Source organism: Pan paniscus, chromosome 1, assembly GCF_029289425.2.
Source record: "Pan paniscus chromosome 1, NHGRI_mPanPan1-v2.0_pri, whole genome shotgun sequence".
NCBI classification, from domain to species: Eukaryota; Metazoa; Chordata; class Mammalia; order Primates; family Hominidae; genus Pan; species Pan paniscus.
In genome coordinates this window covers 172,867,887-173,444,602 of record NC_073249.2, presented here as the reverse complement: position 1 = coordinate 173,444,602, position 576,716 = coordinate 172,867,887, and the positions used below count along the sequence as shown (strand labels likewise).

The 576,716-nt window shown below is 47.0% G+C and overlaps 7 protein-coding genes, 3 non-coding genes and 2 pseudogenes across 43 annotated transcripts; 5 read left to right on the top strand and 7 right to left on the bottom strand.

Moving 5' to 3' along the window:
• Window positions 1–44,482: 44,482 nt before the first annotated feature.
• Window positions 44,483–50,453, bottom strand: LOC129397902 (solute carrier family 25 member 3-like; annotated as a pseudogene).
• Window positions 50,454–65,537: 15,084 nt separating this feature from the next.
• Window positions 65,538–75,798, top strand: DMRTB1 (DMRT like family B with proline rich C-terminal 1). Its single transcript, XM_034965510.3, has 4 exons — window positions 65,538–66,144; window positions 67,585–67,757; window positions 70,748–70,961; window positions 72,706–75,798. The coding sequence occupies exons 1-4, from the start codon at window positions 65,538–65,540 to the stop codon at window positions 72,771–72,773; spliced, it is 1,062 nt and encodes a 353-aa protein (XP_034821401.3). The 3' UTR covers window positions 72,774–75,798.
• A 36,513-nt stretch (window positions 75,799–112,311) lies between these two features.
• On the bottom strand, window positions 112,312–348,939 carry GLIS1 (GLIS family zinc finger 1). 8 transcript variants are annotated; one of them, XM_034965511.2, is made up of 11 exons: window positions 348,847–348,939; window positions 347,548–347,848; window positions 207,314–207,491; window positions 201,323–202,205; window positions 136,309–136,470; window positions 130,792–130,902; window positions 126,690–126,822; window positions 120,690–120,846; window positions 115,903–116,081; window positions 115,174–115,341; window positions 112,312–112,848 (listed from the first exon to the last, which is right to left on the bottom strand). In XM_034965511.2, exons 2-11 carry the CDS (start codon window positions 347,804–347,806, stop codon window positions 112,691–112,693), a joined length of 2,388 nt encoding a protein of 795 aa, XP_034821402.1. In that variant the 5' UTR covers window positions 347,807–347,848; window positions 348,847–348,939; the 3' UTR covers window positions 112,312–112,690. The 8 variants fall into 8 exon arrangements, with proteins under 8 accessions (XP_034821402.1, XP_063463492.1, XP_057154802.1 ...); XM_063607422.1 differs by having other exon boundaries at window positions 130,804–130,902; XM_057298819.2 differs by lacking the exon at window positions 348,847–348,939 and adding an exon at window positions 348,376–348,842.
• Window positions 298,828–298,890, bottom strand: LOC112438410 (U7 small nuclear RNA). The gene has a single exon (XR_003026834.1). It is a non-coding gene; the product is annotated as a U7 small nuclear RNA (small nuclear RNA).
• A 26,243-nt stretch (window positions 348,940–375,182) lies between the features above and the next one.
• NDC1 (NDC1 transmembrane nucleoporin) lies at window positions 375,183–448,099 on the bottom strand. 5 transcript variants are annotated; one of them, XM_003815008.6, is made up of 18 exons: window positions 446,732–448,099; window positions 444,036–444,156; window positions 441,001–441,102; window positions 436,500–436,674; window positions 434,304–434,442; window positions 428,391–428,499; window positions 419,141–419,192; window positions 417,102–417,237; window positions 415,875–415,967; window positions 413,679–413,760; window positions 410,448–410,603; window positions 406,668–406,913; window positions 406,456–406,571; window positions 402,975–403,025; window positions 398,881–398,944; window positions 396,914–397,014; window positions 382,034–382,194; window positions 375,183–377,745 (listed from the first exon to the last, which is right to left on the bottom strand). In XM_003815008.6, exons 1-18 carry the CDS (start codon window positions 447,092–447,094, stop codon window positions 377,682–377,684), a joined length of 2,331 nt encoding a protein of 776 aa, XP_003815056.3. In that variant the 5' UTR covers window positions 447,095–448,099; the 3' UTR covers window positions 375,183–377,681. The 5 variants fall into 5 exon arrangements, with proteins under 5 accessions (XP_003815056.3, XP_008966130.1, XP_063463478.1 ...); XM_008967882.6 differs by lacking the exon at window positions 446,732–448,099 and adding an exon at window positions 446,434–446,643; XM_063607408.1 differs by lacking the exon at window positions 446,732–448,099 and adding an exon at window positions 446,446–446,640.
• LOC112438474 (small nucleolar RNA SNORA58) lies at window positions 380,723–380,858 on the bottom strand. Its single transcript, XR_003026889.1, has one exon. It is a non-coding gene; the product is annotated as a small nucleolar RNA SNORA58 (small nucleolar RNA).
• LOC112438312 (U6 spliceosomal RNA) lies at window positions 419,720–419,823 on the top strand. The gene has a single exon (XR_003026766.1). It is a non-coding gene; the product is annotated as a U6 spliceosomal RNA (small nuclear RNA).
• Window positions 447,403–452,983, top strand: LOC129397896 (large ribosomal subunit protein eL37-like; annotated as a pseudogene).
• Window positions 452,984–459,700: 6,717 nt separating this feature from the next.
• Window positions 459,701–497,562, bottom strand: YIPF1 (Yip1 domain family member 1). Of its 5 annotated transcripts, XM_063607388.1 has the most exons (12): window positions 497,425–497,538; window positions 496,956–497,175; window positions 496,619–496,698; window positions 490,817–490,980; window positions 486,336–486,416; window positions 486,009–486,096; window positions 479,058–479,174; window positions 474,758–474,924; window positions 474,200–474,382; window positions 468,019–468,116; window positions 462,958–463,008; window positions 459,701–460,238 (listed from the first exon to the last, which is right to left on the bottom strand). In XM_063607388.1, the coding sequence occupies exons 3-10, from the start codon at window positions 496,647–496,649 to the stop codon at window positions 468,027–468,029; spliced, it is 921 nt and encodes a 306-aa protein (XP_063463458.1). In that variant the 5' UTR covers window positions 496,650–496,698; window positions 496,956–497,175; window positions 497,425–497,538; the 3' UTR covers window positions 459,701–460,238; window positions 462,958–463,008; window positions 468,019–468,026. The 5 variants fall into 5 exon arrangements, with proteins under 5 accessions (XP_063463458.1, XP_063463465.1, XP_003815053.1 ...); XM_063607395.1 differs by lacking the exon at window positions 496,956–497,175 and having other exon boundaries at window positions 497,425–497,562; XM_003815005.5 differs by lacking the exon at window positions 462,958–463,008.
• Window positions 497,563–501,707: 4,145 nt separating this feature from the next.
• DIO1 (iodothyronine deiodinase 1) lies at window positions 501,708–518,828 on the top strand. 3 transcript variants are annotated; one of them, XM_008967879.5, is made up of 4 exons: window positions 501,708–502,263; window positions 512,397–512,540; window positions 513,826–514,025; window positions 517,673–517,836. In XM_008967879.5, the coding sequence occupies exons 1-4, from the start codon at window positions 501,927–501,929 to the stop codon at window positions 517,739–517,741; spliced, it is 750 nt and encodes a 249-aa protein (XP_008966127.2). In that variant the 5' UTR covers window positions 501,708–501,926; the 3' UTR covers window positions 517,742–517,836. The 3 variants fall into 3 exon arrangements, with proteins under 3 accessions (XP_008966127.2, XP_057154789.1, XP_057154791.1); XM_057298806.2 differs by lacking the exon at window positions 512,397–512,540 and having other exon boundaries at window positions 517,673–518,828; XM_057298808.2 differs by lacking the exons at window positions 512,397–512,540; window positions 513,826–514,025 and having other exon boundaries at window positions 517,673–518,828.
• Window positions 518,829–522,779: 3,951 nt separating this feature from the next.
• IFT25 (intraflagellar transport 25) lies at window positions 522,780–554,387 on the bottom strand. 12 transcript variants are annotated; one of them, XM_034965562.3, is made up of 6 exons: window positions 554,267–554,387; window positions 548,044–548,156; window positions 537,820–537,926; window positions 536,137–536,205; window positions 531,676–531,719; window positions 522,780–524,872 (listed from the first exon to the last, which is right to left on the bottom strand). In XM_034965562.3, exons 2-6 carry the CDS (start codon window positions 548,139–548,141, stop codon window positions 524,546–524,548), a joined length of 645 nt encoding a protein of 214 aa, XP_034821453.1. In that variant the 5' UTR covers window positions 548,142–548,156; window positions 554,267–554,387; the 3' UTR covers window positions 522,780–524,545. The 12 variants fall into 12 exon arrangements, with proteins under 12 accessions (XP_034821453.1, XP_034821464.1, XP_034821471.1 ...); XM_034965573.3 differs by lacking the exon at window positions 554,267–554,387 and adding an exon at window positions 553,852–553,938; XM_034965580.3 differs by lacking the exon at window positions 554,267–554,387 and adding an exon at window positions 553,642–553,774.
• Window positions 554,381–576,194, top strand: LRRC42 (leucine rich repeat containing 42). Of its 6 annotated transcripts, none has more exons than XM_055092418.3 (10): window positions 554,435–554,597; window positions 555,840–555,873; window positions 559,494–559,899; window positions 560,035–560,521; window positions 566,184–566,315; window positions 568,390–568,508; window positions 570,067–570,155; window positions 570,329–570,442; window positions 574,324–574,408; window positions 575,691–576,194. In XM_055092418.3, exons 4-10 carry the CDS (start codon window positions 560,049–560,051, stop codon window positions 575,963–575,965), a joined length of 1,287 nt encoding a protein of 428 aa, XP_054948393.1. In that variant the 5' UTR covers window positions 554,435–554,597; window positions 555,840–555,873; window positions 559,494–559,899; window positions 560,035–560,048; the 3' UTR covers window positions 575,966–576,194. The 6 variants fall into 6 exon arrangements, with proteins under 6 accessions (XP_034821436.1, XP_054948398.1, XP_034821440.1 ...); XM_063607367.1 differs by lacking the exons at window positions 554,435–554,597; window positions 555,840–555,873 and adding exons at window positions 554,683–554,736; window positions 555,914–556,033; XM_055092423.3 differs by lacking the exon at window positions 555,840–555,873 and having other exon boundaries at window positions 554,404–554,597.
• Window positions 576,195–576,716: the final 522 nt, after the last annotated feature.

Here is a 576,716-nt window from a genome sequence, read left to right as displayed (position 1 = left end):
GGCATGGTCAGATGGCAGCCCAGAGGAGAGGTCAAGTCCTGCAGCCTCTGACGGCACCCAGCTGCTGTACACAGAAATGTGTCCAAGATATTTTCTCTTCTCCCTCTTGGCATCAGGCTCCAAGGGTTGGAGCCTTGGCCCACCGCAAAATGACTGGAACTGTCTGGGCAAATCCCTTCACTTCCTCAAGGTGCTGCTTGGCCCTGTAAGATAGGGTTGAAGTGCTTGCTGACTTCGCAGGTAGCCTGCGACAGATCGTAATAGGTGAACACAATTTGCAAGGTGCTTCTGTGTGTCACTCGAGATGGTGCTCGCACAGGTGCCCTGTAAAAGCCATGCATGTCTTAAACGTGTTGGCTGTGGCTCAGGTAAACAAATGTGGGAGCAAATCGTCCCGTGGCTCAGAGAGAAGGTGTACTGTGGTACCAGCCTGGAAGAGGGCAGAAGTTCTTGCAAGCTCTCCTGCCAGCTCAGCCCTGGCAGCTCTGGGACAGGTGTGTGTGTGTGTGTGCGCGCGCACGTGTGTGTGTGTTCACTAACAATAGGGAACTCTGCAGCCCCATGGCAGCAACCTCTCCAGGTGCCCTGAACTTTTTTCTGGGCTTCAGGATTGGACCCTGAGGGACTTGAGGTGGTAGAGGTCTATCCATGTGTCCGTCCCAAACCTGTGGGGCACTGTCAGCCTTTTACAGCTTCTCACCATTTCTCTGCCCACTCCAACCTCATCCTTCCCATCTCACCTTGTCCAGACCCTCATGGGCTGGAAGGAAGGTGGCAGCCACTGGCTCTGCCACTGCTGCATCCCGCTAGACCACGACTAGACCATGACTCCAGCCTCCTGGCCACCGCTTTGCCCAGGCTTGATCTCCTGCATGCTGCCACAGAGAGATCCTGTTCCCAATCACAGCTCGCTTCTCTGCTAAAGACCAACAATCCTTCCCCATAATCAATGGAGTCCAGTCTCTGGATGTGCCCTTCTCCACCCCCTGCCCCCCGTGCTGTGCCCCCTGGCTGCTAGGGCAGCACCACTTCCTGCCCCTCGCTCTACCACTGCTTGGGCTCTGCCTCCTAGAACAACAGAAATGTAATGAGAGACACAAATTCAAGGCACATAAGGAATTTTACATCTGTTACAAGTCATATTTTTAAAAACGGAAAAGAAACAGGTGAAATTAATTCCATAATATTTTTAACCCAATATTTCCAAAATATTACCATTTCAACATATAATCAATATTAAAATTATTAAGATAACTCACATTTTTATACCAAATATTTGAAATTCAGTGTATAAACAGCACATCTGAATTCAGACTAGCCATGTTTCAAGGAACCAAAACCACACATGATTAGTGGTGACTTTATCAGACAGTACAGTTCTAGAACCTTCTCTGGCTATTCCAGCCCCTGCCCGCTTCTCCCTTCTCCCTGCAGATGGTTTAGGGTGCTTTCTGGTTGTTTCTTGTCCGTGAGGGTGATTCAGCCAAGGCCTGGAATCCCAGCCTGTCTGAAGACTTCAGCAAGACCTGGGAAAGTCTTTTCAGGCCTGTGGGGGCTCCATGGTCAATATTTATTAAGCTGCATGTATTTAGTTTTAAAGATAGGTCCATATTCTGAGATTAGTTTCTTTCCAACATTGGGTATTAAAATCTGCCCCCTCACTTTTAAATTTTTTATTTTTGACATAGTGGGAGAGAATTGCGGTTGCTTTTAATGGCAAAATTAAAAGGTGACAACCTTATGAACCAGAGATATTACAAAGAAAAATAAAACCCAAATGCTAGCATGTGAAACCCAGAAAGTGGCAACTCCTGGGACCCACTGGCTGCCACGGCAATTTTCCTAAAATGAAGATTGGATGATGTTGCTCCTGGAGCTCCACCATTACCTCAGGAGGGTGCAGAGTCAAACACTCATGAGCCTTCAAGATAAAGAGGGCGCTTACCAGCCATCACATACATAATTCTCCAGGAAGAACGCATTGCCGCACCCCTCCCCCAGGCCTCCCCCCACCCCCCCCTCCGAGGCCAAGCTGCTTCATAACTCCTCTGGCTCGTGCCAGCCTCTGCCTGTCAATGGCCAACTCCTCCTCATCCCTGTCCCAGCTGAGCTCCAGGAAGCCTCTCTGACCTCCCATCAGGTTCGGGCTAGCCCCTTCTCCGGCTTCTGCAGTTGCACGGTTCCCTCTGTCTCACCTGTCATAATTGTCTGCAGCTGGCTCTGCTACCCTACCAGAGTGTGCTCTGCCCTTGTCCCCAGTGCCTGCGCAGGGATTGCACCCAGGGAGAGCTCAGTCTTGGTGAGGGTTGCAACAAAGGAAGCAGCAGTCCTCCAGAACCCAGCCAGGAGAGTGCCTGCTGTACGGAGGCTGGAAACCCGGCTATCAACCTGATCTGCGGGGGCTGTGGCTGGAGGTGCCCCTCCTGGTGGAGCTGTCTCTGGGCCATTCCCTCACACCGAGGTGGGAGTGCCAGGTGGCACTGGACCTCCCCCAAAGACACTGAAGGGGCTCTTCCCACGTGACCATTAAGGCAGGCACTGGGATGCAACAGTGGCAGAGCCGGTGGCTGCCACCTTCCTTTCTCTTTCCCCAGTAATTTTCAATCAGCTGTATTGAGGCATCATTCGCATATAGTAAAATTCACTTAACAGAGTTTGAGAAGTTTCGACAAAGTGTTTCCATCACCCCACAAAATTCAGAGCATCTCCATCACCCCCAGATCCCCTCAGGGCCCTTTGCGGTTGATTCCTTCCCCTGCTCCCCACCCTGGCCACACTGGTCTCTCCATCTCTATCCCTGTGGTTTGTCTCTTTCAGGATGTCATAGACATGGAACCATTACTCATGCAGCTTCCAAGCTGGCTTCTTTCACTCGGCACAGTGCTTTTGAGCCTCACTGCTGTGGCGCTTGCGGGAAGCTTCCTCCTTTCCATTGCCAAGCTGTATCCCGTTGTCAGGATATACTCAGTTTATCCACCCCCCAGCGGAGGGACTACCCCTTTCATTTTAAGGGAGGACAATCAGAGGTCCTAAACAACTGTGGATAATGTGGTCCTAGGAGAGAAAGAGGTGGCAGGAGCCCCTACCAGAGGGGACAGTCAGGACAGTCTCTAACCAAAGGTTTCTCGAACCAGGTCACTGTCCCTGCTTCCCAGCAGGGCTATGGAAGTGATTTTCTCCTGGCTGCATTCCCAGATCTATCTGATCAGGAGCCTTCTCCACTCAAAGTCTTTTGAGCAGTGCATTCGTTTAATTTTCCCGGTATGGATGTTCTTTTTCTCAATGGGCAGGTATCAAGGGGTTATTCAAAAGCCATATTTATGCTCCTCAATTATGCCTGCCCTTCCTGAGCCAGGCAGAAGAGGCAGCTACCGGGGTCTCGCCTTTGCCTCAGGGGCATAGGAACCACATGAATAAGACAAAGGAGCCGGGTCGGGGGAGACAGAGAGCTGTGGCTGTGGCTCTGGCCAGCTGTGCCTGCAACAAGAGCCTTCAATTCTCAGGGCCCCAGTTCCTAGGGTCTGAGTGAGAGGGACTCTGACAGTTCTTAAAGAGCTATGGGCAAAGCTAGCTCCCTGAAGACCTGAGTTCAAGTGCCAGCTCTGGACTAACCATGGGGCCCTGGCCAAGTTGTTTAGCTCCTTTGGACTCAGTTTCCTCATCAAATGTGAGGCCATGCAGATGTTCCTTAGGCAGAAACACCGAGGAGTCCCCCGTACCTTCTACTTGGTCGGGAGGTTATGGGCCCTGCCCCTTTCTCCTGTTTCTGAACATTATTTAAATGGTCCTGATATGCACCCACCTCCCCCACTCCCAGGCATTGGATGAGTGTCCCCAGGCCTGTACCCTTCTAGGGATTAGGGAGCCAATACCCTTCAAGTCCAATGTTTAGATTAATGCTCTGTGAACAAGAATGCCCCCTCTATTGATTTATCCTGCCTGCGTCTCAACTCCCTTCCCCCTCCCCAGTCCTGCACGTATGACCCTGAGCAAACTACTTCCCCTCTCTATGCTTCAGTTTTCTCATCGTTTAAAAAAAGGGGGCAATAAGGCCCGGTGCAGTGGCTCACGCCTGTAATCCCAGCACTTTGGGAGGCTCAGGTGGGCAGATCATCTGAGATTAGGAATTCAAGACCAGCCTGGCTAACACAGTGAAACCCTGTCTCTACTAAAAATACAAAAAATTAGCTGGGCGTGGTGGCACATGCCTGTAGCCCCAGCTACTTGGGAGGCTGAGGCAGAAGAATCACTTGAACCCGGGAGGCAGAGGTTGCAGTGAGCCGAGATTGCACCACTGCACTCCAGCTGGGCAACAGAGTGAGACTCTGTCTCAAAAAAAAAAAAAAAAATGCGGGGGGCAATAATAGCACCGACACACATAGGGCTGTTGTCAGGATAGAATTAGATGTATATGAAAGATGGGAAGTGTTTCAAACAGTGCCTCTCACAGGGTCAGCACTCAATATGAGCTTGCCGTGATGATGAAGAAGATGGGTTTGTCCTGCAGCCCCACAGTATCCAAGGTCGGGCCTGTGCCATCATGCAAATACTTACACTGGTGCTCCTGAGCCATGCTGGAAGACTTCCCCCATCCACTGCCTAACTATGCCTCCAGCCCTCACCGTCCAGAGGGGAAGCCTCTGAGAGGCCTCCTCACATGTATTGCTAGTCTCAGCCTCCACTGGGAATGGTGGATCTTGGTGATGACATCAGCCCCTTGGAAATCCAAAGAGCTTTGTCATGTATTCTAAAAGTTACAAACTCCACTGACAAAACATGTCCTGAATGTTTTGTGCCTTCGGTGCTGCCTGTCCTTTGTTCTGGGCCAGCACTGGGGCTTCCTTTCTTTTCAAATGCATATCTGAATTTCCTTTCAAATGTATTCTTTATGATATCATATTTATTGTTACTCCCAGCTTTCAAAATATATATTCAGTGCACTTTTCAAATGGTCAAAAGGTGTTTGCTTTTGGTTGAAGGCCTCATTCCTCTGGGCATCGCAAAACAATTTCTGGAAAGCTGGTGAGGAGGGATCTTGAGCTGGACTCGGGAATAAGAGACCTTGTTAAAGTGCTGTGTTGAGACAAGTTTCATAAGTACTCTTGTCCCCGCACCCAGGGGACATCTCATTTTTTCCTGCAACACGCTTGCAGGAGCCGTGCCTTTGCAGGCAGGATCCCCAGCTGCTAGGTCACGCCCGTAGCAGAAGGTCCCAGGGACTGGGAGTAATCGTCAGTTTCCCATCGTTGCCATCTACGGAGGCTCTGCATTGTCGTGAGCACCTCGCAGTTATGACCTCTCACCCTGCAACAGCCCTGAGTCGTGGGGCTTTCTATCCTTATTTCACAGCAACAGGCCCAAAGGTAAGACATAGTTGCCCAGTTACACCACTGAGAAGGGCGGACAGAGACACAGAGAGACCCTGGGGGAACCTTGGACTCCAGAATCCTCTGTCATTGAATACATCTGTGTGGGACAGAATGGAGGAAACGTTGCTGCATCTTCCCATCTGCCGCGTGGCTTTCGGTTTTAGTATTTTGTATTTTGGTATACACTCGGCAACGTTAGTCAACACCTTCATGTGTACGGGCAAAGGATTACCCGGGTCCCGAGGCAAGAGACTGAAGGCACAAACTGTTGCAGTATAATAAAGAAAATAGTTAGAATAAAGAATAGTTATAATACAAATTAGATATAGAGATGATCATGGGCAATTATCAATCATTAGTATAAACATTATTGATCATTAGCTTTTAATATTACTGTTTGTTGTGTTACTAATATAACCAAGGAATAACCGGCGGGTATAGGGTCAGGTGCTAAAGGGACATTGTGAGAGTGACCTAGAAGGCAAGAGGTGAGCCCTCTGTCGCACTCGCATAAGAGCCACTTGAGGGCTCCTTGGTCAAGCGGTAATGCCAGTGCCTGGAAAGGCACCCATTACTTAGCAGACCATGAAAGGGAGTCTCCTTTCCTTGGACGAGTCAGGGAACACTCCGCTCCACCAGCTTCTTGTGGAAGGCTGGATATTATCCAGGCCTGCCCGCAGTCATCTGGAGGCCTAAACCCCTCCCTGTGGTGCTGTGCTTCAATGGTCACGCTCCTTATCCACCTTCATGTTCCTCCCATACTCCTGGTTCCTCTTTGAAGTTCTTAGTAGATAGTGGTAGAAGAAATAGTGAAAGTCTTAAAGTCTTTGATCTTTTCTTACGAGTGCATAGAAGAAAACGCTGACATATGCTGCCTTACCTCTCTGCTTTGGCTACCTAAAAGGGAAGGGCCCCCTGTCCTATGATCACGTGACTTGCTTGACCTTATCAATCACTTGGACAACTTACTCTCCTTACCCTGCCCCCTTGTCTGGTATGCAATAAATATCAGCGCGCCCAGTCATTCAGGGCCACTACCAGTCTCCACATCTTGGTGGTAGTGGTCCCCTGAGCCCAGCTGTTTTCTCTTTATCTCTTTGTCTTATGTCTTTATTTCTTACCATCTCTCATCTCGGCACATGGGGAGAGCACCCGCTAAGCCCCATAGGGCTGGACCCTACACATGTGTAAACTTCCTTGATCTTTTCAGCGTGTGATTTGGTGTTTGGTTATGTGCATACGCTCCCTGAATCCATCACCACCATCAAGAGCGTGGGCGTATTTATCATCCCCCAAAGCTTCCTCTTGGCCCCACCTTGGCACCCCACCCCGAAACCCCACCCCCTCCTCCAGGCTACCATTGATCTGCTTCCGGTCACTACAGATTAGTTTGCACTTTCTAGAGTTTCATATATACTCTTGTTTGGTCTGGCTTCTGTCATGCAGAATAATTATTTTGAGATTCAGCTGTGGTATTATATCAATGGTTCATTTCTTGGAATCTTCCTTGAGTTCTTATAATAAGCTCTACTTGGTTATGGCCTAGTATTCTTTTAATACACTGGTAGATTTGGTTTGCTAATAGTTTATTTAGGACTTATGCATTATATTCCATAAAGAGGGTGGTAAACCAAAAATTGGGCCCGGAATAGACCAACCAGATAGCAAAGAGCAGCCTAGCAAAAACATGGAGGAGGCTCCCGTTACCAGAAGGACCAGCAGACACAGAGCAGGCAGACTCAGGCTGAATTAACTGACCCCTCTCAGCCGGGCCTTCCTTAGAAGAAGAAAATAGTGTTTTGTTTTGTTTTTTAACTTTATTAATTCCAGAGCGTTAGAATTCAAAAGAGTGAAAAGCCAAATACTATTGTAAAATGCTTGGAAAAACACAGACCCACTCTACTGGGAAAGAAAGCCGTGGTGTGGTCACCAGAGCAAAGCCAAGACTCAGGACATTTCTAACAGCCGAGAAACACTCTTCCCGGTCATCGCCTCTGAGAAACCACAGTGTCCTCTGGGCACCTCAGAGCGGAGGGACAGACAGGAGAGGAGCCTGGGTGAGGGGAAGGGGAGAAGCAAGGAAGAAAGAAGAGGAGAGAGGCAGAGCTGAGAGACAAAAACGGGGGAGGACAAGAGAGGGGAAGGAGGAGAAGAAGAAAAGAGACACAAAGAGGGAGAGAAGAGGGAGCAGGGAGAGAGAATGATGTTAGTCATTCAAAACAGCTGCAAATCCGGGGAAGCTGGTTAGCTCACTTCCTGAAGCCATGAGCAAAATAATGATATCTGAGGAGCTGTGAGGGTGTAGGGGCAGCGGCATGAGGAGAAGGGGTTCACTGTAGGCTGAATTGGGTCCCCCCAAAGGATATGCTGAGGTCCCAACCCCCAGTGACCGTGAATGTGACTTTATTTGGGAGTCGGGTCTTTGCAGAGGTAATGAAGTTAAGTGAGGTCACACTGGAATAGGGTGGACCTTGTAATAAGAGGGAAGTTTAGACACGACACAGAGGAAGACACTGCGTGAAGGTGCGGGGTACACAGACAGGGGAGAACACCATCTTGAAGACAGAGGCAGGGACTAAGAGCCATGTGCCTACAGCCCAGGAATGCTGAGGACTGCCAGCCACTGACAAAAGCTAGAAGAGGCAGGGAAGGAACCTCTTCTAGAGTCTTCCAAGAGTGTGGCCCTGACAGCACCTTGATTTCAGGCTTGCAGCCTCCAGAACTATGAGAACATCCATTTCTGTTGTTGAAAGCCTCCCAGTCTGTGGTGATTTCTTATGGCACCCCCTAGAAAATGAATTCAACGTCCCATCAGTGCATCCACAGCCCCCTGTGAGGGGCTTATCTGGGCCACCTAAAACTCACATGTTGAAATCCTAACACCCAGTAGCTCAGAATGTGACTATACATAGAGACAAAGTCTTTAAAGAGGTAATTAAATTAAAATGAGGTTATTAGGAGGGGCCCTAATCCAATATGACTGGTGTCTTTATAAAAAGAGGAAATGTGGACACAGGCACGCCCAGGGGGAAGCCCATGTGTAGACACGGGAAGAAGACAGTCATGTATGAGCCCAGGAGAGGGGCCACAGAAGAAACCAACCCTGCCAACACCTTGATCTCAGACTTCCAGCCTTCAGAATTGTGAGAAAATAATGTCTGTTGTTTAAGCCGCAGTCTTAATGGTGGGATTTCGTTATGACAGCCCAGCAAACTAATCTACCCCAAGCCCTGATGGGTGGGAAGGCAACTGGAGACTCCTCTGCCTGCACCTTTGGGCTGGCAGCACTGGCTGCCAGGAGCTGGCTTAAGGATGGGGTGGACGGGAGTCAGCACACTAAACCATGAGCCCCCACCTGGCACCTTTTCAGGAGCATGGTTCTTACCCAGTCCCCCATTGCAGAGGCACCTCTGAACGTCCTGCTTCCCCAGGCCACTCCTATGTGAGGCTCCCTTGTGGGTACCTTGGCCTGGGGCCTTCCGCCTGTGCCTGGACTTTCCCATGTACGCCCTTGGACATGCCTGGCCACCAGCACCACGTGGGGGCTGGAGCTGGGCCTCTATGAAGGGTAATCATGTTGATAGCAGCCAGAAACAGATGGGTTCCTAGGCAGACAGGATGGGTCCCTGGTGAAACCTGACCTTCAAGACAAAGACAGCTTAAAGCCTGAAAACTAGGCTGTCAGTTCCAGGCAGAGTCCACAACCCAGAGTGAGAACTTCCTTGATGCCTTTTAGTCAATCCAATGGTGCTTCTTCCAGGCCCACCCATGGACCAATCAGGAGGCTCTCCCCCTATTCTGAGCCCATTAAAACTCCCGACTCAGCCACACCTTGGGACTACCCACCTTCAGGTAGGGGCTACCCACTTCAGGTCCCCTCCAGTGTTGAGAACTGTTCTGTCACTCAATAAAACTCTTCTCCACCTTGCTCTCTCTCTAGTTGTCTACATAACCCTCACTCTTCTTGGACATGGGACAGAAACCCAGGACCCACTGAACGGGGGTGGGAAATGAGCTGTAACACTCTGCTGGCTTGGGGTGGCTTCCCCACATGATGGAAGCAGCAGCTGGGCCAGGCCAGCCCAGGAGCCCTGGGCCAGAATGGGGCAAAGGGACTGAATAAGCTGTGACATGCCATTGTTTGCCAAAGCATGCAGATGGCAGGAACAAGCAAGCTGTAACACAAATGAGCCTTAACATACCCCCTGTTACATGCCCCTCGTAACAACCCCCCATACCATTCACTGCACTGCAGGGGTGGGAAGGAGAGAGAACTGTAACAGCTCTTGGGGGTTCAGGCCTCCGGACTCTCCAGGTAAAAGCCATATCCCTTGGGACTCCGTGTTGCTGACGTCTGAGAGTTTTCGGGCACTACTGTATCCCCCTTGTCTAGATACTGGCCCCAAGGCGGGAGCTGTTCAAGGTGGCAAGCTGGGACCAGTTGTGGGCAGAGCACAGAGCCGGGGGTGTGGGGTCTGGGTCAGTAGCTGGAGCTGAGCGGGGCCCACTGGACCGAATGGGCGGAGGGAGTCCAGCAGCCAGCCCAGAGCCCAGTGAAGCCCAGCAGAGGTGCCACTGACCACAGAGGTTTCCAGCTGCAAGAATCCTGTGTCAGTGCGACACCTGGGCCTTCCACACCTGGGCAAGGGGTTTTCATGCTTCACTTCTGCCCCTAACCCTTCATTTTCTGCCCAGTCTGGGAGTTCATCTTTCAGAGCTGCCTTCTTTTGAGTGGAGCCATATTCCTGAGAAGCATGTCAGAGCAGAAAGATTCAGCCTTCTTGTCTTTTTTGGTTTTGCTTTCTTTTAACACATGAGGAAACTAAAGCCCAGAGAGGGAAAGGGACCTGTCCCAGGCCACACAGCTATTTGAGGATCAAATTAAATCCAGAACACCAGGCCAGTAAGGCCAGATGAGCCCTCAGCATGCTCAGCACAAGCACCTGGCAAGTTCTTGTACAATCCCGTTAGGTCACTGTTATTTCTGCCTAACATTTACATTAACATTTGGGGTGAGCCACAGAGCTTTTTCAAATTTTAAAAGCACTTCAATATCTTATTTATTACAGCAAAATCTGGTTTAAGTCACTGTTCATAAAACTGTGATTTAATGAAGAGCTTTTATTACAAAAATAAATTTCAGTAGTAACTGCTCAACCAGACACTTTGCAATTAAAAATAAAACTGCACAGTAAAGAGAAATGCAATTCACAATAAACTAAGTTGTTCTTTCTCTCCCCACTCCACCTGCCTGGGCTGCATAATATTGCTACTGGATTTCAAACCATTTGCTGGCATTAGTCTGTTTAGTACAGCTCAGTTCTCCAAATAATAGGACAATTTCATATTTTTAGCTCAGGATTAATGCCCTAAGAGATAGTCACATGTCCTTTCAGTTCTTAGCTACAAACTCTACCAAGATTTGGCCACTCTAGTGTGTCTGTTTGCTTAATGTGATCTTGAATTTTGATCTTGTCACAATCTACAATGAAAGCTCAGAGGGAAAGAACCTCATTGTATTAGATCAGACTGTCATAACAAAATAGCATAGACTGGGTGGCTTAAACAACAGACATTTATTTTCTTGCATTTCAGGAGGCTGAGAGTTTGAGATCAGGGTGCCAGCATGGTTGGGTTCTGCTGAGGGCTTTCTTATGGATTGTGGACCGCCACCTTCTTGCTGTGTCCTCACTGGCAGAGCGAGAGAGTGAGAGAGAGCGAGCGAAAGAGAGAGCTCTGGTGTCTCTTCTCATAAGGGCACCAATCTCACTGTGAGGGCCTTACGCTAATGACCTCATCTAATTCTGAGAACTTCCCAAAGGCCCCGTCTCCAAATACCATCACGTTGGGAGTGAGGGCTTCAACATATGAGTGGGGAGGACGTAATTCAGTTCATACCACCCATCTACCTCAAGCAACTGGCTGGTTACTTGCACAGTGCTCATGAACAATTTTGCACTTAGGATCATACTAGTGGAAATAATTTTTCCTCTTGCATGTCTCCAAGAAAATATTTTTTCTCCAAGCAATGTCCCCTTTGGTGTGCTGGTGAGGACCGTTGAAAAGGAGTAAAGTGTGTTTAAATATCATTCATTCAAAGTAAATGGAAGGGTTAATTGCTGTTCACAGTTCTGGAACTGCTTTCTTCACCCGTAGAGCCTCTGAACTAGTAGGAGATTGCAGGGATCGCTGATGATTTCCACCTGGTTATTACTCTATTCATTCCTGCTCCTCTAACCTTTCTGTAGTTTATGGGTGAAATAGCTCTTATAGTGAAGAAAGTCAGCAAATGCTTTTGATCATAAGTACAGATAATACACATCCCACGGACTCTGTTTTGTGGGATTTTTCTATACATGTTGACATAGCTAATCTTTGCTTCTGCAGCATGTACATAAATATTATACAAGATGACTGGCATATGGCACTGTTATGTGTCTTTTAAGAAAATCTCCAACTGAATCCAATATTTCCCATGTGGCACCTGATACACTGTGGGCGTGGGATATTTATAGAGCAGTAATAATGATATTTGAAAACACTGTGATGTCTAAGGCCTCCATTTCCCTGAAAATTTCATCTAGAAGGCTGCATTTCTCAGGCATAAGCTCTTGCCAGCCATTCACGGTGATTACGGGAAGGTTAAGCATTGTTGGGACTCACAAAACAGCTGTGTTAAGCACTACTACCTCTGAACGCTTCAGGAGGAAAGCCACATTCTCCTGTGGAAGGAAATAGTTGCAGGTAAGGACTTATCACCTAACCTGGCCTTCTAATGCCAGTCTTTTGCCCTTCAATAGAATAAGGTTTTCTGAGCATTTCTCCTTAATGACCTTAGTCACGCCTCAGGCTACAGATGGCAGTTTATGAAATTGTAGAGTCAAAGAATCTTAGAATCAGAGGACGTGTGAGCTGGGAGTTAACCTGGTTACCATTTTAACCAAGCTGTCCCCTTTTTTAAAATTTGAGACAGGGTCTCTCTCTGTCACCCAGGCTGGAGTTCAGTGGCACGATCATGGCTCACTGCAGCCTAGACCTCCCAGCCTCAAGTGTTCCTCCTGCTTCAGCTTCCTGAGTAGCTGGGGACTATAGGTGCGTCTCACTACATTGCCCAGGTTGGTCTCGAACTCTTGGGCTCACGCAATCTTCCTGCCTTGGCCTCCCAAAGTGTTGGGATTATAGGTGTGAGCCACCGTGCCTGGCCCATCCCTTTTTTAAAAAGTGAGGACCCCAGTGAGGACATTAGTTTGGTGACAGAGGTGGGACTGAGGTCTTTTTGTTTTTATCCTGGGGCTCACTCCATTGCACCTGGCTTGTTTCTGTAGCTAATGTAATCCAGCCCTATTCTATTTAATTTACTGTATGTTACTAAAAAGCCCACCTGAGTGATAGCTCCCACTTTTATGTGTCTACTACATGCAGGGCCTCTACCAGGTCCCATTGCATCACGTCATTTAATTTATACCAGAACCTTATGAGGTAGGCATTACCATCTCCATTTTATACATGGGGAAACTAAGGCTCAGAGAGGTTGAGTGTCTTGCCCAAAACCCATCACTAATAATTGGCCAAGTCAGGGCCTGAACCTGGGACTATCTGACCTTGCAGTCCACGCTCCTGCCATCAGAGTTGGAGACAAGATGAAGCTGGAGACAGTCCTTCTGCACGAGCAGGAAACGTTATTTTACTGGCCAGGCCAGAGGTATGGACATTGGATATACATCTTACAGCCTGAGTTCCATCACAAGTTAGCCACTGACCACTCACCAAGTGCCAGGCTTAGGGCACCCAGAGGTGAATGGGGCACAGCTCCTGACTTGGAGGAACACTCTGGCTATGTGGAAGACAGATGTGTAAACAGATGACAATAGCACCTTGTGATCCAGGCTAGACAGAAGAATTGTCAGGGGCTATATAACCTTAACCCTAGAGGCTGGGGATAGCCCCAGGAGGTGCTGATGCATGAGCTGGGTCTGGAAGGATGGAGAGGAGTGGGTCAGCTGAAGAGGGGGCTGGGAGGGGAGGAAGGTCTTCCAGGCAGAGGAACCTGCATGTTTCATGGCAGAGAATTAGGAGAGGGCCGAGGGAAGCTGGAGGGGTGAGAGTGGGGAGGACCTAAGTCAGAGTGGTCATGGAGACCAGATGACAGAGGGCCATGGGTGTACTGCTAAAGTCAGGGGCAGACCCCACTCAGGAGGCTAGGGGAGTCCTGAGGGTCTTGGGTAAGGATGATTGTCTGACCTTGGACAGATATGCAATCCAGCATAGAGGGAGGACTGGGGGAGGAGGCCAGGCTGGGGGCAGGGTGCCTGAACCAAGGTGAGGATGGCCATGGGAAGAGAGAAGGAATCCTGTGCAGAAGAGGGAATAAACAGCCTGTGGGGAGGGAGGGGGAACCAAGGATGACTCCCAGGTCTCAAATCGGCACAGGGAGGTGGTTTGTGGTGCCAGTAGCTTAGCCTGGGAACACAGCGGAGAAACAGCTGAGCAGTGGTAGAGATTCCCCAGGGAAGGCTAGAGAGGATGAGGATGGGGAGACTGAGGCTGGACCCCCTGCCAGTGCCTGGCAGGAAAGGTGATATAGTTTGGAAATCCGTCCCCTCCAAATCTCCTGTGGAAATTTGATGCCCAGTATTGGAGGTGGGGCCTGGCGGCAGGAGTTTAGGTTATTGGCGTGGATCCCTCTTGAATTGCTTTGCGGTGTCCTTGCTGTAATGAATGAGTGCTCGCTGTATGAGTTTACCTGGAGGTCTGGTTGTTTAAAAGATCCCTTCTCTGTTTCCTTCTCTCTCACCTGGTGATACCTGCTCCCTTCACCTTCTGCTGTGAGTGGAAGCTCCCTGAAGCTCTCACCAGAAGCAGATGCTGGCACCGTGCTTCTTGTACAACCTGAGGAACCATGAGTTAAATAAACCTCTTTTCTTTATAAATCACCCAGCCTTGGCTATTCCTTCATAGAAATGGAAGCAGGCTAAGACAGAGGGAGATAGAGATGCTGTAGGTGCAGAAGAGAAGCTGGGAGAGCAAGGTGCGGAGGAGGAATGCATCTCTGTAGTCCCCATGGAGTGAGGGCCAAAGTCACTTGCTGAGGGGAGTGGGCAGGGGTTTGAGAGGGGAGTGAGGGTTGAATGGAGGTTGGGTGGAACAGGGAGATGACAGTTCTGAACAGCCTGGCAGTGCTGAGGACCCAGTGGCACTCAGTAGCCTGGGTAGGCATGGAGAAGGTGAGGCCATCAGACTGTCCCTGGGTTGGGTTTGCTGGGTGGGTGAGAGGCAAAACTGGGGCAGTGTCGGGGTGGAGTCTGGGCCCATGAGGAAAGGAGGGTGGGAGGCAGGACGGACTCACAGGCTATAAATTTTGCAGAATCTGAAGAAAGTCACAAATGAGACTCATCCCTTAAGTCTCCAGACAGTAACTATGGTGCCAGGATGACTCAGGCCCAATCTTTTCGGGGCTTCCCAGTCAACAGTAGCCTGACCCTAAAAGAGCTGCTCTAAGCATGGGCCCTGTACAGGGAACTGTGGAACAGTGGGCCTGTGAGGCAAGGTCCCTGGCCTGCACTACCCACCTGCCTTCCCGGGCAAGGCTGATGTGCTGCTGAGAGCTAGGTGACCCTATGAGGGGGCTAAGGGACCCCACTAGGGAGCTAGGTGACCCCAAAAGGGGGCCGGGGACCCCACGAGGGAGCTAGTGGACCCCATGAGGGGGCTAAGGGACCCCACAAGGGGGCTAGGTGACCCCACGAGGGAGCTAGGCGACCCCATGGGGGAGCTAGGGGACCCCACAAGGGGGCTAGGTGACCCCATGAGGGGGCTAGGGGACCCCACGAGGGGGCTAGGTGGCCCCACGAGGGGGCTAAGGGACCCCATGAGGGAGCTAGGGGACCTCATGAGGGGGCTAGGTGAGCCCATGAGGAAGCTAGGGGACCCCAAACAGGGGGCTAGGGAATCCCCTGAGGGAGCTAGGGGACCTCATGAGGGGGCTAGGGAATCCCCTGAGGGAGCTAGGGTACCCCACGCAGGGGGCTATGGGACTCCACACAGGGGGCTAGGAGACCCCACAAGGGGGCTAGAGGACCCCACGAGAGGGCTACGTGACCCTATGAGGGGACTAGGGGACCCCACGAGGCAGCTAGGGGACCCCACGAGGAGGCTAGGTGACCCCAGGAGTGGACTAGGTAACCCCAAGATGGGGCATAGGCTCTGCTGCAGGTCCCAGCTGGGAGTTTGAAGGCCGCTGGAGAGCTCACCTAAAGGAGAAATCCCCGTGCATTTGGGAGTCGGGGAAGGCCCCTCTCCCTAGTGACTTGTCTGTTTCTGATCTCTGTAGTCTCTGAAATGCCACATGGCTGGTCTTTTTAAAGATCCTGCCAACAAACAGAATCTAGTAAGGAGGACACCTAGAGCGTGCTGGCTGCCATGTCTGGTGCTCCCATGTGCTGCTTCTGTGCTGCATAATCACCTCTAAAGGTGAGCGCTGCCCTTCTCACCAGGCTGGGGAGAGGCTAGGGAGCTTGCCTGAGTGGCCGTGCTGGAATCTGAACCCACAACTGTCTGACCCTAGATCTGTGTTTGCCGAACAGGGAGACGCAGGGACCCCAGGAGACTCTCATAAGTCCTGTCGGGGCAGAAAAACACTGCTGCAGTTGGGCCACAGAGGTTTCAATGGAGGCACCAGATGCGTAACTCAGCCCTGATGTACCAGGTGTTAGGCTGGTTGGGCTTGGGGCCAGCACATGTAGCTACCCTCAAGGAACTTCCAGCACGAGAGGCAACCTCAGAGAAGTTTTCAGGAAACTGCTTTTATGGGGTTTAGACCCTTGGGAGAGGTGGCCCCCTAAACAACCTTCCAGTCGCTGGTAGAATGCTGCTTTTGTGCAGAAACATGCCCCAGGCAGATGCTCCGCTCTGTGACAGCATCTCCGCTGTTTGGCCATGCACACATCTGCCCACCCACTCTGCTGCTGACAACAGGATATGACAGATCTATGCTGGAGGGAATGTGAGACGGACAGGTCCCGGAGGAGACGAGGCACTCGCGGTGGGGGCTGCTCCGCTCCTCCCGCTGGCCCCCTAGTGCTGCAGCGTGGGGACTTCCATCTGCGGCCGGCCGTGTCACTCCTTTCTAACCCAGCCTGGCAGGTGCTTTTGCTGAGGGGCTGTAGGATGAGGGTCTGTGTGCAATGCTGATTCATTTTTGTGGCAGGAGATTGATGAGATGTTTGAGGGTGCCTGGACGCACTCCCTGGCTGCCTTCAGGAAAGGATCAAGCTGGTGGAAATGAATTCAATCACTCCAACTTAGCAAAAGGTGTCTTGAGGCCTTTCCCTTCCTTTTTGCATCACTACTGGAGTCTTAAATCCTAAATTACTTTTCATTCGAAACAGATTTATTTTTAAAGTATCGGCCCATTGTCATTTCAAAAACTTTATTCACCGTTGCATTTAAGGAGTTTGCCAGCTTCCTTCCAGCCGCAATTTTGGACTGCAGAAGATCTAGTGTGTTGCAAACCACCAGTTTTTGTTTTTAGAAGGACGGGTTTAATGTTCAGACTTTATCTAATTATGGATAATTATGATGTCTTGCTGAGAATTCACAGTGGGATATGGGCTCTGCAGAATAAGACAAACTGACTAACACGGTTCCCGCCTGGTCGATTTTGAGTCTAAATAGTCACATTTAGATTTCAGTAATGGCGTGGAACATGAAGAATTCTCTCACGCTGCGTGTGTGTGTGTGTGTGTGGCTGGTGGGGGAGAGCAGGGAGGAGTGTCACTAAAATGAAGGCTAAGCAAAAAAGTCCTTTCCTAGGCTGGCTGGTGGGCTTGGGGCCAGCACATGTAGCAACCCTCAAGGAACTTCCAGCATTAGAGCCAACCTTAGAGAAGTTTTCAGGAAACTGCTTTTATGGGGTTTAGACCCTTGGGAGAGGTGGCCCCCTAAACAACCTTCCAGTCGCTGGTAGAATGCTGCTTTTGTGCAGAAACATGCCCCAGGCAGATGCTCTGCTCTGTAACAGCATCTCTGCCATCTGGCCATGCACACAAAAAAGTGGAGGTAATCAATAATCTAAAAGGAGGTAAGAAAAGGAGAAATAAATTAATGAAAGGACTTAAAAAAAAACCTGAAAATGAGGCTTTGTTCATAACATGAGCAAAAAAGAACGTAAATCCTTCAATAAATGCTGCAACCACCGGCGTCGCAGGCCCCTGACTCTCATTCCTTAATGCAGCAAATATCGATCAGGTGCCCACTGTGTGCCAGATTCCACGCATGGCAATCTTTTTAAATCAGTAAACACCCCTACATGCAAATTCTGTTGTTGTACATGTTACAATCACTGATTGATGACACTTTAAAAAAAAAACAAATTACAAACCTTAGGTCTTTAAAGGTTAGTATGCTTTTTCACTGAGTGACTCAAATCCTGAAGCACACCCTGATAGGGCAGTTACAGTGGAAGAATGTATCACTTAGAATGAACCATGGCATTTGGCATTCTGTGTGTTTCTGATGTGGGCCACACACTCTCGAGAACCAGGGTGAAATACAAGAGGGACCCTGCCCAGACATAGGGGGTGAGAGGGCCAGGGCTGTGACTGGGAGCAAGTAAGATCCTGGATGGTGGAGATGGGTCAGGGAGTCAGTGGGCCTAGACTCAAGCCAAAGCAGGGCACGCAAGCAGGGCAAGAGTTAGCAGCAGAGACACAGATGACCTGGAGATAAGGGCAGCCCCATTTAGGTCAGGTTTACAAGCAGCTTCCAGAGCCTCTGTAGGCAACAGATGGACCTCTGTTCAAACCCCAAGGTGAAGCTTGGCTCACAGCTCTGCCATTTCCCAGCCATGTGACCTTGGGCTTGTTACTCAGTTTCTCCGTGCCGCAGTTTCTCATCTGTAAAAACAGCCATTTCTTCTCGGCCTGTTGTGAGGACTCAATGAGTTATACCATTTAAAGGATGGCAAAGCAGTCAGTAAATGTTAGGCATGGTGATTCAGAGGAGTGAAGTGGGCATTTTTCATCTCTTAACTTACCCAGCATCCAAATGTCTTTCCTTCTGTGGGGGTCCCTGTGGGAGGCAGGGCTTACCCTGCATGAAGGAGGCAGAAGGTGGGCCTGGGGGAGGCTTAGGACTTTGATCCCAAGGGAGCGAGACAAAGGTGCCGGGACCCCTCTTGGAGATGCTTTGCAGGGCTGGTGGCCGCATGGGGAAGGGTGGCTGACCAGTGTGGGGGATCAGTAGACTGTCCCTGTGCTAACTTGGCATAACCGCCCCGGCTCCTGCCCGCTGCTCTTCCAATAAATCCCGTTTCTGCTGCATCACCAGAGGCTGCCCTGTAGAATGCAACCAAGAGCTCCAAGAAGAGCCATGCTCAACACTGCTGTCCAATACCACTGCCCTCTGGAATGCCCTCAGACCAGCGAGAAGGGTCAGCTCAGAAGACAGGCCTAAATTCCCCCACAGAATGGAGAATGGCCCCAGACCCTGCAGAAAGACCCCAAGGCAGAAATCCCACATAGGGAGCTCCTCGTCCATGGACAGCCTGGCCACTGGGAAGGGCCAGAGCATCTGACAGATCTTAGGAGAGCGAGACCAGGAGAAGCCACACACAACACCTCTGAACTTGGAGATGGCAGGGGGCTGGCAGTCCAGGGGGCAGGGGAGGTGGCCTGGAACCTAAGGCATGGTCTTTTTGGTTTCTAATCCTCGATTACTGTTTTTCTGCCAACTGCTTTCCTCGCAGGGAACAGGAGATTTTTCTTCAAGTGGGGCCAGGGTGTGTTTATCAGCTTGTTGCAAATTACATGGTAAACACTGAACCCCTGGTTAAGGCAGCCACTGAGTCTCTTTGTTAGATTAATAAGATTACAACAATCTGGGCAGACTTTCAAGTGTTTATTTTCAAAACCTCACTTAGAGGGTGGTAGTCACATAGTCCCAGGCCCGCCTGCATTCTGGGTAGTTGGGTAGAGCTCCTTTCTGTTCCAAGTGCTTATTTCTCCACATGCAAGAAGAGAAAAGGTCATTAACCCCCAGCCTCTGACAGTTTATCCTCACATATCCTATTGCCCATTTTCTAGTCAATAACTTAGTGTTTCTTTTAATACCTACACGCTTGTCGGCCTTGTCCCACAGACGTGTTTTCAATGCCTAACCTTTACAGTGAATCATTTCCTGAACACTTCAAAAGCATTTTGGTAGATGGACTGCCCTTCTTTGTAACTAAGTGCATCGCAGCAAAATTTACCGAAAGTCAAATTCTGTAGCATCCTGTTGACTTGTATTATTGTCATATGGATGGTACAGCTCCCTGGCAAAAACAGGCCACTGCACCCCTTGGTGGCATGAGGGGTGGGTGATGGGGTACAGTGAGGCACAGCCCGGGGTGGCAGCTGGGGATGGCTCTGCTTACTCATCTTCAGAACTGCCCATCACATGTCTCCCCTCTGGATTCTCCAGACTGCACTGTGGTGAGGGTGCTGTGAGCGTTGTGGGAGTAGAAAGATGACTCAGAACCTCTCTGCCTTCAAAGGGATTGCAGCCTGGCTGGAGCTGCAGGGTCCTCCCACCTCCTGAGCACACAGGCACCTGGAACCTTCACCCTCAGGCCCAGTCTACTTTCCTGACCTGCCACCGCCTCCCAGGTGCATCCCACCCCACGTCCACTCTCCTTCCCCCTAACCCACAGCCCCAGAAGCTTGGATCCTCGGTCTGATACTGCAGTTTCCTGACTCCCAAAAGCCGTCTCACCCCTCTGGCCCATATTGACTGACCAATACAGTTCCCTCCAGCTGTCATGCCCTTCCCTCCCATCCTTCCAGATCCAAGTACAGGGCTGTTCTTCTGGAACTCATCCCTAAGCCCTTGGTTCCCCCATATCCCACAGCTCCCAACTTTTTGCAGGGTTCCCCTCCTGGGTTGAGACTTGACTGCCTCCCTGTCTGATTCCCCCATGAGGCTATGAGCTCTTTTGAGGTATTTCAAACTCAAACTCATCTTTCTAACCTCCCTGCTGAGCTTAACATGTAGCAGCTTTTGGGAATTTAGTAAATGTTAAATGAGTGAATGGATGGATAAAAAAAATATGAATGAATGAATATGCTGATAGAGATACAAATAATAATAAACTTTATCCAAGGGCTTTTTGTTTACAAATATTTCATGCCCATCAGTATATATGATCCTCATACCTTAGAAAGGTAGTTACCATGACCTGAATTTCACACAGAGGCTAAATTATAGTAACCATAACAACTGCAACATCTGAAGACTGATGTGAATATGTTCTGCTCATCCTAGGACAACTGTGCAAGGGAGGCAGTCATCTTCCACTGTTGGGAACTAAGTTTCAAAAACTTGTCTAAAGCCTGAGCCAGGATTGGAACCCACATCTTGGGACTCTAAAGCCTTCGTTTATTCCCTGATAGCTGTTGGCAGACGGGGATGGAACCCATCCCAGCCAGACAAAGGGGGCCCAGGTGGAATCCTGAAGGGCTGAAGTGAAGATCAAGTGAGGGGCAGATGGGCTGGCCAGTGGGATGGACATGGACAGAGGAGGGGAGGGGCAAGGCACCTGAGAGGCTGTGTGAGGTTTAGGCAGTGCGTGGAAAGTGACCCATGCCAGTGGCCAGGAGGGACCACACCATGACAGGCCTCATAGCCTCTGGGGTGAGGCACTTAATTTTGCCCACAGTGGCTCCCCTGCAGGAGGGGAATGCAGCACAGGGGTCTTGGGAATGTTCTTCTGTGTCAGAGAGGAAGAAGCTGGAGGCAAGAAGACCAGTTATCGGATGTGGCAATAATTTGGACCAGTCATAAGGTGACCTACCATGGGTAGTGAGTGGAAATAAAAACGGGGACATGTTGGGAATATTTCCCACACTTTCCCCCACCTCTGTTCTTAGCCCAAAGAAATTTCTCCACTGAAAAAGCTCCCCATGGTGTGTGGGTTCAGGCTACTGTGCCCGTGTGCTCACTGCTCCGCAGCCTCCAGTGCTCCTTTCCCACCTATGACTGCCCATCTGGAGAACACCTGCTCACATGAAACTCCTCCACAGAGCGTCTCCTGACTACAAGTGTGGTGGCGTTAACCACCCCACCTTTGCACCCCTTCACACCTGGTACATACTTCTGTTGCGGCGTCAATGCCAGTGTGCCTTGTCTACACATCTGCCTCCCAGGAGACAGCCAACTCCTCCATGGTTGGGTCTACTTTCCTTCTTGTGTTCCTGGCCTGGAGCAGTGTCTGACACCTATGAAGCAGGGTGTGGATCAAGTGAATGAATGCAGGTCAGCATGAGTGAGTAAATGGATAACGAGCGAGAGGAGACACTCTCCTCCACCCTCTCTCCAGCGATCAGTGATGTCCGATAAGGGTAAGCCGCACTTGGCACTCTCTCTCAGGCCGTGTACTTTGTTTTGAAAAATGCCTTCAAATTAAACGTTGATTTTGTAAAATTAAGGAGTGGCTCATTTGGCAAGTTCGAAACACCCAAAACAAGCAAAAAATGCTTGGGTGGAAAGGGAAAAAGAAAAGGAGAGAGAGAAAGCATGGTCTCGGGCCACTGGTTTACAGGTGCTGTGTTTCTTGCATATGATTGAGGAAAACAAAAACCCAGGCCTGGATGTCGACAGGCCTTCTATGACAAGTGACCTTAGACAAAGTTTGTATCTCACTTCCTTCCATTAGCTCACAGAAGAACCAATGGGAAAAGGCATTGGAAATGGCAAGGAATACCCTAAAAGAGATGTATTCTTATTCTGCCTGGATGGTAAAATATTTCTTTGTGAATTATGTGCCAGCTTTCAATGTGCACCAAAAGAAAAGGAGGATTTTGATATTAAATGTATTCTTTTCACTTACTAAGCCATACATTAATTAGGGAGAAAACATGTTCCAAAATATGACATTAAATCCTTTAATAAGCTGGAGTCTTTATAGAAAAGCAGGAAGTACACAGACACTAGCAGCCTAACCTTACATGCAAAGCCATCTGTGAGTTTAGAACTAACCTGAGGTAGCACGCTGTTGTGAAATTCTAAATTAAATACCACTAAACATGATTACGGCTTCAAAAAGTAGTTACATGCTTCAATAACCACACTTTTATCACAAGAACACACAATCGAAAGCCAAAATAGTTGAGTATAACGTGCCAAAAATATGCTCACCCCATACATTGTTAGAAAGAGCAGTAGGAAAAGAAATCTAAAATTTGCTGCTATTTCATTTGACGGCAGCCAACATCTCCTGTCTTCCTTGGCAAGAAGGCCATTTTTCTATGCTGTATTTTGCACACACAGAAATCTGCATAGAGTGATTTGCATACCAAAAACACATTTGTAAAAGAAACTGTTTGCATAGAAGCCAGGGGGAGATAGGGTTGCCACTGCTGACTTCTATACACATAACACTCCCAGGCTACTTACTTTTCACTTTCCTGTGTGCTGAATTTCCAAAAAAGGGTTATGGATTTTTTTGATGCATTAAAACTTAAAGCAACTATATCCTGTAGATATCCAAGAACAACCACAACAATAACACATGCTAAATGTTTCGTGCTAACAGACTGTCAACTTTTTACTAAGAGGCTGGTAATAATAAGTGCTATAATATATTGAGCATTTATGATATCCCATGTGTTTTACATAAATTATTGCTTATTCTCACAATTAGTCTTCAAGGTTGGTGTTGTGGTTCCCCATTTACATAGGAGGAAACTGAGGCACGTCAAGGTAAGGTACCTTTTCAAAGCCTTGTAAGCCAGGGCAGTGAAACCAGGTTTGGAAGCCTGACTGACCGCTCAGCCCTTTCCTGCCACCCCTGCCACCCCCGCCCCGAGCTGCCTCTCTTTTCCCAGTTTTGCTTTCACACCATTGGTTTTTTTTCCAGCAGCCTGGTGGGAGGTGGGAGGAAGTCATGTTGCACTTTGCTTTCCTGGCATTTTCTCCGACCAGAGCCTAGAGGCAGGACGGCCACAGTCTCAAGGCTCAGTGAAGGTGCCCCATAAAAGAGCTCCGTGACAGACATGGGGTGAATGGGCAATGGCCTGTGATTCAGAGGGTGTCAAGGAGAGAGACGGATTGGTCTCGGCACAAAGACGGTACATGGTAGTTGAGATGCAATGGACCCCTCCCACTTGGTGCCTGCACGCTATCACCAATTCAGTGCCAGCCCAGCTGTATTCTTGGAAACACAGAATGGTTTGTGTGTGCTTAATTATAATGCTACTTACAGAGAATTTATCAGCGGCAAATCAGAGGCTTGATGCTTTGCTTAAGAAAAAAAATTGGTAGTGGCTCTTTGAAATGTGTTCATCTGATGAGTCCTTTGGATTTTTCCAGTATACAGCATTTGAAAGAAATTGGCCATTTCTGGAAAGTCAAGTGGGGGGAGCGGGGGCAGAAAGTGCAGAATTAAAAGACTGCAGATGCTTGCCAAAAAAGATTATAAACATTTACTTTCTTTTAAGATACTTCTTTGTCTTTGTGTTTTTTCTCACCTAGTTTCCTGTTATTCATGAATCCATCATTGTCCAAAGACTCCTAGCTTTGAGACCTAATTATGTATTAATCACTGTTAAAAAGCAGTTTTTCTGACACTTTCAGTAATAAATTCCTTTTGATGTGATTTATAGTAACTCTGCCTTATAGCAAGTTCCAGGCTAAAGCAAGTAATGTGACAGCAAACTGCTTTGGAGGCAGACGGATCTGTTTTAAATCTTGGTTTTGTCCTTCCAGTTTGACCTTACTAATCTCTCTAAGCCTCAGTTTCCTCACCTGTAAAATAGGGAAAATAATGCAAGACAGACCCTGGTTGCCTACCTAATAGCCATTTCCATCTCCTTCAATGAGTGACAACAGATCTTAGTTTTGTTCAGCACCTATGGGAAGGCTTGTCATCAAATTCCACGCAATGAGACTGAAGGGGAAATATGCTAGAAGCTTCTGAGAAAGATTTTCCTCTCTGATAAGAGAGACACATGAAGAGAAAGCCCATTTGGGCCGGGTGCAGTGGTTCATGCCTGAAATCCCAGCACTTTGGGAGACCTAGGCGGATGGATCACTTGAGGTTAGGAGTTCGAGACCACCCTGGCCAGCATGGTGAAACCCCGTCTCTACTAAAAATACAAAAATTAGCTGGGTGTGGTGGTGCGCACTTGCAATCACAGGTGGTGCGCACCTGTGGTGGGAGGCTGAGGCAGGAGAATGGCTTGGACCTCAGAAGGGAGGTTGCAGTGAGCCAAGATCACACCACTGCACTCCAGCCTGGGCAACAGAGTGAGACTCCATCTAAAAAAAAAAAAAAGAAACAAAGAAAAAAAGAAAGCCCATTTGCCTTTGCCCCCTTGCTTCCCACTCTGGATGCCGCCGTTGAGACATGATGTCTGGTGCTGCGGCAGTTGTCTTATGAACACGAGAAGAAACATCACAGACACACTAAAGACAGCAGAGCCAAAGGCCTGAAAGAGCCCGGGTCCCTGGGGACAACGCTGATCTATTGAACCAAACTTGGTCTATCCATCTCCAGGTTTCTTGTTAAGAATGAATGTCTTTATGGTTTAACCTGTTGAGTATTGGGTTTTCTGTTGCTTACAGCCACACACACACACACACACACACCCCCTAACTTATACAAATACCAACTTCATAAGATGGTTGTAATAAACCATACATTGTATAGAAAGTACTTAGCACAATATCTGGCACAGTAAGTGGCTGCTATAAATAGTAACAAAACTGATCAAACGTAGGTAATGATTTAAAAGAGCAAAAGTTCCAAAACACAACACAGATAAAACAAATGGTACTGATTTAGCATGACAAAAACCACCTTTATATTCCTGGTGAAGGAGTGCTAGGGAGACCTTGAGGTCAAAGACATTGATTACAGTGACAAATCCTCATCTCAGGGAGTAAGCTGCAACCACTGCCAGAGCACACAAGCTATTGGCGAAGAAAGGACTGGGGTTCTTTGCCAGATTTCCATCTCCCCTCTCACAAACCAACAATCACCCTGTCAGCAGCTCCGATTCATGTCTGAAGCCTAACAATTATGTGTATGTGAATTCCCAGCCTTGTGAAGGGGCAGGGTTCTTTCAACCTACAAAATATCTTTCCAGAATACTAAATTTTACTAGAATTTTCTAAAAACATGTTTTATTTCTTTATGGCAGAACGATAGATACACTGACATATACAAATATAATTTAGGAATATAATTTCCACAGATATAGCCTACTATTTTGAATCACCATGGTATCACAGGACCACATATAGTTTACATGAAAGCACTGATTTTTTAAATACAACCTAGTGGAACACAAAAAAAGAAAACAATAAGATAACATGTGAAAGTGTCTAGTATAACAGAAGTAAGAAGTAATACCTCTATTACTGTAGAGGTAATATAGTAGATACTCAATAAATAATCTCAAAGTAACCAGACTTTTTTTTTTCATCACTCTATGTTTTATCAAAGAGGCAAATGACAAGATTACAAATTAACACTGGGGAATAAACATATGCACATACTCACATCCTTATCCACTTATGTCTAAGGTTAGTGTACATCCATCCAAAAGCCCTGTACCTTCTGTGCCTATGGTGCTATATAACAAGCACTGATTTTTATAACTGATGGCCATAAGGCTTTGCAGATCTCTGAATTAGTAATCAGAGTCAGCATATTTGTTATAAAAAAGAAATAATCAAACATACAGACAAAAATTCATGAAGAATTGGAACCCAAAAGGTTTTTCTAGTCAGCTTGCAGTTAATTGAATAAAACCACCAATTACTGAACGTTTTGGTTAATTGAGATTTTCTTGTGTGCTATACACATATTTCCTCTTTCCTCCTTTACAATAAAGAGAAAAATTAGTGGTAGCTCAACTTTTCACATTGTGATTTTCCAAAATCAGTGATCCCTGCTTCACTGGGAGACTAAGATAGCATTGATTCCTTAGAGGCAATTTCCACTCTTTACAACATGGTAGGTTGTTTTCAACTTGTTTGTATGAAATTTAATGTTTACTTCTGCAGCTGTGGTCTTAACTTGATATTTGAAGCTTGAGGTAAGGGATTTACTTTTAGAAAGAAATATTTTGGGTGCATTTCATAGTCCCATAATGTTTTATAATAGATTTGTTGAAACAGAATTCATATACCATGAAATTCATTCTTTTAAAGTGAGCAATTCAGTGGTTTTTAGTATATTCACAAAATTGTGCGCCACCACCACTAATTCCAGAACACTTTTATCACACCCAAAAGAAACATTTTATCCATTAGCAGTTACTCCCCATTCCACCCTCCCACCTTCACCCACCACTCCAGCCCCTGCTACCAATGTACTTTCAGTTTCTATGGGTTGCCTAATCTGGACATTTCATATAAATGGAATCATACAATATATGGCTTTTTATGTTTAGCTTCTTTCATTTAATGATTTCAAGATTCATCCATGTTGTAGCATGTACTTTATTTCTTTTTAGGGCAAATAGTAATTTATTCCTTTTTATGGCAAAAATATTCCATTGTATAGATAAGCAACATTTTTATCCATTCATTAGTTGATAGACATTTGAGTTGTTTCTATTTTAGGGCTACTATGAAAAAGTGTCTCATGATTATTTTTATGGAGGTGAAATTCATGTGACATACAAGTAACTATTTTAAAGTGGACAATTAAGCAGCACTTAGTAGATTTAGAATGTTTTTCCACTGCTACCTCTCTCTACTTTCAAAACTATTTTTATCACCCTGGAAAAATACTTCATGTCCATTAAATAATCACTTCCTGCTATGCTTTGAATGTGTCACCCAAAGCTTAGGCATTGGAAACTTAATCCTCAATGCAATGGTGTTGAGGGGTGGGATCTTTAAGAGGTGATTAGGTCATGAGGGCAGAGCCCTCATGGATTAATGTCATTATTGCTATAGTGGGTTTTTTATTCCAAGAGTGGATTTGTTATAAAAGCAAATTTGGCCCTCTCTTGCCCTTCCACCTTCCTCAATGGAGTGACACAGTATGAAGGCTTCTGTCAGACAGCACCACCATGCTCTTGGACTCCCCAGCCTCCAGAACTGTGAGCCAAATAAACCTCTACTGTTTATACATCACCCAGTCTGTTGTATTTGTGTTAAAGTAGCACAAAACAGACTAAAACAGGAAATTGGTACCAGAGAGGGGCTGTCACTATAACAAATACCTGAAGATGTGAAAGTGGCTTTGGAAGTGAATAATGGGTAAAGGCTGGAAGAATTTAGAGGTGCAGGCTAGAAATGCATGGGTTACTGTAAATGAGGCATTAAGGGCAATTCTGCTGAGGACACAGAAGAAAAGAGCTGTGTTTTTGTTTTAAAAGATTATAAAAAGCCATGAGAATGTAGTTTTTGTTAAAGGAAAAGTAATTTTGTCTAGTTTTGAGGTTTTAAAAAGTTGTTTTAAATTGAAGGAATAAAAAGAACGGATATAGAAAGTTGGGGAAAGAGAGAAAATGGGAAAATTGTAAGAGGTTGTAAAAGGTTTATGGAAACCTTACCTTGTGGTCAAAACTGATTGAGATTGGATAGACTTGTTTACAAGGTTTATTAAGGCTGGCTTTAGTATTAGTAACACGCTGATACAAAGGTAGTATTTGGTCTTCTCTTTTGAACAAGATTTTTGTGTAGTATTAATAAGAGATAGAAAAATATTTTTGTTTACCTTCGAGTAAACTGCAAAAAAAGATATAAAGGGAAGAGAGAAAAGACAGATTCAGTTTGCCTCATGGTGTCTTTATTAGGTCTCATGATTGCTTGGGAAACTGAGTCTCCTCTCTATTAAAGAGTAAAAGTTTTTGCTTTTTGAAATCTCTGAATTATCACTTTGGCTAAATGAATAACTATCATTTTCCAGTGACCCATGATCCTATTTTGAACAAGTGTTTTAAATCTTTGGTATTTGACTAACTTTCCAAAATCAAAATTCCATATTCTAAATTCAATCTTTTTGACCTCAAACTAACTTTTTGGATATTAGGGCCCCTGAAAGTCTAAGAGAGACATATTAGACTTGTTTCATATGTTAAAATCATATGGGACTCATTGTCAAATAAGAAATAGTGTTTAACTTTATTTGGGTTATATTTGTATAAATGTGTTTTAATATATGTTCCAAAATTGTATGAGACTCCTAAAATTCTTATATGTCTTAGTATATGTTATCAGTAATAATTATGATTATTATGTTAAACACCACAAAAATAACCAAATTTCCTTGTCAATTATATCTTTAACCATGGCTATTCTAGACTTTTGTCATCTAGACAATTATTGTTTTAATTTGACTCTTCTCAAAAACTGGTTTATAGTTGGCTATGGTCCAAAATTTGCTTCTTCTTCAAGGAATTAATGGAAAAGACTTTCACAAGTACTCTTGAATACAGGTTTCTGACAACTTTAGTGATTATACTATTGAACCAGGTAAAAACTTCCAAGCCTCTAATTAAAAGGTTGATATGTTCATGACGATTGCTAGCTCAGGCCAGGTGTGGTGGCTCACACCTGTAATCCCAGTGCTTTGGGAGGCTGAGGAGGGTGGATCACCTGAGGTCAAGAGTTCAAGAGCAACGTGGCCAGCATGGTGAAATCCTGTCTCTACTAAAAATACAAAAATTAGCCAGGTGTGGTGGTGGACGCCTGTAATCCCAGCTACTAGGGAGGCTGAGGCAGGAGAATCTCTTGAACTCAGGAGGCAGAAGCTGCAGTGAGCTGAGCTCGTGCCACTGCACTCCACCCTGGGTGACAGAGCAAGACTCCATCTCAAAAAAAAGAAAAAAAAAAGATTGCTAACTCAACATCAAGTGGAATAAGAATTCATTAAATAGAACTAAACTAATAAAGAACTGAAATAGTTTTTATGACTTCTTTGTTTAAAACAAAAAGAGATTTTGGGTTTTTTTTTTTTTTTTTTGGTTATTGATTCTTTTTATGTTTTGTTTTCCAGAGTCAAGAAAACTTTTTTTTCTTTTGAGCTATTTATAGCTTACAACAATTAGGTAAAGTATACCTTTGTGAGCAGATTTGAAGCATTTATCTTTCTCTCTGATTTCTCCAGAATTTGGAAATTATATGTGAGTATTCTTATTTTATGGCAATATAGTTATTTGTGTAAGTTCAATATGAATCTATTTTCTTTTGTAACAGGCACATTAGAGGTTGGTTATTTTACTAAGGCTTTGACCGGAGTGTCATATTTTCCAGTAAGATCAGATTGCTTTGAGAAACAAAGGTTGACTTTATAGAGCTGATAATAAGCCCCTTGGAAAGACTGGCCTGGTACCTTGTCTATGAGGTTTCATAAGGTTTCTAACCTGTGTTAAGTAAAAAATGTCACTTTCTGACAGGCCTATGAAACTCAAGTTATTTTGGAACCTCAAAGAAAGAGGAATGCACCCAATTCACACAGGTACCACAAGCACAGTCTAATGGCAAATCCCTGGCTTGGCTTCCTAGCCTTGAGGATTTTAAAAGTCTAATCTGAAATTCTGATGTTAAAACAGCTGATATGGCCAATCACTATTATTGCTACATTTTATGCAAATAATCAGTCCAAGCATAATAAGCTTAATAATAAGACTAAATTTTTTTGGTGGGGGGGGTGGGGACAGAGTCTCGCTCTGTTGCCAGGCTGGAGTGCAGCAGCGTGATCTCGGCTCAATGCAACCTCCGCCTCCTGGGTTCAAGCAATTCCCCTGCCTCAGCCTCCCAGGTAGCTGGGACTACAGGCACATGCCACCACGCTGGGCTAATTTTTTGTATTTTAGTAGAGACGGGGTTTCACCATGTTGGCGAGGATGGTCTCAATCTCCTGACCTTGTGATCTGCCTGCCTTGGCCTCCCAAAATGCTGGGATTACAGGTATGAGCCACTGCACCTGGCCAAGACTAAAACTTATTTTGCAGATAAATTTGTCTTACTATGATTTGTCTTTGGTAAAAACAGGGGACTGGTGAGAGAAAAATTATCTTTCAAAAGAAAATCATAGGACACATTGTCAGGCCTCTGAGCCCAAGCCAAGCCATTGCATCCCCTATGACTTGCACATATACATCCAGATGGCCTGAAGTAACTGAAGATCCACAAAAGAAGTAAAAATAGCCTTAACTGATGACATTCCACCATTGTGATTTGTTTCTGCCCCACCCTAACTGATCAATGTACTTTGTAATCTCCCCCACCCTTAAGAAGGTTCTTTGTAATTCTCCCCACCCTTGAGAATGTACTTTGTGAGATCCACCCCTGCCCGCAAAACATTGCTCTTAACTTCACCGCCTATCCCAAAACCTGTAAGAACTAATGATAATCCACCACCCTTTGCTGACTCTCTTTTTCAGACTCAGCCCGCCTGCACACAAGTGAAATAAACAGCCATGTTGCTCACACAAAGCCTGTTTGGTGGTCTCTTCACATGGACGCGCATAAAATTTGGTGCCATGACTCGGATTGGCGGACCTCCCTTGGGAGATCAATCCCCTGTCCTCCTGTTCTTTGCTCCATGAAAAAGATCCACCTATGACCTCAGGTCCTCAGACCCACCAGCCCAAGGAACATCTCACCAATTTTAAATCCGGTAAGCAGCCTCTTCTTACTCTCTTCTCCAACCTCTCTCACTATCCCTCAACCACTTTCTCCTTTCCACTCTTCAATCTCTCCCTTCTCTTGATTTCAATTCCTTTCATTTTCTGGTAGAGACAAAGGAGACACGTTTTATCCATGGACCCAAAACTCCGGCGCCGGTCACAGACTGGGAAGGCAGCCTTCCCTTGGTGTTTAATCATTGCAGGGACGCCTCTCTGATTATTCACCCACGTTTCAGAGGTGTCAGACCACGCAGGGACACCTGCCTTGGTCCTTCACCCTTAGCGGCAAGTCCCGCTTTTCTGGGGGAGGGGCAAGTATCCGAACCCCTTCTCTCTGTGTCTCTACCCCTTCTCTGCGTTTCTGGGGGAGGGGCAAGTACCCCTCAACCCCTTCTCCTTCATCCTTAGCAGCAAGCCCCGCTTTTCTAGGGGGCAAGAACCCCCAATCCCTTATTTCCGCACCCTGACCTCTTATCTCTGTGCCCCAATCCCTTATTTCCACACCCCGACCCCTTTCCCGCTTTTCTGGAGGTTAAGAACCCCCAAACCTCTTCCCTCCATGTCTCTACTCTCTCTTTTCTCTGGGCTTGCCAACTTCACTATGGGCAACCTTCCACCCTCCATTCCTCCTTCTTCTCCCTTAGCCTGTGTTCTTAAGAACTTAAAACCTCTTCAACTCACACTGACCTAAAACCTCAACACCTTATTTTCTTCTGCAACACCACTTGGCCCCAATACAAACTTGACAATGGCTCTAAATGGCCAGAAAACAGCACTTTTGATTTCTCCACCCTACAAGACCTAAATAATTTTTGTCGAAAAATGGCCAAATGGTCTGAGGTGCCTTACATCCAGGCATTTTTCACACTTCATTCCCTCCCAAGTCTCTGTTCCCAATGTGATTCCTCCCAAATCCTCCTTCTTTCCCTCCCGCCTGTCCCCTCAGTCCCAACCCCAAGCATCGCTGAGTCTTTCCAGTCTTCCTTTTCTACAGACCCATCTGATCTTTCCCCTCCTCCCCAGGCTGCTTGTCACCAGGCCGAGCTAGGTCCCAATTCTTCCTCAGCCTCCGCTCCTCCACCCTATAATCCTTTTATCACCTCCCCTCCTCACACCCGATCTGGCTCACAGTTTCATTCCGTGACTGGCCCTCCCCCACCTGCCCAGCAATTTACTCTTAAAAGGGTGGCTGGAGCTAAAGGCATAGTCAAGGTTAATGCTCCTTTTTCTTTATCCCAAATCAGATAGCGTTTAGGCTCTTTTTCAACAAATATAAAAATCCAGCCCAGTTCATGACTCGTTTGGCAGCAACCCTGAGACACTTTACAGCCCTAGACCCTAAAAAGTCAAAGGGCCGTCTTATTCTCAATACTCATTTTATTACCCAATCCGCTCCTGACATTAAATAAAACTCCAAAAATTAAATTCCAGCCCTCAAACCCCACAACAGGACTTAATTAACCTCGCCTTCAAGGTGTACAATAATAGAGTAGAGGCAGCCAAGTAGCAACATATTTCTGAGTTGCAATTCCTTGCCTCCACTGTGAGACAAACCCCAGCCACATCTCCAGCACACAAGAACTTCCAAACGCCTAAACCGCAGTGGCCAGGTGTTCCTCTAGAACCTCCTCCCCCAGGAGTTTGCTACAAGTGCCAGAAATCTGGCCATTGAGCCAAGGAATGCCCGCAGCCCAGGATTCCTCCTAAGCCACGTCCCATCTGTGTGGGACCCCATTGAAAATCGGACTGTTCAACTCACCTGACAGCCACTCCCAGAGCTCCTGTAACTCTGGCCCAAGGCTCTCTGACTGACTCCTTCCCAGATCTTCTCAGCTTAACAGCTGAAGACTGACGCTGCCCGATCACCTCGGAAGCCCTGTAGACCATCACGGACGCCGAGGTTTAGGTAACTCTCACAGTGGAGGATAAGTCCGTCCTCTTCTTAATACGGAGGCTACCCACTCCACATTACCTTATTTTTAAGGGCCTGTTTCCCTTGCCTCCATAGCTGTTGCGCGTATTGACAGCCAGGCTTCTAAACCTCTTAAAACTCCCCAACTCTAGTGCCAACTTAGACAATACTCCTTTATGCAATCCCTTTTAGTTATCCCCACCTGCCCAGTTCCCTTATTAGGCCGAGACACTTTAACTAAATTATCTGCTTCCCTGACTATTCCTGGATTACAGCTACATCTCATTGCCACCCTTCTTTCCAATCCAAAGCCTCCTTTGCATCCTCCTCTTGTATCCCCCCACCTTAACCCACAAGTATAAGATACCTCTACTCCCTCCTTGGTGACCAATCATGCACCCCTTACCATCTCATTAAAACCTAATCACCCTTACCCCACTCAACGCCAATATCCCATCCCACAGCATGCTTTGAAAGGATTAAAGCCTGTTATCACTCGCCTGCTACAGCATGGCCTTTTAAAGCCTATAAACTCTCCTTACAATTCCCCCATTTTACCTGTCCTAAAACCAGACAAGCCTTACAAGTTAGTTCAGGATCTATGCCTTATCAACCAAATTGTTTTGCCTATTCACCCCGTGATGCCAAACCCATATACTCTCCTATCCTCAATACCTCCCTCCACAACCCATTATTCTGTTCTGGATCTCAAACATGCTTTCTTTACTATTCCTTTGCACCCGTCATCCCAGCCTCTCTTCGCTTTCACTCGGACTGACCCTGACACCCATTAGGCTCAGCAAATTACCTAGGCTGTACTGCCGCAAGGCTTCACAGACATCCCCCATTACTTCAGTCAAGCCCAAATTTCATCCTCATCTGTTACCTATCTCGGCATAATTCTCATAAAAATACACGTGCTCTCCCTGCTGATCGTGTCTGATTAATCTCCGAAACCTCAATCCCTTACAAAACAACAACTCCTTTCCTTCCTAGGCATGGTTAGTGCAGTCAGAATTCTTACCCAAGAGCCAGGACCACCCCCTGTAGCCTTTCTGTCCAAACAACTTGACCTTACTGTTTTAGCCTAGCCCTTATGTCTGTGTGCAGCGGCTGCCACTGCTTTAATACTTTTAGAGGCCCTAAAAATCACAAACTATGCTCAACTCACTCTCTACATTTCTCATAACTTCCAAAATTATTTTCTTCCTCATACCTGATGCATATACTTTCTGCTCCCCAGCTCCTTCAGCTGTACTCACTCTTTGTTAACTCCCACAATTACCATTGTTCCTGGCCGGGACCTCAATCTGGCCTCCCACATTATTCCTGATACCACACCTGACCCCCATGACTGTATCTCTCCGATCCACCTGACATTCACCCCATTTCCCCATATTTCCTTTTTTCCTGTTCCTCACCCTGATCATGCTTGATTTATTGATGGCAGTTCCACCAGGCCTAATCGCCACACACCAGCAAAGGCAGGCTATGCTATAGTACAAGCCACTAGCCCGCCTCTTAGAACCTCTCATTTCCTTTCCATCGTGGAAATCTATCCTCAAAGAAATAACTTCTCAGTGTTCCATCTGCTATTCTACTACTCCTCAGGGATTATTCAGGCCCCCTCCCTTCCCTACACATCAAACTTGAAGATTTGCCCCCACCCAGGACTGGCAAATTAGCTTTACTCAACATGCCCCGAGTCAGATAACTAAAAAACTTCTTAGTCTAAGTAGACACTTTCACTAGATAAGTAAGGGCCTTTCCTACAGGGTCTGAGAAGGCCACCGCAGTCATTTCTTCCCTTCTGTCAGACACAATTCCTCAGTTTAGCCTTCCCACCTCTATACAGTCTGATAACAGACCAGCCTTTATTAGTCAAATCAGCCAAGCATTTTTTCAGGCTCTTAGTATTCAGTGAAACCTTTATATCCCTTACGGTCCTCTGTCTTCAAGAAAAGTAGAACAGACTAATGGTCTTTTAAAAACACACCTCACCAAGCTCAGCCACCAACTTACAAAGGACTGGACAATACTTTTACCACTTTCCCTTCTCAGAAGTCAGACCTGTCCTCAGAATGCTACAAGGTACAGCCCATTTAAGCTCCTGTGTAGACGCTCCTTTTTATTAGGCCCCAGTCTCATTCCAGACACCAGACCAACTTAGACTGTGCCCCCCCGCAAAAAAACTTGTCATCCCTACTATCTTCTTTCTAGTCATACTCCTATTCACCGTTCTCAACTACTCATACATGCCCTGCTCTTGTTTACACTGCCGGTTTACACTGTTTCTCCAAGCCATCACAGCTGATATCTCCTGGTGCTATCCCCAAACTGCCACTCTTAACTCTTGAAGTAAATAAATAATCTTTGCTGGCAGGACTATGCTGAATCTCCTTAGGCACTCTCTAATCAGATGCCCTAGGTCCTCCCAATTCTTAGACCTTTTATACCTGTTTTTCTCCTTCTCTTATTCCATTTAGTTTTTCAATTCATACAAAACCATATCCAGGCCATCACCAATCATTCTATACAACAAATGTTTCTTCTAACATCCCCACAATATCACCCCTTACCACAAGACCTCCCTTCAGCTTAATCTCTCCCATTCTAGGTTCCCACGCCGCCCCTAATCCCACTTGAAGCAGCCCTGAGAAACATCACCCATTCTCTCTCCATACCACCCCACAAAAATTTTCGCCGCCCCAACACTTTACCACTATTTTGTTTTATTTTTCTTATTAATATAAGAAGACAGGAATGTCAGGCCTCTGAGCCCAAGCCATGCCATCGCATCCCCTATGACTTGCACGTATACATCCAGATGGGCTGAAGTAACTGAAGATCCACAAAAGAAGTAAAAATAGCCTTAACTGATGACATTCCACCATTGTGATTTGTTTCTGCCCCACCCTAACTGATCAATGTACTTTGTAATCTCCCCCACCCTTAAGAAGGTTCTTTGCAATTCTCCCCACCCTTGAGAATGTACTTTGTGAGATCCACCCCTGCCCGCAAAACATTGCTCTTAACTTCACCGCCTATCCCAAAACCTATAAGAACTAATGATAATCCACCACACTTTGCTGACTCTCTTTTTCGGACTCAGCCTGCCTGCACCCAGGTGAAATAAACAGCCATGTTGCTCACACAAATCCTGTTTGGTGGTCTCTTCACATAGACACGCATGAAACACATATTATTAGATTCTAGCTTTGTCCATCGTTCTTGAGTTTTTATTATTTTCCTGTAATTTGGACTGAATTCTGAATTCCTTCCTGGCTATATGTCTCCAAACTAACATTTTCAAATTTTTTTTTCCATTTTTCTGACTTGGAATCATTAGAAATCATTGAAACTGTGCTTTTCTTAAGGCCCTGCAAACTGAAGCTAGACAACTTAAACTTCAGGAGAAATCAAAGCAACTTACATATAAACAGATTTCATGCTTGCTGAAGTATGGACTACTGAAAAAGTTCACTTAAACACCTGATTCGAACTACAATCCGAAGTTGCCACTGCAATCTGAAGATGTTTCAGAGACTCTTGAAAAGCTTGTCTATAGACTATTCCAGGCATTAACCTTTGTTTTTCTTCGGTTTCCATAGAAATGCCTCGTATTAAAGATGTTTGCCAGCAACATACAGACAGAGCCAATCTGCAATGCCACCTCCTGGAATAGGTCACAACTGTTTAACCAAACTGATATATTCTCAGGGCTGAGACTGATTCAAGAAGATATAGAACGATACACTTAAATTTGCTCTTTTCTGTTTATCCCAATTTGTTTTTCTACTCCTTTGTCCATCTGTACCTAACAACTTCTAAGCCAAATCTCTCCAAAGCTATTGGCTTAGCTTTTAATATGTGAATTTTTTTAAGGTTTCAACGTGGGGACTGAAGGAAATCAAAATAGTTTACCCCAAAATATATTTCTTTGCCATATTTTGAGATGGCTGTCAGAGAGCCAGCAAACAGAAGTAGGCATGCAAAGCTGTCTTTTGTGGGGGAGATTTACATCTGTAGAGAATTTGCATTGAGGCAGCCAGGCTTTCCTTTGTCTGGATCTAGGGAAAAGAGTCTGACACCTTTAAGGTCTGAAAGAAACACCATCTATTCTCTCTGAGGGCTACTACCTGTGGAATTTAATCTACATAACAAGACCACCTTTGCTAGTCAGGCCTTCTCTTCTTTTCCTCCCATAGCCTTTGTGTGTGTGTGTGTGTGTGTGTGTGTGTGTGTGTGTGTGTGTGTGTGTGTGTGTGTATGCTGCCATAACCTGATTTGCCACAATCCAGGCCCCCATTCTTTCTGTAACCTCAAGATGGCATAAAAGCTTCTGCACCCCACTGGGATACTGGGTAATCATTCTGATGTACTCTATGTACATGTTAAGAAATTGGATGCCTTTTCTCTTATTAATCTGCCTTTTATGAGTTGATTTTTCAGTGAATCTTCAGAGGGTGAAGAAGTTTCCCCCTTTGCCCCTACAAAATTTATTTTTCCCACTAAACTGTAAGATCCCCAAGGGAAGGGTCCGTGTATTATGCTCATCACAAAACCTTTCTGCCTAGCACATGGTGGATATTGACTGGTAGTGTTTTAGACTGGGGCATGGGCAGAATTACCACAATGCTGCTGAAAGTTTGGATACCATATCACAGAAGCTCTCAAAATATACTAACTGAAACACACACACACACACACACACACACACACACACAAATGTGGTCATAATCACATCGTTAATACCTACGCTATTTACATATCCACCCAAATAGTAGAATTCAGGAAGCCAAGACAAAGTCTCCTAAGTGATATTAAAATTTACATTTCCTTTCAAATGGTTCTTTGCTCATGATTTTAAAAATAATTGATCTTCAAGACCACAAAAACAAGCACACTATAATTGAATGGCTGCCTATCAAAATGTGATCTGACTTCGGTAATTATTTTTGCCTTCCAAAGGCTCAAAAGACTTTCTAAAGACATACTTGTGCAGCAAGGAAAAGAACTCATAACCTTAACACTTTGATTCCTTCTCATCTTTATCATGTGGTATTAACATGTAAATATGACCTTTGCTTTTCAAGATTTTACCTACTTCCTTTATTCACTTCTCAAAGGACAGATCAATGGATGAGATTACAGCTATCATGAAATTAATTTCATATACTTGAGAAAGCTACTTTAATCACCACCTGGAGGAAAAGATAAATAGCCTGATACCGCTTCCTTAGCTGTAGGAACTAAGATTAGAGGAAAAAATTGTGATAAAGCCTCTCGTTGAAGCTGCAATACCACACACACACACACACACACACATGCAAAAGTGCTGCATTTATGATCAGTCCCTTCAAGTTAGAACTGAGGCACTGACCTGGTGAGCAAATGACTTAAATATTAAATTAAATATTGACTATTTTGCAGTTTATTTCTAGACAATTTTGCCATAGGTTTTCCACAATTGAGACACACTGCAAACTCCTCATTGGTAGAAAATGAGGAAAGCTTTACAGTACATATAAATAGAATTTTTTTTTTTTGAGATGGGGGATCCTCCCACGTCAGCCACCTCAGCCTTCTGAGTAACTGGGACTACAGCCGTGCACCACGATGCCTGGCTAATTTTTTTTTTTTTTTTTTTTTTTTGGTAGAGACAGGGTTTTGCCATGTTGCCCAAGATGGTCTCAAACTCCTGGGCTCCAGTGATCTATCTGCCTCAGGCTCGCAAAGTGCAGGGATTACAAGCCTGCACCACTGCACACAGCCTGAAATTTTTTAAAGAAATAATTTCAAGGTACTATAAAAAACAATTTAAGAAAATGATAGTCATTGGTTCTATCAAGGTGCTGAGCTGGAGTAATGAAGAACATGTGGACTTTGATTCAGACTATATCACTCATTAGCTACATGACTTTGAGCAAGTTATCTAGCATCTGAGTCTTAGTTTTATAAAGAAACAAGAATTGTGATTGTCAAGCGTGTCCATGTGAAGAGAGTCCACAACAGGCTTTGTGTGAACAATAAAGCTTTTTAATCACCAGGGTGCAGGCGGGCTGACTCCTTTTTCAGACTCAGCCCACCTGCACCAGGTGATTAAAAAGCTTTATTGCTCACATAAATCCTGTTGGTGGACTCTCGTCACACGGATGCGCTTGACATTTTGTGCTGAAGACTCAGGACAGGAGGACTCCTTCGAGAGACCAGTCCCCCATCCTTGCCCTCACTCGGTGAGGAGATCTACCTATGACCTCGGGTCCTCAGACCAACCAGCCCAAGGAACATCTCACCAATTTCAGATCGGGTAAGCGGTCGTTTCACTCCCTTCTCCAACCTCTCTCACTATCCCTCCACCCTTCGATCTCTCCCTTCCTTAATTTTGGTTCCTTTCCCTTTCTGGTAGAGACAGAGGAGACGCATTTTATCTGTGAACTCAAAACTCCAGCGCTGGTCACAGACTCGGGAAGACAGTCTTCTCTTGGTGTTTAATCACTGCGGGGATGCCTGCCTGATTATTCACCCACATTTCAGAGGTGTCTGATCACCATGGGGATGCCTGCCTTGATCCTTCACCTTGGTGGCAAGTACCACCCCCCGCCCTCTGTGTCTCTACCCTCTCTTTTCTCTAAACTTACCCTTTTACTATGGGCAACCTTCTGCCCTCCATTCCTCCTTCTTCTCCCTTGGCCTTTGTTCTAAAAAACTTAAAACCTCTTCAACTCCCACCTGATCTAAAACCTAAGCGTCTTATTTTCTTCTGCAACACTGCTTGGCCCCAATACAAACTTGGTAATGGCTCCACATAGTCAGAAAATGGCACTTTCGATTTTCTCCATCCTACAAGATCTAGATAATTTTTTTCAAAAAATGGGCAAATGGTCTGAGGTGCCTGATATCCAGGCATTCTTTTATACATCGGTCCCTCCCTAGTCTCTGCTCCCAATGTGACTGTCCCAAATCTTTCTTGTTTCTCTCCCGTCTGTTCCTTCAGTCTCCACCCCAAGCTCTGAGTCCTTTGAATCCTCCTTTTCTACAGACCCACCTAACCTCTCCCCTCCACCCCAGGCTGCTCCTCGCCAGGCCGAGCCAGGTCCCAATTCTTCCTCAGCCTCCACTCCCCCACCCTGTAATCCTTCTATCACCTCCCCTCCTCATACCCAGTCTGGCTTACAATTTTGTTCCACAACTTGCCCTCCCCCACCTGCCCAACAATTTCCTCTTAGAGAGGTGGCTGCAGCTGAAGGCATAGTCAAGGTTAATGCTCCTTTTTCTTTAGCCAACCTCTCCCAAATCAGTTAGCGTTTAGGCTCTTTTTCATCAAGTATAAAAACCCAGCCCAGTTCATGGCCCATTTGGCAACAACCCTTAGACGCTTTACTGCCCTAGACACAGAGGGGCCAGAAGGCCATCTTATTCTCAATATGCATTTTATTACCCAATCCACTCCTGACATTAGAAAAAGCTCCAAAAATTAAGATTCTGGCCCTCAAACCCCACAACAGGACTTAATTAACCTCGCCTTCAAGGTGTACAATAATAGAGGCAGCCAAGTGGCCACGTATTTCTGAGTTGCAATTCCTTGCCTCCACTGTGAGAAAAACCCCAGCCACATTTCCAGCACACAAGAACTTCAAAAACCTAAACCATAGCAGCCAGGCATTCCTCCAGGACCTCCTCCCCCAGGATCTTGCTTCAAGTGCCAGAAATCTGGCCACTGGGCCAAGGAATGCCCGCAGCCCAGGATTCCTCCTAAGATGTGTCCCATCTGTGTGGGACCCCACTGGAAATTGGACTGTCCAGCTCTCCCGGCAGCCACTCCCACAGCCCCTGGAACTGTGGCCTAAGGCTCTCTGACTCCTTTCCAGATCTTCTCAGCTTAGCGGCTGAAGACTGACGCTGCCCGATTGCCTGGGAAGCCTCCTGGACCATCACAGACGCCTTGGGTAACTCTTACAGTGGAGGACAGGAATGTCAGGCTGGCCTCTGAGCCCAAGCATGCATGTATACATCCAGATGGCCTGAGGCAACTGAAGAACCACAAAAGAAGTGAAAATGGCTAGTTCCTGCCTTAACTGATGACATTACCTTGTGACATTCCTTCTCCGGGACAATAAGTCTCCGGAGCTCCCCACTGAGCACCTTGTGACCCCGCCCCTGCCCGCAAGAGAACAACCCCCTTTAACTGTAATTTTCCACCACCTACCCAAATCCTATAAAACTGCCCCACTCCTATCTCCCTTTGCTGACTCCTTTTTCGGACTCAGCCAACCTGCACCCAGGTGATTAAAAAGCTTTATTTCTCACCCAAAGCCTGTTGGTGGTCTCTTCACATGGATGCGCATGACAGTGATTATATGAGAAAATGAATATGAAATGCCTAACAATACCATATGTATACTATGGCTTTTATTATTCTAATAAGATATGGATGATTTCACAGAGAATGCCAATTATAGGTGTGAGGGAAGAATAACCCCCATAGGTTCTTAGTTGGAGTTAACCTGTTACAAAAAACAAATTAACAAGAGAAAAAGAAAAGCTTCTTAACATGTATATTTCACATATACATGAGAATAGAGAATGAGTAGTTCTCAAAGAGGTGGCTTTGAATTTCAGTTTATATAGCATCTTCAACAAAGAACAGCAGGACGGGCATGGTGGCTCACGTCTGTAATCCCAGCACTTTGGGAGGTCAAGATGAGCAGATCACTTGAGCCCAGGAGTTCGAGACCAGCCTGGGGAACATGGGAACACGCAAAAACCCCATCTCCACCAACACACACACACACGGAAAAACCCCATCTCCACCAACACACACACACACGGAAAAACCCCATCTCCAACCCCACCCCGCAACACACAACGCTAGCTGCGCATGGTGGTATGTGTCTATAGTCCCAGCTACTCAGGAGGCTGAGGCGGGCTCAGGCTCAATCACCTGAGACCAGGGAAGTCAAGGTTGCAGTAAGCTGTGATTGCACCACTGCATTCCCACCTGGGTGACAGAGACCCTGTCTCAAAAAAAAAAAAAAAAAAAAAGAACAGCAAATATTCAGAGAAATTTTAGGAAAAGGACTTTTGAGCCTTTAGGGACAGCACCTTGGGGGAAGGCAATAAATGGCACATAAAGGCTAGTTAGTAAAGCTTGTTAATACAGATTGCTCTAGTATCATCTCCACACCTATGAGGGTCTAAAGTTGTTTTCAGTGGTTAATGTTTGTTCTGTCTCGCAGGAAGGTGGGCAAGGTACTTTTTGTCTTTGTAAATCTATGTCCTGCTCTTTGGCAAATAGGGAGAGGGTAGAGAGCTTTCCTGCATTTGCTTCTTCTGTTCTGTTCAACAATCCTTCATATTTTGGGGCAGCATATTCTGGTCTCCTACACGGGCAAGGTAAAACACTGAATAAAATTTTTAAATTGTTCCAAATAAATAATAGCTAGGAAAAACCTTAATGATTATGAATTCTTGTTATCTTTACTTAAATTATCTTTATTCTCTATTATCAGCTATCCCTACCCTATTTATTCAAACAGACATTTGTAAGCCACCAAAAAAAAGAGGGGGAGTGGGGAATAGAATGTACAGGAACTGAATATGAAAACTGCTGACCCGAACTAAGTAAATTATTTTGCTCTTCACCCAGGCTGGAGTGCAGTGGCACGATCCTCCCCTCAAACTCCTGTAATCTCAAACTCCTGGTCTCAAGTGATCTTTCCACCTCAATCTCCCAAGTAGTAGGGATTCTCACAGTGTTGCCCAGGTTGGTCTTGAACTCCTGGCCTCAAGCAATTCTCCCTCGGCCTCCTAAGCTGTTGGGATTACAGGTGTGAGCCACCTCCCTGGCCAATAAACCCATCTTCTTGACCATATTCATAACTGCCAGAATCATGCCATCTGGTTCTCCTTAGATTATACTTCTCTAAACACACACCATGTATATTACAAAAAATTATCTGGTGTTATCAACACAGCAATCATGAAATACCACAAACCAGAACAAGTGGTCTCTTACTATCTTGAAATCCATAGATTTTTGCAGCAATTTCCAAAATTATATTACTAAAAGTACTTTACTTAAAAATTGTTTACCAAATAAACTTCCTACATTTTACAAGACAATAGACAGAAATGTATTTAACTGAAGTGTCTTAACAATAGCTAATGATCCTTCCCAATAATATGCTAAATAGAAGCATTAAATATTAATAAATTTCATTCCATCTCATTCAAAAGTCGACTTTTTTCTTATCTCTTTATTATTCAAGACAGTTCTGACATACTTAAACCTAGACACTTTTAAACTTCCGTTAACCACTGAAGAGTTTACTATTACAAAGTTTAAACATTAACATATTCTAAGTTTGTAGTCTAATTTAATACAAGTTTTTAAGGCAATCATTTTACACTTTGGTAAGTTATATCAAATGCCTTATTGAAGTTTGTTTCTTATTCATATTTTACAAACATCCCTAATTCACAGAATTTCACTGATTGTAAAATTTCCCCAGAGATGTGAAGGCTACAGAGAACAAAAAACATGCTTTATAATTTCAATATATTTTATGAATCTCAACCATTGTAAAGATCACTGAAACATCTACCAAATTAAGTTAAGAGTATTTATTACACTTAAAGTGAGATTTTCCCTCCAAAGTCACCAAAACCATTCTTCAATATTCAACAGACAGTAGTTGGAATTTGCAGGATTTTGGGTTTTTTCTTCCTCTTTTTTTTTTTTTAATGTCAGGGTGGTATGGTCTTCTTTGGATGTATGGCTGTTGAAAGCTGAGTTATACAAAAGAAATCTCTGGAGAACAGAGGCTTTTCTTTACATATTTATTCCCAGAGCCTGCCCTTCATCTCTTTCTGGCTTTCCACATTGATCCAATTGTAGCACTTCCTGGAGAGAGCTATGTTCTAATCAGCAACATCAGGAAGAGAAGGGACAAAGCAAAAGGAGAAAATGCAGATCTTCTCATGTCTCTTTGAAAACAGTGAATACATTCTAAGCTACCAGGCAGTATAAGTCACAATTTAACTTTTAATAATTTTTTACCTGTAATGGACATGAACAGGAAATATGCGATGAGTCCTTCATCTATTCAATAGGTGCCCGATTTCTATTGAGATGAACACCGTGTACCAGAATCTCACTTTCTTCCCCATCCATATAGTTGTGCTGACCTTAAAACCTCATTTGCAGGCTATTCAGTAGTTATGCTTGGATAATCTCTACAGAAAGGGCGAATCAAAGGAGATAACACCTAGAGACCCTAAACTACCTAACATTACTTCCTGTTAAGTATTTTTTCCTTTTAATTGCTGAAAAGCTATTTAAAGCAACCACGCCAACTCCCCAAAGATAATGGTTCAAACCCCCAAACGAAATGTTTGCAATCCTCTTGAGTTGCCAAAAAGAAGCAGTCATTTAAAGAGAACTCAGACTGCATATTAAGTAAACTCTGCCCAAAATGTTAACATCTTACACACTAGCATTGTTTGCACGCGATTCCCCACTTGATGGAAATGTGGACCCACTGTGGCTAGAGCGGTTCAGAACTCCACGCCTACTTTTTCTTCTTCAGGGGTTCGGGCGCTTGAGCCACGGGAGGGCGAGGCAGCTTGAAATAGACCTTGACCAGGTCATAGATAAACCACTGCAAGGCCGTGAGGGTGCCGATCATGGGGATGTGCGCAAAGAGGCCGATGTGCGCAACGACGCCCTTCCACACGCCCGTGAACCCCGGTCTTCGGAGGACGCCCAGGGCCGCGATGCCCTTCTCCTTGTTCAGCACAGACACCACGGAGTCGGCGGGATGGGACACGACAGCGCAGAAGACGCCACGAAGGTGATGCCCAGCTGCTTGGCCTTGGTGCACTGGCTCTGGGCCTTGGGCACGGCATACCTGCAGAGCTCCTCTACCGTGCGCTCGAAGCAGGCGAACTTCATCATGGTGTAGCGGATCTGCCTCAGCCACAGCGGCGCCACGCCCTTGTAGAAGGCCCACAGGCCCTCCTCGCCCTACATCCTGGACGCCGCGGCTCGCAGGGTGCTGGCGTAGCCCGGTCGCGTCTGCACGCGGACCTTGACCGCCTCCATGGGCGCCAGCGAGACATCGGGGAAGAACTCGGCGCTGGCCCAGGCGAAAAGGTACAGGCCGGCTCTCCACCCGTAGGCTTTCTCTGGGCCCAGGAGCTCCGCGGAGCGGATCTTGAAGACCTCGTAAAGGCCGAACTTGAAGAAGCCCTGCAGGGAGTAGCCGAAGAAGGTCTGGGCGCAGCCGCGAGCCAGGCCGCACAGCCCGTCGCTGCGCACCGTCACGCCGAAGCCGCTGAGGACGCCCTTGTACCAGCCGGGGTCCACCTGCATGCGGCACTTGACCAGGTGCAGGGACACGATGGCCGTGTGTGTCAGCCGCAGCTCAGCATCCCGCCCAGGCCGCACAGCAGCAGGTACCGGGCCGAGCCGTACTCCACGCTGGCCTCCTCCACAGCCGCCGCCCAGGGCCTGCTGCCGCCTTGGCCCACGCTTCTCGCCTGCAGCGCTCGGCGGCCGCGAGGGGATCATCCATGGCCACGCTGGGTGCGGGCCCACCCTGCCCTCCTCCCCTCCAGGCGCACTCAGTCAGGGGCCGCGGGGCGGGGCAGAGCGTCGTGAACCTCCCTCGCGAGTCCGCCCACACAACGGCCCAGGCGAGAGGATCCCTGCGGGACCACAGTGCTTCAGCCTGTGCCTGCGCAGTCCGCGGTGTGAAGGACGGTTTAAGTAGGCGGTGTCACCCCGCCCCTTCCCCTCCAGCACGCCCCGCCCCTTCGCCCCGGCGCCCCTTCGCCCCTTCTCGCCCCTTCTCGCCCCTTCTCGCGTCTTCTCCCCTTCGCCCCTTCGCCCCTTCAGGTCAATGAGCTCCTGGTAGCTGCAGGAACCCCGCCCCGCTGAGCCTAGGCCAGTCAGTGGTCAGTGGTCCCAGAGCTCACCTTCGGCGGTGGGCCAGGCCTTCACCACCCTGGTGACTTTGGTCCAGCTTGGCTGCCTAATCCTCTACAAAAATGCGAAGAAAGTAAACCAGCAAGTACAAACACGAGTAAACGCAGGAATAGGCGAGTACGTAGATCAGGAGGCGGGCGAAGGGGTAAAGAGTCGCCATGCACTGTTGCCTTCCTGAGAGGCCTTTCTGGAGTCCTCACCCAACTATGCCGGTTTAGGGGAATGGTCATCTCCATGGCAGTGACGTTCCACGGTGCGAATGGGCAGAGAGAGCCAGTGGCTTCCGGCCTTACATAATCTTCTCACCTGGTAGGTAGGTGAGTTTCCCCCAGCTCACACACCACTCCTGTCTCCCAACAAACGGTTGTAGTGGGAGCCTAGGAAGTATGGGGACACTCATTGAATTTGGGGGGGGGTGCTGATTATTTTCACTTATCAGGTATTTTCTTTTCATTGACTACTGATTTTGGAGAATACGAAAGTGAGTCAAAAGCCCTCTTCTTTTGGGAAGCTTACAGTTTCATTGGCCTGAAAAATAAGAACTAAGTGATTCCAGGTATAAATCAGTAGCATACATCATCCATTCATTTACCCACTTTGTGCTAGGCCCTGTGCAGGGCTAGGGGTTCAGCAAAGAACTAGACATACTCCTGCTAACTTCTAAATAAGATTTTTTTTAAAAGAAAAAATCAGTATTTTGATAAGTATTATAACAGAATTTGTTTTTTGAGACAGAATCTCACTCTGTCACCCAGGCTGGAGTGCAGTGGTGCGATCTCGGCTCACTGCAACCTCTGCCCCCTGTACTTTTAGTAGAGATGGGGGTTTCACCATGTTGGTCAGGCTGGTCTCGAACTCCTGACCTCAAGCGATCCGCCTGCCTCGGCCTCCCAAAGTGTTGGGATTACAGGCATGAGCCACCGTGCCCAGCCTATAACAGAATTTGAATAAAGTTCTAGATGAACAATGAAGGAGCAACTAATTTTGCCTGATGAGGTTCAGAAGATTTCCCTGAGGAAGTGACAAGTGTAGCTGGGTCTTGAAGGATAAGTAGGAGTTTGCCACGTAAAAAAGACTAGAAAGGCAATTTCAGGTGAAAGGAAACAAACCTAAGTGCATTTCCTACTGAGGAGAGGGGATTAATTCAGTATGATGGAAATCAGCAAGGGTTGAGTCTGGAAAAATAAAATTGGGTCAAATTAGGGAAGGCCTTAATGTCTTGTTCAGGACTTTGACTTTTATCCTGTAGGGCAGGCCTATCATTCTCACAAGTGTGATCCGCAGACCACCTGCATCAGAATCACCTGGAGTGCTTTATTAAAAATCTCACCTCACACTCTAGACCGTCTGAATGAGAATCTCTGTGCATAGAAATAAGTGATTTTAATACACTCCTAGGTGGATTCTTCACTAAACTTCACTAAAGTTTGAAAACTACACACCACAGTATGGGAAGTCAAGAATTTTTTTTAAGGTTTTCTGATCCACCCGCATGTGGCACTTGACCAGGTCCAGGGGCATGATGGACATGTGTGTCAGCCCACAGCTCAGCATCCCTCCCAGGCACATGGCAGCAGGTACCAGGGCCAAGCTGTAATGATCCATATTGATCAGATTTTCTGATCAATAATTTAGTGCTTATATCCTGAACTGGGTGTATTAAAGAGAATAAAAAATAATATTCCCTCAACCCTCGTAAGTTCACAGTTGGGACAGACTCCTGCAACAAAAGACAGATTAACAAGAGAAAAACAAGCAAGTTTATTAACACATGCAGTGCACATAATGTGGGAGAAAAGTAACTCTAAGCAGTAGCTTAAGAATCTGGCTTATATAGCATGTCTAACATAGCATGATACAATACATTTTAGAAACGTAACAAGACAAAAGAAAAGCAGTCCCAGGCTCCTTGAGGTGGGAAAATGTAGGAAGGTAAATTTATGGGGAAACTAATGGAGTAAAGTCTGCTCAGATTCCTCTGGCACTGTCTCTAAGCTGATAAAGGTTGTAAAGAAGAATTTATATCCCGTCTTCAGGCGGGAAAGCAGGGTGGGTGGATAGAAAGACCTTTTGTCTTTGTAATTCTCTGTCCTGCTTTTAGTCGGACAGAAAGAAGGCAGAGAACGCCCTACATCTGCTTCTTAATTGCCTTTAACTAAAAAAAAAAAAAAAATTAAGTCAAAGAGGCATATTTTGATGTGACAAATTCTGGTTTCCTTCAGTATTCACCTGTGAAAATTTATCAAGCTGTACACTTAAGATTAGAGTACATTATACACTTTATGTATATTATACCATAATTTTTTTTAAAAGTTGACTGGTGTAAAATTCTCACCCCAAACTGGGGATGATGGCTAGAGGGGAGAACAGAGGCAGATACAGGTTTTCTCAATCAACAATCCTTTTTTAAAACTCCTCTCCTTGTAATAGTCTTCTACCAGGAATTTAAGTATTAAAGAGAAGTCTCCATCCTTGAGTCAGAGAGAACAATGAAGTGTTAAAATATCCCATACTAACTAAATTAGGGCTTCCCACAGTATGTTCCTGGGAATACTGGTCCACTTGAAAAAGGTCTGCAGTCAAATGAGTTTGAGAAGTAATATGCTTTGGATCTGTGTCCCCACCAAATCTCACGTTGTGTTGTAATCCCAGTGTTGGAGGCCTGGTGGGAGGTGACTGAATCATGGGGGCGGAGTTCTCATGAATGAGTTAGCACCATCCCCTCAGTGCTGGTCTCATGATAGTGAGTGAGTTATCGTGAGATCTAATTGTTTAAGTGTGTAGCACTTCCCCACTCTCTTTTATTCCTCCTGCTCTGGCCACACAAGATATTCCTGCGTCCCCTTTGCCTTTCACCATAATTGTAAGTTTCCTGAGGCCTCTGAAGAAGCAGATGCTGCTATGCTTCCTGTACAGCCTGTGGAGCTGTGAGCCAATTAAACTTCTTTTCTTTATAAATTACCTAGCTTCAGGTATTTCTTTTCTTTTTTTTTTTTTTAACAGAGTCTCACTCATGTTGCCCAGGCTGGAGTGCGATGGAGTGATCTTGGCTCGCTGCAATCTCCGCCTCCCGGGTTCAAGCGATTCTCCTGCCTCAGCCTCCTGAGTAGCTTGGATTACAGGTGCCCGCCACGGACACTCAGCTAATTTTTGTATTTTTAGTAGAAACGGGGTTTCACCATGTTGGCCAGGCTGGTCTCAAACTCCTGACCTCAAGTGATCCACCTGCCTTGGCCTCCCAAAGCACTGGGATTACAGGTGTGAACCACTGTGCCCAGCCTCAGGTATTTCTTTATAGCAGTGTGAGAGCAGATTAATACAAGAAGCATTTCACACTAAGGCATGCTTCTCAACTGAGGTGATATCATCCCCAAGGGGGTGAAATGGTTCTTAGGGGGCAAAGAATCTTAGTACAATGGTTTGTGGCCCACCCAGTAAAATCTTATTCCTTAGTATTTAATTTTGGGGGAGAGTGGGAAGGAGGGAAAGGATGATTAGTAAAAATGTCTAAATCCCTGGGGGAGGGATGGCCTATAATGAACAAAAGGTTGAGAAACGCTGTGTCAGAGCTTGCTCTTGGAGATTCACAGGACGCATAAACACATTGAAGAGTGAGAAGTTGTTTAGTTAAAAAAAAACTCTGGCTTTGTTAATGTAGAGTTTCCTAATTTTCCTGGATTTCAGAACCCCTTTTTCATTTTTATTTTATTTATTAATTTTTTATTTTTTGAGATGGAGTATCACTCTGTCGCCCAGGCTGGAGTGCAGTGGTTTCATCTCAGCTCACTGTGACCTCCGCCTCCCAGGTTCAAGCAATTCTCCTGCCTCAGCTTCCTGAGTAGCTGGGACTACAGGTGTGTGCCACCGTGTCTGGCTAATTTTTGTATTTTTAGTAGAGACAGGGTTTCACCATGTTGGCCAGACTGGTCTCGAACTCCTGACCTCAGGTGATCCACCTGCCTTGGCCTCCCAAAGTGCTGGAATTACAGGCGTGAGCCACCGCGCCCGGCCAGAAGCACTACCCCCACCCCCACCTTTTTTTTTTTTTTTTTTTGAGACGGAGTCTCACTCTGTCACTCAGGCCAGAGTGCAGTGGTGCAATCTCGGCTCACTGCAACCTCTGCCTCCCGGGTTCAAGCAATTCTCCTGCCTCAGCCTTCCGAGTAGCTGGGACTACAGGCGCACACCACCATGCCTGGGTAATTTTCTGTATTTTAGTATAGATGGGGTTTCACCGTGTTGCCCAGGCTGGTTGGGAACTCCTGAGCTCAGGCAATCCTGGTACCTCGGCCTCCCAAAGTGCTGGGATTATAGTCATGAGCCAGTGCGCCCAGCCCGGAACCCCTTTTTTATATCATACCTATTCACATTGCTATTCATAGACATAACTATTCATAGACGTAGTCTTTCATGGAGCATATTTCGGGAAACGCTGGACTCTTCAGAAATGGAGTTTAGAGAATATAAGGAGTAAAGAGGGCTAGAGTAATAATAACAGCAGCTACATTTACTGAACCCTTAGGCCTCCATTTCCTAAAGGTACAACTTGGATGTTTTCCTAACATATACGACTGTTCACTTTATGAAACCAGAGGTTATATCAAATTGATCTCATTTCTATCGGATACCTGTTCTGTACTGTGGGCGGCTAGCCACCCAGGTGCCGAGGCAAGAGACCGAAGGCACAAGCTGTTCCAGTGTAATAAAGAAAATATATATAATAAGAATAGTTTTACTAGAAATAGATTATAGATGTGGTTATATATGAATATTATTAATCATTAGTTTGTAGCATTACTATTTATTCCAATATTATAATAATCTTTGTTCTACAATTATAACCTAGAAAAAAACAGGCCATACAGAGATAGGAGCTGAAGGGACACGGTGAGGTGACCAGAAGACAAGAGTGTGAGCCCTCTGTTACACCCGGACAGGGCCACTAGAGGGCTCCTTGGTCTAGTGGTAACACCAGTGCCTGGGAAGGCGCCCATTACTTAGCAGACCTTGGTCTAGTGGTAGCGCCAGTGCCTGGGAAGGCACCCGTTACTTAGCAGACCGGGGAAGGGAGTCTCCCTTTCCCCGGGGGAGTTAGAAAAGACTCTGCTCCACCACCTCTTGTGGAAGGCCTGACATCAGTCAGTCCCGCCCGCAGGCATCTGGAGGCCTAAACGTCTCCCGGTGATGCTGTGCTTCAGCGGTCATGCTCCTGGTCCACCTTCATGTTCCACCCTGTACACTTGGCTCCACCTTCTAGGTAGCAGTAGCAGAAATAGTGAAAGTATTAAAGTCTTTGATCTTTCCAAGAAATACATAGAAGAAATAATGATGTAAGCTATCGTCTCTCTCTCTCCGCCTCGGCTACCAAATAGGGAAGGGCCCCCTGTCCGGTGGACACGTGACTTGCATGACCTTACCTATCATTGGAGACGACTCACACTCCTTACCCTGCCCTCTTGCCTTGTATACAATAAATAACAGCATGGCCAGGCATTCAGGGCCACTACCAGTCTCCGTGCCTTGGTGGTAGTGGTCCCCTGGGCCCAGCTGTCTTTTCTTCTATCTCTTTGTCTTGTGTCTTTATTTCTACAATCTCTCATCTCTGCACACAAAGAGAAAAACCCACAGGCCCTGTAGGGCTGGACCCTACACTGTACCACTAAAATATATATATATTTTTTTGAGACAGGGTCTACTGTGTCACCCAGGCTGGCATGCAGTGACGTGATCATGGCTCAATGCAGCCTCAACCTCCTGAGGCTTGAGCAATCCTCCCACCGCAGCCTCCCAAGCAGCTGGGACTACATGCACGTGCCACCATGCCCAGCTAATTTTAAAAAATTGTTTATAGAGACAAGGGTCTCACTGTATTGCCCAGGCTGGTCTCAAACTCCTGTACTCAAGTGACCTGCCCTCCTTGGCCTCCCAAAGTGCTGGGATTATAGGAATGAGCCACTACACTTGGCCTTAAACTATTGTTTATAACAATGAATTTGTACAAGTTAAAACAATCAAGAAATTGTCAGGACAAAACTTTTCTTAGACAATTCTTAGTTCAGTAATGTCTCAGTTCATTAGTGTTGTTATAAAGGAATACCTAGGTAATTTATTTAAAAAAAAGAGGTTTATTTGGCTTATGGTTCTGCAGGCTGTACAGGAAGCATGGCACCAACATCTGCTTCTAGTGAGGGCCTCAAGCTGCTTCCATTCATGGTGGAAGGCAACAGGAGATGGGGAGAAGATGGGGAGGAAGGCAAAAAAGAGGGGAGGGAGGTGCTGGGCTCTTTTAAACAACAGGCTTTCTCAGGAACTCATGGAACTCACTTGCTAGTGTGAGGACTGCACCCCCTCATTCAGGAGCCACTCACCCCATAACTCAAATGCCTCTCATTAGGCCCCACCTCCAACATTTGGTATCAAATTTCAACATGAGGTTTGGAGAGGTCAAATATCCAAGCCATAGCAAATAACTTTACTAAAACACAGCCATAAAGTCAGTAACAACTGAAAGTAGCCTACAAGAATATTTCATCATTACAGAGCACACAACTACCATTATTATTTCCTTGGTTGTTACATGATGTTGGGCAACATTTCTGTCTTGAAATCATCATTATACTTTTACTGTGTTCTTTCTGCAAACTTCAATTGATGAGTTAAGTAGATCTTTCCTTTCCAGAAGACCGAATAAAGACTTGTGTTTCTTTTATTTGTTAGAGAGAAAAGAGTGAAAATGTATTCCTTTATTCATCCATTCAACAGATTTTTATTGAGTGCCTATTATGTGCCAGGCACATTTTAAATGTATAGCAAAGCAGAGCTAATATCCCACATTGTCCCCAAACAGAATTTCCAAAAGCTCTAAAACATAATCATAGAGCACTTAGATAAAACAATAGCAAACACTTATTTGGTATCTACTCTTTGCCAGTTGCTATAAACATCTGTAATCCCACAACAAGCATACAAGATAGATGTTGTTCCCATTTCATGAATACAGAGTGGCAGACACTGTTGTCTACTCTTTAGCAACAGAACCCCTATTTGTTCAGGTATCTGGGAGATATTCTTTGATCTCTACATCATTTTGACTCACTTCCTTCTCATGAAATTTTAATTTGCATGTAGGGTATTTGATTTTCAGCCATAAATACTTAGGCCCATGGCCCATTGATACTTTCTCTACTACAGTTACACAAATATATAATATATTCATGCAAGATGTCCTTATTCCTGTTGTCCATGTTTTTGTGTGTGCCCCTCCACTTTCCTCTACCAATCCATGTCATCTTACAGAATCAGTTACAAAGTATGTCTGCCAGAAAACTTTGTTTGCTTAATTCACCTCCCTTGTGTTTGCCAGACTTTCATTTGTATGTAATCTGGACTGGTAAATTGCCATTTTTTTTTTAACTGTATAGGAAATACTTCTGACAGGATTGTAAGAACACTGCTTACTTTGTTTATGTATCATTTCATGGAACGGTGTTCTATCCAGTAATCAGGGGATAGTGGCCAACTCTCTTACCTGTAAAAATGAACCAGAGTAGTTGCCTGAGTTATTTTCTCAGAGTGAACGTAATCAGATGACTTCATTCCCCCATAGTGAATCTCTATATTCACCATACAAGTTTGGAGAATAGTGTTTTTGATATGTTATTTTATTTTGTTAGATTTAGCCTAAAACTGCCTCCTTACATATTTTAAGTTTGGCCTAAAAGTTTCTCCGTACATAGTGAACTGTAACCTAACTGGATGTGCAAACAGACTGCAATCTACCCTTGTGCCAATCACTGAGATTCAGCCAATCAAAGTCAGCCAACTGTTCAAACTATGTTCAAATAACGCAACACTGAACTGTAACCAATCTGGCTATTTCTGTACCTCTTTTCTGTACATCGCTTTCCTTTTTCTGTCCATAAATCTTCTTCGACCATGCACCAGTGGTGGAGTCTCTCAACCTATTCTGGTTCTGGGGCTGCCTGATTTGCAAATTGTTCTTTACCCAATTCAACTCTGTTAAATTTAATTTGTCTAACGTTTTTCTTTTTATATACATTTTTTCTTAACAGCAAGCTCATCCTTAATCTTTTTATAATTTTTAAAGTATATGGAGGACAGTGAAATTAATAAATTTAAGTCCTTAGGAACTTCATGGGAAGGGGAATTGAATATTTATTAAACACTATGACTTGTCAGTACAGTGAATGTTTCTACTCACTTCTGACACCAAGTGTGGATTTTTTCCACACCACCAGTCAGTTCTCCAACTCTCTGGACACCAACTGGGTATCCAACAATTCAATCCAATTTGGACACTAACTACTTGGAATTAATGTCAAACCCCACAGGTTAAGGGCTTAGTCCCACAAGACTGTCCCCACTTCAGACACCAATTGCAAGTCCAGAGCCTCCCCTATTTCTGACCTACTGGCTATACATTGGCGATTCCCACAATCTCCTCATGTTCAATAATTTGCTGGAATAGCTCACAGAACTCAGGAAAACACTTTACTTACATGAACTGGTTTATTATAAAAGCTACAATTCAGGAACAGCCAAATGGAAGAGAGGCATAGGACAGACTAAGGGGAAAAGGGGCGCGGAGCTTCCATACCCTCCCAGAGCCTGCTAGCCTCCCAGCATGTCAATGTGTTCACTAATCTGGAAGCTCTCAGAGCCCTGTACTTTAAATGTTTCACGGAGGTTTCATTACTTGGGCATAGTTAAATCATTGGCTATTGGTGATTAACTCCATCTCCAGTCCCTCTCCCCTCCCCAGAGGTGGGGGTGGGAGCTGAAAGTTCTAATTGTCTAATCATGCCTTGGTCTTCCTGGTGAGCAGCCCCCATCCTGAAGGTATCTAGGGGACCCCAGCCACCAATCACATCATTAGCATATAAAAAGACACTGTTATCATTCCAGAGATTCCAAGGGTCTTAGAAGCTCCTGTCAGGAACTGAGGATAAAGGGCAAATATCATAACAAATGATGCTCCTATCACCCCTTTCACTCAGGAAATTACAAGGGTTTTAGGGACTCTGAGCCAGGAACCAGGACAAAGACCAGATACATATTTCTTATTATATCACAATATCACAGTCAGACACTATGATATAGTAGAGAAAGTGTCACAACTTTGGGCTGAAACAGATTTTGAGTTCCATTTTTTTTCTAGCTGTGTGAACTTAGACAAGTTATGTATCCTCTTTCTGAGCTTATTTTTCTTTTGTAAATCTGTAATTTGAGTTCATTATAACTACCGTTTATCTTTTAGGGTTGCAATAGGAGAGACAATGTGCACGAATGTGTGAGAAGTTGTGCATAAAGTATGTGGCTCAGTACCCTGTACGTTAATAAGCATTCCACAAATGTCAGTTCTGTTACTCACCCCCATTTTCTGGCCCCATTCAATCCTCTCAGAACTCATGTTTCTGTGATGCCAGTCTCTGCTCTTTCTCCTCCACTCAAGTGGATGATTCGGTTAACTAAATTCCTACTGACTCTGATGATTTGGGACAGGAATTGAAGAAATCATAACTGGCAGAGGTGTGAACTTCTTTGACAATGCCCCAAGATGTGTCAAGGCATAAAATAAGCAGGTGTCAGGCCTCTGAGCCCAAGCTAAGCCATCATATCCCCTGTGACCTGCACGTACACATCCAGATGGCCGGTTCCTGCCTTAACTGATGACATTCCACCACAAAAGAAGTGAAAATGGCCTGTTCCTGCCTTAACTGATGACACTGTCTTGTGAAATTCCTTCTCCTGGCTCATCCTGGCTCCAAAGCTCCTCTACTGAGCACCTTGTGACCCCCACTCTGCCTGCCAGAGAACAACCCCCCTTTGACTGTAATTTTCCTTTATCTACCCAAATCCTGTAAAATGGCCCCACCCTTATCTCCCTTCGCTGACTCTCTTTTCGGACTCAGCCCGCCTGCACCCAGGTGATTAAAAGCTTTTATTGCTCACACAAAGCCTGTTTGTTGGTCTCTTCACACGGATGCGCATGAAAGCAGGACAGAGATTGTTCACCTGTAGCTGTCTCAGAGCAGGACAGGACAGAGAACCAGGCAGCCTTCCTCCTTTTCCAAATAAACCCTTCCAGCCTGGTGCTTTATTCCGTTGAATTCCAGCTATAGTGGCCAACTTGTCCCAGCTTTTCCTGGACAAAACAGGGAGGTTTTACCACTAAAAATCACGTGTCCCTAAAACTCTTTCAGTGTCAGGCAAATCAGGACACTTGGTCACCATACCTGAGGAGTCTGAGCTATGTCCTTGGCTTCCACCTATGGGCAGTGTGCTGCACTATAAGAAGCACAGGCTTTGGCGCCAGGCATACCTGATCCACAGTCTGGACTACTCCACTTCTAGCTATGAAATTTGTAAAGTTTGTCTTATATTCTTGAACCTCAGTTTCTTCATCTATGAAATACATCATATTCTTTCCTAAATTTGTAATAAGCTTCATATTATTAAATGATACAACAATGCTTGCAATGCTGTAAAACCTTTATATATGTTAGTTCTTTCCTTCCTGACTTCCTTAAGAGGAGTTTCATTATTCCCTGGGGTACCATGTCTCTAAAAATCCCTGAAACCTCAAGTTTCCATGAAGGGGGGTGGCCATCGGGCAGCAGGGGGCACTGTTGCCGCTATTCCATTCTTCCTACCCACTTCTCTGCACCCCACTATCCTCACACCAAAGGAATAAAGCTTTAGTAAGCCACTGATGAAAGATGGCCAAACTCGGACATAGGAAGGGGAATATCACACTCTGGGGACTGTGGTGGGGTGGGGGGAGGGGGGAGGGATAGCATTGGGAGATATACCTAATGCTAGATGACGAGTTAGTGGGTGCAGCGCACCAGCATGACACATGTATACATATGTAACTAACCTGCACAATGTGCACATGTACTCTAAAACTTAAAGTATAATTAAAAAAAAAAAAAAGATGGCCAAACTCAAAACCCACACTTGGTTTTAACTTACCTAAATGTGTCCCACATGCTTGCAATAATGTTAAGGGTGTATCTGGACCCTTTTACATCTTGTACATTAATGTATAATCCTTCTCACTCCAGGGCGTTTATGAAGTGCAAGGGGGCCAAATGTTTATTCTTAGAATTATTCAACCCCAGATAACTAATTATTCTGATGAATTGTATACTTTTTTTTTCTTTTTTCTTGACCAGATTGGAAACAATGATAGACATTCAACTGAGATTTATTTGTAAAACTCTGACAGATTGGGAACGATAGAGTTCCTTAAACTGTCTCTTAAAATAAATCTTTCTGATTTATCTGGCAAGTTAAAGAGGAAAAAGCAACAATCCCAAAACTGATTAGGCCAAGTAAGTTTAACTATGTTTAAAGAAAATGTGTAGGAGGTAATAATCTCTATATGCTTAGGAAAAAAACTGTTCATAACAAATCTTCATGCCTTTTTTTGTTTAAGGAATTATTTGTGCAAAGCAAAATTACTACTCCTAGTGGTAGTAATTGTTTACCTGGGGTAGGTTCTAGGGGAGAAGAAGGGTATTAATCAAATACTTTAAAAACTAATTTTCCAGAATTCTTACAATATAAAATGTCCGTGGGACTACATTTATCAAGTGACATGTACATAATCGACCTGTGCCCTCTGGTTGAGCTTTTAGGCAAAATTGATGGATTCTATATTGCAGGCATGCTGTAACCTTAGTAAATAATGACACCCTTCTTTCTTTTCTAGTTTACACAGTATTTTACTAGTAATTTATACCTAACAAGAGAAATAGGAAAATATTCTCATAAAAATAACATCATATGTTTGAAGATTCAAAATGCAAACTGGAGTTTTATTAGACTCTTCTAGCTGGCATTTTCTAATAGTAATATTTCCAGTTCTGAAGCATGAGACTGTTTTGATCCCATTAAAAAGGCCCTAAATGGTAAAGAGCAGAGATTCATGCGAGTGAAGGTTATCTAACCACCATGATGGAGGGGTGTATGAACGTGGTACACTCTACCTGAAGATGATGTAACACCTTGAACATAAGCTATTGTGGAAAACTTGGTTTTCAGAAGTAGAAGGACTGAGCGCACAAATCTCTTGTGCACTGCTGCCCAATAGAAATATAATGTAAGATCATACATATAATTTAAGATTTTCTGGTAGCAACATTAAAAGAGTAAAAAGCCACATTAAAATATTATTTAATTCAATATATCCAAAATATTACTTCAATATATCCAAAATATTATTTCAATATATAATATATATAAAATTATTGAGATATTTTGCATTCTTTTCTTCATACTATGTCATTAAAATCTGGTGTGTATTTTATACTTTCAGAACATCTTAAATTTAACTGGGCACATTTTAAGTGCTCAATAGCGACAATAAATAATAGGTATAGTATTGGACAGCTGGTGTTTAATGTATGCTTGGAGAGCCTGATGCCACTGTGTAGCTAAATCAAATCCTGTGATTGGAGGTGGCTTGGAGTCAGTCAGAAATACTACTTTATCTCTCACCCCCCTTCCCTTTGTCCCTTCTTCCTCCTTGATACTATGTAATGCATGCTAACCATGTGCCAGATACCAGACCTGTGCTGGGCTATTCAAATGTATTATCTCATCAATCCTACAAGAGTCAGGCATCTCACCTTATAGTTAAAGTAAAGGAAATAACTAAATGATTGCAATATGGCATAGTACTTAGGAGTTCAGACTTGGAGGCTATTCACATGTGTTTCTGTCACTTCCTATGTACCTTGCGTAAGAATATTTCTGAACTTTAAGCTTCAATGTTATTTGTCAAATGGACACAATAAAATTACCTACCTTATACATGTTGTTCTGTGGTTTAAATGAGGCCATGTCTGCAAAGTTGTAAGCATTCATTAAATAACAATATCACTAAATGGGATAAATGTGCCACACTTTGGGATTTGCAACACGTTTTACAAATATTACTATTGCAACTGAGGCTCAAAGAAGTTAAATAATTTAGCTAAGGTTAACACAGCTAATAACTAATGATCATGTTCTCACCCAGCTTGCCTGTCTTTAGAGTAGTATTACTTGCCATCTGTTTTCAGTTACAAAATGGACTGAACTTGTACTGACTCTCTGACATAAAATGTTTAGAAAGGTCTCTCGAAAGATAGATTATTGATATCTGTTTGCCTTTCTCATAGAAGCATAACTCAGGAAAAAGATGCTGGTTTTTGTTTTTCGATAAATAGTTACTGTTTTCTAAGAAACTAGACAAGGAACATACACAGAAAAAAGAAGATGCAATTTAATTTTCTTTTTCCTTTGCTCTTTTTGACTGCTTTTACCAGAGAACAGTACCTTGTATATAGTAGGCATTCAATTCATGCCTCTTGTGTTAAATTGAGTTTGCATTTTACCACAGGACAGAGATATTAAAGGTTATATTATTCCCTATTAGCAATGTAGTTTATAGGGACGTGTGCCTCTCGTATTTTCAGAAAAAAAAAATTGAAATTTATAGAAATTTGATAGTACTATCAAAAATACATGTAATCAGCTACATATACATATTATGAAAGTTTCTGTGGGCTGAGCACAGTGGCTCATGCCTATAATCCCAGCACTTTGGAAGGCCAAGGCGGGAGGATTACTTGAGCTGGGAGTTTGAGGGTGTAGTGAGCTATGCTCGTGCCACTGCACTCCAGCCTAGGTAATAGAGTGAGACCCTGCTGCCAAAAAAAAAAAAAAAAAAGAAGGAAGGAAGGGAGGGAAGAAAGTTTCTGTGGGTGTCAAAAAATGTTTGTTCATCCAATTAGCAAGTAAAAACAAGACAGAATAAAGGTCAGTACTACTGGGTTGAACAGTAGCACTTGGAGCATGCCCTCTCCGCCAGGATGGTGTACTTTTCCTTTGCTCCACAGAATTGCTTGTTCCAGTCTTAATCTTCACAGCCTCTCCAACAGCTTTGGTCTGTTTGACTGCCTCATGCTCTTCTTTTCTCTCACTCCTTTGCCTTCCATCCATTACTATTTTGTGCCTCACTTCTCTAAGATTCCTAGGAGAGGTCAGATGAATCTGTTAATGGTGTCCCAGGGTTAGAAGGAGCAACCCTGTCTGGCCCAGCGCTAGTTTGGGCCATGGCTAGCCTCAAATGTGTGCCCCACCTGGAACAACCACCTCAAGGAAAACCCCACTCAACTCTATTTGAATCTTGCAATACCTGCACGAGTGCTTATTACTTATTGTTTTGCCTGGCTCTGCCGTGTGATTTCCTCTTCTCCTTGGTCAATTTCCCTCAAGGACTCCTTCCACAGCCTGGCTGCAACTTACTTTTCCACCTCATTTCTCGCCAGTGTCTCAACCTTGCTGCACTACAGCCACACTGTAGGCCACTGAGCATGTGGGACACACTTCTGCTTTTGTGGCTGGCTACTAACCCTTTAGGCATCAGCTTAGAAATCAGCCCCTCAGGGAAGTCTTCCTTGATTTCTCAAGCCAGTTTAGGATTCCACATGGGTTCCGAAAACCTGACTTTTATTACTCTGGAATTACTTGTTCACCAAGTAATTGGATTGCCAGCTAGAATGTAGGCCTAAAGGCAAGGATCCTGTCTTTTTACTTAACTTCTGCATGCCTTATGCTTAGCACATGGTTGGCACTCAATAAATATTGACCATGGATAGAGAAAAGCAGCTAAGCAGGGCATCCTAGGAAGTTTCTCCAGGTTGGTACCCCCTTTACCCCCCTTTGCCCCAACTATAATATATAATGATACAAACATTTCTATTCATCACCGAAGCTTTCTTGGGGAGATCACTGTTTGGTTTAGAAGAAATATTTGGGTTAGCAAATATATGGTTAATAACATAGACTTTGACGTTAGATTTCCTGGTTTTGAATGACGGCTCTTCCACTTAATGGCTGTGAAATCTTGGGAAGTTCTAAACTTCTTTGGTCTCAGTTTTTCATGTATAAAATGCGGGTGATAATAACAGTAACCTACCTTGGAGGCTTGTTAGTAGGATTATATGACTTAATACATGTAAAGGACTTGAGAGTTCCTGGCACATATAAACAGTTAGAAAGTGCTAAGTATTATTATTAGTATTATTAAGCCATTAGGGGAGGGGGTGAACTCAAGACCAAAGTCAGTCCCCCAATTCTGCTGGTCAGAACAGTGGCCTTGATCACTGTGGGCTTTCTGTTTTCCTGAGCACTTGTATAATATTTGAGGGAAGTTGCGGAAGCCAATTGGGGAGGAGATAACTTTGACATTGGCAGGAGAGGGAGAATTCATTCACACATTCAAAAAGTATTCACTGAATATCAATTTTGTGCTAGACATAAAGAGAAATAAGATAGCCACAGCCATCATGGAGGCTAACAGAAATAGAGAAAGGAGAGTGGAACTAGAGAGGCTGGGTACTAGCCGGTGGGAGGACAGAGCACTTGTCTGTGGGAAGACAGACCAGTGGGTTTGGCACAGCAGAGGAGGATCCTGAGAACAGAAATGCTAAGACAGGATTTTAAAGCATCTGCCATAGGATGTATCATGTAAATCCTCCCCTCCACCTCTTCTATGAAATCTTCAATAAAGTTTTCATTGCTCACTGGAGAGAGCTCGAAGAAGGGAAGATAGCAGATATCTGGGTTATAGCTGCTGGGGGAAAGATGCTATAGGCAAAAAAAAAAAAAAACCCTTCCTTACTCTTGAGCGCTGCCAGTAAGGAAACATTCTAGTGCATGCAATATTTAATGATTATAAATGATACCCCTGTGCACTGCATAATGCAAGGCTCTTTAAAATGAATATGAATTAAACAGTACCAGCAGCAATCATATTAACCAAATAGAAGAGGCGTTAGGAAACTAGGGACTCTGGGAAAAAAAGCTGGGAGTCATATATGACCACCAAGCATCCTCACTGCGGTTAATTACTCAAACTGCAATTCTTCAGCAATTGTAAGTTGGCAGACTTTCTTAAATGTAAATATCCCAAGGTTTAGGTGTGGGGAAGGAAGTCATTCACTGTGTATTTACTGCTCCCATCCTTTTTTGACTTCCTGTTTTCTGCTTTTATATCATGTCACTATCTTTTAAAATACTGCCAGGCGCAGTAGCTCATGCCTGTAATCTCAGCTCTTACGGAGGCCGAGGCCAGTGGATCACTTGAGCCCCTGGGCAACATAGTGAAACCCCGCCTAAAAAAAAAAATACAAGAGTTAGCCAGGTGTGGTGGTGTGTGCCTGTTGTCCCAGCTACTCGGGAGGCTTAAGTGGGCAGGTAACCTGAGCTCGGAAGGCAGAGGTAGCAGTGAGCAGAGACCATGCCACTGCACTCCAGCCTGGGTTATGAAGCCAGACCCTGTCTCAAAAAACAAACAAACAAAACCCAGTTTAAAGAAATGTGTTTGTATATATATCTTTTTTTTAAAGCAGCAGTCTAAGAAGTAATCAGCCATCAACCTAAACAGAACAAAACTATCAATTTGCCTGAATTTCCAAGAATGAGATAGATAAAACTCTGTTGAAATTTACCTACGCAAATTGAGACTTTTGGGGGAAAGAAATAAACTAGTATTTTTCTTCGTAGATTTGTTTACTGTGTAAACCCTGCATCTTAAAACATGACTACTGATTAAAAAGATATATGGTTGTTTATTAATGTTCTCAAAGCACTATGCAAATTCACATCACCTTGGGTATATTTTGCCTCTGAAGCTATGAAGTGAATATGGAAGCATTTTGTAGTTAACAAGGCTAACGTATGTTAACTCAAATAGCTTGCTTTGAAGAAAATTTTCCTTTAAATTATTAATATTAATGAGAAAGTGAAGAGAGCTTGGGTGGTCAAGCATGAAATATGAATGAGTAGTTTTCGTTTTTAGGCGTTATTATCCGATGTCACCTGATGTTCAAATTTAAATTTGATAATGCAGAAAATAACATTACAATTTGCAGTGTCATGAAACAATGCAGCTTGTGCCCCAGATTTTTCGACAGCAGTACTGAAACTATGATTTTTAAGTGACATTTTCAAAAGACAAGGTCAGTGAAAAACGCTATACATTTTTTATTGGGTAGAGTCAGAAAAAGAGCTTGCCTGTCCTTTAACTATTTTTTTATTTTTTTTTTCGACAGGGACTTGCTTTGTCACCCAGGCTGGAGTGCAGTGGCACAAACACGGCTCACTGCAGCCTCGACGTTCTGGGCTCAAGCGATCCTCTTGACTACAGGCACGCAAGTCACCATGCCTGGCTAATTTTTGTAGAGACATGTTTCGCCATGCTTCCCAGGCTGGTCTGGAACTCCTCGGCTCAAGCTATCCTCCTGCCGCAGCATCCTGAAGTGTTGGGATTATAGTCATGAGCCACTGCAACCGGCCACTAATCATATATATATATGATTCTTCTTGAGACAGAGTCTCGCTCTGTTGCCCAGGTTGGAGTGCAATGGCACGATCTCGGCTCACTGCAACCTCTGCCTCCCGGGTTCAACTGATTCTCCTGCCTCAGCCTCCCGAGTAGCTGGGACTACAGGCGCCCGCCACCATGGCCAGCTAATTTTTGTATTTTTTTTAAGTAGAGACGAGGTTTCACCATGTTAACCAGGCTGGTCTTGAACTTGTGACTTCCGGTGATCCACCTGCCTCAGCCTCCTAAAGTATTAGGATTACAGGCGTGAGCCACTGCACCCGGCCCACTAATCATATTTTTAAAATAAAAACTTAACTGAGAGGTTGTTAGAGCAAAGCAGAAACAAACCTAGACCTCCTTAAATGGATGCAGAGCAACCAGTGAAGTCCTAACAAGCCAAGTAATACAGGAAACTTTTTACTACTTTTACTTTCTTATTAAGATGATTTTTTTTAAAGCAGAAAAAGACTTTAAAACCTTTTTTCGCTTTCCAGATCTAATAAGCCCCCAAATGGTAACCATTTCCTATTGCCAGGCAGCTAGTGAGAAACGCAAGGTACAACTACAATCACGGACTCAGGAAAATCAAGGTGGACACCAGGCGTGGGCTTCTCCCATTCTACCAACAGAAAGAGAGAAATTCAAAGAAAGAGCAATGAAAAATGCACAAGTTTTAGCCACATATTAACTGTAACTACCTCCTTAAATGCGACTGATCTAATTAGAAGCTTTTCAGCTTGTTAGTGGCCCATTTTTTCCTTTTTTAGGACAAAGAAGGGAGGAGAGGGGAGGGGAGGGAAATGGAGGCAGTGGGGTGGTGGGGGGGAGGGGCGGGGGGGAGAGGGGGAGGGAGAGAGAGAGAGAGAGAGAGAGAGAGAGAGAGAGAGAGAGAGAGAGATGCCTCAGGGTGTCACAAATTTGTTTTTAAAAAATGAATTAATGGCCGGGCGCGGTGGCTTACACCCGTAATCCCAGCACATTGGGAGGCCGAGGCCGGTGGATCACCTGACATCGGGAGTTCAAGACCAGCCTGGCCAACATGGCGAAAACCCCGTCTCTACTAAAAATACAAAAATTAGCTGGGCATGGTGGCGGGCGCCTGTAATCCAAGCTACTCAGGAGGCTGAGGCAGGAGAATCGCTTGAACCTGGGAGGCGGAGGTTGCAGTGAGCCAAGATCCTGCCACTGCACTACAGCCTGGGTGACAAAGCGAGACTCTGTCTCAAAAAAAAAAAAAAAAAAAAAATTAATGCCCTTGGGTAAACTATGACGTTTGTGCTAACTTTTCAGATGTCCCAAGATTTGGGTTGTTTTACAAGGATAACGAAGTTCATGATGAGGTTAAGCAATCACTGAAGCTAGTGCTAGAAATTTTTTTTAATTTAATTTTTTAGAAAGAGGAGTCTTGCAGAATTTTTTATTTAATTTTTTAGAAACAGGAGTCTCGCTATGTTGCTCAGGTTGGTCTCCAACTACTGGGCTCAAGTGATCCTCACGAGTAGCTAGGGCTACAGGCACAGGACACTATGCCAGGCTTAGTGCTACAATATTCTGTCTATTTTACTTTAAAATATTCTAAGTATGCTCACTTTGGAAGGCATCAACATCCAGAAATGCATTCCTACATCAAGACTCTCAAGAAACGGGAATTACTGTAAGGGCATACCCTTGAGCAACCATCACACTGCACTGAACTCTTGAGAATATTCTGGAATATCCTGGAAGCATCTCTGCAGGGCAGAGAAGTGAACTGCCACAGAAGGAGCAGCTTTGGGGAGAAGAAATACAGTTTGCCTCTTACAGTATTTTTCTACACTGAGAGCTACATTCCTCCCGAGTTTTAAATTTGTGGACCGTTGAATATCAGTCCGCCTTTCATAAAGTTACAAATACCTTCCGTCGGTGGCGGGAACAGAGTTTGGAAAATTACATGCCTAAGACTTCAGATAAGCTAAATGACATACATGCAATAGCATCCCATGAAGAATTTATTCAACCCAATCCATTGCATCTAATTACCCAAAGCACAGAAACTCTCCAAACTGTGCACCCCCCAAAAGGAGGGAAAATGCAAGGTTCCTGCTGCAGTTCCCGGGACACACTGCGAGCCGCTTTGTTACAAGTGTATCCAATGTCCCCAGAACGAGGGACTTGTGGGGCGCGGCTCATCCCAGCGCCACTTGCTCTGCAGCTCCCAGAGGTGGTGGTTGTGTTACGAAGGCTGACCCTGCCAATGGCTGACAAAATGGTGCGCACCCCCAAGTGCTCGAGATGCAGGAACCATGGCTTCCTGGTGCCCGTCAAGGGACACGCGGGCAAATGCCGCTGGAAGCAGTGCCTCTGCGAGAAGTGCTACCTGATCTCCGAGCGCCAGAAGATCATGGCCGCGCAGAAGGTGCTCAAGACGCAGGCCGCCGAGGAGGAGCAGGATGCGGCCCTGTGTGCGCAGGGGCCCAAGCAGGCCTCCGGGGCTGCGGCCGCCGCCGCCGCCGCCGCCGCCGCCGCCGCCCCCACCCCCGCCCCCGTCCCCGTCCCGGCCGCGAGCCTCCGCCCGCTGCCCCCGGGGACTCCCTCCGGAGACGCCGACCCGGGACCCGAGGGCCGCGCGGCCGCTTGCTTCTTCGAGCGGCCCCCGTGGGGCCGGAACCCCGGCCCGAGAGCCCTCCAGCCGGTTCTAGGCGGCCGCAGCCACGTGGAGCCGAGCGAGCGAGCCGCCGTGGCGATGCCCAGCCTTGCGGGACCCCCTTTTGGGGCGGAGGCCGCAGGCAGTGGCTACCCTGGCCCCCTAGACCTGCGCAGGCCGATGCGGACTGTGCCCGGCCCACTGTTCACCGACTTTGGTAAGTCGTGGCCTTGGTCCCGCGGTCGACTCCCGGAGCTGGCAGCCTAGGCCAGCCCGGATGGGGAGCTGGCATAGGGGTTGGGGTGGAGAGAAGTTTTTCCACGGGTAACGGACCTTCCGCTTTGAGAAACCCTTCTTCGAACAGGGATTTGGATTGGGTAACTTTTCGCAAAAAGGAAACGAGAAACAGAAAGGAATGGGCGGTTCAGAGGGCTTTTAACATTTAGCTGTAGTTTGTGCCATTCCGGCATGCCAGAACAAAATGGCGTCCAGTCGACTTAGCAGTGCTTCCTCCTCCGGGGGAGGCTTCGAGGAGCCGACTCCTACTGCGCTTGCGCACCTCTTCCCGCCATTTCCTTGGGCTGGAGGCTCCTCCTCCAGAATAACAGAATTTTCCTGCCGCACGTTAGCGCAAGGACGCCTGCGCACTCTTCCCTCCCGGTTCGCGGTCGGGAGGCTCCTCCCCTCAGCTCCGCCCTGGCCCAGTGCGCCTGCGCACCTCTTCCCTCCGTTTCCCCACGTGCAGGTGAGCAGAGCCTGCTTCTTTACTCCACACACGAGAACAGTTGGTCAGTAAAGATGTTGCCTTTCTTTTCTCCCCTCACCTTGTACATAAATTACATTGTTCCCTGTGCCTTGGAGCTTTTGGTATTGAAGTAGTTTCAAGTCACATGTACATTTGAAGCTTTAGAAGCCCCGGGGTTTGGTGCGGACGCGTTTTCCTGGTGTCTCCCCCGTGGTGGTGTGGTGGGACGGGCTCAGGCCGAGGCGGGGGCCCGGGTCACGCTGGAGAAGCTCCTGCCCTCTGTGTGCCAGGGCACTGGTCCGGAGGCTCCCGCAGGCTCGTCCCGCCCCCCTGACTTTCCAGGAAAATCTAGGTTCCCAGGGAACGTCCCATCTGACAGGGTCACAGGCCTGAAACTGCAGATCTAGGAGAAGCCGCCTTTCTTTTTTCCATCTCAACAGACAAGCAGGGCTGAGCCGAACCATGAGCCAGGCATTCGTGATGGAGGACGCGGGTCACATTTCTTGCCCTCAAGGACCTTGTCCTTGTGGGAGGGAGTGGGTTGATCAAAGAGTCACACAAATCGGTGTCCAGGGCTTGAGCCATGGCCGGGTTCACTGTGACCCGGAGGAGGAGGAGGAGCTCGGCACTGAGGCCTCACAGAGGCAGAGTGCGGGCTGACGGTGTGTGGGGCAGCGGGGAGGTCTGGAGGCGGCCCCGGCCCACAGCGGGCTTGATGGCCGTGCTGAGGACTTTCCAAGAGCAGTGGGGCTGGCTGGAGGATGGAGATGCAGTGAGGGCCCAGCGGAAGGAAGGGCGGGGTGGGCTTTCTGCGCTTGGACGGCAGCGCTGATGACCCCGCCGCCCTGGGCCGCCCTGCGGATGCTTTTCCCAGCGGTGTCTAACACTTCCCTCCTTGCTTGCGTTCTTTAGTGCGCCCTCTGAACATCAACCCGGACCGTGCACTGGGCCCTGAGTACCCTGGCGGCTCCAGCATGCACCCCTACTGCCCGTTCCCGCTGGGCTACCTGGACGCCCCTCCTGGCGTCCCCCTGCAGCAGGGCTTCCGGCATGTGTCCCGCAGCCAGTACCAAGGCGGAGGCTTGGTGAGTCCCACCCCTCACTTCTTGCCAGCTTCTCCTCCCAGTCTGCCCCTGCTGCCTTGATGGATCCTCAGTCCCAGGAAGCCAGCTGTCATAAACTGTGCCCACGCCATGCCAGCCTCCGAGTGCTGGTGGAGGACTAGGCACTGCCCAGGCACAGTGTGTGTGTCTCTGGGAGCACACGTGTGGACCAGTCTGCACCACTCGGCTTGGGTTATGGCCTGTGCTTTTCAGGGCAGTGGGCTGAAAGGCTCTGAGTGTTCAGGATGACCCCTTCCTTGATTGATGCTGATGCTAGAAGGGCCCTTCATTTTGCTGGACTCCAGAAAGGGAATATCACCTTCCTGGGACCACAAAATTTAGGGCAGAGCCAGGACCAGAGGTAGGCTCCCTGCCCACAGGTATAGCACACTTGAGACTGCAGAGGGCTTTCAGGAGGAGGTGGCATTTGAGCGGAGTCATGAAAAATACGGAAACCTTCCCCCAAACACTTGACACCTTAGGAAATACCTGTTGAAAGAATGAAATTTAATCCTTTTATAAGATTAATAAAGGTCAGTCGTTAGCTGGTATTCTCTGTAAGCTGGGAATTTTGAGAGCAAGTGTGTAAAGTCAGGTCATCCCTGTGGTGTGTACTACGAGGCAGGTGTGATTGAGTTTTATGGCCTTGATTACCAGCTCCTTCCAGACTAGGATGGCTAAAAGCCCCCTCTCTCCTTAATGAAAGTCATTAGCCGCACAGTGTGGAGCCAGTCCAATGGGGCTCGAGCTTCACCCGGGCAGGTTGGGCACACAGATCACTGGGTCCTCACTCCTACTTCAGCCTGGCGGCAGCAGCTTCTCTTCCACTTATCTTAGATGTTGTAAGATTGTGCTTAAAAATCATTTTCCACTGATTCAAGGGAAGAAAGTTTGAAAGCCACTGGCCTTGATAATTCCAGGGTGTCTATTGAACCTTCAAGGCAGGTATTATACCCCATTGTAGCATCGAGAAAAAAAGGCTCAGAGAAGTTAAGTTTTTGGCCAGGGTCACAAAACTGGTGAGAGAGAGACTGGGATTCCAGTTACACAGCTGGTTGGTGACAGAGCCGGGTCGTGCACCTCGGTCGCCCTGACTCTGGAGCCCAGGTGCTTTCCACTGCCCTTCCCTCCCTCCCACAGAGGTAGAACACACATGGCCCTTGACTCACACCAGCACTGCTGCCTGCCTGACATCTGTGGGCACTGCCCAGGGAGAGCCAGGCATCTCCAGCCTCCACACAAAGAGAGGGGCTCTGGCCAAGTAAAGCACGCTCCGTCTGCTCACACAGAAGTCTGGAGCCTGGCGTCCAGGGCAGCACTCTGATTGACAGGCCTGCCAGACAGCCTTTGTTAAGAGTGTGATCTCAGTCGGTTTATCTGGGCCCGAGCTGCCACCACAGACCCCAGGCAGGAGCTGTGATCCAGGGAGATGCTTGGCTGAGCAGCTTGGAATTAAAGCACTAATAATCCCTCTTCCACCCTCTCAAGTCTGGAGAGAGAATCAGGCATTGATTTGTGAGCTGTTTCAAACCCAAGAGCCCCTGAATCACTTTCATCCTTGTCCTGCTGCCCCCTGCCAAGGCTTGGAGGTGCTCTCCAGAACAGTTTCCTCCTTTCTGTTCCTGTCCCTGCCCACCTGCTGCTGCTTGGCTTCCTCTGCTCTCCTGTTCACAGGACAGCACTGGCCCTGGAGGTGAGCAGACCTAGGGTCCAATTCTCCCTCCCCCATCGTGTCCCAGCCATGTGACCCGTGGCAGTTATCTGACCTCTGAGAACCTCACTCGGGTCTTGGTCTGTAAAATGGGAGTGAGAGGACCTATCTATTAGGGCTCCTGAGAATAGATAAGGCGATGCATGTAAAATACCTAGCACAGGGTCTGGCACATAGTAGGTACTTAAAAGTGAGATTTCTTCCCTTCCTGCTGGTTGAATGAAGTTAGGAAGTGCTGGGTTAATCTAAGGAGATTTTTGCAGACTCTTCCAAGCCTTTAATATGCTCATGTGTGACCCACTAATGTGGGGAGCAGTATATGGGGTTTCTCAAGCTCACTTAACAAAGAACACTTTTAAGAGTACTAAAAAATACTTTGTAGGACGCCAGGACTCCATGAAACTCAGCTCAGGAAGTGTTGCTCTGAAGCATCTGGATAGAGAAGTGAATGACAGGAACTACATCCAAAACTCAGTATTATTTCTTACGACATTTGTGTGTTTCTTGGTTAAGCTCTGAGTTGTGCAGTCATCCCCTCTCCAGATCCTCTGATGGGGCCCTGTGCTGTGGTAAGGGGTTGTATTCCATCCCTTGAAGAAGGGACAGAAGCAGCAAAATGTTCATCAGTGAGGCCACTTGTCTGAAGTCACCCAGTGTATCTTGCCTCAGAAACAGCTGCGCTACACCCACATTGCCAACCTGTTCTCCCAAAGGCCCCCCTGGCACTTGAGTTTAAGTCACCACATGTGCCAGACAGGGGGTCCTGTGGGGTTGGGAAGCGTTCAGAGCCTTCCCCAGTGCAGAGCAGCGCTGGACAGAGGTCAGCTGAGTGGGCTATGGAGTCAGCCAACTTGGGATCCAGTTCTGCCCCTTAACCACAAAGCAGCTCTGGGGCCCTGGGCCTGTAGCTTCATCTCACTGAACCTGTTTTTCATAATTACAGCAAGAATAGTAATAGAACCCACCGCCTAGGATTGTGAGCACCCAAGCACAATCGCCCTGGCATATACAGAAGGGCTCTGTCACTGTGACCGTTCAGCTGTTCCCATGCTTATCTGAGGTTGCCTGTGTTCCTTCTTGCCTTCAATAATTTGGCAGGTGTTTGCTGAATGCCCCCTTCCAAGTGCCCTGTGCCTATGTGTTTGGGGCCGTGCATCTACCCCATCAGGAGCCCCCCACTTCAGGGGTGAGAGCTATGTTTGGTCAGCCCATCTGGCTAACTCTCTCTCCTCTTCGCCTCTCTGCTATGTGTGCCGTGCAGGCGTCAGAACCAGGAGGAGACTTCCAGCCAAGCTACTACCTGCCGCCGCCACCGCCACTGCCGCCCCTTCCACCGCTTCCACCGCAGCCCCAGTTCCTCCCGCCAGGCTACCTCTCTGCGCTCCACTTCCTCCCCCCGCCACCGCCACCACCACCTCCACCTCCATCATCTTTCTCACTGACTGTCCTGTTTGATACTGACAAGGAGAACACTGGTGAGTGAGCTCCAGTCTTCCAGCTTCAGCGAGAGCCAGGGAGACTTTCTGGAGGAAGAGGTACCTAATCTGAAGAAAGGTTAGGTGTGGAGAGAAGGGACATGGAATTTAAAGGGTGTTGAGCCCTAGAATGAGCTCCTTCTTACACCCCTCCTCCAGTCCCCATAAGCACACATCTAAGGGAGGTGGGAATGGGATTCCAGGTGAGGAAACCAGGGCTTCCAGCAGTTCTCTTGGGTGTAAATGGCAGAGCTGGGATTTGAACAGAGTTGTTCAGTCTAGCTCCCAGTCTAGTGCCTGTTCACTCACCTTATTGGCTCGTGGGCAGTGCTGTGGAAGACAGCAGGCATATGGTGCGTTTGGAAGACCAGAGGTGCCAGGCCTCTCTAGCTGGGGTAGGGGAGCAGATGGAGAGACTGGAGCAGCAGCAGGAACCCGTGTGGTGGGGCTGTGCCTCTGCCCCAGGCCACTCTGAGGGAACCAGACCAGGAGCTAGAGAATCTGTCCTTCACAAGCTCTGCCACTGGGACACTGGATGATCCTGGGCACTGAGGCTTTTCAACTATAAAAGGGGCCCCTTTACTAGGTTACTGTGAGGGTCGAAGAAACTTTTGGATGTGAAAATGTTTTGGGTTTTCTTTTGAGGGCCCTTGCAGCTTTAAAGCTTCTAGGACATTTTTCCTTTCAGTCTTTCCCTGGGGCTCCTATGATTTGGAAAGAACTGACAAACTCAACTAGGCCTTTAAAATGACTGTCAGACCATCTTATGAGCTAGAGGAGTCTGGTGGTATCACCATTTTACTAAAGAGGAAACTGAGGCCTGTTGCACACTTCCTGTGTGTGCAGTGCCTAGATCCAGTAGCTGGAGAGGTGGTTTCATGTGGCTGAAAACCACTGGCCCCAGTGCTGGGTGGCCTGGGTGTGAGTCCTGGCTCCAGCACTTGCCCAGCTGTGTAACTTGAGCAAGCTCATTCACTCTTTGGTGCTCCAGTTTCATCATGTGTAAAAGGAGACTAATAATGGTCCCTACCTCATGAGGATTCTGAGGATTAAACAGAACCTGAAGTGATGAAGGCATTGGTGAAGGTGGCCTATCACTCTCTGTTTCACTTAGTGCCCATGCTGCCATTGCAAGGTGGATACGTCTCATTTTACAGAAGGGGAAGCTGAGGTTCAGAGCTGTGGAGTATCTTGCTAATTCCTCCCAGCTTGTGAGGAGCAGAGCAAGAGCTGGAACTTGAATCTGAATCACATGGCCAAGGCTAGGATTCCAGGCTCCTGGCGCCTAACAAGTTAAAGAAAATACATTCTCCCCTAGGGCTGGGAATGATGAGAAAGGCTTATGGAAAATCTGTATCTGGGCTGGGCACAGTGACTCACACCTGTGATCCCAGCACTTTGGGGAGGGTGAGGTGGGTGGATCACCTGAGGTCAGGAGTTCAAGACCAGCCTGGCCAACATGGGGCAACCCTGTCTCTACTAAAAATACAAAAATTAACTGGGCATGTTGGCAGGTGCCTGTAATCCCAGCTACTCAGGAGGCCGAGGCAGGAGAATTGCTTGAACCTGGGAGGTGGAGGTTGCGGTGAGCTGAGATTACACCACTGCACTCCAGCCTGGGTGACAGAGCGAGACTCTGTCTCAAAAAAATTAAAATAAAATAAGAAAAAAAATCTTCATCTGCAAATAGGTAGTTGTAATTTTCCCTCTTTCTAAATCCAGCTACCTTCTTTGTCCTTCACAGATGACCAGGGTGCAGAGGTACTGTCGGGTGAACCCAGCCAGCCATCGTCTCAGGAGCAGTCCGACTAGGCCCCAGGCCCGCCCTCCTGGCCAGCAGAGTGGGGCACTGGGGGGCAACAGCAACAGTTTTCTTGTCTTCATTCAGTGATATGTAGGGAGGAAGGAGGTTGATAGCATAGATGGCAACTGATTCCCAGTTTAAGATAGGAGGAAGGAGAGCAATTTCTAAGTTTCAGTCCTGCGCTGTACAGTTGAAGAAGAGTGTGGAGGAAGCTATTACCAGGGGAGGGCCAGGGCTCTGAGGAGTGGGCGCTGGGAGAAGCTCCCATTTAGGAATGAATTTAACTGTCCTTGGGTTACACTACCATTTATTGGAACAAGCCCCAGAGGCAGTATTTGATTTCCTCAGGCCCCACTCCAGGACAGGAGGCACCATCTATTTCAGCCTTCTGCTGCCTTTGCCTGGTCCTCCAGGTTGCTGGGGGCACCACAGACATCAAGATTCCAGTTCACCCAGGTGGCTGGAGCCAGCAGCCAGGACCAGGGTCATTGACAGCAGGTTCTGCAGCATCCTGCCTTGCTGCTCTGTCCCCCACATCTTCCTGGCCACAGCCCCTTGCCCCTCCTCTAAGGGGTTTTACTAGCAAGCATCCTGGCTGCTGAGGCTACTTCATTCCCCCTCCATAAAGTTTCAGCCATTATGGGCACTGGTTTTAAAAAATTTATTAGTTTGACTATTTGATGTTTTTATAGTGATTGCCAACTTTAAAAAGTAGGCTGTTCATAAGCACTGATGCAGTCCCTAGGGAATAGAATGGTGCTTCTGATCACCTGTGACACGAACAGTTTCTTCTGTGAGGACAGTTGGCTATTGAAATAAAATGAGCAATGGAAATCCTTGTGGAAGGCTTATTCTCCCTTTGATCCTGGTGGAAGGTAGGGTTGGCAGGAGCCTGAGTTGGGGAGATTGGGGGCCTTGGTTTGTGGCCTGTGGCTGGCCTTGTCTGCACTTGCTTAGTTCCTGTTCTTAGTTCCTGCCCTCCCTGTTCTACCTCCCCTTTCTTTATCAAGTGAGGGGATCGGGCCAGGCTAGTAGACTTCTTTATTATTACTGTTGTTATTTTAAGCAATGGAGACCTTTTAAGGAAATCTGATATAGACACACAAAATGTAAAGATGTCTTAGTTTCCTTCCTCCAGCTCCTTCCATAGCCCCTGCATAGGAACATGCATTTAAAAAAACAACTTGAACCAATTCTGTTTTAGGGTCCTCGGCTTCTTCCATTGGTTGCATTTATACCTTCATTTAGAAAACATCCTGTGTTTCTACTAGATTCAGAACTTGACAGTTCCCAGCTCTGCCCATGAGGAACATGACATCTAGTGGGAGAGACAGAGAGTCTTAGGGGATTCATACTAGAACAGAGAGGTAGCGAGGCTGTGGGAGTGGTCAGAGAAAGCCTTCTGCAGGAGTCAGGGCCTCAACCATATCGTAAGGGGCAATAATGAGTTAGCAGAGAAGAAAGAGATGAGTACTCCCAGTAAGGGTGCAGAGGAGGATGGGGACCTGGTGTGAAGGATTCCATGGTCAGGGCAGTGTCCTGTTCTCTGTCCAGGGAAGGGCTGGCACCCAAGAGAACAGGTCAACTTTACTTCCTTTTTTGCCTGTGGGCAGAGGTGTCCAGGCATCCTCCTAAGTCCTAGGATAGGTAGTGGGGGGATCATTGAGAAGTGATACCCTAACTATTCTCTTACGTCAGTGTGGTGGCTGGGGCCCAGGGCCTGGGCTCTGTTGGAAGGCACGGGAGGCAGGCACTGTCACGAGAACTTTTCAGTTACTGCTATACAGACATAAGAGTGTTTTCAGCAGGGCAGACCACGCATGCTGAGGCCTGAGGTCTGCAGGTCAGCACGGGTGTCAGCCTGGACAGGATGATGCGGTGATTTGGGACTACCCTGGCTTGGGGGCTGAAGCTATCACTTACCCCAGTGCTGGTCTTCCCCTTGGGGACCACAGTGCTGCAGGACCCTGAGAGGGTGGGAGAAGACATGCCTTTTGGTTGCACTTGACATCAATCACCATGCCTTAACTGAACCCCTGACCTGCCAGTACAGCAGGGTGGGGCTGGATTGGTAACCTTACTTTTTCTTTTTCTTTTTTTCTTTTTTTTTTTTTGAGACAGAGTCTCGCCCTGTCGCCCAGGCTGGAGTGCAGTGGTGCGATCTCGGCTCACTGCAAGCTCCGCCTCCCGGATTCACGCCATTCTCCTGCTTCAGCCTCCTGAGTAGCTGGGACTATAGGCGCCCACCACCACGTCCGGCTAATTTTTATTTTATTTATTTATTTTTTTGTATTTTTAGTAGAGACAGGGTTTCACCATGTTAGCCAGGATGGTCTCGATCTCCTGACCTTGTGATCTGCCCGCCTCGGCCTCCGAAAGTGCTGGGATTACAGGCGTGAGCCACCGCGCCTGGCTGGTAACCTTACTTTTTCATAACACTTGAAGTTTTATCTTAGACTCCACATTTTGAAAGACTTTACAACCAAGTTGCACTACTGAAATAAAGCTGCTTTCCTGTTTCTGGTCAGCACACACACAGAAGTATGAAACAGTCTCTGTGGCCACATGGACACCACAACTATTCCAGACCAATGCAAGGAAATGGGTTGTTTAGTTAGCCTGTGGGGAGATAGGAGGCTTTGGTCTTTGGAGAAGAGTAATGTCCTATTGGAGGGGTTGATGCTCACACGACTCCAGGATGGGAGGATTTCTCATTTCTCCTGTAGGCCTGTGAGCTGATGAATCTCCAGAAATTGGTCGGCATCTTTCCTGGAGCCTTGGAGGCACCTGCTGGGGTGAAAAGACCAACTGGGGGTCAGGGGCTTGTCCCAGTGCTGCCCCCTGGCTTACTGGTTTTCAGGAAGGCCTGCCTTCCTACCTTTCCCCGGTATGAACCCCAAGTTGTGAGCACCCAGCCTGCCCTTTCCTGCTCCCGTGGGCTCACTGCGGTTACTTCCCCTGGTAGGTGGTAGACCCCTGCTCCCCGCAGCTTTGCCAGGCAGCCCAAGCCATGATCCCTGAATGCCCAGCTCCTCCAGGCAGGCCTCCAGCAGCAACAGCATGAGCACTGAAAAACCAGTTCTGCTCATGTTGCTGCTCTGCATACAAGCCCTCCGTGGCTCCCTCCTGCTCCCTCTGGCCGGACACGGTGGCTCACGCCTGTAATCCCAGCACTTTGGGAGGCCGAGGTGGGCGGATCACTTGAGGTCAGGAGATCGAGACCAGCCTAGCCAACATGACAAGACCCCATCTCTACTAAAAATACAAAAATTAGCCGGACGTGGTGGCTCACACCTGTAATCCCAGCTACTCGGGAGGCTGAGGCAGGAGAATCGCTTGAACCTGGGAGGTGGAGATTGCGGTGAGCTGTGATCACACCACTGCACTCCAGCCTGGGTGGCAGAGCAAGACCTCATCTCAAAAATAAATAATAATAATAATAATAAGGACCTGCCTGCTGGCCTCTCCAGCCTCTCCCTCACTGGCTGGCCCAGCCCAGTTCCTGGAGGGCTTGGGGTCGTCCAGGTCCAGGCAGAAAAAAGATGGAAAGCCGAGAGACTGGCCGCCAGGGGCAGCACTCTTCATCCCAGATGGCCGGGATAATGTTCTGGAAGGCAACCAGCCGGCATTCCCTGACCCCGGTGCCCTGGCAGGGCGCCGCCGGGAGAGGGCGCGACGGCAGCAGTTGCGGGCGGGGCCGGGGCCTGTTGCCTAGGGACCGGCCTCCCACTAGGAGCATGTGGGCCGGTCGCTGCGCCTCTGCTCGCCGGGCTGGAGGAATAGGTTTCTGCAGCGGCGGGCTTGGAGCGCACCCCGGAGACTAGGAATTTCCCTCTAGTTTAGGCTATGCAATCGCCAACTTCAGCGAGTTGTCTTTGCGCAGCCCTGCCTGTGACATCCATGCCCTCCTAACTTTTCTTTAGACACCACCCCCATCCTCGTGTTCCATAGCACATTCGCCCGCTTTCTTTCCTTTCCGCACTTTTGCGCGTGGACAGTCCTCTGCCTAGACTCCTTCCAGCTTCACCTAGTCATCTATTGTCCTTTCAGACTTAGTTCCGGCGCCGGCTTCTTCAGGACACCAGGCCTCAGCCTCAGCGTGGGTTAGGAGCTCATGGGGCCTGCCCTGCCCGCTGCTGCCTTCCGTCAAGGCCGCTGACCCCACTGAGTAGATGCCCCTCCCACAGGCCCGGGAACATCCTGCAGGCAGTGGCAAGGGCTCTTAAGCCTCTGTCCCCAACTTCCAATGTGGGGCTTGGCCCTGGTTAGCCCAGTGCATGTTGCCAATGGATGCGTGAATCCAGGGCATGTGTGGTTTTCCGGGTGGAGGGTTCAGTTGGCCCAGCCTTTGGCCACCTACTGCGGTATCTTTTGCCTTACATTTTTGCTCTGTTTGCTGGGACATTACAGAGGGGTCAGAAAGTCAGCTTTCGTTGAAACTATACTGTGTGCCAAGCCCTGCATTCCTTCCCTGGTTTAATTCTCACCACGACCCATGGAAGGGTTGCATTATCATCCCCGTTCTAGAAAGTGGGGCACACACAGGGATGGAGATTTGCCCAAAGTCACACCGTTTGTAAGTGGCAGAGCCCCAGGTATAATAGAAGTGTGGACAAGGGTGTGCAGAGGGCAACATGGGTCCCTGAGCACCAGTTACGGAGTTTTTAATATCCATTTTGCTTTGAGTTGCCATCCTGGGATTTATTGAACACAGAACCCATGACGCGCCCTAGTTTCTGGGCAAATTCAGGCGCAGCATGGGGAGTGCGGCCTAAGGGCATTTACCTCCTCAACCACTGCCCACTCCATTCACCATAGCATGCAAGGCCCCGAGGGAATCCTAAAGCTGGCATCGTGGTGAGTCAGCAGGAAGAGCCCTCAGGGTCTCAGGTATAACGCCCCAGTCCACCAGAGATTTTCAGCGTCTCTGCGGCTTGAGCTCCTGCTGTGGCCTAGGCTTCACCATGAGCCCCACTACGTGAGATGAGATTGGCAGAATGCTTGCTATTGTGGCCAGGATAGAGCAAGGTGAGGAGGGTATTTTCAGAGACAGGTTCTCACTCTGTTACCCGGGCTGGAGTACAGTGGTGTGACCATGGCTCACTGCAGCCTCAACCTCCCAGGCTTAAGCATCCCTCCTGCTTCAGCCTCCGGAGTAGCTGGGACTACAGGCATGCCACCATGCCTGGCTAATTTTTAAATTTTTTGTAGAGATGGAGTCTCACTATGTTGCCCAAGCTGGTCTCGAACTCCTGGGCTCAAGCAGTCCTCCTGCCTTGGCCTTCCAAAGTGTTAGGATTACAGGCGTGAGCCACCACACCCAGCCCACTTTTCTGAGGAGAGTGGGGTAGAGGTACTCTGCTCCCTCTTGGAGACAAAATGTGCCCTCAAGCCATGGGGGGAGGGGGATGAGGTCCTCTCCTAGCAGTCCTGGAGATTCTCACAGCTCCTTCCACTGCTGGGTGCTATGGTCTTGGTGGGCCTGGGCCTAGGCTCCTCTTCCTGAGGTGCTGCATGAGCCAAGGCCTCCTCTCCTTGGCTAAGGCTGGGGTCTTTGGACCTCGCTCTTCTTCCTTTTCTCTTCCTAGCTGTGTATTGTTGGGCTCATCATGTAATTTTTCCAAGCCTTACTTTGTCCTCTGGTAACATTGGTTCAGTGGTGCTCTGAGGATGCAGGAGTGCTTGTGTGAAACACCTTCTTTGATGGCACCTGTGTCATTGGATGCTTGAAGGCAGTGACCTTTTTGAGACCACGTCAGAGGCTAGAAATGACCAAGGCTCTTTACTTCCTGGTGCTCCCCACATTCCAGGCACTGTGCTGAATGCTTCCTACACATTCTGTCTCTGAGTCCTCAGAGTGACCCCTCAGGCAGGCACCAAGTACCTCATCTTACAGATGACAAAACTGAGGCCTACAGAGATTAGATTTCCCCCCTCAGTTGCCCTGTCCATAAGTGGCAAATTCAAGTTCCACCTGAGTGCAGAGCTAAGTTCCTAGCTGCACTGTGCTCTCCTGCTTCTCTGAGAGGGGGTCTTGGGGAAGTGGTCCCCCCAGGACTTGCTGCCCAACTGGGGTTCAGTGAGTGTGGACCAGTCAAAAGCAAAGAACAACTAGCTTAGGTCCTACACGAGGAATGAAATCATTTCTCAGAAATTTCCAAATCCTTTAATTTCATTTTGAAAATGATGAACAAACAAACATGAAGTTGATTAAAAAAAAAACATGAGTATTAATAGCATATTAAAATTTAAGCCTTGTAGGGCTGGGTGCGGTGGCTCACACCTGTCATCCTAGCACTTTGGGAGGCTGAGGCCGGCAGATCACAAGGTCAGGAGTTTGAGACCGGCCTGGCCAATATGGTGAAACCCCGTCTCTACTAAAAATATAAAAAATTAGCCAGGTGTGATGACCTGTGCCTGTAATCCTAGCTACTCGGGAGGCTGAGGCAGGAGAATCGCTTGAACTCGGGATGTGGAGGTTGCAGTGAGCCGAGATCACGCCACTGCACTCCAGCCTGGGTGACAGAGTGAGACTCCATGTCAAAAAAAAAAAAAAAAAAAAAAAATTAAGCCTTATCCCTTTCACAAAGTAGATGGGAAATTTTTCAGTATTAGTGCTTTTAATTCAAATGTTACCTGGGAAATAGTTTTGATTTTTCCTAGGATAGTTTCTTTTCATGGTTATTTCTTCATCTTTCTCCAGGCTTTTTGTTTGTTTTTGTTTAAACATAATTAATTAATTATAAATATAAATAATGCACAAACATGGTAAACAACTTTAAAGTATGAGCAAGGAACAGATATGTTTTCCCACCTCTATTTCTCATGCTCACTTATATCCTTCAGAGATATCCCTCTTTTTTGTGTCTCTTTCCAGAGATAATTTATACATATAAAAGCTTTTTTAGATTAAATTTTAATTCTGAGGTTGTTATAGATTCATACTCAGTTGTAAGAAATAATACAGAGAAATCCTGTGTACCATTTACCCAGCTCCCCCCAATGGTGACATTGTGCAAAACTACAGTACAACATCACAACCAGAATATTGACATCGATAAGATCCATCCCATTTATTCTGACTCAGTTTTACAGTTCACATTCAAATTAATTTTTGTATCAGGTGTTGAGGTGTAGATTAAGGCTCCTTTTTTTGCCTGTGGATGTCCAGTCGCTCCAGCACCATAGACTCCTCCACTGAATTTCTTGGTGCCTTTGTTAAAAATCAATTGAGCAGATGTATGTGGGCCTATTTCTGGGTTCTCTATTCTGTTCAATTGATCTGTGTTTTGAACAAACACACATACAGTGGCATATGATCCACACTTTTGCATGTCACTATGTTTGTTAACATCAGATCAGGGTTTCTGAGCCTTTTTTTCATGCCATGGACCCCATCGTCAGTCTGGTGAAGCCAGTGACCCCTTCTTAGAGTAGTGATTTAAGTGGATAAAACAAAACGCATAAGGTTACAGAGGAAACCAATTAGGTTTAATACACTTGTCAAAACAGAGAAATACATTTGCCACTTAGTAATACATGTTATTCCTGGCTAACACATTAAATACCAAGGTCTAGCCGTGGATCTAATCACTAGTAATAGTTTCAAAGTAGTGATGTAATTGATCTTTTGAGATACGTGCCACAACCGTAAAGTGAGACGAGAATATCTGTGATTTCTGTCAGTGACCAAGTCACAGCTAATTCTACTGGGGTTTTGGGGCCTACATTCATAATTAAAGGAGACACTGAATTATAGTTAGAGGTTAGTGAAAAATCAAGCTGTGATTCCCTCATCCTAGTTCACAGAGCCCTTAATTCTCTCTAGGACCCCAGTTATGAACTTCAGCATTAGAGCTTGAAGATCCTCACATCTTCTTTCTTGTTAGCAGCTGTGTAGTATTTCGTTGAATTGATGCACCCTTATTTAATCCTACTAAGAGACGTTTAGGTTGTTTCCAATCTTTTGCTATGACTGCTAACTTAATTTCCTGAAGGTTTCTCCTGCTAAGATTTTCTTCTCAAGCAGGGCCACTACGCCAATCCCACTGCATTCAGGATAGACCCTTAGCCAGTCTGCGGAGGATGTCTGGGTAAGCAGGCTCCAGCCTCACCTCTTACCCCTTCTGGAACTGTCCAGCCTCCATACAACAGCATCCTTTGCTTCTCCCAAGCCTAGGATCAGGGGTTTCATGCCAGTCCTGGTGAGCGAGCAGTTGGGTAGGCGGGCTGGGGAGGGTTCCCCAAGCTGTGCGGCATCCTGTGAGCAGATGTAAAACTCCTCTGTGCCTTTGTGCTACATTTTATTAACAGCAGATCGCAAGATGCTAACATTTTATCATGTCAGCTCTTGCATTTGAGCTAGCACAGGCATTGGCCTGTGAGTAATTAGCTGCTGGGTGGTGTCTTTTCTTCATCTTCTTTCTTTTTTTTTTTTTAATTGAAATCAGAAAATCTGTTTTCTTTTCTTTCTTTCTTTCTTCTTGGTAGTAGATGCAATCCATGGAACACTCCACGTGGACTTGGCTGTTTCTCCGCATTCATGGACAATTAATTTCCAGCTATAATCCAGTTTCCCACCAAACACTGAGTTGCCTCCCAACGCTGTCGACCACTTGCTGGAACAATTGTCCCCCCTTTGCATGGGAAAGCAAGATATCATGACACTTTGTTCTGATGTGCAAAACATACCTGGTTTTGAGACCCTGGCCATTTCCATTGTCAGTCTTTAATTAAATCAGTGTTTTTCTACATCTGGCTCTTGGATTTTTAATTTTTCAATTTGGACTGATTTTTTTTTTACTACCGTGGCATATTCACATCAGTCATGGAGTGATGTCAGCCACCATCTGCAACATCAGAAACAGCCCATGTTCTATCCACTAAGGCAATAGCATTTATTGGGTGCCTAGGACATGTTAGGCTTTGTGCTGGGCCCTTAGGATGAGCTAGATATTGTCCTTATGCATTGCAGCATGAGCGTCCGAATACCCAGATATGAGCATTTCCCCACATAAAACTCTTCCCTGGTTCTCCACTGTTTGGGGGATTGAGAGGCAAAGGTCAGTAATCAAAGTCCTCTCACAACCTCCAGTTCAGCTGACCATTTCGGGGGTTTCTATGCCACATTGTCCCCGTTGCATTAGAATTTCCCAAAATGCCTTCAGCCCTTGCTCACGCAGCACCCTCTGCCTGGGTCGCCCCTCCCACGGGGTCTCCTCCCCACTCCATGGAGCCTGTTCTGAGCTTCCCCAGAAGTCCAGCCTTGCTCTCCTTTGTTCTCTGTCCGTTGCTGCCAGGCATGGCTTGCATATGTCTCCAAGACATTATTGCACTTGTTTCTTCTGTGCAATTCTTCTTTCTTCTTACCTCGAGGGTAAGGATTACATCTCACTCACTGATTGAAATCACCAGCCACAACTTCGTGGCCAAATCCAGTGGACAGTTCTCTGTCTTCTGCTTCCTTGACCTCCCGCTGCATTTGCACACACTTCTCCAGACTTCAGGGCAGCACTCTCCTCTCATCTGATTCCTGCCTCCTGGGCTGCCCCTCCTTCACTCATGCTCCTCCTCCTTCTCTGCCTGCCCTCTGGCTATTGGGGCTTCACCCCCTCCTTTATTCTTGTGGATGCTCTTCTTCTGGGGTGCTCATCCAGGTCCATGCTTTTGCTCCATCTTGTGTGCAGCGAGGGCTCGCCTGGGCTCCAGACTTGTGTCTCCTTTGTCGTCTCAGCCTCTCTGACTGTATGTCTAAAAGGTGTCCTGGCCGTGGGGGTTCTGGTTCAAGAGATTTAATTTCTTGATTAATCACAGTCCACCAACTCTTAGAGTTGTGGGCAGGGTTAAGGGAAACAGAGAGACACTGGTGCCCTCAGAGACGCTGCAGCAGGAACTCGTTACCATCCCAGGGCCAAAGGGACAAACTGGTGTCCCCAGATCCCAGAGCGAATGGGAGCCTGTGGAGGAAGGTCTGCCCTGTGCGGTTGTGCTCATGAAGACATGTGACTGCAGCCAGGAAAAGCAGCCCTGCACACAGAGGGACCCGGGAGAAGCAGCCCTGCCCTGCTCTCCTCCTGCCCTCTGCTCTCTTGCTAGTGCCATCCACTGTCCAGACCCAAGCCGACAGCAGAGGGTCAAGGGGCCTGGGCGAGGCCATTCACACACCCTGACTCAGCCTCATGTGGCAAAGAACAGGGCAGAGAAGGGCGAAGAATAGGCTGGGGCGGGGTGGATAGACAGGACTAACACAGTCTGCCCCTTTGCTGCTCAATGTCTATTCTTGCCCTTCTTTCAGAGCAAGAAACTCTAGTTTCCAAAATGGGGGCAGAGACACAGAGCCCGTCAGCCACCGAGTCAGCATGCAGCAATGGCAGTTCAGTCATGCTCCCACCAGAAGCCTAAACCAGAACCCTAACTCGATGGTAGGAGATGGGGAAAGAAATCAACCAATAAACACAACCTGCAGGCAGTGGCTGTAGTCACCACGTCTGTAGCTGACCAAGAAGCAGAGGACAGTCATCATGGCTTCTTTCTTCCAGCACCCACCCCATGCTCCCCTCACCCTTGGAGCCCCTCGGCTGGTGATAGTTCTCTACCTGGTAGGTGACCCAGTTCTTCAGTCCTGCCAGGCCCGAATTCCCCGTCAGCCTGCTTTGGTTGCCTGCTGCAGTTTCCCCTGGCAGTTAGAGGACATGGGAGCACCTCTCCCTGACCTCCATGGATGCCCAGGTTCCAGGCAAAGCTCCCTTTTTCTCATCGGGCAGCAGAGCCCAGCTCTGCTTACCCACCCAAGGCACCGTGGTAACTGTTTGCCTGTCAGCTCAATAGCACGAGGAGTCTGAGTAGCCAACAGCAGCCCCACTTTCTAAGGTAACGGCATCACAACTGTGTTTCCTGGTGGAAGACTTTGAGAAGTAGGACCTCCAAACCTGCTTAGTTCAGCTTCCTCAAAACCAGAGTCCAAAATGAGGTTTCATGCACCTGTGACTTATTAAGAAAGCACTCCCAGGGGAGACCAGTCAGGGAGAAGGGGAAGAAGGACAGGGAAGGGGAAGAACCCCAGGAAGGGCCCAAGTTCAGGCAAGCCTCAGCCTGAGCCTGAGCACATGGGAGCGCTGGCATGTATGTGCCCCCTGGGAGTTAGGTGGACATGAGGCGGGGCAGCTGGCTGTCAGCCTCTGACTCCCTCCATGGTTAGGGGCTGCCCCAGCGGTGGAGTAAATTCCCAGCCACCTCCAGCTGCCTGAGCCAGTGCGCCAGGCAGGCTCTGGGAGTCCAAGGGATGTTCTCTGAAAAAGAGCCTCACATGTGGCTGTTAGAAACAAAAATACATCAAAACCAGGAGGCCCAAAAATGGGAAAAAAGAATCCGAGGGAAATCTGGGCAGAGCTCCAACATTATCTGTTATGTTGCAGAGAAGGGAAACAAGAATTCCATAAGTGGGTTATTAAGGTACAAGAATGAGGGGGCTGTGGTGATGGGTGCATAACTCTGTGAATGTACTAAAACCCATCCCATTGGCTACTTAAAAAAGGAAATTTATATGACGTGTGAATTATATCTCAATGAAGTTGTTATTAAGAAAAGAAGGACTGGGGACACTCCTGGTGGGAGACAGCACTGTGTACTGGTCCCTGGCTAAGGACGCCACCGGCCTCCAGGACAGGGCCCTGCCTCACAGGGTGCTGCCTCCCTGCTGGCTCCGCAGCAGAAGCTTCAGCAGGCCATTCCACCATCCCTCAGACTAGCTACTAGGTGCAAGCCTGTGGCCATCCTTCTCTCACTATCCATTGAGTTGCTGGGTTGGAGGCACTGCAATGTGGCAATGGGTAAGGCATTCCATATGGCCACAGATGGCATTACTGGCAGAAGCATCCAGTAGAGAAGGCAAATCTCTGTCCAGATTCCCTGGGGATGAATTTCAGCACCCCTCCTGATGGAGACTGTTCCATGTAATCAACTTGCCATCACCGTGGTTTCCTGAGGGATGGCCAAGTGGGCAACATTGGTCTATGTGATTGGCAGCCTGGGCTCTCAGCAGCAGTAGGCAGATCGGCTTTGGTGAAAAAAGTCCATGTTGTGGCGCCTGTGAAAGGCCCCTCTCCCTATGGTTATGCACTGAATACTTATGTCTCCCTCACCAAATTCATGTGTTGAAGGCCTAACTTACAGTGCCTGTGTTTGGAGATGGGGCCAAGATTACTCTAAGAAACTAATTAAGATTAAATGAGGTTATAGGAGCGGGGCCCTGATCCAATAGGATTAGGGTCCTTAAAAGAAAAGGCAGCTGGGTAGGGTGGCTCATGCCTGTAATCCCAGCACTTTGGGAAGCTGAGGAGGGCAGATCACTTGAGCCCAAGAGCTAAAGACCATCCTGGGCAACATGGCAAGACCCCATCTCTACAAAAAATAAAAAATAAGAAAATTAGCCAGGCATGGTAGCATGGCTGTAGTCCCAGCTACTCAGTAGACTGAGGTGGGAGGATCTCTTGAGCCTGAGAGGTCAAGGCTGCAGTGAGCCGTGATCACACCATTGCACTGCAGCCTAGGCAACAGAGCAAGACTCGGTCTCAAAGAAAGACACTGTCTCAAAATAAAAAAGACACCAGAGTGCATTCTCTTTCTCACTCTCTCTCTCTCTCTCTGTCTCCCTCTCTCTCTCTCCCTCCCTCCCTTCCCCATCCCACCCCCATGTGCACAAAAAGGTAATGTAAGGACAGCAAGATGGTGGCCACCTACAAGCCAAGAGAAGAGCCCCAGGATGAAACCCATCTTGCTCACCCCTTGATCTTGGACTTCCCAGCCCTCAGAACTGTGAGGAAAACATTTCTGTTGTGTAAGCCATGCAGCCTGTAGTATTTTGTTATGGAAGCCCAGGCAGACTAAGACACCGGCTTTGATGGTCACTTAGTTCATGAGCCCTTTGAGCAAGGACAGGACTAGCTGGGCAAAGGGATTAACTGATACCCACAGGATGGGTCCTCTTGTTTACCTAGTTATTGAGAGCCTCCTCTGCAGTGGTTGTCTCCTGGTGGGCATTTATGTGGGACATGAATATCTTCCCATACTGTGCCTTACAATTTTTTTTTAATTTTAAAATTTTTATATATTCTTTATTTTTGTAGAGACAGAGTCTCTACAACATATGCTATGTTGCCCAGGCTGGTCTTGAACTCCTGGCCTCAGGTGATCCTCCCACCTCGGCCTCCCAAAGTGCTGGTATGCCTATTTTGAGAGGTCTAGCTACATACCTACCTCCTTATAACCAATTTTCCAATCTCATTTTTTCCCATTCCTTGAGCACCCATAAATCCCTGCCCATGCATTGATGCAAATCCATACCTCAGCCTGTCTTTCCTTCCATGAAGCGAGCAATTGAAGGAACCAGTTGAAGTTCTCTGCCCACAGGAGGATCTCCTTTTGCCACTGTCTTTTGGGATAGTCCCTGAGTGGAGCTGTCATGCAGCCTCCATGCTTCTGGCTAGTGCTGGCATACCATGCACACCCATTTCTAAGCCAAGCTTCCAGAGGTTTCTCTTCTGTTAACTGGTCAAAGGGGATTTCACAAAAGACATGGCAAAGAAGCAGCAGCAGGTTTTGAAGGAACCTAGGCCAGGTGTTCATATAATTTACTTGTAACTTCTGGACCTGTTCCAGCCCAATTTTGTGCATGTGTTTCCATTAAATGCTAAGAATGCTGCATGCTGAGTGCTGCTGCTCATAGAGGGTCTCCTTTCACCAAGGCTGCTCACACCCAACTCTATGATTTGGAGGAGCAGATGAAACCTAGTGTATCAATTTTCTATTGCCATAAATTGGTACAAATGCAGTGGCTTAAAACACCTATTTACTAGCTCACAGTTTCTGTAGGTCAGAAACTGGGTAGCAGCATAACTGAGTTCTCTGCCCAGGGTCTCACCAGGCTGAAATCAATGTGTCAGCCAAAACAGCAATCTCATCTGAGGCTCAAGGTCCTCTTCCAGGTTCATACAGGTTGTTGGCAGAATTCAGTTCCTTACAATTGTAGGAATGAAGTCCTGTTTTCTTGCTGGCTGCCAGTTGGAACTCACTCTTAACTCCCGCTCTTGTCCTAGCCACGTGGCCTTCTCAACACAGGCAACTTCTTCTTCAAAGCCAGGACAATCTCCAGTCTGCTATGATAGTTTTATATAATGTACTTGTAGAACTGACTGTCCCATCATATTTAGACACAAGGGGAGGGAAGTCTATGGCCATGTACGCCAGGGGGTGGGCTCTTGGGGCCATGTTAGAATTCTGACGGCACACCTGGTTTATGACGTGCACTTGTATCATCGTACAGCAGGAAACGGATAGTACATTCAAACTAAGACAATTTAAGGGGACTTAATAAAGGAACTAATAATAAGATTTGACAGGAAATGGGGAACGAGGGGTAGCGCGGTACCTAGAGAGCGCCCTTACCATTAAGCCTGGAGGGGTGCGGGGATGGGACAGTTGGTGGAACCTGGGAAGAGAGAGTGCCGTAGAGAAGTCAGCTGTGACTCCCATCAAGGGACAGCCTACAGGAAGGGCGCTGGGAGCAGAAAGACTCTCTCTCCCCCACCCTCCAGTCTCCTGCTATGGCTCCTCAATGCTGAGCCTAACCAGAAGCCAGAGAGCCCCAAAGCCCCTTGATGCACTCCCCACAGGTCAGCCTCCTGGGGCACAGAGCAAGGGAGGAGAAGGGAGAGAAGTTGGGGGCAGGGGTGGGTGCGCAACAGGAAGACATCTAGCCAGCGGCTCGGGACACAGCTGTTGGGCGTCCCATGGCCATGGAGGTCGGTCTCTACCAGGGCCAGTAGCCAGACTCAGCTGCCTTTCCAATGTGGAAGAGCAGCTAATGAATAGAGCATCAGGGCTCCAAGGCAGAGGGCTCTGTGCTGTGACACTGGGGGCACGTCACTCCCACCTGCCACCCAACCTGCCTAAGACATTCCACGCTCCCTTGGATCTGCTGGGTCACAAGGTCTGTGTGTCAGGGCAGCTCGCACTGTAGCCAGACCTAATGCACAGCCCTTTGTTACTTGGAGCCCCTCCAAAACTGGCAGCCTCACCAGTTTCCCAGGAAGTAGGTCAGAGCCGCACTCCCAGGTGCGGTGTACGCATCCTCTGAAATCCAGAGGTCCTGCCAGCACCATGCCTCTTTTCTACTGGCAGATGGTACAAGGTATAGCCATGTACCTTTCAGAGGAGAATTCCAAATTCTGTTACCTCCTGCCTGCTGGTCTCCTACTGGAAGCCAGAGAGTGCAGGAGCCCAGGAGATGCTGTCTGTGGGGGTCAGCCCCCTGCACACGGAGCAGGGTGGAGGCTGCATCTGCTTGCGACCTGCAGAGGGAGAGTAACCACCCCCACACGACACGCATCAGGTCAGTCCCCTGCCCCCAACCCACCAATGGCCTCTACTGCTCTTCAAATAACCCCCTGACCCTTGGCCTGGGCCTTGAGATTTGGAGCCATCTGGCCCCCACCAGGTTGGTACATGAGACACACTCATCATTGGTCCAGGACACCTTCACTTGTTTGTTTGTTTGTTTGTTTGTTTGTTTTTAATAATGTGATAAGCACCCATGAATCCATTGCTCCAGACAAAAATCCAGGCCCGGACAGTATCTGACCTCCAGCCAGCGGGCCCCCATTGACTCTCACCTCACCGGCCTCAGCAGCCAGAACCCGGAATCCCTTTGCCTCCTGCACTTGCTTTGCTTGTTGGATTTCATTGCATCCATGTGTATGCCTAGACGGTCTTTTGAACAGCTGTTTTAGGATGTAGTCTTTGGGGCGAGGCTTCCTCACTGAATATGACGTTGCTCACATTCACCCATGGTGTGGTGTTGTGTGCTGCTGCCTTCTCTGCTGCAGGGTACTCCGGGGGCATCCTGGGGTTCTCGTGCTCTTCCTCTGGCATGTGGGCATGCAGGTTATGCTGCGGGGAGCAGGGCTGCTGTGGATGTCACTGCCCAGGTCCTTGTTGGTCCACCTCTCCCCACACCTGCTACTCCCCTTCCTTTCTCTCACCCCCCGCATGCCAGCCACACTGGCCTTTCTCCATTCCTTTGAGCTCGTCCCCACCTTGGGCCTTTGCTCCTACCGTTTCCTCTCCCAGGAATGCTCTCCTTGCCTGGCTCGTCCTCATTCTGGTTCAGCTTGATGGCATCTTCTCAGATGCCTGCCCCAACCCACTGGGTTCTGTAGCCCTCCCCTCCAAACATCTGTCCCCTTGAGGGCAAAGTATTCCTGGGGGGCTAAGGGAGGGACTCCAGCAGATGTGGCTGGAGCACAGGGTGAGAGGGTGGGGCAAGAGATGCGCTGGAAGCGGTTGGAGAACAGATGCCGGAAGGCCTTGAATGTCATGCCAAGGAGGTCCGAACACGCCCCAGGCTTCAAAGTGTGTTAGGATCCAAGCCCCAGAGGAGGCCTCCGGCAGCCAGAGAACTCCCCCAGGCCCTTGAGGAAGGGCAGCTATTACATGTGCTTCAATATGAGGCAAGAGGTTCTCCCCAAATATGGCCCTCAGAAAAGAGGGGGTTGCTCATTTTGAGTCTATATAGTTTCACAGTTTTTAGGGGGCACTTGTTACTTTATTTTGAAAATCAAAGTTCTGGCTGGAGAATGCACGTTAGATTAAAACATCCTCAGCTGTTATGGATGCTTCTGAGGGCCACCTGCAAAAGTGGTGGAAGAAGGATGTGAAGAACCTTCTTACTAACAGGCACCATCCAGAGCGGTGTGACCCGGGAAAGGTGAGAGTGCCTGAGGCCACTCAGCCAGGCTGCGTTCTTTGAAGCATGGGGGCTACACAGCGCAGGTTCATCCTCCTTGTTTTCAGAAGGGGAAACCAAGGCCTGGGGAGGTGAGTGACTTCCCGAGGAGCAGAGCCAGGCCTGGAATGCAGCATCTCTGCCTCCAAGCGCTTCCAGCTTTTTCAGTGTAAATGCAGGGCAACGCGAAGGGCACAAGGGACACAGACCTTTCTGCTTTCTTGGCCTTGGTGGCATAGATGATGTTGTCACGGGGAGCATCAGCTTTGCAGCCAGGAGACCTGAGTTCTAATTCGCAGCTTCTTCCCGACCCAGCTGTGTGACCTCAGGCAAGTTACCTCCCCTCTCTAAGCTGGCTTCTCTGCGAGTGGAATGATAGCAGTGCCCTTTCCTGGGCTGCTGTGAGGCTGCAGCCTCTGCAGAGGTGGGAGGGGGTCAGGCCCGTGAGTGTGGGAGCCAGGGGTGTGAAGGGGACACCAGGGTGGGGTAGGGGAGCTGTGTCCTCTCTCTGAAGTGGCCCATGGGGCAGCTAGGATGTGGCCCTGCTCAAGGGGGCCCAGGTGCAGCAGAGCAGGGGCAAGAGGGGCCTGGGTGGCCATTCAGCTGCACTGACAGCCCTGTGCCCAGCAGGTCCAATGGTTCTCACCATGGGAACATGTGTTTGCCACCACAGGCCTTGGATATCCTGTAAAACTCACAATTTGTTCAAAAGAATAAACAGCATGAAAGGGGCTGCCCGGCCTTCATCCAGGGCTGACAGTGGTGGGAACGACCCCGAGGCTGCTTTCCATTTAAACAAGATTTGGAGGCGTCTGTTCTGTCAGAGCTCTGGGTCGGGAAGCCCTCCCCGGCACAGATCGTGTGCTCGACTCAGGCTTTGGATGGAGGACATAGGACCTCACTTCCCCATCTGTAAACAAGGGTAACGATGGGGTTATGACGTGTGATAAAGGATGAATGTATGCAAAGTGCTTAGGCCTCAGTGGGAGAGCAGGTGCTGGGAAGGGTTATCGTTATTTCTATAGGAGACAGATGTGTGCAGACTGACCCCCGAGGAGCAGCACTGGGATTCAGGGAGACTGGGTCTGGGGGACATGGGAGGACCCTGATCTGCTGGAAGAGGCAGGGAAGCTTTCCTTGGTGGAAACAAGGGACAGGGTAGACAGAGGTGGGTCCCAGCAGAAAAAGTGGCATGTGTAAAGGCTCTCAGGCGGGAACAAGGTTTTCATATTTGAGGAGCTAATAGAAACTCCCCAGGGCTGAGAGGCAGGGGCCAGGTCGCACGGGATCATGCCTTAGAGGCTGCCAGCCTGGGCATCAGTGAATGCTTCCCAAAAAATGACACACGGGCTTGGTGTCAAGGAACAAGAAGGCATTAGTATTGTACAGAAGGGTGTCCCAGCCAGAAGGAACAGCATCTTCGGAGGCCTGGAGTCCAGGGAGCGCAGGCACAGTGTATGGTGAGTCCATGCCGGGCCTGGGCCGGGCCAGCTCCCATTCCTGTCTGTTGGTCAGGAGGACGCAGTTTCACTCTGTCCCACTCGCCTCTGCCTCCGGGAGACTCAGCACACCAAGTGTATGCAGCCAGCTCACAGGGATGAGATGTGCTGTCTGCTGAGCTGGCTCTGGAGACCCAGGTGCCATTTGGAGCCTGTGAGACCCCTTCTTAGGGGAGTCTCAGCCAAAAATCAGGACAGCACCCGGATCTCTGGCCTAAGTGGGTGATGTGCTGAGATGGGAAAGTAGGAGAAGGGTTTTGGGGTGCTGAGCAGGAATGTCTGTGAGAAGCTGCAGAAGGGGTGGGGGGCAGCTTCCTGGGGCTGAGCTCAGGAGGGCACCCCGCACTGGGGATGGAGAGCGGATGCTGTCCGCGCAGATGTGGTGTGCAGTCCTAAGGGGCAGGGTGCCTGCGGACAGGGACGGAAGCCTGAAAAGGAGGCAGCCGGGGGATGGAAAGAAAGCCGGGACAGGTGGGAGGGGCCCGGGTTCCGAGTAGTGGGCTAAGAGTGGCACTAAAGAGAACAAGAAGGGTGTTGGAGTGATCATGAGGTGGGAAGAGACAAGTGAGTGTCAACACATCCTTTACAAATTAGGCTATGACCAGGAGGACAGAAATAGGGAGGAAGAGACGAGGGAAGGGGTCTGTGGGTGCCAGAGGGGATCAGCAACCTCCAAGGTTCCTTGGGTTCCAATCTTCCCTGATGACTTGGTTTATTTATGGCCAGGGGCTTGTGGGGAAGGCAAAGGAGTGACCGCGAGGGGGCGCCAGGACCCAGCCCAAGCCCTCCAAGCAGAGACTGGGACGCTCTCGTCTTTACTCAATGTGTTTCCAAGGGGATGTGAGCTGCGATGACAATTTTGAGTTTCCATGAAGTAGGGTCTCACCTGTCCTCCATCAGAGACTTGCGGCCAGTCCTGCCAGTGCCCTCTAGGCCCCCGTTTCCGTTGGTCCATGGTGGTGCCCTCCTCACCCAGGTGGTGTGGAAGTGGAGGGGTGGATGGGAGGCACGGGCTGAGAGAGGGCCCACTGGGGCCTGTGCCTCCCTGCCCGGCCCCACCCATGCCCCGTGGGGCCCCGTGAGTGCTCTTGCCTGTAAGGACGCCTCCCAGCTCCGAGGATATTTATTCACCAGCCCGACCTCCACAAGCACGTGGGAAGTCACCAGGACTATGTTGGTGAGGAAACTGAGGCACAGGCCACTGCATGCTTTCACACTCACCTGCCTGAAAATCCCCGCTGCAGGGAAGGCTGCACTCTGGGCTCTGGGGCTAGGGTGGGCTGTTTCTTCTCTATTTGCTGCGAGTACCCAGTCAGAAACCACACGGGACCAGGGTTAGGAGCTGCAGATACACAAACCAGCCCAGTAGAAGGCGGTCTCCTCACAGAAAGAGCACTGAGTCCAAATGCAGCCCTGGTGCAGGGGCTTCCAATGTTAGATGCTCTGTGGGGAGGCCAGGAATCTGCATTTGGAGTACTTGCCCCAAGTGGATCTGAAGGCGGGGTTGGGTGTGAGACAACCCTATGAGAAGCCACTCTATAGATGAAGGTAGCTTGTCTAGGGCACGAGGCTGGACTGCTGCTGCCGAGCCCCAAAGTCACATTTATCCCTTTCTTCCTTTGTTTAACAGGCGTCAACCCATGGGGGGCCCTTGCTGTGCCCAGGGTGCTCAGAGAGAATTTACAACCAGTCCAGCCTCCGAGAGACTCGCAGGCTAGAGGGGAGACACTCACCTACAGCAAGCGATGAGTGCAATGTGATCATTGCACCTGGGAAGCTTGAAGGAAGAGTGCTCCAGACAGGGAACAGCACGGACAAAGGCCTGGAAGCAAGAGGCAAGGCTGAAAAGAGCAGGGCCAGGGAGAAGGCTGAGTGACAGGAGGAGGGCCAGGGCTCAGGTACAGAGGGGCGGAGCCCTCACCAAGGCCTTTGAACCTTAAACTGGGGCTGGGAGGGCCTGGGCGTGTCTCACACCGCTCTGCAACTGTCCTTTTACTTGAAAGTCTCCCACCATCCTGAGGACTCCCATGGCTGGTGAACTCTGTGAACCCACTCCTGGCAGGAGCCCTGGCACCCCCCGAACACCACACTCTAGTGTCGAGCTGTCCCCACTGGAATGCAGGTTGGGAAGGAGGCAATGGAGTGGGGTGGGTGGGAGCTGAGGTGGCAAAATTTGGTGGAAATGGGTGGGGATGGAGGCAGTGGGGAAGGGGAGGCGGTGGGGAAGGGGAGGCGGGGAGCTGCTGATTTGTTTTAGAGCAAGAGGCTCTGGGCTGCTTTCTAAACTGCAGCATCAAAGGCTGCCTGGAAACATGTACAGAATAAGGTGGAATATTATGGAAATTGTCCTCCCTGCTTTGTGGCCTGGGAATTCATGATGATTGAGAAGAATTTCCCCTGGTCTCATATTTATCCCTCTCTTTGAAAGTAAAGCTTTCGGATCAAATAAATAAAAATTATGGTCATACATTTCTTCTGAACTCAGCTGACTTCACCAGCCATACTATAAATGGATGGAACTTTTTAAAAGCTGTTCTTCCAGGGTTGGAGGGTCAAGTGGACTTGCCTCTTGAGAGTCAGCGTGGTAAGGTTCCAGTGTTCATCCTTCCTGCCATCATGCTTCTGGTCACCGGCACCAAGAGTGACCTGGCAGTGGAGGGCTCTGGCACCATCCTGATGTGGCCACGCCAGGGTCTTGTGCGAGTCCCTCAGACTTGTTGAGCCTCCGTGTCTTCGCTGCCAGGATGGATTAATTATACCTACTGATCATTCATGTTTATTTTTCCTAAAGTAATATAAACACATTGTTTCAAAAAATCTAATGGAACTATTGGCCAAGAAAGAAAACCAACAGTCCTCAAATTATTCCCATCTCAACCAGTTCCAACCCAGTTCCACTTTCCAGAGGCAGCTGCTCAAGTCCTCAAGCTGCTTCTGTCTTCCCTTTCATACCGCAGTCCAGCATGTTAAAAACGCTGTTTCCCCCATCTCTACTAAAAATACAAAAAATAGTGAGGTGTGGTGGCGGGCGCCTGTAGTCCCAGCTACTCAGGAGGCTGAGGCAGGAGAACGGCGTGAACCCGGGAGGCAGAGCTTGCAGTGAGCCGAGATTGCGCCACTGCACTCCAGCCTGGGCGACAGAGTGAGATTCCGTCTAAAACAAACAAACAAAAAAAATCGCTGTTTCTCGGCTCCTCCGAGAGACATTTCCATGGGCTTCCTGGGCAGGGCAGTGGGAACCTGCCTTTCTCCCGACGCTCCCACACTTCCTCTTCCCCAGCTCCTGGTAGTCAGAGCACATACGTTTTCACTAAATCGATATTCTGGATTTATGTTGTCATGATTATGTAAATATTTACTAATCCAAGTACTGTAATCTGATTAGTTTCTTTTCCTCATGCTTTTACCGTTTTCTGGAATTAATAATTGCCTGTTTTCTCACTGGCCTAGCTGTCTACGTTTCTATTGCTAATTCTTCCCCAGCCCTTCTAATAGCGACGTCCAGCACCTCTCACATCACTCTCATACCCACCAATGCATCCAAGCATCTGGCTCTGATAGCCCTGGACCAGCCCTCCGCTTCCTGCAACCCAGCTGTCCACCTGGACTCTGCTTGCCACTCTCCTGCACTGGGATCCTTGTTTGCAAGAGTTCTTGGCTTATTCCCTCAGTTTAGGAGAGCTTTCCTCCGATAACTTTTTGAAAAAAAAATTAGAAAATACTTCTTTCTGGCAGTGCGCGGTGGCTAATACCCATAATCCCAGTACTTTGGGAGGCCAGGCGAGTGGATCACTTGAGCTCAGCAATTTGAGACCAGCTTGGGCAGCATGGTGAAACCCTGTCTCTGAAAAAACAAAACAAAACAAAAATTGTGTGGTGGTGCACGCCTGTAGTCCCAGCTACTGGGGAGGCCAAGGTGGGAGGTTCATGAGCCTGGGAGGTGGAGGCTGCAGTGAGCCGAGATCACACCACTGCACTCCAGCCTGGGTGACAGAGTAAGACCCTGTCTCAAAAAAAAAAAAAAAAAAAGAAAACCATTTTTTTTTTGTAGTTTTCACACATCTGAAAATTCCTTATTCTATGCTCACCCTTGATTAATAGTTCAGCTGGGCATAGAATCCTGGATTAAAAATTGCTTTCATTGAAAAATTTTAAGTCTTTTGCTCTAGAGTTTTCTATCTCCCAGTGTTGCTCTGAGAAATGTGATGAGATACTGTTTCATATTTTTGTAAGAGGCTTTCTTTTTCTCCTCCTCCTTCTCCTTTTAGGATCCCTCCTTCATCCCTGCTCTTCAGAACTTTTCGAATGCTATGTCTTGGCACGGGCCCTTTTAATCCGTGGCACTGGGCACTCAGTGAGCCCTGTCAAGCTGGTGGCTTATATCCCTTGGTCTTCAACATTTTTCTTCTGTTGCTTCTTTGATAACGTTCTTTCCTCCATGTTCTCTTTTCCCCCTTTCCAGAACTTTTTTTTTTGAAATGGAGTCTTGCTCTGTCACCCAGGCTGGAGTGCAGTGGCATGATCTTGGCTCACTGCAAGCTCCACCTCCCAGGTTCAAGCGATTCTCCTACCTCAGCCTCTCAAGTAGCTAGGATTACAGGTGTCTGCCACCAAGCCTGGCTAATTTTTGTATTTTTAGTAGAGATGGGGTTTCACCATCTTGAACTCCTGACCTCGTGATCCACCCACCTTGGCCTCCCAAAGTGCTGGGATTACAGGCGCAAGCCACTGTGCCCAGCCGGGAATTTTTATTGGTCAGATACCAACTTCCTGGATTGATATTCAAACCTTCTCATTAATTTTTCCCTATTTTTCATTTAAGTGCTTACTCTCTTACCTTCAAACTTTCTATCAGAGCTTTAATTTTGGTTATCTTTTCTGTTTGTTGGTTTTGGTTTTTTTCTGCTGCCTGCATTATCTCTGTTTCCCCCAGCTTTTGTTTGTTTGTTTGTTCCTGGTGATCCTTGGCAGATGACTGGTATAAGAGTGAGGCACTAAAAAGCCAATGGGAAGCTCTGTGAGCCTGATTGGACGGGTGAGGCTTGTTGACTATGAGCTTCACTGGGGTGACCTAGGGGCAAGTCAGCTTCTTGGGGTGGGCTCAAAATGCCCATTTCTAGAGGCCAGTTTTTCCAGAGAAGCATCTCCACCTTCCTGTCCAAATAGCCACTTAGTGTTTCTGCATCAGAATCCCCTCTGGTCCAGTTTCTGTGAAGGATAAACCATCATCTACTGGTCTTCTGGGAGTGGGATGTGAGTGGCAGAGGGAGGACTAGCTGCTTGGTTTTCGGGGGGCCCCAGGGAGTCTAATAGCTCCTACACTGACTGTCAACCAACTCAGTCCCCTCTTTTTACTCCACCCTGTCCCCCACCTTCCTCAGGACTTGGTGCCTCTGAGTCCTGGGTGTTTCTGGGCTCTGTGGGAGACCCTGCCCATGTCTGGCAGTGCCCCTCGGCAGTCTCCAGCTGCTTCTGCCACCAGCCCAGGCTCTACTTCCTGCCGGCTCCCATCTCCCATCAGCGCCTCTCCTGTTCTGACAGCTCCTTTTATTTCTTTATCATCATCTTAATGGGGTTTAGAAGGAGATGAGATAAACACTTATGTCCAGTCTGTCTCTGCCATTTCAGTTACACTTTGCTCACATCAGGCAATCTGGGGAAGCCAAAGAAATATCATCATTATTATAACAGCTAATATTTATCCAGCACCTTCTCTATTCCAAGAGCCCCGTTAAGCATGTTACAATGTATTATCTCATGGGATTCTTACTATCACACTAGGAAGGAAGTTACAGATGTGGAATGGGCTCAGAGATGGGGGTGACTTGTTCAGGGGCACCCTACGAGCCCATCCAGACCTCTCTGCAGGAGTCAGCCCCCTGGGCAGTCGTGGCACACTGACCTCTCCAGCCTCCCTCTTGCCCTCCCCCAACCCTGCTCCACTGGCCCGAACTACCCTGTGTTCTGCTCACCAGGGCTCACTCTCTCATTTCCACACTTTTGCATGGGCTGTTCCCCTGGAGAAGGAGCAAAACATGTTGGGAGAGAGCGTGCCTGTGAAACAAAAATAAGCCAGGCTCCCGGGCTGTGGCGGAAGCCCCCACTCACCTTCTATCCTCCCTGGCGTCTGTGGGAGTGCCTTTCCAAGGTGGCCTCTTCCTTCAGTGGTTTTGGTCTGCAGAAAAGGTTCGCTTCCGCCTGTGCCTGGAAGGCACACTCTTCCTGGCCACTCCTGTTTCACTTGAGAAGGGTGGCTTTCCTCTCATTAGTGCCTCACCTGTTCATAGTTATGTATCTCTGAGGTGACAACTGGCCAAGCAAGGGACAGAGTTGCATCCTGATGAGAACTGCAGTGCCAGTAGAGAAAATGATAGATTAGTCATCTGCTGCCACCACCAAGACAGTCACTTAATTAGACTGCTTGGATTCTATCATCATTAAGAAGGCCAGGCATGGTGGCTTACGCCTGTAATCCTAGCACTCCAGGAGATCAAGGTGGGCATATTACTTTGAGCCCAGGAGTTCAAGACCAGCTTGGGCAACATGGCGAAACCCTGTCTCTACAAAAAATACAAAAATTAGCCAGATGGCACATGCCTGTAGTCCCAGCTACTCAGGAGGCTGAGACTGGAGAACCACTTGAGTCTAGGAAGTGGAGGTTGCAATGAGCCAAGATTGTGCCACTGCACTCCAGCCCAGGTGACAAAGCGAGACCCTGTTTCAAAAAAATAAAAATAAAAAAATTTGGGCCGGGCACGGTGGCTCACGCCTGTAATCCCATCACTTTGGGAGGCCGAGGCAGGTGGATTACCTGAGGTCAGGAGTTTGAGACCAGCCTGACCAACATGGTGAAACCCTGTCTCTACTAAAAATACAAAATTAGCATGCTTGTCGTCTCAGCTATGTGGGAGGCTGAGGCAGGAGAATTGCTTGAACCCGGGAGGTGGAGGTTGCAGTGAGCCAAGATTGCGCCATTGCACTCCAGCCTGGGCAACGAGAGTGAAACTCCATCTCCAAAAAAAAAAAAAAAAAGAAGTTTGTAAGCAACAATTCAGCATACAGACTCTTTTTAAAAACTAATGTGGCTGGGCACTGTGGCTCATGCCTGTAATCCCAGCACTTTGGGAGGCTGAGGCAGGCAGATTACTTGAGGTCAGGAGTTTGAAACCAGCCCACCCAACATGGTGAAACCCTGTCTCTACTAAAAATACAAAAATTAGTTGGGCATGATGGTGTGTGCCTGTAGTCTCAGCTACTCTGGAGGCTGAGGCAGGAGAATTGCTTGAACCCAGGAGGCAGAGGTTGCAGTGAGCCGAGATTGTGCCAATGCACTCCACTGTGGGCAACAGAGTGAGACTCCATCTCTAAAAATAAAAATAAAAATAAATAATAATAATGGCTTTGGCCAGGCGCGGCGGCTCATGCCTGTAATCCTACCACGTTGGGATGCCAAGGTGGGCGGATCACTTGAGGTCAGGAGTTCAAGACCAGCCTGGGCCAACATGGTGAAACCGTGTCTCTGCTAAAAATACAAAAAATTAAACGGGTGCAGTGGTGAGCGCCTGTAATCGCAACTACTCTGGAGGCTGAGGCATGAGAATGGCTTGAACCTGGTAGGCAGAGGTTGCAATGAGCCAAGATCATGCCACTGCACTCCAGCCTGGGTGACAGAGTGAGACTCTGTCTCCAAAAAGATAAAAAATAGAATAATAATAATAATGGCTTTATTGAGATATAATTTGCATGCCATAAAATTCATCCATCTAAAATATATAATTTGATGGTTTTGGCTATATTTACAGAGTTATGCAACTTCATCACAACCAATTTTAGATCATTTTCATCATCCCCCCAAAAAAACTCCATGCCTATTAGCAATTACTCACCATTTCCCTCAAGCCACCATTCCTGGGCCACAAGGAATCTGCTTTCTGTCGCTATAGATTTGCCTGTTCAGATTCTTCATATAAAAGGAGTCGTACAGTATGCAGCCTTTTGCGACTGGCTTTTTCCAGTGAGCGTAATGTCTCCCAGGCTCATCCGTGTTGTAGCATGTGTCAGTGCTTCGTGTCTTTTCCTTACTGCGTAATATTCCATTGAGCGGATATACCACATTTTGTTTATTCGTCTGTTGATGAACATTTGGATTGTTTCCACCTTTTGGCTATTATGAATTGTGCTACTTTAAACATTTGTATACAAGAGTTGGTGTGAACATATGTTTTAATTCCTCTTGGGTTTTTTATTCCACCTAAGAATAGAATGGCTGGGTCATATGGTAACTGTATTTAACTTTTTTTAGGAGCTGCCAAGTTATTTTCTACCACAGCGCAGAGAATTTACATTCTCCGCCGCAGCGTGTAAGGGTTCTGATTTCTCCACATTCTCACCAACAGTGCTTAGTATCTGACCATTTGATGATGGCCATCCCAGCGGGTATGAAGTGTATCCCACTGCAATTTTGACTTGCATTCCATGATGGTTCATGATGTTGAGCATCTTTTCATGTGCTATTTGCCATTTGTAAATCATCTTTCTTCTTTCAACATTGGGTTGTCTTTTTATTATTGAGATGTAAAAGTTCTTAATATATTCTGGCTATAATTTCCTTATCTGATATATGTTACGTATATTTTCTCCCATTCTGTGGATTGTCTTTTCACTTTTTTGATGAAGTCCTTTTAGTACAAAAAAAATTAATTTTAATGGAATTCGATTTATCTTTGTTGTTGGTGGTGGTGCTTTTGGAGTTATATTTAAGAAATCAGTGCCTAATCCAAGGGCACAAAGATGTTTTTCTTTTTCTTTTTTTCTTTTTTCGTGTGAAACAGGGTCTCACTCTGTTACCCAGGCTGGAGTGCGCTGGCACAATTTTGGCCCACTGCAGCCTTGACCTCCCGGGCTCAAGCAATCCTCCCACTTCAGCCTCCCAAGTAGCTGGGACTATAGGCGCACACCACCATGCCTGGCTAATTTTTGTATTCTTTGTAGAGACGGGGTTTTGCCATGTTGCCCAGGCTGGCACAAATATTCACTCTTATTTTTTTTCTTAGTTTTATAGTTTTAATTTTTATTTAGGTCTTTGGTCCACTTTGAGCTAATTTTTACATATAATATGAGGTAGGGATCCCACTTCATTCTTTTGCATGGGGATATCCAGTTGTCCCAGTACCCATATGTTGAAAAGACTATTCTTTCTCCATTTAATTATCTTGGCACTCATTAAAAATCAATTGACCATAAATGTGAAGGTTTGTTTCTGAACTCTCAATTCTATTCCTACAGGTCTTTCTTTATGCCTATAAGCTTTAAAGTAAGTTTTGAAATTGGGAAGTGTGAATTCTCCAACTTTGTTCTTCTTTTTGTAGATTGTCTTGGCTATTCGGGGTCCTTTGAATTTCCATATGAATGTCATGATCAGATTGTCAATTTCTGCACAGAATCCATCTGGGACTTTGAGAGGGATTGTGCTGAATCTGTAGATCAAACTGGGGAATATTGGTATCCTAATAATACTAAGTCTCCTAATTGATGAACATGGGCTGTCATTTTGTTTACTTAGGTCTTCTTTCATTTCTTTCAACAATATTCCGTAGTTTTAAGGCCAGGTGCTGTGGCTTATGCCTGTAATCCCAGCACGTTGGGAGGCCGAGGTGGGTGGATCATTCGAGGTCAGGAGTTCAAGACCAGCCTGGACAACATGGTGAAACCCCGTCTCTACTGAAAATATAAAAATTAGCCAGATGTGGTGGTGGGTGCCTGTAGTCCCAGCTACTCAGGAGGCTGAGGCAGGAGAATTGTTTGAACCTGGGAGGCGGAGGTTGCAGTGAGCTGAGATTGCACCACTGGGCTCTAGCCTGGGTGACAGAGTAAGACTCTGTCTCAAAAAATATATATATTTTGTAGTTTTCAGAATATAAGTTTTGTACTTTTACTAAATTTGTTACTGAATATTTTATTCTTTTTAATGCTATTGTAAGTGGAGTTGTTTTCTTGATTTCATTTTTGCAATGCTCATTGCAAGTGTATACAAGTACACTTTTTGTGTATTGATCTTGTATCCTGCAACCTTGCTGAACTCGTTTGTTAGCTCTAAAGGTTGTGTGTGTTTGTGTGTTTGTGTGTGTGTGTGTGTGTATATTCCTTATAATTTTCTATATATGAGAACATGTTATCTGCAAATAGATAGCTTTACTTCTTCTTTTCTGATCTGGATACCTTTTATTTAATTTCATTACCTAATTGCCCTGGCTAGAACCCCCAGTACAATGTTGAATAGAAGGGTCAAGAGTGGGCATCCTTGTCTTGTTCCTGATCTTAGGGGGAAAGCATCCAGTCTTTCATCATTAAATATGATGTTAGTGGTGGGTTTTTCATAGGTGGCCTTAACAAGTTAAGGAAGTTCTCTTTTATTTTTAGTTTGTTGAATGTTTTTCTAGTCATGAAAGGGTGTTGGTGTGTACCAGTAAGGTAAAGATTTTAGTCTCTATTTTACATATATATATTAGAAAACTAAGGCTAAAAAATCCTAGAGCAAATTTGGAAAATAGGAATAAATATGAAGAAGGAATAAATATCACTATCAACCCCATCTCTCAAAGATAAACCACTCTTAACTGTTGGAAGAACATCCTTCCAGACTTTCTTCTAGGCCTTTTTAGAAAATTGTCTGCACACCACATAGACTACCTTATTTCACTGCATAATGTGTCCAGAACATTGAGGGAAGGATTTTCTCAGCCAGAGCTGAACAGAGATGAAGGGTCTGCCTGGTTCCTTGTCGGTGGGAGCATGTGAGCACAGCAGCTTGTCCACACAATGTAACAGGGCGTCTCCTGGGGGATGTTTTTGAGCCAGTCTTCTCTCCTGGCTGTGAGGCTATCCAGGGCTAGGGCCAGGCTGAGTCATCTCACTTTCTTGTGCCCAGCTCAGAGGAGACTTGAGTCAGTTTGATTAAGTGATCAGCATAAGCCGAGGGACCCAAAAGGGAAATGAGAACCAGCTGAGTCTACAGCTTCTCTGGGCTGGGTCTCTTTAGGAAGAGGAACTATGACAGAAGTGTCCTGGCCTGGGCTCTGCACTCAGTGGGCAAGTCCCTGCCCTTCCCCAGGCCTCCATCTCCCTATCTGTCAGATGGGGATTGAACCAATTTCCCCTACAGGCCCTTCGGAGATGGACTGGGTGAAACTCTGGGCTTTGATGCCTGAAAGACTCTGGGGTCTTGAGACCCAGAAGTTGGGGCCTTCTCCCAGGATGGGGCCCAGCAGCCATACGGGAATCCCCAGCCAATGTGTCAGCATCAACGCTGTATAACGTACTGCACATTTACCTGTGTGGAAGGAAGACTTAGTGACCCGGTCTTGAGGAACTCCCTGTCATTGGAAGATGAGGCGGCCTAAGGAAAATGTCCTGGAAAGATGGGCCAGCTTGGCAGGGCTGCGGAGCTCCTGGAGCTCTGGCTGGGAGTTTGGAGACTTGGGAGTCCAGTCTCTGCCACTCTCCTGCTTGCTGAGTGACCTGGGAAGGCCCCACTCCTCCCTATCCCTAATGGCTCTGAGTCTGTGACCCCGTGAGCTTATCCAAGGCTCTTACTGACTGTTGAGCAATCACTATGCTCTGGTGCTGGTAGCTGCAGAACTGAACCAAAGGATGAGGGTCAAGGTGGAAGAAGCAGGACTTGAAGAGGCAGCTTGTTCCAGGAGAAGGGAGAGCAATCTTTGGGCCCTGCAGACCTGGTCTGGCACTCTGAGCCTAGATTCCCTCTCTCTCTCTCTCGTTTAAAGAGTGAATGAGTTAACATATGTCAAGTGGTTGGCACATAGAGGGGCTTTAAAAAATTCCTGTTGTCATGAGCAAGGCCTGGAAGTTGGGGAGACCAAGGGAGGTTCTTGGCCAATGGATGAGGGTAGGCAGCATGGACTGTAGAAGGTCTCTTGACCTTGGAGTGATGGCTTTGCCTTCGGGCAGCCTAGGCCCATCAGCTGGCAGGGTCACATTCTGTCTCTGTTTCTGGCAACAGCAGGATTTTCCCTCCCTAATTATCAACCTACTTGGGGAGATGCTAAAAGTAATGCCCATTCCTGGACATATGGCCAATTGTCAAGAGGGCACTGTGGAATTAACTATTTCATTAGCACATTAAGTGCACAGAGAGAAATTAAGAAAAAAGACAGAGATTTGCAGGCTATAGGAAGGGAAGCCATGTTGGGGGCACTTCTGGGTGCTCAGCCCTGAAACACGCTTGCAGGAGCCTACCTTGTTGAATGGGTGTAAGAAGACCTGGAGCAGCCTCCGACTCCTCTTAAAACACAGTGGAGTATGACAAATTGCTCAACTGCTGAATCGACAGATGGAGACTTCTTCCCCTCTCCCACTCTGTCCGTGGCTCTCCAAGGTCACCAAATGCTGCCACTCCTGGTTTCTCATGTCCTCTTCAACACAACCTTATGTGTGATCATAGTTTTCCATTTCTCAGTTGAAGACACTGAAGCCCAAAGAGGGCATGCGACTTGTCTAAGGCTGCACAGCCAGAATTTTTTTTTTTTTTTTTTTTTTATGAGACAGGGTCTCCACTCTTAGGCTGGATTGCAGTGGTGCAATCACAGCTCACTCACTGCAGCCTTGACTTCCCAGGCTCATGTGATCCTCTCACCTCAGCCTCCTGAGTAGCTGGGACTATAGGCATGCGCCACCACATCCAGCTAGTTTTTGGATTTTTGGTAGAGATGGGGTTTCACCATGTTGCTCAGGCTTATCTCAAACTCCTGGGCTCAAGCCATCCACTTGCCTTGGCCTTCCAAAGTGCTGGGATTACAGGCATGAGCCACCACGCCCTGCCTCCAGAGCCAGAATTTGAATCAAGGTACAAGGCCCTGGGTAGACAAGCTGGGATGTGCTGACTAGTGAGGCCTCTGCCCAAGACAGCATGGAGTGGTTTGAGCACTGCCCTGGGTGTCCTGAGACCAGACCCACCACCAAATGGCCATTGTCCCCAGCAAGTCAGGCCATCTCCCCGGGACTGTTTCCCCACTTGTACCATGGAACTTGATTTCAAATCATGAGGAGAATGCTTAGGGCACTCATCTAAATGGGCAGTCCTCGAACGAAAATACTCACACCTGAGCACCTACTATGTACCAAGCCCTCACTCTAGCGCCCCATTTGATCCACCCACCAATAGAGGAGGCATCGTCTCATCTTACAGAGTAGAACCTCAGATTCAGTGAGGTGACCTGCTCAAGACCCCAGTCGGAGCATGGCTGCGTGGGTTTTGGAACTCAGATCTGGGAACTCCGGAATCCCTGCTGTCAACACTCTGGGCCTCACCATCTTTTTTTTTTTTTTTTTTTTTTTTTTTTAGACAGTCTTGTTCTGTTGCCCAGGCTGGAGTGCAGTGGCTTTATCTCAGCTCACTGCAACCTCCAGGTTCAAGCGATTCTCATGCCTCAGTCTCCTGAGCAGCTGGGACTACAGGCATGTGCCACCATGCCCGGCTAATTGTTTTTTGTAGTTTTAGTAGATGGGGTTTCGAGATGTTGCCCAAGCTGGTCTCGAACCCCTGAGCTCAGGCAATCCACCCTCCTCGGCCTCCCAAAGTGCTAGGATTACAGATGTGAGCCACCTTGCCCAGCCTGGGTCTCACCATCTTTTGAGAGCCACCAGCTCCCTGACCCTGAGTTTCCCCATCAGTAATAGAGCAGTGTGTGCCTGTTGCACTCTGGACACCTGGGCACAGAGCCCCCTGGAAACCCCAGGCCCCGTGGAGATGGCTGCAGCACAGCCTGTGTCTTGCTTGGCAAGGGACGGTGTCTGGGCCCCATGGAGCCTGTGTTCCTGGCATTCTGCCCTGCGTGGGGCTTAGTGACTGCCCCCTGGGGCTGCTCTCCACCTCCCACCCTTTCCTTCCTAGCTGGAGACCCCCACTCACTTCTCCACTGGGGGCTCAGGCTCCAGCTCCTCACCCCGGGCCCCACCTTGAGTTGCTCCCCGTATAGTGGCTGTGGTTTCACTGACACAGAGGAAACCACAGATGAAGGCGAAGTGCCAGGCTCCAGTGATAATACCAGCTCAGCTGCACATGGCCTTTCATGGTTTGCAAAACCCATCTCCTGTCCATTAGTGCTTTTTATTCCCCAGAAGCCAGGAGAGCTAAGAGGATGGCTCCCTCTCCACAGATGGGGAAACCAAGGCCCAGAGTGTGAAGCGACTTTCCTCCAGTCAGTGGTATAGGCAGATTGTAAACAGGCTGACTTCCAATCCCAGGGTCTCAGCTCAACTTGGCATGTGCCTCTCACCTCAGGAGTTTGGGGACAGCAAAGTTCTGGGGCTCAGAGGGTGGCCAAGGGCATGGGCTTTGCAGTTGAGAGGACGTGAGTTCAAAACCTGGCTCAGTGTGATCTGGGGTAATTTACTTTGCTTCCCTATAGAATGGGGGTGAAAGTAGGACCTTCCCCGCAGGGCTGTGTGGTTTAACAGTTAATGTGCATGAAGCGCTGCGGTGCTGGCCATGGTGAGCGGCGTCCTCACCCCTCCTGGGTGCTGGAGCCCCCGGGGAGCTCTTCAAACAGCAACCCGGCTGCCCTCAGAAAGGCTGACTTTGTTGCTCAGAGGTGGGATCTGCGTGTGCAGCTTGGGGACTCCGGGTGTTTCTAATGCGCAGCAGCAGTGGGGGGCGCTCTGCTTTATGGAGCCCATTGTGCAGATGGGTAAACAGTCTCTGAGGGTCAAAGTGACCCCAAAGGACCCACAGGTCCTCTGGGCTCCTGTTCCTGCCTCCTCCATGACTTGGCTGCCCTCAGATGACTGGTTCCTGAGGGTGCCACCATGCAGGCAGGTGAGGCAGGGGCTCAGGCCTCCCTGCAGGGCTGGCTGGGCCGTCACGGCTGGGCCTCTCCTTGGGGACTTGATTTCTCCTCCTGTAGATAATAACCACCCCTCACTTCCCTGCCTCAGGGGTAGAGAAGGTGGCCCTGAGAAGTTGCGTGGTCCTTGACCCAGTGACAGGACTGCTTCAGTCTCTTGGCCAACCTTGCTTGCACTGCCCCAGGGACGGGGGCTCCTTTTCATCCCAAAGTCATCCCAGGGTCTCTGCGCACAGTCACCTCCTTCTCTCCAGGGTGTCCTGCAGAGCTCTGGGGTTGGGGCCAGGGTCCCTGGGTCTCCTGTGCCCCCAGCACTGTCGGGTATGAGGTTAACCGGGCTCACCCTGTCCTGGCCCTTGTTCTGCACATACTCTTGTCACCAGCAAATTAATGCAGAGAAGCCATTATTAAATCCCAGCTGTGCACCAGACCCTCTGCTGGGCACTGGGGATACAGGGCCACCAATGTGGTCCCTGCTGTGACAAGACAGTCACGAAGTAAAGAGGACTCAGGCCCCAGACCCTCCCGCAAGGAGGCCCCATCCTGGAGGAGCAGAGCCTGCCCCAGCTGCCAGGCAAGCGAGAAATCCCAGCCCAGCCGCACCAGGACTACTTGAATTCATTTCTGGAAAATGTCAAACATCCACACAAGTGCTCTAGAGAACAGCCTCGGAGCCCCAGAGAATACCCTGGTGGCCGAGCCTCCAGCGCCGGCATCTCTACTTGCTGTTTCCACACCCTAGGCCCCCTCCAAACCATGGGGCTGCCGGCTTCTTTATTCTGCCCTAAAACTAATGCAACCAGACCCAAGTCCAACCCCAGAGCTGGGCTCCCTGCCCTCCTGTGCGGAAAGGACACGGACACGCCTGGTGGATGGCGTGGCCTGGACAGGGCTGCCTAGAGGCATGTCTGTCTCCTCCTTGGCCTCCCATGGCCCTTCTGCAGGATCCTGTTGCACCCAGGCCTGGGGCCCACGATTAAATCGTGCATTGGCACTGCAGCACGGGGCCAAGGAGGGGCTGGCAGCTCCTTCCCACTTCACATACGTTTGCATTTCCCCCAGAGACGCGACCACTTAGAAACCTATAAATCCCTGGCAGGGCTGCCAGCCTAGGCGAGTATATAAATCAGGACTTGTAAAAGCCTAATGGCCCCCTCTGGGCCGGTGAAACGGGCGTGTGCCAAGAATCCTCAGGCGGCGCCCCAGGACTCAAGTCTTGGTCTCTAGCTGCAGATGGGCAGGGGGGCAGGCAGGCGCCGGTGCCACAGACCTGCCTGGAATCCCCGCTCTGCCCCCTCTCCAGCCTCGGGCAAGTCACCCCTGTGAGCCTCAGTTCTCTCCTCAGTACAATGGGGTCACAACCCGTGCCTTGCAGAAGGTCATCAGCAGGCTGCACAAGCCCTCTAGGAGCCCAGCATTCTTTTCTGGTGGGCTGAAGGGATGGGGGACAGAGCGCAAATGGGGCCCCTGAAGCCTGGGCTCTCTGCTGCCTGCTGCTGGCCTGCCACCTGCTCTGAAACTCAGACAGGTCCCATGCCCCTCCACACCCGTGTCCTCCAACCGCGTTGACGGGTGTTTGCTGTGGTCCTGCTCTGGGCGAGGGGCTGTGGGGCCAGGTCCTTGTTTCCTCGTTGTCTCTCTGGCTCCACTGATGGGTATAAGAAACAGGTACTGTGTGCTGGCTGTGTGCCGGGTGCTGGCTGTGTGCCGGGTGCTGGCTGTGTGCCGGGTGCTGTTCCAGGGGCTGGGCAGTCAGCAGTGAAGAGGACAGCTCAGGCCCTGACCTCCTGGGACGGACGTTCTAGCAGGGGCCTCAGCAGCGCAGTCCCCTCTCAGCAGAGGGGCCTCCCGAGGCCCAAAGCTGCTGGGTCACTCCCCTGACAACCCCCCGGTCGGCTAGATTAGGGGGTGTGGAGAGAGGCTGGAAGGGGTGGCAGAAACAGAGTCTCTTGGGCCTGGGCTTCCCTTCTGTGCAGTGAGTGGGGTGGGGCTGGTGGTCTCAGTGGGCCCTCTCAGCCCTTATGGTCCGGGTCCCCTGATAGCTCATGGGGTCCCCAAGGGCCAGGAGGAGCACAGGGAGTCCCTAGAGGACAGGACCAGTGATGGTGAATCCCAGTGCCCAGCATGGAGGGGACCTGGCCTGGGCACACAGGGCAGGACGGGACCTAATACCCAAGACCTGAGACCATGGCAGGGTCAGAGCCTTCCTCCACCCTAGAAGGGTGGAGGAAGGAGAAGGCGGGTTTGGGAGGGGTGGGAGGGACAAAGGGCCTGGAGTGGGAGGGACAAAGGGGCTTGGAAGGGGAAATGTGGAGACAGAGGAGGATGGAGGTGAAGAGCCAGAGAGGAGTGGGTAGGGATGGGGGAGTCAGAGAAGGAAGACAGAGAGGACAGAGGGGGACAGAGGAGAGAGGGAGAAGAGGGACAGGGGAGAGAGGAGAAGAGAGGGACAAGGAGGTGGGGGAGGGACAGGGAAAGAGGAGGGGGAGAGGGACAGGAAGAGAGGGATGAGGGGGATGGGGAGAGAGGAGAAGGGGGAGAGACAGGGAAAGAGGAGAGCGGGGAGGGAGAGGGAGAGAAGAGAGGGATGAGGGGGATGGGGAGAGAGGAGAAGGGGGAGGGACAGGGAGTAGGGGGAGGGACAAGGAAAGAGGAGAGGGGGTAGGGAGAGGGAGAGAAGAGAGGGATGGGGGGATGGGGAGAGAGGAGAAGGGGGAGGGACAGGGAGTAGGGGGAGGGACAGGGAAAGAGGAGAGGGGGGAGGGAGAGGGAGAGAGGAGAAGGGGGAGGGACAGGGAGTAGGGGGAGGGACAGGGAAAGAGGAGAGGGGGGAGGGAGAGGGAGAGAAGAGAGGGGAGGGGGAGAGGGGCAGGCAGAGATGAGGGGGAGGGACAGAGAGAGGAGAGTGGGGAGGGGCAGGGAGAGAGGAGAGGGAAGGGGGCAGGGAGAGAGGAGAGGGGAGAGGGGCAGATAGAGAGGAGGAGGGAGGGACTAGAGAGGAGAGGGGAGGGGCAGGGAGAGAGGGGAGGGGCAAGGAGAGAGGAGATGGGGAGGGATAGAGAGAGGAGAGCGGGGAGAGGCAGGGAGACAGGAGAGGGGAGGGGGCAGGGAGAGAGAGGGGAGAGGGGCAGATAGAGAGGAAATGGGGAGGGACAGGGAGAGAGGAGGGGGGAAGGGAAAGAGAGAGAGGAGGAGGAGGGACAGAGAGGAGAGTGGGGAGGGACAGAGAGAGAGAGAGGAGTGGGGAGGGACAGAGAGGGAAGGGCGGGACAGGGAGAGAGAGGGCCCTGATCCCTGATGGAGACAGAGAGACGAAGGCTTCAGGGTGGGGGTGCTGGGCCAATCTAGCTTGAACTTGACAGAGGCCAGGACTGTGGGGGCGGCCTGGAGTGGCAGGGCTGGAAGGATGCCATGGTCTCCTGTCCATCCTGGGCTCTGTGCCTATGCCCTGGGTTGGACTCGGGGGCCCCTGGGTGGACTCAGCCCCTTGGCTCTATAGACCCTGTGGGGTCCTGGGCTTGTGGCCCCCTAGGGGCTCTCTAGGCCCTGTGAGAAATCCCAGCCCCTCCACCTAACCCCACTAGCCTCCCTATGTGACAGTGACAGTCACACCTCCTTGCCAATGGTGGGTCTGGGGGTAATCGCCGTGCCCTGCAGTGGCAGTGGCCAGGCTCCCATGTGCTGCGGGCTTCAGGTCAGGGCTTGGGAGGGGCTTTGGTCTTGGTGTTTTTAAAATAAGGGCTGAAGATAGCACTAGGGAGGGAGCTCAGGTCCAGCCCCCGGGGGTCCTGCCTGGGGACCGGTGTTGCAGTGCTTGCCTTCGCCTTCGATTAGGAGGGAGACCCTGCCGGCGTCGGGGCAGGGTGTCCTGAGTGTGCCAGGAGGAGCGGGGGCTCAGTGGAGTCCCAGGCAGAAGAGTGAGGAATGGCATTTCCAGATCCCGGTCACCACAGCAGTGGGACCCACCCCCGAGCCCCTCCGTGCCCTGCCGTCCCCTCCGGCCTACTTGTCTCTGCTCTGTCTCGGCCTCTTTGTTTCTCTGCCTTTGTCTCCTTTTCTCCCTCTCTCTGCTCTCTGAAATTAAATGGGATCCAACTGCCAGCTCCCTGTGTGTTCCCCGCTTGCGGCTCAGCCCCTTTCATTATTAACAGAAATATGTCCTCATGGTGGAGCTTCACGCTGCTTATCTGGAGTGGATTAAGTGTTCACAGTGACATGCAATATTGATTCCTCAGCATCCCTGTTCAAGGGGTTTTGCCTCGGCCTAATTAGTTCCATAAAATCAGTGGAGGAGGGGATGAGGGGGCGAGGGGACCCTGGGTGGCAGGCAGCAGCCCGATGTGCTGTGTGACAATGGGTCGATCCCTCCCTGCTGGAGAATTGGACTGGGCCACTCTGGGAGGCAGAGGCTGAGAGGTGGTGGGAGCAGGTCGCCCGATTCTGCAAGGGGCAAGACAGTCTGAAGGGTGAAGGTGGAGGCTCCGGAGCCCGATGCCCGGGTTTGAACCCAGCTCTACCACTCACAGGCTGTGTCACATGGGCAAGTTCCTTAACTTCACTGTCCCTTTTTTTTTTTTTTTTTTTTTGAGATGGAGTCTTGCTCTGTCACCCAGGCTGGAGTGCAGTGGCGCGATCTCGGCTCACTGCAACCTCTGCCTCTCGGGTTCATGCCATTCTCCTGCCTCAGCCTCCAGAATGGCTGGGATTACAGGCGACCACTACCATCCCTGGCTAATTTTTTGTATTTTTAGTAGAGACAGGGTTTCACCATGTTGGCCAGGCTGCTCTTGAACTCCTGACCTCAGGTGATCCACCCGCCTTGGCCTCCCAAAGTGCTGGGATTACAGGCGTGAGCCACCGCGCTGGGCGCACTGTCCCTCAGTTTCCGTGCCTGTAGGATGGGAGTAAGTAGCAGGGTTTGGCAGGGAAGACCGTCCTTTTCAGCTCAGGGTGGTCAGGAGTTTCCTGAGGGGACCATGCTGCGGTGTGGGCCATGGTGTCTTGAGTGATTCCCCAGCCCCACCCCACGCTGAGTGAGGGAGGAGAGAAGCAGCTCCCAGTCTGGAGTGGGCTGTGTGGAGAGAGCCACTGGACTGGGCCGAGACCTTCAGTGGAAGACACAGCCACCCAGGGACCTTCCCTCCCACCTCCCTCCCATGCTGGGCTCCTCACTGGCTGGAGCCAGCCCGGAGCCAGAGGGCAGCGGCCCTAAATGCAGCCCCCACAGGTGGGCCCTGGACACAGAGCAGGCAGAGCGCATGTCTGGAGGGGGCAAGTAGGACATGGGTGCAAGAACCTCGTCAGCAGGCTCCTGGGAGGAGGCAGAGAGCAGATCCCCGGGAAGCCCTGCAGGCTGGCATGGCACTGCTGTGTCAGTGGCATCGTGGATGATGGGGAGGACCAGGCACTCATCACGGCTCTGTCACTATGTGGCTAGGTGTTCACTCTGACCCTCAGTCTCCCTCTCTATAAAAAAGGGGGTTACTGGGCCTTTCATCTTGTTTTGCCTGCCTAAGTCAGCGTGTAATACAAAGAGGCGGCCCTTTGGTGAGGGTGTGAATGCCGGCTGCCCCTCCTCACCTACAGAGGAGACAAGAAGACCCCTCCCTAGGCTGTTTCTGGGAGCACCGGGAGGGTGGTAAACATGACCGCCCTTGCATGGTTCCACTCCAGAGGGGATGAGGCAGGAATTTTCCTGGATCTTTGTAGCAGGTGATCAGTGTGACATGGTGAGATGCTGGCCATAGTCCAGGTCACCTGCCCAGGCCTGGAGCATGGGCCTGTTCCTCGTGCTGGATGCTGGAGAGAGAGACGGGGAGATGGGGACAGACCCACGCAAGCCTCGCTCCTCCAGGGTGGGCACAGGGCTCCTGGGACAAAGGCTGCTCTCGGCACCTGGCCTGTCTGCAGGGACCAGCCTTTGCCCTGGCTTTTTGAGGCTGTTTGGGCTCCATCCCCAGCAAGCTTGCCCTGCCCTCCCAGTTTTCTCTGTTTGCAGAAGCCCAGACACTAGATTTGAAGCTCGTTCTCCCACCTGCTGAGGAGTCGCTGTAGCAGGTAGAGGCCCAGGTCAGACGGAGCTGGGTCCCAACTGTGGTCTGACTGTGGGGCCCGGGATCTGAAGCCCGTCGCTGCACCCTCCTAGCCTCAGTTTGCCCACCTGTCCATGGGGATGGGCCTACCTCACTGCACAGTCCTGGGACTAGCACTGGTGTCTGTAAGGACCATAACGCATGGTGGGGGCCACGTGCCACTGGTTCCCATCCTCGTGGTCAGAACCCAGGGCCTGAGCTGGTTTCTACGCAGCCTCCCTAGCCCTGAACACCTGGCTCTGTCACCCTCCTCCGAGGCTCTCCCGGTCCCAGCCTCTGGGCTGAATCATAAAGCAGAACCAGGACTTCACATCTCCTTTCCAGTTTTTAATGTTTTTTCTTGTAAAACCAAAAATATAAAACTGGCAGGGGAACCGAAAACAAGTTCTGCATATTTTATATACACGAGGTCTGTGATTTCAAAACCACTGCAGGGAGGAATGGGAAGACATGATCGAGGGAATGTTACAGGGCCACAGATCCTGGCGGGCACCTCTGTGCGCCCAGCTCAGGCTCGGATGGCGGCTCCCTGGCAGCGCTGGGGGGGTGGCAGCGCTGGCTCCCCTGGGTCATGGCCTGGCTGTTCCGGCTGTGGCCTGGCACTCCCGCTAGGTGCACGGAGGGTGGGAGCGACAGCAGGTGGGCGAGGTGGCATCTGCAGTGCTGGATGGGCAGGCGCATGTGGGAGCTCCTTCAGGTGTCTGTGTAGATGGAGGGGATGTGGCCCAGGCAGTGGTCAAAGGCTCCATTGGGGAAGAAGCCACAGTCCTCGGGGCCGCTGGACACCACATCTTCACATGGCTGCTGTGGCAGTGCTGTGGGGCATGAGGCCTCAGCCAGGGCCTCATAGCCTGTGAGTGGTTGGGAAAGGGTCAGCGCTGGAGGCAGCAGGGGCTGTGCCTGCGCATGCTTCCCAGTTCCAGGCCCCACCCCGCCTGCCCAGGGTCATCCCCTCACAGTGTCCCGTCGGTGGGGCCTGCTTGGAGCCCCCAACTTTTCCAAATGGGGGAGCTGGCCGCTGGGGTGGGGCGAGGGCTTGGGAGGCACCCTGGGCCTGGCACACCCAGGGGGCCCAGGGCAGCTGGGGAGACAGGCACGGGGTTGACTCAGGGAGGTCCATCACCAGGGCTGGGCTGTGGGGCAGAATGTGGGGGAAAGAGAGGAGTAGGGTAGGAGCAGCTCAGCCCTTGCCCTCAGGGGCTGGTCCCCTCCTGGTAGAAGGACCGGCTCACCCCCACCCAACCAGACTCAAGAAACTCAAAGAAGGGCACCAGCATTTACTGGGCACTTAGTAAGTGCTCATTTCAGCTTGCCTCGCTTCGGCTCCACAATGCTCCTCTGCGGTGGGATTCACTATCCTATTGTACAGCTGAGAAGGCAGGCACAGAGGCCAGGATGCTTGCCTAAGGTCACAGTGTGAGTAAGGGGTGGAGCTGGGATGGAACCCAGGTCCATCTGGCTCCAGAGATACCTGGCTCTTCCACCGGACATGCTGTCTCCAGGGTGGGGCCACCGCTCAGAGGCCCTTGACTTGGGAGGGGCCGGGAGGGGTGATCTTCTCCAGCCCCTGCCCGAAAGGCCTGCCAATGAGCTGCTGTCATGCATTTGTGTGGCCTAAGACAGGCGAGCCTCAGTCTACGCAGTGGGGTTGGGCTGAACTGTTCTGAGGCCTGCAGCCCCTGAAGCTTGTCAGCCTGGATTTAATGCTCTGTGTGTGATTTTTGCTTGACCAGGGAGGTGTGCACAGAAGGCAGCTGAGCGGGCCTGGAGTGGGCACTGGGGAGAGGGGAGGCTGAAAGAACCTCCCCTGGCCGGTGTAGGGGCGGGGTGGGGTGTGGAAGCTGCCTCCTGCTCCATTCAGAGCTATTCATTCTAAGCCTTGCTGCTCAGCTGAGAAATCCCATGTGGGCTGGATGGGGGTGGGGAGGACAAGATGGGGAGAGCCCACAGTGCTGGGCACCTCAATTCGGGTATACACAGACACAGAGCACCCGTCTTCCATGTGAGCCCCATGTCACACAGGGGGCCATGCACACACGTCTATCCTGCGTGGACACGGCACACGTTTACCCACAGGCCTGTGGGCACAATCCTCAAACGCAGGTGCACACGTGCACACAAGCACACGTCTGTGGAAACAGCCATAAGTCATGGGGTGGGTGACACAATGTGCACACAGATGGGGTGCACGGACATCCACATACACCTGGGGTAATACATGTGCAGACACAAGAGTGCAGCCCTGCCAGCTCCTGACACTCACAGGGCGCATGCTGCCCAGACCCACCTGTGCAAGCCCCGCAAGCACGGGCACACGCAGACACCTGGCATGGGTGCAGGTGTGTGGACGTGGACCCACAGGGTGGTATGTGCCCGGCTGAGGCCTCAGTGCTTGTCCCTATATACCTGTCCCTCCACCCTCCCGCTCACAACCTCAAAGCTGCCCCAAGGGCCTCTGGGGCGGGTCTCAGGTTCCCCTTTGTTGGAGCCCTGGAAACCTCCTGTTAGACCTGGGCCCCGAGGCTGTTTTGAGGGTGGGTCTCAGCTGGAGGAATTCAGGGAGGGTCTAGCCCCTCCCTTCTGATGCCCCTGCTCTGACTAGGCCTGCCCTGCTGATCGGAGCCTGGTTCCACCTGGGCTGCGGGCACCCTCCCCTCTCCCTGGGCTTTTCTAGCCAAGCCTGGGGCAGAGCTGGGGAGGCCCAGGGCCCTGCAGGGCAGCACCAGGTACCTAAGTGGGGAAGGAACAGCATGACCTCCAGGTTCTGTCCCCGCCTAGTCTCCTGTGCTGCCAAAGGGAGAGCAGGATTTGTTCATTCCCTGCTATATCCCCAGGGTCTGTAGCTATGCCTGGCACACAGTAGGTGCTCAATAAATAAAGTGAAGCAGTAATTAAACCATGAGCTCCCAGTCCGATTCTTCAGAAACCTGCCAGCATTCAGACACACATAAGGCTCGCAAAGCTGTGGAAGGAGCATGCACTTTCCAGTCAGGCAGGTACAGACAGTTCTGCGGGGTCCTGGGACCTCTCTGAGCCTCTACTTCCCCCTCTGTAAAGTGGGGATGGCCCCACCACATAAGCATCCAAAGGCTGCAGGACAGCACGTATGCAGCACCCAGCACCGGGTTGAGCCTCGGCAGGTGCCCAGGACTGGGAGCCACGCAGGCAGGGCTCACCTGTGGCAGGCAAGGGCGTGCTGAGGCTGTGGTAGCCATTGGGCCGCAGGGGGTTGAAACCGTGGGTCTCCCCGACCAGTCCGTCCCCACCGGCTGCTGGTTCGGCCATCCGGTAGCAGTCGCCATAGGGGAAGCAACTCTGGATGGAGTGGAAACTGCCCTGGTAACCTGCAGACGGGGGTAGCAGGGGCCGCGTTCACAAAGGAGAAGTGCCCAGGGCAGGGAGGGGAACATCCTTGCTGCACGCTCCACCTCCCGTGTTGTCCTGTCCAGGCATTGTGGGTGTGAGAGAGAGAGGAGGCCCCAGGGCAGAGGAGGTGCAGGAGGCTGGGGCCCCATTCTCAGCTCCGCCCTGCAGGGAGGGGAGGGCAGGCGAGGGGTGGCTGAGATGGTCTCACGTGGCTGCTCCTGAGTCACCCGTGGCTGATGCCTACTCCCTCCACTCTCAGGCGCTCAATCCCGCTCACTGGCCTCTCCTCAGGGCAGCGGGCCTTTGCTGCCTTGTCCAGAACACGCTCTTCCTCACTCTCAGAACCAGTTTTCTCCAGGCTGTGCCCTCAGCTGGGCCTCTTATGTCCCCTGTCTCCCAGCTTCTCTCAGCCCCCAGTGCCTAGCCGGTCATTCTCTGAGTACCTGCCTCCCCCACTAGGTCACTGTCTCCTCGTTCCTCTGGGGTCCCTAAGTGGGAATTGGGGGGTTATACGGAGCGGGCCCCTGGCCAGAGCTTACCTTGTGGGCTGGGCAGAGGCAGGGGTGGAGGGCTCTGGAAGGGTGGGTAGGACGGCTTGCTGGGGAGTGTGGGGAAGGGCTGGCCCCCCGGAGAATGGCTCTGAGAGGATGGGGGCAGCGGTGGTGGCCCCAGCCCCTTCAGGGGGCTGACTATTGGTGAGAGGAGGCCGGGCCCCAACCTGGAGAGAACAGAGATGCCCATCAGCAGGCAGGGGTCTGGAGGGTGGGGGCCAGAGGCAGGGCTGCTGCGGCTTACACCCCTCCAGCGACGGGGAGCCCACTCACCAGCTGACCTGCTCCGACTTACAATAGTTAGAAGAGGAGCTTTTATTTTTGGTCATGTTCAAGCCAAACTTTTCAATCCTGTAAGCTTTGGAGTCTGGTATTTAGGATAGTCAGCAAGAAACACAGGTAAGAGGCACAACCTTTCCAGCTGAGAGAACTGTGTTCAAACCCCTAATTGCTCCATTGGCCAACTATTTTGGGCAAGCTGCTCAATGTCTCTGAGCCCTGGTTTCCTGGAAGGGCTGCTGGCTCACCACTGGGCACGCTGCAGTGTTCATTACCTGCTGGGTGCCCGGCTCTCTGCCTCGTGCATGCCACTCTGGCCACCTGGACGAGGAGCCCTGGAGCAGCCCATGGCACTCACAGTCAGCATTCACTGAGCCCCTGACTTGCCCCAGGTCCTGGGAGACAGGTGTTCTTGTGTCCTTTTCACAGACCAGAAAACCAAGGCTCAGAGAGCTTTGCCCAAGTTACTCCCAGCCACACAACATCTCAGGGGTTATGGTGAGGGTGACATTAAAGCAATATAGACAAAGTGTGATGTCCAGTACATTCTTAGCTACTCCATCAATCATCATCATCATTATGAAGAGGAAGGGAAGAAAAACTAGCAAGTCGGTCCCATGGCCAAGTTGGCATTTTTTTCCTGCACAGTGTACTCTGAGGAACCTTCTGTTTCCAGCCCTGGCCATCTCTCCTCCACTTGCATACCTCCTGTGATGGGGGCTCACCAGTTGCCTTCATACAGAGCCTGAGGGGGATGCAGGCTCTAGACTGTGCACTCTGGAAGCTCATGTTCTGAAACAAGACTGCAGTGGCTGAGAGCAGCACAGCTGCCCTGAGCCCAGCCCAGCCTGAGGGCCCACTACCTGGACCACAGGATGCTGCAGGCCAGGTTCCCTTCTCACACTACCTTCCTAAGCCCCTAGGCCCCGTTCACAGGGGCTAAAATGACTTTGGGATCAATGGCTTGGGGGCTCTGGGGACAAGGCTGAAGGCTCCCAGCCTGTAAAGCATTTATGTACATGGCAGAAACAGGGAGACAGTGAGAGCTCGGAGTCCCCGTTTTCTTGTCTGGATTTGTGGCTTGTTGGACCATCCACATTAAAATATACAGCGAATTCAATGTCACAGCTCCAGGTGACCTCCTGACCCTTGCCCACCCTCTGAGACACCAAGTATTGACAAACAGATCAGTGCCTCTCTGAAGGAAGCAGGGCTATCTGGAAATGGGGAAAGCAGATTTGGACAGAGGCTGGGGTCTCTGCATCTGTGCCGTGCCAAGTTCCTCTCTGCTCCCTCCAACGTTGGCAGCCCCTCCACTGCCCCTCCAGTCTGCTGTCATCATCCACACGTGTGGGGCCCCCGTCACTGTGAGCTCCCTGAGGACAGGGGAAGCAGGGCCTCGGTGCTGGGTCCCTGGCCCAGCCACTGATACACTGTGGGTCCCTGTCACTGTTTTAAGTTCATGAGCTGAATCCCCATCACACCTCCAGGAATAAATTATCATTATCATCATCATTATTTTTAGGTCTGTCTTATGGGGTGATCAAGTGGGACAGTGTCTTCCTCTATGCACTAGAAACCGTGGACAGCTGTGCACGAGCTGTGTGTTCTCATGACCAGTTCTCCTGGCTGAAGCTGGGCTGGGGCCTGGCCAGGGAGTGGCTCCTGCTTCCTGCAGGCCTGCTGTGTGGTGGCTGCCTTATCCCCATCCCATCTGGGCACCCACAACCCAGCCCTCCCCTGGTTTCCTGAAGCCCCTGTAGGGAGGGCCAGGTCTTGGCCCTTCTCGGTCACCCGGTGCCCAGCGCTGGGCCTGGCGCACAGCGAACAACCAATGACACTAATAAATGAGTTTCTGAATCTCTCAGTTGCAAATCCCAGAGATTAACAGCATTGCAGGATTAAGATGAACCAGATATGAAGGGGAAAAAACATGTGTTTTCAAAAGTTTGTTTTTCCTGTCTCACTCCACCATAAATTCACATTTGCCACCTTCACAGCCAGTGAAATTAAACAGAACACAACTCTCTCCACAGCAGACATGACGCCTGAGGCTATGCTGCTCTACCTGAACTCTTTAAAAGGCAAAAAAGATCTTCTGGAGCTCCTCCTCTGAGTCATGCAAATGATTCCTAAATCAAATATTTTTGCTTCAACTGGAACCTATAAAAATTAATATAAAACCTCACTAGCCTGGCAGACTGAGGGCTTCATACCTCGCACAAGGCTGGGAAAAAAAATACCCTATTCGGCGTCTTCTCTGAGCCAGGGTAAATAAATTTGGTCATGAAGTCAGGCCCTCTTAGCATATTTTTGAGTGAATCAGATAATTCTGTCAAGCTATTTAAACGTCCCAGCAAACCACTGGGGAGCCACGAGTGGCCGTTCCTTGTTGACTTTGGCAGGAAGTGGAGGCTGAAGGCCCTTTCCCCACTCTCTTCTCAGGGGATGAAAAAAGAAACCCATTCACGCTGGGCCTGGGCCTGGTGTCAGGCACGAGGACGCTTCTCTCCTGCAGCTGGACCCGAGGCTCCTACCCGCAGGCAGGGGTGGGCAGGCGGGGGTCCCGTCTTGTCATCACTCTGCTTCTCACTGTAGAATTCTTGACGGGCACTTATGCAGGCGGCAGGCAGGTGATGAATGAGGCGGAGCAGAGTGCACGGGCCCAAGCAGCGAACGGCCTTCGTGGTTTATTTTCCTTTGGTTGGAGATGTTTTTCGGCTGGTTGGTGGGTGAGCGGGTGGCCTGAGCAGCTATGGGTGGGGGCGGGGACCATCGTAGCGGAGCCTGTGCCAGGTGAGGCACACAGTGTCAGGCGTGTGTACGGCCCTCACCACCTTCCTCAGGGAGGGCCTTATAATGCCTTTCACAGAAGCAGCAGCTGAGGCTCAAGGAGGGCCCGGTTTTCTGGGTCCCCCTTTGCACCCCCTTCAGGCTGCCTCTTCATGGCTCTCTGCTCACACTCACAGCCACAATCTTCCCCTGCCTGTCAGCAGCCCCTCTGGACCGCCAGCTCATCCCTGAGGCCTCCTCCTCTCCCTGCCCAGCTCGGATTTCCTACTCCCGCTGCCTCTGTGCCACCACTGCCTTCCTCTGCCTTCCGGGCTCCCCCTCCCCAGCCTGAACCGGGCCCTGGCTTGGGATGCTGTCTGTCCGGTGCCGCACAGTCCACCCCACCCTGCAATGCCGCCCTGCGTCCTCATCCCCAAACCTGATCACATCACTGCTCAACACTCTTCAGGTCGAGTCTCATCCCAGGCCTTGGGATCTGGACCTGGCGACATCTCTCCCAAGTTCGTCACCCCACACAATGACTCCTGCTTCCCAGAACACCCCAAGCTCTCACCATGCCTACCTTCACTCTTGCTACTCCTTCCTCCCAGCTTCTCCACTCATCCAACTCCAGCCTCACCTCCTCCAGGAAGCCTTCCCTGACACCCTCCTGGAAGCCACACCCCACTGGGCTCTCCTCTGGGCTCCACAGCCCTTCTGCTTCCTTGCCGCACACCACTGGCCCCCTGTGTGGTAGGTCTCCCTCTCACAGTAAGCATCTCCAGGGCCAGAGTCATCCGAGGCACCAGCACTGGGCCCAGGGCCTGCCCACAGGGGCTCCATAATTGAACACCGAATGAATGGGTGAATGAATGGCAGGAGGAGCCCAGTAATAATAAGAGCAGTGGGCCACAAATGTGGCGATGAAGCCAGGCTGGCCCCAGGCGCAGGCAGGCCATGGCCAAGGCTGTAGCCAGGAGGAGGAAGGGCAGGGAAGGAGGAAGGTGCTGGGGCCAGGTCTGCGGGGACAAGGTGATCAGCAAAAAACAGCAGGGAGGGCAGGAGGGTGGGGCTGTGAGGCCTCCCTCTGCTCATTTGCAAGAAAAACAGATTTTGGCAGATCATGGTCCAGCAATTAACACATTCACCATTTCCAGTCAATTAAGTGGCCACAATGAGAACCACACTGGGCGCAGGAAGAGGCTGCCCCTCTCCACAGTGATCCTGAAGTAAAGGCTCCCAGGCAGCCCCTGCAGGCCGGGCAATGCCCCAGCTGCAGTGGCTGGAGGTGGGTGTGGGGCCCAGACCAGCATCTGTGGAGTGCGCGCAGTGGGCAGTCTGCTCCCAAATGCACAGATGAGGCAAGGAGACGCCAGAGTGAGGCCCCGAGGAGGCCTGGGTTCCATTCTGCGTGTGGCAGCCCAGAATGCAGGGGTCGCTGGGAGGGGCCACAGCATTTTCCCAGGGTCCTCCAGTAGGGAGAAGGAGCTGCATGAAGTGAGGCATTCAGAAGCCAGTATGGTCTACTCAGAGTTACTGCAGGCACCAACGGAATCATGCACACAAAGTGTGTGGAATGCAGTCTGCAGTCAGTGTTCCCTGAAGGTTGGCTATTTTCATTATCAGTAACAAGCAGATAGATAGTGCGGGACACCTGCTCTCCCTGCCTCCCCCCGAGATCCCCCCTTGTTGCCCCTGGAGGAGGACTGGCCTGGTGTACATACCCATCCCGGGTGCTCTCAGCCATGGGCAGAGGGGACAGATGGTGGTGGGAACTGGTGGTGGCATCCAGCGGGTGGTGCCTGGAAGGTACGTCGTGCGCTGGGGGCAGGAGGCCCGATGCAAGTCCGTTATGGGGGGTGATGGAGCCAGGATACACACCTGCAGGGAATCAAACAAGGCTCACTGGACTCTGGCCACTCCCTAGAGATGGTTGTGATGGCCCAGGAGCTGTGTGTGCCTGATGATGGAGAAATAAAGACAAGAGGGAAAATGAACAACGTTGTATCACTGGAAGTTTAGGGGCCCCAATGAGGGAGGTGCTGGCCCCACTCCACTCAGTTCAGCCTTGCAGGCCCTGGCTAAAGAGCTGTGTCCAGGGCTGGGGCTCACCCTGATAGCAGAGGTGGACTGGCAAGGGGCTGTCAGAGGCGTGGGATGCTTAGGGTGTGTGTGTGTGTGTGTGTGTGTGTGTGTGTGTGTGTTCTGAGATGGGGGCATGTATAGGGCAGGCTGCCTCAAATCTCTGTGATGCTGTTCTGGAAAAGAAGAGGCTTGTTATGTGTGGCCCCGAAGCAGACAGAGACCCAGGAATGGAGAGAAGCTTGAGAGTAGACAGCAGCCCAGGGCTTGGCAGTGCCTTCTAACAGGCAGTGCTGCTGCAGGGCAATGGGCTGCCCTTGCACAGAATAACTACCTCCCCCAGAGATATGCAAGCAGAGCTGGGGTGTCCACTGTGAAGGCTTCCAAAGAGAGATGACTGCACTAGCTGAGTGGCAGCTGGCCTGGGAGACCTCTGAGAAGGGCTGCCATGGACGGTTGTATGGGTGGTACACTGAACAAGGGTCCCAACTGAGGAGAGGAGTCAGCCTCATTCTAGTCTCAGATTCTAAACCTTCAGAAGACACCTGCAGGGTGATGCCACCTTTTATCACCTTTTACCCCCTAAAGTCTTACCCTTGTTAAGACAGGGAGGCTAATAAATCAATGGGGGACACTAGGTCAGAGTCAGACGTTGCTCCAGGGACCCAACTAGGGTTTGGAGTTACTGAGCCCAGCACTCCCAAAATGCCTTCACCAAGAAACCCTAATCAGAGTAGGAAATAAACTCCTACTCTGGGACTGGAGCCTAAGAAAGACATGGCAAGAGTTGTAAGTTTTTGATGTTCCCTATTTTATCTAAAAAAAAAAAAAAAAAAAAAAAAAAGAATGCACCTGACCCCTGCACTCCAGGCCATTACACCCAGAATGGAGCCCAGGCCTCCTCCAGCCTCGCTCTGGCTTCTCCGGGGCTCATCTCTCTAGGGAGTGGCCAGTTTTGCATCCCTTTTTCAATCTGGCCATGTTTATTTTAATAGCAATTGACATCATTTTTTCTGAAATCCATGCATCCAGCAGATGCCCTGGGAGGACTCTGTGTGACCTGGGGGCTAGCCCGGGGCTGCACTGATGGACTCTGTGTGACCTGGGGGCTAGCCTGGGGCTGCACTGATGTGGTGTCCATTCTGATTGGCCAGTGTGCACCAGGGCAGCTGTTACATGCTGAATAAGCACTCTGGTTACCATGGATCCAGACCAGTGCTCTTATTACACCAGAAGGACCAATCTGAGAACACACCAGTCTCCTTTCATGGATGGGGTAAGGGAAACTTTTACCTTCTCAGTTGGTTGGGGTTCCAAGGCTAGCTCATCCCAGGCTGGCCCCTTTGGCCCAGGCCTGCAATTCAGGAGGCTGTTGCAGGGAACCGAGCAGGGCTGTGGCAGGGACGGCAAGCTCAGTGCCTCAGGCAGCATGGCGGGGAGCAAAATAAATGAAACTGCACGGATTAACAAGGGGAGCAGCAGGGCCTGTGGCAAAGGCGAGAGCACACATCCCAGAAAGACCTTCACATGGAAACCGTTAAAAAAAAAAAACAAGCCTGTAATCCCCGCACTTCGGGAGGCCGAGGCGGGAGGATCACTTAAGGCCAGGAATTCGAGACCAGCCTGGCCAACATGGCGAAACCCTGTCTCTACCAAAAATACAAAAATTAGTCAGGCATGGTGGCATGCACCTGTAATCCCAGCTACTTGGGAGGCTGAGGCAGGAGAATGGCTTCAACCCGAAAGGCGGAGGTTGCAGTGAGCCGAGATGGTGCCACCACACTCCAGCCTGGGCGACTCCATCTCAAAAAAAAAAACAAAAAACAAAAAACAAAGCACCACCACCACCACCACCAAAAAGTGCCCCTTTGCCTATGAGGCCAAACAGTTTGCAACTCCTGGCCTGGAGTTAAAGCTGCAAGCACCCTACGTTACGTTACATCATGTGAGATTCAACTATCAAAATAACTACCATTAATTAAAAACATACTATGTGCCACACTGTCTTTCCACATTATCTAGTTTAACCAGCTTGACAAATGTCAGTGGGGAACATAATATATTCCATTTTAAGATGAGGAAACTAAATATTAACAAGTTGAATGACTTGTCCAAAGTCACAGAGTAGGCGGCTCATCAGGCCCCTCTTCCAAGCAGCAGAGAGAGAAAGTCCACTTGAGGCCAGGGCTAGGAGTGGCTCCAGCTCAGGTGATGGTCTGGATACCCAGCTGAGGCCTCGGCTCTGGTGCAGGCATCACTGCTGGCTGCTGTGAGACCCGGGGGCTCTGGGCCACCGTCCTTACCGCTCCCTGCCTCTAGGACTCTGCTCCCAGGCCTAGCACCACCTGTCTGTCCAGCCACTGCCTCCCTCCCCAGCTTGGGGGAAGGTGTCTCAAGCGGTGTTTGTGGAGGGAGCCCGGCGAGGAGCTGCCCACACTTTGAGCCACTCACCACTCTCCTTAGCACCTCTTCGCCTGCCATCTTGAACCAATTTGGGGGCCTGACAGCTGGGAAGGCTTAGAATCCTGATCGATCCTGCACCTTCTTCCTCAGCCACGCTGACCTCATGCTTCTCAAGTCCTCACTGCCCATCACATTACCCTGGATCTGCTCAGGATGGGCCTGGCAGATAAGCTCCCGGGGGTTGGGTGGGGGGTCTCCTGTGCAGAAGAGAACTGGTCCCTACTTGACGGAGCGTCCTGCAATTGGACAATGGAAATTTGGTGTCTCCCTCTGCAGCTCGTCCCTCACCCTCTTCCCTCTGTTCTGGACTCTGCTAATCCTCCCTGACTCAGTCCCCTGCCCTTGCCCCTGCCCCGGGGCCAGGTCCCTGCCTGTCCAGCCTCCACACCAAGGACGGACACAGGGTGGGTGACCGAGTGTGTGAACTAGAGATGCTGACCATGTCAGCGAACAGCAGATGGGAATGAAGGAACCATGGGACTGCGAGGGGCAGCGGAAGTGGGGACGCCACGGGGCCTGATGGGCTCTCCCCAAAACGCACCACTTCAGGCTGTAAAGCTGTGTCATCAATCATCAGCCGTGAGCGCTTAACCTCTGGCCCTAACATCTGTTCCCTTCTCAGCCATCTGCCCTGCAGCCTGCAGAAGAACCCAGCAGGCCGGATCCTAGGGGATCCAGGACCCCGGGCTTCACCTGGCTGGTCCTGCCCTCCCCGCTGCACTGGAAGCAGCTCGAGGACAGGGCCAGCACCGGGCCTGGCAGACAGCAGGTGCTCAGTATAGCAGAGGAGCAGCACTAGCAGCAGGGAGGTGCGGGCTCTGGTTAAGAGGACAGCCTGCACAGATGGTCTGGGTTCCAATCCTGCCTCTGCCACCTGCTAGCTGTGGCTTGCGTGTGCCTTCTGAGGCCGACGTGAGGATGATGGCAGTGATGTCCACGCACAGTCCCTGGAGCAGCACCTGGCACACAGTCAATATGTGCTGGCTGTGCATGATTGTAAGGTGGACGAGTACATAGTCATTCTTCTTGCTCACCATAAACAACAATAACAGTAAGATGATCAGTCACATACGGTTTATATAAGTGACCGCATCCATGATCACATTTGTTCTCATAGCAGATGAGATCCCTCAGTGCCTGGGAGGGAAACTGAGGCTCAAAGCAGGGAAGATACCACTTATTGTCACAGAACAAGGGCAGTAGCTTCAGCAGGAGTGGCTCCTCCAATCTGTGATGATGAGGACTCAGCTGATTCTGTTTCTCATCCGTAGCATGGGTTTCACATCCTACTGCACAGCGTAGTTGGGGATTGAACGAGAGGATATTTGTGAAGTCAGTGGCCCAAGCAGGTGCTCAAGAGATGGTAACTGCTGGCCCTGTCCCTTCTCGCTGGGACAAGCCTGAGGCCGGCATCTGGGAGAACAGGCTTGCAGCCTGGACTGGCTGCTGACTTCTCTGGATGACCTTAGGTGATTCCTTCTCCTGCCCAGGCCTGAGTCTTCCCAAGGTAAAACTGACGGGGTAGGTACAAGACCTTTGCCCTGGGGGCAGCACTGCTCCTCCGCAACAGCTTTCTTTCTGGCTGAATCAGGAAGCAGCTTCCAAGGCCTTCTCAACACAGAGCTCCAAGTAGTCACTGTCATGACCATTTGTTAGGAGCTGGCACTTGAGATACCTTCGTCCCTGGGTTGGATGAGCCCCCCGGTCCCTTCCAGCCCTGCCATTTTAGCAATTCTGACCCTATGAGAAGCAGCCACACAGAGGGGTCCTCTAGCTAGACGTGAGGAGGGTGCAGACCCTCCCCCCAGGCATCCATCCACCTGTGTCCTCGCCCTCGTGGACCTGCCTGAGCACAGACCCCTGGAAAGGGGGACCCATGAGAAAGGCTAAAAGGCTTTTCTTCCTGAGGCTGTTTGGCAAGTGCTTTGATATATTTTTAAATCTGTTGCTACTTCAACATTGAGGGGAAAGAATAAAAAATTAGAAAACAAAAAATGCTGAAAATGGTTGGAGTAATTCAAGAAATCCCAGAGGGTGGGCAGAAAGTCTGTTCTGATATTGTGGTTTCTTTAGGGGAGTCGGGGGTAGAGCGCAAGGACTGTCAGCTGGAATCCAAAGGCCACGCTGCCCTTATCTGGGCTGGATGCCTAAGCCACAAAGCCAGGAATTCCTGCTGCGGCCTGAGACCTGCCCCGTGGCCCACGGCTGCTGGGAGGGACAGACAAGCCACCTCAGCTGGACCAAAGGCCCTTAGCATCTGGTTGGAGGGGCCCGCAGAGTCCCAGGGGCTCTGGGGGCCCCATCTCTGGGCCACAGAGTTTAGCGATGAGCTGGAAGTGATTTGGGCTAAGTTCCTATCCTCTCAGAGCCTCAGTTTTCTCCTCTGGAGCAGGAGTCAAGGCCAGGGGCAGAATGGGCTCTTCTTGAAGACGGTTCCTCCCTGCGGATGATCCTGGCAGCATGGGCCATCAGCAAGGGCACCAGAGCCTCTCTTGATGATGCTTGGGGCAGGGCCATGGGTTCCCCCAGCCCAGCTCTGCATGTCCCCATCCTGGGTGCTGGTGACTCCAGAATGAGGCAGACCCTGAGCCTCCCTTGAGGAACTCACAGTCTGGTGGGGGAGACAGATGGGCAGATGGGAAGTAGAGTGACAGCTCAGAGTGCTCAGCACTGGGGCAGAGCGAAGCCCAGAGGAAGACTTCCTGGAGGAGGGGACAAGGAGGTGGGTCCTGAAGGAAGGGCAGGAGCTACCTTCATGAAGGGTAGGAGAAGAGGGCTGGCTGGGTGTGGACAGTGTCCGGGGGTGGGGGGGAGCAGGAGCAGAGAGTGTTCAGGGAACTGCATCCAACATGCCAAGGAGGAGGCAAGAGGCTGCCAGGAGGACCCAGGCCCCACACACCTTGAAGGCCAGGCTGAGACGGGTGAGGGCTTCATGCCCTGAGCAATGGGGAGCCACAGAATAATGTGAAGGAAACGTCCACCTAGTTAGACGAGCTGCAGGGAGAAGATGGATTGGAAGTAGGGAGCCAGAGGCAGAGGCAACCAAGTCCAGATGAGTGAGTGCCTGCAACAAGTCATGCCCATGTGGGCGGCCCACTGAGCATCACTTGTCCTTGACTGTGGGCAGAGAAAGGCCCCTCCTGGGCTACGCCCCTGGCCCTGCCTCCCCGCACACGTACCTGGGAGCAGCTCCTGGCCCAGGCCACAGCCACCCTTGCCGTCGCTGGCAGCCAGCTGTGTGGACGCGTGGAGCTGCTGCAGGACCAGACACTCGGTCAGGACGTCGGCCTCGGTGTCAGGGCCCGCATGCAGCTGGGGAGCAAGCAGAGGGAAAGGAGGTGTTAGTGTGAGACCCCTGCCCACCAGCAACCCTCACGTTAGGGGACAGGGCAGAAAGGACTGCAGAAAGAACTGTGCCTCAGTTCCCCATCTGTGAAATGGGCTGACTGTGTACATCGTGAAGATGTTGTTAGTCCAGGTCCTTTGAGAAGCAGATGCCAAGATGGGATTCAACATGCAAGGATTTAAATGGGAGACATGCCATCTGTGAACTAGATGGGCTGGGAGAGCCCAAGGACTGAGAGAAGGAGGCAGGGAGAAGGGGTCAAGCGGGAGCCTCCGGGACAGGGACTCAGGGAGTCCTCAGCAGCCAATGTCTGCTGGATGTCAGGGAGTCCAGTGCCTCCTAGGAAGACTCTGCCTCAGTGTCCCTGCTGGGTCTGCCACACTCAGTCATTGCTGGGAGCACCCTGTGGGAGGTGTGGCCTCCGATGGGTAGCTGAGTTCTGCAGGTGCGTTCTGTGCAGCCGCACCGGTAATTGGACGCGGTAGGAATAAAGCGCAATAGGTGTGCAGTCAGCCTCCCCCAACCCCCACCCCCCCAGCTCTTTCTTTCTTCCTTCTTGGTACAAGGTTCAGTGGAAATAGTTCAGGGCTAGGGATGAAGAGCTGGGCTTGGATCCCATCCTACCTCTTCTTACTCCCTGTGTAATGCTGGACAAATAACATAACCTCTCTGGGTCTTGCCTACCCAGCCTGTAATAAGCAGCAACAGTCACGCCTCACCCCAGGCTGCCATGAGGAGTAATGACACAGAGTGACGATGGCTGGGGGCATGCTTTGGAAGTGCTGTAGTAGGGGTGGCTGAGCTCCAGCTGGCCGAGCCCCATCTGGTCACCCCATCGTGGGCACGATGGATCAGTATATAGACTTGAGGTCCCTTGGCTAAGGGTGAGCCTGGGCTGGGGTGCACCCAGTAACCCAAGCAAATCTTTGGCCAACAACCCTTGGCTGTTCCCAGACAGTCACCTCAGAACATCTTCCAGAGCCAGGATGGAAACAGGGTGAGGCCTTCAGGACATTGGGTGATGACTGGGGCAGGCACCTGGGAAGGGCCCCTTCTCTCAGGGAAATCCCAAAGCTTGGCTCAGCCAAATGCTCATCTTCCCCAGGACAAAACAGACCCAGAGAAGGTGAGAGCCCTGCCCCACATCACACAGCAGCTGAGAGTCAGCCCTGAGGGCTTTTCTGCCCTCCTAAGACAACAGGGCCAGGCCCAGGCTTGGAGAAGGCATGCCCAGCCTCGAGATGGGCTCTTGGCTCCCTGACCCAGCAGCTGTTTTCCATGTAAATTAAGTTTCTGGCAAAAGAGAGCCAAGGCATGTTCTTGTAGACCGCAATGTCGATCGGATTAGGAGCAGCAGGAGAGGAGAATTAAGGAAGAAAAGCATTTCTAATTTTCTCTGAAACGCAGCAGGGCTGCCAAGGACTTGTCATAATACAAGGGTCGCTTTACCCAGAAAGATACATCATCCCTGATGGCTCTTAATGGATGCTTATTGTTGGGAAGTTTGCAGATCTGTGGCCCCAAGTCCCCGGGGGCTCAGTGCGAGCCAAGCATGGGGCCTGGGAAAGCCAGGACAGGATTCTGGTCCTCAGGCACTGGTCCGCTTGGGACAGAAGCCTCCCTGGTGTGGAGCTCCAGTCTGCTAGAGCCTGGGCCATTCCCTGTCCCCACTCAGGCCCTCAACCTGAGAGCAGTGAATGGAGCTCAGGCCCTGGAAGCAGACAGGTCTGGGATGGACCCTGGCTCTGGCACTTCTGGGGTGCATGATGCTGGGCTGGTTTGTTAACTCTCTGAGCCTTAGTTTCTCCATCTCTAAAATGAGTGTTTCATGACTCTAATCCCCACATTTTGGGAGGCCAAGGTGGAAGGATTACTTGAAGTCAGGAGTTTGAAACCAGCCTGGACAACAAAGTGAAACCTCTATCTCTACAAAAAAAAATATTAAAAAAAAGCCAGGAGCAGTAAGCATGCCTGTAGTCCCAGCTACTCAGGAGGCTGAGGCAGGAGGATCACTTGAGCCCAGGAGTTGGAGGCTGCCATGAGCCATGATCGTGCCACTGTATTCCAGCCTGGGTGACAGAGTGAGACTTTGTTTCTAAAAATAAAATAAAATGGGAATTACAGTGCCCACACCTACGGCTGTGGTTTCTTTTCTTTTTTTTTCTTTTTTTTTTTTGAGACAGGGTCTTGCTCTGTCACTCAGGCTGGTGTGCAGTCCAACTCCTGGGCTCAAATGATCCTCCCACCTCAGCCTTCCGAGTAGCTGGGGAGCTAGGGCTATAGTGAGGCCTAAATGAGATACAGGATATGAAGCCCCAGGTACAGTGCCTGAGCCTCAGAGGCACCTGGGCTAAAGCACATCCCCTCCCTCCTCAGGGAACATGGAGGTGGTGTTTCACCAGAAAGCTCATGGCGCAGGATTTGACCACGTCCCTCTCTGCTCCACAGCTTCCAATGCTCCCCACTGCCTGCAGGCTGGAGACCAACTTCCCAAGCCTGGCGGTCCCCTCCCATCTTCTTTCCCACTGAGGCCCCTTGCTCCCAGCACCCCATTGCTGTCTCCCTATCCCAGGGCCTGAGGCAGCTGCTTCCTCCAGCCTGCAGGCCTCTGCTATTTCATTCCTGGCAGTGTCCACAGTTCACAGAACAATGCTTGGAATACAGTAGGTGCTCTGTAAATCTGGTTGAACCAATAAATGCGATCTTCCCACTCTGTCCTCCTCTGTCATGCCAGTGTCCCTGAGTTGGCCCCTGGTGTTTCTTTCACTCCCACACCCTCCCTGGCACTCAAGGACCCTCACTCCCTGGCCCTGGAGTTCCATGGGAGTGCAGGTGTGAGTTAACCCAGCCAGGTGGGCTCTGCCCCCAGCTGCAGTCCTGTCCCTCCTGCCATGGCCCAGTCCCCTCAGGAACTCACACACGGCTCGTCCAAAACAGCATCCTCAACCCATTTTCTACATGGCCCTCAGGGTTACCTCTCAAGGTGCCATGTCCCTGCTCTGCTTAAGACCTCTCGATGGCACCCACTGTGCCCTGGACATAGCCCTGCCCACACCACCTCTCCTCACTGCGCTGCTTGGCCACTGATCCTGCACACACTGGGCTTCAGGCTTCAGCCCTCTCAGCGCCAGTCACTCTGGGGAGCGTTCTTCTGAATTCACCGGCCCAACACTTAGTCCTTCCTCAAGACCAATGAACACATACACCAATTTCTGTTTTGAACTTTTAAATTTGTGCCAGGTACAGTTCTAAACCCTCAGCATAAACTGTCATTTACTCCTGACCGCAGCTGTCTAAAGCAAGTCCTTTGTTGTCCCCTCTGATGGCTGAGGAACCTGAAGCCCAAAGGCACGTGCCTGGGTGCAGAGCCAGCGGAGGCAAGCACCGCGGGCCCACTCCGCGCGCACACCCCTAAACACTGCACCCATGACTGACGCCACTTCCTCCACAGACCTTCCTGCTCCCACCCAGAGGGGCTAAGGTCCCCTCATCTGTGCCCTGACTTTTCTCTGCACATCTCTCTCGCCATCTTAATGACATGAGGTAGAATCATTTCTTTGTGTCTGCTGTCGCCTGCCAGGACACTGAAAGCGGGGACGTGCTTTTTCATTTCTGCATCTTCCGTGCCCAGCACAAGGCTGGACATCATGTGTTTATCACACAAGCCGTGGGAGGTGCACAGATGCATGGGGCGAGGAGCTGGTGGGCAGTCTGTGGGTGGTAAAGGGCCAGCTGGGGGTGTGGAAGGAAGGGCTGTGGATCAGCAGAGACACTAAGGGCAGGTGGGAGGTGGACGGACGGACGAACGGATGGACGAACAGTGGCATACAGGGCGAGTGGGTGGGCAGATGCATGTGTTGAGGGTGGGCACCTGGCCTGGTGCGGTGCAGGCGGCTGCGAGGTGGGAGGAGGCCAGATGAGGAGGGCTGGCTTACCTTCTTACGCACCTGCTGCTCTTTGGCTGAATGGGCCTTGACGTGCTTGCGGAGGGAGCTGGGGTCTGTGTAGCGCTTGGAGCAGCCAGGGATCTGACAGGCGTACGGCTTCTGTAACATGGGGGGCACGGGTGGGGTGAGTGAGGCCCATCCCTACGGGACATGTGCTTCTGCGTGACCTGCTGTGGGGAGGTGACCAGGCGAGAGGCTGGCTGCAGGCCAAGAGTACTCTGCCTCAGCCAGCCTGGCCCAGCTGTGGGGAAGGCGCCTGGCCTGGGAGCAGAGCAAGGGGTTTGTGTCTTCATTCCACCACCATCCTGGGACCTCAGGTCAGTTGCCTCTCCTCTCTGAGTCTCACCTTTCTTCTCTGAAAAATGGGGCCATCTGAGGTCTAAGGGTTCTTCCAGGTCGGACCCTGGCTCTGAGCCAAGTCCACCCTTTGGACCCCACAGCTGCAAGTAAGCATTGAGCAGACAGGGAGTGCAGTGAGGCAGCTGCTCTGCAGATGGGGAGGAGGAGAGGGGAAGGGGGCACCCACACAGGGCCAGGCTAGGCGGCACTGACCGCACCTTGCAGGTAGGTGCAGAGGCACCGGACTGCTCTTGGGGCCACAAGAAACCAGGTCCTCCTGCCAATAGCTGTGAGAGGCTGGAAGCATGGCTGGATCTGAGAACACAGGGCTGGGGAGGCTGGGGAGGCTGTGGAGGTTGGGGGTGCTGGGAGTCTGGGGAGGCTGGGGAGGTGGGGGGCTGGGGAGGCTGGGGAGGTGGAGGCTGGGGAGGTGGGGAGGCTGGGGGCTGGGGGGCTGGGGAGGCTGGGGAGGCGGGGAAGCTGGGGGGGCTGGGGAGGCTGGGGAGGTGGGGGGCTGGGGAGGCTGGGGTGTTGGGGAGGCTGGGGAGGTGGGGGGCTGGGAAGGCTGGGGAGGTGGGGGGCTAAGGAGGCTGGGAGGCTGGGGTGCTGGGGAGGCTGGGGAGGTGGGGGGCTGGGGAGGCTGGGGGGCTGGGGCGCTGGGGAGGCTGGGGGTGCTGGGCAGGCTGAGGAGGTGGGGAGGCTGGGGGGGCGGGGGTGGGGGAGGTAGGGAGGCTGGGGAGGCTGGGGGCGGGGGAGCTGGGGAGGTGGGGAGGCTGGGGAGTCTGGGGAGGCTGGAGGGGTGGGGGGCTAGGAGGTGGGGGAGCCGGGGAGGCTGGGGAGGTTGGGGGTGCTGGGGGGCTGGGGAGGCTGGGGAGTCTGGCGGGGCTGGGGGCTGTGCCCTGTGCATGGGGAGTGGACAAGTCTCTTCCTCTCAGGCCCCCATGGCTCATCCAGAATATAAGAAGTGGACCCCAAATCCATCCCCACTGCCCCTCCTGAATTCCTGCCCAGGCCCCACCCTGCCCTCCAGGCCTCAGGCTCCCCACACACAGCCAGAGGGGAAGGTCTTTCTCACAGACCCGCTCTTGCCTTTGAAACCCCTTGTGGCTCCCTGGTGCCCTACAGGCCATCTCCCGGCACTGCAGGCCCTACACCTCCCACCACGAGCACCTCCTCAGCTCTCCCGCAGCCACCTCCTCTCCAAGCTCTCCTCGCATCCTCCACCTCCTCCCCGGGCCAGAGCATCCCCCTGAGCGCTGTCTAGCCTATGTGCTGGGTTTGCTCAGTGTCCCTCTTCTCAGCCAGGGAGCGACTTGTCTGATTCATCCCAGGTCTGAGTGACCCAGGGCAGGGGACTCGTGGCTCTAATTGAATCCCAATCTCTCCCAAGGCTTCCACAGGACCTTGCTTGAGGACTCTGGCCGCTGCTGGGGCTTGAAGCTCACAAGGCTTCCCTTTATGGACACGTCTAGTGCTTCTGCTCTCTTAGAAGCCTCTGCCCTGCTGGGACTGCAGGGGACAGGAGAAGGATTGGAGGAAATGACACCTCTCAGAGTGAGTACCAGGGACTGCCGTGTCCTGCCAGACACACCCACGTGGAACTGCCCCCAGAACCTCAAGGCAGCTTTGCCCCTGCTGGACTAAGGAGAGGCCAGGCCAACCTCAGACCCAGGGAGAGGTACCCATGGCCCTGGGACCTCATGAGGAGGGGAAGCAGAAAGAGACGACCATACCTTGGTGCTGCCATGGAGAGTTGCCAGATTAAAGAAACGGAGGAGAGCAAAAAGAGAGAGACAGCAGTGAGAAGCTTGCCGGGGTTGGCCTGGGAGGGAGAGCGGAGGCCTGCCGCGGATGGCCCCTGCTGCCCCCAGCCTGCCCCACCCCAGAGGTAGGCTCCCTCTCTCACACACCATACACACACACACACAAACAACCACCACCACCACACACACACACCACACCATACACACCCACGCACGGCACACACACGTGCGTTCACATGTGCCCAGGCACACACACGGCCCTGCCCTGTCCCTGAGCCGGCCCCAGGACTGTCCCTTGGGGATGCTGATACAAATCCACTCGCTTTCGTCTAAAAGCAAACAAGCTGGCTCTGTGTCTGCCGGCACATTTGCCTGGAAACGGGCGGCAAGGCCCATCCCTGTGTTTGTTTTTCCAGGGCCTGACGTGTGTAGAACATTCCTCAGGCCCCATTCCCCGTGAGCCCTCAGGAAACCCTGTGGCCGTCCCCAGCCAGCAGCCAAGCTCCGCCTGGAATGGCCATGTGGGCTGCAGCGCCGGGTGGCCTCCCTCTGTCTGTAATGAGGACGCTCCGAGTGAGTCTGCCCTGCAGAGCCCCTGCCCGTCTGCACTTGGAGGCCAGCTCTGCTGGGAGCGCTCCCCTGTGCAGGCCCCGTGCTGAGCACCGGCCATCCGCCATCTCCCTGAGCCCACACCCACCCCATGAGACTCATCCTGCTTTGCAGAAGAAGAAACTGAGACCTACATTTTGCCCAAGATCCCACAGCGGGGAGAGGGAGGGAGCGTGTGCAGGCCTCTGCTAGAATGCCTCCTCTGCTCGGTGGCCTCGAATGGTCCAGTGAAGTGGGCAGGGGAGAGAGAATCATCCCAGTGGGGAAGCTGAGGCCCCATGCAGGACAGCGGCTTATTCGAGTCCGCTCAGGGGATCTGTGCACTCAGGACTCGAGCCCCACACTGAGAGCCTGGGACACGGCAGGATGTGGTCAGTGCCCAATCAGTAAGAGGACAGGCAGGGGAAGGCTGCCCAGTCCATGTGCGGGGCCTCACACCTGCTGCCTCAGCTGACCTCCCTCGCTCTCTGAAGCAGGGGTTTTACCTCTCAGGAGGCCCAGGGAGGCCAGGGGCTTTCCTCAGACCTCCAGGACCAGGAGGCAGGGCCACGGTCAGAACCCTGGCCTGGTCCTCTCCAGTCTGTTCTGAGAAACTTTCCCGCCCATGGAGAGAATCCCACATTCTCCAATGCCAGAGGTGAGCTAGGGACATGGCTGGTCCCCTCTGGAAAGCAAGGCCCTGCCCTGTGAGGGGCCTGACCCGAGGGGCCTCTGGGGGCGGGTGCTGGGACAGCAAACTAGCAACACAGAGCTGCCTGCGGTGTTTATGTTGGGAGGTGGATCCGAGTGGGGTGCTGGGCTTGGCGGCTGCACTTCCCAGGCCTCCAGGGGACCTCTTGGGGAGACGAAGGCCTGAGATAAGCCTGCAGGCTCATTCTGGGCCTGGCCTGACCTAGACCTTGGGGCTCTGTTCACACACCAAGTGGGGGCCAGAGGCCTGTTGCTTTGGGGCTGGGTCCAGGAAATGCAGTAAGGAGGGAGGGAGGAAGAAGGAGGGTCAGGGAAGGTGGCCCAAGAGGCACGGGAGGGTGGGGAGAGGGTGCAGGGAGGCCTGGCACTGTCAGCACTGGCTTGTGGCCTCTGGGAGACATAACTGGGGGTGCTGGGGCACAGAGCGTGCCTCTCAGGACCTGGGCCAGGGTGCCACGGGCCCCTTGGGCTGAAAAGGTGACAAAGGCAGGGAGATCTGCTAGCACCGCTCCTCACTTCATGTCCGTAGCACAGCCTGTGACAATGAAGCTGAGAAGGGGAGGACTGTTGGGTTCAGGTTGGGGATGGGGCCCTTCCTTGCCACCCTCACCCCTCTGCTCTGTTGCATCCCCCAAGATGCCTGCCGCATCAGCTCTTCCAGCAGAGAGCACTGGACCTGGAGTGGCCCAGCCCAGGTTTGCATCCCAGCTCTGCCACACACCTGCTGTGGACAGGGCAGATGACTCAGTCTCTTTGAGTCTCAATTTATGAAATGGGGATAATGGGCCCCATCTTGGTTGGTCACCAGGATGAAACTGGGGGCAGTGTGTGTGAGACTGTGGGGCCAGATATACAGAGTGTCCCCCCCAGGGCCTGGCCTGGCCCCAAGAACATTGCTTCCCTGCTGTTTTCTGGGCACTGAATCTTTTCTGGATCTCGGTTTTCCCGGCTCTAAGGTAAATGGCTGGCATCAGAGACCTGCAAGTGCCCTTTCAGCTCTGACCTCTGCTGTCTCATGGCCTCCAACTTACCCTGGAGGGGTCAGCTGCCCTCCTGGGCCCCTGTTTCCTCCTCATCTGTGAACTGGACGGGCTGGGGGGCAGCCACCCAAATCCCCCAGCCTCTGACCCACAGAGTTCCCCAAACACCTGCAGGAAGCATAGAGAAGCCAGCCTGGGGCCCGGACATGGCTCTGCTGCAGACCCCAGTCTCCTGCAGCACATGGGGGCTGGGGTCCTCCTCAGGCACGTGCCCCTCACCCAGGGCCTAGTGTAAGGCCCTGGTCTGAGTCAGCTCTGCCACCGTCCAGCTGTGCGATGGTGAGCAGGCACTGGCCTCAGATGTCCCACTTCCCTAATCTGTCAAATGGCTTCGTGACTGCCCCTGCCCAGAGCACAGGGTCTGTATGAGATCCTGGGGGGTGAAGTTTTAGGAAGCGCTCTATTAACGGCACATGGAGGGCTGCCTGGGCAGACATTGGAATAAAGCTGCTGTTACCTGTGCCTGGTGCAAACAAGGGAAGGAAGGTGGGAAGGGAGCCAGTATCTGGAGGCCTGGGTCACCTGCAGGAGCCTGGAGTCTTAGGCACTGCCCACCTCCGCTCCTCACCTGCAGGGCTCAACGGACAAAAGACCACCCTGGAGAGCCTCTGACCTGTGTCTACGGAGGGGACGGGAAGAGCAGGGAGCAATCTGCTCTGGCGTGGCTGACAGGTTCTGGGGAGGGGACACAGGAAGGCAAATGTGCTCTCTCCATGAGGCTGTGCACGGCTCTGGTGCCCAGGCTGGTACCCACAGGCCAAAGCATTGCTTCTTAACTGGGGCAGGTTTGCCTCCCCTCACCCCCGGGGACATTTGGCATCAGAGAGTTTTGGTTGTTGCGACTGGGAGTGGGAACATTGCCTCCTATCTAGTGGAGAGAGGCCAGGGATAACTGCTAAACATTCTAGAATGCAGAGGACGCCATCCGACCCACTGCCCTGCCAAGCATCTCCTGCCCCAAACATCAGTGGGGCTACAGGGTAAGGCAGGGGCTCTGCACTGAATGAGTGGCAGGTGTGCGGCCATCCTCCACCCCGCCCTGGGCCTCTGCCTGTTGGGCCTACCGTGTCTAGGTGGGTGCGCTGGTGCTTGGCGCGGTCGCTGGAGTTGCTGAAGGCCTTCTGGCAACCCGGGTGCTGGCACAGGTACGGCTTCTCGCCCGTGTGGCTCCTCAGGTGGATCTTGAGGTTCTCCAGCCGTGAGAAGGCCTTGCTGCAGCCTTCAAACTGCAGGAGAGGCTGGTGAGGGGAACTCCCAGCCCAGTGGGCACCCCAACCCTGCATGGAAACTAACCCCCCAGGCCTGCCTGGCCCCAGCACCCCTGCCCCTCCCATCCTGCCGGAGCCTCTGAGAGCTCCGGATCAGCTCCCCATGAAGTGCTCAGGGCCCAGGCCTTATCTGGAAAGGCCTGGTGAGTCCAGAAAAATAGCACCCTGACTTAGAAATAGGGCGTGAGGGCTGGAGAAGAAAGTGGCCTTTCCAGTTCTGGACCCGAAAGGCTCCCCTCCCCAGGGCCATCTGGAAACGAGGCACTTGCCCTGACCACAGCACAGCCCCGAATCAGGGCAGGCGTGTGTCCCAGCACAGAGAGCTGAAATAGGGAAGGACCCACAGCCTGGATCTGAACTGGGCTCTGTCCCAGAGAGGCTTTGGGCAGTGCTCTTGACCCCTCTGCGCCTTGTTTCCTTGTTTTCAAGCTTGAGACTGCGTGGCCACCACTCAAGGCTGACATGAGGGCCCCAGGGGGTAGGACACTGAATGTCACGGGGTTTGTCCGTCTGGAGCACAGAGTTGATGCTAACTGCTGTCAAAACAAGAGCCACGTTTGTAAACTGAAGGGCCCTTCATAGATCCTGTGGCTCTGTGACCATATACAGCCCTCCACACCTCTCTTTAGGCCCACCCCACACCCTAGATCAACATCAGGGGTTGGCCAGACAATTTCCAGCCTTTGTTCATTCAAGTCACTCAGCAAGGAGTGTCCCCTCTTTCACAGCCACCCACCAACCTCCCTCAGCCCTCACAGCCACCCACCAACCTCCCTCAGCCTTCAAAGTCAGCTCAAATGCTGCCTAGCGGAAGCAGCAGCCTCTCCTCCTTCAGTGTGATGAGCTGCTCCTTCCGACTTCTCCCCATCTGTCCCTGTCCCAGCCAGGCTGATGTTCTGGCCATGTGCTTGCAAGGGTGGGAGGAGGGGACCAGCGCTGACGAGCACCTGCTACATCCAGGTGTGGTGCTTGGTGTTGGACACACAACAGCTGTGAAGTATACGGCATTAATGTCCCCATCTCAGAGATGGAGGCTCCATGTGGTCAAGTGACCTGCCCAAGGTCACAGGGCTGTGACATGGCAATGACAGGACTCAGGCCAAGTCTGATGCCAAAGGCCAGGTGGCTCTGCTATGCCTGCTGCCTTCCTAGGGCAGGTGACCCTTGAGGAGGAAGGGACCAGAGGAGGCTGGCCCCCTCTCATGAGCCATTGATTTCATCCTCCATGTCCAGGGCTGAACAGCCAACCATGAGCAACTAACCCAGATTAGGGCCCATGGGACCCCGCCCCTCTGACCCAGGGGCCAGCATGGGCTCCCAGCAGCAGGTGGCCAAGGATGAGCTGGTAGCAGCCATGTTACCCGAGGAATGGCGCTCCCAAAGCCTGCTCTTCACATCCTTTCTCTGGGGCTCATCTGCGGGGAGTAGGGGGAGGAGCTGGTTGGGTGCCTGGAGAGGACTGTGGGCTCATTTCAGACCCTGTGATCCACCTGGCTGATTTTCATGGCCTTGGCTCAAGGCTGTTCAGCACATTGAGTAATTTCTGGTGCGAGGCTGTTCACTGGGACAGACTGGCTCCAGTCTGCGGTGAGTGCCAAGCTGCAGAGAGAACTCAGACACGGGTCCTGCCCTCTAGGTGTAGAGGGCCCATGCGGGAGACGCACACACGCACACCACCATAAAGCGACGTGGTTGAGATGTCATGGAGGGAGACACAGGGGCTGTGGCCACACAGAGGAGATGCCTGAGGCAGCCTGTGGGCCGCGAGCTGCTTCCACGGGCTTGATGACTGTAGCGAGCTCAGATATGTAGCAGTGTGGAGACACAGGTAGGCAATTCCCCCAACACTGATGCATTCACCTCATTCTGTCTCTGGCCCTGCCCGAGCCCTGAACTGCCACCAACAGATCCAAAGAAGATAGTGGGGTGACGCACACTGAAGGCCAAGGAAGGGCAGGCACCAAAGCATGAAAAAGGCAGAGATTCCCTGTGAAGGCCCCTGAGTGGTTGATGTAGGGTTCATTACGCTGGGGGTGGGCTGGGCTCTACTGGGCAAGGAGTCTGCAGGGAGCTCAGAGGCCAGATAGCAGGGACTCAAATGCTGGGCCAGTGAGCCTGGACTCCACCTTGGGGAAAGTGGAGACCCTTCTCCTAAAGAAGGGAAAGGACAGGGTCAGATATGTGCCCTAGGAAGACCTCTCTGGCTGCTGGTGACAAGTGGGGACCGGGGGAGGAGACAGGAAGATGGCAATTGTAGCAGTTCCAGATGAGGGTCACCAACGCCCCATCCAGGGCAGAGGTGGCAGATGGAGCACAGGCCAGGGCAGAGCTGCTCAGACAGACATGAGAGACACAAGAGACATGAGAGACAATGATGGTCCCGGGACAGTTCCCTCTGCGCCTGTCCCCTGGAAGCCCAGTCACAACTCGGGGCCGTGCTCTGCTGGGGCGGGTCCAAGGCTATCTGCCCACAGCTGGGTTTTAGACGCTGTTCTGCTTCCTACTTCCAGATGTTGTGCCTTTTTCATGCATCCAAACCAGGAGGAAATCCTGTTTGGGCAGTAAATAGGCTGCAAGGCACCTCCCTTGCTCGCCTGCAATGGCCTTGTGCCAAGTTCACCCCAACGTGAGATGGGGGAGCCCGGCTGGAGAGTGGGGCTTCCTCTCAGCATCCTTTGTTCCCCTCTGGCCCATGCAGGGCAGGGAGGTATCTACAGCAGAGGGCAATAACTCCTCCAGGCTGCGTCATTTTCCTGACTGTGGGAGAGTGCTGGATGGTGGACCATGATCGATACATCATCTTCTCCCCGAGGTCTGTGTATTCCTGCCTTGGCCAACCCTCTGCTCAGCACAGTTGCTCTGCCTCTGTTCGGACTGTCCCCCTCCTGGGACTCCTTCCCTTCCAACTCTCTGACCATCTAATTCATACGTTTTTCAAACACAGGATCTGCAGCTTGGTGTTCATGGTCTTCCAACATGGACCCAACTGCCTCTCCCATGCAGACGCTCCACGCGTGATCTGCAGGAGTGAGACTGTGTCTGAACAGTCCTGAATTCTGTCAGGAATTTCCATGCCCTCAGGCCTTTGCTTCAGTTGTTCCCTAGGCCTGGAATGCCTTTCCTTTATTTGCTCTTTTCGCAAACATCTACTCCTGTTGATTAAGCACTCTCTCTCAGAAGCCTGCCTCAACCTTCCCCACCCCATCCTCTGCGACACCCATGAGCTTGTGGGGTAGGTTTTCCCTGCACAGCCATGGCCTTCTCCCCATGCCTCCAGGCTGAGAGTTTGAGAGTTCTTTAAGAGCAGGGCTGGCATCTCAATCATGGGGCAAAGGGTGGGACAGAAGCATGATATGGGGGTTGCTGGGCATGCAGTCCACGAACCCCTGTGAGTACACCCCCTTACCCCAGTGTGTGGAAAGGTACCCCGATAAGTGCGTGTGCACTGATGCCCGTGCTGTGCCCATGTATGTTGGCCCAGCCTTGTTCTGCTCCCCGCCCCCTGGAACTTTCCAGAGCTGAGCCACAGGCTGGGGTATAATAAGCAGCTGGCCAGGATGCCCTGATGGGAGTGGCCCGTCCCTCCAGGTGGAAACAGAGGTACCAGCAGACGAAGGGGCACTGCCCCATCAGGACTGGTCTGGGATGAGGATGCTGCAGGCACCCCTGGCAGAGCCAGAGTCATGCCCCATCAGAACCAGCATCCCAAACACGCCAGGGGCCTTGAGGGCCTATAGGATCTGCCTGCAGCTGCCTGCCAAGGTCCCTGTGGTCCTTCCTAGTCAACAACTGCACAGATGGGGACAACAGAGGCACAGAAAGAGGGATGAGAGCGACCATCAGTTCAGCACCTATTGTGTGCTTGGTTCTGCTGGGCCTGGTGCTGTCACAAATGTGGCACCTTATCTTCTTCACTGCCCAGTAGGCAAGCATTACTGTCCCCACTGACAGATGGGGAGCTGATGCTCAGGGTGCAGCCAGCACAGGGGTTACACACACAGACCCTGGTGTAGACCCAGCCTAGGGGGAGCTCTTTGGGTCCCAGGAGCAGCCTCCAATGAGTGTGAGGTAGCCTTTGGGGTGGGCGTGGCTTGAAGGGGCCCCATCCATAGGCTGTGTAGGGCTGGGAGGGCTGCAGGGAGGGAACCCCCACCATTGGGTTATGGGGGCACAGATGCTGCAGAATGGATGCATGGGGCTTGTGAGAGCAGAAATGCAGCCATCTAGCACGTCCCTGGCTTCGACCTTGGTTTCTCAGGTGGAGGGAGGACTTACCTTCAGGTAATGGCACCATGACCCGAGGGCATCGTAATGATTCCATGGGGCCTGCACCACAGGGAATGCCACAGGGGCGGGGCCTTCCTGACACCCTGGTCGCCTCAGGCTGTATGGTATATTTGTCCTGGACAGACACCTGCTTCCTGCTGCCAGTGTCCAAGGGTACAGGCTGGCAGAGCAGACCCTGGACCCCCATTGCAAGGGCTGAGTGCCTCTATGTGGGGGGTTCAGAGAGGGAGATTGTTCCCCCTGTGCCAGGGGCACTGAGCCTGAGCTATGCCATAGGCAGAACTGCCATCTCTCCTGAGAAAGAAGTGCCTGCAACACGAGGTAAGCCCTGTGGCCTGAAAGCCAGCTGTGCACCCCATCCCTCCACCCCCACCTGACCACCCACCCCATCCCTGCTACTGTGCACCCCCCATCCTTCCACTCACGCACTTCTGCGAGTCACTCACTCATCCTCTCCTCTTTGAGCACACAGGTTCTTATCCTCCTGCCTCACTCAGCTGCCCCTCTGTGTGCCTGGCAGTGTGCTCCGAGCTGAGACCCAAGGGCATCAAAGACCCATAGCTCCAAACACACTGGAACGTGTTCAGAGCCCTAGGAAGGGGCTGACCCGGGGGCTTCTGGCTGGCAGAGGCTGGGGAGCTACAAAAGCCTTCACAGAGGAGCTCAGCCCTGACACCCAGGCAGGGGCTAGAAACACAGAGCCAGGAAAAGCATTCCAGGGAGAGGGCAAAGCATGAACAAAAGCAGGGAGGCTGGAAGAGGTGGGATATGTTCTGGAAACAGCTAAGGATCTATTGAGCAGAGAAGGAAGGGAAGCAGGGAGAGGAGAAGTGAAAGTCGAAATGGGAGTTTTGGGGGCTCCCTTCATTCAAACACATGGGGTAGTAGTTCCTTCTGCAGCAGGCAAATTTGGGGATTTTTGATTCTAAAGACTTCACAGAAGCCACTCCATGCAAGGCCTGATGTGGCACAGGCTCTTCACTTGAGGGACTCTGGTGCGACTTCTGCTGGCTGGACCACCCCAGGTCATGCAGGGCTGATGCCCTGGGTCTGAGCTGTCACTGTTTCTTCCATCTACCTTTACTAAGCACCTACCGTGAGTCCAGGCACTGGGCTGGACCGGGGCAGGAGGGTGCGACATGGGCCCCTAAGCCTCAAGCACATATGGCCCTGAGTTGCTGGCACATGGCCAGCCCACCTTGGGGCCTCTCAGTCCCTCATGGTGGATGGCTGGGTGGGTGTGGGGCCCCTGACCTCCCACCTTCTACCTGGATGCTTGAGCCAGGAACATGCTCCCTCCTCTCTGGGCCCTGCATCCAACTAGTCACCAGCCCAGGAAATGCCACCTTGTAATCACCTTCCAGGTCTGCCCCCTTCTCTTCTTATCCACCCACTGCCCTAATCCACACCTCAGCATCACTTACCTGGGTGGCTGCACAGGTGCCATCCTGCCTCCCTCCTGCCTTTCCCAACCCATTTCCACGAGCTATCTGAAAAGAAGACTTAAGCCCATAGCTCTGTGTCCCTCCCTGCTCAAACCCTGCATGGTTCCCCAGTGCCTCAACATGTACAGATCCTCACCCTGGCATTCTGGCCAGCATGATCTAGTCCCTCGGTGCTGGCTTGGTGGCATCTGTACCCTCCAACCCCCATACCCACACCAATGCATTCCAGCTTCAGATCAGCCTGGGTGCGAAGCTGGCCTCCACGCTTCCCGACCCGATGAATCAGGGTGAGCTCATTTCACTTGTCAGAGACCAGATACCGCAGATGTAAGAAGGGGCACACTGTGGGGGCTCTGTGAACCCCTGTGTGCAGAGGCATCAGCGCTCTGACGCCATCTGTCCATGCAGAGAATGATACAGGCACCTTCTGTCGAGGGTGGATTTGAGACACACTGGCTCAAATAACCAAAAACACAACAGACTGATCTGGCTAGAAGGAAAGGCTCCCACACCATGGGAACAGAGAAGATGATACTGAGGGCAGGGGGTACCCAGGATGGGGAGAAGGAAAAGCAGGCGTGTATAACAATCTTGAAAAATGTAAGAATAGGTGGTTATGTTTTTCTTATTTACCCCAAAATACACAAACAGTAAAATATATTTGAAGATGAAGTTGGGGTGAATTCAGAATGATAGTAGTGACTGGGTGACACTTTCTCTGACACCTACCGTAGGCCAAGTGCTGTGTGTGTTTCATTTAATTCAGACAACGTGCCCCGCCGAGGAAGCTACTTCCCAGCCCACTCTGCAGAATAAGAAACTGAGGCTCAGAAGGGTGATGTCACTGGCTCCAGGTCACACAGCCAGTCAGTGACGGAGCAGGAATCTGACCTTGGGTCTGGCTGATGAGTCTATATGTGTCCCTAACCACTCTGGCCACTGCCTCAGGGACTCCTACCTAAAGCACCAAAAAGCAAGTTTTCTCTCAGGAGCTAGTACTGTCATTTCACACCAGGCGTCACAGGTTCCATTCCTGGGGCAAGGCCAGGCCTGGGCCCAGCCCCAGAGCTGACGCTGGGAAGGGACGATGCCCACAGTGGATGCCTCCATGCAGAAAGGAAAACCAGGTGGCACAGTGGAGAAGAAAGTACCAGCTGATCCACAGAACAGCCTTGAAAGGCCCAATTCCCACATGTGGGGTGTGTTACAACAGAAGACTTAAAAAACAGGGAAAATACCCCGGGAACCGTGAAGCCCCAGACCATCTGGAGTTTTATAGTGACAGGCAGGGGAAAATCAGAACCTAATTGAAAAATGTCCACTGCAATCCATTACTGCTGCGTGCCGCTCACAGAGCAGAGGGCAGGAGATGAAAGACAGAGGGGAGCCATCCCAGGAGCCAGGGAGGGGGTGGCATCCTTGCCTCTGGGCCAAGCCCAGGGACCCCTCAAGCTCTGGCTTGGGGAGGGGGAGGGCTGAAGCCCAAGATCCGCTGGGGGCTGGCTCAGACGTTCAAGTTGCAGGGTGGGTCCACCTTCCTCAGCAAGCCACACTCAGAGCCTTTTATGCATCTGTGGACGGGCTAAGAGCATGCAGGGGAGCCCCAGCACAGTGCCTGGCATGCCGCTGGCACTAGGTGATGGCTCTTCTCTCCCTCTGGCTCCTGGGGAAGAACCAAGGGCCCTGTTTCACATGTGAGTTGGTGACACCGTGCCGCAAACCAAAGTGCTGCAAATCAAGTCACGCAAACAGAGGTTCGTGCTGGGGATCCACCACCGGGAGCCTGAATCTGGGCTAGTCATGCCTCATTTCTGTCCTCGTTTTTCTCTTCTCTAAAATGGGGCCACCACAAACGGCTGGTAGAAGTAAATAAAAGAATATGCCCAGTGTAGGAACTGGCACATAGCTGGTGCCTAATGAATGTCAAGTTTCCTGCCTGCGGCTGGCATGGCCCAAAAAGGAGGCAGGGTTCAGTTTCTCATGCTCTAACTAAGAATCTGGACACAGAGTGAAGAGGAGGTTTGGGGGAACAGGGCATGGCACGGGGGCAGGGGAGGAAATGCCTTCAGTTTTAGCATTTGCCAGTGACTTGCTTCTAAATAAACACATTTCTGGTTTAAGGGTAAAATATATTGGGTTACAAAAGTCTGGCAGGCCATTCAGGGATCAACTTCTCATTTTTGTACGAACTTTTAAGTTACTTTACAACAATGATGTGGATGGGAGAAATGCAATGCCAGCTCCTTCTCCAACATGTCAAATAATCCTGCGTTTGGCCAGCTCTAAAGGCCAGCAAGCTGGGCACTGAGGGCCGCTCCTCGCTCCTGCACTCTGGGAGGGGCCGCTAGCTGGCCTGAGGTTACTGTCCTGTGCTCCCCCGTGGGGCTCCTTGAGGGTCTCCTCAGAGTTTGGGGCTTCGCCAGTCCTCTGTGGGGAGGTTGAGGCAAGAATGGAACGGACAGACGGGAGGAGGGTCCTGGGGGTGAGGCTGGAGGGCACTGACCCGGGCTCTTTGATTTGGACCGTGAGGCTCTCGAGGGTCTGGTGTTTGGGGATGCAGTGCCACCTGCATACATGAATGGAAAGTGGGGCATGTGGGGGGACTGACCAGAACAGCAGCTATCACATTGACCATGTGCCTAGGACTGGGCCAAGCTCTCCCTAAACACCATCTCACTAATCCTGCAACCCCTATTGTTACAGAGGTGGAAACTGAGTTTAGGTGAAGTGCCAGAGTCCCAGTGCTCACTCATGGGATGGAGCCTGGGTTCACCTCCAGTGCCGAGGTCTGTGCCCTGGGCACACTCTGGTCCCAGGTAGCCATGATCGAGCACTGCCATGAGAGGCAAGACCATCTGCTCACTGGGCCTTCATAAGCACCTAGAGGAGCTGGCAGGCCAGGGAGGGCTGGGTGCACACAGTGAGGCAAGGGAGAACGGGACAGAGGGACCATACACCTCCTCTGGGAGCCCATCCGGGTGGGCCTGTCCTTGGGAGGAGGATCTCAAGGCTGAGGGGGTGGGGGCTGCAGACACCCTGACCCTTCCTCACCAGGAACACACTGACAGCTCTGGGCTGGGCTCTTCTCTGGCAAAAGTTCCTGTCTGGGCAAGAAATGGGTTCCTGTCCCCAGCAGTGCCGTTGAGGCATCTCCTGGAAAGGTGGCCGGCCAGCAAGGATCAAGAGAGTAACCCTTCCAGGGCATGTGGAACCCCCGAAAGTAGGAGGTGCAGGAGGGGCTGAGTCAGCTTCTCTTGGGCCCAAGTGGACAGGTGGGATCCAGGGGCTCTCCCAGTGCAGAGCTGTGGCTAGACATTGTCTGGAATGAGGAAAGAGGCTCTGCCAGGGGCCAGGGCTCCGCAGAGAGCACACAGCATAGAATGGCTGACACACGTACACCAAGCCACCAGCCACAGGCCCAGAAACGTGGACACTCACACACTCTGATGTGAACACCTCTCCCTCCAACCAAGCCACACGTCAGAGACAGCCCCAGGACACCAACACACACACATGGATTCACACACACACACACACCAAGACCCAGAAACTCCCTCACACACACACACACACACACACACACACTACACCTAAACACACACACCCCAATTCACTCACACATACCATATCCCCACATATATACCACATAACACACCCACACATATCATACCACACACACACTCCACAGCACATGAATGCACACCCCACACACACACCATACCACACATCACAGCACACCCCCAATACATACACATCATACCTCCCCCACACACGTACCACACCCCCAACATACACACACCACACCACACACACACATACCACAGGGCATACACCCCCCCCACACACACTACACATCATACACATAAACTGTGTTTACACCCCATGACTCATATCACAAAAACACACAGGCCAGGACACACATGTTCACACATAAACCCAAAGACGTCCAAGCCCCAGACCTGCCACATTCACAAACACACTAACCCCCACCCACCAGCCACACCGACACACTGCCCCACGCATAGCACAGCACACGCGGAAACTGGCCACCTGGAACATGGATGTGGGTGTGTGGTTCACTGAGGGGCTGGGTCCACTGCGCCTCCTGACCTCTGAGTGGTGGCTGGCCTGGCCTGGCCTTGGGGACAGCATGCATAGCCTGAGAGATCTCCACTGACCTCTCTAGCCCAATGTCTACTTCCCTCCCCACGCTGCAGCCACAGGCCACACATTCCCGCCTCCAGGCCTTTGCCCATGCGGTGTCCTCTGCTCAAGGTGCCCCTGTTCACTGGCCAGTCCTCCTTGTCACTCTAGGCTTGGCTCAAGCCTGAGGCCTTCCCAGTTCTCTCACTGTCATCCCGGTGCTGCGGCCAGGACTGCCGGTCCCTTACCACTCTCCTACCATTCAAGCATCGCACGCTCCTATCAGAGCTGGGCCCTGGGAGGAAGAGAGGCAGACATAAGACCCCAGCGGTGAGCCTCGCACAGCCCGCCCTGCCCACACAGCCAAGCAGAGAGGAGCATGTTCCCATTTGCTGGGGGATTCTTTTTAGGTGGTGCAGTGCCTCACCATAAGCCCTGGGGGTGAGGCTGTGAGCGATGCTTCAGGAGGAAGAAGAGGGCCACAGTGAATAAAACGGTCTCTCCAGGCCTCCAGCCTCAACCCTCTCTGCAAACAAACTTGCCCCACGGCCTCAGCAGGGGTCTCCCTCCCCCAGGGATGGCCTGGGGCTCAGGTGCTTCCTCCTCTTCCTGTGAGCCTCAGTGTTCTACTTGCAAATGGGGTGCCCTCCTGCAGTGGACATCAGGGTGTGGCCTTGGTACTGGGCACAGGACAGGTGCTCAGTAACATTAGTCCCCTTTTGGGATCCTCTCCCAAGTTCCAAGAAGAAATAGCAGGAGAGGGGTGGTGAGCAACACCTGGGTCTGAGATCCAAGTCCAGCCCTGGCTCTGCGTGACCCCGGCCCAGCCACCTCCCTTTCCTGAGCTTCACCCCGAGCTGCCTGCCCACCAGGGACCGCCTGCCCAGGATGGGGCAGTGGGGCGATGGTACAGGTGACAGATGCATCTATGCCCGGCACTGCACAACATACATCTGGGGCTGCCTGGGGAGGGCGGAGGCCAGAGATTCTCCACCCACTGCCTGAAAGAAAACCCAGTGTCAGGTCACCAGAATTATCACACACGTACCACAGGCAAAGCTCCCCGTCTTGAGTGGGTGGAAAGAACCTGCCAGTGTGCACCTGAGGCTCAGATCCCACCAGAAATGTCCCGTGAGACCTGAGACCTCCACCTTGCGAGGGGGCAGTGTTCAGCACCAGGCCAGTGAAGAGTGCGGGGGTGGGAGCTGGGCTGGGAAGATCCACTGGTGTGTAGCTCCTGGAGCCACAGGGACCTGAGAGAGTTGGGGGTGGGAGGCCACCAAGAGGACTCTGCTTAGTAGCAGGATAAGCTCTACCAGGAGAAATGGTGAGCCTCCCGTCCCAGACGCTCGGGGACAGAGCCGGATGATGTGTACTCATCAGGGCTGCTCAGAGGGTGCAAATGGTTCCTAAGGTTACCTTCAGGAGATCTCCTTTAGGAGACAGCCCACAGTTCTAAATTGGTCTGGCCTGCCACCTGGGGCCAGTGGTATCAATAGGTCAGGCTAACCTGCCTTGGTCCTCCCCACACCCACCCAGCCACCCACGTGATTGACCAAGAGGCCCCAAGGTGGGCTGGCCCTGTGCTGGCATCTCAGGGCCATATGTGCATGAGGCCTAGTGGCCCACATCACACCCTCCTGCACTGGTCCAGCCCAGTGCCTGGACTCACAGTGGGCACTTAGTAAAGGTAGATGGATAAAAACAGTGATGGCCTAGACCCAGGACATCAGCCCTGCACATGCACTCAAGTTAGGGAAGGGAGGTGAATTACAGCGGGAAACCAGTCACACACACACAAACCAAAGGAAACCAACCAGGGAGGGAAGGAGAAGCTGGGAACAGACAGAGGCAAACCCATCCGGTGGCCAAGTGCCTCCATCTGCAAAGCCCTTCTCTTCCCTGGCATCACAGCAGCCCTGTGAGAGGCAGGACGGAGTTGCTGCTTTTGAGATGGGTAAACTGAGGCACCAGGTGGTGAAGGAAACTGTCTGGGGCTCTGAAGCTCGGTCTGTTCATCCTGCAGCTGGGGGAGTTTGGTGAGGAAGGTGCCTGGTGCACAGGTCTGTAATCCACAGCTCCTCCTGTGGCCAGTGATGATGGCACCTGGGTGATCACTCACCAAAGCTAAGGAAGGGGGAGGGCCACAGCCTTGGCTCAGAGGCCTCTGTTCAAGGGCTCACTCAGCTTCTCAGCAGTTGGGAGCCACTCCCTCCTCCCCAAATGCCCCACTGTCCACAGTGACATGTGGTTATAAGCAGGTGCCCAGCAGACTCAGCCAGAGGAGCCCACTGGGCCAGGAACCCTGAGGATATCCCCTTCCCTGATGGGCCTCAGTTTTCATCTGTCAAAGGGGTCCATGTGGAATAGCACTGCACCTCCACTCAAGCGCCGGGGGGAAGGAGATGACTTAGCAGAAAGCAGAGCAGACAGGAGCAAATTCCTGGCTTTTGGGTTTCAAAATCCCAGGCCGCAGGGCCGAATGGAAAGAACTCTGGACACGGATGAGTCACAGGCAGTTAATATTTCAAATGATGTTTCCGCCATAAACCCATCGGAGAGTGCCCAGCACAGGGGCTGGCACAGAGCGGGTGTTCGTGAACATCTGTTAATGAATGAAAGAACCAAGCAACAAACAAATGAGCCTTGAGGGAAGAGTGGGGCGGGTGGGGAGATGGCTGGCTGCTCAGCAGTCACCTCCCAAATTAGTTGGGGGCTGGGAGAGACCTTGTGATGAGGAAAGAGCAAAGCTTCCTGTACTTCCACCCTCAAACGATGCTCCAGCTGGGACAGGGACATTGGAGGGAAGCCAGACGCATGTACATGGCATGGGTCCCTAAAAGCTGCGAGGTCCTGAGCTCTGTCCCTTCACCCCTGGGGCTATGCCCTGGGGGTGCTGACAGCACCACTAGCTAGGTTTGTGGGACCTGAAGCAGGGCTGCTCCCAGCAAGGCCCAGGCTACCTGGGGCATCCAGGCAGGACTCTGGCTGTCTCAGGGAGGTCCCCTCCCCGCACTATGGAGAAGACACTGAGTCTGGGCTGGCCCTGAGGCAGCCTTTAGATGAACAGGGACAAGTAGATTCTGGCCAAAGATGGGGCAGGATGGTTCAGCAGGTGTCAATGTGATAAATGACTCTACGGGCCCCTTGGTTCAGTGTAAGCCCCCCAAAACCCAGAATTTGCATGCAACTATGAGAGAAGATGGGCAGTGATCTGTGAACTGCCAGAGATTTGCTACCCAGCATGTGGGGGCTCAGGATAGGAAGGGAGTGAAAGGAACATTTAAAGTTACATTTTTTTTCTCTTTCTCACTCCAGTTTGTGGACTTCAGGTTTGGACCTGACATAAGTAAAACAGAGAGCACTAGCGGTCCTCTCTCACGGGGACGTGGTCCTCCCTCACGGGGACGTGGACACGGGAAAAGTGAGGAAAACTGCCGCTGATGGGCGCCCTCAAGTCAGGCCATGCTGCTGTTTCGGCAGACTGCCTTGTTTAACCTCCGGAGTGCTCTAGACAGAAGATGCCACCGTAATCGCCTTTCCTAGATGAGGAGACAGAGGCTCCCAGAGGGCCTGAGCCCAGGGCCCCTGAGGAGTGACAGCAGCAGTGGGAATGGAGCCAGGGTTGAGGAATGAGCCCAGGGCTGTCTGATACCAAACCCCTGGCCCCTGTGCTTATGTTGCATTAAGTCAAAAGCAGAGTGGTCTATTGATTTAGGAAACACTAGCCCAAGGGGAAGAAATGACTAGAAACAAAGGACTAAATGTTTCCATGTCACCAGAAAATAATGCTAGCAATAACAGCCACTGCAGTAGGCGCACTGGTCTCTCTTAAAACCCCAAATCGCCAGCTGTTTGGCTCAGAACAGGTTGGAAAGTTCTGGAAGGGTGTGGGGGAGGTGACCCACCCCTCACCTGCATCTCGGATGTCCCAGGGGTCTGAGAGGGAAGTGGCCATCTGCCGGCCAGGCAGGCCATCCGGCTCTCACATGAGCCTTCCCTCTTATTGGGCAAGGGAGAAACACCCCGTGGCCACCACTTGCAAGAGAGGACCGTGTCCACTGAGAAAAGTTACATCCACACGGGAGAGCAGGAAGGGGCCCCTGAGGAGAAGCACGCTGTGAGGAGCTCCATGGAGAACCAAGGGGTGGCGGGAGGAGCCGTTCTGGGGCGCGCAGCCCAGCCCAGATGCCTGGCTCAGCAGAGCTGCGCCACCCGACTCAGAGGGACGCCTGGAACTCATTAGCATTATGTCAGGAATAATATAAAATTAAAACATTTAGCTTTGGCTTCTAAAATTAAGGAGGACAAAAAGAAAAGGATGCCATTGTGCTGAACCGCTCGGCTATGACCTGGGCACCAATAATTTACAGAAAATAAATCACTGCATTGCACTTGGGCCCAGTCAGGACCCCGGGGTTGCCAACAGGGCTGAGGACTAAGAGAGGAGCCCGCAACTCTGCTGGAGATGGGAGAAGGGGAAGGTTGGGAGCCAGGGTGCAGTCCGGCCCCCGGGGCACAGTGAGGCCTTCGGGCGGCTCACTTGCCAGGGCAGCACCAGGTACATGTGCATCCTGCCACTCTCTTCCCTGGCCCCCCACCTCTAGGCTGGCCGTTGCTCCCAGATCCATCATCTCCCCTGCAGCAGGGAGACCCCTAAATTGCAAGCCTCTCCTTGCCACTCCCAAACCCTATGGGTGGCTCCACTGCCTTCAGGATACCACCCTCAGCCCAGCACTTCCAGCATCTCGCCGACTGACCTCTGGGGACCCTCCAGCTGTAGCTGGCTCCCCAAGCTCCCTGGTCCCTCTCCAGGTTCCTGTTACACTGACCACTTGGGCCATCAGAACTTCATATCTATGTGTTTTCATATATGCTGTTCCCTCAGCCTGGAATTCCCTCAAGTCAGGCTCAGCTCCAACACTGGCTTCTTTGTGAGGTTCTGGGCTTTGGGGCGGGTCCTGGGCCCAAAGCCTCTCTGGGTTCACCCCAGCCCAGGGGTAAATGCAAATGGCTGGGCTGGGCTGCGTGGGAACCCAAGCCTCACACAATGTCAGTACTGGCCAAACCTCCAAGGACCTCATGTTGTGGGTGGGGACACCAAGGCAGCCCAGAGAGGGCAAGGCTCCCCAAGGCTTCCCCTGCCACCAGCTTTTTGCAGGCCCCTGGATCCTTAGGGCAGGCTCTTCCTGCTCCTGTGTGCTCATTGTGGGGAACAGAGTGCTCAAGAGTCATCCAGACCTGGATTCAAATCCTGATTCCCCTCCAATTCTGTGAAAACCACCTGATACCCTAATTTGTCTGCATTGCCAGGGAGGTAGTGACAGTAGAGTATCACCCCTCCCAGGGCTGTGGAGAGTCAGCATCAACACGGCAGTAACACGGTCTACACTACCTGCAACCCCATGCAGAGACACTGTGGTCCATGGACCCCAAGGACAGGGGGCCTGATGGTGTAGACACAGGCTCCTGGCTCCTCAGGAAGGCAGTCTGGGCAGAGTCTCCAAAGCCTGACCTGTCCAGCGGCATCATGGGGCAGACTGTCATGCTTTTATTCAGTCATTCATCAGCCATTCATTCATTTCCTCACTCGCTCATTCACTCAGCTAACTGCTCATAGCCAGACACCCAAAATACGCTGTTAGTGAAAAAATCAAGTACCTAAACAGTAAGTATAGTATGATTCCACTTCAGTAAAGAGTGTAATTATACACACAGAGAGCAGCCTGGAAAAATACTCCAAAATATTAAACAATGGTTATTTCTGAGTGGTGTAGTTAGGGATAACTTTTCCTTTTTTCCTTACATTTCACTCTCTACTTTCTACTTCTTTACATATTATACTTATTGCTTTATATTTTACACTATGTTGCTTTGCTAAAGTTTAAAAAAATTTACAGTGGGCAGCGTCATACTTTCATGGACAGATTTAGTCACAATTCTAGACTTCTTGCCTAGTGCTACGTGTGCCCTTGCGTGAGTCGCTGCAGAGGGCGGGACCCCGGATGCCCCCTGCTGCATCTGGAGCCAGATCCGGTCCATGCACTGGCTCCTGTCCTACGTGACATGAGCAAAGGGCTTTCCTCTGAACTCATTTTCCACATAAGAATACAGGGACAACACGATGGCTTCCAGAGGGGATCTGAGGATTAAGGAAGACATGGATGGGGACCAACTTGCCGAAGGGCAGGGGATACAGCTCATGGTGACAGTGGTGTGCCTGCATCAGGGAAGTGAGACCCCCCCCACCAATGCACTGAAGGATGTGGGTGCCTCCTCGCAGGGTGACGCCACCAAGCTCCTGTTTCACACATGATGGCCAGGGATGCCTGAGGAGGCAGGGGGCTGGTGTAATTAGATATTGGTGACAGGCAGGCTCACTCCTAAGAGCAGAGGAGCCAGAGGCAAGCCCATGCCACAAACCTTGGCAGGGAGGGCGAGAATGACATTTCACTCTGCAGCAGCAGCCAAGAGTGAACTGGGCACTGGGGAGGAGCGAGTGCTCCCTCAACACCATCTCTGCAGCCTCAGCCAAATGTTTGGGGACACATCCCTGAGCCATCTGGATGGGGTGCAGCTTCGGATCAGGAAGACCAGGTTCAAGTCCCAGCCCTGCTGCTTACTCGCCTGTGTCCTCAGGCACGTTACTCAGCCTCTCTGGTCCCGGAGGTGTCTTCTGGAAAATGGGGTTAACACTCCCTGTTTGCAGGTTTATTGCAACGACTACATGAGATGAGAGATGGCAGGGCTCGTCAATCTGGGCTTGGGACAGGGTCCATCCAGCAGTGCCAATACACCAGCAACAGGTGGCACACTCCATGCAACCAACACCAAGGTGCCTCTGCTCCTATCATTCTCTTCTGCTGCCATCATTCTCTTTCCAGAATGTTCTTCTCCTGCCACTTCATCTGGCTGAGTCCTGCTCACCCTCCAAGCTTCAGCTCATAAGCCACCTCTTCCAGGGAGCCTTCCTAGATTTCCCTGTTGTTAAGACTAGGCTGCCCTGGGGTCCCCCACCATGCCCTTCCTTCCATCACAGCCCCTGGACTCAAGCATTGTAACTGCCGGGCTCTGCGCCTCTTTCTTCCCCTGACTGGGTGTGGGAGGCTGACACAGGATGGACCTGGTCCTGACTGGCCTCTCATTCCAGGGCCCAACAAGGGACTGGACATACAGCAGGTGCTCAGGGCATGCTTGCTGACTGCAACACTGTGCTCGATCAGGGTTAGCCACCCTTGTTTCACCTCACCGCTGGGGAAGGAGAAAGGCTCTTTTCTTTTAAAATCCCAGAAGGTCTGAGTTGAAAGGGATGTTAGAGGAAGTCTACCCATTTTGCAGATGGGAAGACTGGGGCTGGGGAAGGAGAAAAGACCTGCTCAAGGCTGCCCAGTACGTGTCAGTGGTGACACAGAGACAGACAGCCAGGGCTCTAGACTCCCAGCCCAGTGCCCTCTGATCCTTGGCCTCGGGGCTGTCTTTTCACAGCCAGAGAGAGGGCAATAGCCAAGAGCTGCAGGCTCGATGGGGCTGAAGGTGGCGAGAACAACAATGCACCCTGGTCTGGCCACCTCCATCTCCCCTCGTCAGCACGGAACCTGCCTGAGCTCTACTGTACTTCTCACTGCTGGCTCCTGCCTTTGATGGACGGAAGGTGTCACTTACCTCCGCCAGGCTCCACTTCCCAGGCCCTGACCCAGGCAGGGCTCCTCCAGCACACCTACCCCTCCAGAACGTCACCAATGGCCAAAGCCCTCTGGTGGGCCCCACAGGCCTACTCAAGCCTGGGAACATATTTGCGAAGGCCAACGCAGTGGGTTTTCATCATCTTTGGTATGGCCATACATTCTGGAATACAAACTTGGTGAATCAGGCTCAGACTGGGTTTAACGAATTCTATTTCCCTGCCTCTCTGCTGAGCCAAGCCTGGTTGTCAGCGATCACCAGAGCAGAATGGCAGTGATTTCTCATTAGAAATATGGTTCATAAAGTCGATTTCTATTTTATTGGAGCAGCCAGGAGCAGCCAAACACGGCCCAGTGGTGGCTGTCTCTGTGAGGGGGCAGCAGGGAGGACTTGGTTTTCTCATCTATGCTTTATTGTGTTTTCCATGTTTTCTGCAATAAGCATATAAAACTTTTACAAATATTTATTTTTCAAAACTCAAGGACAGACTCCTCCTGCTTCTCCCTCCCGCCTCCCTGCTGGCCGCATCCTCTGCTGCTGTTTTCGCACGGGGGGCATTTCTGCTGAGTGCAGGCTGAATGTCTCCCCTCCAGCTGCCACACTCCATGGGACTCAGGGGCCAAAGATGATCTCACAGGGCCGTTCTGGCTCTGGCACTCCACATCCAGGGTGTGCCCCAGGGCACCTGAAGGTGGGGCTCAGGTGGGTGAGTACTGAGAGCCTCCCTTCACACCAACACAGGACTTCAACCTTGCATGCACATCTGTAATGGGAGACCCGGTCTGCACATAGCACTGAGTGAGGCTTTAGCATGTTGCCGCTGGTATTCCCGTGTCCACCATGGACAGGGGGCTCTCAGGGCAGGAATGAGAGAAGGGCCACATATCACGCATGGACACCTGCTCCAGCTGGATGCTAATACCCACAACCTCGACTCATCCTGTGACAACGCTGCCATGCCACCAGGGTTATCCCTGCTCGCATTTCTACCACTTTGTCATGCTGCCTTTGCTGTGATGAGAACCCTGGGCCTGGCTTTTTGGGACAGGTCTTGGAGGAGCTCAGAAGTTGCTGAGGTGCTCTGACAAGGTAAGGGTTATAGACAGCCTCTGCCCTAGGAAGGCAAACCTAGAGGAAGGTCAAGCGTGGGCCAGATTTTCTGGCTGACATTATGCTTGCGTCTGTTTCCCTGTGGTCATCCATGAACCTTCAATAAAGTCAGTTATTTTTTTACAGCTCTGTTGAAAGGTAGTTCACGTAATCATAAAATCCACTCATTTAAAGTGTACAATTCAGTGATTTTGAGTATATTCACAGCATTGTACAAGCATTACCACAATCAATTTTAGAATATTTTTATCACTCCCAAAAGAAACCTTGTATCTACTAGCAGACAGCACTCCCTATTCCTCCCTCTCCCAAATCCCTAGAAACCACTGATCTACTTTCTATTTCTACAGATTTGTCTATTCTTGACACATCACGTAAGTTGAATCATGCAATCTGTGGTCTTTAGTGACTGGCTTCTTTCACTAGCGTCATGTTTTCAAGGCTCATCCATGTTGTCACATGTGTCAATACTTCACTCTTTTTGATGGCTAAATATTTTCCATTGTATGGATATACCACATTTTATCTATCCATCCCTCCATTGATGGACATCTAGGTTGTTTCCACCTTTGGCTATTATGATGAATGCTGTCGTGAACATTCATGTACAAGCTTTTCTGTGGACATTTGTTCTTATTTCTCTTCGCTCTATACCTAGGAGAGACATTGATGGATCATATGTTAACCACTGATCATCTGAGGAACTGCCAGACTGTTTTCCAAAGCTACTGCACAATTGCACATTCCCATCAGGGTACAAGAGTTCCACTTTCTCCACCTCCTTGTCAACACTCGTTATTGGCATCTCTTTGATTCTAGCCCTTCTAGTGGGTGTGAAGTGGTAGCTCCTTGTGGTTCCGATTTGCATTTTCCTGCTGGCTAATGTTGAGCAACTTTTCATGTGCTTTGGGCCATCTGTATCTCTTCTTTGGAGAAATGTCAGGTCAAGTTCCTTACCTATTTTTAAGTTATGTTATCTTTTTCATTATTAAGTTGAAAGAGTTCTTAATATATTCTAGGTACAAGTCCCTTATCAGATATGTAATTGCAAAAGCAAAGTCAATTTTGAGCTGAAACAACAAAAGCTAACATTTCTTGGGTACTTCCAATGTTCCAGGCCCTATTTCAAGTGCTTGTATGTGTATTAAGTATTTTAACTCCCACAACTCCATGAGGTAGGTATGGTTGTTATTAATATTATCCCCATATTACCAATGGGCAAACAGAGTCACAGAGCAACACCCTGCTCAGGTCACCCACCTAGGAGGCCACAGAATGAAAGCTTGGGGCATTAGGGAAGGTCACGCCCACCCTTGAGCTAGCACTCCAACTGGGAAGTGGTGCCCCTGTGGCTGGCATGGGGTGGCAGCAGCAAGAGGCCCCTTAATGGGGACATGACTCCCTGATAGGCATCAGAGCCACCAGGTTCAGCCCAGCTCATGATATTTTCTCTCTCCCTTGCCAGCCCTGTATTCAATTTTATTCGCAAAGAAGTCAGTTTCCTTACAGGCATGCATGCTCAAATTGGGTGGAAAAGGAATTTCCTTCCACAAGGGATTCCAGACACTGGCTCAGGAACCGACCCACTGCAAATCATAGATGATGATGTTTCAGAACGATGATGTCAGCACCAGAAGCAGCTCAGCCCCCATTAACACATTAGCAAGTGAGCATCCCTGGCCTTGCTCTGCAGTAGGCCTGGGCTGGAAGAAGGTAGGGCTGCTGGGAACAGACGCCTCGAGGGGAGGCTTGCCCCAGGGCTGGGAGGGTTAGACATGACAGTGCGTAGAGCGAACACACACTCACACTGAGTTAGGTTCAAACTGCCCTTTGACATCTCCATTCTGGGCTCCTACCCAAGGCTGAGGCTGGAGGTCAGACTAGTTTTATGCAAGAAGATGATAAAATATTGGCGTTATGAACTATGAGTGGCGGAAGATAAGTCCCATAGTCGGGGAAAAGCTGAGTGAACAGTGCCACAGTCCCCACGCTGGATGACCATACTGCTGTGAAACCACAATTATCAAGTACCATGGCACAATGGCAGATTTCTTAGTCATAATGCTAAAGCCACCAACACGAATATTAATAATCCTCTCAACAACTCCACAGGGAACGTGAGGCACAGAGAAGTGAGGTGCTTCATCCAAGACGAGGGGTGACAGGTTCAGATGCTCCCCACTCCAAAATCCCAGCAATTTTTATTTTTATTTTTATTTTTTTTTGAGACAGAGTCTTGCTCTGTGCCCAGGCTGGAGTGCAATGGCGCGATCTCGGCTCACTGCAACCTCTGCCTCCCGGGTTCAAGTGATTCTCCTGCCTCAGCCTTCCAAGTAGCTGGGATTACAGGCGCCCGCCAACACACCCGGCTAATTTTTATATTTTTAGTAGAGATGGGGTTTCACCATGTTAGGCTGGTTTTGAACTCCTGACCTCAGGTAATCCGCCCACCTTGGCCTCCCAAGGTGCTGGGATTACAGGCGTGAGCCACTGCGCCCAGCCAGTGATTTTTTAAAGGATCCCCCGTGTTGAGCCCTCACTATGTGCCCGGCATTGTGCTAAGAGAGGAGCCAAAGGAAAACATCCCGCCACGGTGGTTTGAAGTCCTCTGTTCTCTTTTTCTGGTTTGCCAAATTTCTAACATATGATTATGCCACATTTATACAAAGAAATTTAAAACACCTGCCTCTCAGGGTTGTTGTGAGGCCTGGAAACTGTGGTGGCCCATCTGCACCCTGCACCCATGCCTGGGATGGAGGCCTTATGCAGAGGAGGGATAATTGCAGGGCAAAGGGGGTCCCTCAGCCTCTGCAGAACTGTGGGTCTCAGACCACTCCCTTCCTCTCACCAAACAGGGTAACCACCTCTGTCCTGATGCCTCCTTGGGCTTCTGGGAAAACGTCAGGTCAGTTGCTTAGAGCCCTGGGGCTTAGAGTCCTGGGGAACCAACAAGAAGCCCCGCGAAGGGGCTGCCTTTCTCAGGGCCCCTCAGAGTGCTCCGCAGAGCATGCTGGCAGTCCCTCCTGGTGAGGGCACTCCCAATTGTGAGCTCTGTAGTCTAGCCTGCTCCCACCTCTGCCCTCCCTCTGCCTGCCATTCAAGGCCCCTGTGTCAGGGCTCAAACCCTGCTCTCCTCTGCCCTCTGTGCCCACCGCCTTCCCTGGATGTACCCGGTGGTTCCTGCCTCTGGGCCTCTGCACAAACCCATCCCTCCTCCTGGGATGGCCTCTGACACTGGTGCTGTCTTCACCCCCAGGCCCTGTTCAATCTCATTCCTCCCAGAGGTCTTCCCAGATGCCCCCTGCAACACCCTGCATGGTCCTTGACTGAGGTGGAGGGAGTGGCACTGCAGGCTCCTGGGTTCAAATCACAGCCTGGGCCAGCCAGAGGCTCATCTCTCCCAGCCAGGGTGATCCCGATACCAACACCCCTACACACAACACACACCCCTCAATGCACATCCAAACATCCCAGTACACACCTAAACACACACACACAAATCCAACACCAACTCACATTCCCACACCCAATACACAGGCGCATACACAAAATATATTCTCAAACACACCCTTCAAACACATGCACACCATGACCACATACGCACACCTGACACACCGCACACCATGACCACATACGCACACCTGACACACCGCACACCTGATACTCCGCACACCTGATACTCCGCACACCATGACCACATACGCACACCTGACACACTGCACACCTGACACACCACACATATGACATACCCCAAACACCAACCGCACTCTCAAAAGCGCCCTCTCCAACATAAGCACACGCCCCATGAGCACACTACAGCCCCAAACTCATGCTCAAACATGTACGCCAACACACACATAGGCCCACTCACCTGATCCAACCACACACATGCATGCACATATGCTGGCGTGTGTTTGAGGGTGTGCTATGGGAGTGTATGCTGGGTGTGGCCGTGTATACTAGATGCTGGATGTGTGTGTCTGAGTGTGGTGCTAGAGGTGTCTGGGTGTGCTTTGGGTGCTGATGTGGAGGTGTGTGTGGGTGTGCATGGGTACATGTCTGTCTTTGCCATATACTCCTTCCCCACACTTCGACATACATGTACCTAACTGCAGAAGCACTCCATATTCACCCACCCACACTCTTGCACCCAACCAGAAAACTTCCCAACCAAACACACCCCAATCACACCCCCAAACAAACTCTGCAACCATACACATCCCAACATACTGCAAACAGCATCCCCCAGATCCAGTCACATAAACACACATACCCACTCCCTCTAATCACCCCCAAAGCTTAACACATGCCCAGATACATTCAACCACACACACACTGACTGTCACAGAAGCCCCACCAAAGCCCAAAGATGCAAGTCCCCTAGCCTCTCCCCTACCAGCTCCCAGGCCTCACCACACACCCCAACCCTAAGCTGCTATAGGTGGAAAGTGTGTCCCGGTAGGAGGGGGACCAGGCAGGTCCCTGAGAGCCCTCACAAGGCCCCCCGCTGCTCCTGTGCCTGGGCCAGCTCTACACAGCATGGCCCAGGTGGCAGGCAGACAGCCAGCTCCCGCCAGGCCTTCCTTCTCAGGTCTCCCTTCCCACATTCCTGCCTGCCCCAGGGGTTTATTCTTCCCCTGCTCATTGATGATGAAATACTTTTAAGCCAACCACAAAGATTGTTGTCTTTGTCTTTTTAAATAAAAACCAACAGATGCATTTGGAGACCCTCTGGTTTTCCTCTGGGGTGATTTACATGACCACAACCAGTTCTTGGAGAAGAGAAGCAAACATTCCCGTGGCCTAATAGAAACACTTGCCCTCCACCATCCATCCTCCCAGCTGAATCGGCTCGTGCCCACAGATGGCTCCCCAGGGCTCCTCCATCCCACTTAGAGGCTGCGGGGCCAGAGGAGGATCCAGCTGGACCATGGGTTGGCAGCCCCACATGAGACAATCTCTCTGAGAGTTCTTCTGTTTTTATTTTTGTCATCAGCCCTGGAAGAGGGAGTTGGGCAGGCAGAGACTAACTACCTCAGTGACAGAAAAGGAGACTCCCATGAAATCAGCCCATTTAAACATTTAGCAAACCTGGGAGGCAGCAAGTGGAGCTATCTCCATCTGACCAATGAGGAGATGAAGTTAGAGGCACAGGAATTACTCACGTGCTCCAGGAATCAGCTGGTGGCAGGACTAACTGTGTCAGGTGCACAGCTGATGTTTCAGCTCTGGCTGGGATCACCAGCCTTCCTTGCCTTTCTAAAGATACCCCTGTCCCACCCAGCTGGCTGAGAATGGCTCGTCCGGAAGATGTAGATGAACCCCATCCCCATCAGCCTTGGCGAGCACACATTGTGCTTCAAAACCAGGATAAACCTGGAAAGCGCAGCCTCGGGGCTGGAGAAGTTTGTGGGGTTATTCCATCCAAGCTTCCCCAGCACAGGAATCCACTCCATGGTGCCCTGCCCAGGTGCACCCAGTCTTGGTTCGCATACCTGCTGAGAGCTGCTCTCCCTCATGAGAAAAAAAAAAGCTTTACCTATTCTCCATTCATCCGTTCATCCACCTATCCATACCACCAGGACCCATGCACCCACCCATCCACCATCCATAAACTATTTCTCAAATGCCTCCAAGAAGCTGAGCATCATTCTAGCTGCTGGTGACACAGTGGTGAGCAAGACACATGTGGTCTTGGTGCTTGCACAGCTCACCTGCCGGTGGGTTGACACAGACAGCAACCAAGTAAGCAAATGAGTAAGACAATGTCAGACCGTCTAAGTGCAATAGGAAAAAACGCCTGACCTTGTGGTACGGCAGGGAGTACTGGTGGGGAGGGGCCTTTGCGACTTCCAGGTGGTCAGGGAAGGCCTCTCTGAAGAGCTGGCATTCGAGCAGAGAAATCAAGGATTCTCAGCCTTCTCAGGAGCTACCCCTAAGCTTTAGGGACAGAGAATTTTGGATAAAGGGAATAGTCCATGTAAAGGCCTTGTGGTGGGAAAAGAGACAGAGCAAGGAGGCCTGTGTGGCTGGAGCAGAACGGGCAGGTGGAGGATGGCCAGGGGCTCTGGAGAGGTGGGGGTGCTGCAGCTCAGACAGTGTGCCCTGCTGACCAGAGGGAGGATTTGTCTGGAGGTTCTGGGGGACAGGGCTCCCTAAGATGGAGCAGTGTCAGCCTCGACAGCCTCCTGGGTGTCCCTAAATGGAGAAGAGGACACTAGGCCTCCCTAAACTCTGGCTCCAGGCCCCTCGCCAGGGCCACCTCTCAGTGCAGAGAATGCCATCCTGCAGCCATGAGGCCACAAGATGGCACCCATTACTCCTGACCACAGCCCCTTCTGTCACCTGGCCCTCAAGGGACTTTCCCATCTGCTCTCTCATCTAAGCATCCCCCAAACAATGGAGACAGGGCACTCATGACAACCTCCTCTTGACAGAGGAGGGGACAGAGGCACAGAGAGGCAGGACGACCATGTGAGGTCACACAATGAGTCACGAGTAGAGACAGCCTGAATCCAAGTCCTTCCTTCAGGGTATCCAGATGGCCCCACCAACCCCACCACAGCCCTAGGGGGTGATGTGTGGTAACTGAGGTCATGGCAGGCAGTTGGGGCCAGGCACAGTGCCCGGCTATTCACATAGGTTAGCTTATAAAATTAGAACCAAAGCTCAGAGAGAGGAAGTGGCATGCCTGAAGTCACACAGCACATCTGAGGAGGAGCCAGGATTTGACTCAAGTAGGGCACTACAGGACTAGTCCGGAGGCTCATCAGTGCTAACCAATATGGACTCAGGTTGGAGCCCTGAGTCCATATTGCTCCCCCCAGGGCAACAGGGCACTGGAGAAGGGTGTGGTGTGGATGGGGGTCACAGCAGGGACAGCAACACAGGCCCCACCAAGCCTGACCTGGAACGTGCCCATCATTGGGCCCCCACAGCCGGGTCTGACAGGCTGGGGCACATTCCCCTGAGAGCCACTGTGGGGCTCAGAACAGCTGCCCTGCCCTCGACACACCCCCTGTCCCTGCTGAGGCCACTTCTGAAGGACACTCTGTCCTCCTCCTAAGCTCCATCAGGGCCTGTGAGGTGTGGAGCCATTCTCTGGGGCACAGAAAGGAAAGGGCCTCACAAGTAGGGCAGGGCACTTGGGTATCTGAGGGGGACTGGCAGGTCCCTGGAAACCCCAAAACTGTCTCCCTGGGCAGACCTGGGCAGCTTCCCTAGGCTCAGGGACCCACGGGACTGGCATGTTTCAGAAAGAACCCCATGCACTCTCAGATCTAAAGACGGGTAACCCATCTCCCCACTCAGGCGACATCGCCGCTCCCTTCCCTGTAAAGCAACCTATCAGGCCACTCTGGTTCTGGAAATTCTCTTATACCTTGTTTGTGGCTCTGAAGGCTGCTGAGAGAGATATGCCACCATCAGCTCATGCTTTTAAGAGACCACTATAAGAGCATAATTGCCTAGCACTTTGGGAGGCCGAGGCGGGCGGATCATGAGGTCAGGAGATCGAGACCAACCTGGCTAACACAGTGAAACTCTGTCAGTACTAAAAATACAAAAAATTAGCTGGGCGCGGTGGTGGGCGCCTGCAGTCCCAGCTACTCGGGAGGCTGAGGCAGGAGAATCACCTGAACCCGGGAGGCAGAGGTTACAGTGAGCCAAGATCACGCCACTGCACTCCAGCCTGGGAGATAGAGTGAGACTCTGTCTCAAAAAAACAAAAACAAAAACAAAATGCATATTTGGATTGTTTGTAACACAAAGGATAAATGCTTGAGGTAATGGACACCCCATTTCCCCTGGTGTGATTACTACACATTACATGCCTGTATCAAAATAGCTCATGTAACCCATATATACACCTACTATGTACGTACAAAAATTAAAAATTAAGAAATAAAAATTGTGTGTGTGTGTGCAGGTGTACTGCAGGCGTGTGTGTGCAGGTGTACTGTAGGTATGTGTGTGCAGGTGTACTGCAGGTGTGTGTATGCAGGTGTACTGCAGGTGTGTGTGTGTGCAGGTGTACTGTAGGTATGTGTGTGCAGGTGTACTGCAGGTGTGTGTGTGCAGGTGTACTGCAGGTGTGTGTGTGTGGTGTACTGCAGGTGTGTGTGGTGTACTGCAGGTGTGTGTGTGCAGGTATACTGCAGGTGTGTGTGTGTGCAGGTGTACTGCAGGTGTGTGTGTGTGCAGGTGTACTGCAGGGGTGTGTGTGTGTGTGCAGGTGTACTGTAGGTTTGTGTGTGCAGGTGTACTGCAGGTGTGTGTGTGTGTATGCAGGTGTACTGTAGGTTTGTGTGTGTGTGTGTGGTGTACTGCAGGTGTGTGTGTGTATGCAGGTGTACTATAGGTTTGTGTGTGTGTGCAGGTGTACTGCAGGTGTGTGTGTATGCAGGTGTACTGTAGGTTTGTGTGTGTGTGCAGGTGTACTGCAGGTGTGTGTGTGTGCAGGTGTACTGTAGGTATGTGTGTGTGTGCAGGTGTACTGCAGGTGTGTGTGTGTGCAGGTGTACTGCAGGTATGTGTGTGTGTATGCAGGTGTACTGTAGGTATGTGTGTGTATGCAGGTGTACTGTATGTATGTGTGTGTGTGCAGGTGTACTGCAGATGTTTGTGTGCAGGTGTACTGGAGGTGTGTGTGTGTGTGCAGATACTTGTTTGTGTGCAGGCATACTGCAGGTATGTGTGTATGTGTGCAGGTATACTGCAGGTGTGTGTGTGCAGGTGTATTGCAGCATGTGTGTGTGTGCAGGTATACTGCAGGTATGTGTGTGTGTGTGCAGGTGTATTGCAGCATGTGTGTGTGTGCAGGTATACTGCAGGTATGTGTGTATGTGTGCAGGTATACTGCAGGTGTGTGTGTGCAGGTGTATTGCAGCATGTGTGTGTGTGCAGGTATACTGCAGGTGTGTGTATGCAGATGTGTGTATGCAGGTGTACTGCAGGTATGTGTGTGTGTGTGCAGGTGTACTGCAGGTATGTGTGTGTGTGTGCAGGTATACTGCAGGTGTGTGTGTGCAGATGTGTGTGTGTTCGTGTGTACTACAGGTGAGTGTGTGTGTGCAGGTTTACTACAGGTATGTGTGTGAGTGTGTTCAGGTACACTGCAGGTGAGCATATGTGTGTGCAGGTATACTTCAAGGTGTGTGCATGGGACATAAGCAGCACCAGGCCAGCATCCACAGACCCTCTCACCTCCCGAAACACCAGAATGAGCCCACAGCCATGGCTGGGACTGGAATGAAGTGTGTCCATTCTCCCACACTCAGGCCTTATTTGCTGAACATCCTGGATACTTTGTCCATAGTATCATCAAGGCCCCAGGACAGCTCCAGTGGTAGGCATTATTATCATAATCCCTATTTTGCAGATAAACAAACTGAGGCATGGAGCATTGTGCAACTTGGCCATGGTCACTCAGATAGTCATAGCAATTGGGATTTGACTCAAGCAGTCTGGCTCTAGAGGAAGGTTTAGGAGACTGGGTCATCAGCCCTTGGTGACTGGCTAGATGGATGTAAGGAGGTGAGGAAGTGTCCAGAAAGCCTCTTGGAGGTCTGGAGAAATGGCGACAAGGGCAGCAGCAGGTACCAAGATGCAGAGCAGCCATGCCCTGTGGCTGAGGCCGGCTGGGGAAGAGCCTGGCCCCCTGACCTCATCAGGTAGGCCTTGAAACAGACGCACAGGGCAGGTCACATGGTGTCATTGAGCAGCTACCAAGAAATATCTTGTCACTCCAATTACATTTCTGAATACCTCTCCTAATTCACTTCCTGTAAAATCAGACAGACTGGGTAAATATATATCTTCTTTTAAATGAAGCACGTTATAGTACCTAAATGGTTTTTATCAAGTTGTTCCCAGTCTCTTGAAAATTTCTGATTTCTAAATAATCCTTTATCCATTCCATATGCCCCTCTGAAGTCATTGTTAACAGAAAAGCAGAAAACACATAAATAATCTTCCCTTTTGCATGAGTTTAGGATTGACTCCAGTTGCCGCCAATCAAACATCATTAGGGGAGCCCCAAATCAAAGCAGGATGGTGGAGTCACTAATTAGATCGGGAAGCAGGCTCTGGATGATGAGAGCTGAGGTCTGGAGGGGCTGGCAGTGCCCAGCCCTGCAGTGGGTACTGCCCCTCAGGCTGGAAGGGCGCACTGTCAAACACACGCAACGTGCAAACAATGTGACCAAGAGCCTGCCCTCGGAGGTGCAACAGCACGCAGGTGGGGTGGCTGCCACAGAGGGACACAAAGGGCCCGATGCAGGAAGAGTAACTTAAGGATCTCTCCAGGCAGGCCAAGGGTCATGCTGAGAGTCAGCCCAGGGCTTTAGTCCCCTGCTCTGTCACTTACTATCAAAGCGATCTTTCGATGAGGGCCTATGGAGGCCTCACTGTCACTTTTCATGGATCTCTAAGATAAGGCCCCGGTTCCTCTGTGTGCATTCAAACCTCTGCCCTGGGCCACCTTTCCAGTCGCTGCTCTGCTGCTTTCCACCCCGGGCCCTATACTCCACCCCGGCAGACTTCCAGCCATTCTTGAACATGATGCGCCTTTGTTCACACTCTTCCCACGCCTCCCCCTAACGATCTCACTCTCTCAGGGCCAGCTCATGTGTCCACTGCCCTTCTCCAGTGTCTGGCTTCCCCCCTAGACTGGGGCAAGCAGGGTGTCCCAAGGTCGAGCAGGGTGTCCCATTCATGCCACAGTGCCCAGCACCTGCCCAGGGCCTGGCCCAGAGGAGCTTTCAGCAAAAGCTGAGTGAGTGAATGAATGAATTAATAAATGCCACCTTCCCCTCTGGCTGGGACATTTACCCTGCACCATTCACCCTGCTCCATTCAGGCCCCGACACGTGTTGAATACCCTTGATCTGTGCTCACCTATCCTGGACCATGTAGACTCTGCTCAGATGTGGCCAGAAACAAACCAGAGCTTAGCGAGCAAACACCTGCCTCCTGTGATCGTGGTGCTCTAGATGCTGAAGGTTAAAACATCTGGAAGGCAGACAGCAGTCCTAGACTTGCCTGTGCTGTCCCAGAAACCAAAAACCAGGAAAGATACAAATCCCAAACTGATGAGTGTTTGTGGTAGCAGAGGTAAGACTCAGACCCAGTGTGAGAAGGGCCTGGGATGCTTTGTGGGCCCTGGAGCCCTGGGACTTCTTAAAAACAGTAACTCAGAATGCAGGGGGCTTTGTGGCCGCTATCATTTTGTAGAAACCCTGTTTTGGGGACTTCGGCTTCTCTGGGGACAGGGACCAAGTGTTTCTTGGCTGCACTTATCCTTCCTCAGACCCTGACCTGGCAAAGAGTGGAAGGTACCAGGGCCTCCTGGCTTGGTGGACTGGAGAGAGGACCTCAGGCTACAATCCCACTGGGCCACTCGTTCAATCCCAGCACTGTCCCAGGGTTTTGGACTCTGAGATGGAAGGATCCTGGGTCCTGGCCTTCACCTCTCCTTCCTCCCTCCACTGTGGTCAGTCCCTCAGCCCTCGTGCCCATCCTTCCGAGCCTGCTCGGCCCCTGCCCTGATCCTGCCAGGCCACCTCAGGCTGGGATGATGATTGGCGAACTCCTGCTGATGTCCAGCACTGGCTAGCCCCTCCCATCACTCACTCACCATGCGGCTCTGCTCCTCCTCAGGGTCGAGCCCAGCCGCTGCAATGCGGGACAGAGCCTGGTCCTGAGCCCCTGCGAGCCTCTGTTGCGGCTCATCCTCCCCAACACGCCCTGCACCCCCTGGCCTCAGCACTGCAGCCAGCCACCCGCCATGCACGGGAGGGAGCTCTGTTTCTCTCTGACACACACAGGCACTCACCCTCATCCACACACACTTACTGTCAGGTACACACTCATCTACATCCCCCCCACAGTCATATACACACACTCTATCACACATATACACACACACACAGTCATCTACATAGTCTCTCACCTGTACACATATGCTCACACACACACAGCCCCCTACCTCTGCCCACAGTGTTCCCTCTCCTAGATGGTCTTTCTCCACCTTGGCTAACTTATCCTTCAAGGTCCAACTCAAGTGCTTCCTCCTCTGGGAAGTGCTCCCTGACTTCCCAGGCAGGATTAGAGGCCCGTAGACTCCCACAGCTGCAAGCCTATCAGGATGAAGCACACATACAACATAAGGAATTTCTAACCAGGACTCTGCTGTGGGCAGGGACTGCCTCCTTGATGAAGATACAGAAATGAATCCAATACGAAGCTGGAGTGGCCTGTAGCTCACCAGCGAAGACAGACAAAGAAGAGCCAGCTTTGCCCAGACCTGGGGGCAGCAGCTGTGTTGACTCATCTCTGTCCCAGCACTGAGGGAAGACAAGGAGCCCTAGGGGTTGCTGGGCCTGCCCCTGCCCAGCAACTGAGTGCCCAACCCAGTAACACGCACCTGGGCCTCACGAGTCAGGCAGGAGCTCGCTCCCTGTTTGCAAGGGCAGGGGTTCCACTGGCAGACGGACAGTTACGGTCGGGAGATATCTGGTCCACACACGGAGCAAATATCTGTTTCCCCCTGGTGCCCACCAGTTAACCCTTCGTACCTTCCAGGGAGAGTGGAGGCTGTGGTCGGGAGGGCAGAGCGGGCTATAGGTGAGACTGAAGACAGGCCCCTATTTGGCTGGTGGACCCCAGGTCCTGTTGGCATCACTGGCTTTGCACTGCCTTTGGCAAACACTTGTTGAGGGCCGTGTGTCCCGCAATGTTCTAGGCACTGGGGCAGCCATGCTCACAGTAGGTGCTTTAAGAAGACCTCTGCCATGGTCTGCTCAGTGGATGCCTCAGAAGTGGCCCACGACAGTGGCGATGAGTCCTTGGACTCCACCCATACCTCAGTACCCCAGGCCTTGCCACCTGAAGGGGCAATACACCACACTTTTTCCTGCCCCATCCTGCCCTGCCACTGGTATCCCACCCCGCCCTGCCCACAGCCAGGCAGCCAGGCAGAGCTCCAGAGAGGAGGCCGGGCCCACACTGGATGTCCGCTCCCTTCAGGATCTCCAATGTGCGCTCCAGGACCAAGCCCCTACTGTGTGCCCCCAGGACCGAGCCCCTACTGTGTGCCAGGCATTGGGATTGGGATGGCTTCTCTACAGACATTGACTCATCTGTTTGATTCCCACAGGCAGAGTGTCCACTACTCTTCCCTAGTCCCATTCCACCCCACTGGCCAAGTCAGAGATGAAGAAATTGAGGCTCAGAGAGGCTACACCACTTGTGTAAGGTCACACGGTAAGTGGGAGAGCACCAGGATTCAGGGAAGCCAAGCAGCAGGGAAGTTAAGAATATATTGCATTTATAAACAGTGCACGACTTTACAAGCCTCCAGCTATAATTTCATCATAGCCCAGGACCTGGAAAGTCTGCATAATCCTGGAAGGCGCTGGGTTTCAGCTAAAAGACTGCTGTGACTGCTAATTGGATCCTCAGCCTACACTGTAAATCAGACCAAAGTGTGGGCAATCTTTTTTCAAACAGGCACTGTATGTCTTTACATTATTGTTGGCGGACCAGGGCCTTAAATAATTTCTGTGTAACTCAGTTCATAAATCTGCCCTCGCTCTGTGGCTGGCAAACACTGCCGGAGAAGAGACCAGGTTCCCAAGGTAAACAGCTCGACTGGCAGCTGCTCCCTGGCCATACAAAATCCAGAGCACTGGCCTGGGGTGGGGGCTGGCTGCACTCACTCAGGAAGCTCAGAACATGCTGGGTTTGGCAGAGGTCGAAGGGCCAGTGGGCCCAGCAGTTCATGGAGAGTCATCCTGAGGTGTGAAGCCAAGGAAGCTTTGGCCCGTGGGAGCCAAGGTGCTCTGGTTGGGGAAAACATGCCAGCAAACAGGGCAGGTCCAGAGGGCGTCCAGAGAAACTGCAAGGAACTCCCCCTCAACACGCACCTACAGCATATGAATCTCTCCACACCCTCGGGAGGCTGGCTTCACTATTCCCGTCTCAGAGGTGGTGAGACAGGCTCATTTGTCCACAGAGCCAGCAAGTGGTGAACCCACAGTGTGAACCCAGCGCAGCTCAGTTTCAACGTCTTCCCATGTTACCCATGAAAAGAGGACCTGGGGGCAGATGGGGTTACAGAGACCATCTTCACCAAACCAGTGATCTGTCTGCCAGGAATAAGTGCATGCATGGTTAAGGGGGCAATGCAACAGGGCGTCTGAATTTGGGATGATGCCAGAACACCACAGTGAGGGAATGGGTGAGCTTTCCAGAGATGAATGAGCAGAGGCCAGACCATCTCTTCTTACAAAGATGCTACAGATGAGGTTCCTGCACGATCATGGAGAAAGGTAAGAGTCAGCGCCTGCTTTCAAGGAGCTGAGTGGCAAACAGGAAACAGGACACCAAGATTTTCACCGTGCAGAGATGAGACACAGAATGAAACTGAGATGTCAGAGAAGTGCAGCCCAACCAGGGAAAACAATGAGGGTCACCTCCATGGTGACTCATGACATGTGGAAATGCACTCCCACACCCACAGCTCACCCACCTGCTCCTAAAAGACCAGCACCCCAGACCACAGCCGAACTGGCTCAACATCACCCTGCAAGAGCCTGTCAGAGCTGCAACCCCACCCTCTCAGCTGAGTCCCAGCCCACACTCCACATCGCACCACACTGCCCCGGGGGCAGGCATCCCATCCCCTTAGGTGCTGGTACACCTCCAGATATTCTCATTTCATCTTCCTCCTCCAACAGTATCAACACTATTAGAACAATGATGATAAAGAAGAATCTTAACCACTAGAAACCTCGATTTCCTCATTTGTCAATGGAGGTGATGACAGAGCCAGATCTGCGGGAGACATGAATGAAATGATGCATGCAAAGCACTCAGCACCATGAAAGATCATCATCTAGTAGTTATTGTTCAAATAACACTTTACAGTGCTCTGCCATGCATTATTTCCTATGATTTTTACAATGACGTGTAGAGTAGCTATCATTGGTGACCATTTCACAGATGAGGAAACGGAGGTTGTGCTTCTGGGCCATTCTGCTGCAAAATAATCAGATTATGCATAAAATATAGCTTCTGTCACATTGCTTGGGTTATAGGAGGTAAGGACAATCTCAGAGGACAGGGGAGAAACAGAAGTAGAAATCCCAGGCCAGAACTAGGCTGAAAGGTGGGGTTCCCCCAAGGGCAGGTGCTCACCTCAGGCCTCCAGTGTGTCCAGAGACAAACCCTGGCCATGTGGTCTCATGCTCAAAGGTGACCAAACACATGAGGCAAGAAGAGGGAGGCTCTGCAGAAGCAATGAACCACAACGCTGGACCTTCCAAGGATTCCAAATGCTAAAATGATCAGACTTGGAGTATATACTAACAGGCGTGAAATGTGTAAGGAGCGAAAGGGCACAATCACAAAACATGAGCAAGTAACAAGAGACTGTCCAAAACCACCAATCAGATTTGAAAAGGAACCAACAGAATTTCCAGAAATTAAAAATGTAATTGTTGAAAATTTTGTTTAAACATTTTTAATTTTTCAAAAATGTTGACTGAAATGAGTCAAACAGCAGATTAAACACAGGTAAGCCAGAAGAAAGAACTGAAAAAATTTCACAGAATTCAGATCAGAAAGACAAGCAGCTAGAAAATAAGAAATATAGCAGCCAGAATAAGACGGCTAATCTACCTTTAATCAAAGTCTCAAAAAGAAGACAGCATAGACAGGAAGCAGTATCTGAAGAGATAACAGCTTGGAGTTTTCCAGAGCTGCAAGGAAGAAAAAAATAAAAGAAATCCACATTTACTCACAGAATAGTGAAAATTCAGACTATCACAGAAGTAGAAGAACTTAAAAGCAATAGACAGGAAACACAGACACCCATAAAAGAATGACGGAGACTGACAGTTTTCTCTACAACAAAACAAAATTCATTGCCAGAGGCAACATTATAATATTTTCAAAGCACCGAAAGAAAATAACTGTCAACCTAGAAGTGGGCATCTTCTATCTATCTTTCAAAATGAGGACGAAAGAAAGAGCACCTTACTCAAAGAATTTCTAAAGAATAAGCTTCAGGAAGAAGGAAGATGATCCCAGAAGAAAGGTATAAAATGTATAAAAACTAATGATGTGCAAATAAATTCACAAACATGTAAGTAGAGCTAAACGCACACTGTTTTATAAAATGGTAATGCCCTCTAATGCACGGGGTTGAAGAAAGGCCAGAACTAGAACACTGTACAACAAAAGCATGTAGGTTTGGATGAAATGATTAAGAGGCAGTGCCCTAAGGTTCTTGTATTGTTGGGGAGGGAGTTAAGGTATTAATGTCAGACTCTTTTAGGTAAAGAATTCATAGGTAATCGTTAAGAGAAAGGAATTAACCAATTTTAGTTTGCTTTTTAATCAATCTAAAAAGCAAAATAAAAGACAATAACGGCAACAACAACAAAACTAAGCCAAAACATGGAAGCAAAAAAGGAAGCATAGGAAAAAGCAAAGTAGAAAGCAAAATGTAAGATATCAGAAATATGTCCAAATGCATTAGTAATCACTAAAATTGAAAATGGACTAAATTCTAATTAAAACAGAACATGTCAGCATGAACTAAAGACATAAAATAAATTAACCTCCCTTTTGCTAATTACAATAAACACATCTAAACATAAGGAAAAACATACCTAAAACATAAGAAAAAAGCTTAAGGGGTAGAAAAAGATATACCATACAATTACTATTCAAAACAAGGCTGGTATAGCCATATTAATATTAGATAAAGTAGAACTTAAACCAAAAACATTATTAGGGATAGATTGATTATCTAATAATAAAAGTTTTCATTTTATAGAAACCTAATCATGTTGCAGTGAAACCTAATAATAATATTAGCAATGCAAAGCCTACCACCTTGGTGGTAAATTTCAATACCTTTCTTTCAATTACTAACACATTAAACAAAGAAAAAAATAATAAAGTTACAGAAAATTTGAATAACACAAGATTTTTGATCTACTGAACAAAAACAGAATATACACATTTTTCTCAAGTACATATGCAACATTTACAAAAAACTGCCATATACAAGACCAATATCATATAAATAATGTTCTCCAATTACAGTAAAATTAAATTAGAAGTCAATCACATAAAGGCAAAAAATGTCCCTATGTTTGGAAAATTAAAGGCCCACTGCATCAATCAAAACATTATAATGGGTACTTACAATACTTATTTACAATTTATTGCAACTGAACTATAATGCCAACACTACACATCAAAAATTCTGAGATGCAGTAAAAGTGGTATTAAAAGGGAAATTTATTTTGCAAATGTTTATGCTAGAAAAAAAGGCTGAAAATGAATGTGCTAGGAGATCCATTTCAGAAATTACAAAAGGGACAGCAAAATAAACAAAATGTAAAAGGAAGGAGATAATAAAGATAAAAGCAAAAATTAATGTCATAGAAACAAAGATAAAATAGAACCAAAGAGACAGGAATTAGTTCTTGAAAAGACTAGTAGACAAACCTCCGATGAAATAATTTTTTTAAAAAAAGAGAGAAGGCACAAAAAAAGGAATAATATTAGGAATAAAACGAGAAACATAACTACAGATCCAGCGAAGATTAAAAAATAAGAGAACACTGTGACTGGTTTTATGGCAATAAATTTGAAAGCATATACAAAATGGACAAATTCCTTGGTAGGGGCAGGCTAACTTCCTAAGAAATAGAAAGCATTAACAGTTCTATGCCAATTAAAGTAATTGGATCAGTAGTTTAAAATCTTTCCACAAAGATAGTTTTATAGGCAAGTTTACCAAATGTTCAAAGAACATATCATTCTAATCTTATACAAATTCTTCAAGGAATAGAAAAAAAAGGAATACTCCCAAACTCACTCCGTAAGACCAATAAAACCCCAATATCAAAATCAGATAAGAAAAGTAGGAGAACCACAGGCAAATATCACTCATAAATAAAGACAAAAAATTTTGAATTGAGTGATGTGTAGAAAAGAGAACAAATTATATCCAAGTTGGGTGGATCCCAAGAATGTAAGAAGTATTTGACATTAGTAAAGTCTGTAAATTTGACTCACTACATATACAAATTGAAGTAGTTAAGCTATATAGCTTAATTATGATAACCTCAATAGATTTAGAAAGAGCATTTGATAAAATTCAATGCACATATATTCTAAAATTATTAGCAAGTTAGGAATAAAAAGGAATGTCTTGAACAAGGCAAGATGTCCCCTCTTACCATTCCTTTTCAATATCATACTGGAAGTCCTAGCTAAGGAAGGAAGTCAAGGAAAGGAAACAAAAGATATACAGATCAGGAAGGAAGAAATAAAACTGTTCACAGATGACATAAAAGTATATGTAGAAAATCCAAAAGAAGAGATGAAAAAAACCTATTGGAACTAATAAGCAATTATAGCAAGGTTGCAAGATACAAGGTTAGTATATAAAAATCAATTACTTTCCTATATATCAGCAATGAACAAGTAGAATTTGAAATTTAAAACAAACACAGTATCATTTACATTAGCACCCCTAAAAATGATGTGCTTAGGTATAAATCTAACAAAATATTACCAGATCTATATGAGGAAAATGACAAACCTCTGATTAAAGAAATCAAAGAACTAAATAAATAATCCCCATATTTCGGGGGAAGGGCCTGGTGGGAGGTGACTGGATCATGGGGTAGATTTCCCCCTTGCTGTTCTCATGATAGTGAGTGAGTTCTCACAAGATCTGATTGTTTAAAAGTGTGTGGCACCTCCACCTTCTCTCTCTCTTTCCTGCTCCACCATGATAAGACATGCTTGCTTCCCCTTCACCTTCTGCCATGATTCCAAGTTTCCTGAGGCCTCTCAATCATGCTTCCTGTTAAGCCTGCAGAACTGTAAGTCAATTAGACCTCTTTTCTTCATAAATGATCCAGTCTTAGGTAGTTCTTTATAGCAGTGTGAAAACAGACTAATACAGAAAATTGGTACTGGGAGTGGGGCATTGCTATAAAGATACCTGAAAATGTGGAAACAACTTTGGAACTGGGTAACAGGCAGAAGTTGGAACAATATGGAGGGCTCAGAAGAAGACAGGAAGATATGGGAAAGTTTGGAACTTCCTAGAGACTTGTTGAATAGTTGTGACCAAAATGCTGATAGTGATATGGACAATGAAGTCAAGGCTGAGATGGTCTCAGATGGAGATGAGGAAATTTCTGGGAACTGGAGCAAAGGTCATTCTTGTTATGCTTTAGCAAGGAAACTGGTGGCATTGTTCCCCTGCTCTAGGGATCTGTGGAACTTTGAATTTGAAAGAGATGATTTAGGGCATTTGGTGAAAGAAATTTCTAAGCAGCAAAGCTTTCAAGATGTGGCCTGGCTACTCCTAACAGCATATAGTCATATGTATTTACAAAGAGATGGTCTAAAATTGGAACTTATGTTGAAAAGGGAAGCAGAGCATAAAATGTTTGGAAAATTTGCAGCCTGACCATGTGGTAGAAAAGAAAAGCCCATTTTCTGGGGAGAAATTCAAGTCAGCTGCAGAAATTTGCATAAGAGGAGCTGAATGTTAATAGCCAAGACAATGTGGAAAATATCTCCAAGGCTATCAGAGACCTTCACAGTAGCCCCTCCCATTACAGGACCAGAAGCTGAGGAGGAAAAAATGGTTTCGTGGGCTGGGCCCAGGGCCCTGCTGCTTTGTACAGCCTCAGGACATGGTGTTCTGCATCTCAGCTGCCCTAGCCCCAGCTGTGGCTAAAAGGGGCCAAGGTACAAGTCAGGTCATTGCTTCAGAGGGTGCAAGCCCCAAGCCTTGGAGGCTTCCACGTGGTGTTGGGCCTGCAGGTGCACAGAAAACAATAGTTGAGCTTTGGGAACCTCTTCCTAGATTTCAAAGGATGTATGGAAATGCCTGAATGTCCAGGCAGAAGTCTGCTACAGGGGCAGAGCCTTCATGGAGAACCTCTATTAAGGCAGTGAAAAGGGGAAATGTGGGGTTGGAGCCCCCACACAGAGCCCCCCTTGGGCCTATGAGAAGAGGGCCACAGAATGGAGACCCCAGAATGGAGATCCACTGACAGCTTGCACCATGTGCCTGGGAAAGCCACAGGTACTCAACACCAGCTCATGAAAGCAGCCGCGGGGGCTGTACTCTGCAGAGCCACAGGGATGGAGTTGCTTGAGGCCTTGAGAGCCCACCCTTTGCATCAGCATGCCCTGGATGTGAGACATGGAGTCAAAGGAGATTATTTCAGAGCTTTAAGATTTAATGACTACCCTATTGGGTTTTGGACTTGCCTGGGGCCTGTAGCCCCTTTGTTTTGACCAATTTCTCCCTTTTTCAATGGGATAATTTACCCAATGCCTGTAGCCCCTATTGTATATTGAAAGTAACAAACTTATTTTTTATTTAACAGGCTCGTAGGTGGGAGGGACTTGTCTTGTCTCAGATGAGACTTTGGACTCAGACTTTTGAGTTAACGCTGGAATTAGTTAAGACTTTGGGGGACTATTGGGAAGGCGTGATTGGTTTTTATATGTGAGAAGGACATGAGATTTGGGAGGTGCAGGGGTGGAATGATATGGTTTGGCTCTGTGTCCCCACCCAAATTTCATCTCAAATTGTAATCCCCAGGTATCAGGGAAGGGGCCTGGTAGGAGGTGATTGGATCATGGGCAGATTTTCCCTGTCTTGTGATAGTGAGTGAGTCCTCACAAGATCTAATCATTTAAAAGTGTGTGGCACCTCCCCCTTCTCTGTCTCCTGCTCCACCATGATAAGACATGCTTGCTTCCCCTTCACCTTACACCATAACTGTAAATTTCCTGAGCTCTCCCAGTCACGCTTCCTGTTAAGCCTGTGGCTCTGTGAGTCAATTAAACCTCTTTTCTTCATAAATTACCCAGTCTCAGGTAGTTCTTTATAGCAGTGTGAGAACAGACTAATACAGTAGGTGAATGGGTAAGTAAACTGTGTTGCATCTAGACAATGGAATATTATTCAGTAGTGAAAAGGAATGAGCTATTGAGCTATAAAAAGACCTGGAAGAAACTTAAATGCATATTACTAAATGAAATATGCCAATCTGAGAAGGCTACATACTGTATGATTCCAACCATATGACACTCTGAAAAAGTACAAACTAAGGAGACAGTGAAAACATCGGTGGTTGCCAAGGGAAGGAGGGATAAACAGGCAGCACACAGAGGACTTTTAGAGCAGAAAAACTATTGTGTGTGGTCCTATAATGGTAGATACATGTCATTATACCTTTGTCCAAATCCACAGAATGTACAATACCAAGAATGAACCTTAATGTAAACTATGGACTTTGGGTGATAATGATGTGTCAATGTAGGTTCGTTGATCGTAACAAATGCACCACTCTGGTGTGAGATGTTGATAGCAGGGGAGGCTGCGTGTGTGAGGGCAGGGGTATAGGGTAACTCCATGTACCTTCCACTCTGTTTTGCCGTGAACCTAAAACTGCTCTAAAAAAGAAAGTCTATTTTTTTTTTTAAAAAGCCTTTAATCTGAGAGAAAGAGTCCATAAAAATCCTATAGGAGATATTACACTTAATGGTAAAATATTGGAAGCATTTAAAATCAGGAGCAAGACAGGGAGTTCTACTATCATTATTTCTGAAAAAGATAAAACAGAAAGTATAAAAATTGAAAAGGAATAAAACGTTCTTTATTCACATCTACGAAAGTCTATATAGAAATATCAAAAGAATCTACACAAAAATGAATAGAAATAATAAGAGAATTTGGCAAGTTGGCTGGGTATAATATAAATATTAAAAAAGCGATTTTATTTCTATTCACCAGGAACAAATAAAAAAGTAATTAAAAAAGATAAAATTCACAATCACAACAAAAAGCATAAGAAGACTTATAATACATCTTTAAAAGATATATAATACATATATAGAGAAAAATATAAAACACTGTAGAAAGTCACAAAGAACATGTTTATGAACAATAAGAATTAATAATCATATAAAGAGGTCCTATTCCCGTTCCCCCCAACCAAATTGATCTATAGAGTAAATGGAATTCCAATCAAAATCTAATCAAGGTTTTTCATAGAAATTTCTTTCTTTCCCTCCCTCTCCCTGACCTCTTTTTCCTTTCTCTCTTTCCTTTTTTATTATTTGAGTTGAGATCTTACTCCATCACCCAGGCTGGAGTGCACTGGTATTTATAATAGATAGTTTACTGAAGACTTGAACTCCTGGGCTCAAGCAATCTTCCTACCTCAGCCTCCCAAGTCACTGGGACTACAGGTGAGCACCATTCTTGGCTAATTAAAAAAAAAAATTGTTTAGAGATGGGGGTCTTACTATGTTGCCCAGACTGGTCTCAAACTCCTGGCCTCAAACAATCCTCCCACCCCAGTCTCACAAGTAGCTGGTATTACGAGTGTAAGCCACTGCACCTGGCTTCGTGGAAATTTTAAAGTTGATTCCAAAATACACATATGGAAGAGCAAAGTCCAAGAAAAGCCAAGGAACACTAAAACAAGACTGGGGTGGGAAATAGCGGGGATGGACTTTTCTACTAGACACTAGCAAAAACTTTTTATGAAACTATGGTAATTAATGTGGTGTGGTATTGGTGCAGGGGTAGAAAAACTCAGTAATAGAACAGAAGTGCCCAGAAATAGGCTCACAGATATACAGAGTCTCTGTTATATGACAGAGTGGCACTACAGATCACTGGATTTACAGATCACTAGTAAAAAGATAGGCAATCCAACAAACGGCTCCCAGAATAGCTGGATGTCCAGCTGGAAACAAATCAAACTGGATTCCTACCTCATACCATATACTCTAATTCCAATGGATTAAAAATAAATGTGAAAGTAAAAATGTAAAATAAGCCCTCCCATTATCAGAGGATTTATCTGTAGCATTAAGATAGAGAAGGACATTTTACTGCAGACACAAAAATACAAACAATAAAAGGAAAGACTGATAAATCCAACTCATGAAAATGAAAAGCTTCTACTAAAAAAAAAATACCATCAGGAAAGTGAAGCTAAGTCACAAACTGGCAGAAAATATCAAGAATTCCTATAAATCAATAAGAAAAAGACAAACAACCAATAGAAAAATGGGCAGAGGACGTGAAAGGCCTTTTACAGAAGAGGAAACACAAATGGCCTATAAACTGTGAAAAGTGCTCAACCTCATTAGTAATCAGCTAAAAATGAAAATTAAGACCACGAGATGCCATTTCACACCTGCCAAACTGGCACAGTTATATAACATTTTTGAGGACATAGAACCACAGGACTTCAATATGCTGTAGGTGCGAGTATAAGCGGAACAACCACTTTTGAAAACAAGCCAGCATTTTCATACATTCCCTAAGCCAGCAATTTCATTTCTAGGCACACATTCTAGTGAAAATATTCCATAGGTTCAAAAAGAGACATGAACAAGAATATTCACAGCAGCGTTGTTTGTACTAGCAGAAAACTGAAACAACCCAAATGTCCATCAACAAGAGAATGATTAAAGTTTGAGTTATTCACAGAATGTAATAGTATACAGTAGTGAAAATGAATGAATTATAGCTGCACACAATAATATGGATAAATTTTTTTTTTTTTTTTTTGAGACAGAGTCTCACTCTGTCACTCAGTCTGGAGTGCAGTGGCACGATCTGGGCTCGCTGCAAGCTCCACCTCCCAGGTTCATGCCATTCTCCTGCCTCAGCCTCCCAAGTAGCTGGGACTACAGGCGCCCGCCACCATGCCTGGCTAATTTTTTTTGTATTTTTAGTACAGACGGGGTTTCACCGTGTTAGCCAGGATGGTCTCGATCTCCTGACCTCGTGATCCGCCCGCCTCAGCCTCCTAAAGTGCTGGGATTACAGGCGTGAGCCACCACGACCGGCCAAAATCTTAAAAATATAATATTAAGTGAAAAAACTGCAGAGACCACATACAGTATGAGACTATTTTTATAAAGCTTTAAACCAAGCAAAACCAAACAATATATTGTTTAAGGATACATATGTGTGATGAAATCATGTTAAAGAAAGCAGCGAACACTAAACAGAAAATAGGCAGTAGTTCCAGGAATTCACAGATGTTCATTTTGTTATGCTTTATTGCTTACACATATTTGCATGTATTCTCTTGAATATATCAAATATGATATAATTAAAAAATTAAACATGAGTCAGGGCTCTGGGGCCAAATAGTACTTATGCAAATCCTGGTGTCTCCACTTCCCAGAGCATGGCCCTGACAAGTATCTTTCCTTCTCTAAGCTTCCATTTATTTCTCCATCTGTAAAATGAGAATGGTGACACCTCCCCTGTGGGTATTGGGAGCTCATCCTAACGCAGCACAGTATCTGGCATGTATGAAACACTGAGCATTTACTACTTTTATTTTTACTATTAATAAAGATCAGCACAGTCACTGGCAGGGCAAGGACCCAGACACCCCATCCACCTGATCCAGTGCTCCTTCCATGACACCAGCTGTCCTCTCTACCTGTTTGCCCACCTCCCTTTGGGCTGCAGTGGGGAGACTCTTTCCAGCCCTGTCATAGGAGCAACTACATCAGGTGGCACCATGGCCAACAGCCTCCGTGCAGTCAGGGGACGTTTACATTCCTGGTGGATTAAAATTCTCAGCAGGCACTGCAGCAGCCTCCAGGCCTTGGTGATTAATAACATAGCCCAGTGCTGAGAGCTCTCAGAGAATGGCTGGCAAGGAGCCAGCAGGATGGCACGGGAACGTATTGGACACATATGAGCTCTGGGGACAGAAACATGCCTCTTTCTGGCTCTGGCTGACCACATTGCCTGGAGCTGGGGCAAGGGAGGAGGGTCAGTGGCTCCAAGGCCTCCTGACTCAGGGGTGAAGGCTCCAATCCTAGCTGCGCCTCTGCTTGCTGCAGGCACAGTCAAGCAAGCTGCTTCACTGCTTGGGCTTGAGTCTGTCATTTGTAAAACAGCATCTAGCTCAAAAGTGTTAGTGTGCTCAGAACAGAGCCTAGCACACCAAAGGCTCAGTCACTGTGTTTTGTATTTTTCTTTGGAGAACCAGTATTACAGGTTACCACCAGCAGTTTATGGGTCCATCTTCCTGAGGGCTGGAACTCAAGCTGAATTATGTCTGTGTCCCAGGGTCCAATGCGAGCCCTGGTATGGAATAAAGAGCTTCAGCGAATGTTTACTGAGCTCAATTACCAAGTGGCAGGCCAGCCTCTGCTCCCACACTTTGGGGATGGGAACCTCATCCCTTCTGTGTGCTGGGGAAGGTGCCGCCTGTTAGAAAGTCCATCCTGGTACAAAGCTGAAACCTATTTCAATAGCTTTCTCCCTCTAAGCTTTGAGAATGGGGGAAGGACAGTGGCGGTGGGGGGAGACCCTCCACCCCCTCCCATTTATGTCCACTCTCCAGGGCCCAATCCATCCCACCCTTCTTGGTGTACTTCCTCTGACCACCCCGGCCTGAAGGAATGGTGCCCTCCTCAGGCTTATAGAGCCCACATTCCCAGACCTACGTTGTATGGACACACACAGAGATGTGCAGACACACACAGCCACACGTACACATAGTTACATGGTCAAAAACTAACACACAGGAGGACACATGACATCTTGACCCATGTAACACGTTCAACCATACAAATGTGCCACACAAGCACACGCACACGTACACGCACACACACAGGCACAGTTAGAGACGTGGTGTGAGGAGCACGCAGATGCATGCACACATGGGCCCTCAGACACAGGAATGTGAGAAGCCAGGGTGTCAGGGTCGGAGCTTCTTGAGGGAGGCAGCCTCAGTGCTTTCCTAGAAATGGACTTGGTATACCCTGAAAACATCCCTTCGGAGTGGCTCTGGCTAATGCTGGAGACCACAGATTTCTCCTTGGTTGCTCAGCAAGCCTGGCATCTAAGGGGCTCTTTTAGAAACAGCATAAACAGACACTCAGGGCATCCTTTCTGCTCCATTCCATGCACTACAAATGGTAAGGCAATGACTATTAGAGCAGCAGCTGCTGCAGGCCAGCCAGCTCATGCAAAGATAGACCAACTGCTGCTCCATCCTGCAGCCGGCTCCAGGCACTCAGATGGCAGAACTCCGTGATCTGGGTGGGGCCTCACCACTCTGAGACCACCCACACCTCTGTGGTCCTGGTTCCGAGCTCCTTCCAGGGCACTGTCCGTGAGGCCCTCCCTGGTCCAGCACAGCTCTGAGCCTCAGTTTCCACACATATCACTGGGCCTTTGGTCAGCTTCCCCTGCCACTGCCCCATCCAGCCCGCCTTCACCTCAGGTCCCATTCACTGCTCTGTCCCAGAATATGCACCGCTCTCTACCCAGAACATGCACATGGCCTGGCATATTCTGGGTACTCAATAAGATTATTGAATGAATGAACACTTCTCACCTTGGAAGACAGGCATCATTACTGCCACATGCAGCAGGGCCTCCCACGCAGTCTCCCCTGGGAGATTACCTGTATACTAATCCCCCTCTCAGGCTCTGCTCTGGGACACCCACCTAAACACCATTGTACAGGTGAGGAAACAGAAGCTTCAGAAAGGTAAAGTGACTTTCCCACGGTCACACAGCACAGCAAGCCCTGGGGACTAGTTTTGGGGAAGAAGTTTCTCACCCTTTCTCTGCCTGGAGAGGCTGGTGGGTCATGATGTCTGCTGGTCCCCGATATGAGTAAAGGAAGCAGCCCCACCTGGGCCTTGTGTCTAAGCCACATTTGTCATTCCAGCTGTACCATTAGCAAGGGGCACTGTGACCCTCACGGGGCCATGGGGTCTAGCTGTGAATGTGGTAAAAAGCTGGGGCAGGAGGGCTGAGTTTAGTCAAGGTTTGGCCACAGGCCCGTTGGAGGAAGGATGTCTTCCCTCGCCCACAGTCAGGCTCCTTCACAGCAACTCTCTTAACAAATGGTGTGATCACTCCGGGGGCAGGGCGGCAGCCCCGGTCTGAACCTCACATCTCATCTGGGCCCTCACTGGACACCTTGGCCCAACACAGAGGATTCTTGGGCCAAGTTGGAAAACTGCTTGCAAGCACAGTACTTTCCAGCAGCCTATATAAATCTGGAGAAAAGGGGTTATTAAACCCTGGGAAATGGCAACTAAAGATACTATGTTCCTGGAAAAATTTCTAGAATTAAATTATCTGTAAGTTATCAAGAACGGAGCACAGATTGCAATTAACATCCCGGCTGCCTATGGGCGCTGGCCCTCAAGGGGAACAGGAAGCGCACACAAGCCTCTGTTCACACACACCTCACGCCCCCCTGCTTCAACCCTCCTGCGGTCTCTGCAGCCCTGCAGACAAAGCCCAAGCTCCTCAGTCTGACATCTACAGTCCCCCATCACCGGGCCCCTGCCTGCCTCTTTGGCCGCCTCCATCACTCCATGCTCTGGGCCTCGCACAACTCTCATCTCCAAGCTTTGCCTATGCTGGTCCCTCTCCTGGGACACCCTTCCTGTCCTTTAGCACCTCGGTAGTTCTTATCAAGCTTTCCTCCCCACACGGGGCCCTAGTGTCCAAGTCCCCTCCTCTGAGCTCCTGCCTGTCTTCCCTCAGGGTATCCATCCCGTGGTTGGTTGTGTAACTTGGGTCACAAGTGGCTCTCCTTGTCTGGACTATGAGCACTTCCAGGGCAAGATTCCTGGCTGTGTGGCCAACACTCAGCACAAGGCAGGACACGGAGCAGGTGCTTGGTGAATGAATGCAGGATTGAGTGAATGAATGAACACACACAAACAGTGACACCCATGCAGGAGCAGCACTGGGCTGGGATGGGTGCAGGAGGGGCTACACAGGAGGATTCTGTAATGCCCTCTGATTATGCCGCCCTGCGGGTCCCCTCTGTAAGACACAGGGCACATGCACAGTCAGGAGGAGATCAAAGAGGGCCCCAAGGGGGTACAGTGGGCACGAACAACCAAAACCACTCTGCTCTTGTGTGTCCCCAGGGAAAGGACAGTCAAAGTCATCACTCCACACCGTGCTTGCTGCACCCCAGGGCTTCGCAAAACACCCTCAGAGGAGACAGACTTGCCTTCTCTGCCTCCTCACCTCAGGTGCTCACCGCCCCTTTCCTACCCGCCTCCCTCACCAGCTCCTGGAGACGTGTACCCTGGGTACTTCACACTCCACACTCAGCAAAGGCCCTGTTTCTGAGGCCAGGCTTCCTCCCTGATCCAGGCCCAGCCACATTGGGTGACTTCCTATCCTGGTCTCCTTCCCCAAATCCTCTCTCCTCCATCCTCCTCAATGCCCCCTCCCAGATCCACACATCCTACTGGGGCATCAGATGCAGGGACAATCTCAGCTCCAGCACTAGCTGTGTGACCAAGCATAAGTGACTTAACTTTGCTGTGTCCCATTTCCTCATCCATAAAAGAGAGAGAATAATACCTATTTTGCAGTGTGAGATGACCCATATAAAACCCTCAAGCAATTCCTGGCAGATGGCCATGGTGATCACTGAGCACAGCTGCCTCTTCTTCCAGCTAGTTAGCTAGTGCACCCCTGACCTCCCGCCTCCCCATCCACTGGGCCTCTCTGGCCCCCACCTCCTCACTGCCCAGCTCAGATGCCTCTCCCTGTCCTTCTGGCCCTCTCAGCTGCTAGGCTGGTATAAACCCTGAGCAAAATGCATGGATCAGCTCCGCCTTCCTGGATTCCAGCTGCTAAGAAGGCAATGACCACAACGCGCACACACATATGCACACATACTCGTGCATGCATGCACAAACACACACGCCTGCATACAGTCCACACCAGCACAGGCTCAAGGGCTCAACTCTGTACCCCACTCTCCTCAACCTAAGCCACCTGGTCTGCTGTGCAGTCAGTTTTCCCTCAAATGTCCCCCTCGGCTGCTTTCAAACTGCCCTTTTCTCCTCCAGCCCTTCTCATTCACATTCTAACAAGGCCCAGGTTCCCTCTGCTTCCACCAAAACCCTCCCTGACCCCAGGGCTCTTCCTGGTGGCTCCACTGCTCACCCCACCACACTGTCCCCTTGGCCACCCAATCTCTGTGCCTCACTTTCCCTGTCTTCCTCCCTCCCCCAATAAATGCTGATGTCCCCTGTGGGTGCTCTCTAGCCCCCCATCTCACAGGCTAGCTCCTCCAGCCTCCCCCCTCAACATGCTTCTTAGTCTACCTTGAGGCTGACCACACCCCTCTCCTGCCTTAGGAGCTCCAGACTTGCGCATCCCCTATCCCCCTGGGGCCCTCTGGCTGACACCTCCCTATTCAGCATGCCCCAGATCAAGTCACAGCTTCCTCCCCAAGCTGCCAGGCCTGCACCAGCACCCACTCAATGAACCCAGGCCAGAGGCTGAAGCCCTCACCTGGGCTCCCCACCCCACCCCATGCATCCAGCAGACTCCGCACTGCCTCCTGGCGACCTGTCCCTCCTGATTCTCTCTCTCAGATCCAGGCATTTCTGGAGCTGACAAACATGTCTTACTGGCTGCCCAGTTTCCCCACAGTAAGAACTATCACTCCTTGAGTGCGGGAAGTGAAGGTGTAAATAGGGAACACCTATGCCTCCCACAAAGCAGGGTCCAGCCCCTATCCACCTGAGGGCAGCCAGGCCTGGCCAGTGGGTTGCCCTGCTACAGCTGTGGCCCTGGAGCACAGAAGTGAGGATCCCATCATGGTGTCTGGGTAGGCTCTAAGCTTGTGTGCCCCTGGAGGACCTGGGATCCTGCCTGTCTTGAGTCTGATCCTCTTCCCTTGGACAGATAGCCTGTGGTCCCTGGAGCCTGCCAATATATTTCTGAGTGGGGATGCAGGGCTCACTATGGCCAGGATTGGTTTCTGCTGCTTGTAACTAAGGAACCTGGCAGGTAGACGTTCTCTCCTCCTCTGCCACCACTCCAAGCGAGGCTTCGTTAACTCACCCCCTGGCCTTTCCCCATGCCAGTGCCTCCTCCTGGAAGCCCTTTTATCTCCTCCACAATGCCATCCTGATCCCCCTACCCTAGGCCCAGGCTGATTGTTGCTCCTTCTCCTAGGCCCCATCATCCCCTGAGCACCTCCTTAAAGCAGGTAAAAGAAGAGGGCAAACAGTGTCGCCCTCGGGGACCTTGGAGTCCACTAGGCTACAGACTCCTTGAGTAAAGGACTGCATCAGTCCCAAGTAATAGACTCAGACTTGAAGTCTGCAAAGACAGGCTGCTTGCTATAGCAGCCTGAATCCCACTGGGTGATCGGGGTCAAGTTAATTAACTTCTCTGAATCGCAATGTCCTCTACTGTAAAATGGGGATAATGACAGCTACCTCAGAGGGCTGACATATTGCTAGGCTAACAGCACCACACAGACTAGGACCTAGGTCCTTCACCACCAGTGTTTACTTGCCCTTGGCTTTTCTCAAATAATAGTAGCATAGTTATTTGTGAAAATAAGGTCTATTGTTTTGTTCAGGGTCTCTGTATCATCACCTGTTAATAATGAACTCTCTCATTTTTACAGCCTTCCTCCAGCCATCAGCTCATATGACTCACACATAGGACCTCGTAGGGATTAAGTATCCAGACAAAACTGCCCCCAGCACACAAGCTGGCTGGTCTGCTTCCTTTCCCACTCAAAAAGAATCCTGTATCAACAAGTTGCCCTTTTTGCTTTGGCTACCAGGAAGCTCCAGGAAAATATACGATTCAATCACGATAATTAAGTGAGCTTAGGTTTTCCAAGTATTTATGTCCTTTTCTCTAATCTATGTCAATTTAACTGCACATAGATTTTTTATTGTAACTATCCATCATTTCTTAATGGAAAACAATAACTCAATGAAAAGGAACAAAATCAACTGTAACAGAAGGGAGCAGAGTAGAACATTGCAACAGGATTTTCCTCCACCTACCCCTTTTCACAGAGGATGAAATTGAAGCCCAGAGAAGGGAAGGGGTGAAGAAAACATGTACCATTCTGCAAGCAGCCCCAGGATCTACAGGCCTTGCTCTTGGGGCTGATTTTCTAGGAGACGCAGCAGGCACAGAACCTACAGTCCACGATACTTCTAGGAACTCATGAAAATGTTTTAATTTAAAAAAAAAAAAAAGTTTAGGTCAAAGAAAATGTGTTAACACATAATATGTTTGTCTTTATACCAATGCTGTCATAAAATATACTTTTAAATGTTTTTCATGGAGGAAAGGGCCCAAAGGCAGAGGTGCTGGAACTTGAGGACGTCAATGAGAAAGCCCCACTGGCTTTACCATCTCACCAATGGGGACTGGACACTCCTATTGCCCCCTGCCCAGCTTCCTGGGGCCCAGGCCTACTCCATGCTTCTCTCTCTGACACAGATCCAAGGGCAACAACCTATAGCATTCTCACGACCGTGCCAGGGGACATGAGGCCTTGCCAGGTGAATCTAATCCAATACCCTCTAGGTAACCACCTCAGACAGCTTTTGAAAGGCTGAAACCGCTGCTCAGGCTGTGGGAGGGGGATCCCATGGCTGATTTCACCAACCAGTTGTCAGGACAGACCTTCCTGGGTTCACAATATGGAGACAATTAAAGAGCTGGTGCTTCGAAGCCATGAGCTGCCAACCTCCCGACAGAGGTGCTGACTGCAGGCATCATACCCTCTGTTCCTATCAGCTGGAGCTGGAAGCAGCCCTCACTCCTCAGGACCACACCTCGTCTTCCCCCAGTACGCAAGCTGTGCTTGCCGCGGGGGCAGCCATGGGGGCAGCCGTGGGGGCAGAGCTGGCCCAGGAAAACATCATCACACCCCAGGGTGTGGCAACGGGCTCAGAGGGAGAGGTGCACAGGGCAATCGCCTGCCCTGGGCTTTGTCACAGACCTCCCTGCCGCTCAGCCAGCTCCCTATCTCTCCAGTCCCAGTGTCTGCATTGGAAAGATAGGGCAATGGTCCCAATGACATGAGGTTATCGTAGGACTATACGGAGTAAAGGGCAGGTAAGCAATTGGACACGGTTATCATTTCCACTGAACAGGTAAGTAAACTGAGACCAGAACAAGGAAAATGCATGTGCAGCCACCGTCCTGATGAATAAGGGATCAGGTAAGGCCTGGGATCAGAATCTTGATTCCAGGAGCCCCTGGGGCAGAGCCTAGGCCTCTTGAGGGGTGGCTATGCCTGCAGGCTTACCTGAACCCCATGCCACCTCTTACTGGCCATGGGACCTCCCCACATTCTGTCTTCTGCCCCCATGGGTAGAGCCATGAGCCGCAGAGCCCCTCCATCCTGACCTGGTTCCTGCACCCTCTTTCAGGGCTGGAGCCCCAGGCCGCCGCCCCAAGCCCTCCCTTTCCTGAGCCCTACAGGCCTCCCTACCTGTGAGGTTGGTATCTTCCTGTACACAAAGGTCAGGGAGTGAGGCAAGAGGACACCTTGAGCTCCTAGTGCTGATTCTTGATTTAGCAAAACCTCCCCAGAGGTTTTGTGCAGGTTAAGTGGAGAGATATGCTCCAAATCCATGAAGAGCCCAAATTACACGTGATTGCTTTTGAGGAATCGCAGGAACTAATTAAGAGGCCTGGTCAGGGGTCCTCTAAGGTGAGCTCAATTTAAAAAAGGAGTCATCGCTGATGCTGACAGAGGGTACCCCAGAGCAGGGGGAGGCCAGGGGCTGGAATCCCAGCTCTTGATCTCTCTGGGCCTCAGTTTCCTCATCCATAAAATGAGCGCATCACAAGATCTACTGAGAAAACATGGACGAAAGCCTTAGTCTGGCATCTGGAAGAGAACACGTGCCTAACCAATGCCGCTTTCCTTCCTTCCTCACACTTTAAAATAGCTGTTTTTGGATGGTGGAATCATTTTTCCTGATGCATTCTTGGCTGTTTCCATCCTTTTGTTATCAATTAATGCAAAATTGTACTCCTGCCCCACCTCTGTGCCCATGGTCATAAAAACAGAATCTGCAGAGATGGGCTTAATGATAAACAGCTGCTGCAGCAGCAGCTAATTACTGAGCATCTACTATGTGGAGGACTTGATCGTAAATTCCTTTCCAAGAGCGAAACAGCGTGGGAACCTGGATAAGAACGCCTCTCTGGGCCTCAGTTTCCAAATTTGTGTTTCCAGTCGCAGCAGATGGTTTCTATGTTCCTGTCTGAATCTGACATTCCAGGAGCTGTGAACTGAGGGCATAGCCTCTCCTATAACCTGATAATGCCGATGAAGAAGGGAGGGAAATAGGGGTCAGGGGTAAGTGGGTGCTGAGCACCACTGGGTACTGGGCACTGGGCTGGCCTCCCTGGGCGGACAGTCCCAGCTAGGCTGACCCAGAAATACCTCTGGGACAGCAACCGTGCAGCCCTCAACACGACCCTGTGAGCTGCTGCAAAACCCCCCACTTCATAGGACAAGAGTCCTGACTCTCTGTCTGAGTCCTTTCTAGCATGTTCCATTCCTTCTGCCCCCCTGAACCACTCTCCCCCTTTTTATTACTAACATTCATTTATCTGTTGATCACATATTGTGTATCGGGAACTGTTTGAGGCATTGGAGATACAGAGGGAACAAAACAAAAACATCTAGACTTTATGGAGCTCAAGTTTGACTGGAGGACAGATCATAGACAAACACATAACAGGATTTCAGGTGGAATATAGGGGCAGACAGTGGCCAAAGGTGCTACTTTCGAGAGGCAGTCAGGGAAGGCCTCCTGGAGGAGGTGACATGGGAGCAGAGGTCAGGCTGGGGCAAGAGCATTCCAGGCAGACGGGGCAGCCATGTAAAGAGCCAGAGGTGGGAATGAACTTAGCATATCTGAGGAACAGCCGGAACAGAGCAAGAGAGAGGAGTGTGGAAGGAACTGGGGCCAGAGAGCTCAGGAGGGGCCCACACCTGCCCTTTCCATGCCCTCCACCCCCTTCCTCCTCCCTAGGGTGTGCCAGGAATGCAGGAAAGTAACTATGGACATCTGAATGTCTGAGCTCACAGGATGGAGCTCAATGGAGTCCAAGTCTTCCATTTTATAGATGAGAAAACTGAGGACTCAGAGGGGTGGGATGACTTGCCCAGAACCACAGACAATTTGAATGCAGAGTTGGGGAGGGAACCTAGCTCTGAACCCCTGGCCTGCACTGTCTCTACTTAGACTGTATCAGGGTCAGGAGACCTAGGAGGGCTTCCAACTTCATCTAATCCAAGTCCTAATCACATACAGAGGAACTAAGGCCCCACGGTCAGGTGGCTCCATGCAAATGAAGAAAGGAGGCTGGCAGAGCCAGGCAGTGGAAGCAGAGCTGGCACTGGTGCAAGCCTGTGTGGGTCTTTGCACAAGCCAGGCTTCCTCTGACCCTAACACCCACAGCAATCAGTCATCACACCTTCCCAATGCACTAAGAAGGTGTGACATTTGAAACTGGTTAAAGTCTCCCTGGAGCCTGCCCAGCAGCTCTTTGTGAATCAGACCCTGCTAGGAGGGAAGGTGATTTTGACACGTGTGGTCTACATGCACCGCCAACTGTCTCCTGCTGTGTGACCTCCAGCAGGTCACCTCTCCGCCCTGGGTCTCAAGGCCCCATCTGTCAAAGGGTGTGGCAGGGGTTGGGAGGGGCATCAGAGGAGCTGCTGAACCTGGGAAATTTCCTCCCAGTGCACATGACAAGAGCCAGTGTTCTTCAGAATCTGGAAGGCAACACATGTAAGTGCTCACCGCAGGTGGTACTAGCACACAGGTGGTACTCAGCAGACTGTGGTGTCTAGCAGGCAGGACACTGGCTGGGAGTGAGGGATGCTGAGCTTGCCTCTTTCGCTCTGCAATTTCCAGTGAGCCACATCCTCTCTATGGGCCTCAGTTTCCACATCTGCAAACAGCAAATGTGAAGATCCAGGCAGTCGGCCTTGTGGCCTAGCTGAGGCACCTTCTGTTGTCCTGGACTCCTGTGGGAAGGAGGGAGGGGAGCAGGTAGAGGGGGTGCTGGGGATCTTACGGAAGTATCTGAAGCACTCATTTTTTCTGCCTGTGGCCAGACTCTCTTAAGCTCCAATCACTGTCATGTTCACTGGCAACTCAGCCTGATCAGAAATGACCCCGTAAGCCAAACTGCCTCCCAAAACTTGGGGTTCAGCAGATGCTGGGAAGAATACACTCACATTTAAATGTGGTAGGCAACTAGGGACAGCGGGAAGATCATGGCGCAGAGCCAGGACCTGAGCTGGAGGCGCAGATGTAACACTGGCCAAGTAGCTTCCACTCTGTGCATTTCAGTGACCCCACTGTGAAAGAGCAATCCAGCCACCGCCCTGTGCCTTCCCTGAGCACAGGATCTAGCCATCAAAACTCTGCAGCCCAGGGCCCTGCCCAGGGCCTGACTGTTCCCCAGGAAGATACAAATGTTACTTTTGGCTTGAAAAGTCTATGGCTTGGGGATCTGATGAAACAAAGGGGCTGCTAGATGGTTCATCAGTTGAACAGACACTCACTGGGTGCTCTGTGCCCAGCAGACGTCCCAGTCTTGCCCCCCAGAATGCAGAGTCCTGCAGAGACCTCCAGTCCCATTGCCCCATCCCCAGGAAACGTACCGCCCAGTACCACATTGTCCATCTGCTGTCTGAGCTTATGCCCCAACATGGCAGGACCTATCGAGGGAAGTGGCTACACAGAGAGGGCAAGAGCAGGCTGCCTTCTAACAGGAGGCCACCTCCCAGCCATTTGGAAATTGCTACTTGCAAGGCAACAGAATCTCAGTGACAGATTCTCATTTTATCATTACCCACGTCACAAGAATGTATTGCGAGGAGGAGGGGCCGGGAAAGTCGGTGCCTTAATCACTTACAGACCACGGAGGCCCCAGTCCTGGCAGTGGAAGAAGATTTATTGTGGGGACGGGTGGAAAACAAAGAACAGTTGTGCAAACTTTACGGAACCACATTATGGGATATGCTTTTCCCATTTCCCACTGGCAAATGTGCTGGAGGCAGTTTCCGAAGGAGGACCGAGCTCCGTTACCCAAACGTGCAGACACTGTGCCCCAGCACGACACACTAGGCTGACCTGGCCCGGCCCACGGGTGCCCAGGCTTTGGCAAGACTGGGTGCATGGTCCGATGCCGGTGGATCTGTGGAAGAAGGGCTCCAGATTTGAGTGGACTGCCCTTCCTGAGCCCCAGTGTCCTCATCTGCCAATTGCCATGTACCCACCACACTAGCAACACTAAATGTTACCTCTGCCCATATCACAGTCTTGTGTACAACCCTTCCGAGACTCTCTCCACTCCCTCGGGGCACAGTCCAATTTCCTTACACTAGACCTTCAGGCCCTTTGAGGCTCAATTCCGATGTTTCTGCCCTCAGCCCCCATGCAGGTAATTCACTTCAAGACCAAAAGGACATCTATGTTCCCCACAAGGTCAAGACTATCACATGTCAAAACCTTCACGTGTGCTGTTTCCTTTCCCTGCAACGCGTCTTCTCATGGTCTACACCTGGAAAGTGCCCACCCACCTGTCAGAGCCCAGCTCTCATGACATCCTGAGGAAATCCTTCTCCCTCCTCTGTGTCAGAGGCATTTGGTTAATTCATTTGCCACCAGACCATTCTTCCTTTGACACTGTACTCCTTGCTTCTAGCACTGAACTTGGCACAGGGGGGTGTCAAGCTGTGTTGAAAGGTTGGTGGCCAGGTGGGGGTGGACAATACAGATTAGCCCAAGGCTGTCTCCCAAGGGAAGGGCACAGTTAAGGAAGGACTCTAAAGAAGGGCCTCTTCTCCTCAGCATCTCAGTCTTGGTGTGTCCAAGGTGACCGAGACCTTAGGGGTTACCTGGCCCATCCCCCATTTAACAGACGAGAACAGGATGCTGAGGTCTGCAGCTGCAGCCATCCAAGTGAGCACACAAAGCCAGCTCTGGCAACCCCATCTGTTATCCAGCAGAGACAGAGTCTATAAATTCTCAATTACGAAGTTTGCCATTTCCAGGATGGCCCTCTCAGAAAACATGGTCTGGACACCTTCTTAAAGTCACTGTTGATTTTATCTGACATTCTCACTCCAGTAAGACAATCATTTCAATTCCATTTACATTAAGTTCAAAAGCTTTTTCCTTTATTAGTTTAAATTCAATTCAAATAGTTGTGTTTTTTATCCTTAATTTTTTTTTCATATTCCATAAAGCAATGTTGGGCTCACAAAACTTGGCCAGCCCTCCTGTTCCCTCAAATTTGGTGCTCCTGGGAATTCTCTTCCCTGTGAGAGCTTGGGACTAATGACTTCAAAAAACGGGGAGGTGGGGGAAGGAACAAGGGCTCCTGTTTTCAAGCATCTAATATGCGCCAGGCACGAGGTAAGTGCTACACATATATGATCTCATCTAGTTCTCACTACACTCTCCCCTCCACGCAGACAGGAAACCAAGGCTCAGAGAAGCCACGTGACTTGTCTTGAGGTCTCACAGCTGGTTAAGGGCAGAGTAAGGGATTTGAACCTTAGTGGTTGTCCTGTGTGTTTAGCCATTGGTCCACCCTGGCTCAGAATTTAAGTAAGAAGGGAAAGGGGTGGGGGGTCAGGGATGGACATAAGTAGAAATGGGGGATGGGGAATGGGGGTGAAACAGGGCAGGGTGGGGACGGAGGTGGAAGTGAGGTGGGGGTGGGCTGTGGAGCAGGGAAGGAGGGCATCCAGCAAAGCTGCAGGCTGAGGCCTCAAGACTAGGAACTACATTTGGGGAGCACATAGCCAACCTGTTCCATTCCTGATGGGGAATCTAACTGGGAGGAACACACCTGTGAAAGTGCCCTGTCTGTACTCAGAGGCCTGGCTGCAGGCAGGAGTACTGGACTGGGAGTCAGAGACTCAGCTTCAGCCCAGCAGCCCTGACTAGGGCAACAGTGCCCCTCTGCAGAGCACTCTGCAGTTACAGAGCACAGCCCCTCCACCCCCTACAGAAACTTCTGGGGTGAGCATCACAGCTCCCATTTTACAGATGCAAAAACAGACTTGGGAGTGAAGTGTCTTGTCCAAGGCTGCATGGCTAGTGAGCAGCAGAGCTGGGATGAGTCTCCAACTCCATCTATCTCCAGTCCCTCTTGTCCTTCCCCAGGCAAGTAATTTCCATCTGGGGACTCAGTCTCCCCTCCGCACAGTGGCTGGTGGGGGACGAGGCTCTGACCTAATTGCAAGGCCTGAGAACTGGAAGGACACTGGCTTCCAGGAAGCCTCTCCTTGTTAAGCCCAAGCCCCCTGGGTTTGCTTTTCCAAAACAGGGGAGGAAGAAAAGCATCCCAATGTAAGCCAAGATCTGTGGAGCTAAACCTCGGGCTCAAGAAAAGAAAGGACATTGGCATCTGTTGAGCCCCTACTAAACACTGTCTACTGCACTCTGACTGCTAGGCACTATCCCATTTCATAGCGCAGGAAACAGGCTCAGCACAGCCAAGCGACACATCCAAGGTCACAGAGCCTGCCCATGGCAGAGCTGGGACTTCCAACAGCCTTTTCTGTTTCTTTGGGGACATTCGTGACTGAACAGCCACTATCCATTTTAGACTTTCCCTTTTCTCTTTCGCAAATGCAAATTGTCCAGAACAGCCAGGACCATTCTGATATACTTACTGTGTGCCATTGTCTAGTTTCTCATCAAAGCCTCACAACAGTCCTATTACCCCAATTTCATAGGTAAGAAAACCGAGGCTTATAGAAGTCAAGCTATACTTGTACACAATCACAGGCTGAGGGGTGGCAAAGCTAGGTTTCAAATTCAGGCTTTCTTGCAGAAAAACTTCAAGCACCAGATTAGAGGGTAGACGTGACAGTCTTTAAGGTCCCACCAATGTTGTGACTTCATAGGAAACTACTCAGGAAGACAGGGTCCGGGCAACCTCACACAGCCTTGGAACAGAGAGAACAGATAATCACAGGGCAGAGCCTCTGTCCTAGGGAGGGGACTCAGCTCCTCCATAACAAAGGCCAGGCCAGGCACTGAAGGGCCATGTGGTCCCCCAGACACTTGGCCATGTTAGGAACCACTGTTACACACAGTGCAACACATGCTGGGAGAACAGGAGGCACAGAGAAAGGGGGAGCTAAGGAGGGAGCACTAAACTGAGTTGTGAAGGATGTATAGGAGTTTGCCAGGCTAGGAAAGGCATTCTAGACAAAGGAATCAGCAAAAGCCAAGACCCAAAGGATTTAAAGGACCTGGAGAATGCAGACTCTCTAGGAATTCAGGAGGAGAGGAAGCTTCAGGGCAGGAAGAAATAAAGCAGGCATCCCTGGGCTGCTGTTAATGTACCGGATGACATGAGGCCATGGTGCCTGCTCTCTGGGCTTCAGCTTCCCCACCTAATAATGAGGGTAGACATGAGAAGTGACATGATCCCAGGAAGGATCATTAACGAGGACACTTCTGGATGCCAACTTGCAAGCTGACTTTGCCCAAAACAGTTCTCCTTCCCAGATCCATCCAATCCCAGATTGAGTTGAGGCAAGTTGAGGATAGACTTAGTGGCTTCAGTGGGTGGGACCACTTGGCCTCTCTGGCCTCATTTACAGCAGGATTCTCCAGGGCAGCTTTTTGATTTGACCAGAAACCCCAGCCTCCAGGAAGGGAGCTTGTTTCCAGGTGACTATTCTAATGAGAGTGAAATGTTTTACTTTTCAACCCATGAGGTGTTCTCTACTCCAAGACAGAACAAAGAACCCATCAAGTCAGCAGGCAACAGGCTCTCAAGGTGACTGGGTGCTGGCTTCTTGAGAAAAATAGTTACATGCAATATCCATTGACTTCCCCACTCGACTGAGGGCTCCTTGAGACCAGGCAGGATTTGATTCCCTTCTGTGACCCCAGGGCCCAGCCAGGGGGCACACAGCAGGTGCTCAGTGACAGCTTGCTGAATGAGTTTCAGATCTGGATATTCTCTCAATGTTTGTAAACAGACTGATGATTCTGTGCCTGGGAGGTGGCTTGGGGTCATGGCTAGTACACAGTCTCTGGAGTCAGACTGAGACCTGGGTTTAAATCTGACCCCACCATGCATTTGGGACCTGAACTTGGGCCAGAACTGGACTGTCCTTTCCCCATCTATAAAATGGGGATCATAATTCCAGTCTCCATGAATATTTTGAGGGCTGAGGTCATGCACGTGGAAGCACTACATAAACTGAAAATCGCCCGACAAGCGTCTCAATAATGATCTTGTCCCACTTGATCAACCTGGCCAAGCTTATAAAGCCAGGCTGCAAAACCTCAGCTCCTGGCTCCCCTCCCTGTCTCCATCATCCAGCAATAATATCACAAGATTCAAAAGCAGTGTTCTTCCCACAGTGCCAGAAGTCTCACATCACAACATCTTCATCTCTGCACCCCCAGCTCCTAGCACGAGGCCTGGCACACCAAAGCGAGGCAAGTGTTTCAGGGGGATGATTCCTAATTGGAGGGTCACTTTCCCACAGCCTAAACCTTTCCCAACTTTCGATTATCAGCCCCTTCAGGGAACTTTCCCTGCCCACTGATGCATACTTGCTGTGCAGTCCTGGGCCCCTGACCACCCTCTCTGGGTCTGTCTTCCCTGTTCTCTGTCTGTATGTGATGGGATGAACTGGCCGACCTGCCACTCATCCATTTCAGGGTCCTGGGTAATTCCCTGGGATGAGCTTCAGATGTTGCAATGGGTGAGGGGTGTCTGCTGGCCTTAAAATGCTCAAGCCCACAGGGCTGGTCTCAAGATGTTGGGCAGGGGGCAGAAGGCAGCAGATGCACAGGGACTCCACCCACTGTGATTTGAAAAGCACAGAGGTGACTGTTCTTCTGAAGGAAGAGGTTGGGCAAAAGTGGATGAGTAGAAGGCGGTGTGTCCCATTAGAATGGGCCAGGCAGCTGAGGCAGGTCATACAGAGCAAGCCATTTTGCCTGCGAACTTCAGAAACATACAGTTTCTTCTTCTGTAAAATGGGCATGGTAATTCATGGCTGGCCATGGTAAGTTTCAGAATATATTAATTCTCTTCTCCCTCAGGATATCCCATGGGATATGAGCCCAGAACCCCAATCAAACCTCTCTCCAGTTAACACTGGTTGGGCAGGTCAGCAGATATGGTTGGTATCTACCTCCTGCCACTTGGCAGACTGTGTGATCTTGAGAAGTGATTTGGCCTCTCTGGGCCTCAGAGGTTTTTGTTTTTGAGACAGGGTCATGCTCTGTCACCCAGGCTGGAGTGCAGTGGTGTGATCATAGCTCACTATAGCCTCAAACTCCCTGGCCCAAGTGATCCTCCTGCCTCAGCCTCCCACGTAGCTGGGGCTACAGGCATGTACCACCATGCCCAGCTAGGAGGTCAAAACAACAGATAGGGAATGCCTTGCATTGAGCCAGGATAAAACCATCTCTGAATCTCAGTAAGGAGCAACTCCCTTTAGCTCCCCCGCCCCTCCCAGCACCCAGGATTTTGTTTCTCAGGGGCTGGCGGAGGGGGGTAAAGGTTTGGGGCAAGGCAAAAGGGAAAGCCAGAAGCCCCAGGATTATGGGGAATGACCGTGAGTTTGGCCCAGGCTAGGAGGGCAAGGCCCTCCCGGCAGGTCCAGCCAGGTGGCTTGTGTTCTGAGTTCCTTGGCTAGTTAAGGCCAATCCGTAATACTCAGCTTTCAACCAGATTGATTTCTCTGGCCCTAGATTCAGAGGCACCTGGGACAGACTGGCAAACAGTGGAGAGGGGCGTAAGGAATGGAGACCAGTGGCCAGTGCAGCTGCAGTGGCCAGAGGAAGCTGGGCAGGATGAAAACCCGGCCCGAGACTCCAGCAGCTCATGAGGACTGGGAGGACACGCATGGGCCTCCTATGCCACAGGTCCAGCTGCCCCAGCCTAGCTCCATGCCCCCTGAGCAGACACTGTCTGACTCAGAGAAGGTGATCTGCAAATGACTGTCAATGAACAAGATGCAAAGAATCAGGGATCCCTGGTAGATATTGAATGGCAAGGACAGAGTGCCTGCCCTGCCCAAAGCAACCACCCACATACTGCCCTTCCCACCCTACTGACAGCAGAGGCTGCTACAGTCTCAAGTCCAGGCTCTGCCATCCATTAACTGGCTCTTTTGAGCCACAGTTTCTTCATCTGTAAATCAGCTGTAAATAACCCTGCCCTAAGCCCCAGGGCTACTGTACACATCACCTGAGATCAATGCTGGAGTGTGATGGGGAAGCAAGCACCCTCCCTTACATCATCTCTCTTATCCCTAGTCACAACAACCCTAAAAGGCAAGTACTATTATTACTCCATTTTACAATCAAGTATGCTGTAGTTCAGAAAGGGTAAGTCACCAGCACGAGGTCACACAGCTGCCAAGTGACTAAACCAGGTTGGGTCCCAGGTCTGTGGGACTCCAGACCTGGGCTTTTCACCTCTGCACATGCCTTCCGGACTGTGCTCACAGCTTTGGTAAAACTCTTCACCAAAGTAAGGGACTCTTCTCATGCCTATTGTTGTTTTATAAAACCCAAGGTAGAGAAGGGCATTGTCATGACTTTTCCTTTTTCACTCTGCCTCTCTCCTTCTTGATGTGGAGAAAAGCAAGCTACAGTCTGCTAATTTCTGCAGTCGCAGACAATCAGAATTCCGGCCGTCTGGGAGAACCAACCTAAGAAAGCATGAAATTAATCTGTTCAAAGTTAATGTCTTGGAGTCGTCGCGTCAGTATTTGGGTTGGACGGGTAACCTTGTTATCGTAACACAGATGAAGCACCACATTTAATAAGGCTGAGACAACTCGGGCAACGTAAGAAACATAACAGGATATTGCAAAAAGATTAGGGAGCTTCCTCTGGACAGCATGGATGGGCCGTGCAGAGGGCAGGGTGGGGGATGGATGATGCCATTGACCTTGGGGGTCCAGCAAGTCCTTAGTCCCAGGCCTGGCCTAAGGACTAAGATGCTCAGGCAGAGGGGAGCTGGGCTCCTCTCAGCACATTGAGGCCTGCCTGGTGCCGGAGCAGAGGCTCCGCTGGCTAAATGTAAGCCAGCTGTGAGAATGGGAGTGTTCCAGTCGGATGGGATGGGGGAGGCTTACCTCATGAAAGAACTGTGGAAACGGCTGCTGGAAAGATAATAAAAGGATTAACTGCTATTTTAGTGGGCCATTTACTCTTCAATCAAAATGTCTCATCTATTTCCTGTTCTCCAGAGGCTCTGGGTCCAAAATTCCTTTGTCTATTACAGTGCATGGTAGCAGAGGCCTGTCATGAAAAATTAATAATTTTACAGGGAAGGGAGATTTTACTTATCTGGGTGCTGGTTGAGGCCCACCCCTTCCCCTGGGTTACCCACTGTGCCAGCATCATGGAGGAGGGGGAGCACGCCCACCCCACCGCAGGCAAGAGGAGGCCAGGGGAGGCTCTGACAAGCCTCCGAAGCCCAGATCACTGCTGCTGTCTCCAGATGGTGACACCCAGTGGGGCCGGCCCTAAGAGCCCAGAGAATAGTCAGTTTAGCAGAGCTACACAAACAAGAGCATTGCAGTTTGGAAAGATGTAGGCTCGAGTCCCATTCCAATGGTTACTAGCTGTGTAACCCTTAGCAAGTTATTTTTATTACCATTATCATTCTTAGCCTCTATTCTTATTATAACTGTTGTTATTGTTTCCAACTAGCTGTGTGACCTGGGGCAAATTATGCAACCTTCCTGAACCTCAGTTTCCTCATCTGTAAAATGGGGGTTCACAGTATCTACCCCACAGCATTGTGTTGAGGACCAGGTGGAGTTGTCACTTAGAATAGCACCTGCACACAGTCTGTACTTGGAAGCTGCTTTCTGGTATTATCATCACCACAATCCTAAACCCTGGAAGAGGCAAGACCAAGTGTTCTCATGGGAGCAAGTGGAAGGCCAGCCAGACCCCACCCAACCTTTGTTTCTTCATTTGTAAAAACCCTTGGTTTTACAGGACTTGTAAGGATTAAACAATACTGATAGGTGAGTGTAGACACAGCTTGATATCACCTCCTCCATGAAGCCCTTCTGGGCCTTCCCTCCCTGGGACTATGCAAACTCCATCCCAGGACCTGCCACTCATCTCCCACCCATCTCTGAGCATGAGTGTCCCCAGGGCAAGGGCCATGGGAGGTCCAGGTCTGGGTCCCCAGAACCAGGCCGCAGCCAGTGTAAGCCAGTGTCCTGTGAAGTCTGTGGAATCAAGTGAGATCCTGGCAGCCTGGCCGCAGAGAGAGAGACCCTGAGTCTGCACTGAGTAACCCAGGCCCCTCTGACCCCTCGCTGGGCCCTGTTTCCCAAGCTAGAAAGTGGGCGGGGAAGGGCTAGATCCTCTCTGACTTCCCAAATTTCCAACACAGATACTCTTCTGGATGCCGTGATTCCACAGAGGCCCCACTGTGAGAAGACCACTAACCACAGGCAGAAGCCAGGTGTAAGCCAGTGTCCTGTGGAGTCTTGTCAAGGTTCCTTCGGGTCACAGAGCCTCCACCTCGGCCCCCACAGGCACCCACAGACTCACCCATAAAAGAGAATATGTGAAGGAGAACTGTGGCTCAGCAGCTGTCAGCTCCAGGGTCTCGGGGAGATATCGGGGCCCAGCTGTCTCCCAGCAGCCCTGGCCTGGCCTGCACGCTGTCTATTGGTCAACTCCTAGGCAGGGGCATGTGTCACAGGACCCCAAACAAGCCAGAGCATCACCAGGGGCTGGCCCAGCCACCAGGCCTCCTTCCAGCATCCTCTCAGCCCAAAGGCACAAGATAAAGTCAAAGTCTCAGCCTGTCCAATGCACTCTCCCCACCACTGCTCCACACACCAGAATGCTAACCACAAGCTCCCTCCTCCTGCCTCCCCTTGGCACAGGCCATTCACTGCTGCTCACTTGTTTACAAAGCAAACTCTTTCTCCTCCTTCAAGACCCAGCCTCCTGAAGCTGCAGAAGCAGATCCTGTCCGACGCCCAGCTCCCAGCTCCACAGGTAGGTGGGGCCCAAGGGCAAGCACCTTGCCCCAGGAGGACGGAGTTTATGCTGCTGACTGCCAGTGTGTCCTGCCTCCTTCCTGGCCCCTACAATGTCACCTTGGGCTCTGAATGGGGACACTATGCCCCTTCCCAGACCAAGTGCTCCATGAGTGGGTGTCCAATGACAGTGTTTGACACTTGCACAAGTCCAAGTGTGAAACAGCTTGACTTTAGCTATGGCACCAGCCCCAGCACACCAGCCATGCTGCTGCCCTGATGGCTGGGCGGGCTGGGCAGTGGCCCTGGTGGCCCATGCTTCTCAACACCAAGCACACCCTGAGGTCCAGCTCTGCCGTTTCTGGGCAGGCACCTCTCCTAGTGGGCTGGCTGTGCCTCGGAGGTAGCACAGCAGTTAGGCTGAGTGTATCAGGGAGTGCTCCTAGCCTCTGATACACTATTCCCCACAGACGGGGCAGAATTGACCTGTCACAGAAATGACCCATCACAAGGGCTGGAGGCCTGAGTACTCACAGTTAATATGCGTGTGTGTGTGCACGCGTGCATGCATGTGTGTGTGCACGTGCGCATGTACACATAATGCTAGTGCCAGAAACCTGTCTCAACTCCAGGAAGAACGCTACTGGTACTACCCAGGGCCTTAGCTAGTAACCCTGGGCCCCAGCCCAAACCCTGCCCTGGGGACCCGCAGCTCTCGAGCCGGGTGCCTGTTAGGCCCCATTGTTCCTTGGTGGAAGCCAAGGCTGTAGGCAGCACTAGAAGGCCCAGGGAACCTCACTGGGATGGGTGGCGGTGAGGGCCCAGCGCTGGAGGAGAGTATGTTCTCCACATCTCATTTGGCCACCAGCAGATGGGACATGGAGCACAAACACATGAAAGAAGAGGCTGGCCACGCCTGTTTTTCCAATCGCATGTGCACACAGCCCCGGGCCCTGTGGCGTGCTAAGATATATCTAATGCCTCAGGGTGGGGGACTGGGCACCTAGTGAGTATGAGGGCCCCTCTGCCACGGTTCCCAGTGACAGGGGCACTGACCGTCTTGACCAGAGGCCACATCCACAGCATGGGTCCTTTCCTCCTCAACCACAGGGATCTCAGCCAGCCCAGAGGAAGGAGTCCCAGGCGGCCTCTCCTGGGGCACTGGGGTGAGTGCTGCTCTGCCAGAGGGGCTGGGGTGAGGCCTGGCGGCCGGTGGGAACTCACCATGCACTTGTTGGGCTTCTCGCCCGAGTGCACTCGCATGTGGATGAGCAGCTTGTAGCGGGCGTTGAAGGGCTTGTAGCGGCGCACGCAACCAGCCCAGAAGCAGGTGAAGTCCTCGCCCTTGCGCTGGTCGATGTGGCTCTTCTCGATGTGCCGCACCAGCTCCTCCTGCTGCTCATAGGCTGCACAGCAGTCCACCCAGCGGCACGCCTGCCGCCCGGCCACCACCCTGCCTGCCAGGCCCAGCCCCAGGCCTCCAAGGCTTGGGCCAGGCGGCAACTGAGACAGGGGATAGGGGGGCGGCAGGCCTTGCTGGTGAGGTCCAAAGAGCTCTGAAAACTCATCCGCGGGTTCCTGCTTCAAGAAGCTCGCCTTCCGGCAGGCTTCAAGTTGCAAGCTGCCCTCATGGCTGTCCGTCGATGCAGGGCCAGGCCGGGCCCGCTTGGAAGGGCCCCCCAGATCTCCCGCCAGAGGGGGGCTCCGGAGTCCATTTACACAGGTGACCAGAGACGTCTGGGAGGAGCGGATGATGGAGGTGACGTCGGAGGAGGCACAGGCTGAGGAGGAGGCTGGGGAGGTGGGGGGTAGGCCCAAGAGGCAGCAGCGCTTCAGGCTACCCTCGGGGAGGTGGGCCTCGGGCTGGAGGCCCAGGCCAGAGCTGGGTTCGCTGCCCAGAAGGTAGCAGGAAGGCGCAGGGGTGGCGAGGCTTCGGCCCGGGAGGTCCAGGTCTGGGTGCAGGCCAGTGGCCGGCGGGCCCCGACAGTGGGCAGACAGGGATGTGCGGGCCTCTGCCATGGCTTGGTAGTCGGGCAAGGACTCCTGTTTGATGTGTTGTGTGGTTGGGAGGCTGCCGTTGACATAGGTGGCCTGGGGTCTAGGTGACCTGGAAGACAGTGGCCAGAGAGGTCATGAGAGGCTGGGCTCGCCACAGAGGGAAGGCTCAGGTGGGGGCAGACAGGGAAGCTGAGGACCAAGGGATGGACAAGCCCAGGGCAGGAGGCAGAGGCTGAGGGGCTGGAGGCAGAGAAAGAGCACCTACAGACTGGTTGTCTGGAAAACAAGCAGAGTGTAAAGGAAAATGGGGAGAGAGAGGAAGAGAAGGGCTGGGGAGGGAAAGAAGAGGCAGGAGGCCAGGCACAATGGCTCATGCCTATAATCCCAGCACTTTGGGAAGGCAAGGCAAGAGGACTGCTTGAGTCCAGGAGTGTTCAAGACCAGCTTGGGCTACATAGTGAGACTCCATCTCTATAAAAAAATTTACAAATTAGCCAGGTGTGGTGGTGTGCACCTGTAGTCCCAGCTACTTGGGAGGCTGAGGTAGGAGGATTGCTTGAGCCCAGGAGGTTGAGGCTGCAGTGAGCCAAGGTCATAACATGCACTCCAGGGTGAATGTGGTGAGAACACCAGGAAGGAGGACCTTGCATCGTTTTACCAAAGCTCAGCACCCCCACCCAGCCCTGGATGCCACGCCATCCTGCCTCCCAGGGGGCTGCCCTGCTCCCTCTCCGTGGCCTTCTAGTGAGTTCTCCAGGAAGAAGGCTGAGGCTGGCATTTTGAGGAACACCCAGGTCCAGGGTATATTAAATTCCACTTACATGTCCTTTAAATCTTTATTAATTTTTGTAATCTAGCTTAACTTCTATAAATGCTAATTGTATGACACTTCGCCCCAAGCAGCCTGGCCTTTCCACTGTTAATGTCAGTGCATGGGGGAGTCTGAAGTGCAGTCCTGGTGGGGGTGTCTCAGGAGGAACTGAGGAAAAGCTTCTGAGGGGTCCCAGGGTTTCAGGCCCTCACAATGTGACCGCATGAAACTGCGATTTTGGGGAAAAGCCATGGGGCAGGCCAGGCAGGGCAGCCCATGGGAGCATGTGGGTTTGAGATCAGGCTCAGCCACATCCAGCCGTGCAAACGTGGGCAAGGTCCTTTGCCATCCTGGGTCTCTCTCCTCCTCTGGGACATCAGGAGGATCCTCCCCATGAGAGCGAGGGTGGTGTATGTGGGCACGGCTGGGGTTTGCCAGGTGGCTGTCTTCACCACATAGGTGGTACACAGGTGCCCAGAGGGCCTCTCCCACATGTGGAACATTCCCTCCACCACTGCGCAGGAGGCCAGGCTTAAATAACACAAGGGGATTCCTGCACTGAAGCTTCCACCATTCTGAGTGGGGGGACCAGGTAAGGTGCAGAGAGAGACGGCAGGGCCTACCTGTCACCAGAGCACTCTGAAAAGGGGAAAGGTCAGGAAAGTGAGGCAGGGCTGAGAGTTAGGACGCCCCCCTGGCTGGCTAGGCAGAACAGGGAGCCTGGTGCTATGCCTGAAGTCTGGCTAGGACACCCCACGCCACCTCATCCCATCTGAACCTCAGTTTCCTTGCCTGTAAAATGAGGGCTAAGTCTCTCTACCTCAGAGGATGGCTGCCAGATCGAGTGAGATGGCCCCGTGACAGCCCTCTGCGAAGGGGATGGCAGGGTGAGGGGAGCTCTTATCGCCGTTCACCACCACTGTCTTGGGGCTCTCTGCAGCCAGAGCTGTGGGGTCATCACCTGTCCCTCGGTTTCCCAAGATGGCCTTGCAGCTCCAGCCCCTCCATCTCTGGCTCCCTGCAACTGGAGCAGCCCGAGTTCCAGTCATGAGGTACAGGAGGGGAGGGGAAGGGACAGGGCTCCCGGGAAGGGACAGGGCTCCCTGGAAGGGAGCTGCTGAGATTGGGATAATCAGTGTTTCTCCAGCAGAGACTCAGGGGAGAGGCAGGGATCTCAGATCGCATGTCTCTGAGGGCTCAGGAACTGCAGTCTGAATGGAAAGTCAGTGATTTCACTCAACAGGCTTTTCACTCTGTGCTGGGTGATGCTGAAGAAGTGGGAAGACCAGGTCCCTGACCTTGGGCAGCTCCCCTTCCAATAGGGGAGTCTGTGGACCGGTCCCCTGAGAGAACATTTACATTCTGCTGAGGGGTAGGTAGAGTTCTGGTGAACTGAACTAGTTATGTAGCCTCTCTAGCCTCAGTTTCCTCACTCAACGGCAGTTGGGGGTTGAGAGCATTAATGCATAAAAAGTGCTTGGCCTGGTGAAACCCTGTCTCTACTAAAAAAAAAAAAAAAAAACAACTACAGAAAATTAGCCAGGTGTGGTGGCAGGCGCCTGCAGTTCCAGCTACTCGGGAGGCTGAGGCAGGAGAATGGCGTGAACCCGGGAGGCGGAGCTTGCAGTGAGCCGAGATGGCGCCATTGCACTCCAGCCTGGGCGACACAGCGAGACTCAGAAAAAAAAAAAAAGTGCTTGGCCTGGGGTGTAGTGCACAGTAAGCACACCACCATCGTTTTTTATTAGCCGTAGGATCTGGGCCTCCTGGGACCATGAGGACTGAATACAAGAATGTGCACCCAAAGGAGTCACTCAGGAAACCGAGGCTTTTATTAGTATTAGAGAGTTAGGCTGGAGGCAAGGAGGCGGCTGGCGCAGGAGCCCAGGCGCTAGTTGCAAGGTCCTGAGATTGGGAGGGGCAGGCACCGAGAGTGGAGAGAAGGGGCCCCAAACACAAGGCCATCGGGCGGTTGGGGGAAGGCACGGAATTCGGATCAGGTGTGGCATAGGGGCTGGGGGTCTGTTTTTCTTTAGGAAAATGAGCGAGTCTGAAAGTGTCAGCTCAAATTCAACCACTTTAATAGGGAGGGTGTGGGGGCACAGCAACTTAGACTGATGCCGGCGTAGAATTCTACACACAGACTCTCCTGTGCCATAAATTGTCAAAATGATATTCAAAATGACAAATGATATTTCTGACTGTCTCTAGCAAAAGAAAAAAAAATCCTCTTCCTTAGCTTTTCCTAGGTTAGCACAGCTTCTACCCTGAGAGATAATAGAATGAATTTCACCAGGGAAATTGGATACCACTGGGGAGCCTCCAGAGAAGAATCCAGCAGATAAATGCATTTGACTATCACCAAACAATGCACGGCTCAAAAACTATAAGACGCTTGCTCCTTGCTATGGACTGATGTGTGTCCCCCCAAAATTTATATATTGAAGCCCTAACATCCAGTTTGACTGTGTTTGGAGACAGAGCCTTTAAATAAATAATTAAGGCTAAACAAGGTTATAAGGTTGAGGGCCTACTCTGATAGGACAGGTGTTCTTATAAGAAATGAGGGCCGGGCACGGTGGCTCATGCCTGTAATCCCAGCACTTTGGGAGGCTGAGGCAGGTGAATTGCTTGAGCCCAGGAGTTCGAGACCAGCCTGGCCAACATGGTGAAACCCCGTCTCTATAAAAAATTAGCCAGGCGTGGTGGCACACGCCTGTAGTCCCAGCTGCTGGAGTGGCTGAGGTGGCAGGATCACTTGAGCCTGGGAGGTGGAGGCTGCAGCGAGCCAACATTGTGCCACTGCACTCCAGCCTGGGTGACAGAGTCAGACCCTGTCTCAAAAAAAAAAAAGGAGGAATTAGGGCACAGGCCGAGGGATGGCCACGTGAGTACTCAGTGACAAGGCGGTCATCTGCGAGCTAAGGAGAGAGGCCTCAGAAGAAACCAAACCTGCTGGCACATCAGTCCTGCACTTCTAGCCTCCAGAATGGTGAGAAAGCACAATTCTGTTGTTTAAACCACCTAGTCCATGGCATTTGCTATGGCAGCCTAAACAAACGAATACACACCTAAAATCAGAAGTTTTACTAATATCAAAGGAAGCCAGAAGGAATCTAAATTCTCAAAGGAAAATGGTTGCACTTGGGAAGAACAGCATCCTTCTATTTAGGAATTTATCCACTGTGGAGCTCTCACAAGAACGTAAACTCCATCAGGAGAGATCTTTGCTTCCTTCACCAAGATGCTCCCAGCACCGACCACAGTGCCTGGCACATGACAGGCACTTGACAAATGGCTGGTGAAGGAATAAACTGCAAACCGGCAACTGGGCAAATGTTTAGAATCGCTGGTCTGTGAAGCAGGCCTCAGGCCAGCAGCCCCAGGCACTGGGTGAGGGACCTGGGGCTGAGCTGGTGTGCACAGAGGCCTGTCTGTGACTGACCTGGCTGTCAGCAAACCAGAGGGCACCAAGGCTGCTATGGTTTGAATATCTGTTCCCTCCCAAATTCATGCTGAAACTTAATCCCAAATGTGGCAGTGTTGAGAGGTGGGGCCTTTAAAAAGTGACTGGGTTGGGTCATGAAGGCTCTGCCTCATGTATGGATGAATCTGTTCACGGGTTAATGGATGATCATGGGAGTGGGACTGGTGCCTTTATAAGACGAGAGAGACCCGAGCTAGCGTGTTCAGCCCCCTCACCAGGTAATGCCCTGTGCCACCTCGGGACTCTGCAGAGGCCCAGCCAGCAAGAAGGGCCTCACCAGATGCAAACCCTCAATATTGGACTTAGCCTCCAAAAATGTAAGACATAAATTCCTTTTCTTTATAAATTACCCAGTGCCAGGTATTCTGTCAATATGTAACAGAAAATAGACTAAGACAAAGGCACAACTGAGACCCCAGGAGAAGCTGTAGGAGGCGGGCGTCAGCCCAATGCACACCCTAATGAAACAGGGTGGCCGGCACTGGAAGTGTGCAAGCACTGAGTGGACAGCTACCCAGCAGGGCTCTGTGGGCCATGGTCTCCTGGGGCACAGACGGTATGTGGGAGGAATCCCTCTCTGCCCTATCAGCAGTTCAGGGTTTGACACTGTATAAACTCTGAGCTGGGCTTTCCTTCCCCAACCTACCCATGAATCTTCCTCTTCTGAAATGATTGATTCCTGTGAAAAGCTTCGTCTGCTTGTTCAGCAGGGAAACACCTCAACAGAACCATCTTGTGTCTCTCAGAAGACAAAGCAGAAGGTGCAGGATCTAGGCCAGGTAGCTGCTTCTGAGCTATGGGCCCCTCGTGCCTCCATTTCCCCATGTGTCCCCCCAGCTAAACAGAGGAGGTGAGGCCTGAGGCCCATGGTCCTGGGGCCTCCTGGGAGTGTCCACAGAAAGCAGCTGCCCGCACCTACCTGTTAGGGTGGGGGAAATGCAGCAGCCTCTCACAAGCTTGGGGGTGAGCCCGGGGCGGCGGGCTTCCTGCAGGGAGAAACAGGCCCTGGCAGCAGGTGGGGCCAGGGCCCTCAGCAAGGTCCAGGTCCAGCAGGCTCTTCTCTGAGCCCGGGGTACAGTGGCCGTAGCTCCCATTCACTAGGCAGAGAAAGACAGGGAGAGAGGGACACAGTGAGTGGGAACAGCCTGCAGAGGGGTGTGGGGAGAGGGCAGTCCCTGGGGTACAGCAAGGGACAGGGCACCCAGAGCCAACACTCACTGCATCCCTGCTGCATGCAAGCTACCAGGATACCTCATCTAATTCCCACAACCACCAGCAGGATCAATAATAAAATCCTCCATTCTCAGATGGGGATGCTGGGTCTCCGGTGGTTAAATGACTGTTACATGAACACTGGATACCTCCTATGTACAAACACTGTTCTAGGTGCAGGAAACACTGGTAAACAAGAGAAACTCCGAGTCTCTTGGAACGTACAGTGTATTATCCTCACATTAACCACACGGTGCTCATGAGGCAAGGTGTGAGAACACCAGCTGGGGCAGGTGGCTGCTCAGCTGCGCTGCTGCCCACAGGCTGGAGGTAGCGGTACTGACATGTGAATGTCAAGGAGTACGTGCTCACTAAACAGCATCTGGTACAGTTAACACAAAAGCTCAGTCTACATTGTCTCCCAAATTGTGTTACACCATAGAAACACAGTGTGCAATTGTACCTCGCTATCGCCTGATTCTTCCACAGCCTGCCTCATGCCCTGCCTCGCCCTGCTAGTGGGTTTCTAGGAAGATTAGCTGAAGCAGTTGATGTGAAAGTGCTGAAAAACCACAGAAAGTGTAACAAGAGTCAGGCGTGCTTGTTCTAAGCTCCTTCCCCTCTCTGGGCCTCAGTTTTCTCATCTATGGATGAGGGATATACACCTCCAAACTCCATTTTCTTACGCTTTCTGTCCTGTCACTCACAGAGCAAAGCTAGGGAGGAAAGGACATGAATTTTGGGGGCTGACAGACCTCGATGTGAGCCCCTACTCTGCCCCAAACCAATTCCATAACTCAGACAAATCCCTGCGCAGGCCAGACCCTGTTTCCCCTGTGTAAGGGGATCTCACCCGTTCCCCAGTGATGCTGTGAGCCTCTGAGAGCAGGGGCACAAAGTCTCTAGCATGGTGCTGAAACCTAGTGGATGCACCAAGAAAGAAAATTGTTCTTATTGTTAAACAGCACTTCGACAATTACAAAGTGCCTTGCAGATACAATAAAACATGATTGATAGGCCCAAGTATGGCCAACACTGAGAAAGATAAACCATTAAGACGTGAAAAAAACCTGGTCCTGGAACATGATTGACTCCTTACCATGAGGAAAAGGACATCAGCAAGAGCAGCATCTGCCGAGCAGCCTGTGCAGGACCAGGGCTGGGGACACACACCACTGTCACACTTGAGCATCCCCACTGCTGTCCAAGGGAGGCCTGAGTCTCACTATCCTCATTTTACAGAGGACAAAACAGAGGCGTGGGGAGGTTCAATTACTCACCCAAGAACACACAGCTAGGAAGCCTCTGAGTTGGATTTCCGGATCAGATCTGTCAGACCCAAACCCCACGTCTTAATCGCTATGTAATAAGAAGCCTTTTAGAGAGTCCACCCCCGAGGATCCCTGTCCCTCAACCCTAATTCTAGCCCACCCTCAAGGCAGTTCCTTTGGCACACAATTATCCCCATGCTGAGGCCGGGCACTCAGTGCTAACTAGCCATGTGCCATAGCTCTGGACAGGCACCAGGCATTTGCTTGCCGAGCACGTTCCAGTCTCTGGATGAGCATGCAACGCTCACAAGGTCCCAGGGCAGGTGAGGTGCTCATATGGGAGCCTCCAGGTTCCCAGCCACACGCGAGCCCGTGGAGAGGACTCGGCAAACATCTGCTCCCACGCTACCTTCTCAGCCCCAGCCCCAGTCCTGGCCCGTCCTGCTGCGAGCAACGCTTGTTCCCACTGGCCCTGGCTGCTGCCTGGCCAGCCCCTCACAAGCTTATGTTTTAATAACTGGGTTGTTTTTTAATTAAAATGAAATCCCTGGTAACAAATGTGAATGGCCTGAGTTAATGAGAGCAGGCTGCCGCTCATTTAACTCCGTCTCTGCTTGGCCGTCTTTGCCTTTTCCAAATCGTTTCTGCATGCAATTTTATTGTCCCATTGAGGCAAACCCTGGGACTGGGCCTCAGAAAACTGTGGATAATTTTATGACCATTAATAGCATTTGGAGCAGAGAGAGCTTAATCATCACACGGAGCAGTTTCACCAGGGTCTTTCTCCCAGGGTCTCTAACAGGGGGTGCCGTTCAGAGCTTCCTTCCAGGACTCACCAGGCCCCTCTGGGGCCTTGGGTTACTCCTCCCCTCCTGCACTTAGGAGGCTGTGTGCAGTGAAGGAAGGCAGGCCCTAGAAAGGGTGGACAGCCAGCACCTACCAAGCCCTCACTCATCAAGACCTTCAAGGGTCCATCCCTGTGGGGCAGGGGCAGGACAGCCATTTTCCAGATGAGAAAGGCAAGGTTTGGAGAGAGATTCTGTGCCTTTGAGCAGGCTTGGGGGTCTGTAAGAAGCAGGGCCACAGTTCAAACCTAGATCTCCCAGACTTCAAAGCCCACATCCTGCTGCCTCTTGGCCAACTGCTGAATAACCAGAGACCCCTAATAAGTGTCCCCACCTTTGACTCCAATGAGGGTCATGTTGGAGAGCCTCTGGGAAAGTAAAAAGTAAAACCATCATAATGATGTCTAAGCTTTAATCTTTGCAATAATTCTGCCAGGAGGGTAAGCCCGCTCCATCAACAGATGAGGACACAAAGGCTCAGAATGGTCAAAGCAGTTTGCCAAGGTCACACAGGGAAGAAGGGACTGAGTGGAGATCAAACCCATCACTTCTACAGGAAGAAATAGTCTTTACCCAACAAACTATTGAGGCCTGTTAGCTTCTTCTCCTCTGGATACAGTAAAAGGTTTTCCTGCAGTAAATAAAGAAAACCAGCTTTGGGAGGGAGGGAAGGAGGAAGGCGCCACTCAAGTCATAATATGGTGCCACTTAGTGCTCTAGGCTCATTCAAGCCCTTGTCTGCTGGGACCCTCACAGCGCTCTGGGTGGAAACATCAACCTCCCAACTTTGCAGAGGGACACTGAGCACCAGGGCCAGCAAGTGGTCACCCAAGGTCATACAGTAATTGCTGGCATAGTCGTGGCCCAAAGTTGGTCTTTCAAAGCCTAGACTCTGCCCCGGGATACCTGCTGTCTCAGAGACTGGAAGTTAAACCCAACACTGCAAACACGTGTCCCAGAAATGCTGCTGTCACTGGAAAGATGCGGGGACTCTCATCGCTACCCATCACGGTCCCATGTCTGCCAGGAAAGATGTAGGCACTGCCTCCTGTCTGTTGTCTTGCCTCCCTGTCCCCAGTGACTTCACAAGACCCAGATGGAGGAGGTCCACTCCTGTTCACTCTCCATCTCCAGAGAGCATGGATGGATGGATCCTTCCCTGGAAAAGCCGGGGGAGCAGGGGTGCCCTAGAAAGAGGTTGGCACCCGCAACCATGTCTCACTCTGTGCCACAGGGGGCCAAGAGCCAACCTTGGGCCTGGCTTTCCCCATGCAAATGAAGCTCCTTTGGAGACTTACAGGGTGATGGAGTCCTGTGTTTACTTTTACAAGTTAGTGAGAAATCCTAGAATGTCAGAGTTGGGACTGGCTGACCATCTATTTCATTAATAGATAAGAAGCTAAGGCTCAGAGAAGGAAAGGGCCTGCCGCAGCCACACAGCAAATCCATAGCAGGGCCTGGGTTGGCACTTTTTAAGCTAGGTAAGAATTTGGTTTGGTTTTCTCATCAAGCCTCAATGTTCTTATCTGTAAAATGGTGCTAACACCTAACCCACAACGTTGAGGTGACAAATGAGAATATGAACACAATGCATTTGGCATGAGGCCTAGCTCACAGTTAGTGCTTAAAAAGTAATGTGATGATAATTATTTCTTTTATTTCTCCTTGAGCCTGGGGCAGGGAGATGGGGACCTGTAAGGGAAACATGTTGTCCCCAGAAAGGGCAGGTCTGGATGACTCTAAGGCCAGACTCAGAAGGACAAACCCCCAAGACTTGGGGTTCAGTACATGCAGGATGGCACAGCCTAAACGAGGTCACAGCCAACAAATCTGAAGCAAACAGCTCTAGTTACACACCAGAGAGCTTTGCAAATTACCATAATGACTTGGCTATAAAGTGGCACCACATATAAGGTGACTCCCCACAAGAATTTTAATTTATGCTGAACCCTGCCAAGTCTGCGTGAGAGTGGACAATGATGCATTCAGCATCTAAGACCCAGAGGCTGCCTCCTTGCAGTCCCGGAAGCATCCAGCAGCTGGGTCCAGGCAGGCCTACATCATGACCACCTTCTTGTTTTAACCACAAGCAGACTTTATTGTCTATCAGGCACTGGGCTGGTGATAGGGCACTGCACTTTACAGTTTACAAAACATTTTTGCATCCATCACCTGTGAGCTTCATTACAACCCTCAGGAGTTGACTGGGCAAGCTCAGAGAGGGCAGGTGATTTGCCCAAGCTCACACAGCAAGTATAAGGCTTAGACTTGCCTGACTCAGCCATCTAGTCAGCAAGCTTTTTCTGTAAAGGGCAAAAAAGTAAATGATTTAGGCTTTGTGGGTATATAGTCCCTGCCACAACTACTCAACTCTGCCCTTGTACCATTAAAAAAAATATATATATGTGTGTGTGTGTGTGTGTGTATATATATATACACACACACACACAAATGAGTGGGACTGTGTTCCAATAAAACTTTATTTAGAAAAACAGATTGCTGGCTCCTAGGCTGTTAATCTGCCAACCCCCGATCTCATGCAGCAGTGAGAGAGACAGGATTCAACATCTGAAATGAGCATACTTTTTCCTGCATCTGTAAAATGGGGAGGATTTTACAGGGTGGAGCTGAGGGTGTGAAATCACTGTCAAATACTGAACGCAGGCCTGGCTCCTGGTGGGCATTCAGTGAATGGAAGTGCCTTCAGCCTGGCTCTGGGGCCACTACAACCTAGACTCCCCTGTCCATCTGGTGTGACCTCACACATCCATGATGCTTCGCTGCTCTGAGGCACACATCCTTGGCATCCCATCAGGGTGGCCTGACCCTTCCAAACCCCTCTGGGCCCTCAGAGCCCAGCAGAAGCACACCTCCTCCTGGAATGGTGCTTGGTCTCCTGCCTTCCCTCCTGGCCTCCTCCACTGCCTGAGCTCCCCGGCCTCGGCAGTCCCTGGGAATAGCTGCCACTTAGGTGCGCCTTCTGCACATCCAGCACGTGCCAAATCCTTCCCATGGTTTTTCTCTAAATCTTCACAACATCACTATAGTACTCTCTACTGCCACACAGATGCTTTCGGTGCAATGAAAGTCCTACCTCCCCTACGAGCCTGAGAAATCCTTCAGGACAAGGATCTTGGAGCCCCAGAGCTGCTGAATGTCAGTGTGGCCCTCAGCATGATTTTGTCCAACTTGCTTCACATATTGAAGGGAAAACAGGGGCCCGGATTGAAGAAAGGACTTGTCCTAGTCACACAGTGAGTGCGTTCTCTAGACACCTGGGCCCCCCAGGCATGTGCCCTCTCATTCCCTCATTCCCAGCATAGTCAGGCCCACAGCAAGTGCTTAGAAATGCTGGGAGGGTAGGTGGCTGGGAGGCCTGTCTCAAGTTTACTTTTGTGCCTACTATATGCCAGACACTGTGACTTAGGGGAGCGGAACAAGCTTTGTCACACACATACCTAGGTTGAAGTCCTGCTCCACCATTAACTTTCTAGCTATTTGACCCTAGACAGTCACCTCACCCTTCTGAGCCTCAGTTTCTTCATCTATAAAATGAGGATAAGAATCCCAGCTCCAGGGGATGGCTGGCTCTTAGGATTAAGTGAGGTAATGTACATGGAGTCTCTGGCATGGTGCCTGGCACAGGCAGCACTTTGATAAAGGCCCCTCTGCTGCTGTCCGGACAGGCAGAGAGACATGGTCAACAGCCCCTGGGGTAGACCTATTTTCCTGGGCAGTGGGCATCAGCCGCCACGGAAGAGCAGCCCTAGGCCAACGGAGTCATGCCAGCAGCCCTTCCCCAGGAGGCTGAGCATGGGCGCGGCAGCCCCCTCTCTGAGCCTAGCTTTGCCCTCTGTGCCCCAAGAGTGCTCTGCTGGGCTTCCCACAGGTCAGGCCCTGGCAGGAGGGGCACCCCAGGAATCACAGGCAGGAGACATAGTGCTTCCCACTTCCTAGGTCCAGGGCGGGTGAGCAGCTCACCGCAGGACACACAGCAGAGACAGAGCCCGAGCAGCGTTCATCTCCTAACCCTTTCTGCTCTCTGGGCTGCCTCGTCACTCCCTCTTTTCCCTCCTCACAAAATCCAGAAGCCCACAGACCAGCAGGGAGATGGGCTTCTGAAAGAGGAGCAGCAGGAAGGTGGACAGCCCGGTGGACCGGGTTAGCTGAGACCTGCTGCTTGCCTGGAGCCGCCTTGGGGCATTCACGGCCATCAGGGGGGCCGTAACCTCAGCAGGGGCCTCCAGAACGGCAGGCCTGACGCTCGCGGCCTCACGCCGGGCTTATGCCTCCCACCACCTCTTATCCCAGACTGCAAGAATCCCATAAATTCCCCCTTCAAATCTAAGCTAGACTTACGGGGACTCGGGCCAGTGAAACCTGAGCAGGCTCACCTCAGGACGGCGCCGCGGAGACACCCGAGCCAGCCCATAGCTCCAGCCCGGTCCAGGGCCAGAGTGAGCAGCCCAGGGCGGGTCACACATGTGGGGGCAGGTGTATGGTGTGTGTAAATAAACACAGCCAGGGGCCAGCTTTTCCCTCAGACTCTCTTACTGCTAGCAAATTCACACATATTTATTGTAGAAAAAATCAGAAGGTGTACCTAGGCAAGAATTAGAAAACAGATATCACCTATAAGGCTAGCAGCCAGAGAGCACCATCACAGACATGAGGACATAAACCTCATCAGTATTTTCTATGCATCTATATATTTTTTTTGACAAAAAGCAGGGCAATACATGTATTTTCTTTTCTTTCTTTTTCTTTTAGAGACAGGGTCTCATTCTGTTGCCCAGGCCAGGGTACACTGGCGTGATCATAGTTCACTGCCGTCTTGACCTCCTGGCCTCATGGGATCCTCCACCTCAGCCTCCTGAGTAGCCAGGACAACAGGTGCTTGCCATCACACCCGGCTCATACTTTCTGATACTCTGCTTTTTTCATTTAGTAACATACCATGATACCAAAGTTGATGGAGTGCCCATTATGTGCCAGGTACAGTGCTAGGCTCTTTCCATGCCAGTATTGCTAAACCCATTTCCAGATGAAGAGTAAGGGACTTGCCCAAGGTCATGCAGCTGTGAAATGGGACAGTCAGGATGCAAGGCCAGCTCTATTAGACTTGGAAGGCACTGCTGACCCAGACACTGCTCCACATCATTAAGCGATTTAGGGCAGCTGCAGCTGATGGCTTCCCCAGTGTACTAGTCAGTTCCGGCTGCTATAACAAAATACCATAGACTAGGTGGCTTAAACAACTGAAATGTATTTTCTCACAATTCCAGAGGCAAGAAGTCCAAGATCAAGTTGCCAGTGAATTTGGTTTCTGGTAAGGGCTCTCTTCCTGGCTTGGAGACAGCAGCCTTCTCACGATGTCCTCACATGGCCTTTCCTCAGTGTGGGCACGGAGAAAGTAGAGTGAGCTCTCTGATGTCTCTCTCTTTTTTTTTTTTTTTTTTTTTTGAGACAGGGTCTTGCTCTGCTGTCATCCAGGCTGGAGTGCCGTGGTGCGATCATAGCACACTGCAGCCTCAAGTTCCTGGACTCAAACAATCCTCCTGCCTCAGCCTCCCAAGTAGCTAGGAAGGACTACAGATGTGTACCACCATACTTGGCTAATTTTTTATTTTTTAGAGATGAGGTCTCACTATGTTTCCCAGGCTGGTTTTGAACTCTTGGGCTCAAGCAATCCTTCTGCCTTGGCCTCCCAAAGTGTTGGGAATATAGGCGTGAGCCACTGCCCAGGCTGGTGTCTCTTCTTAAAAGCATACTACTCCTATCTGATCAGGGCTCCACCCTTATGACCTCATTTAACTTTAATTACTTCCTTAGAGGCCTCATCTCCAAACACAGCCACACTGGGTGTTAGGGTTTCAACATATGAATTTGAGAGGGGGACAGTAATATTCATTCTGTAACACCTAGGATTCACGCCCTCCTTTTCCCTCCCTAGTAGGGTCCCATATTTCCTATATCTAGCTATGGAGCTTGAGAGAGAGTATAGCATCACAGATAAGAGTATAGATTTTGAAGCCAGAAGACTAGGTTTGAATCTTGATTTTGCCACTTACTGTGTGACCTTGTCTAAGCCAAGTGACTTAGCTTCTTTGTGCCACAGTTTATGAAGTTAAAATGGGTTAATGTACCATATATTAAGTACCTAGAACAGAATCTGGCATACAGCAGGCACTACATAACTGTTTGCTATGATTGTTGTTCTTATTAATCCCACCCCAGGGTGGGCTGTGGAAGGCCTGAACCAATCAGCATGTTCTCATCTCTCCAGATATAGTGCCACAGTGAATCGCTCAGAGAGAGACATGTAAGGCAAGCTGGCTTAATTAGACAGATTCCTGGCAGTTCTGTTTGATGACTCTGCCCCCCTGCATGTGAATGAGGATGCATGCAGCCCTGGGGGCTAGTAGAAGCCATCCTGTTCCCCTAAGAAAAGTCAACTGGAGGACAAGGTCAATAAAATGAGACCTCTCAGCTAGAAGAACAGCAGAGAAACTAAGTCACAGCACTGGTGGCACCAAGAACCTCCAGTGAACAGTAAAGCTCTTATAGTGTTTCAAGCCTGTCACAGATGGGATTTTTATTACTTAAACCAAAAGCATCCTTATTAATATTCTTCTACAAAATAATTTTTATCCACTTGACAATCTTTGTTTTTAATTTGAATATTTAGTCCATTTATACCATTTACATTTAATGCAATTACCATATATTTGGGTATTTGGGTTTAAATCTTTTTTTTTTTTTTTTTTTTTTGAGACGCAGTCTCACTCTGTCGCCCAGGCTGGAGTGCAGTGGTGCGATCTTGGCTCACTGCAACCTCCACCTCCTGGGTTCAAGCAATTCTGCCTCAGCCTCCTGAGTAGCTGCGACTACAGGTGTGTGCCACCACACCTGGCTAATTTTTGTATTTTTAGTAGAGATGGGGTTTTACCATATTGGCCAGGCTGGTCTTGAACTCCTGACCTCATGATCCACCTGCCTTGGCCTCCCAAAGTGTTGGGATTACTGGCGTGAGCCACCGCACCCAGCCTAAATCCTTTTTTATTTGAACCTATTCTAGGTTTTCTCTCCTTTCTTACCTTCTTTCAAATTAATCAAGCATTTTTTATTATTCCATTTTATTAGCTTGTTAGATATACTTTCTTCTATTGCAGTCTAATATAGATCAGTACAGTCATGCATCAACAACAGGGATACATTCTGAGAAATGCATTATTAGATGATTTCATTGCTGTGTGAACATCATAGAATGTACTTACACAAACCTAGGTGGTATAGGCTACCATCTATGTGGCATACATGATCACACCTAGGCTATCTGGTATAGCCTATTGCTCCTGTGCTACAAACATGTACAGCATGGTATTGTACTGAATACTGTAGGTGACTGTAACACAATGATTAGCATTTGTGTATCACTAAACAGAAAAAGTACAGTAAAAATACAGTATCATCATCTTATAGAACCACCATTGTATATGTAGTCTGTCATCGATTGAAACATTGTGCAGTGCATAAATGTACTTTTACTACTTTCTACACAAGGCAAGAACCTCAGGACTCTAATTCCATTCATGTGCCTACATACACACATTCTTTGGGATACTGTTTTTGTATATTTCAATTCTACATATATTTTTAAATCGTTACCAGATAGTATTGTTTTGTGTAGTCAATATAGTGTTTATTTATATATTTCTCAAAACCAGTGCCATAGTAATAGTTAATATTTAAAAAAATACTTTCCCTTCATCCTGTTTCCATATGAGGTCTTTTTCCTTTTGCATTAAAAATTTTTAAAAATTGTAAGCCTACTGGCAAGGAATTATCTCAACTTTTTCTGGGACCCAAACATTTGTTTGAAAATGTTATTATTTCATTACTTCTGAAGAATATTTCTGCTGGGTATAGAATTCTAGGTTGGCAGTTATCTTCTTTCCATATATTATGGATTTATGCCACTGTGTTAAGAATTTCATAATTTCTATTGGAAAGTCATCTCTAAGTCTTTTGAAGTTATTGCATCTTCCCCCTCAACTCTGACTACTTTTAAGATTTTCTCTCCGTGTTTTGTTTTCAGCAGTTTGACATAACTATGGTGTGCCTAGGTGTGCTTTTCTTTGTATTTATTCTGCTTGAGGTTCATAGGAATTCTTAAATATGTGTCACAATGTCTTCTGTCAGTTTTGGAAAACTACTGGCTATTACCACTTCAAACTTTACTTTGCTCGTCATCTTTCCCATCTTTCTGGGGCAACAATGTATGTTAGGTCCTTTCACCATGTCTTATATATCTCTTATGCTATTTTTGAATTTTCCATCCTTTTTTAACTTTCATGCATCAGCCTGGATTTTGTCTACTGGCCTATTTTCCAGTTCACTGATCCTCTCTTTAACTGCATCTTTTAAATCTAGCTTTTGCATTCTTAAATTCTGTTACTATATTTTTTCATTTAAAATTTTTCATTTTATTAATTTTTATGGTTTTCAGATCTCTATTAAATTCTCTATTTGATGATCAATTTTCTTGAACATATTAATGTTATGAACAGTTATTTTATTTTTTGAGACAGGGTCCTGCCCTGTCACGCAGGCTGGAGTACTGTGGCATGACCTTGGCTCCCTGCAGCTTCAACCTCCCAGGCTCAAGCAATCCGGCCATTTCAGCCTCCCAAATAGCTGAGATTATAGGCAACACACGCACTATTATGCTCAGCTAATTTGTGTATTTTTTGTAGAGACAGGGTCTCAACAGGTTGCCCAGACTGGTCTTGAACTTCTGGGCTCAAGTGATCCTCCTGCCTTGACCTCCCAAAGTGCTGGGATTGTAGGCATGAGCCACTGCGCCTGGCCAATCACAGTTATTTTCAATCCTGTGTCTGATAACACCAACATCTGGACTACTTGTGTGTTTTTATTGTGTTTTTCTCCCTCTTGGTCCTGTCTCCTGGTATCTCTGGTAATTTTTGACAGAATGCTCAATGTTGTGTATGAAATTTGGACAGATGATATCTTCCTCCAGAGAAAATTTTATTTTGCTTCTTAAAGGCAGGTAAAAGAGGAAAATATCATCTTAATTCAGTCTGGGATTTGGCTGTTTTAAAGCTGGGCTTCACTCTTTGTACAAGTTGCTCTGTTTCTGGTTCATCCATTCTTCTAGATGCTGCCTGTCAGGGTCCTCAACTGAAAGTTTGGGATACCAAGCTTCTTCTTTGCTGACCCTGAACTTCACATTTGTCTTCCTAGAACTTGAAGCTGTTGAAAGCTCTGCCTAATTTATCAACTTCTTTTTTCTTTTTCTTCTTCCTCTTCTCAGAGACAGGGTCTCACTCTGTTGCCCAGGCTGGAGTGCAATGGTGCAATCAGAGCACACTGCAGCCCCAAACTCCCAGGCTCAAGGGATCCTCCCACCAGAGCCTCCCAAGTAGCTGGGACTACAGGCACATACCACCATGCCCAGCTAATTTTTTAATTTTTGTAGATACCATGTCTTGCTGTATTGCCCAGGGGGTCTCAAACTACTGGCCTCAAGTGATCTTCCCCCCTCAACTTCCTAAAGTCCTGAGATTACAGGTGTAAACCATCACACCTAGCCCACTTCTCAACTTCATAACTGCCACATCTGTTGGTTTCTTTACCCCTTAGCCTGTGCCATGCATAAATCAGCAAATATCTTGAAGGAAAAGCAACGCTGAATGTTAGGCTTACTTTTTGTTTTTTTTAGACGGAGTCTCGCTCTGTCACCCAAGCTGGAGTGCAGTGGCGTGATCTTGGCTCACAGCAAGCTCCGCCTCCCGGGTTCACACCATTCTCCTGCCTCAGCCTCCTAAGTAGCTGGGACTACAGGTGCCCGCCACCACATCCAGCTAATTTTTTTGTATTTTTAGTAGAGACGGGGTTTCACTGTGTTAGCCAGAATAGTCTCAATCTCCTGACCTCGTGATCCACCCACCTCGGCCTCCCAAAGTGCTGGGACTACAGGTGTGAGCCACCGCGCCTGGCCTGTTAGGCTTGCTTTCTGGCACTTCCCCATCTCCCTGGGATCTTGACCCCTCATGATCTGCCTGTCTCAGTAGCCCTTAACTCCAATTTTTGTCTCCACAGCACAGTAAGGCTACGGAAAGATCTGTTGAGCTCTCTGACTCTTGGCCCCACATTACCTACAGATTGGCTAATGCCTGAAAGGAAGAAGTGGCACAGTGTCATATTCACCTTAGTGCATTTCCCTTCTCTCTGGTGTCTTGGTCCCTCAAGTCCTAGCTGTCTCATTAGTTCTTTGATGCCTTTTTTTTTTTTGAGATGGGGTCTCGCTCTGTCACCCAGGCTGGAGTGCAGTGGCACGATCTCGGCTCACAGCAAGCTCTGCCTCCCAGGTTTACACCATTCTCCTGCCTCAGCCTCCCGAGTAGCTGGAACTACAGGCGCCCACCACCACGTGCGGCTAATTTTTGCATTTTTAGTAGACATGGGGTTTCACCATGTTGGCCAGGCTGGTCTCAAACTCCTGACCTCAGGTGATCCACCCACCTTGGCCTCCCAAAGTGCTGGGATTACAGGCGTGAGCCCAGCCAGTTCTTTGATGCCTTTAAACAAAAGCTTTTTATATTTTATCCAGAGGAAATATTAGTCCGATACAAGCTAATTTGCTATAGCAGATGCAAAAATCCCCTTTTAACAAATAATTTTAATGACTCTATAGATTCCATTCTATGGTTGTACATATTTAATTTTTCCTCATGGTTGGAATTAAAATTATTTGGAGAAGTGAAAAACTCAAAACGACCATTTAATGAATGTCTTTATAGACCTATCTTCATGTCCATCCATATTTATAGCCTTAGGATAAATTCCTAGATGTGGGACTGCAGAGTCAAAGAATATGCAAAATTTTAAGCATTTATAACAGAAAAGAATAGGAGATAGCCTATATATCCAATAATAGAAGAATGAGTAAGTAAATTATTGTGAAGTTATTCAGCAGAAATTTTATGTAGCTATTGAATATGATACAGTAAAACCCTACCATAATGCAATAAGTGTGACCCAAAAGCTTCAATAAATTAAACATGCAGAGCTGTGTTATTATGTAATTTAAAAATGATATTTTTGGTGGTTTTTTTTTTCAGTTAATGTGTGGGAAAAAATGTTTACATTGATTAAATATGTAAGAAACAGCCCACTTATTACAAAGTCCACACCACACAAGGAACTGAGAAAGTCTCAAATGATTTATGAGGCAGTCACTTCCTAAACCCATCCATTCCCCCACAGCTCCACAGAAAAGATGAATTCTCACTGCCCCATTTGTAAAGAGGCTGGACAGAGGACAGCAACAACTACCAATGGCCAGCCATGTTTTATATGAATTTGCCTCATCACAAGTCATGGGTTTCTCTAGATTTACTCAAGTTTTCAGTCACAAAGGAAAATATTTATAAGAATTAATTATAAGCGCAGGATTCAAAATTCCATATACTAAAAATGACCTGAAGAGTAAAAAGAATGGCAAATCAATACATCAAATGTTAACAATTCATTCATTTAACACATGGATATTGAATGCCTACTATATGCCAGGACCAGGCACCAAAAATGCGGTGTTCCAGTGATGAATGAGAAAGGAAAGTCTCTACTCTTATGCGGTTTACATTCCAATAACAGGACAGTTTCAAAAGTAAACAAATAAATATATACTATAATATCAGGAACTGATTAATGTTATAAATTAAAATGAAAACAAGAAGTTAGAAAGTAAAGAGAGACAGGACAGTCAGAGAAGGTGTCTCCAAGGGGGTGACATTTGAACAGAGGCCTGAGGGGAGGGAGGGCATGCCAGGAAGGGGAAGCAGCAGGGTACAAAGGACCCGAGGCTGGAGTGCGTTCCAGGGCGGGAACACAGGCCAGGTGTGGCTGGAGCCTAGCAAGCAAGGTGACGGAGGCAGGCAGTGAGGCCACAGAGCAGGGTCTGGGGGCTGCGGTGAGGATGCTAGGTGTTATTCCAGTGTGGCAGGAAGCCACTGGAAAGCAGGGCGCAACCAGACTCGACAGGTGGGAAACGCTCTCTGAGTTTTGTGTTGAAAAAGACTTTAGAAAGAAAAGCGTAGATGCAGGGAGGTGGTGGCTTTGGGATTAGGAGTGTTAAAAGCTCTATATTCCTTTTTTGGATTAAGGGGACTGTTCTGTTTCCTCATTGGAGTGGTGGCAATGTGACTCTATGCATTTGTCAGATCTCACAGAATTGTTCTCTCACACGCACACACTCACACGCACACACATGCACACACATACTCTTTCACACACACACACGGACTCTCACCCTCTCACACACTCATACACACTCTCTTATACTCACATATTCGTGCACACACTCACACACACTCTCACACACATACGCATTCTCTGTAAATTTACTGTACATAAATTTTTAAATAATTTTTAAAAATCTCTATATTATATATTTTGAAATATTTCACATTGTTTTAATAATAAAAAGACTGCAAACAAAATCCTTGAGAATAAACCTAAGACAGAATGGGGCTAGACGGTGGTCCTCTAACTCAGCACAGACCCTCCCCCAGGGTCTGTGAACAGTTCCCTGTCCCTCCTGGCCCACCTCTAGTAATTTGAGGGCAGGGGTCAGGAGGACACTCTCAGATGCTGGCCCAGGGAACTGCTGGGTATCCTTCCCCTTGGTGGCTGATGGATGGAAACAGGTGCATCCACATGAGATAAGGCGGCTGGCAGGAGGGCTGTGCAGGGCTTCCTCCTCCTCAGGGCAGGTCTGCGAGGGCCTCTGCCCTCTCTTCCCTCCTAGTGCCATCTCCCAGGCTCCCCATGTTTCCCAACTCCTACCCTGTGAAAGGCTGCACCACTGCCCGGTGTGAGTGACCACTAGTGCCTCTCTAGGGCCAAGGGAGACTCCAGGCTGGGGTGCAAAGCAAGGTCCCAAGGAGCTGGAGCTGGTAGAAGAAGGCGCTGAGAGTATTTAACATATTTCTGTATCTCCCAAGGGTTGGGAGGGATGGCCTAGTAAGTAAACCCCAACATCCTTTAAACTTCTCAGATTTTACCTTTTATCATACTGAGCTAGTATGATTCCAAAATTCAAAATTTGGGATTTATATGCAACAGGGATTCTATAATTCCATGAATCTCTCATTCTAAGATGATATGATTTTATTTATTTATTTTATTCATTTATTTATTTTATTTTTATTTTTTTGGAGACAGAGTCTTGCTCTGTTACCCAGGCTGGAGTGCGATGGCACCATCTCGGCTCACTGCAACCTCCACCTCCTGGATTCAAGCAATAACTCATGCCTCAGCCTTCCGAGTAGTTGGGATTACAGGCGTGCGCAACCACACCTGGCTAATTTTTGTGTTTTAGTAGAGACAGGGTTTCAACATGTTGCCCAGGCTGGTCTCGAATTCCTGAGCTCAGGCAATCCACCCACCTCGGCCTGCCAAAGTGTTGGGATTACAGGCATGAGCCACCGCACCCAGCTCTAAGGTAATACAATTTTATAAAGCTAAGCACTTCAATGACTGCTTCTAAGGTTCCACGATCCCACGAATCTGTCATGAGGAGATTCTGAAGTTATAAAATTCCATGATTCTCTGATCCCAAGGCTGCCATTTCCTGATATGTCCTAGAGCCCCATATAAGCCCCTGCCTGGCCTAAATTTTCAGGGAGCGACAGCGATGGTGACCAACACTCAAAACAGCCAGGACAGTAATGGGATGACAAGAAATCCAGAGGAAATGGCTGTTGAAATCGCTAAGAAAATGTATCAAAGATAAACATATTCCATCTGCGTTGTCAGTACATACAGGGCCATAGATGCTTATGTCAGGTATATATTTATTACTTCATGCTTGGCATTTTTTAACCTTCTCCTTTAAATCAAGCTAATTAGGTAACTCCTGTGCCCACACTGGTTTTTTCCCCCTCACTGATAAAATGCCTTCAAACGGCTCAAAAATATATAAAGTGCAAGAAGGACTCCATGACAGCAACAGGGTGGGGTGGGGGATGCCCAGCTCTGGACAGGAGAGTGGTGTGTGGGAGACAGGGATGCCAACACCTGGCAACCCCTCCCTCCACCTCCCTCCATCTTGGGTCTCCGTGAGAAGGATTGGTAGCTCTGAGTGAGATAACGTCACTGTCCTGGGGGACAATGCAGACACCCTGGACACCTCAGCTCTCCAGGAACGGGCACAATCCAGAGATCCAGCCCGGAGCAGACAGGGGCAAGAGTTCCAAGTTCCTCCGAGGCTCGGGATTTCTGGATTCTGTGGAAAAGATTATTTGTTCCACCATGTGGCCAGAAATGGGGAGAGGGCTACTGGAGAAGTCACAGCTTTGGCTTCTGAAAAATCCCACCCCCAACCCCATCTCCACCCCAGAACTGAACCCACCCAGATCCCAGGGTCCCTCCTCCAGGAAGATTTCCCTGACCAGCCCCACCCCATGGGGCTTCATGCAATCCTCTCTGCCCTCCTCCAGAGGGCCTAGAGCCAGCCTAGGCCTTAGGCTGGAGTCAGCCTGCACACTCAGCCCGCCAGGAACAACAGGCCCTCAGACATCACTGTGGCAGAGGTTCCAAGGTGGGGTTCCACCCCAGGGGACACACTGGAAATCATGGGGGTGGATTTCTGGTGGCTGCCATGACTGGGAGTACTTGTCATTTAGTGGGGAGCAGCCAGGGATGGCCAACTCACCACCATGGGTGGGTCAGTCTCACACTAACTTTCTAATATCTTGCCAGATATTCAACTATCTGTGAACAAGCAACCTGATCATCTAAGCCTAGAACATAGCTCCATTTTACATTTAAATACAAGTACTTTCTCATGGTCTTAAGAGACACTAAATTTTCCAGGAATGGAACTGCCATGTAAATTGAGGAAAGACTATGCTGTGTTTTGTTTGGGAGCTGAGCAGGGATTGTTCACCATCTCAGAAAATCACATCACCCTCGGCCACGCTACTCGTGACATCTGTGTGTTTGCAGCCATCAAGCTTAGCAATGCCGCACACAGGGGCAATTGGCCGATGACTTCATCCCATCTTCCAGCACAGTCATGCCTGAGTGTGTGAATGTGGAGATACATTGTTTACAAGTTATTTCCCTTTTAGTTCTTCTTCAGTATAAAACCTTATATGAAAATTTTTTAAAAGATGGTGCAGGCCGGCTATCTTATCGGTGCATTTCATTTCAGGAGAGCAAAGGAGGCAGTTCAAAGAAGGCCCTGTTAAGAAAAGGAAGCGCTGCTGAGAACCTCAGCTCCCAGTCATCCTTCTTCAGGTGGGGAAAGCAAGGTCTCCCCCAAGGTCACAGAGTGAGTGGGGGTGAGCAGGACTGTGTCTTGATTTCTTGCATCCCAGGGACTATTTCTGGATTCAGTGACAGAGTCCTGAGCCCAGGGGGACCCACAAGAAGGCAAGCATATGGTTCCTTTGAAAGCTCCCCAGGGAAGGTGAGCAGGCAGTCCAGGCCCTGTGCTGGGGCACAAGGTGGGGGAGTGCAGGGCTGACTCCAGAAAGCCCAGAAAGGGCAGGCCTGGGGAAGGGACCTCGGCAGGGACAGTCTCCCCACTGGCCGATCAGCAGAGAGGGTTTGAGACCCTGAGACGGAGCTCACCTCCCCAACCCTTGCCCATCCCAAAACTTCCTCTTCTCCCGCTGTAAGTGATCAGCTGCCAGCTTGCAGAACAAATGCAGAAATGAATACACCAGGTGAGGACTGGGCTAGGCCTTGGATGCCACTCAAGCCTCTGTTGCCAGGAAAGACTGCTAGAAAGATGAGAGATAAGAAGCCCTTTCTCTAAGATGCAGGCCCCTAGGGTGGGTCACCAGGCCACAGTCTCAGCTCTGGCCTTTACAACATTATTGGTTGAAACCCACTGGTTTCTCTCAAGAGACAGGAGGTGGAAACTAATGAACATTTCCATGAAGCAGCACCTAGCAGTGTTTTCATCCAATTAGGAGCAGGCCTCTGTGAGGGGCAGGGAGGCTGCAGACTTGCCCCTGGCCCTTCCTGTAGCTGTGCACAGGGCTGCACCAGCCCACACAGGACCACATTGCCCTGACTTCTGAGGATGCAAAGGGGAGTTTCTAGGAAAGTCGAGGGGCTGATGAGGGGCAGCCCACTCACAGATGCTGCTGCTGCTGCTGCCAACATTGCCAAGGAGAAAGCCTGCCCATGAGACCATACTTTACCTCCATCAGGAAGCAGCAGGTTCTCATGCAAGTAGGGCTCCCTATTCAGGCCTGACCCTCTTTTTCACACTTGAGGTCAAGAATCCAGGGAAAGGACCCCCAGGCAGGAAGCAGAGCCTAGAGTTCTAGTCCTACCCTGGCTCTTAACTCACTTTCTGTCTTAGGCAGCTCCCAGCCCCTAGGCTTCAGTTCCCTTTTCTGTAAAACAAACACAGTAGACTGGAGATGCCTCTAAATGTTCTGTCGTCTTCTAATCCCAGACAGCCACTGTGAATCCCCTGTCAAAAGGCTTCATGATCCAGAGGCGGGGCTGGTCTTGGACCAGACCTCTGCCTCTCCCTCCTCTGGCCCCAGCATTTGGACTCTTCATGGTGGACAGGCCTGCCTGGTCTGGCCTGGTTGCCGCCTCCCAAGACCCTTTCTGGCATGGGCCAAAGAGAACACCCATCCACCCACCCTGAGCTGGGCACTGGGGCCCAGAGATGAGGCAGATACTGCTGCTGCCCTCAGGAGCCCTCAGCCTGGTGACAACATGGACCAGAACTGCAATGCCCTAAGGATGAGGGTGCACGCCTGCCTTCCCTTATCCTTCTTTAGTGGGGCCACTGCTTCTAGGAAGGCTTCCCTGACCCTGCCACAGGGTTGGCCATTCCCCACTACAGCCCTTACCATGGGATGTGAGTGTTGTGTCTGCACCTAAGGGGCCAGAACACTGTGCTAAACATTTCATCTAAGCCTCTCAACAGTCTTGCTAGATACATCAATCAGCCCATTTTACAGATGAGGAAACCAAGGCCAGGATGTTGAAATGACTTCTCCTGAATAACACATCTAGAAGGAGACATACTTGGGGTTCATCCCCAGGGCTGGTGATTCCAGACTACAGTCCTCAGCCCAGGGCTCCAGTGATCACCCTATACTCAACCCGCCAGGCGGCCCACAGGCCAGGAGAAGCCATTCCTATGGGAACTGTACACACCTTGAGCAGCATCCCTCAGCCATTCCACTGTAAGGTGGCAGGACTAAAACAGATCTAAAAGATAATCTTGTTTTACATAAGAGGGAGACTGAGGCCCAGTGAGCGTGAAGGGCTGTCCAAGGTGACACTGGGGCCAGTGGCCAAGTCAGGACCAGAACCCAGTCCTCCAGAGTTCCCATCAGGCAGTCACTGCAGAGCGCCTAGCTGCTGCCTCCTAAAGGTGGCCAGAAAGGATGATGCTCTCCTCTCCTTGGCATCCTGGGAGGTACGGGACATTTACAGGAACAACTTGGTTTATGAGTGTGTCTCAAAGGTTCTCTGGTTAGTTCTGCAAGGCTGAGATCAGCATTAATCCTGCTGGAGAGATGAGGACACTGAGTTTGGGCAGTGATGACAGTCATACCAGGATTCGATGCAGAGTTGTCTGGGGCAAAGCTCTCCTAGGCTGCTGGGCTCTGTCCAGCACTTCACGTTTACACAGATGACCTCATTAGTCCTCACTGGTTAGGGCTGACCTGTACTTCTGACGCCAGCTCAGTGCCCCAGCCTCTTGTCTTCAGACCAGCGCTGACATCGCAGTGTACCACCTTGATGCTCCATCTGGTCAGAGGACAGGGTGAACAGAAAATGGGTGGGGGGGCCACCTGGGCTCAGGGCACAACTTCCCCAAAGCTTGCCTGCTTTTCTTCTCACTGCCAGTTTATGCCGGCAGAGCTGGGGCAGCTCACTGCCAAGCACAGGGACCCCGTCGGCGGCCTGGCCATGAATGAGTACAGTGTTTGGGACTAGTCAACAAGATGGATGTTGTTTCGTTTCGGCTCCACGCACCGTAAACATTCTGTGGCAGACGCAGCTCCAGGTGGCTCACTGGCTCTCATCCGCAGCTGGGCCGGCCTGCAAAGGCCCATTAACATGGTCATAAACAAGGAGGGCTGGGGGTGGAAGGCGGGAGACTGCAGGGCCTGTCCCACTTTCAGGGAGAAGAACACAAAAGAGCAGAAATCCCGGAGCCAGGCTGGAGGTGGAGGCAGCCGATGGAGGAGGAACAGGACCCAGCCTGGTCCCTGTTCTAGCTCTAATGCTGATCCACTATGCGACCTTCAGCAAGCCTCACACCGTATCCAGATCTCAGTTTCCTCATCTGAGAAAGAGAAATGGGCTCCACTGTCAGGCTACAATAAGGCCCATAGAAATTGTTTATCAAGAAGCTGACTGGGCCAGTAGCTGCATGAGGACAAGGACTCCATCTGATCCATTTTGGCCCTGGGGATAGGAACATAGGCTTTAGAGAGAGCCAGCCTGGTCTGGAATCTGAACTTTGCCCCTCACCTGCCAGTGTGGTCTTGGCCAGGTAACCTAACCTCTCTGTGCCTCCATTCCTTTATCTGTCAAATGCAGATCATCATACTAGTTGCAGGGGTTTATTGTGAGGATCAAGTGAGATAATGCCCCATGGGACACTTAGCTCAGGGCCTGGCACACAGTCCATAAAGGGTCACTCTCATTCTGTATCCCCCTCCAAGTCTCCCCCAGCCCAGCCGGGAGCAGGCCAGCCAAGGCCAGGGATGGCCAGGTCTTGTGGGGCTCTCCCTCCTGGTCTAAGAGGATCTTTGGATCCCACACCAAGTACTCAGCCTGCCTGGCGCCCATGTGGGCCTCACAGCCCGGCCCCAGACACCAAGCCCCAGGCCCGTGTGGGAGGTGGGCCAACTTGATGAACATCTATTCTCCAAGTGCCAGTTGGCTGAAAATCAATGTGTCAAATGACCAATTCGTCAAAAGCCAATTAGCCACAAATTACTTCGCCAAATGGCTACATTCCCAAAATTTCCAAATAAACAGTTACCCAAAACTTGTTTATTTTAACCATTTATAAAGATGACAACAATTTATGTTAGAAGAGATGGTTTTAGTTTTAGTAATACGTTTTCATTTTGTGTTCACAGCAGCATTTAAAAAAATATATTAAAATGGTCAAAATCAAGGATTATGGGTGAGTTTCTTCTTATTTCGTATTTGCTGTTCAGTTTATTTCATTTGATTCGGTCATCAGACATCAATGTTTCATACAGAAAATTTTTTTTTTTTTTTGAGACGGAGTCTCACTCTCGCCAGGTTGGAGTGCAGTGGTGCGATCTCCGCTCACTGCAACCTCTGCCTCCTGGGTTCAGGTGATTCTCCTGCCTCAGCTTCCCGAGTGGCTGGGACTACAGGCCCACGCCATCTGTATTTTTTAGTAGAGATGGGGTTTCACCACGTTGGCCGGGATGGTCTCGACCTCTTGATCTGCCCATCTCAGCCTCCCAAAGTGCTGGGATTACAGACGTGCCACTGCATCCGGCCTCATACAGGAAATCTTAAAGTTACACTGTATAGAAGGTTGAATGGTGGCCCCTTGAAAGATATTCCGGGCACAGTGGCTCACGCCTGTAATCCCAGCACTTTGGGAGGCCGAGGTGGGTGGATCACTAGAGGTCAGGAGTTCGAGACCAGCCTGGCCAACATGGTGAAACCCTGTCTCTACTAAAAATACAAATACTAGCTGGGTGTGGTGGTGTGCGCCTGTAATCCCAGCTACTCGGGAGACTGAGGAAGGAGAATCACTTGAACCTGGGAGGCGAAGGTTGCAGTGAGCCGAGATCGCACCACTGCAACTCCACCTGGACAACAGAGCTAGACGATGTCTCAAAAAAAAAAAAAAAAAAAAAAAAGACGAAGAAGAAGATATTCCATGTTAAATCTCCAGAATTGGTGAATGTGATCTTATTTGGAAAAAGGGTCTTGGCAGATGCAATGAAGTTAAGGATTTTAAGATGAGATCACCCTGGACTATCCCAGTGGGCCCTAAATCCAAACAGAAGCATCCTTATGAGAGACATACACAGGAGAGACAGGCAGACAGACAGGGAAGAGGCGATGTGGCCAGGAGACAGATGCTGGTCTGCCTCAAGTCAGGAAATGCCAACAGCCACCAGAGGCCCAAAGAGGCAAAGATTCTCCCCCGGAGCCTCCAGAGGGAGCAAGGCCCTGCCGACACCTTGATTTTGGACTTCCGGCCTCCAGAACTGTAAGAGGATAAATATCTGTTGTTTTAAATTTTCTGTTGTTTAAAATTTGTGGGTAATTTGTCGCAGTAGCCTCAGGAAATACATGCTTTTTAAAAAAATTATTCTTTGCCATTTTCTGTTTTACCAATTCTTATCTTTTTTTAAAGCATTCTTTTGCTAATGTCTTAAGAAATGTATTAACCTCAGTTTGTTTCTAGTAATTAACACATGACTGTGATATGGTTACTTATGCTGCTTCTTAGTTTATTACTTTAGCCATTTTTTAGGACTTTTTATGATTTACAACCAACTTTCAAAATTCTTTCTTTACAATTTCATATTAATGGTTAATGTGTATCGACTCTGATATCTGCTTTTTAAAAATAAATCAAATTCAGCAATATATATTAATAGAAAAGATAACACATCATGACCAAGTGAGGTTTAGAGAGTATAAGGTTCTAAATTGAGAAACATAATTCACTAAATCAAAAGAATAAAGAAGAGCCATATGATCAGCTCCATAGACACAGAAAAAGTAGTACCCACTGATGATTAAAATTCTCAGCATACTAGAAACAGAAAAGAATTTCCTCAAAATAATAAAGTATATCAATGATAAACTATAGCTACCATCATGCTTAATGGTGAAAGGCTGAATGTTTCCCCCCAAGACTGGGAACAAAGCAAGGATGTCTGCACTCACTACTTCTATTTAACATTATTATTAGATGTCTTAGCTAGTGCAGTTCAGTAAGAAAGGAAAAAAGCATGAAGATGGAAAAAGAAGCAAAACTCTTTAACCTCAGATAACATGATTGTTTACATAAAAAGTCCTATGGAATCTCTAAAAACAAAAGAAAGAATAAATTAGACACGTTGCAAGATATAATAAAACATAATAAATATTGCAAACATAATAAAATGAATTTTAATTCTCTATACTAGAGGAAATAACAGGAAGATGGGATTTGAAAGCAATACCACATGTAATAGCATCAGAAAACACAAAATGCTTAGAAATAAAGTTACAAAAGCTATTCGTATATAAGACCTTTCACTGAAAAATAGACCTTTCACTGCTACTGAGAGAAAGCAAAGAAAACCTTAATAAATGAGGAGAGATACTATGTTCATGGATGAAGGATTAAATATTGTTAAGATGTCAATTCAATCCAGATTGACCTATAAATTTAATGCCATCTCAACCAAGACTCCAGTAGGCTTTTTGGTAAAATTTGACAAGTTGATTCCAAAATACATATGTGAAAATATTAGAGATCTAGAATAGCCAAAACAATATTGAAAATTAAGAACAAAGTTGGAGAACTCACACTATCTGATTTCAAGACTTTCTACAAATCTACAGTAATCAAGACAGGGTGGCACTGGCATAAGAATAGACATAGATCAACAGAACAAAGTCTACAATTAAATCCACATTTACATGGTCATTTGATTTTTTACAAGGGTGCCAAGGCAAACCAATGAGAGAAAGAAATCTTTTCAACAAATGATGCTAGAAAAACTGGATAACTGTATGGAAAAGATGACCTTGACTCCTATCTCACACCACACATGAAAATTAATTCATAATGCATCATCAACCTAAACTTAGAACTAAAACCATAAAACTTCCAGAAAAGAGCACACTTTGGGACAGGCAAAGGCTTCTTAGAACACACAAAAAGCAGGAAACATTTTAAGAGTTGATAAATTGGACTAAATTAAAATTTTAAATCTTTTTTTTTTTTTTTTTTTTTTAAAGTGATGGAATCTCCTTCTATCACCCAGGCTGGAGTGCAGTGGCGCAATCCTAGCTCACTGCAGCCTTGAACTCCTGGGCTCAAGTGATCCTCCTGCCTCAGCCTCCTGAGAAGCTAGAACTACAGGCATGTACCACCATGCCCAGCTAAAATTTAAAATCTCTGTTCTCTAAAAAGCACGATTTAGAAAATGAAAAGGCAAGGCAGAGAATGGGGAAAATATTCCATATATATACATATATATCTCCAACAAGGCTTGTATCCAGAATATATAAATAACTCATAACTTAATAATAAAATGATAACCCAATTTAAAAATGGACAAAAGACTTGAACAGACACTTCTCAACAGAAGACACACACATGAGAAGGTGCAAAGATGCTCTGGAGAAATTAAAATAAAACCAGGGGGCAATAACAATCCTAGTCTGTTTGAATTTTTGTAACTGGACACCCACTGAAGGGCTGATGACTGCTCTATCATGAAGGACTGCATTCTTCACAGCCAGTCCAAAGAGAAAACAAACGCAAGTCCAGCTTCTGGCCGCTCCAGGCCTGGATGACAAACCTGGCTTCATTAGTATTGACCTCCTTTTCTTGCTTCTGAGCAGGAAGGAGTCAGAAAAAATTCCCTGAGGAGATGACTCTTGAGCTAAACCCTGAAAGAGTATTTGCCAGGAAGATGGGGCAAGAACATCAAAAGTGCAAGGCCAGCATCTGGCCAGAGGCATGCAACAGCTGGATTTATTTGGGGGCTTTGAGTATTGCGGATCTGGGACCAGGAAGCCCAGGAAGTAAGAAGTCAGGGGCTGGCACAGATGGGGCCTGAGTGACACATCAGTAACCTTGGACTTCATCTTCTATTGTGATGAAGTCATAGATTCCATAGCTCGGCCTTGACACAACTAAATCCCAATAAGCAAACCATTTGCATTCATTAATTCATTCAAGTAGTCATTCAACAAACATTGATTGCACATCTCCTGTTGACATTCTTGTCTCCCCATCTTAGATGGCATCCCCCAGGCCCAACCCTGGCTCTTTCTCTGGGATATACAGCCACCATGGAGTGAGCTCCTATTGTGTCTGGAGCCAGGCCTGATGCTTTGTAAGGAAAATCTTAATCCTCACATTTTCTCCATTTTGCAGATGAGAAAAGGAGAGACTCAGAGAAGAAACTGTTTCAAACCCATACTTAATTCCCAATCCCCCCTTCAGGTCAATCCATCCGTCTACGCAGAAACAGTGCCCAAGTATAGGCTGAGGACCAGGCCCTGCAGCCCGCACAGGGGCGCAGGTGGCTATAACGCTGCACAGACAAGCTCATGCCAACCTGGCAGTAGCTGCCTCTCCTATCAGAGGTGACCTGCCTTCCTCACAGAGGTCTGGGTTGGCCCCAGATGCCAGGGCTAAGTGACCTTGGAGCTGTTGGGAAGGCACCCACTTGCTCTCTAGGGCTCACGACAATGGGTACACTATCCCTTTGCTTCCTGGCAGAACCACCAGGCCCGGAGTGAGGGGCGCTCTTAGGAATGGCAAACGAGGGCAGGGCATGGTTCCAAGGCTCTAGCTTCCTCTGCTACAAGCCCACACCTCTCTTTGGCATGACCAGAACCTGGCCAAATAGTGAAGTTCCCATTACTGCAGCTAGTGGGGTTGTTAATCCAGCTAGAGTCACATAAATAAACAGCAGACACAACCCATAACTTCCCCAGGGGACAGCCTCCCTCCACCACACCCCTCCCTCCGGTCTTGCCAAGTCTGTCCTCGAGAGCCAGCAGCCTCAGCCTTTGCACACTGCCACCTCATCTCAGGAACCCCCTTCTGCTCCAAACCCTCTTCTGTGGCTCCTGTTCCCAGGGCTGATACTCCCCAGCCTGCATCCAGGGGATCCTGAGCTGGCCGTGGAGGCCTTCCCTGACCTGAGAAGTCTCACAATCATACCATCCTGCTCTACCATCTTTATAGCACTCATCATTATTTAAAAGCATCTTGCTTATCTGTTGACATCTTTGTTTTCTGCTCGCTGAGGGCAGGGGCTTGGTCTATTTTGATGACAACCAAGATCTGAGAACACAGCCTGGCTCAGAACAGAAATTCACCAAGTATCTGCTACATGCATGAATCCTGTGAGGCCCAGCTTCAGTGATGCCCTCAGTGCAACTTTCCTACACATCCTTGCTCTGCTCCTCCGAGGTGCAGACCCCAGGGTCCACTCCCGCATCATCTGGCTCCCGTGCCTGCAGACAGAGCTGTGGCTGACATGCCCCTGCATCCTGCATCCAACCAACAACCAGCCCACCATGGGGGATTCATTCATTTTCGCTGAATAAATAAATGCATGCAATTCAGCTTCCCCACCTGTGATAAATGTGGAAGGGCTTTGTAAACTGTAGAGCACAGTGCACACACATTCTCCAGGGCCTGACGTGCCGAGGCCCTTACCACACGTCTGCTGAACTGAATCCTGGGCAGTTTCTGCCTAGGCCCTCATTCCGGGTCCCACAACCACAGCCACACTGGGAACTATACAGCCCCAGTTAGCATGAATCTCGAGCAAGGCATTACCTGAATGGCCTGGGAGGCAGAGGTTTACAAAACCAAAGAGCTGAATGCTAGGTAGTCCTGGGAGGGGGAGGTGGGGGCGGCCTGCACATGTGAGCCACAGATGGTCAGCTGGCCGATCGGGAGGGTTCTATTTCAGTGACAATTCATTTTCAGTAATTATCCCCCTCTCCTTTAAAGTCACCTAAGGCAGTCCTCGTGAGCACCGGACCGCTTCCCTGAGCGAACTTTCAAGTTATCTGCGCTTGTGGAGATGCGTGGAATTCAAAGCAGATGTGCCAAATTGAGCCTCCTGCTTGCTGCTCCAGCTCCGATTTTTTTCCCCAGCCCACTGTGAATGTTTTTAAAATGGGACCCCGGTACTAGACATGTCAAACAGCTGAACTCAAGGTAGAGGGGGCTGCCAGAAGGGAAGACGAATGAAATTTAAAATCCCTTTCGACAGATTAACTAGACGCACTTTGAAGCCATAAATCATGCAGACAGTCTAGAAGAAGCTAATAATGGATTTCGGTTTTGTTCGTATTTATTATCTTAAAGAGATAGCAGAATGCAGGGCCAATGTGCCTGGCTGGGGAGTCCACTGGGGACCTCCTAAAGCTGAGTATCAACCAGAGAGGAGGTGGAGGGGAGGAGGGACATAAGCACTAGCATTATGTACCTGTTGTGTGCCAGGCACTGGGCTTGGCATGACTTGTTTTAAGCCACAATGCCAACCATGTGAAGAAGACACTATTGTCCCCATTTTATGGATGAGGACCCCAAGATGCTCCAAGATAGCTTGCTCCAGGCTATGTGGCCTGTGTCTCTTGACTCTAAAGCCCTTGCTCTTTCTGCCCAGTAGAATTTAGGTGAAAAGGGAGGACCCCATCTGAGAGCACACTAAACCTGGGGGAGAGGGAGAGACAGCAAGGGTATGAGCACTCCAGCCCTGAGGGGCCAGTCCCCCAAGTGACCCATGCACTTCTCCAGAGCCAGGCCTTTAGCCTTGCTGTGCCCTTGCTGTGCCTTGCTGTGCCCTTGCTGTGCTTTGCTGTGCCTTGCTGTACCTGGGGTGCCTTTAGTGGTCATTTCCTGAGCTTGTGTCTGTGCTAGGACCTGGCCTGGGTCTCTGATCTCAATAGTGTGCCCCAGATGACAGCATTTTAGTGTTTGTCTTATTTGTCACTAGAGAGCTGGCCTCAATAGATTTGACCTTATCCACCTCTGTATTCTCCCATGGCCACACAGGAGATGCTCAACGTCCCAGCACCCTGAACACCAGCATCACATCTACCAAGGGCAGGAGAGCCATGGGAGGGACTGTACTGGCTCACTCGACATGCTTTTGAATGCCCACCTTGTACAGCACTGGGGACAGAACTGTGCACCAGAGTGCGTTCGCCAGGCTTACACCTGAGTACCAGTCACTTTATCCATGAATTTAACACCATCAGCCCTAGGCGGGAGAGATAATTATTCCCACCTAAGGGAGAGGAACCTAACTCTCAGAAGCCGAAGCCACTTGGTCAAGATCAAGCGGGATGTGCACCCACCCACAGGCACCCCCTCCACCGTCAAAGCCCCACCCCACTCATCACCTAGCAGGTCTAAGCTCAGTCTCCTGGGTGCTGATCATCAGACTCAAATGTGATACAAAACCACAGGGTGGAGACGGGATGGATTTAACAACCAAAGGCTACAATGGATTTAACAACCAAAGGCTACAATATAGGGACGGGAAACAGCACCCTGAGAGGTCAGAAGGGGTGGCCATCGGGGAAGGCTCCTGGGCACAGGACAGAATCCTGGCTCGTCTGTTTACAATTTTCCAAGACTTCCATCCACAGCAGTGGGTCCCAAACTGTCTGGCACATCAGAACGACCTGGGGAACTTGAAAAATAAATCTGGGCTCTGCTCAGGTAGATCAAATCAGAATCTCACCTCTCTGATCTGATCTCCCAGACTGCATGCACATGTACACATATGGGGACATGTACACACACAGGATGTATCCACACACAGGGACATACACACACCACACAGTCATACAGCCCAGGCTCTCCAGCTATCTACCCTTACCATGATGTGTAAAGGATGCAACCCCGCCCCTACTCTGTGCTTTATGATGTTCTCCCTCCTGAGATGCCTTTCTACCCACTTTAACCTGGGGACTCACTCTTACCCATCCCTCAAGGCCCAGCTCAAATGCTTCCTCCCTGAAGCCCTCCCCAATCCCCTCTGTGCTTCACAGCCCATGAGCAAGCCCACATGGCAGTTGCTATCACTCTGTAGCATCATGCGGCACAGATGGCCCCAGCTGTTCCTACCCCACACTGTTAATTCTTCTAGTCTCGCTGCCTGACAGCACCTGGCTCCTAATGGTGCCCTAGAAATGAACAGCCTGAGATGGGCTTGGAGAACAGGACTTGATCCAAAGATAAGGAGGGCCAAGGGCATGGCTGGGCATCTTGTTCCACTCTTCCCCAGTGTGCCACCACCACACCAGCCTCCTCCCACATCTTAGACACAGTGAGCTTGCTCCTCCTTCTGTCCTCTCTGCCCATGGGCCTGGACAGTTGCGGTGGCTGCTTCTTGTCGTCAGGATCACCTTCCTGCAAGAGGCCTGACCTTCCTCAAACCCCGTCATTCTCTTTTTCTTCTCAGCACACACACTGCCTACTACATATTATTATATTTGCTCATTATCTGTCTGTCCCACTTGAACACAAGCTCCACAAGCCCAGAGAGCCTTCTTGATCATTCCTGCGCACATGCAGGCCTTGAGAAGGCCACCCTAGACCATTCAATATGGAAATGCCTTGGATTTTCCTTTCTGAGAGATATGTATGTTGACTGTGCTCGTTCATTCGTGAATTGGGGGTGAATCTTCAAAAACTGAAAAAGAATTCCATAATTGCATCTCCCAGACTGCTCAGATTTTGATATATTCATTTTTTCACTACAACTTTCTATGTTATTGTGTGTGTATGCATACACATACATACAGATATTTAGCATCTGACTACATTGACATATATCATTTGTTACGCTAAATATCAAATCATGAGTGTTTTCCTTTGTCACTAGGGGTTCTTCAAAAGCCATCTTTAGAATGGCTGCATAATATTCCATCATGATATCACACCATGATTTATTTAGCAATTCCCTGTTGTTAGACATTGAGGTTGTTTCCAATTTTTTTGCCATTATAAATAATGCTGTGATGGGTGCTCTTGCATATAAATCACTGTCTGCCTCTCCAAATGCTTCCTTAGAAAAACTTCCAAGGGGAGGAATTCCTGGGCCAAAAGGGCTGAATATTTTCCAGGCTCATGGAACACACTGTCAAACTGCCCTCCAGAAAGATCAGCCCAATTTATACTCCCACCAGTGACTGTGAGGGGACCAATTTCTTTCTTTCTTTTTTTTTTTTCTTTGACAGAGTCTCACTCTGTTGCCCAGGCTGCAGTGCAATGGCACAATCTTGGCTCACTGCAACCTCCGCCTCCCGGGTTCAAGCAATTCTCCTGCCTCAGCCTCCCAAGTAGCTGGGATTACAGGCGTGTGCCACCATGGCTGGCTAATTTTTTGTATTTTTAGTAGAGATGGGGTTTCACCATGTTGGCCAGCCTGGTCTCGAACTCCAGACCTCAGGCGATCCACCCGCCTCGGCCTCCCAAAGTGCTGGGATTACAGGCATGAGCCATCGTGCCCAGCCAGAGGGAGCCAATTTCATTGCACACAGCAACAAAGAGCAATAGGATTTCCTTTCTCTCTGGTAATGTGCAAGACTGAAATGATAGTTCATTTTTTAATTTGAGCTTTATAGCTAGTGGGGGCGAATATTTGAAAATACTTTTTGGCTATCTGTATTTCTTCCTCTGCCAAGTGTCTGTTCCTGTCCTTTATGCATTTTCTCTCATCATTTTGTGAGAGCTTTTTAATGTAGTAAGGATATCAGGTTTGCTCTTTGTAGCAAATACTCTTCCCAATTTTTTATTGCCTTTTATTGCTGTTTATAACTTTTTCCCCATAAAAATGTTTTAACTTTTCAAGTAGTGTAATCTAACGGGTTTTTTTAGTTGCAATTACTTTTGTGATTTATGTAAAGCTAGTCCTTTTCCAACCAGACAACAGATAAATATTTCCCTATAATACTTTCTAATTTTTTGTGTGTGGTTTCATTTTTCACACTTAACTCCTGAATCCATCTGGAATATATTTTGCAAGATAATGTAGGTGAGGATTTAACTTTATTTTCCCCCAAATAGTTAACCAATTGCCCCCATCTGTGTTATTTTAAGATCCCTATGGCAGGGTTTCCACCATCTCTGAGCAACACCAGAGAGTTATAATAATCATAAATATCACATGTATGTACTTACACTCTACAAAACATTATTCAGTCATCACATTTTTGTTGTGTACCTGCTATGTGCCAGAGACTATTCTAGGTGCTGGGATACAGCAGTGAATAAAACAGATAATAATCTCTGCTTTCATGGTATTCACCTTCTAACAGGGGACATAAACAAAAGAAATAAGTAAATTATACAGAATGTTAGTGGTATAGAGGAAAATAAAACAGGAAGGGGCATACGAAATATCTGAAGCATGGATGCACTTTTATATGGGGTGTTCAGGGAAGGCCTCACTGAGAAGTGTAACGGGTAATGACCTGAAGTAGGTGAGGGATTGAGTCAGATGAGTGTCTGGGTCTCGGGGGGAGGGCATTTCAGGCAGAGGGAACAGCCAGTGCCAAGGCCCTGAGGGAGCAGCAGACCTTACTAATGGCCAGGATCAGCGAGAAGCCAGTGGGCTGGTGTGGAGCAAGCCATAGAGCAAGAAGAAAAGGAGAGACAGGGGAATAAAAGAGAGGTGTGTGAATGAGTGTGAGGGATGTGTGAATGAGTGTGACTAACGGGCGTGTGAATGAGTGTGACTGAGGAGACCGGGGGAGTAAGAGAGAGGTGTGTGAATGAGTGTGCGGGATGTGTGAATGAGTGTGAGGGGTGTGTGAATGAATGTGACTGAGGGGTGTGTGAATGAGTGTGACTGAGGGGTGTGTGAATGAGTGTGACTGAGGGGTGTGTGACTATGAGGGGCATGTGACTGAGGGGTATGTGAATGAGTGACTGTGAGGGGCATGTGACTGAGGGGTATGTGAATGAGTGACTGAGGGGGCAAGTGAATGACTGAAGGGCGTGTGACTGAGTGTGACTGAGGGGTATGTGTATGAGTGTGACTGAGAGGCATGTGAATGAGTGTGACTGAGAAGGGGGAGTAAGGGAGAGGTGTGTGAATGAGTGTGACAGACTGGGGGTGTAACGGGTGTGTGAATGGGACTGAGGGGTGTGTGTGACTGAGGGGTGTGTGTGACTGAGGGGCATGTGAATGAGTGTGACTGAGGGGTGTGTGAATGAATGTGACTGAGGGGTGTGTGAATGAATGTGACTGAGGGGCGTGTGAATGAATGTAACTGAGGGGCGTGTGAATGAGTGTGACTGAGGGGCGTGTGAATGAGTGTGACTGAGGAGCGTGTGAATCAGTGTGACTGAGGGGCGTGTGAATGAGTGTGACTGAGGGGCGTGTGGATGAGTGTGACTGAGGGGCGTGTGAATGAGTAACTGAGGAGCGTGTGAATGAGTGTGACTGGGGCGTGTGAATGAGACTGAGGGGTGTGAATGAGTGAATGAGACTGAGGGGTGTGAATGAGTGTGAATGAGGGGTGTGTGAATGAGTGTAATAGAGGGGCATGTGAATGTGACTGAGGGGTGTAATGAGTGTGACTGGGGCATGTGAATGAGTGTGACTGAGGGGCATGTGAATGAGTGTGATTGAGGGGCATGTGAATGAGTGTGAGAGGCATGTGAATGAATGTGACTGAGGGGTGTAATGAGTGTGACTGGGGCATGTGAATGGGTGTGACTGAGGGGCATGTGAATGAGTGTGACCGAGGGGTGTAATGTGTGTGACTGGGGCATGTGAATGTGACTGAGGGACATGTGAATGAGTGTGACTGAGGGGCATGTGAATGAGTGTGATTGAGGGGCATGTGAATGAGACTGAGGGGTGTGTGAATGAGTGTGAATGAGACTGAGGGGTGTGAATGAGTGTGACTGAGGGGGCATGTATATGTGTGACCGAGGGGTGTATGAGTGTGACCGAGGGATGTGTGAATGAGTGTGACTGAGGAGAAAGGGGAAGTAAGGGAGAGGTGTATGAATGAGTGTGACTAAGGGGCGTGTATGTATGTGACCGAGAGGCGTGTGTATCAGTGTGACTGAGGGGCGTGTGAATGAATGTGAATGACAGGTGTGAATGAGTGTGACTGAGGGGCATGTGAATCAGTGTGACTGAGGGGGCGTGTGTATGTGTGACCAAGGGGTGTGTGAATGTGTGTGACTGAGGGGGCGTGTATATGTGTGACCAAGGGGTGTGTGAATGTGTGTGACTGAGAGGTGTGAATGAGTGTGACCGAGGGGCGTGTGTACGAGTGACCGAGGGGGCGTGTGTATGAGTGTCACTGAGGGGCGTGTGAATGAGTGTGACTGAGGGGTGTGTGAGTGTGGCTGAGGGGCATGTATATGTGTGACTGAGGGGCGTGTGTATGTGTGTGACCGAGGGGCATGTGAATGTGACTGTGAGGTGTGAATGTGACTGAGTGTGAATGAGTGTGACTGGAGGGGCGTGTGAATGAGTGTGACTGAGGGGTGTGAATGAGTGTGGCTGAGGGGCGTGTGAATGAGTGTGACTGGGGGGCATGTGAATGGCTGAGGGGCGTGTGAATGGCTGAGGGGCGTGTGAATGAGTGTGACTGAGGGGTGTGAATGAGTGTGGCTGAGGGGCGTGTGAATGAGTGTGACTGGGGGGCGTGTGAATGGCTGAGGGGCGTGTGAATGAGTGTGACTGGGGCTTGTGAAAGTGTGACTGAGGGGTGTGTGAATGAGTGTGACTGAGGGGTGTGAATGAGTGTGACTGAGGGGTGTGAATGAGTGGCTGAGGGGTGTGTGAATGAGTGTGGCTGAGGGGTGTGAATGAGTGTGACTGAAGTGCGTGTGAATGAGTGTGACGGGGGACCACAGAGGGACTCGGGCCTTGTGTGGCTCTTCCTTTACCTCCATGTCTGGAAGAAATTAGGACTTCGTGAGTTTTAGGCAGAAAAGCAACATTTCTTGTGTCTCAACACTGCGTTTGTCAATCCTAGCACTACTGACATTTGGGGCTGGATAATTCTTTGTTCTTGGGAGCTGTCTTACGCATTGCAGGATGGTTAGTAACATCCACATGCATGCGTGCACACACCCAGGTGTGAGAATCAAAAATGTCTCGGCGTGGGGGGGATAGGGGGAGAAATTGCCCCAGCTGAGAATCACTTTAACAGGATCACTTTGGCCACTGTGCCAATGGGGGCAATGGCAGAGAGACCAGTTAAGAGATCACGAATCCACCAGTGAACAGAGAATCATGGCGGCTTCAGCCAAGAGTGGGTGAAGTAGCTGGATTCCAGATCCACTGTGAGTGCAGAGGCATCGGGATTTATCAACAGATCAGTTATCAGGGAGTAAGAGAGAAAGGCCAAGGATGGCGCCAAAGTTTTCATCCTGAAGTCTTATAAATATAAAGATGGAGTTGCCATTTCCTGGGATGGAGACGATGGGAGAATGAACGGGTTTGGGGAGGACATCAGGAGCCGGATGCTGGTCACAAAAGTTTTAGACATGTTTAGACACACAAATGGAAATGCTGAACAGTGTCTACCTGCAGATCTGCAGTTTAGGAGCCAGCTCAGGTCTGGAGATAACTTTGGATCCATAGCAAGTAGACAGTGTTTGAAATGCACTAATACAGAAGAGACCACAAAAGAATGAATATGAAAAGAAAAGAAAGGGTCCAAGGGCTAAACCCTGAGCTCGCCAATGTTTAGAAGTCAGGGAGTTGAGGAAGAGTAGCCAGAGGGGAAGGAAACCAGGCAAGAGTGGCGTCCTGAAGCTGTGAGAAGGAAGCGTTTCCAGGAGTGTAGAACGCTCAGCTGTGTCAAGGCTGCTTACAAGACAGACAAAATGAGGCCTGAGAATTGCCCAATGTGAGGGTGGAGCGAGGAGGGCCTCACTAGAGTTCATTTGTGAGGGAATGCGGGGAGAGAAACGAGACATTGGGCATAGACAACAATGGGCTCTGGACTCTTCTAGCACCTGTGACATCCTCTCAGCCCCCACCTCTATTCCAGCCACTGCAGCTGCAGCCAATTGAAGGCAGCTTCCACAGTAGCAAGCACCTGCGAGGCCACCTCACACGCCCAACCCCAGAGTGGGTGGGGGTTAATGCCTCTGGAGCCACCTTGACCCAGGGGTATGGAAGCCCACGAATAAACGCTTCCCCTTGACAACACTGAGATGCATTCCTGCAGCTCATTAATGCATTGGCTCCCCACCGCCTTCCATCCCCCATCTCATTCCTGCTTCCTGGGATCACTTCCCAGGAACATTACCTAGACCAGAGCACGACAATCTCTGCTTTCAGGGGAGTCCAGGCTTAGACAAATGGGAAGGAGGCTGTAGTTGCATGTAGAGTCAACAGAGGTTGTCTCTGTTGTTGTTTTTTTTTTTAATTCTTTTTTCAAGAAATAACAACAGGATTGTATGCTGATAGGGATGATCCAGGAGAGGGGCAAAAATTGATGCAGGAAAGAGAAGGGAGAACGGCAGGAGCAGTGGTGGCTTTGAGCAAGTGAAAGGAGGGTCCACAGTAATACTTAGGAAACCGACCGTGGACTGAGCCATAGAGCAAGCCTCGATAGTTCAAAGAACTGAAATGAACAAAACATGTTCTCTGGCCACATGTGAAAAAGACAATCAGAAATCTCATATATTTGGAAATTAAGAAACATGGCCTACAACCGGAATCAAAAACATAATGGAAATTTAAAATATTTTGAAATAATTAATAATGAAAATGCTACATATTCAAACTTCTGGAAAATGGCTATCATATTCCCTAAGAAAAAATTTATGATTTTAATGTCTTAAATGTGTTTGTTAGAAGTGTTGAAACTTAATAAGTTAAATATCCACCACAAGATGTTAAAAAAAAAAAGCAAAATGAAGTAGCAAGAGAAACTATAAAGGCAAAAGTCAGCAATATAGAAAATATATATACACAGGCACACACTACAATAGAAAGGATCATAAACAAGACTAAAGCTGGTTTTTTGAAAAGATGAATAAAATCAGCTCTTGAACTACTGACAAAGACCACAAGAAAGAAGGAGGAGGCACACATAACTAGTGTCAGGAATAAAACTGAGACAACACTTTATGCTGCAGGTAATACAAAGATGTTTACAGAATATCATGAATATTTCAAGCAAATAATTTGTGAAATGTACTCAAAATGGACAAATTCCTAGGAAAATATAATTTATCAAAACTGATAAAGACACGGAAAAACTAAATAGTCCAACAGATATTAACATAATTGAATTAATGGTTTTAAATCTTCCCATAAAGAAAACTCCAGACCCAGTTGGCTTTTCCAGTAATTGCCATCCAACATTCGAGAAAGAAATAATTCTATTCTTATACTCATTCTTCCAGAGACTAGAAAAAGGGGGAATACTCTCCAGTTCACTGTATAAGGCTAGGAAAACTTTGACATTAAACCTCAAAAAGGAGGCTATATCCAAGGAACTCAAAGTTGATTTAACATTAGAAAATCACTTAACGCTATTCACCACATTAGTAGATTTTAAAAGAAGACACTATGATCATCTCAACAATTGCAGAAAAAGCATTTGATAAAAATTCGACATCCACTCATGATTTTAAAATAAAAACATTAACCAACCCCGAAAAGAAAAAAAAAGCTTCCTTAATGTGATAAAGAATATTTGCAAAAAGCCAACAGCAAATATCACAGTTGGTAGTAAAATGCTGAACAGATATTGGAAGCAAGACGTCTGCCATCACTGCTCCTATTGGACATTCTGTGTAAGGTTCTGAGAGCATGGAAAGGCAAGGAAGAGAAGTCAGAAGAGGAAGGACTTGTGAAGGAGTTGACACCCACACCCAGGCTTCTCTGACCCCAGCCCACTCATCACTGTCACCTCTCAGCTCACCCTGAGCATCACCTATCTTCAGTCCACCTGCTCCCTCACTCAGTCACTTGGCGACGCCTACTGGGCCTTCTGGGAGCCCATGCACTCACCTGCATTTTCTGACTCACGCCACTCTCCACCTGCGCTGTTTCTGACTTTGCTTCCTAAGGGGCCACACTCAGTGCAGGGACCACTCCTGTATTACTCTGTGAGCTGCAGTGTCCCTACCTCAGCTACTTCTGTTCGTGGGCAGGACGAGGTCTGACTCACCTCTGGGTCCCTAGCCCCTCACGTACAACAGGTCACAGTGAGCGCTTGCTGCAGGACGTGAGGGTGACTGGACATGGGAGCTACAGAAGGATGCTGCCTCCTCAGTGGGGCCTTCCCACTCACCAACATGCGCTGGCTTCTTCCCTAGGAGACCACTTCCACCGCTGTGCACTGGGAAGCTCCTCTGTGCCAGCCCTGGGCTGGTGGGCGCTGACACCTAGCTCCCCCCGGCAGGCTGGCAATGGCCACACAGCCAGAGCCCCACAGGGGTCTGTGGGGCAAGCAGGTACCTCACCCAGCCACAAGGTCAGAAGAGGCTCCCAGGAGGAAGGAGCCTCTAAACTGAGGAATAAATGACAAGTGGATGTTCATGTCTGAAGGAGGGTGATGACGGGAGGATACCCAGGGATGGGGAGCTACAAGTGGGTCCCTGAGGGTGACACGATGTGAGTCAGCAGGCAGCAATGAGACCAGAGAGGTCACTCTTCTATCTGTGAGAACCGTGGACCCAGCTCCCCTAAAACACATGAATACACTGATAAGATGGTGCACATACCTTAAAGCCCATTCCCACACCCGAGGTTCAAGAATATGGACTATAGCCTGAGGATGGTAAAGTCAAACTGTTGCAGTCTTAGGGGAAGAAGTACACGTAAGGCTGATTCGCTGCTCATTTTCACCCATAACCTTGGGCAAGACTCAAAATAATACCCGCAGGGCCTAGGCTGCCCTAGGACAGACACTCCACATCCAACATACAAGGGTCCTGCAGGCTTTGGCTGGTGGCCTCGCAGTGACTGTACCATTGTGGGGAAATGTCACCATCCCCCTTGTGAGCACCCACGCAGCTACCAATTGCAGAGCTCTCACCATGTATCAAGCAGTGATGGCCAGACCTGGGCCAGACAGTCAGGTGAGAGAAGCGTGTTCCTGGAACAGAATACATTTGTGCAGAGGACAGGGGCATGGAGGAAGCTGGTGTTTCTGGGGCCTGGCTGGAGGGCCATCAGTGCCAGGGGACCAGCTGGGCACGCATGGGAGATGTTGGCCCCTGCAGGCCAAAGCCTGCAGCCTGAACATTATAATCCTGAGAGAGGGAGGGAGCCAGTATCCCATCTGGGTTTAGAGGGATCACTCTGTTGGTCTGGAGCCACACATGTGGTGGGGACTGCCACGGGGAGAAGCACAGAGGCCACACGGTGTAAGGGTCAGGGAAGCCCTGGCCTGAGAGATGCAATATATGTGGGAGGGGAAGCAGGGAAGGCACCTCGGGGAAAGGGAGGGTTCCTTGTTTCTCTGCATTGTGACAGATGATAACCACAGGCCCGCATGGTGCTGGACACCATAACCCAAAGACAACATGGTCCGTTCCCATCACAGCAACCACACGGGTGTTGCCTGCAGGAAACCAAGCTGAGCAAAACAGACACTGGCCCCAAGGGGCAGGCCTCCCCCAGGCCAGTTCAGGCCCCAGCTGAAAGATGACGCAGAGACCCACACAGGGTTAACCAGGAGCCACTGCAGAGAGTGAGAATCTAGCTGTGACCAAGCCAGTCCTGAGCCCAGTCTGTCCTCCCTTGTTCCCCACTGCCCCCCAACCCCACTGCCCCCCAACCCCACTGCCACCCAATCCCAATGCCTCATGACCCCAGCAGGGCCTCTGAGGCCCCATGGAGCAATGGCAAAGACCCTGGCGTCTGGGGGCAGAGAGTCCAGTGTCCATGTCCCAACTGCACATCCCTGTGAGGACCTGGCCAGCCTACCTCCCTGTCAATAAGCCCCTTCCAACCCTAGAACCCCCCACACCCAGAACAAGGAGGAGTGGGGGCAGGAGCAGCCAGTGGACATGAAAACGAGGGTGAACCCTGGAGGGAGCGGCCGGGGGGGCACAGGACGAGGCGGGCCCTGACCAGGAGGCAAGTCATAGCAGAAGGGGGACTGCCAGGCTCTGGGTTGGCCCTCGGTGACCTGAAGGTCTCAGACAATCACAGTCCTTCTTGTGGTCTGGACTTCCTCATGCACAAACTGGGGCAGGGAGTGGAGGGCAGAAGGAGCAATTTGGACCAGATGACGCCAAGGTCTTCCAGTTTCTCAGAGTGGTTGACAGCACCGGCCCCTGAATCAAAGGATTGAAACTAGGATTTGCCACTGGTTAACTGTGTGACTTTGAGCCAGTCCTTATTCTGACTGAGCCTCAGTTTCCTCATCTGTAAAATGAGTCAATAATACCTACACCCACAGAGTCATTCTAGAGATGAAGCCACACCAGCCGATGCAGAGTACCCACATGACACTGGCCACACTCTCCAGCATTACACTAAGGGAGCTGTGGGCTGGCAGGGTGATGGCGTATCCAGAAAGTGCCAGCGGGCTCCACCAGTCCCACCCTCGTTCGGAGGTGTCCCTTCCCTGCAGGCTGCTCTCCTTCCCATCTCCCATTGGCCCGCAGGGTGGCAGCAGCCGTCTGGGAGGCTGGACTGAGCCGCCACTCTGACAACGCCTGTCCATCTCGGGGCTGGCAGGAGGCACCCCATAAATCAATCAGTAAATTCCAAGCAGATGCGCACAGGCTGTTTTGGTTGGAACCCTGGCCCTTTTCTGTGGTTGCAGCGAAACCAGACTCTCAGGTGATTCACAATTTGACGGAGGCCTAGAGCTGGATCCACCAGAGGGTGACGATAATATTTTCTTTCCTGTCTTACCTCGGAGACAGGGTGGGGCTTTTTTTTTTCCAGCCCGCTATCCTGGGCCGACAGCATACTCAGGTTTACTCAGTGAATATTTATAAACCTCTAGGCTTGGGAAGCCAGTCTCAAGGACCAGGAGCACTGCTGTGGGCTTCAATGTATGCAAACCCTTCTCCCCCAGGACTACACTCCTCACAGCTGCCCTGAGGTTCTGCTTTGCCACTGAGGAAAGTAGGCAAATGTGGATGTTGTTTAAAAGCTGTGGCTTTGCTGCTAATAGTCCTGGGTTCAAATCCCAAGTCTGATACGTCACTGAGCCTCAGTTTATACTTCCACAGAAACAGGGACACTACACTTAACAAACACGAGCATGGTGAGATTTAAATATATATGAGGTGCTTCCATAGTGCCAAGCGCATTTTATTCATTAAGTTGTCACTATTATGATTATTATGATTGCTCAGAGAAGGGACATACTAGCCCTAGGTCACAAAGCAGTCAGAGGAGTGCAGGTGCCCTGTGCAGCAGGATGGGACAACCCAAAGTCAGAGGTGGGGTACCATGCCCGGCATCACTGAGCCAGCTAGCTCCCCAGGCAGCCAGGGTCAGGCAGGTCAAACACTACCTCGCCTTCCGGAGGCTCCACAAAGCCCCTTTGTGAAGAATGCCCAGTAAGAAAGAAAAATACCCAGGGCTGCATCCACAGCAAATTAGTGGTTTGACTCCTTTTGGTTGTAACCAAATGGGAGGAATATAAAAAGGCTGGGAGCCAGGTTTAAAAGCAGGCAAGTGACTCTACACCGTTGTTGGTGAAAATCCTGGCCTGTCCCTCCCTGGGTCTCAGTTTTTCATCTGACAGCTGGGGGCTGGACAGTTGGGATCCTCAGGCCCCCAGCACCCCGCTCTCCTGTGGAGCCTGGATCTCCTGCCTGTAGGGTGGCTGTTTAGAGTCTGACAGCAGCAGCCATCCACTGAGCACCTGCTATGTGCTGGCCCCTCTCTGAGCACTTCACTTGGACTGTCCTCCACTCCTCCCCAGAGCCCTGTGACAAGCGCTGTCACTGTGCCCATCATACAGAAGGGGAAAGTAAGTAACGTGCCCAAAGTCATCAAAGAGGTAAAGCCAGGATTTAAAACCCAGGCAGTAGTCTGGAATACTACATTAAGCCACTCTGCCACTCCCTCCCCTACCCCATGCCCCTTTCATGCATGTGCACACACACACACACACACGCTCATGCTTGTACTGAGGCAGCTCCCGGAGTCTGGGCTTGGCTGAGATGTGCAGCAGGACTGCGAGATTAAGAAGACGTGGGGGAAAGGAAGAGCTGAAGGCACACTCTCAGGCCTCTGGAGGGAACAGAACTGGGGACTTCAAAAGCACAGGGAGACAGGCCCAGCTGATGATGGATGGTTTAAACCTGACCCTGGGGCAGAAATGTAGAAAAGGGCCCATGCTATTGCCTGGCAGCAATGAATACCTCCCTGGAGAGAGTCCCTGAATATCTTGGGGGACCATGGGGCAGGGTCTGCGGTGTTGACTCTTCTTGGAACCATCAGAGTGCCCAGTCCAGGGTCTGCATACAAAAGGTGCTCATCCTCCAGTTGAGTACCTGGGCTGGACCTTGGGCAAGTCCTTACTCTTTCTGAGGCTGTTTCCTCATCTGTAAAATAGGGATAACAACACCTGCCTCATAGGGTTGTCCTAGAGATTAAATGATAGTGGATGACACAGCCCCACTGCCCTTAAGAGTTAACGGAACAACCAAGACACAATCAATTACTAGATGCAAACAGCACAGGTCTCTGCTTGGCCCCCGGAGGCCCTCCACAGCCAGGCCTCTGCCCCGCTCTCACCATGACGTGTCTCACAGTACAGCCACATCCAACCTCCTACACAACAATCTGGCTATTGGCTGCCTTTGGGCCTCTGCTCTCCCATTCCCCTCTGCCCAAAATGTCCTTCCTCACCCCTTTCCTTAGCAAACTCCCACTCACCCATCAGGACCCAGTTCAACAACCATGGCCTCCAGAAAGCCTTTCCTGACTACTACAGCATTGGCTGGTACCTCCTCCCTGCTCTCCCTGGGTTGACGCAGCTGTTAACACACTCTCTCCAGTAGACTCCAGGCTCCTCCAGCACTCACAAGTCTGTTCATCCTGGGGCCTCCAGCATAGGGTCTGGCCCAGAATAGATGTTTAGTTGACTTTGGTGGCATGAATGAGTCAGTAACTCAACAAATGGGTGGTGCAGGGATGAGTGACCAGACACCTCCCTGAAGACCTAGCTCTGTGACCCCTCACAGTGAAGCCCCTCTGCACCCTGACACATTTTGCCCATCCGCCTCCCCTACACTTCTCCTTGCAGGCACCTGCACTGACACATTCTCCGGGCTGAACCCATAGAACATGGAAATGAACGAGAGCGGCTAAGCATGCACTATAAATTCCAGGAAAACTGTCTCGTGGGGTTCCCCACCAACCACCAGGCTTAGGAACATGCTGGAAGAGTGGGGCCTGTGTCATCCTGACAGCCACCTGCTCAGCCACCTCAGTGTGACCAGGCCAAGAAGCCAGAGCTAACTCCACAAAGAGATAAAAGTCTAGGAAGCAAGAGCAAGGAAGAGAGGGAAGGGAAAAGGGGAGAAGGAAAAAAATAATAATAATGGAAAAAAAAAGGGGTCTTTTTGGTATTTGTTTTCAAAGCCACTGACGAAAACCAGATTTGAAGTTTGGGGGAAAAAAGGGATTTGGGTCTTTCAAATTCCACTCTCCACTAATTGACTGCAGTTTCCTTTGAAAGAGTTCTCAGCTCTTCTGAGCAATCAGTGGCCCAGCTGGGACTCGACAACCAGCGGCATCCAGGCCTCCCGGCTCCAGAGGGTTGCCCTGGCTGGGTGAGCGCTGGATGATGAACCGTCAGACGGATGGACAGGCAGGGCACTGGGACCCTCAACATGCCTCCTTCGGAGCCAGGGCCTGTGCTAAGTGCTTTCCATGGTAAGGAGCCATGTCAGATTCAAACCCAGGTCTGTCTGACCCTGGTGCCTGTGCTTTGCCCTTTTGCTCCCTGCCTCTCCAGGTGCTTGTGGCTTGTCCAAGGCAGTAGGGAACCACAACAGATTCAAGCACAAAACTCCTGGGGAGGTTTTCTGAGAGGAGAAGCACACTGACCGAACTGACCTCCTTGGGACTCTGAGAGTGAAAATTGTCCTGTGGCTAGGTATGCAATGCTCCCTCCCTCTCTGCCGGTGACACTGCCCGAGTCCTCTGTTCCTCTTCTCCAGAGGAAGTCAGAAATGCCTCCAAGCTCAAGCCTTGTTAAATCCTCCTGCCTCGCCGGGCCTCAGAGCATTTCATCAATGGCTTCTCTTTGGAGCAGTTCAGACACAAATATCCCCATGTACACTTTGCGTTTGGAGAAATCTGAACCCAAAGATCCAAGACTCCCAGCAACCCAGCCCTGGGAAAACCCAGGGCCTCCCCTGAGGGCAGCTGAGATTGTTCAGCCCCACCTGTACTGAGGCTCTCTACTTCATTTCTCAGAGAGGCCCAGCGAGGCAGGACTTGCCCAAAGCCACTCCATCTGTCTTGGAGTTAATGGTCTCAAGACAGACCTGACTGTCAGCCCCGTGCCCTTTTCCCTGCTCCAGCCCATCTGTCTGGACAAAGAACATTATTTGCCTTCCCAGAGCTGTTACCCTAAAGGGATCTATGAGCAGCAAAACCAGAATTTCCTAGGAAATGTCAATTGTCTTCCCACAGCTGAAAGGTGCTGCTGGCCTTCAGCAAAGGCTGGCCTCCCAGCTCCGCACATGCTGGTCCCTCCACCCGGAAACCCTGTCCCCTTGGAAAATGCATAACAGGAGGCTCACTCCCATGCTCACCTCCTCCAGGATGTCCTCCCTGGCCCCTCTTCCACGCTCCTGTGCTGTCATCTCTCACCCTGCTTGGCACAGGAAGGAACAACCCTGCACTCCTATCAACTCCAACAGACAGCAAGCTCCCCTGGAAAGGAACAGCTTTCCTACAGTGACATCCCAGTGCCTGCTGTAGGAGCTCCAGCAGTCTGGGGAGGAGGAAAACAGGTGGGGCCAGAGGAACCTGAGCACTCTGAGAAGAGCCTCAGGTGCAAGTTCTGGCTATATCACTTGCTGACTGTGTGACCTTGGAGAACTCACTTGCCCTCTCTGGCCCTTGGGCTCATCACCTGAAAAATGTGGGTGAAAAACTCTGGCCCGTGGGTGTGGGGTTGTCACACAGAGATTGGGGGCCTAAGGGCACTTTGTGGATGATGGAGCCTTGAATAAACAAGGACAGTAGGTGAGTGGTACTGACGAGGGCACACCAAAAAGGGGCCATCTTGGTGGTGGAGGGTGGTTTCTTAACACAACTTCCTGACACCCGACACCTCTCCTCAAGCTTCTTGGGAAGGAACGGTCCATCTGTCCATCTGTGCTGCAAAAGCAAGGGAGTTCAAGATCACTGGGTGCTCTGTGCTGGGAACCTCCACAGCTTGCACATCATTTAATCTCCAGCCCCAGATCTCAAGCTGAGGGCTGTCCCATCCCAGGGCCGCTGCTCTGTGCCTCCCATCCTGGGCTGACCCCGAAGCTCTCCCTGACAAGAGTGTCTGCTCCCTGACCCCACTCCACTCCCAGGCACTGCCAAGTGTGGGGCCTGGAGGCTGCTCCTGGGGCCAGCTGGCCAGGCCAGGACACCTCAGTGGTCCAGCAGGCCCAGAGCTTGTGGGGCCAGGCCACACCTACCCTGATGAATCCCAAGTCAACACACTGCCCTGTTTCTGTTCCCCATTACGAGGACTGGTGCCCATCAAATAAATCAGGCTAATGGAGTCTGATGAACAAAGATTCAGATGGTGGGACGCTGTAATTATAAACATCAGCAGCTTGGCAATCTGGGATCAGGGGAGCTGTCTTGCTTTGATGGAAGGCGAGCACTGGAGAGATTGTTCTGGACATTACAGGCAGGAGAGGCTGGGTTCCCTGCACCTACTTCACACTACTCTGCAGTGCTGTCAGAGTTTCAGGTTGCCACGCAACGATAAGGCCTTCCACCTCGGGGCCCTGCCACAATATGCTGCTGGAACGGCTCATAGTATCCACACCGCCATGCCAGTCAGTATTCTCAAGACTTTACAGAAGGTTTGTTCTGTTGGTGCTAATGAACGCCTGTCTATCCTGTAACACCCAAGTCAAGTGCTACCTCCTCCAGGAAGCCTTCTGGGTATCCCCTACAGTAAAGCAATTCTTCCTCTGTGCTGTAGGACTTACCTTCCAGCCTCACATGAGCTAAGCTCTCTCCTTTCTTGTGTCTTTGTGTCTGCCATTCCCTCTGCCTGCAACACCCTTCCCACTGCAGTTTTAATTCCACTCACCCGTCTTGTATCAGATTCAACGTCACCTCCTCCGGGAAGTCTCCCTGATCTCCATCAGGCTGCCTGGCCTCCCCAGTTCCCTGCACTGTAACTTAGTTCACACGTCTGTGTCCCACACTTATCTGGAAGCTCTCTGTCCCCAGTGCCCAGTGCAGGCCTGGCACCAAGTAGGCAATTCAGGAATTGTGAGCTCAAACAACTCAGGAATTGTGAGCGGAGGAAACGTGTTCTATCGCTATCAAACCACCACAGGGCTGGGACAGTCTGAGGCCTGCAGACTGTGGTCTGAGTCCTCTGAGTCCCGTCTTCTCGGACTAACAAGACCCAGTTCCTAGTTCCCGAACAAACGAAACCACCAAGGTCTGTTGTGACCCAAAAGTGGAGGGCTTCATATGGAAGGAATCAAGAGGCACAAGGAATCAAGTATCCATTGGAGCAGACACTTTATTATCCAGGCCATAAACCTGATTTACACTCGGGCCGCTTCTCTCCAGCAGTTCTGTAAAGTTTTAACGTTGCCCCAGCAAGCCCTGGGAACAAACCTTCAGAGCAGCAGGAAGAGGCCCATTATGACTTTGGTTGGGGGCAGTAGTGTTCCCAGATGCTCTTGTCCTCCAGGTAACCCTGCGGGTGGAGTCACCTGAACTTGACCTGGAGTGAGCCACGGGCTGAGAGCCTAGAGACCTGGTTCTAGTTCAGACTCCATCATGCACAGACAGTGTGGCCTTCACAAGCTATGTGTCCATCTGGGCCTCAGTCTCCCCACCTGTACAATGACCATGGGGAGGGAGCAAGGAGGCAGACTCAGTGCTAGTAACCAAGGTCACAGCGTAACACGGCAACTATAGCTTCAAGCTGTGGCTTACTAGCTATGTGACTTGGGCAAGTTATGGAAGCTCTCTCTGCCTCACTTTCCACACCACGAACATGAGCGAACGGCGGGAGGGTGAGGCCTCCTCCTACCCCAGGGCTACGATGAGCACCAGGGGTTAACTGAGAAGCCTGTGGAGCAGCACCCCCGGGGTCTCCTAGCACTTCAGCCATCGGGGGCTGACAGGAGGAAATGAGGCCCTTCCAAACTGGTTGTCCAAACGTCCCCCAGTAAGCTAGGGGGTACAGAGTGTAATCCCCACACGATAGAAGAGGAAGATGAGGCTCGGAGCCAGGGGCTTACTCTGCCTGTAATCCAGTGAGCTGGGAGCCCAGCCCTGGCCTCCTAATGCCAAGCCTGGAGTTCTTTCCCTGATAAAGAATGTTCCAGGCCAAGTTGTTTTGAAAGGAAGGGGCAAAGTGGGGGAGGGGAGCAAGGCTCCATGTTAGGGTCAACTCTCATATTCTGGAAGAAGTCTCCACAAGACACCATTTAGGGTCAGCTGATTTGCCTGTTTCTCTCTGCCCTACCACCATCCCAATCACCAGCTCCCACTGCAGCTAGGCTGCCGGGTCACCCTCCCTCCACTTGGCTCTGCCCCAGAGAGCCTGTGACGGCCCAGCTAAAACTGTACCCCATCCTGTCCACCTCCAGCCTCTCACCCTGCCATGATAAATCACCATTTATCATACAACCTGACATAATATTGATGAATTTTTCTTCATTAAACAAATATTATTGTTATTCACAAACAAATTCATTAAACCTATTAAATCCTGGCTGTCATAGATGTTTGGGAGAAGACAGTGAACAAAACAGACAAAAGTCCCTGCCCTCCTGGAGCTTCCGTACAGAAGAGGAGGTGACTCATAAATAACAAACATGGTCAATAGGTCAAACATACAGCCTATTAGAATGGGAAGAATTCTTCAAAAACAACTGAGCAGAGTAAGGGGATGGGGGTGCTGGGGTAGGGCGGGGTGCTGAAGGTGGGCACCACAGAGTGGCGAAGGGTATGCCCAGCAGAGGGAACAGATGGGACCAGGGCCCGGAGGAGGCAGTGTGCTGGGCTGGAGAGGAGGAAATTAGAAGGAAAGAATTAAACGGTGCAGTTGGGGGGCCCCGGGGTCCGGCATCATCCCACAGGCCACAGAGAGGATCCAGAATTGCATCCTGAGTGCCACAGGGGCTCACTCCACAACAGCAAGTATTAATTGCAGAGGAGCGACAGATTCCACTGGTATAAAAGGATCACGCAGGCTGCTGTGCTGAAAGCAGACTGTCTCGCTTATTTGTTGGTTTACGGTTTATCTCCTGAACAAAAATCTAAGGTCCATGAGGGCAGCACTTAATCTGAATTGATCACTATTATCTCTCCTCAGTGCCTAAGAACAGGGCTTGGCATGTGCATAGAAAATGTCTGTGAAATAACTAAACAAACGCACACCAGCCACACCGGCCTCCTGGCTATTCCGCACTCATGCCAAGCACAGTCTGGCCTCGGGGACTTTGCAATTGCTGTGTGCGCTCTGCCTAGAATGCTTCTCCCCCCAGACATCTGCATGGGTCCTTCCATACTTCGGATCTTGATTCACACATTGCATGAACATTGGGGCCTTTCCTGGTCGTGCTATTCCAAACACGAAATAGCCCTCTCCAATACTTCCTGTCTCCCTTCCCTGCTCATTTGTTTCTGTTTCACTTGTTACCAAATGACACACTCTATATTTCCTGTGTTTCCATCTGTCTCCACCCACTAGAAGACAGGCTTCTGGAAGAAGATGTTGGTCTGTTGTAGTCACTGATCAGTCCCCGAAGTCTACAACAGTTGTGACACCCAGCAGGGGCCTAGCAAATGCTTACTGAATGGGGAATGACTCCTCCCGCTTACTCTCTTATCCATACTCAGCAAGCAGGATGGCAGGCCAGGGTGACAGGGGATGGCCGAGGGGATGGCCTGCCCAACAGCAAGACCCCCTATGAACCACAACCCTTGGGGTACAGGCCAACATGGGAAGAAGGGCTATGCCATCTGTGCTAAGTTGCTTCATGGTAAGCCATCTCCTGGTAACCACAAGAAATAAGTGTTTTCATCTCCATTGTACTCAAGAGGAAACACTGGAGCTCAGAGAAGCTAAGTAACTTTCCCAAGTTCATAGAATTTAGGGGGCAGCAGAGCTGGATTTTCAAGAGTCTACCTGACTCCTTGCTTGCAGGCAGTAGAGCTGGGCTTTCGTGGCGTCTACCTCACTCCTTGCAGTTCTTATTCAATCAAAGCCTTATTGACCTGCCATGCCATGCCTGACCCTGCACTAGGTCCTGAGGAATGCAGCAGTGAACAAGGGGGGCAGGGGCCATATTCATTCATATGACGAATATTACAAAGAAATGAAAATGAATGAACTAGAGACACCTGCAACATCCAGTAACATAATGCTGAATTTAAAAAGCAAATCTCAGTATACCAAATAAAGTTCAAAATCCACTAAAATGGAATATATTGTTTAGGCACACATAGACACGTGATAAAAACTATTTATTTGATTAAAAATTATTTTAAAGCAAGAGAATGACAAATGTAAGATTACCTCTAGTGGGTAAGCAGGGATGAAAGAAATAAAATATATAAGAATTGAAAGAAATAAATAAAACTTATTATTCACAAGTGATAATCAGAAATCAAAAAGAATCTAAAAACAAATTATACCATTAAAAAGTTAATTTGACAAGGTCAGTAGATATAACAGGAACACTCAAAACTCAATTATATGCTTATCTACAATAAACAGTAAAGGGAATTTTTTAGATATCATTTATGGTAACATAGAATAACATCAAATACATACGGATAAATCTAACACAAGATATACAAGACCTCAACAAAGAAAATTGCTAGACAGGCTGGACATGGTGGCTCACACCTGTAATTCCAGAGCTTTGGGAGGCTGAGGTGGGTGGATCAGTTGAGGTCAGGAGTTTGAGACCAGCCTGGCCAACATGGTAAAACCCCGTCTTGACTAAAAATACAAAACTTAGCCAGGTGTAGTGGCGCACATCTGTGGTCCCAGCTACTTGGGAGGCTAAGGGAGGAGGACTACTTGAACCTGGTAGGCAGAGGTTGCAGTGAGTAGAGATCACACCACTGCATTCCAGCCTGGGCAACAGAGCAAGACTCTGTCTCAAAAAAGAAAGAAGAAAGGAAAGAGAGAGAGAGAGAAAGAGAGGGGAAGGAAAGACGGAAGGAAGGAAGGAAGGAAGGAGAAGGGAAGGGAAGGAAGGAAAGGAAGGAAGGGAAGGAAGGAAGGAAGGAAAGAAGGAAGGAAGGAAGGAGAAGGAAAGGAAGGAAAGGAAGGAAGGGAAGGAAGGAAGGAAAGAAGGAAGGAAGGAAGGAGAAGGGAAGGGAAGGAAGGGAAGGAAAGGAAGGAAAGGAAGGAAGGGAAGGAAGGGAGGGATGAAGGAAAAGAAAATTGAGATAAATTAAGGAAGACCTAAATGAATTGAGAGAGAAGCCATATTCATGGGTCAGAAGATTCCAAATGTGAATTTAGAAATTCCAAATTTATCTAGAAGCTGGAAGTTGCAAATTTTTCTTCCCAAATTTATCTAGAGATTCAGTGCAATCCAAATCAAAATCCCAGCAGGTTCTTTTTGTCCGTGGAAATTACCAAGCTGGTTCTAAAATTTATATTAAAATTCAAACAGCCAAGAATAGCCAGGGTGATCCTGAAGAAGAATAAGGTAGATATCAAGACTTATTATAAAGCTACAGTAATTAATGTGAAACTGGCACAAAGATAAACAAATAGTTAGAATCCAGAAATAGAGCCATTCATTTAATTGATTTATGGTAAAGGTGGCCCTTCAGAAAAGTGGGGGAAGGACAACGTGGTCAATAGAAGCTGCTGGCTCAATCGGATTTCTATACAATATCGGAAAAAAGAAACTTGACACCTTCTGCACACCAAACATAAAAACCAAATCCAGAGAGCCTCCTCGTATTTAGATGGACTATACATCTAAATACGAAATGTAAAACAGCCAAGCTTCAAAAATAAGCTTGTAAAAGAAAATTGTATAGGAGACTATTTTCACAATTTGAGATAAATTCACAAAGATTTCTTAAACAGGACTCAGAAGCACTAACCATAAAAGTAAAGATGAATAAACTAGACTATTTTGAAATGGAGAGTTTCTACTCATCAAAAGACATCATTAAGAGAGAAAAAGGGCAAGCCACATCTAACTAACAAAGGGCTTGGATCTAGAATACATAAAGATCTTCTACACGAAAAAAGGCAAACAACTCAATTAAAAAAACCTTCCCCAGAGACAGTGGCACATGCCTGTAATCCCAGCATTTTGGGAGGATGAGGCAGGAGGATCACTTGAGCCCAGGAGTTCAAGACAAATCTGGTCAACATGATGAAACTCCATTGCTACAAAAAACAAAAAATTAGCCAGGCATGGTGGTATGTGCACCTGTGGTCCCAGCTACTCAAGAGGCTGAGATGCGAGGATCGCTTGAGCCTAGGAGGTGGAGGCTGCAGTGAGCCGTGATTGCGCCACTGCATTCCAGCCTGAGCAACAAAGTGAAACCCTGTCTCAAAAAAAATAAAAATTAAAAAAAACGACTTGAATAGGCACTTTACAAAAGAGAATATTCAAATGGTCAAAAAATATATGAAATGATGCTCAACATCATTAATCGCCAGAAAAATGTAAATTCAAACCACACTAAGACACCAACACACACCCACCAGAATGGCTACAATTTAAAAGACAAGCAACATTGAATGTTAGATAGGGAGCAATGGGAACTCTGCTACTCTGCCAGCGGGAGTGCTAAAATGGTGCAACCACTTTGGAAAACTGTTTAGCATTATATACTAAAAATAAACACAGTCACACCCTATAGCTCAGCAGTTTAATTCCTACATATATACCCAATAGAAGTACAAGTATATGCACATCCTAAGACATGTATACATATATTCATCATAATGTAAATATGGTCAAAAACTGGAAACAACACAAATGCTCGACAGCAGTGGGAAAGATGAGTAAACTGTAATACCATACATCAATGAAAATGAATAAGCCATAGCTGCACAGCATGAACACATTTCAGAAACATAATGTTGAGTGAAAAAAATCGGACACAAGAGAGTATGTACTGTAAGATCCCAGCCATATCGAGTTCAAAAACAAGCAAAACAAATCTGTGGTACCAGAAGTCGGGCCTGTGGTTACCTTGAAGAAGGAGGCAGGGAGGAGAGATGGGGAAGGCCATGAGTGGGGCTCTTCCGGGAATAGTAATTACGTAAATACTGGGTCCACAGTTACATTCACCTTGTGATATTCATCGAATTACATACTTACGATTTGTGTACTTTTCTATATACAGTTGACTCTTGAACAAGATGGTTTTGAACTGCACGGATCTACTTATTCATGGATTTTTTTTCAATAAATATATTAGAATTTTTGGAGATTTGCAACAATTTGAAAAAATTCACAGACGAACTGCATAGCCTAGAAATATCACAAAATTAAGAAAAAGGCATGACTTAAATGCATAAAATGTATGTAGATACTAGTCTATTTTATCATTTACTACCATAAAATATGTACAAATTATAAAAAGTTTAAATGTATCCAAATCTGTGCACACAGTTACAAACTGTACATGGCACCATTTGCAGTTCACAGAAACTGAAATATGCAGTATTAAATCATAGCTGCAGAAAATTAACTATATGTTCTGTATGACTGCAGCTATTTCATAGCCACCTCCTGTTGCTATTGGGTGAGCTCAAGTGTTGTGAGTATCTGTGAGGTGCTCATCATCTCCGTGTGAGCAGTTCACCTCTCCAGTATATTGCGCACCACAGTAAAAAGTGATCTTTCAAGGTTCTCACATATTTTTTATCGTGTTTAGTGCAATACTGTAAACCTTGAATAACTGTAAACCTTGAATAACACCATAGGACCCATATGAACTGCCACTAGTGATGCTGGAAGTGCTCCCAAGAAGCAGAGAAAAGTCATGACATGACAAGAAAAAGCTGACTTGCTTGATATGTACCATAGATTGAGGTCTCCGGCTGTGGTTGTCATTTCAGACGGTTCATCTTGCAAACAGATGATGTATTGATAAATACAATACAGTTCTATAAACATATTTCTCTTATGACTTTCTTAATAACAATTTCTTTTCTCAAGCTTACTTTATTGTAAGAACACAGGATGTAATCCATATAACATATAAAATATGTGTTAATCGACTGTTTATGTTATCCGTAAGGCTTCTGATCAACAGTAGGTCATTAGTAGTTAAGTTTTTGGACAGTCAAAAGTTATATGCAGATTTTTGACTATACCGGGGCTCTCAGCACCCCAACCCCTGTGCTGTTCAAGGGTCAACTGTGTAAGATTTACTTCAACAACAAGTAAAATCAACATAGAATCACAGAAACAAAATTGAGTAAAGTGATCACCTCCAGATGGGCAGCAGGGAGACAAGATAGGGGCAGTACATGCATAAATGTATTTTGTTAGTGTTCAAGTCACAGTTTGGGTGGTTAATTATATTGAAACAGGGGTGGGGGTGATAATCCAGACGGAGAAATAGATAGGTGGGCTCATTAATGGACCAAAGGCAGTGACACAAACCAATAACTGTGCTTGATCCAACTCTATGCATTCAAGGTTAAAAACATAAATCCATAAAAAAGACCACACTTGGCTGGGCGAGGTGGCTCACACCTGTAATCAAAGCACTTTGAGAGGCTGAGGCAGGTGGATCACCTGAAGTCAGGAGTTCAAGACCAGCCTGGCCAACATGGCGAAACCACGTCTCTACTAAAAACACAAAAATTAGACAGGCGTGGTGGCACACGCCTGTAGTCTCAGCTACATGGGAAGCTAAGGCAGGAGAATTGCTTGAACCTGGGAAGATGAGGTTGCAGTGAGCCAAGATCACGCCATTGCACTCCAACCTGGGCAACAGAGTGAGACTTCATCTCAAAAAAAAAAAAAAAAGACCACACTTTAGGAAAGGCTTGGTAGGGTCATGAGGTGAGTAGGGGGTGCACTGCTCTGTCAAAGCTAGAATAAAATAGATATTCCTTTCTTATTTCAGCATGGGGAACAAAGGCAGGTCTCCGGTAATTACAGACTAAAGAGATGGCGGAAGGAACGAATAGGTGAATCAGGACGCTCCCCCAGTCCTGGGATCTCACCCCGTCTGCCCACTGCCATTCTCTCCTCAGGCTTACACCTAGTTTTGGCTGGCACTGGCCTAATTAGTGCAGCCTCTAATAAAACCTCCTCACCACCCTCTCTCAGGCATCGAACACTGGCCCAGGGAGCCCTGGATGTTGGGCCAAATGAGTTAACAATTTCCTTCCAGCCCTGTGGCGTTTCTAAAATGCTAGTCCATTTTTTTCACAGCCTGAGAGGCCAGAGTCTGAGCCATTTAACAGTCCAGTTCTGGCCTAGATCTGTCACCACGACAGTAAAAAATAAAAATTAAAAAAAGTTTAAGTGCATCGTATGCTTATAATAAATAGTTTGCACAAAATTATTCATTCCACATATGGGCAGAGCGATGCCTTTCATGTGCACATTGTTTGTGTAGAGCCCGTAACTGGAGTTGTTACTGGGCAGAATGTGTAAGTCGTTTTCTACTATTAAGTAAGGGAAATAAGGTTCGCATTTTAAAATTAATTCAATGAAAACTATTAAGCAGTTGGCCGTGAATGCCTTGCTATTTTTTCCAAACTGATACTAATAAGGGCTCCTACTGCCAGCCCTGCTTAAACAAAAACACAAGAGTAACCACAAAATTTCCAAGAACATTTTTCCAGTGTTCTTCTGAAACACGAACCAGTGCAGATCCCACAAAACTTGAGACCCAAATCCCTGTGACAGTACCTTCAGGTGGGTCTAGGGGGGCGACTGCCTCTTCGGTGCCAAGGGGCTGGTGAGTGGATCACTGTCATCCTTTTGTTCAATAATCAGCTGAGGCCAGGCACAGTGGCCTCACATCTGTAATTCCAGCACTCTGGGAGGTGAAGGCAGGAGGATCGTTTGAGGCCAAGAGTTTGAGACCAGCCTGGGCAACATAGTGACACCCTGTCTCTACAAAAAATAAAAATTAGCTGGGCATGGTGGCACACACCTGTAGTCCTAGCTACTCAGGAGGCTGAGGTGGAAGGATCGCTTGAGCCCAGGAGCTTGAGGCTGCAGTGAGCCATGTTCGTGCCACTGCACTCCAGACTGGGCAACAGACGAAGATCTTGTCTCAAAAAAAAAAAAAAAAAAAAAAAAAGCAATTGACAAGTGGGGCACCCCAAGTCCTGGGCTCTACCTGAGTATTGAGGGGTGGAAGGCACTCAGGGTGAATGAGACAAATGCACGTCCTCAAGGCCTCTCCAGAGTTATGCAGGCAGCAAGTACTAAACATTGACAGTACACCCACTGTGGGACAGCTGGCAGAGGCAGAAGACTACAGGATTCAGAGTCCGAAAGACCAGGGTTTAAATCTCAGATATGCACTTCCTAGCTCAGTGTCTTCATCTGTAAAACGGGCTGTTCTGTGAATTCTGTGTGTCCCTGTATGTAATGAGCCTCTCACATGCTTAGCACACAGCAGACGGTCATCAAAGGTTGGGCCCCTTTCTTCCCTTCTGTGCCAGCTCTGTGCTGAGGATGTGGAGATGAGTTGGCCGCGGCTCTCAGTGGAAAACCAGCTTGCTAGAGTAGGAGGTGCAGCCTTCTATGGGAGCTCAGTGGGGGAAGGAGGCTTAGATCTCAGGCCCAGGGGTGAGTCCTCCACCTGCCATTCCTGAAGGCATGCCCTCATCTGCTGGCCACTCCAGACACTGCTGACCAGAAAAGAGGGTGGGATGACATGGTGGCCAGGGGATCTCTGGAAGCCCCAAACCATTCTGGGATGAACAGTTTATATGTCCATGTCCCTGGGCCCTATGACCATGAGCCCCTGGAGGGCAGGGATAGTGTCTGACTCATTTGAGTCCTCAGTGCCCAGCCAGGCTGGGAGCAGACCACAACTCAGTGAAGGTTAGTTGATAAACGAATGAGTCCTAAATGATCTCTTCCATGTGTTTCCCGAGGTTCCTCGGTCCCTGTGCAACACAAGCCTCCTCAGTCACCCTCCTAAAACCAAGGTCCAAGGTGACATAGAGGACCTGGACCCTGGGGCCAGTCCTAGGATGACATGAGGACCAGCTAAGGCCCCTAAAAATGAGGCAGGGGGCATGACAACTTCAGCCCCACCCTGGCCATGTGGTCCTGGGAAAGCCACTGAACATCTCACTGAGCTTCCATTTCCTCATCTGCAAGTGGGGATGATGAGAAAGCAACTCCTGCCCAGGGCGGCCAAGAAGATCAGCTGACAAAACAGAAGAGAATGAGGCTTGCTGCACACACAGGAGGCTCAGCGCTTCCTTCTGATGTCTGTCTCTCAATACATTCTGATGGTGCATCTCCTGTGGGCAGGCCCTGTGGACCCAAAGAGACAAACCCAGGCTGGAGGTCGGACTGGGTAAGTGCAGAGGTCCTGAGCACCATCAAGCCTGAACGAAGCAAAGGAGAAAGAAAAAGTGGCTGGGGATATTGCTTGGCACTGATGGGAGCTTAGCAAATGCTAGACTGGTAAAGAAGCAGATGGACGGACATATAGATGGGGACAAACGAATGAATGAAGACAAATCTCAAGGTTTTGGTTCCTCCTCTTCCCATGGTTTGGTGTGCCTTGTCCCCAAGAGACTCAGGCCCACAGTCCTCTCAGGGCCCCCAGTGGAAGTACCTATCCACAACATGCAGCCTGGCGACCCCTGCCCAAGTCTCCATCCTCTCCACTCGCTGTCTATTTCTCTGTCTGAGTTCCTCTGTTCTGTCTCGTGGTCTCTTTCTGCAAGTCTCTAACTTTCTCTAGCTCATTCTGTTTTTCTCTGCAGGTGGGTATCTTTACCCAGCTCTCCTCTTGGCCTCTACCTCTTCTTTCTTTCCTTCCCTCCTCCCCCTCACCCCGCTGCCTGTCTTCCCGATCGCCATGTGAATCCCTTCTTCCTGCCACACAGGTGTGCCTGCAGATGTTTTATCCAGGGAGACACTGCTGGTAAGCAGTGAGAGGATCAGGGTGAGACAGACATCCCTGCTGAAAGGGGGTGTGGCCTGAGGTCAGCTGTGACCCCAGTCACTGGCCCTCCGCCATCCCCGCCCTCCCCATGCGTCTCCTGATCCCTGGCCCTCCTTTGGCCCCCCCCACAGGCTGCCAGCAGTGGGTGAGGAGGAAGAAGTGCTCCTGAAGGAGAAGTATCCACCTGGACCAGACCCTAAGGAACAGGGTGCCACAGGACCGGCAGGTTAGTTTTCACTAAGGGGTTCCCAGTCAGAGCACTGCCATCCCCCACCATGGGGCTGACACAGGAGGCTGTGAGAGGGGCAGTGCCAAATTCCACCTAGCTTGGGACTGAGACCAGTACACACAAGACCTCGGCATACCAGCAATGCTGATCACCTGCGCAGTTGAGCCTGGCACTTCACAATTTCCCAGATCCTGACACATCCACCCTTCCCTTCAACGAATACTTATTGAGCACTCCTCTGTGCCAGGCACGGTTCTAGGTACTTGGGACAGAGCAGCGAACGAGATCAACAAGACCATGTGGAGCTACTATTCCACACTATCTCTACTATTCGTGTGGAGAGCAAGCAACCTGCGAAGTCAGAACACAGAGGCCGGGGGGATGGAGGAGCCACCGGCGGTGAGAGGAGCAGGTCGGGGGCCGGAACAGCCCCAGCTCTGAACACATTAAATCTGGGGTGCCGCCTGGGTGCCCACATGGAGACACAGGGATGGCAGGCAGACAGGCAAGTCTGAGTTCCAGGGAAGATCCAGATGGGCATAGAAATTTGGGAGTCATCAACAAATGGGCGTTCTTCAAAGCCACGGCCTGGATGAGATTGAGAGAAAGAAAGGTCAGTGAGATGGTGGGGAACCAGAACGGGGACTGGGAAGAAGCGGAGGAGGAAACTCAGAGAGCGCAGTGTCTGGAGAACAAAGTGATGAGACACATCAGGGAGGAGGGAGCGAGCCCTGGCAAATGCACTGAGGGTCCCAGGACTGAGGCGACTGCAGCCCGGCCAGCCCTCCAGCGATCCTCCTAGGAGCAGCGTCGTGCAGCTACAGATGTGAACGCCCAGCAAGCCAGAGCTCCGAGAAAAATGGAGAGAGAGAAATGGGACCAAAAGTACAGCAAACTCTTTCCAAGAGTTTTGCTCAAAAGGAAAGGAAAGGAACGAAGGCAGTCTCTGAAGAGGGAAGTGGGTTGAGAGGTTTGTTTTGGTTTGTAAAATGGTAGAAACATCAGCTTGCTTACATGGGGATGGGGATGACTCAGCAGAAAGGAAATGCTGATGATGAGGAGCTATGTCTTGGAGCAGGTGACGGGGCCTAGTGCACGGGGCCAGTGTGACGCTCACACACCCCAGAGGCTGGCCAGGCAGGAGGACCTGTCCTCATTTTTTAGGTGAGGAAACTGAGGCTGAAAATGGCTAACCTGTACCTCCAGATGTAGGAATGCCCAGGTGTTCCTTTCTCACCTGACACCTTACTTAAAAACCTCCTGTAACCCCCCAGAGGGTGAGGAATCTGCATTTTAACCCCTTCCCTAAATGTTTCTTATGCACACTGAGGTTTGATAATCACTGCTCTAGATGAGTTGTCTCCAACTTTTTTGATCTCATATCCCAATCTGGAGAAAATGTATTCATTGATAATTTAACTATGTATATATAACCAAATGCATTCTACCACATGCTAGTTATATGGCCTTGGGGTGCAAGGAAGTTCTCCGTGTCTCAGTTTCCTCATTTGTAAAAACCGCGTATCTCATACAGTCATTGTGAAGACCAAGTGAGTTACAAACATGTGCAGTGCTCAGAACAGTGCCTCACATGGAGGCTCATCACCATTATTATACCAAGAGTGAGATGCACCAGATAAGAATCGCATTATAATATTTCTTCCCCCACCCCACAGACGTTCTTGGCACCCCCAGCTGAGCCATCACTGCTCCACACAGTGAACTCGAGGATGAGAACCACATCTTTCTTATTCATCTTATTTCCCTTGCCTACATGGGGGTCTGGCACACAGCAGGCAGGCAATAACCTTGTGCTGGTTTACTTGTTACACCTGTTTATTTATCCACACTGCTTGGGCCCAACCTCAGGTTGAGGCACCACGAGCTGCATATCATCACTTAATCTTTGCAACAAGCACCAAGGTAGGGATCAATATTCCATTTTACAGCAAGAGACACTGAGGCTCTGGGAGTAAAGTGGTTTGTCTAAGATCCCAGATAGAATTAGAGCTTGGGCCCAAACCCAGGACACCAGATACCTAGTCCCATGGCCAGTGGCCTCTCCCCATCACCAGGGGCTCAGCCCAGTATATACTGCTGGGATCTGGCCAACTGGGGAAGGGGGGTTGGCTCTCAGCCTCCTCATCCTCCTGCCCCCAGTGGAAGAGGAAAAGAGGAAGCATGGGGCAAAGGCTCACACACCTCATAATCAGCAGATGCACCTAGGGAAGCAGAGCCCCAAACAGGGAGGGAGGCAGAAGGGGAGTTGCGGCTCACAGGCACACCACCCCATTCCACTCCACCCCAGAGGGGAGTGCCCCATCCTAAGGTGAAACCCTCGCCTCGCATCAGGAGTCTGCGTCTTCTCCTCACCTGAGACCTCCTCCTGGCCAAGCTGCAGATCAGCCGGGGAGGCTGCATTAACGGCTTTCTGAAATGTCACCAAGAACAAAGCTCCCCTTTCTGCCAGCCTCTAGTATTTACAAGCAAGCACAAATCTGTGAGAAAATTCAATTGAACACAGATGGCAGGAAATTCCTCTAAAATGACAGTGGCCAAATTCAAACCACAAGACATGAAAATAACCCAACATACTAGACATGAAGAACACATCTTATAGACTTCTCCTCGTGCGATTTGCAATCTGTGATGGATTACCAGGAAGACAGACTGCAGATTTATTGGACTTCTGTAGAACACGGATTCCATTTGCAACAATTAAACCTTCCATGGTTGAGAAAGGGGTCGGAGAGGGCCAGGGGGAGATGGTGAAGTTAAGGAATGTGGTGTAAAGCTGATAAAGGTGGGCGTTAGCACTGGCAGTACCGGAGGGCCAGTCCAGCCAAAGCCCAAGGTGCCACTAGGCTGCAGGCCCCACTGTGTGGCAGTCAGTTAGGGGCAGAGGCATGCCGCCAGGCTACCGCAGACAGGTACGTGCAAATCTGCTAGTCCTCTGGGTCTAAGCTAGACCAGAACTGTGGCTGGATCCTCATAACTGCAGAGGTCCGGAGGGTGCAGGAGAGAGGAACACAATCAATGAGCTGAGGGACAGCGATATCACCAGTCCCCACACCTTTGACAAAGGAGACATCACTCATAGACAGCAAGTGGCTGAAGCTGGGTCCCTGTTTGCCACCCCTGGGCTAATGCACCGGGGGCCTTGTAGTGTGTGCTGGTGGCTGGGCACAGCCATTAAACAGGTGTGCTTAAACTCTTAATGAGCTCAACATATGCTAATAAGCTAGAGGCTCAGGTGTATGTAATGGGTCAGTGGTTGAGGGGTATGCTAATAGGTCAGAGACTCAAATCCATGCCACAGAGCTTTCTTTACCAAGTGGCTGGCACCCAGCACCTGTATATTCCACCACCCAAGTCTTCAGAGGACTCAGATCTCCAAGGGAGATGGGTAAGAGGGATTAAGATGACCACAGATTTGACACTATTCCCATTAAGAGGTGGGTCTGTTCCCCCGCCCCTTGGGTCTGGTGTGGCCTGTGACTGCCTTGGCGGATGGAGCAGAATGTGGAAGGAGCACTGTGCCTGTTATGAGCCTGCCTTTATAAGGACTGGCAGCTTCCCTCTTGGTTTCCTGGAGCCCTGAGCTACCACGTGAGAAGCCTGATGCCCCTGCTGGACGCATCCACAAGGCTATGTGGAGTGGGAGAGGACCGGGTCCAGCCCAGCCTTCAGTTGCCCCCACCGATGCACCATCCTAAGAGCCATGTGTCTTGCCCCTCCAACCAGAGAGCCATCAGCTGACTGCCACCAAAGGGACCCCAGTTGATTGCAAGAGGAACACAAGGGTCACCAGGAAGAGCCTGACAGCAAATTCCTGACTCAAAAAATTGTGAGATCTGGTGAAATGTTGGGTGATTGAAGCCACTCAGTTTTGGGCTAGGCTGTTAAGCAGATCATCCACCCTTGCCCCTTCTCTGCACCCTCTCTGTTCTCTCCCTTTCAGCCTCATCCTCTCAGCCTGGGCTCTCAACTTCCTGTCTGGTCCCCTACTAGCCACATTCCACCTGGTCTCCAGCAACCTTGCTGGTGCTCAAAGCCCTGTGGGGTTTTGATCACCCCTCCAGCCACCGCACCCACCACTCCCCTGTCCACCCCTATGCTCACCATTCTCCAGATGGAGCACATTCTTCAGAGGCCCCCATGCTGTTGTATATGCTGTTCCCTCTGCCTAATTCACTGCTCCCTGGCATCTGCTCAGCCAACTCCTATGCATCCTTCAGTGCCCAGCTAAAATCCAGGGCATTTATTGGCTCTCTCCTATGGACCCTTTTAGCCTTCACCATCCTATATTGCTACTATACACCTGATCTTTATTATACACTAGTCTGGGAAGCAGCTTGAGGAAGGGACAGAGGCTCCTGATTTGTCTGCCCTGTGCTAACACAGTACCCGGCACAAAGTTCAACAGGGTTTTATTGAATACGTTAATGAAATAACAAATGCATGACGCCAGAAGTTCAGTGCAGATCCTGGCCCTAAGCAGTCTACAGGAAAGGAAAACATGAAAAGCTGAATTCCAACAAAGAATTTTGTCAGGCAACACAGCAGTCATTATGGGCTCAAGGTCAGGGAAGAGAAAGGCTACTGGGGCCTGGAAAGTCAGGGAGGACTTCCTGGTGGAGGAAGCCCATGCTGATGTCAGAGTCTCCTCTTCCAGTAGCACCCCAGGTGGGTCCTCTGGGCCGAGGCTGCCCCTTGCACTCCCACTAGCCTGACTACACTGGTGCTGCTCACATGCCTGGCTCCCTGTCAGCCACTCACTGCTGCATCCATGGTGCACAGCAGGAGGTAGGGGTGTAGAGGACAAGGGTCAGCTTGTCCTCTACGGTGGCATCATAACTGGCCTATCTGTCTCTCCCCCAATACAGGGCCCCACCCAGAGTAGGCACAAAGAAGCTGGTTGTCAGGAAGAATGAGTGGGGAGGTGGGGGGCACAGCAGGCAGGAGGAAGGTCTGAGGGGCCCAAAGAATGCACCAAGGGGCCAAGGGGGTAGCAATGCCCTGGCCACATGACCCCAGAGTCTCCCCTTCTATGAATGCAGATCGTGGCAGAGGGAATGCCGTTAAGTACTTGGCACAGCAGCGTTTACTGATATCCAGGTACACCCATCTGGGCCTCAGAGGGTGCTGGGGAATAGCCCAGACCCTGAAGCCCTCTGAGTGCTCTGAGCCTGAAGAACGCCTCTGCAAGCAAGGAGGCCAGGAAGGGAAGGAAACATTTCCAAAGCCCCAGTCAAGAGCAGGCCTGGACTTGCTGTCACATTCCAGGAGGGAGCATGAGATGAGGGCAATTGGGAACAGGGTCCAGAGAAGCTCACGGGCACTCAGGTGGCTCGGCTCTGCAGGAGGAGAGCTTTCCAGCCCTGGGGTGAGCTGCCTAGAGAGGTAGTGAGATGCCCATCACTAGTTGTCCATTCAGCAACTGGGTAACCTCTTAGATTAGAGAATGTCAAGGCTGGAGGGTCTTTCAGTCTTCTTCATTGTATCCACAGGGAAACTGAGGCCCAGAGAAGCCAAAGGACTTCCTCAAGGTCACATGGTGAGTTGGTGACAGACCAAGACTGGCACCCAGGTCTCCCTGCTCCCAGTCAGGACACCACTCCACACAGGCCCTCCTCAGCAGACCCAGAGCCAATAATGTTTGTGAGGGGGCCACACCTGGACCCCACTCACTGATGCTGAATACTAATCCCCAAGGCTCTGCAGCACTGAGAAGGGGCTGAGCGCCTGGACCCACCCCCACCAGCGGTGCCACCCTGGGAAAGCTGTTCATCTACATTGAGCCTCAGTTTCCTCATCTGCAAAATAGAAATAGTAACAGATCCCACCTCAGTGGGTCTATGTGAGGATTAATGAGATGAAAGAGAAAAGAGTAGTTAGAACATCCCATTGTGCTTCAAGGGCTCAATAAAGGTAGATGTTGACTTTTTCTTTTTAACTGTTTGAGGCACTGGAACAAAAAGGCCCCTGCTCTGCTCCCTCCTGGCTGGGTGGCCTTGGGTAAGGCTCTTTCCCTCTCGAGCCCCTTTGCTTCATCTAAAGTGAGCAATTTGGCTCCATGGTCACAAAGGTCCCGGCCAGCTCAACAGTTCTTTGAGTCTACTCTGGGCTTTCCCAGACATTCTCCAGGTTGGGGAGCCACCTTGTTGGCACCCCTTTTCCAGACACCTCAATGGGGGAACATCCGAAAAGCATCAGGGCCTTGCTTAGGGGAGGCTAGGCATCCACTGCCTCATTTCCATCTTACAGACCCTTGCAAGATGAGCTCATTTCACCCCCACCTCCACCCATGCCTCCCTTGCCCCAGCCATCCTCCCTCTGCCACAAGGAAGGAGCTGCTTTCTGGGTGGAGTAAGGGGCATTTATTCATCCAGCACGTATTATGTGCCAGGCAGGGCATCAGGCCCTGAATGTCAGAGCAACTCAGAGATGAGGACAGCGTGCCCCATTTGCACCCAAGGAAGCTAGCTCCAAGACTGGCCCTGGGTCACACTAGTAAGTGACACAAGAGAAACTTGAGCCCACATTCTACACTCTACCCTAGAGCAGCTTTGTAGGGACCCTAAGCTGAAGAACGGTAGAGGAGGACAGGACGTGGACTACAGTCCCCTTGAACCAGACCCCTGGCCTGGGGTGGAGAAAAGGGGAGAGTCAGGGTCAGCCTGACTGGGGCAGGGAGGAGGGAAAAGGCCAGCCCCTGGGGCAGCATACAGACATGGACCCTTGAGCCACAGCTCAGCCTAGACATTCTCCCTCTCAGCTTGCTATCTGGCTGGATGGGGGCTCTCCTGGTGCTCAGGTTTATGGGAGTGTGTACCTTCAGGGCTCAGCAGGGAGGAGAGACTACAAAGAGAGCAGGGAGTCACTGCAAATCAAAGTGTAGCCCACCAGCCGAGCTGACTCTCCCAGCTGGGCAGGGTGGACCACAGTCAGCAGCCAAGACAGGACTCACCACAGGGGGAGGTGGCCATGCAGGATGGGATGTGTGCTGGCAGACCCATGTTGGAATCATCCACCACCCGTCCACTGAGTGGCCTTGGGCAGTGTCCCCTCAACAAGGTTGGAGGACTGAGCAAGATAGACACATATACACATCCGTGTATGTATGTCTCAGCACTGCCTGGCTCATAGGACACAATCAGGAGAAGGTGCAAAGTGAGAAATGCTAATGCTTCTTGGGAATGAGGTCCACAGGTGGGGGTCCCTGCCTGTTGGGAGGACAGGTAAGCGAACGGTTAGTGACAGAAAAGGCCCTCACCCAGTCGAGACAGTCAGGGAAGGCTTCTTGGAGGAGGGGGCACTTGAGCTGGGCAGGGGGGATGAGGTACAGGGAGACTAAGGTAAATAGCACATCCAGGATAGGAGGCAGAGGAGGAGTTAAGAGGCAGGCCGGGCCCATCACACGGCTTATTTGCCTAGTGATGCATTTGGGCTTTGTCCTGGAACAAGATTTTCAAAAAGCCTAATTGGTTTTTATTAGAAACAATCCCCCAACATCAAAAACTGCCCAAATGCCTGGTCTTCTAGACTTCCCTAGACCACTCCAGAGGCCCACACAGTTGGAAATCTCTTAAAGGGGAGGCGTGGGGAGGACGTGATAGAGTTTCTGGGCTGCTGAAGAACCCTGAAGGCCTGATTCGAGGAGGCCTAGAAAGGCGCTGACTCCTTAAGGTCAAGCAGGACCCAGGCCTCCAGCAGCCACCCGAGACTCCTCCTCCCCACGGCTCCCTGTGGGACCTCTATGCTGCCCCTCTCTGGGGTGGCCCCAGGATGTGCCTACCACATGGCAAGTGGCAGGGATGGTGGGACAGACACAACACTACAGATCAGGACTGGGGACAGGGAGGTTGGCTACCACCAGATGAGAATTCAGTGAAGAGTCATTCAACCCAGGACTGCCAACAGGGAAGATAAACTTCCTGTCCTGAGGTCTCCGCTGGGCTGTGTCTCCAAACAAGAGCTAGGACCAGTGCAGGGAGGGATGGAGGGCCATGGATTGGGGCTGGGGTGACAGACCTCTGCTCAACACAGGGAGGGAGTGAGCTTCCTATCCCCAGAGGTATGTAATCAAGGGGCTGAACTGCTGCTACAGAAGGGAGGCCTGCCCTCTGTGAAAAGGCTTAACGGAAAACAAAGCCCTCTTAAGTCCAGGCCTCACAAGCTGGAAGACCCCAGGCAAGTTGGTGGCATTCTTGGGGCCTCAGACGTTCATCTGTCGCAGGGGGTGTTCTTCCCTGGTTGATGTGCCGTGTGAGGAGCCACAGCAAGGACACTCGGCAAAGCACTATAAAAACGTGCAGCATTATCATCATCATTCGAAACAGGCTTTCTGAAGAGTGGGCCCCCGCAGGACCCAAGAGAAATGCATCCCTTGCCATCTATTGAAACCATGTGTTCCCAATGAGGTAATGGATGGGAACGCACTTTGTAAAATGTAAATCCCAGCACAAATGGTAGTTGTTATCATTGCCATTATCATGATGATGATGGCGGCAAGGATGATGATGATGAGGGCTGTTCTCCCATCTCCTGCTGTGGGGACCCCAAGTGGCCAAAAATAATCAAGCGTGGATCCTGAGGGCAAACCCATCACATGTGGGCCGTCAGCCTCCTGGTTTGGAGGCAGCTACAGGGGGCAGTTTCTAACAGGCTTAGCCAACTCCATAAGGGCCGCCACATTGCCACTGTAATCAGGTGCCCCAGATCCAGCCAGGCTGAGCTAATTATCCCTCCTGCCCTCACCTCCAAACCTATGCCTCCTTCCCCACCTCTAGTCAGAGCATCGTCCTCTGCCTTACTCCCCCATCCAACCAGTCACCCATAATAGTGACAGCTAATGCTTACTGAGCACCAGTGTGGGCTGAGACTGTTCTAAGTCCTTTACAGAGACCATCTCCCCGGCACTATAAAGCAAACACTGTACACCCCCATTTTATAGATGGGGAAGCTGATGCACAGAAAAGGTAACTGCCCAAGGTCACACAGCTGATAAGCACTGGAGCCAGGATCTGAACTCACAGATTCACTGGCAATCCAGAGCCCATGAATGGCCTCTTCCATCTCCCAAGCATCTGTCGCAGCTCTCCCACTGAGCTCCATGGCCACTCCCAAGTGTCTGTCATAGCTCTCCCACTAGCTCCATGACCACTGCCACCACCCTAGTCCAGACCCCCAGCACCTCCCATCTCAGCCTGTGTGGCCCCAGCCCCATCTGCACACTTGGCCTGCCTCCCACAGCCAGGTGAATAACTCAGGGCTTGGATCTTCTTGTTCTTTTCTAGGTTTCTAAATTCCGGTACAGGGCTGGGCCCACAGCAGGCAGGCATCAGTGAGTTCTGATTACACGGAAGTGAACCAAACCCACATCAGAGGCCTGGGGGCTGCCAAGGCTGAGGAGGGGCCACAGACGGCAAGTGAACGGCTCCTGGGTGCCAGGGGCCATGCTGAGCACTTTCCGTGAGTTATCTCATTTCATCCAAAGACCACTCCAGGCACAACTGTGCCGCTGGACAGATACAGGGGCCCCTTCACCCCACCAGCTGGGGCACCCTCCTCTAGAATCCAGAGGGGAGAACCCCAAGCTGGGCTCCGTGACCCTGCCTCATTGCCCTTCACGGCTGTGTGCCACAGCTCCCTCACCTGTCCTGTGGAGTGAGCCATCCCTTTCTGGAAGGGTGGTTGGGGCAGTTGAAGGAGCAAACACTGGTGAGTCGCTGGCCAACTCTGGCACATCACTGGAGCCCGGGGAACACTGGCTGCCTAAGCTCCATGGAGGTCTCTCTCGGGGTCAGGACAAAACGTTCCAAGGCTGAGCCACGGCTCCCTCCAGGCCAGCGGCGGGGCAGCCCCAGGCAATAGCCTTTACAAGGAGCCAGGATTTATGGGATTTATGGCTCACATCCTCAGAAAAGGCTCCTCTGATGTGGCTCCAGGCGCCTCGAGGGAACGGGAAAGACTAGCCGGGGGGCTCTATCCCAAGCCACCCCTCCCTTCTCACTGACTCCCCTCCTGCCTGCTCTTGCCCAAATGATCTGGAAGGTGGCAGAGAATCCAACTCAGAAAATGAGGGCAACCCAGAACCCACTCTGCAGGGAGTCTGGCCCTAGCCAGCTAGAATCGAAAATAACCCTGACAGGATCCATGCAGCGCCCACTTCCAGGGGAAAGCCTGGCTCCATCAGAGATTCTGGTGTGCCCCCACCCCAAACCCCACACCAGCAGAGACCAAGTCACTCCCTCTACCATGGTGAGTATTAATCCCACACTGCTCCTGCTGGCCCCTAGCCTAGAGCATCCTGCCTCCCACACACCCCCTCCAGGAAGCCCTACCGGATGCTTCCTACACCAGAGGCAGAGTCAAAGTACGATGTACTGCTGATTATTGTCCAGCACCTGCTATATGGCAATGCTCATTAAATATTTATCAAATGGACATATGAATTCTCTGAATTTGTATTGTTTACAAAGAGCACTTGCCTCCAATGTCATCATCACATGCAGACAACCATAACAATGGAAAAGTATTTAGCATTCAATATGGGCAAAGTTCTAAGTAGTTTTCATTTAAGGCACAGTTACTCAGCTTCTACTATGTGCCAGGCACCATTCTAGGCCCTGGGGATAGAGAGCAGTGAGCAAACAGAAACCCCTGCCCTCACAGAGCTGACATTTTAGTAACATAAACAGCAAACAAACGAATAGTTGCACCCATCAGTTGGTGGTATGTGCAGTGGAGAAAAACAAAGCAGGCAAGGAAGCTGGGGCCTGGGGGTGGGGTGCAATTTAAAGCAAGTTGGTCAGGGAAGACTCCAAGAGGCTGGTGGCTGAGCGAAGACCTGAAGGAGCGAGGGAGCATGCCAGGAGGTTTTCTTGGGGGACAGTATTCCAGGCAAAGGGACCAAAAAGTGCAAAGGCCCTGAGGCAAGAGCACAGATGGTGTGTGAGGGTGAGCAAGGAGGCCTCTGTGGCAGGAGGAGGGGGAGGGCAGTACAAAATGAGGCCAGAGTGAGCAATGGGGCGAGGGGGGCACTGCTGCCATTGTAAGTAAGGACTGTGGCTTTCAATTTTGTGAGATCGCAGCCACTGGAGGGTTCCGAGAGAGCCTATGTAGCAGGGAGGCCAGACAGGAGGCAGCACTGCCATAATCCAAGCAAGAATGGTGCTAGCTTGGGCCAGGATGATAGCAGGGAAATGACAAAAATGGGTCAGATTTGGCCTGTGTTGTCAGGAAAGAGCAAGATTTGGGGCTGCTTTAGATGCATAGGGGAGAGAAGAGACAAGGGGACTCCAAAGCTTCTGGCCTGGGCAACTAGTAGGAACATGGGGAAGACTGGGGGAGGTATATGTTGGGGATGCCAGGGGTTCATTTTGGATGTGTTAAGTTGGAGATCTTTTAGACATCCAACTGAAAAAAGAAGCAGTGTAAAGTACGGAGGTGAGGTCCAAAATGGAAGTATCAATTTGGGATCTACCACATGATATCCAAAGACATCAGTGTAGATGAGATCAAGACAGCAAGTCTAACAGCTAGGTGCAGTGGCTCACACCTGTAATCCCAGCTACTCAGGAGGCTGAGGGAGGAGGATCGCTTGAGCCCAGGTGTTCGATGCTGCAGTGAGCTATGATCATGCCACTGCACTCCAGCCTGGGCAGCATAGCTAGACCCTGTCTCTTTAAATAAAGAGCTTGAATAGACAGATACAAACCCTGGGGCATGGGTACTTATAGACGAAGAATCAGCAGAAGTGAGTGAGAAGCAGCTATCAAGGAGGTAGGAGAACCAAGAGGTGACCTTCAAGCAAACAAAGTATTTTAAGGAGGGAGTGAGTGTCTGTATCAGCTACTGCTGAAAGGTCAAATACAATGACGCCTAAGAACTGACCCTTGGATCCAGCAACATCGAACGCCCTGGGGACCTTAATTTTGGTGGCATGATGGGATGAGAGCCCAAGTGGAGTAGATTTAAAGGAGAACAGGGAAAGAGAAAATGGGTATTAACTCATTTAATCCTCATGACAATCCTATGAGGTCAGTACTGCTTTGCTCATAGTCACAAATTTAAAAAGTGGGAGGTAGGAAGCATCAAGGGCTAACCGGAATGCACGAGGTTACACAGCCAGGAAGTGGTGAAGCCAGGCTTTGAACCTGCACTAGCTGGCTCAAGGACCTCTGGTCTCAACACTATACTCTGCCGTCCCTCACTGCTGAACATACAGTCACCTGTTAACTGAGCACCTGCTATGTGCCAGGGCTAGTGCTTCACAAACACGACCTGGACAGCAGCTATCTTTTCTCAATCAGATGCAGGTTGGTTATTTCCCTAACCTGCAGATAAGGAAAACTGGGCTCAGCTAGTAGGAGGTGAGATAAGCATTTGCTGGTCTGGCTGACTCTGATGCCTGTGCCTGTAACTGATAGCTTTCAGGATGGAATCCCAGGTCCCACTAGATTAGACACTTGCTTAGTCAGGGACCAGACCAATCACCCTAATTTAGAGTCCCCAAATTCCAGTGGCTGACAAAGAGCCCAGGTATCAGAAGCAGCTCTCAGGTCCCTTCAAGGTCTGGCTTGCCTCCTCTCTAATCTCATCTTCAACCCCACCTCCCATCCCCACTCTGCCCACTCCTGGGGATCCAAACCCAGGCCTGGCAAATTTGAAGCCTGAGCTCTTTTCCCCAAAACCACCAGAAACACAGCAGAGAGAGGCAGTGAGCCCAGGCAAGCCCCTGGATGGCAGAAATAATCCCATGCACCTCACACCCTCTACTCACCAAACCCCTTCCCATCGGCAGGTCTGTGGGCCAGGCTGGGGAGCCAGCAGGGCAGGGGTGATGAAGTCAAACTCTGCTGTGCTCCTAATGCCTCCTTTCTTAGTGATCTCACCCCTCCCTCCTCACAGGTTCAACCTGCCCTAGAACCAGGGACCAGCCTTCTTCCAAGATGACCCTGCAGCTGTTTCATCTTTGTCTTCAGAACATCATCTCCTTTCACACCCATTCACTGTGCTGCTCATCCCTACACTACTTCATTCATTCATTCGTTACAAGGGAAACTCCTTCTCCTAGTGTCTTAATTTGAGGTTCAGTTTTTCTTGATGAAAATGTTGATAATGTATACTTGCAGGGCTGTAATGAGAATAAAAGAGATTCGAAGGACTAAAAGCACTTTGGGAACTGCAAAGCACTGTGCACATGTGTGTGCCACTCCGGAGCTTCCCCTGCAAGGCCACTGGCACCTGCACGCCCACAACGGCACTTAGTTCACTCCGGGTGTATCAACCCAAAGCTCTCCTTCTCTCAATATGAGCTCCATGAGGGCCTCACATCCCACTCAAACCGCTTCTCTTGCCCCTTGCTTTTGCGTGGCACACACTGGTTTCACAGTTCTTGAGGGAGACCTCATTATTCCCATGCTATGAAGAAACGGAGGCCTGGACCAGGGCAGTGCATCCCCAAGGTCACTCAGCCAGGGAGAAGTGGGGCTTCACCTATGGCTCAAGCTCCATCAACTCTAGCCCGGCCCTTCCTTGGTCCTGGTCTGGCCCCAAGGTCCATTCCCAACCTTGACACTGAGCGAGCTTCAAAACACCTTCTCATCTCTCTTTCAGACTCACAGGCTCTCACAGTTCATTTGTACTGCTACAACAAAACACCTAACACTGGGTAATTTATAAGGAACAGAATTTATTTTCACAGAGTTTTGAAGGCTAAGAAGTCCAAGACCAAAGCATCAGCATCTGGTGAGGGCCTTCTTGCAGCGGAAAGCGAAAAGGGCAAGCTAGCTGAAAGGTGCATTAAGCCTCTTCTAAAAGGGCCTTAATCCCATGAATGAGTGCGTAGACCTCATGGCCTAATCACCTCTTAAAGGCCCCACCTCTTAATACTATTATATTGGCAACACCTGAATTTTGGAGAGGCCCCATTCAAACCATTGCACATGGCTTCAATAGTTCTCTACTGCCCTTGGGTAGCAATCCAGTTCATGACCATTGCCCTCACAGCCCCACCTTATTTGGTCCCTCTAGGCTCTATGGCCTCATCTCGTTCCATTCTGCTCTCTGCCCCCAACAAACCTGCCTGCCCACCGCAGCATCTGCTCCATTGCACAGAGCAACAATAATCCACTCCTCCAATTAAACTCTTTTCAATTACACCTGGGTTTCTCAACCTCAGAACTGATATTTTAACAGCAGTAGACACTTCCTTGTTGTGGGATTCATCCTGTGCATTATATGATGCTTAGCAGCATCAAGAGTCACTACATACACATACACACATACACTCGTGCTCCACGTAGTAACATTTCAGTTGATGACAGAACATATATAACATCAGTGGTCCCATGAGATTACAATCCTGTATTTTTACTGTACCTTTCCTATGTTTAGATAATTTTTTTTTTTTGAGACAGAGTCTCGCTCTGTCACCCAGGCTGCAGTGCAGTGGTATGATCTCAGCTCACTGCAACTGCTGCCCCCTGGGTTCAAGCAATTCTCCTGTCTCACCCTCCCATGTGGCTGAGACTATAGGTGCACGCCACCATGCCCGGCTAATTTTTGTATATTTAGTAGAGACAGGGTTTCACATATTGGTCAGGCTGGTCTCAAACTCCTGACCTCAGATAATCTGCCTGCCTCAGCCTCCCAAAGTGCTGGGATTACAGGTGTGAGCCACCATGCCCAGCCCTATGTTTAGATATGTTTAGATACACAAATACTTACCATTGTGTTACAGCTGCTTACAGTATTGAGTACAGTACCATGCTGTACAGGTTTGTAGCCAAGGAGCAGCAGGCTATCCCATCTAGGCGTGCGTAAGTACACTCTGTGATATTCAGACAACAACAAAATCACCTACGACACGTCTCAGAACGTATCCACAACACTGGGCAATGCATGACTCTGTATGGTGAGGGTTGGGGGCTGAAAGATAGGATCAGGTCTGGGTTCCTTCTGTACCCCTCACTTTTAAGAGGAACACTACATTTTATTTTACAAGGTGCTTTCATACCCATTGTCCCCTTTGGCCCTCCTAACCCCCACATGAGTCACCAAACATTATAGATGAGGAAACTGAGGCACAGATGAGGCCTGGGCATTCTCCCAGACAATCTTCAGGTAAGCTGGGCCCTCCTAGCTCAGCGCTCCTGCAGACCTCTATCTGGGCCTCCACTCATGTGGTCCCCAACAGTCCCTGAACATGTCCTCTGTGCCTGGCCCTGGGCTCATCCTCCCCCCAACTAAAGGAGCTTCCAGGCGAGAGACCTGGACACGGAGATGTGCACTCAAGTGTCATGGGGGCTACAGTGGGGCACCCACAGGAAGGGGGTGGAGTGTGAGCAGAGCTCCATGTTGCCCACCCTGTGGGCCCATGAGCCCCCTATGTATATCACTACCAACACAGGGCCTGGATCCCAGCGTGTGGTCAGCGAGGGAGAAATGAAAGAAAGGGAGAAGGGAAGGGGAGGGGTAAGAGGGGGCAGAGAGAAGGGGAGATTTGTCAACCAGGTAAGGCTAGTGAAGACCAGATCCCCTGCATGTACCAAAGCTGGGTCAGACACTTCCTAGTCATTCATCACAAACATCCACTGAATATCCACTCTATGCCAGGCTAGGGACTGGAGGTCCTTCGGAGAACAAGCCAGACACATCCCAGCCCCTGTGGACCTTATAGGCTGCAGGACGTCTGGGCTCCATAGCCCCAGTGCTGCCTTTGATCCCAGCCCCTCCCATCACGTGCTAACTGCCTGCCATGTGCCTATCCCACATAGACTGGGACTCCCTGAAAGCAGAGGACAGGTCCAACCCTTTGCTGTGTCCCCGGCACCCAGCACAAGCCTGGCCCTGAATGGCCCATCTGTTGGCTGAACTGAAGAAATCATGCATCCAAGGATTCAGGCAGCAGAGGGTGGGGGAACTGCTTTAGAGAGGACTTCCTGACCAGGACAGCAGCTTGCAGCCCAGCCAAGGCCCAGCCAGCTTGTTTTGTCAGACAAGCAGTAGATACTTAAAGTGGGACAGACTCCGTGACAACACATGGAGATTACTGGTCTGGCTTTTTATCTGCTTTTATCAAATGATCCAAAGCATAAAACAAGAGTGGCTCAGCAGCCACAACCCAGGCCAGGATCCTATTTCTGGACTGGACCACTCTCTGGACTCAATATTAAACTAGCTCTGGCCAAGAATGGCTCAGCCAACAGGAATCTGAATGCTCCCCCAGCCCGAACCCACATCTCCATCAGGAGGAGGCAGCGTCCCAGAGTCACAAAGCACCTGGCCAAACAGAGACAGAACAATTCCGGCTGTGTGAGATTTTTAAAACCTTTTGGACTATAAATCTCCAAAAAGTGAGACTCCTCCCGACAGACCCCAATCTGATGCCCCGCTTTTCTAAGCCCTCTAACTTCTTAGCATGTCATCTTAGATGTCTACATTGTCTTACCAAGAAGACTGTTATTGATTCAAAGACAAGGATGGGTCTCATTCATTGCTTCCTGCTCCAGATCCCAGTACACAGGAGGTGCTTAATACAAATTTATAGTTTTCACAACTTAGCAGTTCTCTAAGAGGAAGACACCTTCCATCCAACCCCTAACACACCAGCCACATGAAATTCCAAAGGGATAAATGTTAAGTCCTGTGATAGGATTCAAATTGCTTCATGCTGGGTCTCCCTGAGTTCCCACAGCAAAGCTCCAGTGTCTATGTAAACTCCCAGTGGAGAACTAACCAGACTCTAGTCTAACATTTGTTCCCAAGTCAGCCTCCCTGACTGTGCCCTGCCTAAGGTGCCTTGTTCATCTCTGCTCTGCAGCACCCAGCACCTCACCTGACCCATGGGAGGAGCTTACTGGTTCTTTGTTAAATGAAGATGTTTATCATGTTACTATATGCCACAGCGAATGAAAAGCAGGCAACAATCTAAACGTCCAGCACCAGAGGAAAGACTGTGTAATTATATCAGGGTGTGTGCAGGTAAAGAAATACTGTATGACCACTATTTTGAGAGGATGTGGCACACGAAGAAAAATTTTAAAGTAGAGTATGAAAGTATCATTCATGCCATGATTCAAACTATTTTTAAACCATGCATGTGGACAGAGGTCAGAAAGGAGCAGTGAGCAGAAGAAACTGGTGATGTTTTTGTGGGGGTGAATTTGTGTAACAATGCATCTCATTTTCAGTTACTGCTATAATGCTGTCAGTGAAGAAATTTTTAAAATAATTTACAGAAGAACATGAAAGTGAAAACCTGTCTTAGTAGCAGGGGATATTTTTAAAGGATAGAGGATTTGAAGGATGGAGATGTTTAACATACAGAGTCAACAAATTGATGAGATCTCAAGCTCCATTTACCAGAAGAAAAATGTTCAGGTGAAAATACTCTCCTCCTGGGCCCAGAAAGGCCATGTCCACCAGGCTCGGCTCCTGGCACCACATTCTAAAAGGAGCTTGGGTACCTGTATTTGGAGAAGAGTGCCCAAGGCAGATGGCTGGGGTGTTGGCTCCTGGAAACGAGAGGCCCATGGCCCCCAGTGCCTGAGGCCTCACAGAGTAGAACCAGGATCAATGGGAGAAGTTATAAGGGCACAGATTTCACTAAATATAAGAACGGTCTTTGAAAGTAGTAAGCTCCCCATCACTAGAGGTATTCAGGGACAGACTGGAAGCCCTCCATTAGGAATATTTTAGGGAGAGGCACATGAATTTCACGAATGGTATGGAAAATGGAACATTTATTTATTAAGTACCTATATAAATTAGAATGCACTTTATATGTTATTTCATTAAATCTTCATAGATTTTTACAGATGAGGAAATTCAGGCTTAGGAAGGTGAAATGGTTTGCTTAAGTTCACAAAGCTGGTTAAGGCCAAGCAGGGATTCAAACCCAGATCTACCCAACTCCAAAGCTCCTTCCCCTCCTTCTCAACTTTTAAAATATTATATTTATTAACAAGAATCGAGTGGAATCTTCATTCCCACTTCCTCCTACTGTAGGATGAGGAAATTCTCAGCTTTTCCCTCTGTGAGCTATAGCCTGGGATACACAGCAGGCCCTGGCCAAGCTGGTTGTGGCCAACTGCAGGGTAGGAGGGCCAAGGCCAACTGAGTCAAGGCCTGCCTCCAAGCAGCCCTGAACCCATCCCACCCAGCCATTCTTCCGATCCAGGTGCCAAAATGGACCAGAAGCCCAGGGTATATCCTAAGCCTTCCAGGGCTCCTGATGGGGCCTGAGAGTAGAGTTAGGAAGCAGTGCAGGGCAGTGGGCAGAACATTAGATGAGGAATCCAGAGGTCTGGCCTCCATCACCTTGGGCAAGTCAGTCCACCTCCACAAGCCCCGCCTTCCTTTGTACAAAATGGAACCATTCTACCCACCTGACTCAACTCAGAGCTGTATGGAGTTCCTCCTGGAATACTTTCTCACCTTCCTATCTGTTAACTCCTACACATCCTTCAAGGCCCAGCCCCAAGATCACCTACTCTGTGAAGCCGTCCCTGATCACCTCCTACCCCTGGGCCTAGAGTGACTTACTGTGTGCTTCTCTAGTACTCAGAACATCCCCTATCATTGGACTATTTATTCGGCTGTGGGTCTTGGAGCAGTCTCTAACCACACAGAGCAGTGAGCTGGATTGACAACAGGGCTTCTCTGCCAACCCAAACCCAATTGGCTTTTGAGGCCTTGCATTTGCAGGTCTCTGTGAAGTCTGCCTGCAGCTTCTGATGCTTTGTTTGACAATGTGCCCTGCAAGACTTTCCACCTGCTCCTCTATCTCCCCTTCCCGACACAAACCTCGAGTTTTCTCTCTTTCTATGCCCCACAGTACCCAGCTCAGGGCTGGGTATAAAAGCGGGCCGTGATCTCCCAAATGTAGCTGCCCACAGTGGCAAGAGCACCCTGGAGCTGCTGTGGCCCTAGCCTACTCTCTGCTGGGACTGGCTGCAGGGCTCAGGCAGCGTGGGCCCTCCCCTAGGCCCAACGTAGCCAGACTGTCCCCAGGTCTCTGCCCAGCCAGGTCGCTCCAGTGTCGGGTACATTATTCCCTGAGCTGGCAAGCACTCCATGTTCCCCACAATCTCATGCCTATAAAGGCCTAAGTGGCGCCAGTGGAGGTGGAAGCCTTGTTCCAATCTGGGTCCCCACAAGCCCCCCTTCATTTCCCGAGCCCACACTCAGTTTAGGCTCATAAGTGTTATGTCTTTAACCTCTTGTCCACACCATGCCCACAGAATTTTTGTTGTTGTTGCTAGTGGAACGCCGGAGTGATTTAGAGATAGCAGTGATAAAATGACTCTGAAAGGGCCTAGATTACCACTGGGGCAACTTGGCCAGGGAAACTCAGCCCCAGATACACAGGAAAAACAAAATAAACCCATGCTTCCAGTTACACTGTGCTGAGGGAATGAACCAAAAGGGCTTTACAGAAAGGCAGCACGGTGCAGGGGAACCGTGGTTTCAAGCCCTGACTACGCTTAGCAGCTGTGAGGTCCTGGGCAAGTCACCTCCTTCGGAAAGAGTCCTTTGACACCTACTTCCCCAGTGGCCCCTACCTATGGACACCTACTACTCCCCGAGCTTCTTATGCATCTCCCACTACACTGGATTTCCTCCAAACCAGGGTTACATCTGTTCTTCTCAGTCACCCAGCTCAGGGCCTGAGACAGAACAGCACTGGTAAGCATTTGTTGGATGAACAGATGGATAGAAAAACAAAAGAACAAAGTTCAATTCTCTGGGCCTATTTTTCTCTAGAACAAGAATTAAGCCACTCTCCATTATACATTCCCTAATGCTAAGCACAATGCCTGGTGCACGGTAGGTGGTGAAGTCCGCATGAAGGCAAGAATGCATGGAAGCCTGTGTGGTCTGACTCCTCATCAGGGTTGTGGTTAAGAATCCACTGAGGCCGGGAGCGGTGGCTCACACCTGTAATCCCAGCACTTTGGGAGGCCGAGGCAGGCGGATGACTTGAGGTCAGGAGTTCGAGACCAGCCTGACCAACATGGTGAAAACCCGTCTCTATGAAAAATACAAAAATTAGCTGGGCATGGGGGCACGCGCCTGTAATCCCAGCTACTTGGGAGGCTGAGGCACAAGAATCGCTTGAACCCGGGAGGCAGAGGTTGCAGTGAGCCAAGATCATGCCACTGCACTCCAGCCGGGGTGACAGAGTGAGACTCTGTCTCAAAAAAAAAAAAAAAAAAGAAAAGAAAAAAAAATCCATTAAGATGGGGGTGAAAACATTGCAAATACCTGTGTGAGAGTGGCTTTGATCAGTGCTACCCAACGCATGGTCCACAGTCTAGTGGCATCAGCATCGCCAAGAAACCTGCTAGAAATCCAAATTCTCACCCCAACCTATTGAAACAGAATCTCTGTGGACAGGGCTCAGGAATCTGGATATCAACAAGCCTGTCAGGTGATTTTTATGTACAGGAAAGCGTAAGAAACACTGTTTTTTTAAATCGCAGGTCTAAATTACTTAAGTTCTCTGTGCCCTGGTTTCCACATGTGTAAAATGGGGACGGGAATACATGTAAATGTGCTCAGAGGAGTTGCAGGCATGTGAGCTCTTGTTGCTGTTGTTGCTGAACACCTAGCCAGGATGTTCAGCATGGTGCGAGACACTAGGAGAGGCAGAGAAGCAGCAGACACAGCCCAGTTCTGATGTCCAGAGCTTAGGCTTAGGGTAAAGGCATGTTAACCTGAGGAACATGTAATGAAGTACTTGATGATGTGGCTGTGGTCCAAGGCTGATCCAGAGGCCCCTGGCATTGAGCTGAAGTCATTCACATAAGGGATGCTAGGCTCACCACCCCACCAAAGCTGGCAGGAAATTTCTCTTTTACAGAAAAGGAAACTGAGGCTGAGAGAGGCAAGACTGGCCTGAGGTCATTCAGGCAGTGCGGGATGAGCCAAGCCTGGCATGCAGGCTTCTAAGAGAGATTACAAGCAGATTTCAAATAGAAGTGCCCTGCAGGAGCCGTCACTCACTCGCCATAGCCCAGGAGCAGCAGGGACAGTCTGCCTGCACATACTCGGTGAATTCAGCTCTCCTCACTCACTTCCGGCCAGGAGACTCATGGGCTGAAGGAGTCACAGCATCTCACCTGGAGACAGCTGGTTGTCTGCAGCCACCAGCTTTGCTTGACTGGGGTTACGGGTGAGGGTCCTGATAACTCCAGCATCCTGAAATTCCCCAAAATAGCCTCTTTCCCAAACCCTCTTAAATTAATATTCATTCACTTACTCTCCAAGGGTCTTCTGTGTACAGGCTCTGAGTCCTTGCTTTAATCCTAGCAAGGACAAGAAAATCACTCACCTGGGATTATTATTCCATCTTTAGAGATGTGGCTCAGAGAGGGTATATGGCCTGAGGTCACACAGCTCAAGCAGGGTCTGATGGTGAAGCCTGTGCTCTGCTCGTGCCCTTGCTGCTTCCCTGAATCAGAGGCTTGGGTAGGTGCCTGGCTCAGACCCAAATTAGGGCCCAACTTTGGGCAAGTCATGGCCCCACTCTGAGTGAGCCCAGATCTCCCAAGGCAAGAAAAATATCATCTCTCTCCCACACCTGTCTGGGGAAATCTAAGAAAATGAAGCAAGGAGCTGTGCAAACACGCAGGTGTCACTGACCACCTCTCACAGCTGGCCTCAAGCACAGATAGACACTGCCAGGGGACTTCTCCTCATGGCTCTGAAGGCAAGAGGACGGTTTTCCTCATTTTGGAAGAGGCTTATAGAGATGCAGCTCTCACACAGAGGCACAGAGCAGCAAAGTCCAGACTCGAACACATGTCTTCTGGCTCCTGGCCCAGGGCTCCTTCCAATTGGAGCTCTCATTGTCCTGCCACTTCTTCACCAAAACCTCCCCCGACCCCCACCCCACAGAACAGCGGCTCCTACCCCACCCCATCCCACCTCCTCTCCCTACCTGGCCCAGAGAGAGAAGCCTGGAGCCAGCAGCCATCAGGACCTTGTCCAAAAATCCCCAGGCAAAAGCAGGAGGGGGAAAAAAGGCACAGTTAAGATGTGAAATGTCTTGAACAGAACCCTCTTTTATTTTGAAGACGAAATCGTAGACTTGGTTCACAATTCAGGGAAAAAAAAATTAATCCTTGGATTCACTTTGGGATTCAGCAAATTAACACCGTTTGCTCTGGTTTGGGGTTTGAGGTTTTGGTCAAATCTGTGGGATGCAACAATTGGGGATACCCCACCCCACAGGCCCCAAGGGTGTCAGCCTCAGTGGCTCCACTTAAGGGGTGGGGACAAGGAAAGACTCATCAGGGAAGACCAGGCAGGAATCGTGGTTCCCCTCAAAGCTCTGAGCGCAATCGGCCCAGGCCTGGACTGAGAAGCATCCACCCTTCCCCAACTCAGTCTCCTCCTCAGTCTGGGCTAAGGGCTGGGCTACCCGCCTCCCCCACACCCTGGCACAGCAACCCAGGGAGGAACCTCCAAGCCTAGGAGATCCAACACACCCCCATAGGCCCTGCCCGGGTCTTCCTGAGGATCTTTCCACCTCCTCACTGCATGGGGCACTCCCTGAGGGCCAGTCCCCAGAATCCAGCACAGTCTACAGGCATGGCCGATGTAGATATTTAGAAATCACCAGCACCCCGCATGCACCCCCAGCCCCAGCCCTGCCACAGACATGTTCCTTAAGGACAATCAGGCTGAAACAGGCAAGGCACAGGTCCTTCCCCAGCCCTCGGGCTGAGCCTTCCAGCTTTTCACGTGTGCGTCCTGAGGCCAAAAGCATCCTCCACCCTGACCTCCAAGAGTGCCCTCTAATGCTCTCCAGGGCCAAGCCAGGCTGTATCCCTCCCCATCAGCCTCATTTCAGGGCTAGGAGTTCTAATACCCCCTTGAATTTATTATAATTTCTCTTTCATTCTTGCCTCATACTAGAATGAGAAGGCTTTGGACGCACTTGCCTTCAAATCCCACTTACCGGTCCTGCGGGCCCTCTGGCCTTGCTAAGGCTGATCTACAAAACCAGAATGTAACACAGGTCTCTGGGACTGCATGACGTGACATACACGGAGCCCCTAGCTGAGCAACGCAAACAGCAGGTACCGCACAAGCCCAAGCTCTCCTTCCCCTGTCCCGCTACCCTTGAGGATGACGCCGGCCTACAGCTCTGATGACAGACGCACATTAGGGGTATAATGAGCTTCCCGAGGAGCTAGTGTTTCCATCAACAGAGTGAGTGTGTAGATTAGTTATAATGGGAGTTACGGTTGCTACATCCACTTTTCACCAACGAACAAAATTGGTGGAACCAGAAAGGCTCCTTCCATGAAGGACCAGCAGGTATGCCCACCTTCTAGGTGAGAAGATGGAGGCACAAAGCTGCCAAGTGGCTGGCCAAGGCGGTATAGGCAGTGGGGATGGCGCGAGGGCAGGAATTCAAGTCTGCCAGGTTCTGGGACCCAGTGGGGAGAAACACCCCGCAAATGACAGCCTCGCCTCACCAACACCTAAGCATGTTCCCAAAAGCTCTGCTCCACGGCCTGGCCATTGAACGCCAGACAGACAGCCAGAGGAAAAACAACCCAGTTTGGAAGGCAATAAAAATGTGTTTTTTCTTGCTAAACAAATTAGTTTACATCTGGCGATGTACAAATAAATTGAGGGGCCCCTGCAGGCCCAGACCAGACGTCTCCCAGGGCCTGGGCCCCAGTCCGATTGGACCCAGCCCCGGGCACCCGCGAGGAGCACCCTCACTTCACGCTTGCTGTCACGCCATCTCTGGGATCTGCCGCGCCTCCTCACCTCTCCCTGCTTCTCTGTCATCACCTCAAGAACTGCCCGTCTGCAGGCGTTCCTCCAAGCCTTCTTCTCGCTTAAGGGAGGAGCACAGTCTCTGGTGTTTGCCTCCCATCTCACTGCTGCGAGGCCTCCAAAACGTACTTTCCCCTCTGAGCCTCAGTCTCCTCAAGTGTCAAATGGAAACACTGATGTCTCCTGCCAGTGCTGTGGCGAGAATAAGATACACCTGAGGTCCCCACCACCATGGCTGGCACTTAGAAAACAGCCCCCAAACGTGGGATTCCTCCACAGTTCCCTGGCACCACCGGCTCCTTGGGAAACATACTGGCTGTGGATGGCCCGAGGTCTGTTGATCCTGGTCTTTCTTCCCCATGCTCCTGAGGCAGTGGGCACCCCCATCAGACCTGATGATGTCCTAATCAGATGTTCCCTGAGGTGCCTGCCACCCTTGCTGTAGAGCCACGCTGAGCTGCAGCTTGCCGCAGATGCCCAGAGGGCCCTCTTGCACAAAGAACCTCTCTGCGGATTTGAGCCATCAGTTCTCAGGTGGCCTGGGAGTGCAGGAGGGTGATGGGGGGGGGGTGGGGGGGAGGGGGGAGCGGGGTCACTGCCTCAGAATGGGCTGCAGCTGTTCAACCTCCACACAGATGAAGAAACTGAGGCTCAGAGAGGTTAGATCACTTGCCTGGCATCATTAAAAAAAAAAAAAGCCAGGTCTCTGGACTCCTAGCACCAACAATATTTTCTAATTCACATTAATGAGAAAAGGCTGGTACCTGCACCCCCAGCCATGGATGGGGAGGTGATGGCAGAGATGTACTAAGGGCACAGAAACATCACCTACAGCCTGTCCAAGTACCAACAGCCACCATGACTGCCCAGTTCTCTTGGCACTAAAAGGCTGCTGAGTTCGAGCCCTGAGTTAAATGGATGCATCACTGGGGCGTTGCCAACTGGTACTATCAGCCAGAACACAGACAAGAACAGTCGGGAGCAGAGCAAGAGTGAGGCCTCAGCCTGGGGAAGGGGGGAAGGTCTCTGACCTCAGTCTCCTTAAGTGGAAATGGAAAGCACCGCACAAGCTGAACTCCAGGGTCCCTTCCCAGCCAATCTGCCTTCTATGGACCCAACTTTCCAGCCCACTTCTGCTGTCAAGTGTGGTGTGCCTGTGGTCTGGGTTCCCAGGGAGCAAACCTAAAACCAGCCCCTGGCTGCTCCTTCCCTTTGACCCTCCACAGCCTGGGAGGTCACCCCCCACCTCTCATGTCCTCTTCCCACCAGGCCCAGGTCTGAAGTTGGGCTCGTGGCCACTGCAGCTGCCGGCGTTCTTAGATGAAGCGGGAAACACGGGGGAGCAACCTTACATCCCACTTCATCTCCCTCCACTACCTCCAGGCCACCCTGGACCTCTGATGGGAGGGGGAAGGGGCCCACTACGAGGGGGAACGGGCAGGAGAGAGGGAGGTGGCAGCCACAAATGCCCCCAGCAGCAGCTGCATGACTGTGGGAGCTGGGCCTGCAATTAAAATAAACCCCAAAACAGCCTTAAAATAACTACAAGGCATTTCAAGAAGATTGTATTGTTGAATTTACTGTTTGTTTACTGAGACAATCCGAGTTGGGTTTCAGATGAAAGTAGGAGGGAGACCAGATGTGAGGCTGAACGTCTGACCTGAAGCATCTGCTGCTCCAGGAGGAACCCAGGAAAAAGGGCCAGCCCAGAGTGAGGCAGTGAAGACTCAGAGACTCAGACCCCTGCCCAAACCACAGGCTGCCTGGCCCCTCCTGTTCGGGCCCCAGAAAGCCACTTGCCCCATTTACACAGAGCCCAGGGAGGGCTACTGACAGCCACTGTGTCCCAGAGAGAAGTCTGAGCTGCAGAACCACAGAGATGAGAGCTAAAAGTCAGCCATGCCTCCTGGACGGGCCCCTTGGCTGCTCTGAGCATGCTTCCTTGGGACAGCAATCACTCCTGCCTTCTGGCGCTGCTGGGAGGAGGGCCTGGGGAGGGCTGGAAAGCCCCTGTAGCATGCTGACACACGGTAGACAATGCTTGCCCAACTTTTTGACTTCTCTCTCCAGCTCGTTGGTCCTTTCTCGTAAAGAGGATACTTAGAGCTGAAAACCAACAGCTCCTACCCACACCTGAGGCAGCCTGACCTTGGAAAGGCCACCCCATGTTCCTGTGGCACCCAGGGTGCCCCCAAATATGGAAGCAGTAATGGAGACCCCTGTTTCCTTACCACCCCATCCAGGCCACATGTCTTTGAACTCCTCAAGGTCAGGTGCCAGGTCGAATTCTCCAGATCCCCAGTCCCCAGCCCAAATGTCTGCTGAATGAAGGAGGGAGAAGGCAGGGAGGGAGGCAGGTCTCCACTCACAGGAGATTCTAAAGGACCTAGATTGTCTCAGCCACTAACAGCTTAAAAAAAAAATTCAGATCAAATACGGCATTTGTCCTTAACGTCTTCATAAGGAAAGGCAAGGAGGGAGACTTCCATCACATAAGCCTCATAGATAGGAACACGGAGGCCCAAAACGATTAAGAAAATGTACTTCCCTGTCCACAAACCCCTGCTTTTTGGCAGGAAGTAGAGACTATGATCTATGCCACGAGTGTGGTGCCCACCACTCAGTGGCACCAGTACCAGTACTGGGGTGGAAGGGGACAGCCACAGACCTCTGCTCCTGACAGAGCTGTGTCACCATGGGCAAGATACTTAACCTCTCTGAGCCTCTTCCTCCTCTTGCAAAAGATGAATAATAAAGCCCCTCACCTTGACAACATTAAATAACAGAAGGGAAAGTGTTCTGTGAGCTGTAGACCACATGGAAATGTGATCCTCAGAAGATGTGATAATCATCCTGTTAATATCAGAGAAGGTTTTAAAACTCACGTGGCCAGAAAACAAATCCTATTTGGGGGAATAGGTGTGATGCTCCTACTATCTGCTGAATGAATGAATGAATGAAAGACACTCCAAAACCAAAGCCATTCAGGTCATCTGAGTTTATTCTAAGACTGATTCTCCCTACTAAGCAGCAGGAATAAAATATCAGATCTAATCCCACAGCTGTCTAAATGAGCAGGGTGAGACATACCTGAAGATGCAGAATTGACTGTGGACAAGAGCTTTACCCTTCACTGTGCCCAAGGTGAACTTCTCCACAAGACGGCACACATGTGGCCACTGCCCAACACATCTACCCTGAGCAGACGCTGGCCAGATGATCTCAACCCTGGACACAGCTGGGTCAATGTTTCCAGGGCCTTCAGCCTGACTGCACTGATACTATCTGCCAGGGTCAGAGAGAGGATGCAGGCCCCTGTTCTCGGCCTTGGGTCCACACAAGCCTCTGAAATTAAGTTAAAGAGGAAAGCTCCAGCACTCCTCCACTGCTCCGCGATCCACACTGGCAGCTTCTTTTCTGAGTTCGTGGCTGCGTGAAGACGCATGCCCAGCTGTCAGTACCTAGGCTGGGTTATGAGTAGATGCCATGCTCTTCTCCAGGGCTGCTCGTCAGAACCAGGGCTGCAGCCTGAGGTGGGCTGAGATGGGGCCAGCCACAGTTGTCCAACAAGGCAGAGTTTCAGGGCCTCATCATCTGCTGCCTGCATCACTGCCACCGCCCCTCACTGGCCGCCCTGCTCCCAGGACAATGCCAAGTGGGGAGGGATATACTGGCTGGAGCCAGAAAGGGGCCTGGACCCAAGTCAGAGACAAGGGAGAATTCCTGTAAAACTCTGAGTAAAATGGGAGAAGTGGATGCCACCAGGCTGGACAGTCACAGGCAGCCAAGAAAGAGAGCATTCATATTCTCTCTGCTGACAAAGCAGGGGACTGGACTTCCTGCAGCTTCCACAGCTCCAGGATGGCTATTTCTTTTCAAGGACTACTAAGGAGAGGCAGGAAAAGGGCTTGAGCCCACCAGTGGTAACCACCCCACAAAGACTTGTGAAGCCCCCACTTTGCTCTAGGTGCGTGGGACACAGGAGGACCTACCCTTAGGGAGCAGATGGCTCAGAGCTGAGATGCATTCGAGGTTGCTGTGGGTGGGTGGAGCAACTGGGACTGAACCCCCTCTTCTCCTCCCCCATCCTCTTCTTCTGTAGAGCCATCTGCACCCAGCCAGCAATACGTTCCTGCTCTCGGGGGCCTTCTTTGACTGTTTCCCCTCCCTTCCTGCTACACTCTGTGCTGAGTTTATACTACACTAACTTAAACCACTTTGTAGGCTACTTTGCAAGTGTTCTTAATCTTTCAACTAATTCGTCAGCTCTTAGAAAATAAAGGAAATTTGAAATTGCTGTGCTGCATGCAATAAACTCTTGGCATCTGGCCAGCGGGGGCCGTTCCAGGCAGAGTCCGCACCAGCCCTGCACAGATGCTTCCTGTTGTAAAGGTGAGGCACCCCTCAGCCTCTACACAGCCGCTCACCACCGGACTCCGACTCCGACTCCAGACCCGCTTGCAGCCATGCATTCTTCACTCCTTCAGCTATCCAGCAAGCAGCCGCTGACACAGCTGACACCTGGTGGCAGGTTGTGTGTTAGGCATGAAGGAGTGGGGGGATGAAAGGTGCATCAGGCACAGTCCCTGCATCCCTGCATCCCCGCGAGGAGCTCACATTCTGGTGGGGGAATGGCCCTCTCGTTCTGTAGATGTGACTGAAGTAAGCTGAACATAATCAGAAGAGGGCCTTCCTCTGCAGGTTACCTCTCAATATGTGTCTCCATAAGGGATGCTGAGGCACAGGCAGATGGCAAGGGCCCTGGCAGAGACCCTAAGTGCTGGCGTTGCAAGTTGGCAGCACTTCGCTTATTAGAATACACCCACGTTCCTGTCTGAACTGATTCTTCAGGGGCAATAACGCAGAGCCAAGGGGCAGGCAAGGAGACAAAGGCTTAGGAGAGGCCCTTTCACCATTGGTTAATCTAGGAGGAGCTGCCTTTCGTAACAAGTGTGCAGCAGTAGCTCATTCAATCAGACCAGAATAGGAAGGAAACTCGAAGATTATCTGAGACAACCCTGCCATTTTACCTACAGAGGGACTGTGGCCCCTAACTGTATGATGAGCTAAACAGATGTCCCTGCCTTGAGCTCAGCACCTAGTGAGGGGTCAGAGAGCAATCAAGGAACCATACAAATAATACACGATCAACTCTGTTAGAGGCACGAAGGGGGTATACATAGGAGAGGAATCAGGAAGTCTTCCCTGTAGAAGCAGCATGAACTGAGACATGAAGAATGAGGAAATAGTGAGCAAAGGCTGCAGCAAAGGAAGGGAGAGGATTCCAGGTCAAGGGAATGGTCTGTGCAAAGGCACTGAGGCAGAAGGTGGCACCGTGCTTTAGAAGGAAAGGAAAGAAGGCGAGTTCAGTCCTGGCATATGGAGTCTGGGGTCCCACTTCTGGCAGACACATTCCTGGCTCCCCAACCTGCACTGTGGATATACACCATGAACACCTCCTGAACATCTACCAATGGCCAGGTGCTCATCCAAGCGCTCACACTCAGTAACCCCCTAACGGGCATCCTCACACCGCATGAATGTGATTATAACCGCAGGCAGGCAGTCCCCAGAGCCTGAGCCCCCCAACCAAAGGCCTCCTAACTTGTGGAGCACAATGACCATGAGCAGAGGCTATGATGTCAAAGCCTGGGTTCAAGCCCCAGCCCTGCTTCTGATTATCTGCATGACCCTGAGTGAGTTACTCTATCTCTGCAGGCCTCATCTGTGAAATGGGGAGAATGAGGGCACCACCTACCTCAGAGAGTCCTCACGTGGATCACACGAGATCATCCACATAAATCAGCACTGTGTCTGGCACACAGCATGCATCAAGGACGTTAGCAGGTACTAGCCTTAGCTCTTCTGTTTCTAGCCCTAGCAGAAGACCTGGCACGGGCAGGCATGTGGAATGAAAGAATGACCGAGGTGCCCGGTAAATGCTTGTCAGGAATGGAGTGTCACAGCACTGAATTGGGTACCCTGGGGAGGTTCTGAGCAGCTGTCAAGAGAGACCCTCAAGCACACAGTGGGTGGTCACTTGCTGGGGATGCTGCAGAAGGGATTTGTGCATTGGGACGATGTGGACTAGAAGGATGAGGGCTTTGTACAGTCCTTGCCAGGCTTGAGACTCAGGGACTCTCCTGACCCACCCCGCCTGCCAGAGCTCGGACAATTTTATGGAGCTCAGTTTCTTAATCACCTTATTCTGCTGGGGCTTAGAGTGGAATCTTTTCCCCAAATTGGACATTTATGGGGCTGGAGTAGAGATGGAGAGCAGGACGGATGAAGTGTCCACATTCCAGCTGGGAGGTTAAGGGCTTTTGTGTTCCTTCCTTCTAAACTCCAAAGTTCCCAGCCAGGCCTGGGGGTGTCCATGTCTCCCTCAGAAGGGCAGGGCATTCCTGGGTCCATGTCCTCCCCACCCCCAAGATCTCTGCAGTCCAGCTCCTCCTACCCTCTCTGGAGGGAGCCAGGCTGCTAGAACCTCAGGGCCTCCCCAGAACTCAACACAGGGCTGGCACCCAGAAGGTGTTGTGTATTTATGGAATGTGTGAACCAAATTCAGCCGATTTTCCTAACCCTGGGAAAGCGTGGGAAAGCCTAGAAGCCTCTAGGGGTCTCCCTGCTCCCTCTGACTCCTGGGCTTTTTGTGGTCAGGACCAGCCTGGGCCCCTTAAGATGGTTCATGGGGACCACTGCAGGTGAGCCTCACTTCACACTGTGAGGTGAAGCAACAAGTAGAGGTCAAAGCCACCAGGGTGGGTGGCTGTTTAGAGAATCTTGCTCTCACCAAAGAAATGGAGGGCCCTCCGGTACCTCCTGAAGCACAGTTTGGTTTCTGTCACTACCTCAAATCAAGAACTTTCAGTGGCTCACTAGTGCCCACAGGGTCACATCCAGGCTCTTCAGCCTGGCACTCATTCCCTTCTTCCCTGCCATGAATCTCCTTCATACAGCTCCCACACCAGCCTGGTGGGCCAACTGCCTCTCCTCTCCTCCTGGCCAGCAGGCTCCCAGCACCCCTACCCCATGACCACCTCTCAGCAGAAGTCCTGGGCCTGCTTTAGGGCAGGCAAGTGGAGCCTGGCTTGCTGTGTGGCTTCAGGGAATTGGCTCTGCCCAGATCAGTGAATCCACTCTGCCCAGCCCTGAGCTGGAAACAGAGGACACAGAGAGTCATGCTGCCATCAAGAGACTCATGGGAGGGGAGATAAGCCAGAGCTCTGAGGCTGTGGGGACCCAGAGGAGACACCTGACCTGGGGTGGAAGTCAGGGAAGGTTTCCTGGAGGAGATGCTGGCAGAGTTCTGGGAGGGACACAGAAGAAAGAAGAGGGTGGGGAGGCATTTCCCCCAGCAAAAAGGCCATGAGCAAGCAGGTAAAGGTGAAAGACAGCAAGACGGGTGTCCTGGCTGACCTCTGCCAATGCCCAGCTCACAGGAGCACTCCCCATCCAGAGGCCACAGAGGAGACTAGACAGCACGCAGCTGACCCTACATGCTGCCACACACCCCTGCACCTTCACTCCCTTTGGAGCCCGCGGACATACCATTCCTTGTGGCCGCCCCGCCGCGGAGGACCGCGTCCCCAGAGCGCCGTGGTGTCTGCGCTGCCGGGCGCGATCTGTTATTATCCCCCGTCAGCGCTGCCGGCCTGTGTACATTCCTCCGTAATGAGTCTGACCTCCTCGGCAATGTTTAATCAGAGCCTAATCGACCCTGGCTTTGATCTGCTGCATTTTCTGCAAAAACCCTGGTACCTGATTTTTACAATCTGATTAGCAGGCTGACTCTCCGAAGCCAAAATTACCCTGAGTTGCAGAGATCCCTGCTGAGTTATTTGTGTTTTTTCCCCTCTCTTCCAACAAGTTATTTCCTGAGACAACTGTCACTTCCCTCCTTGCCTGTGACTGTCTCCCTCACCCTCAGCTTTCACATCCAGTCAGTTGTCAGGTCTCAAATAGTGGGTCCTAACCCATCCCCTCCTCTCCCCAGCGGCTTCAGCGCTGGCCACCGCTACCACGGTCTGAGGCTCCTGCCCCTGACTGGCCCTTCAATCTGTCCTCCATCCCGCAGCCAGATCTGCTGGGAGCCGCTGCCACTGTGCTGAGCCATCTGGCCTCAGGAACTGCTCCCTGCTGAGCCCTCCAGCCAGCCTGTGGCCAGCCCCACCTCAGATTCTCCCCACTCCCTCTCATGCATGGGTTCCGTCAGAAACCTGCCCTCCCCCTCTGCCCCGGCCCTTCATCTAGTTTCCTCTCCCTGTCAACCACCAGGCTGCTCACTGGCCGCTCTCCACTCCCGCAGCCATGATCCCAGCTGCCCACCTATGGCCATTGTTCCTTCCATCTCTCCCACCAGACTGCAAAGCCCCTTTAGGAGGTTCTCTCTCATGCTCCACTGTTTCCCCACGGAGCGGAGCTATGACTGCCCTGAAGCTGGGTACTCAGTAAATGAGGGAGGAAGGAAGGAGGGAAGGAAGATTCCCTTGCAGCCCATTCTGGAGGCCACGCACTGCCAAGTCAGACCGTGGCCCCTTGTTATCTTTCAGCTCCACACGGCACAATTCTCCCCTCCGGCTCAGCCTACTCCACTTTCCACCAGCCCCCTAGCCTCTCTGATGGAGGACATTGCTTTGTTCTCATCCGCAGTGCTTTCTCCCTCCAAAGTGGGAAAGAAGGTTAGGAAAGAGAGCAGAGGTCCTTGTGAGCACAGGAAAATGGTCCTTGCTTGGTTGGTGGCAGACCCTGAGCTGGGCCCTGGAGGCACAGATGAATCAGATCCTCTCCCTCTCCTTGGGAAGCTCACAGACTGTGGGGGAGGCAGCGAGGGAAGCAGATAAACTGGAATGCAGGGAAAACAGTGCTCATCTCTGGCCAGGGGAACTGACTCTGCTTGAAAGAGACAGGAAGGAGTCCAAGAGGGAGCATCTGAGCTGGGTTTAAGAGAGAAATAGGAGCTCTCCAGCCAAGAAAAGAGTGACCATGCAAAGGCACAGAAGCATGAGAACGTGTGACGGGTTCAGAGGATGGGAAATGTTCCAAGTGGCCTGAACGGTGGCAGGGGTGGGGCAATAAGTTTGCTGTGGCCAGATCACCAAGGGCCTTGTCCACCATGCTAGGGAGATGGGACTGTGGCCTGCAGGATCACCGTGTCCATCACCTAACTGAACTTCCTGACAGTGTTGAGCCCTTTCTTTGCCCTGGTACACAGTGGATTCCAGAGCTGTGTATAGGAGGCTCCCAAGAGCTACTCCACTGCCAATGAGGCCACTGAGGCTCAGAGAGGCCAAGTAACTTCGACGAGGTCACACAGCCTCCGAGGGGCAGAGCATGGACTGGAACCCGGAATCTCCTGAAGTTAAGGAAAGGTTTTCCCAGGATGAGGCAAACGAGAGAATCACTGTGGGAGCAGAACCAGAGCCAAGCAGGAGAGCTGGACTTGGAAGGGGCCGCTCGCCTCTTGGGCAGAGGAGGACGGAAGTAGTCCCAGCTCCCAAGGCCCTTCATACCCTGCAAGGCACCACCCGCCCACCTGGGTCTCTCAGACATTTTTAGGGGGTGGGCAGTGGAAAGAAAGAAAGAGTCTCCTAAGGGATTCCCATGGAGTTCTTTCACTAATTATTTACTCCCAGTCATTCCAAGGAGACTCTGAGACAACATCTATCACCCGGTCCAACCAGCCAGCCCCGCTTCACCAAGGCCGTGTCAGGCCTTGCACAGTTGCGCCCCCACAATAACTCCTCATGGAAGACCCGAGTACATCCCCGCTCTCCTCACCCTGTGAGAGCCGAGGAGCTTCCTGAAGGGCCCCCTGCTGTCGGGTGGTTCTGTGCGTTCTCTTCCCCAAACCACAAGGTCCGCTTACATGCAATGGGTCCCCCCAGCTAGGAAGGGGCAGCGCCAGGTCAGAGCCCCCGCCGCCCACCACCCAGCCAGGGTCTTCCCATAGCATCTAGCCACCTCCTTCACGAAGGGACGGACAGTGGGCAGGAGTTCTGGTTAACGGGGGTTCCAGTTAACCAGGTATCACAGGGTGTTCTCTGCCCCAGGCCCCCATGTCACCAGGGGACAGTGACAACTGCTCCCACTTGTGCAGGCTCCCAGGCACAGGTGCTTGACCTCCCCGCATCTCTCACCCCAACTCGGGGAGCTGGTGGCGTCCACCATATCATAGATGAGGAAGAGTCCTAGACGCAAGCGGGCCCGGCTGTGCCCCTAGCCCCACCTCAAGCCCGGAGGACCCAGCCTCTGGCCCTCCCTGGAGCCATCAAGATCACCGTGCTGTGCTGTCGAGGCTGAGGAACTGGGGCTGCCTCGCTGGAGGCCAGACTGGCCCTGCCCCAGCGCGTTTCCTGCTCGGCAGGCTCTGGCCCTGTGTGTGGCGTGCTGACACCCGCTCGGTCCCTGATTCAAGAAGAGCACACCAGACTCATTCGTTTCTGTTTTCTCTGCAAACATCCCCACGGGCTCATCGCTCCCTCCTGTGCCCAGGAATGCGAGTGTGGGCTCACGGGGGATAAATCCGTCTGAGTCTGTATTTTGACTAGTCCCTGCAAAATGTGCTCTGAGCACTTTGCAGGGTAGAGGTGGGGAAAGGGGAAGACGTGGCGGGTGGAAGGGGGCTCTCCCCTCGTGCAGTTGTGCAGTCCTGCTGAGCCAGGGACTAGGGACTACACCCAGTCCCCCAGCCTCTGTGCCACCGTTCCCACCACCCTCTCTGCTCTCCTGCCCATTCCTTAGTGCCCGGGCCCAATGCCCCCTCCTCCACGAAGACTTCCCTGGTCTCCCGACTGAGAACTAGGATGTCCTTCCCGAGCTCCACAGCACATTCCTCCTCCCTGGTCTCACGCTGATGGGTGACTGTCTTGCTTTCCCCAGGAAACCCTGAGCTCCTCCAGGGCAGGCCCACAGCCCCCATACGGTGTCATGTACAAGAAGAGGCGCTAAGGAAAAACCTGCTAAATAAGTAGTTGTTAAATTGGTTTTTGTGTGGGGGGGATGTTTTCTGTGAAAACCAGAAAACCTGCCAGAAAAATTCTAAAAGGGCTGCACCACTCGTTTTTCAATTTTTACTGAGTGCCTGATCTTGCCCAATGGCAGCGAATTCATTTGGGGGCACCTTGAGGACACCTGCTGGCAGAATCCATGAAGGCCCAAGAGTAGTGCAGAGGCACCAGCCACACCCCCAGGCCAGACTCTGGGCCAGGCATGGCTGGGGAATAAAACTGTCACAGTAGTCTTAGAACTCCAGGGTCCACATTCTTCCTCAAGCCCCCTGCTTTCAATAGCACTTTGTGGATGGCTGAGCACATTCTCTCAGGTCGTTTGATGGTCTCCTTACACTCCACCCTCACAGGGTGGGGCAGGTTAAGAGACCAGCCCAAAGGTACAGTTGGTCCATGCACCTCAACACTCATTCAACAGTCATTAGAAAGAGAGACGTGGAGAGTTTCAATTCAGAGCAGTAAGTGCTGTGATGGAACGAAGCAGGGGGCAGTGGGCATACAGAGGAGCCACAGCCCAGTCAGAGGGAAGGAGGCCTCAGAGGCTTCACAGAGGCACCACCTGCCTGGGCAGGACTCACAGCAGCTGCCCTCCTTCTCCTGGCAAGAAGCATTTACCCTGGCTGGGCTCTGGTTCCAGTCCTCCCTCCTGGCTGCAGCCCTCCACTGTCTACCAAGTTGACCCACCTGTTGAGTCCCGTGTATCTTCCCACCCAGAAACATCCTGAGCTGAGAGCCGGCCAGACCAGAGCAAGTGACCACAGAGACAGGGAGTCCCAGCAAGATCTGCACTGTGACTTTTCTGCCTGAGAACAGTAGAAGGCAAGCGCTCAAGAGGTCTTCATTCTCAACACTTAGCCCAAACAAAGACTTACTTCTCCATTTGGCCACAGGCAGTACCAATGCCCTGTGTGACGCTAGGCAAACCGAGCCCCTCTCTGGGCCCACAGTAACAGCCTGAGACCAGACCTCTCCTGTCCAGGAGCATGGCATCTGTGATGTGTTACCCCCACCAGGCCCCTCTGAGAGGCATCTCAGCGCCCATTACTGGCCCCTGCAGATGAGGTCCTAGGAGCTCAGCCTGGCCCTCAGGCCCCTGGCCCTCACCAGCCTTCACTTGCCCACATGTGCCCTTCAGAGCCGGTTTATCCCCACCACTGTGCACCTCTGGGCTACATGTAGTGAGCGGAATGCCTTTCCCCTTGCTGTCAGGCCAACACAAGCCTATCTCTTCCCAAATGAAGCTCTCTCACACCTTGCACTGGGCTCCCTGACCCTGAGTCACACTGTGTGGTCATTATCTGATACCTGGTGGCCTGCCCCCTCTGCTGTGAGCTCCCTGCGTCATGCCTGAAGCTGATTTATCTCTGGATCCCCAGCATAGGCTAGAAAGGGTAAAGAACAGGAATCAAACATCAACCACATGTGCACAGTGATGGCATCAGGCCAGGGAGCCTCACCGCCCAGCAACGCTCGGCACCACGACACCGCATCTTCAGGGCCACAGGCAGGGATGGCTCACTGCCCCAGGCTCCACTGCCCCCATCAGCGCATGATGGGGAAGAGGGTGGTCTCCAAGGCCCTTGTTCTGTGAAGACCTGTGCTGCAGGACACAGCTGGGGCGGCTTCCACTGGCCTCATATGAGACGTGGCGGGGGCTGCTTCAGGAACCAAATCTCAAATGGCCTCTGCCTGAACTGGCCACCAAATGGTCAGTTTGGAGGGTGGAGAAAGGACACTTTAACCACAGCACCTCTTGGCTTCAACGTCTGCATCTGGCAATGCACATGACAGAACAAGCAGGACACTGTGGCGCAGCCTGCGCTGTCCAGTGCTGTTCAGAATGCCAGGGCTGTCTCTCTTTCCCTCAGTCATCCAGAGAGGCAGGCAGGGCAGCGATGATTAACCCCTGTTTTCGGCTGAGAAAATGAGACTCAGGAGGCAGGACATTTGAACTGGCCTTAACAGACAGAGAAGGAGGAAAGGGCATTCCAGCAGAGGGGTTGGCATCACTGGAAACAGGCGATGATGTCGATGTGAGAACTGTCCAAGGGTGTGGCTGGAGCAGGAATAATAAAAACCAGGTGCCACTCCAACCGCTTTGCATAAATCTAGACATGTAATCCTCACAACAACCCCTTGAGGTAGATACAATTATGTCCCCCTTTTTCCAGCTGGGGCAACTGAAGCACAGGTAATCTTCCTGACGTTGTCCAGCTAGCAGTGAAGGAGCAGGAATGAAGCAAACCCAGGTTCCAGGGTCCACATTCCTCCTCAAGCACTTGCCCACACTGCCTGTCAAAAAGGAAGGGAGAGGCCAGGCGCCGTGGCTCATGCCTATAATCCCAACACTTCGGGAGGCTGAGTCAGGAGGATCACTCAAGGCCAGGAGTTCAAGACCAGCCTGGGCAACCCAGCAAGACCTCCATCTCTACAAAAAATTTTGTAGAGATTCAGGCTAGGGCGCACCCCCGCTGTGTCCCTCCAGCTGTACCCACAGTGGGGGCTTCAGTGCCCAGGCCCAGCCTCTCTCACCACCTGCTGCCCACTGATCCGCATCTGACCCAGCCCTGCTCATCTCATCATCCCCCCTCCCACCACCACATGAGACACACATGAACCTAAATCCATGTTCCTCAAAGTCTGGCCTTTTGCCTGTTGCCCTCAGAGTCTTGGGCCCACTCTGGACTCCATGAGCAGAATCACTGGAGATGATGAGGACCCCGGGCCCAGGATCCCAGATTCACACGGACTGGGAGGAGCTGAGCCCCCTGCTGCTCCACGCGCTCCCACATCCATGAGCTCCTCCACCACTGCTCCTCCTCCATTCCCTCTCCCTCTCCCAACAACCCCCTCGCCTGGAGCTTCCACACCTTTTCCACCAGCCACTCCCTGCAGCCACTCAGCCAGCATCAAATCATACACTGGCCGAGCTTCGGATTTGCTAATAAAGGGTCCTTCATTTCTGCACAGCTCCACCTTACTGAATTTGCAGTTTCTCTAAATGGCCTCTATATTCCTTTCATGGCCAATCCTGACCTCCCTCCTACCCCCACTCCAACCCAGAGTCACACCCACCCAGCATTACCAGGTTCCACAGTTAAACCAACTCCGCCCCAGTGACTGTGTCTCTGAAAGCATAGAGAGATGTATATTACCATTACTCTAGTCCCACCATGGCAGCAGCAAGGCCCATATGGACAGGAGTCGTGGAGGAGCGGGGAGTTCCACACCTATAATCTAACCTGGAGACAGTGTCTGGCAATTTCACACCCAGCCTGCAGCCCACTCTGCAGTTCTCCCTATCTCTGTTAAATACCTGACCCCTCAAACTGCCTCCCTTTTTCCTAACACAAGCTTTCTTTTCCTTCTCATCCAACCTCTCTTTTTCCCCACCTAAAGAGGGAAGGGTTTGAAAAGCTATTTCTAAAACTACTATAGAACAATAAAGCCCCTTTGAACGAAGCACACCACGTAATGAGGCTTAAACTCACTGCCAGATTCAGCATCCTGGAGCTCAACCCTATGTCATATCCCTGCTCAAAATCCCTCCATGGCTCCCCACTGCCTGAAGAGTAAAAGGACTCAACACAACCATAAAATAGCAATGGTATCCAATGTACTTGAGATGTGCATGGAAAGAATGTGGTAATAACCTGAAGGACGTAACGATAACAATAAACATAGCTAGCAATTATTGAGCACTTACTATGTGCTTTACACACATTAATGTGTTACCCTACAGGGTTACAGTAACCTTCACCCAGCCTTGCCTGGTGGGTGCCACTATTGTCCCTGATTTAGAGTTTGGGGTTGTGCTGAGAAATGGGGCTTCCAGCAGCCCCGATTCTCAGCCACTGTGGGTGTAGCTGGGGGAGGGATACTGAGGGTGTGGGCTCTAGCCTGAGTGGAAGTGGGGGACCCTGACCCAGGTAGGGGTGAGTTTTTGGAGGGCTTGGCTAGAAGTTGGCTGTGAAGAAGGGAAGTTGGGGAAACCCAGGCCATCCTAGCTCGGGCCTGCTTTCTCCCCACTGGGCTGGAACCCCACGCTTGCCCAAGGTCCCTACAGGCCCAGTTCTCTGGATGGTAGGCACCGCCACCCTAAGCAAACCCCAAAGTCTTCGAGAAACCCACTCAATCTTCACTGGCTGGACTGGCCTCTCTGTCAATGGACTCCCAGGGGCCCATCCCATCCCAGGAAGCACCTCCAGAGCCCTTTTCTATCCCTCTACATCCATGTCCATCTTTTCTGAGGGAAGGTATGTCCCTCACAGGTGCACAGCACTTCACAGTGTGAGGGTGCTTCGTCGAGACCTCGTATCAACCCAGAGAGAGAAGCAGGGCAAAGTACATTCCACTCTGCAGACAAGGAAATCATCGTGGCTCCATACGTTACACGCACTGTTTCATAATTTAATCCTCCCTACAGCCCCTTCTGAGACTATTATCCCACTTTACAGATGAGGAAACTGAGGCAGAGAAGGGCTGTAACTTGCCATGGCCCCATGTCAAGTCAGTGGCAGGACTTGAACCCAGGTCTCCCTGGGGGCATTCAGTCTCTGGAGGCCACCAACATGGCCAACTTAACCTCAGAAGATCCATCTTCCCTGCTGCTGACCATCCCAAACCTTCTGGACACCCAGCCCTGAGGGGCAGGCATCTGGCCAACCACTTGAGATGGTTCTCAGCAGCCCCTGCGGCCAGAGGCCAGAACTGCTAAATCTGGCTCTGGCATGCTCCCCCAGCCACCACATCCCATCCTGGTCCCACAGCACCCCAGCCAGAGCTGCCCCCACAGCCCAGCCTCTCACCCCCGCCCACAGATCCAAATTTCCATTCCCTCAGCAGCATGAGCTCAGTGGGGAGGAAGGCAATCTGATTACAAGCAGTCCCGGCCTCGGGGTCGCCAAGGGTGTGGGCATCATAAAGCAGGCGCTCTGGCGGCACTGAAGAGGGGAGGGGATGGTGCAGGAAGCCCGGGATGTCGAGGCCGGGCTCTGTTACCACCGCACTGGGTGGCCTCCTGAGCCTCAGTGCCCCCATCTGGAAAGCGTGCCTTTTCATCGATCGCTGCCTTACCTAACCCTCCAGATGGCTGTGCCGCTCAAAGTGACCTCGATGAGAAGATGCTTTGGGAAATAGGAAACATGACGCAGACATGAGGAGGCTGTGTCATCACCGTCACTCTGAACAAGCTTTCCCTGAGCGCCTGCCTGGGCCAGGCCTCACGGTGGGCACTGGGCTCATGAAGAGGAGGAAACAGTCCCGGCCCCTGCAGTCTACTGCCTGGTAGGGGAGACAGGCAACAGGCGGCCACCACACAGGTGCCCAGTGCTGCATGGAGGGACACTCTAGGGACTGCAGGGACCCAAAGAAGGGGCTCTGGCCCAATCTGGGGTCAGGGCAGGTCTAGGATGGCCCTGAATGAGTTTGAAAGACCAATGGAAGTTGGCCAAATGGAGGGGGTGGGCCCTCTAGGTGAGAAACGGCAGGGGCACTGGGGGAGGGGTGACAAGGAGAGAAGACATCAGCAAAGCACACAGCACACCGTAGGTGCTCAGAACGCGGTTGTTCTCTTCCCCTCCCCATACCTCACCCTGTGGACTCAAGTCCAAGCTTATACCTCCTCACTCCCTTTCTGCGAGCCGGCTGGCCCTGCCAGGGACCCTTTCTGCCTTCTCTTCTCAATGGGCTGCACCCAGTGTCCCTGCTGGCCCAGGAAAGCCCTGCTGACCTGACCTTCTGGGTACCAAGCTGGGCCCAGCCCATGAATTAAGCTCATGCAGAGGGGGCCCTGCTGAGGCGGCAGCACCACCCAGGAAGAAAGCCCAAGCTGGGCAGACACCGCTGGGGTCCCAGCTCCACCTCCTACAGGCTGTGTGGCCTTGGGCAGGCTGCTCAAGGGCTCGGACCTGGGACTTGGGGTAGAAGGAGTTATTACAGACTGGGCTACGTGGGGCACACAGCACAGTCCTGCACACACACTAGCAGGAGCTAAATTCTCACTATCATAGTAAATTAACGCTGCCTCAAAAAATCCAGGCTGTAGGGTCACTTGGTAAGCATGAAATGTTGCACAGGACAACGGTACTGGTACGGAAGGGTGGCTGAAAACATCGGCGGCTCCGATCATGCCTGCGAACAGCCACTGCACTCCAGCCTGGGCAACACAGTGAGACCCCAATCTCTAAATATACATAAATATATATACTGGCTCACTACCTCCCCAGACACTAGGGACCACGGCCAGGCAGCAAGTGGTTCCTAATAAGTCAGAGAAGGCAAGTCAATGAAACCATTACAATCCACAGTAGGCCCGCATCTGTTTAAAAAGCCCTGTGTGTGTAACGAAGCCCTGCAGGCCGACTGTCAGCTGGGGTGGGGGTGGGTTGAGGAAGAGGAAAGCCCCCAGGCTCTGCTACTCTCAGCTGCTCTGGATTGTGCGGCCCAAATCCCCACTTATGTGACCACAGGCCATCATCTCACCTCGAGAGCTTGCAGCTCCCATGTGTAAAAGGGGAGTGAGAGGCCTCCAAGTTCGTGGTGCAAGTCTAAGGGGAGGATGTGTACGAAACACTAACTGGTAGTGAAGCATGAAGGAGCGGCATGAGAGAGAAGCAGAGGTCAAGGGGAGTCACTTCCAGGCTGGGTGAGCTGAAGACCTAACCAGAAGAAGGTGACGGACAGGGCACTACGGCAGCGACTTGTCTGTCCTCAGCCAGCCAGCTGGGAGCTCCCTGAAGGCAGGGACCCATCTCACTGGTGCCATGACTGCCACATAAGTAGCAGGCACCGAGCAGTGAATGTCAGCACAGCGGAGGGCTCAGCCCGACCCTGGGCCTCTTCCCTCCACCCTGTGTCCTGGGAGGCCCCAGGTCCAGTTCAGGAAGGCAGGAGGGGCGCGGGGTGGTAGACAAGAGCTTGGAGCCCAGAGCCAGAACAAAGGAGGGGAGATGGCCTGGAGAAGTGTGCCGCACCGGGACCCAAAAACTGGCTTTTACTGAGCACCCACTGAATACAAGGGTATTGGGTTTATATACAGTGTTTCATTTAGCTCTGGCAACTACCTCTAGAAATGAAAACTCTTCATCTGTTAAGATGGATTAAGCAATGCAGCCAAGATCACTCATCTTAGGAGAGGCTCAGGTCTGCCTGACCCAGGGGCCAGGGGCCTTTCCTGGCCCTCTTTAGCCCCTAGCTGTGGGTGCCAGAGCATCTCTTGAGAATGCAGGCAGACTCGCAGTCAGGAGGCTGCACTCCAAGTCCAGAAATGTCTCCAATGCATGAAATCCCCAGGGCTTCTCCACTCCCAGCAGTTACCCCTGCTTTACAAGGTGGGACAGTTCTGAAGGTTTCCCTCCCCTCAGGGAGCTGGCGAGCTCCAAGCAGTTAATGCTTTGCTCGGCACAGGCCTGAGTTTAATAAAACTAGAAGCAGCTAATGGCTAACAATAAAAAATAATATTTTTCCTTCAAGCAATTAAATTGTAATATAGATCTCACTAATTCCTTCCTGTTCTTTCCCTTGAGATATCTGATCAAGCACCAGAAGAAATAAATTATGCATCACTATTCCCCACTTGAAACTCAAGTTTTAAGGAATCTAAGGGAGAAATATTGCCTCCTTCATTAAGGCAGAAATCTGAGGATTTTTACAGAGGTTTCACGTAACAAGTTACCTTTCTGCAAACACAGGATCCACAACCCAGACCCATCTGAAAGATCGAAAAATGCACCACTTGCCCTTTCTCCAAAGAACCACAGGGTGTGAAAATTAATCTTACCAAAGCATAGCTAAAAACTCTCCATGGCCCCCTCTACCTACAGGAAAATAAATCAAACTCCCCCACCCTCACCCCACCCGGCCATGCTCATGAGGCCCTCCAACTTTATTTCTCTCCGTTCCCTCCACGTGCCCTTCCGTGCAGCCAAGCAGAGCTCACTGCTGTCCTCATACGTGCTGTCTGCTTTCCCACCATTACACTTTGCCCATGCCGCCTGGAACTCCCTTCCCGCCAGCGCTCAAGGGCCCACCTCCCACACGGAGCCTTGCCTGCCTCCCCCAGCTGGAACAGGTCATCATCCACTCTTGGAACTCCTGCAGAACTCTGTCTCTTAAAGACTTTCGCCTTTCAACCCTGGCTGACAGCCTCTCGAGATGGCCACATGAGTCTGGGCACAGAATACCTTCCACGTGGCATCCCCATGCAGCCCCTCTCGAGATGCCCCTTCATTGTGCTTAGCATGGTGACCAGTATTTTTATAGGAGGTGTGTCCATATTCACTGGGTGGATTCATAAATGAATTCAATAACCACTGAGGACTACTTCTCTCAAGACCACGGGAGGGAGCTGGGAGGAGGCAGGACAAGAACTTTTGGACATTGTCTGGATAGTGGGAAGACGGTCACAGCAACAAACCCCAAGAATGACACAATAGCAGGCTCTGTAAGGAAAGTGGAGGAAAGACAGCAATGCCAACCTGAGTGGGTCACCCTGCCCAAAATCCTTCAGAGACTCCCCCTGCCTACTGGCAGAGTTGGGACTTCCTTAGCTTGGCATTCAAGGCCCTCTGAGGTTCTCACTCTGCTGCCAACTTTCATTTCCTATTCCAGTTGCTTTGCACATGCAGTTCCTCCCCACCGTTCTGCCTAAAGGACCTCTCTTCACCCTTCAAAGCATGGTTCAGTGCCACCCCCTCGAGTCCCACCCTCCTCTGGGGGCCACTGTCTGTTCTGGGGCCTCCCCTTACCCAGGCTGTGAACATTCCTGGGACAGGTTCAGGATGTGATCCACCCCCAGCAGAGATCCAACCCCTGCTCAGGGCTCAAGAAGCATCCATGGAGCTAAACTACATAGCAGAGGAGGAAGGAGAAACAGCTCTTCTGGAAGGACCTACCCATCCATCACACTCCTTCCACAGTCCAGCTAACACTTATTTAGCATATACTCGGTGCGGACACTGTCCTAAACACTTTTGCACGTATCGCCTCACTTCATCCTAGCAACAACCTAGGAGGTAAGTGCTACTACACTTTTACTGATTATTTTACAGATGAGGGAACAGAGGCACAGAGAGGTTAAGCAACTTGCTAAAGTCACAGAGCCCATAAGAGGTGGAACTGGGCTCAGAGCCAGTGGTTCTAACCGCTACAACGAACACTCTATGTAAAATACAAGGACGTGTATTGGGATGGGGACAGAGCAGGGTTATTCTAGCAACCAAAGCCCTCACGTTTGAAAACCTCCCTGTCTCCACATCCGTTTCCTGACATCTGCCCTCTTCTGTGCTGCCCAGGCCAACATTCCGAGGACTCCCCACCCCACCCACCCCAATGCCCCAGACCAGACAGCAAACAAACAGGAAACGATTAAAGAACCAACCAGAAAGTCTCATAAACTCTCCCAGGAACACGCCCTCCCAGCTCCAGTGCGAGATGTCAGAGCTGGGGAAGGACCTTAGGCCACAGCTCTGAAGACAAATGCAACAGGCAACATCCCCTCAGAACGCACTCCAGAGGATGACGCAGAAGGAGTTCCAGGCAGTGATTTTCCACCCGGAAGACTTCCGAGTCCCTGATGTCACGGAACAGGAACAGGAGCCAACTCGAGCCTCTGCGTCTATATCCCCTCACCCTCCCCAGAAGGCAGCTTTTGACTGCAGCCTTCCCTGTAACCCATGGTTCTCTCACTTAGGGTTCAAAAAGCTGTGAGGAAGACTGGCTGCCCCGCCTAGGTGGCCCCTTCCAAGCACGCGCCACTGCTTGTGGGCACTGGCCCCATTTCCCCATCAGGGGTGAGATATTTGTGAGCACAGAACACCAGCCCTTGGCCAAGCCAGGGACCTCTGTTCAGCCCTGCCACCTGGGTCCGGGTAGACCGAGGCTGCCGCCAGAAGAAAGCCACTTCCTGAAAGGTCCATGGGTGGAGCTTCCAGCCAGGGATGCCCTCCAGACCTGCTGCCACCTCTCCACCAGGCTTTCCCTGCGTTTCCCTGCCATAAAAACTCAGCCACTTCCACAAGCATGCCATTTCATGGTTTACGAGCCCCTTGACCTAGATTATCTCATCTGACCCTCATCACGAACCTGTGCGGGCAGCACCAAACCCCACTGAGGAAATGGGGTTGGAGACTGAAGTGACTTGCCCAAGGTCCCTTTTATGACCATCAGAGTCATAAAAGGAGCCACCCAAGAGTAACAGTGCCTGCCACACACTGCACTGTGCTATGAGTTTTACAGCCATGATTGTTTTTTGTTTTGTTTTTTTTGTTTTTTATTTTGTTTTTTTTGTTTTTCTTTTTTGAGACAGAGTCTCATTCTGTCACCCAGGCTAGAGTGCAATGGCGTGATCTCGGCTCACTGCATTCTCTGCTTCCCAGATTTAAGCAATTCTCCTGCCCTGGCCTCCTGAGTAGCTGGGACTACAGGCACGCACCAACACATCCAGCTAATTTTTATATTTTTAGTAGGGACAGGTTTCACCATGTTGGCCAGGCTGGTATCGAACTCCTGAACTCAGATGATCCACCCACCTCGGCCTCCCAAAGTGCTGAGATTACAGGCGTGAGCCACCATGCCCAGCCGATTGTTCTTGATGCCTGATCTTAGTCTGCTCAGCTGCCATGACAAAATACAAGGTCAATATCCCTTATCCAAAATGCCTGGGACCAGAAGTGCTTTTGATTTCTTTGGACTTTGGGAGATTTGCATTATACTGACCAGTTGAGCATCCCTAGCCTGAGAATCCAAAAATCCAAAGTCTGAAATGCTCCAACTGAACATCACGTTGGCACTCAAAAGTTTTGGATTTTGGAGCATTTCAGATTCCAGGTTTTCAGATTAGGGATACTCAACCTGTACCATAGACTGGGTGCCAAAACAACAGAAATTTATTTCTCCTGGTTCTGGAGGCTGCAAGTCCGGGATCAAGATGCCAGCATGATTGGTTTCCGGTGAGAGGTCTCTTCCCAGCTTGTGGACAGCTACCTTCCCACTGGGTCCTCACATGGCAGGGAATGAGAAAGCAAGCTCTCTCATGTCTCTTCTTGTAAGGTGCTACTCCCATCCTGAGGCCCCCACCCTCATGGCCTCACCTAATCCTAATTACTTCCCAAAGGCCCCATCTCCAAATGCCATCATATTGGTGGTTAGGGTTTCATCATATGAACTGGGGGAGATATACAACCCTAAAACACAGAGAGGTTGAGTGATCAGCAAAAGGTCACACAGCCAGAAGAAGGGCTGGGACTCAAATCCAGGCTTCCCTGACCCAAAGCCAGGACTCTGAGCTGGGATGACTCTATCAGGGGATGGCAGAGGCCACTACATGCTCAGCCAGGGTCTCAGCCCACTGTACCACGCTACCTCAAATGGGAACGTCTACAGTGCGCAAGGCCCTCGGCCTGGAGGAACCAGCAGATGATGGAGTAGTCAGATGCTCCTGCTCTGGATGCGCCCCCCAGGCCACTGCCAGCCCTCACCTCCCCCTCATCACAGCCCTGTGCCACAGAGTCTCTCCTCCTCCTTTTCTCCCTGTTTTCAGGTAAGGAAACCAAGACCTAGAGGAAGGGGCAGGAATGGGAGGGTACGCAGCTCCGTGGCTCCAAAGCTCTGGGTTTCTTCCTGTGACAGCATCTGTGAAGTGCACACATCTCGGCCCAAGACAGGCTGTCAGGAAGGAAGGATGGAGGGTAACATGAACAAATGCATGGCCTCTGCTCGTGTAAATGCATGGCCTCTGCTCGTGTAAATGCATGGAGCATGCGTGAGGGTGGGTCCCAGAGGGGGTGGAGGGGTCAGATCCTGCAGGAGTTTGGTTTTTTGCTCTTCTTTTTAAATTTGAGATACAATTCACATATCACAAGATTCACCCTTTTAAAGTGCACTATTTAGTGGTTCTTACCGTATTCAGAGAGGTGTGCACCCATCACCACTATCTAATTCCACAACATTTTCATCACCCAAAAAGAAACCTGTACCCATTAGCATTCACTCCCTATTTCCCCTCCTCCCAGCCCCTGGCAACACTAATCTATATTCTGTCTCCATAGATTTACCTGTCCAGGACATTTCATGTAAATGGATTCACATAACATACGACCTTTGTGTCTGGCTTCTTCCACACAGCATAACGTTTCTAAGGCTCATCCGTGTTGTAGGATGTCAGTACTTCATTACTTTTCATGGCTGAATAATATTCCATTGCACAGATATACCACATTTTGTTTCTCCATTCATCAGCTGATAGATATTTAGGGTTGTTCCCACTTTTTGGCTATGATGAATAATACTGCTATTAACATTTTGGTACAAATTTCATGTGGACCCATGCTTTCAATCCTCTTAGGTGTAAACCTAGGAGTGTAGCTGGGGGGTCAAATGGTAACTATGTCAAATGGTAACCTTTCGAGGAACTACCAGACTATTTTCCACAGCAAAAGCACTATTTACAGTCCCACCAGCAGTGTATAAGGATTCCAACTGTTCTACACCCTTGCCAACTCTTGTTACTGTCTTTTTGGTGACAGCCATTTTAGTGGGTGTGAAGTACCATCTCATTGTGGGTTAGGCAGGGTTCTGAACTCCCGACTCAGGGAGAGTCTTCTTCCCCCAAGAAGAGGAAATTCGGGATTCAGAGCCTCCCAGAGCTCCCAGCTGTCCAATGCCCTCCTCCGCTGTCAAAAGGAACACTTACTGAGAGTGCTCATGGCGTGCCAGGTACTGTCCTAAGCCCTATTGTGGCCCCATTTTACAGGTGCAGAAATTGAGGCATAGAAAGAAATGATTGCCCAAGTTGGTAAGTGGTAGAATCAGGATTCAAATCTAAGCTAGAGTCTGGCTGCAGGGCCCTGGCTCTTAACCACCAAGGACCCTCTGCCTCCTACGTAGAGACACTGCTGCAAATGCACTTTGTTTGAAAATGAAAGAACTGGGTTGGGCGTGGTGGCTCATGCCTGTAATCCCAGCACTTTGGGGGGCCGAGGCCAGTGGATCACTTTAGGTCCGGAGTTTGAGACCAGCCTGCCCAGCATGGAGAAACCCTATCTCTACTAAAAATACAAAAATTAGCTGGGCGTGGTGGTGGGCGCCTGTGGTCCCAGCTACTCTGGAGGCTGAGGCATGAGAATCACCTGAACCCGAGAGGCAGAGGTTGCACTGAGCTGAGATTGTACCACTGCACTCCAGCCTAGGTGACAGAGCAAGGCTCTATCTAAAAAAGAAAAAAAAAAAAAAAGTCCAGCTTCCTCCACAGTCAGCCCAGGCACAGAGCTGGCATTTAACAAATGTTCATGGAAGGCAGGCAGGCTTCCCGTGTCCCCCCTCCTGCATTTGCCCATGTAGGTGACTTTTATGGCAAATCCCTTTCTACTCCCCACCATCACAGCAGTAGGGTGCTGTGGGGTCAGAAGGGGCTATGGCTGGAACTCCAAGGTCAGTGCTCCTCCCCTCACCAGGCTGCCTCTCCAGGAGGATGCCAAGGCTTTCCCCTCACCTGTAAAATGGGGATAAGAATAGAACCTACTCACAGGGCAGTGGTGAAGAGCAGGTGAGTTGGCACACAGAAAGTGCTCAGAACAGTGGAAGGCGCAGGGCAAGCATGCAGTACACATTAGCACACATGAGCATGAAGAAGCCTCCCCGGCATCTGCCCCCGGGTTCCAGGTAGGGAAGCTGTGGCCTGCTGGGAGAGGGTGGCAGGGGTTTCCAGATAGGGCAGGAACAGGAGAGAGAGACGGCTGACCCAGAGCCACCTGGCCACAGGCCAGAGTTTCCCTATCACTGCTCTGGGCAGGTCACACTCATAGCAACGACCTCAGATAGCAGGATGTGAGGGGAGGGGGCTGCTCTCCAGGGCAGGGGTTACGGCCACTTGACAGTGTGCCCTGAAATTCAACCCAGCCCAATTAATGAGGAACGACTGTGTCGACAAGGTCTGCCTTGGGACCTCAACCACAGAAGACTCTGGCCACATTCTCTGCATGGCCATAAAACAAAGAGCCTACCCTGACCAGTCTGCTAACACCCACCCACAGGCCTCAGGATCTTGTCTGCAGAAACGTGGCCTGCCCACAGGGCTGTGGGAGCATGGCACTGAAGGCCACCACGGCCTGTCCTCATGAGGGGGTTCTCCTGTCCCCCAAAAGGCCTCTGCTGAGCACCGTGGCATCAAGGCTCTCATCTGCTCAACAGATCTTCTCTGGCTTCAAAGTCGGCCAGACCCAGGCTCCCCAGTCTCTGCTCTGCCACTCGCCAGCATGGGCAAGTGGCTTCAGCTCCTTGAGCCTCTGCTACGTTAAATGTAAAAACTTACCCCATCCTTCCCTGGCAGGGCCCTGGTGGAAGCCGACGTTTACTGCATGTTTGGTCTGTGTTTGGCACTATTCTATGCATTTTCTATGTGTTAACCCCACTTTATTTTCACCACCACTCTACAAAGTAGGTACTATTATTATCTCCATTTCACAGATAAGAAAACAAAGACAGAGAGGTATAAAGGAGACTCATACATGGGGCACCTGGTACAGGCCCTGGCACCTAGAGCTGCTCAAAAGCATGAGTCAGGCCAGGTGCAGTGGCTCATGCCTGTAATCCCAACATTTTAAGAGGCCAAGGCAGGAGGATCGTTTGAGGCCAGGAGTTTGAAACCAGCCTGGGCAATATAGCAAGACCCCATCTCTAAAAAAAATAAATAAAAATTACCCAGGCGTGGTGTTGCACAACTATAGTCCTAACTACTCAGGAGACTGAGGCAGGAGGATTGTTTGAACCCAGGATTTCAAGGCTACAGTGAGCTATGATCACACCACTGCACTCCAGCCAGGATGACAGAGTGAGACCCTGTCTCTACAAAAAAAAAAAAAAAAAAAAAAAAAGCATGAGTCCTCACTTTTCCAAATAGATCAAGGCAATAGGACAGCCCTTGACCTAAAGAGACTACAGAGCAAACTAGTCTCCAAGCAGCCCTCGACACAAACCTCCTAACCCAAGGCATTCAGAGCCCAGAGGAAGGTGCTCAGAATACCGCCTGCCTGGGCCGGGAAGGCTTTCCAGCCCCTCACTGGTAAAATTGGTGCTGAATGGGCCCATCACTACACAGACCTTCAGTAGCCTCACAACTCAGTGACCATGTCCAGCAAGACACAGGGCAGGGGGAAGCACTCCTGATCCCTCCACAACCAAAACCGCACACATTTAAGCCTCTTAGATTTTCCTATTTTAATCAAGCCTAGCCCAGAGCAACATTCTTCAATAAGAGGGATTTGTTTAGCTTGTTCTGAGAATCAGTGTTGCCTACTAAACAAACAACCCTTCTCCCTCAGTGGCACTTGCGCATTTAAGATGATATGTGGCCTTTCAAAAGTCTTCTCTCCCCACTTGGAAGAAATGTTTGCCCACAGCCAATGCTGCAGAAATTGGGGTGCTCCCCCAGGACCACCATGTCAAACAGCACCTTGCCAAATGGCACTTTCCACCAGTTCCCACCTGCTCACTCTCAGCCTACTTTCCACCCCTTAAACCAATTTATGGCAGGAATAAGGCAGGCATTAGCAATCCTGTCTTACAGATGAAGAAATCAGGGCAAAGAGAGGGGAAGTAACTTACCCAAGGACACACAGAATTAGCGGCAGGGCCATTCGCCTGCTTGTTGAGCCAGTCCCTGCCCTCAGGGGGTCTTTTAATTCAGTGGACTCCCCACCTTGCACCACACACAGCCCTGCCACCCTGGGCCTGGGTGAGCAGATGAACAGTGGTGAGGAAGTGGGAGGGAGGGGAAAGGAAGAGAGAGAAGGGGTGGGGAGGGGAGTTCATTTAGGACAGAGGGAGCTTGAGGAGCGTAGTGCTGTGTGAGCCCATCGCTTTCCATCTCAGGGAGCCCAGGGTCTCTCCAAGGGAGGACAGCCTGGCCATCAGCAGGGCAGACCTCAGTTTAGCCCCTGGCTCTGTGGGCTCTAGCAGCCCCCAAACCTGGGGCAAGTCACTTCCTCTCCAAGCACTGGCTCGTAGTGAGAGAGAGCAGAAGTTAAAGGAGACAACCGCTCTCTGTAACCCTCCACATGACGCATGATGGTTGTTAGCATCACTGAATTTACAGGGGTTGCAGCTTGCCAGCTGCTTTCACAGGCACCACCTCATGGGAGGCAGAAAAGAGAGTCTCCTCCCCATTTTGCAGATGAGTAAAGTGAGGCCAGGGGAGGAGACATGAAGAGGGAGCGCATGAATTCACACCTGCCCCCAACACGTACCTAACAGCATTGCGCCAAAGAGTGAAGGAGGCATTTTGCTTCTCAGGGCTTTTCCTAGGCCTCATGCTGCCTCCTGGGAAGATCTGGCAGATTCCAACTCAGTGTCAGGGCCCAGTTCAGAACTTCCACAGCTACTATCGCATTTGACTCCCACAGCTACTATGTATCATACAATGACACCAAGCCCTGGGAGGAGAGAGCCACCTGCCCAGGGTACCTCCTGGCGAGCGGCAGATACAGCCAGAGGGTAAATCCAAGCTGGCTGACTCCAAAGGCAGCTTCCCCATCCCCACAGATTCCTCCCTCACTCTGCATCTAAATAAAAACCAGGCAGTAAATCTCCAGGGAAATGGCAAGTGCTGATCAATACAGGATCTTAGAGAAAGTCAATGTTGCCAAAAGCAAACTTTTCCTCTTGGGGAGTTGGAGCGGGGAGGAATCTTTCCTTCTCTCTTCTCTGCAGCTTCTGCTCCTATAAAACAACTGGTAAGCTAGTTAGAGGTCCTACTGAGACATTTTAAATATGAAAAGAAAATCCAATCTTGCTTTCATTAGTTCTCAGGTCACCTGCCACCAGGTGTGCAGAAAAGAAAAAAAAGGTGAGTTTTCTGGCTGTGCTCAGTCCTGGGTCAGCAGCTGCCAACCCCAGACTCCTTCTGAGACAACAGGAGGCAGAAGAAGGGAGAAAAGGGAAGAAGGGAGGTGAGGGGAGCCTTCCATCCCAAGCTGTTTCCACTTTTTATATTTACCCAAATCCTTTAATTAGCCTCCGCGGAAAGACTCCCAATTAGGCTAATCCTGCCACTGAGCTTTCCCATCAATGCTCCCGGGAAGTCCGAGGAAGGCCAAGGTAATATCCCAGGTCCTGGTGCAGCAGTCGGCCAGGCCAACCCTTGCTGGCCATCTGCTGTCCCCACACCTCCCACCGAAGCAGCCTCGGAAAAGGCTTTGGAATCAGAAGGACTGGATTCTGCTGCCATCCTCTATGTGCAGTGACCTTGAAAAGTGCCTCAGTTTATCTTTAATGACAATAATATTGGCTAATGTACTCTGGGGCACACCTAAGAGATCGGTATTATTATTATGCTCATTTTACAGGTGACCAAGGAAACAAGGCTTAGTGAGGTTAAGTAACTTGCCCAGTGTCAAAGACAGTGAATGACAGAGCGGGGACCTGGAAGCTTCCTACAAACTGCAGTCAACATTCTTAGCCCCATGCCATTCTGATTCCCCTTCAAGATGGTAACAGCCTCAGAGCTGTTAGGCTGACGGGCTGGTCTCTGTAGGAAAGCACTTACATGACAGAGTCTGGCACACAGTAGGTGCTCAAAAAAGATGCGTTCTTTTCCCTTCCTTCTTTCCTAGATGGTTGAGAGGAAGAGGGGCTCTTTCTGTCCTTCTTCAGACCTCTATGCAGCCTAGGTCCCTAGATGGGAAGTGGTGACAAACAGTCCTATCCCAGCAAAGGGACCGCCTGCCACCTTCAGCATTTTCTGCAACCAGCTGAGGGGGTGACTCCACCTTCAAGGCCCCACCAGGGACCACTTCCTTCTCTCTGAACCTGGCCTTTCAAAGGGGCTTTCATTTATCAGCCTTTAATGTCTCACATGATTTAATCGGAAACACGTGCCTTGTAAATATCGTCTGTCATGTTCCATTAGGTTCACAGGGAAAAGTACAAGTCAATAAACAAAGGTTGTAGCATAAATCTACCTTGAACACATAATACCTCAAATAAGAAAATCAAAACACATGTGGCCTCTGACCCGCAGAGTTTCATGAGCAGGAACTCGGGGTATACTCAGAAACATTTCTAAATGTTCATAATTAATAGGGAAGCTGGGGCTGGTCCGTTTGCACAGTGCACGAAAAGCCCTTCAACGAAAGAATCTGCCTCACCAGCACCTGTCAAATCACAAAGTGCTCCTGGCTGGACCAAAACCTAGATTTCTCCTATGCAGAAAGACTCCTAGAGCCGCAGAAGCTTCTTTTTTAAAAGTAAGGACATTCCCCCCCACCCATTTTCCTCATATGGGGGATGCAGGAAAGGATAATAGGATAAAAGCCCTCCCTCATCCCTTCCAGTCCCCTTCGTTCCCTGGCACCTTCCCAGGCTGTTTTGAAGCCCTGAAATGGAGACAGGGGAAGAGGGGAGAAAGAAGATGAGGATGAGGTATGGGAAGTCACACAACCTAGAGCTCAAGTCCCGGCTGCCATTTAAGACCATGAGGCTGTTATCTGTGACTTGTCTGATCCTCGTCTAATAGGAAAGCAGTTAACAACAACATGTTCTGTTGCAGGATTCTTGCTATTAATCAAAACTGGCCGAGCACAGTGGTTCACGCCCGTAATCCCAGCACTTTGGGAGGCCAAGGCGGGTGGATCATGAGGTCAGGAGTTCAAGACAAGCCTGGACAATATGCTGAAACTCTGTCTCTACTAAAAATAAAAAAATTAGCCAGGCATGGTGGTGTGCGCCTGTAGTCCCAGCTACTCGGGAGACTGAGGCAGGAGAATCACTTGAACCTGGGAGGTGGAGGTTGCAGTGAGCTGACATTGCACCACTGCACTGCAGCCTGGGTGACAAAGTGAGACTCTGTCTCAAAAAAAAAAAAAAGAAATCAAAACCATTTATTGATTTTTTTTTCCCAAAAAGAAATGAAAGTGAGCATTTACCATCTCATCTTTTGTACAGATAGGTCTCAGTATGTTGCCCAGGCTGGTCTCAAACTCTTGGGCTTAAGGGATCCTCCTGCCTCAGCCTCACAAAGTGCTGGGATTACAGGCATGAGCCACCATGTCTGGCCAACATGTATCATCTTAAATGAGATACTGGACAAAGACGGCACTCGTGTACCCCTAATGTGTGCCCCACACACTAGGCTGGTGCTTTCAGACATGCAAAGCCATCCAACCTGATGAAGCTCTCCCCAGAGCTCGAAAGGAAAGCAAAGCACCAGGCGCGGTGGCTCATGCCTGTAATCCCAGCACTTTGGGAGGCTGAGGCAGGCAGATCACAAGGTCAGGAGACCGAGACCATCCTGGCTAACACGGTGAAAACCTGTCTCTATTAAAAATACAAAAAAATTAGCTGGGCGTGGTGGCGGATGCCTGTAGTCCCAGCTACTCAGGAGGCTGAGGCAGGAGAATGGCGTGAACCCAGGAGGCAGAGCTTGCAGTGAGCCGAGATCGCGTCACTGCACTCCAGCCTGGGCACGGCAGAGGGAGACTTCGTCTCAAAAAAAAAAGAACGGAAAGCAAAGCTAAAGACCGCTTGACAGAGTGTACTCAGTTTTCTCATAGGCCAAGTGGCGGTAGTACTTCTTCCCTGACAGGATTGTCACAAGGATTATTACTCAAAATAGTATTAATATATTCAAGAATGCCACCATGAAATATAATATTATTATGTCTCCCCTTTTAATTGAATTCATAGATCTCAGAGTCATGGTCCAGGAGATTTTGCAACTCATCTATTCCAACCCCTTCATTTGGTGGTTCTGGGACTGGGGCTGAGTGTGCACGGGACTGGTGTCGCCTAGCAAGTCAGCAGCCAGGCTAATTACCATTTCCTGGGCATCAAGAAGGCAACTCAGGAACAAAAGGCACGCTGGCACAGGTTTCGGCAGGTCCCCCAGTGCTGTGACCCAGCTTACTTCCTGGCCCATCCCCAGGCTGACCTCTGGCTTCTCCTCCCCAGGAAGTTCTCCCTGGCTGCCCCTCTGACCACCTGCAGTCCTTATGGTTAAAGTGCACTCCATCCAGAACACAGCACACACTGGCAGAGCTGGGGAGCGTTATCTTTGTGCATACCTGTCTCACCTCCAACAAGGCTGCAAGCTCCCTCAGGGAGCCTGCCCGTACCCAGCACACAAGGGGCACTTACCACAATCATGATTCATTCATTTACTTGTTTACTGGCTCCTCCACTAGAATGTACACTCCATAAAGTGTGTACATTCATGGAGTACTAGTGTACTCCTCCACTAGTACACTCCATGAAGTCAAAGATTATCTATCTTGTTCACCACAGTATTTGACTTTGGGTACAGAATGGGGCTCAACAACTATTTATTGAGTATATGGATTTGTTGAATAAATGAGAGTAGGATCCCTGTCCTATGCTTCTGTGTTTACAGAAGTCAGAGACAGAAGGGACTTTAAAATCAAGTCCAAGTCACTCGCTTGCCCCAGAATCTGATATAGTGCCTTGCACATATTGGGATCTTAAAAATATGCTTGTTAATTTAAATAGTATGAAGTAAATATAAATTTATATATTTACTGTATAAATATATACATATATACACATATATATACACACATATATATACATATATATATACACACACACACACACACACACACACACTTGTTGATGGTGTGAAGGTGAATGGGTTGATGGGTAAGTTGGTGATTCCTGGCAGTTAAATGGCTTCCTGGCTGGTTACATAGATGGGTGGGTGGGTTAGACAGCTGGGTTCATGAATGGGTAAATGGGCAAATGGACAAGGAGGTGTACAGATGGAAGGGAAAAACTCATTCATATTTACTCTCCGATCTGATTCATTTTTAAAGGAAAGTCAGGGTGTTGATGGGCCCTCCTTAATGTCAGCAACAGAAAGCCACACCCACTTCCATGAACTCCACAGAGGCAGTTCCCTTTCATCTCTGCATAGTGTAGTGCAGAGCTAGAGCAGAGTACACGACAGGCATGGCAAAGGTCTGCTGCTCAGTGACTGGGTGGGTGGATGAAGATATGGATGTTCACACAGACAGGCATGAAGACAGAGTGGACAGCTGGATGGGTGAAAGCCTTATTGTTGGGAGACTGGTGGAGGGACAGGTACAAAGGGACATGGGAGTCCCCACAGATGTACAGAAGGATGGGAGGGGGACACTTGTACAGAACAGGTGGGGTAAAGTACAAGTCACCAGAGACCTTTGCCCACGTCACAATTTCCCTGAGGATGCATGCTGCCCACACACTGATGGTCCACCAGCTACAAACCCCAGCTGGGACTGCCCATTCAGCTTGGAAGAGGAGCCCCTTCTTTCTGAACCCCCAAAGAATCCAGGGTGCTGCCCTAGGCTCTCCCAAGCCCCCCAAACACCACCCGTCTCCATCTCTGGGGGGCTTTCCGAATCATTCCCCACCTGGAGGCATCCCCCTCTAGACTGTAAATGAAATATGCAGCCCAGGGCCTTTCACATTTCACACCTAAGAGGTGGGCACAGCCGCAGGGCCATAGCGTGGAGCCCCTGGGGGCTGTGCAATACGGTGGCCCTGGTCAGACGTGTCACATCCTCTCGCATGCTTTATCTCATTCAGTCTTCATAACAAGCCTGCAAGGCAGGTGGTCTCAGACAGACGAAGAACTGCAGCTCAAAGAGGTGAAGGGACGTGCCCAAGGTCACGCAGTGAGAGGACCAGTCTTGCTGACTCCAAATCACACACCCTGTTGCTTACAAATTCCTCCAAGGCTCTGTATCATTCTTCATGGGGACAATAACACCTACTTCACAGGGAGGATGAGAAATTTTCAACAAGAAGCACCTAGAATGGTCAGTCCTACCCCTCTGCCTGCTGGGGCTGGAGAACCCCTGGGATGCGCTCTCCGAGCTCCTCCTGCAGGCTCCCTGGCCCCAGGTGGCTGCGAAGCTCCAACACAGGGCCTGTCACGCTCGTGCAAACGTGGTGCCTCCCGCAGACCCCCAGCACATGTGGGAAGCCAGTGCCAGGCACCCTCCCACGCATGTGAATGTTCCTAAACAGAGTAATTAGAGTGGTGTTTAGGTAACTTTTACACAGGCCCCCTAATCAGAATCACATGTGGGAAGGAGTCAGCGATGGTGGCCGAGCTGGAGGGGCTGACCAGCCCCTCCCCCAACAGAACTGCCACCCCTCTGCCTTCCTGAAGTTAAGTTTCTCCGACTACACCCACCCGTACCCCACACCCCAGGACTGAAACCACTCACACCCTATCACAGGCCAAAAGGAAAACACTGGTGGGTCCAAGGCTGAGCCACCCACCAGTACCTCTACAGTCACAGCACAGCATACCCCAAGTCAGACACAGAACCGACCTTTGGACCCTCTACTTGAACTGCCCTGTAAACCCCACAGATGAGGAAACTAAGGAAGTAACTTGCTCATCCAAGGCCACACCAAGCTCTTGGTGATCACCACACCTGTGTGATCTTCCCAGAGCCCAGGCCTAACCATGTCCTTGCCCTGCACGGAAGCCTCTATCATTACACAGTGTACACATGTATCAGAACATCACAGTGGACCCCATCAGTATGTACAATCATCATGTGTCAACTAAAAACAAAAGAAAAAAAGAAGGTAAAACTTAAAAGGTAAATAAATAAATAAACAAATAAATAAAAGCCTCTGTGCCTTCCTGCTGCCTCCAGGTTCAAGCTGACCTGTGTCTGCTTCTCCTCCAGGTGGGGAGAGCACAGCAGGGAGCTCGGGCCCCGGGGTCCGCCAAGCTAAGTTCAGAGCACAGCTCTTTCTTTTATTAGTCCTTATGCAAGTGACTTCACCTCTCAGAGCCTTAGTCTCCTGTCAGTTAAACGGAGATCACAATAGGGAAAAGAACTGTTTCATTAGCCCAGTGGAAATCTCTTGGTTCAGTGTGTGGCATGTAGCATAACCTTCACAAGTAGCAGTCATTGTTATCAGTTAACACTTTCCCAAAAGAGCACTAGCTGTGGCATCACAGAGCCATGGGTTTGGAGTCTAGTCCCTCCTCTGATTTGCTGTGTGGCCTTAAGCAAGTCACCTGGGATCTCTGGGCTTTAGTTTCCCCATTCATCTAATGGGAAGGCAGGGCCTGATGATCCCTACAGGCCTTCGCTAGCATGGCAGCCTGCGGGTCTGTGAGTCTGGGTTCTGGGAAGGAGCAGGCAATGCCCCAGCTCTGTTCTCATCCTTAGGGAGTCATTCAAGGCCCAGCACAATTTAAGTCCAATCTTCTTTTCTGGCCTTTTCTGGCCACTTTCAGCCACTGTTTGATTTGAGTCCAGTTTTCATTCTGGCCCATCTCTGCTCTGGCAACACCAAATTCCTCCCCACTGCCCAACATACCAGCTCTTTCCCTTCTACCAGGCCTTTGCACAGATAGTCTTTGCCTAAAGCAGTGCTTCTCAGGCTTCGACATGCACAGGAATCACCCAGAGACCCTGTGAAAATCAGATTCTGATGCAGCAGGTCTGCACTGAGGCTGAGATTCTACATTTCTAAGAAGCTCCCAGGCCATGCCAATGCTGCTGGTCCAGAAACCACACACTAAATAGCAAGGGCCCAGAATGCCTTCCTCCCTGCTCGCCATCTAGCAAAGGGCTTCCTCATCATTCAAAGCCCGGCTCCAGCAACTTGCTGCCAAGAAGCCTGAATCTGCAGGTGATTCATAAAGGCCCTGCAGGTCTCCTGTGTGTACAACTGGTAATACCTGTGCAGCTCTGGTCACAATAAACAGGCTCCAAGTCCATATCCTTATCAGGAGCCCTTTGAAGGCCGGGCCCAGCACAGGACTCGGCACAGAAGAGAGGTCAGCAAGCATCCCCTAACTGAATAAGGTCACAGGCAGTGGGGTGGGTCTGAGAACCACTCCATAAGGCTGGCAGAAGTGGCTTGCAGAGCCTGCCCTCCTCCCGAGTGCCCCAGGACCTGACCATGTGAGGCTTTGTCTGGTCCTACCCAGGCTCTGATTTCTAGGCAGTTCAGGTGCAGGGAAGAGCCATCATCGGCGGTGGGCTACAACACGGACTCTCCTTTAACACAACTGCAAACACGGCACTGCCAGAAATAGCAGGTAAAAGGAGCCCAAATGTGAATACGGACCCAGGAAGGCAGAAACCAAGAGGAAGAAAAAACACAGATAAAAAGTGAGGCAGAGAGAAACCAAGGTAAGATGCAGAGGGAAAAAAGAGAAAGAAATAGACACAGTATCAAGAGAAATACCAAAAAGGAAGGAACAGAGACGTTGTAGAAAGAAGAGGTGACAAAGTATAAACGGAGACAGAGACATGCCAGGACTTCAAGACCAGCCTAGGCAACATGGTGAGACCTCATCTCTTCAAGACCAGCCTGGGCAACATGGTGAGACCCCATCTTTTCAAGACCACCCTGGGCAAAACGGTGAGCCCCTGTCTCTTCAAGACCAGCCTGGGCAACACAGTAAGACCTCGCCTCTTCAAGACCAGCCTGGGCAACATGGTGAGACCCCATCTCTACCAAAAATTTTTTAAAAAAATAACTAGCTGGACTTACTGGCGCACACCTATACTCCCAGCTACTCAGGAGGCTGAGGGGGAAGGATCGCTTGAGCCCAGGAGGTTGAGGCTGCAGTGAGCTGTGATTACACCACTGCAACTCCAGCCTGGGTGATAGAGCAAGACCCTACCTCAAAAAAAGAGAGAGACAGAGGCACACCAGAGAGCAAGAGAGAAGTAAAGGAAAGAGATAAAGGACAAAAGACCTTTTAAAACAGGGTGGAGATAGCTCCTAAGATGGCAGCTAACTCTCCCTGAAAGCCATTAGCTAATCCAGAGGGTGTAGACAGACTGCCACAGAAGGACACCCTGGCCCCCTGAGGGCCTCACCTGTGCCCCAGCTTTAGGGTGTGTGGCTGGACAGGGCAATTTCTAACACCTTCTTCCCCATTTCCCTCCACTTTCTCCAACCTCCCCCTTCTCCACAAAGTTACTAAGTGAAGAAAGATAAGAAAGAAACCGGAAACAGCAATGGGGTTTTGTTGTTAGAAATACAAACAAGGTCCAAAGTTAGCAGGAGATGGGGATGAGCCTAAGAAATCAGAGGAACCATAAGCTCCAAGAATCGCCAGCAAGTCATTCATCTTCTGAGTCTCAGCTCCTTCAGCTGCAAAATTACCAGAAGCCTCACAAGAGTGTTGAAAAGATTAAATGAGCTACATAAACATGAGAACAGCACCTGATTATAGCAGAGGGGTGCTCCATAAATGGTCACTGCATTTCAACTGCAGAATGAGTTATGTAAATACCCTTTTATTGGAGTTTTGTATTAAAAAATAAAAGTACTTTTTTACTCAGTATCTCACCTGAGCCTCACCAGGAGCTGGGACATGGATTACCAACCCCATTTCACAGAAGAGAAAACAGAGATCTTACAAAAATAGCCCGCCTGGTCCTCAAGACAGTGTGAAAATTCCAGTCCACGATGGTCTGAAAGATGGTCCCCATCTTTTCCACTGTACCAGCTGCGGGCAGCATCAAAACTAGGGCTCACATGAGATTAACAAGAAATGCATTTTTTCCTACAAATAGTGGCCAAGCCTCTTTAGAGGCTGTGCCAGGCCCTGTACTGAGATGAGATGAATTAAGTGTGGCCCTGCTCCCTGGGGAGATGGACGCCCAGTGTGACCATCACTGAGATGGACAGGCACAGCAAAGGATGTGCCACCCACTTGGAGTCAGGGCCCACTGTGCAGCAAGCACTGCTTTAGGCCCTGGCAAGGTCCTGCTTCCCATGGAGTTTTCCTTCTTAAACACAAGTTTTCACTCTTTTCTTAAATTTATTTTTATTTTTATTTATTTATGTATTTATTTACTTGAGACAGAGTCTCACTCTCGAGTGCAATGGCACAATCATGCCTCACTGCAGCCTTGCCCTCCCAGGCTCAAGCAATCCTCCTGCCTCAGCCTCCCAAGTATTTGGGACTACAGGTGCATGCCACCAGGTTCACTTAATTTTTTTATTTTTTGTAGCAACAGGTCTCACTATGTTACCTGGGCTGGTCTCGAACTCCTGGGCTCAAGCCATCTGCCTACCTCAGCCCCCCACAGTGCTGGGATTACAGGTGTGAGCCCCGTGCCTGGCCAAGTCTTCATTCTTGAGTAAAATAACACAAAGAAACTGGGTGATCAGAGAAGACCCTTCTGGGAGGTGATATGTAAGCAGAAAAGTCCAGAGTCCACCATGGGCAGGTGAGCTGGAAAAGCACACCAGGCGGAGGGAGTGGGCCATGCAAAGGCCCTAGCGCAAGGTCAGCATGGTCCAAGTGTGGCAAGAGAGGCAGAGTCATGTGGAGGACAAGCAGGGACACTGCATCTGCCTTGGAGGCCAGGGCAGAAGAACAGAGGGCGGACAGAGGGCTTTCAAAGTGACGTTGTCGAATGACTGACATCTTAAATTGCATTTACACCGGCTGCTGGGTACAGAACACAGAGAGGCAAGGGTGGCGGCTGGGAGACCAATGAGGAGACTCCTGCAACCACTCAGACCAGGCAGTGTGCACAGGTTCAGGACTGAGGCGGGGACGCCAGCAGGGGGCGGCAAGAAGGAGCTGCCGGTGCAGGGAGACAGCTAGGGCCCACCAGGAATGGTCACTGTGCCTAATGTTACTGAGAGGACGAGTGAGATGGAGGCAGACAGGGTGACCAAATCTGGCCCCATGGAGGCCGTGGAGGACCTGGCAAGAGCAGTCGGTGGACTGAGGAGGACAGAGAATGGGAAGTGAGGGAAGAAAGGCTGCAAACAGAAGTGGAGAATGGGGCGGTGGCAGGAGGGGGATGAGACGCAGGAAGGCATGGTGGCTTTGCTTTTTGAGCTGGCAGGTCCTGAAGCACAGTTGTATGCCAATAGGAGTGACCCCTGGAGAGGGCGAGAGTCGCACTGCAGGGGAGGTCACTGCTGAAGCACAGTCTTCGAGGAAGAGGGAGGGTGGATGCAAAGCCCTGGGATGGTTTGGCTGTTGATAGAGGAGAGGCATTGCCAGCTCCCACAGAGGAGGGGGAGGCAAGGCTTGGAGAGTACTCGCCAGAGCTCTCAACTCCCAGATACAGACTGGGCTCTTTCAGGGTTCCGTGTGTCTCCTCTAGCACCATTTGACAGACAGCTACAGGTGGTTCGATCTTAACTAGGGTAGGGGCCCAACAGTGAGAACAACAGGGGGAGAGGGAGGCAGAGGGTTGAAGGTGCTTGGGGAGGTGTAATTATAATGAACACTAAGCTAGGCAAGGAAGTGAGGACAAGCGGGTGACCAGTTGGGGAAAGGGGAGGGTCAGTAGATCTGACATCCTCGTATGGCCAGAGAGTCATCATCGGCATGTCAGGAAAACCCTCAACCTGAAAGGAGTAACAACAATCAATAAGTGGAACTCAAATGAAATGAATGGAAAACAGGAACACAGGGAACAAGGAAAAAGATGGTTTAAAATCCTAAAAATCTCCTCAGAGAGGTATGATAAGATATTGCATCCATAAATGGAGGCACAATGCCTGAAAGTGCTTTTGCAACCTAAAAATAACTAAAATAAAAAAGAAGATGGGAAAAAGAGTCAAAGAAACCCTCCAAAAACAGATCAAAAAGACAAAGAGCTAGGTATTATAAAAACATAAGAAATGTAGAGGATCAATACAGAAAGCCAAACAGGCAACTAGGGGGATTTCTAGAAACTGGCAGTAGAGAAATTATATTAAAAAAAAAGTCAAAGAACTAATACTCTGTCTAGAACTGAAGGTCATGAGTCTCCAGAAACAGTGGGCCTGCCAAGTATCTAGCCCAACGAATGGGAAAAACCCCACATCAACAGAAAATTTCAGAACACGAGAGAGAGACAGAAAATTCATAAACTATCTAGAAAAATTGATGGGGTAGAGTGGGGGAAATGCAGAGTCTAGACCAAGTATCAGAAATCATCATGGCATTGGACTTTCAGCAGCAATGTGGGAAGCTGGAAGACAATTGAATTCTCTCTTCAAAATTCTTAACAGGATCCGTCCTGATGCCAGACGGCCCAACTTCAAATCCTAGACCTGCCACTTAACAGCTGTGATCACGGCCAAGGTACTTACCTCACTGGGTCTCAGTTTCCTCATCAATAAAATGGGCATAATAATAATCTCTATCACCTCTTTGATGTGAGGATGAATTAATCCACATAAAGCAGTGAGGACACTGCCTGGCACATGGTAAACATTTAAAGGTTCGCTCTTATTAAAATTACCCAGTCACACTATCCATCAGCAATGAAACACCTTCAGACATACATACCTACTCACCTTTCTCACCAAGCCATTGCAGGATACACTCCAGAAAATTATGGGGCTAAACCAAGAAAAAGGAAAATACGATGCAAAGGACATTTGCCTTTTTGGGGGGTGCCCAGCATCTGAACACACTTCTTCTACGGGGAAAATTACTCACCTTATAAGGCAAAACCCCCACTTCACCCAATACACACACACTCACTGAAAATGTCAGATCCTGCAGATCCTCTGTCTCTGCTTAAATGTCACCCTATCCTGACTGCACTGTAACCCAGCAGGCCTCCATCTCCCTTCACTGCTTTCTCTCCACAGTCTGCATAGCCTGTGCCATCATTTGGTAAACTTTATATTGAACTTGTTTACTTGATTACTGTGTTTTCCCCCATCTCGAATGTAAGCTTTGTGAGTACAGACATTTTTTGCCCATTTGCTTATCTTCCCAGCATCTAGAAGAGTGCCTAACTCACAGCAGGTGCTCAACAAAAATGTAAGTTAAAAAAAAACTTGCTTTCCAAGCCTCCCATGCAGGCACATGACCTAGGCTCTGCCCATGCGAAGCGTCCACCCCAGACCGTGATTCCAGAGATGGCTCAGGTCCACTCTGGAACAGGTGACAACAGAGAAGTCAGCTACAGCCCCCACTATAGCAGCAATGCAAGCTGTGCACCGGGGCCCAGCGGCATTTTCACTGGACAGCCCTGTGGTGGGATTTGGGGTAAGGTTCTTGGCTATGCAGTTTTCCAAGCCTGGTTCTCTAGTTTTATAGAAAATTCTGAGAGCCATTCAGCATCGTTTTAATAAAATCTCTTCTCTGCCTAAATCAGTCAGTTTGTGATATATAGTAAACCAGAATCCAGGGGGCACAGGAGAGTTTTGAAGAGACGCCTCGGGAGGTCAGCAGGGTGTGAATGCACCCCTCTAAACCAGTCTGCAGTGCTGGAGAGATGGAACTGAGGGAACCTGATGCATTTGGACATTCAGGAAAGTATGATTCACAGGAATTTGACAGACTGATGGAGTATGGCGGCAAGGGGGGGAATGGTAACAGCCCCATATAAAATATAAAATATAAAACTAAGCAAATGAAAAAAGAGGTCGTATGTAACCTCAGGAAAACAAAAAATTGTACTAGAAAGGAAAAGTTCTGATGGTGCATGACTTGATTTGACATCCTGTTCCAAACATAACCACCATGCTGAAAAAGTAGACTCCAGAGGGTGCTACAGAAACAGCTTTACCATCTCCAGCCCACTCCACTGCCACTGTCCTTTCTAAGACTCCATCTGCAGACTTGTTCCCCATCCCCACCCCTTACTCCTAGAAAGTCTGTGGAAGTCTGGAAGTTCCCTTAACTCTGCGGATCATTCCTAGATCATAAACAATCGCCGAGACACTTTTTAGTCCCAAGAACAGTCTCATCTTAGTAATTAAAATGTCCTGTCCAGATTAACAATCTCAAGTCTGACTTTTCTGTATAATCAAACTTCTCCCCTCCCCTCAGGCCTGCCAGGGTCAGTGTCTCAGACCCCTGACTCTGTCCACTGGAGCTCTTTGGACTTGGATGCTTAGTGCCCACTGTGTTACCCTGGGCCACTTCTGTGGGGTCCTAGGGAGCTCCTCCGGTTGGCAGGCACCCGCATGCATCCCGTGGGACACTTCCAGCCTCTCTCCTCTACCTGGCAAGAAGCTCTCTTGGGCAGGATCAGTTTGAAAACGACCACTGCCCAGGTCCTTGAACACTGCCTCTGCCCCATCGTTGGCAGAAACAATGCAGCCACCTCTCCTCATTCTGCCACGAAGCCGGGGCTCCAACCACAGTCTTTCGTGTTCCGTATTTCCAGGCATGGATCAAATGCACTCACTGCTCGGCGTCCAGGGCTGTGCCCAGTTCTCTGAGTGATCCTCTTCGAGCCCTTCTCTCTTGAGTTGGGGTAAGGAAAAAGCGTTCCCTCCCTGCCCACCTGGCATGGGGGGCAGAAAACGTCAGCTTCTCAACAATTCTCTCTGAAGAAATCCTCTCTGTGGGCTCTTCCACCTCAACCCTTTCATATCCTCAAAGCGTATGCCAGGTAAGGATCTCAAAATCAGAGTTTACACACCTGAAGTCCTGCTTTGGAATGTAGTGGCCAATGCCTACTGTTAAGATCCACTGTCTTAGGACTCAGCCAGACCCACAATGCCTACATTAATACCCCGTTACACATAGTCCTAGTGGTGCACCACTTTACCCAAAGAATTGTGATGCAACTGGGGCAGGAGGAAGGAGGGAGGGGTAGTGCGAGTGAGTAAGATGGGGGTGGAGTGGGAGTTGAAAAAAACCAAATCCTCTGTGGAGAAAGGGGGATGCTCAGACACTGTTGGTGGGAATGTAGGACAGACATTATGGAAAACAGTATAAAGGTTCCTCAAAAAATTAAAATTAGAGCTACCCTATGATCCAGCAATCCCACTGCTGTGCATACATCTAAAAGAAAGGAAATCAGTATATCAAAGGGGTATCTGAGACCTGGCACATTGGCTCATGCCTGTAATCCCAGCACTTTGGGAGGCTGGGGCAGGTGGATCACCTGAGGTCAGGAGTTCGAGACTAGCCTGGACAACATGGTGAAACCCCGTCTCTACTAAAAATACAAAAATTAGCTGGGCATGGTGGCATGCGCCTGTAATCCCAGCTACTCAGGAGTCTGAGGCAGGAGAATTGCTTGAATCCAGGAACCAGAGGTTGCAATGAGCCAAGATCGTGCCACTGCACTCCAGCCTGGGCAACAGAGCAAGACTCTGTATCAAAAACAATAATAATAATAGTAAAAGGATACCATCACCATTACAGCACTATTCCCAATAGCCAAGAAGGAATCAACCTAAGTGTCCATCAATAGACAAATGGATAGAGAAAATGCGGTATAAATACACTATAGAATATTATTCAGCCCTTAAGAAGAATGAAATCCTGTCATCTGCATCAACATGGATGGAACTGTGTTAAATGAAACAAGCCAGACACAGAAAGAAAAATACCGTAACTTCCTTATACTCATATGTGAGAGCTAAAAACATTGTTCTCATGGAGGTAGAGGGTAGAATGGCAGTTACTAGAGGCTAGAAAGGGTGAGGGAAGGAAAAAAAGAAGAGAAGTTGGTTAATGGGTACAAAAATAGGCAGAATAAGATCTAGCATTTGGTAGTACAGTAAAGTGACTATAGTTAACAGTAATAGTACAAAATAGCTGGAGGAGAGGAACTGGAATGTTTCCAACATAAAAAGGGGGTGAATGTTTGGGGTGACAGATGTCCCAATTGCCCCAATTCAATCATTACACATTGTATGCATGTGTCAAAATACCACGCGTGCTCCAAAAATATGTACAACTATTATGTATCAATTTTAAAAAAGAAATAAACTAGTTTCTGAGCCTGGGCAACACAGTGAAACTCCACTACTACAAAACATACAACATTATCTGGGCATGGTAGCCGGAGTCTGTAGTCCCAGCTACCTTAGAGGCTGAGGTGGGAGGATTACTTGAGCCCGGAAGGTCCAGGCTGCAGTGGGCCGAGATCACGCCACTGCACTCTAGCCTGGGTGACAGAACAAGACCCCATCTCAAAAAAAAAAAGTTTCTGGCACACAGTAGGTACTCAGTAAAAATATATTAAATGACTAAAAAGAAAACACAAAAATCACTTTTTTATAAAATACATTTTTATTTATAAATTTTTTATAAAATAAATAAAAATCATGTATTGAATGACTGAAAGGAAAAAAAAGAGAACTAAATCTTCATCTGTCATAATAGGAAGCCAGTAGACAGTAAGTATACTTGATCCAGGAACAGGAGCAGAAATCTTATTTAGGGTGGCCTAATCCCGGCTCCACCACTCACCAGCTGTGTAACCCTGGACTAGTTCCTTCCCTCCTCCACATTTATTTCTTCATCTGCAAATCGGGGAGAGTAACAGTAACTCCTTCCTAGGGCTGCTGGGAGAATGAAAGGAATTATATTTGTAAGGCACCTGAAGCAAGCCTGGACCGTAAACACCACGTAAAGTTTAGCTTCCACTGTTTTTATTTTTGTAACTGAGGTGTACAGAAGAAAATGCCAAAAAAAAAATGACTGAGTTGAAGGCAGGGCTGTTGTGCTACCCAGGTCCACACACCTGGTGCCCCCTGAAGGTGGGCACCACAGCAGCCCTGGCCAAAGGCAGCTGCCTCTCCGGAGTGCGACAGAGGAGGAGGGATTCTCTCTAAAGCCTTATTTTATTAGGTGATTTTAAAAACTATGTTTGGCATTATTTTGCTAAAAATAAAAGTTTATTTTTAGAATGTTAATAAAACAAACTCCCACAAATAGTAATAATAACAAAGGATGGGACGTGGTGAACGACAAAAAGAAAGCAATGAAAGAAAAGACAAAAGAAAATCTTGGAAATATGACATAAAATTCAATTTTTTATTTCAAAATCATAAAAAACTTATTAAGACAGCAGACTCATAAAAATATTAGTAACAAATATGATGAACAAAGGCATTAACATCCCTAATGACAGTACTTTAAAAATGCCAATTCTTAAATTTTATAAGTAAAATATTCAGATGCCCAACATAAACACCAATTTGCAAAAGAGGAGATAAGAACTCTGAAGCAACACACAATACCTGTTTGACTATACTAATAATCAAACAAACATATAATGAAACCAGATGTCAATTCCATCTTCAAATCAGGAAAATGTTGAAACACTGGTAAAGATACAGTTCCATGAGACAGCAATGCCTGCAGTTGTGAAAATCAGTGTACCCTTCCCAAAGAGCTATGTGGTAATATGTGTTAAATGTTACTACCCTGTAGCCTAGTAATTTCCACTTCTGGGAATCTATCCTACAAAAATAATCAGAAACGCAAATGAAGATTACTACATAAAGATATTCACTGCAGCATTAGCTTTACTGGGGGAAAGCTGAAAATTCTGAACTATTATGCACATGCAAGTAATATATATACATATTTGTTTGTATTCACATAAACTATCTCTGAGAGGCCAGACAAAAGAGAGAAGAGGAAGGCGCTCTCTAAGGACCCTTTTTGGGCCTTCCAAATTTTGGACCATTTTAATGTATCGCCTATTCAAAATACTTCAACAAATTTAATAAAACGTAATACGCAGGCCAGGTGTGGTGACTCACTCCTATAATCCCAACACTTTGGGAAGCCGAGGTGGGAGTATTGCTTGAACCCAGGAATTCAAGACCAGCCTGGGCAACATGGTAAAACCCTGTCTCTACAAAAAAATTAGCCAGGCGTGGTGGCGTGTGCCTGCAGTCCCAGCTACTGGAAGGCTGAGGCGGGAAATCACCTGAGCCCGGGGAGGTGGAGGCTACAGTGAGCTGTGATTGGGCCACTGCACTCCACCCTGGGCGACAGTGAGACCCCGTCTCAAAAAAAAAAAAAAAGAGTAGGCCAGGTGCAGTGGCTCACACCTGTAATCCCAGCACTTTGGGAGGCCGAGGCGGGTGGATCACCTGAGGTCAGGAGTTCAAGACCAGCCTGGCCAACATGGTGAAACCCCATCTCTACTCAGAATACAAAAATTAGCTGGGCATGGTGGCGCATGCCTGTAATCCCAGCTACTCGGGAGGCTGAGGCGGGAGAATAACTTGAACCTGGGAGGCAGAGGCTACAGTGAGCCAAGATCGTGACACTGCACTCCAGCCTGGGTGACAGAGTGAGACTCTGTCTCAAAAAAAATAAAAATAAAAAATATGCTTCTGAATCTTTACAAAGAATGTTAATAACATAAAAAAGTTTTATTATGTTCAATGTTAAGCTTATTATTTATTTATTTACTTTTTTTTTTTTTTGAGCTGGAGTCTCACTCTGTCACCCAGGCTGGAGTGCAGCAGCTTGATCTCAGCTCACTGCAACCTCCACCTCCCAAGTTCTTCAAGCAATTCTCCTGCCTCAGCCTCCCGAGTAGCTGGGATCACAGGTGCGTGCCACTATGCTCATCTAATTTTTGTATTTTTGGTAGAGACAGTGTTCGCCATGTTGACTAGGCTGGTCTTGAACTCCTGACCTCAGGTGATCCGCCTGCCTTGGCCTCCCAAAGTGCTGGGATTACAGGGGTGAGCCACCGTGCCTGGCCTTAAATTTAAATGTAAGTAATAAGACTATATTCAGAATGATCTCAATGATATAAAACTATATTAATAGACAAGCATAGAAAGAAGACTGAAAAGAAATCTACCAAAATGTAAATAGTAGTCATTACTGGGGGTGAGATTCTGGGCAAGTATTATTTCCATCTTTCCATGTTTCTATAGTTTCCAAAGCTTCTACAGTAAGTATATAGTACTTACATGAGTGGGAAAAAATAAAGAGTATTAAATTAAATTACCTTTAAAGGGTCAGCCACTTCCCAAAGAAGGACTAGGAGTAAAAACTCAGTAATTTGTTAAAATCCAGGAACCTACAAGAATAAATCAATATTCTGCCATTCCCATTTAAGCTGCTGCTCAGGGCACTGTCAGCATGTTTCCAGTTCCAGGGGTGAGCTGGCTCTGGGCTACCCGCTAAGGAACCAGCAGAAGCCACCCACCAGGTCCGGCCACTCAAATGCTACCTCTCATGGAAGACTGCCTTGATCTCTTTTATCAGTGCTGCCTTAAGAACACTCTGAGAATAGGACAGATCCTAGGACTCACATGTGTATCTCCAACAGGAGGCAGGCCTGGTAGCCAGCATGACAGCCCCATCTCAACACTTCCATGGCCATCTGCCCACCCTCTCAACTGGATGCTCCCCAAGGTAGAGGCCAAGGATGCTAGAGACTTTAGCATGTGACAAGAGTGTCAGGAAACAGGTGAGGAACAAATGAATACATTAAAGAATGATATTTTGGACTAATGCTGTCCAACAGAACTTTCTGTGGCGGAGGAAATGCTCTATATTTGCAGTTTCCAATATGGTAGCTACCAGCTAGCCATGTGTCTACTGAGCACTTGAAATGTAGCTAGTATGACTGGAAAACTAAATTTTTAATTTTATTTAATTGTAATTCATCTAAATAGCCATAGTGTTTTTGTGGAAAAGCAAACATCACAAGGTAGTTTTAAGATTAAACAAGATGATCTTTTATTTTATTTTGAGAGATAGGGTCTTGCTCTCTCACCCAGGCTGGAGTACAGTGGCTTGATTACAGTTCACTGCATCCTTGAACTCCTGGGCTCAAGTGATTCTCCCCCTCAGCCTCCCTAGTGTGATCCTCCCCCTCAGCCTCCCTAGTAGCTGAGACTACAGGTGCACACCATCAACCTAGCTAATTTTTAAATTTTAAAAGTAAAGACAGAGTATCACTATGTTACCCAGGCTGGTCTTGAACTCCTGGCTTCAAGCAATCCTCCTGTCTCAGCCTCACCAGTAGCTGGGACTACAGGTGCATGGCTGTTAAGATGATTCATTTTTAAAAAGATTATTGGTCCAGTACCTAACAATGCTCAATTGATCACTGTAGGATAATGAAAAAAAATGAGGAGGAGAAAGAGGAATAGGAGGTGAGTCCCCAACAGTGCCACCTGCTCAGCCAACATCAAGCAATGGGAATTTAGTTTTCTCCACCCCACCCCAGCAAATAGCTCTTCAGTATTCTGAGTGCATAGCAGCCAGAGCCATGGAGAGAGTGGGAATGGGAAGAGTGGGGAGGGAGAGGTATGAGGCTGGGACAGGAGACACCCTGCAGACTTGCTGAAAGAGGAAAGCTGTTGGCCTGTATTGCCTGAGACAATGAGTAGGTATTCACTCCAAGAAGAAAGCTTAAGCCACCAGAATCGGCAACAGGTACAAGAAAAGGGCTGCCCAAAGCAGTCCTCAAGCCCAGGATTTAACACTCTGTGTCCACCAGTGTCCTGTAGAGGGCTGGTCTGCAAACTCAAGTTCTGACCTGTCTGCAGAGTTCCCAAATGTTAGCCACCTAGAGAGCCCTTTTCCACCCTACCTCACTAATTCTCATGCTACCCTGGCCAGGGGAGTGAGCACCTGTTTCCATTCTATAACTCAGCAGACCAAGGCTGGGTGAGATTGCCTGAGGTCATGAGGCTGAGACTGGCTGGAGAACTGGAGTCTGCCTAGGACAGACAGCAAATGATAAGGTGCTGATGCCGCACAGGGGCCTGGAAACCCGGCCAGCCTGAAGGGGGAACCTGCAAACACCGACCCTCCAGGCTGCGAGCTCCGAGGAGGCAAGGGCTCCATCTGTTGGTTCTCCATGGTGTCCCAGGGCAGAACCCAACACTGGGAGCACAGCGGGCATCCGATAAATATGGATAAACCAACCAACCACCAGCCAAACACAGGTACAGCCATTCCAGTTTTCAGGCTAATTCTACATACTTCATCCCATCTGCCCATAACAATTGGCCAGACAGGGGTCATTCCCCCATTTTAAAATGGGGAACTGAGGCTCAAAAATTGAGAGCCACTCTGAGTTGCTGTACTGAAAATCTGCTTCGAGAACTTCCCAAGAAGCCCCGCCTTGACTGGAGAGGGGCAGATTCATCCTGCCAGGGTGCTGTGTTCTTTCTATCCTTTGCTCTATCCTCTATCACAAGTCAGAGATGCGTTCATGACATATCCTGCTTCCAAGAAGCCCACAGTTTCATGGGGAAGGGAAAAATGAACGCAAGCATCTGGAACACCTGACTCTTTCATGAGAGATAAATGACAAACAGCAGTCAGACAATGAAGGAAGGATGGGTTAATTCCGGCTGGAGGAGGAAGTTTTTTGACTGTGATGAGTGGGTAACATTGGACCCAAGGCCTTGATGGAACGTCCAACAGGTGGCAAGGTGTGTAGAAGGGGCGGGTGGGTCGGCAGCTAACACCTACCAGCTCTAGAACTCCGGGCACATCATTTAGCTTCTCGGGGCCTCAGCTTTCTCATCTGCAAAATAAGGATGCTAACACCCACTGCGCGAGGAGTGAATGTAGAAAGAATTAAATGGCCTCATGGGACGTCTACTCACAGCAGGACTCAACAGATGGAAGCCACTACATTACTGCAGGGCCAGGCAGGCATGGGGACGTGGGGAACAGGGTAGTCCTGGCATCTTAGGTTTTAAGAGGAAGAATCAAGGTAATTCCTCTGGATATTGGAGTCTGACAGCAACTCCCAGCCCAATTAACCAGGGAAGAGGTGGGGGTGTGCCTCCAGACCCACTCAACAGACAACCCTCATCCTACTGGACACCACAGGCTGAACAAGCATCTTGGACTGACCCAGGGCCAGGACCTGTCAGAGAGATGCACCGAGGCAGCCCACACCCTCCTCCCTCCCCAACCTCCCCCAGCCCTAGGGGAAACCACTATGCCCACCAGCCAGACCTGCATCCTCCATCGCTGCAGCTCAAGCCTCAGTTTGACCCCAAAGTCCTTATTCTTGTAATTACACCAAAAAAGAATTAAAAAGCAGAATCTGGGAATAAAGTACTACAGTGCAGAGGAGAAACAACATCAGACAGAGTCAGGCCTGGGACCTAGCCCAGCTCTCCACTCACAAAGACTAACAACCACAGCTCACCTCTGGGACACACCTGCTGTGCACTAGCACCTGAGCTATGTGTTCTACAGACACTCCTCTTAATCCCCCTAGCAACCCATGAGACAGGAACTATCTCCACTTTTCAAATGAGGAAGACTGAGGCTCAGAGTTCAACGAACTTGCCTAAGGCCTAGCAGGTGATGTAGTCAGGATCCAAACTCAGTTCCGACTCTAAAAGCCATGTGGCCGCCTTTGGATAAGTAACATGGCCTCTCTGAACCTTAGTCTTCCCAACTACCCAAAGGGGGCTTGAATGAATAATATGATTTCTGGAAAGCTTTACAGTTTACAAAGCCCAAAATGGTGCCCAGAGAAGGGCCATGAGACCAATACATCCCCCAGGGGCTCTAAGCCTGTCCTGGAGTGGAGATCTTGGGTGTGGACACCAATCACCACCCCAGCAGGGTCACCAACAGCTACCATCCTCTGGCTCCCAGCTCTCAATTCCAACATTTGGTCTAAGGTTCCTCTTCATCTTAGAGAAATCTGGGTGAGACGTGTAGCAACCACTCGTAGCTGCTCTTTAAGCCACAAGATGAGACGCGTGTCACAGTACTTGGGGCTTTGTCTTAAAGGGAGGATAAACATGTGACAAAAAGCGCCAATCCTGGCCAAGAGGCCAATGGTCAGTCACTGCAGGACAGTCATCAGGCCCCAAGCTCCTCCACCTGGCCCCTGGCCTGGCAGCTCCAAAGGCTTGCAACGAAAGAGCCTGCAAGCCCTGAAGCCAATCCTTCCCAGAGGGAGAGGAGAGGGAGGCCCAGCTGGGTGAGGAGATTCCCCCAGGGTCACTAGCAATCAAGGGGCAGACCTTATTTTGAAGAGCCTCAAGACAGTGTTGGAAAGAGAACATGATGGTATCTGCATGTGAGAACTCATGTAGCATTTACTGGCATCTCAGCACCATAAGACAGGGCAAGAAAAAAGAAAAAGAATTTACTGGCATCTCACATGTGTTGAGAGCTTACCATATGTTCAACCTTGCAGGAAAAACAAGAACATCAAACACAGCTCCTCCTTTACAGGCTACAGGCTCCTTGAGACTGAGCTGTACTTCATTCCCAAACTTCCTGGACACTCACTTGGAGCCAGCCCCGTGCTGGCCATACGGGGTTCAAGGATAACGACACTCTGCCCCTGTCTTCAAGGACGCATAAGTAAATAGGAAATTGCCATAGAATATGAGCAGGGCTATGGCAAAAGGAAGGGTAATAAGAAAGGGAAGACTTCGAAGAGGAGGTGGCATTTGAGCTGGGTCTTAAAGAATCAGTAGGGTCAATCTGGTGGAATGGAAGGGAGGGAAAGCCCTTCCTAGAGGTTCTGTTTACCATTTACATGGTAGTCCTAACAATAATCATTATTATAATCCCAAGATTAATTGAGCATTTACCATGTGCCAGTCTGTTTTTTAAGCACTTATACATGTGTTAACACATTCCACCCTCACGACAGCCTTGGAGATCATTACTATTATTATCCTCATGTCACAGATAAGAAAATTGAGACCCAAAAAGCTCCCTAACTTGCCAAGGTCCCCAAGTTAGTACACAGAGCCAGGATTCGAACCTAGTGGCCTGGTTCCACACCCATGCCCTCAATCAGCACCCTATACACTTCTTATATACAAACTTCATGCCAGACTTTGTGCTGGACACAAGAATACAAAGATGAATCTTTGAATATTATCTATTTTTCCACTTGTTCCAAAAATGATTTAAGGAGGCACAAAGATGAATAAAAAGAAGCCCACAGATTATAAGAAAAGAAGGCCAGGTAAAGAGTAAATTCCAGGTCTAAGGCCGCATAAGGAAAAGTCTGCTGCCACAAGCAGACATCAGCAAGAGATGGAACTGGCCCGGCACAAAGGCCTTGAATGCCAGATCAAAGGGCTCAGATTTTTCCCATTGGCCAGCTGGCTGTCAATCTACATGCCAAGTATAATTTCACAGATCTTTAAAGCATGTACCAAGAACTATCTGTAGGACAAACTGATGTCTCTACAGATGTGTGTAGATGCTGTCGTGGTGGATAAAGTACATATCTACTTAAAAGAGCTCTTGAAATTAGCAGTTACCTAAACCTCATTAGGTATATTCTGCTTCAAGAGATACTAAAAGTATAGATGCTGTCACGTGGACAGTGGAAAGATTTTTGTCCTTATATTTAGAACATTTGGATACCCCTGCTGTCAGGGATGGGAAGTAACACAGAGGTTTTAAGCGAGAAGTTCTACGGACTTGAGGTCTGGGATTTTTGCTCCGCATCCACCCGCGGACCCCTCCTCACCAAGCCACTCGATCTGTTTGAAATCATCCGTTTGAAGGCCCGAAGAAGAGCCTGCCCCAGCGAGAAGCCCTAGCACAGAGATATTCTCACAAAGAGCGCTCCGTAAGTACAAATGACTGTTTGATCAATCATTTGGCCTCAGCGTGGGATTTGGTTAGAATTAAAGCCATCTGGCTGGGGTTGGGGGGGGGGTATGGAGGGAGGAGACAAGCAGGCGGGAAAAAGACCCACCCCCCCTCCCCCAAAAAGCATTGTTAAAATATAACAGGGAAAAATAGTAAAGTTCCTGCTGTTATTTCAGCCTAAGCCACTTAATCCATCAGCACATAAAGCAACTTATTTTATGACCTTTTCCCTTTAAAAAATAAATCAGAAGACGATGCCTTGAATTCACATATCTCTGAAGCACACTACTCATCCCTCCCAGTGAAATATCCTGTTTCATAAACCTTCTTCGAGATACTTGAAACTGCAGATCACTAAATGCTTTGCTTTAGGCATCTGACATTCCAGAGAATTAATATTTAAACTTATTATAGGAAAAAAGAATTGAGTTTGTTTGAAGCATGAAATATTTAATAGTGTCTCCAAATTAGAAACCCTATTTTGTTTCGCGCTGGAAATGCCACGATATTACCTGGGCTTTGCACTCAAATAAGATAAAATGCAAAGGCAGTCTTGAGATTAAACACACAATTACAGCCATTTTCTCCAGAGAGATGGGGAGTGAGACAGGTTTGGGGAGTGGAAGTGATTGAGTTTCATTTTTACGATACGCTTAAAATTATATTATCATTCTCTGCCTTGAGGGTTGGACTTGAGACTGCTGAAGCTACTTAACCACCGAAAACGGTGTCAAAATCAGTGACTCCGCGGAGGCCTATTCTCAGGCTCTTTAAACCGTCGTCTTGGAATGGGCCCACTGACGAGCAAAAAACTCCGTAACTTTCTCTGCTCGCTAGGACAAAAGTATTCAGTGGTTTAGGATAAAAATTAAGCTCCAACTGACACAGTGGATCCTGGCAACCTCTGCCGGCACGTGTAATTTATTTACAGGGTTGGAAAGTCGGCAAAATACATCATCAACTCTTACACAAATTTCTACTAGGTATTAAATACCCAACCCTCTGAGAAGTAATTCATATAGTCCAGCAGCGTTCCAAAATAAACCCAATCTCCAGCCCTCCGGAGAGCTTAAAACAGCAAATGGGATCTGTATTTTTCAAGTCAGGTTTATAGTACTCCCTGGTTTCTTGCTAAAGCCTGATTTCTAGCAAACCTGTTATTTAAAAACAAAGGTAACATCTAAAAGAGTAATCTGGTTGCTAAAAAGACACAAATAGGAACAGGCTGGGCTGTACGGCAGGCAGGGCCATCCCTCGTACTTCATTCACTCCCCTTCAGACACAGCGGCACGTAGGAAGGCAAAAACGCCTCGGACCAGAACGGCTCCTGCAAGTCCATCTTCAGAATCAGTATGACTCCCTGAGAATGTACACATTCTCATGAACGCACGTGCAAGGCCACAGATGCAACCAGCCGTGGGACCTTTACCTTCCATAGGGGGGGTCATCTAGCTCATTCATCATTTGACACAAAAGACCCATTTCTCACAAGCAAACTCTCAAGTTCACTCTGATCCCCAGCCTGTTCTCCCTCCCAAGCCCTACTTCATCCTACCAAGTGTTTAACAAGAAATAATTGTTTAATAGATCCCTGAGCCAACATGCTCGGGGAAGCACGTATTCTATAACCAGGCATGGTGGGGATCTTGAGGAATTCTCGTCCAACAGATGTCTTTGAAAGCCATAGAGGGGAGACTACGACCGGGGCCTTGGCAAGGAATCTCCCCATATGGCAAGAAAGACTCAGACAGGGACTACTACCTGCAATAACCAGTCAGGACGGGAGTTGCCACTGCTTCTGAGAAGCGGTCCCTCCTAGGGGCCCCCTCCATGGCCTCAGAGAGTCTTTTTCCAGACCCCAGATTCCTGAGGATCCTGAGTCACTGGGAACATTCTCCTTTCCCTAGTTCTGCAGGGGGAGAGGAGCAGTGCCCTATGCAGGCAGAGTATCCCCTGTAAGTCGCACCTCAGCCTGTTGGCTGAGACTGAGAAAGGGGTGCTCTGGGACGTGGCTGTCTGGGCCCCCTGCAGCCTCCTGCTGCCTTCCTTTGGGCTTCCTTGGGGGCGCGCAGCTCTCTAGAGCCGCATCCTCTCCTTCCCAGCCGCCTGGGTTTAAGAAGCTGGTCCTGGAGAGTGGTGTATTTTCAGAGGAAAGTACTGGCTCTGCTGTCAGACAGACCTGGGTTCACATTCCAGGCTCTGCTGCTTACTACATGCACAACCTTGGACAAATCACTTTGCCTTTCCAAGCCTCAGTCCCCCCATCTTTAAAATTAGAACAGTGCCTCCGTTCTTCCTAGGGCTGCTGGGCATAATTAAATGTGATCACGTCTCTAAAGCACCTCACCTGGCACAGAAGAACCGCTCACTAAAGGTTAGTTGACCTCCCTCTTCCCCATTCTTTCTGTGTTCATCTTTAGCAGTCGAGAGTTCAAGTGTATAACCTGGTCTGAGACAAAAGTGGCCTCTTCCTACACCCCAGATCCTTCCAAACCTTCCCAGCCCAGTCAGTGTGGAATCCTGGAGTATCAGCAGGCAGGGACTATGGATCATCCAACTGAACTGCTCTCCATTTTACAGATGGGAAAACCAAGGCTCAAAGCACAGGGCACGGCCCACTTGCAAAGATGCTACACAATGGCTCATGTGTTAGCTCCAGGCAGGCCCAACCATAACCACCAAATAAATTCAGGCCATCCAGGAAATGCGTTATTCAGTTAACGGACTAAAGGTCTCTTCTCAGCGCATCTGACTCAAATGCTAACTTTAAAAACACAGCTCGTAATGCTAACACGATCCGCCTCGATCCACCGGAAACCTACTGAAGGAATAATCCTTTGGAGTTTAAGGGGGAAAAAGGGAAAAAGAAGAAAACAGATGCTTTAAGTGACTTTCAACTCTGAGACCACTGGGTTAGGGTTGTATTCTCTCCACCCCCTACCCAGCCCAGCCTTCGGCTTTCTTTCAGTTTCTTATAAATATGGCTTTGGGAGACCAAAGTAGCCACAAAACTACTTTTCCCCCCTCTTTTCTGCTTTCCTTACTCAGTAACTCAGCTGTCAGTCCCTGGACTTTGCTTCCAATGCTGAAAGTTTTTTTTTTTTTTTTTCATTGTAAACTATTAATTTGGGCAGTGGCTGTTGATAAACAAGAAGTCCATTTTTAAACTGCTAGAATCATTAGCACAGTGAAGGCGAGCAGCACAAATATTTCAGGAGTTTGGTCTTTTTTCCTGGCCCTGGTATTACAGCTGTGCTTTTTGCATAATGCAGTCCAAGTTTTCAAAGCCCACTGCAAACTTTGTTTCATTTCTTCTCCCCCTTGAACTGAATGTCTTTGTTTCTTTAAATATAAAAATAAACTACCCCCTACCAAAAGAAACCACACAATTCTCTAGGTCCAAAGTAATTGCAACTGAAATCTATATTAAAAAAAAAATTAACAAACCACACATTATAATTTAACTTTGAATATAACCGTATATGTAAGGTGAGGTTGCTGAAATACTACCATATCGTGTTGAAAACAGAATTCTTTTCCAAGACAATTGAGAGAAGGAAGGGAAATTATCCTCAGCGATAGTCACTGGTCGACCTCCCAATAAAGTTTATTTGTTTGTTATTTTTTCCCCTAATCCTATCCAAAACAGATTGAAAACCCTGTCCCAAACTTTAGTTTCTCCCCTCTTCCAGGATACTGGCCAAACTCCACAAAGTAAAACCGAAGAAAATGATGATAATTATGCAACATTCAGAACAAAGAACATAAGAATATATTTTTTTAAGTGATTCATTGTGCACTTATGCCTGTAATGGGATTTTAACGCACTGTAAAAATAAGTGTGCTGGCTCACTAAGCTTCTCACGCAAATGAAACGCAGGGAGATGAGTAACTCTGAGATGAGGTTCATTTTGTTTTTTGTTTTTTGTTTTTCAGAAAAAGAAGGATGAAGAAAAATCATAGCATATAAAGAAATTTACATTTTTAAATCACAGACGGAGCAACATAGACTATCGATGTGATTCCACAGCTCTGAAGCTCTGCAGACCTCAGTCCAGCTAAGCACGCTACAGGTAAACTACTCAGAAACAACTAAGCCTAAATTAAATTACGATCTCACGTGATGGTCCCCTTGCCATTTTGCCCACAGAGTCCTAGCTTCTAGAAAGCTTGAGAGGCAGGAAGGGAAGAGGAATTCTAGCCGCCCAAGATTCTTAGGGAATCTTTGGGAATCATATTTCCGCTACATGTCTATAAAAGATTTGTCGGATACATAACTCTTATGACTGTAGACGCAACATGTTCCTATCTCATTTTTTACCCACACACATACTTGTTTCTCTTTGTCTCACTGAGCCTGACATTTGGCCAGCAGGTTTTTCTCCCCCTTATTTGAAACTTCATGCACTGAAAAAATTTGGATCTGATTATTTCCGGATCGCAGGACCAGCACTTTAAAATGGATGAAATGCAAGCAAATTGCCCACCGGAGCCGGAGGGGAGAAATGCTTTAAAAGTCACTCATACCTTTCTATGAGGGATGCGCTAGCCTTCCAAGGCCTCCCCAGAACATCACAGGAGCTTCTTATTCAGATGAAGAAATTCAACCAGGTGGTACCACCAAAACATCATGACTTACTGTCCACCGCCCCCACTCCGAGTCCATGCGCACAATCTACAATTCCTTTTTTTTCAAGTTACAAGACTGACTGCTTTTTGGCATTTACAGCCATGATGGCTGTTTTTATAACGGCGGGGTTCACATTTGTCGTGATCAACCTCTTTTTTATTGCAAGGATGCATCCAGTCTCAGTACACAGTGAAAGGGCCCAGTGAGTCACTGTAAATTAAATAGTGACCTCATTATCTGGTTTGGTGTGGGAACAGCAACTCTGGACAAATGGAATCATGTGGTAAACTATAAAGTTTTCTAACTATGGCATAGATACTAGTTACCAATTCCCAAAGATGTGAGACAGTAGAAATACCAAAAGCAAAAGACATTTTTAAATTCTCTGGGAACGTTCAGAAGGCCTTCGTGTGAATGCCAGCTCTCGGCCGCCAACACACACATGTAGAAGGTACAAGTTGTGGAACCAGAATCAAATATTTGCAGCTGGAAGCCTGGAAACTGCCACCTACTGTCTGCAGCTTTGAGCAAATCCCTGAACCTTAATGTCTGCATCTATAAAATGGGAATCACATTAATAACAGCCCGTATCTGCCCAGCACTTTACAGACTTCTACATCTGCTCCCTCACAAGAGCCCCCAAGGCAGGCAGAGCCCAGCTGGCGTGAGGGCAGACAAGAGGATGTGTGGGAACACGCTCTGAACACTGTAAAGCACCGTGCACAGAGAACAAGCGTCATCAGGCCATCACCACAAAGCTGTCCGCCTGCATAAAGCCCAGATGTTTACCTTCTTTCCTTGTCAGGACTTATAAAAGCAGAGTGTCGGGTGTTTAATAATAGGAAAGAAAAATGCAGCATCTGGCAATTTGGCTTTTCCAGCTGTTTGGAATCTGGATAAACGGGACTCTGCCATAAACAGATCATGATTCTTATTGTAAATGATGACAATGTTAGTCCATGACGTCACACCATCCCAGTGCCTCCCGATTCCAGATCAAATACACAGGCCCCAAACATTTATGGATAAACTACTAGATTCAAGAACCCACTCTCTTCCTCTGCTTCGGGACTGTCTGAGGCAGGCGGCAGAGCATCTGAAACCTGACCCCAGGCTGAGCCATACTGTCTTCTCTCCGGTCACTGGGCAGCCGTGGCCACAAAAGACCTGAAGCTTGGCACCTCTCAGCCTCCCCTGGCTAGCACACCACAGTTAGCACCCTTCACATTCAGCATTTTAAAAATGTAACCTTGCTTCCTTCTCACTCTGTCCCCTTTATCTCAAGTGTCACTGACCCTTGCATGGGCCCTGCACGAATTAATAAAAGTGCCTCCTTCTACCTTTTTAGCTTATAAGGCATTCTTACAACTCTTGTTTTATTTACCCTGCAAGGTAGGCACCATTACCTCTCATGCAAATGAAAACCCAGAGGTTGAGAATGTGAAACAGGTTACAGTAGTAATCCTAAAAATAACCAGGCACTGAGGTGGCCCTTGCACACTCTTTATCACTAATGATCTCATCAGTCTTGCGAATTAAGTCTCAGGGTAAATTTACAAACGAAGGAACCAAAGGCTCAGAAGAGTAAAATCGATTCCCCCAAGTGCCACAGATCATAGATGGTGGGGTCTCACAATTCCCAGCACAGTCAATACATATTTTTCAATTGGTATTTCTGTCTGTTTCCAATAAGCCTGAGAACTTGGAGCTAGACACCAAATATTCAAAGGGTTACATGGTCTGGGACTATTTCGGTGGGAGTAGGGGCAGTAAGAAGGTGCCGTTTCCTCGCAGCATTTTTAAGGACGCTGAAGAACTGGGGGAAAGCTGGGTTTGTCTCGGGCCACTTGGTGACTGCACTGTGAGGAAAAGCTTGCCTACAGCAACACAGAGGCCAGCAGGGAAACCTCTCCAAGCCCAGGACCCTGAGCCTTCCCTTTCTCCCTAGGCCAGGTTAGGCCAGAGCTGTGGCTTCCCTAACCCCTGCCCTACACATACCAAACACTTTCCCACCTTCAGGCCTCAGTTTCCTCACCCTTCAAATGAGTGGGATACATCCCACCACAACAGCCTCACTGGGAGGCTATGAAGAAAAGTTGTGAAACCTCTTGGAAAAAAGCTTCGCCAGAGAGACCAGCTTAAGGTACAAAGAAAGAGGCTCTTCCTCCCATCCCTTTATTCTCCTCTGCCCTTTCCAAATGGAATCCTGACTTAAAGATCTTTTATTTTGGACATGTTTGGGGGTGTGCGTAAAAATAACTGGGGTTAGGGGGAATGGAAGTAGGAAGATCGTCCACAAAGCCCCCAGGTGAAAGGTCTCACCATAGCGTGGAACAAAGATTATGTTCGGGAGAGCTGTTTGCTAGGTCTGCAGAGAACTCGATCTTCAGAGGACAGCCATGATTTTTTTAAACACAGAACGTTGCAGGAGGGTATCTATTTAAGGGAGGATTGTGTGTGGAGCGGGGCAAGCCAGGGAGCTCCCGGCAGCAAACATTACTCATGTCTCGCTGCGCAGCGCTCCTCTCTGGTAAAAGAGACCTCATATGTGGGTATTCCAGCAATAACACTCAGAAGGCATTTCCCGCCCCTCCCCACTGTATCTGTCCTTCTAAAATATTATCTCTATCCCTTGAAAAAGAGGCTGGCATCTAAAACAAGGAGATGAGAAGTAGTTCTCTCTTACAAAGTCAAGTGTTTTCTTCAAAAAAGAAAAAAACTACTTATGTTTATTTCATTTTACTAATCCCTGAACCAGGGAGTTGGGTGTTTTTGATCCACAAGGAGCTCTCAACTCTAAAAGTAGGCTGCCTACCCCTTCCGAGTTGTGGGGCTGATGCTAGGAAGTGATGCCCATAACCATAAAACCCAAACTGTTTTTGTCTTCCTTGAGAATCATCTGGAATGAGAACCAAGAGGTTCCAAATGCAGATATAGTCAAACCCCAAAGCCTTGGTTTCCCCTAAGGGAAAAAAAAGCGGGGGAGGACGAGGACACAGCATCTTAACAATTTCTCCAATTCCTGGTTAATTATCTGTCAGCACGAAACTCATAAATAATGACTCAATAATAATTAACTGTGATGAGAAGAGCATGTTCCTGAAAATCCCAGCACCATCTCCGACTTTGAGCCCATAAGCCATACTGGGACCCCCACCTTCCCGTGGCCAGCTTCACTGGGGGACGAAGGGACTTGCCAAGGAGCTTGTGACCCAAGACTAGGCTGCCGAAGCACCAAGTACAGAAAAGCCATGTTTAAGTTAGGACGTGACTAGGCTGGATTGCTGATGCAGAAAATTTTCCATCAGGAATCCAGAAATCATCTGGTTTAATTAATTCCTCACTTGACAGATGGGGAAACTGAGGTCCCAAAAGGAGAGGGGTCTTGCTAAAGGCCTCTGGGTTTTGTCAGCTGAGGAGATTGAAATACTTCAAACTATGCCTTGAGCTGCTCAGAAACAGATACCAATATATGCGTTGCTATTCGCCCTCATGTATAATAAAATTTTGACAAGTTTCTATGCAAGCTTTATCAGAAACATACAGAAGCAAAATTATGTAAGCTGAGAGCTTTCTATAAACACATTTCCCCAAACGGGGCTAACTGAGTTTAAATTAGATGCTTCGCAAAGCAGGCATACTTTCAGACTGACAAGCTAGTCCCAAACAATAAGAGAGAAACTGAGGAACTCCGAAGAAAGTTCCACCAAGCTCTCCCGAGCACGCGGTGGCGACGCCGGGCAGCCCGAATCTCCACAGGAGCCGCCAGGCACGTTGGCAGGGCCGAACTCACCCTTCCCGGCGGCGGCGGCCTTGGATGGACCGTAGTCTCGGGGACTGCGGGGCCGGAGGAGGTCGTGGGCGCGCGGTGGCGGCGCAGGCGGCCGGGCTAGCAGGTCCCGCGGGCCCCTGTCCCCGCAGCCGCCGCCACTCACGGTGACCCTGAAGGCCATGTGCGCGCCGAGGCTGGCGGGGCCGCGGTCGGGGCCGGGCGCACCAGGGGCCTCCTTAGGCCTCTTGTCCGAGTGTGCCTCAGCCACCTCGCAATGCATGGCGCCGGGGCGGGGCGCACGGCTGGGGGTCGCGCCGGGCTCCTGGGGAGGGGAGACAGCACAGCCAGTTAGAATGCGGAAAGCGGCCCCCGTCTTATCCCGGGGCCGAGTTTGAGCAGGTCACTGCCCCTTCGGTGGATTGCGCGTCTTTAACATAGGTTAGCACCACGACACCTAGCCCAATCAGAGGTCAAACCCACCTGATTCCACGCAAAAGCCCCCTCGCTCAGGAGCGGTTCGCCCTTCCCTGGTGTGGGGAGGACCCCAGGCCCCCGCGCCGCGGCGCATTACCGCGAAGTCCCACCCAAATCCGCCTCCACCGAAACCAGCCTCCTTTGCACGAATGGTGAAACTGAGGCCTGGAGCGGGTAAGGCGCCTGTTCCGCGTCCCCCAGTGGAACACGGAGCCGGCGGCAAAGAGGATTCCCAGAGCAGGGCTCGGGCGAAGCCCCGGAGACGGCTCCGGGTAGGTCACGGGCTGCGTGCTTCGTCGACTCGCCGGGGCCGAGCTGCGCGCAGAAGCTGCGGACCCGAACCCAAAGGCCCAAGGGAAACCCCCAGAGACTCACCCGCGACCACCCGAACCCGGAAAACAGGAGTCCCAAGCTGGGCGCTGAATCCTGCGACGCGAACCCATCACGCGCAGCCGGGACACCCACACTCCCATGCGCAGCGGAGGAATCGAGCCCGTCGCGCGCGCAAACCGGCACAGTGGGCAATGCCCACGCGGCTGCCGCCACACACCCGCCCACCCGCCGAGGCACGCCCGGCGACGGACACGCCACCCACACTGCCGCTGGTCAGACGCTCAGCAGCGCACAACCACACAGTCCCACGCTCTCGCCACACGCGCGTGCGATGGGGGCCGCGCCGGAGCCTCCCTCAGCCCTTCCATCAGGGGCCCCCAAACTCTCCGTTCCCCTCCGCGCTCCCTGCGCCATCCCCAAGCTGCCGGGGTTCGAGCGTCGCCGGGACGCCAGCCTCGGATCTCGGGCCCCGCACACGCCCCTCCCTCGGCCGCGGGCCGCGCCCCCTCTCACCTCGCAGCGGCAGCTGCAGATCGCTGGGCGCCCGGCTCGGCGCGCCTCCACTGGCGCCGCAGCCCCCGCAGCCGCCGCAGCCGCCGCCGCCGCCGCCGCGTCCTGCGGGGCGGTTCCCCGGGGGACGGGGGCGGGCCCGCGTCTGCCCAACAGCCGCTCCAGCCACTGGATGGCCGCGGCCGCCCCGCTCAGGCCAATCGCGGCGCGAGGGCGGGGCATCCCCCCCTGGGGGTCTGGGCGGGGCCCGACGCGGGGCTGAGCGGAGGGTTTGACAGGCGGCGGCCGGCTGGATCCCCGCGCTGCCCGCTGTTCTCAGACGGCCGAGCCGGGCAGGACGGCGGGGCGGCGCCGCGGCGAGAGAGGCTGGGCTCGGGGGTCGGCGGAGTGCGCTGGGCGTGGGGAGTGCCGGGCTGAACCCGGCTCCCTGCCCGCCTCTCCACTAGCCCCGGGCAGGATCCTCCCTTCTCCCGGTCGGTTTTCCCCTCCGTCAGATGGGAACGACGCTGTCTGCTAACGCGAAGCGGACAGATGCGAAAGTGCTTGAAAAGTTTTCTTGCAGAATCCAACCCTCTCACTGGAGAATTTGCAGAGATTTCACAGCTAGTGGGCAGCAAATTTGGGACCCAAACCCAGGCCACTTTCTTACGTTTGTTTTTGTGTTTTCCGCCGGAAAGAGTCCAGGGTAAAAGGTCTCAAACTCTGAAGTTAAAGATAGAAAAATGGTACCTGATCCCAACTAGGAAATATTCCAATTGAGTCTTGGGGAATAGGCCCCCAGCACTTAGGCTTTTAGCGAGCTCCCAGGAGATCCTTACAGATCTGGGGATTGAGACCCACTCTAGGGGTCTACTCTGTTGTCCTGCCTTCTGGGATTCCCCCACAGACAGCACGCAGTGTCTCAGGGGGCCCTGCCCAACGTGTAGGAAGAGCACGGGACAAAGAACAGTAAGGCTTCACAGAGCCTGCAGGCAATGGCTCAGTTCCCCGCTCTGAGCCTGAGTCCTCCCGTGTAAAATGGCAGTGTTTGCCTAGGCCTGGTCTACCTGCCATGCCTACCGAAGGATCCAGCCAAGCCCTGAAATGGTTTCTGCATTTCACCTAGGCGCCTCCTGTGCACTGTTTGATGGTGGTCTGGGCTGGCTCCAAGGGGCCTGACTGGTTTCGAACTCCTTTGAAGTCTAGTCTCTTTGACCTTGGTCTCAAACTGGAAAATGTATATGGAGCCCTTCTGGACTACACAACATGTCAAGTTCATAGCACAGGACTCTGCACAGAACAACCGACCCCAAGCAGCATCCTCAGAATCCTGGAAAACCAGGATTTTAGAATTTCAAAATCATAAAATTGGATTTCCTATAATTTGTTTGAAATAGTATCTAACAATTAGAGTAATAATAGTAAGAAAGACTTTGAGGTTTTAGTTAGACCCACCCTCCATTCAGAGGAGAAAGGACGTGACTGGCCTGTGTCAATGTGGTGGAGGGTGGCAGAGCCCCGGGATCCAGGCTTCCTGACTCCAGGCAATGCTGTTCCTTCAGTACCAACCACTCTGCTGCTCACAGGGAGAGGGTGTAAATCAACCATGCCCATAACACACAGGCCAAGGGTTGCGCCTCACTCAGTGCCTGCACCCCCCACTACCACATACTCTTATGGAGTCACAGCTGGTTCTGCTGCCAACAAGCCATGTGGCTCTAGACGAATGGTAACCTCACTCTGGAAGTCAGCTTCCCCCCTCCAAAGGCATGAAGTTGGAAGATCTCCGGCCTTTCTAGTTCTGCTCTTCTCTTCAGTAAGGCCAGGATCCAAGTCCTCTGCCCTCCCTCCACCCCCCACAATGCCCCCCCCCGCCGCCCCGCTGCAAAACACACACACACACAACAAGCACTGCGCTGCACATTTAGTCGGGACTCTGAAAACGTTTGCTGAATGAGTCATTTAACCAACTGGACCTGAAAGCAAAGGCCCTCCAAATTTCCAGATGAAGAAACAGCTCTTTCCATTATTCTTTTGAGCACTTACCCTGGGCCAGCCCCTATACCTGAGCTAGGCACACAGAAACACAGAACCCGCCCCCTCCCCTTCCCCTCAGTGAGCTCACAGGTCCACCTGACCAAAATAGGTGGGTTTGTGAAGGCTGGCAAAGTGATGAGAAGTTTAATCTGCTCAATAAAACAGACCTCTTAAACACTGTAAATGGCAGGACCCCTTTGGAGATACTCAGAATCTAGTAGGTATATGCTTTTTTTTTTTCCGCAAAGGAAACAAAAGAAACTGTTAACAGTGGTTAAGGGAATGGAGGACTGAGGGAAGGACTGCACTTTTCATTTTTATACTTGTCTGAACTGATTTGTGTTTTCTAAGTATATATTATCCTCCCTCTCTTTTTTTTTTTTTTTTTTGTTTTCTTTTTCTTTTTTGAGACAGAGTCTCACTCTGTTGCCCAGGCTGGAGTCCAGTGGCACAATCCCAGCTCACGGCAACCTCTGCCTCCCGGACTCAAGTGATTCTTCTGCCTTAGCCTCCAGAGCAGCTGGGACTACAGGCGCGCACCACCATGCCTGACTAATTTTCGTATTTTTAGTAGAGACAAGGTTTCACCATATTGGCCAGGCTGGTCTCAAACTCCTGACCTTGTGATCCGCCTGCCTTGGCCTCCCAAAGTGCTGGGATTACAAGCGTGAACCACCGTGCCCGGCCCCTCCCTCTCTTTCAATAGGGGTTATTTGAGCAGTGGGATTATGTGCTGCATTTTTTTCCTTTATATTTTTGGTATTAAAATAAAAGTCATTAATATTTTAATTGTCAAAAACAAAATAAAGTGAAACAAAGTAACCTGCTTCTCACTTTAGCAGGCTAGACAGTAATGTCTGCTTTTTACACTAACCCGTGTTACAACTCACACTCTCTTCTGCCCTCCCAGTCCCACAGACAGTCTGTCTACTGGATATCTCTATCAGGATCCATCTGCAAAATCGAACATCATTTTTTCATCTCTGACGTTGCTCCTCACTCCTATGTCCCTAACTGGGTGAATGGCCCCATGGCCAACTCCCCCAGTTCAGAAATCTGAGTCATCCTCAGCCCCTCCTCTCCCATACTCCTATATCTGACTTGTCATAAATTTAACTAACAATCCTCCTCCTCTCCATCCTCACTACTACATTTCTTCCAAGTTCTTTTTGCCTCCATCCTCATCCTTCTCCTAATTAGTGATTTTCCACACTGGTCTCCTTATCGGTCTCTAAAGTATAGATCTGGCTGGGCACAGTGGCTCCCACTTGTAATCACAGTACTTTGGGAGGCCAAGACAGGAGGATCACTTGAGGCCAGGAATTGGAGACCAGACTGGGCAACATAGCAAGACCTTGTCTCTACAAAAAATAAAATAAAAAATAGTCAGGCATGGTGGCCTGCACCTGTAATATCAGCTAATCAAGAAGCTGAGGTGGAGGATCCCTTGAGTCTAGGAGTTTGAGACTGCAGTGAGCTATGATCATACCACCGTACTCCAGGCTAAGTGACAGAGAGAGACCCTGTCTCTAAATAAATAAGTAAATAAATAAATAAATAAAAATATAGATCTGACCATGGCACTTCCCTGTTTAAATCTCATAGCTCCCAATGGCCATCTAAATAAAATCAAACCATTTTCTTACCCTGCTCCCACCCCTACCCTATGTTCCAAGCACCTTGGAATAGTTTTCATCTCCTAGAATCCGGAACATATATTCATGCCTTCATAGCTCTGTATATGATTTCTCCTATGCTAATATTTTCTCCCCTTATTCACCTTGCCTACTTCTTCCTATGAATCATTTCATACCCAGCCCAAGTGTCACTTTCCCACAAGCCTTCCCTGAATCCTCGAGGGGGCTATAGCTATTTTGTCCCTGCACACTTTCACAATCCTCTGCTTTATTCTATCTGAGAACTTATTACAGTTTTGTAACTGCCTATGTAACAGCCTGTCTCCCCCATCTAGAATGAGACCTCTGTGAGGTCAGGGGCAGCCTTTTGCCTTTCTATCTTCAGAACCTAGAAGAGATTCTTGCACAAAGTAGGTAAATATTTACTGAATGCTGATTGAATTATTAAAGACTCACCACTAATTCATTTGCTTGCCTACATTTCTAGCTAAGAGCTTCCCCACCCTATCAAGACATCTCTCCTCACTGTCTTTGTTCAGGGGTGTAAGCATTCACTCAGCAAATGGTTGAGGTAAAAATAGACATTTCTGTGTCTAAGGTGTCCTGTGTCTAGGAGATAGGAGGAAGAGAAGGAAGAGAGGTGGTCGATGTTACACTGCTTACCCTGCCTCTGTGTCTTGCAGCAAGGGAAGAATTAACATTTAATGGGGAACCTACCATGTACCATGGCTGACACTCTCCATATGTGATCTCACTTAATCCTGACAACTCTGGATAAAGAGGTTATCATCCCTATTTTACAGGTGAGAAGATAAAAGTTCAAAATTAAGTGACCTCCCAAAGTTCCCACAGTCAAGAGCGTCTGCCTCCCATACTGATTTTCAATAAGAGTGCCAAGACCACTCACTGAGGAAAGAACTGTCTCTTCAACAAATGGTATTGGGACAACTGGATATCCACCTGCCAAAGAATGAAGTTGGATCCCATCTCACATCATATTCAAAAAGTAATTCACAATGGACCAATGACCTAAATGTAAGAGCTAAAACCATGAAATGCTTAGAAGAAAACACAGAGGTACACACCTTTTTAAAAAATAATTTTTAGGAGTAAATCTTCTTGATCTTGGATTTGGCAGTGGATTTTTTTTTTTTTTTTTTTTTTTTTTTTTTTTTTTTTTTGACAGAGTCTCACTCTGCTGCAACACAGTGGTGCAATCTGGGCTCACTGCAGTCTCAACCTCCTGAATTCAAGGGATCCTCCCACCTCAGCCTCTCAAGTAGGTGGGACCACACACTCTCAAGTAGGTGGGACAACAGGTGTGTGCAACCATGCTCAGCTAAGTTTTTAAATTTTTTGTAGAGACAAAGTCTCACTATATTGCCCAGGCTGGTCATATATCCTGGGCTCAAGTGATCTTCCCGTCTTGGCCTCTCAAAGTGCTGGGATTACAGTCATGAGCCACCACACCAGTCTGGATCTTTGACACAATACCGAAAACATGAGCAATAAAATAAAAAATAAATTAGGCTTCATCAAAATTTAAAACTTTTGTACATCAAAGAACATTATCAAAATACTGAAGAGACAACCTACAGAATGGGAGAAAATATAGGCAAATCATATATCTGATAAGGGTCTAGCCTCCAGAATATACAAAGAACTCACACGACTCAAAAACAAAAACACAACCCAACCAAAAAATAGGCACAGGAGTTGAATAGACATTTCTTCAAAGAAGATATACAAGTGGCCAAGCACATGAAAAGATGCTCAACATTGTTAGCCATTAGGAAAATGCAAATCATAACCAGAATGAGCTACTAGAGAAGCTGAGGTAGGAAGATTGCTTGAGGCCAGGAGTTCGAGACTGCAGTGCTGATGATCACGTCTGTGAATAGCCACTGCACTCTAGCCTGGGCAACATAGTGAGACCCTATCTCCAAAAATTTTTTTAAATTTTTTAAATAAATAAAAACAAAACACAATAAAATATCACTTCACATCCAATAGGATGATATAACTGAATAAAAGGAATGTCTCAAGTTGAATGATGAGGAATCATAAAAAAAAATGAGTGTTGGTGAGGATGTGGAGAAATTGGAACCCTCAAACATTGCTGGTGGAAATGTAAAATGGTTCAGCCACTTTGTATTTTTTAGTAGAGATGGGGTTTCACCATATTGGCCCTGCTGGTTTCAAACTCCTGAACTCAGGTGATCCACCCCCTCGGCCTCCCAAAGTGCTGGGATTACAGGTATGAGGCACCACGCCTGGCTGATTCAGTCGCTTTGGAAAACAGTTTGGCAATTCCTCAAAAAGTTAAAGATAAAAGTATAATATGACCCGGCAATTCCGCTCCTAGATATATAAAACTGAAAACAGGTAGTCAAACAAATACACGTACATGCATGTACACAGCAGCTCTATTTGCAATAGCCAAAAGGTGGAAACCCAAATGTGCATCAGCAGATGAATAGGCAAATAAATTGTGGTTATACATACAGTGGAATAGTATTCAGCCATAAAAAGGAATGAAGTAGGCTAGGCACACTGGCTCACGCCTGTAATCCCAGCACTTTGGGAGGCTGAGGTGGGTGGATCACCTGAGGTCAGGAGTTCAAGAGCAGTCTGGCCAACATAGCGAAACCCCGTCTCTACTAAAAATACAAAAATTAGCTGGGCGTGGTGGCGGGCGCCTGTAATCCCAGCTACTCAGGAAGCAGAGGCAGGAGAATCGCTTGAACCCCGGAGGCGAAGGTTGCAGTGAGCTGATATAGTGCCACTGCACTCCAGCCTGGGTAACAGAGCAAGACTCCATCTCAAAAAAAAAAAAAAAAAAAAAAAGGAATGAAATACTGATAGATGCTACAGTGTGGATAAACCTCAAAAACATGGTAAGTGAAATAAGCTAGACACACAAAGGTCACATATTGTATGATTCCATTTATATGAAATATCCAGAATCCACAGAGACAGAAAACAGGTTGGTGGTTGCACGGGTCTGGGGGAAGGGGTCAATGTATCTGCTCAATGGGTATGGTTTGCCTTTTGGAGTAAGACAGATTTGGGGGAACTTGATAGAGGTGATGGTTGTGCAACATTGTGAATACATTAAATGCTACTCAAGTGTTCATTTTTATTTTATTTTATTTTTTAGAGATGGGGTCTCAGTATGTTGCCCAGGCTTGTCTTGAACTCCTGAGTTCAAGCAATCCTCCTGCCTCAGCCTCCCAAAGTGCCAGGATTACACGCATGAGCCACCACACCTGGCCTAATTGTTCACTTTTAAATGGTTAATTTTATGTTATATGAACTTTACTGCAACTACAAAACAATTAATTTAATGAAAATAAAAAAGAGTATCTGCCTGAGCCCAGAGCTAGGCTTCCTTCACTGCACTTTGGGGGCATTCACTGAGGACAGCCCATAGAATGGCATCTATAATGGTTGTGACTCTGGTGCTATCAAGCTGAGGGATGGCAAGTCACCACACTTGCATTCTGAACACTGAACCTGCCAAATAAAGATGACAATACCTGACCCACCGGAGCTTCCATAGAGACTCAATGCAAAGGTGGAAAAAGTAAAATCAAAATGAGAGATGATGATAATGATGATTAATGAAATACCCCAGTTACCTCTCCCACAATTTCTGGTGTTCATCTTATAACCTGAAGATGCACTGTCAAAAACAAAACAAAACCCTGAAGAATCCCAGTATAGAACAATAGAACACAGTCACAAAGGGCCCCTAAGGATATTTTAGGTAAAAACTCATATGATTAGAAAATAAGAACCAATTTAAACTAGGAATGCAAGAAAACTTTCTTACCTAGCTAAAGGATATCTAACAACAACAACAACACAAAACAAAAACAATCCTCCCACCACCACCAAAACCTACAGCTAACATCACATATTTACCACTACACTTAGTGTAAAGACTAAGTTCCCTAAGATCAGGAACAAGGTAAATATTCCTGCTTTCACTATTCCTATTCAACAGCATACTAGAAGTCCTAGAAAGTGCAGTAAGGCAAGAAAAAAAAAAATAAAAGAATAAAAGGCACATAGGCTGAAAAGGAAGAAACAAAACTCCCTATTGGCAAGTGACATAATTGTCTATGTAGAAAATTCCATGAGATCTACAAAAAAGAAAAAACCTCCTAGAACTAATCAATTAGTTTATCAAGGTTGCAAGATACAAGTTTAATATTTAAAAGTCCATTGTATTTATATATACTAGCAATAAACACTTAGAAATTAAAATTTTTCAAAGTACCATTTATAATAGCACTGAAAAATTAGATATAAATCTAAGAAAATATGTACAGAATTTGCTGAAAACCACAAAACACTGACAAAAGAAATCAAAGAAGACCTAAATTAAAAGAAAAGGTATACTGTTTTCCTGGTTTGGAAAGCTCAATATTGTTAGGATGTCAATTTGCCCCAAATTAATCTAGAGACTCAATACAACTTCAATCGAAATCCCAGCAGGATTTTTTTGTTGTTAGTAATCAATAAGCCAACTGGAAAATTTATTTGGAAAGGCAAAGGAACTAGGATAGCCAAAACAATTTTGAAAAAGAACAGAGTTGGAGAACTCACTATCTGATTTTAAAACTCACCATAGGCCAGATGCGGTGGCTTATGCCTATAGTCCCAGCCTCTTGGGGCTGAGGCAGGAGGATCACTTGAGCCGAGGAGGTTGAGGCTGCAGTGATGAGTCCTGATAGTGCCACTGCAGTCCAGCCTGTGCAAGAGTAAGACCCTGTCTAAAAAATAATACCTCACTATAAAGCTACAGTAATCAAGACAGCGTGGTATTGGCAAAAGAATATATACAATTTAAAAGAGTCAACTTGATTATTCCTAAAAGTAGACTCTCTTCTGAATGAAACTTTAGGTTAATCAGAATCGCTCTCAAAATGGAAAATTAAATGGCTTGGGAAGCCAGGTTCTTCCCAACTCATTTCCTGTTTCTCCTCCTTTCTTCCCTCCTCATCCTGTGTTTTCTCTTACATGAGTGATGACCCCTCCAAACCAGGATCTGATGGGTTATCCCAGGCTCCTTTCTCCCTACCCGCCCCTTCAGACACCAAGGCTGTGATTCCTGCCTTCTGAGCACCTGCTCTCCACCACCACAGCAGTGGCCCTCGTGAGGCCCCATCATGTCCATCCTGAATCACGGGGCCAGCTTCCCATTGGTCTCCCTGCCTCCAGCCTGGCCCCTCCAGTCCATTCTCCCTACAGCCAGAGCGATCTTCCTAAATCACCCATCCAACCATGTGGCTCTCCTAGCTCCAAGCCTTCTCAATGCTGGGGAACTCCTTGGAGGCAGGAATTCTTTGTCACAGTAGCCTCAGGACTGAGCCCATGCCTGGTGCCCACGCACACTCAGCGAATGATGATTGAATAAATGCACATTAATAAAGTAGATGAAGAACTTATTGAAGGAGGTGCAGGCCCTTCAAAACCTCATTCAGAGAGGTCAAAACACAATGGCTAAGAATGCAAGGAGGAGGCACCAAGGTCTGGATCCCAGCAGTCTCTATTCTCATCCAACAATATTGGTTGAATACCTACAATGTACTCAGCACTGTCCTAGGCGCCAGAGATTCATGGAGCTTCTCTGTGGACACAGAGTATTCAACTAATCATACAAATGAATGCATCATCACAAATGATAAGACCCTAAGGGAGAATGCTCCATGCTATGAGAGGGTGGGAAATGAGGAAGGGGACTGGAGGCCTGACCCCATCTATGGGGTCGAGGAAGGCTTTCCTGTGGAGGTGATCATTAAACTAGACTCTACGGCTGGGCACGGTGGCTCACACCTGTAATCCCAGCACTTTGGGAGGCCAAGGCGGGCGGTTCACAAGGTCAGGAGTTTGAGACCAGCCTGGCCAACATGGTGAAACCCTGTCTCTATTAAAAATATAAAAATTAGCCAGGCGTGGTGGCGGGTCCTGTAGTCCCAGCTACTCAGGAGGCTGAAGCAGGAGAATTGCTTGAACCTGGGCAGCAGAGGTTGCAGTGAGCCAAGATCATGCCACTGCACTCTGGCCTGGCTGACAGAGTGAGACTCTGTCTCAAAAATAAATAAACAAATAAAAACTTAAAAAATAAACTAGACTTTATGAGGAGGAGAAGTTACTGGTTGTGGCATTGAGGGAAAGCTTTCCAGCTAGATAGAGGACTATGTGCGAAAGTCCTGAAACTAAAGGAACTAAGATCGCTTCCAGGCAGCAAAAGAAGGGCAGTGTGACTGGAGCCACAGAGTGAAGGGCAGGAGGGCATCAGATGAGACTGAGGAAGGGCAAGGTCTGGATGCTAAAGGAATGAAGGATTTTACCTGGAGACTGATGATCAGATCTGTTCTGAAAATACCATTCCAAGCCAGGTACGGTGGCCAATGCCTGTAATCTTACCTACTTGGGAGGCTGAGGTGGGAGGGTCACTTAAGACCAGCAGTTCAAGACCAGCCTGGGCAACAATAGTGAGACTCTGTCTCAAAAAATGATGAAAAAATGTAGCCAGGTGTCGTGGCATGCACTTGTAGTCCCAGCTAGTCAGGAGACTGAGGCAGGAGGATTGCTTGAGCCCAGGAGTTCAAGGCTACAGTAAGTAAGCTTTGATCCTACTATTGCACTCCAGCCTGGGTGACAGGACGAGACCTCATCTCAAGAAAGAAAGAAAGAAAGAAAAGGAAGGAAGGAAGGAAGGAAGGAAAGAGAGAGAGAGAGAGAGAAAGAAAGAAAAGAAAAGAAAGGAAGGAAGGAAGAAAGAAAAGGCCAGGTGCAGTGGCTCACAACTGTAATCCTACCACTTTGGGAGGCCCAGATGGGAGGATTAGTTGAGCCCCGGAGTTCGAGACCAGCCTGAGCAACATGGCGAAACCCTGTCTTTACAAAAGATTTAAAAATTTAGCCAGGTGTGGTGACACACACCTGTGGTCTCAGCCACTCGGGATGCTGAGGTGGGAGGATTGCTGGAGCCCAGGAAGTCAAAGCTGCAGTGAGCCGTGATTGTGCCACTGCACTTCAGCCTGGGCAGCAGAGCGAGACCCTGTCTCAAAAAAAAAAAAAAAAAAAAGAAAGAAAGAAAAGTAAAAAGAAAGTAGCATTCCGGTGTCATGTGGGAAATGGGCTAAGAAAGAGGCAAGAGTAGGTGCTGAATGCACAGTCAGAAGTCCCAAAGATGAGGAGCCTGGACTCCAGGAGAAGTGGCTGGGACACAGCTTTATTTAGGAGGCAAACTTAATACACCTGGGTGATGGGAGTGAAGGGAAGCAATGTCTGGGCATCTAGGAAAATAGCAGTTTTAGGGTTTGGAACCTCCCCTGGGAGGCCCAAGGCATTCTTAGTCCTCAGTGGTGGTTTCCAGAAGCAAAGTCAACGTCACCATTACCAAGTCATTAAGCTATATCTCTTCCTCATGCTCATCGCTGCAACGGCTTTTCTAGAGAAACTTTCATTGGCTCTCAGCTCATCACTGTCTTTATAGAGAAACAGAATCAGACTTACTATAATATGCATGTCAAATGCTTCTAATGAGGACAATAAGATCTGATAGCTTAAACAATTATAATGGACAATATTAGCTATAGATATGTAAGGAAGGGCCTGTTACTTATTATGGAAGCACACAGTCCCAGGCCCTGTGGCAGGTGCTTTCCATACATTAATGCAGACAATGCTGTGTACATACAGCAATACACAGGACAGTCGTATGAACAGGGTAGTATTGTTTCCTATTACAGATGTGGAAGTGAGATCCCAGAGAGGCTAAGTGACTTGCTCAAGACCTCAGAACCAGCAAGTGGCAGAGTCAGGCTTGACCCTAAATACCACCATCTTTGCACCACACTACCACACCTCATCTCCAGCTGATCTGGACCATTCTCTGTCACCTGTTCCTTCCTCTCCTTTCCCCTAGAATGCTTTCCTGGCTGACCACTCCCATCCCAGCCCACCCAGATCTCCAAGTGGCCCCTTCTCCACATAAGGCTTCCCCTCCCAACCAAACACCAAAAGCACAAAGCCTTCACCATAACTCCTTCCTGTGAACTGTGGAGTCATTGCCCTTCTCAGAGCACTTATTCTCTGCTGTGTTACTTACCCATTTGTGTATTTACTGTATTCCCACTAATAAACTGCAGACCCCTTGAAGGCAGGGACTTTGTATGTGTATGGAAGATGTTCAGTAATTTGTGGATATGAACCCATGTACAAAATTGATTCAACAGATCAACAAGTTGGTAAATGAGGCTGAACCAAATGCATATATGGAGTAAGGAACAGAATAGTTGATTATTTTTATTTAAAATGTTTCTTATAAAATAAACAGAAGACTCATCCAGTACACACTAGTATTATGTAATTCCTATGCTGTTTTCCAGGCACATATTAAAGTCATCTAGACCTGTATCCAGAAAGCATTTTAATAAATAGAGGAATGGAATTGTATTCATGAATAAGTTTGAAATGAATTTTTCAATTAAAAAATCAGTTTTAAGACGTTTGATAGACATCTTGCATAATCCGCTCTTCAAAGACATTTTATCTCTTTTATGAAACCCAACTTACCTTACTGCATCCCAAATTCAAACACTCATGCAATGTTACAGTTAGAAGCGAACTTCAAAATCATTCAGTCCAATTCTTTGATTTTTCAGTCGAAATAGATAAGTGATGTGAAATCTTAGCTGAAGTTCACAGAGCTAGATAGTGCCAGAGATAAGACTAGAACTCATTATTTCCGAAACCCAACTCTCACAGACAGCTGGAAGCCTACCTTTATATTCATCCTTTCATTTTTCTCCAGTAACAGAACCCCAATTCTATTAATGGGTTACAATCAACCTCTAAAAGACATTTCCTAGACTCCCTTGCAACCAGATGTGGCCATGGGACCACTTTGGCCAATGAGATGCTAAGCGTTAAGTATGTGCACTTTCAGGAAGTGTTCCTAAAAGGGAGGGAGGATGCTATTTTCCCTCCCCTTCCTTCTTCCTGTTGCCTGGAAGGAAGGCATGAGGGCTGTGGTTCCAGGAGCCATGTGGGACCACAAGAGTCAGGACCACACCTTGGGGCTGGCTACGTGGAGAGCTAGAATAAGCCTGAATCCCTGATAACCTCAGGGAGTCACCATAGCCATTCTGGACAGCCTATTTCTGGATCTTCTTTTATGTGAGAAAAAAAAATAACTGTGTCACTTAAATCACCATTATTCTGAGTTTTCATTTACATGCAGCCAGACTTAACTAACCCATCTTGCTTCCTCCATCTCACTAAATGGCAGTTCCCTTCTACCAGCTGCTCAGGCCAAAAACCTTGGAGTCAATACTAGCGACTTTCTCTTTCACACTCCACAACCATTCCACCAGCAGTGCTTGTCACCTCTTCCTTCAAAATAGATCAAATCTGTCTGCATCTCACCCTGGGCCCAGCCACTATCCTCTCTCGTCTGGTTACAGCAGTGGTCTCCTAACCAGTCTCCCTTCTTCCATTCTTGCCTGCCACCCACGGTCTCCAGTCTCTTTTCCACAGAACAGTCAGACTAAATTATTTTTTAAAGGTAAGTCAACACATCTTACTCCTTTGCTCAGAACTTCCCAATGGCTGTCCCTGACTCGAAGCAGGAGCAAGGTCCTTCCTGTAGCCTACCTGGCCTGAGTGAGCTTGTCCTGGCCCCCATCTTGTTCGCATTACCACACTCCACCTCATCCACTGCGCCTGGCCACCCTGCCCTCTTTGCTATCCCTTGAACTTATCAGGTATATGCCTGCCTTGGGACCGTTCTGTGTTTTGGAACTCACCCCTCAGGTACCTACATATTCTCTCCCTTACCTCATTCAGGTCTCTGCCCAAACATCATTTTATCGGGGGACCTTCCCTGACCACCCTATCTGAAATGGAAAACCAGCCAGGTGCGGTGGCTCATGCCTGTAATCCCAACACTTTCGGAGGCCAAGGTGAGAGGATCACTTGAGCCCAGGAGTTTGAGACCAGCCTGGGCAACATGGTGAGACTCCATCTCTACAAAAAATGAACTGGGTGTAGTAGCATGACTGTAGTCCCAGCTATTCAAGAAGCTGAAGCAGGAGGATCGCCTGAACCCAGGAGATCGAGGCTGCAGTGAGCTATGATCATGCTGTGATCACACCACTGCACTCCAGCCTGGGCAACAGAGTGAGACCCTGTTTCAAAAAATAAAAATACAAATAAAATGGAAAGCCACTCTACTATTTACTGTCTACTTGTTCCTCAGTGCACTCACCACCACATGGCATTTGTTTATATTCATTCTCTCTCCACCCACTAGAAGGGTAAGCTCACTTGTGTTGTTGACTGTTGTGTTCCCAACACCCAGAATAGTGCCTAGCACCCTAGGCCTAGCATACATATGAATGACTGAATGAATGAGTAAATGAATGCTAAGTCTGTGCCCTTTTAACTATGTCACTTTGCCTCTAATTGGAATCCAGGTGCATTTGCTCCATGCACAAATATTACCATTGGAGCCACTTGCTATCCCTGTGAAAACTTGCTAAATATTTGCTGACAACAAAGATAAGCCAGCTTCTTCTTATCAGTTAACTAAGAAGATCTAAAAGGCAATAAGGTTTTCTATTCTAATAGTCATTATATTGTTAATACCAACCACAAGACATTAAACATTTTGAAATAGGAATAATGGAGAGCAGTACACCAGACAAGTTTGTAAGACTCCAGAATCCAATGTCTTTTGTGGCAGCCCCCCAAATATAAAGCCTTTTCTTTTTCTTTTTTTTCTTTTTTATTTTTTTTGAGACGGAGTTTCACTCTTTCACCCAGGCTGGAGTGCACTGGTCTAATCTCGGCTCACGGCAACCTCCTCCTCCCAGTTTCAAGCAATTCTCCTGCCTCAGCCTCCCAAGTAGCTGGGATTACAGGCGCCCGCCACCATGCCCAGCTAATTTTTGTATTTTTAGTAGAGACAGCGTTTCACCATGTTGGCCAGGCTGGTCTCAAACTCCTGACCTCGTGATCCGCCCACCTCAGCCTCCCAAAGTGCTGGGATTATAGGCGTGAGCCACTGTGCCTGGCCAAAGCCTTTTCTTACTATTCTCATATCACCTCCTCAGTGAGAGGAGGAGGGTCAAATTGACCACTCATTGTCCAGTGACGAACACAATTGTCTTCTCTTAACACTCTAGCTTTATGGAAAATCCTGGTGGTTAATTTTAAAATACAAGTAAAAGTCCACTAAAACAGATTTATCTTTTCATTCACAAACAGTCTATATCTTTTCAAGTTAAGAGGTTTTCAGTTGGCCTTGTAAACTGAAATAATAAATCTCTTAGTAAACTCTACTCACTAAAGAGGTCTTAAGCTCAGGACATTTTTTTGAAACAACGCACTCCTAATATTTGTTTTCATCTGGAGAAGGAGCAAAGCCTGACAGAACACCCCAGGTTCCATTTTCAAAGAAGACCAAGAAGCGACACCTAGCTTCTTCAAGCAGATAGTGGCTGAATTTTGAAAAAAAAAAAAAAAAAAAAGTCAATCTCTAAGATTTTGCTTCAAAAATACATACTCCTCTCATACATTTTTGGCGATTGCTGCTTCAAGCTGCTAAAATAGTTCTTCTTTGGGGAGAAAAATATAGCTCTCAAGAAACTCGAGTTTGGTTTTGAAGACATATCTCCCTGTATATGTATCTGTCTCTTCTAGCTGTGTATCCTTAGGCAAATCATTTCACTTCTCCTCCCCTCAAGCTCCTCTGAAGTAACCTCACAACGACCCTGGAGGATAGATTGCTGTTAAAGATAATGCCTGTAAAATGAGGAACACAGGGTCCAGCACATAGTAAGTGCTCAATAAATAGTAGCTACTGTCACTCCATAAGCAACTAGCCACACAGAAGCCTACTCAAGTCATCAGCACTTTTCAACATACTATATGCAAATAATTCATTGTGTAGAACATTTGGAAAATATAGAGAAGTATGACTAAAAAAATAACCCACCAGTACTGCAAATAAAACCTCCCCCAAACAAAAGAGAAATGGTGTGGACAGCAGACAACTTTTCCTCTAACCACTTTGAAATAGTGACCTCTGCTGGCCAGTGGAAAACACAAGCCTTCCAATCAACTCTTCCATGATTGAGCAAGGGTTGAGTGAGCCAGGCTTGGTCCTTGTCCCTAGAACAAAAACCAGGTGTTGCATTACAAGGGACAGAAATCGTCACAAGGGTTACCACGATGTAATTGGGATGTTAACAAAATTAAAGGCCAGCCTTTCCATTTGCTCATCCGCCCAGAAGTTTCTTTTTTCAAGCCCCATAGTCTCTTATTTTTAAAATGTCATAATTGCATGCAAATGTTCCAGCAGAAAAACAACGCAAGGGGCATTAAAAATCAATCTTCCATGTAAGCCTCAGATTTTCCAGCATGAAGATCCAAAAGCAGAAGTGGTGACAAATGTGAGGAAAACAGAGTGAAAAAGTCAGAACGCATCATTAAGAATGTTACAACAAAAGGAGGAAAAAAAAATCTCTGGGAGCACATGTCTGATTCAGCTGGGGTGAACAGCCAACTACAAAGAAGGCTTTAAAAACCCTGCAAACTTCTTACAGATAGGGCCCAGAAATCCAATTAGGACCTAGACAGGAGTCTTTTCTTCAAGGAGAAGTGTGCCTGATGGAGGAGGCCGCTCAAGAAACTACTGACTGGAATATTCAGATGTAAAACACATTCCCACCTCTTAAGGTAGGAAATAAAACAGAAGTTGTAAACTGGCAGTAATAGGCTATGTAGTTTAGTTTGACATTCATTGTTTTGTTTTGAATTAATTAGCTGCCAACACTTCAAAAAGGGAGATTTTGTATCAAAATGCAATTTTTTTTTTGACTGGGTCTCACTCTGTCACCCAGGCTGGAATGCAGCGGTGTGAACACGGCTTACTGCAGCCTTGCCTCCCCCAACCCCACCGCACCCCACCCCACCACAGACTCAAGTGATCCTCCTGCCTCAGCCTCCTGAGTACCTGGGACTACAGGCACATGCCACCATTCCCAGCTACTTTTTGTACTTTTTGTAGAGACAAGGTTTCGCCATGTTGCCCAGGCTGGTCTCCAACTCCTGGGCTCAAGCAATCCTCCAGCCTCGGCCTCCCAAAGTCCTGGGATTAAAGGCATGAGCCGCCTGGCCTCGTTCTTGTAAACAAATAGGGAGCTCTAGCCACACTGGGCCAGCACTCTCCCATAGCAACAACAGCAGCTGGGGCCAAGCAGCAACAGCAGCCTTCCACACGCTCTCCAGTATGCTGTTCCCTGACCAGCTGGCCTCACTCACCTCATCAATTGTCTGGCTTTTGTGAACACTTAAGTCTAAGACCCTGGGTGTGTAACAGCTCCAAGACACTGATGATGAGGAGTTACATTCAGTCCAAACAAATATCAACTGTGTACAAGGTACTTTAATAGGCACTAGGGATATAAAGAGAAAGACACGATCCCTAAATCCAAAGAACTCATAGACCTTTGGAAAAGAGGGCAAGCCAATTCACACTAATCATACATTGTGACATGTGCATTGGAAAGGTACAAAAGTGGTAAAAACTAAAGGGATTAAATCAATTTTCTAGCTTTTTGAGACACTTACCTCACTGACGTCCAGCCTTTCTTCTTTTCTAACATATGCACTTAAGGGTATAAATTTCCCTCTAAGCATGGCTTTTGCTATATCTCACAAATTTCTTTCTTGCTTGTTTTGAGACAAGGTCTCACTCTGCCTCCAGGCTGGAGTGCAGTGGCGCGATCTTGGCTCACCACAACCTCCGCCTCCCAGGTTCAAATGATTCTTCTGCCTCAGCCTCCCAAGTAGGTGCGCGTCACCACCACCCAGCACTTTTTTGTATTTGTAGTAGAGATGGGATTTCACCATGTTGGCCAGGCTGGTCTCGAACTCCTGACCTCAGGTGATCCACCCGCCTTGGTCTCCCAAAGTGCTGGGATTATAGGTGTGAACCACTGCATCCGGCCTCAATATGTATTTTTATTATCACTCATTGAAAAATATTTTTTCCTAACTTCTACCTGTGTGATTTCTCCTTTGACCCGTAGGTGATTTTAAAATGTACCTTTCAAAACATATGGAATGCTCTAATTATCATTTAAAATTGATCTCTACTTCAATTGCCCTATAGACACAAATTTTAAATGATGTTAATCCTTTGAGACCGAGACTTGCTTTATAGACCAACATATAACCAGAATTGTAAGTGTTCAAGATGAGCTTGAAAAGAATGCTTGGACTCCAGTAGTCAGGTGCAGGGCTCCTCATGTGTCCCATAGGTCAACTGTGCTATGTCATTCAAATATTCTACATCCTTACTGATTTCCAAAGTCTACTTCTATCAGTTACCGAGAGGTGTGGAAAATAACTTCTTTTTTTTTTTTTTTTTTTTTTTTTAATTTAGACAGAGTCTTGCTCTGTCACCTAGGCTGGAGTGCAGTGGTGTGATCTTGGGTCACTGCAACTTCTGCCTCCCAGGTTCAAGTGATTCTTCTGCCTCAGCCTCCCGAGTAGCTGGGATTACAGGTGCACACCACCAAACCGGGCTAATTTTTGTATTTTTAGTAAAGATGGGGTTTCACCATGATGGCCAGGCTGGTCTCGAACTCCTGACCTCAAATGATCAGGCCGCCTCGGCCTCCCAAAGTGCTGGGATTACAAGCGTGAGCCACCACGCCCAGCCTGTTCTGTCAGTTTTTATGTATTTTTTTTTTACTAAAGCAACATACATAAAGTACACAAATTTTGCACATGCAATTCAATGAATTTTTATATGTATACACCCCCATAACTCAAATCAATATATGGACATTTCCGGCACCTCAGAAGTTTTCCTCATGCCCTTCCACAAAGTCAATATACTGCCTCCTTCCCCATTACCACTACTTTGACTTCTATCACCATTAAATTCCGCCTGTTCTCAATATGCATATAAATGTCATCATACAGTAGATATTTCTTTGTGTCTGGCTTCTTTGGCTTAGTGTCTGTGAGCTCCATTCACATTGTTACATTTAGCAGTAGTTCATTCTTTTGATTGCTAAGTAACATTGCACTGTAAAAGTATAGCACACTTTATTCTACTGTTGATGAACATTTCAATTGTCTCTCATTGGGGACTATTGTGAAAACTCCTGCTTAGAGACATCCTAGTAAACATGACTTTTGGTGGGCATATGCACTCATTTCTCTTGGACATTTACCAATTAGTAGAACTGATAGGTCACAGGGTAGGCACATGTTTAGCTTTAGTAGATATTGCCCATTTTTTCCCTCCTTCCAGCAATTATATGAGAGTTTTAGTTGTTCTACATCCTCATCAACACCCGTTATTATCAATCCTTTTATTTTTAGCCTTTCTAATGGGTGTGTATTAGTCTGTTTTCACGTTGCTCATAAAGACAAACCCGAGACTGGGCAATTTACGAAGGAATGAGGTTTAATGGAGATCTCACAGTTCCACGTGGTTGGGGAGGCCTCACAATCATGGTAGAAGGCAAGAAGGAGCAAGTCACATCTTAAGTGGATGGCAGCAGGTGAAGAGAGTTTGTACAGGCAAACTCCTGTTTTTAAAGACATCAGATGTCATGAGACTTATTCACTATCACGGGAACAGCAAAGGAAAGACCCGCCCCCATGATTCAGTTATCTCCCACTGGGTCCCTCCCACAGCCCATGGGAATTATGGGAGATACAAGATGAGATTTGAGTGGGGATACAGAGCCAAATCATATCATTCTGCCCCTGGCCCCTCCCAAATCACATGTCTTCACATTTCAAAACCAGTCACACCTTCCCAACAGACCCCCAAAGTCTTAACTCATTTCAGTATTAACTCAAAAGTCCACAGTCCAAAGTCTCATCTGAGACAAGGCAAGTCCCTTCCACCTATGAGCCTGTAAAATCAAAAGTGAGCTAGTTACTTCCAAGATACAATGGGGGTACAGGTATTAGGTACATACAGCCATGCCAAATGGGAGAAATTGGCCAAAACAAAGGCCTCATGCAAGTCCCAAATGCAGTGGGGCAGTCAAATTTTAAAGCTCCAAAATGGTCTCCTTTGACGCCATGTCTCAAACCCAGGTCACGCTGATGCAAAAGGTAGGCTCCCCCAGTCTTGGGCAGCTCCACCCCTGTGGCTTTGCAGGGTACAGCCCACCTCCTGACTGCTTTCACAGGCTGGCATTGAATGTCTGCAGCTTTTCCAGGCACATGGTGCAAGCTGTCAGTGGATCTACCATTCTGGGGTCTAGAGGATTGTGGCCCTTTTCTCACAGCTTCACTAGGCAGTGCCCCACTAGGGACTCTGTGTGGGGCCTCCAACCCCACATTTTCCTTCTGCACTTCCTGAGCAGAGGTTCTTCATGAGGCCCCAACGCCTGCAGCAACCTTCTGCCTTGGCATCCATACCTCCTCTGAAATCTGGCTGGAGATTCCCAAACCTTAATTCTTGACTTCTGTGCACCCACAAGCTTAACACCATGTGGAAGCTGCCAAGGTTTGGGGCTTCCACTCTCTGAAGCAACAGCTTGCACTGTACCTTGGCCCCGTTTAGTCATGGCTGGAGTAGCTGGGATGCAGGCACCAAGTCCCTAGACCGCACACAGCAGAGGGAGCCTAAGCCTGGCTCATGAAACCATTTTTTCCTTCTAAACCTCCAGGCCTGTGATGGGAGGGGCTGCCACAAAGATCTCTGACATGCCCTGGAAACATTTTCTTCATTGTCTTGGGGATTAACATTTGGCTTCTCATTATGCACAGTTCTGCATCCAGCTAGAATTTCTCCTCAAAAAATGGGATTTTCTTTTCTATCACATTGTCAGGTTGCAAATTTTCCAAACTTTTATGCTCTGTGTTCCTTTTAAAACTGAATGCCTTTAACAGAACCCAAGTAACCTCTTGAATGCTTTGCTGCTTAGACATTTCTTCCACTGGCTGGGCATGGTGGCTCACGCCTGTAATCCCAGCAATTTGGGAGGCCGAGGTGGGTAGAATAACCTGAGGTCAGGAGTTACAGACCAGCCAGACCCATATGGTGAAAACCTGTCTCTACTAAAATTACAAAAATTAGCCAGGCATGGTGGCGTGTGCCTGTAGTCCCAGCTACTTGGGAGGCTGAGGCAGGAAAATCACTTGAACCCAGAAGGCGAAGGCTGCAGTGAGCTGAGATCATGCGACTGCACTCCAGCCTGGGTAACAGAGCAAGACTCCCTCTCAAAAAAAAAAAAAAAAGAAGAAATTTCTTCCACCAGATACCCTAAATAATCTCTCTCAAGTTCAAAGTTTCACAAATCTCGAAGGCAGGGGCAAAATGCCACCAGTCTCTTTGCTAAAACATAAGAAGAGTCACTTTTGCTCCAGTTCCCAACAAGTTCCTCACTTCCATCTGAGACCACCTCAGCCTGGGCTATATCGTCCATATCACTATCAACATTTTGGGCATAGCCATTCAACAAGTCTCAAGTAAGTTCCAAACTGTCCCACATTTTCCTGTCTTCTTCTGAACCCTCCAAACTGTTCTAACCCCTGCCTGTTACCCAGTTCCAAAGTCACTTCCACATTTTCAGGTATCTTTTCAGCACCTCACTCTACTGGTACCAATTTACTGTATTAATCTGTTTTCATGCTGTTGATAAAGACAAACCCGAGACTGGGCAATTTAAAAAGGAAAGGCTTAATGGAGAACTCACAGTTCCATGTCGCTGGGGGAGCCTCACAATCATGGCGGAAGGCAAGGAGGAGCAAGTCACATCTTAGGTGGATGGCGGCAGGCAAAGAGAGAGCTTGTGCAGATAAACTCCTGTCTTTAAAGCCCTCAGATGTCACGTGACTCATTCACTATCACGAGAACAGCACAGGAAAGCCCTGCCCCATGATTCAATTATCTCCCACTGGGTCCCTCCCGTAACACGTGAGAATTATGGGAGCTACAAGATGAGATTTGGGTGGAGACACAGAGCCAACCGTATCAGGGTATGTAGTGGTGTTTCATTACATTTTAAGTTTGTATTTTCCTAATAACTAAGGGTGCTTATTTCTCTTACAGGCCATTGGGATAAACTCTTTTGAAGCACCTATTCATCTTTTGCCCATACTGCTTTATGTACTTAGAGGTTATACAAGTTGCATTAACATTTAGAACTGTATCATATTGGCCAGGCACAGTGGCTCACGCCTGTAATCCCAGCACTTTGGGAGGCTGAGGCGGGCAGATCACGAGGTCAGGAGATCGAGACCATCCTGGCTAACACAGTGAAACCCTGTCTCTACTAAAAATACAAAAAAAAATTAGCCGGGCATGGTGGCGGGCGCCAGTAGTCCCAGCTACTCGCGAGGCTGAGGCAGAAGAATGGCATGAACTCGGGAGGCGGAGCTTGCAGTGAGCCGAGATTGCGCCACTGCACTCCAGCCTGGGCAACAGAGCAAGACTCCGTCTCAACAAAAGAAAAAAAAAAAAAACTGTATCATATTAAATGAACCTTTTTTAAAAAAATCTTTTATTATTTTGAGGTGTCCCTATTTATCTCTAGTAAGGCTTTCTGTCTTAAAGTGTACTTTGTCAAAAACTTACATAGCTATACCAGCTTTCATTTAGTGTTTGCATGTTTATCTTTTCCTATCCTTTTACTTTCAACGTATCTATCCTTATAATGAAATCTCTCAGCTATTGTTGAAATCTCTCAGGTATTGTTTGTCTGAAAAAAAAGTCTTTATTTCCTCACCATTTTAAAAGATTAATGCTGGGTATAAAATTCTAGGTTAGTAGAGTCCTTTCGGCACTTTAAAATGTCCATTTCGTTGTCTTCAGTTGTTTTTGTTGAGAATTGCTGCTCATTTGAAAGTGGCCTTTGGCCAGGCACGATGGCTTACACCTGTAATCCCAGCACTTTGGGAGGCAGAGGCGGGATCACTTGAGCCCATTAGTTCGAGATCAGCCTGGGCAACATGGTGAGAACCTGTTCCTACAAAAAATTTAAAAATTAGCAAGGCACGGGGGCACATGCCTATAGTCCCAGCTACTAGGGGCCTGAGGTGAGAGGACTGCTTGAGCCTGGGAGTTCAAGGCTGCAGTGAGCCAAGATCATGTCACTATACTCCAGCCTGGGTAACAGAGCGAGACCCTGTCTCAAAAATAAAATAAAAGTGGTCTTTTTTTCTCTCTACTTTGAAGACTTAGTCTTTGGTTTTTAGTGCCTTTACTATGATGTAGTTCAGTGTGGGTTCTTTTTATTTATCTGTTTAGGGCTCATAAAGCTTTTTCAATCTGTGGCTTGATGTCTCAAGTTTGGAAAGTTCTCTGTTTCGTATCTTCAAAACTGCTTCTGTTCCATTAGATCTCCCTCTCCTTCCAGGATTCCAATTACACTTATACATTTTCTCACTGTATCATCTATTTTAATCTATCTTCTGTATTTTAATATTTTTGACTTTCAAAGCTTTATTCTGGATAGTTTCTTCTGACCTATCTTCAGTCATTTTCTTCAGCTATGTCTAATCTGCCATTAAATCTACCCATTGACCTCTTATTTTTAGTTATCCTGTTTCTGTTCTAGAATTTCTCCATGGTTCATTATCAAATTTTATATAAATGGCTTATAAGTACCTAACCACAAATTATATATGTAAATATGTAGCTTCCAGTTCTCTAATGAATTAGAATTTTTAGTCTCATTGAATATAGCAGTAATAACTATTTTAAAATCTCCGATAACTCTCTCATGCAGAGTCCCTATGGATCAATCTATTGTCGATTGCTTTTGTTGGTTCTCATTCATGTTATGCTGTCTCTTCCTGAGCCTGGCTATTTTTAATGGTGTGTAGAACTGTATTTGAAAATTTGTTTATAGATATAATTAAGGCCTATGGTGTTGTGTTCCTCAGAAAGGATTTATTTAGCTTCTGCCAGGGCCTGGAAATACTGGGAAACAGATAATCTCAATCCAATTTAATGAGGATTCTCCCTCAATTAGTTTATGGCATCTACTTCCTCTTCATCCTTCCTCCTAAGGTGAAGCACTTTGGGGTCCCAACCCAAGGCAAAGGGATTTGCCAGCTCCTCTTTGCAGGCCTTGAATCCCAAATTTTGTCCTCTATCCTGGGAGGCTCTGGGAACTGCCCCTACTCTCCATCTCATCCTGATCAACAAAGGTAGGTTTGTAGAAGCTATGTTGGCACACCATGGCCTTGTCCCTCACGCCTAATTAGACCCTTGGATACTTCATCCATTTAGGCTAATTTCTTTCAATCAGGAATTTGGTTGGTATTCAGAACTAGCTGGTCAGTCTCTTATTACATTGTAAACTTGGGAGCTGGATGGAGTGGCAGAAAGCAAGGAGGGAGAATAAAACGTATGTGCAGAAAACAGCTGAGAAGGAGACCATGAGAGCTCTTCAGGTTCTTCCTGGGGTCTGGAACCTATACTTGTGCTCACCAAAACTTTCCTGTGCCCTCAGAATCAACTCTCCTTTCTGTGCTTAACCTAATTGAGGTAGAGGTTGTGTCCTTGCAACCAAACATCATAATATAGTTAGGAAGAGACTAGTGTTTAATATTTTTTTAAGACTACATACACCACTCTTACTAATGGCTTGAGAGGTAAAAGGATAAACCAACTAAGAGTCAACATATCTTCAAACGACTATCAAGGTAAAAATCTGATTCAGAGGTCACCTTTCAGTGTTTCTCTGCCAGGCATTCCATGGGACTTCCAGAACCACTTTACCAACAGAATCACTTATAAGGCACACTCAAAATCTGGTAAAATACATGTGAGCAGGGAGAGCATGAGCACTTGAGGGTGGTCCAGCCACACAGCTCTGCAAAATGAGGTGGGTGACAAAGTGGGCTAGCACCAGGACATCTAAGGACATGCTATGGTTAATGATAATGACGGTTAAGCTCATTCTAAAGAATGGGAAGTTTTTGCCAAAAAGATAGAAATTCAGGTAAAGGGAACACGCACCAGCACAGAATGCTGTGAAAAGGCAACCCATGTCATGTCACTGCTGCAACTTCAAGATAAGTATCTGAACACCTGAACACTGCTCAGCATTCCTGCATTACCTAGAGATTTAACTGTACTCTTCAAGCTTTTCAATAACTGAATCAGATGGAAGAACTCTACAGCGAATGATAGTTCATATTGCTTCAGACACTCATCTGAAAGAACACATTAGCAATCCACTAGAACACTGGTTCTCAAAGTATGGTCTCAGGACTAGCAGCATCAGCATCACCTGGTGATGTGTCAGAAATGCAAATTATTGGGCCCTACCCTAGATTTACTGAATCAGAAACTCTAGGCTGGGTGCCATGGCTCACACCTGTAATCCCAGCACTTTGGGAGGCTGAGGTGGGTGGATTGCTTAAGCACAGGAGTTTGATACCAGCCTGGGCAATAGTGGGACATTGTGTCTACAAAAAATAGAGAACATGGCCAGGCGTGGTGGTGTGCACTATGATCCTAGCTACATGGGAGGCTGAAGTGGGAGGATTGCTTGAGCCTGAGAGGTCAAGGCTACAGTGGGCCAGGATCATGTCACTGCACTCCAGCCTGGGTGACAGAGAAGAACCTGTGGAAGGATGGAAGGAAGGAAAAGAAACTCTGGAGGTGGGGCCAGTAAATCTGTTTTAATAAGCTCCTCAAGAGATTCTGATACATGCTAAAGTATGATCTAGAATAAACCCTTCTCATAATGTGATTCTGCTTAGACTTTTATTAAAAACTACATCTCTTGGGAACCAGTTGAGACCTCTTGAAGCAAAATCTGCACTATCATGGAGCCCAGATTCTACATAGCTACTAAGCCCTCCTGGTGATTCCGATGCACAGCGGGTTTCAAATACCCCATTAGATTATAAACTCCTTGAGAGCAGGGACTGTCTTGTTCAGTTTATTTCTAATTGTTGTGCCATAAGAGACACTCAGTGAATGTTTGTGAATGATCAGCTAGTTCCACATCAACCTGCCCATCACGACAGCAACTTGTGCCAAGGCTGCTTAGGAGCATGGCAGAACTGTAGAGGTATGAGTTTATCCATCCCCTTTCTTGCCCCTCAAAACCATAAAGATTTTGCTTATTTAAAAATGGTCAGCAGCTTGGTAAGCATAGCTGGATTGTTAACTGATGAATGAAAGCCATCTTTGTTTTAAGCTATTTGGTTGTAAAGAAAGGTAACTATGGCTTGGGAGAGCTAGAAGGGGTTTGAGGTACCTCAACTACCTAGAGGTGAAGTTCAGATTAATTTAAGTAACGTTGACAGATGTAACTGTTAGCCTAGGGGAATACGATCCGTTTGGAAACACTATTTTGGCAAGAAAAGAAACTTCTGTTAAGAGATGGCTTTGAGCACCTCCACCCTTTGTTTAGTTTTGTCAGCCAAGACAACAAAGAATGAGACTTTCTGAATTCAGGCTCCTTAGAGTTACCACGAAACCCACCAAATCAGTCTAGGTTAAGGGCAAAAGCTGACTTCTCAAGAAGTGCAACTCTTTCTGGTTTTATAAGCAACAACTCTGAGACTAAATTGAAATGATTCAGGAAACATCACCACCACCACCCCCCCGCCCAGAAATTAAATAATTGACCTTACAAACACACATATTTCAATTAACTGTTCCATTTTTTAAAATTGCCAATTTATTTTTCTACCCAATCCAGTATCAACGGTATACAAAAGGATATAAACAGACTATCATGAATATTTACAGGATGACACACCAAACAATTACCAAGGAACAAATCCTGCAAAGTAACAAATTGTTGCTTATCCATGTCCACTCAACTGTACAAGGTTTATTTCTAGGACAATTTCCCAGTTCTCTGGGAAAGAAGTTCTGTGGATTTATACCTTCCATAAGGGTCAAGCAAACATGCTAAGAGCTGATACCATCATGTTTTTATACTAACGGCCGAGAAAGGCTTTTAAAGAACACTCTCTTTCAGGCCAATGTTACAGCATTAGTGGGCTCATAGACAGGATGTGACTTCATCAAAGGAAATGCTTCTCTCCTCTTGGTCTCCCTAAGGTCCTCCTCCTAGTACACAGGAGGAGTTCCCCATAGTAACACCCTAGTTCCAACAGATGGTGTGTAGATTATCAACACAGAAGGAGAAAAAGAAACTGACCCCTTTACCTACCAAATACAATACAGATCTGGGGAGGCAGTTTCCAGATCTTCAACAGGCAGACACTATGTGGCCTGTATTTAGTACACAGCACATTCTCTTAAGAGAAAACAGGAATGAACATTCTCAGAAACATTCACATTGCTCATCAAATGTAGCTTTACCCAAAGTATATAGGAAATGGCAAAAACCTAAACCTAGCTGGACATTTTATACAAGTAAGTCAAAGTTCAAAGGAATCATCCTATCTTTATTCTCAGAAATCCAATGGGTTGAATATCACAGTTCTTCTTTAATGGAAGAAGATTCAGAGTCCTTGTCTCCCAAAATGCCTCAGCCAGGGTCAGCACAGAGAGTGGAATATAAAAAGCTTAATTGTGTTAATACATGGAAGACAACAGCTCTCAGTCAACCTAGCCACAATTTTCTGTCTTGGCCATCTGTAAGAAATGACTACGTTTGAAATTCAACTTTCACATTCAAAAAAAGAAATCAATTCAGCTTCAGACACAAAGCAAAACCAAAAACAAAAAAACAAATGGCAATAGTCTACATATCTAAACACTTGACAATTGGGGAACTGTCCCACAGTGATATATGCTCAAGGCCAGTAGCACCTATTTATAATTTGGCATGTACTGCTTGAAGGGGCAACAGGACCCGGAGCTAAAATATTCATTTATAACGATATAATACATCGATGAATCAGACAAAAGTAGACATATATGATACCACATTAAAGATTCATATACAGTACTGTGCTGACTTTAAAGAAAATATTCTGGGACACTAGAAGGAAAAGACAATAGGAAAAGAATTACAAAGGAGCATTTCAGTCCAAAGCCAGTCCAGTGAATATCTATGACTAGGATTTCCAATCTTTGATCTCCAAAGAAGCTGATCTAATAAAGTCTAACAATACTTCGTTCACATTTGGGACACACAACATACTTCCAAGTACAGTAATCCCTCTGACGTTTTGGTTTCATTTGCTATTTGATGACTAAGTTGTTTCTGGCTATAAAGATCTTCCTATTTTAATTAGCCATTTAACACTACAGAGGCTGCTCCCTTTGAGAGACCAGACAAGTTTCACAGAATTTGATCTAATGAAGATGAATGGTGGGGAAAAAAGGGAACATTTCCTGGGTTTTTTTGCAAACCTTTTTCTCTTGCTTGAAAAACTCTGCAATCACTTAATGTTTTGCTCCAGAAAAAGAAAGCAAAACTAGCTGGGAAAATACCCATACATTAATACTTTGTGTTTACTAGCATGATACAAAATAAATTCATAGATGTCAGTCAATTGTTTCTTAAAGACCAAATGTGAATTTTTCATCTTGTAACTTAAGAACTGAGTTTTTCCACATTCCTTTATATAGAGTTAGCATCTGTAAACTGAGACCCTTTTTTGGGTAATCATACAAATTTAATTTGTCCCTGGAAACAAAAACCCAACCTAACAGATTAACAAAATATGTCCGTTAGACAATATTTTTTGTGAATATTGCTGCACTGTTACCATTTTTATCCTTCAGTAAATGAAACTACACTTAAAAAGTTTATGTATTTTGAGTTTACAAAGAGCTAAACTCTTAATTAAGAAGACTATGAAATCAACCTATACTCATTTCAGAACTGGCTTCCCTCTTTTCAAAAGTAAATTCTAAAAGTTTTTTAGTTATTATTATTAAGTTATATGAGCTAGAGACATTTCGACTGCCATCAATGCTTCTGTAAAATTGAATAAAGATTTTATTATACCACACACACAAAAAGCAATCGGTACAGAAAAGGCAGTTTTCAGTTATTCTGTTGAGAATTTCTTTCCATGATTTCTCCCATTAAAGTATAGTTTTCAAAGCAACCACCACGACAAAGGAAGCATCTAATTAGTCCGTTTTCTTCTGATCCAAGAATGCTGAACATTTACTGTCCCATCTGTAGTTGTATCAGCAGTGTAATGAACACAGTTTATATTACTTAACTATTCTTTGAACTCCAAGAACTGTTGAAGTCTTTTCTGATGTTCTGCAGATGCTTGCACAGCACTAAATGAAACATAAATTCAAAGCATAAGCTTTATTTTACATTAAGCATATTAAGTGAACCACAGAGCACAGAGACAATATTTTTCAAAACAATTAAAAATGAATAGAAATCTTCACTTATTTAGTATTTCTGAAAAAGCTGGATGAAAACTCTTTTTAATCTAATGAAGAGGAGGGCTTGCATTCAGTAATGGCATGCTTCTATCTTCTAAAAGACCAAACAAATTAAGACTGACAAGTGAAGGCATTGACTTTAACCTGCTCTGCTATGGAACCTGCTGTGCAGAGTTCCAGGCCTTGGAGTAGATTTTCTGGATTTTATTATTTTATTTAAACCAGGTTCCAACATTATCTTTGAGTTGTGGAGTATCTGAATTGCCTTTAATACAAAATCCTTTAATCTAAAATGTTTGGTTAAAACACAATAGACTCCATTAATTGTTTTCAAAGGTAACAGCTTGGTGGTTTAGATTTATTTCTCCCTTTGAACATAAGTTATGTTTTGGATGCGAACACTGTGTTCTCTCTCCACCCTCACCATCACGAAAATATATTACACCTTGACAAAATTAGGGCAAATATATACTGAAACTAGTATAATACTTCCTCTTAAACTTTTGGGCAAAAATTGAATATAATGAAAAATTCTGGTTTTCTAGTTCTTGAATAGGTCACCGCTTTTAAAAGTGCCAAAACGGTCTTATTTTAATAATTGTGTTATGAATTGCCCTAAAATGTCTTATAGACATCTCTGCTTTCTTGAACCATGTACCTTCAATTGAACCATTTCAAGTATTTTACTGTACAAAGATGCCCTCTAGGTGCTAGTGAGGCTGTCTTCTCTAACTTAATGGCTCTGGAATTCTCTCCAACACCAAATCTGTGGCTTTCCCATTACATTTCTCTCTGCTAGCAGGTAGTAAAGTGTCCCTTACAATTTACTATTAGTACTCCTGACTCTAGTAGCAATCTCTGCCCCTCAAATAAATTTTGATATGGGCCAGGCATGGTGGCTCACACCTGTAATCCCAACATTGAGAGGCCTGAGGCAGGAGAACTGCTTGAGCTCAGGAGTTTGAGGCTGCAGTGAACTATGCTATGATCCTGTCACTGCACTCCAGCCTGGGCAACAGAGCAAGACCCTGACTCAAAAAAATTTTTTTGATATGTTATAGGCTGGAAAACCAGAATTAAATTAGCCTAAATTAGGAGTAAATGGGAGGTGGCAGGGAATGGGGAGATGTAGGTCAAAGGATAGAAAGTTGCACATATGTAGGATGAACAAGTCTAGAGATCTAATGTATAACATGACGACTATGGCTAACAAAATTGTAACGTACTAGGTATTTTTGTTAAATAAGCAGATTTTAGCTGCCCTTGACATACACACAAGAAAGTAACTATGTGAGATGACAGACATGTTAATTTACTTCACTAAACATTTTACTATTTATAAATCCCATAACATATGTTATAAACCTCAAATATACACAATACAATTTATCTTTTAAAAAATAAGTAGTGTTGAATGAATGTCTCCAATGAGTGGGCTGTGTTTGTTAGTTGATTTTCAGAGCTCAAGAGCTAACTTCATTTATACCTAGTTCTCAGAGGTAGAGCTTTGAATAGTGAATAATCAGATATTATACAATAAGTATCATGATAATGTAGACTGCACAGTGGGCTTTACCTATGTATGATCCCATTTTATCTTTACTAACAACAAATGAAACCAAGTGGGTGTGAGAATGTTCCCTTTCATGGGGACAAAAACTGTATCAGAAAGATTCAGAAGTTAGGGGAAACACCACAGTCTAGGTTAGGAGTATAGACACTAGAGATAGAACCCCAGGGTTAGAAAGATTTGCATCTGAATCCTGGTTCTGCAACTCACTACTTGCATAATCTTGGGTGAATTACTTAAAACACTAGGAAACTTGCTCACAATCACAGATAGCTAATGATGCAAGCAGACAGAAATCCAGATATTTTAACTCCAGATCTAACATTCTTTCCACTATATGACACTGTCCTACATTTGTACAAATAGCCTCCACTGATTTTATCAGCTTTGGCGCATATATAAAATATGGCTCTTTTCAGAGAAAAGAAACTAAGGTGGAATTTCATTCTCACAATTTTTATTTTATTTATGTATTTATCTATTTTTGAGGCAGGGTCTCGCTAAAATATGGCTCTTTTCAGAGAAAAGAAACTAAGGCGGAATTTCATTCTCACAATTTTTATTTTATTTATTTATGTATTTATTTATTTATTTATCTTTGAGGCAGGGTCTTGCTTGGTCGCCCAGGCTAGAGTGCAGTGGTGCAGTATCGGCTCACTGCAACCTCCACTTCCCGGGTTCAAGTGATTCTCCTGCGTCAGCCTCTGGAGTAGCTGGGATTATAGTTGCCTGCCACCATGCCCAGCTAATTTTTGTATTTTTAGTAGAGAAGTGGTTTCAACATGTTGGCCAGGCTGGTCTCAAACTCCTGACCTCAGATGATCCGCCCGCCTTGGCCTCCCAAAGTGCTGGGATTACAGCCATGAGCCTCTGCACCCGGCCCATTCTCATAATCCATTCTCATAATTTTTAATCAGTCATCTGTATCTCTTTTTCTTTTTTTTCTTTGAGACCGAGTCTCGCTCTGTTGTCCAGGCTGGAGTAGAGAGGCACGATCTCGGCTCACTGCAACCTCCGCCTCCTGGGTGCAAGTGATTCTCATGCCTCAGCCTCCCGAGTAGCTGGGATTTCAGGTGAGCACCACCACGCCCAGTGAATTTTTGTATTTTTGGTAGAGACGGGGTTTCACCATGTTGGCCGGGCTGATCTCAAACTCCTGACCTGAGGTGATCCACCCACCTCGGCCTCCCAAAGTGCTGGGATAACAGGCATAGACCACTGTGCCTGGCCTATATCGCTTTCTTATCTAAATCCCTATGCTCCCCTTTTCTTCTTGCCTTTTTTCCCCCAGGGGAATGTTACAGTCCTGCTATTTATCCAGCCACTGATTAAGCTGGATAAAGCTGGCAGGAACTTCAAATTAATCTCGCATACAATGTCCCCCCTGCCTGGACATGAGCACAGTCAGGCAAGGTCTACGGGTATGCCCTTCTCCTTGCTTTTGTTCTATCATTAATATATGTCATATCTATTTCATTCTCTAAATTCATCAGTATTTTCTGAATGTGTCCTACATATTAATTTATATCTTGGAGGCAGTCTAGTGTTGTAGATAGAAAGATGAAAGATTTTTAAGAGAAAGAAAGACTTGATTTCAGGTTCATGTTTAATACGCACTAGATTGTGCTATCAGGCAAGTTTTAACATCTCTATGCCTCAGTTTTCGTATCTGTACAATTATGATAATTTCTACACTTCACAGGGTCTTTGAAAAGAGTAAATGAAAAAACATTAAGTTCTAAGTGTATTGTCTAGAATAGCACTATCTGATAAAACTTTCTGGAAGTAGGGAAAGATGTTATACTTCTGTTGTCCAATACAGTAGCTACTAAACACATGTAGTTATTAAGTACTTCAAATGTGGCTAGGGTGACTGACAAATTGAATTTTTAACTTTATTTAACTTTAATTTAAATTGGAAGTCTTAAACTATTCATTGATTGCATACAAAAACAGCAGAGCAATCTCTCGTGTCTTCTAAAGTTCATTTATAATTGTGATAAATATAAATACAGTTTAGTTACTAAGCTAGTATCCCTCATCCTGCCTAGCTAGATCATTTCACAAGAGGAAAGCAGTAAACATGAATAAAACTAAATATAAACAGGCTTGGCATTTGTGGTTTTCTCTCCGGTTCTGTTTCTCAAGGTGTTGTGATCTGTTGGTGTTTTTCCAGCATGAATCACAAAGCACCAGGGATTCATTTCTGGAATACTTTGCTCACCCCAAGTCTTCAGTTTGCTGACCAAGATATAACAATAGAATTAGTTTTAATATGCTTTTCTGGAAAGGTACTCGGGTTTTCTGCTCTTTTTTCTCCCTTAAGGATCTTTTGATAATTTAAATATATATATATAATTAATCTGCTGCATTTATAACTTTCTGTCTTCTTTTGTCCATTTGAAAGAAATCCCCAAAGCTTTATGATGGGCCAAAATTTAAAATATAAATATTAAGTCCACATCCAAGCTGTAAGTTTACAGTGAGAATCATCAAGGTCCCAAAAGAACACTTTCAACACATGAGCCTTATCATTCCCATACCTATTTCTAAGGAAAGCTCCCCAGAATAGGTATCATCATGGATCAAAACAGGTAAACTTACTTCAGATGTTCACCAAATGTAGTAGTTATTCGATAGATGGCAGTTTTCAGTGATGCTCTGAATGCAAATCTTAATGTTTTATATGAAGTGTCCACAAGGCTTCCTGAAGTCCGGGGTGGTTTACTGGAAGCATGAGGAAGCTTAAAGTACTTGTCGACTGCCTACACCAAGAAAGAAAACACATCAGTTTAGATTATAAAGAAAGCCAACCTAGGCCAGGTGCTGTGGCTCACATGTGTAATCCCAACACTTTGGAAGGACGAGGCGGGAGGACTGCTTGAGCCCAGGAGTTCCACTGTACTCCAGACTGGGCGACAGAGATCCTGTCTCAAAATAACATAACATAACATAACATAACATAAAACATAACATAACATAACATAACAAAACAAACATAATATAACATAAAATAAAATAAAATAAAATAAAAAATTAAAAAGAAAAAAGTCACTTCAGTCCAAAGAATTAAGATTTGAGATAGATACAAATGGATATATACAGAGAGATATACACATATCTATAGCTATGCTGTAACACATTTCTTATTGTAGATCACAGTCAAAATAGTTTCATAAACAATGCAATAGGGAGGCTCAGCTACTATGACAGTTACCAGGCCCCCCCCCAAAATCCAGACTTGCCCTTGGAAATGAAGCTATCATTCAATATCCTTGAAAATGCAAAGCTTGAAGTCAAACACTGATGTCCTACTCTGCTTATGATGTGACAGCCAGGAGGAGCTTTATTAAAAGACCTCAGCAAAAATAAAGAAGACCAAAACTTTATACTTTACAGAAATAGTTATTCACTAAATAGTTTATCTTCCTTTTCAATTCAGATAAGGCATTTATGAGCAATGACAGATGATACTGTTACATCATGAGGTCCCCATGGAAAAATAAACTGACAAGATACAACGGTATAAGCGTACTATTTATAGTTATGAATGTAACCACCAAAAGAACTGAAAACAAAAATAATTAAAATTCTTTTTGCCATCAAGTTCTTAATTTCAAGAGCTCTTTAACATCATCTGTTCTTTTTAATTTTAGCATCCTATTTTTGTTTCTAAGATGCAATATCCTTTTTTATTTCTAAGGATTCTGATGACAGCTTTTTTGTTTTTTAGTTTCTTCCAAGCTGATTTTCCCCCTTTGCTCCCTTTAGTCTCCAACTTCTGCATGAGAGACTTTCCTCAGAAATCTAGTGATCCTCGTTCACAAATGCAAGTGGGACCTGCTAAAGAGCTGAGCACCAATTCTAAGTGCATGACTGGGGATTACAGACAAGCGGCTTCACAGTGGGTCATCTGCAGGGACTTTTGGGGGGTGAACCTTCAACTCAGTCACTTTAGGTCTTTCTTCTTGGACTGGTCAGAGTGCCCAAAGAAAAGTCTTCTAGTATCCTGACTACAGGGCCTGCCCCAGTGTTCTGAAGCCAAGTGGACACCAGGGCTTTTGAACTCATCCCTCTGCTTTAGTACAGCACCCACATCTCCCCCAGACTGGGTGTTCTACTCTCTCTTAAAGGATAAACCTCAGACTACAGTGGAGGAGGAGCAATTACCCCACAGCATAGGATCTAGGGATCTAACTAATTTTCAAACAGCTCTCACCCAAACCTCTTTATTTTGGGTACCTGTCCCTTCACCCTTGGTTCTAGAGTTACTTGGTGCTTCTCCCACCACCAATTTGAAATCTGCCTCCGGAAACTGCTAAGTTAGCTATCTCAACCATCTGCTTTCCAGCTTTGAAAGTTTTGTTGCTATTATGTCCTCTCCTGTTTATGGATTTAAGTATTATAAAATACCTTTTCTATAATTTAGTAGAGTTTTGGGGAAGGAACAAAATTTGATGCATGTGTTCAGTCTGCCAAGGTAACTTTAGCATTACTTAATATTTCACTGAATTTCACTGAATTTAGTGTTATTTAAGAATTTCATTGAATTTAGTGTTATTTAAGTATTTCACTGAATTTCAACTACTACCTAAAATTATCTCAAGCATGTTCCAGTCTTGGGAAACACTTTTAAAAGTGATAGTTGAAAAAATAAATGATTGGACTCAGAGTTATCGTGGCAGATTGAACAAATGCATCAAATCTTGTTCCATCATAATGGAAAAGTTATATTCTTTTCAATTTTCTTGCAAATGTCCTGATCAACCCTCAGTATACCAGGAAAAATAATCATCATCATTAATGCCTGGGTCCTATGAATACTTTATATTTTTTGTAGTCTAAAATCATTTTACCAACAATTTACAGATGACAAGGTAATGTACAATAACACCATAAAACTTTAAATAAGAAGGCCAGGCACAATGGCTCACACTTGTAATCCCAGCACTTTGGGAGGCTGAGGCAGGAGGACTGCTTGAAGCCAGGAGTTCTAGACCAGCCTGGGCAACACAGAAAGACTCTGTCACTACAAAAAATTTAAAAATTAGCTGGATGTGGTCCAATACCTGTAGTCACAACTACTCAGGAGACTGAGGTGGGTGGGAGGATTACTTGAGCCCAAGAGTTCAAGGTTACAGTGAACCATGATCATGCCACTGTACTCGAGCCTGGGCAACAGCGCAACACCCTGTCTCTAAAAAACTAAATAAATAAAATAAAATAAAAATGAAAATAAGAATATAAACGTGGCAAATCCAAATTTTTATTCCATATTTTCTAGGTTTTGAAGGTATACACACCTGAAATAAGCAATGTCCTTTGAATGCAACTAGCTGTTCACCAGCTATTATGCATAAATCTGGAATATATCCATCTTGTAAATACTAACTCCAAATTTAAGCTGTATGTCTAATAGGTTCTAGCTCATCAATACTTCTGGTTCTTTTTCTTGCATTTGCACCATCAAAATGCAGTACCTTAAATAACTTTTGACAACTCATAATTTTGCTGAAGAAAGTACAGCCATTTTCTTTGCACCTTAATTGCAAAACATTTTCTTTTTCTTTCTTTTTATTTTTGAGACAGAGTATCACTCTGTCGCCCAGGCTGGAGTACAGTAGTGTGATCTCGGCTCACTGCAACCTCTGCCTCCAAGGTTCAAGCGATTCTCCTGCCTCAACCTTCCAAGTAGCTGGGATTACAGGTGCCCGCCACCACGCCCAGCTAATTTTTTCGTATTTTTAGTAGAGATAGGGTTTCACCATATTGGCCAGGCTGGTTTTGAACTCCTGACCTCAAGTGATCCGCCCGCCTCAGCCTCCCAAAGTGCTAGGATTACAGGCATGAGCCACTGCACCTGGCTGCAAAACATTTTCATTCTTAGGTTTATAAATACAAATTCAAATGATCAATTCCAATGGCTTTTTTTCTTTGACGTCACCTATTGCCTTCTTATCTTTGTATACACACAGCTACCTTCAGCACTTATCCCCTTACAAATTGAATAAAGCAAATTTTGGTGCACAAATACAACAGCAAATGAAGGAACACTGGTCATGTGTACTCTTAGCAAAATGAGAGATTTAAGTTCTTATTATAAAATACTGTGGGATGAAGTCTTTCCTGTTGAATGACTTACTAGATAAGCATACCACATATATTTCCTTGCTCTCCTTAAAAACATATTGTTCTGTAATACTTGAGTTTCAGGAAAATATATCTAGAATATCATCAACTGAAGGTTCACAGTTTGAAATTCCTTTTTTTTTTTTTTTTTTTTTTTTGAGACGGAGTCTCACTCTGTCATCTTGGCTGCAGTGCAGTGGCACGATCTCAGCACACTGCAACCTCTGCCTCCCTGGTTCAAGCGATCCTCCCACCTCAGCCTCCCTCGTAGCTAGGATTACAGGCATGCACCACCATGCCCAGCTAATTTATTGCTATTTTTAGTAGAGACGGGGTCTCACCATGTTGGCCAGGCTGGTCTCCAACTCCTGACCTCAAGTGATCTGCCCTCCCCGGTTTCCCAAAGTGCCAGGATTACAGGTGTGAGCTACCGCGCCCAGTCCTGAAATTCCTCTTATATGATCAATTTCACCATCATCATTAAAGTCTAGAGCTATGCTGTCCAATATGGCAACCACTAGCCACATGTAGCTATTGAGCACCTAAAATGTGGCAGGTCTGAATTGAGATATGCTACAAAGTGGAAAACAAACTCCAGATTTCTAAGAATTAGCATGTAAAAATGGATATAAAAGATCTCATTAGTAATTTTATCTTGATTACATGATAAAATGATACTACCTTAAATACTGGGTTAAATAAACTGTACTATTAATTTCACCTGTATTTTGTTAATGTATCTATCAGAAAATATAAGATTACATAGGTGACTGCATTTTATTTCTATTGGACAGAACTGGTCTAGAGTGCTGCTGTCTCTCTGCATTTGTCTTCCAATGTGTCTCAGTAATTGTTTTAACATATTGGCAATTTTCTTCCCTTTACCATGTGGACAGAAAATTTAAAAATTATGAATTATCAATTGTATTCAATGAAAACTAAAAAAGACTACAAAGATGTGTGTCTAGACTTTTCATACAGCTTTTCATGAAAAATCATGCAATACTACATGATTTTATCATTATTCTGTTTTCATATTAGTCTTTTTTACAACACAAGAATAACTAATGAGTAATGATAAAATAATTCCTAGGATAATCGATAGCAAATTTTTACAAGATAGTGAAAATGTACAATCACTAGATGTATAATATACCTTAGATTTTAAAAGGGCCCAACAGACCTACATGGATAATTGCAAGAGAATAAATTTTGTTGAATTTTTTTTTTTTTTAGAGACAGGGTCTCACTCTGTTGCCCAGGCTGAAGTGCAGTAGTGCAATCATACCTCACTGTAGTCTCAAACTCAAGCAATCCTCCTGTCTCAGCCTCCCCACTATTAGAGGCTACAGGTGCACACCACAGCACCCAGCTAATTTTTAAAAACTTTTTATAGAGACAGGATCTCGCTTTCTTGACCAAGCTGGTCTTGAACTCCTGGCTTCAGGCAATCCTCCCACCTCAGCCTCTCAAAGTGCTGGGATTACAGATGTGAGCCATCACGTCCAACCTTGTTGAATTTTTTTAAATAAGTAATTGCTCTCTTTGTTCTCTAAAAGACCTCTAAGAAAGAATAAAGGTCATAAAATAGCAATCTTTATAAATAGTTAGAAATGCTCAAAATAGAAATGCAAAAAATTAGGTCCAACACACCCTAATGGTATAAGCGTTAAATTAAGAAGGAAAATCTCAGTTTAGAGTAAATGTGTCCTTAACCCTTCTCTAGTTCTTACTAATCTCACACTATCCACATTTGTAACAAAAGATAGGCAGGCCTCAGGTTCAGAGACCTCAGCAAGTAAGAGTATCAAGCTAGAATTTAAAATCATTGACTTTTCTCACTTTAATTGCCTTATCCTCAATTCTGATATCCAAAAAGCACTGAAAACAAAAAACTTCTGCAACCTTATTTTTTCTTTTTGAGACTGGGTCTCACTCTGTTGCCCAGGCTGGAGTGTAGTGATATGATTACAGCTCACTGAGCTTCGACCGCCCAGGCTCAAGTGATCCTCCCTGCTCAGCCCCCAAGTAGCCGGGACTATAGGCGTGTGCACCTCCCCACCTAAATTTTGTTGTTGCTGTTGTTGGAGACAGGATTTCACCATGTTGACCGGGGCTCAAGCAATCCATCAGCCTTGGCCTTCCAAAGTGCTGGGATTACATGTGTGTGCCACCGTGCCCGGAGAATCTTTTTTTTTAAAGTGATGTGATGTTGTAACAAAAGATGTAAATCTTTTGGTGGCAAAAGCTGACCTGACCTGGACTCATCTGGCAGTAAAACATGACCTGTGCTGACACAGGCTATTTATAGTCTTCATCCCACTTTACCCCACTTAATCTGAATATTCAGTTAACCGGAGAAAAGCATTAATGTATCCGATTAAGGGGATTCTACCTCAGATACCAAAAGGAATGTAATATAGTATATGATGTGTGTGTGTGTGTATATATATATATACACACACACACACACACACACACACACACAATGTCACATTTTTAAAATTAATAAACGTCTGAATTCTGAAATATATGGTAAGGTTTGAGATACAGGACTATAGACCCATATTCTATTTGTAGCAAGTCAAACTAGTTTTCCTTTACTATAGTCATAAAATTTCCTTTACAGTAGTCATAAAGTTTCCTTTTAAAATAAATGACTTGGACGGGCATGGTGGCTCACGCCTGTAATCCCAACACTTTGGGAGGCCAAGGCAGGAGGATCACTTGAGCCTGGGAGTTGGAGACTAGCTTGGGCAACAAAGTGAGACCCTGTCTCTTTATTAAAAAAAAAAAAAAAAAAAAGAATAAATGAATGACTTAAAACACTAAGTAAATAAAAGCTCAGGGAAATAAAATATGACTAAATGACAATAGTATGTGAAAATATAGTTATGACAAAAATTATGAAGATAATATATGAATAGTTTAAACTGGGTATCTGTCTGACACTATGTCTGCTAGATTGCTTGCTAACAGTATTGACAGCAATACTTTTTTTTAACCTTTCTTTTAATCTGAAAGATCTTTTCTCCTGTATAAGGATTATCATGTGGCTGGATGCAGTGGCTCACGCCTATAATCTCAACACTTTGGGAGGCTGAGGCAAACAGATCACTTGAGCTCAGGAGTTCAAGAGCAGCCTGGGCAACATGGCAAGACCCTGTCTCTACTAAAAATACAAAAAAAATATTGAGCATAGTGGTGCGTGCCTGTGGTCCCGGCTACTTGGGAGGCTGAGGAGGGAGGATCAATTAAGCCCAGCGTGTGAAGTTGCAGTGACCAGTCTGGGTGATAGAGCAAGACTCTGTCGCAAAAAAAAAAAAAAAAAAAAAAAAAAATTGTCATGTAACATAGGAATAATGACAACAAAGTAGTAAGAGCTAACATTTACTAAGCACCTAGTATGGGTCATACATGCCAAGGGCCTTACAGAGATAATCTCATTTACTCTTCACAACCCTATGAGGTAGCTAGCTATCATTATCATCACTCCCATCATCTTCCAGATATAAAAACTGATGTTTAGAGATTGCCATATTTATTAGTTCTATAACATACTTTTTTTTTTTTACATTTTATGCTTTCTGAAATGAAGGTATATGTTCCAATTAATGGCATCTTAGATTCAAAGAAATATAATAAATGTTATTTTCCAACTAGGAAAGAGTAGAAGCTGGAATTCGGACACAAGTCAGTCTGATTCCAGATCTCACACTTTGGCACATCTGCCATACTGCCATTCTATCGTGAAAAAGGAGGTTAAGAAATGCAAAACTCTGCCAAGCTCTCCCAAAGGTAATCTAAAAGGGTGGCCTGCGAAGGACTTGGGGTACAAAACCCTAGTTTCCAATTCTGACTCAGCCATTTACTAGGTACAATCATGAATAAGTTGTACTCACACAGAAAATAGTTTCTGAAAGAGACTTCAACATGCAAAATAAGCCTTCTTTTAACCTCACAGGGTTTTACAAAAAACATTTTTAAAGCGTTTCTTTTGGAATACTACGCAAATGTTAGGTAAAGCAGCATAGGACTTTACAGAAACCGAGAATAGACTCTGACTGGTACAATGTTGGCCAAGGGTCTCTGGGCCTTCAAATCCATAGCTCTGGCCCTCAAGAATATTCCTTTCTTTCCCCTATTCCTCCTTCCAACCCCTACATTCTCCAGGAGCCATTAATTATCTCACATCTCTCTATCCCCTACTTGCAAGACTAGCTCAGATTCACCTGTCATATGTTCTCTGATCATCCTGCATTTCTTTTTTTCTTTTTTTGAGATGGAATTTTGCTGTTGTTGCCCAGGCTGAAGAGCAATGGCACAATCACGGCACAATCGCAGCTCACCGCAACCTCTGCCTCCCAGGTTCAAGCGATTCTCCCACCTCAGTCTCCCAAGTAGCTGGGATTACAAGTGTCTGCCACCACCCCCAGCTAATTTTTTGTATTTTTAGTAGAGATAGGGTTTCACCATGTTGGCCAGGCTGGTCTCAAACTCCTGACCTCAGGTGATCCACCTGCCTCGGCCTCCCAAAGTCCTGGGATTACAGGCGTGAGCCACCGCGCCCAGCCTCATCCTGCATTTCTATGCACAGTGGCACTGTGGCACTGACTACAACTGTAGTTCTTTGTATGATTATCTGTTTTACATCCTGTAAGCTCCCGGAGGGCAGGAACCCTGTCTTTTTCCATTCTGTATCGTATCACATGCTAATTGCTTGATAATTAAATAGTTACTGGAGGGATGGATCTGTGAATGGCATAAAGGTAAACATCAATATTCCAAATAGATCAAAATTTGACCTTCAAATGACCAGGCAAAAAATATAATAGATAGGGCTGATCAACTTCATTAGGATGACATTGGCCTTTCCACAGAAACCAAGGCTATCTAAAGAATGTAAAACATATTTTAAAGATGAAAAGGTTCTGGAGATGGATGGTGGTGGTGACTGCATAACAATGTGAATATATTTAATGTCACAGAACCATACACTAAAAATTAGATTTAAAAGGTTAATTTTTATGTTATGTATATTTTACTAAGTTTAATTTTTCTTTCTTTTTTTTTTTTTTTTTTTTAGAGACACGGTCTCACTCTGTTGCCCAGCCTGGAGTACAGTCACATAGCTCACTACAGCCTCAAATTCCTGAGCTTAAGTGATCCTTCAGCCCCAGCCTCCCAAGTAGCTGGAACTATAAGCTAGCATCATCACACCTGGCAAATTTAAAAAAATTTTTTTTAGAGACACTGTCTCACTATGTTGCCCTGGCTGGTCTTGAACTCCTGACCTCAAGCTATCCTCCTGCCTCAGCCTCTCAAAACTCTGGGATTACAGGCATGAGCCAACGCACTTAGCCAAAAAATTTTAATTATAAAATACATCATTTTGGTTCCTAACATTTTGTATGTAAGCACCCTTTTTAAAAACAACAATAAAATCCTGTGGACCTCCAGAGGATAATACTTGTTTCCATCCACTGATAAAGGAAATAACTACTATGAACTCAGCAATGCTTTCAAATGAATTTGTATTTTAATTAACCAAAACAGCACATAAAAACCTCTGAGAAAACAGCTGCAAACATGTTGGAGAAATGGTAATCATTCAAATGAAAGTACATATGTCCCTTATAATAACAGTGATCTCCAGGATGGTCTGGCCACTGGCTGAAACCACTGAGCTAGCTAGCATATCCATCACTCTACTCCTTGCCCTCTGAATAGTTTGAAGAATGAAAGGCTCCCCTTCCCTTTCACATTTTGCCTTTAATGATTCAGTGAAATGGCTGATGTTATTGATACTGAAAAGTAAAACAAAAGGATAGAACAGTTCCACACAATTGTTCCTTAGTAACACCCAGAAGCCAGTAATGTACAACTTGCCTTAAATTACAGAGATACTTAAACTTACTCTCTTCACTTTGATCCCTTCTAGACCAAAGAACAGAAAGCCAAAAATATATAACAGGGATCATATGAGTCACATCACATTCCTGCCTCTCAAAACAAAAAGATGGTTTGGGAGCATTTTAATCAACCCATTGCATCAGAATTGTCACTAAATTTAAGCCCCAAAACAGAAGTCTTCGTCCACTGAACCAGCAATGATGCAATCCAGCAGCCATCCAACAAGCATTTAATAAGTGCCTGTCATTTGCCAGGTACTATATTAGACGATGGGAATAGAGGTGAGACAAAGTCCCCACCTCTACTCTAGCTAATATGAAGAGGAGACAATAAAAGTCAATAAAGACAATAAAGTGTTGAGGGGGGAGATATAGAGTAGAGCCAGACCAAAGGAGAAAAATATGTTCTAGACAAAAAAGGAAAGAAAAGGCAGCATGTGCAGTTAGAGTCAAGTTAAGAAAATAAGATATATTTGGTGGGAGGCAGAGACTGAATAGTCTATGGTAGTTATAAGAGCAGAGGACTCATGGGAATAGCAGAGTGGCTGGAATCAGAGCACGAAGTAACTCAGTTGAGAGTCCATAGAGGCAAGAGGATGTAATAATTCAGGACAAAAATGCCAAGATCCTGAAGCAAGGCAGGAAGGATCAGCAAGAGAATGGGTGGGTAATGGAACTGCCACATGGGTGCAGCTCAAGGACATGGGGACAAAGGAGTTGAAGGAATTGGTAATAAAGTGGTTGAAATAATAGACTGCAAGGTCTAAACTGGATACAGAAAGGCATATACGTAAGTCAGGAGAGAGCTGAAAGACAAAGAACATGGGGAAAAGGAACTGGAAATCCTGGTAGGATCAAAGAAACTGTACAGAAGCAGCAAGGACATGAAAGGGCTGTGCCTGGAGCAAGGGCTCTTACATTGGGTCCACAGACCTAAGGGAAAAATTCAGGGGGTACAAACTTGAATTACACATTTATCTTTACTAAGATCTAATTAAAATCTAGCATTTCCTTCAACTATGAATGTAAGCAACAAATCATAGTAGCATTAGCAGTTCCTGTGACTTTGTCACCAATAGAAATCACCAACATCTCCATATCCCAATACGATTGTTATAGTTATCTTGAAATATCATTCATCTTATCCCTACCTCAAAATAAGTTATTGGACTCACTGACAGATCTTGTTATGTAATGCAGTAATTAAAAACCACATATTACTATATCATAAATTTAACGTCTTGATAATTTCAATATAACTGATTTTTTTTCTAATCCTAAGCACTTTATGCATTTAAGAACATGATTCTGAGAAGTCCATGGGCTTCAACAGACTGCCAAAGGAATCTTTGGAACAAAAACATTTAAAGACTCTAGCTTACAGGGTAGAATCCTGGAGTTTCAAGATCTGGCAGTGGAGTACTCAGGGGATAATTGGGCCTAGGTGATAGTTGTGGGTTGAGAGGGTATACAAATGAGTAGTGAAGAGGAGGAAGTCAAAGAATTGTGCAGACAGGGTGTGGGGCAGATTACCCACACAGACTCTGAATTACTCATTACAATCAACCTCAGGATGTAGAGTGGAAAAAAAAAGACTGTGAGGCAGTTTGCAAAATCTGATGATGGCAGAGCATGACCAAAAGGTTGGCCATGATGTGGCTTAAGGGAAAATAGACATTATAAGCCTCATATAAGGAGGAGTTTTATACTGAGAAGCTAAGTATCAGGTCACTGGTCCTGTTCTCTTTGTTCCATCTTTTCTCAACATCCAAAAATATGCTTCTTTGCCTCGTTCTACTCTGCCCCTCAAAAGTGTTCTCCATTCCAACTCCCCTGTTTCTAAGTAAATAGGGCCTGCTATGACTTAAATTTGTCACCCAAAAGCATGTGCTGGAAACTTAATCCCCAATGCAGCAGTGTTGAGAGGTGGGGCCTAATGGGAGGTGTTTAGGTCAGGAGGACTCCACTCTCAATAATGAATTAATGCAGATTATAGAGGGGTTTAATACTGTGAGTTCGATCTCTTGCTCTCTCTTGTTCAGGTGATCCCTTCTGCCATGTTATGATTCAGCAAGAAGGCCCTTACCAGATGCAGCCCCTTAATCTTGAACTTCCCAGCCTCTAGGACCACGAGCCAAATTAAGTTTCTGTTCATTATAAATTACCTAGTCTGTGGTATTCTGTTAGAGCAGCATGAAACAGAGTAAGACAGGGCTTGACCTTTTGACAAATCTGTAATTCCTATTTTCCTACTCAAAGGTATGAATGACTATAATCAAACAGATTGCTTTCCTTCTAACCAACTATGAAGAACCAGAAATTCTGATGGTGGTAGAGGTAAAAGCAGAGTAATTTTGGTATAGAATACCTCTAGGGCAGGCAGTGTGATCTTTATGAAATCAATTCAGTGAGTTTTAACCAGCATTTTAAAAAATGAAACAGAATAAAAAATATTAAAATGCACTACACATAGTAAAAGGTGAGTACTGTTCCAAGAATCCTTTATTTCTGTTATCTACACACACACACACACACACACGCACACACTATATTTTGAGTCTAATGTAAACGTACTGCAGATCACAGTCCAAAAACTTTGAAAGCCACAGTTCTAAGGGTAGAATCATTCTCTCTGAAGAAAGAATAAGGGATGTGGATCAAGCCAGGCACAGTGGCTCACGCCTGCAGCAATCCCAACACTTTGGGAGGCCGAGGCAGGCGGATTACCTGAGGTCAGGAGTTTGAGACCAGCTTGGCCAACATGGTGAAACCCCATCTCCACTAAAAATACACAAATCAGGCCGGGCGCAGTGGCTCACGCCTATAATCCCAGCACTTTGGGAGGCCGAGGTAGGTGGATCACGAGGTCAGGAGATCAAGATCGTCCTGGCTAACACGGAGAAACCCCGTCTCTACTAAAAATACAAAAATTAGCTGGGCGTGGTGGCAGGCACCTGTAGTCCCAGCTACTCAGGAGGCTGAGGCAGGAGAATGGTGTGAACCCGGGAGGCAGAGCTTGCAGTGAGCTGAGATCACACCACTGCACTCCAACCTGGGCGAAAGAGCGAGACTCCATCTCAAAAAAAACAAACATAAATCAGCTGGGCATAGTGGCACGTGCCTGTACTCCCAGCTACTCGGGAGGCTGAGGCAGGAGGATCACTTGAAACCAGGATACGGAGGTTGCAGTGAGCTGAGATCACGCCACTGCACTCCAACCTGGGCAACAGAGCAGAGACTCCATCTCAAAAAAAAAAAAAAGCGGGGGAAGGATGTGGATCTGTAGCTTTTTCCAGAGTCTACTGCACTGCTAATGCCCTGCAATCAGACTGGGTTCTAGTTCCAGCTCTGCCACCTAGGAGATTGTGTGTGAGATCTGAGGTAAGTCGCTGTACTACTAAGCCTCCCTCATCTATTAAAAAAGGGCGAAAACACTTCCACCTTGCTGACTTCACAAGATGGTTATAAAGATCAAATAATAATGATATCACATTACTCTAGACTATAAACACTGTACCATTATTGTTGTTTTAACTACACTGCCAGAGTGACAAAAAATAATGTTATGACCATCAAAGATATGCCCAAATCATGGTCATCCTATTGTGCAGTCAGATAAACCAAATATTCGAAGCTGCAGGGAATTACTAGGAAACTATTTATTTACAGAATGGCACTTGGGAAAGAGTACAAATAATAAAACTATCCATGTAGACACACACATCTCAAGTAACATACATGAGAAGGTACTCACAAAAAGTGCTCAAAGCAAAAGAATCACTGGCTTTGATGGGTAAGATTTTCTAATAGGTAAAATGAATTGAGTGTTAAAGAAAGAAATGGAGAAGCATATTTTCTCTTCATTATCTTTTATTTTTTTGAGACAGGGTCTCACTCTGTCACCCAGGCTGGAGTGCAATGGCATAATCTTGGCTCACTGCAACCTCTACCTCCCGGGTTCAAGCGGTTCTCCCCCGTCAGCCTCATAAGTAGCTGGGACTATAGGTGCGCACCACCACACCCCGCCAATTTTTTAAAAATTTTTTGTAGAGACAGAGTTTCATCATGTTGCCCAGGCTTCTCTTCATATCTTAAATGGTTTCCCAAGACCAAAAGATGCACCAGTTATCATTTAAGCCTAGTTCAATTCCACTTCCTCCAGAAGGCCCACTATATACACCAGATGCTATTTTTATTTATTTATTTATTTATTTACTTACTTACTTTTGAGACAAGGTCTCGCTCTGTGGTCCAGGCTGGAGTGCAGTGGCACGATCTCCACTCACCATAACCTCTGCCTCCTGGGTTCAAGCGATTCTCCTGCCTCAGCGTCCTGAGTAGCTGGGACTACAGGCTCACACCACTGCACCCAGCTAATTTTTCTATTTTTTTGTAGAGATAGGGTTTTACCATGTTGCCCAGACTGGTCTTGAACTCCTGAGCTCAGGTGATCTGCTCACCTCAGCCTCCCAAAGTGTTGGGATTATAGGTACAAGCCACTGCACCCAGCCTCCAGATGCTATCTCTAAATGCCTCCAGCCCTTAGTGTTTATAGCTGTCATGTGACATGTAACTAATATTAGAAGGTGACATAAAAAGTACCAAGTAACATGAAGTTAGAAAAAGAAGCCTACTGCAAAGCAGAAAGCATGTGTTTTATTTTTTGCTCCTCTTTAAGTCTAGGACCAAGAAAACCTATTAGCTAAAACTAGCCATCAAGCCTGGTGATAGGCATCTACTGGCCTCAGTTCTTGAGCCTCAACCCAATAGGGCACTTATCTGCATGGGTCATTTAATCACAGGTCACTTTCGGTAGCTACAAATTGTGTAAGGATTTACTTTTGTCAGTGAACAGAAGTCTAGTATTTTAAACAATGTGTTTAATACCAGAGGCATATCCTACAGGTTTAGTATACTTTCTTTTTCTGTTTCTGTAAAATTTTATAAGCAGATTAAAAGTTTTCTCTTCCAAACTATCTTTTAGTTTTGTTTTTTAAAATAGAGACAGGGTCTCGCTCTGTTACCCAGGCTGCAGTGCAGTGGTGAAATCGTAGCTCACTGCAGCCTCAAACTCCTGGCTCCAATGATCCTCCCACCTCGGGCTCCTGAGTAGCTGGGACTACAAGGATACACCACCATGGCCAGCTAATTTTTTATTTTTTGTAAAAACTGAGTCTTGCCATGTTGCTTAGGCTGATCTCAAACTCTCCACCTCAAGCGACCCTCCGGCCTCAGCCTCCCAAAGTGCTAGGATTATAGGCATGAGCCACACCAGCCTCTTTTCTGTCTTTTAGATTGTAATTTCCTGAGGGTGAAAAAGTATCATTATTTTAACTTCCAACATGTTTTGTCACTTGATAAATGTGATATATAGGAAACAAACAAAGCACTGAGTGGGAGGGGAAGATGACCTCTACCCCCTCCCAACCCACAGATTTCTTACCTCTTGCAGCGTCAACAAAGTATTAAGGATAGCTGGTAGTGTAGTCTGGACAACTCCAAATCTATCCTCTGTAAATGATGCTGCTACTAAGTGCGACAGACCTCAAGGGAAAAAAAAAAAGGTTAAAAGTCAATCAAAATTAGGCAAAACTATTTGAAATACATCTATTTTAGGAAGGATTAATATTCTGAATATAAAAAGAAATAAAGGCTGGGCACGGTGGCTCACACCTGTAATCCTAGCACTCTGGGAGGCTGAGGCAGGCAGATCGCTTGAGCCCAGGAGTTCAAGATCAGCCTGGGCAACATGGTGAAACCCCCTCTCTACAAAATTAGCCATGTGTAGCACCACAAACCTATAGTCCCAGCTACTCGGGAGGCTGAGGTGGGAGGATTACTTGAGCCCAGGAGGCAGAGGTTGAAGTTAGCCAAGATCACACCACTGCACTCCAGCCTGGGCAACAGAGTGGGACTGTCTCGAAAATAAAAAGTAAAATAAATAAATAAATAAATAAATAAATAAATAAAGGGAGGAGAAATTCAATAGAAAAATGGGCTAAAAAATTGGATAGGCACTGAAAAAAGTACTCAATTGCATTAGTAATGAATAAAATAACAGTCTCTGGCTTTACATTCTATTAGGAAGAAAATTTTAAAAATAATATAGTGTTGCGTAATAATATGTGCCAGGAAATTTAAAAAAAAAAAAAACACGTGGTAAGGGCATACAGTATTCAGAGAACGGTCAGGAAAGGCCTCTGAGCAACATTTAAGCACTGAGACGGCTGTATCTATAAGATGAAAAGAAACAGCTCTTTAACAACTAAGTTTTCATATTTAACATAAGTTAACATAAGTTAAAAACAATCTATCTGTTGCACTTTTTTGAAGTAGAGAAAGATATAAAAGAATCCAGGCTCAACAGCCTGGGCATCTTAGCAAGACCGTGTCTCTACACAAAAAATATAAAACTTAGCTGGGTGTGGTGGCATGCACCTGTAGTCCAAACTACTCAGGAGGCTGAGGGAGGAGGATTGCATGAGCCCAGGAGTTCAAGGTTGCAGTGAGCTATGATCATGCCATTGAACTCCAGCTTGGGAGACACAGCAAGACTCCATCTCTTCAAACAAACAAACAAAAAGACTAAGTGTGGTGGCTCACACCTGTAATCTCATCACTTTGGGAGGTCAAGGCAGGAAGATCACTTGAGCCCAGGAGTTTGAGACCAGCCTAGATAACCTCGTCTCTACAAAAAAAAAAATTTTTCTTTTTGAGATGGAGTTGCGCTATTTGTTACCCAGGCTGGAGTGCAGTGGTGTGATATCAACTCACTGCAACCTCTGCCTCCTGGGTTCAAGTGATTCTCCGGTCTCAGCCTCCCGAGTAGCTGGGATTATAGGCACATGCCAGCATGCCCGGCTAATTTTTGTATTTTTAGTAGAGAAGGGAGTTCACCACGCTGGCCAGGCTGGTCTCGAACTCCTGACCTCAGGTGATCCACCTGCCTCCGTCTCCCAAAGTGCTGGGATTACAGGCGTGAGCCACCGCAACCGGCCCAAAAAATTTTTTTAAAACAAAAATTAACAGGGCGTGGTGGTATGCAACTGTGGCCCCAGCTACTCAGGAGGCTGAGGTGGATTGCTTGAGCCCAGAAGGTTGAGGATACAGTGAGCCATGTTCATAACACTGCACTACAGCCTGGACAACAGAGCAAAACCCGTCTCCAAAAAAAAAAAAAAAAAAAGAACCCAGGCTCAGTTTCTCTGCTTACATACAAGAAAGAATTGTGCCCAAATCAAAATACGCCTAAATATATTTTTCAAAATGCTCTATATAAAACAAAGATATAAAAATGAATCTGTACATTCAAAGACTGAAATCAAGGACCAGAACTGACCTTTCATGGATTATACTTCAATATTTAACTGACAATTAAAATCATAGTTACAGTTCACAGTCATTGCTTACCTTCTAATGCCCAAATATGCATTTGGGCATCTGAAAAAACAGCCTGAATGGAGGCCTCTGGGTGCTACAAATAAAAACAAAAACATTCAAGTGAATTCCCCTGAGCGAAAACTCCATTATTTCCTTTAATTAAATATGTAGACCACAAAACAAAAAATTCACAGCTGCCTCTCAAGAATTAAAATTTAAAATAAATTCTTTTATATTTAACTTGATAATTACTCATTTAACTATAATAAAGCACTCTACCATCAACTCATTGTGTGGCCCTTGCCAAGTCTCTAAATCTCTGTGTCTCAGTTTCCAATTTAAAGTTACATATACTCAACCCACCTCAGAGGATCAGTTCTGAGATCACTTAAGAGAATGGTTACAGAAACTCTTTTTTAAAAACTTGGCTGGGGCTGGGTGCGGTGGCTCATGCCTGTAATCCCAGCACTTTGGGAGGCCGAGGTCAGGAGTTCGAGACCAGCCTGGCCAACATAGTGAAACCCTGTCTCTACTAAAAATACAAAAAATTAGCTGGGCGTGGTGGCAGGTGCCTGTAATCTCAGCTACTCAGGAAGCTGAGGCAGGATAATCACTTGAACCTGGGAGGCAGAGGTTGCAGTGAGCTGAGATCGCGCCATTGCACTCCAGCCTGGGCAACAAGAGTGAAACTCCATCTCAAAAAATTAAAAAAAAAATTTTGGCTAGGCGTGGTGGCTCATGCCCGTAATCCCAGCACTTTGGGAGGCCGAGGTGGGTAGATCATTTGAGATGAGGAGTTTGAGACCAGCCTGGCCAACATGCTGAAACCCCATCTCTACTAAAATACAAAAATTAGCTAGATGTGGTGGCACGCGCCTGGAGTCCCAGCTATTTGGGTGGCTGAGGCAGGAGAATTGCTTGAATCCAGGAGGTCGAGATTGCAGCGAGCCAAGATCATACCAGTGCATTCCAGCCTGGGATAGCTGGAAGTGGTGGCTCATGCATGTAACCCCAGCACTTTGGGACGACGAGGTGGGTGGATCACCTGAGGTCAGGAGTTCGAGACCAGCCTGGCCAACATGGCGAAACCCTGTCTGCACTAAAAATAGAAAAATTAGCTGGGCATGGTGGCACGTGCCTGTAGTCCCAGCTACTTGGGAGGCTGAGGCAGGAGAATCACTTGAACCCGGGAGGCAGAGGTTGTAATGAGCTGAGATCACGCCACTGCACTCCAGCCTAGGCGACAAGAGCAAAATTCTGTCTCAAAAAAAAACCCCAAAAAACCAAAATAAATAAAATAAAAAATAAAAATAAAAAAATTGGCTGGGCGCGGTGGCTCACGCTGGTAATCCCAGCACTTTGGGAGGCTGAGGAGGGCCAATAACCTGAGGTCAGGAGTTTGAAACCAGCCTGGTCAACGTGGTAAAACTCCGTCTCTACTAAAAATACAAAAAATTAGCCCATGTGGTGGCGCACGCCTGTAGTCCCAGCTACTTGGGAGGCTGCAGTGGGAGAATCGCTTGAACCCGGGAGGCAGAGGTTGCAGTGAGTCAAGATCATGCCACTGCACTCCAGCGTGGGCGACAGAGCAAGACTTCGTCTCAAATAAATAAATAAATAAACAACAACAACAACAAAACTGCCTACTTGTTATCTCTTTTAAATTGTCTACCCTCAACCCCACTCAAAGAAAAACCGCCTAACCTTCATGTAAAAAATGTTTTTATTTGCACAAATTTATGGAGTACATGTGAAATTTTGTTGCACGTATATAATGCATGATGATCAAGTCACGGCATTTTGGGTATCTATCACCTGAGTATAATATGTTTTTGTTAACTGTAATCATCCTACTCTGGTATCAAACATCGGATTTATTCCTTCTAACTGTATATTTGTACCCTTTAACCTACTTCTCTCCATCCTCCTCCTACCCTCTACCCATCCTTCCCAGTCTCTGTTATCTTTCCACTCTACTCCCATGTGATCAAATGTTTTAGCTTCTATACGTAAGTAAGAACATGCAATATTTATTTTTTTGTGCCTGACTTATTTCACTTAAGATTATGATGTCCGGCCAGGCGAGGTGGCTCACGCGGTCAGGAGATCGAGACCATCCTGGCTAACACGCTAAAACCCCGTCTCTACTAAAAATACAAAAAATTAGCCAGGCGTGGTGGCAGGTGCCTGTAGTCCCAACTACTTGGGAGGCTGAGGCAGGAGAACGGCGTGAACTTGGGAGGCGGAGCTTGCAGTGAGCCCGAGCTTGCAGTGAGCCCAGATCGCGCCACTGCACTCCAGCCTGGGCGACAGAGCGAGACTCCGTCTCAAAAAAAAAAAAAAAAAAAGATTATGACGTCCAATTCTATCCATGTTGCTGTAAATGACACAATTTCATGCTGCCTAACCTTCTTTAACGTACCACCATGGAATAGTGTGGAACAACTGGTCCATTTGAACAAATGCTGTCTTTGGTTATGTACCCAATGAAGCCTACTAAGTACCATACAACAAGTCTATTAAGTTACATTTTTTAACATCAAATAGCAGCAGTGTCTATAATTTATCATATAATAAACCCACTTGCAAAACTGGGATCAAAATTAGCCTTTCACTTTCAAGAAAACAGGAGATCTTGGTCACCATGTGGTCTGCCACTTACTGTCTCTGTGCCCTTAGGCTAGCTATATGACTCCTCTGAGCCTCAGGTTTCCTTATCTGTAAAATGAGGATAAAAAGACATATCTCACAGGAATGCTGTTAGAATTAAATGAGGGAACTGAAGCGAAAACAGAGTATGGCACACATAAGACACTCATGGTGAGTTATTTTCCCCTTCTTCTTTTTTTTTTTTTTTTGAGACGGCGTCTCGCTCTTTCGCCCAGGCCGGACTCCAGTGGCTCTATCTCGGCTCACTGCAAGCTCCGCCTCCCGGGTTCATGCCATTCTCCTGCCTCAGCCTCCCGAGTGGCTGGGACCACAGGCGCCCACCACTGCGCCCGGCTAATTTTTTGTATTTTTAGTAGAGACAGGGTTTCACCATGTTAGCCAGGATGGTCTTGATCTCCTGACCTCGTGATCCGCCCGCCTTGGCCTCCAAAAGTGCTGGGATTACAGGCGTGAGCCAACATGCCCGGCCTTTCCCCTTCTTTTGAAACCAAGCACTGAAGTAAAACTTCAGACAACCCCTCTTCCTTTTGGTGGAAGACAAGACACCTTCCTCTAATGGGCAGACCAGGGTGGATTATTTTTTGGTAAAGGTAATGGCTAGTTGGGTGGATCGTCCCTTCCACCATAGTGGAAAAGCAGTTTCAAGCCCCTGAAATGACTGTTATGCATTATCTATATTCTATCAGGGTTGCTCAGAACTCTTTTCCACCAGAGTATGACTCCCAAATAATAAATATAACAGATGCCAATATAAACTTTCACTTGAAGGTATTAATGGAGTGAGTGTGATATTAGATAATACTGCAATATCTGCAGAAAGAGAGGCTAGATTTTAAAAGCTAAAAACAAAAATTCTTTCCCCTACATAGGGGCAAAGGTTTTGCACATCAAAGGATTAAATAAAGACATAACAGTCGTAGCCAGCAAAAACAGGAATGAATCTTTAGCTTCTACAACTGAGATTTACTCTCCTGTGGCAGCTGGAAGAGCTGATACACAAGTTGGGAAGTCATTTCATGTGTGGTCTGAATTATAATTTTTTATTCATCATAAATTTAACATCTGTGATATCATCATCTCTCTTTTGAACACCAAAATGGTCACAAAGACGCTAGCAGGACATGAGCCAAGAAGCACCAGATAGCCACACAAATTTGTTCACTTTGTGAAGATGCAGACAGCAGGAAGGGGTCTGTGTTGCCTATCAGCACAAAGCTGCCAGCAGCCAAGAGACTCGAGAGGCAACTAGAGTCAAGCTTCAGAAGCCACTGAAGTGAGATGTGTGTCTAGGGCAACTATTGTTAAAACGGAGGTTCAGTGAAGCACTATGCAAAGCTGCCTAGCTTGCTAGGATTAAGCTATAAAATATTTACAAGTCAGATCCTATCTGCTACTTTATTTCATATTTCATTTCCTCCCTCCCCATTCCCAATGCTATAACCACATATTCTTACCTTACTGAAAAAATACATTATCAGCACCCGTTTTGACAAGAAATTCTTAATCTGAGTTGGAAAAAAGGAAGAATTAACACATTTACCTTTTAAATTCTATTCAAATATAACACATTTCCTAGTTCTTCCAGACAGTAACTTAAATGAAAAAATGAAACACTTCACATCTTGTGGGCAAAGAATAATAATACTTAAACAATACGCCATGTAACTAAATATCTTTGTGCTATAAATTGGACAACCAAGATGAGCCAACTAATCTAAACTGTATTCCCATGTATACACGTTTAACCCCCAAATTAGAGCCCTGACATTAAAAAAAAATTAATTAATTCTAAGTGGTTTTGGTGAAATTTTTTTCTTTTTTCTTTTTTTTTTTTTTTTATTTCAGAAACAGGGTCTCGCTTTGTCACCTAGGCTGGAGTGCAGTTTTATGATCACAGCTTACTGCCACCTCAAATTTCTGGGCTCAACAGATCCTCCCACCTCAGCCTCCTGGGTAGCTGGGAATACAGGCACACCACCATGTCCGGTTAATTTTTAAATGTTTTTGTACAGACGGGGTCTCACCATCTTGCCCAGGCTGGTCTCAAACTCCTGGACTCAAGCAATCCTCTCACCTCAGCCTCCCAAAGTGCTAGGATTACAGACTGGAGATATTTTTCAAGGCCATATTATTTCTCGATTCTCTATAACTGTCCTGCCCTTTAACCTTTTAATACCCAAAAAAAGAGTATGTTTCTCTCACAGGGAAAAAAAAATCTTTTTTTTTTTTGAGACAGGGTCTCACTCTATCACCCATGCTGGAGTGCAGTGGCACATTCATAGCTCACTGCAACCTCTGCTTTCTGGGCTCAGGTGATTCTCCTACCTCAGCCTCCCACTAGCTAGGACTACAGGAATGCACCCAGCTAATTTTTGTATTTTTAGTAGAGATGGGGTTTTGCCATGTTGCCCATGCTGGTCTCGAATTCCCGGGCTCAAGCAATGTTCCCACTGTGGCATCCCAAAGTGCTGAGATTACAGGAAAAAAAATATCTTCAGACACAAAGTAGTTTTCTACTAGTTGACAATTCCGGGGGAAAAAGTGTTCTTAGTATCAGCTAAAAGCTAACCCAACTAACTTAAAAGTGAATCTGCTCCTACCATGCTCTCACCCAAAGCTGCATGACTAGTCAGAAGGCTGCAGCAAGCAGCACGTGTCTGGTTGGGTAGAAAGTGACATGGTAGTACTAATGGCATATAGAGCCGTATAGGATTCCGAAGATTATGAAATGCCTTTAACCATTCATTCCCTATTAATCAGTCATTCCATCAGCAAACATGTTATAATTTCTCCCATCTTAAAAAATAAAAACATGACTGGGCGTGGTGGCTCGTGCCTGTAATTCCAACACTTTATGAGGCTCAGGCAGGATGACTGCTTGAGGCCAAGAGTTTGAGATCAGCCTGGGCAACATAGAGACTGTGTCTCTACAAAAAATAAAAACTAAAAAAATTAGGCAGGCATGGTGGCAGGCACCTGTAGTCCCAGCTACTCAGGAGGCTGAGGTGGGAGGATCACTTGAGCCCGGGAGTTTAAGGCTGCAGTGTAGCCATGATCATACCACTGCACTCCAGCCTGAGCAACAGACAGACCAAGAACCCATCTCAAAATTTTTTAAAAAGTTCCTTGACCCCTCAATTCCTCCCAGCTATTGCCCCATTTTTCTGTTCCACTTACAACAAATTCCTTAAAAAATGTGGTTTTTCTTGTGGTCTCCAATTCGTCTACCAATCTCTCCTGAACTCATGCATTTTGGTTTTTGTCCCCACTACTCCAGCCAACAGCTCTTGTCAAGGACTCAGTGACCTCTGCATTTCTAGCTCAACAGTTAATTCTTAGTTCCCGCCCCATGCTACCCATCAGCAGCATCTGACACTCCCACCTTCTCCTCCTTGAAACTCTTTCTTTTCTTGGTTTTCTACCCACCTCAGAGGCTGCTCCTCAGTCTCCGTTGCTATTCTTCATCTCCCAAACCTTTAGCCATTGGAGGGCCCCTTTCTTGGATATCTCTTTTCTTCTGTATTTACATTCAAGAGTTTGCATCGAGTCTCATGCTTTGAATACTATCTATACTCTGAAAACTTCCAAAGTTACATTTCTAGCCCAGAACTTTCCCCTACACTACAGCTATATGCCTAATTTCTTACTAAGTATTTTCACCTGGTTGTCCCATAGGTATCCCAAAATTGGCTTGTCCAAAATCAAACTCCTGATTTCCCTCCCCTCACCTCTATCAAATCTCCTTCTCCAGAATCATCAGTAAATTCCAACTCAATAAATTGCAACTATATTATTCCAGATCTTCAGGCCAAAAACCTTAACAGTCAACACTGACTCTTTCTAGTATACACCACAACCAAACCATAAGCTAATCCTATTCCATCTACCTTAAAATACACACCTAGACCTTGACCACATCTTACAGCCCCCACCACTACCACTCTGGTCACAGACACCACCATCTCCCACTAGATTACTGCAACAGCCTTAACACCGTCTCTGGGCTTACATGCCTACCTTGCAAGAGTTTAGTCCCAACACAGCCCCTAGAGCAGCACTTTCAAAATATAAGTTACATCATATCATTCTTGTGGGCAAGACCATACGGTGACTTTCCATCCCACTCAGAGATGAAGCCAGTCTTTAATACAGCCAATGAGCCCTGGGTGCCTGCTACCTTTCTGATCTTATCACCCACTTACCACTCTCCCCTCACTCACTCTGCCCCAGCCACACTGGTATCCACATTGTTCTTCACACAAGCCAAGGCCATTCCCATCTCAGATGCACTGGGCTGCTCCCAGCTCTCCCTTCAGGTCTCCGATCAATCATTGCCTTATCAATGAGACTTCCCCTTATCACTCCACATAAAATGATACCCTCTCCCCTAGGAACTCTCTGTCTTCCTTGCTCTGTTCTTCTAGTTAAGACATATCAAATTTCTTCCTTCTTATGCATGTTTTCCTTATCTTGAATATGACCTATTGAGATGCATCTTACAGTCAATAGCATGTCATGGTTTAAGGCATCTTTTTTTCTTAATAGCACATAAGTCTTATAATTGATGATATTTTATATTTCAGAGAAACAGAATATCATACATTTGCTTACTCACTGATTTCCCCTCACTCGAATGTAAACATTACGTGGGCAAGGACTCTGTTTTGTTTGCTTTTTTCCCAGTGCCTAAAAGCATACCTTGGATATATAAAGAACTCAAATATTTCTTACATGAGGTTATCAGGTCAAGTCATATGAAATTACAATGTGTATAGCTCAAACCAGTCAAATATTGGCTGTTTCATTTGAGTCAATACATGAAGCATCAAAAAAAAAAAAAAAGACGCTTCTTATTCCTGATGACTTACTCATGTGAGATCCTTAATGTTCTCAATTTTACATGCAAATATAAATCCTATAACCATATCATCCTACCTGTTCACGTTTATTCTGAATCCATGAATAAATCACACTGGGTTGTCTCATTGTCTTACCCTCAGCACTAATAGAGGTAGATGGAGAAGTATTAGAAAATTCAGTCATTTGCTGATCTATTTTTAAAAAAGAAAAGGCAAGATAAGAACTTAGGCTGTCTGATCCTCTGCAACATGACATTTAAAATCTTAAAAAATATATATAATTCTCACCAGAAGCTGATGTCCACAATCTTGGCCCCCTTCTTATTAGCTGAGGACTTTGCGGTGACCCATAGCAGGTGTTTACATCAAAAATTCCAGCCATCCGATTCATTACACTAGAGCCAAATGGGGTCCCAAATGGGCTCACAACATCAGGTGTAGATAATTTTGAAGAAAACAGTGATGTTTTAACTAATGGTGGCACTGAAGGCCGAGGCATCTGGCTAGATTTTGGTGTCTGAAAAGTAGTTTCTTCTGTAAAACAACAGATCCAGTGCTGAAGAGGCAACCTGACCCAAGCAGGCTAGCAGCAACGCTTTCAAATTCTACGCATACCAAATTTTTGTTTAACACATTTACCCAAAGCTCAGTAGATTGTTTCCATTTATGATTATAGTCTCAAGATTCGGATTTTACTACTGCATTCAAGCTCCACTCAAAGAGCTTTATACATCTTCTTCTGTCAGACTGATATAGTCTCTCTTTTTCCCCCTCCATGAATATCTTCATCTTCAACGTCAATTTATCTAACTCTAAGCAATTTTGAATGAACTCATCAATTCACATTTTATTTCTAATTGGCAATTTTAATTACTGCATTAGAATCTATCCAGTTTTACTGCATTATTATTTTAAGTATTACTTGACTGAACATACCAAATCTATATTGTGAACATATACAGGAAAAAAATATTAACCTTACCCCATTTTCCCCAAAGTTTTTTCCTTTCCTTTTCTTTTTCTTTCCTTTTCTTTTCTTTGAGTCAGGATCTTGCTCTGTAGCCCAGATTGGAGTGCAGTGGTGTAATCTCGGCTCACTGCAGCCTCAACTTCTGGGGCTCCAGCGATCCTCCCACCTCAGCTTCCTGAGTAGCTAGGACACAGACACATGCTACCATGCCTGGCTAATTTTTTTATTTTTTGTAGAGACAGATTCGCCATGTTTCCCAGGTTGGTCTTGAACTCCTGGGCTCAAGGAATCCTCCTGCACTGGCCTCCCAAAGTGCTAGAATTATAGGCATGAGCCACCACACCTGGCCTGAAAGTTCTTTCAAGTTAACAAAAGTCACACCAAAGGCTAATTTGCCCAGAATATCTATAAATCTGATCTGTAAACAGCTTTTTCAAAAGTCATCTTATGATTCTCCAATTTAGTAATAGAGTCTGTTATACAAAAACAAAGGAACTTTTCTTGTCACTCCAGCACAAGCCACAAAAACAAACACATTGCATTAGGATTCCTTCTTCTTCTTCTTCTTCTTCTTCTTCTTCTTCTTATTATTATTATTATTATTTTGAGATAGAGTCTCACTCTGCGGCCAGGGTGGAGTGCTATGGCGCAATCTTGGCTCACTGCAACCTCCGACTCCCTGGTTCAAGTGAAATCTCCTGCCTCAGCCTCCCGAGTAGCTAGGATAACAGGCACGCACAACCACATCCAGCTAATTTTTGTATTTTTAGTAGAGACAGGGTTTCACCATGTTGGCCAGATGGTTTCGACCTCCTGACCTCATGATCCGCCCACCTCGGCCTCCCAAAATGCTGGAATTACAGATGTGAGCCACCTCGCCCAGCTGGATTCCATCTTCTTAATAAAACCACCATAAGAAATATAAGAAATTAAACATCCCAAGTACCAAATTTTCATTATATGACTTTTCTTTTTTTTTTTCTCTCTCCTTAAGAAGGAGTCTCACTCTGTCACCCAGGCTGGAGTGCAGTGGCATGATCTCAGCTCACTGCAACCTCCACCTCCCGAGTTCAAGCGATTCTCCTGCCTCAGCCTCCTGAGTTGCTGGGACTATAAGTGTGCAACACCACAGCCAGCTAATTTTTATATTTTTAGTAGAGACGGCGTTTCGCCATATTGGCCAGGCTGGTCTCAAACTCCTGACCTCAAATGATCCACCTGCTTCGGCCTCCCAAAGTGCTGGAATTACAGGTGTAAGCCACCACACCTGGCCCATTATATGACTTTTTAAAGGTTAATGGAAATTAGAAATCTTTGAAAAATCAATTTAAAAATTAAGACTGGAGTTTTTAAGAGTTTTACAATTATTCTTCAAAATATGAGACAAATTTTGGCTGAGTGATGGTATATGACAAAAACTTACAATAATGAATGCTCCATATTTGGTCAGACTCATGATCTACCCAACCAGAATTACAATGATCTTTCCAACATGCTAATTTGATGGAACTAGCCTATTCAAAATTCTCCAATGGCTCCATATCTCTATAGAATAAAATCTAAACTTTTTTTGTTGCAAACAAGGCTTCCTTTCATTATCAAACATCATCTTATCCAGTCGGACTCCTTTTGGACAGATTTCCTTTTGGCAGTTATATTGTATCATTATTTGTGTGCCTTCCCCTAAAAGGTCAGATCCAAGAGTGTTTTCCATCTGTGATTCCCTGGCTTCTAGCACATTGCTTGGTATGCAGTAGGAATTCAATAAGTATTTGTTGAATAGAGGAATGCTGATCTGAAAGTTGATAACATCTGAAACACTCTCAAACCTTTCAAAATCTGATGTGTGTTAATTTATTTAAATCATTTTTCATATGTAATCTATTTGTTTTGGGGCTATGACCCCACCAGAGTACTGATTTTGAAACTAGATGAGTTTGCTTTGATCTATATAGAGATTTTTAAATATCAAGATTAGTTGCCAATGTTTAACAACTGAAAGATTTCACCTCAAAATTTGTTTAGATTTCAGGCTTCTCTTTTTTAAAAAGACCGGAAGTTCACATATGGGATCCAAAGTCCCATATGGGAACAATGAAGCAGGGCTAACCAACAGCTTCCCCCTGTGCTCACAGGTTCACCACCATCCTCACCCAGCCAGTTTCATCCATTTTCACTAAATGCCTGGCTCCAAAACACATGGAACATTAAGTCCTTTTATCAGTCTTACATTCATAGGTGTCTTCTACCTAAGGGATTTGGTGAACAAGACAGGTTCCTCCACCTCTACTTCTTCCTCTCAGCTTTCGTCTTTTAAATGGAAGGGGTACTAACATTATGCCCCACTCCCAAATCACCCAGTCGTCTCAGCTGCTCTTCTCTGGGACAGCAACTTTTTGTCTCTGGACTACTGCAACCAGAACAGCAACAGATATTGTCTGCAAAAATTCACCTGGCTTTGTGCTAGAGTAAGCTGAAGTCTCCTATTTAATAGCCATCATTTTGGTAGTGTTTTTAATGCTACCACCACACTGAACTTAATTTGTTTCAAATTAACCAATGAAAAACTGCATATACTTAGAGTGTACAACGTGATGTTTTGGGCTTAATTTTTTCAATCTACAATGATACCCACGTCATTTTCTTGGTTCAATATAAGATGCTATATGTTGGATCAATTTTCCCTAAAAATATATACCTCACACTCATATAAGTATCCTTCGATTAACTACGGTCATCTCTTTTTTTTTTTTTTTTTTTTTGAGACAGTCTCGCTCTGTCGCCAGGCTGGAGTGCAATGGCACAATCTCAGCTCACTGCAAACTCCGCCTCCCTGGTTCTCCTGCCTCAGCCTCCTGAGTAGCTGGGACTACAGGTACACGCCACCACGCCCAGCTAATTTTTGTATTTTTAGTAGAGACAGAGTTTCACCATGTGGGTCAGGATGGTCTCGATCTCTTGACCTCATGATCCGCCCGCCTCGGCCTCCCAAAGTGCTGGGATAACAGGCGTGAGCCACCGCGCCCAGTCTACTACAGTCATCTTTCTTAGGAAATAAAATGTAAATGTTTTCCCCTCTTAGTAGTCCTAGGGATTACCTGGAGAATTTAATTTCTTAGGTTCCACTGGGTAAGATGAAGACACTCTCCCATTCGCAGCAGCAGCTTCTTGATAGAGAATCAGTTTCTGAGTCATACCATTTAAAAGATTCAAACACTCCCTTGAAATGGCTGTCCAATTGTGGGGATGTCCACCTAGGAGGTCCAAACACCAGCTTTTAAAATGTAAATAATCTTACATTCTCCTCTTGAAGTGGGGGAAAAAGTCAGTAAGAAATTCTACATTACGCTTGGCATCAGGACCCACTTTTCTTAGTGAAGCTACTATTTATACTCATGACATCTAATACACAGCAGGAGTTCAATGAATACTTGGATGAATTAAGTTTCCCAAAAGTCTACAAGCAAAAACTTGCATTTTACCACACACACCAAAAAAAAAAACCAAAAAACCTCTCAAATTGGTCGCTAAAATAAAGCCAAACACTAGATCATAGGTTGAGCGAGAAAGACCAGGGTTACTTCACTAGCAGTATTAAACAGACTGCTATGACTGTGAACAATGAACTACGACAATGAACACTAGGATGTCCAGTGGGATGCACCTCCATGGTCCCCAGTGACCTCTAAACTTTTGTGTCTGACCCCCTGGGCTTCCTTACATTTTCATGTATATAACAGCCCCTATTTGCTGTTACATCTGTGGGAATGACTCATTAATAATGATCACACTTTACACTCAGAGAGCTTACAGATTATCTTATTATTTAACTTAAACTACTGTGTCCCCATTCCTTTAAAAATTCCCTTATTTCTCATAGTAGATCTTTGTCTCCTAGAGTTATTATATAAAAATCAAGCATGCTTCATTATGCATTAATAGCAGAGAAGTCCACTGAAAACTGGTTTCTCTATCCTATGTGCCAAATGATCATTCCCTCTTCACTTGGATCTCTCCTTAAACACTCCCCCCATTGTAAAATTCAGGAATACCACTTAACCTACAAACACACACACACAATACTCTATCACTAGGCCTCAGGATGTTTTGTACTACTCTAATTTGGGTACATGAGGAACTGTGTAACCATCCAATTAAATTTTTGTTTGTTTTTGTGATGGAGTCTTGCTCTGTTGCCCAAGCTGGAGTGCAGTGGCAGGATCTCAGCTCACTGCAACCTCTGCCTCTGGGGTTCAAGCAATTCTCCTGCCTCAGCCTCCCAAGTAGCTGGGATTATAGGTGTGCAACACTATGCCCAGCTAATTTTTGTATTTTTAGTAGAGACAGGGTTTCACCATGTTGAAACTCCTGACCTCAGATGATCCTCCCGCCTCAGCCTCCCAAAGTGCTGGGATTACAGCCAATTAAATTGGCTGCGTCCAGCCAATTAAATTTTTTTTATGTGCTAGAATGTACACTCTCTGGCAGAGCAAATGCCACCCTTTTACGGTTTACTTGAATCTCTGGTAAAAAACATTTAGAGTATAGAATTCCTATGTTAACTCAAATCTGATAGAAAAGCATTGTTATAGTTAATTTTCCACAGTATCAGCTCTGGGTTTCTCATGTTACTAAAAGGAGAGTGGTTCCAGTCAATTACATTTTTATATAACTGGATTTCATTTCCATATAACATTTAACTATAGAAGGTTTATTATCTGGTATTTTATCTGGTAATTGGCAAGCTTGGCAAACTAATGAAGAAATCATTAAAAAAAAGATGAAAAGCTGGTTGAGTGTACTGGCTCACACCTGTAATTCTAACACTTTGGGAGGCCAAAGCAGGAGAACTGCTTGACCCCAGGAGTTCAAGGCCAGCCTGGGAAACACGGCAAGACCCTGTTTCAACAAAAATTTTTAAAAATTAGCCAGGTGTGGTGGTGCACACCTGGTGTGCCCCTATAATACCAGCTACTTGAAAGGTTGAGGCGAGAGGATCATATGAGCCCAGGAGTTCGAGGTTACAGTGAGCTGTGATCATGACACTGTACTCCAGCCTGGTGATACAGTGAGACCCTGTCTCTTAAAATACAGAAGAAAGGCTACCCAGGTTCTCTGTTTCCCACCAGTGCCTGGGACTGGACTGTTTTCCCTCTAGGAACAACAGAGAACTGGCAAAGTCACAGTCTTGAACAGCATGGCAAGAACAGTATACACTGTAAGTGTTTCAGAGTTGCTGAGAGCATCCTTGAGTCACCATCGAATCTAGTTTCTTCCTAATTTTTTTTAAAAGGAGGCAGAGTAGCATAGCAGAAGGAGGAGTCCTGTACATGGAGCCAAATGACAGGACTCTTATTCCAATTCTGACATTAACTTTATTTAAGCCAATCTCTGAGACTTAAATCTCCCATCTAGAGAGCAGACCACCTAATTTTTAAGATCCTTTGTAGCATTAAAAGTTTTAGAATTCTTTTTTGGGGTGGGGAGGGGGACAGGCTCTCACTTTGTCACCCAGGCTAGAGTACAGTGGCACAATCTTGGCTCACTGCAGTATCAACCTCCTGGGCTCAAGCAATCCTCCCAGCTCAGCTCCTCAAGGAGCTGGGACTATAGGCACATGCTACCATGCTGGGCTAATTTTTTGTATTTTTTGTAGAGGAGCGGTCTCATCATGTTGCCCAGGCTGGTCTCGAATTCCTAAGCTCAAGTAATCCACCCACCTTGGCCTCCCAAAGTGCTAGGATTACAGGGGTGAGCCACCACGCCCAGCCAAACTTTTAGAATTCTTAAGCTGTATTTTTCTGCCCTAAAATTGTCAATGTACTAAATAATTTCTTCAGGTTACGGAAATGAAGGAGCTGAAGGTAATAAACTCTTAAGCTGTGTAAGATTTAATTCAATACTTCATTTAATGGACTCACTGACATCTGATATTTTATTAAATACATCTTTCTCACCAAAAACTTTAATTAATTTTTTTTTTTTTTCTTTTTGAGATGGAGTCTCACTCTGTCACCCAGGCTGGAGTGCAGTAGCGCAATCTCGGCTCACTGCAAGCTCCGCCTCCCAGGTTCACGCCATTCTCCCGCCTCAGCCTTTCCAGCAGCTGGGACTACAGGCGCCCGCCACCACGCCCGGCTAATTTTTTGTATTTTTAGTAGACAGAGTTTCACCGTGTTAGCCAGGATGGTCTTGATCTCCTGACCTCATGATCCGCCTGCCTTGGCCTCCCAAAGTGCTGGGATTACAGGCTTGAGCCACCATGCCTGGCCAAGTGAATTACTTTCTACACACATATGCCTAATCAAGTCTATTACTTTTAGCAATACCTGGTTGGCTGAGGCTAAAAACTTCTTGTCTTCGTGAAGGAGAATATTGAGAAAGCAACATCAGGTCCTGCAAGGCTAAATACTAACAGGGGGAAAAGACACATATTATTTAATTTTTTTTAACCTCTACATAAAATCTCACTAATTGGGTTCATCATTATATATCCAAGAGGAAATTAATTAAACTTTTTCATGAAAAAAAAAAATCTCAGAACCATAACCTTCCTTTCTAGACTTCCAGAACTTTCCTGCCTCTACCCTCCCTACCTACTACAAGTTCCAGCTACAAGGAACTACAGAATTCTCTGTGCTCTTTCATATATCTGCGGTGGGAAATTGAAACATCGCTTCCTCCTGGAATTTTCCCTGGTTTCCCTCACACAAACATACACTCACATAGCTCTCAACCATGGCACTAACATCATGTATTGTAATTGAATGTTTACTTGTCCCATCTGATTCCACGCACCAAACTGTGCGGCCCACAAGAAAACGGAAAATCTTACTTGCTACCATATCCAAAGGCAGTGCCTAGCACGTGATACCTAATTTTTTTTTTCTTTTTTTTTGAGACAAAGTCTCACTCTGTTGCCCAGGCTGGAGTGTAGTGATGTGATCTCGGCTCACTGCTACCTCCGCCTTACGGGTTCAAGCAATTCTCCTGCCTCAGCCTCCCGAGTGGCTGGGACAACAGGCACACACCAGCACACCCAACTGATTTCTGTATTTTTAGTAGAGATGGGGTTTCACCATGTTGGCCAGGTTGTTCTCAAACTCCTGACCTCAAGTGATCCACCTGCCTTGGCCTCCCAAAATGCTGGGATTACAGGCATGAGCCACCATGCCCAGCCACCCTATTATTTTTTTTTCTTTACTGAAAATCTTCATCTTTTCCCAGGCAAACCCCTTTACTCATCCTTCAAGATACCATCCCTCTCTGAAGTTTTCTTGCATTGGTCCCAAGCTGAATAAGAGGTCCCAATGTATTTGCCACAGTACATTTTTAATTATTTTGGGCGTCTGTATTTTCTACTAGGCTGTGCTATGTCTTATTCGTCATTCTACCACAAACAACTAGCAGAGACTGACGTACCACTAAATAAATATTTGGTGAGTAACCAAATGAGTAACTGATACTTTTAAGTTTCTCTAACAAATTAGTTATAATTAATATTTAAAAGTAATTCTATTTATTTTCTTATTTGTTTATAAATTCTTTAGAGTGTGATCAAAACTGGGTTCTAACTACTTTCTTTTAGCATTTCTGTTTGTTTGTTTAGAGATGGGGTCTCACTCTGCCACCCAGGCTAAAGTGCAGTGGCAGGCTAGAGTGCAGTGGCAGGGTCACAGCTCACTGCAGCCTCCAACTCTTAGGCTCAAGGAATGCAACTGCCTCCACCTCTCAAGTAGCTGGGACCACAGGCATGTGTCACCATGCCATTCAACTAATTTTTAAATTTTTGTTGAGATGAGGTCTCCCTATGTTTTCCAAGCTGGTCTTGAACTCCTGGGCTCAAGTGATCCTCTCACCTCGGCCTCCCAAAGTGCCGAAGACCACACACAGCCTCTTTTAGCTCTTTTTAAAGGACCTTTTAACAGGATCACACATATTGTAGACCTAGTTTAAAATTTCAACTTGCAAATTCAATCTAAACCATTTATGCTTACTTAGATTGATTTGTAAAATTACTACAACTTCTTTAAATTCTTGATTGTAATTAGTTTTAGGATCATTACCAGCAATTCATATTTAAGGAGAGTTCACTAAATATCTATACATTTCTAAGCGCTATTTTTGATCACAAAAGCCAACTAATACTACAAGAGTAAAAATGTTTTGATCCAGTGATTAAAAAATCAATAATGTTTTGTTATGCTATCATGAATAGTTTGTGAGAAGTTAATGTAGATGATTGCATATCACTGTATTTTATGCTTGGAAATATTCTTATATCTGTTTCTGAATATAGAATTAACTAGCTTATACACATACACTGTACTGTGCACTTGCATTTTAGTCACTTGGAAAGAAAATTGAAAAAATAAACAGCATTAGCAAGTAGGTGATTTTTATCATACCAGTACGAGAATATTATAGGCCCTCAAAAAATACAACCACTTAAATATACTAAATATTAAGTGTATTGAATAAAGTTAGAGATAACTGTGTGAAGATATGCAACACAGTTTGGATACCTTTATGATGGGGGGAGGATTGCTATTTAACACTTTTGGAAGGCACTCATCTGACCCTTCTGCAAATGGTGGTTGAACAGGAAACACATGAGCCTATCAAATAAATTAAAAACCAAAAATGATTATTTTCATGATCTTACATTCAATAAGCATGCACAAATTAAAACATAAAAACAGACAGCACAAGCAAACTGACATCTTTCGTGCTCCTTGCAAAGACAGGTTCAAGTTACATAAACCCAAACACACCATTTTTTTTAATGTTACTTTCCCAACTTTATTAGACTCTGGCTCTGAATAATAAAAACCAATTTCACAAACAAGGATTCTCTGAAGCCACTGAAGAATACAAACCTACAGAGATTGTAAAATAAAACAGAAACACTAATTTTCTAAGACAAACACTTGGATGATAAAAACAATGTAATTCTCAATCACTTAAAAAGATTTCTGTGGGAATTATCCAGAAGCTCACCTCAATTTCCAAAATCATTTCTTTAATATAAATTTTAAAACTTCCCTTCAGAAAACAAATATCTTGGCTGGGTGGAGTGGCTCACACCTGTAATCCCAGCACTTTAAGAGGCCGAGGACAGATCATTTTGAGGTCAGGAGTTCGGCACCAACCTGGCCAACATGGTGAAACCCTGTCTCTACTAAAATTCAAAAAAAATTAGCCGGGCATGGTGGCACACGCCTGTTGTCCCAGCTACTCAGGAAGCTGAGGTGGGAGAATCACTTGAACCCGGGAGGCAGACGTTGCAGTGAGCCGAGATCAGGCCACTGCCCTCCAGCCTGGGTGACAAAGCGAGACCCTATCTCAAAAAAAAAAAAAAAAAAAAAAAAAAACTTACTGCCACATATTTAAATATTTTAATAGTAGCTATGCCAATGACATGGAAAATTAATTTAAAATTCAAGTCCATTTAGTATGTACTCAGTAGAGAAATGGAAGCCCCCAGAAGACAACTAGGATGTCAATAAAGCATAGTGGCAGCCCATTCAGTTTAATCTCCAAAAATTAAGTGAATATCCACACTGTTCCTCTGAAAAAAATACCACATAAATGGTGGTTACAAATGATATGGCCCCAACAGTCTCAGAAGAGAGACCAAAAGCCAGCTTACGGAAATGGTTTTGCGTGTGCTGATCAGTGTGCTCTGCTAAAAATCAACTGTGCACTCCAAAACACAAAAGTATTAAGAAAAAATATTTTAAAAAACATACCTCTGTGGCATAGATTTTGAAGAGTATCCATGAGACATACCAAGTCGTCAGGAGAAAGACACCACACAGCCAGACATGGTAGAGTAACGAGAGATTTAAGAGGCCACTCACTGTATCAAGTGGCCTATGAACCTGCCTGTGAATGCAGAAATTACTATTAATCCTCTAGGAAAAATGCAATCTAAATATTAACACACTTAAGTCTCCACACTGAGACACAAATACTATTTCTAAATAACAATGTTGACAGACTCCTCTCCTTCAATACCTTTATAAAGCTCTTTCCCTAATACTGTCTTATGAGGTACATGAGGGAGCTTTAAGGGAAGAACAGACCTAAATCGGAGCTACAGTTTCTTGTGTTCAAAATCTTCACTGACTTTTACTACGAAGGAAGAATGAGCTAAGCCTATAAGCCTCACTACGAGCAGCTGGGGGAAAGTTTATTATTGTTGCTTTGTAGTCTAATACCTCAAAATCATTAAACATGACTAGTACTTCTCCTGGACCAGATTTCAGCTTTATCCTTATGCCCTATAAACCACAGATTCATAGTCGTTAAAAGCACATGCTACTAAACAATGTTAAAGCAATTTAAGACACTCTGTTAGACTGCTAAGTAAAGCTAATGCTGCCATCTTTCCAAAACTTTGACTAGATCAATTAGCAAAGTTATTATAATCCTACAACCAGCAATTGTGAAAACCAGGATTGGAACCTGACTCTGCCATTTCTAAGAGTTGTGATTAGGTAAATCACTCCACCTATCCCACCCGCGGTTTCCTCATCCATATAAGAGTGGCATAATATGTTCATTCTTCCTCTTAGTCCTATTACAATTTTTAAAACAGCTTACATTAGGAGTGGCCAGCACAGTGCTTGACATTCACTGGGGGAGTCAACCAATGATGAAGTTATTTTTAACTTCTAAGTAAACATTTTACTGAGGCCCTGACATAAATGAAGGACAGATTATCAGGCACTCAGCCATATACACAAAACATTTTTTGAGTGCAAGGAAGAAAAAAATATTGTTAAATTTCTATCAAACGCCATTATTATTTTTCTCTTTCCATTTCACCTAGTTTAAAATCTGGGCTAAAACAATAAATGACTCATAAATTTGGTTTCATACCTAGCAAGTAAGCAGAAGACAAAACTAAATTTTGCCTAGAAACTTTGAAAAGTGAGAAACTATAATATCTCTTAAATACCATGTATGTCAATATTCCCACTCCCTAAAACTGATATTAGTGAATTCCATATATGAAACAAAAACCCTCACAGTGGAATATACAATAAGAACAAACACTGAGAGAAACTGACTTTTATTCGGCAAATACAGATTAAACCTTTATGTGCAAAGTGCATAGAGGATTACTACAACAATATACAACCGTGCTGTCACTCGACTGCCACTTATGACCTTCAACTGATCACCTGACCTTGCTCAATTTTGGTTTCCTCTCATAGGCTAAATTAGAATAATGCCACAGCATTGGTATATATCATGAAACACCAGAGAAGGAATGATTGTTGGGGAGAAAAACGAAACAGAGGCCTGGTCCATGCAACTCGAGAAAGCCACTTTTGTATAGTATAAAAGCTGCATCTAAGAACAATTATCATTGCTTACTTCTGCGGAGAACTGGGTGAGTGGAGACAGAGGAGGAGACTTTTTCATTTTATACCCTATTATTATTATTTTCTTTTTGAGACACGGTCTCGCTCTATTGCCTAGGCTGGAGTGCAGTGGCACAATTATAGCTCACCGCATCCTTGAACTCCTGGGCTCAAGCGATCCTCCTGCCTCAACCTCCCAAGTAGCTGGGACTACAGGCAAGTACCACCAAGTCCTGCTAATTTTACCCTTTTATACACCTTTGGAATTTTAAACCATATAAACCATATGTATTCAAAAATGAATACAATTTTTAAAAAAATGTTAAAGGCAAAATCTAAACAAAGTATCTGGAAAATAGCAAACATCTAAAAGAATGGAAACAGAGTTAAAATTAGACTTTTTATGTATCACTTACTCATCTATGTGAAGGTTCATAGCAGTGCTAATCCAAGCTTTGGGAATATAGCCTGAAGGGAAAAAATACCAAGCTATGAACATAAAAAGTTATAAAACAAGTTTTAGTCAAGCTTTAGAATATAAGGTCAATGACATGGCCACACAGACACCAAGACCTCAGTCAAAATGTTAGACTTATTAGGAATGAGTAGGAAAAGACAGTACTTATTAACACAGGCAGTCTTTGCTTTGTACAGTTCTGATATATACACATTTCAGTTACCATGGTTTAGTTAAAAAATACCAGTCATCCAAAAATGCAGTTCAAACTCTAGTTACTGTGGTATATTAACTATAAGCGACTGCATATAGCACTTCTAACTTTTCAGGACACAAATCAATATGTAGATAACCGATGTGCATTATAATCTGTGACCCAATCCCATCAATTCTCTCAAAGTCTGTTGCTGATTGGTCACTTGGATCTGTTATTCAGTACAGACACAGACAGCAAAGCATGTAGTTGTGTTGCCTCCTTGTTTCCCACAATAAATCCAAATGATACTTTTAAAAAATGAATAGCTAAAACAGGAAAGTAGTGCTTGCTTCAGCAGCACATATACTAAAACTGGAATGATACAGAGATTAGCATGACCCCTGCGCAAGGATGACATGCAAATTCATGAAGCGTTCCATTAAAAAAAAAAATGGTTTTAATTAAAAAAAAAAGAAACTGGCAAAAAAAAAAAAATCAAAGTGCAACAAAGAAATGAAAAGTGATAATGCTGAAAATGAAATTTGAATTGAACATAAATGAAGTTATAGGAGAAAGAGCAAATCATGGAAATGATCATAGTCACGAAATTAGCCCAAATATACAACTCTAGAGGAACAACCAGGCTGACTGTATGTAGTAGGTCAATACATTGCAATGAGGCTGAGCATGATGGCTCATGCCTATAACCCCAGTACTCTGGGAGGCCAAGGTGGGAGGATCACTTGAAGCCAAGAGTTCAAGACTAGCCTGGGCAACATAGCAAGACCCCATCTCTAAAAGAAAAGAGACACTACTAATCATGATGGCAGATGGGTGGCAGGACTAGATTGCAGCTTCAAACAGGGCAGCTTGCAGATGCTTGTGTTGTGATTTTTAGCTCCAGATCGACTGCAAGAACAAACCAGCAATCACAAGAGGACCCACAGACCGTCTGAAGGAAGCAGACTGCTCCTGAGGACCCGGGAGACACCCCAAATACTGTGAGTGCCCCAACTGTGGAAGTGGAAAAGGAAGACCCTCCTCTTCTGAACACACAACCCCACTGGAGAAGCTGAAGGTCTGTTTGCGGGAGAAGTTTCTGACCTTACCTGGAGCTGAACCAATTTAGAGAGTCAAGCGAAATACAGGGGTAGAGGAAGCAGCAGAAAGGCCCTGGGAGCTTGCTGCACTCCCTAGCAGGCCATTCCTGCCTGGCACCACAGGGATCCATCAGAAGGGTGACCAGAGGAGCAGGGAGTAAAACTCCACAGGGAAAAGGAAATCTCCAGCTGAACTTTGTAACAATTTAAACGGGGCAAGAAGCCTCCTGGCCAGAACTTGGGGGAGAGGGCAAATCTAATGTGTAGACTCCACAGGCGGGGCAAGAACCAAGCTCTTTTCTCTCCCAGCTGGGAGGCAGGTAGCCCAGGGCAAGTTTTCAAGCCCATCTGGCCTTCCACCTGGAAACAGACTCAGGGCTGTTGCAGGGCGGTGGGAGTGAGACTGGCCCTTTGGTTTGCATGGGACCTGGGTGAGGCCTGTGACTGCCACTTTCCCTCACTTCTCTGACAGCCTGCATGACTCAGCAGAGGCAGCCATAATCCTCCTAGGCACACAACTCCAGTGACCTGGGAATCTAACCCCCATTCCCCACAGCAGCTGCAGCAAAAACTGACCCAGGAGAGTCTGAGCTCAGACTCGCCTATCCCCACCCCCACCTGACGGTCCTTCCCTACCCAAATACAAAGGACATATAATCTTGGGAGTTCTAGGGCCCCACCCACTGCCAGTCCCTCTCCACACTACTACAGCTGAGGTTTTCCGGAAAGCGCCACCTCCTGGCAGGAGGCCCAATCAGCACAAAAGTAGAGCATTAAACCATCAAAGCTAAGAACCCTCATGGAGTCCACTGCACCCCCTCACCACCTCCACTGGAACAGGCGCTGGTATCCATGGCTGAGAGACCCAGAAACAGTTCACATCACAGGACTCTGTGCAGACAACCCCCAGTATCAGCCCAGAGACAGGTAGACTCGCTGGGTGGCTAGACCCAGAAGAGAAACAACAATCACTGCAGTTCGGCTCACAGGAAGCCACATCCATAGGAAAAGGTGGAGAGTACTGCATCAAAGGAACACCTCGTGGGACAAAAGAATGTGAACAACAGCCTTCAGCCCTAGACCTTCCCTCTGACAGAGCCTACCCAAATGAGAAGGAACCAGAAAACCAACCCTGGTAATATGACTAAACAAGGCTCTTCAATACCCCCAAAAAATCACACTAGTTCACCAGTAATGGCTCCAAACCAAGAAGAAATCCCTGACTTAACCTGAAAAAGAATTCAGGAGGTTAGTTATTAGGCTAATCAGGGAGGGACCAGAGAAAGGCGAAGCCCAATGCAAGGAAATCCAAAAAATGATACAAGAAGTGAAGGGAGAAATATTCATAGAAATAGATAGCTTAAAGAAAAAACAATAAAAAATTCAGGAAACTTTGGATTCACTTTTAGAAATGCGAAATGCTCTGGAAAGTCTCAGCAATAGAATTTAACAAGTAGAAGAAATTCAGAGCTTGAAGACAAGATCTTCAAATTAACCCAATCCAACAAAGACAAAGAAAAAAAGGAGAATATGGACAAGGTCTCCAAGAAGTCTGGGATTATGTTAAACAACGAAACTTAAGAATAATCGATGTTCCTGAGGAAGAAGAGAATTCTAAATGCTTGCAAAACATATTCGGGGGAATAATCAAGGAAAACTTCCCTGGCCTTGCTAGACCTAGACATCCAAATACAAGAAGCACTAAAGAACACCTGAAAAATTCATCACAAAAAGATCTTTGCCTAGGCACACTGTCATCAGGTTATCCAAAGTTAAGACGAAGGAAAGGATCTTTAAGAGCTGTGAGATAGAAGCACCAGGTAACCTATAAAGGAAAACCTATCAGATTAACAGCAGATTTATCAGCAGAAACCCGACAAGCTAGAAGGGATTGGGGCCCTATCTTCAGCCTCCTCCAACAAAACAATTATCAGCCAGGAATTTTGTATCCAGCGAAACTAAGCATCATATATGAAGAAAACATACAGCCTTTTTCAGACAAATAAATGCTGAGAGAATTCGCCATTACCAAGCCACCATTACAAGAACTGCTAAAAGGAGCTCTAAATCTTGAAACAAATTCTGGAAACACATCAAAACAGAACCTCTTTAAAGCATAAATCAAACAGGACCTATAAAACAAAAATACATGTTGAAAAGCAAAAACAAAAAGCAAACAAACAAAGTACACAGGCAACAAAAAGCATGGTGAATTCGATGGTACCTAATATTTCAATACTAACATTGAATGTAAATGGCCTAAATCCTCCACTTAAAAGATACAGAACCGCAGAATGGATAAGAACTCACCAACTAACCATCTGCTGCCTTCAGGAGACTCACCTAACACACAAGGACCCACATAAACTTAAAGTAAAGGGGTGGAAAAAGGCATTTCATGCAAATGGACACTAAAAGCAAGCAGAGGTAGCTATTCTTATATCAGACAAAACAAATTTTAAAGCAACAGCAGTTAAAAGAGACAAAGAGGGACATTATATAATATTAAAAGGTCTCATCCAACAGGAAAATATCACAATCCCAAACATACATGCATCTAACATTGGAGCTCCCAAATTTATAAAACAATTACTAATAGACCTAAGAAATGAGATAAGATAGCAACACAATAGTGGGGGACTTCAATAATCCACTGACAACACTAGATAGGTTATGAGAACAGAAAGTCAACAAAAAAACAATGGATTTAAACTATACCTGGAACAAATGGACTTAACAGATAGATACAGAACATTTCATCCAACAGCCATAGAATACACATTCTATTCAACAGCACATGGAACTTTCTCCAAGATAGACCATATGATAGGCCATAAAACAAACCTCAATAAATTTAAGAAAACTGAAATTATATCAAGCACTCTCTCAGATCACAGTGGAATAAAACTAGAAATCAACTCCAAAAGAAACCTTCAGAACCATGCAAATACATGGCAATTAAATAATCTGCTCCTGAATGAGCACTGGGTCAAAAACGAAATCAAGATGGAAATTAAAAAATTTTTTGACTGGGTGCAGTGGCTCATGCCTGTAATCCCAGCACTTTGGGAGGCCGAGGCGGGTGGATCACGAGGTCAGGAGATCGAGACCATCCTGGCTAACACGGTGAAACCCCGTCTCTACTAAAAATACAAAAAAATGTAGCCGGGCATGGTGGCGGGCACCTGTAGTTCCAGCTACTCGGGAGGCTGAGGAAGGAGAATGGCGTGAACCCAGGAGGCGGAGCTTGCAGTGAATCAAGATCACGCCACCGCACTCCAGCCTGGGCAACGGAGCAAGACTCCATCTCAATAAATAAATGAATAAATAAATAAATAAAAAATAATTTTTTGAACTGAATGACAATAATGACACAACCTATCAAAACCTCTGGGATACAGTAAAGGTGGTGCTAAGAGGAAAGTTCATCGCCCTAAGCACCTACATCAAAAAGAATGAAAGAGCACAAACTGACATTCTAAGGTCACACCTCAAGGAACTACAGAAATAACAAATCAAACCCAAACCCAGCTGAAAAAAGGAAATAACTGAGATCAGAGCAGAACTAAATGAATTTGAAACAACAACAACAACAAAAATACAAAAGATAAATGAAAAAAAAAGCTGGTTCTTTGAAAAGATAAGTAAAACTGATAGACCATTAGCAAGATTAACCAAAAAAAGAAAAATCCAAATAACCTCACTAAGAAACAAAACAGGAGATACTACAACTGACACCACTGAAATACGAAAGATCGTTCACAACTACTATGAACAACACCTTTACGCACATAAACTACCAAACCTAGAAGAGACAGATAAATTCCTGGAAAAATACAACCTTCCTAGCTTAAATCAGGAAGAATCAGATACCCTGAACAGACCAATAACAAGCAGTGAGATTGAAATGGTAATTTTAAAATTACCAACAAAAAAAAGTCCAGGACCAGATGGATTCACAGCAGAATTCTAGCAGACATTCAAAGAAGAATTGGTACCAATCCTTTTGACACTATTGCACAAGATAAAGAAGGAACCCTCCCTAATTCATTTTATGAGGCCAGCATCACCCTAATACCAAAATCAGAAGGGACACAACCAAAAAAGAAAAACTACAGACTGTTATCCTTGATGAATATTGATGCTAAAATCCTTAACAAAATACTAGCTAACGGAATCCAACAACATATCAAAAAGATAATCCACCATGATCAAGTGGGTCTCATGCCAGGGATGCAGGGATGGTTTAACATACACAAGTCAATCAATGTGATACACCACATAAACAGAATTAAAAACAAAAATCACATGATCATCTCAACAGATGCAGAAAAAACATTCAACAAAATCCAGCATTCCTTTATGATTAAAATTCTCAGCAACATTGGCATACAAGGGCCATAACTTAATGTAATAAAAGCCATCTATGAGAACGCCACAGCCAACATAACACTGAGTGGGGAAAAGCTGAAAGCATTCCCTCTGAGAACTGGAACAGACAAGAATGCCCACTCTCACCACTCCTCTTCAACATAGTACTGGAAGTCCTAGCTAGAGCAATCAGACAAGAGAAAGAATTTAAAGGCATCCAAATCAGTAAAGAGGAAGTCAAACTGTCACTGTTTGCTGATGATATGATCATTTACCTTAAAAACCCTAAGGGTTCCTCCAAAAAGTTGCTAGAACTGATAAAAGAATTCAGCAAAGTTTCCAGCTACAAGATTAATGCACACAAATCAGTAGCTCTTCTATACACCAACAGTGACCAAGTGGAGAATCAAATCAAGAACTCAAACCCTTTTAGAATAGCTGCAAAAAAAATGAAATACTTAAGAGTATACCTAACCAAGGAGTCGAAAGATCTCTACAAGGAAAACTACAAAACACTGCTGAAAGAAATCAGGCAACACAAACAAATGGAAACACATCCCATGCTCATGTATGGGTAATTAATATTATGAAAATGACCATACTGCCAAAAGTAATCTAAAAATTCAACACAATCCCCATCAGAATACCACCGTCATTCTTCACAGAATTAGAAAAAACAATTCTTAAATTCATATGGAACCGAAAAAGAGCCCACATAGCCAAAGCAAGACCAGGCAAAAAGAACGAATCTGGAGGCATCACACTACCTGATTTCAAACTATACTATAAGGCCATAGTCACCAAAACAGAGTGGTACTGGTATGAAAATACGCACATAGACCAATGGAGCAGAATAGAGAACCCAGAAATAAACCCAAATACTTTCAGCCAACTGATCTTCGACAAAGCAAACAAAAACATAAAGTGGGGAAAGGACACCCTTTTCAACAAATGATGCTAGGATAATTGGCTAGCCACATGTAGAAGAATGAAACTGGATCCTCATCTCTCACCTTATACAAAAATCAACTCAAGATGGATTAAGGACTTAAACCTAAGACCTGAAACTATAAAAATTCTAGAAGATAACATTGAAAAAAACCCTTCTAGACATTGGCTTAGGCAAGGATTTCATGACCAAGAGCCCAAAAGCAAATGCAATAAAAACAACGATAAATAGCTGGGACCTAATTAAACTAAAGAGCTTTTGCATGGGGAAAAAAAAAAAAAAAACAGCAAAGTAAGCAGACAACCCACAGAGTGGGAGAAAATCTTTACAATCTATACATGTGACAAAGGACTAATATCCGGAATCTACAACAAACTCAAATCAGTAAGGAAAAAAACAAACAATCCCATCAAAAAGTGGGCTAAGGACATGAATAGACAATTCTCAAAAGAAGATATACAAATAGTCAATGACATAGAAAATGACAAATGGCAAATGACATATGAAAAAATGCTCAATATCACTAATGATCAGGGAAATGCAAATTAAAACCACAATGCAATACCACCTTACTCCTCCAAGAATGGCCATAATCAAAAAATCAAAAAACAGTAGATGTTGGCATGGATGCGGTCAACAAGGAACACTTCTACACTGCTTGTGGGAATGTAAACTAGTACAGCCACTATGGAAAACAGTGTGGAGATTCCTTAAAGAACTAAAAGTAGAACTACCATTTGATCCCGCAATCCCACTACCGCGTATCTACTCAGAGGAAAAGAAGTCATTATTCAAAAAGGATACTTGCACACACATATTTATAGCGGCACAATTCACAATAGCAAAATTGTGGAACCAACCCAAATGCCCATCAATCAACGAGTGGATAAAGAAACTGTGTATATATATATGATGGAATACTATGCACATAAAAAGGAATGAATTATCAGCATTTGCAGTGACCTGGATGAGACTGGAGACTATTATCCTAAGTGAAGTAACTCAGGAATGGAAAATCAAACATTGTATGTTCTCACTGATACGTGGGAGCTAAACTGAGGATGCAAAGGCATAAGAATAATACAATGGACTTTGGGGACTTGCAAGGAAGAGTGGGAGGGGGATGAGGGATAAAAGACTACAAATAAGGTGCAATGTATACTGCTTGGGTGACGGGTGCACCTAAATCTCACAAATTACCGCTAAAGAATTTACTCCTGTAACCAAATACCACCTGTACCCCAATAACTTATAGAAAGAAAGAAAGAAGAAATATAAAAGATAAACATGACAGTGAAGTATTTACAGAAGAATGACAATCATAAGAGCTATGTAGAAATGGACTATATAAACTACAAGTGAAAGAAATAAACAGGATGGCCTATACACAGTGAGAAGAATTTTATAAAATATATATCCATAGAAAATATAGTATCAGAAAAAGTTATACTCTGAAAATAGTATTTCTGAAGGTAGGATTTTGTTTAAATTATTACATGTTGCTAACAAGATTAATGTTTTCACCTTGCACTATTTGTGATACTAAATAATAAACTGCATTTTTGTGCTTAATATTCATGTTAATAAATTCCACAAGTTTCCCCTACCAACAAAATATTTACATTGTATTAGTATCAAGTTACAAATTATAAAAAGGAGTATGTCATTTCTAGATAGAGTGATGACCAAATGATGCACAGTATTTTTTCTTTCTTAAAAAAAGAATGCATTTGTTTTTAATTGTGGTAAAAAACCTATACATAAAATTTACCATCTTAGGCCGGGCGTGGTGGCTCATGCCTGTAATCCTAGCACTTTGGGAGGCAGAGGTGGGCAGATCACCTGAGGTCAAGAGTCCAAGACCAGCCTGGCCAACATGGTGAAACCCCATCTCTACTAAAAATACAAAAAATAGCCGGGTATGGTGGTGCACGCCTGGTAGTGGTCCCAGCTACTTGGGAAGCTGAGGCAGGAGAATCACTTGAACCCAAGAGGCAGAGGTTGCAGTGAGCCAAGATCGCGCCATTACACTCCAGCCTGGGTGACAGAGCATCAAAAAAAAAAAAAAAATTTACCATCTTAGCCATCTTTAAGTGTTCAATACAGTAGTGTTAACTATATGCACATTTTTGTGCAACAGATTTCTAGAACTTTTCATTTTGTAAAACTGAAACTCTATACCCACTGAACAACTCCACCCCTTCCCAACTCTCCAGCCTGACAACCACCATTCTGTTTTTTAAGAGTTTGACTATTTTAGATACCTCATATAAGTGGAATCATACAGTATTTGTCTTTTTGTGACTGGCTTATTTCACTTAGCATAATGTCCTCAAGGTTTATTCAAGCTGTAGTACATAACAAGATTTCCTTTTTTGAAGGCTAAATAAGATTTCGTTATAGGCATATGTCACATTTTCTTCAACAATATTTTCCTAAATACATTCTCTTTGACAATTTAAACAATGAATCAGTTGAGCTAATCACATACCTATAACTGTAGAAAACACAAAAACACAAGAATGACTTTGTAACTGACATTTTCTGGGCTATGAGATAATATATCACTGTATCAAAAAGCAGAAATTCTTACCAAGAAAATAATATAAAATGCAGAAATTTCTAACCAGGAACAGTGATTCCACACAACTGTGTTTAACTAATAAGAGCAGAGATCTCCTAAAACGCAAGAACTTGTATTGCTGTGGGGAAAAAAAAAAGAATCAAATGACACATCCAAATCAAATGATACACTCAACATCATCTTAAAGCAAGCACTTAACTGTAACAGTCTACATAGAAAACATAATTATTGTATAAGAAGACAAAGAGTACTGCGGAAGCAAAAACATCAACTATTTCAGATGTTAAAAAAATTAATATTTATATTATTCAACATCTCACTGATACAAAATCAGAAATAAGAAAATTAACCATATCAATCCATACTTGGTACTAAGCACTATGGAGATGAAGAAAGTACAAGAAACACAGTAACAACAGCAGCTAACATTTTTATGTTGCTTACCATGTACCAGGTACTGTCTGTCCTAAGCACTTTACATATTTGAATTCATTTAAACCTCATAAGAACTCTATAAGGGAGTTTTTACTACTACCCTCATCTTAGAGATGAAGAAAACAAGGCACAGAGAGATTAAATAACAACCAATGTTATCAACCAGCAAAAGGAAAATCTGAGCTATCAATTCAGGTAGGCTGGCTTCAGAGCCTCCAATCTTAAAGATGATGCATACTGCCTTTGCACTAAATTTTTTAAAATGCTGTTTGCAAAAAAATGGGAGGCAGTGAAGAAGACACTAGCCTAGGAATCAAGAATTGTGAGTTCTAGTGCTCCCTCTTTCTGTACTCAGTAAGTCATGCCTCCTCTCTAATTATGTGAAAGACAAGAAAGCTGAACCAGCTAAATAGTTCCTTAGTGGGAACCTGAAAATTCTAATGATCTAAGACAGGGGTGCCTTATCTTTTGGCTTCCCTGGGCCACACTGAAAGAAGAATTGTCTTGGGTGACACATAAAATACACTAATGATAGCTGATGAGCTTAAAAAAAAGAAAAGAAAAGAAAAAGGGCTGGGTGCGGTGGCTCACACCTGTAATCCTAGCACTTTGGGAGGCCTGAGGCAGGTGTGTCACTTGAGGTCAGGGGTTCATAACCAGCCTGACCAATGTGGTGAAACCCCGTCTCTACTACAAATACAAAAATTAGCCAGGTGTGGTGGCACATGCCTGTAATCCCAGCTACTCGGGAGGCTGACGCAGGAGAATCACTTGAACCCAGGAGGCAGACGTTGCAGTAAGCCAAGACTGCACCACTGCACTCCAGCCTGGGCAACAGAGTGAGACTCTGTCTCAAAAAAAAACAAAAAGAAAGAAAACAAAATCGCAAAAAAAAATCTCATAATGTTTAAAGAAAGTTTATGAATTTGTGTTGGGCCACAGGTTGGACAAGCTTGATCTAAGAAAAAGGAATCAAATAAGAAAAAAAAATCGGGGAGTGGGGAGGGATAGCATTAGGAGATATACCTAATGTTAAATGACGAGTTAATGGGTACAGCACACCAACATGGCACATGTATACATATGTAACAAACCTGCACGTTGTGCACATGTACCCTAAAACTTAAAGTATTAAAAAAAAAAAGTCTTTTCTTGAAAAAACTACACGTTTTCTGAAACAAAGGTTGTCTACCTCTCTCTCCTTCTCAGTCTCTGCCCCTAAAATACCAATGGAAAACAAGATAAATGATTAGAAGGAATCTAAGGAAAAAGAAAAAAATAAAAGATGTACTTCTCTCTCTTTTTTTTTTTTTTTTTTTTTTTGGAGCTAAGAGTCTTGCTCTGCCTCCCAGACTCAAGTGAAGTGGTGCCATCTCAGCTCACTGCTACCTCTACCTCCCAGGTTCAAGCAATTCTTGTGCCTCAGCCTCCTGAGTAGCTAGGACTATAGGCACGCCACGCCTGGCTAATTTTTATATTTTCAGTAGAGATGGGGTTTTGCCATATTGCCCAGGCTGCTCTCAAACTCCTGAGCTCAGGCAATCTGCCCACCTTGACCTCCCAAAGTGCTAGGATTACAGGCATGAGCCACTGCACCCAGCCCTGGTCTTCTTTTATGCTTATATTACAACTGATTCTTCCTTAAGGAATTTCAGAAGCTGAAGAACAGCAAATAATTATAGTATTGAGAAACTATATCTTCATATTATGAATGGAGATGCCTACAGTATCTTACAAAAAGCAGCCCAGGCCAGGTGCAGTGGCTCATGCCTGTAATCCCAAAACTTTGGGAGGACAAGGTGGGCAGATCACTTGAGGTCGGGAGTTCGAGACCAGCCTGGCCATCATGGCAAAGCCCCGTCTCTACTAAAAATACAAAAATAATATATGTAAGATAAGGCACGGTGGCAGGCGCCTGCAATCCCAGCTCTTTGGAAGGCTGAGCTGGGAGGACTGCTTGAACCTGAGAGTTCAAGTTGCAGTGAGCCGAGACTGCGCCACTGCGCTCCAGCCTAGGTGACAGAGCGAGACTGTCTCAAAAAGAAAACAAACAAACAAAAAGTAGCCCATATAAATACTTGGTCACTAATCATATTGCTTCAATTATATTGGTCTGTTCAAATATTTTCAAAGTACAAGATGTGGAATTGCACTATTCTGTGTAGCCACTGGGTGCTACCACCACCACACACCTGCCCCAATAAAAACGCCATAGTTCCTATGCTATTCCTACTACAGCTTTCACCTCAACCATTCTTCACAAAGGTTCAGAGAGGCTAGGGAAGCAGGTCGACATTTCAGCAGACAGGCAGAAAACACCATTTCCCCCACCTCTTGCTCCCATGCTGAAGTGTTTTTCAATTCTCTGTTGGATTTCTTCTGTGATGTAGCTATGAACTACCCTTCACTAAATATTTACTGTGTGCCAGGCACTATGCTAAATGCTCTATAAATGTAATACTTTCAACAGTCTTGTTGGCACAGTTTGTCTTGATGTCCATTTCTTTGTGCCCTACTTCATACTAACGGTCTGCTTTTCCCTATGGGTCCATCATTAAGAATTATTTTTGTTCCTGTTCTTTTTTGGTTGGGTGATTTTGTTTTCATCTTTTTTATTATTTGTATTTTTTACACTCCTGGTAACTCACAGAACAAAGAATTTGATAAAGGCAATAGAACTGGTTTTAGTAGTGTAGGCAAGTTTAAAGAAAAAACTAATGGACTAATGGCAAATTGGTTAAAATTAGTAGATCTTTAAAAAGCCTTAATTTTTCTACAAAAATTAGTTGGGCGTGGTAGCGCACGCCTATAGTCCCAGCTACTCATGAGGCTGAGGCAGAAGAATTACTTGAACCTGGGAGGCGGAGGTTGCAGTGAGCCGAGACTGTGCCACTGCACTCCGGCCTGGGCGACAAGAGCAAAACTCCATCTCAAAAAAAAGCCTTAAATTTTCATAATTACATGAAAAAAGTAGTTACCGAATAATATATATAAGATAAAACCACTTATATAAACCCCACTTCACAAAATATATAATGTTATAGGTACATACATGTAAATGTACACTAAACGGTCTAGAAGAATCTAAATCTTCAGCATATTTTTGAGAGTTGTAGCTACCTTTTCCTGTTGTACTAAAATTTTACAAATTTTGACAGTACATGGTAGAAACAATAATTTATCAGCATTGTCAACTATCAGACTTCTATGTGCACTCTACTGCACATCTGTGGTGTTAAATACATGGTCATTTTCAACTGGGGACCAGGGAGGTCCAGCAAGGTATTGTGGGGCATCTCATTTTTCCCTAACACTTTCTTTTATTTTTAATATTCTTAATTTTGTTAGAATCAAAGATGATTTATTATGGACATTTCTGTATAAGATTTTGGAGTTTTTCTCCTTGTGAAATTTTGAGGTAGCCAAGTTGACATCCTGCTTTTAATTCATCTTCACAAGATATGAAGAATTTCTAGATAGGACTTTTTTTTCATACACTCAGATTGCAGGGAGGTAAGGGCCAGATCCTTTTCAGTGGGCACCATCTCCCTGCTGTGTGTGTATTTTCATTATTAGCTTGTTCTCATGGATGCAACAGGCATGTGAAAACTTTCTTTTTTCTTTCTTTCTCTTCTTTTTTTAAAGAGATAGGGTCTCAGCCAGGCATAGTGGCTCATGCCTGTATTCCGAGGTGGGTATATCGTTTGAGTCCAGGAGTTCCAGAACAGCTTGGGCAATGTAGCTAGACCCCACTCTACAAAAAATACAAAAAGTAGCCAAGCTTGGTGGTGCATGCCAGTAGCCCCAGCTACTCAGGAGGACTGAGGTAGGAGGACTGTTCGAGCCGGGAGGTCAAAGCTGCAGTGAGCGGTGATCGTGCCACTGCGCTCCAGCCTGAGTGACAGAGCAAGACCCTTTCTCGAAAAAAAAAAAGAAAGAAAAAAGAAAAAGAAATTTAAAAAGAGAGAGAAGAGAGACACGGTCTAGCCATGTTGCCCAGACTGGTCTCAAAGTCCTGGGCTTAAGAAATCCTCCCACCTCAGCCTCCCAAAGTGCTTGGATTACAGGCACAAGCCAATGTGCCCAGCCAAAAACTTTAGTTAATCCAACACATTCTTATATATTATACTCTTATAATAATATACCATTTGTTTACATATCCCTCCCTCCCCACCAGACTGAGCCCTAGTGGGAGGGAGGCTAGTTCTAACATTTTTGCTCCAATGCCCAGTCTTCAGCCTGCCAGGGCATGAATGAAGCAAGTAATAGAATTGTGCGAATGAGGAGCAGCAGAAACAGGCTGGGAAGAGCCCTGATGCATCTGTGAGACATCTCAGCCACCTTTCCCTCTCCTGCCACAGGAGTGCTTCTCAGTTCCAGGAATGACTCCTACCAGATTACATTTTTAAGACCTAACTGAAAGGTAGTTTATACTCTACCACTCAAACCAGCTGAAACTGTTTTATTTATACAAACTTTGCCTTGTTCTGAAAATGATAGGAGACAGTAAGTGATATATTCTAAAATTACTTGCACATCCCCAAACTCACAAGGTTCTAAGTTCAAAAAGAAGCTAGCAGGCCAGCCACGATGGCTCACACCTGTAATCCCAGCACTTTGGGAGATCAACACAGGCAGATAGCTTGAGCCCAGGAGCTCGAGACCAGCCTGGGCAACATGGAGAAACCCCATCTCTACAAAAAATACAAAAATTAGCCAGGCACAGTGGTGCACACCTGTAGACCCAGATACTTGGGCAGACTGAGGTGGGAGGATGGCTTGAGCCAGCAGGTGACGCTGCAGTGAACCGTGACCACGCCACTGCACTCCAGCCTGGGTGACAGAGTGAGACTCTGTCTCAAAAAAGAAAAAAAAAGCAGCGGCTGGGCGTGGTGGCTCATGCCTGTAATCCCAGCACTTTGGGAGGCCGAGGTGGGTGGATTACTTGAGGTCAGGAGTTCAAGACCACCCTGGCCAATATGGTGAAACCCCGTCTCTACTAAAAATACAAAAATTAACTGGGCGTGATGGCATGTGGAGGCTGAGGCAGGAGAATTGCTTGAACCCAGGAGGCGGAGGTTGCAGTGAGCCGAGATTGCGCCATTGCACTCCAGCCTGGGCAAAGAAGCGAGACTCTGTCTCCAAAAAAAAAGAAGCTACACAGAGTACTTTGCATGAATGTCATCATCATCTTCCCCAAACCCTGCTGGGTCACAGCAAGTGCCACTACCTAGCAGGGAGGGAAACAGTGTAGCAAAGAGGTATTCTGAGATTGGCAACAGGAAAAGGTAGCTACAACTCTCAAAAATATGCTGAAGTCTCATGAAGACAAATCTCTTCTCGCTAAATGGCATTTTGAGGATTTCAGTTCTAAGTGTTGGTTATCAAATCTTGAATGAATCAGATAAATCCAGTTATATACATATGCAGCAAGGCAATTTTACCTCAGCCAAATTTTGACATCAAGTAATGCTCAAATGATCTTACCTGTATGATGGGAAATGGAAGATAGTTCATGTTGTTAACAAAATACAGGAGGCTATAGCTATAGCCCATAAATGCTCCAGCCAGTAGGAAAAAAAGATGATATTCATTTAAGCAGGTTTGCGCAGCAGGGCTACCAAAGCTGAAGGGAAAAAATTAAGTTATTAATTCAACAGTCAGGGACATGTATCACTGTTTTAGGCTCAATGTTTACTGAAGGCAAAGCTTAATTACTTTAATGACTTAAGAAATGTCCCAAATTCTAACAAGATGGCTCGTTTTCAGTAAGTGTGAACAAGATTAACAAAACCTTTTTTCCTGAATCATGAGACTCTGATCTTTAATTAATTCTACCTCTGTTCCCCTGGAAATCTGATATGATTAAGTATATCTACTATAATAATAAGCAGTATTGCTTACAAGTGTCTGGGCTGACAGCAACTGTAAATAAGTTATATATACCTGATAGAGATGCCATAACATTGGGTTTGTGTTCTCTCTTTAAAACTGAGTATTCCCTCATGGGGATCCTGTGCCCATAAAATTGCTACAAGAGATACTACTGGATTTTGTGGGGCACAAGGCCTTTAAAGCAGATAGAGTCCCATACATGTCTGATACTGATTTTTTTTCCTTCTTGTACCTGAGTTGTATCCACAGACAAGACTGCAGCTCCCAGGTGGCTATGGGACTTATCATCTGTTTGAACTGCCTGAAGGACTCCTGCTGAAGAGGAACTCCTGATGCTTCCCAAATCTAAGAGGATCCCCCTGCTGGACACTGCTTTAAGCCACTACCCTATCATTTTACAATAGCTTTAATTATAAGCATAAGATCTATTTGGTAAACAACAAGCTCTCAAACTCCTTTGAGAGTTTCTTGAGAATCTCTATGATCTATGAGATATCTGGGGGTATACAGAGCCAACATCATAATTCAGTAGAACTCAATTTTTAATAGAGGCACACTGGTTGTAGGCCTGCCCCACCATCTAACTCCATGAGAGGTAAGACTCAAGGTTAACTGTTATCTGAACTCCGAGTTACAAAATGATGAAGATTAGTTTTGTTAAAGATTCTGACTGTGAAATCATCAGGAAATGTATTTGTAATAGGCATTATAATGTCTTCAACGACTTGTAGCTTACTGCTGCCTTCTGCTCCCTGGAACTTCACTGCCACCTCCATTAGGAGGAGAAGTGCAAAAAGGAATTCAAGACTCATCCATGGTGAGCATTTGGGATTTCCTTTTTCATAGTAGTCCTGTACTCACAGTCTTTTATCATTTAATGTTTATCAACAAGACAGTTTTTACCAAAGAAAGCCTATGATATTAAGGAGGAAAAAACAACCTGCCTTATATAATAGTAGCTAGAGGCAAAAAGAAAATCAAGTATTCAGTAGTAATAATGTAACACTGTTTTAAAGTCAGTGGAAAATAGAGAACTTAAGATCACTCCAATCATCTTTGTTTAAAAAAAAAACAACAAAAAACAAGGTCTCACTATGCTGCCCAGGCTGGAGTGCAGGAGCTATTCACAGGCATAATCATAGGGCACTGCAGCCTCTAATTCCTGAGCTCAAGGGATCCTCCAGCCTCAGCCTGCCAAGCAGTGGGACTACAGGCGCATGCCACCACTCCCGGCTTCCAGTAATCTTTTTTAATTTTTAAAGTCAGAATATCAATTTGCAATTAGTATCAATGCCATGTGTTCAAGAACTATACAAGTTTCAAAATTATAAGAGCACTCTATAAAAGGCAGTTATAATTTTTAAAAATTTTTCTTCATTCTTTCCATACTACCCTTCCTTCAAACTCCAACCAAATGCTACCTCTTCCAAGAACATGTGTGGATCCCTCTTGTTTTCTGAACCTCCACAGGTTTTGTCTGCACATCTCACTTTCTTCATCCTATTACATCCCTCTGCATCCATGTCTTTCTCTATTGTTCTCAACTCTCAAAGAGCTTATAGTCTATGTTTGAGTCACTCTCATAAATCGCATAGCACCTTGCACATAATAAATTTTTTTAATTGCTGAAATCAATAAACACAAAATATTAAAAACACTTGATATATGCAAAAAGCACCTTTTGCAGAAGTCTGGAAAGCAAAGAATACTCATAGGATTAACCTATATAGGTCACCTTTGGCTTAGTAAGTAAATGAGATTCCTAAGGAAATATATATTTAATATTACCTGTTAGTACCAGTGCAGGGAACCACAAGAAAACTGTACTGGCCCTGGGTTATCACTGCAGCACACCAGGCCATCACCATTCCCATTGCAGCATGAATAAATGAGTGCATGAGTTGCTGAGGATGAATGATCTTCCCTATCAGAGCTAGTCTGGAGCAAGGAATAGAAGGCACAACTGCAAAGGAAACACATTACTGTGGCTTTATAACCTACAGCACATGCAGTTAGAGGATCTAAACTATCCCCTCTCATCCTTGCACAAATGCTCCAAAGGCAGAGAGAAATCCACAGTCAACGCAAATACAATACAGAAAAATTTAAAGTTAAAAATTCTAAGTTAAAAAAATTTGAGGAAAGCATGAATAAACAGACACAAAAAAAATCCAAAGAATCTAGAGATGAAACCTAAGGACAGCATGATCAACATTTTTCATTAAAATTTCCTAATAGTTCCAATAGTGCCTATCCTAGTATTCTCCTAAGCACCATAAAAGAATAATGATTTTTTTTTTCATATATGGACTACTGTAATGGTCTTGCAGTGTGGGAGAGTGACTGGGTTCAGCTCCTGAATACTGACTTTTTATTTATTTATTTATTTATTTTATTTTATTTTATTTATTTTTGAGACGGAGTTTCGCTCTTGTTGCCCAGGCTGGAGTGCAGTGGCGCAATCTTGGCTCACTGCAACCTCTGCCTCCTGGATTCAAGCGATTCTCCTGCCTCAGCCTCCCAAGTAGCTGGGATTACGGGTGCCTGCCACCATGCCTGGCTAGTTTTTGTATTTTTAGTAGAGATGGGGTTTCACCATGTTGGTCAGGCTGGTCTCAAACTCCTGACCTCAGGTGATCCACCCACCTTGGCCTCCCAAAGTGTTGGGATTACAGGCATGAGCCACCATGCCTGGCCTACTTTTTAAAAAGAACTCCTGCCATCAGCATTTGAAACTGTCAATATATAATCCACTTACGAAAAATAAACCATAAAGTAGGTAAATACTGACAACATAAATGCTAAGATAAATGCTTATATAAGGATTTTTAATACCCTTCAGACAATCCAAAAACATTTTCTGCAAATGAGCTAGGGAGGCAAGTATGGGTAGGACATGAGGGATGTTTACCTTTGGAAACAGCTAGCCTAGGGTTCCCTGATCTATCTACGTAGGTATTTTGCTCTTACTATACTCAAAGTAAAGAGATGGCAGGAGGTAGAAAATTAAGTATGAAGGGACAAGTTTCAGGTGCTTTATACTTTGAGGAAGAGGCTCCTATCACCTCTCCCTCCCAACCAGAAATGCCCACAAGGTCCTACTGACTGTGCAACTAACTTATAACACTCTAAATATACCAAACCCTCTCATGTCACTAAGCCTTTTTATATGCTATACCTTCTCTCTAGAACATCATTTTCCTTCTTCGTCTACTTAATTCAACTCATCCTGCAAGGCTTGGTTTAAGGATCATCTCCTCAAGTTCCCCCATGCTGGGGCAAGTGGTGCTCCTATACAAGCTCTTACCATCCAATGTACTGTAATCAAATATGCTTCATGTTTACTGTCTCTCCATTAATCACGATCTCTGGAGAAAGATGGGACCTATCATTTCTCTTTTCTCCCCACACAATGCATGGCATATAGTAAATGCATAAGGGATGGTTACTGAAGGAATGAGCCAAAGTGAATAGTCAGGCTTTAAGAAGGACTGGCTGGGGACCCCTCAACTGACATATTACATACAGAAGATGACCCAAGCATATGGGAGAGTATGAAAGAACACTCTGTTTAAGTGTGGCTGTAAGCCAAGGAGTTTCGAATAGGGCTTGCATGGAAAAAGCTTACTAGTCAATAGTGAGGAATTAAGAAAGCAGGCTGGGTGCAGTAGCTCATGCCTGTAATCCCAGCACTTTGGGAGGCCAAGGTGGGCAGATCGTGAGTTCAGGAGTTTGAGACCAGCCTGGCCAATATGGTGAAACCCCATCTCTACTAAAAATACAAAAAATAGCCGGGCGAGGTGGCAGGCAACTGTAATCCCAGCTACTCAGGAGGTTAAGGCAGGAGAATCACTTGAACCCGGGAGGCAGAGGCGGCAGCGAGCCAAGACCATACCACTGCACTCCAGCCTGGGCAACAGAGCGAGACTCCATCTCAAAAAAAAAAGAAAGAAAGAAAGCGAGGCTGGGCCCAGTGGCTCACACCTGTAATCACAGCACTTTGGGAGGTCAAGGCAAGCGGATCACTTGAGGTCAGGAGTTCGAGACCAGCCTGACCAACGTGGTGAAACCCCGTCTCTACTAAAAATACAAAAATTAGCCAGGCATGGTGGCATACGCCTGTAATCCCAGCTACTCAGGCGGCTGAGGCAGAAGAATTGCTTGCACCTGGGAGGTGGAGGTTGCCTAGTGAGCCGAGATCGTGCCACTGCACTCTAGCCTGGGCGACAAAGCTGGACTCCATCTTGGAGACCAAAAACAGAAAGCAAGCAAGGGAAAAGGATACGTATTGTAACATCCAAAGTCAGAATTTGAAATTTTACGCCAGATTTTACAAGGAAGTATTGAAGAACTAAAAAGGAAAATGATGTAGGCTGGGCGCGGTGGCTCACGCTTGTAATCCCAACACTTTGGAAGGCCGAGGCAGGCCGATCACCTGAGGTCAGGAGTTTGAGACCTGCCTGACCAACATGGAGAAATCCCGTCTCTACTAAAAATAGAAAAAATTAGCCAGGTGTGGTGGTGCCTGCCTGTAATCCCAGCTACTCAGGAGGCTGAGGTAGGAGAATCGCTTGAAACTGGGAGGCAGAGGTTGCAGTGAGCCGAGATCACGCCATTGCACTCCAGCCTGGGCAACAAGAGTGAAACTCCGTCTCAAAAAAAAAAAAATTCCTCCCGGTCTGAGTATTCTATGATCCCACTGCATCTGTTTCTCTCAAAAAAAAAATAAATAGGCCAAGCATGGTGGCTCATGCCTGTAATCCCAGCACTTTGGAAGGCCAAGGCAGGCCGATCACGAGGTGAGGAGATTGAGACCATCCTGGCTAACATGGTGAAACCCCGTCTCTACTAAAAATACAAAAACAAAATTAGCCAGGCATGGTGGCGGATGCCTGTAGTCCCAGCTACTTGGTAGGCTGAGGCGGGAGAATGGCGTGAACCTGGGAGGCGGAGCTTGCAGTGAGCCGAAATCGCGCCACTGCACTCCAGCCTGGGCGACAGAGCAAGACTCCGTCTCAAAAATAATAATAATAATAAAATAAATAAATAAACAGAATATTCATATAATCAATGAAATGTAAAATCTAAAACATGACATTATGATAAACTAATTTAAGTTTTAGACATGTTAGCACATATGGAACATGTACATTTAAAAAATTTTTTTTAAGTTTAAAAAAAAGGAAAATGGGCTGGGTGCAGTGGCTCACGCCTGTGATCCCAGCACTTGAGAGGCCGAGGGCAGATCACAAGGTCAAGAGATCAAGACCATCCTGGCCAACATGGTGAAACCCCCTCTCTTCTAAAAATACAAAAATTAGCCAGGCGTGGTGGCACATGCCTGTAATCCCAGCTGCTTGGGAGGCTGAGGCAGGAGAATCACTTGAACCCAGGAGGCAGAGATTGCAGTAAGCTGAGATCGCACCACTGCACTCTAGCCTGGCGACAGAGCGAGACTCTGTCTCAAAAAAAAAAAAAGGAAAATGATGTTATAGTAAAAAAATAAGTGTCAGGAAAAGCTTCTTATTGTATCTTTTTTTCCTTATGTGAATCTGCCACAACTTGTATCTTAAAGGCAGTCTCAAGGAATCTGAAAAGGCAGAAAGAATATGAAGAGAAACAGAAAAATTAAAAGCTCTGGAATCCAGCAGGTGATTCTCCAAGGCAAAACATAAGTTTTTTTTTAATCACAGTATTATAGATTATTATATTTGAAAAAAAAACTTAGAAATCACCTGGTCTTCCCTATAAAGGAATTCTTTTCATAATGTATCTGCTAAATCACAGCTTTAATACTAGTTATGAACTATTAAAAGGTCTAAATTTTTTTATTGTGGTAAAATAATAAAATTCACTATTCGAACCATTTTTAGGTACACAGTTCTGTGGCATAAGTACACTCATATTGTTGTACAACCATTACCACCATCCAGCTCCCAAACTTTTCCATCTTCCACAACTCTACCCATTAAACAGCAATTCTCCACTCCCCCTCCCCCAGCGCCTGGTAACCAGCATTCTACTTTCTTTCTCTATGAATTTGAGTACTCCAGATACCTCGTATAAGTAGAATCATATAATATTTGTCCTAAAAAGTCTAAATATATTTTTAAAACAGAAACTAGCACCCAAATAAATTTTAAGGTACAACATTCGAAGCATATGATTCTGTACACATTTTTAAATTTTTGACACGAAACACATCACATTCACATATAAAATGTACTAAGTCTTGCCTTAGTTAAATAAATTTGCATATTTCTAAGAAGGTTAACATTTGAAAACTCACCTGCATAGAACTCCACATTGAAAATACTTATTATTATTATTACCACTGACAGCAGCAGGAAGTAAAAGATTACATAGGAACTATACAGGTCACTGAAAGAATCTAAAACACAAGAGAGATGAATTAGTAAAGGTTATTCAGTCATGTAGTCACGTTCAGGACACTGCAATATAAAAAGAGCTTGAACCACAATTGTCATTAATTTTAAAGGTTATCTTTTCTTCAAGAATTTAATTGTACACCACTGACAGGTTCAATGAGATATCAACTCAAGAACTACAGTGTGGGCTGGGCATGGGGGGATCACTAAGCCAGGGAGCTCAAGACTATCCTGGGCACATGACAAAACCCTATCTCTACAAAAATACAAAGATAGCCAGGTGTGGTGGTGCACACCTGCAGTCTCTAGCTACTCGGGAGGCTGAAGTGGGAAGATCACTTGAGCCTGGGAGTTTGAGGCTGCAGTGAGCAGTGATCATGCCACTGCACTCCAGCCTAGGCAACAGAGAAAGACCTTGTTTCAAAAACAAAGGGGGGAAAAAAAAAGGAGTTACAGTGTGAGTTATTCGTACCTGGCCCCAGGTACTTTAAAATTATACTAGAATTTCTTAAATGACCCAGTTAACATCAGACAAAACACTAGAACATGGCAAAACTTTCTTTCTTTCTTTTCTCTGTCTTTCTTTCTTTCAAGACAGAGTATTGCTCTGTTGCCCAGGCTGGAGTGTAGTGGCTCGATCTTGGCTCACTGCAACCTCCGCCTCCTGGGTTCAAGTAATTCTCCTGCCTCAGCCTTCCAGTAGCTGGGATTACAGATGCCCGCCATGGCTATTTTTTGGGTTCTCACTATGTTGTCAAGGCTGGTCTCAAACTCCTGACCTCAAGTAATTCACCCACCTCGGCCTCCCAAAATGCTGGGATTACAGGTATGAGCCATCACACCCAGCCACGCATATGCAAATATTTAATCATGTGAAAGAGAAGTATCATCTTTAGTAATATACCAACAAAGTTTTTTCTTAAAATATAAAGAATACTTTTCAGATCTCTTCTTCATAAATGCAATTACCTCATATAGCTAAAGTAACATTTTTGGAAATAGAATAAGCCATACATTACATCATCTAAACGAGCGGAACTCAAAAACAAAAAAATCAGGATGCCCCCATGAAATACTAATACATTCACATTTTAGAGTAGTTCAACAATCGATATTCCATCTCAAAGTTTAAAATATATATATAATGCCTAAAAATATGAACAAATGAAATAAAAATAAGAACATGTTTGCTAAGACTTAAAAATTAACCACTTATTTTTAAAAGTACAATTCATTGACCTAAATTTTTTTTTTTTGAGATGGAGTCTCACTCTGTCACCCAGGCTGGAGTGAAGTGGCGTGATCTCAGCTCACTGCAGCCTCCACCCCCCACTCCCCCTTTAAGCAATTCTCCTGCCTCAGCCTCCCGAGTAGCTGGGACTACAGGTGCATGCCACCACACCCAGGCTGGTCGTAAACTCCTGAGCTCAGGCAATCCGCCCGCCTCAGCCTCCCAAAGTGCTGGGATTACAGGGGTGAGCCACCACACTCGGCGCATTGACCTAAATTAATGAGGAATATTTACTAAGCATCTACAATTAAATCCAAGCTTCTGATGAGGAAAATGGCATAAATCAAATCCAACCTGCAGAGAAAGTGTGATGAGGATTAAAAAACCTCTGGCCATGAAATGGCAAAAAGTTTTTGTCCCCAGTGCCAATTGTGAACAATTGGTAATGGCTCTCAAATACAAGATTGAGTACTGTGAGGTTGCCACCAGAGAGCCATGATCAGTGAGTGAAGCAGACACAGGTAAGGTGGCTATAGAAATATTTGCTATGCCTGTGCTGGCTTATGGCTTAATTTCACCTGACCAGTGGGACCTATCGAAAAAGTGATGGACGTACGTCAACAAGAAACTTAACACCAGTATCTCCAAAGGTCATGGGTAAACAGTCCAACTCCTCGAAAACTGGCATTTTCTTGTGAAAAACGAAATTAAAAACTCAACTTCCCACTTTACAAGGCAAAAGAAAGACCAATTTTCAATCCTAAATCAGTTACTCACTAGCTGGGTGTCTCTGCATGGATTATTTAACCTGAATCTCAGTTATCCCATTTATAAAGTAGAAAGTACCTCTTAACTACACAGTTACAGGAAGGATAAGAAGTAATATATGTAAGGAGCTGGCACATGGTAAACAGGCAATAATGGGTAGTTATTAACAGAAAACAAGTTAATTTTAATACATTTAGTAATTTTATTTAGTCTCTAAGGAATTTAAGGAACATTTTAGGCCAGGTGTGGTGGCTCACACCTGTAATCCCAGCACTTCGGGAGGCTGAGGCAGGTGGATTGCTTGAAGTCAGGAGCTCAAGACCAGCCTGGGCAACGTGGCGAAACCCCGTATCTACTAAAAATACAAAAATCAGCCGGGCGTGGTGGCGCGTGCCTGTAATCCCAGCCACTCAACAGGCTGAGGCACAAGAATTGCTTGAAGATGGGAAGCAGAGGTTGCAGTGAGCCAAGACTGAGCCACTGCACTCAGCCTGGGTGACAGAGCGAGACTCTGTTTCAAAAAAAGAAATCAAGTGCTCTTAATTTTAGACGTATTTTTAAAAGAGGTACATGTCATATTTTCTACCCACAATTTCGAATCGATGAGAGGAACCGTTCTGTATTTTAAAGAGACAAACAATCTCAATAAAGCTGCCCAAAGGAAAAACAAATGAAACTAAGTTTTCATTTATGGGGTCTTCTAATGATCTTTTCGTTCCTATGATCACAGTCTTTGACAAGCTTATTAATCTTATTACATAATAAAAAGGTGATTTATGTTATGAAGGAGACATCTTAAAATTATCTCAAAGTGAATGTTTTGATGTGTCAATATAACATAGGCAGTAATTGAAAATAAACTGCTTGAAACATAATGCAATTTTTATGTTGAGAAGTAGGTCCTATAACTTTCTCCCCAAGTTGAGTATCACCTACCAGACAGCCACTGTATAGGATGAAACAAATCAATCCTGCTGAAAATTATAAATACTGTGGTGCAGATGGGTAGAAATAGCACTGACCAAACAATACTTGCAACTATCCTCCAGCCCAAAACCTATAAACAAAAAGAAAAACCCTCACTCATGAAGTCAGTTAAATTATTTCAGTTATGCAAATCCTATCTTTTCATACAGGATGTTAACCACTAACTCAGATCATAATCCGTAACTCAAACATTCACTACTAGTAATAACATTACGTACCACTAAAGAATTTATAGTATCAGTGAGCTGATGCCTGCATTAGTACAAAGTTAGGTGCAACATCAAATATCATACTTTGTATGAGGGGTGGTGGGCATTGATTTACAGCTGTTTTAGAGCAACTAATACTTGTCTCTCTAGGCTTAATTGATAGCTATATTAATATATAAAGGCTGTACACATTTTATGGGAACCACCTTATACTGTAACTGTATTTACAATCATCAGATATGAACCTTTACTGGGCAACTACGGCACTGTAGCATTCTATTCATGTTTGAATTGCCCGTATCTATCATATAGGAGGAAAATATTTACTGCTGAATAATACAAGAAGATATAGAGGGGTTTTAAGCATGAAAGTGACAATCAAATTCATGTTGCTCAAGGTAAAACATGTCTGTTTACTGAAAGCTGGCTTTAAGGAAGATGGAGGAGTTGGGACACGAACCAAACCAGAGACAATGCAGTTAGGAGGCAGTCCACCAAAAAGTTGAGGCCGGGCGTGGTGGCTCACACCTGTATCCCAGCACTTTGGGAGGCCAGGGTGGGCGGATCACTTGAGGCCAGGAGTTTGAGACCAGCCTGGCCAACATGGTAAAACCCTGTCTCTACAAAAAAATTTTTTAATAATTAGCCAGGCATCATTCCAGCCCGGGCAACAGAGCAAGACTCTGTCTAACAAAAAAAAAAAAGAATAAAGTTAAACTCCTATCCCACATTCTTTTTGATGTTGTGATTTTGAGACAGCTCACTCTGTCCCCCAGGCTAGATGCAACAGCGCCATCTCAGCTCACTGCAACCTCCGCCTCCCGGGTTCAAGTGATTCTCCTGCCTCAGCCACCTGAGTAGCTGGGGTTACAGGTGCCCACCACCACACCTGACTAATTTTTTTTTTTCAGTAGAGATGGGGTCTCGAACTCCTGACCCCAAGTGATCCTCCCACCTCAGCCTCCCAAAGTGTTAAGATTACAGGCATGAGCCACAGCGCCCAGCCTCCTGTCCCACATTCCATACAAAAATTAACTCAAAATGGATTAAAGACCTACATGTAAGAGCTAAAACTATAAAACTCTTGGAAGAAAACATAGGAGTAAACCTTCATGATCTTGGATTTGGCAATGGTTTCTTAGATATGACACCAAAAGCATAAGCAACAAAAGAAAAATATAGATAAATTGGACATCAGCAATATTTAAAACTTTTTTGCTTCAGAAGACACTGTCAGCCAAGTGCGGTGGCTCACAAGTGCCAAAGGTGGCAACAACCCAAATACCCACATACTGATGAATGGATAAACAAAATATGGTATGTCCCTACAGTGGATTATTCAGCCACAAAAAGGAATGAAGTACTCATGCATGCTAAACACACAGCAGGCACGATGGCATGCACCTGATGTCCCAAATAGTTAGGAGGCTGAGGCAGGAGGACTAGTTGAGCCCAGGAGCTCAAGACCAGGCTGGAGAAGATATCGTATCTCTATTATAAAAATAATTTTTAAAAAAATTTTAGAGGCCAGGCACGGTGGCTCACGCCTGTAATCTCAGCACTTTGGGAGACCGAGGCGGATGACTCACTTGAGGTCAGGAGTTCAAGACCGGCCTGACCAACATGGTGAAACCCCATCTCTACTAAAAATACAAAAATTAGCTGGGCGTAGTGGTGCGTACCTATAATCCCAGCTCCTCGGGAAGCTGAGGCAGAACTGCTTGAACCCTGGAGGCGGGGGTTGCAGTGGGCCGACAACGCGCCATTGCACTCCAGCCTGGGCAACAGGGAGCGAGCCTCCGGCTCAAAAACAAAAAGATAAGACTTACGGACCCAACAGTTTTTAGTTTGGAATACAGGGGAGATGGCAGTGCACTGGGATAGAAGCACTTTTCCAAAAGGGATCTTTCTCCTCTTTCTCTTTGCACTCCAGAGAAGCGATGTAGTACTGTTAATTCCGTAACTTTAAGGGGGAAGTACTATTCCCTCAGCTCAGTCCCATTCTACCTTACAAAGAACACCTGCCCTGCTTACTGGACCCTAACCCCAGCCTCTACTAATGCCACATTTCTTTCCAATTCCGTGCATTCCTTCCCACTTCTTAACGAAACAAATGAAGTTATTTATTTTGCACCTACTGGATACGGTACCCTTGCGTAAAACTCCGCCTCACTCCCCATTCCAATTTCCATTTAGTCCATCCGTCCCACTCTGACCAGCTTCCTTCCACTCAGGACCCCTCTCCTACCCCGTAACCAGCTTCCACTCAGGACTTCCCACAACCCTGCAATCAGTCCCCCAAGTGGTGCCTTCCCCACGCGTTCTCTCCACGCTGCCCTGGGACCGGCCCTCCCCCGCCCAGCGCGCACGCGCGATCAGAGCTTGCCCGCCCGGCCCGACCCTGGCAGCGCGTGCCACGGTGCACGCCGCACTCACGCGCCACAGTATGTCCCGCGACCTGCCGGCGCAGGGCCCGCTCACGGCCGTGGCCATGGAGATGGCGGTCCCTAGTCTAGGGCGTACAGGAGACCGTGCGCCCGCCCGCCACCGCAGTTCAAAGGGAGGAAGTCCCCAGGAGGACCCTGCTGGGGCTGCCTCAAACGCTGCCTGAGTGAGGCCCGGCCCAGATTCCAACCCATCCCTGCGAGGCTTCGTCTGGACAAGCTCAACAGGCCAGGACTGCCGCGCAGACACGTCCCGCAAACGCGGCGGTAACTCCAGGAACCGCCCTCTGGCGTCCAAAAGGTCCCTTCGAAGCAGGGTCCAGCGGGGCGCCAGAAGCAGGTGGCGACGCTGCATGCTGGGAACTGTAGTCTCGACGGCCCCCTGGGAGGAAGTAGGAGGAATGTTGCATTCTGGGACTCGGAGTTCCAAAGTACAGAATGCTGGGAGTCAAGGTCTTCCTGGAGGTGCCTTGAGGCATGCTGGGAATAGTAGTCTTTTATAAAGCTGTTAAGAGCCACAGTATTGATTGACTGGAATTCTTCAGTTAGAGCTAGCAAAATGATCTGCCCTCATCTACTGCTCTGCAACGTTTGCTAACAATGGCTTCCTGAATGCTTTAAGATTATATCCTATTCACTTCCAAAATCATGTTACTATCAATCATGTCTAAAGCACTGCAGGACAAACTGGGAATACAACTGATAGATCAAGTCTCTGCCGTGAAGAGATCTATCCGGTGGTGGAGAAAACTTGTAAAGAATTAGTCCAGGCCAGGCACAGTGGCTCACACCTGTAATCCCAGCACTTTGGGAGGCCAAGGCAGGAGGATCACAAGCCAGGAGTTTGAGACCAGCCTGGGCAACATAGTGAGACCTAATCTCCACAAAAACAACAACAACAACAACAACAACAAACTTTTTTTAAAATTAGCCGGGTGTAGTGGTGCACACCTGTAGTCCAAGCTACTCCGTAGACTGAGGCAGCAGAATTGCTTGAACCTGGGAGGTTCAGGCTGAAGTGAGCAGTGATGGCGCCATCACACTCCAGACTGGGCCATAGAGTGAGACCCTGTCCAAAAAAAAAAAAAAAATCAGTCCAAATGAGTGTTCATAAAGACACCTCAGGTTCTAAGGTTCTTGTGGTAGAGACTACTCGTTGTCTGCCTCAATATCTATTCTCCCCTTCTTTCATAATAATTGAACTCCCAGTTTTTTAACTGGGCATATAGTTACATTTCCCAGCCTCTTTTGCAGCTAGGTATGGCCAGCTGACTGAGTTCAGGCCAATAAAATATAATCAAAGTATTGCATGGTAGCTTCCTAGAAACCCCCTTAAAAGGGAGCTACTGCATGATGGTCTTTGCCTCTTCTTAATCCCATCCTCCATTCAGCTGCCTGGATTTGGGATGTGTTGGCTGGAGCTCTAGCACCATACTGGACCACAGAAAGGGGGTCACACTGTAGGGGAAATGAAGTACTGAGCCTAAAGGAGACTTGATTATTTACGGCAACCATATCAGTTCTAGGCTACCTGCCTTTACCTCCTAATTTCATTTACACAAGAGAGACAATTATTTATTGTTTAAGCCACATCTATTTTTTTTTTTTTTGAGACAGAGTCTCACTCCTTTACCCAGGCTGGAGTGCAGTGGCATGATCTCAGCTCACTGCAACCTCCGCCTCTCGGGTTCAAGTGATTCTCCTGCCTCAGCCTCTTGAGTAGCTGGGATTACAGGCGCATACTACCATGCTGGCTAATTTTTGTATTTTTTAGTAGAGACGGGGTTTTGCCATGTTGGCCAGGCTGGTCTCAAACTCCTGACCTCAGGTGATCTGCCTGCCTCAGCCTCCCAAAGTGCTGGGATTAAAGGCATCAGCCATCGCATCCAGCCTCTGCTTCTGTTTTTATAGCACCTATCACAGTCTTAAATCATCTTGTTTGTTTACTTCTTATTGTCTGACTTCTCACTAATATACAAACTTCACAAGAGCAGGGACTTTGTCTTGTTTATCATTGCTTCCAAAGTACTCATTACATTAGTAAGTAATAAATGAATTTTTATTTAATGAATAATGAATGAGTGGAAGAAATTAACTATATTGGACAGTGTTTCTTCAGGACAACAACTTTTGATACCTATATCAAAGGGGGATTTAATGCAGGGAATTGATAACAAAGTTGTTGGAGAGGCTAAAAAAGCATAGGAAAGAAAGAACGGGGCTGTAGTAGCTAACAGCAGAAAGGAGTTATTGCCCAAATACCAGGAAGCTACTACTTCCATTACAGCCATGAGACAACACTGAATGCTGAGCCACTGAGGGTGGTGCCCCTGCTGCTGTTAGAACGACTCTATTGATTTGAGCACCCTGTAGCTGCTGAAAGCACCACCCAGAAGTGCCTGCAACTATCCAAAGTTGCTCTCTGAGCCTTTGAAAGCCATAACCTGGCCGAGAGTGGTGGCTCACACCTGTAATCCGTTTGAATTACTTTGGGAGGCCGAGGTGGGCGGATCACGAGGTCAGGAGATTGAGAACATCCTGGCCAACATGGTGAAACCCCGTCTCTACTAAAAATACAAAAATTAGCTGGGCATGGTGGCACATGCCTGTAGTCCCAGCTACTCAGGAAGCTGAGGCAGGAGAATAGCTTGAACCAGGGAGGCGGAGGTTGCAGTGAGCTGAGATCGTGCCACTGCACTCCAGCCTGGAGACAGAGTGAGACTGCATCTCAAAAAAAAAGAAAAGAAAAGAAAAAGAAAGCTATAAACTAATTATTTGAAATAGAATAAATTTTTTAAATGATACAAGACCTCTTTGGTCTCAGCCACAAAGGGAACACCATCGTTTGGAAAGCATTGCAGTAAGACACACATGTTGTGCTGCCGCTGTGCCCCTAAGGCCTACCCCCTTCAGAAGTCAACCTGTGGCACATGTGCCACCTTGCCAAGCACAAGAGGAAGTAACACTGGAGTACCAATGCTGAAAGATGAAATACCACCGGGACTAGTCAAATGAGGCACCTAAAAAGTGTATACCACAGATTCAGGCAGGGATTCCGTGAAGGAACAACACCTAGACCTAAGATGGCAGCTGTTGCAGCATCCAGTTCATCTTAAGAATTTCACTCCAGCCTGGGCAACAAGAGTAAAACTCTGTCTCAAAAAAAAATAAATAAACAAAAGGAAAAAAAGAATTTTGATGATTAGTCACCCAATAAATGTTCTGGTTGGCCGGGCGTGGTGGCTCATGCCTGTAATCCTAGCACTTTGGGAGGCTGAGGCAGGTGGATCACTTGAGGTCAGGAGTTCAAGAACAACCTGGCCAACATGGTGAAACCCCATCTCTATTAAAAATACAAAAATTAGCTGGGCATGGTGGTGGGAGCCTGTAATCCCAGTTACTCGGGAGGCTAAGGCAGCAGAATCACTTGAATCTGGGAGGCAGAGGTTGCAGTGAGCCAAGATTGCGCCACTGCACTCCAGCCTGGGTGACAGAGTGAGACTCTGTCTCAAAAAAAAAAAAAAAGTTCTGGTTTTTAAAAATTAAAAAAAAAATGATACAAGACATGAAGAAGAATACCAGTTAGTATTAGAAAAACTCAGAAATTATGTGATAGAACTCAGGAAAGAAATAAAAATTTAAACAATTATTATAAAATGGAAGTTGAATTAGAAGAGCAAAGAAACACAACAGTAATGTCATAACAAATGAAGAACTTTTATAATCAAGAAAGGAATAAAGAAACAAAAACAATTTTAAGTGACAAATAGAGAAAATAGGCAAAGAAGATCTAACACATGAATAACGGGAGTCCCTGAAGACTCTGGAATCTCATTTTAAACCATCACTGTCTCACCCAACAACACACAAGGATGTGGGAATTCCTTTCTGTTTTTAAATTGCCCTAATATTTTTAAATGAGTTGTCATTTTCCTGAAGTTTTTACTTCAAAATTTTCACTTGTTGCATAGCCTTTAATACTTTATAGCCTAAAAAATATAAAGGGTGGTGGTGGCAAATAACCCTTCTTCTCCCAATCTGTAACCTGTTTCAAATTCAGTCCTTCCAAGAGAAAGGCTGCTAACTCATGATAAAATGTGATTAGCTGGCCGGGCACAGTGGCTCACGCCTGTAATCCCAGCACTTTGGGAGGCTGAGGTGGGCGGATCACCTGAGGTCGAGAGTTCAAGACCATCCTGACCAATATGGAGAAACCTCATCTCTACTAAAAATACAAAATTAGCCAGGCATGGTGGCGCATGCCTGTAATCCCGGCTACTCGGGAGGCTGAGGCAGGAGAATTGCTTGAACCCGGGAGGCAGAGGGCAGAGGTTTCAGTGAGCCAAGATTGCACTCCAGCCTGGACAACAAGAGTGAAACTCTATCTAAAAAAAAAAAAAAAAAAAAAAAAAAAATGTGATTAGCTATTTGCAAAGACAAAATAGAAGACATTCACTTTGAAAGACAGCTCCTTGGACATACAAAGTCTCTTGTACAACAGTATTTTTGTGGTGAGTCAGACAAAAAATAAATTTTAAACATATAGATGATATTTACCTGTGGGGTGTGGAGAACACATATCCCAGAATAACTCTGAACTATCTATTATTATTATTATTTTATTGCCAAACTCCAAGCCTCTGGGAAGAATTCAAAAGGCATAGCAACGTGGAAAGAAAAGTCAGGCTCCTCCTTCTTCCTTTGATGCCCCCTCTCTGGAGCCTGGCTGCACTCCTGGTTGGCAGTTTGGTGGGCTGTCCTCTGCTGCCTGCTTCTTCGGGGTGAAATCTCAAAGTAAAGGCTGATGCAGAGAGAAGGAGATCCAGGAGGGGAAACTCACATCACGTTGCAAAGTGTGTAATCTACGCTTTTTAATGTTTCTTCTCCTAGTTTTTTTTTAAAGGTTTTTAAAGTTTTTTTCTGCCTAGTTTGTTAAAAAGACTGACTTAACCCTCTGCCTGTGACACAGAGACAGTAAAATAAAATCTGTGGGTGAAGGTAAGGCTCCTTAGTGCCTCATTTCCAAGGATATGAGGAAGAGGCAGGATCAAAGGCTTTTCACATAAATACATATGCGAGGCAATAGGTAAAGGCTTTAGAGTCAGACAAATGGGGATGAGTCCTGGCTCCGTGCTTCATGGCAGGGTGGTTAGCTTGGGCAAGTAACTCAACCTCTTAGTGCCTCAGTTTTCTCAACTGTAAAAAGGGGGATAATAGTGTGCACTGTTCTGCACTGTTTTGTTGTTGTTGTTGTTGTTTTTGAGACAGAGTCTCACTCTGTCGCCCAGGCTGGAGGGCAATAATGGCATGCGATCTTGGCTCACTGCAACCTCCGCCTCCCGGGTTCAAGCAATTCTCCTGCTTCAGCCTCCCAAGTAGCTGGGATTACAGGTGTGGTGTGCACTGTTCCTTATTTCTATGGACTTTTATTTCTATGGACCTATCTAAATTGAGCCCCCACCCTTCAAATAATGTGACAGTCATTAATACTGCAGGCACATGATAGGATTTCACTTCGTGGCCCCCTTTGAAGTTAGGTATGGCCACGTAACAGTTCTAGCCAATAAATTGTGAGAAATAACATATATCATTTAACGGTGGAATTTAATTGCCATTATGAGACTCTCCAGAGCTCTCTTTCCTCTGGCACACTGACCAACAATATTTTAGATGTTTGTTACTCCATCACCCCAGAGGCCTGAGTGACCACAGTGAACAGAGTCTCCTGCCAGCCTGTGATCAACTTACAACATGACCAAGAAATAAAACTTTGATTTAAGCTGCTTTAAACTATAACTTACAGTTCTTGATTTTTTAATTTATTTTTATTTATTTATTTATTTTTTTGAGATGGAGTCTCGCTCTGTCGCCCAGGCTGGAGTGCAGTGGCGCGATCTCGGCTCACTGCAAGCTCCGCCTCCTGGGTTCACACTATTCTCCTGCCTCAGCCTCCTAAGTAGCTGGGACTACAGGTGCCCACCACCACATCCAGCTAATTTTTTTCCTATTTTTAGTAGAGATGGGGTTTCAGTGTGTTAGCCAGGATGGTCTCGATCTCCTGACCTTGTGATCCGCCCACCTTGGCCTCCCGAAGTGCTGGGATTACAGGCATGAGCCACCACACCCGGCCAGTTCTTGATTATTTTAGAAGAGCCTAACCTATCCCCAAAGATACCAGTAGTAAATCAATAAATGCAGTTACCTGAAGAGGACTTGAAAAGTCCTTGAAAAACTTTGTTTTATGCATCACCTTATTAATTCACCCCACCAGCATTTACCAAGCAATAAGTACCGGCCAGGCACTTTGCTAGGCTCTGTGGGGGTAGACACAGGAGTGCAGTCCCTGCTGTCAGGACCCTTCTGTCGAGTACACAAGGCCTCCTCCTTAGACACTCACTCTCTTCAACCATACTCCCAACCACATGCATCTGGTAGAAATGGCTTTATCCGTTTTTAGCTTACAGGCTGTTCTTGGAAAATGGATGAAGCCTCGAAGTATAGGTTTAAGATACTAAAGCCGATCTAACAGACCCTTCATCCCCTCACCAACACATCATGACATCATGTTTATTTTTTTCTGCCTTCATACCTCTGCTTAATCTGGACTCTCTGCATCTTCAAATTCCATGTCTTCCATGAAGTATTTCCTGTTGAATTCCTCCTCTTCTAAAAATCCTGGAATTCTACCCCTTATTGAATATATCCTGCCATCAGTAGCATAGTAGAGAAAGAGCAAACTTTGGAGCCAGACAGTCCTGGGCTTAAGTCCTAGCTTTGCCCCTCCCTAAATGAGAAGGCTAGAGACCATGTTTTGGTTGAATGCTTATTATATACTAGACACTCTAAGTCATATCACATAAATTTAATTATCACACTTGTCCTTCAAGACTGATTATATATATATATATATATATATAAAATATTTTAGAGAGTAAGCCAAGCTGAGGTAAAAAGAAGCACGGACTCACACACTCGTATCAATTTTAACATTTCAGCTCTTTTATATAAATAATTTTTCAGTGTGGTATATCTTATTTGCTTGCTTGCTTTTTAAAAAAAAATTACGCGGATCACGAGGTCAGAAGATCAAGACCCTCCTGGCTAACACGGTGAAACCCCATCTCTACTAAAAAAAATACAAAAAATTAGCCGGGCGTGGTGATGGGCACCTGTAGTCTCAGCTACTCAGGAGGCTGAGGCAGGAGAATGGCGTGATCCTGGGAGGCAGAGCTTGCAGTGACCCAAGATCATGCTACTGCACTCCAGCCTGGGCAACAGAGCGAGACTCTGTCTCAAAAAAAAAAAAAAAAAAAATTTACAAAGGTTTGTATTTGTATTTTTGTTCTAATCATTTCCTTTTTTTTTTTTTTTCCTGAGACGGAGTCTTACTCTGTCGCCCAGGCTGGAGTGCAGTGGCACCATCTCGGCTCAGCTGCAACCTCCACCCCCTGGGTTCAAGCAATTCTCCTGCCTCAGCCTGCCAAGTAGCTGGGATTACAGGCGCGCACCACCACACCTGGCTAATTTTTGTATTTTTAGTAGAGACAGGGTTTCACCATATTGGCCAGGCTGGTCTTGAACTCCTGACCTTAGGTGATCTGCCTACCTCGGCCTCCCAAAGTGCTGGGATTACAGGTGTGAGCCACCACACCCGGCCTCATTTCCTATCTATAACATCTTTTATCCCCTCTGTTTGGGAAACAGGTAATGATTGTCTATTGTTTTCCTCTTATGAACAACATAGACGTTATTTAGTAACTTCTTCCTCTTCCCCTTCTTATCCTCCAGCAGGTGATTTGAAGCAAAGTTCTTTTGCTATATCTATAAGGCAACCAGCAGATTTATTCTGCTTTAAACATGCTCTCCCCATTCTCCTTCCTCTTTTTTTAGTTATACTGTAGATTCATTTTAAGGGCACATAACCGTTATAAACTCTATTTTCTCCCATATAAGCATTATTAAGTTCTACATGTGAACAGGTATTTCGTGCTCACCAACTGCTATGTCAATGTCTTAACAGTCATTTGGGTTGTCTGAAGTACGTTCTCTAGAAGATACCTCGGAAAGGTCTCATGGGAATATTCCCTGTGTTCTTCCACATTGATAACGTCTTGTCTGTGGCCAGTTTGGCTAGGTGTAAAATCCTTAGTTCATATTTTCTTTCTTTGGGTATCTATGTTACCACTGTCTTTGGACATAAAACAGTGTCACCAACTGTGTCTCAGTGTTGATCTTCTGTGTTGATTTCCCCAGGTATGAGTGTGCCCATTTTATATGTAGTCTTTTTTTCCAGAAAATTTTATAGTTTTTAAAAAATGTATTTTTCTCCATTGCTTTTGTTTCTTCTTTGGACATCTATAATACATCTTTAGATCTTCTCTGCCTATCTTCCATATTGGTCACTTTTTTTTTCTTTTTTTTTGAGATGGAGTCCTGCCCTGTAGCCCAGGCTGGAGTGCAATGGTGCGATCTCGGCTCACTGCAACCTCTGCCTCCCAAGTTCAAGTTATTCTCCTGCCTCAGCCTCCTGAGTAGCTGGGATTACAGGCGCCTACCACCATGCCTGGCTAATTTTTGTATTTTTAGTAGAGACAGGTTTTTGCCACGTTGGCCAGGGTGGTCTTGAACTCCTGACCTCAGGTGATCCACCTGCCTCAGCCACCCAAAGTGCTGGGATTACAGGCATGAGCCACTGCGCCCGACCCATACTGGTCACTTTTTCTTAAGTTCTTTGATTTCTCTTTATTCATTTTGGAATTTAATCTGTTTTCCTCCTCTTTAACTTTTTATTCCCTTAAAGCATTATCTGTTGTGCTCATTCACTCTAATATCCCTTCTATTATAATTCAGCCTTCATTTGTGAGATGAGTTTTCTCTTTTCTTTCCAATTCTTTCCTCAGTACTATTACCTAATTTCTGCCTTATAATTCTGATTAGTGATTTTCTTTCATATCCTGCACCATTTCTTATTTTAGCTCATTTTAAAACATTAAGTTATGGCTTTTATCTGGTTTTGTGAGCATGACTGTCTGGAATGCTTTCATTACCATTAGGGATGTTATTCTGCTCCTTGTTCTCATTTTTCATATAATAACTTCATTACAAGATTTGACTGCGATCCTTTCTGTTACTCTTTTTTATGTGAAATTAGTTTTCCTGCACATTTAGGAGGAAGAGGTGAGGCAGAATAGCTTTTCTAAATTCAAGGCTTTACAGCTTCCTTTTCTGTTTCCATGACATGTTCAAAAATACAGCTTCATCTTTCTGACATTGCTCTGTTCCCCTCCCCGACTCTCATCTGGACTTCTCTTTTCTTTGCCCCAAATATCCCTGGCCTGCTTCGCTTGCGTTTTGCTCCCTGCAGTTTCTTTTCTGGTGCCTGGTTACTCCAGCTTCTTCAGAACTTGCTGTGGATCCCTTGCATGCATGTGCTGCAAACTGGGTATTACGAAACTCCAGTTCCAGCTGCTGTTCTCCTATTAGCCCATTGCACTTTCCAGGGAGTACCTATTGGCTGTTTTGGGGTGCTCTTATTTTCCAATTTCGCAGACACCCTGTTGCTTTCCTGTGGTTCTTTCCATAAAAATGCTGATACCATGTCAGTCTTGGCGCTGCCAGAAGATTCCCTCTGCTTGAATTTTTGGGTTTGTGGGGATACCTTTTCACCTTTTGTTGTAGATGCCGATTTGTTTTTGATTTTGCTATCCCAGATGCCCTGTTTCTATGAGAGAATTCAGGGAGCTTCAAAAAGTATGCTAGTGCCACTGACATTTTCCCAAAATTCATTTCTCTCAATTCTTTGTATGATACCAACCAATTAAATCAAACTGATAATGGACAAACCACCACCAACTTTTGTAAAAGGAGGGGCTCCAAGATGTACTAGTTATCTGTCTAAAACCCATTCTGTCTTCCTTCCTTACCGACAGTATTCTGGTTCATTCAGGGTGACAGTGTGCCCAGCTAAAGAGTATTTCCCAGCCTCCCTTGCAGCTAGGGGTAACTGTGGGATACAGTTCTAACCAATAAGACATGAACTTTTTTCTCTGGAGAAAGCTCATTACAAGGCAGGCTAACTCCACTGGCCAACCCTCTTTTACCCTTTCCCTTCCTGCTGCCTGTCAAGAGCTGAGTTGAGCTGGAAAAAGCTGAGCTGCCAGGACTTGGAGTACAGTTAAGACAAGTGAAAATGAAGTAACAGCAAGCCTTTCATCACTTACTGTGATGGTACAAGCAACAGGCTAACCAGGAGAAAGCGCTGGCTCCCCTCATGTTCCATTTCCCACCATGAACCAGTGCCAGGCAAGGGTCAGGTGGATCAGTGCAAATGTGGGGATGGTCTCACTGCCAATTGATCCCTAAACAAAAGGCTCCTGCCATTTCACAGGGCCTGGGGACTGAGAAGAGGAAGAGGGGGAAGGGTTAGGAGTAGAAAAGTACTGAGCCTTGGAAGTGAAAAAAATATTTTCAAGTTCCCCGGTCCCCCATAGATAAATTGGTCTCTGCAGAGGCACCTGAAAAAGGCTATGGCTAGGAGGCCTCCAAATGGAGGAGCCTGGGCATGAAATGCAGATATGCGTAAGAGTATCCTTGACTGTAGTCCCTTCAGAGACACATGGCACTCACTGGGCACCCAGTCTGGTTTGGGCTGGCAGCTTTTCCCAAGAGGCCTGTTGGGTAAGGCCTTTGTCAGGCCTGAAAGATCAGGCACGGGTTTTTGGCCTGGAGCCACACTCCGCACCACCTACCCTTTGCTGGAGGTAACACAGGCATCTTGGGAGTAGATGACAAATTCATGCTAAGGACTGCTGGGCAGAAGAAAAATAAAAAGAGATGGCATCATGGAGCAGCCATGTTAACCTCAGACTATCTCTAAATTTCTATTTACATAGGAAAGACAAAACGGCAAATTTATTTAAGCTACTGCTTCTCAGGGTTCTTTTACAGCTGAATGTAATTCGTAAGAGCTGCATGGAGGTCCCAAGGGCAGTGGCTCCCAAATGGTGGTGCTGGTTAGTTCATGAAACTTTCACTGGTCTTGGCTAGGTGAGAAAAAATTAACAGTCAGTTTTTCATAAAGCTAAACTTACCAAGTTTTTAGTACTAAGATTATGTCCTTCCAGATTATTTGATATTATAATGTCCTTTCTTCTATAAAGATAATGGTGCTGACAATGCTGGCTGTGTCTAAAATCCTTACTTAAAAATTAAATCCTGGCCACTTTATTATAGAATCTCTAAACATATTTTTGGAAAAATTTACCGGTGATACCGACTTAAAAGTACTTAGTAGCTTGCAGTCCTAGCAACTTGAGAAGCTGAGGTGGGAGGATCCCTTGAGCCAGGGGTTTGACGCTACAGTGGACTATGATGGCTCCACTGCACTCCAGCCTGGGAGACAGAGCAAGACAAAGAAAAAATACTTAGAAGACTCAAGGGACACAAAACAGCTGTCTTCAGATATCTGAAGGGAATAAGGCTCACACTTTTTCTGTGAGGCCCAGGGGCAGAGCAAAGACCACCCAGTGATGGCTGCAGAGGCACTTCTGACAGAACAGGCCATTGAAGGAGGAAACGCTGCCTGGAGAAAGCCGGATGCCGGCAGCCACTGAGCAGTGATCACCGGACTGTAAGATCCAGGAGAACAGGGAGCTTGTCTGTTTTGTTCACTGTTCTAGCCTCAGTACATACAATAGTACCCAGCACATAGTAGGGCTCAGAATATATTCGTTGGTTAATTAATGGAGGGATATTCAGCATCTGATGGGAGGTTTCCCAAGGTGATGTTAAGCTCATTGTAGCCTGATTTATGTGTCTTCCTTTACCTGCATGGTCAACCTTTTAAGTCCAAATGTGTCTTTGTAGCTATCTTAGAAATATATAGGGAATTCTGTCTGGAAGAGGATGATATGGTTTGGCTCTGTGTCCCCACCCAAATCTCATCTTGAATTGTACTCCCATAATTTCCACATGTTGTAGTAGGGACCCGGTGGGAGATAATTTGAATCATGGGGGTGGTTTCCCCCATACTCTTCTCATGGTAGTGAATAAGATCTGATGGTTTTATCAGGGATTTCCGCTTTTGCATCCTCCTCATTATCTCTTGCCACCACCACGTAAGAAGTGCCTTTTGCCTCCTGCCATGATTCTGAGGCCTCCACAGCCATGTGGAACTGCAAGTCCAATTAAACCTCTTTTTCTTCCCAGTCTTGGGTATGTCTTTATCAGCAGCATGAAAACAGACTCATACAGAGGACAACAGAAACAGTAGGTGATCAGCAATCCTGACCATCAGAAGCTCAGCCTCCCAGATCATATGCATTTTGAACAAAAAGTATGTTAAAGCTCTTTGCGGTGTCACTGGTTTCTCTCTTTAATGCACACTAACCAGGAAGTCAAAGTGCCAGGTACTCCAAGTGCCCTAAGAGAATTTTCTGAAATTTGTCAAAATGGGATGTAAATGAACTTTTTTTTTTTTTTTTTTTTTTTAAGAAAAGGTCTCACTTTGTCACGTAGGCTGGAGTGGCTCACTGCAGCCTCAACCTCCAGGCTCGGCCTCTCGAGGATACTTAACATCACCTTGGCAAACCTCCCACCTTAGCCTCTCGAGTAGCTGGGACTACAGGCATGCGCAACTACACCCAGCTAATTTTTTGTATTTTTTTTTGTAGAGACTGGGTTTCACCACGTTGCCCAGGCTGGTCTCAACTCTTGGCCTCAAGCAATCCACCCACCTTAGCCTCCCAAAGTGCTGGGATTACAGGTGTGAGCCACAACTTCTGGCCGAATGTGTTCTTTAAAACTGATATTCCATTCTTATAGGAAGAAACATTCAGATGTCCCATTTTAATCCACACATCATAACACCGAGCACATTCAATCAGATTCCCAGCAGCCTCCAGTCCAGACAAACCATCAAGGAAAAACTTGAGGTCAAAGTCACAAAATGCAGACACAGACATCATGTGAGGTATTTATTTTGCAGCCATTCGGTTCAGCTGTCCAGTATCAGGTTACCAAAGACAAATTTTCAAGCTCCCGGTTAATCCCCACCAAAGTTTCTACTGTTCGGCTACTTCAGGATGGCTAACATTTGGAGAGAAGAGGATCCCCCAGGTAGTCTGTACATAATTCAGAGAGAGGACATCAGAATTTTCCATGGTTCTATTTCAGGTATTAAGGTACCACAGTGAAGCATGTCATTTGACTGTGGTGGCAAAGGGACGGCACTGAGCATGCCTAACCTATTCCCCGGCATTTCAGTCCAATCAGCGCATGCTCGCAATGATCATCCATGGGTGAAAAAGAAGAGCTGAAAGACACATGTGCTGAGCAACGTTTAATTTCTGCTTGTTAAACGGGTGATTAGGCGCCAGTGTGGCACCATCCAGACACTGGGAGTTTGTGCCACTCCATCAGTTCTGCTGGCTCTGCTCATTCTGCTTTCCTGCAGTGGATGCCACTTCACAAAGAACCATGCTCCAAAAAACAAAAGAGAACTGAAAAACAAAACGGGAAACTTTCAAGATAAAGCACCCCCCGGCCCCGACAGGAAAGAGCTACATTGTAGAAAAGGATATTCATGTATGTTTAGAGATATAACTCCCAACACCAGAGAAGTCTGCTGCCACCAGTTCCCCAAATCTTAAGGCTTGAGTCTAATTTTGATGCTAAAAGTAGAGCTTAGTGTTGGAGGAAAGATGATGCTTTAAAAAGTTTTCTTCTACTTGCTTGGAAACCCAGTGACCCTTTCCAAGCCAGATCCTAAAGCTACCTTCGCCCATCCTTCTCTCTTTCTCTTCTCCGTGACAGCACTGTGTTAAGCACTAGAGGAGAAAAGATAAGAGTGGATATGGAGGGACTTAAAGATCTGGGACCTGGAAAACCAGGGTAGTTGAAATGTAAGGTTATACAGGAGATAATGGCAGGATATGAGGCAGGACAAATAAATCAGGGATAGATTGTGGCAATGCAGGGGGTTTCAATTTTGTTCTTTGGGCAATAGGGGGCCAAAAAAAAAAGTTTCTAAGTAGGGAAGTGACATAGTTAAAGGCGTGGTCAGAATTATAAATTTTCAAAGACCCCTGTGGCTGTGTATAGGATGAATTGGAAGGAGAAAAAGAAAAGAAGTGGAGAAAGCCATCATGTTACTGCTGCAGTTCAAATATGAAATGATCGGTCCTGAACACTGGGTATGGTAACAACAGGACAGAGATGAAAAATACTTCAGCGAAAAGACAGGTCTTGCTGACTGATACTATGTGGAAGGTGAGTGGGGGGAATCTACAATCTACCTTGATGCTGAGGTTTCTATCTTGGGTGACTGGTTGGATTTCTTAATCCAACAAATATTGAGGACCCATGTGCCAGGTTCTGGGGACAGTGATGAACAAGACAGACATGGTCCCAACTGTCAAGGAACCAGTCTACCAAGAGAAGCAACAGGGCAAACAAATACAGAAAATATTATTTATTTAATTATAATCTTAACTTGCCAGGCGAGGGTGTAATAAAGAATCTAACCTACTCTGCAGTCAGGGACAGTATAAATGATGGTGCCACTCCCTGAGACAGGAAAACATGAGGGGGATCTGGTTGTAGTGGGGGATGAGTATAGCTTGGAATGCAATGAATTTGAGGCAACTGTTGGTATACCTACCTGGGGATTTGCAAGACAGGGAAACTTGGAAAGAGGGGCTGGAGATAGAGTTAAATCCAGGGAAGACTAAAGAATATGGTGGAGAATAAGTTCCTAATGCATAGCCTTCCACTTGGGAGAATGAGCTAGGCCTTTCTGGAGACATCAACAGGACAATACCACATTCAGATGTCAGCGTTTGATGATACCACGAAGGTGAGGCTAAGGCAAGGGCTAACTGCCCAAGTCTACTGGCTCAAGAAAAGAGAAACATTGCCAACAAAATATCTGTGAAAAGTGGCTGGAGAAAGCCAGACACTGTAATTTGCTGGCATGAAAGAACCTAAAGCCCTGATCAGCCTTTTAGTAACCATCAACTTGGGTTCTGAAACGCTAAATAAAGGTAGGGACAAACGGGCCCACAGAGCAAGCACTCAAGATTTTATATTCATAAATATGTACTCTGTTTTTCTCTCCTCTTTCTAGCTGTCTGTTCCAAATTAATGTCAAGACTAGGGAAGAATATGAAGACTAGAAAATTCCCTTCTCAGGTAGGCATGGTGACTCATGCCTGTAATCCCAGCACTTTGGGAGGCTGAGGTGGGCAGATCACTTGAGGCCAGGAGTTAGAGGCCAGCCTGGCCAACATGGCAAAAACCCATCTCTACCAAAAATACAGAAAAATTAGCCAGGCATGATGATGCATTCCTGTAACCCCAGCTACTCGGGAGGCTGAGGCATGAGAATCACTTGAACCCGGGAGGTGGAGGTTGCAATGAGCCGAGATTGCACCACTGTCCTCCAGCTTGGGCAACAGAGTGAGACTCTGTCTGAAAAAAAAGAAAAAAAAATTCCTTCTCCTGCTGCCAACTTTTAATGGGTGGCCAGAAGCGAAGAGGTTGGGAATTCTTGGCACTTAGGCCAGAGGGAGAAAAGTAAGATGCTGTTGCCCTTTGTGCCAAAGTTGGTCCCTAATGTCACCATCAGCCAGCACTTCCTTACCTCTTGAAGACTGCCTCTACCACCTGTTGGCCTATGACCTGACTCCTGACCACTTTTGGCTCCCCATCTTGGGTGGCTGCACTATCGCATGGGCATTCTCTGTCCCTTTCCTTGCCTCAGCCCTGCAGCCAAACCTTCCAATGTCACCACAGTCTGATCTGGGATGTTCCAATGAGAAGTTCCCATAATCATGTTTCTCTCTTTAATGTAAAAGGGCCTTCTAGTCTGTGTGGCGTATGAGATGTAAAACTGTAGTATAGAATCTGGGAGGGTAAGGACTGATCTCCGTTGTTCACCAGCACAGAGTAGAATTTCAATGAATGAACAAGTAAAGATTTCCCAAGTAACCTGCCACATAAATCCAAGAAAGTTTTGATGCTATATGATTGGCCTAACAACTTGTTCAAATGAAGCTTTCTCCAAGTATCTGCTGGGTGCTAGGGAGCTATATTGGTAAATAAAGCTCTGCCCTCAAGGAACTCTCAGTCTATGAAGTTACAGTGAATAAGCAAACTGCCATAATAGAAGAACATACGAGAGCTGTAGAAGAGCACAGAAAAGAAAATAAGTAATACTACCTGGAGTAGTCAAGAAAAACTTCAGCAAGGAGAGGGTATCTCAAGTGAGTCCTGAAAAATAAACAGGAAATTGCCAAGTAGACAAGGCTTGTGAAATGAACACTCTTGACAATGTGAGCGAGTGAAAGGATAACTGCATACAAACCCTGTGTATCCAATCAGGAGGATTTAATGACAAAGGACTCTCCAGAAGCCCTCTCTGCATCATTAATTAAAGCCCTGATCACACTGCGATATGATTATCTGCTGATGGCCCTCCTCCGGACAGCCCCACCTGTCACCGCCCCCGGAAAGCTCACCCCAATCTGGATGCGGTCTCAAGCCCTCAAGCCAAAGCAGGGCTTCCCAGGTACAGTTTCCAGGCTCTACCAGGGTCTTGGCTCAGAGAAGACATAGCACTGCCCTCATGTGAAAAGTTAATGAAGAAGGAAGGATGGAAGCCAGATATTCTTTATATTATTTCAATAACTTACGTAGGGGTAGCATGCTGATTACAAGTACAGTCCCACACTGCATAATGATGTTTCAGTTGACAACAGACCACGTATACAATGGTGGTCCCATGAGATCACACCATATTTTTACTGTACCTTTTCTATGTTTAGGTACACAAATACTTACGATTGGGTTACATCTGCCTGCTGTATTCAGTATAGCAACATGCCACACAGGTTTGTAGCCTAGGAGCAATAGGCTATCCCACATAAGTGTGTTGTAAGCTATACCATCTAGGTTTGTTTAAGTATATTCTATGATATTGGCACAATGATGAAACTGCCTAATGACGCATGTCTCAGAATGCATCCCATCATTAAGCAATGCATGACTGTAACTGGAAGCTCCCCTATGATCCTGAGGTTCCAGGGAGAGAAGGGGTTCTCCCTAGAATGTGTTCTAAGCTAAGCCTTCCAACGCTCTCCTGGGAATGCGCTCTAGGCTAAGTTTTCCAATACACAGATTTACATGGGGAAGGTAGGTTACTGGTGAGATTAGAAGCCTTTATTTTTCAGTGAAAGCTGGGAGTCCAGAGATGACAGTAGAAGGCACAGCCAGCTCGTAAATCAGCAGCATTCAGGGCTCTGGACAGCCTCTCTATCAGCAAAGCAATTGATGCTTCTGCCAGGGAGGCTGCAAAGAAGCTGTTCATCACTACCTCATTTGGAGACTTGACACCCAAATGGAGGCACTAACAGCCAAGTTCATAGATCTGAGCAAAGCGCAGAGGCATCAAATCTGTGTACACCAGTCTGCTAAGTCTTCAAGGGCCCTGAGGGGCAGGCTCTTCTCAGATGCTGCTCTGACTCTCTGAAGGCCTTTACAACCAAAATGAAATGAAATAACTTAAGTCCTAGCTCAGAGGCAGGTTGAGAGAGACCCTCAACATGGCAATGTCAGGTACTTTGGGCCAAAAGAGAGACCCAGGAAACTGTTGCCATTGTGTTCTCTACCTCTGTCCCTCTCCAGCTGGGCTCGGATTGTCTTGTTCTCAGTGATGTGAGTCCACATCGTCTTATCATGTTCCCCTGTACAGCCTAGGTCTTCATCTTCCCAAGAGCCATGGGAAGCAGACTACTTTTTCCAGAACAGCTAACTGACTGTGCTCAACCTTCACGACCCAGTTCAAACAAGAGCCCCTCTCTGAAGCTTCCCTCCAGGCCAACTCCAACTGAGTCCCTCCCTTCTTGGCCCCATAATGCTAAACTGACAACTTGGCTATGGCATTTAAAGCTTTAATAGTTCCTATATGGATTGACAACAGTATATGCAAATACTTCAAATATACACGTATCACTAGTTTGTGCTTGTGACTGAGAATCTAAAATGGCCTCCAGTGATCCCTGCCTGTCTCCAGGCATTCATGCCCTTGTGTAATTCCCTCCCCTAGAAGGTAGGCAAGACCTGTGACTTGCTTCTAGTCAATAGAAGATGGTAAAGGTGATGACCATCTCTCCTATGTTTACATTATATAGGACAGCAACTTCCATCTCACTATCAGACTCGATTGCCTCTCTCTCCCTTTATGGCTTTGATGAAGTGAGTGATCGTACAGAGAGGCCCACGTGGCAAGCAACTGAGGGTGGTCTCCAAATGACCGTCAGCAAGAAGGCCCTCATTCTACGAAGCCACAGGAATTGAATCCTGCCAACAACCTTGTGAGTTGGGAGGCAGATCTTTTCCCAGTCTAGACTTCAGGTGAGACACCAGCCCTGGCCAACGTTTTGACTGTAGCCTTGAGAGAGAATCTGAAGTAGAGGAGCAAGCTAAGTTATCCCCAGAGTCCTGCCCCACAGAAACTGTGAGAATGTGTATTGTGGTAATACCACTGGGCAGCAATAGATAATTAATACAGCAAGCAAACTCTCAGCTGATAAGACATGCAATCAAAGGAGTGTGGAGACTGCTACTAAACACCTCTAGACCCGCAGAGGAAGGCTCCATCAAACAGCCAAAGGCTAGCAGTGAGAACCTGCACGTTTTAGTGGTAAAAAGAACATTTGTCTAAAAAATGGGAAAGTGAAAAACCTCAAAAATTGGCTTCCCAAGACTTAGATATGAGTCCCAGCTCTGCCTCTAAGAGGTAGGTGATCTTAGTCAACCCAGATTTACTCAGCCCAGCCTTCTCATCTATACATACAATGTGGTCAAGAGAGCCGGTAAGAGTGGCCAATGAGAGAATAAACTAGGAAATGTTTTGTCAGGCCGGGCGCGATGGCTCACACCTGTAATCCCAGCACTTTGGGAGGCCAAGGTGGGTGGCTCACAAGGTCAGGAGTTCGAGACCAGCCTGGCCAACATAGTGAAACCCTATCTCTATTAAAAATACAAAACATTAGCCAGGTGTGGTGACAGGCACCTGTAATCTCAGCTACTTGGGAGGCTGAGGCAGGAGAATCTCTTGAACCCGGGAGGCAGAGGTTGCAGTGGGCCAAGATTGCGCCACTGCACTCCAGCCTGGGCGACAGAGTGAGACTCCACCTCAAAAAAAAAAAAAAAAAAAAAGTGTTTTGTCAAATGGAATGTGATAGACACATGTTAGTTTGCCCCAGAACTCTGGGGTGGCCTTGGGTAAGGCACTGTCCTCTCTCGGTCTCAGCTTCCTTATTGTAAAATGAGGAGGGAAGCCCATGCTATTTAATGTCTCCAAGGGCTCTGATCTTCTTTGATTCTAACATCGCATACCCATGAGAAGAGAGGAAGAGGCAAAAGTGGTAGACTATGACATTTTACAATAGTTCCCAGTCATTCTACTGGCCAGGGTGACTGTCTTACCATTAAGGAACTGGAAAGCATTTGACCAGTCATATCTAGTCAACCTACAGGGCCTACAACCTGGATTCCTCAACTAAGAGGGAAAATCCCCATTCGTTTTACAAAAAGGAAAAAAGGATCAAGGTAAAGTCAGTGGGAGCCACCGAACATAAACTACTGACGCACTCTGAGAGTGGCAGTAGCTTTGATTTTATTGCTGAGCACCTTAACTATGTGCCAGGAGCTTTTATAAAAATAATCTCCAACCTTCACTACAATCTTATATAGGTTGTGTCATTCTTATTTTAAAGACAAGTTAGCTGAAGCTCAAAGAGAGTAAGCCCCTTACCCAAGGCACATTGCTAGTACATGGTAGGGCTGGGATTTATCATTATTATTATTATTATTAGAGACAGGTTCTCTCTCTATCATCCAGGCTAGAATGCAGTGGCACAATCACAGCTCACTTTAACCTCCATCTCCCAGGCTCAAGTGATCCTCCAACCCCAGCCTCCCAACTAGCTGGGACTACAGGAGCATGCCACCATGCCAAGCTAATTTTTTGTATTGTTTGTAGAAACGGGGTTTTGCCGCATTGCCCAGGTTGGTCTCAAACTCTTGAGCTCAAGTGATCTGCCTGCCTTGGCCTCCCAGAGTGCTGGGATTACAGGCGTGAGCCACCATAGCTGACCTGGGATTTAATTGTAATTTTATTTAATTCTAAGCCCCTGGTTTTTGCACACATCTCATGCCTCTGGGAGAGAGCAGCTTGGGCAGAAAGGAAAGTCTGTGATTACAAAGCAAAGTAAAGGTTCTTGGCCTGCAGCAAGATCATGTGCAGAGTGTGGCTTCATTTATTCATGCCACAAATATTTACTGAGTGCCCTATGTATACTAGGTTATGTGGTAGGCAATGAAGATATAGAGTAACACCATTCCTTGTTCTTGTCGAGCTGAGCCTAACTGGGGAGACACTGTAGTATACAGTGGACAAACGAATGAATAAATAGCTGAACAAATGAATGAATAGGCAGATGGACACATGATTAGTCAGCCATTAGTGTTTCAAGCACCATGAGAGTGATACTTAATACAAAGTGTAATGGGATCACCAGATAAATTATATGACCAGATAAATGGCCGGGCACGGTGGCTCACACCTGTAATCCCAGAACTTTGGGTGGCCAAGGCAGGTGGATCACCTGAGGTCAGGAGTTCAAGACCAGCCTGGCCAGCATGGTGAAACCCCATCTCTAATAAAAATACAAAAATTAGCCAGGCAGTAGTGGCACCCACCTGTAATCCCAGCTACTCAGGAGGCTGAGGCAGGAGAATCGCTTGAACCCAGGAGATGGAGGCTGCAGTGAGCTGAGATCATGCCATTGCACTCCAGCTTGGGCAACAAGAGCGAAACTCTGTCTCAAAAAGAAAAAAAGAAAGAAAGAAAAAGAAAAAAGAAAAAACCACCAGGATTGTTATAAAATGGAACACACCCATATTGTGTTCCAGGAAAGGGTTCAGGGAGAAGAGAGTCCCCTCTACTGGGACCAAAGGCAGGAGCTCCTCTTACAGAAGAACCTAAGAGCTCATGTTATCCAACTCTATAAAGCCAGTATCATGTGGATTTCAAAACAGAGGCCTTCAATAAGAGGAACACAGAAACACAGACATGCACATGCACAAACCCACACTGAACTGTGCAGAAGGATGAAAGGGTCTGGCCCTCTGTGCTTAAAGCTAACAGTAACAGAATTGATACACCTGCCCATGTTTTATGGCACCACACAGCAAAATAAAAATAGAATCTCTTACTTTCCTCATTAGCTGGACTTGGCTGCAGCAACTGTTTGGTTTGGAGTAGCTGTAGTTGTTGGGAGATGGTCCATCTCTGGTGCATCAAAAAAGTATGCCTGTGGGAAAAAAAAAGACCCAGGAGGGAGTTAAAAAGACAGTGGTCCGGGTAAGTGTTTTTTTAGACTCCATGCTAACAGTACTTTTGGACTCTCACAGTCCCTAAGTTCTTCCTACCATATTTGTCATCACACTAAACTACAACCATCTCTGTTTACGTTTGTCTCACTAAATTGTGCGTACTTTAAAAAATTTAGCTATCATGTATTGAGCACTTACTATATTACATGACTTACTCTTAATAACCCTATGAGGTTGTTAGGATTATCCTCATTAGACAGATAAAGAAACTAAGGCTCAGAGAGACTGTCATTTGATCAGGTGAACATGGCTAATGAGTGGTGAAGCCAGAACTCAAAGCTAGGTCGCTCTGACTCCAAAGCACAAGCTCTTAATCACTACATTATACAGTCTTTCCTCCAGGGCAAAGGCTGTATCCTTCTTCATCTTTGTGTCACCAGCACCCCTGCACAGGGCCTGGCACAGTATGTAACCAATCAATACCTAATGAACTGAACTACATTAGCTTGCTGCTAAACTAGTTAGTTGGCTTTCTGCAAATACCTTGAAAAGAGAGTGCTAGGCATGCTTTCCCTAAAAATTCTTCAGCTGGGAAACGAAAGGTTTGCTAAGTGCTTCCACTCACCATCTACAATTTAACGGTCAAAAGTCAGAAGGAGGTAAAGGAGGGAAGACATTAGGTCTAGAGAAGCCTAACTTGAGCGAAGCCAAACTTGAGCCCAGGAAAATACCAATCTCACTACCCTTGAATACTGGTTGTTCAAAGGAAAGGTGAATCTGTTACTACATCAAGGCCCACTGAATGTTCATGACACCCCCTTGGGGTCAGTGCCCTCAGGAAGGTACACTGTTGTTAGAAAGCCAACAACCATTTTTCACCAGCTCTGCTCTCTATCAGCCAGAAGGGGGCACCAACACAACATGTTGGAGCTCTCCCCTACCTGTTGCTATTCCATGTTAACTCTTTTTGAAAAGTTTCCAGATGATGTCTTTCTCTGCAGACTCCCTCTAGTTTGCCCCATTCCCAGAGCAACTCTATTACTTTTAAGAGGCTTCCTCCTTAGGAACCCTTCCAGCAGCTGTTTTCTGGGGCAAGGAAAGAAGAGTCCCTAACTTAAGTGGGGGATGGGGCCACAGTGCTAGTGCTGGGCTCCTCCAGTTCTCCCTCAGGTGCACTGTGCCACAAGCCCCCAGGATGCAGGAACAAAGCCTTTCTTCCAGGCTACTGCAGGGTGCCCTTGTAAGACAGAATGAGCAAAGAGGCCCAGCTTCTACACCTGGCTCTGCTATTAGCTCACACTGTGACTTTGGACAAGTCGCTCCACCTGCTTTGGCCTCAACTTTCTGATCTATAAAATTAAAGGATTAGAAAAGATTATCTTGGGGCTCGGTGTGGTGACTCAAGAGAGAGAGAGAGATTGGGTGTGGTGGAGAGAGAGGGAAAGAGAGTGAGAGGGAGAGAGAGAAAGAGAAAGAGAGAAGGCAGGCAGGGAAGGAAGGAAGGAAGGGAGGGGGGAAGGAAGGAAGGGAGGGAGGAAGGAAGGGAGGGAGAGAGGGAGGGAGGGAGGGAAGAAAAGTAAATAAGATCTCAGCTGGGTGTGGTGGCTCACACCTGTAATCTCAGCACTTCGGGAGGCCAAGGCAGGTGGATCATTTGAGGCCAGGAGTTCAAGACCAGCCCGGCCAACATGGTGAAACCCCACCTCTACTAAAAATACAAAAATTAGCCAGGCGTGGTGGCACATGCCTGTCATCCCAGCTACTCAGGAGGCTGAGGGATAAGAATTGCTTCAGCCCAGGAGGCAGAGGTTGCAGTGAGCCTAGATCACACTGCTGCACTCCAGCCTGGGTGACAGAGGGAAACTCTGACTCAAAAAGAAAAGATGATCTCTTAGGGCCATTCCTTGAACAATCTTGAATTCTATGATTCATTAATTCCACAAATGCTTAATAACAATCACAGCCATCATTTGGGGAATGCCTACTGTGCACCAGACATATAGTTGATCATTAATCTGCTCAAAAATGCTGTAACAGGCCATTTTATCCCTTTTAAAGATGAGAAAGCTGAGGCTCAAAGAAATGGAGATTTTCCCAAGGCTAGACAACTATGTGTCTGAGCTAGGATTTCAATCCAGTCGAGTCCATCTCCATAGTCTGTGCTCTTCTAATTCTCCAACACTTCCTGCAATTTGGCGCCTAGTCTATGTCCAGTCCAGATCTAGGCACCGTGGAGACCTCAAAGCTGAATCAGCAGGCTCTCTGTGAGTAGGGGTAGGGCACAGCTCCCTGTAAAAGCCAGCAGTAACCACCTCAAACTTAGGCTTGTACATCTCCAAACATACACCAAAGGTGCAGCCTCTAGGTGCTTCCTTAGTCATCCCTGCCAGTGTGTTGTTATATAACTTAGACATCATTTACATGTGCAATCACCGAGGGGCCCCTGGCAAGTGTGGGGCTGTTATATGCTTCACTGCACTAAGGCAAAAACACCAATCCGTGTTCCCCAGGGGAGAGTGAGGAAGCCAAGCTGCCTGGTTCAGCCGGTGCCCCTCAGCTCAAATAACTCCCCTGCTAGTTCCTCTCTCTGCCCTAATAATAATGTCTTCCATTTACATGACTCGTCATATTTTCCATGCTGCATATATCATTCAATCCTTGCAACGTAAAGATGTTGCCATGGCATGCACGATCGGCCCCTGTTTCTAAGTGAGGAGGCAGGAGTCCAGAGAAGGGAAATCACCCAAGCAGGTGACAGTGGAGCTAAGACTGGAACCCAAGTTTCCTAACTTCTGGCTCAGCCCTTCTGCAGCGCACAATGCCTCCAGAAGAAAAAGGAGGGGCTGGTCACTGTGGAGAACAAAACCCAGGCATGATTGGCCCCTGGCTAGACACCTGACCACGGGATGGTTCCCTTCCTCCAGAAGGAGAAAACTGAGCCTTCCTCTCCAGGAAGAGGCCCTGCACCCCACAAGGACCTCCCTGCTCCACAGTCCAACCCGTCCCGCTCTTCTGAGTCCCTTACAGAATGAACAGCCTCTTCTGTCTCCTCATCTCCACTGCTTTCTCATCCAGGTGTGTAATGGGTAAAAAGTTCAGGAGAGATGAGAAGATGCCAGTGAGAGGCAACAAGGAAGGGCATTGTCATTAAGAGTGGAAGACTTCAGCTTTGGCCCAGGTACCAACTGTGGGACCTTGGACCACTCTTACTTGGGTACTACGGAGGAATAAGCAGCATACTGGCCCTGGCAGTGTCTGACGACACAGGCTCCTTTAATGACTTTGCATCTGAGGAACACTTCACAGCATATGGAGGGCTTTCACAGCCAGCTCACGGCATCTCACAAAACCCCAAGAAAACAACAATCCCTTTCACAGATGAGGAAACCAAGGTTCTGAGAAGCAAGTCTCTTGCCTAGGTTTGCAGCGCTGAGCATCTCTCAGTCCAGGGCACTCCCTGCTTCAGAATTACGCTCTTTTAGAAAGTTCCTGAGCAGCAAGATGGGCAGGTAAATCCTGGTTTCAGCGCCATCTGCCCCAAAAGGGAACAATAGGCACAGGAGGTAAAAGGTCCTGCCACAGGTACTAGATGAAATGGGTTCTTTTTTTTGTTTTTTTGAGATGAAGTCTCGCTCTGTCACCCAGGCTGGAGTGCAGTGGTGCAATCTCAGTTCCCTGCAACCTCCACCTCCTAGGCTCAAGCGATTCTCACACCTCAGCCTCCCTGGTAGCTGAGACTACAAGCACGTGCCACCATACCTGGCTGATTTTTTTATATTTTTGGTAAAGACAGGGTTTAACCATGCTGCCCAGGCTGATCTCGAACTCCTGAGTTCAAGCCATCTGCCTGCAACTTCCTCCCAAAGTGCTGGGATTATAGGCAAGAGCCACCAAGCCCGGCCTGAAGTGGGTTCTTAATAATAACCATAATAACTCCCTGCTTCAGTGCTCAACCTGCCCTGCTCCTATTCCTTAGAGAAATGAGAAAGGCAATGCCTCCTCTCCTGCCTCCTTCTGCTCACCAACTTCTCAGCCAGGTACGTGAGGGGAAGAACTTCAGAAGAGAGACGGGAGATGCCAGTGAGGGACGAGAGATACCAGTGAGAGTTGGTCACAATGAAAAGGATGTTCTTCAGCAGACAGAAAAGTCCCAGAAGAGTCACGGCAGCATTTTAAGGGATCAACTCAGAGATTCCAAGTGCCAGAAATTAATAGTGTCATTCTGCCATGACTCAAACCAACAGGCCCGCCTCAAGGGCTTAAAGCTTACGCACATGTAAAGTGCATGTAAACTAGGTTTGTGTTTCACAACTTGGCACTTTTTATGAAACTTGTTTAATGATAAGGCATTGGGATTTCATTAATCTAATGAAATTCTAATCAGATTAATGCATTTAATGAGACATGGTTATCTACACAAAAATGTTAAAGATCAAATGATGCCAAAGAAACATTTACTCCTAAAATTGCAAAACCTGACCAAGGGTCTGGAAACCTGCCATGTGGACTAAGACACCTTCCCATGGCCATATCCTTTCCTTTATTAGGGACCTTAACATTCTTGGACTCTGATTTTTTTTTCAAAACCTGCAACAGGGCTTGTTAAGGCCGTGGACAGCAAATTTTGTGCACAGTGTGTACAGAAGACATAAAACCATGTCTCCTTAGGATCAAAGGAAAGGGACCTAATTTATGGGCATTTACAGGACAAGTTCCATGTTAAGTGCTTTATAGATATCATTTTATTTGCCTCTCAGAACAACCTTGTGGCAGGAAATATACCCATGTCACAGATTAAGAAATTAAGATTCAGAGAGGAACAATAACATCTCCAAGTTCACACAGCCAATGAGTGACAGAGCTGGTCTTCAATCTGGGCTTATCTGACTCAAAGGCACATGCTCTCCCTAAAAAGACACCTACATATGAACTCAAACACTCTTTTAAATGTTGTTCACCTTAAAAGTAACTCCACTTTCCCATATCTGACTTCATTTTCAAGCTTTCCACCTTCAAATTTAAAACTTTTAATTTCTACCTTTAAACTTTAAACTTTCTACCTTTAAATAAAACTTTAAATTTCAAAAATCTTTCTAGGTATGTGCAGAAAATCAGCAAAGACATCCAAAAACAGAATCCCCCACCCCAGCTCCCTAACTCTATATAGTCAGCCCTCCACATCCACAGGCTCAGCATCCTCAGGCTCAACCAACCACGATGAAAAATATTCTTTAAAAATATGTAAGTTAAAAAAACCAATATGACAATAAAAATCATACACATTTTAAAATACAGTATAATAACTATTTACATAGCATTTACATTGCACTAGGTATTATGAGTAATCTGGAAATGATGTAAAGCACATAGGAGGATGTCTGTACACCATTTTTATATAGAGAACTTGAGCATCCATGCTTTGGTATCCATAGAGGGTCCTGGAACCAACCACACCCCCCACAACCCCCATACCGAGGAACAAATGTATACAGACACTCATCCACACCTATTTCCTCTGGTCAGACCCCAAATTCTCATCAGATTACTGAAATTAGGCAAAACCAAAGACTAAAGCCAAATTCTCATAATTTCACCACTTCCCATGTAGGTGAGTCTACTTAAAATGAAATTTTATTTCATAGAATCAATTTTTTTTTCTTTTGAGACAGGGTCTCCCTCGGTCACCCAGGCCGGAGTACAGTGGTATGATCTCAGCTCATTGCAACCTCCACCTTCTGGGCTCAAGCGATCCTCTCACCTCAGCCTCCCAAGTACCAGCTACTTGCGATGCTGAGGTGGGAGGATCGTTTAAGCCACGATGCCCAGCTAATTTTTGTATTTTTAGTAGAGATGGGGTTTCACCATGTTGCCCAGGCTGGTCTTGAGCTCCTGAGCTCGAGATCCGCCCACTTGGGCCTCCCAAAGTATTGGGATTATGGGCGTGAGCCAACGTGCCCAGCCCATGGACTCAATTTTAAAAGAACTGTTGTGTCTAACAGTTTGAGGTCTTTTAGCATTTGGATATAAAACACACCAAAAGAATATACGAATGAACCCATACCAAGCAGCCCACAGAAAGCAGCATATGGAGCAACACAATTGTCACAATTGTGGCCAATGCAACGCGTCGGTTATCCTCACGAACAGCTGGCCAAAATGTCATTGTCAAGAGAGATCCTGAGATGCCCAGGGCAATCATGACTAGAATCCAACGAACAGCTTTCTGGGGGATAATCCACAGTATCTGAAAGAAGAGAAAAGGAGGAGCAGGGAGTTCTTGGGAGGCATTTGTTCATTCCAGGCACATATGTTTACAAAGGCCCCTGAGCCAATCAGCAGCTGGGCCCCCATTGCCACTCTGGTTTTTCAGTACAGGCTAGAGGAACACCACCAGCATGTAGACTGAGGCATATGCTTTTATAACAAAGGGCCCAAGATCCAATGAAGGCACTAGGCTCCCCAGACCCCTTTCATGCTTAACTTCTAACTTCAAAGGAGATTTTTTCAGGAGCACGTGAGTATTGCACTGGAAATAATGATGGTAGGTCAAATTCTTGGTTGAAGTTTCTACCAAGAACAGAGCATCACTCAGAATCTACTCCCTAAGTATGGTACTTACTGCGGTGGGGATATAAATGAAGAGGGAATATCCATAGACACACACAATCTCCAGAAATGAATAGGAGACGATGTTCATAACTTTGCTGTTTCTCCACATGAGGAAACCCCAGAGTGCGAGAGGAACCAGCCAGGCATAGGCATAGATGATGGTAGCTGCTATGGACACTGAGGATGACAGGACACAAGTTTCAATCTCCATCATGCCTTTAGTAGACTATCAGAGCACTTCCAACACCTTATTGTACTTAAATGCTAACATGTCAATTGACTTCAGTGGACCACGGAATCATGTCTTACTGGTCTGTAATCCCTGAGCTTGGCACAGTACCTAACACACAGTAGGCACTTTAGAAATGTTTGTTGAATTAATGAATCTTTACCATTCGTCTTTGTGGTGAGGATCAATAGTCTCTCATATGGTTTTTATAGTTCATTTAATAACAACTAATATTATTAAACAACTGAACTATGCAACTGAAATACTTCAGAGGGCCACACTGCAAATGTTCATATATAGTAGATATTTCAATCAAATAAAAACCAACTATCCCCTTGGAAGAACATATTCTCTTCCTCGGTGTAACAAGAGCTGACACTGACTTCTTTAGCAAATGTATTAAAATGCCTTGGGTAGAGATTAACTTGCTCTGCATGCTCTCTAGAGTTCCTCTGTTTCTGAAATTGGGAGATGCAGCTCACTGATTAACTGCTTGAAATATTCTCCAGTTTTACTTTCTTCCTTAAATAAATAATTCCGCCACTGTGGCAAAAAATGCTATTGAGTGGCTCCTCAGAACAGCAACGTTCAGCATATCCCTGTACCTCTCTCCTCTTCCTCTAGTAGCAGCACGCCCTGGAGGATTCCCTTTCCCTCTTCTGGAGTGGAGGGTCATAAAGTTATAGGTAAGCCATGGCACCAGCCCTTTCTACATGAAAATCAGTAGGTCATTCACTTAATGCATCTTGGCAAGAACAAAGGCACCCCTAACAATTATAGTCAGACTCTGGTTAAGACATGAATGTCCAAAACATGTTTTAGCTCCCAGAACAGTTTTTTCACACTGGGAATTGCCTCGTTAGGCCAAATGTAATTCTGCTGATGTACTACCTTTTTCTTGGATAACTAAGGGAAGAGGAGGAAATTACTCCCATGGCTATAGCTGTCACTTATTGATCAACTACTGGGCATCAGGTATTACACTCGGTGCTTTATTGAGAGGCAATGTGGAATAATGGTCAAGGGCACAGACTCTGTATGCAGACTCCATGGGTTCTAGTCCTAGGAAAAGAAACTCTTGGGGGTAAGTTACTTAACCTTCCTGTCTCAGTTTCCTCATCTATAAAATGGGAAGAAAAATAATATACTACCTTCTAAGATTAATAGGAGAACTAAATGAATAAAAGCAGGTAAGAACTGTTCTAAGTAGAAGAGTGACTGATCAATAATAAATGCTCAATCAAGAATTAGTTTTTATATTGTTAACTAATATGCAGCTACATTTATTTCATACAATCTATATCGTCATTTTAGAGATGAGGAAAAGGGGTCAGAGAAGCTAAGTTGTTTGGTCAAGGTCACATAATTAACAAGTTAGTAGAAGCAGGATCTCATCTCAGATGTGACTCATACTTTTTACATAAAACGGAAAAATGTTTATTGATAGGGCCAATGACTACTTTACCAGTATATATATCACATCACTTCCTGATACTGGGATGCCCAGCCAAAGAGGATAAGAACAGGTAAAGACTCTCCTGAGTTTCCAGATCCCCAGGCAAAGTGGGTCACTCCTTCTTCTATGTCAATATACCTACACTTATCTCTGATACAGAGGTTAATATGTACTGTTTACAGCAATAGTCATTTACTAGCTTTCTAACCACTGAACTACTTGAAGGCAGGATCTATATCTCATGGTTAATATTTACTGAATTAAACTCAAATCAAGGTTATTTGATAGAGTTGAGATTGAATCCAAGTCTGACTCCATGATGGACAAGAAGGGGAAGTGGGCATGGAAGGTAGAGGGGAAGAAAAGAAGGAAGGATACATGGATACATTTTCTCTCTCTCTCTCTCTCTCTCTCTCTCTCACACACACACACACACACACACACACACACACAGGCAAATACATATCTTTCTATGCACACACAGTGAACTAGTTGAAGGCAGGGTTTCTATCTCATGGTTAACATTTATTGCATTAAACTCAAACCAAGGTTACTGGATAAATAATGGGATTGAATATATGTGCACATATTTGGGTGTGTGTGTGTATAGTAATAGTTAATGTTTATTGAACTCTTTTTGGTACAAACCACTATTCTAAGCTTTTTATATATATTAACTCTTTATTCTTACAATAGTCCTGTAAGATAAATATTATTATTTCCATTTCACCAGTGAAGAATCTGAGGCTCAGACATAAAATAGCTTGCCCAACAGAGTAGAAGCTAGTGAGTGGTGGAGCTGGAACTGAAGCTAGTGGTCTAGTTCCAGAACTGGTGCTCTTATCCAGGCTACTTACAGCCTCTCGACAGCAGAGCAGGCAGGGAGGGAGCGAGGGAACTGAGAAAGTGGTACAGGCCAATCTCCGACAAAGCCAAACTTCCTCATTTGGGGGCAGCTGTCATCTGCAAGTCTCTAAAAGCTGTTTTGTTTTTTCTTCTAAATACCCAATACTGACATAAGAAAGGACGTTTTAAAACAAGAATGTCATTCACAAGCCCATCCCTAGGACACATTCATTTCTGCATTTTCCCTTCCAGACTTTGATCATTTGCAGATTTCTTTCTCCCCGCCTTTTTTTTTTTTTTTTTTTTTTGAGACAGAGTCTCTCTCTGTTGCCCAGGCCGGAGTGCAGTGGCGTGATCTCGGCTCACTGCAACCTCCGCCTCCCGGGTTCAACCAATTCTCCTGCCTCAGCCTCCTGATTACAGGCGTGCGCCACCATGCCTGGATAATTTTTTATTTTTAGTAGAGACGGGTTTCACCATGTTGGTCAGACTGGTCTCGAACTCCTGACCTTGTGATCCACCCACCTTGGCCTCCCAAAGTGCTGGGATTACAGGCGTGAGCCACCACACCGGGTCTCTTTTTTTTTTTTTTTTTTTTTTGAGACAGTGACTCGCTCTGTCACCCAGGCTGGAGTGCAGTGGTACAATCACAGCTCACTACAGCCTCAATCTCTGGGCTCAAGTGATTCTCCCAACTCAGCCTCCTGAGTAGCTGGGACTACAGGCATGCACCACCATACCTGGTAACTTTTTTTTAGTTTTTAGTTTTAGAGACAAGGTCTCACTATGTTGCCCAGGCTGATCTCAAACTCCTCAGCTCAAGCAATCCTCCCACCTTGGCCTCCAAAAGTGCTGGGATGACAGGCATGAGCAACCATGTCCAGCCCAGATTTCTCTTCAGCAAAGTTGCTAACAGAATAGGCACCAGTTTGGAATAAGTTATGAATTTTCCACGTAGCTCTAGGTGCTTTGTGATTGGCAATTGCAGATGACCCCAGCTAGTTGAGCCATCACAGCCTAAAACAATGTTTCTATTGTCTCCAAAATGTGGATAATACAAATAATGCCACACAGGAGACCTTCATGCACACCTTTAAATTATTTTGTACACTTGTCTTAGAATATATTCCAGCTGTGGCCAGGTGTGATGGCTCACACCTGTAATCCTACCTAGCACCTTGGTAGGCCGAGATGGGAGAATCACTTGAGCCCAAGAGTTTGAGATCAGCCTGGGCAACACAGGGAGACCTATCTCTATAAAAAAATAGAAAAATTAGCCAGGTATGGTGTTGCATGCCTATGGTCCCAGCTACTCAGGAGGCTGAGGTGGGAGGATTACTTGAGCCCAGGGAGGTGGAGGCTGCAGTGAGCTGTGATCGTACCACTGCACTCCAGCCTGGGTGACAGAGCAAGTCACTGTCTCAAAAAAAAAAAAAAAAAAAAAGGAATAAATTGCAGTTGCTATTCGGCCTTGATTTACAGCTTTCCCAAAGATTATGTGGACTCATAACATTGTGAATGTACTTAATGCCACTGAATTACACATTTAAATGGTAAATTTTATGTAATATATATTTTACCACTGTAAGAAGAAAAAGATTATGTGGATTTATATAGATGGGTGGTAAACTCATCTACACATTTGAGTAGATACATTGAACCCTAAAACACAAAAGCAGGGCTGCAGCATCTAGAGATGGGGCCCAGGAGCTCAGTGGGTAAAAAGAACTCGAAGCTAGAAACTGACAGCATTCCAAATGAGTCAAGCTATTCACCAACCTTTTCGGAATTCGGGCACATAATGGTACGTCTTCTCTCCCAGATGGATCAAGAAGTTGGAAAGATTCCCACTAATTGCTATGGCAAAGACCAACGTGGCACATATCCAAAAGGGGCCTGCAAAGGAAACCAGAAAATTCAGAAACAAGAAAATGAAGCATAAGCCTTTAGATTCTTACAGAATTTCTTATCTTCCTCTTGTATTCATGTTAGCAAAAGAAACTGAATTTTCTAGATGGGATCAACACTTGCTGAAGGGAAATTTTTTTTTCAAAGGTCAAACACACATCTCAGTAATTAGCTGCCTTAAAGAAGGTGGGGTGTTGGTACTCCAATCCAAAGGCCAAAACGCCTTCCACAATTAGGTGAATGAAGACACTGATTTCTGTATAGCTTCTTTTGTTGGAGGATCACCACCGACAAAGAAAAATTCACAGGCTTTTTATTAAACCTTCCACCAGAATACATGAAGTAAAGATTACTTCGCTTATCTAAGTGCCAAATGTTAGCATCACAGAAAAAGAAGTCAAATAAGACAGAGCTTGTGCAGCATACAGAAAGAGCAGGGCAAGCAGAACACATGAGGGCAGAGTCGATTAAACCTACCAGTTCACCACGGTTGTGTTGAGTGTGAGTGTGTGTGTGTGTGTGTGTGTATGCTTAAGGCTTTTTCTTTTTTTTTTTTCATGAAAAAGTAATACAATGCACTATATACACCTACTGTCTACCCACAAAAATTAAAATTAAAAATTAAAAAAAGTAATATATGTATATGGTCCAGTGTTTCAAAAGGTACAAAGGGAATATGGAGAACAGCAAGATCCACTCCCTCTCTGTGCCCCGGCTCTCTATCTTTCCTCCCTAAAGCTCACCAAAGTAAGCAGTTTCTGATGAAACCTGCCAGGAATATTCCACTCATGTATATAAGCAAATGCGTGTGTATATGTGCATATTTTATACAGATGATAACATACATATATGTCCTCCTGTGTACCCTTCTATTTTCACCTTAATATAGCCTGGAGAGTCTATCACAGCTACTCATAAAAATCAGCTTGTTCTTTTTCAATGGTTTTAAGATATACCACTGAGCAGATGAGTGGACCATGCTTTACAAACCTCTTTCATTATTTGCATGATTTCGTGAACACTATCCTTGTCTCTCCCCATCTAGAAAAAGTACTATGTAGAACAAATACAATCTTTAAATTGAGAGATTTTAATAAATTGTATGAATTTCATTTTTCAATTTCACTAATATTTTGCAACACCCTTTGGGATAATTTCAGGTACCTTGACACGTCACAAAATTACGAACATTACTGTCATAGGGGAGATGACTAGCAGAAACAGATTAGTACTTTTCAAAGGCAAGCACTGGCCCCTGAAGGTGGGAAAAGGAACACAAGCAATCAAATGGGTATGCTTCAAAAAGTCACCAGTATTAGCTCTCCACAAACTGCCTCTTTACTCACTAGACTGAAAGCTCTCTGCTGTAGACAAGGACTAAATCTCACAGTATTATTCTGAGTGCCCACACATAAGAGTGGCAAAAAAAACCAACAACAAACAAAAAACCCCACAAAGCCCCTATAGCCAAAAAGCTTTACTGAATGAATAAAACTGACCATGTGTTATAGATGAGCTGAGACCATCCAAGGGTATGACCACAAGTGGCCAAAATATTAACTTACAATACCCAAATAACTAGAAAACCAAGAGTATTATGTCCTCTCAGTCATTATTTACTAAGTAGCCACTACCCTCTGCTGGGGACACGATGATGTGCAACAGAGACACAGTCACTGCCTCTAGTGCACCCATGCACTCCGGGGAGACGATCAATAAAATATCTAATCTCAGAGGGTAGTACAGGGTGCCTATGGGAGCATATAGGGAAGATGGAAAACCTAGAGAAAGGGATGTGTAAGCTGGGATCTAAAGAAGAACGGGAGTTCACCAAGTGAGGACAGAAGAGAAGAGAGGTCCATGAAGAGGGAATAGCAGGAGCAGAGACTGAAGTAAGAGGTACCAGTTCGAGGCCAAGCTTCAGGTCAGGAGTAGCCAGAGATTGAAGAGATGGGCCAGAGTCAGATCATGAAGGGTCTTAGAGGCCTTGTTGAGTTAGGAATTTATCTTGAGGGCAACAGGCAGCCTGTGAATTGGGCCTGGAGGTATAAGCCTGTAGTCCCAGCTACTCAGGACACTGAGGTGAGAGGGTCACTTGAGGCTAGGAGTTTGAGGCAGCAGGGAGCTATGATCATGCCTCTGAATAGCTACCGCACTCCAGCCTTGGCAACACAGCAAGGCCTCATCTCAAAAAAAAAAAAAGTGGGGGCGGGGGGGAATGTGGTGGCTCACACCTATAATCCCAGCACTTTGGGAGGCTGAGGCAGGCAGATCACTTGAGCTCAGGAGTTCAAGACCAGCCTGGGCAACATGATAAAACCCTTTCACTAAAACATTAATTAACTTCTTTAAAGGCAGGCTGGTATGGGAAGATATGCATACTAATGTGAAGACTTATCTAGCATTCTCTAGCTGCCCCATGCTCTAAGCTACCTAACAACTCTGGCACGGGAACAGCGGGAGAAACAATATTTTCAGGTGGCCTGAAAGGTCCAACACCTGCCCACCCACTACCTCTATGTGGCCCAATGCTCATCCTTGGACACAAGCAAGAAAACTTTCCCAGCCCTTAGCATTTTTGTCCCTCTCCTATTATCATCCCTCTCCCCTGTTTGCAACCCTTCACTGAACCTCCCCTGCTTAAGGACAAAATCCTAATTCCTGAGACTGATATAAAAGGCCCCAGGATCTGGGCTCTGTAACTTCTCCAGCTACCCCCAGTGGAAGGCTGGACTCCAGAGACATATGACACCCACTCATCCCAGGACCTGCCATGTTGCTTCATACTGCCTTCTCCCTGTTTCCTGCCAAATTCCTACTCTTATTATGGGTTGGGGGTGGGAGAGAGCCTTAATTTAGGTTGTATTTATAATTAAAATTTCATATTATGCATTTTTATATTATGAAATATTTCTAACATACAGAAAAGCACGAAGAATAACACAAACACTGGTTACCTAGCATGTCACTTTTAAAAAATATTTTTAGGCCGGGCATGGTGGTTCACACCTATAATCCCAGCACTTTGGGAGGCTGAGGCAGGCAGACCATTTGAGGTTAGGAGTTTGAGACCAGCCTGGCCAACATGGTAAAACTCAGTCTCTACTAAAAATACAAAAATTAGCTGGGCGTGGTGGCACATGCCTGTAGTCCCAGCTACTCGGGAAGGCTGAGGCAGGAGAATCACTTGAACCCAGGACGCAGAGGTTGCAGTGAGCCGAGATTGCGCCTTTGCACTCCAGCCTGGGTGACAGAGTGAGACTCTGTCTCAAAAAATATATATATATTTTTAATGGTATCATACTATTCATATCCTTCCACAACATGCTTTTTAAAATCATTGTGCTAAGATTTATCTATATTTATGCTTTTAGCTCTCATTCATTTTTTTAACTACAGAATTCCATGTATGAATATAGTAGCACAATGTATCCATTCTCCTGCTGATGGATATCTTGGTTGTTTCTAAATATTTGCCATTACAAGCAATACTGCTACAGTGAATAATATTCTTCTATATGTTGTTCCATATATATGTGAATTCCTCTAAAATTATCTACCTAGGAGTGAAACTGCTGAATTATAGGGTATAAGCATCTTCAAACTGCTCCAATTTGCATACCAGTTACATACCCACCAGTTACATACCTACCATACAAAAGTTTCCACTGCTCCATATCCTTGGCCACACTTAATATCAATGTTCATGAAATCTGACTTAGAGTATGTCACTCCTGGCTTGGTGCAGTGGCTCATGCCTGTAAGGTCAGCACTTTGGGAGGGTAAGGCAGGAGGATTGCTTGAGGCCAGGAGTTTGAGGCCAGCCTGGACAACATAGTGAGACCCTGTCTCTACAAAAAATACAAACATTATCCAGGCATGGTGGCACATGCCTGTAGTCCCAGATACTCATGAAGATGAGGTGGGGGAGGATGGCTTGAGCCCAGGATTTTGAGGCTGCAGTGAGCCATTATCGAGCCACTGCACTCCAGCCTGGGCAACAGAGCAAGACCCAGTCTCAAAAAACAAAAAAGTATGTTACTCGTCTGTCCAAACTCTCCAATGGCTTTGCATTCAAGCAAATGCCAAAGTCCTCACTGTGACTTATGAGACCTTACCTGTCCCTCCACACTGTCTCTCTCACCTCATCTCCTTCTAGGTCCCCCTGTTCACTCTCATCCAGTCGCAATAGCCTCTTGCGGTTCTTTGAATGTACTAGGCTAGCTCTTGCCTCAGGGCTTAGGTGATCCTTTGCACTTGCTGATCCTTCTGTTTCAAGTGCTCTTCCCTTAGATATCTACATAAATCACTCCCAATTACTTCAGGTCATTACTCAAAATTCACCTTTTTAAATTTTCAAATTCACCCATTTATACAAACACTTCATGTCCTTCTTCTCTCTGCTATTAAATTTTCACCTAAGCATTCATTACTAGAAAACTATATATTTTACTTTTCTTTGCTTATTGTTAAGCTCAGTAAATTACAAATTGCCTAAGGGTAGAGATTTTTATGTTTTCACTGCTGTATCTCCAGTACAATAGCAAGAGCTCAATGTTTGTTGAATGAATTGAATGAATAAATGAAGACAAGCCAAACTGTATATGTTTACTAAAATAATGAGCATAAATAATGTTATTTTACTTTTTATTTCTCTGGTTGCAGGTGGGGCTAAGCATCTTTTCATATATTTATTGGCAATTTTTCCCCCAGAGTTGCTTGGTTTATTCTTCTAATTTGTGGGAGTTCGACATATATTCTTGTTTCTCACTGTTTGTTGGTTATATGCATTGGAAGTATGTCCCCTGGTCTGTCGTTTATTTTTTTACTTATGGTTTATTTTGTTGTGTAGAAATTTTAAATTTTAGGTGAAATGTAGTCAAAGTTATCAATCTTTTCCTTACACTCTGTAAATTGTCATCTTTTTCTTAACTGCCTTCCTCTAACCTCCACCCACAACAAAACCTAATCCTCTCTGCTATCAAACACTTCACCTATATTGCACCCTCTTCTTTTAACCATGTCTATGAGCTAATGAGGCTACTAGTGTCACAGAAAAGAAGCAAGCCTTGGATTCAAGCCCTGGCTTTGTCATGAGAGGCAGTATAGCATAGTGATGAAGAAATGGATTATGAGCTACAGTGTTGATTTGAAAATTGAGCCCAGCACTTACTAGCTGTATAATCTCAGGCAAGTTACTGGACCTCTGTGTGACTCAGTGTCCTCATCTATAAAATGGGGATAATAATAGTATCTCCCTCATGAAGTTGGATCTGGCATAAGGATTAAATGAGTTAATACAGGTACTGCCCTAATAATAGTGTCTGGCACATAATAAGCACTATATGTGTGTTTGCCATTATTATTGCTAACTCTGTAACTACGGGCAAGTTATCTCCTTAATCTCAGTTTTCTCTTTTGTAAGATAAGGCTACCTTGGAGTATGGGAAATAAAATAGCATAAAATACTAAAATAGTGCTTATCTCCACGCTTGGCACTTATAAGGTATTCAACAGATGTTAGTGTTCTCTCTTCTTCCTCATTGGGGCTAGGGACCATGGCCTTATCTTTAAATCCTCAGCCTCTAGCACAGAGTCTAGCATAAAATAAGGTGCTAAAAATTGTTTGAGCACCTGCTGTGTGCCAAGGCCTCTGCCAGGCACTAAAGACACTGAGGCACAGAGCCTGCCCCTCAGGATGTTCTCAGGCTACAAGTAAGAATGAATGAGACAGAGAAACCACCCTGACAACCCTCAGATGAAAAGCATGGGCCAGTGCAATGGTTTTCACACCAGGCTCCCTAGAGTCCATATTTAAAATCAACATATATGACTGCTTTACTATTTATCATTCTGATTGAGCATATATATCAATGATCCTCACTGAGCATCAGCTTCCTCATTTGAAAAGTGGGGATACTTTGCAAGGGTTGTTGCAAGAATGAGATATGATCAAGTACACACACAGTCTTTGGTACAGCACCTGGCACACGGACAGCACTCTCTTCTCCCCTCAAACACAGGCCACTGTTGGGGCCTTTTCCTCAGGAGTACTGGGTGGACCTCTGAGTTTTTCTCAGACAGCATTAAGGTCAGGGATGACAACAATCCCCGGCCCAATCCTGTTTCAGACTTCCACTGCTGGTGACCAAATCCTAAAAGGAGCCAGCTCATCTGAGGGCAGAGCTGGAACTCAGCATATCAATGAAAAAGTGTGAGAATACCTTCTCCTCCAACATCAAATGGTCCAATCTCCACCTAGTCAAAGTGACTAAATTTGTCTCAAGTTGTAAAGTCATTTGAAGAATTTTTAAAAATCATTCTTTTTATTTTTATTTTTTAGTAGAGATAGGGTCTCCTTATGTTGCCCAGGCTGGTCTCAAACTCCTTGGGCTCAAGCAATCCTCCTGCCTTGGCCTCCCAAAGTGTTGGGATTACAGGCGGCAGCCACTGTGCCAACCCAGCCTTTAGTAGAGACAGGGTCTTGCTATGTTGCCCAGACTGGTCTCAAACTCCTAGCCTCTGGCAATCCTCCCATCTTAGCCTTCCAAAGTGCTGGGATTATAGGCATGAGCCACTGCGCTCAGCCCCATTTAAAGACCTTTGAAGGATATACTAGTACTTGTAATGATGACGTGGCACTAATATAACACATAATTGTATTCCTCCAAAATTACTTGCAAGGGTTGCTACTGAAGTTCAGAAAAGTCTAATAAAACATGGCATGCCCCACCAATAGTGCAGTTCTCCACATTTCCAGGCAACCCTCACACTCACCCAAGTTCAATTGAAATACGGTAAACAAATCAGTACTAAACATACCATAGAGATCTGGATTGCTGCGGATATATAACCTCACAAAGTTTTTCCCGGGTATTGGCAAAAGAGATCCTTTAATTCTGTCAAAGACCTGGAAAACATCATAGCAGTAATTCTACTGAAGTTTTTTAAGTTTAATAAATTCAACTACTACAAAATTGAAACTCAGTCATTAGAGCTTTTATGATAGTATTTTCAAATGCTAATAACCCTTTACTTTTGTAAGACCATTTTCAGTATATAAAGGCTTTCACATGATTTGGTTGTTCAACCATTAAAGAAACAAGTCTCCTTTACACGTAAAAGGAAAGGTGAAATTGGTTTCCAAACCTGGTAGGTGTCCACATCAAAGAATGTTTGGTAGTATTCAAATGTCCAGAAGGGGGAGCTTTTCTTCTGTCCAGCAAGTAACTGTCAGAAATAAAATAAAACATAATGAACACATAAGCAATTTCTTAATTCCAGCTGCGTGGGGTGCAGGAGGGATCTGATCTAATGGAAAATCAAAACGTTTGAAACAATAGGCTCTTCCACATTCAATAACCAACTCTGAAATAGCCAATTCGCAACTCTCAGCCTGATTAGAAAAACAAGCATTGGTTTTGAAGTCACACCAAAAGGGTTCAAATCTTGGCCCCTCCACTGAGGGGAGCTTTGGCAAATCACTAGACTCCTGTTGGGCTTAGTTCCCTTATCTAGATTCAATAGTATATAGAATTATGTACAATAATAAATACATATACACACATACAACACATACAGAAGGCAGTCAGTGTAAATATCTTTTCGCTTTTTTTTTTTTTGAGATGGCGTCTCACTCTCTTTCCCAAGCTGGAGTGCAGTAGTGCAATCATAGCTCACTGCAGCCTTGAACTCCTGGGCTCAAACAATCTTCCCACCTCAGCTTCCCAAGCAGCTGGGACTACACGCATACACCACTATGCCCAGCTAATTGTTTAATTTTTGTAGAGACAGAGTCTCATTATTTTGCCCAGGCTGGTCTCAAACTCTTGGGCTCAAGTGATACTCCCGCCTCAGCCTCCCAAAGCACGGGGATTACAAGCGTGAGCCACTGCATCCAGCAGTGTAAATATCTCTTCCTCCCCCATCCATCCATAATCCTCCCTACTATTGCCACCTGAATTCTCAAAAATCTGATATATTGACTCACTCTAAAGTACTAAAAATATTACTACTCTGACAAAAAAAAAAATCCAATTGAGAAGAGGCACCTGAGGAGGGCCATACCTATCCCAACAACACAGCTCTTTGGTGGCAGAATGCAGGCCCAATGCCAGGAATTGTGCCTGTCATCTTCAGATATCTGAAGGGAATTCATACAGCAAAAAGTACAGGTGAACACTGAGCTGCTTTGCAGGACAAGGGCAGGTGCTATAGGCAGATATTTTTTGTTCATTATAAAGGAAAACGGATGGCCGATTAGAAGTAGCTGTGGTCTGCAGCACTCACAGAGAGGAGTGAAAGCGGTGAATGAATTCAGCACCTTCAACTGAAATACCCAGGTTCTTGCACTGGGACTGACTAGGCAAGTAGCTCGACCCACGGAGAATGAAGAAAAGCAGGGTGGGGCGATGGCTCACCCAGGAGCAGCACGGAGACAAAGGAACACCCATCCCCAATCAAGGAAAGCATTCCCCTTGAAAACCAGCACAAGACATGGATGCCCTCTCTTATCACTCCTATTCAATAGTATTAGAAGTTCTGGCCAGGGCAATCAGGGAAGAGAAACAAATAAAGGGTATTCAAATAGGAAGAGGGTATTCAAATAGGAAGAGAGTAAGTCAAATCATCTTTGTTTGCAAGATGACATATTTCTATATCTAAAAAACCCCATCATCTCAGCCCAAAAGCTTCTTAAGCTGGTAAGCAACTTCAGCAAAGTCTCAGGATACAAAATCAATGTGCAAAAATTGCTAGTATTCCTATACACCGACAACAGGCAAGCAGAGGGCCAAATTATGAATGAACTCTCGTTCTTTTGTATGAATGAACTGCTACAAAAAGAATAAAATACCTAGGAACAAGGGAAGTAAAGGACCTCTTCAAAGAAAACTATAAACTACTGCTCAAAGAAATAAGAGAGGACACAAACAAATGGAAAAACATTCCATGCTCATAGTTAGGAAGAATCAGTATTGTGCAAATGGCATACTGCCCAAAGTAATTTATAGATTCAATGCCACTCCCAGTAAACTACCATTGACATTCTTCACGGAATTAGAAAAAAACTATTTTAAAATTCATATGGAATCAAAAGAGAGCCCAAATAGTCAAGACAATCCTAAGCAAAAAGAACAAAGCTGGAGGCATCATGCTACCTGACTTCAAACTAAACTACAAGTCTACAGTAACCAAAACAGCATGGTACTGGTACAAGAACAGACACATAGACCAATGAAACAGAATAGAGAACTCAGAAATAAGAATGCACGTCTACAACCATCTGATCTTCGAAAAACCTGACAAAAACAAGCAATGGGGAAAGGATTCCCTATTCAATAAATAGTGCTGGGAGAACTGGCTAGCCATATGCAGAAAACTGAAACTGGACCCCTTCCTTATACCATAAGCAAAAATTAACTCAAGGTGGATTAAAGACTTAAATGTAAAACACAAAACTAAAAAAACCCTAGAAGAGAATCTAGGGAACACCGGCTGGGAGCGGTGGCTCATGCCTGTAATCCCAGCACTTTGGGAGGCCAAGATGGGTGGATCACGAGGTAAGGAGTTTGAGACCAGCCTGGCCAATATGGTGAAACCCCGTCTCTACTAAAAATACAAAAATTAGTTGGGCGTGGTGGCATGTGCCTGTAGTCCCAGCTGCTCAGGAGGCTGAGGCAGGAGAATCGCTTGAACCCAGGAGGCAGAGGTTGCAATGAGCCTCCAGCCTAGGCGACAAAGCAAGACTCCATCTCAAAAAAAAAAAAAAAAGAAAAGAAAAAGAAAGAAAATCTAGGGAATACCAATCAGGACATAGGCATGGGCAAAGACTTCATGATGAAAACACCAAAAGCAATTGCAACAAAAGCAAAAATTGACAAATGGGATCTAATTAAACTAAAGAGCTTCTGCACAGCAAAAGAAACTATCTTCAGAGTGAACAGACAACCTACAGAATGAGAGAAAATTTTTGCAATCTATCCATCTAACAAAGGTCTAATATCCAGAGTCTACAAAGTACTTAAGCAAATTTACAAGGAAAAAACAACTCCATTAAAAAGTGGGCAAGGGACATGAACAGACACTTCTCAAAAGACATACATGTGGCCAAAAAACATATGAAAGAAAGCTCAATATCTTGATTTGAGAAATGCAAATCAAAACCACAATGAGACACCATATCATGCCAGTCAGAATGGTGATTATTAAAAAGTCAAGAAACAACAGATGCCAGTGAAGTTGCGGAGAAAAAGGAATGCTTTTACACTGTTGGTGGGAGTGTAAATTAGTTCAACCATTGTGGAAGACAGTGTGGCGATTCCTCAAAGATCTAGAGGCAGAAATACTATTTGACCCAGCAATCCCATTACTGGGTATATACCCAAAGAAATATAAATCATTCTATTATAAAGATACATGCACATATATGTTCACTGCAGCACTATTCACAATAGCAAAGATACAGAATCAACCTAAATGCCCATCAATGATAGACTGGATAAAGAAAATATGGTATATATACAACCATGGAATACTATGCAGCCAGAAAAAGGAATGAGATCATGTCCTTTGCAGGGACATGGATGGAGTTGGAAGCCATTATCCTTAGCAAACTAACACAGGAACAGAAAACCAAACACCACATCTTCTCACTTATAAGTGGGAGCTGAATGGTGAGAACACAAGGACACATGGGAGGGGGAGCATCAGGAAGAATAGCTAATGGATGCTGGGCTTAATACCTAGGTGATGGGGTGATCTGTGCAGCAAACCACTGTGGCACATGTTTACCTATGTAACAAACCTGTACCTCCTGCACATGACCCCTGAACTTAAAATAAAAGTCGAAGAAAAAAAATTAAAGAAAAACATTTTCACAATTAAAGTCGACAATGGCAGCAACTGCCTTACATGGTGGTAAACAGCCCATTCCTGGAGGTACTCAAGTAAGTGTTTTCAATCTTTCCTTTTTTTTTTTTTTTCTTTCTTCTGGAGACAGGGTCTCACTCTGTTGCCGAGGCTGGAGTGTAGTGGTGCAATCTCAGCTCACTGCAACCTCTACTTCCCAAGCTCAAGCAATCCTCCCACCTTAGTTTCTCGAGTAGCTGGGGCTACAGGTGTACACCACCATACTCGGCTAATATTTTGTACTTTTTGTAGAGATGGAGTTTCACCATGTTGCCCAGGCTGGTCTCGAACTCCTGGGCTCAAGTGATCTGCCCACCTCAGCCTCCCAAAATGCTGGGATTATACGCGTGAGCCACCACACCTGGCTCCAAGTGTTATCTTTCCTACATAGCAAGGACAGCATCAATATCTCAGGAGAGAGGCTAAAACAGAGGGCCATGAAGGTTCTTTCCTACTCTAATATTAGAAAATATTGAGCATGGGAGTCCCACATTCCATAAGCTAGGATCTCTGCTCACTACCCCAGTGTTCCCCTCCACAAGTGTACTTACGGAAAATAATGGTCTGTTTGCCTGTTTCCCCCACCAAGGAAGAGGCCATGTGTCATTTACCTCTGAGCTGTCATTGCCTGACACTGTACCTGGCACACAGTAGACAGTGAATAAGCACATAAACAAGCTTTTAAAATTGTTTAAAAATATATATCAAAGACAAGTTCAAACCTCAGTTTTGTCAGAGTCATCATTTCCCAGTAACTCATCATCTTCTTCTCTTCCTGAGCCTCTTGGGGATCCTGGCTGATGTTTTGGGGTTTCACCAGGATCCTCAATGTTTACTGTGGTGGCATCTGGGTTTGCTGTCAGAGAAGTGGCTGCATTGCCAAATTCTGAAATCAATTAGAGCACACGGGCCTCAGAAACCTTACCCACACTAGAAATGCTATACTTTGAATTTAAAGAAAAGCTGTCACAACCTCAGCTTTGCTATAGACCCTACCTGATACAAAGGGCAAAAGCTTTGAAAAACAAAAAATCTCATCAGGAGATCAATCTGATATAGAAAAATGACTATGAAGACAACAGAATTTGGAGTCAGTCCTAGATTTTGGTTCTGGCTCAGCTAGCCACTTACTAAATACACAAGCCTGAGTAAGTAACTAAACCTTTCTAAACCTCAGTGTTTTCATCTGTGTCAGGGGGAGAATAACATTTATTTTAAATAATTTTGGGAGAACAAGGAATATAATCTAAGTCCTAAACTTTTCTTCTTTGATTCAAGTCCAAAAAATTTTAATGAAGGTTATTTTTTCCAGTAAGTCTACATAATCACTACAGAAAATATGGGAACAAAAATGAAAGTGGGATCAGCTGGGCACAGTGACTCACACCTGTAATCCCAGCACTTTGGGAGGCCAAGGCAGGCAGATCACCTGAGGTCAGGAGTTCGACCAGCCTGGCCAACATGGTGAAATGCTGTCTCTACTAAAAATACAAAAATTAGCCGGGTGTAGTGGCACATGCCTTGTAATCCCAGTTATTCTGGAGGCTGAGACAGGAGAATCACTTGAACCCAGGAGGCAAAGGTTGCAGTGAGCCGAGATCACACCACTGCACTCCAGCCTGTGTGACAGAGTGAGACTATGTCTCAAAAAAAAAGGAAAAAAGAAAGTAGAAATCACAGGATAAAAACCACTCTTAGGCCAGGCATGGTGGCTCATGTCTATAATCCCAGCACTTTGGGAGGCCAAGGCAAGAGGACTGCTCGAGCCTCAGAGGTAGAGGCTGCAGTGAGCCGTGATCATACCACTGTACTCCAGCCTGGGCAACAGAGTAAGACTTTGTCTCAAAAAAAAAAAAAAAAAAACCCAAAAAACAAAAAAACACTCTTAGTTCTACCACATAAAGGCAAACACTATTAACATTTTAGTATATTTCCTTTTCTTCACATAGTGAGATTCATGCCACTGATGATCATTCATTTATTCAACAAATATTTACTGCATGCCCACAATGTGCCAAGTACTGATCTAGAACATGATACTATAATTAATTTTGCATCCTGCTTTGTCAAGATTATGTAAAATTGGGGATTATACACAAAAATGATTTTTCATATAACAGTCTCTTAAAATGATCACTTATGTGACTGCATAATATTCCATCAATGAAGGTTTTCTTACAAATACAAAAGGAGTGTCTGTGTAGAAAAAGCTTTTTGCGGGGCAGCCTTAAGATGAACACCTATCAGTGTGATCACTAGGTCAACAGGGTGCAAACCATTTTCAAGGATTCTGAACCATGTTACCAAACTGCTTTCCAAAAGAACCTTACCTACTTGTGTCCACCAGCAGTGATTGAGACTTCCTGTCTCCGAATATCCTAACATACTTTATTTCAGCTGCTCTTGAATAAAATTCAGGGCAGCTCTGAACCTTCGAAGGCCAAAGGAAGAGTGCCAGCAGGGCACCATTATAACACTACAAGCAGGGCACCAGTCCTAGCAGTAGGACAACTGAGTTCACTCTTATTGCCTCTCAACTATATGAGCAGTTTTATGGAGAACACTAAAGTGACTGAAATTAATCAGGTAGCTAATATGCAACAATTACTGAAGCCTCAATTGGCAATGTTTGGGTAGTTTAAGCAACATGAGGTTCTGGAGTGAGATGGTCCTTTGTTCAAGGTAAGACTCTTAATACTCAGTAGCTCCATGACCTTGAGCAAATTACTCCATGGCTCTGAGTCTCTGTTTCTTCAATTATAAAACATAGATAATACCTACCCCACAAAGAGATTTTGAGGATGATGAAATAATAACTATCATTACAGGTACCTCTTATTGATTGTACAGGGCAATGACATTTAAAAAGATAGTCACAACTTTGCTGGAGGGAATTAGACCAAGGAAGATATACTTAACTCTCACAGTTAAAAAGCAGTAGTTAAAATAACTAGAAAAGTATAACTGAAGCTGGGCGTGGTGGCACACACAAACTGGTGGTCCCAGCTACTTGGGACGCTGAGGCAGGAGAATCGCTTGAACCCAGGAGGCAGAGGTTGCAGTGAGCCGAGATTGCACCACTGCACTCCAGCCTGGCAACAGAGTGAGACTCTGTCTCACAAAAAAAGAAAGAAAAGTAAAGTATAACTGGGCTGGATGCAGTGGCTCACGCCTGTAATCCCAGCAGTTTGGGAGGCTGAGGCGAGCAGATCACTTGAGGTCAGGAGTTCGAGACCAGGCTGGCCAACATGGTAAAAACCCATCTCTACTAAAAACATAAAAATTAGCTAGGCATGTTGGTGGACACCTGTAATCCCAGCTACTCAGGAGGGTGAGGCACAAGAATCGCTTGAAATGGGAGGTGAAGGATGCAATGATCTGAGATCATGTCACTGCACTCCAGCCTGGGTGACAGTGCGAGACTCGGTCTCAAAAAAAAAAAAAAAAAGAGAGAAAAAGAGTATAATTGGATTGTTTGTAATACAAAGGATAAATGCTTGAAGTGATGGACACCCTGTTTACCCTGATGCAATTACTACACATTACATGCCTGTATCAAAATATATGAGTGTACCCTGTAAGTATATATACCTACTACGTACCCATGAAAATTAAAAAATTTTTAAAAAGCAGTAGTTTACCAGGGGGAAGGAATGCCAGAAGGAGGAACAGACAGTACCACTTTAGAAGCACAAAGGTCAAAAAGGCCCCAAGGAGGGCGATAACTCCTCTAGTTATTGGGATCAGGAAAGGTTTCTTGGAGAAGATACCATATGAGAAGGATGGCCAGAGGTGCTGGCGATGGCATCTCATGCAAAGGGAAGGGGATGAGCAAGACCCAGAAGATGGAAAGTGTGCCCGTGATGGAGGGACAGTGACGGCATAGTTTGACTGGAGTGTGGGCTGCGTGTACCCCTAACATGACGACTCTTCACACAGTCTGCTCTGTGCTGGTTATTCTTGTCCATCTCAGCTCCTTGAGCATAAAACTGGTATGTGTCTTATTTCTGCCACCAACATTCTCTGCTTTTACATCCTGGCATATCCTAAGCTAGTTTCAGCCTCTGCTCCTTTCCTGAAACAATGCCTTTCACCTGAAGGCTTCTGACCTCTACTTTTTCATCCAATACTACCGTTCCTCCCCGGAGAAGCCTTTCATGACCCACCCCCCGCCACCCCACCCCCAGCATCCTGTGTGCTTTTCTAAAGACCCAAGTCCTTAACACAGTTGATAAAGCCCTGGGTGATTTGTCACCTCCCTCCTCCTAAGCCTCACCTTGTGTCAGCTTTCCCCACCATCCGTGATCTGGAACACAAGTGTTCTCCCAATCCTTTAGGAAAATAATTAAACTTCCTCACTCCACAGGGACTTTTGCGAGGGCCACTGTCTTTAAACTTTCTTGCACTGCACTCCTAGATAGGATGGCTGAGGAGGGTCTCTCTAATGAGGAGAGATTTGAACAGAGCAAAGGAGCAAGCCATAAGGCTATCTGAAGGGAGAATGTCCCACACAGAAAGATGGCACAAACATCCCAAGCTGTGAATGTACTTGGTGCATAGGAAGAACCGTGACAGCCCATGCGGCTTGGGCAGAGACAGAAAGGACGAGAGCAGCAGACGAAATCAGAGGGTTGGAGGCTGCATCATATAGGGGCCTCCTAAGCCACAGTAAGGGCTCTGGCTTTTTCGTTTTTGTGTTTGTTTGTTTGTTTGTTTATGTTTGAGATGGAGTCTCGCTCTGTCGCCCAGGCTGGAGCACAGTGGTGCAATCTCGGTTCACTGCAACCTCTGGGTTTGAGCAATTCTCCTGCCTCAGCCTCCAGAGTAGCTGGGATTACAGGCGTGCACCACCATGCCTAGCTAATTTTTGTATTTTTAGTGGAGACAGGGTTTCACCATGTTGGCCAGGCTGGTCTCGAACTCCTGACCTCAGGTGATCTGCCCTCCTCGGCCTCCCAAAGTGCTGGGATTACAGGTGTGAGCCACTGTGCCGGGCCTGGCTTTTTCTTCTAGTGAGATGGGAGCTACTGGAAGGTTCTGAAAGAATGACATGATCTGCTTGAGTTTTAGAAGGACTACTCTGGCTGCAAAGTACAGACTGTAGAGGGATAAGGAAGGAGGCAGAAAGACCAGAAGGAAGGTAAAGGCTATAATTCAGAAAAAAGGTGACAGTGACCTTGAGCATGGTGAGAGTAGTGGTGGAGGTGGTCAGATGCTAGATGAATTTTGAAGACGAGGTTGACAGTATTTGCAAATTGAGGTGGATTTCTAGTACTTGCAAATGAAATAGATTTATCTTTAAACAGTGTATCTCTTCCTTAGACAACAGAGACAGCATAAGCTGTGATACCAGACTGGACGGGTTCAAATCCTGATTTTATCCCTTACTAACTGTGTGACCATTAGGCAAATTATTTTTCTGTGCCTCAGTCTCCTCATTAATAAAACAGGGGAATAAAGTAACTATTTCATAAAGTTGACATAAGGATTATCTGTACAGCATTTAGAACAGTGCCCGACATATAGTAAATGTTAGGTAAGGTGTTAATAAAACAAGCAAGTGGGCCAGGCCTGGTGGTTCATGCCTGTAATCCCAGCACTTTGGAAGGCCAAGATGGGTGGATCACAAGGTCAGAAGTTCGAGACCAGCCTGGCCAATATGGTGAAGCCCCGTCTCTACTAAAAATACAAAAATTAGCTGGGTGTGGTGACGGGCACCTGTAGTTCCAGCTACTCAGAAGGCTGAGGCAGGAGAATCGTCTGAACCCGGGAGGCAGAGGTTGCAGCAAGCCAAGATCGAGCCAAGGCACTCCAGCCTGGGCAACAGAGTGAGACTCCATCAAAAGAAACAAACAAACAAACAAACAAGTGTTCATCAATCCCTAGCCTAAGTCAGGCTCTGGGTTATGAGTCCTAATATCTCCTTCAACTTTTCCTCCAGCACTTTCATAGTTTGTAGGTATATATTTAAATGATCATTTAATAAATACATGTCCCCCTCACTAGACTGAGAGCTTCACAAGGAAACTATTTTGTTCACTCTTCTATCCCTGATAACTAGAACAATTGCCCGGATCCTGGTCACAACCAGGAGATATTTACTGATTCAATGAGGGAATGATCTGATCACATTTCATCCTAATGATCTTTTTACATTTTTATCTACTCCACCAGTGGATAAACTTCTTCATCTTTTTGTCTCCAGTATCTTGTACGGTTCTAAGCACAACGTAAGTGCTCAATAAATGTCTTCTGAACTAAAGCAGGAACTGTGTAAGCATTTTCTGTAATCACTGTACTAAATTTATGATACTCGTTACCAATCTGAAGGGTTATCTGGCAAAAAAAACAAAAACAAAAACAGCTGGTGTGGACAAACAGGAAACACCTGGATGTGGCCAACAGCCACGAAGATGTTTGAAATAATATCCTTCAATGTGTGACGCAGTATAGGAATGAAAATACTAGCTGTGACTGTGGCAACAGTGATCATAAATATAAAGGTGGGCACCCAACTGGTATACCTTCAAATTGCAAGTCATCTACTGCTGCCATTCGGCCAGTGAGTCTTCTCCCAATTATGAGGAAGAAAATTTGCAGGGGTCTAAAAGAAAAAAATAGGTAAACGTAATAGGATGACAGTATAAAGTATCTGCAAACAACTCTTATGTATTAGAAATGGTATCACTTTCCCTTGCCTCCCTTTTCAGTGGGGTTTAATAGGTTTATATAAAGATAACCACTAAGCATCAGGTATTATTAAATATTAAAACTGTAACAAAGAAACTAACCCCGGGGATCCAAAGGTTCCAATTCAACCTTATTTGGTTGTGTATGTACCAGGAATGAATCTCAACTCACTGTGTGAATGTTTAGAGACCAGGTGCAGCCTAGAGATGTAACGATGAGGAAGGAGAGGCTGAGGTTTGAAAGAGGTGATGGGGACAGTGAAGAACAAAGGCAGTTCAGCCTAGCCAGTGGTTAAGGGCACAGGCTCTGGGGTCAGACAGAGCTGGGTTTGATTCCCGATTCTGCTGCTTCTCTGCTGTGTGCGCGCTCCTCGCGGCCTCAGTTTCCTCATCTGTAAAATGGGTGCATAACGATACCTAGTCACACAGTGCGGGGGTCATTAAATGGGAGTGCGTGTAAGGAGCCTAGAGCGGAGTCAGGCAATTAGTAGGCAATGGGGTGTCGGCAACCCTGCAGCCCGGGACACCGCGAAGCAGAGGCGGTGTTTCAGGGAGAGGAGCTGGGCCGCGGCGGCCCGGGCGGGCAGGAGATCCTGAACCCCCTTAGCCTCGTACTGGTCCCGCAAACTCGGCAGCCTCACCTCGCGGGGTTAGGCGTCCCCCGGGTCCCGAGAAGGCTCGGGCCTCAGTTGCTTCGCGCCGGTTTCGGTCCAGCCCAGTTGCCGGAAGCCGGAGATCCGGGGGGCGGAACCTCTCCGCCTCCTCCGGGAAGAGCCCCGCCTCCTTAAAGAGACAGCAGCTCCCAGAGACACCTGCGTGCTGCGGCGCGCAGAGCCCGCTCCCGCCCGCCCTTCTCCCGAGGGTGAGCCTCGAGTTCTTAAAGAGACAGGCGAGGGCGGAGTGGTGGGGTCGCTGAGTGTGACTACTTGGGCTGGCCTTGCTCCAGGGAACGTAGAAAATTCTCGAGTTTAGGGTTTTCTTACTGTGTGTTTATACCTCTTTTCCTAAGGAAATATAAAATCGGGTGATGAAAGACGATTGTGAAAGAAAAAAATAAGTCACCCGCGTCACCAGTCCCTCAGTTTCTTTTGGCCATAAAAATTTCACTGGTGAGGAAGTACATGATGAGTCAATTACATTCTGAATGAGTGATCGAAAGCGCGATGTCTGTTCGTATGAGCACCCCCAGTAAGTGAGCACTTGGAAAGACTTTACATCTAATAATAGCCATATATAGTGTATTTTTTTCCCCAAGATTATCATGATCAGGCTTTGTACATGCAGGATCTCTAATTCTCAGAACAATCCTGCTATCTTGGGGTGATTATCCTCATTTTACAAAGAGAAAGCTGAGGCTTAGAGCATGTGCAGGGCACTTTTGGTTGAGTATGTACCAGGAATGAATCTCAGTTCATGAATTCAGCTGTGCTAGTATATCAGCCACCTCTTATGTCCCATTTCAGATCATCTTGGCCTCACCTGCTGCTTATTTCACCGCCACCCATCTTATTCCAGCGTCAGCAGATATAACCTGAGTGAGCTTTGCCTCCAGCCTATGCCTCAGGCTTCTCACTTTCTGCTTCTAGGCTTGTTTCTTGATGCGATGGGGTCATGGGACCTTGCTGGAACCAATCAGCACCCAGACAGGTGCATCCCAGAAGTGTAGGGGTAGAGAGTTGTTAATGTCTCATGAGGCAAATCTCTGACCAATGGGGTCAACACTTGATGAATATATGCTTTTCCTGTTTTTCCCCCTCAGGCGCCCTTTCATATAGCTTTCAAACTACCTAGCAGGATTAAGCAACCAAATGCCTTTGGAAGTGACGCATTTGACAATGCATCTTCGCAATGGGTCTCCTTCCTTCCCTGATATACAAGCCCTGTACTTCACTCCTGGTGCTTGGATTCATACTTGCCAATAAACTACTCATATGAGGAAGCAATATGAAGGCATGTTGGTACCAAAAGTGGCCCCAGAAAATAAAACCTTAGGTTGGCATTTTCTAACTGAACTGCGCACCAGTCACATGGCAACAACAAATATATTGCTGGTATTAAGGGGAGAGAGAAGGAGGGTGGTGGTGGTGGTGTGATAACACTTAGAATAGAATGGCGTCACAATTACTAAGGTGTCTGTCTGCAGTTGATTGGGATAACGTGCAGGTAGAAGATAAGGTGCTGAGTTATCTAGTGGCTGTGGCACAGGAACATTAAGAGGACAATGGTAATTATAAGGACTACGGAATGGACTGGGTGTTCTTAACTCCATTGGAAACCTTGAAAATAAAATGACAGACTTAGAACAGCCAACGGTCAACTTGAGGCACTTTGAGAAAGCTAGAGAGCCTCTATGGCAGCTTTGAAGATTCTTATTCTTCTATAGCCTTGAGAAAGACTGGACTGAAAATCAGGCCCAAGATCTAATTGTAAGGGTGGCAAAGTTTCAACGAAGACTGAATGCACAGCCTCTGTAGGTCTCCTCCATCAAAGCTGGGGCATTGTCAGAAAATGAATGGGAACCTGAGAACTGGGATGAGGATATTTGGGTAGGAAAGCCTGAAACTTGACCATCCCTCGTTTCCAGTTTCCCTTGAATCTTTCAAGGGAAAGGTGGCTGTGGCAGAAGTAGTCCTTTCCCCCTTGTTAAAGGAAAGCAAAGTCCTCTTGCTTACAGATCCTGCAATGATTACCTGCACAACATTGCTTTGGACTAAGGGACCAATTTAATTGTAAAGAACATGCAACAGTGACACATAACCATGGGTCTTACCCACTGGTCTTACCATGTGACTCAGTCATCCAATAGTAGGTGGCCTAATAGGATGGTGGAATGGCTTGTTAAAGGCACAGTTAGGGCTCCAGGTTGGGGAAAATACTCAGGAGACTGGGGCATTGTCCTCCGGCATGTAGTACATATACTAAACCAATGGTTTATCAATTATTTATAATGGTACTTTTTTCTAAATACCTATAGATTTGCAAACCAAGGGGTAGCACTTCTTACTATCACTTTCAGTGAAACCTACACACATAGAATGTGTGCCTCCTGCGTCACAAGTTTAAGTTCTGCTTGGTTGGAGATCCTGGTCCCAGGGAAGCAGGGAAGGCGGAGAGAGAACACTTCCATTCCAGTTACAGTTCCACTGAATTGGAAGCTGTAACTACCACTTAGGCATTTTTGGCTTCTCATACCACTGCACCAGCAGGTAAAGAAAAGAGTGCCGGCTGGGCGCGGTGGCTCACGCCTGTAATCCCAGCACTTTCGGAGGCCAAGGTGGGTGGATCACCTGAGGTCAGGAATTCAAGACCAACCTGGCCAACATGGCGAAACCCATCTCTACTGAAAACACAAAAATTAGCTGGGCATGGTGGCACACGCCTGTAATCCCAGCTACTTGGGAGGCTGAGGCAGGAGAATTGCTTGAACCTGGGAGGCGGAGGTTGCAGTGAGCCGAGATTGTGCCACTACACTCCAGACTGGACAACAGAGCGAGGCTCTGTCTCAAAAATAAATAAATAAAGAGTGACACATGGTGGAGAAAATCAGCCCTGATTACTTTAAGAAGTTGGGGGCTGGGCATGGTGGCTCATTCCCATAATCCCAGCATTTTGATAGATCAAGGAAGGAGGATTGTTTGAGGTCAAGAGTTCAAGACCAGCCTGGGCAACATAAGGAGAAGCTATAACAGTCACAAAATTTGCCGGGTTTGGGTGGCACGCCTGTAGTCCTAACTACTCTGGCTGAGGTGAGAGGATGGCTAGAGCCCAGGAGTTCGAGGCTGCAGTGAGCTATGATCACACCACTGCCCTCCAGCCTGGTGACAGAGGAAGGAAACCCCGTCTCAATTATTAAAAAAAAAAAAAAGGTCTTGGGTGTATTTTAAAACACTTCCCAACTCTGAGCTCTATGATTCTTCTTTCAGTTTCTCCATTGAGCCATGCTGTCTCTGGCTTCTTGGCCTTTGGCCATGTGGTTCCTTCCACCAGGACACTATCCCCACTTTAGCCAGCTGACTGCTTGCCGTCTTTCTGGTTTCAGCATAGAAATCACTTCCTCAGTAAAGTCCTCTTGACTTCTCTAACCAGAATTAGCTTCCCCTTCTCCCTGCTCTCGTAGCCCATGCACACCCTCCGCCTCTGGACTTCATTTAGGAAATGGTAGTTTTTTGTTTACTTCTCTATTCCCCTCACTAGACCATGACTTCCTTGACAGAAGAGGGTGTTTTATTTATCACTCTATGCCCAGTGCTAAGGGGAGTTGCAGGCCCCAGGTTTTGTTAGGAATGGTCCCAGTTCTGTCTCTGCCCTGGGAGGTTTGAGATCCATATCCCCTGGGGAGGGCTCTGACTACAGAAATAGTCAACCACCAGCTAGAAGCCATGATTGGGGGCCGGGTGCGGTGGCTCGAGCCTGTAATCCCAGCACTTTTGGAGGCCAAGGCGGGTGGGTCATCTGAGGTCAGGAGTTCAAGACCAGCCTGACCAACACGGTGAAACCCTGTCTCTACTAAAAATACAAAAATTAGCCAGGCGTGGTGGCAGGTGCCTGTAATCCCAGCTACTCAAGAGGTTGAGGCAGGATAACTGCTTGAACCTGGGAGGCAGAGGTTGCAGTGAGCCAAGATCGTGCCACTGCACTCCAGCCTGGGCGACAGAGCGAGACTCCATCTCCAGCAACAACAACAAAAAACCATGGATGTTTGTTGGGAAAACAAAGATCTTTGTTGGGAAAAACATCTTTCATTAGTAAAAGAAGAGTTTGTGTATAAAGAATAACTAATAGCCAAATCTATTGAATTGTGAGAGAGCATCTAACAGGTTCTCTTTAAGTGTGGTCTTTTTAAGTACTTGTTTTTTAAAAAATTAATCAGAGGGAGAATTTAAGATGTGGAATCTACCAATCCAAGAACCTCTCAAAAGCTCAGGCAAAGAATTGGAAATGATAATGATTAAAACAGACCTTTGTGCACCTGGTTAGGAATTTTCTATCTCATGACAGAAAGGCAAACATCTTCTGACCTGACTCCTTCCCCTGGCCCGGGGTTGGCTGCTCCTACCCTGCACCTTCATTCAGCTCCGCCCAGTGTTGCCTGGCTGCAGCCTCTCTGCCCATAGAACTCAGAGCTTACTCTGGCTTTGCCGAGATGGGGCTGCCCCAGCCAGGGCTGTGGCTGAAGAGGCTCTGGGTGCTCTTGGAGGTGGCTGTGCATGTGGTCGTGGGTAAAGTGCTTCTGATATTGTTTCCAGACAGAGTCAAGCGGAACATCCTGGCCATGGGTGAGAAGACGGGTATGACCAGGAACCCCCATTTCAGCCACGACAACTGGATACCAACCTTTTTCAGCACCCAGTATTTCTGGTTCGTCTTGAAGGTCCGTTGGCAGCGACTAGAGGACACGACTGAGCTAGGGGGTCTGGCCCCAAACTGCCCGGTGGTCCACCTCTCAGGACAGAGGTGCAACATTTGGGAGTTTATGCAAGGTCAGGAGGCTGCCACACACTTGAGGGGTGCTTGAAATAGCAGTGGTAGAGGGGGATGAAGAGATGGGTTGGAAAGTCCTGAATTCTCCTACTACTTTTGCTGCTCCTTTTGGACCTTCTTGTCCTCTTCCTGCTTCCTGAAACTAGAACTTCTTGTGGATTGTTTCTCTAAGTAACATCACCACCTTCCCAGGCACTCAAATCACAAACCATCCTGTCTGGCATTTCAGCCCCTGGAACACTGCTCTTACTGTACAGGCTGATCTGCCTGGGCTGCTCTTTGCCCACCTCTCTGCCTGGTTAACTCTTGTTCAATCTTCAGACTGTTGCTCAATGACGCTTCTTTCAAGAAGCCAAGCCCAACTCTCCCATACTAGGCTACCCTCTCTCATCTGCCTGCTTAACATCCTAAACTTTTCTTTATTACACCTGTTGCGGTTTGTAATTATGTACGGCTGGCTAGGATTCATGTCTGCTTCCCTCACTAGTCTGCAAACTCAATGCAGGTCGAGACCATTGCTCTCACCCACTATTACACCCATGCCTGATGGTGGCACATGGTAGCTGCTCAGTAAATACTTGTTAAAGAGCTCTCGGCCGGGCGTGATGGTTCACGCCTGTAATCCCGGCACTTTGGGAGATTGAGGCTGGCAGATCACGAGGTCAGGAGTTCGAGACCATCCTGGCCAACATGATGAAACCCCCGTCTCTACTAAAAATACAAAAATTAGCCAGGCGTGGTGGTGTGCACCTGTAATCCCAGCTACTCGGGAGGCTGAGGCAGAAGAATCGCTTGAACCCCGGTGGCGGAGATTGCAGTGAGTCGAGATTGTGCCACTGCATTCCAGCCTGGGCAACAGAGTGAGACGCTGTCACAAATAAAAAAAAAGTCTCAGTTTTCTCTCTCTAACTCCACCCACTCCCCAGTCCAGGAAAACCAGTTTCGTCGACTTGAGTTCTTGACCGTTCCAGTTTTCTCTTTTTTGTCCTCCCAGCTTCTCTTCCTGCCAGAACTTCCTTCTCCCCCACTTGCCCACTCAGCCAGCCCAGCTTGTGAATGGCTGCCAGATTGCTCTTCTCTGAGTACATACCAGCTCAACCACTTTCAGCAGCTCCCCTCTGCATTTAGGATGAAGCCCAGGCTCAGCCTTGGATTCCAGGTCCTCCCTGGTCAGGCTCCAGCTTTTCTTCTCAATTCTACCTCTGAGCTCCCCGCCACACTCATTTCTTTCGGACAAACTGTTGGGCCTTGTACATCTCTTGTACTTTCCCTTGTCTTTGCCTTTGCTGACATCGGCTGGTCAAGAATGCCCTTCCCCTCTCCATCGCCGTCTATATCCCCCTCATTCATGTGGGTCCAGCTCTCCTGACACCTTGTCCTCCATGAAGCCACCTCAGCTCCCTACAGCTAGGCATGTGCTCTCTCCCTTCGGCTCATGGCTCTCTGTCTGCACCTCTCCTTGGACACTGCTGCTTCCTGCTCAGCACCTGGTACCTAAGCACAAGTCTTATTTCCCTGCCCAGTGGAGAGCCTCAGGAGAGGGTGTGTGTCTGATTTATCTCTGGATTCCTCAGCATGCTCGGCCCAGGGCCTAGATGCAGCAGGTAGAGAAGGCACCTGAGGCAGTTGGTTTATTCCGTGTTTTTCTTGTTTTTCTTTTTCTCTCTTTTTTTTTTTTTTTTTTTGAGACAGAGTCTCACTCTACTGCCCACGCTGGAGTGTAGGGGTATGATCACGACTCACTGCATCCTCGATTTACCAGGCTCAAGCCATCCTCCCACCTTAGCCTCCTTAGTACCTGGGACAACAAGTGCACACCACAATGCTCGGCTAATTTTTGCATTTTTTGTAGAGGTGGGGTTTCACCATGTTGCCCAGGCTGGTCTCGAACTCCTGGACTCAAGTGATCCACCCACTTCGGCCTTCCAAAATGCTGGGATTACAGGCATGAGCCACTGTGCCTGGCCTATCCTGTGTTTTTGAAAGAATGTTCTTTAGAACCTAAGTTCCACAGATATGCTTTACTATGCAGTGTCGCCTGGTCAAAGTAGTTGGGAAACCCTGAATACTATATCCTCCTCCTGTGCAATTTCATGTGCAATTTCATATGCACATGAGTGTATGCACATGAGGAGTTTCCAGTTCCATAGAACAGATGGAGGTAATAAACAAATCCTTACAGTCCTATGAAATGGGGGAGGCTATAAAAAATAGAACTTTTGCCTGGAGGACTTGGAAGTTTTCCTGGAGGAGGTGGCTCTGGAACTAGGTCTTGAAGAATGAGTCAGATTTTTGTAGCCTGACAAGGAAAAAGGGAAGAGTGTTTTAGAGGGGAAGGCAGGAGCTTCTTTTGTTTTGCTGTTCATTCATAATTTTAAACCACAGTGCACAAATGACCTCAGTTTATTCAACAAATGTTCACTAATTCCATTGGTAGTAAGAGCAATGGTAATAACTAACTTACCACATGCCCATGTGCCAAGCACTGTAACAGAACCGGGCCAATTTGCTGAATGCCAGTCATCTGCAGTTCAGTTCCCTGAAAGCCAGCTTGCCTCATGGCCAATTCATGGAATGTACTTGCATCATGTAACTGTCCACTTTCAGTGAGGCAGTTTACATTTTAAAGACTGTTGAATTTGGTCTGAGCCCCGTGGCTCACGCCTTTAATTCCAGCACTTTGGGAGGCTGAGGCGGGCAGATCACTTGAGGTCAGGAGTTCAAGACCAGCCTGGCCAACATGATGAAACCTCGTCTCTACTAAAAATACAAAAATCAGCCAGGCATGGTGGCATGCACCTATAATCCCAGCTACTCAGAAGGCTGAGGCATGAGAATCACTTGAACCCAGGAGGCAGAGGTTGCAGTGAGCCGAGATCGCACCACTGCACTCCAGCCTGGGTGACAGAGCGAGACTCTGTCTTAAAATAAAATAAAATAAAATATAAAATAAAATAAAATAAAATAAAAACTGTTCAGTTTGTCTCTGCTCCCTGCTGCTGCAGCTGAGACTGAAAATTGGTAAGAGTGACCAGTTGCAGTGGCCCATGCCTGTAATCCCAGCACTGTGAGCGGCTGAGTGGGAGGATTGCTTGAACCCAGGAGTTCAAGAACAGCCTGTGCAACAGAGTGGAACCCTGTCTCTACAAAATATTTAAAAATTAGTGGGATGAGGTGGTGTGAGCCTGTAGTCCCAGCTACTCAGGAGGCTGAGTTGGGAGGGTCACTTAAGCCCAGGAGGTCGAGGCTTCAGTGAGCCATGTTCATGCTAGTGCACTCCAGCCTAGGTAACAGAGTTAAGACCTTGTCTCAAAAATAAATAAGTAAATAAAATTAAAAATTTTTAATGGTAAGAGGAGGGGACTGAAGCAAAAGAAAAATCTATTTGCAAAATAGAGTTTACTTTCAGCACATTAACCCAAAGTCCCCTGAAATCATAGGTACTAACAATACGGAAATAAACACCATGGGCCTCTGCCCTGGAAGGCCTCATAACTCAGAGTGAGAGATGGTGTAGTGACAGGGAAGCAGAGGGCACTGGGGGCAGGAACCCTGTTAAGAGTAGGGTAAGGAGGTGGCCAAGGGAAAGCTTCCTGGAGGAGAGGATGGTGTGCTGATTGTCTAGGGACAGTGAAACCTTGGGGTGGGTGAGGAAGAGGGGAATGGAAAGCAGGGCAGGGCAGAGAGGAGGAGCAGCAGAGGTCTGAGATGTGGAGAAGCAACATTCAGTTTGGCACAAGTGGGGTCCCAGAGGCAGGAAGGGGTGAAGGATGAGGCTGAAGGCATCATCAGGAACCAGAGCTTACGGGGCCTTGTGTGTCGTAGCTGCAGGTTGACTTTATCCTGAGAGTACTGGTGAGTTCTGGAAGGGTTTCCAAGTGAGAAGTAAACATGATCAGTTCTGCTTATTAGAAAGACATTGGCCGAGCATGGTGGCTCACACCTGTAATCCCAGCACTTTGGGAGGCCGAGGCCAGTGGGTCACTTGATGTCAGGAGTTCGAGACCAGCCTGGCCAACCTGATGAAATCCTGTCTCTACTAAAAATACAAAAATTAGCCAGGCATCGTGGCATGCACCTGTAATCCCAGCTACTTGGGAGGCTGAGGCAGGAGAATTGCTTGAACCCGGGAGGCGGAGTTTGTAGTGAGCTGAGACTGCGCCACTGCACTCCAGCCTGGGCAACAAAGCAAGACTCTGTCTCAAAAAAAAAAAAAAAAAAAAAAAAAAAAGAGACATGTTGTAACTACTTTGGAAACCCACCAGGCCACCAAAAAGCTCTGTTGTATGCTTTGGGTATAAACTCTGAACTCAGAGCCAGAGACAGAGAGACATGAAGAATCTTTACTGATAATCTAAAGCAACCGCTTCGTTTTTGAGATGCAAAGGTCCAGAGAGGTGAATGACTCGCTTAGAGTCACACAGTGAGTTCTTAGAAGAGCCGGAACTAGACTTCTGACTCTCAGCTCGTGCACTTGCTGCTACTGGATACGACAGCAGGAGCTCAGGGAAACTCTCAGCCACCTCCAGCCCTCTGTGTGTCCACACACACGCACACACACACAATATACACACACTCTTGGACACACACAGAACAAAACATCGAGTAACTGGCATGGTGTGGCAGAAGGCAAGTTCTGGATGATTTACTTTCTGGATACCTGAGAGTTAATCTGAAATTGGCTTCATTTCAGCCCCTGTTTAAAATCTTCTAACATCTTTCCAGCTGTACTTACAAGTGTTGTCCAATAACTATAAATAGGATTTCTCTGCTGACAGATCCTGACGTGGGGGGTAATTTACTGGTCTGGGCTGTTTTCCCATTTATACAAAGGAGTTGGACTTGATAGTCTTCACTGGATTCTCGAAATGGTGTTCTCTGCACTGTGGTCTGTGGACATGGGCAGGGTGCCAGCCCCCATGCACCCATCCTTTACCTCTCTGCTGCTGAGGAAAGCAGAGAGCTTAGTTTAAACTTTGCCCTCAATACTGACCACTGTACCCAACCACACTATAAATAATTAAACAAATGGCTCTGTCTCTTCCAGGGTCTGAATCAGTGGATGTTGAGTTTTTTTCCCAATTAAAAACAAAATTTCATACAGCTGACACTTAGAGTTGATCATGACCATACGTTTTTTGGGTTCTTTATTTTTTATTTTTATTGAGATGGGGTCTCATGCTGTTGCCCAGGCTGGAGTGCAATGGCACGATCGTAGCTCACAGCAGCCTCATTCCTGGGCTCAAGTGGTCTTGCTGCCTCAGCCTCCCAAGTAGCTGGGACTAGACATGTGTCACCACGCCTAGATAATTTTTTTTTAAGAGACGGGGTCCTGCTATGTTGCCCAGGCTTTTTGGGTTCCTACCTAAAGAGTGACAGAGTGACTCTCTGGGGTCATTGGAGACCAGTGACCAGTCACTTGGCCACAATTGACCTCTGAGCTGCCCTCCTGAAGCCTGGGCCTCCTTGTCACATGGGTGAGAAATCATAGTGCAGTCAACCAGCAGAGACTGAGGCCACTCAATGCCTCCTCAGGACTCTTAAGAAAAAGTCTGACCCAAGGACAAGGAGAGCTGCTTCGTATGTCCAGTGAAACTAGTCTGCTTTCCTCTCATATGCTAAAAATTGAGAATATAAGCCAATTTTGTTTCTTCTTTTACTTGGCCACCAGGAAACTCAGAGTCAAAATATAGCTCAGTTATAACAAATGCATGGGACCTATGGCCTGTGTGTATTCCGTTTTCCCCTCCTGTTCTACGCCTCCCAGAGGGGCATGATTAAAAAAAATTCTGGCCAGGTGCAGTGGCTCACGCCTGTAATCCCAGCACTTTGGGAGGCCAAGGCTGGTGAATCGCTTGAGGTCAGGAGTTCAAGACCAGCCTGGCCAACATGGAGAAACCCTGTCTCTACTAAAAATACAAAAATTAGCCAGGCATGGTGGCGCACGCTTGTAATCCCAGCTACTTAGGAGGCTGAGGCAGGAGAATTCCCTGAACTTGGGAGGCGGAGGTTGCAGTGAGCTGAGATCACGTTTTTGCACTACAGCCTGGGTGACAGAGGAAAACTCCCTCTCAAAAATAAAAAATAAAAAATTCCATTTAACGTGTTAGTATAGGTGTAAGGAGCTTTAAATTCTTTGCAGAATACAGAGGGGGTATAGTTAACCAAATAAACCACATGTAAGTTAAGATGCCCTCTACTCCCCATCTATCTGCAAACCCTGTCAATTCTGCCTTCTCCCCAGCTCCACTGCCCCACACTAGCTAGCCCAGGCGCCCATTTTCTCTCTTTCTCTCTTATACAGACAGGGTCTCATTCTGTGGCCCAGGCTGAAGGGCAATGGCACAATCACAGCTGACTACAGCCTCAACCTCTTAGGCTTAATGGACGCTCCGGCCTCAGCCTCTTGAGTAGCTGGGACTACAGGCACACCCTACCAGGGCCAGCTAACTTTTTTTTTTTTTTTCAGAGATAAGGTCTCACTGTGTTGCCCAGGGTGGTCTTGAACTCATGGGCTCAAGCGATCCTCCTGCCTCAGCCTCCCAAAATCTGGGATTACAGGTGTGAGCTACTGCATCCAGACCCATTGTCTTTCATGTAGACTTCTCCAGTGCCCCCTAACTGCTTATCCCTCACTTTCATTTTCACTCTTAGTCCTTTCTCCACAGAGCAGCCAGAGTGATCTTCAAGTGTAAATCTGGTTATTACATGGCCCTACTGTAGCAGTCAGGTTCTGGCTTGTAAGCAACAGAAGCTCCCTCTGGTTTTCTTGGTCACACACACATATGTACATAAAGGAACATACTGGAAAGATGTTGAGTGCTTTCCAGAAACAATATCAGCTGGTCTTGATTGGACTGTCTTTTAGCATCAATAGTTGGGCCTGGATCCTGCTGTCATTGTGGTTGCCATGGGAACCCATCACCATCCCTTACAGGAGCACCACAACTGGGCTGTGGATGAATTCTGCCGTCTCAATGACTCCCAGAATCAAAGATCTATGTGGAAGGGTATAATTAGCCCAGCTGGGGTCACTGCCTGAGCCCTGGCTGCCAGGGGCAGAGTGCGAACCTGGCCCTTCTGTCTTCCATAGAGCAAGGCTGGGCACACTGTTTCATAAATAGAATACAAAATAGGGAATTCTAAGTAGGAAGGAGAGTTAGGAGTTGGGCAGCCAAAACTGCAACAAACAAGTCAGATATAGTCAAGTGCACCTATAGTTCCAGCTACTCAGAAGGCTGAGGCAGGAGGATCACTTGAGCCCAGAAGTTCAAGGCTGTAGTGTATTATGATGGCACCTGTGAATAGCCACTGCATTCCAGTCTGGGCAACGTAACAAGATCTCATCTCTCAAAAAAAAAAAAATGAAAAAGAAAATATGCAACAATATTCACCACCCTTGCTTTATATTCCTGATAGCCCACATACCTAGGATAAAATCCAGATTCTTTACAAAGGCTTATAGGAGCCTGCCTGCTCTGGTCCATCCCTAACACTCCAACCCTTCTCTTGTTGCTCTCTATGCCTGGTTCCTGCCAGTGGTTTTGTGGGGCCTTGAACACACCAAGTTCTCTCCCTCCTTGGGGACTCTGTGTGAGTCTCTTTGGCTAGAATCCCTTTCTCCCTTTTCCCATGGCTGGTTCTCTCCTGTTTTTCATTTCTCACGTTAAATGGCAGCTCCTCAAAGGCCTTCCCTGCCCCGCCTGTCTAAAGTAGGTAACTCCTTTATAGCCTCTCTCGTAACACTGATCACAATTTGAAACTTCTTCATTTACGCATTTACTTACTTTTTTTTGCCTGTCTCCCCACTAAGCAGACTTCAAACTGCACACAGCCAGAGAGCTGCTGGTCTCATTCTCTGCCGAATCCCCAGTGTGTGGCAGGGAGACTTGCATATTTTAAGTGCTGAATAAATATTTGTAGATAGGATGAGAGTATACTACATTCTGGAGATTCGAGGATGAATGAGGAACAGGCCCTGTCCTCAGGGGACAATGAGTAGGGGGGTTTGGGGGTATGTGGACACTTAAACAGGCCATGTCACAGTGCAAGAGTAGCCATGCTCCAATAAATGTATGGTAAGGGCTCAACAACGTCAGCTCTGGCCGTAAGAAACCACAGGAGGCCGGCTGCTCCCCAGAGTTGTCCTTGGTCTAGGATGGGGAGTTACAGAAGGCTTCCACCCAGGGCTGGCTTCATGGACATGGGACCAGTGAATCACACAGGGACCTACACTCAAAAGGGCCTTGTCCTTGGGATCTAATGTTCTGCAGCAGCTGTCTTGAATTTTTGTTGCTGTTGTTGTTCTTAGCACACCAGAGTTGTAAAGTATGTCTTGAAATTCTTCATAATTTTATCTTTGAATCTGCATTTTGTAAGTGAAACCCTGTGGGACAATGGAGCATGCCCCGAGGACTTGGAGCCTCTGCTTGCACAGGCTCCTGCCTTCCACAGCCTCCCTGCCCTCCACAGCCTCCCTGCCCCTCCAGGACATGTTCTCTAAGGCCCACTCTCCCATCCCCAGGTGCTCCTTCCTGCTTCCACCCAGTGACTGCTGCCATCTCCTGACCCCAGAGTGGGCCTGGATACAGACATGAGGAAGGTGGGGGTCAGGTGTCACATCCCCCAGTGTTGCATGGCAGCTGTCCCCATCCCGGGCTCGCAGTGCCATAGTGCAATTCGTCAAGTGACTGAGGGTGGGGGAAGCTTCTTGCCCACCCTTTCCCCCATCAAGGTACCTAGTATGTTCCTTACAGAGGTTGCAATACCCTGTGGGTTGGGGTGGTGGGCAGGTGGGAAGGGGCCATGTCTGGCTCAACTTATGTGATGCTGGGCGGGGCATGGCATGTTGGTCTGGTGGCTGGAGGGAAAGGGAAGTGCACACACACTCGGTCTCTGGGGTGCTGGGTAGCTGTGAGGATCTGCTCTCACTCTATGAATATCCAAGGGGAGTATGACATCAAATAGCAACTAAAAGACATGATGCCAGGTCAAGAGAGGGACTACAGAAGATTAGAAATGTCTTTGTATTTCAGGCTGGGCACGGTGGCTCAGGCCTGTAATCCCAGCACTTTGCGAGGCCGAGGCCAGCGGATCACTTGAGGTCAGGAGTCTGAGACCAGCCTGGCCAACATAGTGAAACCCCATCTCTACTAAAAATACAAAAATTAGCCAGGTGTGGTGGTGTGCACCTGGAGTCCCAGCTACTCAGGAGGCTGAGGCAGGAGAATCACTTGAACCCCGGAGGCGGAGGTTGCAGTGAGCTGAGATCACACCACTGCACTCCAGCCTGGGTGAGACTCCATCTCAAAAAAATAAAAAAGAAACGTCTTTATATTTTAATAAATTTAATGGCACTTTCCCCCACTTTTTGAACAAGGAACCCTGCATTTTCATTTGGCAGCAGGCCCAGCAAATTATGCAGCTGGTCCTGCTCCTAGCGTTCACTCTCTTTGTGGAGCTGCCTTTGGTGCCTCCCTACTTCATAGCTCAGGGAGGAGATACAAGCTCATAGCAACAGCTTACATTTATTAAGCACCTACTATGGGCCAGTAACCAGTTTAAGCCCTTATCTCTATTAATTTATTTAATCCTCCTAACAGTGCTACAAAGTATTATTATGCCCCCCTTGTGGATGAGGAAACTGAAGTGCTATGCATAGAAAGAGCACTGAATTGAGAGTTCAGAAACCAGAATGTTCATTTTAACTCCTCACTGACCTGCTGTGTGACCTGGAGCAAGTGTGTAAAACTCAGTTTCTTTGTCTATAAAATGGGGGAAAAAATGACCAACCTTGCAGTATTACTAATCCCATCGCATGACAGAATGGATGCATACCTGCCTTATAAACTGCATGAAAGGGACTCCTCTTATATTTAAACTGCTATGCGGCAACTGCAGGTGGTCCACTGAGACCACCTAAAAAAACCTCTCATTTTAGAGAGGAGTAAACCAGCTCCAGCCCCTGCTAAGTCATGCTCTCTAGGTGTCGGACCCCAGTGCCTAGGACCCATCCTGGGGTGGGGGGTGGGGGGCAATAAAAATAACAGAATTGAACATAGGAGTGAAAATGGTGCTTGTAAAAGAAAGCTGTGTGTAGAGTCTCAGTTTGTGATGGTTGTTGCTGTTTCAGGTAATAGGCCACTGGTGCTGAATTTTGGAAGTTGTACCTGACCTTCATTTATGTTCAAATTTGACCAGTTCAAGAGGCTTATTGAAGACTTTAGTTCCATAGCAGATTTTCTTGTCATTTACATTGAAGAAGCACATGCATCAGGTACAGAAAGATTCTCTGCCTCTTCTACCTCTTCCCACTCTCTTTTCTCTCTCCCTTTTCCCCAGGCCCCATCTCGAGGTTGGGAGGTGGAAGGAGGAAGAGGAGGGGAGAGGGAAAGAGCCGCTATTCACTGAGCACCCACCACTCCCAGGCCCTGCACTGGGCTAACCTCACAGTCTGTGCTTTCAACCAGGGTACAGAAAGCAGAACACCTGGAGTGACAGGGTCTGGCTAGGAGAGGATTCTAACATTTTGATCGGATAAATAGGGAAGTCAAGGGAGAAGTACTGATTTGAACACATTTACAAAGAATTCAGACCCAAAATGTCACAGGTGAAATGACGGCCATATGGCTATTTTTTTTTTTTTTTTTTTTGAGACAGGGTCTTGTTCTGTCGCCTGAGCTGGGGCTGGAATGCAATAGCACTCACATGGCTCACTGCGGCCTCAACCTCCTGGGCTAAATCAATCCTCCTGTCTCAGCCTTCCAAGTAGCTGGAACTGCAGGCATACGCCACCATGCCCAGCTAGTTTTTTGTATTTTTTGTAGAAACAGAGTTTCACCATGTTACTCGGGCTGGTCTCAAACTCCTAGGTTCAAACAATCTGCCCACCTCGGCCTCCCAAAGTGCTGGGATTACAGTCGTGAGCCACTGCGCCCAGCCTATATTTGTATTTTTGAAAGAACACTGTGGTGAAGAATTAGGAGAAAAAGTAGTACTTAAACTCAGTATGAATTAGAATCATCTGGAAGGCTGTTAAAACGCAGATGTCTGGGTCCCATTCCTAGTCCATCCAGGCTGATGCCTAGGGTTTGCACTACTTAACAAACTTCCAGGTGACGCTGATGCTGTTAGTCTGGGGACACACACTTAGAGAACTACTGATCTAAACCCTTGCCTCTCCAAGTATGGTCTAGGCGCCAGCAGTCTTGGCATCCTGGGAGTTAGATGGACTCTCAGTTCCACCTTCGACAGACCGAATCAGAATCTTCCTATAACAAGGTCCCCAAATGATTCATGCACATTCAAGATCAAGGAGTGCTGGTTTGTTGGACTATTTCACATTGAAGAGCAGGGGTCTGGCAGACAGGAGCCCTGGGCTTCAGTTCTGGATCAATCACTAATTCCTGACGTGACCTTGCACATTCAACCATAATGGGAAACCAGGCCAAATCATTGCCAAGGGCTCCTCTGAGAACCTCAGTTAAAAGTGAGGGGCTATTTAGTCTGCAGGAAGTGTGTGCTGTGTCAATGGGACTCAGTGCCTGGCCTTTCTCTTGTAGATGGCTGGGCTTTTAAGAACAACATGGACATCAGAAATCACCAGAACCTTCAGGACCGCCTGCAGGCAGCCCATCTACTGCTGGCCAGGAGCCCCCAGTGCCCTGTGGTGGTGGACACCATGCAGAACCAGAGCAGCCAGCTCTACGCAGCACTGCCTGAGAGGCTCTACGTAATCCAGGAGGGCAGGATCCTCTACAAGGTGGTGACCTGGGGACAGGGGGCCCAGGGAGGGCAAAGGGGCCCAGGGAGGGCAAGGGCAAAGAGAAGGCTTTGCATCAAGCAGAACTGGATTCAAATCACCACCCAGCCACTTACCAGCCATGTGACCATGGGCGAGTGCTTTCACTTCTTGGAGTTCCTTCAATTTCCTCTTCTGCAAAATGGGAATGTTGGTCTCCACCTCACGGGGGATGAAATAATGCACACAAATGTCCCTAGCATTTGGACTGGAGCTGCATCCTCCTGGCTTCCTTTTGAACCCAGATGAAGGCCCAGTCCTGGTCTGGTTTCAAACTCAGAGACAGAGAATGTTGTTTTTGTTTTCTGTTTTTTGGGTTTCTTTCTTTCTTTCTTTCTTTTTTTTTTTTGAGACAGACTCTCACTCTGTTGCCCAGGCTGGAGTGCAGAGGGGTGACCTTGGCTCACTGCAACCTCCACCTCCTGGGTTCAAGCAATTCTCCTGCTTCAGCCTCCCAAGTAGCTGGGACTACAGGCGCACACCACGCCCAGCTAATTTTTGTATTTTTAGTAGAGATGGGGTTTCACCATGTTAGCCAGGCTGGTCTTGAACTCCTGGCCTCAAGTGATCTGCCCGCCTTGGCCTCCCAAAGTGTTGGGATAACAGGCGTGAGCCACCGTGCCCGGTCTGTTTTTGTTTTATGAACAATGTTCAGAGAGGGGAATTGACTTGTCCAAGGTCACGCTGGGCAAGGCTCTGATTTCAATTCTAAAGCCCTTGATTGGGTGGGCCAGAAATGAGAAGGTCTGAAGCTGCTAACATCTGAGGCAGGCCTGAACCAGGGCTGGCGGGGTAGAAGTCTCAAGGGGAATGGAACCCGTGGTTTGGAGCTGGAAATGCTGGACGCAGGGATGTGAGGCAGAAATGCATTTCAGGCTCCCTTTCTTGTGATTGCTTCCTCTCAAAAGTTCCAGCCTGGTCAGGGTGAGGGAGGTAAGCACAGCCTCTGACTCTTTAGACACAGTTGGCTTGGGCTCCCTTAAGAAGGTAGAAACTACATTTTAAAGCTATTGAAGGGATTTCAAGCCTTGGGGAGCAGATGAAACCAAGTATGTGGATGCTCCTCTGTCCACAGATCAAGATCAAGCTGACCCTACTTATTCAGATAAAACAAGCAAAAACTTGCAGGCAAATTCCCAAGGTGCAAGGGTCACAGTAGAAGAATGTGGGTCCTTCATCCTTTCCTGTACCTTGGGACATGGTTCAGTCATGATTGAGGCACCCTGGGCACTGAATCCCTACCTTGGGTTAGGCCCTGTGCAAATACTGGAAACACAAAAATGAATTGAAAATGACTCATACCTAGCCAGGTGCGGTGGCTCACGCCTGTAATCCCAGCACTTTGGGAGTCCGAGGCAGGCTGATCACTTGAGGTTGGGAGTTGGAGACCAGCCTGACCAACATAGTGAAACCCTGTCTCTACTAAAAATACAAAATTAGCCAGGCGTGGTGGCGCATGCCTGTAATCCGAGCTACTTGAGAGGCTGAAGCAGGAGAATCGCTTGTACCCGGGAGGCAGAGGTTGCGGTGAGCGGAGATCACACCATTGCACTCCAGCCTGAGCAACAAGAGTGAAACTCTGTCTTGAAAAAAAAAAAAAAAAAAAAAAAAATGACCGGCCGGGCGCAGTGGCTCATGCCTGTAATCCCAGCACTTTGGGAGGCTGAGGCAGGCAGATCACGAGGTCATGAATTCGAGACCAGCCTGACCAACATGGTGAAACCCTGTCTCTACTAAAAATACAAAAATTAGCCAGGCATGGTGGCATGTGCCTATAATCCCAGCTACTTGGGAGGCTGGGGCAGGAGAATTGCTTGAACCCGGGAGGCGGAGGTTGCAGTGAGCCGAGATCGCACCACTGCACTCCAGCCTTGGCAAAAGAGCGAGACTCCGTCTCAAAAAAAAAAAAAGAAAAAAAGAAAATGGCCCACACCCTTACTTCAAGGTACTCACAGGCTGAGGGATAAGGAAGACCCAAATAAGACTATTACAGTGTCCCAACTGCTGGGGGACTCCAGAGCAGGGGTCAGCACGCCTTTTCTGTATAGGGCCTGATAGTAAATATTTTCAACTTTGTGCCAAGTAATCCCTGTCGCAACAATTCAATTCTGCTGTTATAGCACAACAGCAGCTGCAGACGACATGCAAATGAAAGCATGTGAGGCATCAGGACTAACCTGGCTCTCAGACTGTAAGTTTTTCAACCTCTGGGGAAGGGTAGGCTTCTCAGAGGGGGCAGCAATTGCTTGGGCCTTAAAGGATAAGGAGTTGGCCTAGTGAGCACAGTGAGTGAATATCACTGAGGTATAGGGAAGAGGGTGGGTGGAGGCACTGAGGCATAGTAGGGCAGAGTGTGAATAAATGATTAGGGACATTGGGGTTACACAGGGGTCTCATTCTAGACCAAGGGGTTTGGTCTTCATCTTAGGGCAAAGGAGAGCCACTGACGGGTTTGGAGCAGGAAAGAGACATGATCGGACCTGTACTTAGAACGTTCACTGGCTCACGGCTGTAACTCTAGCACTTTGGGAGGCCCAGGTGGGTGGATCACCTGAGGTCAGGAGTTCAAGACCAGCTTGGCCAACATGGTGAAACCCTGTCTCTACTAAAAGTACAAAAAAATTAGCCAGGCGTGGTGGCGTGCGCCTGTAATCCCAGCTACTTGTGAGGCTGAGGCACGAGAATTGTTTGAACCCGGGAGGCGGAGTTTGCAGTGAGCAAAGATTGTGCCAGTGCACTCCAGCCTGGGCGACAGAGTGAGACTCTCTCAAAAAAAAAAAAGAAAAGAAAAAGAAAGTTCACTGGTTCCATGGCCGGGCATGGTGGCTCATGCCTGTAATCCCGGCACTTTGGGAGGCCAAGGCGGGCAGGTCACTTGAGGCCAGGAGTTCGAGACCAGCCTAGCCCACGTGGCGAAACCCTGTCTCTACTAAAAATACAAAAATTTGCCAGGCATGGTGGAGTGCACCCGTATTCCCTGCTACTCAGGAGGCTGAGGCAGGAGAATTGCTTGAACCTGGGAGGCAGAGGTTGCAGTGAATCAAGATTGCGCCATTGCACTCCAGCCTGGGCAACAGAGCGAGACTCTGTCTCAAAAAAAAAAAGAAAAAAGTTCACTGGTTCCTGGTTGAAAAATGGACAGGAGGGAGCAGGGACTAAGGACTGGGGATAGCTGGGAGGGGTGGCAGCTGCCCAGGTTGTAGGATGAAAAGGGCTGACCTAGGGCAGTAGAACTGGAGAGGCAGAGATGGTTCTGAGGTAGGATGGGTAGAACTTGATGTGAAGGCTGGAGAAGATTAGGCCAGTCTGAAGGTCTGATTATGGAAGAAAAGCTTATTTGTACAGAACCCTTCTCTTTTTGAAAGACTATGTCACTTTATGTCCTCTAGTTTTTCTACTTCTCTGTCCAACTTCCTGTTAACTGCTGATGCCACTGTACACACTTTCTCAACCACCTCACGGTTGCATCTGCCATTGAATTAGCCATGCTGATGGCTCCTACATAGACATCATTTGACCAGCTCTTGCAACTAACCTCTAGACCTACATGTTCCTTACAACTTGGAAATCCTTACAAGTTGGGAATGCCTGATTCATTTCTCTTGCAGGGTAAATCTGGCCCTTGGAACTACAACCCAGAGGAAGTTCGTGCTGTTCTGGAAAAGCTCCACAGTTAATCTGGACAGATACCTCAATTCTAGGTGACCAACGGGAGGGCTTCTCAAGGCTTAGCTCTCCCTGAGACCCAGCTGGCTTTTACCCTTGACCTGTGTCCCTAGCTGAATCACTAGCTCAGATTTTTCTGATCTAAGCAAACAACTCCCAGCTGAGGAATGCAGGCCACAGCACCCAATCAAGACAAATTGTTATTATCAGAAAATGAAGCAACACTTGAGCTGTTCAGGCCAGTTCCCTGTTGAAGAAACAGTTCCCTGTTGAAGAAAGTAGAGCCTGACACTGCTCCCACTGTGGAGACCACATTCCCTGCACACCGTCTTTGAGAGAGCAGTTGCACTCTACAGGCACACTTCTGAGGTACGGTATCTCTCTCCAGCCACTCTGATACCAAGTAATTCAAGCTGGCATTCCTTCTATTAGGGAAATTCATTTTACCTGATTTGCATTTATGGAATTGATCATTTAAGACACTAAATTAGTTTTTAGAACCAATTATGGGAAGAATTCCAGTTGTTAGGAAGAGATGAGGAGTTGGAAGAGGAGGGATTAGAAACAGGAGGAGGCAGTCATCCTCTCCTTGCCAAAAGATTTAAACCTGTCCACATCGGTGGCGATGATGGGTGAGTTTCCATGGTAACACATCTCTAATTTTACCAGGGAAGAGGAGAGTACTCACTTTACCATCTTTGAATATATTTCGTAGAAATCTAGCTCTCTGTACCCTGAAATCTTCCACTAGCCTCACTTTTCAACAGAGTCATCTAGAAGGGAGGGTTGGCTCCCCAAAAGCATAACCTTGACCAAACCAAACAATAGGCACCAGCAATGCTGTCATTCAGTTATGCAGAAGCTCATATGTGAAATTCTGTTTCTCTGATTTCTTCGCAAGTCTCTTAATGGTCATTTGTGTTAGATTACATCAAACTGACGGATAGCCATTGGTATTCATCTATTTTAACTCTGTGTCTTTACATATTTGTTTATGATGGCCACAGCCTAAAGTACACACGGCTGTGACTTGATTCAAAAGAAAATGTTATAAGATGCAGTAAACTAATAACAGAATTATTAAAATATATCAGGCTATTTTGGATGGCTTCAGTGTGATCTTTACATTTTCTTTTCCAATTTGTATCTGATTACCCAGTGTAATCTGACCAGCAAAAATACCATATGCTGAAAGGGCCTCATTTTGGGGGAAGAACGTTCAGGCCCTATGTTACATGTTAAATGTGGTTTTGTCTTATGAACTCCTGCTGGAGTGAAATAATTTTTCACATTGGAATCAAATTACCTTTATAACATGACATAAAAGAATGGATCAGGAGACCTTTTGCTAGCATGAGAACATATTCTCTTTAGCTATACTTTAGTTGCTACAAAGTTAATATTATTAAAGTTGTCGCTGTATTATTTTAAAAATAGTTATTATTGCAAGAGGCTGAGGCAGGAAAATCACTTGAACCCAGGAGGCAGAGGTTGCAGTGAGCCAAGATGGTGCCCCTGCACTCCAGCCTGGGTGACAGAGCGAGACTCCGTAAAAAAAGTTATTATTTATCATCTACCAGGCACAGTCACTTTCAGATATGTTATCTCATTTAATCTCTATATATCTCAAAGAGGAGATGATTATCCCCATTTTACAGATGAGGAAATCAAGGCTCAGAGAGTTAAGTAACTTGCATAACTTCTCAGAACTAGTAAGTAACAAGCCGAGATTCAAACCGGATCTCTAACTTCAAGGCCAGAGTCCTAGCTCTGTTCCTGCCAGCTGGGTGACTTTGATCAAGCTGCCTTGGTATCTTGACCTATAAAACAGGGTATCAATAGTGCCTAGTCCATAGATTCATGAGTAGAGCACTCAGAACTGTGCCTGACTTGGAGAAAGTGTCATGAAGTGTTGGCTATTATTACGATTATCATAATTATTGTCCCACAACTGCTTCCTCGGGCCCTTTTTTGGGGGGTTGGAGGTGGAAGGAGGACAAGACAATATGGATGCTGAATAAAAATTCCCCATCCTACCAAAGCCACTCATGACCAACATAGGCATGAGTTTGTGAGACTATACTGAAAATGAGAAGCTGTGACAATGATGGGACTGAAGCACAGATGAGCACTCACTGTTCCTCCTAAGTACTAAGTTGCACAAAAGGAGACAGGATGTAAGGCAAGGCTCTTCTGAATCACTTCTCTGATGGTCTTCCAATTCGTGTCTACAAATGCACAGAAATCTCCCCATTTTCAATAAATAATAGTAGCTGGAAATGAGGAGCTTTTCAGAATGACAAAAATAGACCCCCGGCTTTCCAATTAGATTCTCTTCAACTTAATGCATCAAACATTGAGCATTGATTCTTTTCTGGGTGCAGAGTTATGCAAAGATGGACGAGGAAGAGCTGTTGTCCTCCAGCAGCTTAATCTCACAGGGGACCAGACATACACTCCAATGACCATAACTCAAGGTGGAGTATATGTTAGAGTGAAGACTAAGTGCTCAGAGGGCACAGAGGAGACAGCAATCCTCTGAGCTGGGTGAATCCAACAATGCTTTTTGGAGCTGGTGGCATTTGAGCTGGTCTTCAAAGATGCCCAGTACTTCCATAATTTGGGATGGGAGCCTGGAGAAGATGGGAAGGGAGAAGGGCATTTCAAGTGAGGAGAACTACAAGGGCAAAGGTGGGAAAAGGGCTATGTGCAGGAGACTGCAAGAGGTTTGGGTTCAATTCCAATCCTTTTGTTTTATAGTTGCTAGCCATAGGCCAGTGTAGTTCAATGGTTCTCAAACTTGGGCATGCAACAAAATCACCTGGAGGGCTTGCTGCAACACAGATTCTTGGTTCTCATCTCCAGAATTTACAATTCAGACAGATCTGAGGTTGAGCTAGGGAATTTGCATTACTAACAAGTTCTCAGGTGAGGCTGATCCTGCTGTCCCAGGAACCACACTTTGAGAACCGCTGCTATAGTAGGTGTTGTTGGTGCTCTGCCCAGATGCCTTTTACCAAGCCATTGTACTCATGAGCCAGCTGCTGTGAGTGTTGGCTGCTAATGGCTCACAGATGCACTCTTTGCTGAGAATTTGCCCTCATGACAGGAGCTATCTTACCCAGAAATACCTGTGAAATTATGTCCTTCACCTGAGTGTGGCCCACAGCCAATGACTGATGGATTTGAAATTCCAAAGCCTTTTCCCTTGCTGCAAGGTGGGGCAGTCTACTTCTCCGGTGCCAGTCATGCTTCAGAGCTCCCTATGGGATCAGACTGAGGCTAGACTTCAGCAGAAGCCATGTTTAATTTTTCCCTCTGCCTGATCCTGCTTCTCTCACTTCCTTAGAGGTTTCTCCTGAGAGCGCTCCCTCAATAAATCACTCTTCAAAGAATCCTTGTTGGAGGCTCTGCTTCTAGAGAACCTGACCCAGAGCAGTCCCCTTCTGGGTCTTTTCTGATTATGAGTCTTCATTAGTGGGGCTTGTTATCTGCTGAAACATAGTGTGGGATGAGGAGTCAGGTGGCGCAACCTGCAACTTTCATTGACATTCGCTGTCTTGAGTAGCCTATCATTAACTAAATTCCTTCCTTTGAGATGGGGCTCAGGGAAATCCCCTTCAGTTACACTCCCTTTACTTTGGATGCTTTTTCACCTTCTGCTATGGATTGAATTGTGCCCCTCTAACCCCCAAAATGCATATGTCAAAGATTTAACCTCCTTTTATTTAGAGACAGGGCCTATATAGAGGTAATGAAAATCACATGAAGTCATAAGGGTGTGGCCTTGATAAGACAGGAATAGTGTCCCTTAAGAGACACCAGAATGCTCTCTCTGCACACACACAAAGAAGAGCTCGTGTGAGCACACAGCAAGGTGGCAGCTACCTACAATGCAGGAAGAAAGGGTTCACCAGAAACTATGCCAGCACCCTGATCTCAGACTTCCAGCCTCCAGAGTGGTGAGAAAATAAATGTCTGTTGTTTCAGCTACCCAGTTTATGATATTTTGTTACAGCAGCTGGAGCTAAGACAACTTCCTTCATCATGCTTTACCTCCAGCAGTCTCCTCTGGTGTATCCTGCCTGATTCTCTCCAGCTCCATCTTCCCTGCCATTCTGTTATTAACCTCGAGGCTCTCTGGAGACATTCTCCATCCTCCTGAGCCACCTGCAGCCCTCTTCAATCTAATCAAGGGACTGTTGGATAAGCCTTTCATAACCATGACACACTTAATAAAGTCTCTAGCTTTGAGAGAACATATGCCAGTTCTCAGCTTCTTCCTTCACCAAAATCCTCATTTCACAGTACTTAGTGAGTGGGCGTCCCATTTTGATGTTAGGGGTTATAGCTGCTTCCTTGAAGATAAAATGTTTTTCTTTTTATAATTCTTTTTGTTGTGAATGTTTTGAGAAAGGGGATGGAGTAAAAATCGCTTTACCCCATCATCTTTAACCAGAAGTATCCATTTTATATTTATAAACTTATATATATGTATATATATAAAATTCATATCCCATTATAAAATGTTTGTATATATCATACTTTCTAATATATGGCTGCGTAGTAGTTTCCAGTTTTTCTGTCTTATAAACATCATTGCTATAAATTTTGTCCACTTATCTTTGTATATTCCTTTATCTGATTATTAGGCTATATTTCTAGAAATGGAATTTCTGTGTCAGACTACATGCATGTTTAAAACTTTGATGTACACTGCCACACACTATCTCCCAGAAGGCTCTCTATCAGGGTCAAGTTACAAAGAGTTGCTGGAACATCACCTAGAAGGTGAAGCCCACAAAGGATGCCTCCCCAAGCCTGACCCCTGCAGAGAGGCATTCCTGAGAGAGGGCTCAACAAATGCAATATGCTATAAAAAAAAATCTGTATAAATGAGTGATAAACACAATTTTCATTTCTGTAATATTTCTTTGCCTAGACTTGGTACATGGTAAAAAGGTCATTAAATTTTTACTTTTTTATCCATCGCTTTAAATAAGTATTTATTGGTTTAAACTTTATGCAAGGCGCTGTGATAGGCATTGGTCCACAGTAAGCGATCCAAAAATTCATATATTGTTGACTAGCTTTATTCAAAGCTCCTCAAAGATTCTATAGTATAAAGAGATATAGGCGTGCAAATAAATGAACAATGTTCACTTATTCAGTCAACAGGTATTTCTTGAGAATATATGTGCCAGGCACTATTCTAAGCCCTGAGGATACAGTCATGAGCAGAAGCAAAAAAACCCCCTGCCTTGGGGAGCTTACATTCTAGTGAGAGAGATGATAAACATGATATACATGGTAAACAGAAAAAATACATGTTAGACAGTTATAAGCAGGGCTGTCCCTATAAGGGTGAGAGAGCCCCGAGTAATTCAATTGGATTAAATTTCCTACTCAAGAGGATCACACCTGAATGCAGGTGGCACTGCCCTCATCTTTCAAAGGATACTTGGGCCATCATTAATATCATTAAAAGAAAAAAATTTAAGTGGAATTTTAATGATAGAAATGAAGAGTCAGGTATAAGAACTCCTAAATACAGAACACAGGGTGACTGTGTCAGGTCCCTAACCTAAGAAAAGAAGAAAAATAAAACAGGGAAGAAAGATTTAATGTGTTTGTCTTGCGAGGGTAAGGTGCAGGAACACTCTAATTTTAATAGGGAGGCCAGAGAAAGGCTTATTGAGAAGGAAATTTTGTGTAAGGACCTGATGTCAATGAGGAAGCCAGCTATACTGATACCAGTGGCAAGAGCACTACAGGCAGAGGAAACAGCAAACACAAAGGCCTCAATACATAGTACACACAGCACAGTGGCAGTCAGGAGTCCATGGGCAGGTGGAGAAAAGGCCACATGAAAGGGAAAGAGGATGCCAGTTGAGGACAAACGAGAGTTTAAAAAGGTGAGGGGCTGAGAGCAGTGGCTCACACCTATATTCCCAACACTTTGGGAGGCCAAGGCAGGAGGATCCTGTGAGCCTGGGAGCTCGAGACTAGCCTGGGCAACATGGTGAAACCCCATCTCTATAAAAATACAAAAAGTTAGCCAGGCGTGGTGGCATGTGTCTGTAGTCCCAGCTACCCAGGAGGCTGAGGTGGGAGGGTCACCTGAGCCTGTGAGGTCAAGGCTGCTGTGAGCTGTGTTTGTGCCACTGCGCTCCAGCCTGGGCAACAGACCTGCTCTCAAAAAAAAAAAAAAAAAAAAAAAAGAGGTGATTGGGGTAGTTCAGCAGTGAAATACAAAACAAAGCAAAAAGGTAAAGCTACATATCATATCTATTGCCTGAAATGTGGAGTGGTTTAAGATGATAATGAGAATGAGTTTTTTAAAGCCTAGAAAAATGAAGTTTAAAGCATGCTGTTTTCAAATACCGTATATGAAATGGGTGTTCTACAGTCATCAATTGTTTCCTGCATCCACAGAAGACAGAGAAAAAAGACTTAAAGATAACTCACCAGGCCTGTGCCAAAGAAATCAATCAGATAACCTCTGGAGATCCCTTTTAGCAATCTGTAAGCCTCAACACAGTGTTTCTTACACAAAGAGTTATTGCCATTTCAGTTTAGAAACTTGGCAAAAAGAAAATGCTCAGCATTTCATTTTATTGAACATGAACACAATTGCTATAATTCACATTCCTTCTCAAAAACCTTAAATGGTTCCAGTGTTACAAGAAAATACCTGAAAGCCTGTGATCTAGCTGTAATGTTCAGTTTTAGTTTCACTTTTTGCTCTACTCAGACTTTTTTATTCATCTTTCCCCAAATTCATCATTATGAATGACTACTCACCTTCACATCTCTTATCTGGTATACCAAGGTGGCTTTTGAAATGCCTTTCCTACTCTTCTCCATTTAAAATTTGCTTTTCCGGGCCGGGCGCAGTGGCTCACACCTGTAATCCCAGCACTTTGGGAGGCTGAGGTGGGCAGATCACCTGAGGTCTGAAGTTCGAGACCAGCCTGGCCAACATGGCAAAACCCCATCTCTACTAAAAATACAAAAAAATTAGCTGGGTGTGGTGGCGGGTGCCTGTAATCCCAGCTCCTAGGGAGGCTGAGGCAGGAGAATCGCTTGAACCCGGGAGACGGAGGTTGCAGTGAGCCAAGATAGCGCCATCCCACTCCGGCCTGGGGGACAAGAGCAAAACTACATCTCAAAAAAAAAGAAAAACTTGGCGAGACTCCATCTCAAAAAAAAAATAAATAAAATTAAAGCATATATAAGTAGAAATACTCCTACAATGAACCTCCATATATCTATCACCCAGATTCAATAATTTATTGCCACATTTGCTTCTTCAACTAACCCTCTTTCCTTTATAAAGGCTCTGCTTAAATAGTAAGCAAATTCCAGATTATCAGGCCATTTCAGTCATCCATAGTTCTATATGCATCTCATATGCTTTATATGCATTTCAGTCACCCATAGTTCTATATGCATTTAAGCTCATGCATTTTATTACATAAGCTTAAAGCCAGTATCACACATAGTAAAAGGAATAACACCCAGTCTACAAGAAAATTTCCTCAATTATCTTAAAATGTCCTTTTTTGGTCAGGCGCAGTGGCTAACACCTGTAATCCCAGCACTTTGGGAGGCTGAGGCAGGCAGATCACCTGAGGTCAGGAGTTTGAGACTAACCTGGCCACCATGGTGAGACCCCCAACTCTACTAAAAATACAAAAATTGGCCAGGTGTGGTGGCAGGTGCCTGTAATCCCAGCTACTCAGGAGGCTGAGGCAGGATAATTACTTGAACCCAGGAGGCACAGGTTGCAGTGAGCTGAGATTGTACGACTGCACTCCAGCCTGGGCAACAAGAGAGAAACTCCGTCTCAAAAAACAAAAAAAAAAAAGTCATTTTTCAGTTTGTCTATTCAAATCAGCATCCATCACGATCCACACATGGCATGTGGTCATAGGAGCTCTTAGGTCTCCTTGAATTTAGAGCAGGCCCCTTTCCTTAATTAACATTTTTTATGCCACTGACTTTTTGAAGAAACCAGGTCGCTTGCCCTGTAGGATGAGCCACATTCTAGACTTGTCTATCAGTTAGGATAGGCTAGGTTATACTGTGGTAACGAGCAATTCCAAAATCTCATTGGCTTAAAACAATGAAGCTTAATTTCTTACTCCTCCTATATACCCATCTCAGATTGAGCTACAGCTGACTGATAAAAACAGAATTCCTTTACCCAAAATACTGAAAAGAATGTAAATAAAAACTGAAACAAATTGATACAAATACTTTAAAGTATATCAGTGACAACTTCCTGTTTAAATAAATATATTGTTAAAAAATCATGCAAGAGCATTTTGTTATAATTACTAGGAAAGATTTGAGGAGCCCTGCTACCTGTTAAACATCAGTATCACTTCCAGACCCAGACTGATAAAAGTAGTTACTGTGTAGAACATTGTTGGTCAATTATGGCACAGGAGGAAAAGAACCCCGAAGGGTCTCACATAGGCAATCAAATGCCTCAGCCTCGAAGTCAATTATTCTTCATCTCATTGGCCAGAACTGGTCACATGACACTACTTAAGCAAATGCCAGAAGTATTATCTTGCCACGTCCAGGAAAAGCACAAATCTGGACATTTCAGTAAGCTGTATTACTGGCTACTAGTGTATTTGATTCCTTGCAGTGTCGCTTTACTTGTTCCTCTATCTCTTGAGTTTCCTGAAAATGGAGGTTATCTCTAGAGTTTGATTAAATTCAGGTTCAGTAATTTTGGCAAGAGTACTTCATAGGCTGGTCTGTGTGCTTCACATAAAATCACATCAGGAAGCATACTGTGTTTGACTGTAGTAGATTGTAGCATTAATGGCTCCCTCTCACCCCAGCCCATTTTTTCTTTTTTTTTTGAGATGTAGTTTCACTCTTGTTGTCCAGGCTGGAGTGCAATGGCGTGATCTCGGCTCACTGCAACCTCTGCCTCTCAGGTTCAAGTAATTCTCCTGCCTCAGCCTCCTGAGTAGCTGGGACTACAGGCGCATGCCACCACACCTGGCTAATTTTGTATTTTTAGTAGAAAACAGGGTTTCACCGTGTTGGCCAGGCTGGTCTTGAACCCCTGACCTGACGTGATTTGCCCACCTCAGCCTCCCTAAGTGCTGGGATTACAGTCATGGGCCACCGTGCTTGGCCCCATTTTTTTCAGATTTCCTTGTATTCATGCCCTTGGGCAGGTACCTCTTGTTTTCACTCTGAGCTTGGACACATGACATGATTTGGCAAGCAGACAACAGCAAATCTGATGGCAAACAGAGACTCAAAGACCATTTGCACTGTATTTAGAGATAGCAGAAGAAAAAGAAAACTTTGCACACTGGGGATTTCCCTCTTTGCTACTTTTCAGAAGGCTGAGACCATCATCTGAAGAAGCCTGGGTTAGCCCCCTGGAGGACAAGAAACAACTTGGAGCAGAGATGAACAGTCCTTGCTGAGGCCACCTAGATCCCTAACCTGCAAACCTTAAAATATGTGAGTGAAGTCATCCTACACTATCTAGACCATAGGAGTTGCCAGCTGACCACAGATACAGCAAAGCAAGCACAAGCCAGAAAAAAACTGCCAGCATATCCCCAGAATTGTGAGCAAATGAAATTGTTGCGTTAAGCCACTATGCTTTGAAGTGGTTTGTAACAGAGCAAAAGCTAACTGATACACTGGTTAATCCATTTTTAATAAATCAATAGATTCAGATCCCTGCATTGTAAAGTTCCCCACCAATCTTTCAATTAATGCTCATCCACTGACTGTTGCCTATATCAATGTTTAATTTCATGCAAATCAATAACTTTTTTCCTTTTTTTTTTTGAGACAGGGTTTTGCTCTGTCACTCAGGCTGGAGTGCAGTGGCACAATCATGACTCACTGAAGCCACGATCTTCTGGGCTCAAGCAAACCTACCACCTCAGCCTCCCAAGCAGCTGAGACTGACTACAGGCACGTACCACTCTGCCTGGTTTTGTTATTTTTAACTTTTTTTGTAGATATGGGATCTAGCTATGTTGCTCAGGCTGGTCTCGAACTTCTGAGCTTAAGCCATCCTCCCACCTTGGCCTCCCAAAGTGCTGGGATTATAGGTGTGGGCCACCATGCCTGGACTAATGATGATTCTCTAATTCTATCATATCTTCCACATCAATGAGCAGGAATTCTTCTGCAAAGCACTTTCTCTCATCTACCAGGGTTATGTCTGTACATGATAGATGCCCAATTCTTTCTTTTTAAATACAAATATTCAAATGAGTAATTCTGCCCTAGTTACATCCCATGGAGTCCAATGAGGGTTTTGTTTTGGTCTTTTATTTTTTCTCTTCTATCAATATGGATTCACTTTTAAATATATTCAGTATGGTTGTAGTCAACTGTAAAATTTTTTTTCCTGCTCAAATTGCCCTTTTTTTTCTTTTTTTTTTTTTTTCTAATAAGAGTACCTTCATGTCAGCTTCTGTATCCTCTTGACATTATCCATTAGTCTACTTTCTGGCACAACAAAATGTCCCAGGCTAATCTTGTCTATTTCTTGTCACACTTTTGGAATTGGCCATTCCTCCAAAGAGTCTTGGTTCCAATTAATGGGAAAGGTATTTAGAGATCACAATCTGGGTACTTGATGTGCTCACTGATACTTGGATGTCACTGCTTCTAGATCTTTTCATGGACTTAAGAAATAGTATTCTTAAATAAGAGAAAGAGGGCCGGGTGTGGTGGCTCACGCCTGCAAACCCAATGCTTCGGGAGGCTGAGGTGGGCAGATTGCTTGAGCCCAGGAGTTTGAGACCAGCCTTTACTCCAGCCTGGGTGACAGGGCAAGACTTTATCTCAAAAACAACAACAAAAAGTAAGATTATGTGTTTCTAACCCTTCTCTGAGGTTTTCAAGCCAGAACAAATAAAAGTAAAGGCCGGGTGCGGTGGCTCATGCCTGTAATCCTAGCACTTTGGGAGGCCAAGGTGGGCAGATCGCTTGAGCTCAGGAGTTCGAGACAATCCTGGGCAACACGGTGAAACCCCTTCTCTACAAAAAATACAAAAATTAGCCAGGCATGGTGTTATGCACCTGTAGTCCCAGATACTTGGGAAGCTGAGGTGGGAGGATGGCTTGAGTCCAGGGGATGGAGGTTGCAGTGAGCCAAGATCGAGCCACTGCACTATAGCCTGGGTGACAGCTAGACCCTACTGCAAAAAAATATTTTTTTAAATTAAAAAGTAAAATCACTCGTTTTACAGGGCCCACCTCAGGTTCCATGACCTCAGTGAAACCCTTCCATAAGTACTTTCTCTTTTCTGACCTCTTACATTGTTTACTGTCTATATTGCTCACTTAGTCCTTTGCATCAATCAATCAATTAAAAAATTAATGCACTACGATCTGAAGAGCACCAGAGTGGATGCTGTGGGGATGCAATGTATTACCCATTAAATTTTCATGTGCAGTCACTTCCTTGATTAAGCTATATACTGAAGCCAAACCTTTCTAATTTCCCCCATGGTGGCCAGTACTGCTGATTGATAAAAACAGAATTCCTTTACCCCAAATATTGAAAAGAATGTAAATAAAAACTGAAACAAATTGATAAAAATCCTTTTAATAAAGTATATCAGTGACAACTTCCTGTTTAAATATATTGTTAAAAAATCATGCAAGAGCATTTTGTTATCATTATGAGGAAAGATTTGAGACTACTGTTCCTTCTGCAGAAACGCTATGCACAGATGCAAAATGATCAAAGGCTGATAGAATAATGAATCTCAAGTAAGTAGCGGAGCCATCATGTGCCTGTATGGGAAAAAAATCAATATAAATGCTTTTAGCAGTGCTAGTTAACTGTTAACAAGCAGTTAGCAAAAGAAACAGCTTGATGCAAGAGTAATATTCTAAATATATAACAACACATAAGGCCAGCTACATATAATAGTTGTGGTACATATCAGCTAAATACCAGCCTTGATTTGATGAAAAATAGCAACTGGAGCTAAAAACTGCAACTCTCATTTTTTGTAGGGACAGGGTCTCACCGTGTTGCCCAGGCTGGTCTTGAACTAGCCTCAAAGCTAGTCTCCCAAAGTGCTGGGATTACAGGCATGAGCTACCATGCCCAGTTTCTAATTTTTTAAAAGTGTCAGCTGGGTGCAGTGGCTCACACCTGTAATCCCAGCACTTTGGGAGGCTGAGGCCGACAGATCACCTGAGGTCGGGAGTTTGAGAACAGCCTAACCAACATGGAGAAACCCTGTCTCTACTAAAAATACGAAATTAGTTGGGCGTGGTGGCACGCACCTGTAATCCCAGCTACTTGAGAGGCTGAGGCAGGAGAATCGCTTGAACCCGGGAGGCAGAGATTGCAGTGAGCAGAGATAGCACCACTGCACTCCAGCCTGGGCAACAAGAGCAAAATTCCATCTCAAAAAAAAAAAAAAGTGTCTTTCTAAAGTATTTTTCATAATAAAGAAGTTTCCTTTGGTTAATGTTGCCTCAGAATACGCTACCCTGAAGCATGACTACATTTTTATATTTATATAATTTCTCTGGAAAGCAATTAGCCAATATATTTTAAAAGCTATAAGTATGTTTACAACCTTGCACCCAGTAATTCTATTCCTTGAAATTTAATCTTAGAAAGTAAGAAAAAAGGTGAAGGTCCCAGTAGCAGGAATATGCATAGATGTCCCCTGTGTATTACAGAGGGGACAAACTGTGTAATGACAGAGGAAGAAAAAGAAAATTAGTTTAAATGTATGCCAACTGGCAAATGTTATTTTAAAATTGTACTTACGAAGGCTGTGATATAATACTAAGTTAAAAAAAAAAAAGATGACACAAAATTGTTCACACATTATTATTCTAACTGTACAGCATATGGTCAACAACTAGAAGAAAATAAATACAGTAAAAGTTTTTGTGACAGGGTAATAAAATTCTGGGTGATTTCCAGCCTCCCATTCCCCCTTGCTATTTTCCAAATTTTCTATAATGCTGTAACCCTCCACAGTGGAGTCCTGAAACAATATATGAAAGGTAGCAGGGGCTTACTAATCATAACCCACTAGGTAAAGACAGAAAAAAACAGGAAGATAAAATTCAGTAACATTAATCATTTTTCAGGACCTCACTGGCCTCCCCAGTACTTGGGTGAATTTTGGTGGGAGAGAAAGGAACTAATGGGATTCAAAAACTTCCTACAGAATTTTTTGAAACACTGATTTAATAGCAGCTTCTGGCAAGTTGTGAAGAAGTAAACTTAATGGATAAGGTACTATTTTAACCCTCATTTAGGGAAACTTTAATTAAACAAAGCATGACCACCTAATAAATAGATATTCAGTTGTTTTGTGTTTGTCTAAAACCAGGGCCTGACCAACTACCAGGAATAGCGGAACTCCTGATGAGGCAGCAGCTTCCTCATCAACGGGCATTCATTTCACTTGACAAGCAAAGCCCAGTGGAATGTTGTCGAAAAATACTGGTTGTCTTTCCACCTCATCTCTCTTTGGCTTATTTGTTGCTGATCCTATGCTCTAGTTCCCCTTATATGAATCTCGCTTGTCCTTTCATGCTTAAATTAACATTCAATTTTGGCATCGCGACCCTTTTTTCATTCCTATTCTAAAATGCCTACAGAATCAAATGAAAGAAAGCAAACCAAATAAATACTTCAAAGTAAATGAATGAGAAAAATAAAACAAAAAATAAATGAATTGTTTTATCTTGCCGTCACTCTCTATGAAAGGTAAGAACCTAATTTATGAATGTACATTTAGCTTATATTATTATTGAGAATAACTTTCTCTACCGGTTGATTTAGGTACAAACCTATAATATCATGAGGATATTTACTAACTATGACTATGGAGATAGGTTTAAAGTCTAAATACATTGTGCAGGTTAATTTTTAATTCTATAAAGTATATTCACTTACCACAATTTCTTCATTTTGAAGCTGCCCCTCTGTGTGTACCAAATCTAAAACATAAATGTAACAGAAGAAATGAGTTAAGGGTCAAAATACATGAGAATAGCTATTGAAATTTATGTTCAGCAAAATATGATATCTGGTAAATTATGAGACCAGGTTTGAAGGAATCATCGTTTGCATGTTGAAATTTAATTTAAAAATAGAGGTATATGATATACAAGGCAAAAAAGATAAACTATGAGCTATAAAATATCCTAATGAGTATAAGCAAAAGGAAATGCAAAGGTCAATTATATTAATAGTAAAAGGATATAAGGAACTGATAAAATGTGAAAATTTCTTTTTAAAACATTTATTTAAAAAAATCCCCCTTTCAAGAAAAAAAAGTGAACATTTGAGGATCCAGCTACTAACAGAAAGGAGCCATTTTGCCATACCCACGGGTAACAACTAGAGCTGAGTTTCTCAGTGAAACTTTCACTATGATGCATAATTGTGTGGCCCAAGAAGTAATCTTTTCTGGTATCCAAATTTTAAAAATGTTTCCTTATGTAATTTTAGAGCAGATTAATTTATTTCATCATGAGTTAATCATATCAAACAATTCTTTTGGAAACATGAAAGATTTAATTGCTATAATGGTAGCTAATGACAGCTGGGCACAGTGGCTCACGCCTGTAATCCCAGCACTTTGGGAGGCCGAGGCGGGCGGATCACGAGTTCAGGAGATCAAGACCATCCTGGCTAACACGGTGAAACCCTGTCTCTACTAAAAATACAAAAAAATTAGCCGGGTGTGGTGGCAGGCGCCAGTAGTCCCAGCTACTCGGGAGGCTGAGGTAGGAGAATGGCGTGAACCCAGGAGGCGGAGCTTGCAGTGAGCCGAGATCGCGCCACTGCACTCCAGCCTGGGTGACAGGGCAAGACTCCATCTCAAACAACAACAACAACAACAAAAAAGATAGCTAATGACAGTATTCAAAATTAACTTCACATTAAATAATGTACACAATGTAAAAGCCCCGTAGTATTAAAAGAGAAGTCTCTGTGTTTGTTTCCTAACCCTTTTCTGAAATAATGAAAATCAGTAATCTGCTTTACCCCTTCTTTCTCCTCTAGTCCTGCTTCCTAGAAGTAAACATTCTCAACTCTTCAAGCTATTTTTCCTGAAATTATAATATGCTTTTATTCCTTTTTGATAAATTTTTTACTGACTTTATATAGTATGGTAGGTGAAATTTTAGCTTTTTAAAACCGAAATCCCCTCTTCTTCCTCCTTCAACTTCTCCCTCTTTCCCTCCTCTCAAATTTGAAATCCTATTTGATGGTTACATTACTCTGTCTATCTAAAGGTTATTTACTCCTGAAATAATACATTATAATGATATTTTCTTTCTTGTACAACTCTATCACCAGAAATTAATAATAAACGTTTTCATTTGCTTAGTTTTTTTAGTTATGAAAAATTGAAAAATATCGGCTGGGCATGGTGGCTCACACCTGTAATCCCAGCATTTTGGGAGGCTGAGGTGGGCAGATCACAAGGTCAGGAGATTGAGACCATCCTGGCTAACATGGGGAAACCCCATCTCTACTAAAAAAAAAATACAAAAAATTAGCTGGGCATGGTGGCGGGCACCTGTAGTCCCAGCTACTCGGGAGGCTGAAGCAGGAGAATGTCGTGAACCCAGGAGGTGGAGCTTGCAGTGAGCCGAGATCACGCCACTGCACTACAGCCTGAGCAATAGAGTGAGACTCAGTCTCAAAAAAAAAAAAGAAAAGAAAAATATCAAACATACTTAGGAGAGAACATAAAAAAACTCCCACATATACCCATAAGCTAGATTTTATAATTACTAACATTTCATCATAGTGGATTTATCAATTTTTTTTTTCACTAAAGTATTTTAGGCCAGGTGTGGTGGCTCACTCCTATAATACCAGCACTATGGGAAGCTGAGGTGGGTGGACGATTTGAGGTCAGGAGTTTGAGACCAGCCTGGCCAACATGGTGAAAACTCTGTCTCTACCAAAAATACAAAAATTAGCCAGGCAACGTGGTGCACGCCTGTAATTCCAGCTACTCAGGAGGCTGAGGCAGGAGAATCACTTGAACCTGGGAAGCGGAAGTTGCAGCAAGCCGAGATTGCGCCACTGCACTCCAGTCTCAAAAAAAAAAAAAAAAAAAAGTTAAAGCAAGTGCAAGTGTAAGACATTATTGACATTTCATCTCTAAATACTTTTTTGTTCTTTTGAGACAGGGTCTCACTCTGTCACCTAGATTGGAGTGTACTGGCACAATCTCAGCTCATGGCAACCTTCACCTCTGAGGCTCAAGTGATCCTCCTTCCTCAGCCTCCCAAGCAGCTGGGACTACAGGTGCATGCCACCACACCTAGCAAATATATATGTATATTTTTTGTAGAGACAAGATTTCTCCATGTTGCCCAGGGTAGTTTCTTGAATTCCTGAGATCAAACGATCCGCCCACCTCAGCCTCCTAAAATGCTGGGATTATGGGCGTGAGCCTAGCTTCCCCTAAATACTTAATTATCCATTTCTAAATAATATTTCTTTATATAACCATAATACCACCATCATAACATTAAAAATAGTGGTTTAATATAATATGAAACCCAATTCCTATTCAAATTTCCCCAATTGTCCCTGTCTTTTTTAATTGGTTTATTAAAATCAGAATTAAGTCTCTTTTAACCTCGAACTGCTTTCTCTCCCCTACACACATTTTTTAATGTCTTTGACTTACTGAAGAGACCAGGTCAGTTGTCCTGTACAATGTCCCACATTCTAGATTTTTTTTTTTTTTTTTTAAGAGATGGGGTCTTGCTCTGTCACCCAGGCTGGAGTGCAGTGGCGTGATCACAGCTCATTGCAGTCTCAACCTCCTGGGCTCAAGTGGTCCTTCCATCTCAACCTCCCAAGTAGCTACGATTACAGGCACATGTCACCATCCCTGGCTAATTTTTAATTTTTTTTTGTAGAGACAACATCTTGCCATGTTTCCTAGGCCAGTCTTGAACTCCTGGACTCATGCAATGCTCCTCCCTCAGCCTCCCAAAGTGTTGGGATTACAGGCATGAGCCACTGTGCCCAGGCCCCACATTCTAGATTTTATCATCTTGTCTATTCGTGGTTTCACTTAATTTGTTCCTCTATCCTCTATATTTCTTATAGATTGGAAATTAGAGCTAAAAGCTTGATTATTTTCAGGGTTTGAGGTCTTCATTAATGTCTTGTGATCTTTCTTTTGCTACTTGTGGATCATTTGAAAACTGTGCATCATTTGAAAACTGTGTGCATGAGCCACACTTATTGATTACTGGACTTAAATAAGGTGACCAGAAATGAGCTGGCCTTTGTCAGTATCCATAGGTCTTTTTTCTAGGGCCATTTAGTTTCTCCAAAGATGAATGTTCCAGTCTCCCAGCTGAGGGTATATTCTTGGCTGCTGAAGTTAATACCAGAACACAGGAAAGAGGCTGGTGTTCCCACTATTCAATATGTAGGCTTCCACTAGTATCCTATTTTCAACTCCATGTCTCACTCACTCCCTACTATATCTGGTCTCCTGAGCCTCAACATTCTATATTTGCAGTTGTCTCTTGAGGGTTGTGGTGGAGGTCTGTGGGATAAAGGAGTGGTCACCTAGTTTTGTAGGACGGAAGAAGGTACCTAGAGTCTGATTACTCTGTAAATAGATGTTCAACTAATCATCCTTGTTTTCTAACCCAGGTCTCATTCATACTTCCCATGGCACCTGTTGCCTTTGAGCTCTAGGCCTTTCTGGGGTTTTGTGTGGCAAAGTGGCTTGCTTCTTATTGACATGCTCCTTGTCAAGACCTTAGGTTATAACACAGTTCATTCAGCTAAAGAAGTTACTACTCTTCAATCTGCTTTCTCTTTATCATAATATACACTGATCTCTCACATTTGCTTTAGTTTGCTGGTTGTTAAATCTTTTGTCCTTGTAGGTTTATGCCTCTTTTTATTCCTTTACTATTATTTTCATGGTATTTTGAAAGGGAAAATAGACATATGAAGGCAAGATGCTGTGTTTAATTAAGTAGAGGCTATCAATTCTGCTGGTGATATTTAAATAGTACCCTTAATCAGGACAAAAGGAAAGAAGATGAGAAACTAATATTTATTGTCTATTATGTGCCAGACACTAGTTCACCAAAACCTTGAATGATAGATATCATCACCATTTTCCTAATAAGGATTCTGAAACTGAGAAAAATTAAGTCACATGTTAATACTTATATAACCAGTAAATGAAGAAGCAGCTTTGTATTCAAACCTGGGTCTTTCTAGACCCTAAATGTGTCACAAGGATCATTAAAGTCATCTTTTTTCACCAAAGTGCAGCTAGATGAGAAATGCAGAATCAAAGGAATATTATCTACTCCTTCATGCTCAGAACAATGCTGGTGAAACACATACCTTTTTCAATCCATTGCTCAAAATCAACTGGCTCTTTAGACGTGCTTTTTTCAATCTTCAAGGTCTGTACTAACATTGTAAACAAAGTAAGTAAAGTGTTAATCTGGCTGTATGTTTTTGTCCCTATATTTCTTTTTCCCTCTGCCTGAGATTATCATGCACAGTGGAACTACACAGAGCACTGGGATCAGAAACAACATGGAAGTTAACTCTGTATGTTTCCAAAAAACCCTATGGTAAAATATAGTCTTGTGTAACTAATCTTCCAAATGTTCGCAACCATACAACACAGAGCAAGTAGAGCTTTTCTGAATTTGGCATTGTTCCGATTTTTTTGTGTGTATGGTGATAATACTACTATTGGTGGTCTTGGTCATAAACATTTATGGAGAGCCTATGATGAGTCAAACATATTTATCCATTCACTTTTGACTACAATCTTATGAGAAAGGTATTTTAACCCACTTTACTGGTGAGAAAACAGGTTTAGAGGAGCCAAGCAAGGTGTTCAATGATATACAGCTCGTAAGTGCCAGAAATGGAATTCAAACTTTAGGTATGACTCTAGAGCCTCCACGATTAATGAGAGAAGAGACTTATCAGGAATACAGTCATCTTCCTTCTAAACTGGTTTTTCTCCACTGCTCCAGTCCAGTCTCTACCACTCCAGATCCATTCCTCCTCTTCTTTGTCCTGTTCTGTGCCATGAGGGGCTAACCTCTGTGGACTCTATCACCTGGATTCATTTACCCACTGGCTTCTGATTGGATTTGGCCAGTGGGAGACACCAGGGGGAGACTGGGGTGGGGAAGGGAGATCAGCCAATTTTATCTCCACTCCCTCCCTGCTTCAGTGTGACATCTTTGACAGTTTCTCCTGCCTACAGCTCCTATTAGGCCCTTTTACACAGGCTCCAGCTCTCACAGATCTCTGATAACACTATTTCCTTCCCTGTGCCAGGGCTAGTTACAGCTTCCTGCTATAGCTAGTTTCTGAGGGCCTCATCATTCCTTGCCTTGTTTGTTCCCTTAACCCAGGCCATAATTTTGCAAGTAGCCCCATCAATAGAGCCTCTTCATTTGAACCATCTGGGATGTATTCTGTTTCCCGCCATGATTTTGTCTGATACATTTTATCTTTAAATAAATAGGATTAGAATGATGTCCCAAGGGAGATTATCCCCCTAAATTCCTGAGAAAATGCCATTAGTAATAGAAGAATCTCAACTATCCAATGTAAATAATCAGAGTTATCAGATTTTCAACAAGAATTTGACAAATAACTCCAGGACAAATGAATCTAGAATAAAGATGTCATGGAACTTAGTGTTCTAGCAAGCTGGCGTCTTATGTTCCTAATAGGGCCTTTTGCCAAAGACTTTTACATAGTAAATTGCATGGAAATTATTATGTGCTTTGGAAGGGTTTCGAATTTGCAGTTTCAGAGAGGCCAACTGAGCTCAAGGCATTTACCTCATAATCCCCATCCTTTCACCCCAGCAATAAAACTGGATCCCATGCTATAAAGAAAAACTAGTGTTTTGCCAAAAGTTTACATATATGCCTTCTGCCTGTGGAAAAAATGAAAGGATAATGAAAACTAAAATATTAGCCTTACCTGGAGCACCAAAAAAAAAAAAAAAAAAGAAAGAAAGAAAAAAAAATTAATGTAAGATTTGCTTACCAAAGTAACTTTGGATTACAAGCCTTTCAATCCTTACATGTTTGTGGAAACAAATAATGAATTCCTGGGGAAACATTCCTGTGGTGGTCCAAAACGTTTCTGGATTCCTATTGTTAATTTTAAAGAAAAAATAAGAATAGCCAAATATAAATGGTTAATCATAAAATTTTATTGAATACCTGTTTTTTAAAATTAAATGACTACTGGATTCTCACATCTCCTTTCTGTTAATTCTGCCTCTAATCTCTCTCCAACTTTAATAATTCTTCTTTACTACTACCAGGTATTCTTTTCTAAAACACAGAAACGGAATTGATGTCACTTCTATCTAAATGCCTCAGTGGTCCCTTTATTGCCTATAATTCTAAACTCCTTTGTATGGCATTTAAGACTGTAGGATCTGGTTCCACCACTAAGTTATAGTCTCTTCCATCACTGTGGTCACACTGGGCCACTTAAAATTCTGCAAATATGTTAGGCAGGCTCTTGCTTCTGTACCTTAGTTCATTCATGAGGTTTTTTTTTGACCTGAAAAACCCTTCTTCCCCTTGCATAAGTTCATTCACTTTCTGGTCCCATTTATCTAACCCCACCAAATCAGAATCACTTCCTCCCTCTTTTGCACTTATCTCATACTCAGCCTCCATCTCTACATTGGCACTTAATCTCCTGTGTTTCTATGGCTCCCACTAGATGCTGAGCTCTGAGTCCAGTTTCTTTCTCTTACTCACCTTTGTAACCCTACAACTGCTACAATGGCTCACCCATAGCAGACACATGCTAAATGTTTGTTCAAACAAAAATTAAAACATGCACTCTAAGTCATATATAGGCAAAATAGTATATATTATGGTTTTGACTACAGAAATAATCATTCCTATTTTAACTATATAAGCTTTTCTTTTTTGGAAGTAAAATTTACCTACAGTGGAATTTACCTTAAGGGCATAACTTAGTGAGTTTTGATAAATGTATACGCTTATGTAACCAATACTCCAATGAAAACATAGAACATTTCCATGACTCCAGAATTTCCCTTATCTTTCCTTCCAGACAATCCCTACCTCCCTTAGGCAACCAGTGCTCTGATTTCTATCACCACCAACTATGCTACAATGTTTTCATTCGTGATTTTGTTTGATATTTTTGTTGGATATTTTAATTGCTTGCAGCTTTTTACTATTAGGAACAAAGCTGCTCTAAGTATTCTTGTACAAGTGCTTGTGAACATGTTTTCATTTCTCTGGGTAATTACTAAGAGTGGAATTGCTGGGACATAGGGTAAAAGTATATTTAACTTTATAAGAAACTGTCAGCTTTCCAAAGTGGTTGTACTATTTTGCGCTCCATTTTCTTTCTTGTCATGTCTTTGTCAGGCTTTGCTATCAGGATAACGTTGTTCTCATAAAACAATTTGGGAAATGTTTCCTTCTCTATTTTTGAGAAAGTTTGTGGAAGACTGGTATTTCTTCCCTAAATATTTGACCGAATTTAATTTCTATAATAGATATGAGGCTGTCCAGAATTTCCAATTGATCTTGTGTTATTTTTATAGGTTGAGCTTTACAAGAAATCTGTCCATTTCATCTAAGTTGTCAAATGTATTAGCTTAAATTTGTTCTTTATATATGATTCCTTTAGAATCTGTAGTGATATTACTTTCATTCCTGGTTCTAATAAATTGCATTTTCTCTATTTCGTGGCTAATCTTGTTAGAGGTTTATAACTTTTATTAATCCTTACAAATAATCAACTTTAGGCTTTATTATTTTTTCTAATAATTGTCTATTTTGTTGATTTCTGCTCTCACCTTTACTATTTATTTTCTTCTATTTACTTTGGGTTTAATTTGCTCATTTTTTTCTAGCTTCCTAAGGTGAAAATTTAGATTATTGGTTTTACATTTTTTCCTTTTTAACATAAGTATATATGCTATTACTTTCCCTTGAGACACTGCTTTAGCTGCATCCTACAAATTTGGTATGTTACATTTTCAACGTCATTCTGTTAGAAATACTTTCTAAGGCCAGGTATGGTGGCTCACTCCTGTAATCCCAGCACTCTGGGAGGCTAAGGAGGTGCTCACCTGAGGTCAGCAGTTGAAGACCAGCCCGACCAACATGGTGAAACCCCGTCTCTACTAAAAACACAAAAATTAGCCAGGTGTGGTGGCACATGCCGGTAGTCTCAGCTACTTGGGAGGCTGAGGCCCAGGAGGCAGAAGTTGCCATGAGCTGAGATTGCACCACCGCACTCCAGCCTGGATGACAGAGGGAAACTCCATCTCAAAAAAAAAAAAAGAAAGATTTTCTAAGATCCCTTCTGATTTCTTTTTTGACCCATGGGTTATTTAGAAGTGCAGTGTTTAATTTCTAAGTTTTGGGGGGTTTTCTGAATATCTTTTTGTTGTTTATTTCTAATTTAATTACACAGCGGTCAGAGAACATACTATCTAAGATTTTAATCTTGAAATATATTGAGACTTATTTTATGTTTCAGCACATTTCAGTGAATGTTCAATATGTTGGGTTTTAAGAGACAGAGTCTCGCTCTGTCACCCGGACTGCAGTGCAGTGGCACAATCTTGGCTCACTGCAGCATTGACGTCCTGGGCTCAAGCCATCCTCATGCCTCAGCTCCAAAAGGAGCTGGGACTACAGGTACATGCCACCATGACTGGCTAATTTTTGTGTTTTTTCGTAGAGATGGGGTTTTGTCATGTTGTCCAGGCTGGTCTCAAACTCCTGAGCTCAGGCAATCCGCCTGCCATGGCCTCCCAAAGTGCTGGGATTACAGGCGTGAGCCACCATACACAACCCATCAATACATTCTTGTTCCATGTTGTTGATTATAGTGTTCTATAACCGTCAACAAAGTCAAGGTTATGACATTATTCAGATCATCTATGTCTTTATTGATTTTCTGCCAAATTGTTCTATCATTACTGAGAAAAGGGTATTAAAATCTCTAACTATAACTGTGAATTTGTCTATTTCTCCCTTTCATCTGTCAGATTTTGCTTTATGTAGTTTAAAGAACTATTATTAGGTCCATATACACTTAGGATTATCCTCTCTTCCTTTTTCTCTTTTTTTTTTTTTTTTGAGGCAGAGTCTCACTCTGTCGCCCAGGCTGGAGTGCTGTGCACAATCTTGGCTCACTGCAAGCTCCGCCTCCCGGGTTCATGCCATTCTCCTGCCTCAGCCTCCCGAGTAGCTGGGACTACAGGCATGCGCCACCACGCCTGGCTAATTTTTTTTATTTTTAGTAGATACGGGGTTTCACCGTGTTAGCCAGGATGGTCTCGATCTCCTGACCTCGTGATCCGCCCGCCTCGGCCTCCCAAAGTGCTGGGATTACAGGCGTGAGCCACCGCACCCAGCTATCCTCTCTTCCTAATGAATGGACTCTCTGACACTATAAAGTGTCCCCTTTGTCTCTGCTAATACTCCTTGTCTTATATTTTTGTCTGACATGAATATAACTACAGCGACTTTCTTTTTTTTTTTTTTTTTTTTTGAGACGGAGTCTCGCTCTGTCGCCCAGGCTGGAGTGCAGTGGCGCGATCTCGGCTCACTGCAAGCTCCGCCTCCCGGGTTCACGCCATTCTCCTGCCTCAGCCTCCCGAGTAGCTGGGACTACAGGCGCCCGCTACCACGCCCGGCTAATTTTTTGTATTTTTAGTAGAGACGGGGTTTCACCATGTTAGCCAGGATGGTCTCGATCTCCTGACCTCGTGATCCGCCCGCCTCGGCCTCCCAAAGTGCTGGGATTACAGGCGTGAGCCACCGCGCCCGGCCTACAGCGACTTTCTTATGTAAACTGTTTGTAGGATGCATCTTCTTTCATCCTTTTATTTTCAACTATTCATATCTTTATATTTAAAATGCATATCTTTTAGACAATATATATTTGGGTCTTGGATTTTTATCCAGTCTGACAATCTGATATTTAACTGGAGTGTTTAGCCTCACTGATATTTAGTGTAACTACTGATATGGTTGGGTATAAGTCTACCATCTTGCTATTCATTTTTGTATCTCCCTCCTATTCTTGTCCTGTTTCTTCTCTCCTGTTTCTGAGTGAATAATTTTTTTTAAATTCCATTTAATTTCTCTATTTTTTTTAGCTATACCTCCTTTATTAGAAATTTTTGAAATAGCTGCTCTCTAGGTTACAACATAAAAACCTCATGATAGTCAATTTACACTGAAAATCACTTTTGTGCCATTGTTGTCATATATTTTACATATATAATATATCCCATAATACAGTTTTTTTCATTAAGTGGTCAGTTATCTTTCAAAAAAATTAAAAGAGGAAAAAAAGGCAGTCTTTTATATTTACCCAAATATTTATCATTTCCAGTACACTTAATTTCTTCTTATAGGTTTGATTTTCCATCTAATATTATACCTCTTCAACCTGCAGGATTTCCTTTAGCATTCCTTATGATGCAGGTCTACTTGTGATGAAAAATGCCTTTATCCTATCTTCATTTTTGGAAGACAGTTTAGCTAGACACAGAATTCTGGGTTGACAGGGTTTTTAAATATTTGCTTGTTTCTCCCTTCCCCAGTATTTAAAAGATTTTGCTCCATTGTTGTCTGGCTTCCACTGTTTGTGACGTAAAGTCAGCTGTCATTAGCACTATTGTTCCTCTGTATATAATAGTTTTTATTTCCTTCTAGCTATTTTAAATTTTTTTTCCTTTTTCAGCAGTTTGACTAAGATACAATGTCTGTATTTATCTAGCTTGGGGCTTGCTGAGTTTTTTGGGTCTATAAGTTGGTATTTTAAAATAAAATTGGGAAAAATTCAGCTCAAAAGTAGAAACAACCCAGATGTCCATCAACTGATGAATGCGTAAATAAAATGTGCTATATCCATACAATGAAATCTTGACAATAAATAAGAATGAAGTACTGATATGTGCTACAACATGGATTAACCCTGAGAACATGTAAGTGAAAGAAACCAGGCCAGGTGTGTTAGCACATGCCTGTAATCCAAGCACTCTGGGAGGCCAAGGCAGGTAGGTTGCTTGAGGTCAGGAGTTCAAGACCAGCACAGCCAACATAGTAAAAACCTGTCTCTACTAAAAATACAGAAATGAGCCAGGTGTAGTGGTGCACACCTGTAGTCATAGCTACTTGGGAGGCTGGGACATGAGAATCACTTGAACTCAGCAGGCAGAGGTTGCAGTGAGCTGAGACTGCACCACTGCATTCCAGCTTGGATGACAGAGCAAGACTCTGTCTCAAAAAAACAAAAAACGAAAGAAAGAAACCAGTCACGGCTGGGGGTTGTGGCTCACGCCTGTAATCCCAGCACTTCAGGAGGCTGAGGCAGGTGGATCATGAGGTCAAGAGATCAAGACCATCCTGGCCAACATGGTGAAACTCCGTCTATACTAAAAATACAAAAATTAGACGGATGTGGTGGGGCCTGCCTTAATCCCAGCTACTCGGGAGGCTGAGGCAGGAGAATCGCTTGAACCCAGGAGGCAGAGACTGCAGTGAGACAAGATTGCGCCACTGCACTCCGACACCGTTTCAAAAGAAACCAGTCACAAAAGACCACATGTGTATGGTTCTATTTATATGAAATGTCTCAATAGATAAAATCTACAGAAACAAAGTAGATTAATGCTTGCCTAGGGCTAGTATGGATGGGAAAATACAGGGTGACTGATAACAAGTGTGGGGTTTCTTTTTGGGATGATGAAAATGTTCTAAAATTGATTGTGGAGATGGCTATGTAACTCCATGAATAGGCTGGAAGCCACTGAGTTGTACATTCTAAATGGGCGAATTGTATGGTATGTGAATAATATGTCAATAAAGTTGTTACCCCCCCCGCAAAAAAAGGCCAGAACTACTTTTTTTTTCTTTTTAAGAGACAGGGTCTTGCTCTCTCACTCAGGCTGGAGTACAGTGGCACAAACTTCTGGGCTCAAGTGATCCTCCTGCCTTGGCTTCCCAAAGTGCTGGGATTATAGGTGTGAACCACCTTGCCCAGCCAAGGCCAGCTCTCCTAACTCAAAATTCTGGGTTTTTATAAAATGCTTAATATTTTACAATCTCCTTTCATATTTATATTATTTTAAATTTTACTTATTGAAATTCATTAATTTTAATTGCCTCATGTTTTTCTTTGGATGCTTTCAATGAACATAACCAATAGAATAACATAAAATATCACTTGAATTTTAAAATGACATCTAACTAGGCCGGGTGCAGTGGCTCATGCCTGTAATCCCAGCACTTTGGGAGGCTGAGGCGGGCTGATTATGAGGCCAGGAGTTTGAAACCAGCCTGGCCAATATGGTGAAACCCTGTCTCTTAAAAAAAAAAAAAGAAACCCTGTCTCTACTAGAAATACAAAAAATTAGCTAGGCCTGGTGGCGTGCATCTGTAATCCCAGCTACTCGGAAGGCTGAGGCAGAAGAATCGCTTGAACCTGGGAGGCAGAGGTTGCAGTAAGCCGAAATCGTGCCACTGCACTCCAGCCTAGGCAACAGAACAAGATTCCATCTCAAAAAAACAAAAATTAGTCGGACATGGTGGTGCATGCCTGTAGTCCCAGCTACTCAGGAGGCTGAGGCAGGAGAATCGCTTGAACCCAGGAGGCAGAGGTTGCAGTGAGCCGAGATTGTGCCACTGCACTCCAGCCTGGGTGACAGAGTAAGACCTTGTCTCAAAAAAAATAAAAAAGACATCTAACTAAATCTTGTAATTATGTATAAGGAAGTCATCAAAGTGGTAGTTTTCTTTTAAATACGAATTTATAGCTAACACCTATTTTACATGGATTATCTCATGTGATTTTTTTCTCAATTCTGAGGTCAGCAGGAAAGGTGGTATTATCCCCATTTTTCAGATCAGTAACTGAGGCTCAAAGAGTAATATATGTACTCTTTGACCAAGATAACACATAGTTCACTTACCCAGGAATTTTAATTCTAAATATAGTAGTCTTCTACACTACACCAAAAGGACTGATTTTCTCTCTTCTTTTTTACTTTGCTTTTTTTTTTCCTAGTGTAGAACTTCTTTTCCCCTTTTTCATTGACACATTAAATACAAATGGCAGAGGAAAAGTAGAAGTATAATCATTTTCTTTTTTTAGAGATGCGGTCTTGCTATGTTGCCCAGGCTAGTCTCAAACTCCTGACCTCAAGCTATCCTCCTGCCTCAGCCACTATGCCCAGCTATTTATTTAACTCTTATTTCTGAAGGAATGGAGAGTTTGGAACAGGGCCATAAAACAATATTCCATTATCCTGTAGGGACACATTTATAGCACTGTTTTCTCCAAATACTCCTATGGTTACTCTATTTAGATAAAGCAACTGTGAACAGAAAATAACTTTTTGTTTTTCTTTGAGACAGAGTCTCGCTCTGTCACCCAGGCTGGAGTGCAGTGGCATGATCTCAGCTCACTGAACTTCCACCTCCTGGGTTCAAGCGATTCTCGTGCCTCAGCCTCCCAAGGAGCTGGGACTATAGGTGCACGCCACCACACCTCACTAATTTTTTGGTATTTTTAATAGAGACAGAGTTTTGCCAAGTTGGCCAGGCTGGTCTTGAACTTCTGACCTCAACTGATCTGCCCGCCTCAGCCTCCCGAAATGCTGGGATTAAGACATGAGCCACCGCGCCTGGCCAGAAATTAACTTTTAGTGTCTACAATATACAGTCTAATTATATTTTCTGGAACTGCATATGGATTAAAAGTCCCCGATGTATTCTGTTCAGTTATCAGGACAGTAATTACATTATTCCATGTTTTCCCGTACTAACAGTTTTTGTCTAATCTAAAAAATATTATGTCTTTATTCATCAAGATGGACAGAGCCTAAAATATTAACTGCGATATATAATAGCTAATCTTAATGTTCTATAAACATATGAACATACTCGCTTGAGAGAAAGATCACCAAAGTAGTGCAGGGTAAATTGATCTTGCCTTAGAAAACGAATCTATCTCCAATCAGAATCAAGGAGTGTTTCTGGAAAGTCCTCTATTTCTGGCAAACAACTTAAGGCAAATCTCCTCAGTTCTGTGTATCCTTAAAGCAGTTCCCACATTAATTTTTCTACTCCAAGACAGAGTAGGATAGTAACTATTACCTGAATTTCAGGAAGTAAACAACTAAGAAGAAGAAAGAAGGGACACAGGCAAAAAGCGGATATTGAATTTTTTATTCAAACTAAATTTGAGTTAACCTAGTGTAGCACAAAGATCCCTGAAGTACAAGTTAGAAGACATGAGTGTCAGTTGATTCTGCCTCTTGCTTATCTGTGTAATTTTGAGCAAGTCATTTTTATTTTGAGCAAGTCATCTGATCATTCTTTTCTTCATCTTTACAACGGGGTTGAAAATACTTTTTTGTGCTTCTTATTCCCCAAGATTACTGTGAGGATCAACTGACAAAGTATCTATGAAATTATAAAGCCCTATGCAAATGTACAGTAATATATACATATATATGTGTTTATATGTATGTGTGTATGTGTGTAGACTTTGATTACTTTCCAGTATTAGTCAAGTTTGACTCATAAAAATAGTCTCTGACTTACAGGAATTCACAGTTGAGAGAGGGAACAAACATTAAAAATAAACAATACAATAAAGGAAAAAGAAAGGTAACAGAGGTAGATACCAAATGTTATTGGAGCCCAGCAAAGAGATAAACGAATCTGAGGAGAAAAGTCAGTTGCCATAAAGATGACAACTACGCTTCAAGGAAGAGGCTGAGTTGCTAGAATTTCATCCAGATACATGGGCTTCAAGATATGCAAAGAATCATAAAACCTCTGTTACAACCAGTTCTGCCTTCAATGATTAAAAGTAGTACTTAACGTCTTTAGACCTCTCTTACCACAAGTCTAAAATAAAGGGTTTTGGCAAAATAAACCCATAAGTCCCGCCAGTCCTACAATTAGATGATTCTATGAGTCAAACTCTGTTCATTGTACATATACCAAGAAAGAGGGTTCAAGAAAGTAATAAGCCAGAACTATTAAAAAAGGAGTCCTCCACCAGGCAGGGGGCTCACGCCTGTAATCTCAGCATTTTGAGAGGCCAAGGCGGGCGAATCAACTGAGGTCGGGAGTTCGAAACCAGCCTGACCAACATGGAGAAACCCCGTCTCTACTAAAAATACAAAATTAGCCAGGCGTGGTGGCGCATGCCTGTAATCCCAGCTACTCGGGAGGCTGAGGCAGGAGAACCGCTTGAACCTGGGAGGCAGAGGTTTTGGTGAGCCGAGATCGTGCCATTGCACTCCAGCCTGGGCAACAAGAGCGAAACTCCGTCTCAAAAAAAAAAAAAAGAGTTCTCAGGCTGGGCTCAGTAGCTTACGCCTGTAATCCCAGCACTTTGGAAAGCTAAGGTGCGCGGATCACAAGGTCAGGAGTTTGAGACCAGCTTGGCCAATACGGTGAAATCCTGTCTCTACTAAAAAATACAAAAATTAGCCAGGTGTGGTAGTGCACGCCTGTAGTCCCAGCTACTCAAGAGGCTGAGGCAGGAGAATCACTTGAACCTGGGAGGTGGAGGTTGCAGTGAGCCAAGATGGTGCCACTGGACTCTGGCCTGGGCGACAGAGTGAGACTCTGTCTCAAAAAAAAAAAAAAAAAAGGAGTCCTCCCATTCCCATTAAATGCTTTTTCTTGGAATCTGAAGTCTAAGAACAATATTTAGAAAAATATCTACCTAGAAAAAGCTCTAGCACAATGAAGAGTAGAAATTGGAAGGATATCAAAAAAGGGAGAAGCAAAACAATACACGATAGCAAGGAATGAAGCATTCAGTTCTGCAAAGATATCACTTAGACCAGTAAGGAAATAGGTAGTAAATAGGAAGTTATAATATTTACATTCTTATTCCAAGAAAAACGGAGTAAAACCATAACCAGACCTTAAAATTTACACTTCCATAAAATGAAGTTGTTTGAGTTTTTGCCTTGGTAAACCACTTCTAAAAAAACCTATTTGTATCAAGAGTTCAGTTTAGGCATTATAAAGAAAAGGATCAAAAACCTAAATATACACAACTCAATTAGTTTCAGAAATGGTACCAAAAGTGGATATCAGGTAATCCACCAAACATTTATTAAACTATGTTTAATAGGGTAAGTTGTTATAAAACACAGTCCAAGTACTCAAGGGATTCACCGATTTAAGACTGTAAACAACAAAGTATAGTAACTCTTACCCATCAATGATATTTTCAGGTGGGTGTTTTTCATCACTTGATGTAGCTAAAATCACTTCGGACCCTTCAGAGCTCAGACAGAGATCAATTTTTCTCATCTTAAAGTGTTTAACCTGCAAATTAAAAAATAACAAAAAAAGCAACTTCTTGATTCTCTAAACTTTATCTGAGAAAACGAAGTGAGAAGGAAAGGCTGTTGCCTAGCAGATGGTTTAACACCCAAGCTATTCAACATGTGGGAGGGACTCTAACATGTTTGTTTATGTAAGAAACCTCTCCCAGGGATAATCTATAAGACATGACTATTTCTGCTACTCTGCTTCACAAAATAAGTCCCTGACTACCCTAGCCAAACAAAAAAACAAAAACACAGAGGTACAGGAAGAAGGTCAACCGAGGAGAACAACATGGAATACCATAAACATACTCGATTAATCTGAAAGAAGGCAGAAAAAGAGAAACAAAAGAATAAAGAAAAATGGGACAAATAGAAAACAAATAGCAAGAACACAGATTTAAGCAAAAATACATCAATTATTCCATTGAGTGTTAATAAACATTCAATTATTAACTTAAAAAAACAACTAAATACTGTTTTCCAGAGATACATTCTAAATATAAAGATACAGACTAAAAGCAAAATGACAGAATAAGGTATAAAGTCTTAATGTCTGGCAAGGTAAATTTCCCTACTTTTCTTAAAATTTTTAAAAATTTTCATTATTTTATGTTTCATTTTTTTAGAAATAGGGTCTCACTCTGACACCAAGGCTGGAGTGCAGTGGAGCGATCATGGCTCACTGCAGCCCTGAACTCCAGGGCTCAAGTGATCCTCCCACCTTAGCCTCCCAAGTAGCTGAGACTACAGGTATGCCACTATGCCCAGCTAATTTTTAAAAAAATTCTCTGTAGAGGCCAGGTGTGGTGGCTTATGCACGTAATCCCAGAACTTTGGGAGGCCAAAAAAAAATTTTTTTTTGTCTGTAGAGATGGGGTCTTGCTATGCTGCACAGGCTAGTCTTTTTTTTTGAGATGGAGTCTCACTCTTGTTGCCCAGGCTGGAGTGCAATGGTGCGATCTTGGCTCACTGCAACCTCTGCCTTTCGGTTTCAAGCAATTCTCCTGCCTCAGCCTCCTGAGTAGCTGGGATTACAGGCAACAGCCACCACGCCCGGCTAATTTTTGTATTTTTAGTAGAGACGGGGTTTCACCATGTTGGCCTGGCTGGTCTCAAACTTCTGACCTTGTGATCCACCCACCTCAGCCTCCCAAAGTGCTGGGATTACAGGTGTGAGCCACCGTGCCCGGCTTGCACAGGTTAGTCTTAAAACTCCTGGCCTCAAGTGATCCTCCTGCCTCAGCCTTTCAAAGTGCTGGGATTAAAGGCATGCGCCACTGTGCCCGGCCAATATCAATATTTTATAAAAATGCATTTATTCTTAGTTTTTGTTTATTAGCATAAAGTTCACTTTCTATTATATTTTAAAAACTAGTATTGATAGTATTAAAAGTGTGGTAACATTGGTAAGAAATAAAAACATATATTTTAATTTTTTGTGCCTTTTTTCTCTACCAATCTTACCACAGTTTTCGACACTATTGATACCAGAGAACCAGTCAGTGTGGGATGAACATTGTCAAGCCTTAGTTTTAAGAGGAGAAAGATGGTGAATTCTGTAAATACAGATTGATAAACTTGAATGCTAATTCTCGACAAAATCCTAAAATTATTAAATTCCATTATTAAAATGGTAACCTTGAAAATGTAACCAAGGAAGTACTAAAATTGGAAGTAGCAGTAACATTAGTTTACAAGCTATACCAAACCTATATATTTCTGTTTGTCTGATGGAATTCCTACCCATTTGGAACATGTTCTAAAGATTTCAACAAAGCTTCAGACAAAGCTTCTCAAGATACCCTGTGGACCCGACAGAGAAATATGAATTGGGTGATAGCTAGTACTCTAGGTAGATATTTCTAACTCTGAGTGGCTATACTCAAAGAATGATGATTAATGGAAGAAAATGAACTTGTGTAGGACTTCTATCCTTATCCTACTCAACATTTTTATTAATTAAGGATGCACAAAGTATGCTTATCAATTTTGCAGACACAAAGCTGGGATGTCAGCTGATATGCTAGGTGACAGAATTAGCATTCAAAAAGAAATGAGCAAGCTAGAAAGATGACTTGCAATGAGTAAGATATTTAATAAGGATAAAAGTAAAAACCTAGACTCAGTTTTGAAAAAAATCAATCATACAAGGGTTGGTCTAAATCAGGGGTTAGCAAACTACTGCCTGTGAGCCATATCTAGCCTGCCATCTGTTTTTGTATGGCCCACAAGCTAAAAATGTGTTTAACATTTTAAAATATTTTTAAAAATCAAAATATTCTGTGACACACAAAAATTACATGAAACTCAGATTTTAATGTCCATGAATTATATTGGAAAGTGGCTATGCTCATTCACTTATATATTGCCTATGGCTGATTATATGTTACAGTGACATAGCTGAGTCACTGTGAAAGACCATAAGGCCCATAAAACCTGAAATATTTACTATTTGGCCCTTTACAAAAATTTTGCCAACCTCTGATCTGATAAAACATATAGGTTTAGTTGACCACAAAGTCAATATAAGGCAACAGTGTACTCTATCTGCCCCTAAAGGTAGTGGAATGCTATTTTAGAGTTAAGGAAGTACCACATTCCATCAACATTTTTGAACACCAATTGAACAAAGGGCCAAGCACTGTGCTAGTAGTGCAAAGATGAATACAACAACCTAAGTGACTAAGACTTGGTTCTTGCCTTCAAGCTCAGAGTCAAGGAAGATGAATAAGCATGAAACTAACAGTATAATATACTATGTGCTAACATCATGTGACGCACATCCAGAATACTGTGTTCAGTTCTGGGTAGTACGTTTTAAGTAGGACATTGTCAGGTGTGATATTGTTCGGAGGAGAGTAAAAAGTTCATGATGATCTATAAACCGTATTACATAGAAAAAGGTGAAAAATAGAAATGCGACTATAATTTTTATTCTCAGTGGTGCTCACAAATGGAAAAAGGATTTAAATTTCTTTTTTTTTACACCTCCTGGGGTGTGAACTGGACTCAACAAATGCACATTTTAAGCAGGAAGACTTTGGAGAGACAAGGACTTTCGTACAAAGTAAAGATTTTAAATTTCTTTCATCCCTGAAAACGTCCAAGAAAAGTCGGTAAAAGATCATAATCTATGGAAGAAGCCAAAGAAATCTACGAAGGAAGCCAAAGAAAGGATTCCTGCATTGGTAGTTCTCTTAGGCTGAGTCAGATTTTAGGAAAGGTAGATTGGGAATAGATAATGAAAGATCTGAAAAGCCAGGTTAATGGCAATGAACTTTATCCTGTACTCCAGTGGTTCTCAACTGGACTGGGGGTAGATTTTGGCCTCCAAGGGACACTTCAAAACATCTGAAGTTTTAACTGTCACAACTTGGGAGGGAGAACGCTGCTAAATATACCATCATATACAGGACAGCACATCCTCAAGTAATTATTGGTCCCAAGTATAAATAGTGTAAAGCTGGGGAAACTATGCAGTAATCTATTTGGCGGTGGAAATGTGAGGGTTGGAGATGTAGGGAGAGAACTTTTTTTTTTTGAGACAAGGTCTGGGCTCTATGGCCCAGGCTGGAGTGCAATGACTCGATCTCGGCTAACTGCAACGTCTGCCTCCCGGGCTCAAGCGATCCTCCCACCTCAGCCTTCCTAGTAGCTGGGACTACAGGCAGGCACCACCACGGCCGGCTAATTTTTTTGTTTTGTAGAGATGGGGTTTTGCCATGTTGCCCAGTCTGGTCTCTAACTCGTGAGCTCAAGCGATCCGCCTGCCTTGGCCACCTGAAGTGCTGGGATTACAGAAGCTAGTCACTGTCCGGCGGAGAACTTGTTTTTTAAAAAAGAGTTACACTTTAGGGTTGATATGGAGCAGATGAATAGGAAGGAATGTACTCTCCAAATGTTCAGTTCTTTTCTTACCTCACATTCTTAAGTTTTCTGAGAGAAGCAAACACATGCTTTAATACAAAACTCATTTCACACCTTCTATATTCACCATTACCCTTCCTATTTCCTGTTTTGGGTAGAATTACTTAAGTAGAAACGGCAGAGACTTGGTTTTCTTTAAGGGTCTTTGTTGCAGTTAATGAGAAGAGGCAACCAACCTTAGAGAAATCCATACAATGCCGGGCCTGGTGACTCGCCTGTAATCCTGACACTTTGGAAGGCCGAGGTGGGCGAACAGCTTGAGCTCACAAGTTCAAGACCAGCCTGGGCAACATGGTGAAACCCCAAAACCCTCTCTACTAAAAATTCAAAAATTAGCCGGACCTGGTGGCAGGCGCCTGTAATCCCAGCACTTTGGGAGGCCCAGGCAGGCGGATCACTTGAGGCCAGCAGTTCAAGACCAGCCTGACCAACATGGTGAAACCTCGTCTCTACTAAAAATATAAAAATTAGCTGGGTGTGGTGGCAGGCGCCTGTAATCCCAGCTACTCCGGAGGCTGAGGCAGGAGAAGCTGCTGAACCCAGGAAGCGGAGGCTCAGTGAGGCGAGATCGCGCCACTGCACTCCAGCGTGGGCGACGAGCGATTATGTCTCCAAAAAACAAAACAAAGTGCAGGTTTGGGAGGTAGTCTAATCCCCCACCCCTTTAGAGCAAGGCAATTTCCTCAGGGCCGCAGTTTACCAAAGGTGGTACACTCTGGGGTGCTATCCTTTCCATTTTTTACAATCCCTGACCCTGGAATTCCCTGGTGCCTTATCCTGTCTTCTAAACTAGTGCCACTGGTTTCGTCCCCAGTTCACCCTTTCATCGCTAGCTCACATGCCCTTTGTGGTCCTTCTTTCCCCAAACCTCTTCAGGTCAAGTCCTTAGAGGACCTTCTCCCTGACCAGCTCCCTTGGTTCTGGTGCTACAGCTGGACTCCTCACGCTCTTTCTTCAAGCATCATCCATTGGGAACGTGGTGTACTTTAGAAAACACGGACCCGGCCTAAGGCTTCTGTCTCCGAGGGGCCAGGGCCACGGCTTCCAAGGCAAACCAGCCCTGGCACCACCTTCTCACCTCCATCCCAAACCCTCCTCCTCAGTTCAAGGCCCTAAAGCCTCAGACTTGTGGAGGCCCGCCCCAAATTATGTAAAGAATATATAAATGCCCCCGACCTTAGGTACAATTTATAGCTAGATGTGTTACGTTGCGGCTGACAGCTTACATTACATTTTGGTAGACTAATTTCGATTTACAACTGGTTTTCCCTTTTGGGGGGTCAAGACGCTATTTCTGGCCTCAAAGAATTTCGTGGGCTGGTACTGGCGCTTCCAGGGTCTAGAGGAAAAGGCGGGCCCGCGTCAGACCTCCCGCCGCGGCCCTTCCACGCCTCCCGCCGCGCGTCTCTTCACCACCCCTCCACTGTTGCTCCCTTCCCACCAGCATCCTCGTCCTTCTGCCTTGCCCGGCCAGGCCCCCATACCCTCTGGTGCCAGCCTGCCTACCCCGCTACCCGCTCGCCTGGGACTCCCGTTAGCTCTGGGCGCCGGACCTTCCGGGCTCGAAACCTCCCTTGCGCCCCGCCCCACGCAGAGCGTCCCGACCCGCAGCTCCGCCTGCTCGCCGCGGCCTCCGCGGAGTCCGGGGTCGCGCGCGCTCCAACTCTGAAATCTTCGCGCCACGCCTCCCACAAGCCCCGTCCCACCCTCAGCCCCGCCCCCTCGCCGCGGCCACCGCTGAGTTCCCGGGCGCGCGCTCCTACCCCGAGCTCTTTGCGCCACGACTCCCACAGGCCCCGCCCTGCCCTCAGCCCCGCCCCGCCCCGCCGCCGCGGCCTCCGCCGAGTTCCTGGGCGCGCTCGCTCCTACCCCGAGCTTTTCGCGCCACGCCTCCCAGAGGCCCCACCCCGCCTCAGCCCCGCCCCCTCGCGGCGGCCTCGGCCCCTCCTACCCCTAGCTCTTAGCGCCACGCCTCCAACAGGCCCCGCCCACAATCGGCCCCGCCCTCTCCGGCTCCCATTACTTCGCGGGCCAAGATGCGTAACCACTCCCGTGCGCCTTTCCCCAGGCCAGTCCCGGGGCGCGCGCTGCCTACCCTCCCCCAGCTCAGCTCTATCCCCGGGGCCCGCAGGACCCAGGGGATCCACCCTCCCGCGAGCACGCACGCGCAGGGCCCACCTCTGCGAGTTCCAAACCCTCGGCCCTCGGGTCGCCTGCCCTGGGCCCGGCCCCGCCTCCGGGCCCGGCCCCGCCTCCAGGTCCGGCCCCGCCTTCGTGCCGGGGCCCGCGCACGCGCGCCTCCCCGGCCCAGCCTTGCTCCCGCCCCCGCCGGTCCCGCGGTCCCACGGCGCCTGGTTGCCCCCAGCCCCCTCCCTCCTCCCACCCTCACTGTGTCCCACCCTCCCTAGCTTTGTGCCCGGGGTGCTGAGCCCTTCCCCGTCAGCCGGGCCGCGGGAGGAGGGAGCCGCCACCGAGGAGCTGCCGCTCGCTGCCCCGGGCAGGGGCACAAGTAGGTGGCGGCCGCGGGCCGGGCCGCTCGCGGGGCCCCGGGTTGCGTGTGGGAGCGGGGGCGGGGTGTTAGGGAGGGGCGGGGTGGGGGAGGGGAAGCCCGAGAGGGACGGCGGGGCGCGGGCTGAGGGGAGGATGAGGTATACTGGTGGGGGCGATGGGTTTAAGGGTGGCGTAGGGGTGCGGGGGCAGGCTATGGGGACGTGTGAGAATTGGGGTTCGGGGCCTGGGTGGGACAGGGAGCAGGATTAGCCTGGGTGGACTCGGGGAGAGGCATGCTTGGGGAGAGAGCGGGAAGAAGGAAGGGGGAAGGGAATGGGATTTTAGGGGTTCAAGGAGGAAAGGAGATAGGATAGGAATAGAGAGGGTGGGGTCTTGGGGGCAGGGAAGAAAAGTTGGGGGTGTGGAATGCCAAGTTGGGGATAGTGAGGCGTGAAGGAAGAGGGTCTTGAAGATTGAGAACAGAAGGCAAGGAAAGGGATAGAGAGATTGGGGTCCTAGGAGAGGGAAGCCCCTAGAGTGGGAAGAAGGGAAGAATAGATGGTGAAGGAGAGGAGTGGGGGGTGGAGGAGTGTGGGGAAGGAAGGGGAGGCAGGTGAAGGTTGGGAGATCGGAGGTTGGAAGGTTGGGTCTGTGGGACAGCAAGCCACCTTTCACCAGGGGCTCGGAAGGGCTGGAAGGGTCTGAAGGTTGAAAGGGGCAGGCGAGCTGGGGTGGGCGAAGGGAGTGGGGTTAGGATTTTTGGTGTGAGAAGCGCTAGAGTTGGTAAGAGCGTCACGTTGTGGGAGAGACTGGCATGTTCTTGGGGGGAAGTAGGGAGCCTGAAAGGGTATGGGTGAGAAGGCAGGTAGGAAAGTGCATATTATAGGAAAAAAGTAGTGAGGAAAGTTGAAAATTGAAGAATGGGGACACACAGAACAGTGAAGGTGGATTGTTGGTTATTGGTGGTTTAGAACTACCCATAGTTTAGTTTCTGTTTAGGTTTTTATGTTAGAAATTTTCCCAAGAATACTGCATTTTCAGATAAACCAAAAGTGTCTGCAGCCTTGGGATGAAGGCCATGGGTTGGCAGATGTTCTCCTGGTATATGGATGTAGCTCATTTTGGGCCTGGCTGAGGGAAGAAGGGAGGCCTCGTTGTAAATGTCCTGGCTGTGTTCCCACTAGCTCTTTCCCCAGATGTGCACTGTTTTTTTGTTTGTTTGTTTTTGTTTTTTAATCTTATCCCCACCCCCTCCCTCCAGGGTTCATCCAGTGAATACTAGAGGGATCGAACAGGTGGGTGAGATTAATTTTTCACATTTTTTTTATCCTTAAGGCTGATGTCATATTTTTAGTCTTGAGAAACAGCATCATGCCAAGGAAAGAGCTTGAGCTTTGGAGTAATGCGGCCCTGAGATTGAATTCTGGCTCTGCCACTTATTAGCTCTGTTCTAGAGTAAGTTATTTTATTTCCGTGGGTCTCTTTGTCTATTAAAAGGCAATACTGACCTCATAGGATCATTAAAGATTACATGAGATCACTTTATATAGTACCTAACACAGTGCTTGGCAACTGGTAGGTGCTTAATAAATGGTAGCCATCATCCAGTATCATTAAACATCATAGTTACTGCTACAACTTGTTATTCTTAGGGGATTTTTATCTTACTTTATCTACTGAAGTTAGGTATTTTCTTCTTCTTCTCTTCAAATTAGCCGTAGATTCAGCTCACAATTTTACCCTGTGGGCTCCCTGACAATCCCAGTCCACCTGACTGGCATAGTCATGCTTTTTGCTTGGAAAACTGGATTCAAGGTCTAAAAAACTGTCATGTGTAGTTATCAATAATTTTGTCTGGCCTTTTTCAAGAAAGCTATATAGAACTGAGTTTTTAATGTAATACAGCTGTGTTTCATTCATTTGATGAAATGGTACACTTCGTGGTAACTTTGGCTCGCTTGTGGTGACCAAATGCTAGAACATACATGATTGTAATATTTTTCTGTGCTGTCGTATGGGTTACAAAACTGCCTTCCTGTAGCAGGCTGGGAAACTATCAAAATGTCGCTGTTACTCTTGATCCAATATATAATACAGCTACTACGATCTACATTGGGCATTGTTATTGTTGTAGTGACTAAGTATTTTAATTTTTCAATTTGGATGGAGTTTTCACCATGGTTTAGAACAGGCCCTGTCTCCTGACCAGGTCCATTTGTAATACACCACCCAGTACAGTAGTGACGGACAAATGAACCCAAGTAGCGAAGTTTTGTGTAGAATTCTCTTGCCTTTCTGGTCCTTAGCCTTGAAGGGTTCAAATGTTAATTTAATGCTTAGATCATGTTACATACCTCATAGACTCAGGAAGATCCTTTTTGGGAGAATGCAGGATGTGCTGATTTAGTAGTAGAAATTAAAGGACGCCAGGATTCCCGAACCAAAGTCAATTCCTCCAGTGGCTTCTGGACAAATGATGTGGGTTTACTCTCCAGGAAAAAATTGTATTTATTTTTTCCTCATTTAGAAAGATAAGTGGTATTTGGTGGGTAATCTAAAGAAAAACAAACAAACAAAAAAACAACCAGAACTGTGCCTTTTTTTTGAAAATGATCCCTGGAAGCCAAAGCGGCCGGGATTTTGAGGAGCCCAGGTTAGGGTCCTTACTCTAGCCCCAAGCTGCTTGTGCCCTCTGCTGGATGGAATCAGACTTCTAGTTTTCATCTGAAGTGGTCACCCACCCACCCTATCCATCCATCCATTTGTCCATTTTACAACAGTGTTTGTGGAAGGCACTGTTAGGGGTGAGGGTTGGGGGCAATACAGATGGGCAGACCCTGTGTCATTGCCCAGGGAGTTCACAGTGTATTCATCCACTATAATAGGGTATGTTCCATAGAATTTGTCTTTCTGTTGTTAAAATCACGTCAGTCCTTTTTAGGGCCATACCTAGCGTCTGCTTTCTGATCTACAAGTAGAGTGGAGCTCTGAATGTTAAATGACAGGGATAAAGACCAAAGGACATCTGCCGTAATTCCTCAGTCAAAATTAAGGTCTGCAAGGTTGGAGGGTCCAGATGCTCACCCCTACTGGAGGAAGAGCTCAGAATAAATGAGGTGTCTCCTTAGCAGCAGGGGCTGTAAATGCTGGCAAGAGAAAAGTATGGGTTATAAGAGCTGGCACTGTGACAGGATTTTTTTCCCCTGTTTTTTAGTTTAGTTGTCTCCCACCCCTTGTAGTACCAGTAGCAATATATTCCCATCGTCTGCTTTGCCTCTGCCACCTGCAGAAGGGTCTGGCAAGTTGGGGAGGAGCCTGAGCTGTTGCCTGGAAAAGGAGCTGGCTCCTAGCAACAGTATCAGCAGGCCCTGCAACTGAGAGCACCAAGTTTGTCCTTTGAGGTCTCACCCTTCCTTTCATACAGTTCAGCAAATATCTTTTGAGGGCTTACTTAGTACTAGGCACTATGTCAGGCCTGGGAAAGATAGATGAATCAAATTAAGTACCTTGCTTTCAAAAAGCTCACCACTCTGGGTACATTAACAAGTGAACAGACATAGTACATGGTCCTAAGTGCTATGTAGGAGAGACTGGGTGCTCTGGGAAAACCAGACAGTCACGTACTGGTGCAGGGGTTAGGGAAGGTTTCCCAGAAGAGGGACGAAGTTAATGATGAGTAGGAATTAGCTAGGTCAGGTAGGCAGAGAAGGATGTTCCAGCCAAAGGGAACAGAACGAGCAATGGCCAGTGGGACATGAGAGCATGGCCAGTTTACCTGGGTAGTATGACAGGGCCAAAGAGTAGGACATAAGGAGATGAGCAGGAAAGGGTGAGGCTCTAGGGCTAGGCAGAGTACTCTTCTCTCATGTGCTTTTATACACATAATTATCCTTGAGAGAAACATGGATAGTACTGATTCCCACACACAGGATCATTGTTTCATCTCCAGAGACTCAGCATTTTTGATCACGGACCTAATTGTGTGCTGACACTCATAAGTGGCTTCAGGGCCACATTGTGGCCCCACATTGATGCAGAAGAAGCTGAGTTGGTTCACTCTAAAACTCAATCAGATTATTTTAGGGATATTATCAGGCATGTATGATATTCTACCTCTCTTCTCCCTTTAAATTGTAGAAATAATCCTCAAATACCTTCATTTTATGTAACATAGCAATTTTTCATGTATTTTGAAATCTCACGGTTACTCAGGAGGAAAACAAGTATTCCAGTTAGTTCTTGGGCATATATTATTACCCACATGACTGCAGAAATGCCCAACTGTTTGACTTTTTTATGTTAAAACTGCCCTAATAGAACTTTAATAGATATGAAGTTTCCAAAGACTAGAATAGTTTTTATGTAGCTCTTGTAATGGAGGTATTTATTTGTAGATAAAAAAAAATCCTGTTGCTTTTGGTCTTTGTAAAGTTTAGCAAACGAGTAAATGTTGGTTCCACATTATCTGCTCGGGGACTATAAGATGCCAGGACACTGTGTTATAGAGTCTGCATGAATTCAGCGTGGTTCCTTTTCTCGAGGAGCTCAAAGCAGCAGACGGCAGACTCAGAAACAAATAAATACAACAGTGAACCGAGTGCAACCAAGAAGTGTGTGGAATGTGTCAAGCTAGCAAGGGAGTTATTTATTTCTAGTCTTTTTTCTGTGTCTAAACATGTTTTTTAAAAATTTATAATTTTAATAGCTTTATCACATTCCATGGTACGTGTAAGTCATAATGTATTAACATCCCAATTGTTAGACATTTAGGTCGTTTTCCAATTGTTTTGCTAATATAAACTTGCTGCCATTAATTTACACATAAATGAATCTTTGCTGACATCTGTGACAACTTCCTTAGCATGAATTTTGAAGATGAGATTTTGACCTGGGTTTCTGTTTGTTTTTTTTTGAGATGGAGTCTCGCTCTTGTCACCCAGGCTGGAGTGCAATGAAACGATCTTGGCTCACTGTAACCTCTGTCTCCCTGGTTCAAGCGATTCTCTTGCCACAGCCTTCCGAGTAGCTGGAACTACAGGCACGCACCACCACGCTCGGCTAATTTTTGTATTTTTAGTAGAGATGGGGTTTCACCATGTTGGCCAGGCTGGTCTCGAACTCCTGACCTCAGGTGATCCGCCCGCCTCGGCCTCCCAAAGTGCTGAGATTACAGGCGTGAGCTACTGCGTCCAGCCTTGACCTGGGTTTTGAAAGAAGAGTGGGAGATGGCCAGATAAACAAGAAAAAGGGAAGAGTAGGAAGGGGCATTCCAGGTAGAGGCAATAGAGGCAACCTCGAATGCCAAAGTTCCCAGGCAACTGGTGAGTTTTGCTTTTCCTAAACCAGCCACCAGGCCTGCCTGGTAGGCTCATAAAGCCCTGGGCACAGCAAGATGAAGTTACATGTTACAAATGGCATTTTAATTGGATTTGCTTCCCTGTGCCTTGCTTTTACAGTTGCAACCAAGGCAATGTCTTACTACCTCAGCTCAGAAAACCACCTGGACCCAGGGCCCATCTACATGCGAGAAAATGGGCAGCTGCACATGGTCAGTCTGGCTCTGGATGGTGTCAGGAGTAGCCTGCAGAAGCCAAGGCCTTTCAGACTGTTCCCCAAAGGCTTTTCCGTGGAGCTTTGCATGAACAGGGAAGACGACACTGCACAGAAAGAGAAGACTGATCATTTCATCTTCACATACACCCGGGAGGGGAATCTTCGGTACTCCGCCAAATCCCTCTTCAGCCTTGTCCTGGGTTTCATCTCCGACAATGTGGATCACATTGATTCCCTTATTGGCTTTCCTGAGCAGATTGCCGAAAAGCTGTTCTCTGCTGCTGAAGCCAGACAGAAATTCACTGAGCCAGGTGCAGGGCTGAGGGCTTTACAGAAATTCACTGAGGCCTATGGAAGTTTGGTGCTTTGCTCCCTGTGTTTGCGAAACAGGTGGGTGTTCTGATTAGGTTATTCGGTATTTTATTGGGTGTGTTAATTCTGTCAAGCTCTGGGGCTTAGTGGGCTCAGGGGCTTCCCTCATCAAATAGCACTTCAGTTTAGAACTTCCAAATACAAAGTAAAAGACCATATTGAAAAAATCACTCTTCCTTCTCCTCACCTCTTAGATGACGCTTAACTTTATTCTGAAATAATTTTACAAGGATTAGTTGTCACAGCTCCTCCATTAAGTAGAAAATATTATTCTAACAGCTTTCAAAGAGAAAATAGAAAAGACAAAATGTGATCTGCCAAATATCTCTTGATATGCTCTTACAGATGGGGAGATTAGTACCCAGAGTTTTTGGGCCTGTTTTTGGTTTTCAGACCACTAGATACTGACCATTAGATAAAAAGTGACCTTAAAAGATTGGGTGATTAAAATTTCAAATATCCTAAAGTTTGGCAGTTCTCAAAGTCCCAACACTAAGGTCTGTTGTCTTAACAAAGCAGATATTTTCTCTTGTGACTGCCTTTGCTCATATGCTTTATTTAAAATTTTTACTCTACCGTCATGTAAAAACACTTTCAAAACATCTAATTTTTTAAAAAACTTGCAAAAACAATAAAAATATACATGGCAAACAATTTAAACACAAACACAAAGTGGCATAAAATGAAACATAAGCCTTCTTCCTATCTCATCTCCAGTTTCCTCTCTCCAGAGACCAAATGCTGTTACCAGTTTTTAAAATACCATTCCAGAGATATTCTATACACATACATGCTTATGTAGTTCCCATCTTTGTTATACAGATGGCAGCATGCTGCATACACTCTTATGGACCTTGCTTGCTTCACATAATTTGAAAATCATTTGTCATCAATACTTGTAGATTTTTTTTTGTTTTTTTTGAGACAGAGTCTTGCTCTGTCGCCAGGCTGGAGTGGCAGTGGCACGATCTCAGCTCTCACTGCAACCTCCAACTGCCTGGTTCAAGCAATTCGCCTGCCTCAGCCTCCCGAGTAGCTGGGATTACAGGCATATGCCACCATGCCCAGCTAATTTTTGTATTTTTAGTAGAGACGGGATTTCACCATGTTGGCCAGGATGGTGTCGATCTCCTGACCTCATGATCCTCCCGCCTCAGCCTCCTAAAGTGCTGGGATTACAGGCGTGAGCCACCACGCCTGGCCTACTTGTAGGCTTTTAAAATAGCTTTATTGTATACCACTGTATGAACTATTCTATGATTAGACCTGAAAGGTAGCTTACTTTTTTTTTTTTTTTTTTTTTTGAGACGGAATTTTCCTCATTTCGCAGGCTGGAGTGCAATGGCGCGATCTCAGCTCACTGCAACCTCCACCTCCCAGGTTCAAGCAATTCTCCTGACTCAGCCTCCTAAGTAGCTGGGATTACAGGTGCCCACCACCACGCCTGGCTAATTTTGTGTCTTTTTAGTAGATACGGGGTTTCACCACGTTGGCCAGGCTTATCTCGAACTCCTGACCTCAGGTGATCCACCGGCCTCAGCCTCCCAAAGTGCTGGGATTACAGGCATGAGCCCCCATGCCCAGCCGGCAGCTTACTATTAAGACGCACAATCTGCATGAGCATTATAACAAGGGCTGAACAAAAAATGTATATAAGAGAAAGCCATATCAGAAAACAGGAGGTAACCTCGTATGCTTAATAAAGGAGAAATGATCTTTATTTAATCAGCTCATAGAATTAATGGTTTCACCACAGGCCAAATACTGTATTTTAAAAAGAAAAGACATAAACACATGCAGAAAAGAATAGAAACTTGGCTCATAAACTGAGCAGGCACCTTGAAAGCTCTGTCTCTGGGCTATGGTCTCAGTCATGGCTGGACTTGGGACTGCTGCCAGTGGAAAGGAAAAAAGTTACCTTGCCTAAATGAAAAAGTCAAGCAATATTTCATTGTAGCTTATGCATTTAAAATACGTTTTACCCTTCATTTTTTCTTCCAAGTTATTTATGTTCATTGTAGAAAAGTTAGAACAATGGCAAAATAGACTTATGATGTATATCTTGTTTTAAAATTAGCAATACATGCTATTTGGGGAATGCATAAAAGTGTAGTATTAAAAAATCCATAATCCCACCATGATGATCATTTTCAAATATATTATTTTTATACATTTGGGAATATATACTTTGTACAACTTGTATTCTGTTTTTTCCCCCACCTACCCTTATAGCTTAATATTTGCCATGCTGTTGAAAATGCTGTTTATCCATTTGTGATGTCTGGATACTATTGTAGTGGCAGATTGGTCAGATTGGGATGAGAATAGCACTTTTCATTCACATTTGATGAGGACATAAATTAGTGTAGCATTTCTGGAAGCAGTTTAGCAATATGTATCAAGAACCTTGAAAACATCCATACTATTTGTTTGACCCATTAATTCTACTTACTAAGAATCTATTCTGATCCCTAATGTAATCAAAGATGGGAACAGATATTTTTACATAAGAGTGTTCATTGTAGTACTGTTTGTACAAGTGAAAATCTAAAAACTAATGTTCAACAGTAGGGAGTTGGTTAAGCAAATTATAGTATATTTGTATGATGAAATATTATGTAACTATTAAGATAATATTTTAAGAAACAGATTTTTTAAATGTATGTATTGGACAGATAGAAGGAAAAAAGAAACCTACCTAAAAGCGGTCTAGATGGTGGGATTGGAATTGATTTTATATTCTTTATACTTTCCTATATTTTCTTAATTTTTTTCCAATGAAAGTGATACATTATCAGAAAATGTAAGAAACATTTACATTTATATAATAATCAGAAAATATAGGAAACTTTTTTTTTTCTTTCTGAGACAAGGTTTCACTCTGTTGCTCAGGCTTGAGTGCAGTGGCGTGATCTTGGCTCACTGCAGCCTCCGCCTCCCAGGTTCAGGTGATTCTCCCACCTCAGCCTCCCGAGTAGCCAGGACTACAGGCGCCCGCCACCGTGCCCAGCTAATTTTTGTATTTTTTGGTAGAGATAGGGTTTCACCATGTTGACCAGGCTGGTTTCGAACTCCTGACCTCAAGTGATCCACCCACCTCAGCCTTCCAAAGTGCTGGGATTACAAGCGTGAGCGACCATGCCCAGCCAGAAAATATAGGAAACAATTTTAACATAATCTTTTTTTTTTTGAGACGGAGTCTCGCTCTGTCACCTAGGCTGGAGTGCAGTGGCTCGATCTCAGCTCACTGCAAGCTCCGCTTCCCGGGTTCACACAATTCTCCTGCCTCAGCCTCCCGAGTAGCTGGGACTACAGGTGCCCGCCACCATGCCCGGCTGATTTTTTGTATTTTTAGTAGAGATGGGGTTTCACCATGTTAGCCAGGATGGTCTCGATCTCCTGACCTCGTGATCCACCCGCCTCGGCCTCCCAAAGTGCTGGGATTACAGGCGTGAGCCACCGCGCCCAGCCAACATAATCTTTTAGCCCATATTTTATTGCAGCAATTCCACACTTGACTGTCTCATTCAAATGTAAGACTTTCAGTTGTTATCAAAAACCTCTCTTCTCCTTTTGAATCCTTAAAGGCAAATAGAGGGCAGGAAACTTGAGGTTGCATTTGCAATCCAGGGCTGTAGCTGCAGTCCAAGAGGTTTTGTCAGCACAAAGGGGTTCAGGTCAAAAGTAATGAGCTTGAAAAAATAAATGAAAATAAAATAACTGGGTAGGTGCAGGCACTTGCTATCTTGGGGTTAAGTCACAAAGCTACCTGCCAGAAGCAAGTGTCTTTGCAACTGAATTCCAACCTTACGAAAACTCTCTTCTCCCTTGTGTTAAAACCCCAGTGATTTTTAATCCCACTGGTGGTAACAGGGAGGCAAGTATGTTTTCCTTAAAATATCACTTTTTGTTGTTGACATAATAGTAATAGCTACTATTTCATGAGGTCTTGCAAGATGCCATGGAATTTTAAAATATTGTTTCTCTTTTTCTTAATCATCCTGAGAAGAATTTTGTAGCCCCATTTTGTAGCTGGAGAAATTGAGGCTCAGAAAGGTTAAGTAACTGTCTCACAATCACACAAGTAATTGGGCTGTTAGAATCCAAACTCAGGTCTGGTCTGTGCTCTTTCTATTGCTTTTCCACTGTACTGTTCCAAACCCTTTAAGGGAAAATTTGGAAGACTGGTTGCAAGCAAGAACCTAGAGCTTTGATTATGTCCTGGATTAGCACCTAGTAATGTCTGTGGCCTCACATGTTTGTTCCTCAACCTTGAGTTTCGTAATGTTTCTTAATCACATTACACAGTGTTATGTCCTTTGCAGAGAACCCTTGTTTCAGAATTACTAAAAATCTTTTGGTTAATTGATCAAAGTATATGTGTTTTCCTTTCTCTGATTGCCAGTAATCCTCTAAATCCCCATTAACACACTTCAACTCTGTGATTGGAAGGTGGAAAACAGCAGCTTTATTTACAATGCAATTAAAATACATCTGAGTAAATAAGGCTCTTTTGTGTACCCAGCTGAGCTCGGTCTCCAGGCAGCTTAGGTTCCACCCTTTAAAGGGGTATCAGTGCCTCAGACCATCTGTACCTAGCTGTCAGGCTGGTGATTAGTTTGAGTACATCTTTTTTTGGTTGGAAGTAGGAAGAAAAGAGATTAACTCCTCTCTTGCCCTCTGATTATTCCATCCTGTTTTTGGCAGTTGTGATCCTGCTGATGGAAGAGAGGTATGTACTCTTTTAGGTGTAACCCCACTGATCCTAACACACCATCTTGCTGTGGAAACTTCCAGACATTCAAGAGGAAGGTGGATGAGAGAGGCCTGCTCTTGCCACAAGTCAGTTTCCCTGTCCTGTTAGGTTCCTCTCCTCTCCATTTCCTGTCACACCTAATCCCTTTCATTTTTTCTCACTGACCTCATCTGAGATAGATGAACCACTAGAAAGCAGGGTGGAGGCCCCAGCCTGGGCTGTGGAATGCTGTTTTGATCTCCTTTCCCTCTCCAGAGGCTTCCCTGATGCTTCCTGATAACAACTTGGCAAGGTGCTGCAATGTAATTAAGTTGCTCGTGCTCAGGGTTTGTCTTAATATCCATCTAGACTGGAGTGAGTCCTTGTAGCAGTCTTGCTGTACATACTTTTGGAGTAAAGTTAGGATAACAGGCACAGGGGAGTGTTCAGGAAAGATAAAATGTGATGTGCCAAATATCTCTTGGTATGTTCTTGGGGACATGCAGATTGGAAACGAGAGTTCTTGACCTTGCTCCAGTTTTCAAATCACTGGATGTTGAGCATTAGATTAAAAGCAACTATAAAAGAATTAGTAATTAAAAATTCGAGTATCCTAAAGTTTGGAAATTCTCAGGTAAGGTCCCAACACCAATGCCAAGGTCTGCCTGATAACAAAGCAGGTGTTTCACTTGTGACTTTCCTTTGCTAATATACATTTATTTATTTATTCAAAATTTTTATTCTACCATCACATAAAAAGATGTTCAAGGCATTTACTAATTAAAAAATTCAGCCTTTGCCCTGATAGTAATTAGTGAAGTCTGCTTATTCCATAGTACTGTGTCCTGATGGGATGGTGGGATATTGACTATGATACAAATCCACAAATGGTAATGCTTTAAGAGTAGTGAGGGGAAGCTATTGATTGCTCTCCACGCTCCGTAGGTATCTGGTGATTTCAGAAAAACTTGAGGAGATTAAGTCTTTCCGGGAGCTGACCTGCCTGGATCTTTCGTGTTGCAAGCTTGGAGATGAGCATGAACTTCTAGAACATCTCACCAATGAAGCCCTGTCTAGGTACTGACCTGTCACCACTTGCAGATGAATTGTTTCAGTATTGTTTTAAAGGCTGATCCAACAGGATTATCTTCAGGAGTGCTGATTACTTCCCATTCTTATGTTGATTTGCTTTTTTTTCCTAAAACATTTTCAATCTCCATTTACTTGGTATAAGCAGTATAGATTAGACAACCCTTAGAAAGTCAGTCAGTTGACTCAAGTCAGTTAGTTGACTCTTTTTTTCTAAGTAACTTTTATTTTAATATGTAATACTTGAAGCTACGTAGGTTAAAAAGTGGTTTTGCCCCTTATTTATTTATTTTTATTTTTATTTTTTATTTTTTTGGAGACAAAAGTTTCGTTTTTGCCGCCCAGGCTGGAGTGCAATGGCACGATCTCAGCTCACCGCAACCTCCACTTCCCAGGTTCAAGCAATTCTGCCTCAGCCTCCCAAGTAGCTGGGATTACAGGCATGCACCACCACGCCCAGCTAATTTTGTATTTTTAGTAGAGACGGGGTTTCTCCGTGTTGGTCAGGCTGGTCTCAAGGTCCTGACCTCAGGTGATCCTCCCGCCTCAGCCTCCCAAAGTGCTGGGATTACAGGCGTCAGCCACTGCGCCTGGCCCTATTTATTTATTTCTTTAGACGGAGTCTTGCTCTTGTTGTCCAGGCTGGAGTGCAGTGGCGTGATCTTGGCTCACTGCAACCTCCACCTCCAGGTTCAAGCTATTCTCCTGCCTCAGCCTCCTGATAGCTGGGATTATAGGCGCCCCCCACCACGCCGGCTAATTTTTGTACTTTTAGTAGAGATGGGGGTTTTGCCATGTTGGCCAGGCTGGTCTCAAACTTCTGACCTCAGGTGATCCACCCACCTTGGGTTTTGCCCTTTATTTATCCAGTCCTAGTTTATTCTAGCAAGGGATGAGACATTATACCATAGTCAACAATCATTATCGTTTGCTACTTTAACTATCAATGAGCTACAATTATAAAGAAAATGAACTATTAAAGACAGCCAAAGAAATTCTTTTCAGGAGTCATGATTTAAAGAAATGGCCCAGTTCATACCATTCACAAATAGTCTGACTGATCTCAGGTTATTCTGGCCAGCAAAGAGGAGGACAGATGGATCCCTCTGTGGTTTTATAAACACCCAGAAGAACAACAGCATTACAAACCTAGGTCTAACCTACTACCTGAGGCCTGCTTCTGACAGTGACACCTACCTACTGCCCCATAAAAAGATGCTGTTGTGTGAGGCTAGCCAGCACCAAGACTCAGATTTCTTATGTGAAAACGGAGCATATTAATATACCAATTCCAGCTTAGCATCAGATGGATTGGATTATGGGTATACCTTATTAACCCAAACTGAAAATCTAGATTGATAAAGCTGGTTAAATTTAGAGGATTGTTTGCTTTGCAAAAATAATTCTCATAGGAGTTCTTTAGCAGACTTTCCTGACATAGTTAGAATGTTTTTGATTTTCACACTATTTGTCAGAAAAGCAGCTTTTGTTTTAAAGTATATTTATCCCCTTAGTGGAAGTCCATTTACCTCACTCAACAATATACCTTTAGTGCCCTCTGCCCTCTGAAATTAGTACTGCATGACACTAAATTAACTCTCACTTGGTAACTGAAGTGGCACCAAAAAAATTTTTTTTTTTTTGTGAGGCAGGGTCATGTTCTGTCACCTAGGCTGGAGTGCAGTGGTGCAATCATAGCTCACTGCAGCTTTGAAATCCTTGGTTGAAGCCATCTTCCTGCCTCAGCCTCCCAAGTAGCTGGGACCACAGGCACACAGCACCTTGGCTAGCTAATTTTTTAAAATTTCTTGTAGGGATGGGGTCTCTAACTCCTGGGCCCAAGTGATCCTCCAGCCTCAGTCTTCCAAAGTGCTGACATTACAAGCATGAGCCACCATGCCCAGCCCAAAAGAGCTTAACTTTGTTAAATGCATTGGGTATGAAATAGCAAGAGGTAGAGGATATGTTATATTTTTAAATGAAAATGTTGAAAGCATGTTTTTATACCTAGATTGTCTCAAACTCTCTTTGAGTAATTTATGTATGTACTTTGTTTCCCTAGTGTAACTCAGCTCCACCTGAAGGATAATTGTTTATCTGATGCTGGGGTGCGGAAGATGACAGCACCAGTTCGAGTGATGAAAAGAGGCCTTGAGAATCTAACATTATTAGACTTATCATGTAAGTTTTCTTTGAAATTATAGATTATTTTAATGTTGGAAGAATGGCCTTAGAGATCATGTAGTTCTTCCTCTTCATTTTAGAGGTGAGAAAGGAAAGGTGACTTTCCTCGGTGCCATAGAAACTTGGTGGCAGAACAGGATTGAGGCCAGAGACTCTTGACTCCTGGCCAACTGATTTTTCCAGCACATACCACCTCTTTAGGGTAGGAAAAACCCTTACACATTCATCCATGCCACTCGCTGTGTGCAAACAGAGACACCTTTCATCATATTCATTGCATACTTAAAGGACATTTGACTCATCTTTATTTTCCTTGAGTCTCTGATCCTTGGTATCTGTCAGCTATGTCCTTTTTTATCAGTGTTTGCCTGATGAAAAGCTGGATGAACGGATAATTTACTCAGATTAACCAGATATTGACTCCAATGGTAAGAGGTTGACAGAGATCATTTACAATTTAACCGAGCATCCATTGACTCTATGGCAGGACAGTATGATGCCAAAAGAATAGAAAGAGCAGGGGTTTGAGGTCTGAGGACCCTTCTTGGTCTACCACTTTTACTACCAGTTATATACCTTCAGACCAGTTATTTAACCACTTTGAGCATTGGTTTTGGCCTTTGTAAAATGAGGATAATAATGAATGTCCTGGCTGGGCGCGGTGGCTCACGCCTGTAATCCCAGCACTTTGGGAGGCCGAGGCGGGCAGATCACGAGGTCAGGAGATCAAGACCATCCTGGCTAACACAGTGAAACCCCGTCTCTACTAAAAAGATACAAAAAATCAGCTGGGCGTGGTGGCCGGCACCTGTAGTCCCAGCTACTCGGGAGGCTGAGGCAGGAGAATGGCGTGAATCCGGGAGGCGGAGCTAGCAAGTGAGCCAAGATTGCGTCACTCACTCCAGCCTGGGTGACAGAGCGAGACTCTGTCTCAAAAAAAAAAAGAAATAATGAATGTCCTCCCTACCTCCCAGGGAAGTGTATTCATTCAACAAATATTTTTTGAGCATCTACAATGTGCCAGGCACTATGCTTATGTCCTTGAGGGCTCAATGCTAAGTGTAGTACTCTCTGACGTGAGAAAGTAATATATAAGAAAGGATTCTGAAAATAATGCAAGTTGGTAAGAGTGGTGATAGTATCTGTGTCTAAGTTCCCTTGAATATCTTTTTAAAATAAATAAATGCTTTTACTTTGGAGGTGAAATGGCCATGAATAAAGTATGATAAACCATTGTAATACATGTTTATGTATGTTTTCATATGGTTCCAAATTAAACCCTTTGGGATAACTACCTGGTTCATTTATTTTTCTGCTCACCCCCAACTCCTAGAAAGTAAGAGCTGTAAAGGATCTTTAGGGATCATTGAGTGTGGCTCTTTTATATTACAAATAGTAAAGATCAGACCTCTGTATTTAATTTACTTTGAAAAGTTTGCCAATTCAAATGTTTTATAGTTTATCATTGCCCGGACGTTTTTCTGAGCTTATTTTTGGTTGTCATTTTAACAACATTTATATTGTAACAGAATGCTACGTTGTTTTTGACATCTAGGTAACCCTGAGATCACAGATGCAGGCATTGGATACCTCTTTTCTTTTAGGAAACTAAACTGCTTAGATATCTCTGGGACAGGGCTCAAGGTAAGACTTTTGGTTCCTTCTCTCATTTTTCTAGACTCAACAATTTGATATTTTGCCTGTGCTAATTGGTATTTAGAAAGGGCTGGTATTTATGATGGTCTTTATTTACTACTGAAAACAAGTAAGAATTAACCAAATGTATTTGCATTTCTGATCTGTCTCTGCCTCACTAGGACATCAAAACCGTCAAGCACAAGCTCCAGACCCACATAGGCCTTGTTCACTCCAAAGTGCCTTTGAAGGAATTTGATCATAGTAACTGCAAGACAGAGGGCTGGGCTGACCAGGTACTCCAGATTTTTCTTCCTTGCGGTTGATGCAGCTTTTCATCTTAATTCCAAGCGTCTTATCCAACACATTGAATAAACAGTAATCCACTTGGTAGTCCTTGGCTAAATTGTCATCTTCATGTCAAATTGGAGACACTGATGGGCTATAACTGGCCCACGTGCTTAAAGAATTGGCGCCAGACCTTATATCTCATGCTCTGGTCACTAGGTTGTGCCTTATCTTTACTGGACCTAGGAGAAAATGTCATCTTACAAATGACTCAGAAAATAAGTGAATTCTGGCTTGCTATACAAAAAAGCAGTCTGACCCAACTTCAGAAGGACAGATTCTCTTAGTAGTGTGTATATACAGGAGAGAGAATAAACTCCGGTGTCATGCAAATAAGGATTCAAATATGATTCTTCTCTTTGTTTCGGGAAAGTTTCTTACCTCCCACAGCCTTAGTGAGGAGGTGTCTTTCTTGTCCTTCTCTCACTGAGTCTTAACAGTGAGAGAACTTTACTTTGACTTCCTTTTGTCTTGATGGTCTTTCTTCACTTGGTAAAGTACAGACTTAAGTGAGATTCAGAGTCTTCTATGAAAATTGGAAGTGTGAAAGTAACCAAGTAGGACAGCACAAGTAGATGCCACCTTCCCTGTGGCTGGGGCCTTTCTCCCTTAGATGCTTTTAACCAATGTTTCTTGGTGGAGGCCTAGAGGACCCACCAAACTGTCCTGGATCCCCTCTTAGCTCCAAGCCATACTGCAGGATGGTAGAACTATCCACCTGCTGGATTGTAGCATCACCTCTCCACAGGTAAGCAGGGAGACTGGTGAGTCGTGTTTCAGAAGCACACTGAGCTTGGTCCAGAACATGCATGATGAAATAATTATCATGGTGCATTGCCAGACAAAGTTTCTAGTGCTGTATGAGACCTAGATGCATCCAGTGGATGTGGGACAGGTGTGGGATGGTCTTACAAAGGCTTGCTGCAGTTTGGTAGCAGGTGACATGGTGGAAAGAGCATAGGCTGTGGAGTCAGAAAGACCTGAGCATGGAATCCTGGCTCAGCAACCCCATAGCTGTACAACCTAAGGCAACTTTCAGTCTCTCTGTGTCTTCATCCATAAAATGCAGAAACCAGGACCTCTCTTGAGCAGGGCTCAGGAAGGATCAAGTAAAACACCTAGCAGCCTGGCCTGAGAGTAAGTTGACTGGACCAGTGCAGCTTCCTGCCCTCCGCCCTCAGCTGGGCCCCTAGGGCGTGGCAGCAGTGCTTTGCCTATGTCTTGGGGATCTGTTATTGAAACTGTTTCAGGCTGATTCCACTCACCTGTCCTCATTCTCATCTCACAAGGGTCCACTTACTTCCCTATTTCTGTCTCAGAATTTCTCCATTTCTTCAACCGTATTCCACTTCCCTTCTATCCGAGAGAACAAGTATGCTCCTTTATTCCAGTCACAAGCCCTTTTTTTCTTTTTTAAAAAATTCTGTTCCCTAAGATCTCTAACTTCCCTTGTGATATTTACTAATAATTATTTTCCCCTCCTGCCCCCCCCCCCACACACACATCTTCATTGTCCCCCTTTGTTGGCTATCTGCTTTCTGTGGATAAACACAAGGTGTCCTTATTCTAGCTTGGTCCTCATTCCCCAGTGCAGCTGTGCATTGTTTCCTGTCCAGTCTGTCCCACCCACTCCTTGCCTGCTCAGTTCTTACTCCCTTGCGATTTAGTTCTGGCCTCCCCTGCTCTCCTGACAGTGTCCTCTTGAAGGTGATATTCTTCACCTTCCTTGGCTTTCCTGCAGCATTCGATAGAAACATGCATGACTTATGATTTTTCTCTGGGCCTCTCTCCTGGCTCTCCCCCAACTTTCTCACTCCTCTGGCTATGACTGATTCCTCTTTCTTCCTCTCCTCTTCTCCCACATCTCCACACTCCCCAGGTGCTCTTTCACTGTTCTCAGAGCTCCAGCTGTCCTTGCGAGGATGACTCTGCATTCCTCTCTCAGACACTAGACTCATTCCCAAGTATCCTCTGTAAATCTCCACCTGCCACCTCAAATTCAGCTTGTCCCGAACCAAACTCATTTTCTTCTTCCCCATCCCCGACCAGCTCTTATTGACATTCTTATTTCTGTTTAGCGGAAGGAAGCACCATTTTCCCTATTGCCCACTGAGTCAACATGTTCTATTAATCCATCCTGGTGTTCCCTGAAATCTGTTCCCATTTTTATAACCAGAAAATTATAGAAAAGATGGCAACTAATATTTATTAAGTGCCTTTTGTGTGCCAGACACTGTGCTAAACTCTTTATGTGTATTATCTCCTTTAATCCTTAAAACAGCCCTATGGAATGTGTACTATCATTGATCCTTACAGATGAAGAAATTGAGACTAAGAAATCACTTGCCATGGGTCCCCTGGCAAATAAGTGGTGGAGCCAACTCTGGAACTGGTTTTTTGTTTGTTTTTAAATAGAGATGGGGTTTCACCATGTTGCCCAGGCTGGTCTCGAACTCCTGGGCACAAGGGATCCTACCACCTCGGCCTCCCAAAGTGCAAAGATTACAGATGTGAGCCACTGTGCCTGGCCTGGAACTGTTTTTTTTTTTTTTTTTTTTTTTTTTTTTTTTTGGAGACAGAGTCTCGCTCTGTCGCCCAGTCTGGAGTGCAGTGGTGTGATCTTGGCTCACTGCAACCTCCACCTCCGGGTTCAAGTGATTCCCATGCCTCAGCCTCCCGAGTAGCTGGGACCACCATGCCTGACTAATTTTTGTATTTTTTAGTAGAGGCAGGGTTTGACCACGTTGGCCAGCCTGGTCTCGAACTCCTGTGATCCGCCTGCCTCGGCCTCTCAAAGTGCTGGGATTACAGGCGTGAGCTACTGAGCCTGGCCTGGAACTGTATTCTTAAACTCTGTGTTGGGCTGCCTATGTCCTGAAAATGTTTTTCTTGACTTTTTTAATGGTCATTTCATTGCAGTCCATAATAAATATTAAATTTAAAGTTCTTGTTATTCATGGTATATTGAAATGATCATTTGCTTTTCTTAATGTATAGTTTATATTCAGGCATATTTCTTTTTTCTTTTTTTTTTTTTTTGAGACAGAATCTCTCTCTGTCACCTAGGCTGGAGTGCAGTGGCACTGTCTCAGCTCACTGCAAGCTCCGCCTCCCGGGTTCACGCCATTCTCCTGCCCCAGCCTCCCGAGTAGCTGGGACTACAGGTGCCCGCCCAGCTAATTTTTTTTTTTTGTATTTTTAGTAGAGACGGGGTTTCACTGTGTTAGCCAGGATGGTCTCGATCTCCTGACCTCGTGACCTGCCCGCCTCAGCCTCCCAAAATGCTGGGATTATAGGCGTGAGCCACCGCGCTCGGCCACATATTTCTGAAAGAATTGGTAGCAGCTTATAATAAAAAAATATTTTTAACAGTTTAAAAAGTAAAAACTGATCATGGTATGTTATGAGAATATGGAAACATGGGCATTTTACATACAAAAGTTTGAGTTATAGTTGGCATATTTTAAGGCACGAGAGTAAGTCTAGGAATGTGTGGAAAGTGTTATGACTAAAGTTTTAAGTTTTAGTATTTAGTTTAAGGATATGTAATTTATTTCCAGCTTGGAATAAAGATGAAAATAGACAGGGAAATCAGCTTTATAGATTTCCCTTAGTCATGCAGATACATATATCCAACGTGTTTGCATTCTGACTCAACTCCTGCATTAGAACAGAAAATGCAGACTTGACTTGGTTCTTATTCTTATCTGAAGTAAAATTTACCAGAGGGGTTTGTGTTTATGGAGAGGGAAAAAGGGGGAACAAGAAAGGCTTGAGATTAAAATCTCAATATTTTGTTTGGATTCACATCTTTCCAAATATGTTTCAGATCGTTCTGCAGTGGGAGCGTGTGACTGCGGAAGCTGTGAAGCCACGGGAAACCTCGGAGCCTAGAGCAGCAGCTCAGCGCTTCTGTGAGAAATTCCCTTTCCTTTGAAGTTTTTTGCCCTTTATTTGCATCCTTAAAGCAGTTCGCTTGTTTTCCCTCCTTGGAAAAATTAATTATGATAGTATTGGCTTATTTATGATCACCAAGACTTGTATTCCCTTAGCATAGCTTACAGTATAAGTTCACACTTAGCTTTGAGCAGCAGCACCAGGAAGACAGCTTTTTAAAATTACTTACTTACGTACCATCTTGTTCCAAAAAAGATTTGTGGTGGTACAAAAGCTATATAGAATACAGAAGATGAAAAAGGAATTGAGTGTAGCCAGAGGGTGGAAGCAGCCCTGGTGTCCATCAACAGATAAATGGATAAACAAAATGTGAAATATACATACAATGTATTTCAGGCTTTAAAAGTAAGGAAACCGACACAACATGGATGAGCCTGCAAGATGTTATGCTAAGCAAAATAAGCTAGTCACAAAAGGACAAATATTGTGTGATTGTTCTTGTATAAGGTACCTAGAATAGTTAGATTCGTAGAGCAAGCAGAATGGTGGTTGTGACTAGGGAGGCGGGGGTGGCACGGGCAGGAATAGGGAGTTATTGTTTAATAGGTACAGAGTTTCATTTGTACAAGATAAAAAGAGTTCTGGAGATGGATGGTGATGATTGCACAACAGTGTGAATGTCCTTAATACCACTGAACTGTACACTTAAAAATGGCTAAAATAGTAAACTTTATGTTATGTATATTTTATCATGATTTTAAAAGAAAAGGAAGTAAATGATGAAATCAAAGTGAAGGAAATGTAAAGGTACTAAATAAGAATCCAGGGCATACCAAAAAAATGTAAAATAGGTTTTATCATTTGCTATTTGGCTCTTAGAGTCAAATCCAGATTTCGAATAATGAAGGCTGTCATTTTTGTGGCCTTTAGTATGTGTCAAGCATTGTGCTAATCACTTTATGTACATTATTTCATGTATCTTCATATCACCCTTATGAAATAGGTTTTGTATCCCTCTAGAGGTGATTAAACAGAATCTCAGACAAGTCACTTACCCACGGTCACTTCTAGGAAGAGGCAGATCTAGGATTTAAATCCAAATCTGTCAGACTGTAGTATGCCTCCAACCTGTGCCGCCATGCACACCGCAGCGACCTCACAGGCACTCAAGGCAAAATGCAATCAATGCAGATATCACCCTGTTTGGGCCTTTGTCATATCCCTGGGTTTATCCTAGACTGATGAGGGAATTAGCATATGCCAGTGTAGTGAACTCATCACCCCTCCCTTCTGTCACAGATGGGAAGCGGTCTCGAGCAGAAGCCCCACTGAAGTGTACCCTGGCAGACACCCACATGAACTCTTCCGAGAAACTCCAGTTCTATAAAGAGAAAACCCCAGATTGCCATGGGCCAGTGTTGAAACACGAAGCTATCTCAAGCCAGGAGTCAAAGAAGAGCAAGAAGAGACCTTTTGAGGAGTCAGAGACAGAACAGAATAACTCTTCACAACCTTCAAAGCAAAAATATGTATGTCTTGCTGTGGAAGACTGGGATTTGTTAAATTCCTATTGATTAGTAGATACAAGTTGACCTTTCTCTGGCCCCCAGCTCTAGTGTTTGAGTAAAGGAGACTGAGGATGATTTACTTTTTGTTTGAATTTACCTATGGCATTAGCATAGTAAGCAGATATTTCTACTTTTGTGGTGTGGGAGGGGAATGCTATGGAAGTATGTAATAATTTCTAATGTATATTTTCAATACATAGTAATTTTTTCAAATAAACATTTTTGCTGTCCTTAAGTTCTGCTTGTGGATTATAGACTGGAGCCACAGGAAATAACACGGTTTGGGATGGAAGGCCAGGTGAACTAACAAGGCAGCTTAGCATACCTCAGAGATACTGCAGGTTTGGTTCCAGACCACTGCAGTAAAGCAAACACTGCAATAAAGTGAGTCACCAGACTTTTTCATTTCCTAGTGCATATAACACTTACGTTTACACTATATAGCAGTCTCTTAGATGTGCAATAGCATTATCTCCAAAAAGAAAAAACATGTACATACCCTCATTTTAAAATACTTTATTGCTAAAAAAAATGCTAACAATTATCTGAGCCTTTAGCAAGTTACATTCGTTTTGTTGGTGGTTGGGGGGTCTTGCCTTTGTTGGTGGATGGATGCTAACTAATCAGGGTGGTGGTTGCTGAAGGTTGGAGTGGCTATGGAAATTTCTTAAAATAAGACAATGAAGTTTGCCACATTGATTGACTCTTCCTTTTGTAAAAGATTTTGCTAGAGCACACGATGTGGTTTGATAGCATT

Excerpts from the sequence above, each read along its gene's own strand:
- DMRTB1 (XM_034965510.3), top strand. The coding sequence starts at position 65,538 with ATGGCTGACAAAATGGTGCGCACCCCCAAGTGCTCGAGATGCAGGAAC. Across the intron at positions 66,145-67,584 it reads CCCACTGTTCACCGACTTTG|TGCGCCCTCTGAACATCAAC; the intron begins GTAAGTCGTGGC and ends TGCGTTCTTTAG. Across the intron at positions 70,962-72,705 it reads TACTGACAAGGAGAACACTG|ATGACCAGGGTGCAGAGGTA; the intron begins GTGAGTGAGCTC and ends TGTCCTTCACAG.
- GLIS1 (XM_063607416.1), bottom strand. The coding sequence starts at position 347,806 with ATGCATTGCGAGGTGGCTGAGGCACACTCGGACAAGAGGCCTAAGGAG. Across the intron at positions 202,206-207,313 it reads CATTTCCCCCACCCTAACAG|GTCACCTAGACCCCAGGCCA; the intron begins GTAGGTGCGGGC and ends ACTGTCTTCCAG. Across the intron at positions 130,903-136,308 it reads AGCGCACCCACCTAGACACG|AAGCCGTACGCCTGTCAGAT; the intron begins GTAGGCCCAACA and ends CCCATGTTACAG.
- NDC1 (XM_003815008.6), bottom strand. The coding sequence starts at position 447,094 with ATGCAGCGTCGCCACCTGCTTCTGGCGCCCCGCTGGACCCTGCTTCGA. Across the intron at positions 444,157-446,731 it reads CGCGGGACATACTGTGGCGC|GTTTTGGGCTGGAGGATAGT; the intron begins GTGAGTGCGGCG and ends TTTTGTTTATAG. Across the intron at positions 406,914-410,447 it reads TAAGAAATTAAATTCTCCAG|AAGAAACTACTTTTCAGACA; the intron begins GTAATCCCTAGG and ends GTTGTTTTACAG.
- YIPF1 (XM_063607395.1), bottom strand. The coding sequence starts at position 496,649 with ATGGCAGCAGTAGATGACTTGCAATTTGAAG. Across the intron at positions 474,925-479,057 it reads TGTGCCCGAATTCCGAAAAG|TGTCCATAGCAGCTACCATC; the intron begins GTTGGTGAATAG and ends TGTCATCCTCAG. Across the intron at positions 474,383-474,757 it reads TCATTTATATCCCCACCGCA|ATACTGTGGATTATCCCCCA; the intron begins GTAAGTACCATA and ends CTCTTCTTTCAG.
- DIO1 (XM_057298806.2), top strand. The coding sequence starts at position 501,927 with ATGGGGCTGCCCCAGCCAGGGCTGTGGCTGAAGAGGCTCTGGGTGCTC. Across the intron at positions 502,264-513,825 it reads CATTTGGGAGTTTATGCAAG|ATGGCTGGGCTTTTAAGAAC; the intron begins GTCAGGAGGCTG and ends TTTCTCTTGTAG. Across the intron at positions 514,026-517,672 it reads AGGGCAGGATCCTCTACAAG|GGTAAATCTGGCCCTTGGAA; the intron begins GTGGTGACCTGG and ends TTTCTCTTGCAG.
- IFT25 (XM_034965558.3), bottom strand. Across the intron at positions 536,206-537,819 it reads TGTAATCCAAAGTTACTTTG|TACAGACCTTGAAGATTGAA; the intron begins GTAAGCAAATCT and ends TTACAATGTTAG. Across the intron at positions 524,873-531,675 it reads TTCAAAATGAAGAAATTGTG|GCCGGAGTGGGATGGCGCTA; the intron begins GTAAGTGAATAT and ends CTTGTCCCCCAG.
- LRRC42 (XM_034965545.4), top strand. The coding sequence starts at position 560,049 with ATGTCTTACTACCTCAGCTCAGAAAACCACCTGGACCCAGGGCCCATC. Across the intron at positions 568,509-570,066 it reads AACATTATTAGACTTATCAT|GTAACCCTGAGATCACAGAT; the intron begins GTAAGTTTTCTT and ends TTTGACATCTAG. Across the intron at positions 570,156-570,328 it reads TCTCTGGGACAGGGCTCAAG|GACATCAAAACCGTCAAGCA; the intron begins GTAAGACTTTTG and ends CTGCCTCACTAG.